Source organism: Salmo salar, chromosome ssa07 (assembly GCF_905237065.1).
Source record: "Salmo salar chromosome ssa07, Ssal_v3.1, whole genome shotgun sequence".
NCBI lineage: Eukaryota > Metazoa > Chordata > Actinopteri > Salmoniformes > Salmonidae > Salmo > Salmo salar.
The window spans coordinates 24,259,181-24,835,896 of NC_059448.1; the positions used below are offsets into that span (position 1 = coordinate 24,259,181).

At 44.0% G+C, this 576,716-nt stretch overlaps 20 protein-coding genes, 1 long non-coding RNA gene, 12 other non-coding genes and 1 pseudogene across 54 annotated transcripts; 17 read left to right on the plus strand and 17 right to left on the minus strand.

The window, feature by feature from the left end:
- The first annotated feature begins 5,900 nt into the window (after nt 1-5,900).
- Nucleotides 5,901-9,007, plus strand: LOC106608855 (dehydrogenase/reductase SDR family member 4). Of its 6 annotated transcripts, none has more exons than XM_045721760.1 (9): nt 6,102-6,462; nt 6,551-6,693; nt 6,734-6,911; nt 7,090-7,191; nt 7,583-7,653; nt 7,721-7,772; nt 7,877-8,011; nt 8,173-8,213; nt 8,504-9,007. In XM_045721760.1, exons 2-9 carry the CDS (start codon nt 6,554-6,556, stop codon nt 8,616-8,618), a joined length of 834 nt encoding a protein of 277 aa, XP_045577716.1. In that variant the 5' UTR covers nt 6,102-6,462; nt 6,551-6,553; the 3' UTR covers nt 8,619-9,007. The 6 variants fall into 6 exon arrangements, 4 of the variants coding, with proteins under 4 accessions (XP_014062509.2, XP_045577716.1, XP_045577714.1 ...); XR_006770588.1 differs by having other exon boundaries at nt 6,105-6,462; nt 8,141-8,213; XM_045721759.1 differs by lacking the exon at nt 8,173-8,213 and having other exon boundaries at nt 6,110-6,462.
- A 134-nt stretch (nt 9,008-9,141) lies between these two features.
- LOC106608852 (uncharacterized) lies at nt 9,142-13,990 on the minus strand. The gene is made up of 9 exons (XM_014207031.2): nt 13,650-13,990; nt 12,866-13,068; nt 12,517-12,615; nt 12,254-12,349; nt 11,804-12,038; nt 10,824-11,685; nt 10,459-10,526; nt 10,224-10,309; nt 9,142-9,959 (listed from the first exon to the last, which is right to left on the minus strand). The coding sequence occupies exons 1-9, from the start codon at nt 13,651-13,653 to the stop codon at nt 9,774-9,776; spliced, it is 1,839 nt and encodes a 612-aa protein (XP_014062506.1). The 5' UTR covers nt 13,654-13,990; the 3' UTR covers nt 9,142-9,773.
- A 239-nt stretch (nt 13,991-14,229) lies between these two features.
- Nucleotides 14,230-23,017, plus strand: LOC100196627 (cell death-inducing DFFA-like effector b). Of its 4 annotated transcripts, XM_045721353.1 has the most exons (7): nt 14,230-14,651; nt 16,221-16,301; nt 16,550-16,591; nt 18,317-18,440; nt 18,674-18,832; nt 22,113-22,303; nt 22,413-23,017. In XM_045721353.1, the coding sequence occupies exons 2-7, from the start codon at nt 16,297-16,299 to the stop codon at nt 22,552-22,554; spliced, it is 663 nt and encodes a 220-aa protein (XP_045577309.1). In that variant the 5' UTR covers nt 14,230-14,651; nt 16,221-16,296; the 3' UTR covers nt 22,555-23,017. The 4 variants fall into 4 exon arrangements, with proteins under 4 accessions (XP_045577309.1, XP_014062426.2, XP_014062429.2 ...); XM_014206951.2 differs by lacking the exon at nt 16,221-16,301; XM_014206954.2 differs by lacking the exons at nt 16,221-16,301; nt 16,550-16,591 and having other exon boundaries at nt 14,233-14,651.
- A 61-nt stretch (nt 23,018-23,078) lies between these two features.
- LOC106608853 (homeobox and leucine zipper protein Homez) lies at nt 23,079-30,052 on the minus strand. Its single transcript, XM_014207032.2, has 3 exons — nt 26,303-30,052; nt 25,483-25,932; nt 23,079-25,279 (listed from the first exon to the last, which is right to left on the minus strand). The coding sequence occupies exons 1-3, from the start codon at nt 26,303-26,305 to the stop codon at nt 23,972-23,974; spliced, it is 1,761 nt and encodes a 586-aa protein (XP_014062507.2). The 5' UTR covers nt 26,306-30,052; the 3' UTR covers nt 23,079-23,971.
- A 292-nt stretch (nt 30,053-30,344) lies between these two features.
- Nucleotides 30,345-44,313, minus strand: LOC106608854 (GMP reductase 2-like). Its single transcript, XM_014207033.2, has 10 exons — nt 44,190-44,313; nt 38,323-38,462; nt 37,985-38,104; nt 36,262-36,345; nt 35,947-36,120; nt 35,620-35,701; nt 35,391-35,497; nt 33,113-33,155; nt 32,778-32,937; nt 30,345-32,518 (listed from the first exon to the last, which is right to left on the minus strand). Exons 2-10 carry the CDS (start codon nt 38,407-38,409, stop codon nt 32,329-32,331), a joined length of 1,047 nt encoding a protein of 348 aa, XP_014062508.1. The 5' UTR covers nt 38,410-38,462; nt 44,190-44,313; the 3' UTR covers nt 30,345-32,328.
- A 251-nt stretch (nt 44,314-44,564) lies between these two features.
- On the plus strand, nt 44,565-46,136 carry nedd8 (NEDD8 ubiquitin like modifier). The gene is made up of 4 exons (XM_014207035.2): nt 44,565-44,785; nt 45,014-45,061; nt 45,200-45,282; nt 45,572-46,136. The coding sequence occupies exons 1-4, from the start codon at nt 44,768-44,770 to the stop codon at nt 45,690-45,692; spliced, it is 270 nt and encodes an 89-aa protein (XP_014062510.1). The 5' UTR covers nt 44,565-44,767; the 3' UTR covers nt 45,693-46,136.
- A 4,309-nt stretch (nt 46,137-50,445) lies between these two features.
- Nucleotides 50,446-88,170, minus strand: slc7a8a (solute carrier family 7 member 8a). Its single transcript, XM_014207036.2, has 12 exons — nt 87,397-88,170; nt 86,956-87,208; nt 69,439-69,643; nt 66,778-66,929; nt 61,682-61,807; nt 59,413-59,566; nt 59,021-59,144; nt 58,563-58,666; nt 56,805-56,901; nt 55,016-55,165; nt 52,944-53,121; nt 50,446-52,139 (listed from the first exon to the last, which is right to left on the minus strand). The coding sequence occupies exons 2-12, from the start codon at nt 87,095-87,097 to the stop codon at nt 51,985-51,987; spliced, it is 1,587 nt and encodes a 528-aa protein (XP_014062511.1). The 5' UTR covers nt 87,098-87,208; nt 87,397-88,170; the 3' UTR covers nt 50,446-51,984.
- A 30,483-nt stretch (nt 88,171-118,653) lies between these two features.
- Nucleotides 118,654-250,785, plus strand: LOC106608858 (sushi, von Willebrand factor type A, EGF and pentraxin domain-containing protein 1-like). Of its 3 annotated transcripts, XM_014207037.2 has the most exons (50): nt 118,656-119,920; nt 161,345-161,600; nt 163,311-163,487; nt 188,532-188,690; nt 189,270-189,449; nt 192,683-192,862; nt 195,706-195,900; nt 198,647-198,765; nt 202,269-202,398; nt 203,307-203,414; nt 207,400-207,531; nt 207,957-208,148; nt 208,835-208,956; nt 209,125-209,230; nt 209,519-209,722; nt 209,828-210,064; nt 210,511-210,672; nt 211,093-211,254; nt 211,817-211,978; nt 213,161-213,249; nt 213,723-213,819; nt 213,974-214,087; nt 214,346-214,459; nt 214,707-214,908; nt 215,277-215,434; nt 216,086-216,284; nt 216,502-216,677; nt 217,120-217,244; nt 217,573-217,696; nt 217,829-217,999; nt 220,051-220,224; nt 221,925-222,044; nt 222,353-222,529; nt 226,919-227,003; nt 227,303-227,494; nt 228,290-228,457; nt 229,057-229,255; nt 229,385-229,858; nt 230,165-232,932; nt 233,042-233,273; nt 233,547-233,702; nt 234,595-234,658; nt 234,833-235,006; nt 235,191-235,367; nt 236,136-236,321; nt 240,531-240,701; nt 241,364-241,459; nt 245,296-245,391; nt 248,892-248,985; nt 250,497-250,785. In XM_014207037.2, the coding sequence occupies exons 1-50, from the start codon at nt 119,378-119,380 to the stop codon at nt 250,525-250,527; spliced, it is 10,929 nt and encodes a 3,642-aa protein (XP_014062512.2). In that variant the 5' UTR covers nt 118,656-119,377; the 3' UTR covers nt 250,528-250,785. The 3 variants fall into 3 exon arrangements, with proteins under 3 accessions (XP_014062513.2, XP_014062512.2, XP_014062515.2); XM_014207038.2 differs by lacking the exon at nt 240,531-240,701 and having other exon boundaries at nt 118,654-119,920; XM_014207040.2 differs by lacking the exons at nt 118,656-119,920; nt 161,345-161,600; nt 163,311-163,487 and adding an exon at nt 188,287-188,418.
- A 713-nt stretch (nt 250,786-251,498) lies between these two features.
- LOC106608859 (thioredoxin) lies at nt 251,499-266,177 on the minus strand. Its single transcript, XM_014207041.2, has 5 exons — nt 265,943-266,177; nt 260,354-260,458; nt 253,002-253,067; nt 252,075-252,140; nt 251,499-251,904 (listed from the first exon to the last, which is right to left on the minus strand). The coding sequence occupies exons 1-5, from the start codon at nt 265,964-265,966 to the stop codon at nt 251,839-251,841; spliced, it is 327 nt and encodes a 108-aa protein (XP_014062516.1). The 5' UTR covers nt 265,967-266,177; the 3' UTR covers nt 251,499-251,838.
- A 382-nt stretch (nt 266,178-266,559) lies between these two features.
- LOC106608860 (uncharacterized) lies at nt 266,560-278,199 on the plus strand. Its single transcript, XR_001329598.2, has 4 exons — nt 266,560-266,838; nt 273,624-273,703; nt 274,100-277,526; nt 277,753-278,199. It is a non-coding gene; the product is annotated as an uncharacterized lncRNA (long non-coding RNA).
- Nucleotides 278,200-288,040: 9,841 nt separating this feature from the next.
- On the minus strand, nt 288,041-300,845 carry LOC106608861 (prostaglandin reductase 1-like). Of its 2 annotated transcripts, none has more exons than XM_014207042.2 (10): nt 300,566-300,845; nt 299,152-299,276; nt 298,968-299,013; nt 297,910-297,969; nt 296,982-297,149; nt 295,345-295,501; nt 295,111-295,227; nt 294,777-294,882; nt 292,410-292,528; nt 288,041-288,385 (listed from the first exon to the last, which is right to left on the minus strand). In XM_014207042.2, the coding sequence occupies exons 1-10, from the start codon at nt 300,580-300,582 to the stop codon at nt 288,275-288,277; spliced, it is 1,026 nt and encodes a 341-aa protein (XP_014062517.1). In that variant the 5' UTR covers nt 300,583-300,845; the 3' UTR covers nt 288,041-288,274. The 2 variants fall into 2 exon arrangements, with proteins under 2 accessions (XP_014062517.1, XP_045577721.1); XM_045721765.1 differs by lacking the exon at nt 300,566-300,845 and adding an exon at nt 299,498-299,521.
- Nucleotides 300,716-324,230, plus strand: LOC106608807 (HAUS augmin-like complex, subunit 3). 3 transcript variants are annotated; one of them, XM_045721762.1, is made up of 10 exons: nt 300,750-300,851; nt 308,425-308,583; nt 308,814-308,907; nt 314,681-314,854; nt 315,060-316,642; nt 317,647-317,777; nt 320,464-321,309; nt 322,843-323,024; nt 323,136-323,248; nt 323,392-324,230. In XM_045721762.1, the coding sequence occupies exons 2-10, from the start codon at nt 308,445-308,447 to the stop codon at nt 323,559-323,561; spliced, it is 3,432 nt and encodes a 1,143-aa protein (XP_045577718.1). In that variant the 5' UTR covers nt 300,750-300,851; nt 308,425-308,444; the 3' UTR covers nt 323,562-324,230. The 3 variants fall into 3 exon arrangements, with proteins under 3 accessions (XP_045577719.1, XP_045577720.1, XP_045577718.1); XM_045721763.1 differs by lacking the exons at nt 308,425-308,583; nt 308,814-308,907; nt 314,681-314,854; ... (4 more) ...; nt 323,136-323,248; nt 323,392-324,230 and adding exons at nt 302,861-303,878; nt 304,070-304,282; nt 304,519-304,757; nt 306,451-306,745; nt 307,570-308,260 and having other exon boundaries at nt 300,716-300,851; XM_045721764.1 differs by lacking the exons at nt 308,425-308,583; nt 308,814-308,907; nt 314,681-314,854; ... (4 more) ...; nt 323,136-323,248; nt 323,392-324,230 and adding exons at nt 302,861-303,878; nt 304,070-304,282; nt 304,519-304,757; nt 306,451-306,694; nt 307,570-308,260 and having other exon boundaries at nt 300,716-300,851.
- Nucleotides 323,308-392,454, plus strand: LOC106608808 (polymerase (DNA directed) nu). The gene is made up of 19 exons (XM_014206966.2): nt 323,308-323,534; nt 324,260-324,328; nt 324,714-324,774; nt 324,964-325,028; nt 327,377-327,460; nt 327,533-327,628; nt 327,718-327,774; nt 327,900-327,956; nt 328,360-328,425; nt 358,789-358,846; nt 361,467-361,544; nt 366,441-366,552; nt 373,353-373,435; nt 380,681-380,812; nt 389,002-389,112; nt 389,282-389,360; nt 390,235-390,302; nt 390,650-390,711; nt 391,758-392,454. The coding sequence occupies exons 2-19, from the start codon at nt 324,305-324,307 to the stop codon at nt 391,848-391,850; spliced, it is 1,386 nt and encodes a 461-aa protein (XP_014062441.2). The 5' UTR covers nt 323,308-323,534; nt 324,260-324,304; the 3' UTR covers nt 391,851-392,454.
- A 2,039-nt stretch (nt 392,455-394,493) lies between these two features.
- Nucleotides 394,494-414,284, minus strand: LOC106608862 (N-acetyltransferase 8-like). Its single transcript, XM_014207043.2, has 3 exons — nt 412,957-414,284; nt 411,097-411,261; nt 394,494-402,208 (listed from the first exon to the last, which is right to left on the minus strand). Exons 1-3 carry the CDS (start codon nt 413,270-413,272, stop codon nt 401,841-401,843), a joined length of 849 nt encoding a protein of 282 aa, XP_014062518.1. The 5' UTR covers nt 413,273-414,284; the 3' UTR covers nt 394,494-401,840.
- A 13,872-nt stretch (nt 414,285-428,156) lies between these two features.
- nicol1 (chromosome ssa07 C4orf48 homolog) lies at nt 428,157-432,325 on the minus strand. The gene is given in 4 exon segments (NM_001140874.1): nt 428,157-429,290; nt 431,446-431,534; nt 431,863-432,008; nt 432,264-432,325. Coding segments are annotated over 3 exon segments (273 nt in total). The 5' UTR covers nt 431,975-432,008; nt 432,264-432,325; the 3' UTR covers nt 428,157-429,218.
- A 774-nt stretch (nt 432,326-433,099) lies between these two features.
- LOC106608864 (negative elongation factor A) lies at nt 433,100-445,169 on the plus strand. The gene is made up of 11 exons (XM_014207045.2): nt 433,100-433,393; nt 434,740-434,911; nt 435,313-435,474; nt 438,453-438,542; nt 438,695-438,822; nt 440,790-440,859; nt 442,476-442,564; nt 442,648-442,759; nt 443,156-443,463; nt 443,787-443,886; nt 444,384-445,169. The coding sequence occupies exons 1-11, from the start codon at nt 433,184-433,186 to the stop codon at nt 444,566-444,568; spliced, it is 1,626 nt and encodes a 541-aa protein (XP_014062520.1). The 5' UTR covers nt 433,100-433,183; the 3' UTR covers nt 444,569-445,169.
- A 226-nt stretch (nt 445,170-445,395) lies between these two features.
- On the minus strand, nt 445,396-454,277 carry faah2b (fatty acid amide hydrolase 2b). The gene is made up of 11 exons (XM_014207044.2): nt 453,882-454,277; nt 452,891-452,973; nt 452,496-452,632; nt 451,455-451,664; nt 451,056-451,175; nt 450,823-450,958; nt 449,140-449,257; nt 448,938-449,057; nt 447,559-447,670; nt 446,628-446,816; nt 445,396-446,403 (listed from the first exon to the last, which is right to left on the minus strand). The coding sequence occupies exons 1-11, from the start codon at nt 454,200-454,202 to the stop codon at nt 446,228-446,230; spliced, it is 1,722 nt and encodes a 573-aa protein (XP_014062519.2). The 5' UTR covers nt 454,203-454,277; the 3' UTR covers nt 445,396-446,227.
- An 11,648-nt stretch (nt 454,278-465,925) lies between these two features.
- On the plus strand, nt 465,926-489,833 carry LOC106608865 (dual specificity testis-specific protein kinase 2). 2 transcript variants are annotated; one of them, XM_014207046.2, is made up of 10 exons: nt 465,926-466,288; nt 468,179-468,484; nt 480,679-480,800; nt 481,587-481,635; nt 482,650-482,796; nt 484,070-484,152; nt 486,393-486,567; nt 486,847-486,933; nt 487,122-487,218; nt 487,716-489,833. In XM_014207046.2, exons 2-10 carry the CDS (start codon nt 468,272-468,274, stop codon nt 488,090-488,092), a joined length of 1,350 nt encoding a protein of 449 aa, XP_014062521.2. In that variant the 5' UTR covers nt 465,926-466,288; nt 468,179-468,271; the 3' UTR covers nt 488,093-489,833. The 2 variants fall into 2 exon arrangements, with proteins under 2 accessions (XP_014062521.2, XP_014062522.2); XM_014207047.2 differs by lacking the exons at nt 465,926-466,288; nt 468,179-468,484 and adding an exon at nt 477,767-479,205.
- Nucleotides 489,834-490,028: 195 nt separating this feature from the next.
- Nucleotides 490,029-497,589, plus strand: LOC106608866 (uncharacterized). Of its 3 annotated transcripts, none has more exons than XR_006770590.1 (8): nt 490,039-490,457; nt 490,762-490,882; nt 493,242-493,411; nt 493,618-493,799; nt 494,717-494,888; nt 494,994-495,121; nt 495,263-496,242; nt 496,362-497,589. XR_006770590.1 is itself a non-coding variant. In XM_014207048.2 (8 exons), exons 2-8 carry the CDS (start codon nt 490,394-490,396, stop codon nt 495,740-495,742), a joined length of 1,317 nt encoding a protein of 438 aa, XP_014062523.1. In that variant the 5' UTR covers nt 490,039-490,221; nt 490,354-490,393; the 3' UTR covers nt 495,743-497,589. The 3 variants fall into 3 exon arrangements, 2 of the variants coding, with proteins under 2 accessions (XP_045577722.1, XP_014062523.1); XM_014207048.2 differs by having other exon boundaries at nt 490,039-490,221; nt 490,354-490,457; nt 495,263-497,589; XM_045721766.1 differs by having other exon boundaries at nt 490,029-490,457; nt 494,994-495,097; nt 495,263-497,589.
- A 730-nt stretch (nt 497,590-498,319) lies between these two features.
- Nucleotides 498,320-522,609, minus strand: LOC106608867 (phosphatidylinositol 3-kinase catalytic subunit type 3). 6 transcript variants are annotated; one of them, XM_014207053.2, is made up of 26 exons: nt 522,179-522,608; nt 521,054-521,242; nt 520,612-520,755; nt 520,246-520,375; nt 520,101-520,127; nt 519,085-519,171; nt 516,763-516,861; nt 516,553-516,624; nt 516,287-516,391; nt 516,070-516,162; nt 515,512-515,697; nt 513,661-513,800; nt 513,370-513,448; nt 513,221-513,285; nt 513,023-513,128; nt 512,638-512,754; nt 512,397-512,528; nt 511,997-512,125; nt 511,667-511,736; nt 511,513-511,577; nt 511,124-511,208; nt 510,905-510,979; nt 510,553-510,721; nt 510,348-510,438; nt 510,102-510,227; nt 498,320-498,570 (listed from the first exon to the last, which is right to left on the minus strand). In XM_014207053.2, exons 1-26 carry the CDS (start codon nt 522,241-522,243, stop codon nt 498,556-498,558), a joined length of 2,661 nt encoding a protein of 886 aa, XP_014062528.1. In that variant the 5' UTR covers nt 522,244-522,608; the 3' UTR covers nt 498,320-498,555. The 6 variants fall into 6 exon arrangements, with proteins under 6 accessions (XP_014062528.1, XP_014062527.1, XP_014062525.1 ...); XM_014207052.2 differs by having other exon boundaries at nt 513,221-513,288; nt 522,179-522,607; XM_014207050.2 differs by having other exon boundaries at nt 513,221-513,448; nt 522,179-522,609.
- Nucleotides 521,669-526,600, plus strand: LOC106608868 (prostate-associated microseminoprotein). The gene is made up of 4 exons (XM_014207055.2): nt 521,669-521,737; nt 524,761-525,166; nt 525,476-525,584; nt 525,994-526,600. The coding sequence occupies exons 2-4, from the start codon at nt 525,043-525,045 to the stop codon at nt 526,166-526,168; spliced, it is 408 nt and encodes a 135-aa protein (XP_014062530.1). The 5' UTR covers nt 521,669-521,737; nt 524,761-525,042; the 3' UTR covers nt 526,169-526,600.
- Nucleotides 526,601-526,979: 379 nt separating this feature from the next.
- LOC106608809 (RAB6A-GEF complex partner protein 2-like) lies at nt 526,980-535,531 on the minus strand (annotated as a pseudogene).
- Nucleotides 535,532-540,415: 4,884 nt separating this feature from the next.
- trnav-aac (transfer RNA valine (anticodon AAC)) lies at nt 540,416-540,488 on the plus strand. Its single transcript has one exon. It is a non-coding gene; the product is annotated as a tRNA-Val (tRNA).
- A 957-nt stretch (nt 540,489-541,445) lies between these two features.
- trnad-guc (transfer RNA aspartic acid (anticodon GUC)) lies at nt 541,446-541,517 on the plus strand. Its single transcript has one exon. It is a non-coding gene; the product is annotated as a tRNA-Asp (tRNA).
- Nucleotides 541,518-544,008: 2,491 nt separating this feature from the next.
- trnad-guc (transfer RNA aspartic acid (anticodon GUC)) lies at nt 544,009-544,082 on the minus strand. The gene has a single exon. It is a non-coding gene; the product is annotated as a tRNA-Asp (tRNA).
- A 5,084-nt stretch (nt 544,083-549,166) lies between these two features.
- trnad-guc (transfer RNA aspartic acid (anticodon GUC)) lies at nt 549,167-549,238 on the minus strand. The gene has a single exon. It is a non-coding gene; the product is annotated as a tRNA-Asp (tRNA).
- A 13,309-nt stretch (nt 549,239-562,547) lies between these two features.
- On the minus strand, nt 562,548-562,619 carry trnad-guc (transfer RNA aspartic acid (anticodon GUC)). Its single transcript has one exon. It is a non-coding gene; the product is annotated as a tRNA-Asp (tRNA).
- Nucleotides 562,620-565,470: 2,851 nt separating this feature from the next.
- Nucleotides 565,471-565,542, minus strand: trnad-guc (transfer RNA aspartic acid (anticodon GUC)). Its single transcript has one exon. It is a non-coding gene; the product is annotated as a tRNA-Asp (tRNA).
- Nucleotides 565,543-566,331: 789 nt separating this feature from the next.
- Nucleotides 566,332-566,405, plus strand: trnan-guu (transfer RNA asparagine (anticodon GUU)). Its single transcript has one exon. It is a non-coding gene; the product is annotated as a tRNA-Asn (tRNA).
- Nucleotides 566,406-567,412: 1,007 nt separating this feature from the next.
- Nucleotides 567,413-567,486, minus strand: trnan-guu (transfer RNA asparagine (anticodon GUU)). Its single transcript has one exon. It is a non-coding gene; the product is annotated as a tRNA-Asn (tRNA).
- Nucleotides 567,487-567,595: 109 nt separating this feature from the next.
- Nucleotides 567,596-567,668, plus strand: trnak-cuu (transfer RNA lysine (anticodon CUU)). The gene has a single exon. It is a non-coding gene; the product is annotated as a tRNA-Lys (tRNA).
- Nucleotides 567,669-568,478: 810 nt separating this feature from the next.
- Nucleotides 568,479-568,551, plus strand: trnak-cuu (transfer RNA lysine (anticodon CUU)). The gene has a single exon. It is a non-coding gene; the product is annotated as a tRNA-Lys (tRNA).
- A 1,766-nt stretch (nt 568,552-570,317) lies between these two features.
- Nucleotides 570,318-570,390, plus strand: trnak-cuu (transfer RNA lysine (anticodon CUU)). Its single transcript has one exon. It is a non-coding gene; the product is annotated as a tRNA-Lys (tRNA).
- Nucleotides 570,391-570,746: 356 nt separating this feature from the next.
- trnak-cuu (transfer RNA lysine (anticodon CUU)) lies at nt 570,747-570,819 on the minus strand. The gene has a single exon. It is a non-coding gene; the product is annotated as a tRNA-Lys (tRNA).
- Nucleotides 570,820-576,716: the final 5,897 nt, after the last annotated feature.

Consider the following 576,716-nt stretch of genomic DNA (forward strand, 5'->3'; position numbering starts at 1 on the left):
AGAGAATAAAACCCACTCTATGGCCAGGGCGTGACACTACATGCATGCAATACAACACTGGTAAGGGTACCCCCCTGAAACCAGGGAAATTTCCAGCACCGGCCGGCCCGTTCACCCATTTAGCTATGGATTTCATAGACATGGCTGAACAAAAAGAAACAGAAAGAGATAGTGCCTGGTAATAACTGACCGCTTTACCAGGTGGGTCGAAGCAATTCCAACCGTGCACTGTGATGCCAAAACAGTAGCGAAAATTCTGGTAAGGGAAATTATCCCTAGATTTGTTATTTCGGAAGTTTTTTCTGCAGACAATGACACCCATTTCACAGGAGATGTGGTTCCACAGGTGGCTGGCCAATTGGGGATAGATCCGAAGTTTATTTGTATCTACCACCCACTGTCACGCTGGAATAAAGGATTTGGAGACAGACGCAGGAATACACAATAGGGTTTTTTAATACACCCCAAAAAAACACGTATACAAAAAACACTGGGCTGTACCCAAACAAAAGAGCGAGAGTAAACCTCGTTGAATGACACAGGATGATACCCGTAATACACAATATATAAAACATGCAGCATAACAGCTGCACCAACGCATACAGTTGAAGTCAGAAGTTTACATACACGTAAGCCAAATACATTTAAACTCAGTTTTTCACAATTCCTGACATTTAATCCAAGTAAAAATTCCCTGTTTTAGGTCAGTTAGGATCACTTTATTTTAAGAATGTGAAATGTTAGAATAATAGTAGAGAGAATTATTTATTTCAGCTTTTATTTCTTTCATCACATTCCCAGTGGGTCAGACTTTTACATACACTCAATTAGTATTTGGTGGCATTGCTTTCAAATTGTTTAACTTAGGTCAAACGTTTCGGGTAGCCTTCCACAAGCTTCCCACAATAAATTGGGTGAATTTTGGCCCATTCCTCCTGACAGAGCTGGTGTAACTGAGTCAGGTTTGTAGGCCTCCTTGCTCGCACATGCTTTTCCAGTTCTGCCCACAAATTTTCTATAGGACTGAGGTCAGGGCTTTGTGATGACCACTCCAATACCTTGACTTTGTTGTCCTTAAGCCATTTTGCCACAACTTTGGAAGTATGCTTGGGGTTATTGTCCATTTGGAAGACCCATTTGCAACCAAGCTTTAACTTCCTCACAGATGTCTTGAGATGTTGCTTCAATATATCCACATACTTTTCCACCTCATGATGCCATCTACACTGCTCAAAAAAATAAAGGGACCACTAAAATAACACATCCTAGATCTGAATGAATGAAATAATCTTATTAAATACTTTTTTCTTTACATAGTTGAATGTGCTGACAACAAAATCACACAAAAATAATCAATGGAAATCCAATTTATCAACCCATGGAGGTCTGGATTTGGAGTCACACTCAAAATTAAAGTGGAAAACCACACTACAGGCTGATCCAACTTTGATGTAATGTTCTTAAAACAAGTCAAAATGAGGCTCAGTAGTGTGTGTGGCCTCCACGTACCTGTACGACCTCCCTACAACACCTGGGCATGCTCCTGATGAGGTGGCGGATGGTCTCCTGAGGGATCTCCTCCCAGACCTGGACTAAAGCATCCGCCAACTCCTGGACAGTCTGTGGTGCAACGTGGCGTTGGTGGATGGAGCGAGACATGATGTCCCAGATGTGCTCAATTGGATTCAGATCTGGGGAACGGGCGGGCCAGTCCATAGCATCAATGCCTTCCTCTTGCAGGAACTGCTGACACACTCCAGCCACATGAGGTCTAGCATTGTCTTGCATTAGGAGGAACCCAGGGCCAACCGCACCAGCATATGGTCTCACAAGGGGTCTGAGGATCTCATCTCGGTACCTAATGGCAGTCAGGCTACCTCTGGCGAGCACATGGAGGGCTGTGCGGCCCCCCAAAGAAATGCCACCCCACACCATGACTGACCCACCGCCAAACCGGTCATGCTGGAGGATGTTGCAGGCAGCAGAACGTTCTCCACGGCGTCTCCAGACTCTGTCACGTCTGTCACATGTGCTCAGTGTGAACCTGCTTTCATCTGTGAAGAGCACAGGGCGCCAGTGGCGAATTTGCCAATCTTGGTGTTCTCTGGCAAACGCCAAATGTCCTGCACGGTGTTGGCCTGTAAGCACAACCCCCACCTGTGGACGTCGGGCCCTCATACCACCCTCATGGAGTCTGTTTCTGACCGTTTGAGCAGACACATGCACATTTGTGGCCTGCTGGAGGTCATTTTGCAAGGCTCTGGCAGTGCTCCTCCTGCTCCTCCTTGCACAAAGGCGGAGGTAGCGGTCCTGCTGCTGGGCTGTTGCCCTCCTACGGCCTCCTTCATGTCTCCTGATGTACTGGCCTGTCTCCTGGTAGCGCCTCCATGCTCTGGACACTACGCTGACAGACACAGCAAACCTTCTTGCCACAGCTCGCATTGATGTGCCATCCTGGATGAGCTGCACTACCTGAGCCACTTGTGTGGGTTGTAGACTCCGTCTCATGCTACCACTAGAGTGAAAGCACCGCCAGCATTCAAAAGTGACCAAAACATCAGCCAGGAAGCATAGGAACTGAAAAGTGGTCTGTGGTCACCACCTGCAGAACCACTCCTTTATTGGGAGTGTCTTGCTAATTGCCTATAATTTCCACCTGTTGTCTATTCCATTTGCACAACAGCATGTGAAATTTATTGTCAATCAGTGTTGCTTCCTAAGTGGACAGTTTGATTTCACAGAAGTGTGATTGACTTGGAGTTACATTGTGTTGTTTAAGTGTTCCCTTTATTTTTTTGAGCAGTATATTTTGTGAAGTGCACCCGTCCCTCCTGTAGAAAAGCACCCCCACAACATGATGCTGCCACCCCCGTGCTTCACGGTTGGGATGGTGTTTTTCGGCTTGCAAGCCTCCCCCTTTTTCCTCCAAACATAACAATGGTCATTATGGCCAAACCGTTCTATTTTTGTTTCATCAGACCAGAGGACATTTCTCCAAAAAGTACGATTTTTGTCCCCATGTGCAGTTGCAAACCGTAGTCTGGCTTTTATATGGCGGTTTTGGAGCAGTGGCTTCTTCTTTGCTGAGCGGCCTTTCAGGTAATGTCGATATAGGACTCGTTTTACTGTGGATATAGATACTTTTGTACCTGTTTCCTCCAGCATCTTCACAAGGTCCTTTGCTGTTGTTCTGGGATTGATTTGCACTTTTCGCACCAAAGTACATTCATCTCTAGGAGACAGAACGCGTCTCCTTCCTGAGCGGTATGACGACTGCGTGGTCCCATGGTGTTTATACTTGTGTCCTATTGTTTGTACAGATGAATGTGGTACCTTCAGGCATTTGGAAATTGCTCCCAAGGATGATCCAGACTTGTGGAGGTCTACAATTGTTTTTCTGGGGTCTTGGCTGATTTCTTTAGATTTTCTCATGATGTAAAGCAAAGAGGCACTGAGTTTGAAGGTAGGCCTTGAAATACATCCACAGGCACACCTCCAATTGACTCGATGTCAATTAGCCTAACAGGAGCTTCTAAAGCCATGACATCATTTTCTGGAATTTTCCAAGCAGATAAAGGCATAGTCAACTTAGTTTATGTAAACTTCTGACCCACTGGAATTGTGAAACAGTGAATTATAAGTGAAATAATCTGTCTGTAAACAATTTTTGGAAAAATTACTTGTGTCATGCACACAGTAGATGTCCTAACCGACTTGCCAAAAGCTAAAATTTGTTAACAAGAAATTTGTGGAGTGGTTGAAAAAAAAGTGTACGTAAACTTCCAACTTCAACTGTATATATACAGTACCAGTCAAAAGTTTGGAATCACCTACTCATTCAAGGGTTTTCTTTATTTTTACTATTTTCTACATTGTAGAATAATAGTGAAGACATCAAAACTATGAAATAACACATATGGAATCATGTAGTAACCAAAAAAGTCTTCACTCTTGGCATTATCTCAACCAGCTTCATGAGGTAGCCACCTGGAATGCATTTAAATGAACAGGCGTGGCTTGTTAAAAGCTACTTTGTGAAATTAATTTTCTTCATAATGCGTTTGAGCCAATCAGTTGTGTTATGACAAGGGAGGGGTGGTAACAAAATATGGCCCTCTTTGGTAAAAGACCAAGTCCATATTATGGCAAGAACAGTTCAAATAAGCAAAGAGAAACGACAGTCCATCATTACTTTAAGACATAAATGTTAGTCAATCTGGAAAAATTCAACAACTTTTAAGGTTTCTTCAAGTGCAGTCACAAAAACCATCAAGCGCTATGATGAAACTGGGTCTCATGAGGACCGGCACAGGAAAGGAAGACCCAGAGTTACTTCTGCTGCAGAGGATAAGTTCATTAGAGTTAACTGCACCTCAGATTGTAGCCCAAGTAAATGCTTCATGGAGTTCAAGTAACAGACACATCTCAACATCAACTGTTCAGAGGAGACTGTGTGAATCAGGCCTTCATGGTCGAATTGCTTCAAAGAAACCACTACAAAGAACACCAATAATAAGAAGAGACTTGATTGGGCGAAGAAACAAGAGCAATGGACAATAGACCAGTGGAAATCTGTCCTTTGGTCTGATGAGTCCAAATTTGAGATTTTTGGTTCCAACCGCTGTGTCTTTGTGTATGCAGAGTAGGTGAATGGATGATCTCTGCATGTGTGGTCCCACCGTTAAGCATGGAGGTGTGATGGTGTTGGGGTACTTTGCTGCTAACAGTGTCAGTGATGTATTTTTAATTCAAGGCACGCTTAACCAGCATGGGTACCACAGCATCGATACGCCATCCCATCTGGTTTACGCTTAGTGGGACTATCATTTGCCAATTGAGATGGTTTGGGATGAGTTGGACCGCAGAGTGAAGGAAAAGCAGTCGTCAAGTCCTCAGCATATGTGGGAACTGCTTCAAGACTGTTGAAAAAGCATTCCAGGTGAAGCTGGTTGAGAGAATGCCAAGAGTGTGCAAAGCTGTCATCAAGGCAAAGCATGGCTACTTTGAAGAATCTCAAATATAAAATATATTTTGATTAACACTTTTTTGGTTACTACATGATGTGTTATTTCATAGTTTTGATGTCTTCACTATTATTCTACAATGTAGAAAATAGTACAAATAAAGAAAAACCCTTGAATGAGTAGGTGTGTCCAAACTTTTGACTGGTACTGTATATATATAATTGTTTACATTGAATTAAGAATAATGATTATGGCTTCATACAGCAGGAAAAAGCTGTTTCAGGTGTTAGAAAAATGCAACATTCTCCAACTTCTGGACCGGTGGCCTACCTCCCCTCTGGACCACACCCAGGCATTCCTATACTTTGTACCCCCTCAGATTTTTGGGGTGCATGATGCCCCTGGTCAATAGCGATTTAATGTTTTTTATTTTTATCATCATTGCAAACATTGGCTAAACAGGAGGAAAACGTCTGGCTATATGACAGCAACTATAAGGATTATATCATCAAACGAAATGCTAATTGTTTTGCCCACCAATGCAATGTGAAGACTGCAAATTGCTTGTGCTACTACGGCAATATCCGTTACTACAGACAGAGAAGGTTGTAGCCTTCATAATATTTTTGGAACGTTCGTTTAAATCGCAGCTGTTCAGAAATATGAGGAAGAGACATAGGATTCATCATCATATCGATCAAATTGGTTGAGGGTTCAGAAGAGGGTGAGTAAAGAGATTTCAGAAAGTTTCCAGAGGGGCGGGAGCGAAAACTCAGTTTTTTTTCATAACGTTAGCCTTTTTCCAATGGTAAACTGCCTCAGTAAGACATCTTCATTTATCCATCATCTTTGGTGTGGCCCATTGGCTGCCGTACAGAGGAAAGTACAGGCGCGAGATCAATTGATGCGGTTAAATCATCTTTGGAACACCCATTGTAGGACTTTTATTTTGGAAAATTGCCGGAAACTCTGTATCCCTCGTCTTTAAACTCGTGTTTTCGTCACTGTACTGAACAGACTCATCAACAGAGGTAGATTAATTTTTTTTTTATATATATATATATAAACCAACATTATGCCCAAACGTTGATGATTGGCTTTTCATGTAGATCTTGTTGAAGGGAAGGTCATCTCTCTGCATTTTGAATTCAGCACAAACTATAGGCTACTGTAGTCGCGTGCTTGTACAATTCAACTTTCACCTAATTTCATCTCTTCTAGCTCGTCGACTGCTTGACAACTACAATAAGGAAGCACATAAATACAGTTTAAACATATTTGTTTCCTCCATCATGGATAAAGCAATGCAATGCAATAGCTAAGGTAGCCGATTAAACTCAACTCCAGTATTTACGATGGAGTTGAGCGGTGACTAGTGTTTTTATATAAAACTCCTGATTTCAGCACTCAAAGAATTGGCTGCAATTACACAAGTCAACGCTCAACTCAAATCGTAAATCGTGGAGTTGAGTTTAGTCTGCTATTACTAAGGGAGCTTGTAAGTAAGACATTCAGTTGTGTTTTTGCAACCTGAATTTGTGAGCCTACTGTATGTGTGTGCATTGAGTCATGTTCTCTCTTTCCAGGTAATGCTGCGGTGTCTTGTTAGCAGGTGCCTTTTGACCAATCCCGTCGCAGGTCAGACAAGAAAGATGTCAGGAGGCAGTCTTGCTGGGTCTCAAAGCAGTCTTGCAGGGAAGGTTGCCATAGTCACTGCCTCCACAGATGGGTAAGTCCTACTGACTGGGGACTTGTGGCGTCTCTTCCAGAATCGGTTTGGCTGCAGCCCAGGCTCTGGGTCAGAGAGGGGCTCACGTTGTGGTGAGTAGCAGACGCCAGTCAAACGTCGACAAGGCCGTGGCACTACTGCAGAGTGAGAAGATACAAGTGACCGGGACGACTTGCAACGTTGGGAATAGTGAAGACAGAGCTAGACTTGTTAACATGGTAAAGAAAACATCCATACAGTTTGGTCCCATTCTAACAGTTGCATCCAGAGTAAACATCAATTGATAATTCTGACTTGGCCTTATACAGGGAGACTTGATACATGATCACAGGCACAGTCATCAGTCATAAGCTTGAACTGAATCTCAGTGTTATTATTTTCTGTTTTGATGTTTAGACCGTGGAACAGTGTGGTGGTGTGGACATCTTCGTTTCGAACGCAGCAGTCAACCCTTTCTTTGGGAACATTATGGACTCGACAGAAGCAGTCTGGGATAAGGTGTGTGCCTGGCATCCCTATTATCTAGGTCAGTGTTTTTTAATCTTGTTCCTAGCTCACGTTGTGGTGAGTGGCAGACGCCAGTCAAACGCCGACAAGGCCGTGGCACTACTGCAGAGCTGATGATTTGAATCAGGTGTGTAGTGCTAAGGCAAACACAAAAATGTGAATCCCTTTGTGTCCCCCAGGATCAGGATTAAGAAACACTCATTTAAATAACCAAACACAAAATGCATCATTTACATTTTATTTTTTTCCTAAACCATACGTTTAGGAAGATATAGTTTCGATTAGTCTGAGAAGGATGATAGCATATGAGAAGTGGTATTTGAGCTATGTCGAAAAGAGTGTTTGCAATATCAGCTGATTTTATATTGTGCACTTCACACAGATCCTGGATGTGAATGTAAAGTCGGCCTTTCTTATGACCCAACTGGTGGTGCCTCACTTGGAGAAGAGGGGGTAAGAGAGAGAGAGGAATAGAAAGTTAGGAAAGTGTTTTGTGAGCTATAACATATCTGTTTTCCAGGGGTGGGAGTGTTGTGTTTGTGTCCTCTGTCGCTGGGTACCAGCCTATGCAGGTAAGTTCTTCTGATTTGACCTCTAAATTCCTCTTGGTTTGATCGTCAGATCAATTTGCATTGTTGTGGAGGATTCTTACTTTCTTTGACCTCCCCACCTCCAGGCACTGGGCCCTTACAGCGTGAGTAAGACGGCCCTGTTGGGACTAACCAGAGCCCTGGCCCCTGAACTGGCCCAGAGCCACATCCGGGTCAACTGTGTGGCCCCTGGCATCATTAAGACCACCTTCAGCCAAGCAGTAAGGACCCCCTCCCTTTCTATTCTGTCATCTTTACCTGTGTACTCTTTTCACTTCACCTACCCTCCTTAACCTCACTCCTCTTCCTGTCACACTTTTATCCTTTGTTTCCCTCTGTAATTCCTACAGAGAAGGGAGTTTTGACGATTCTGTGTTCTCAGTTGTGGCAGGACGAGTTCAAGAAGCAGCTTAGCATTAAAAGGTTGCCTTCAACTTCATTCTTGGTTGTATCATTTAGGGTACATTCTTATCCTCAAGTGTTATTGTGACGTGTGGCCACAAGTGCCTCATTGAGACTGAATTGGTAGAAGTTGTTGACATGGTCTGTGTTTGATTATTGATTCATTTTAGTGGCGTACACCATGAAGAAATCTGACACTATTCATCAAGTACAAAATGAAATGCATAATCGCAGCATGTTCAACTACCACCTTGTCACAAAAGGTTATTTCATACAAAAAGAATACAACCATTCTTGTAATATTCTCCCAGGTTTGGCAAGCCAGAGGAGATCGGTGGAGTAATCGCCTTCCTGTGCTCTAAGGATGCGTCTTACATCACTGGAGAGACAATCACTGTGACTGGAGGGATGAGCTGCAGACTGTGAGGCTGATTGACTGACTGGAAAATGTTAATAGAATCTGGCAACGCCGACTGTAACACTCAAAGGAAACAATGCTTTTGTAATATAATAATGGACTGTAAGACAGGAAGATTCACTATACATTTCAGTCATTTCTTTCTCTCAAAATCAAATGACTTGAGGACACGAAGCCAGGAAGTGGACAGTCGCCACCACTGATATTCTTTCTGGGTATGTTTTCCAGTGGGCGCTATACAGTGCAGTCAGGTTAACAAATAAACTGCAGTTTTTTTACTACGCTTTTAAAGATCCGTCACAGAACATTGTAAGCATTTGAGCTCACAAGCAGGGTCCAAACTCAGGCCAGTTTATACCTACATTGCCTTAATAAAAAAGGACTACATTGCTATTCATGTTTTGGATTATTGTACTTCATTAATAGAGAACTACATGGTAATTAGTGAAACCAAGAGAAGTGTGTATAAAAGACAGCCAAAACAGTGTAATACTTTAGTTTACACAGTAATAAAGACGTTACTATTTGGCAGATGCTTAATTTACATTTAATTCGTGACAATCTCATGACATAGCTTAAAAACAGTTATTAGAATACAGTTTTATGAAAGGTTAGATGACAAGATTCAAAAGTACACATTAAAACCCCACTCATTTACAGAGAGGGTACATAAGATAATTGACAAATACTTGATTGAAAAATACATTAGAAAAAACATTTTCGCCGAGTTGTTATCACAACCAGGCATCAGAATCTGAAGATATTCAGCTGAAATAATCGGTTTAACTCTTGACAATTACTTAAATTGTCAACCAATATGAGAAAGCTCTTGCCTCAGTTATCGCAGCCATCAACGTCTGAAGATATAAGTATGACCCCTAAAAGAAAATGTTGGGACATCTGAACTCTTGACATTTATGACAGCACACAGGTTGTAAGTATTGGTGACATAGGTTAATCCTCTTGATTTCAAAATAAAAGTCCCACAGGTTTTTAAATAATGCTTATTACAAAGTGATTCAGATACAAAGAATCCTAAAACTGCCAATCATTCACTTTTACAACCATGGTTGTGTTCAGTTGGCCAAACTGTAGCAAAATGGGTTTTTTTGCAGCAAAAAACGGGTTCCTATTGGAAAAGTTGAGATGGTACCCCTCCTGTTTCAAAATTCATATTTTGCTCCCCATGGATGGTGAAAGGATTTTGCCATAGGTCTGTGAATTACTGAGTGTGTCATCTGTGTCTGTTGCCGGGAGACAGCAGGTCGGGCCAGGCTGGGCTTCCAGAACTCCCTGAGGGTGGGTACATAGGTGTCGTGCTTGGTCCTATAGTAGCGCTTCATAAACAGCTAGAAGAGACAGAGCACATTAGAAAGACAAGGTAGTAGTCCATTTTATTATCCCACAATGGGAAATTTGTTGGTGGCCATTTTAAAAAGACATACCAAACATGATAGCAGCAGTAGGGTCTCAGTAAGGAGGAAACAGAACCTTGACTTTTTTTTGGTCTTCAGCTGCAAAATGTTTTGTTACGATGTAACCTACTGAACATGAGGGGGAGCTAAAGGTGCATCTTGATATTCTAAAGTAACTTCAACAGGATCAATTCTTACCCTGCCTTTGAAATTCTTTGTTGCTTCATCCTCTGAATCTCCTATGACGTCATCATTGTCGCCGGTTACTGGTGAGGTCAGTATTTCTAGATGGAAAAACATAAGGTTTAAATGAACAAATCTGAGTGTTACTAGGTTACCATTGCACTGAAAACTAATTCCTAAACAGTACAATGAGTTCATGCTTACAGAAATGATCAAACATTTATCATCTTTCAGGGGGTGGGGAGATTACCTGTGCTTCTTCTCATTTGAGGCAGAGGAACAATGGAGGGAGAGCTAACTGAAGGAAGCACACAGTTCCTGAAAAATGGGAGGTATAACAATGAGTTAAATCCTACATTTGTTAGTATTGATCATCTTTTTACAATATAAATCGTTATGGCTCTAGTTAAGTATTAGTACTATTTTACTAGTTTAGTTGCCAGATCTGTTTGTGCTTTAATCAATTCCACAATTGTTTGTCGTCATGCCATGTATGAAATGACAATGAACAACAGCGGAGTTGGCTAAAGAAACCACAGCCATTTCTGGCAACCAGGCTACCATAAAAAAAGTAGTCTTGGTTGTTTAATTAAACAGCACCCATCTCTCTCTTACTCTTTGTCAGCTGATGCTGGAAGCGCCACATCTAGGGTCAACGAGCTGTCATTCAACTTCCGTTGTCGGGTCGAAGGAAGCCGACGCACCGTTATCGTCAGCCTCTTGTTCTGTCCCCATGGAGATCTCTCTGCTGTTGGTGTCTCGTTGCTGCAGGAAGGACTGGGAGGTTGTGACCTCACATGTGCAGTGATGTCTGTGGAAGTCAGTCGAGGGATGAGCACTCTGGGTTGGTTAACCAGACAGGATGTGATGTAAGAGCAGAGGTGCTGGTCTTCCGGAACCTTGAGGCCTGCAATCTCCAACTGAACCAAACAGTCCCTTCGAAGGTCCCTCTCAGTCTCTTCATCTGCATCACTCGTCAAATCCTTCTCATCACTTTCTACATATCTAACCAACTCTCCCCCACGCCCTCTCCTGAGCAATCTTTTACGCCGTCCATCTCTCGCACTCCTCCTCCTCCTCCTCCTCCTCCTCTTAATCCCTCTTCTCACGACTATCACCTCCTCGTCCTCTTCAGATTCCACCTCAGTATATTTTGACCTTGCCATTGACTCGGCTTTCTTCTCCACTTCTCTTGAATCCGATTGGATAGTAAAGTCTTCCTTGCAAGTTCTTGCCCTGTTATTGGCTGAAGCCATGACTGGCAGGTCTTCGTTGCAAATCCCACCTATCACAGGCGTGATGGGCGATGACCTGTTTTGTGTCTGTCTGTGATTGGTCAATGGGGTTAAAGACTGAGGGTTTGGGGTGGAAACAAAGGCAGGCTTAGATCCTGATTGTTCGCTTTGCTGAGATCTTCCAGAGGGAGGGAGAGATAGGGATGAGAGGATGGAGTCGCCCATACAGGGAGGAAGAGAAGCTGAAAGGAGATAAGACTGATGAGGTTAGCTGATACATTAAACACCTAACCAGGTGTTGTGAGATATGGCTGGTGACGCCAACGTAGTCGGCCTGGAACGCGCCCTATGTAGACCCACCTGCCAAATCCAGGTGTCCCAGGCAGATCTGGTGCTGGAGCAGGGTCCTCAGGAGCTGGGGTTGGGAGGCAGCCTTCGCACACTCCTCTAGGACAGGAGGGGCAGCAGTGAGCCAGGATACCGTCTGAGCCAGGTTAGGCACTGGGAGAAGTTGGTTCAGTCTGAGCAGGAACTCCCACAGCAGTTTCTCCAGTTCCTGGTCAAACTGAGGACCATATTCTGAAGGAAACTCCACCTGAAGGGAAGATGAGAGAAGAGTGAGGTGGAGGGAGAGAGAAATTAACAAACAGAGAGAGCGTGAGTGTGAGAGAAAAATAAGGGGAGAGAAAGAGGGAGACAAACAAAGAGAGCGAGAAGGGGGGCGGGGGGCAGTTCCTCATTTGATGGTCTCTCAATAAAAGCTGTTCATTTAAACATTGATACATTGCATCTGGGAGGAGGCTGTCTCACCATGTAGAACAGTGCTCTCTCTGTGGGGTCTCTCAGGAGGGCTTCCACCAGGCCATGCAAGTTGGTGACTGCGGTCTCAATCTTTACATCCTTCTTCTGCAACATAGGCATGCAAAAACATAACTTACAGCAAACAGACTGTATTTCTCACAAAATGATTGAGAAAAATGTGTTAAAAAAGGCGATAAAGGCCCATTCAAATACCACAGTCGTGGTACAGAGAATTGCTGACTTAGAGGGGTCAGCATTTGACTGTCACTCACCAGTGCAGAGGAAGGCGTGAGGGCACGGATCCTGTCCAGCTGGGGAAGGATAACCGCTGGATCTGGTGGGTCCAGGCCATGGCACACTTCTAAGATCAGCTATAAACAACCAGAGCCGTGAAGATTAGGGACTGAACAGAGACAACAGCTCATACAGTGGAGGCACATACTGTATACATACAAGGGTGTTTTCATTTGGACACACCATAGCAAAAGAAAACAAAATCGAGTTTGTTATTGGACAAGTTGAGATAGTCCCACCATGTTTCAGTTTATTTTCTTCCGTTAGGTGCCAAATTAATACAACCCTTTTTCACTACAACATAACTGTACCAAAAGTCTCACCCACCCGTGCTCTCAGCCCCAGAGCCAGCTTGGCCTGGTGTCTAGATGTGAGCAAGCCAGGGACTGTCTCGCAGGTTGAGGTCACAAACTCCTCCAGCGTCCCATAATGCATCACATCGCGTTCCTTTATCACCTTCCACATGGCGGCAGAGACCAGCAGGAGAGGAGGGGCCAGGAGGCGTAAGGAAGATAAGGGGAGGGAGATGTCTGAGGGGGAAAGAGGGATGAGTGACTGGCTGTTTAAGTAATTCCTCAATTACTGAGCAGAACTTCCTATTTTAGTTCATGTGTTTGATATATCAATGGCTCATTGTTACAATTGTTTATTGGAATTACAATTCTACTCAAAAACAACTTCCTACCACAGTAACCACACAAATATCAATACAAACAATATTGGGCAAAATGATACAAATGTAAGTAGCTGTTGTTAGTAACCATTTACTACAAGCCCTTAGCCAAGCTAACGTTAATGGCTGATGACACCAGAATTTATTGACTGGGTTGTAAAACTGTCTGGCAACTGTCAATGTCACTGATTTTACACTGACTAGCGGTCTTGTTTAACGAGACTAATTGCTACTGGTAAAATAGATGGTTGAACAAGCTAGTATGGAAACCACCGCAGGGTTTGGATTGTTCTGAACTGATTAAAGTAATTTAGCCCGCCACGGCAGTTAGCTATGCCGTGTCTTTACTGTCAATGGTTGCTAGTTATTGCTACTAGTTCACTAGTGTCAATGCAAAGAGAAAACAGTTAGAAACCAAATATAATCAAAGTCAATTACCCATTTCAGATAACTTCTTAGTCCAGTCCCAATTTAGGCAAAGTTAGCTCGATTTCTGTAGCTGGGATAGTTAACGTTGTATGCTAACAACGTTAGCTAGCTAACAAAGTGCTTATGCTGAGAATGCTGGATATTGTTAACGACGAGGTTACAACAACAGTGATTAACTAGCTATACAAACTGAAAATATGCAACTCTTGAAGTTCTGTAGCTATTACACCGACTTTGAAAGTTTGGACATTTTAAAAAGGAAAAACAATCTGTGTTCTTTTATAGCTCATTCACATGTCCTCTCCCGCCGTCTCCAGAAAACTTTCCTTTCAGGATGTGACGTATTGTGATGGCTCTCGCAGTAGTATTGCCGCGTTCAAAACAACTGGGAACTGAATTCAATTTCAATTGAAGGGGATTTATTGGCATGGTAAACATATGTTTACATTGCCAAAACAAGTGAAATAGAGAATAAACAAAAGTGAAATAAACAACAAATTAACAGTAAACATTTCACTCACAAAAGTTCCAAAATAATTGGAGAAAAAAAACGTTTATATGAACGCTGATTTTCATTGTTGACCAGCAGGTCACTGATCTGCATTGTGTTAATCTCCGAGTAATGAACCGTTCCTCCGCACATTTTGGAAAGCCACCGTTTCACATTACTAGTTACGTATGCTCTTCATTCGTATTATCGTAACTTCGCTGAAAGGGTAGAAAACTGCTGAAAGGTAAAACGTTTTACAAATGTGGATTGAATGCCATAGTAAATTATATATGGTCAATGTTATCATCTCTCTCACGCACGCACACAGAGAGACAACTTTGCCCTATGCGTCTCTATCTGATTCATCGTCATATGTCACTCGCGGCAAAGTCCATCCCAAAGAAATTGGTGAGTCAGACACGCAGAAATTGAGAGGCCACAGCACTGACACAACAACAGGAGGAAAAACAAAAAAATTAAAAGTGGGATATGGAGAAGTGGGATACGTCATCGCTAATAAAGTAAGTAGTTACTTGTCCCACATTTTGGGTTGCAACAACTCATTCTCAAAGTATTTACGATAGAAAATATCTCATTGGATTTTCAGTTGTTCAATCAATTATATTTTGAGATTCTGATTTGGTAAGCACGCTATTGTATAATAATATATCACTCACCGTTGGCTACTTGTTTAGGTGTGGGTTGTTGAAGGACCAGGGTAGGGTTCATCAACTATAATGAACAAAAATATGTTTTATTTAACCAGGTAAACTAGTTGAGAACAAGTTCTCATTTACAACTGCGTCCTGGCTAAGATAAAGCAAATCAGTGCGACACAAACAACAGAGTTACACATGGAATAAACAAGCGTAGTCAATAACACAATAGAAAAAAAAAAGGCTATATACATTTTGTGCAGATGGCGTGCCGCAGTGTTTCGAGATACCATTCAGATTTACGTTCCATGAACAAAAATATAAACAACATGCAAAAATGTCAAAGATTTGACGGAGTTAAAGTTCATATGAGGAAATCAGTCAATTGAAAAATGTATTTGGCCCTAATTTATGGATTTCACATGACTGGGTCAAATATACCTTACAAAAAATGGGCATCACAATGCGCCTCAGGATCTCGTCACGTTATTTCTGTGTATTCAAATTGTGTTTGTTGTCTGTAGTTTATGTCTGCCCATGCCATAACCCCACCTCCATCATGGGGCACTGTTCACAACGTTGACATCAGCAAACCGCTCACTCACATGACTCCATACATGTAGTCTGCTGTTGTGAGACCAGTTGGAAGTAATGTCAAATTCTCTAAAACAACATTGGAGGCAGCTTATGGTAGAGAACTGAACATTCAATTCTCTGGCAACAGCTCTGGTGGACATTCCTGCAGTCAGCATGCCAATTGCACGCTCCCTCAACATGAGACATCTGTAGCGTTGTGTGACAAAACTGCACACATTTTAGTGGCCTTGCACCTGTGCAATGATCATGCTGTTTAATCAGCTTCTTGATATGCCACACCTGTCAGGTGGATGGATTATCTTGGCAAAGGAGAAATCCTCACTAACAGGGACGTAAACAAATTTGTGCACAAAATTAGAGATAAATAAGCTTTTTGTGCATATGGAACATCTCTGGAATATTTTATTTAAGCTCATGCAACATGGGACCAATAGTTTACATGTTGAGCTTATATTTGTGTTCAGTGCAGATTCAGCCGTGGGCAAATTTGTTCTGGTGCAGGTGGTTGGGGGGCTGGGACATAATAAAAAATGTAGACTGCAAATTGAGCCCAAGAACCCTAAAGTTATATATTTCACTAAAACATAATCATTTCAAACCTTGATTACATTTGGGAACATTGTCCCGCGTAGGGTGCTGGCTTTCGGATGGGTTGTTAAAATGGGTGCCCTGACTGTCTGTGGTCATTCAAATCCCCATAGCTCTTTTTAAGGGTAGGGGTGTTCACCCTGTTTTTAATGGCTAATTTCCCAACCTGTCCAAATTCCATCATGGCCACCTAATCATCCCCCTCCTTCCTAATTGGCATACATCACTCCTCACCTCTCCACCTGATAGCTGAAGTGTGGTGTGCGTTCTGAAGCAAAAATAGTCGCCGTGCATCACTGAGGTTGGTGCTACACATTGATGGTGGATGAGGTGAGTTTCCCCCTACTATGTAAATACTTTGAGTACCTCAGTTGATAGAAAAGAGCTATATAAATCCAATTAATTATTATTATTATTTGTATACGATCACATACAGTATCTCTCTATTATGCAATACTTGGGAACAGATTTCCCAATTTAAAATCACTTGGAGCTGATTTCCTGGTGTTTTACGGCCTTTTTTGGCCAACAACGAAAAAAAATAAATAATAATTATGTATCATTTTTTTCTTTTTCAGGCCACCAGTTGGGGAACCCTGGCCTAGGGCGTTGGCAAAAAGGCACAGTGACAATAAACCACTGGAACATTTATATAATTGGGGCCTCTAATTGGAGTTGGACTTATTTCCACACTTTGTCTCACAGACACTGTATTGTCTCTAATACCACATTCATAGACGCTAACTGCTGTAGCGATGATAGTGTCTTCTGACCGGGGGAGTTTTGCTAAATGCCCCAACGCTTGCTGTAAACATGATCACACATCACTTGTGGTACTGCTTTGGAGACATAAGGAAGTATCTATCATATCAGCGTGAAATGTTTTTCAAAAACCAAAAGTTTAAATTACTACACACCTTTTTATAGGGTTAGTGCTCACAGCCATATCTCCATGTTGCAGCGCTTGTGTAGTAGAAGTGTAGTTTATTCAGATGGAGGCACCCATAGCTGTATGGATCTGTGCAAAACTGCTACAGTTACTCCATATTTTATTTATTTGAAGGGTTCTTTCTCGCTGATGAAAGGGCCATATGTTTCGAAACCCGTATCGCAAGCGATGATTATTGACTTTTTCTAAAAATTTAAAACACAGCATCTGGATTGTAGTTCACACGAGCCAGTCGTGGGTGAAGCTAATCGCTGAAACCTGAAAGGAGAAGGCAGAATGCCTCCTAGAGTTTTCGAGAGCTACACTACATGACCAAAAATATGTGGACACCTGCTTGTCGACCATCTTATTCCGAAATCATGAGCATTAATATGGAGTTGATTCCCCCCTTTGCTGCTATAAGAGCCTCCACTCTTCTGGGAAGTCTTTCCACTAGATGTTGGAAAATTGCTACGGGGGCTTCCTTCCATTCAGCTACGAGCATTAGTGAGGTCGGGCCCTGATGTTGGGCGATTAGGCCTGGCTCGTAGTCGGCGTTCCAATTCATCCCAAAGGTGTTCGGTGGGGTTGAGATCAGGGCTTTGTGCACTTCCACACCGATCTCGACAAACCGTTTTTGTATGGCCCTCGCTTTGTGCCGGGGCATTGTCATGCTGAAACAGGAAAGGGCCTTCCCCAAACTGTTGCCACAAAATTGGAAGCACAGAATCGTCTAGAATTCCATTGTATGCGGTAGTGTTAAGATTTCCCTTCACTAGAACTAAGGGGCCTAGCCCGAACCATGAAAAACAGCCCAAGACCATTATTCCTCCTTCACCAAACTTTACAGTTGGCACTAGGCATTGAGGCAGGTAGCGTCCTCCATGCATTCGCCAAACCCAGATTCGTCTGTCGGACTGCCAGATGGCAACGTGTGATTCATCACTGGAAGAGAATGCGTTTCCACTGCTCCAAAGTACAATGGTGACGAGCTTTACACCACTCCAGCCAACGCTTGGCATTGTGCATGGTGATCTTAGGCTTGTGTGTGTGGCTGCTCAGCCATTCTATCACTCTTACTATCTCTCAGGGAAATATTTGTAGACCAAATCAATCTTCCATAGTGCAGTACAAATGTATACGTTTGTATCTATGGACTAGGTAGAAGTTGTCCCTAACCACTGATACAGAGTCAGGTTGTACATCCCCTTCATGGTTCTGGTTAGGATTGGTGTGTGTGGTAATCTGATACAAGAATAGGGCAACTTCAAGCCTTCCCCGAGATCTGTTTGCGTGACAATGACCGTAGGCATTGATAAAACCGCATGAACAGATCTGGGACCAGGCTAGGCAAATTCTACATCAAGCTGGCCGTGTCTGGCTTTGTGAACATCTTCTTACTCCTCTTCCTCCACAGATCTGTGACCAAGCGGGTGTGGTCGTCGGCTCCTGCCCATCAGAGACCGTTCAGGGTGTGTTCCCATGACAGGGGCACCAGGAAGGGCATCACAGCAGGAACCCTGGAGGAGCTGAGAGAGAAGGTGAGAGGGGGACGGACATGATGAAAATACACAAAGAGAAAAAAGAAAGAAAAAAGGGGTTTATTTTTATTATAAGGCCATGAGTGACCATGTGACCTGACCAGGAAAAGCTCTGGACTGTAGTTGTATAAGGACAGGTCTGGGATCTGGAGCCCTTGCCAGAGAGAATGTATTTGTGCCTTCAAAATACATACTGTGTCCTCTGAATATATCTACCTTTGTTGCTACCCCAGGTGTGCCAGGCTTTGATGCTGTGTTTGTCCAGTCTGGCTGTGGTGCTGGTGTGTGAGGAGGATGGGACAGTGGTGGACTCTGAAGACTTCCTGATGTCTCTGCCAGACAACACAGTCCTCATGGCCCTGGAACCTGGACAGACATGGAAAACCCCTCCGGTAGGTATGTCCTGATCTACACTACCGGTCAAACGTTTTAGAACACCTACTCATTCAAGGGTTTTTATTTATTTGTACTATTTCCTACATTGTAGAATAACAGTGAAGACATCAAAACTATGAAATGACACATATGGAATCATGTAGTAACCAAAAAAAGTGTTAAACAAATCAAAATATATTTTATATTTGAGATTCTTCAAATAGCCACCCTTTTCCTTGATGACAGCTTTGCACACTCTTGGCATTCTCTCAACCAGCTTCACCTGGAATGATTTTCCAACAGTCTTGAAGGAGTTCCCACATATGCTGAGCACTTGTTGGCTGCTTTTCCTACACTATGCGGTCCAACTCATCCCAAACCATCTCAATTTGGTTGAGGTCGAGGGATTGTGGAGGCCAGGTCATCTGATGCAGCACTCCATCACTCACCTTCTTGGTAAAATATCCCTTACACAGCCTGGATGTTTGTTGGGTCCTTGTCCTGTTGAAAAACAAATGATAGACCCACTAAGCCCAAACCAGACGGGATGGCGTATCTCTGCAGAATCCTGTGGTAGCAATGCTGGTTAAGTGTGCCTTGAATTCAAAATAAATCAGACAGTGTCACCAGCAAAGCACCCACACACCATCACACCTCCTCCATATTTTACGGTGGGAAATACACATGCGGAGATCATCCGTTCACCCGCACCGCGTCGCACAAAGACACGGCGGTTGGAACCAAAAATCAAAAATTTGGACTCCAGACTAAAGGACAATTTTCCACCGGTCTAATGTCCATTGCTCGTGTTTCTTGGCCCAAGCAAGTCTCTTCTTATTATTGGTGTCCTTTAGTAGTGGTTTCTATGCAGAAATTCGATCATGAAGGCCTGATTCACACAGTCCACTCTGAACAGTTGATGTTGAGCTGTATCTGTTACTTGAACTCTGAAGCATTTATTTGGGCTGCAATATCTGAGGCTGGTAACTCAAATGAACTTATCCTCTGCAGCAGAGGTAACTCTGGGTCTTCCATTCCTGTGGCGGTCCTCGTGAGATCAAGTTTCATCATAGCGCTTGATGGTTTTTGTGACTGCACTTGAAGAAACTTTCAAAGTTCTTGACATATTCCGTATTGACTGACCTTCATGTCTTAAAGTAATGATGGACTGTCGTTTCTCTTTGCTTATTTAAGAGCTGTTCTTGCCATAATATGGACTTGGTCTTTTACCAAATAGGGCTATCTTCTGTATACCACCCCTACCTTGTCACAACACAACTGATTGGCTCAAACGCATTAAGAAGGAAAGAAATTCCACAAATGAACTTTTAACAAGGTACACCTGCTGCCTCCAATGTTGTTTTAGAGAATTTTACATTACTTCCAACTGGTCTCACAACAGCAGACTACATGTATGGAGTCATGTGAGTGAGCGGTTTGCTGATGTCAACGTTTTGAACAGTGCCCCATGATGGAGGTGGGGTTATGGCATGGGCAGGCATACACCTGGATTTGTTTAACACTTTTTTTGGTTACTACATGATTCCATATGTGTTATTTCATAGTTTTGATGTCTTCACTATTATTCTACAAAGTAGAACATCGTAAAAATAAAGAAAAACCCTTGAATGAGTAGGTGTTCTAAAACTTTTGACCGGTAGTATAGGTATCTCAACTTGAATGTGTTTTGTTAGCACAATATGTACATGTGTGCACACCCTTGTCAGATGATAAAATATGAGTTATTCTCTCCCACATGACCCGATCAGGAAAATCTTAAAGGCCCAACATTTTTCCTGGTTAATAATGTATAATATATGCCATTTAGCAGGCACTTTTATCCAAAGCGACTTAGTCATGCGTGCATACATTTTACGTATGGGTGGCCCCAGCGCGAAACAAACAGTAGCAGTGCATGGGTAAAATCACTGGGGAAGCCAAGACAGAAAAAAGCCATATTACAACCTACGTGTTGTGATAATTGCGTTGTTTGCTCTGTAACCTGCTAGTTCATATGCCTTGCGACCGTGATATATAGGCCTAATGCCGAAACAATAAGAAAAGACAGTGGCAGAATAAATTAAACCACACCTTTGTTTCAACACAGAACCGGAGAGCAACCTCTGTCAGGTGAAGTCCACAAGACATATTGCATGTAACAAACAGTTAGGTGACCTACAGCATGGTCAAGCAAGTTAATGTTTCCAACATTTTCAGACTACTAAATAACTATTTATTTAGAACAATGGAGAGTTACCACAATTCTAGCACCATTTCAATTTCAACATCATCAAATCATGCTTAGTCTAATACAGTGACAACTAAAAGATACCAAAAACAATTTAGTCCAATCAGCATAAGCTAAATATGATATGGCTATCCGTGGTTCTGATTTCTGTGTGTATGTGTATGTATCTGTGTGTGCGTTCGTGCAAGTAGAAAAAACATTTTGACTCACGCTACTTGTTGAGAAACGCCAATGCCATCCTCTCTTTCATGTTGACGAAATGGTCTATGTCAAACAGTACACACTTGTATTTTTTTCCCCTAAGCTACCTAGCTAAAATCCCTGCTGGCTAACCTAGCTTCCTTTCATGGGCAATGTTAGCTATTTAACATTAGCCTTCTACATCTAGCTACATATTGAACTTACATCCTCTCAGGCCAGGGGCCCAATGGATCAGAATCGCCGTTATAATCATTGGCCAGTACGGAGAATTAAGTAAAGCCACAAGTCCAAATCCCTGTCTTCATCCATGGCTAATTTAGGAAAGGGACAATTTTAGCTAGCTCGCTAGCTAGCCACTGGAGGACAACAACACAACGAGATATAACAATTAAAGTTGTTTTTGTCAGTGACGTATTGCTCTCGACGTGATTGGAGTGAAGCCAAATCCAAACTGGCTTCCCTTTACATCTTTTTTTGTGTGCCAGGACCATTCACAGTTGAGTTCACTCGGTTTAGCTCAATGCTGATTGGCTATTATTTTATACTTTTTTTTTTATCAAGGGAGGCCAAACGCTAGCTGGCATCCCTTGCATTCAATGCTACGGGCGGCAACAATCTTCTACTCTTTTTGACCTGACAGCATCAGATAGATGGCCTACACATATAGAGACAGGGGCGCTGTGAGCTCTAAACCAACCAACAATGTTACCGTCTCTCCTGGAGTAGGGTGCTGATCTTGGGTCAGCTTTGCATTTCCCCCACTAACCTGATCTTAGATCTGTACTTAGGGGAAACTTCACCCTGGAGCTTCTCTCCCTCTCACACCATATCCTATGCTAAACCTACAGGGTACAACGCTCTCTAAAGCCCAAGTCCCCAACCAGCTGCGGACAGGAAAGGATATAGCCTGCGTGACCTTTGACCTGTACCGGCAGAACCCCAAGGATGTGTTTGGCTCCCTGAACGTAAAGGGCACCTTCTCAGGCCGGTACTCCGTCAGCGCCGACTTCAAATGTCTGGGGCCCAAGAAAGTCCTCAGGTGAGTAGAGTAGAGGTGGGATGGGAGGAAGTCTTGTTCCTGGTGGAATGTGTCTGTAACAATGGTAATTTATAATACTCTCTCTTTCCCCCTTCTCTCTCTCTCTCAGAGAGGCCCTCCGCGTGGCCTCCACCTTCCTCCAGGCGGCAGGTCACATGTTGATCACCTCAGCTAATCTGATCAAGCGGCTCATCGAGGGAGCAGAGTTCTGGCAGCCCCAGAGGACGGAGGTTGCAGAGTACTGGAACTGAGACAATTGAGGCTGTAATTAAGTAATTAATTTCAGGCAAGAATTGAGTCTATGTACAGGTCCAACCTTAACATGAGCTCAAGTTAGGACATGGCCCTGTAAAGTATTGCTCTAGGATCAATAAAGAATAGAAGAGATCCAATGTTTATTAAAGCTGAACACAACAACCACACTTGTAGTAATACCAATTGCTGCAGCGAAACAATCCTATTTGTCTGTTGAATTTTAAATACTGTACCGTGTGTATGATTGTGTTATGCAAGGTTGTGATGAAGCTATGTACAGAAAGACAATTACTCAAATGGGTGTGTTGTAAAATAGGATGTATCTATTTCTATAAATCTTGGGAATTTCCCATGAAAGTAAGGAATTTACTTTAAAAAAGGCATACATTTTTTACTTTCTTTGTAGTGTCTAAACACTGTCTCATCTTGTGTTCAGTAAATGCTTTGTTGTTACATTCAGACGGTCACCTGTCAACAAGGTAGAGGTTCACGATCCAAAATATAAAAGAAAGATACCCAATTGCAGAACAAGAACAGTTATTTTTATTCACAAAAGGGAAGAAACCTGTTCACCACAGAAAGAACCAGCTATGACTCAACATACTAGCTCTGAGATTTTGATACTGCAGGCTATAGCGGAGTTAGTGAAATCAAAATAAATGATCTACTTTCTTACTACCGATAAGGCCACACCTTATGCTATGTCCCAATAATCTCTGTTCTCCCAAAGTGGGCACTTGTTCACTTCCCTTAATGGACTTCGGACTCCCCCCTAGCCCATGCCTACATCAATCCAATGATAACTTTATGGGGAGAAATAAACGCGCAAGTGCACACTTCAGGAGGAAGGAAAGATTATTGGAATGCACCCAAGGATATAGGTTGTCGCAGGTCTGGTAATTTCCCCAATACTTTACACTCTGAACATATCAAACAAGGAACATCAATGCAATGTCATAGAAACTTCCCAGCACAAACCTGTGATGGAGCTTGAAACATGAATTGACATTTGAATGAATAACTGAACAACAGGAAGTGCCAGTTTCAATAGTGCTGCAACTAAAGTAGACTAGAACTTCATCATAAACAACTTGTAACATACAAACAGAATGCTGCCTCGTGACAATTCCTAATAGTCCCTTTTCAGCACCCTCCAGGCCTCTCCAGCATTACAGCAGGGGTGTGACTCAATACTCATAGCTTCCTTTTCCATCATCACGGCAGACAGGTGAAAGTTCCAGGTAGATTTCAAGTTTCAACAAATAACATTTCACCTGTTAGGCCATGCTGGATCAGTGCTCCTCGAGGAGAGAGCACAAGGAGAAGAATCCTTTTTATACTATTGAGTACCCCAAGTCTGTCCCAGCGGTCACTCCAGCTCCATCCTCCTCCCTACCAGCCTCCCCATTACCACTATGAGTCACGGTACGCAAAAGACGGCACGGAGGAGGACCCTGATGGACCTGTTTCCTCAGCCATCAACCAGTCCCTCTGCCGTTGCCTTTGCTTCTCCCTAATCTGCGCCAGGACCTTCCGGTGCTCCTCCCCACTCATCCAGCGTTCCATGCCCTTCTTGACGTAGTAGCGGGTGTCTCCGAACCACTGGGTAAGAGCCTTCCGCGAGAGGCCTGTCTGCTGCTGCAGTTGCGTGTAGTCCTCTTTGGTGGGCCACTGGCAGGTGAGGAAGAAGTGTCTCAGGAGCTCCAGCTGGGCTATGGTCTTGTTCTTCGGCCACGGGCCCATTTTGATGACTTGTTCTTCCCCGTCGTTATCGATGAATTTGGTGATCCCCACCGCTTTCTGTTCCTCCTTGACGTTCTTTTTCCATCTCTTAACTCCAGCTCTGGCCGTTTTCTCTTTGTCTGCTGCTCCCGTCTTCTTCTTCTGTACTTCCGCTGGTTCTTTCCCTTTTTCCTTCACCTCCAAGTTTGACCTAATCTGGTGGGTGGTGTTAGCGGGGTTGCCACGGACATGGTTACCATTGCGGCTCCTGCTTAGAAAGTCGACATTATCTACTTGACAGCCCCTTTTCTTCGTCGGTGATGGTCTGACCCTGCTGTCAGTTGGCGGTTGTGTCAGACGCTGAATAAGCTGTGTCTGTGACGACAGGAGGTCGTTGGTCTGTGCCTGGCCGTTCTCTTCAGACTCTGGGTCGGCCTTGACGCGGTGGTGAAGCAAGAAACGCCGGTTGCAGAACCACTTGCGGATGTACTTCATGTGGAGCCTGGTGAGGGCCTGCAGACGCTGGAGCTCCTCCTTCGGAGGATTGGTGTTACAGCCGAAGCTCCGCCACAGCTCTGAGTGAAAATCCTGACAGTGCCTCTGGGGTTTGACGTTTTCGTGGGCTTTGTCGGGGGCTTCTAGGGTTTGCCCTGTGGTTGTGGGGGGCGCCGCTAAGCACAGAGGGAGTGGAGGAGAAGGGTGTTGCAGATTGGAGTTATCGGGTGCGACAACAGGGTGGCGTTTAGGGCGTTTTCGAGGAACGGGTGAGGAGGACTCGAAGGACAGGCTGCTGAGCTGATTGGAGGTGGAGACAGGTGAATGTTCGCTCCTGTTTCTCCCATCATCCTCCTTACTGAGGGGAGGCAATGATTTCTCCTCTTTCTCTTTTTTGTCCTTCGCCTGGTTTGGTCCGCAAATCTTGCACCGTGCCATACAGATCTCTTCTGCATCCCAGCTGATCCCATAGCGGAGCCGCTGGACCATGAACCACACTCTGACCTAAGATAAGGAAAAGATAAGATTGGTTGTTTTCACAAGAAATGTGCTGCTGACTCCTAATGACTACAGGAAGGGGCTGCAAATGGAAAGAAGCTGAGCAAGGACCATGTGTTGGTAGTTTGCCCATGCTATGTCGAAGTCAACTAGAAGTGGACAAGCATGTCTCAGGGCAAGAGGACTGGGGACTGTACAGGGGACTATACCTGGTCCAGATGCAGAGAGCAGCTCTGGGCGAGCGACGCCGTCTCCCCCAGGGTCGGGTACGGGAACACGTTGAAGGCCTCTATGAGATAAGCCACGCCGTCCAGTTCCTGAGTCTGGTCTGAGCACGCCCACAGGAGCTTCAGGTGCTCGGAGACCAGAGGCAGACACACCACGTGGTTCTGGTTGAGGCCGAAGGGAGACGGAGCCAGATTGTAGGGGGACGCTGTGCCTACCCTCCCCTGACTTTTGGGGGACATTATCCCTGTGCCCCCCTTGCTGCTGTCAGCAGGGCCTACAGGAGGGAAGGGAGTGGGGTCGGGGATGGAGGCTGGGTACCGTGGTTGTGGTATAGGGGTAGCTGATGTTAGGGCTGGAGCTAACTCACTCTTCTCTGTGAGCTTGTCCAGCTCTGCTGTCCTCTTTGTTCTGGTCATCACAGCACTCTTATGCTAGTGGATATATATATATATATATAACATTTAAAAACTCCAACGTTTTTTGTATATTCTTTTCATAATGTAAACAACAACGTTGGCTAGCTAGTTTGCTACTATAGTTAGAACTGCTTTGGACAAATTAGCTAGCTACACTTCCATCCATGTGTTGTTGTGTGTATGTGCATGTGTGCGTGTCATGCGTCTGCGCGCTAACCACTGGGTGTCTGCAATGCAATGTAAGTAAGCTACAGTACTTGCTACTGTTAACCAACAATGCTAGCTTGCTAGCTAACTATAGCTAACTGGGATTCATAGTTACGCTACTAGCGCTACTTATCACGGTTATCATCCCAACAACAAATATTTATCTAACAGTACTTACCATTAGATACCATTAATCGAACTCACAGTATGGCTGTTTGCTGTGCTCCAGTGTTGTTTCTCATACCATGGTCACCGTATCCATGACCACGTAGCTAGCTAACTTTAAGCGTCAATCCTAGCTACATGCCACCGATGATTATTTTTCATTACAGGATGGATGGATTCAGGTTAACATGTAAACTCGCACTTTGTCTCCCCCTGTTGGCTGTGTTGTACATAAGTTCCATTAATTTATACCCTGGATCCCTTTCTCCCGGTTTCCACTAGATACAGTGGTGGAAAAGGTACCCAATTTTCATACATGAGTAAAAGTAAAGATACTGTACCTTAATAGAAAATGAATCAAGTAAAAGTGAGTCACACAGTAAAATACTACTTGAGTAAAAGTTTAAAAGTATTTGGTTTTAAATGTAATTAAGTATCAAAAGTAAATGTAATTGCTAAAATATACTTACGTTTCAAAAGTAAAGGTATAAATCATCCAACATTTCTTATATTAGGCTAAACAGACGGCACAATTTCCTTGTTATTTTAATTTATGGCTAGGCAGGGGCACACTCCAACACCCAGACATAATTTACAAACGAAGCACTTGTGTTTAGTGAGTCCGCCAGATCGCAGGCAGTACGGATGACCAGGGATGTTCTCTTGACAAGTGCTTGAATTGGAGCATTTTCCTGTCCTGCTAAGCATATGAAATGCAACGAGTACTTTTGGGTGTCAGTGAACATTTATGGAGTAAAAAGTACATTATTTTCTTTAGGAATGTTGTGGAATAAAAGTAAAAGTTGTCAAAAATATAAATAGTAAAGTACAGACTTACAGAGCACAAACAACTTAAACAATAACCCTTACCTAACTCTTACTTTAACCATTTAAAATGTCAACTTCAATGGTGTAGGTACGTCTCAAGGATTCAGGATGGCACTGACCAATTCCACAGCCACAAAGTCAAAATTTGCTACAAAAAGTTAGAAAAAAAATGTGTGTTATACATAAGGTTAGCAGTGGGGTTAGGATTAGGTTAAAAATACAATTTTAAGAAGATAAATGATAGAAATGGGCGGGGTTTAGACATAATATTGGCCGTATTTAAGAGGATCAAAACGACTGCAGGCGACTGCTGACTGATCTACAAAGCACCTTTCATCAAAACGACTCATTATTATTTGTAGATCAGTCAGTCACAATTTACCCATGATGCACTGCGGGTTTGAGCCTCTCGAACACGGCCTATGACTTTTGCTTTGTTAATGATACATTGGAGCTGAAGATTCGAATCACGTTCTTTATCACTACTTTACGCACATTTTGGTGGTCACCCAACCTCGAGTCCCTTCACATTTCCCACTGTCCATCGTGAATGATAATTCTTCAAGTTTTCACTTAGGGCCCTCAAAAGGCTAGGGCCGGCTTTGACTGCATGTGCTGGTTATGGATGTGGGTACTCAGACCTACAAGCCACTGAGGGCCCTCATGAAGACTACAGATTTTTTGTGGCCCCCACCCCTATCCAAGTTGGCATCCCTGATTTAGCTCATCTTGAGGCGCTGTTGAGTTTCTGCCACATGAGAGAAGCATGTGACCATGTGCACAATCATCCTAAAACCTCCTAAGAAATGTGGTGTTTTTTGTCTTCCAGTAATGTTATACTATGCTATTACTATATTTGGGTATGTTATGTAGAATACTATCATTATGTGATCTTGCAGCCATTGATTCGGCTTTGACCTAACTTTATTAAAACAAGCACCATTCACCAGAGTAACATGTTCTCAGGAGGTGACCCAGCCATTGCCAGACCCTATGGAGCGCAGCAGGGGGGATGCCCAAGTGGAGAGGTCTATCAGTTTCACCAGCAGTCTTACCACCACCGAAATCTAATGAGTGAGTCTCACCAGGGTCCCATGTGCAAGTGTGAGAGGGTTATCGGTATGCCGTATATAGAGGGTTTCTGTGAGCTTGTCTAGGCAATATCTTAAATGTATTGAATTCAGTTTGGATCCCGGCTATTGTGCTGCCATGCTATGTTGTTGTCTTAGGTCTCTCTTGTCATGATGTGTGTTCTGTACTAATATTTTTATTTAATTTTGAATCCCAGCCCCCGTCCCCGCAGGAGACTTTTTGCCTTGTGGTAGGCAATCATTGTAAAAAATGAATGTGTTCTTAACTGACTTGCCTAGTTAAATAAAGGTGAAACAAAATACAAATATTGTGTCTTACACTGGCTAGATTTCGGTTAACATGCAAGGCAGGACTTTGTCTCCCCCTGCTGGTTAAGTTACTCACCTATCACAATGTTGTCCCATTGAACTTCATCTTTTCATGTCCCTTAATCACGTTTCATTAACCTCATCATTGTACAATAAAGCATTTAAATATTCAGTTGATTGAATGTAAATGCTGATGTTTCTGTCCAGATATTTTGAAATGGTTAATTTACAAACAGGTCTGAGGAATACATTGCCATTTTCTTAACAGTATGACATTATATCAAACAGTAGAGTTTATTTATGTACTGTATTTTGTATAATATACTATATTATGTGGATATTTCTGTCATGTTAAGATTTACTCTTAAAATGAACAATAAACAATGTACTAACAATAAACAATGCTCTCTGAGTCAAGATCCCTTTCTGAATCAAAATACAACATGACTTAAAACATAAGCCTATGCAACATTACCCAATTAAACAGTTGTGTAGCAATGAGGTTTGTGCAGTAGGCTACAGGCCCAATACATTATCACTGCATATTGACAATGCTTGCATTGCCCTGCTAATGTTGTTCTCCTCAGACCATTTTGAAATGATACTTAAACATGTTAGGTGTCTGATCACACTGGCAATAGGTCATTTGTTGTATTACTTGTGAAGCACAGCTGCGTGAGCATAATAATTACATGCTTTATTTTTTTACTGGACTGATGGCCTGCATCTGACGGTCAGTCTGAGGGGAGAGAGGGAGCAGCGTCGAGGCTGCCTCTCACCACTCACCGTCCCGCCGCTCCACCTTCCCATCCACTGAGGATAGGGGACAGTTTTCCAGCTGATGTCAAAACGTACTTCTGCCTCATGCACTAATTCATGTTGTTACCCCTATGACCAGAGAAAGTGAAACAGTCCTTCGTATTAGAAAAGACAAGCCGCTAATAATAACAAACGCAAGCTTATCGGGAACACTTTGCCATCTATACTCCTTCGTTGCAGCTGCAGTGATGGTTGTAGCGTGAGTGGAAGTAGGGAGAACATGCATTTTATGGCTTAACATGTTGACAGTGCTGAATACACTTAAACATGAACTTACTCATAAAAACATCAGCTCTTTGCTGTATTCGTTGAGTCTCTCTGTAGTCAGGGTTTTAAAATCTCACAGTACATCTTTTGCTGTGCATTCCAGGCTTATTTTTAGTCTCTGGCTCGAGGAAACTGTGCAGATAGGTGATCTGAGCTAAAGTGTTGTAGTCCCATAGGTGCACTTGATTTGCTCTCTGGGCCTGCAGGCGGAGTTCTATATGCAGACACATGAAATGGTTCAAAATGGGAACACTTTGCCTTCCTTTTGCTTGGACTGCTGAATAAAGTGCACCTACCGCAAACAGTACGAAATAAATACAATTATATAAGGAGCGCAAGGCTTCATCACAAAGTTTCTAAACCCAGAGACGCGACATCGCGACACTTTCGGGAAAGCTTGCGAAGGAGACCAGGCCTGGGTTTGAGAAGTCAATGAGAGAAGGGACAAATTCTTCCTTAGCTTAAGTGGTTGAACATGTTATTACTCCAAACTCGTCAAAGTAACAAACTGGGACGTTTTAATTTTCATTAAAAAAATACTTTATATCAAAGGAGTGCATTTGATTTGACAGCTTGCACATCTTGCGCTGTTCGACGCGAGACGACCGTTAGACCCGATGGCGTGTTTCTGCGCTTTATCGTTGTTTTCTTTTACCTAAATGTTTGGTGATCGACTAGGAATGCCTTGGAGATGGATCGGTCGATGGTGACCATTGCTCTAAAACAAAACGGTGAAACAAATCATATGGAATGCTCTTTATTGGTCACAACCTGGGGCACAACTTTCACTGGGGGGGACATGTCATCCTGAATTTAAATTTTTGTCCCCCCCAGTTTTATTTTTGGAATGTGATACAAAACGAGGCAACGGTGTGCTTTAGGACCATGCGGACGACCCCGAGCGGTCGGGTAGGCTGTTTGGAGTGTTTATCCGACTGGTCAGAACTGACAAGACTGAAACAACAACAAGTATGGCTTAAAAACAGCATGACATGTTTGACTAATACCAAAACATATGAACAGGAATCATCCTGGAAAACACTATGAAGTAAAGTAAATAGACAGACATAATGAAAACTATTCAGTTACACACCTTAAAATAATAATGCATAGACAACATTCTAGCAAAGAAACTGAATATCCAGTAAAGTAATAATGTGAATACTGATTGCGTGGAGATTCTATCTTGTCTAATTGACAAAAGTGAGAAATGAACAGTAAGTCGAGGTAACACTCAAAGCGGTCCTGCCTTCCTTACCGTCAAAACATACTGTAGCGAATTCAGGAGGGAGCCCTGACAAGGACTCGAACCATGTCCAGCGACGGTCAAGCCAACACCTTAACCATTACGCTAAGAAGTCCGAACCTCTTGATGAGGTCGCTAGGTGTTGTGTTAAGGTCTCTACAATACTTTGAATTAGGGTTGCAAAATTCCAGTTACTTTCCCAAAATTCCCAAGTTCTCCAGAAATCCTGGTTGGAGGTTTGCTGGATTTCCTGCTTTTCCTGCCATATTCTGGGAATCTTCCAAGTTCCACTCAGGACTTCTGGAAAACCTGGGAATTTGGGGAAAGTTACAGGAATTTTGCACCCCTACATTTTGTATTCCACAACAGTTTCCCGTCAACATGCTGTGTGTAATTTGAGTGACCAAGTTTCTGCTGTAGCTGTACAGTACACGAAACACCTGTTTGTCAGTATTGTCATTCAGTATCTATTTCCTCCTCGCTTTAATATTTGGTCCGCATGAGAATAGCAGAAAAACTAACTTGCTATGGGGAAAATGACTGGAATACCACATCATTGCAAATCATTAAGTGCAATATTTATATATTTATATTATTTATTTATATATATTTAAGTTATTTTGAAAAGGACAAAATAATCTGAAATATTTTAAATCAGCTGTATTGGTCATTATTATGAACATCTGAATCTCTTCACTGTATGTAGCCCGATGTTTTTAACGCTTGCAATCTCGATATAGTACATACTTCATACAGTGAAATACTGTATATTAATTTATGGCACATGGTTTTCAAACAGCATGGCGATGAGATGTCTTGAAAAACAGGGATGTGCATAGAAGTGTTAGGAAAACGGGGGATTGAGAGGTAAAGAGAGAGAGAGCAAGATCACGCGAAATGATAGGACGTGGTAGATAATGTTGGACATAGAGGAAGCCTGTACTCACGGCCCCCAGAGCTGAATGGGAATGATTGAGCAAGATGACAAAAGAAAAACCTGGAATACGTCCTGAAGTGCCCTCAGTTCACTTATTACCAAGAAATGTACATTTATGGCAGTTTAGAATAAGTCAAATATGTTTAAAGTTGAATTATGAACTGGGTGGATTCGAGCCCTGAATGCTGATTGGTATGACAAAATATGTATTTTTACTGCTCTAATTACGTTGGTAATCAGTTTATAATAGCAATAAGGCACCTCGGGGGTTTGTGGTATATGGCCAATATACCACGGCTAAGGGCTTGTATACAGGCACTCCGCGTTGCGTCGTGCTTAAGAACAGCCCTCGCCTAATGCCTTTTGCTTAAATATGACTCTTAGATAAGGGATTGTTTGATAGTATTATCTAAAAAGGTTTTGGTTTTGGTAACCAAACATTTATCCTAGGTTTAAGTTTCTCAAATGACTGATTCTTACTATCAACGGTATGGTGTGTGGATGTGTGTGTGTGTGTGTGTGTGAACCAGCCTGGGCCTCGCCTAGTTATCGTTCCCAAAGACGGTGTTGAGCTGCTGGGTGACCCTGATGAAGGTGGTCCTGCGGCTGAGCTCCTTGAGCTTCCCTGCACCCACGTAGGTACAGGTGGAGCGTACCCCCCCCAGGACATCCCGTATGGTCACGTCCACGGGACCCTTGTAGACTACCTCTACCGTCTTCCCTTCAGATGCCCTGGGGGAGGAAGAGGGAATGGTTTCGTGATCTCTTATGCTTCCCCAGATTAGAGTCCTGTCAAGGGGGTGTACTTGTACATCAAGCTGCCTCATGCTACAGAAACAGGAGATCGGTTCCTGACATGCCCCTATGGGCTGTTCTGACTCAGACAAGGCTTACTTGTCCAATACTGACTTACTACTTATTCCTTCCCTAAAGTGTGCTACAAAGTTTAAAACTGCTCATTTCCTGCTTTGCTGCCAGTAACATCTCTGACCTGTACTCGGCCACACCCCCGGCGTGTCTCTTCATGGCCGTGTCGGAGCTCATGCCGTAGAACAGCTTGTACTTCTTCCCGTTCTTCTCGATGACCTCGCCCCCGCTCTCTGAGTGGCCGGCCAGCATCCCGCCCAGCATCACAAAGTCCGCCCCGGCACCTGTGAGTCACACACAACCACAGCACACAGCCAATGAAAATGCAGAGCAAATCCAGCCGGGGTCAGACACATAGTACTCTGTTGTAGAGTCTCTGTACATGGTTTAAGACTGATTAAAGTAAGTACTGTATGCTCTGTGAGCTGACAAATCGAATTTGACCGTTACAAAACTCACCAAAAGCCTTGGAAACGTCACCAGGGCAAGTGCATCCACCATCCTTTATGAGAGAAGAAGAAAAAAAGGGTATAATAAGATACTACACATTTTCAAGCATAGTCTCTGTCTACGAAACAATCTTTGTATGTACAGGGACACACTTTAATTGTAAATAAGAATATAATGTTTTAAACACTTGTACATTAATGTGGATGCTACAGTGATTACGGATAGTCCTGAATGAATTGTGAATAATGATGAGTGATAGCATCCACATTAATGTAGAAGTGTTTAGAAACATATTATATTCTTATTTACAATAAAAGTGACTCCAAAATGACACAATACATTATTTACCATTAATTTGTATTGGGCACAAAAATAATCGAAAACACAAACAAAACAAACAGCAAATGCATCCAACAAGTTTGTAGAGTCACAAGCTCGATGTAATCATTGTCTGCTTGGAATATGAGACAAAATACTAAACTTTTGACTACACGATAAGTGAAATTGTCCAAATACTTTAGGTCCCCTAAAATGGAGGGACTATGTACAAAAAAATGCTGTAATTCCTACACGGTTCACCAGATATAGATGGAAATACCCTCAAATTAAAGCCGACAGTCTGCACGTTAACCTCATAGTCATTGCATAATTTAGAATCCAAAGTGCTGGAGTACAGAGCCAAAACAACACAAAAAACGTGTCACTGTCCCAATACTTTTGGAGATCACTGTGTATGTACAGTTCATTCAGAAAATATTCAGACCCCTTGACCTTTTCCACATTTTGTTACGTTACAGCCTTATTCTAAAATGGATGAAAACAAATCCTCATCAATCTACACACAATACCCCATTTTTTTTTTTTTTTTTTAGAAATGTATACATAAAGAAATAACTGAAATATCACCTTTATATAAGTATTCAGACCCTTTACTCAGTACTTTGTTAAAGCACCTTTGGCAGCAATTACAGCCTCGAGTCTTCTTGGGTATGACGCTACAAACTTGGCACACCTGTATTTGGGAAGTTTATTCCATTCTTCTCTGCAGATCCTCTCAAGCTCTGTCAGGTTGGATGGGGAGCGTCGCTGCACAGCTATTTTCAGGTCTCTCCAGAGATGTTTGATCAGGTTCAAGTCCGGCCTCTGGCTGGACCACTCAAGGACATTCAGAGACTTGTCCTGAAGCCACTCCTGCGTTGACAACAACCCTAAGCACACAGCCAAGACCTGTTAGAAGGTGAACCTTTGCCCCAGTCTGAGGTCCTGAGCGCTCTGGAGCAGGTTTTCATCAAGGATCTCTCTGTACTAAGCTCTGTTCATCTTTGCCTCGATCCTGACTAGTCTCTCATTCAGGGCAACAAGTTCAATCTTGGTTTCATCAGACCAGAGAATCTTGTTTCTCATAGTCAGAGTCCTTTGGACTCCAAGTGGGCTGTCATGTGCCTTTTACTGAGAAGTGGCTGTCTGGCTTCTTCTGTCTAATTGATGGAGTGCTGCAGAGATGGTTGTCCTTGTGGAAGGTTCTCCCATCTCCAAAGAGGAACTCTGGAGCTCTGTCAGAGTGACCATTGGGTTCTTGGTCACCTCCCTGACCAAGGTCCTTCTCCCCAGATGGCTCAGCTCTAGGAAGAGTCTTGGTGGTTCCAAACTTCTTCCATTTAAGAATGATGGAGGCCACTGTGTTCTTGGGGGATCTTCAATGCTGCAGACATCTTTTGGTAATCTTCCCCAGATCTGTGCCTCGACACAATCCTGTCTCGGACCTCTACGGACAACTCCTTCGACCTCATGGCTTGGTTTTTGCTCTGACATGCACTGTCAACTGTGGGACCTTATATAGACAGGTGTGTGCCTTTCCAAATCATGTCCAATCAACTTAATTTACCCCAGGTGGACTCCACTGAAGTTGTAGAAACCTCTCAAATATGATCAAAGCAAACAGGATGCACCTAAACTCAATTTCGAGTCTCATAGCAAAGAGTTCTGAATACTTCTGAATAAGGTATGAATAAGGTATTTATAGCAAAAATGTCTAAAAACCTGTTTTCGCTTCACCATTATGGGGTATTGTGTGTAGATTGATGAGATTATATTAAAAAATATATATATTTTAGAATAAGGCTGTAATGTAACAAAACGTGGAAAAAGTGAAGGGGTCTGAATACTTTCCAAATGCACTGTATGTGTGTATAATGAAGTTCAGGGTGTATAAGCGTTTTATAAAGACTGTTGAGCCAAAAGGATGTGAGTGTATAACTATAGGTGTTTAATAACAATGGAGGCTTACAGAGATGATGTGTCCGCCCAGACCGTGGGCAGCATCTGCACACTCTATCACAGCGCTCAGCTGGGGATAACCCACCCCTGTTTTCTTACGGGTGGTGCACACAGAGCCTACAGACAGACAGACATACAGACAGACAGAGGCGTTTATCAGTATGATCACACTAAGGCCTCAATTCAATACCACGATCCAGCAAAACAGCAATGTGACAGTCCCCAGCTTATGACATCACCTGGTCCGATGCCCACTTTGATGATGTCAGCGCCAGCGAGGATCAGCTCCTCCACCATCTCCCCGGTAACCACATTACCCGCCTGTGGCAAAGACAACACAATCACTTTCAGTGTCTTAAATGGTGCACTACTATACAGTGCACCACTTTTGACTAGTCCTATATGGCCTCAATTGACACCCTGAGTGCACTACTTTGACAAGAGCCCTCGGGAAAAGTTTGATTTGAGACGTATCAACTATCATCAATATCGTCACTGTAAAAACACTCCAAAAGGCCTAACAAAAGTTCGCCCAATAGATAAGACAGCGTAGAAGAGTCACTGACCATGATGGTGTGTGTCGGGTACTTCTGACGCACGTCTTTCACAAAGTGGACAAAGTGCTCAGAGTAGCCATTGGCCACATCCACACAGATGTACTGGAGCTGAGGCACAGCGGCTATGACCTCACCCAGCTTGTCAAAGTCCCCTTCACCTGTCCCTGTGCTGACTGCCATACTCTAAGAGAGAGGGAGGGAGCGAGAGGAAGAGATAGACAGAGAGACCAAATGAACACATCATTAAAAAACACGAGGAGTCTTGTCATACAGTTATTACAAGGAGTCATACATTGGATTACAACTGGTATTGTTTCAACGTACCGGTACACATTCTGGATTCTTTGTTGCAAACTCCTTCCAGTCATCTACTGAATAGTGCTTGTGAATGGTAGTGAAGAGTGTGAACTGTGGGGGAGAAAGGGAGACAAGAACACTTACTTTAAAAACACCTTTAAAGTTATAAAACCTATGTGTACAGAGACTTCAGAAAGTATTCAGACCCCTTGACTTTTTCCATATTTTGTTACGTTACAGCCTTGTTCTAAAATGGAGGAAATAAATAAAAAAAACTCAGCGAGCTACACATAATATCCCATAATGACAAGGTGAAAACATGTTTTTAGAAATGTTTGCAAATGTATAAAAAATAAAGAACAGAAATACCTTATTTACATAAGTATTCAGAGCTCTAAAACTCGAAATTGAGCTCAGGTGCATCCTGTTTCCATTGATCATACTTGAGATGTTTCTACAACTTGACTGGAGTCCACCTGTGGTAAATTCAATTTATTGGACATAAATGGAAGAAGTTTGGAACCACCAAGACTCTTCCTAGAACTGGCCGCCCAGCCAAACTGAGCTGTCGGGGGAAAAGGACCTTGGTCAGGGAGGTGACCAAGAACCCGATGGTCACTCTGACAGAGCTCCATAGTTCCTCTGTGGAGATGGGAGAACCTTCCAGAAGGACAACCATCTCTGCAGCACCATCAATCAGGCTTATATGGTAGAGTGGCCAGACGGAAGCCACTCCTCAGTAAAAGGCACATACATGACAGCCCGCTTGGAGTTTGCCAAAAGGCACCTAAAGTCTCTCAGACTATGAGAAACAAGATTATCTGGTCTGATGAAACCAAGATTGAACTCTTTGGCCTGAATGCCAAGCGTCACGTCTGGAGGAAACCTGGCAACATCCCTATGGTGAAGCATGGTGGTGGCAGCATCATGCTGCGGTGATGTTTTTTAGCGGCAGGGACTGGGAGACTAGTCAGGATCGAGGCAAATATAAACTGAGCAAAGTACAGAGGGATCCTTGATGAAAACCTGCTCTAGTGTGCTCAAGACCTCAGACTGGGGTGAAGGTTCACCTTCCAATAGGACAACGATCCTAAGCACACAGCCAAGACAACGCAGGAGTGGCTTCAGGACAAGTCTCTGAATGTCCTTGAGTGGCCCAGCCAGAGCCCGGACTTGAACCCGATTGAACATCTCTGGAGACCTGAAAATAGCTGTGCAGCGACGCTCCCTATCCAATCTGACAGAGCTTGAGAGGATCTGCGGGGAAGAATGGGAGAAAATCTCCAAATACAGGTGTGCCAAGCTTGTAGCGTCATACCCAAGAAGACTCAATGGTGTAATCGCTGCCAAAGGTGCTTCAACAAAGTACTGAGTAAAGGTTCTGAACACTTATGTAAAGGTAATATTTCTGTTTTTTATTTTTAATAAATTAGTAAACATTTCTAAAAACATGTTTCTGCATTGTTATTATGGGGTATTGTGTGTGGATTGATGGGGGGGGAATGATTTAATACATTTTAGAACAAGACTATAACGTAACAACATGTGGAAAATGGCGTCTTAATACCTTCCGAAGGCACTGTACTGTATTTGTAGTTTGCTTTCTATGGGAGCCAGGAGGGGATATTTGTGGGAGTAGATGTTGTTTAGTATTAGAAGGTTGGACTGAGGGAGGAGGTTGATGATTGCTTTTACCTATCTATACCCAATGATGTGTATAAACACACTATGTATTTCTCGATGTCTATACCTTGGACAAAGCCAGAGCCATCTCGAAGGTGCCGACAGTGTCCATGTTGGCTGCAACGATGGGGATTCCTCTGTAGCTTCCCTTGGAGTTCCTGAAGGTGTAACTTCTCATCAGGTCCACCTGGAGAAGGACAGACAGGCAGACAGGCAGAAAAGCAGGCAGGCAAAAAGACAAAGACAGACGTACGGACGGACGGACAGACAGACATGTTATAATTAAAGAAAACGGCTTAATTATTATTGAAGAGTGATATGGTGTGTTTGTCTGGTACAAACAGGTATTTGAATACGACAGAACAATACATAAACAGTACAAAATAGGACAAAGGAGTTATGCACCTCACTACGGGACTTGAGTGTGCTTCGTTTCGGACGGAGAAGTACGTCCTTGAAGTCCAACTTGATGTCATTCTCAATGCGAGGCATTTCTACTGCTGGTTATCTGTAGTATGGACACGTTGTATCTTTGTCTGCTCTGTCTGCAACGAGGTCGACAAAACGAACAGCAGAATAGAACAGGCTGTCATACCAACCCACACACAAGGTTGTGTACGTTACTTTCTAAATGTAATCCGTTACAGTTACTAGTTACCTGTCCTAAATTATAATCAGTAACGTATTTTCTGGATTACCCAAATCCGTAATTACTTTGTTACTTTTGGATTACTTTCCCCTTAAAAGGTATTAGTAGAAGACAAAGATAATCCATCAAATACATCTGGCGTGTCATCATAGCAGTCTCTGACTTGTGGTCAGACTCGCTCAGGTGGAACAAACATCCTAAATGAATAAAAAAATTATCCAAGAAGTAATCATCTAGTTTTTCAAAAAAATCTGTAATCTGATTACAATATTTTAGCATGTAATGTAACTGATTAAAATTACAGTTTTTTTTGTAATCAGATTACGTCCCAGCTAACATAACCATATGTTTCTTAGAGCTTGGTGAGCGTACTGTATGGACGTCATATGGTTATTTTGCATACAACCTTCTCACAACTTTCTGGGAACAGTGCAGGATAGTTGCTTGGCTTTGGAACATTTAACGAACTTGACAAAAAACATTATTTTCTTGGTATTTCATTAACAGAACGTTTCCTAAAAGTTAAAACATGGTTACATTTCATTTCAATTTTGGTAATGTTCTAGGAACGTTCTCCAAGTGGTTTGACATTGGGTATGTTCTCAAATAGGCTAGTTTAGAGAATGTTAAGAAAAAAAAGTACTTCAGTACTTCAGCATAATGTTTCCTACAGGTTTCCTCATAGTGTTAGTTAAAGTCATGTTCTCAAATTGTTCGGAGAACGTTAAAACTTTCCATGAAAACCACAAGAAAACTTTAGTGAATTTCAGAGAACGTTCTAAGAATGTTGTTAAAAAACATATACATTCCGTTCTCAGCGTCAACAAAACACTCTCTATCCTCTATCTTGTTAAGTGTATTCAGGTGTGCTGTCCGCACCCACTAATTGGTCACACCTGATCTTAATGAGTGCTTGTTTCCTTTGAAATGGGGTCTATATGAATCAGCGGCGTCAAACTCATTCCATGGAGAGCCGTGTGTCTGCGGGTTTTTGTTTTTTTCCTTTCAATTAAGACCCAGACAACCAGGTGAGGGGAGTTCCCTACTAATTAGTGACCTTAATTCATCAATCAAGTACAAGGCTGAAGCGAAAACCCGCAGACACTAGGCCCTCCATGGAATGAGTTTGACACGTGGTTTGAATAGACAAAAATTAACAGCTTTGTACGAGTAAAAAAACATGGAATTCAGTAAAAGTAAAAAAATAAAATAAAATAGAGATAACCTATAATTTTTGTTTTCAGAGCGTTAATAAAACCTCCCAGGAAAACTTTCAAGGAACCATAGTAAAACGTTCTCAGAACCTCGCTGCAACCTAAAAATAAACGTTCCGAGAACAGGCTACATTTTCACTTCTGTTCTCAGTGCACTTAAATAAATTAGTAAATCAGTTTTACCAGTCAGGAAACATATGGACTTGTTCCCAGAACCAATGTGAAACCAAAAACATACGTTCCCACAACTTACATGTAATCAGTTACTACTCCACAATCCTCCCCATACACACGCACTCACTCAAACTAAAGCACAAACGCACGCAAAATATTTGTATTAATTCATACACAAATGCACATTTTTGTAATTGTATGATTATACAAATTCCAATCAAACATAAGGAAAAACGTGATAAACAACGTGTGCCTTACAAATAGGTCACAGAAAACAGCAGAGTAAGCACATTTTTGAATAAAATCCCATTGAGGGTCTGTTCATTTTAGTGACAGTGGGGCAAGAAAAGAAATAAAAAAGAAATGTTTAAAGTAATTTTAAGATCATCACTATCAAATTAACAGAATATCCATAATGGGCCAAGTGAGATATCGCTTGTGACTAACGAATTTCAGTTAATTACTATAGAGCTCCCGCTGTCGCTTGGGTCAATCATTGTAATTTTGTAAATGCCGGCTTTCTATGGCGACCCAAGACACATCAAGTTTCGGCAAAATCGGACCAGTGGTGTCTGAGATATTGCGTGTGTCTAACAGATGGAAACCCGGTGATCCATAGATAGTCCCCCATTTTTTTTTCTGGTAATAGAATGCCTTATGGACTATCTAGCAATACGATATATACAAAAGCATGTGGACACACCTTCAAATGAGTGGATTTGGCTATTTCAGCCACACACGTTGCTGACAGGTGTATATAATCGAGCACACAGCCATGCAATCTCCATAGACAAACATTGGCAGTAGAATAGCCTAACTGAAGAGCTCAGTGACTTTAAAGTGGCACCGTCATAGGATGCCACCTTTCAAACAAGTCAGTTCGTTAAATTTCTGCCCTGCTAGAGCTGCCCCGGTCAACTGTAAGTGCTGTTATTCTGAAGTGGAAATGTCTAGGAACAACAACGGCTCGGCCGCGAAGTAGTAGGCCACACAAGCCCACAGAACGGGACTGCCGAGTGCTGAAGCACGTAGAGAGTAAAAATCATCTGTCCTTGGTTGCAACACTCACTTCTGAGTTCCAAACTGCCACTGGAAGCAAAACGTCAGCACAATAACTGTTAGTCGGGAGCTTCATGAAATGGGTTTCCATGGCCGAGCAGCTAGACACAAGCCTAAGATCACCATGCGCAATGCCAAGCGTCGGCTGGGGTGGTGTAAAGCGCGCCACCATTGGACTCTGAAGCAGTGGAAAAGCGTTCTCTGGAGTGATGAATCACGCTTCACTATCTGGCAGTCTGATGGACGAATCTGGGGTTTGACGGATGCCAGGAGAACGCCACCTACACCTACAGTGCTAACTGTAAAGTTTGGTGGAGGAGGAATAATGGTCTGGGGTTGTTTTTCATTGTTCGAGCTAGGCCCCTTTGTTCCAGTGAAGGGAAATCTTCAAATCAAATCAAACCACACTGCCAGTTCTCTGACCTCCTCCCTATAGGCTGTCTCATCATTGTCGGTGATCAGGTCTACCACTGTTGTGTCGTCAGCAAACTTAATGATGGTGTTGGAGTCGTGTTTGGCCACGCAGTCGTGGGTGAACAGGGAATACAGGAGGGGACTAAGTACACACCCCTGTGGGGCCCCAGTGTTAAGGATCAGCGTGGCATACGTGCTGTTGCCTACTCTTACCACCAGGGGGCGTCCTGTCAGGAAGTCCAGGATCCAGTTGCAGAGGGAGGTGTTTAGTCCCAGAGTCCTTAGCTTAGTAATGAGCTTCGTGGGCACTTTGGTGTTGAACGCTGAGTTGTAGTCAATGAACAGCATTCTCACATAGGTGTTCATTTTGTCCAATTGAGAAAGGGCAGTGTGGAGTGTGATTGAGGTTTCGTCATCTGTGGATCTGATGGGGCGGTATGCGAATTGGAGTGGGTCTAGGGTGTCCGGTAGGATGCTGTTGATGTGAGCCATGACCAGCCTTTCAAAGCACTTCATGGCTACCGACGTGAGTGCCACGGGGCAGTAATCATTTAGGCAGGTTACCTTTGCTTCCTTGGGCACAGGGACTACGGTGGTCTGCTTGAAATATGTAGGTATTCCAGACTCGGTCAGGGAGAGGTTGAAAATGTCAGTGAAGACACTTGCCAGTTGGTCTGCGCATGTTTTGAGTACACGTCCTGGTAATCCGTCTGGCCCAGCAGCTTTGTGAATGTTGACCTGTTTAAAGCTTTTGTTCACATCGGCTATCGAGAGGGTTATCACAGTCATCCAGAACAGCTGGTGCTCTAGTGCATGCTTCAGTTTTGCTTGCCCCGAAGCAGGCATAAAAGGCCTTTAGCTCTAGCCTTTAGCTTGATGCGGATGTTGCCTGTAATCCATGGCTTCTGGTTGAGATATTTACGTAAAGTCACTGTGGGGACGACGTCATCGATGCACTTATTGATGAAGCCGATGACTGAGGTGGTGTATTCCTCAATGCCATTGGATGAATCCCGGAACATATTCCAGTCTGTGCTAGCAAAACAGTCCTGTAGTGTAGCATCTGCGTCATCTGACCACTTCCGTATTGAGCGAGTCACTTGTACTTCCTGCTTTAGTTTTTGCTTGTAAGCAGGAATCAGGAGGATAGAATTATGGTCAGATTTGCCAAATGGAGGGTGGGGGAGAGCTTTGTATGCATTTCTGTGTGTGGAGTAAAGGTGGTCTAGGATTTTCTTTCTTCCTGATTGCACATGTGACATGCTGGTAAAAATTTGGTAAAACTGATTTAAGTTTGCCTGCATTAAAGTCCCCGGCCACTAGGAGCGCCGCTTCTGGGTGAGCATTTTCTTCTTTGCTTATGGCCTTATAGAGTTGGTTGAGAGCGGCCTTAGTGACAGCTTCGCTTTGTGGTGGGAAATACACTGCTACGAATAATACAGATGAGAACTCTCTTGGTAGATAGTGTGGTCGACAGCTTATCATAAGGTACTCTACCTCAGGCGAGCAATACTTTGAGACTTCTTTAATATTAGACATCGCGCACCAGCTGTTATTGACAAAAAGAGACATCCCCCCACCCCTCGTCTTACCAGAGGTAGCGTCGCTGTTCTGCCGGTACATGGAAAATCCCACCAGCTCTATATTGTCCGTTTCTTCATTCAGCCACGTCTTGGTGAAACATAAGATGTTACAATTTTAATGTCCCTTTGGCAGGATAATCTTAATAGTAGGTCATGAATTTTATTTTCCAACTATTGCACGTTAGCAAGGAGAATGGAAGGCATTGGGAGTTTGCTCGCTCGCTTCTGGATTCTCAGAAGGATCCCCGATCTGCGTCCTCTTTTCCAGCATCTTTTCTTCACGCAAATGGCGTGGATCTGGGCTTGTTCAAGTGAAAGCAGGATATCCTTCTCGTCGGACTCGTTAAAGGAAAACGTTTCTTCCAGTCCGCGGTGAGTAATTGCTTTTCTGATTTCCAGAAGTTATTTTCGGTCATAAGAGACGGTAGCAGCAACATTATGTACACAATAAGTTACAAAATAAGTTACACAAAACGCAAAAATAAATATTAAATTGCACAATTGGTTGGGAGAATGTAAAACGTCAGCCATGTTCTTCGGCGCCATCTAACGCTACAGCTTACAATGACATTCTAGATGATTCTGTACTTCAAACTTTGTGGCAACAGTTTGGGGAAGGACCTTTCCTGTTTCCGCATGACAATGCTCCCATGCACAAAGCGTGGTCATACAGAAATGGTTTGTTGAGATCGGTGTGGAAGAACTTGACTGGCCTGCACAGAGCCCTGACCTCAACTCCATCGAACATCTTTGGGATGAATTGGAATGCCAACTGCAAGCCAGGCCTAATCGCCCAACCTCACTAATGCTCTTGTGGCTGAATGGAAGCATGTCCCTGCAGCAGTGTTCCAACATCTAGTGGAAAGACTTCCCAGAAGAGTGGAGGCTATAATAGCAGCAAAGTGGGACCAACTCCATATTAATGCCCATGATTCTGGAATGAGATTTTCGACGAGCAGGTGTCGACATACTTTTGGTCATGTAACGTAGCTACTCGAAAGAAATCTACAGTCAATACAGCTATCCTGCTGTCATTTCGATGGTCCTGTCAAAATTTAAGGTTAGCTAATATTGAATCAAAACCGACAAATGAGGTTAAATTCCCTATATCTGTACGGTTAGATGTAATTATATAAGTAACCATGTTCTTCTCTACGAAATGAGGCATAAACTTCTTACCGTTATGAAATGTATGAGAAAGATATCTTATTTCACCAGCACTGTTTCTGCTACAAATGCGAGGCATGAATGTCTAAGAGGACGGGTTTTTACTGTAAAGCCATTATTGTAGTTCTATTATTCGGCATTGTGTGATATTTTTGGTGCAGTGGAGGTTGAGAAAAGACTACACAGAGACTCATTTACGTAATTCCTAAGACTCATTTACGTAAGTTTTTAAAAAAGTCTACGAAAATGTAATTTTTTTAACAGTAGTAATGGGGCTACCTCTAGGGATTTTTCGCACAGTAACTAAACTATTTAAATAAACATATTTAATCTAATACAACTTTTTGACGGAGAAAACGTAACACCGTAGTTTACTAAGCACATCGCGGAACTCTTTCGTTGTGAGCACGGAGAATAGTGGGACCTATTTCTGAGAAACACAGGAACTTCAATTGAATTCTTTGCGACAAAGATAGATTGGTGTAAAATGTCTCATGTTGTAGCTAAGCAGGATACCACATTTATCTGATATTACACAGATACCAAATCAGTTATAATATAATTGTGTTTAGAAAACAAAATAAGTCAAAATGTTGATTAAAGTCAAGGTAAGAGAACGTCAGACACATACATTATATGAAGCCACACAAGCAATTTGGCTAGTTTAGGTTTTAATTCAGCAGCTCAGTGCACACAGTCAGTAGCTAGCTAGCTACATGGGTCCATAAAATGAGAATCGAATAACTTAGATAGATCATAAGTAAGTAACTGACGCGTGCTGGTTATGAAGGCATCCTCTTTAACGTGACTAACTATTTTATCAATGTCTGTCTCAGACACTCACTGGGAAAGAAATAGAGATTGACATAGAGCCCACAGACAAGGTATGTCTGTAGAATTTTTTTCCTGTATTCCCTTTCCTTATCAGATTGTGTGTGTGTGCGCATGCCACAGCCCTCAGTGAAACCATACAGTGATATTATGTATTCAGTGTGTGTATTCTCTGGCTTGTCTCTTGTCAGGTGGAGAGGATTAAAGAGAGAGTGGAGGAGAAAGAGGGGATTCCTCCCCAGCAGCAGAGGTTGATCTACAGTGGGAAACAAATGTAAGGCACAGAGGCAACATTGTGGAATTAATCATGTGTAAAAGAAACCTTAGCTTATATATTCTCTGTGTTCAAGTGATTGCCCTGCATTAGTCTTGGAAGTCCCAGACCTAGGGCAACAGCACTGGACCATTGTTAATGTAGGAAGCAACCCGTCTTCCTAGGAAGAGTACACGTCCACAGACATTCTCTCTAGTCAGTGGTCAGATAACAACACACACAAAAATAACAGTTTGTGCATGAGAATGAAATTGTCCCTCTCTTCCTAATATCAGTTTCTTTCCCTCAGGAACGATGAGAAGACAGCAGCAGACTACAAGATCCAGGGAGGCTCTGTACTACATCTGGTCCTTGCGCTAAGAGGAGGGGAGGTCCTCCACTGTCCCACGAGCCTCCTGCTTGCCTTGTAACCACCACACCCGCCTTGGCCCCAGTAGATGTTGCCCTTAGGCACAGATCTAGGATCAGCTTAATCCTCCTCAAATCCAAACCATAACCATTATGGGCTATAAATGCTGAACTGACCATAGATCAGTGCTTATGGGCAACTTCAGCCGTCTCCCCTTGGGACAGGCCACCCTAGACCTTCTTGGAGACATATTACCCTACAATCACTCACGTGCCATTAATATTAAAATATGAGGGCCCTGCTTCATATCTGTAAAGAGAAGGTTTTGTCCTTTGGGCTTTTCACCATGTCAGCACTCGCTCCTGTCCCTCCTTCTTTTGAGTGCATCAAACTGATGATGCAGATGTTACGTTGACAATGCATGAAAGTGAGAAATTATTATTATTTTAAATAGATGAATGTAATGGTTTAGTTTGTCAATAAAAAAAACATCAGTTATCAGTAACTGGGATTGTGTTGTCATTAATGATGTGTTTAATGTTATAGACCTGACAGGTACGCTCTGTAGGAAAAATACAAACGCCACTAAACCAATCCGATAACAATTCATTTACTTCAGTATATATTTATTTATCTCTTGTTACTATATGTACATTCATGCTGAAACTCACAAAAAGAATCCATAAGAGACATGAGATTGGTAGAAAGTTAAACAATTATCATGTGGTCAAGAAAATCTCCTGGCTCTGTGTAAGGGAGGTGGTTGGACTTACAGTCCAGTCAAAAACCATTTGCAGCAGAAAAGTATAAAACAAATTGCTTAATTTATTTCAATGATCTGTCTATTTGGCTCCCAATGGTGCCAGGAGGATTAAGTATGGGGGTCACAATCATATTGCTTAGAACAAAAATGTAGTGAGGCTTCACATGTATTGCATGGCTTTTAGCGTGTCCATCTCCATCAACACATAGATAGGCATAGCCATAGCCTGGTTAAATTTGTTATTGCGCTAACCATTGGTGAGCGCAACGTTCAGTGTGGTTTAACCAGGCTAGCATAGACAAGAAGGTGGGGAATGATTTACTGAGGTGTGTTTTGCAATATATAAAAATAGAATCTACCTATTTTATTTCTATGTTGCAATTCTACGCACACCAAGGCTTCTACTGTATATTTCTGAACCACCATTGAAGGCCTGCAGTCCTCTGTTTGGTCTGTGTCAAGGGAGGCAATTACTTGGTGTTATTAAATAGCTTATCAGTTTACATGAGGCAGTGATTGAGTAGCCTGGTTCTATGTGCTTTAGCCATTCATTATACGTTACCACGGTGATAGTCAGGGTTGCATATACAGATCTAAGACCAGGCTAATATTGGCCAAGCAGAACAGAAGTTCTGATACTACAAAGTTGTTACGATTTCTCATTGGTAACGCATAATAGTTAAAAAGATGAATATTCTACTGAAGGAAATATTAAAATGGGGATATTTAAGTGCTATACCTGTGGTATTCTTCGTCAGTAATATACAAATGATACACATTGGGTTTAACATTGGGTTACCATGAATGTATATAAAGCCGTCAACCCTGTGCACATGCATCGCAATGTCCTTCTGTTGTAAGAGTGAAGCCATATTGTTTCTGAGGTGACCGAGCTGATGGTAATGGCTTAATAATGCACAGTTATGTCGATAAAGAGGATACATTACCCACTTAAAAAAAAAAAATGTTTTTCCTGTGGTGAGTTTCCATACAGTACGTACAGTAGAATATATAGTTAATGTGACATCTAGTGATATATAGGCACAAAACACATCCATATCACACAACTTTCAAAGACACCCTGTCTGAGCTACAGTATATGTTGAAGTTCCAGGCCGACTACCTTGCAGACGCATGCCAGATCTCACAACGCCTGGGTAGGTGTTTAACACATCAGCTAACCACATTATATAATATAGCAATCTGATGCCTGACTGCCCAGTTGATGACGTGACACATAACCATTGATTTATGCAATGCAACATCAGCAATGTAGTCGCCCTGGAACTCGACCTTTGACCCCGAACCCTGTGATTATTAAACCTTCACAAGGACAACAGACACCGACCCATACCATGACTTTTGACTTGTGCTAGCACTGCAGAGGGCAAACTGTCTCTATACAAACTGGTTGACTTATCATAAACTGCATGTATAGATGTATATTGGTTTCACTGACTTAATACTGTAAAGTATGTGTCTAAGGTCCAAATCTGTATTATTATTGTACATTATTAATACAACTGCATGCATCCATTACATTATTGTTGTATCTGCGTGATCAGTAAATGACCATCGGAAATAACATTAATGTGATTTTAGAGGAATGTGTATACATTTATGAAAGATTAAGACATCTAGACTAAAGGAATGACATCTTCACTTCACTGGTAAGAGGTCTTAAGACAAAAGTGGTGGATCATTACCATAAAGACAGCCCTCTATGGAAACCGGTAAGCTCTTGAGTGTTCATTGGTTTTTGGCAGTGTGGAGAAGGCAGTGTGAATGTACTGAAAAGGCCTCAAACTGGTTATAAAATCTGAAGAAGAGCAGTGTGTGTACGTGTGTGTTTCAAAGGTCAAATAGCAAGGCCATTGTTGGTATACTGGGCCACACCACCATCCATAGTATACACTACCGGTCAAACGTTTTAGAACACCTACTCAGTCAAGGGTTTTTCTTTATTTTTACTATTTTCTACATTGTAGAATAATAGTGAAGTCACCAAAACTATGAAATAACACATATGGAATCATGTAGTAACCAAAAAAGTAGCCAATAGCCACCATTTGCCTTGATGACAGCTTTGCACACTCTTGGCATTCTCTCTTCATGAGGTAGTCACCTGGAATGCATCTCTCTGTCTCCCTCTTTCTCTCTTTTCTCTCTTCTCTCGGAGGACCTGAGCCTGATGACTCCTTGCTGACCCCAGTCCACCTGGTCGTGCTGGTGCTCCAGTTTCAACTGTTTTATCTCCGGCTATGAAACTCTGACCTGTTCACCGGACGTGCTACCTTGTCCCGGACCTGCTGTTTTGGACTCTCTCTCTACCGCACCTTCTGTCTCTAACTCTGAATGATCGGCTATGAAAAGCCAACTGACATTTACTCCTGAGGTGCTGACCTGTTGCACCCTCTACAACCACTGTGATTATTATTATTTGACACTGCTGGTCATCTATGAACGTTTGAACATCTTGGCCATGTACTATTATAATCTTCACCCGGCACAGCCAGAAGAGGACTGGCCACCCCTCAGATCCTGGTTCCACTCTAGGTTTCTTCCTAAATTCTGGCCTTTCTAGGGTTTTTTTCCTAGCCACCATCTGCATTGCTTGCTGTCTGGGGTTTTAGTCTGGGTTTCTGTATAGCACTTTGTGACATCGGCTGATGTAAAAAGGGCTTTATAAATACATTTGATTGATTGATTAACAGGTGTGCCTTCTTAGAAGTTAATTTGTGAAATTTCTCTCCTTAGTGCGTTTGAGCCAATCAGTTGTGTTGTGACAAGGTAGGGGGGTATACAGAAGATAGCACTATTTGGTAAAAAACCAAGTCCATATTATGGCAAAAACAGCTCAAATAAGCAAAGAGAAATAACAGTCCATCATTACTTTAAGACATGAAGGTCAGTCAATATGGAATATTTCAAGAACTTTTAAAGTTTCTTCATGTGCTGTCGCAAAAACCATCAAGCGCTATGATGAAACTGGATCTTATGAGGACCGCCATAGGAATGGAAGACCCAGAGTTACCTCTGCTGCAGAGGACAAGTTCATTAGCGTTACCAGCCTCAGAAATTGCAATCCAATAAATGCTTCACAGAGTTCCAGTAACAGACACATCTCAACATCAACTGTTCAGAGGAGACTGCGTGAATCAGGCCTTCATGGTCGAATTGCTGCAAAGAAACCACTACTAAAGGACACCAATAATAAGAAGAGACTTGCTTGGGCCAAGAAACACGAGCAATGGACATTAGACCGGTAGAAATGTGTCCTTTAGTCTGGAGTCCAAATTTGAGATTTTTGGTTCCAACCGCCGTGTCTTTGTGAGACGCGGTGTGGGTGAATGGATGATCTCCGCATGTGTATTTCCCACCGTAAAGCATGGAGGAGGAGGTGTTATGGTGTGGGGGTGCTTTTCTGGTGACGCTGTCTGTGATTTATTTAGAATTCACACTTAACCAGAATGGCTACCACAGCATTCTGCAGCGATACGCCATGCCATCTGGTTTGGGCTTAGTGGGACTATCATTTGTTTTTCAACAGGACAATGACCCAACACACCTCCAGGCTGTGTAAGGGCTATTTTACCAAGAAGGAAAGTGATGGAGTGCTGCAGCAGATGACCTGGCCTCCACAATCCCCCGACCTCAACCAAATTGAGATGGTTTGGGATGAGTCGGACCGCAGAGTGAAGGAAAAGCAGCCAACAAGTGCTCAGCATATGTGGGAACTCCATCAAGACTGTTGGTAAAGCATTCCAGGTGAAGCTGGTTGAGAAAATGCCAAGCGTGTGCAAAGATGTCATCAAGGCAAACGGTGGCTATTTGAAGAATCTAATTTGTTTAACACTTTTTGGGTTACTACATGATTCCATATGTGTTATTTCATAGTTTTGAAGTCTTCACTATTATTATACAATGTAGAAAATAGTGAAAATAAAGAAAAACCCTTGAATGATTAGGTGTTCTAAAACTTTTGACCGGTAGTGTATGTATACTGTACATTACAGAGTCACCTGACAACAAATAAACAGGACATTTCTCGTTCGTATAGGGGGTGTATTTAAATCCCTGACGTCACTTTAACAACAAACGTAACTTTATATTCATGTAATATTATCCAGTTGTTCTTTTTCGGATAAAACATGATCAGTTATATTAATTCAAACATCACTAAATAAAGCACTATCAAACTATTTTGAAGAGTAGATGTATAGATGTGTATTAATCTACAAAAATACTGAATTACCTCATTAATGATAGACATTAATAATAGACATTTACATCAACACCAGCACACCACTGGTGTTGATTTACATTGCAGTAAGCTTAGCTACACATACAATTAAACTTCTGACAATTTTCTCCCAGGGCGTGCACATGCGACTGTGTGTTTGTGTGCATGTGAGTGTGTGTCCCCGTGTCTCTATAGGTGTAAGAACTGTAGTCGGCTTGTTAGTCTGTGCTTCTAGTCTTTTAAATCATCAGACTGTTCATTTGTAGAGTTGTCTGCCTTTAATGAAATCTTCCTCAGGTATCCAGTAAACACACTGAGTCAACCTGGAATATTCAAAATGGCCATTTCTTTGGTTTTTTTCATCAACATTATTATTATTTTTTGAATCTCTTTAGAAATATCTGGATAAAATAATCTGTCAACATCAATGATAACAATTACATACCAATACCTAAGGCACCGAACCAGATCCCTCATAGGCTCTTAAAAGTATACCTTCGCTGTTGCAAAAAAGAAAAGAAAAAGAAGGCCCAAAAGTTATTGATATTGAACAGAAAAAAAACATTAAAACGAACATAAAAAAACGAATATAATAACAATGACACGTGATATATAACAATTATAAAAAAAACATTTTGGAATCACAGACAGTATTTAGTGTATTTGAAACAGAACATTCAAAGAATTTATCTGAATTTGATGGTTTTGACAATAAAGGAATACAGATTTGGTGTGTTTTCAGTAAGACAAGGCAAATTCTATTCAAAAGGTGGCAAAAAAAAAACGAACACAAAAGCAATGCTGATGATGAATTTGCCACAGTACAGTACGAGTACTTTAAAATGGCCAGCGCTCTCTCACTCATGGAGTGTGCAGGGAGTGTGTGGAGGAAGATGAGGAGGATGAAGAAAAATAGTAGTTATGGGGGTAAATGAAAGGATTAGAGGATGAAAAGATGACTATGTATCTGTGAGGATGTCAGGTTGGATATGTCTTCTGCAATAAGCAGTGTTGAAAGGTGGCAGACTGAAATGTAATGACTGGATATAGGTCTATATAGGTCTCCTCCTCTCCTCCTCCTCCTCTCCTCTATTTGGCACAACATTGGTGATTGAAACAAAGATACAATCAGATGGATGAACACATAAAAACAGTGTGTGTCACTAAGAGTATTTCTGAGTCTATGAGTGTTAACTCCTCTCTGCCATAGTGATATACCTGAAACTCTGACTCTACCTCAATGAAAGTGTGTTTCTCTGAGTTTGTGTGTGTGTGTGTCTGTGTGTGTGTGTGTGTGTGTGTGTGTGTGTGTGTGTGTGTGTGTGTGGGGCTAGTAAAGGTGTGTGTTTAGCAGTCTGCAGACTTGTGTGTCTCCCCATCGTCTTGCGAGAGAGGAGCCTGGGACTCCTTCAGCTCCTCGCCCTCCTCCCCGTTCCCTGCTCCCTTCGTTTCCCCTGGATACACCACCACACAGAACTTCTGGCCCAGATAGGTCATCTTGGCTGAAGAGAGAGAAGAGGAGCGGTTAGGACACTAGTGTAGACTCCAAAACTAGTCAACGGATCCATAGTAGAAATAGAGGGAAACAAGAGGATGACAGAAGACTGCAAAGGTATAGTGAATGCAAAGTTGATATAGAGAGAAAGACAAAGAAGTTTCTAAGTATCACATCATAAACACAGTACAATAGAGCCTTGGCACATGTAACATGAAAATACACAGGGTTAGATAGTTAGATTAGTAACTGTGGCCGTGTCTGAATACCCGTACTTGCGTTCTAAATAGTAGGCATTTTGGGTTTGGGAAAATATAATGTTTTATAGTAAGTGGAATTTTGAAAATCTAGTATGCTTTAAATCCCAGGATGTCATACTCGTTTCGGCTTTTCATCTAGTAGAATTCGCTGCACACTAATGAGGAAGAGAATCGTCTTTCGAGACCTACGTGTGATTACTACACAGTACATACTAAATGATATGCAGTATGATTAGTACACAGTATGTTGTTTTAGTAAGCAGTAGGCAACACATATTTCGGACACGGCCATAGTCTAACATAACAGCCTTAACATTGCTGATTTGGTTGTGGCTACTGAGATTAGTAGTGACACGCTGTGAATCAACAGACGTAACATAACGTCAAGTGACTGGAGAGACAGTTGAGTTAATAAAAACAACAACGATTTTAAAGGTTGAATAAAGTTGAATTCATCTGAAGGAAGTTCCAGTTCATTGTAAATAAGAAGTTATTCTTAATTGACTTGCCTGGTTAAATAGAGGTTAAATAAATAAATTAAGTTGCCGTACCAACAAAGCTGTTGAAGCATTCAGGCTTGTTGTCCCAGTAGACACCCAGGAAGTAGACCGGTACTCCAGTCAACATGATAGCCATGCCGAGGCCACACACAATGGGCTCAGAGTACAGGGAGAAGATGAGCAGGAAGGCCCAGAACAATAGGTAGATGACCGGCCATACCAAACTGATCTGGAGGGGGAGAGAGGGAGGGAGTGGGTGAGGGTAAGGGAGGGGGAGAGGGAGAGAGAGAGAAAGACAGACAGAGAGAGAGTGAGAGAGAGAGATCGGTGGAGTCATAATGCAAAACCACATTGAGAATAAGCCCTCAAATACCTACGGTCAGATTTACCAAAATCTTTGCACCAGCTATAAAATTGGCACCTATTTTCAAAAGGGAATTAAACATTGAGAAACAAGCTAGATGGTACTTTTACATTAAGTAAACTTGTGGGACTTGATTTTGCTCTTTAAAAGTATTCTTGTGGTAGTGGAAGAAGTGTTCTGATTTCAGATTTAAATAGCAGAGAAATAGACAAAGATTTCATATGGGGGTAAGTTTTTGTCTAAAGTGCTGGGAAAGTGGTCCAAAGTTAGGTTGTTTAAAAAAAAGGCAATAGAACACGTAGTTGATGTCGTTACTAAAACAGCTGTAACGTTTGATCGGTAGAAGGTCATTCTATTCTGATTTCAGATTTGAATAGCAGAGAAGTAGACCAAGACGTCATAACGTGACACCTCTATGCGACGCTCGTCCCTCAACTGATCTGTCTTGTAGGACGTGGAACTCATCTATAAAAATCAAGATTTTTGCTCATCGATCTAACACTAGTTCCTAAATTCAACAAAAAAAATCGCAGTAGCTATGACGCGCTGGCTACTACGGCAAACCATCATCTGAGCAAACTTGCTCCAGCTAGCAGCCTAGTGCAAGCTTCTTTGAATTGCCGTTAGGTAGCTTGTTTGCCAGCTTGTTGATGAAGTTGAACGGCACCAAAGTTATTGGACTGTTCTCAGAAATCAGCATGTACAGTATCTGACTGATAACTGGCACTGTGCCTCGGTACTTTGTAACATTTGTCCAACAAGATGATAATGTCGCAGAGGACAGTCTGCTGTGCTGTAGAACTGGGCGCACTATTACAGCAGAACAGATATCATGAAAACGTATTTGTGCATTAGCTACAACTTCACTACACTACCTAGCTAGCTAGAATATACAGCATTGAGTGTGTGAACTGGCGTTGTTAGCATCTCTGCCTCTTCTTTCATATGGATTGATTTGAGACTGGTTCAGCAAGCTGACGCACTAATTTTCGTGCACATTTCTAATGTCATGAATACTGGTCTACTACCACAAAACACCTTAGTTTAGAATTAGGAAAGGTAAGACTTGCTCATGCAAAAAAATGCAATAATAGCTACAGGTTTATAGTTTTTGGTAAGATTAACTCCATTGAGGATGAAATGGGGTTCAGTGGACGATGTCACCTTGGTAACATTTTCTAATGTTAGAACAGCCAAAGTTATTTTTAGTTATCCCATGAGTGCGCGTTATCAGACAGATCAGTGCAGACGGTCGTCTAACTCATCTAACGTGAGACAATGGGGAAAGTGGTCAAATTAGCTGATTTGTGTCAAAAATGACATTGTTGACAGTGAATAGAATGTTTGAAGTCATGGGAGTTTATAACAATGGGACGTTTAGAAGGTTGAAGAAATCCCATTCAAGTGGAGGATTTGATTTTTTTAAGGACAAAAAGTGTAATAGGTTAAAAAGTACAAATATTATCAAAAAGTTGTATGCAAGCAACTTAATCCAGACCAGTCTACACATTTTAAAGTTTGAATGTAATTTCTATCTTAAATGGTGTAAGAGGAGTAGGGTGCTAAAATATCATAATAAGATAGATGTATGACAAATATTTAAAGTGGGACGTCCAATTAAAAAGTAAAATAAAAAGTTTGGAGAAAAAATAAGATACAGTATATATAAAGTGTATCCTAAATTAAGATTTGTTGGAAACGTTTAGTAAATATAGCCTCTAGAACCCAGTGCCAAGAAAATGTCTTCTTTGAAATTCACCCTGATCGGTCGGTGCATGTCGGGTGCCTTGATGCGCAGCACGATCTGTCCGGCGACAGTGACCCCGTAGAAGAGGTAGTTGATGAACCCCACGTAGTTAATGAGGGTGTACATGTCACTGGTGCACAGCATCAACAGGGTGGACAGACACTGGGGGAGGGAGGGAGAGAGGGAGAGAATGGGTCAATATGGGTACAGTATATGAAAATATAAGGTACACAACATGACCAAAAGTATGTGGACTCCTGCTTGTCGAACATCTCATTCCAATATCATGGGCATTAATATGGAGTTGGTCCTCCCTTTGCTGCTATAATAGCCTCCACGCTTCCACATACTTTTGTATATACAGTGGGAAGAAAAAGTATGTGAACCCTTTAGAATAAACCTGGATTTCTACATAAATTGGTCATAAAATTTTATCTGATCTTCATCTAAGTCATTCATGTAACTATAGACAAACACAGTCTGCTTAAACTAATAACACACAAACAATTATAATTTTTCATGTCTTTATTGAATACACTGTGTAAACATTCATAGTGCAGGTTGGAAAAAGTATGTGAACCCTTGGATTTAATAACAGGTTGACCCTCCTTTGGCAGCAATAACCTCAACCAAATGTTTTCTGTAGTTGCGGATCAGACCTACACAACAGTCAGGAGGAATTTTGGACCATTCCTCTTTACAAAACTGTTTCAGTTCCACAAAATTATTGGGATGTCTGGTGTGAACCGCTCTCTTGAGGTCATGCCACAGCATCTCAATCAGGTTGAGGTCAAGACTTACTAGGCCACTCCAGAAGGTGTATTTTCTTCTGTTCAAGCCATTCTGTTGTTGATTTACTTCTGTATTTTGGGTTGTTGTCCTGTTGAATCACCTAACTTCTGTTGAGCTTCAATTGGCGGACAGATAGCCTTACATTCTCCTGCAAAATGTCTTGATAAATTTGGGAATTAATTTTTCCGTCGATGATAGCAAGCTGTCCAGGCCCTGAGTCAGCAAAGCAGCCCAAACCATGATGCTCCCTCCTTTTTTCTCTCCACATATAGTGTTGTGTGTTCCTTCCAAACTACACAACTTTAGTTTAATCTGTCCACAGAATTTTTTGCCAGTACCACTGTGGAACATCCAGGTGCTCTTTTGCGAACTTCAGACGTGCAGCAATGTTTTTTTTGGACAGCGGTGGCTTCTTCCATGGTGTCCTTCCATGAACACCTTTCTTGTTTAGTGTTTCACATATTGTAGACTCGTGAACAGAGATGTTAGCATCTTCCAGAGATTTCTGTACGTCTTTAGCTGACACTATGATTCTTCTTAACCTCATTGAGCATTCTGCGCTGTGCTCTTGCAGTCATCTTTGCAGGATGGCCACTCTTAGGGAGAGTAGCAACAGTGCTGAAATTTCTCCATTTATAGACAATTTGTCTTACCATGGACTGACTTTTAGAGATACTTTTGTAACCTTTTCCAGCTTTATGCAAGGCAAAAATTCTTAATCTTAGGTCTTCTGAGATCTATTTTGTTTAAATTATGTATTCAATATAGACAAGAAAAATACAATAATTTGTGTGTTATTAGTTTAAGCACACTGTGTCTATTGTTGTGACTTAGATGAAGATCAGATCAAATTTGATGTAAAACTTATGCAGAAATCCAGGTAATTCCAAAGGGTTCACATACTTTTTCTTGCCACTGTATAGTGTACTGTGTATATAAATAGATAGAGAGAAAGAAAGAGAGAGGGGAAGAGAGATGGAGAGAGAGATAGAAAGGATTTAGCACTCACAGTGAAGAGCAGAGCAGGGATGGGGGTACAACGCTTCACGTGGATCATGGCCAGGAGACTGGGGAGGTGGCCCTCTCTGGCTCCAGCAAAGAACAACCTGTTCGAGAGAAAGAGAGAGAGATCGAGAGTGAGTGAGAGAGAGACAGGTTAACTACTAATACAATCTAACGCAGTACAACAATACGGAGTAATGAAAGGGTGACGTGAAGGGATAAGTACATCGATAAAAAAAGAAGAGAAATTAGTTAGAAAGACAGAGTTCACAGAGAAAGATATACAGTACCAGTCAAAAGTTTGGACACACCTACTCATTCAAGGGGTTTTCTTTATTTTTACTATTTTCTACATTGTAGAATAATAGTGAAGACATCAAAACTATGAAATAACACATAAGGAATCATGTAGTAACCAACCAATCAAAATATATTCATCATCATGTTAAACAAATCAAAATATATTTTATATTTGAGATTCTTCAAAGTAGCCACCCTTTGCCTTGATGACAGCTTTGCACACTCTTGGCATTCTCTCAACCAGCTTCATGAGGAATGTTTTTCCAATAGTCTTGAAGAAATTCCCACATATGCTGACCACTTATTGGCTGCTTTTCCTTCCCTCTGCGGTCCAACTCATCCCAAACCATCTCAATTGGGTTGAGGTCGGGTGATTGTGGCGGCCAGGTCATCTGATGCAGCACTCCATCACTCTCCTTCTTGATCAAATAGCCCTTACACAGCCTGTAGGTGTGTTGGGTCATTGTCCTGTTGAAAAACAAATGATAGTCCCACTAAGTGCAAACCTGATGGGATGGCGTATCGCTGCAGAATGTTGTGGTAGCCATGCTGGTTAAGTGTGCCTTGAATTCTAAATAAATCGCTGACAGTGTCACCAGCAAAGCACCCCCACACCATCACACCTCCTCCTCCATGCTTCATGGTGGGAACCACACATGCAGAGATTATCCGTTCACCTACTCTGCGTCTCACAAAGACATGGCGGTTGGAACCAAAAATCTCAAATTTGGACTGATCAGACCAAAGGACAGACTTCCACCGGTCTAATGTCCATTGTGTTAGTTTCTTGGCCCAAGCAAGTCTCTTCTTCTTATTGGTGTCCTTTAGTAGTGGTTTCTTTGCAGTAATTTGACCATGAAGGCCTGATTCACGCAGTCTCCTCTGAACAGTTGATGTTGAGATGTGTCTGTTACTTGAACTCTGTGAAGCATTTATTTGGGATACAATTTCTGAGGCTGGTAACTCTAATGAACTTATCCTCTGCAGCAGAGGATGAGAGCCAGTTTCATCATAGCGTTTGATGGTTTTTGCAATTGCACTTCAAGAAACTTTCAAAGTTCTTGAAATTGATTGGCTCAAACGCATTAAGGAAAGACATTCTACAAATTAACTTTTAACAAGGCACACCTGTTAATTGAAATGCATTCCAGGTGACTACATCATGAAGCTGGTTAAGAGAATGCCAAAAGTGTGCAAAGCTGTCATCAAGGCAAAGGGTGGCTACTTTGAATAATCTCAAATTCTAAACATATTTTTATTTGTTTAACACTTTTCTAGTTACTACATGATTCCATATGTGTTATTTCATAGTTTTGATTTCTTCACTATTATTCTACAATGTAGAAAATAGTCAAATATAAAGGAAAATGTTGGAATGAGTAGGTGTGTCCAAACTTTTGACTGGTACTGTATATGGAGATAGATAGAGATAGACGAGGCAGATAAATAATGTGGAGGAGAATACCGTGAGGAGGTGAAGAGGGACCCATTGACCCCTCCGAAGGTGGACAGAGCAACAGAGATGGGCATGATCCATGACATCACGCCTAGCAGCTTCTCACCAAACGTCTGGAGGGAGAAAGGAAGGAAGGAATAGATGGAGGAATATAGGGAGGAAGAGAGGGGAAAAGAGAATATGGTGAAACACACAATTACACATTCAATGAACTGCTACATAGCTACACCACAAGGTTTGAAACTTATACACTTAAAAGTTAAAATTGTAGCATCAGTTGATTGATAATATGGTACAGATATGCCACTCCACTAAGCAGAATTCAAAGTTGAATCTGAATTTAAGGACCATTAACTCTCTGTGACCGACAAGGGGGCGCCAGAGGCCTTTGTTAATACTGAGTTTGAACGTGAATAAACCCAAAGCTGCTTCCTGCTCCTGGCAGAATGGTGGGTGGAGCTACTCACTACAGCAACAGCGTTGGAGGCCAGCAGCTCCTGAGGACTCATGGCGGTGACGTAAGCGATGTTGGCAAACACGTACACGAACGTCACCAAGGGGATGGAGATGAAGATGGCACGAGGAAGATTCCTAGAATAGAGAGAGGAATGGAGGGAGGGGGAGAAGGGATGGGGGAAGGTATATCATTCATTAAAGACGTGTAGGTAATAGGTATCAGTCCAGTTCAGAATAGAGAGAGGGATGGGGAAAAGGTAGACCAAAAAGGTAGACCAAAAAGGTAGACCATTCATTAAAGACATGTAGGTCTCATTCAGTAGGTATCAGTCCAGTTCTCAAATATAATATAAAAATATATAATTTGGGACACATGTATAGACTAATTGTAGTAGGGCTTTACACATAGGGGTCAACCAGCTCCTCAGTGACGTAGTTAAGGAAGTTCCATCCTCCGTATGCGAAGGAGCCTTGTAGGAAGGCCAGGGCTATCAGCCCCACGTCGTACTCCTGGAAGGGCTCAAAGGCATGGGCTGGCTCCAGCCAATAGTACTCCCCTGGAGGAGTAGAGAGGAATAGAGGGGAAGAAGAGCGAACGAATGGGGTTTAGAATGAGGATTTTATGGTGGTGTAGGCCTAGAATTTATGGTGGTGTAGGCCTAGATTTTAGGGTGGTGTAGGCCTAGATTTTAGGGTGGTGTAGGCCTAGATTGTGGGGTGGAGTAGGCCTAGACTTTGGGGTGGTATAGGCCTAGATTTTAGGGTGGTGTAGGCCTACAATTTATGGTGGTGTAGGCCTAGAATTTAGGGTGGTGTAGGCCTAGAATTTAGGGTGGTGTAGGCCTAGATTTTAGGGTGGTGTAGGCCTAGATTTTAGGGTGGTGTAGGTCTAGATTGTGGGGTGGTGTAGGCCTAGACTTTGGGGTGGTATAGGCCTAGATTTTAGGGTGGTGTAGGCCTAGATTTTAAGGTGGTGTGGGCCTAGATTTTAGGGTGGTGTAGGCCTAGAATGTAGGGTGATGTAGACCTAGATTTTGGGGGGTGTAGGCCTAGATATTAGGGTGTTGTAGGCCTAGATTTTGGGGTAGTATAGGCCTAGATTTTAGGGTGGTGTAGGCCTAGATTTTAGGGTGGTGTAGGCCTAGATTTTTGGGGTGGTATAGGCCTAGATTTTAGGGTGGTGTAGGCCTAGATTTTAGGGTGGTGTGGGCCTAGATTTTAGGGTGGTGTAGGCCTAGAATTTAGGGTGATGTAGACCTAGATTTTGGGGGGGTGTAGGCCTAGATATTAGGGTGTTGTAGGCCTAGATTTTGGGGTAGTATAGGCCTAGATTTTAGGGTGGTGTAGGCCTAGATTTTAGGGTGGTGTAGGCGTAGATTTTGGGGTGGTATAGGCCTAGATTTTAGGGTGGTGTAGGCCTAGATTTTAGAGTGGTGTAGGCCTACATTTTAGGGTGGTGTAGGCCTAGATTTTAGGGTGGTGTAGGCCTAGATTTTGTATTTTGTGAAATACGTATTTATTAAAACAAATTGAATGAGGATTTTTTAGGGATGTGTAGAGATTTTAGCTTTGTGAAATTGGTTCACTACTACTGCCTCTGTTATAGCAATGCAGATTGATAAGGGAGCTGCCAGGTCACACATAGGACATAACATTAAGGACGCAGTGTGTGCATGTGTGTGTGACAGACAGACAGAGTAACCACTATTGGCTTGCACACCATGTCTACTTCCGACCCCGTCTATCTCTGTCCTTTCCTCCTAGTCTCATCTTTTCATCGTCATGCCAATATGAACAGGTCATGCATGCATCCTTAATCTCTCTTCCTGCCTCCCTCTTTCTTCCTCTCCTTCTTTCTCTGTCCTTGTCTGCCTCTATCCCTGCCTCTCTCCCTCGGTTTTTGCTCTTACTCTTTCTTTGTCCCCATCTCTCTCTGGTTGGTGATTCTCCCATACTCTCACCCATTGTATTCTTACACCAACACTCAGAATCCCTCTCTCCTCTCTCTGTGTCTACAGCCCTATTGTCACTGTTGTCTCTGTCTGTCTGTCTCTCTCATAACTGACCCTCATTAGTGTTATGCTAACTAACCCACATGACTGGGATGAAAACCACATTAAAACTCTATTAACTATGTGAGTTTTATCAGAGGCCCCAGAACTGTGACCTCTATCTCTGTGAATAGGGAAGCTATGTCTGTGTCGCAAACAGCACCCTATTCTGTATATAGTGCACTACTTTCGATCAGGGCCCATAGGGCTGTGGTGAAAAGAATTGCACTATATATGGATTAGGGTGTCGTTTGGGACACACTCTTTGAGTCCACAGCGACCCAGACTTTGAGTCCACAGTGACCCAGACTTTCAGTCCACAGTGACCCAGACTTTGAGTCCACAGTGACCCAGTGATGGGATGTCAGTGGGGTTTGGTGTCTTTGTGTCTTTGGACCAAGAGAGAGATGAGAGAGATGGCGAGATGGGCAGACTCTGTGGTATGGAGTGTGATATGCACGCACGCACGCACGCACGCACGCACACACACACACACACACACACACACACACACACACACACACACACACACACACACACACACACACACACACACACACACACACACACACACACAAACACAAACACACACACACACACACAGATGGTGCCTAGTCCTACCCTTGCAGATCTGCACGATGCCCATGATAATGATGAGAGCCAGGGCCAGCAGCTTGCCAGCTGTGAATATGTCCTGGACTCTGGTGGCCCATCGCACACTGGAGCAGTTCACCCACGTCAACAAAACTGAAAGAGAGAGAGAGAGAGAGAGAGAGAGAGAGAGAGAGAGAGAGAGAGAGAGAGAGAGAGAAGGGAGTGTTATAATTGATTAAATGTGTTTTTATCCTTATGAGTTGTCGCTGTGGCAATATAAGATAGGGACTTATAATGCCATGAGAGCTTGTTGAATTAAACTGTATTCAATTGTCAATGAAGCTTGAATTATATTCAATTGAAAGATTCAATTGTCAATAAAGCTTGAATTAAATTGAACTACAAGAAATATTACACAACAGAGATCAACACAATGCAATTCACGCTGGGCGTTGTGCTCCATTCATTCATGTCCTCCACTGTTCTCTGCTACATTACACTAGCCAGGCCAGAATAACATAGGAACACAATGGCGAATCCCAGTACAATAAACAACATAGTAGACTGGAGGAATTCTCACCATAGAATTCTCATCAACTCAGCATAGATCTGTTGCTAACAATGCACAAAGGGAGAAGTACACGACTACACGATATTTCCCTTCTCTTCTGTTTTTGGAAGGGTTTCCAACAGCGATCAGTGTGAGCGCAACAGACACTAGCTAGTGGTCATAGTACTATAAATGGTGACGTAAGGAGAGAGGAATAGAGGGAGAGGGAGACTGAGAAACAGAAACAGTAGTAGCGGATGGATAGAGATCGGAAGGAGGGAGAAGAAGGTGTGTGTGTGTGTGTGTGTGTGTGTGTGTGTGACGGGAGTTACAGGAACACACATTGTGCCACAACTGGTCGTGACGTGTCACAAAAGGTGACGCACGCAGCTACCTTTGCTACCGGCTCAACGTCACGTCATCGAAATGACGTGCAAACCACGTGGATTCAACCAGTGTGGGCCCAGTGGGTCTGTACTATCACAACGAACTAGGACCCCCCCTCTCTCCTCGCCTCTCAACTTCTCGGACATAATGACACGTAGCACACGCCAAAGGCTCATGGGTCTGAGTTTATCCACAGACACTGACTGGGGCTCAGTGTGTCTGTCCTGCACTCTGTCCCACCTCCACCTTTCTCGTACTGCAGTACAGTACATGAAACCATGGCCCCGCAATGGAATAACGTCCTGTCCAGGGGGTGTACTTGTACACCAAGCTGCATTATGCTACAGAAACAGGAGATAGGCTTCTGGTCTATGGGCTGTTCTGGCAGACCTGCTTACATACTGTTGCAAGGGTAAGGATACTAACTTACTCGGGTAATGTTAGACGTGATAGTAACGATAGGCGCGGCAGGTAGCCTAGCGGTTAAGAGCGTTGGGCCACTAACTGAAAGGCCGCTAGTTCAAATCCCCCATCCGACGAGGTGAAAAATCTGCTGATGTGCCCTTGAGCAAGGCACTTCATCTTAATTGCTGCAGGGTCGCTGTCGGTAGTGGGTGTCTCAGGGGGAGTTGTGCTATGCAGAATAAACATTTCCAATTCACACGTGTTTGTGTATAACACACACCTGTACATGTGTGAAATAGGATGACCATAAGCACCCACCAGTTGATGTATTATTAGTGCAGCTATTGGCTGCAGGCTGGGCTGAATACGGTTTACGGTACCCTGTCAAGACCCTGTTGTTTCACACATGACATAACACACACGTCACACTAGAAATACCGCCGAGCTCATCTAGACGGTCTGCCAAGGAACACAGACGGGCTGCTCAGCCAGACACAGATGGAGAGGAGGAGAGCAACAGGGAGGGGCTTGTCAGTAGGGGCTTATTAGTAGTTTATTGTTGTGAAAGAGTGTATGATGTTTAGAGGATTGGGGAAAGTCGAGGGGGTAGTGAGAGGAAAGGGGGTAGGGGGCTGTTTGGCCTGATCTGTGGGCATGTTGTCAGCCGGTAACACATAGTTAGTCTGGTCTCAGATCTGTGTGTGCTTTATCCAACTCCTCTGAATATTGTTGTACAATGGAGAGTAAAAAGCGCATAAAGTACAAATCTTGGATCAGGCTAACAAAATAACAGCTGCAACCAACTGTAGACACAACAGTGGTAGTGGTGTACGGGAGAGCCAGTGTTCGCTATGGGGAGTAAGACTGTGCTGTTTCTGCTCTCTGATTTGATAAACAGGAAATACAGACACCCACATATGAGTTGAGCAGTGTGTGTGTGTGTGTGTGTTTGTGTGTGTCTAACCACACATCTAAATATAAACAACAACTATATGTAACAAAGAACGAACAGTACAGATGTGCTCTCTCACAGGGTGATGCCAAGCGGCAACATACGTAATTGAATACATCGTGGACATTTCTGCAAAATGCCCCTGACAGTGGAGTCATAACCACTTGGCAGCACATGTTTTTTATTTTTACCTGTGCTGCAGGGCAGGGAATCTTTTTAATCAGCCCTACTGTAGGCTGTCTCATACTCTCATTTTCAAAACTGCATGAATCCCACTCCTCTCTGCTCTACATGTGGTCAGGCTAAGAGGAACATATACTGGCTAACACCTGGGAAACAGGGCGCGTTCTGAGAACCTGAGCCATTCTCAGCTGTTTGTAAGCTGAGTACACACTGGGACATTCGGAGGAACTCCATAACAAGGCACCACGCAACTCCAGGCCACGGAGACAGAGAGAGAGGAGGAGCTGGCTTGCAGCACGTTTCTGAACCACAACACTTTCCTAAAGTATGCCCGTAGCTGCAGCATGAGTCTATCCCCAGTGACCAATGAATGGATAGTGGTTGTGTGTTTACAAAAACAGGAGTGGGGTACAGGAGTGTGTGTGTGTGTGTGGGGGGGGCAGTTAATATATATATATACTGTATTGTAGTTTTTAGTTTTTGTTGGTGTATAGTCAGAATAAGTGATTGTACAGCACCATTCAGGTACTGGAAACACATACTCCCTCACCAAAAACATCCCCATACCTGCTATAGATTGTATATTGATTTTCTAGGGCCTCTGTGATAGAAAACAGACAGAAAGGACGTCTGGACTCTCACGGCCCTCTTAGACACATAAAACCTCTTGTATAACACAACCTACAGAATATCTCTTGACACCCACCCTCCCCAAGACACAGTCAGCCAGTCACAGATCCAGAGTGTACTGTACGTTCAGGGGCAGTAAGAAACCCCCCCAAAAAACAGAGATGGAGGAAGGGCAGAAAAAGGGAGGGAGGGAAGAGGGGGATGAAAAAGGGGAATTGTAATAAGGGTTCAGCTATCAGAGTGTACTGCTCTATGGGCAACAAGATGGATACAGGTGCATTACAGATAAAGTGGGTACTGTAGACGTGAATGGTGACACTAAATAACAGTTTCCCAAACTATTAATCAGTTGCTCAAGTAACAATTGATCCAAGTGCAAAGATCTATTGATAAGATGTTCTTAGAAAATACTGATTTGAAAATGATAATTAAACAGTTCTTAGGGGTTTTTGGAAAGATTTAACAGACAGAAGACGATATTTGGGAGGTTGTTGCTTTTCACAAACTAGCTTCACACTGTTCGTACTCCCTCTCTCTGTTCCCTTTCTCTCTGTGCCTCTCTGTCTCTCTCGCTCTCTCACTCCCCATCTCTCTCTCTCTCTCTCTCTCCCAATCTTTCTGTCTCTCTCTCTCTCTTTCTCCCCATCTCGCTCTCTCCCTCTCTCTTTCCCTCTCTCTTACTTTTCCCACATAGGATTCACGGTATGTTGCCTATTAAAACAATTGGGCACCTAACAAGCTAACGTTAGCAACAAACCAAAGACATTTCTATAAAGTGGCTCTTAGTTGCCTGGCTTGCTAGATTTAGCTATCCAAAATACATTTTTAAACTGATGTTTTTTTGTGTGCACAAAATAGAGCAGGTAAAGTTGCTATTTGGACCAGACTGCTATTTAAATGAGCTACAAGTTTGAAATTGGAAAAGAACAACAATAGAATGTTCATGGTTTAGTGCATGCCAAAGCCGGTAAGATGAAAGGGGACATTTATACTGAGGGGTTGGCGGGAATTTTAAACATAACAATGCAATGATTACTAGGTCAGTTGGAGGAAATAAAAGTACAGAATTTGTCGCCGGCAACACCTTTCAGATATAAAGAAAAGTCGGCAAAAATTTGGCGGCAAAACGTCTTGTTTAGAAAGGTGTGTCTGTCTCTCACTGACTGTCTGAGCACTGCTTGTGGTATTTGGGCAGCGTGTGTGAAGTTCTTAGAGAGGTCCGGGACTACGACTCTCAGAGTGGAACAAACACAAGTATCCGTTTGTCTTAAAACACTCTCCCACTCTGCTACACTCTTGCTGTTTTTTTTGCTGCCTTCTTTTACCCACTCTCTTCCTTACATGCTCTTTGAACCTGGGTGAAGAGAAAGAAGGGCAGAAGGAGGATGTGTGTGAGAGAGAGAGAGAGAGAGAGAGAGAGAGAGAGAGAGAGAGAGAGAGAGAGAGAGAGAGAGAGAGAGAGAGAAAAGGAGAGACAGAACCTCACAAAGTTGTTCCCTTCTTTTTGCCCTTCACTGTCATTCACAGATCTGATATGATTGGATAGGTGAAAGCAAACCAGGTGTAGCTACTGCTGGCACCGATCCCATATTCTTAGATTTGTGAAAGAACACTCTGTTGATGTCTCACTCCTCTTTCTTTCTTATGTCCTTTTCCCGCCCTTTCCACTCTTCTATCTCTCTCTCTTTCACATCCATGTGTGACTTTACCCATGGTCAGAGAGCTCGGATCATGGCCAAAACACCAAGTGGCGCTACTACAACACAAACAAAGAATCCTTGGCATGCAGAGAGTTGACAAATGTGTGTCTACAGGATAACTCATTTAAAGTTGACAAAGTTGAAAGAGTTTTTAAGACTTTCTGTAATTGTTGCACAGCTGAAAGTGTCTCCCTCCCTCCCCCCCTCCCCCCCACCTCTCTCTCTCTCTCTGTCGGTCACATTCAATCCATTCAACTCTTCAACATCCCTCCACCCCCCACCACCCCCCCCTCCCTCCAGGATATAGGGTGCTCACGTAGGCAGACGGCGGCCAGCAGGCGCAGCCCGTTCTCCGGCGGGAAGCAGGTTGGGAAGAGGGGCTGTAGGACGTAGTTGGAGAAGGTGAGGGCGATGACTGCCTGGTTGGTGGGGTAGATCACCAGCACCGCGATCCACAGACGCAGGAACCTAGAGGAGAAGGAGGGAGGGAGAGATGGAGGCAGAGGGGTTAATTAGGGTTATGAACGGCATTTAGACACTGACATACGTACACACACACATACACACCCACACACTAGCTTCAGGTCAGAGTGTGGTAACACATACAGTAGGTCGACTGGATAACATTGCATCAAATATGGAATTAAGGGGGCAGAGTCTACACTTAGAAGAATACAGGTTATTCACTCAGAATGTGTGTGTGTGTGTTAGGGAGGGGGCAATGGGGAGTTGAGATTTAGCTGACTAGAGAGGAGGCCACATTAGGACATGGTTTTTCCACAAATTCTCCACAAGCTTATGGAGCAAGAATTACACTTCACTGCATCCACCTTGTTAGCCTGATTGTCCCTCACAAAGATGTGTGTGTGTGTGTGTTTATGCGTGTGTGTGAGCGAGTGTTGAGCCAATGTATGTCTAAGTGTTTCTATATGTGTGTGTGTGTGTGTGTGTGTGTGTGTGTGTGTGTGTGTGTGTGTGTGTGTGTGTGTGTGTGTGTGTGTGTGTGTGTGTGTGTGTGTGTGTGTGTGTGTGTGTGTGTTAACAAATGTTCACAAAGCAATAAGTCTGTAAGATTAAAGTAAAGCCCCAAAACTGAGCCATCAGTTAAGGACTTTATTTGCTGACACTGCGGATAGCGTGTCACCACGACTGTATGTCACCACCACCACCACCAAGTCTGGCCCCTGGAATGCTTGGCCCTGCACCGCTGGGCCAAACTCCTATGGAGACCTGTGGAGAGTCTTCGTGGAAGAGTCCACTCCCCCCCGGGAACACAGGGGTGTCCTTATCGACACCCTCCTCCTACTCCTATACAGTACACCATCCAAACAAACACTCCCTGATTGTAGCTTGGTATCACAGAGAGAAGGAAACAGGGGAACAGTATGTGACCCGAAAAACTTCAAACCAAAACATCTGAGGCACCTGGAGGAAACAGTCCGAGACCATTTCTAACATACCAAACAAAGCCTTCAAACAGAGAATATCAGTTGGTTCTGGGTAGAAGATCATGTTTCATTGTAAATTTCTCATTGATGTATTGATGTCTATAATGGGACACTAACAATAGTCTGAGGTGCTGTTTTGTCTGGGTGGATTCCTATCTGAAAATACCCATGTATCCATGAGACTGTTACAAGACAAGGTCAAAACTCAATCTGAGTGTGTTTACCGTCTGGGAGAACACTATGAACACACAGACAGTCTTCAATCAATGTGGACAAAGGTTTGATGATATGTTCTGGGTAGAAGTTGTCAGAGAAGATAAGAGGGTGAGTGAGTGACACAGAGAGAGAAAGACAGAGAGAGAGAGACCTCCATGCTTCATGGTAGGAACCACACATGCAGAGATCTTTTATTTTGATTTTTTTTTGTCATTTAGCAGACGCTCTTATCCAGAGCAACTTACAGTAGTGAATACATACATTTCCTACATTTCATTTCATGCATTCTTTTTTATTTTTTTATTTTTTTTGTACTGGCCCCCCGTGGGAATCGAACCCACAACCCTGGCGTTGCACACACCATGCTGGCGTTGCAAACACCATGCTCTACCAACTGAGCCAAAGGGAAGACGTGCCCACACCGCGTCTCACAAAGACACGGCGGTTGGAACCAAAAATCTCAAATTTGGACTCATCAGACCAAAGGACATTTTTCCACTGGTCTAATGTGCATTATTCGTGTTTCTTGGCCCAAGCAAGTCTCTTCTTCTTATTGGTGTCTTTTAGTAGGGGTTTCTTTGCAGCAATTCGGCCATGGAGGTCTGATTCACGCAGTCTCCTCTGAACAGTTGATGTTGAGATGTGTCTGTTACTTGAACTCTGTGAAGCATTTATTTGGGCGGCAATTTCTGAGGCTGGTAACTCTAATGAACTTATCCTCTGCAGCAGAGGTAACTCTCTTCCTTTCTTGTGGTGGTCCTCATGAAAGCCAGTTTCATCATAGCACTTGATGGTTTTTTGACTGCACTTGAAGAAACTAAAAGTTCTTGACATTTTCCGGATTGACTGACCTTCATGTCTTAAAGTAATGATGGACTGTCGTTTCTCTTTGCTTATTCGAGCTGTTCTTGCCATAATATGGACTTGGTCTTTTACCAAATAGGGCTACCTTCTGTATACCAACCCTAACAAGTCACAAAACAACTGATTGGCTCAAACACATTAAGAAGGAAAGAAATTCCACAAATTAACTTTAACAAAGGCACACCTGTTAATTGAAATGCTTTCCAGGTGACTACCTCATGAAGCTGGTTGAGAAAATGCCAAGAGTGTGCAAAGCTGTCATCAATGCAAAGGGTGGCTACTTTGAAGTATCTAAAATATATTTTTGATGTCTTCACTATTATTCTACAATGTAGGAAATAGTAAAAAAGAAATAAAAACCCTGGAATGAGTAGGTGTGTCCAAACTTTTGATTGGTACTGTATGTTGTGGGTCAAAGGTCATGAAACACCACAGATCTAGTCACTCACCCTGCCAGTCCTCCGAAGATGTCCTTGACGTATGAATAGTCTCCCCCTGACTTCGGGATGGTGACACCCAGCTCGGCGTAGCACAGCGCTCCAATGGCCGTGATGATGCCAGTGACAATCCACACGATCAGTGCCAGACCCACTGAGCTAGCATTCTCCATCACGCCCTTAGGGCTGACAAAGATCCCAGAGCCGATGATATTACCTGGGATAGAGAGAAGAAGAGGGGGATGGTTATTCATGTGACACAAACAGTTATTTGAGACACTGAGGAGAAAGGGGTACGATTATTAGTGTGACACCAGTGTCATTCATAAGCTGGAAGAGCTGAAGGGAGGTTGGAACATTTTAAGTGAGAGAACATCTGACTTGCCTGGCTAAATAAGTGTTAAATGAATAAAATAAAAACATCTGTTCCACCACCTAATGATGAGGGGAGAGGGGACTGTTATCGACGGGACACCAGCATCTGTCACAGGGTGCAATCAGGAGCTCAATTGGGGGGAGTGGAACAGAGTGAAAACAATGGAGAGGGATTCTAATCAATATGTGTAACAAAAGCAGAATCCCTATTCCAACCATGAGTGTAATCTACACTGAGTATACAAAACATTTGGAACGCCTGCTCCTTCCATGACATAGACTGACCAGGTGAATCCAGGTGAAAGCTATGATCCCTTAACAATGTCACTTGATGGCTGACGTTTTACATGCTCCTAACCAACTGTGCTATTTTTTTTATTTTTTTTTGCGTTGTTTGTAACTTATTTTCAACTTATTTTGTACATAATGCTGCTGCCACCGTCTCTTATGACCGAAAATATATTCTGGACATAAGAACAGTGATTACTCACTACGAACTGGAAGAAGCTTTTTCCTTTATCGAGTCCGAGGAGAAGGGTATACTGCTTTCCCGGGAACAGGCCCAAATCCCCGTCATTTGCGTTAATAAAAGACGAAGGAAAAAGGGGCGTGTGGTAAGACGAGGGGTGGGGGGTGTGTGTCTTTTTGTCAATAACAGCTGGTGCGCGATGTCTAATATTAAAGAATTCTCGAGGTATCACTCACCTGAGGTAGAGTACCTTATGATAAGCTGTTGACCACACTATCTACCAAGAGAGTTCTCATCTATATTATTCGTAGCTGTCTATTTGCCACCACAGACCGATGCTGGCACTAAGACCGCACTCAACCAACTCTATAAGGCCATAAGCAAAGAAGAAAATGCTCATCCAGAAGCGGCGCTCCTAGTGGCTGGGGACTTTAATGCAGGCAAACTTAAATCTGTTTTACCAAATTGTTACCTGCATGTCACATGTGCAACCAGAGGAAAAAAAACTCTAGACCACCTTTACTCCACACACAGAGACGCATACAAAGTTCTCCCCCACCCTACATTTGGCAAATATGACCATAATTATATCCTCCTGATTCTTGCTTACAAGCAAAAACTAAAGGAGGAAGTACCAGTGACTTGCTCAATACGGAAGTGGTCAGATGACACGGATGTTTTGGTACAGACTGTTTTGCTAGCACAGACCAATGGCATTGAAAAGTATACCACCTCGGTCATCGGCTTCATCAATAAGTGTATCAACGACGTCGTCCCCACAGTGACTGTACGTACATATCCCAACCAGAAGCCATGGATTACAGGCAACATCCGCATCCAGCTAAAGGCTAGAGCTGCCGCTTTCAAGGACCGGGACACTAATCCGGACATATATAACAAATCCCGCTATGCCCTCAGACGAACCATCTAACAGGCAAAGCGTCAATACAGGATTAAGATTGAATCCTTCTACACCGGCTCTGACACTCGTCGGATGTGGCAGGGCTTGAAAACTATTACGGACTACAAAGGGAAACCCAGACGCGAGCTCCCCAGTGACGTGAGCCTACCAGACGAGCTAAATGCCTTTTATGCTCGCTTCGAGGCAAGCAACACTGAAGCATGCACGAGAGCACCAGCTGTTCTGGATGACAGTGTGATAACGTTTCGGTAGCCGATGTGAGCAAGACCTTTAAACAGGTCAACATTCACAAAGCCGCGGGGCCAGACGGATTACCAGGACATGTACTCAAAGCATGTGCGGACCAGCTGGCAAGTGTCTTCACTGCCATTTTCAACCTCTCCCTGACCGAGTCTGTAATACCTACATGTTTGAGGCAAACCACGAAGGTAACCTGCCTAAATGATTACCACCCCATAGCACTCAAGTCGATAGCCATGAAGTGCTTTGAAAGGCTGGTCATGGCTCACATCAACAGCATCCTCCCGGATACCCTAGACCCACTCCAATTCACTTACTGCCCCAGCAGATCCACAGATGACGTAATCTCAATCGTACTCCACACTCCACACTGGACAAAAGGAACACCTATGTGAGAATGCTGTTCATTGACTACAGCTCAGCATTCAACACCATAGTGCCCATGAAGCTCATCACTAAGTTAAGGACCCTGGGACTAAACACCTCCCTCTGCAACTGGATCCTGGACATCCTGACTGGTCACCCCCAGGTAGTAAGGGTAGGCAACAACACATCGGCCACGCCGAATCCTCAAAAATGTGGCCCCTCAGGGGTGTGTACTTAGTCCTCTCCTGTACTCCCTGTTCACCCATGACTGCGTGGCCAAACATGACTCCAACACCATCATTAAGTTTGCTGACGACACAACAGTGGTAGGCCTGATCACTGACAATGATCAGACAGCCTATAGGGAGGAGGTCAGAGAACTGGCTGTGTGGTGCCATGACAACAACCTCCCCCTCAATGTGAGCAAGGCAAAGGAGCTGATTGTGGACAACAGGAAAAGGTGGGCCAAAAAGGACCCCCATTAACATTGACGGGGCTGTAGTAAAGCGGGTCGAGAGTTTTAAGTTCCTTGGTGTCCACATCACCAACAAACTATCATGGTCCAAACACACCAATATAGCTGTGAAGAGGGCAAGACAAAACCTTTTCCCCCCAGGAGACTGAAAAGATTTGGCATGGGTCCCCAGATCCTAAAAAAGTTCTACAGCTGCACCATCGAGAGCATCCTGACCGGTCGGATCATCGCCTGGTATGGCAACTGCTTGGCATCTGACCGTAAGACGCTACAGAGGTACGGCCCAGTACATCACTGGGGCCAAGCTTCCTGCCATCCAGGACCTATAAAATAGGTGGTGTCAGAGGAAAGCCCATAAAATTGTCAGAGACTCCAGTCACCCAAGTCATAGACTGTTCTCTCTGCTACCGCACGGAAAGCGGTACCAGAGCGCAAGTCTATGTCCAAGAGGCTTCTGAACAGCTTTTACCCCCAAACCATGAGACTGCTGAACAATTAATCAAAGGGCCACCGGACTATTTACATTTACCCCCACCCCATTTGTTTTGTACACTGCTGCTACTCGCTGTTTATTATCTATGCATAGTAAATTCACCCCTAACTACATATACAAATTACCTCAACTAAGCTGTACCCCCGCACACTGACTCGGTACCGTTACCCCCTGTATATAGCCTTGTTATTGTTATGTTATTGTGTTACTTTTGATTATTTTTTACTTTAGTTTATTTGATAAATATTTTCTTAACTCTTCTTGAACTACACTGTTGGTTAAGGGCTTGTAAGTAAACATTTCACGGTAATGTCTACACTTGTTGTATTCGGCGCATGTGACAAATACAATTTGATTTGATTTGATAAATCCACTTCAATCAGTGTAGACGAAGGGGAGGAGACCGGTTAAAGAAGGATTTTTAAGCCTCGAGACAGTTGAGAAATGGATTATGTAGGTGTCCCATTCAGAGGGTGAATGGGCAAGACAAAAGATTTAAGTGCCTTTGAATGGGGTGTGGTGGTAGGTGTCAGGTGCACTGGTTTGTGCCAAGAACTCTGGGGGTGCAATGGGGGTGTAACTAAATATTAGGAAGGTATTCCTAACGTTTTTTACACTCAGTGTATATCACTGAGAGACCACCCACTGGGCACACACTGGTTGAATCAACATTGTTTACACGTCATTTCAATAAAATGACGTTAAACCAATGTGGAATAGACATTGAATTGACATCTGTGCCCAGTGGGAATACTGTGTTACCATACCCTTGGGGAAGAGTAAGCTTTGCACCAGAGGCCGTTAAGGCCCCTCATTGCTCCGCCTCTCAGTTCTAATGAGAGTGTGTGGAAAGAGGAGGAGAGAAAAACAGAACAATGGGAGATTAACATTGGTGTAGTGCAAAATGGATGAGAGGGGAAAAGAATGGTGGCAGGGAGAAAATTGGACAAAGGAGACAGAGAGAGAGAGACAGACAGAGAGCGAGAGAGACAGAGAGAGATAAACAGAGAGAAAGAGAGAGAGAGAGAAAAAATGTTGTTTTAAAAGCAATGAGCAGCCCGCCAGCGGACAGTGGGAACGCAATGTGCTGAGTTAGCACTGAGGATGAGGAGTCATGGAGAGAGAGACTGAGGGAGAGAGAGAGAGAGGGAGAGAAAGAGGGGGAGAGGGGTTACAGAGTACAATGAGGAACGAGAGGCTCGTGTGTATTAGCGTGTACTAGGGAGGAGCCAACACTACATCTGAACATCAGAACAATGCCCTGACAGCCTCTATAAGCATCAGACTGTCAGTCAGTTTATACAGCAAGGAAACATGAAAGAGACTGTGTGTGTGCCTGTATGCGGTGTGTATGTGTGTTTCTGGTTCAGACAGGTTCACTACTCACGTCCCATCAAAGATCTGACAAAGCAGTAGGGATCAGAGGTCAGGGGTTGAGAATCAGAAAGCTGACTGATTGGCTCATAAACATTGACAGCCAATAGGGCTTCAGGGCCAAAGGTTGTATGTTAGAGCTTGCAGTCGGAGCTGAGTGTGGAGAATTTAAAGTTCAAAGTCAAAGATATTGATACCGATCTGTTTGAGATTTGAATGTGCTAGTGGTGTAGTTTGATAATGGTTTGCGTGTGTGTGTGTGTGTGTGTGTGTGTGTGTGTGTGTGTGTGTGTGTGTGTGTGTGTGTGTGTGTGTGTGTGTGTGTGTGTGTGTGTGTGTGTGTGTACACGAGCGTGTTTTAACACACATATGTTCTCTTTCACTTCAACATCACTCTACACGTGCAGTACCAGACTAAAGTTTGGACACACCTACTCATTCAAGGGTTTTTCTTTATTTTTACTATTTTCTACATTGTAGAATAATAGTGAATGAATCAAAACTTTGAAATAACACATACGGAATCATGTAGTAACTAAAAAAGTGTTAAACAAACCAAAATGTATTTTATATTTGAGATTCTTCAAAGTAGCCACCCTTTGCCTTGATGACAGCTTTGCACACGCTTGGCATTCTCTCAACCAGCTTCATGAGGTAGTCACCTGGAATGCATTTCAATTAATAAGTGTGCCTTGTTAATTTGTGGAATTTCTTTCCTTCTTAATGCGTTTGAGCCAATCAATTGTGTTGTGACAAGGTAGGGGTGGTATACAGAAGATAGCCCTATTTGGTTAATGACCAAGTCCATATTATGGCAAGAACAGCTCAAATAAGGAAAGAGAAATGACAGTTTATGACATGAAATTCAGTCAATCCGGAAAATGTCAAGAACCTTGAAAGTTTCTTCAAATAGGCTCCCGAGTGGCGCAGCGTTCTAAGGCACTGCATCTCAGTGCTAGTGGCGTTACTACAGACCCTGGTTCGATTCCAGGCTGTATCACAATCGGCCGTGATTGGGAGTCCCATAGGGTGGTGCACAATTTGCCCAGCAGCGTTAGGGTTTGGCCGGGGTAGCCCGTCATTGTAAATAGGAATTTCTTCTTAACTGATTTGCCTAGTTAAATAAAGGTTACATTAAAATAAAGGTTAAATTGCAGTCACAAAAACCATCAAGCGCTGTGATGAAACTGGATCTCATGAGGACCGCCACAGGAACGGAAGACCCAGAGTTACCTCTGCTGCAGAGGACAAGTTCATTAGACTTATCAGCCTCAGAAATTGCAGCCCAAATAAATGCTTCACAGAGTTCCAGTAACAGACACATCTCAACATCAACTGTTCAGAGGAGACAGCGTGAATCAGGCCTTCATGACACCAATAAGAAGGAGAGACTTGCTTGGGCCAAGAAACACGAGTAATGAACATTAGACTGTTGGAAATCTGTCCTTTGGTATGATCAGTCCAAATTTGAGATTTTTGGTTCCAACCGGTATGTCTTTCTGAGATGCAGAGTAGGTGAATGGATGATCTCTGCATGTGTGGTTCCCACCGTGAAGCATGGAGGAGGAGGTGTGATGGTGTAGCGGTGCTTTGCTGGTGACAAAGTCTGTGATTGATTTAGAATTTAAGGCACACTTAACCAGCATGGCTACCACAGCATTCTGCAGCACTACGCCATCCCATCTGTTTTGCGTGTTAGTGGGACTATCATTTGTTTTTCAACAGGACAATGACCCAACACACATCCAGAATGTGTAAGGGCTATTTGACCAAGAAGGAGAGTGTTGGAGTATTGCATCAGATGACCTGGCCTCCACAATCACCCGACCTCAACCCAACTGAGAAGGTTTGGGATGAGTTAGACAGCAGTGACAGAAAAGTAGCCAACAATTGCTCAGCATATGTGGGAACTCGTTCAAGACTGTTGGAAAATCATTCCAGGTGAAGCTGGTTAAGAGAATGCCAAAGCTTTCATCAAAGTTTTCATCAAGGCAAATGGTGGCTACTTTGAAGAATCGCAAATATAAAATATATTTTGATTTGTTTAACACTTTTTTAGTTATTATATGATTCCTTGTGTGTTATTTCATAGTTTTGATGTCTTCACTATTATTCTACAATGTAGAAAATAGTAAAAATGAAGAAAAACCCTCGAATGAGTAGGTGTGTCCAAACTTTTGACCGGTACTGTATGTACATATCACATGTGCAGTGTCTAGCCTAAACCCCTCTCCTGTATTATTCCTTAGGAAGGTTAACTTAGTGGGCGAAAGGTAAAAGCATGATAAATCTCAACCTTGACAAAAACAAGTGACTGCTCCAAGATAGTTGACTCTAGTGGTCTTTGGTACTCTGCTGTGTGAGCAGTGACTGTGTCAGCTTTATAATGCATCAGTTCAGCAACTTTGTGTGTGACACTGATGATAAGACAATGAGGGGACTGGGTTAGGTTATAGTGTCACTGGTGAGTTGGTGAGAGCAGTGTAAACGAGACTGGTTTAGACTGGTTAAACTACGGTACACCTTATCTGTGGGATGAGCTTCTAGTTTCCTTATTCAGACTGTGTGTGTGTCTGTGTGTGTGAGAGTGAGAGTGAAGGGTGCAGAGTGCTGACTGAAGTGGAACACACATGCATACACGCACACACACGCATGCACGCTTACACACACACACACACACACACACACACACACACACACACACACACACACACACACACACACACACACACACACGCACGCACACACACGTTTCCTATTCTCACTTTCGCCCTGCTTCCCCTTTGTGTGAACTGTACCGGAAAGGAACACCCGTGATGCACACATAACCATGCAGACACACACTCACTCACACACATGCGCACACACACACACACACATTTCTTGTTCTCTCTGTCTACCTGCTTCCACTTCCTGCTTCCTGTTCTCACTTTCCCCCTGGTCCCCTTTGTGTGAACTGTACGAGAAAGAAACATCACTGGCACACTCTGACACAATGCTCCAGTATGGGTGGTTTTCCTCTCTCCTCTTCCCTCTTTCCCTCCTCTCATCCTCCAGGGTGAGTTCCATTCCTACCTCTGATACCAAGGCTGCGATTCTCTACCCTTCTCCAAAGTGGGCACTTGCACACTCCCGCGATGGATTTAAAAGTGTAGGATTGGTGTAAACATTGCGTGGAGGTAGTTTCCCGGCACTGTTAAATCTATGACGGGGAGTGTGCAACCGCACACTTCTTGAAAAGGGTAGATCGTCTCTGGAAGCAACAGAGCATGTAAGAACCAAACCCAACATGTGTAATCTCCAGGAGAATATAGCCAAAACATCACTGGCCTTAAAACGAAGCTACAGTAGCAGGCCTAAAGCTCAGACAAAGCTTACTTACTCAGACAATGGTTGCATCCCAAATGCACCCTATTCCCTACATAGTGCACTACTTTATTTGGAATAGGTTCCCATTTGGGACGCGACCATTGTTTACTTCAGCTTTCTGGTCCCCTTTTCACGAACAATGTGCTGTGTAGAGCGCACTAGTCTACTACTCCCTTTGCAGAAGCAGAGTCCTAACCACAGCTTCCAAGCACCAAGCGACGAGGAACAAACAAACAGCCCAGAAAAACAAAGACATGTGGATACTGAGCATAGCTGTAATGTGTACAAGACTATGCAGCCCTCCGACTTAAGACTCGGGCCAACCGTGCGCCTACTCAGGCTTTTGCACATGAAACGCAATGATACATAGAGTGTCAGCAGCAGTGTAGTACTACGGTGTAGTTTCGGGGAGATCGCTGATGATTGGTGTCAAAGTTGGACGTCTATCCATGTCCTGAGGACTTCAGGAAATGCCTTTGAAATCGGCCACTAGGGGCAACAGTGAGCACCATCACCATCAAGTGGGCTTGGGTTTTGCTAGGGTGTTGTGGACGGGCGTCGCGTCATCCCATGACTCTGGATCAGAAGGTTGTGTGTTTGATCCCGGTCGTGGACACTGTTTTCTATTTTTATTTTACCCTATCCAAAACCTTAACCCTTGCTTTCAACATTCGGAATGACTGCCTTAACTTTACCCTTAACTTCTAAATTTGATGTTCGGAGAAATAGAACAATACAGAGCAGCAGGAACAACAAAAACGCTTTCAAATTGTACGTTTGGAGAACGTGGATGAACGTATAATTCTGTAGTGAGAGCTTGTTGGTAGTTTTGCATTTTCCCCATTAATGGTTGAGTTTAGGATTGGGGCCAACTACTGCTTGGACACTGTCCAACCTCTCTGAGGACACACACATACATACACACACACACACACACACACACACACACACACACACACACACACACACACACACACACACACACACACACACACACACACACACACCTCAGACGGCGCTGCCATCAGCACTTCTCATTACAGCAGGGCCCAGCTTTGAGTTTAATGGAATAAGGAGGTGAAAAATGAGGAGGAGGAGGAGGAGTAGATGAAGAATGCAGTGAGCTACTGCAATCCCCATCATCCATCTGCCTGACACATGACTCCTGCCACCTGACTCTGAGGTCTCCTGATTGCATTGCTTTGATTAGGCCTCCTCACCCACCTCACCCTCCTCGCCCACCTCACCCTCCTTGCCCACCTCCTCCTCCTCGCCCTCCTCTCCCACCTCGCCCTCTTCGCCCACCTCGCCCTCCTCACTCTCCTCACCCACCTCGCCCTCCTCGCCCACCTCACCCACCTCATCCACCTCACCCTCCTCGCCCACCTCACCCTCCTCGCACTCCTCGCCCTCCTCACCCACCTCGCCCTCCTCGCCCACCTCACCTTCCTCACCCTCCTCACCCACCTGAGTCTTCACCCACCTCACCCACCTCAGTCTTCACCCTCCTCACCCACCTCACCCTCCTCGCCTTCCTCACCCACCTCTCCCTCCTCGCCCACCTCACCTTCCTCACCCACCTGAGTCTTCAACCTCCTCACCCTCCTCGCCCACCTCACCCACCTCACTCTCCTCAGTCCTCACCCACCTGCTCCTTTCCTTCCCCTTTCATCCCAGTCCCACCCACCTCCCCCTCCTCGCCCTCCTCACCCTCCTCACCCACCTGTCTTCACCCTCCTCACCCACCTGAGTCTTCAACCTCCTCACCCTCCTCGCCCACCTCACCCACCTCACTCTCCTCAGTCCTCACCCACCTGCCCCTTTCCTTCCCCTTTCATCCCAGTCCCACCCACCTCACCCTTCTCAGTCCTCACCCACCAGCCCGTTTCCTTCCCCTTTCATCCCAGTCCAAAACACACCAACCTCCCCATAGAGATGATGATGATTTCCCCTACTGTCACCCTAACTATGTCTGAAATGACACCCATAGTGCACTACTTATACTGATATAGTGCACTACTTATACTGACATAGTGCACTACTTATAACCATATAGTGCACTACCATAAACGCTATAAATAGAAGCCATAGAGGCCTCACAGGCTACATAAGCTAAGCCAGCTCAGCTAATAAAACAGCAGTATCACCTCAGGAATCTTAGTTCCTCCAAATCTGCAAAAGTTCACTTCTGATCCCAGCTTTGCGTGGAGGAGGGGAGAGGGGGGGTTGGGCTGAAGAAGGGGGTGGAGGTGGACTGGAAGGAAAATAGGTGTACCTTAAGCTCATAAAGAACTCCCTCAGCCCACTTTGAGGAAACTCAGTGAAGCAGACAAAGAACAAAGGGAAGCGTTTGAACATGGCAGTTTGAGCTCAGTGATCTGAAGATCAGGCCTCTCATGTGAGGTAGGAGGAGAGATCAAGGTCATTTTCATTTGGCACCAAACGAACAGAAGAAAACAGGGAGGGGCACTGTCTGAACTTATCCAATAAGAAACGGTCCTTTTTGTATTACGTTACAAAACCTTTTGCTATTGTGTAAATTAAAAAAAATAATAATAATATTTCACCTTTCTTTAACCAGCTAGGCCAGTTGAGAACAAGTTCTCAATTACAACTGCGACCTGGCCAAGATAAAGCAAAGCAGTGTGACAAAAACAACAACACAGAGTTACACATCAACAAACGTACAGTCAATAACACAAAATAAAATTAAAAAAGAAAGATCTATGTGCAGTGTATGCAGATGTAGAAGAGTAGGGAGGTAGGCAATAAATAGGCCCTAGAGGCGAAAATAATTACAATTTAGCATTAATACTGGAGTGATATATGTGCAGATGTTGATGTGCAAGTAGAGATACTGGGGTGCAAAAGAGCAAGAGGGTAAGTAATAATATGGGGATGAGGTAGTTGGGTGTGCTATTTACAGATTGGCTGTGTACTGGTACAGTGATCGGTAAGATGCTCTGACAGCTGATGCTTAAAGTTAGAGAGGGAGATATAAGACTCCAGCTTCAGAGATTTTTGCAGTTCGTTCCAGTCATTGGCAGCAGAGAACTGGAAGGAGAGGCGGCCAAAGGAAGTGTTGGCTTTGGGGATGACCAGTGCAATATACCTGCTGGAGCGCGTGCTACGGGTGGGTGTTGCTATGGAGACCAGTGAGCTGAGATAAGGTGGGGCTTTACCTAGCAAAGACTTATAGATGACCTGGAGCCAGTGGGTTTGGCGATGGATATGTAGTCAGGGCCAGCCAATGAGAGCATAGAGGTCACAGTGGTGGGTAGTATATGGGGCTTTGGTGATAAAACGGATGGCACTGTGATAGACTACATCCAGTTTGCTGAGTAGAGTGTTGGGGGCTATTTTGTAAATGACATCGCCGAAGTCAAGGATCGGTAGGATAGTCAGTTTTACGAGGGTATGTTTGGCGGCATGAGTGAAGGAGGCTTTGTTGCGAAATAGGAAGCCAATTCTAGATTCAATTTTGCATTGAAGATGCTTAATGTGAGTCTGGAAGGAGAGTTTACAGTCTAACCAGACACCTAGGTATTTGTAGTTGTCCACATATTCTAGGTCAGAACCGTTTATTTGTCACGTGCGCCGAATACAACAGGTACAGAAAAATAAAAGATGATGACTAGACCGCAATCTGAAGATGCAAAAAATAGGACTCCTTATTATCATTACGTACCACTAGTTTCAGTGAAATGCTTACTTACAGGCTCTAACCAATAGTGCAAAAAAGGTATTAGGTGAACAATAGGTAAGTAAAGAAATAAAAACAACAGTAAAAAGACAGTGAAAAATAACAGTAGCGAGGCTACATACAGACACCGGTTAGTCGGGCTGATTGAGGTAGTATGTACATGTAGATATGGTTAAAGTGACGATGCATATATGATGAACAGAGAGTAGCAGTAGCGTAAAGTAGTGATGCAAGTCGGGCGGGAGGGTGCGGGCAGCAATCGGTTGAAGAGCATGCACTTAGTTTTACTCGCATTTAAAAGCAGTTGGAGGCCACGGAAGGAGTGTTGTATGGCGTTGAAGCTCGTTTGGAGGTTTGTTAGCACAATGTCCAAAGAAGGGCCAGATGTATACAGAATGGTGTCGTCTGCGTAGAGGTGGATCAGAGAATCACCAGCAGCAAGAGCGACGTCATTGATGTATACAGAGAAAAGAGTCGGCCCAAGAATTGAACCCTGTGGCACCCCCATAGAGACTGCCAGAGGCCCGGACAACAGGCCCTCCGATTTGACACACTGAACTCTATCAGAGAAGTAGTTGGTGAACCAGGCGAGGCAGTAATCATTTGAGAAACCAAGGCTATTGAGTCTGCCGATAAGAATGCGGTGATTGACAGAGTCGAAAGCCTTGGCCAGGTCGAAGAAGACGGCTGCACAGTACTGTCTTTTATCGATTGTGGTTATGATATCGTTTAGGACCTTGAGCGTGGCTGAGGTGCACCCATGACCAGCTCGGAAACTAGATTGCATAGAGGAGAAGGTACGGTGGGATTCGAAATGGTCGGTGATCTGTTTATTAACTTGGCTTTTGAAGATTTTAGAACGGCAGGGCAGGATGGATATAGGTCTATAACAGTTGATTGGACATAATTTTGAAATGAATGAATACGGCCCAGATGTGTTTGTAAATGAGTGACCGTATCAAGGACACTAGTTTAGGCAAGGTTGGTTCTGGTGATCAACCGCCACTATGGCTGAATGAATATGGATGGTCATAAACACTATCCTTTTAAACATTAATGATTGGGGGTTAAACTACGTGGATTTAACTAATAATTATATTTAAATGATGAAGAATCTATGGACCGAGAGGGAGCAATTCACTACTCTTGTCTCTTCATCTCTTCTGGAATATAAACAACAAAGGCTGTCCCAAGTCACCCTATTCTCTATACAGTTCACTACTTTTGACCAGGTCCCAAACGGTTCTGCTCAAAAGTAGTGCACTATGAAGGGAATAGGGTGCCATATGGGTTTTTGAATGCTTCTGTTCCAACGATGGAGAGTCTACTACTTACAGTGCCTTCGGAAAGTATTCGGACCCCTTGACTTTTTCCACATTTTGTTACATTACAGCCTTATTCTAAAATGGATGAAATAAATAAAAAATCCTCAGCATAAACAGAATACCCCATAATGACAAAGCAAAAACAAGTTGTTAGAAATGTTTACCAATTTATAAAAAATATTTTTTATTTATTATTTACATAAGTATTCAGACCCTTTGCTATGAGACTTGAAGTTGAGCTCAGGTGCATCCTGTTTCCATTGATCATCCTTGAGATGTTTCTACAACTTGATTGGAGTCCACCTGTGGTAAATTCAATTGATTGGACATGATTTGGAAAGGCACACACCTGTCTATATAGTCCCACAATTGACAGTGCAAAAACCAAGCCATGAGGTCGAAGGGTATGAAAACAATTCTGCAGCATTGAAGGTCCCTAAGAACACAGAATCTTCCATCATTCTTAAATGGAAGAAGTTTGGAACCATAAAGACTATTCCTGGAGATGACTGCCCCAAACTGAGAAATCGGGGGAGAAGTGCCTTGGTCAGGGAGGTGACCAAGAACCCAATGGTCACACTGACAGAGCTCTAGAGTTCCTCTGTGGAGATGACAGAACCTTCCAGAAGGACAACCATCTCTGCAGCACCACCAATCAGGCCTTTATGGTAGACTGGCCAGACGGAAGCCATTCCTCAGTAAAAGGCCCATGACAGCCCGCTTGGAGTTTGCCAAAAGGCACCTAAAGACTCTCAGACCATGAGAAACAAGATGGTCTGGTCTGATGAAACCAAGATTGAACTAAACCAAGATTGAACTCGTTGGCCTGAGTGTCAAGCGTCACGTCTGGAGGAAACCTGGCACCATCCCTACGGTGAAGCATGGTGTGGCAGCATCATGCTGTGGGGATGTTTTTCAGCGGCATGCACTGGGAGACTAGTAAGGATCGATGCAAAGATGAACGGAGCAAAGTACAGAGAAATCTTGATGAAAACCTGCTTCAGTGCGCTCAGGACCTCAGACTGGGATCACCTACCAACAGGACAACGACCCATAGCATACTGTCACGTTTTGACACTAGTAAGATGTCATTTTCTATAGTAGAGTAGGGCAGGGCGTGACAGAGGGCGTTTTTGATGGTTCTATGTTTTGTATTTCTATGTTTAAGTTCTAGTTTTTCTATTTCTATGTTGGGATTGTTTCGGGTTGATCTCTAATTGGAGGCAGCTGATCCTCATTGCCTCTGATTAGAGATCATATTTAAGTAGGGGTTTTTCTCTTCCTGTTTTGTGGGTTATCTTTTGAGTAGTGTGTTTTCCTCTCTGCGTCACGTTTTTTTGTTGTTGTGTGTTTTCAAGTATTTATGTGTATTGCATTCAGTTTCACATCTAATAAATATGTGGAACTACGAACACGCTGCATTTTGGTCCGCTCCTTCAAACAGCCGTGACACATACAGCCAAGACAACGCAGGAGTGGCTTCGGGACAAGTCTCTGAATGTCCTTGAGTGGTCCAGCCAGAGCCCGGACATGAACCCGATCGAACATTTCTGGAGAGACCTGAAAATAGCTGTGCAGCAATGCTCCCCATCCAACCTGTGTCACGGTTGTCCAAAGGATCGGACCTAAGTGCAGCGTGTTTATAGTTGCACATATTTATTATTATCGTGAAACTTTGCAATACACCAAATACTTGAAACAACAAAACCATGACGCAGAGAGAATATACACTACTCACAAATTATAATCACCCACAAAACCCAGGAAGAAAAACCCCTACTTAAATATGATCTCCAATCAGAGGTAACGAGGACCAGCTGCCTCCAATTGGAGATCAACCCAAAAAAACAACATAGAAATAGAAAAACTAGAACTTAAACATAGAAATAGAAAAACACAAAACACCCCCTGTCACGCCCTGACCTACTCTACCATAGAAAATCAAATCTTACTATGGTCAGGACGTGACAACCTGACAGAGCTTGAGATGATTTGCAGAGAAGAATGGGAGAAACTCCCCAAATACAGGTGTGCCAAGCTTGTAGCGTCATACCCAAAAAGACTCGAGGCTGTACTGAGTAAAGGGTCTGAATGCTTACAGTACCAGTCAAAGGTTTGGACCCACCTACTTATTCAAGGGTTTTTCTTTATTTTTACTATTTTCTACATTGTAGAATGATAGTGAAGACATCAAAACTATGAAATTACACATGGAATCATGTAGTAACCAAAAAAGTGTTAAACAAATCTTTTTTTTTTTTTTATATATTTGAGATTCTTCAAAGTAGCCACCCTTTCTCCTTGATGACAGCTTTGCACACTCTTGGCATTCTCTCAACCAGCTTCATGAGATAGTCACCTGGAATGCATTTCAATTAACAGGTGTGCCTTGTTATAAGTTAATTTGTGGAATTTCTTTCCTTCTTAATGCGTTTGAGCCAATCAGTTGTGTTGTGACAAGGTAGGGGTGGTATACAGAAGATAGCCCTATTTGGTAAAAGACCAAGTCCATATTATGGCAAGAACAGCTCAAATAAGCAAAGAGAAATGACAGTCCATCATTACTTTAAGATATGAAGGTCAGTCAAAATGTCAAGAACTTTGAAAGTTTCTTCAAGTGCAGTTGCAAAAACCATCATGCTCTATGATGAAACGGTCTCTCCTGAGGACCGCCACAGGAAAGGAAGCTCTGCTGCAGAGGATAAATTCATTAGAGTTAACAGCCTCAGAAATTGTTGCCCAAGTAAATACTTCACAAAGTTCAAGTAACAGACACATCTCAACATCAACTGTTCAGAGGGGACTGCGTGAAACAGGCCTTCATGGTCGAATTGCTGCAAAGAAACCACTACTAAAGGACACCAATAAGAAGAAGAGACTTGCTTGGGCCAAGAAACACGAGCAATGGACATTAGACAGGTGGAAATCTGTCCTTTGGTCTGATGAGTCCAAATGTGAGATTTTTAGTTCCAACCGGCGTGTCTTTGTGAGATGCAGAGTAGGTGAATGGATGATCTCTGTATTTGTGGTTCCCACTGTGAAGCATGGAGGAGGAGGTGTGATGGTGTAGCGGTGCTATGCTGGTGACACTGTCAGCGATTCATTTCGAATTCAAGGCACACTTAACCAGCATGGCTACCACAGCATTCTGCAGCGATACGACATCCCATCTGGTTTGCACATTTGATTTTCAACAGGACAATGACCCAAAACACGTCCTCCAGGCTGTGTAAGGGATATTTGACCAAGAAGGAGAGTGATGGAGTGCTGCATCAGATGACCTGGCCTCCACAATCACCCGACCTCAACCCAATTGAGATGGTTTGGGATGAGTTGGACCCCAGAGTGAAGGAAATGCAGCCAACAAGTGCTCAGCATATGTGGGAACTCCTTCAAGACTGTTGGAAAAGCATTCCAGGTGAAGCTGGTTGAGAGAATGCCAAGAGTGTGCAAAGCTGTCATCAGGGAGAAAGGGTGGCTACTTTGAAGAATCTAAAATATAAAAAAAACATTTTCATTTGTTTAACACTTTTTTGGTTACTACATGATTCCATATGTGTTATTTCATAGTGTTGATGTCTTCACTAGTATTCTACAATGTAGTAAATAGTAAAAATAAAGGAAACCCCTTGAATGAGTAGGTGTGTCCAAACTGTTGCCTGTACTGTATGTAAATGTAATATTTCCGTTTTTTTTATTTCATTTTTTTTTATAAATTAGCAAACATTTCAAAAATACGGTGTCATTATGGGGTATTGTGTGTAGATTGATGAGGAAAATATGTTAAATACATTTTAGAATGAGGCTGTAACCTAACAAAATGTGGAAAAGTCAAGGGGTCTGAATACTTTCCGAAGGCACTGTAGCTCTGGTGATCAGATTTAGTGATCAGATTTAGAAATTATACGTAGCGTAGTTCGCTGGTTAGTTCTGTTTTCCAATTCTACTGGTAACGTGGGTGTAAATAACTTGTATTTACAAAAAATGTCAGTTCAGTCATCTTAATTTACAGTAACGATGGGGATAACGTCATGACAGTTTCGGTTTGCGCTGAAGATCAAAGAGATTGTGAAACCACCTCACAGAGAGATAAAGAATGACTGTTAACTGCTGAAGTGATGCAATAGGCATCAATGATAATTAGCCTTCATTAGAAGCTTAAAAACCCACATTATAAGTTGAAAGTGATCAATAACAAGTAATAGAGTTGGTGACCTTACGCTACTTAACCCAAACCTTGTTCTAGTCTGTGAACGTACTATATAAACCTGACTGCATACCAACTCTCAGCAAACCTGAGCAGCAGTGGTCAGTTACATTTTCTACCAGGCCTATTCATAATTCACACACAATCAAACCTTTGCAAATATACATCCACATTTGGACATGATCTATACCCATTTCTTTTTTTAACTTACCAACAATAATTCCGCAAGCGCTCACAAGACCGATCTCTTTCTTCAGAGCCACCCCTCCTTCTCCTGACCCTTTCCCGGACTCGGCGACAGCATCCCCGCCAGACGCCGCTGAACATCCTCGTTGCCTTGGTCCGTCCGTCATTTTGCTGATAAGAGTTGTTCAGTTCTCGTTGACACTTGCTGCTGCAGCGGTGCCTGTGGTCGCTCTCAGTTGACAGCCAATGAGCGTTTGGACGCAGGGGCTCAATTTGCGCTTTGGTAAGACAGCACAACACACTTCACCCAAAGTTGTCGAAGATGATCAGATACAACTTATTTTGACTTGTTGCTGTATACAGGTATAGCTATTCAACCCGTAACAAATCGAATGGAGATTTCAGATGTTATGGGCACCGCACTACACAAATGGTTAATTTATATACAAAAAGTCAGTGAACTTACACTTTATGTAAAATTTGTTTTTAGCCCTGTATCATCATCATGTTTCTGTTGTCCAGAATACCAACGTATTTGTTGTAAAATAAAAAAACAAATGCCTAGTTTGCGCTGCGGGAAACCACAACAAAACATTAGATGATATAGCTTTCTATCTCGTTTGACCGGTAATGCGACTAGCACATTTGTGATTTCATTGTGCTATAATATATTTTCACTGTTTGACGTCTTATTGAAAATGTCTAAGCAAACAAGTAACACGTATTCAATAGTACATTTAGTGAACAAGAATTGCGTATTCCAGTGACATACTGCGAAAGAAACCTCCTGTGACAAAACAATAGCTTTCACTGCTTCCTTGTTTCCAGGCAAGAGCTCGAGAGACCCGACAAAAGCATCCTTTTTTTTTAACTCACAAACAAAAGTGGTTGAAAAACACACGGCTGTGTCTTCCCACCCCAAAATCGACCCTCAATAAAAAATGTCCTTTCTGGTCTTCAGACAAGAGCTGTATCCTTGCCGCATTGGTTTGACTCAGCAGTGAACAAGATATTGGGTAAATATACATATCCCTTCATATGAGTACAGTAGGACCGCCCCTTTACCGCACAAGCCCGCTCCTCTTCTCTCCACCACTATTGCCTGAGCTTGTTTTCTTCCTTCAGTTCAGCCTGTTCCATATACCCAAACCCTCCTCCCCCATATTCAAGCGATCAGCTGTTCCTCGACCCACCTCTGCTCCATACAGTACACCACCATATCCCCCCCCAAAACACAAAGCAAACGTAGTGGAGTACTACACTGTCTCTCCCTCCACCTTTCTCTCCCTCTCACTCATAATATTATTCAAGGTGCAACCTGAGTCTAAGTGTAGGATGTTCACTTGCACCTCTTGTGGAGAGTGAATTTCTGACTTCAGGGTGATGAAATTCCACTTTGACCTTGTTGTCATTGCGCACACAGACTACACACACCATGCACACGCAGACACACAACACACCTTGCACACTGTGAATGCATGTAATGATCGTCTGACAGAGGGGACCAAGATGCAGCGTGGTAAGTGGTCATAATTTATTATAATGAAACACTTTAAATAAAACAAGAAAACAAAAGCCAACAGTTCTGCCAGGTGAAACACATAAGACAGAAAACAACTACCCACAAAACCCCAAAGGAAAACAGGCTGCCTAAGTATGGCTCCCAATCAGCGACAACGATGTACAGCTGTCCCCGATTGAGAGCCATACCAGGCCAAAACAAAGAAATACAAAAACAGAAAAAAGGACATAGAATGCCCACCCTAGTCACACCCTGGCCTAACCAAAATAGAGAATAAAACCCTCTCTATGGCCAGGGCGTGACAATGCATTTAATATGTTTCCAGCAGGTCTCTTGGGTGTGGCTGACATGCTGTTCTTTGTATCCTTGTTTAGATGCTGTGTGTGTGTGTGTTCGTGTGTCAGACCTGGGCAGAAAATAGTTGTCTTTTTCAGTTTATTTGAAAATACCAACTTTTCAAATTCTCGAGGTAGTCTAATATAGTTTAAATACAGGGCTACCGCACACAGGGCTGTCACAGGCAACCCTGAAGCTACGGCTGATGACAGGAACAAGTATAAGAAGTGGAAATATATATATTTATTTGATGGCTGCCAAATATTTTATGAAGAACCAAAAACTACAACAGTCAGTTGAATTATTCTAAATATATGATCATAAGCACATGGTTTTGAGGGCTTTATAAGATGTGAATCTTAATATAGCCTATAGCCTAGAATTGAATACATGAGGGACATGGAATCCCCTCGACATTAGAGTAGACCATTTATGTAGCTTTAAAATGACTGACATGTATTTTCATAATGAGTGAGACATAAGGTAATACAGTAACACTTGACATAAAGTTCTTATACTGTACATGTGTAGTAACTTTGTGATTATTACAATAGCAACATTGTAGTTATAGAGGACTTTATAATTGCGCAATAATGGAGTTATTACATAACTGGATTAAGGAACTGTCACTATTCCTATTGTGTACAGTAGTAACAAAAACGCTCCGCTCATTGTTATGCAATTAAAATGCAATTTCCAAAGTATCATGTAACAACATGCTAATAAAACGTTGGTCCAAAAGTAATTACAGTTTTATTTCAGGCACAATAACAGTTTAATGTTTTTTATTTATGAATTGTTTTATTGAACCTTTATTTAACTAGGCAAGTCAGTTGCCTACCAAAAGGCAAAAGGCCTCCTGCGGGGACAGGGACCTGGGATAATTTATTTTTATTTTTTATTGATACTGAGAATGCTAACAGTACCAAAATATGGCTATTAAGCTAATTTATTTTGAAACAAAAGTATATACATGGTTATGGGCTTAAAAAAAGACACCGGTACCACGTCAGATATAGAGTTGACACTTATTCCATTTTGAGTTTGCATCCCAATATTTCACTTTATATACATCACAGAAGACTGAGATATAACAAAACTGTTTGACATAGAAACACCACATTTTCATCAAGTTTTTATGAATGACATTCCACCCATGAGGCAAAGAGGACGCTTTTGATCAGTGACTGCAGGAAAGGGCTACCAAGTCACATAATAACTTGCATGGACTCACTCTGTGTGCAAAAATAGTGTTGAACATGATTTTTGAATGCTACCTCATCTCTGTACCCCCACACATACAATTATCTGCAAGGTCCCTCAGACGAGCAGTGAATTTCAAACACAGATTCAATCACAAAGACCAGGGAGGTTTTCCAATGCCTTGCAAAGAAGGGCACCTATTGGTAGTTGGGTGAAAAAAAAACAGACATTGAATATCCCTTTGAGCGTGGTGAAGTTATGAATTACACTTTGGATGATGTATCAATACACCCAGTCACTACAACGATAAAAGCGTCCTTCCTTACTCAGTTGCCGGAGAGGAAGGAAACCGCTCAGGCATTTCACCATGAGGCCAATGGTGTCTTTAAAACAGTTGCAGAGTTAAATGGCTGTGATAGGAGAAAACTCAGGATGGCTCAACAACATTGTAGTTACTCCACAATACTAACCTAATTGATAGAGTGAAAAGAAGAAAGCCTGTACCGAATACAACTATTTTAAAACATGCATCCTGTTTGCAACAAGGCACTAAAGAAGCTCGGCCAAAAAATGTGTCAAAGCAATTCACTTTTTGTCCTGAATACAAGTGTTATGTTTGGGGCAAATCCAATACAACACATTACTGAATACCACTCTCCATATTTTCAAGCATAGTGGTGGCTGCATAATGTTATGGATATGCTTGTAATTGTTAAGGACTGGGGAGTTTTTCCAGGATCAAAAATAAACTGAATGGAGCTAAGCGACGGCAAAATCCTAGAGGAAAACCTGGTTCAGCCTGCTTTCCACCAGACACTGGGAGATGAATTCACCTTTCAGCAGGATAACAACCTAAAACAGCAAGGCCACTGGAGTTGCTTACCAGGAAGACAGTGAATGTTCCTGAGTGGCCGAGTTACAGTTGTGACTTACATCTGCTTGAAAATATATGTCAGTGGTTGTCTAGCAATAATCAACAACCAATTTGACAGAGCTTGAAGAATTTAGAAAATAATAAATGGGCAAATGTTGCACAATCCAGGTGTGGAAAGCTCGTAGAGACATAACCAGACAGATTCACTGCTGTAATTGCTGTTAAAGGTGCTGCTACCAAGTATTGACTCAGGGGTGTGAATAATTATGTAAATAAGATATTTCTGTATTTCATTTTCAATAAATGTTTTTTAAAACATGTCTTCACTTTTTCATTATGGGATATTGTGTGTAGATGGGTGAGAAAATAAAAATCTATTTAATCCATTTTGAATTCAGGCTGGAACACAACAAAATGTGGAATAAGTCAAGGGGTGCGGTCACTGTAAATAAGACCTACTACACTCTAAAAAATGCTGGGTTGTTTGGAAGACCCAACTGCTGAGTTGCAGACATTGGGTCACTTAGTTGGTTTGTTTTCTTAAAATATAGCAAGGTTGAGTTGTTCATCCTGGGTCATTGATGAGTAAATGTCATTCCGGTTCATCTGTTCTGTTGCATTGTCATCACATGTTAAGGTTGAATGAGGCTTTAATGAGGCTTACACAAGTGTATGGATTCCTCAAGAGCCTATGCATATCCCAAATGTAGGGAAAGTTACCACTTTGTTACAATATGTAAATAATATTGTTATGAACTTTATATTAAACATGTAATGTGCAAAAATATTAATGGAAAATAGAAGATTGCAATGTACAATCTTAACATGAGCAGCAATGACATTAACTCTCACAAGTGGCCAAAAATAACTATCTGAAAGCCACAGTCCTAATAAACCAAGCCTCTTGAAAATAACCTGTGGATTATATTTAAAAATACCCAGCTTCTGGATCAACCCAGTATGAAAGTTAATAAAGGCCCAACTGATGGTTAATAACCCAGCATGTGATCTGTCCAATATTTACCCAGCGCTGAGTTACCAAATAACCCACATTGTTTTTAACTGAACATTTTTTTTACTTCTGTTCCTCATCCCACTCAACATAGACCAGGCATGCCAAATGGCACCCTATTCCCTATATAGTGCACTACTTTTGACCAGGGCCCATAAGGAATAGGGTGCCATTTGGGACACAGCCTCGCTGAAGGCTATTTTAAGAAATCATTAGTCCAGGTTATGCAACTTGTTCTTTGTTCTGAGTGCTTAGAGCTCTAGTGATGAAAGGATTAAATGTGATTCTGATGTTTCAGTTTGTTTCAACACTTTATGCGAGGGTGAGGAGCTAAACCTGCTCTGCTTGTTTAAGTTAGTACGACATGTTTAGTTTATTAGGATCCCCATTAGCTACCGCACATGCAGCAGATACACTTCCTTGGGGTCCACATAAAATGTACAAATACATGACAAAGTACAGAACAGTAATAGACAAGAACTACATAAGATATTACATTACATTCTAAATTAAAATGTTAATAAGGGATATGTAGGAAAGACACCAAGAGACAAAAATACTATTTACACACGATTCATATACATCTTCATATTCTTATGTACAGTACAGTTAAGTAGATATTTAGAAAGAGGAGAGGCGTTGAGGATACAATAGTTTTTTATCTGTTTTTTAAAGCTTTGTTTTGTTGCCAGAGTAACCTCTGGTGGCAGAGCATTCCATGATGACATGGTTCTACACATAACTGAGCGACTCATTAAATCTGTTTTTGTATTGGTTACCGTGAAGAAACACATAGTGGTATGGCTGGTGGGGTATGTATGTCTGTTTGAAGTGTATGCAAATAGATAAGACAAGTGGTTAGGCATTTTCAACAGACAAATGTTTCTTAAAAAGACAGGAAGAGAAGTAGTCCATTTCTCCTCTACCCTCTACCATGAAAGACTATGATGCATGTTGTTGATGTTAGTTCTGTGTGTGCAGTTAAGGGCAAGGCGTGCTGCTTTGTTTTGGTACAGTTGCAGCTTAGCCAGGTCTGTCTTTTCTGCACCTGAATACATTATCGGACAGGCATCAAGATTTGAGAAGATCAAAGACTGAACAACTAGTACAGTTGATCTTTGTGTCAAAAACAAAGAACATCTTGTTTTTATAACAGACATACCTCTCCCCATCTTCACAACAACTTTGTCAGTATGACTGGACCATGATAACTGACCATCCAATGTTCCTCCTAGGACCTCAGCTTCTTCAACTTGTTTTGTCAATAACAAATTATGATCAATAACATCAAAGGCTGCACTGAAATCGAACAATACAGCTCCAACTATAATCTTATTATCCATTTCTTTTAGCCAATCATCAGTCATCTGAGTGAGTGCAGTTAAAGTCCCCTTCTGTATATGCATGCTGAAGGTCAGTAGTTAACTTGTTTTAAAAAAAATATAATTGTATTTGTTCAAAGTTAAACAGAATTCACTCCATCAATTTACTAAAAAGCATTTAGCTGATAGAGCCAGCTTTACTATTTTTAGGCTGTGGACTTACTTTAGCGTCCTTCCACGCCTGTGGACACACACTCATTTAGGCTTTGGTTAAAGACATGGCAAATACGGGTGGCAATACTGTTTCCCATCTAGGTTGTCTATACCTGGTGGCTTACCATTATTGATGGATAAGAACTGTTTTTCCACCTCTTCCACACAAACTCGACCAAATTCAAAACGGAAATCCTTCTCTTTCATTATTAGATCTTCATTACACACATACGATGTCATTTCACTTCTGTTTGCCCACTTTACCGGTGAAATAGTCAATGAAATGATTGCCTATATCAAAAGGTTTCGTTATAAGTGACTCATCAACTTCATTAAACGATGGAGAGGAATTCGGTTTTCATCCCATAATACCATTTAAGGTGCTCCAAAGTTTTTTTGTATGTTATCTTGTTTTAGTAATATAATTTCAGTTTAGTCACATTTCTCAATTAATACAAATCAGACCAACATACATTTTTTTACATCTTCAACAAATAGAGTCCTGGTATACTGTCACGTCTACCCCTCTCCGGCGCTCAACGTTGACCATCATTACGCACACCTAGCACCATCGTTACGCGCACCTGCACCTCATGAGACTCACCTGAACTCCATCACTTCACTGATTACCTCCCCTAAGTCTGTCACTATGTTCATTCCCCAGGCAGTATTGGTTATGTGTTTCCTGTCCAAACACTACTCTTGATTTGTAACGTTCCATGTTTCTTGTATTATTAAAACTCACCCCCTGCACCTGCTTCTTGACTCCCAGCGTCTCTGTTACAGAATACTGCCTCAACAAATGGAAGCAGCAGGGAATCAGGACATCTCCCAGACGGTCAACGAACAGGGATACCTACTTTGTCAGCACCACGACCAGCTGGCACAACTGGGGACGACTATGGAGGAGGTCCTTCGCATTCTTCGACATCTCGAACACAGCGAGAGACGTTGCCTTCAACTATCGGAGGATACTCTACCACCATTCGACCCAGCGAGCCAGCACACCAGTCCATTCAGCAGTCCATGTCAGTGATGTCTGTTCGTCCCTCCCGGACAAATATGATGGAACTCCATCTAAATGCCGTAGCTTTCTACTCCAGTGCTCCCTCTATTTTGCGCACCAGATGGGAGCTCCCACCCCCGAGAGGTCCAAAGTTGCCATGGTTATTTCTCTGCTGACTGGGCGGGCTCTGTTCAGAGGTATTTTCGATCATCCACTGGAGGGCAGAGAGGGCAGTGAGCACCTATTCCAACTACGGCAGGATGACCAGACCGCTGCCGAGCACGCGCTCACCTTCCAGACAGTAGCAGCATCCAGGGGTTGGAATGAGCCGGCGCTCCGTACGCTATTCAGAAGAGGACTGTGCGAGGAGGTCCAGACAGAACTGGCATGTCGAGACGATAACCTCTCCTTGGACACACTCATTGCAATGGCCATCCATCTGGATGACCTACTTCGGGAGCGTCGGTACCCTCATCGCTTCTCTCCCTCCCTCAGTGACCCCTCTGTATTAGAGCCTGAACCCATGGAGTTAAGGGTCACACGACCCCTGCAGCTGGGACTCTGTCCCTATTGTGGTCAAGGGGGGGGGTACCAGCTTCAGCAGTGTCTGGTACGTCCCAATTCGGGATCCACGAGAGCAGAGGGACGGTCACGTTATCTTCCACCTCCTGGGGCAGGTGTGAGTATCCCATCTTCATCATTTTCTGCCAAACCCTTTTCAGTGTCGATCACACTAGCTGGCTGTCCCTTATGTACTGTTTCTACAGTGCTAGTGGATTCCGGTGCCACGGGGAACTTTATTGACCAGACCCTTGCCTCCTCTCTGAACATCACCTCATAACCGTTCTCCTCTCCGTTTACGGTTCAAGCCCTTGGTAATCGGCTACTAGGATCCGGAACCATCACACATCACCACACCACTCACCCTCACCGTGGAGTCCATTCATAAGGAAAACATTCCATTCTTCATCATTAGTGCACCAGCTCACAAGATCATCCTCGGCCTCCCATGGCTCCAACGCCATAACCTGACCGTCTTATGGTCGAGGATGAGAATCACGGACTGGTCACCCCAATGCCGGACGACCTGATTTCCCCTCCCCTTTCGAGTCGTAGCCCCTGTGGTCTGGGACGTAGATGTGGACATTCGCCAGGCTCTGGAGAGGGAACCTGCACCCACTACCTGTCCTTCTGAGCGCATCTACGTTCCCATGGGGATAAGGGATCGGTTACTAACACGGTTACTATACACTCTAGTTGGTTGAGTGATAACGTTAGTCATGTTACAGGCATTAGTCACAGTAAGAAGCTTCCTCTTGAGAGGACAACCAGATGATAACCAATCAATGTTCAGGTCACCAAGAAAATATATTTCTCTGTTAGCATCAGAGATCTTATCTAACATCACACACATATTCTCCAGATACTGACAGTTTGCACTTGGTGGCCTATGGCATCAGATAAGGCAGGTGAACACAGCACTTCTACTTCATTTGTCATGAGATCCTCTCTGAGCTTTACAGGAATATGGCTCTGAATATACACAGCAACACTTGCCATGTAGACATTCCTGTCTTTTCTATAGAAGTTATATCTTTGTATTCTTACTACTGTATCATCAAAGGTGCTATCTAAGTTAGTCTCAGAAATGGCTAATATATTAATATTTAAGATTAGCAAATTACTAATCTCATGAACTTTGTTTGAGGCTACATATATTTATGTCAGCTAACTTCAACCCTTTCCTGGGCAGCTTATATAAGACGGAACTCTTAATGATAATAATCTCATGTAGATACATAGAAAGTAAACATGCACACATTAACATGCTACCCTGTTACACCCTGGAGTGCTTAAGATTTTCTTTCTTTTGATTCAAGAATGTTCAACAGTCATCAGAAATGACGAGAATCTCTTTTTGTTGCTCCGAAATCAGTTACGATTGTCAGTAATTCAGCAATACAGTATATTTCCTTATTTTAATGCACTTACAGTAACGTGCTCTGGATGAGAGTGTCTGCCAATGATAACATTGTTTCTCTTTTGAATAATAGCATCCTCTGATAAAACCTGATAACACTTGATCAGGTTTAAAAATAAATTGCAATGATTGATTAAATGCATCTGACGGGAACTGTCTTTGCTTTGAGTGGCACATGACTTTTATAAGTGGTTGTCACGGCTGTTCGAAGGAGCGGACCAAGATGCAGCGTTTTCGTAGTTCCACATATTTATTAAAAGTGAAACTGAATGCAATACACTAATAACTTGAAAATATGAAAACAACAAACTGTGACGCAGAGAGGACAACACACTACTCAAAAGACAATAACCCACAAACCACAATGAGGAAAGACCCCTACTTAAATATGATCTCTAATCAGAGGCAAATGAGGATCAGCTGCCTCTAATTAGAGATCAACCCCAAACAATCCAACATAGAAATAGAAAACTAGAATTTAAACATTGAACTAGAAAACATAGATCAGCCCAAAAACACCCCCTGTCACACCCTGCCCTACACTACTATAGAAAATTACATCTTACTAGGGTCAGGACATGACAGTACCACCCCCACAAAGGTGCAGACTCCGAATGCAAACAAAACCCCAAGAAAGCAACCACAAAAACACAAAGGGAGGGTAGGGTGGGTGACTAATGTCTATGGCGGCGGCTCTGGTTCCGGGCGTAGTACCCCCACCACCTGCTGTTCCCCCCGCTTCTGTATGTCCGGAGGAACCAGACCATGGATCATCGCCGGAGGTTTCGGACCACCAACTGCCGCTGAAGACTCTGGGCTAAAGGCCGCCGCTGAAGACACTGGGCTGCAGACCGCCGCTGGAGGCTCTGGGTTGCGGAGCGCCGCTGGAGGCTCTGGGTTGCGGAGCGCCGCTGGAGGCTCCGCGCTGAAGAGCGTCGCTGGAGGCTCCGCGCTGAAGAGCGTCGCTGGAGGCTCCGCGCTGAAGAGCGTCGCTGGGGCTCCGCGCTGAAGAGCGTCGCTGGAGGCTCCGCGCTGAAGAGCGTCGCTGGAGGCTCCGCGCTGAAGAGCGTCTCTGTAGGTTCTGGACTGGGGACATTCGCTGCAGGCTCCGTGCCATGGGTCATCACTACTGGTTCCGCGTCATGGATAGTCACTGGAGGCTTTGTGCCATGGATCATTACTGGAGGCTCCGGGCCATGGGTTATCACTGGAGGCTTCGTGCCATGGATCATCCCTACAAGCTCCGGGCCATGGATCATCACTGGAGGCTTCGTGCCTTGGATCATCCCTACGGGCTCTGGGCCATGCATCATCACCGGAGGCTTCGTGCCATGGATTAACACTACAGGCTCCGGGCCATGGATCATCACTGGAGGCTTCATGCCATGGATTATTGCTGGAGACGTCGGACCATTGACCATCATTAGAGGCTTCCTTCGGGGCGCTGGAACTGGTCTCACCGGACTGGGGAGACGTACTTCGGACCGCGTGCTCACAGCAGGCACCAGCCTTACCGGGCTATGGTGGCGCACTGGAGGTCTGCTACGTGGGACTGGTATAGGAGGCGCCAGGCTAGTACCACATACCTTCAGGCTAGTGCGGGGAGCAGGAACAGGATGCACTGGGCTATGGTGGCGCACTGGAGGTAGAGTACGTGGAGCAGGCACAGGGTACACTGGGTCTTGGAGACACACTGGAGGTCTGGAGCGCACGGCCTGCACAACCCGTCCTGGCTGGATGGTCACTGTAGCCCGGCACGGGCGGAGCGCTGGCACAGGGCGAACTGGGCTGTGCTGGGGAATGAGGGCTGCCGTGCGTAGAGCAGGCGCAGGATAAACTGGGCCGAGGAGACGCACTGGCGGCCAGATGCGCTGAGCAGGCACACTCCTTCCTGGCTGAATGCCAATCTTAGCCCGACAACGATGAGGAGCTTGCACCGAGCGCACCGGGCTTTGAATGCGTATGGGCGATACAGTGCGCATTTCCACATAGCTCGGTGCTTTCCTCGTCACCCGCTCCCCACGGTAAGCACGGGGAGTTGGCTCAGGTCTCCATCCTGACTTAGCAAAACTCCCCGTGTGCCCCCCCCAAAAATTTTTTGGGGGGCTGCCTCTCGCACTTACTTCGTTGCCTTGCCTGTTGATCTCGTCGCTGCACTTCCCTCGCTGCTTCCACCTGTTCCCATGGGAGGCGATCCATACCGGCCTGGATTTCTTCCCATGTCCAGGATCCCTTGCCTTCCAATATCTGCTCCCATGTCCATTCCTCTTGCTCCTTCTTACGCTGCTTGGTCCTTTTATGGTGGGTTATTCTGTCACGGCTGTTCGAAGGAGCGGACCAAGATTCAGCGTGTTCGTAGTACCACATATTTATTAAAAGTGAAACTGAATGCAATACACTAATAACTTGAAAATATGAAAACAACAAACCGTGACGCAGAGAGGACAACACACTACTCAAAAGACAATAACCCACAAACCACAATGAGAAAAACCCCTACTTAAATATGATCTCTAATCAGAGGCAAATGAGGATCAGCTGCCTCCAATTAGAGATCAACCCCAATCAATCCAACATAGAAATTAAAAACTAGAATTTAAACATAGAACTAGAAAACATAGATCAGCCCCAAAACACCTCCTGTCACGCCCTGCCCTACACTACTATAGAAAATTACATATTACTAGGGTCAGGACGTGACAGTGGTTGAAATGAATGACAACAAGTGATTAGTGATTTAGAAATGTGATGCTTTGGGAAACGGGTGATTAGCACTTAATTAAAGATCAATCAATTGATGAAAAGTATTTATAAAGGCATTTACACATCAGCAGTTGTCACAAAGTGTTTTTCAATGATCCCATGTTTGGGTTCTGTTTACAAGTTTACAAGTGTACTGTGCTGATCTAATCTAGTAGTCTAAGTATCATATGTTTGTGTACTAATGTACCCTAGTGTAGACTAAAGAGTAGTCAGGGTGTTTTCCTGTTTTGATCATTGAGACAGAGCAGGGAATAGGTTAAGAAGGATCTTTCTGTTTGCACAGTGGCTTGTTGGCTCACATAACAGACCTGAGATAGAGACAGGCTCCTACAGTATGCAAATATATATGTGTGTGTGTGTGTGTGTGTGTGTGTGTGTGTGTGTTGTGTGTGAGTGTGTGCGCGCACGTGTGTGTGTGTGTTTGTGTGTGTTGTGCGTGAGTGTGTGCGCACGTGTGTGTGTGTGTGTGTGTATGGCTTGATGGTCTTTCCACTGGATCATTAGGGCAATGAGATAAGGAAAGACAATGCCTGCTAACACACAGGAGATGGAGGTGAGAGAGAGAGGGAGAGACAGAGGGTAGAAATAATTGGCAGATGAGAAATGCATAGAGAGAAGAATGATAGGCACGAAGGGGGATCCATGCAAAAATGAGAAATGAAAACCACATAATATCTAAGACAAAAAGATTACAGAGAGGGAGCTAGAGGGGAAGAAAATCAGAAAGGAGTGTAGATAATAATAATAATAATAATAAGAAGAAGCAGAGGAAGCAGAAGAAGAAGAAGCAGAAAGGAGTGTAGAGTAAGGATAAAGGAGCACTGTAAAACAAATCTAAATATTCTATAAATATATCAATATTATTAAGTAACTGGCTCCATGGGCTTTTTATACTCAACTTTTCTGTCAAAGTGTTACCTGAACTTAATGTTTTTAGTTGTCCCAAACTTAGCTCTAACATGAGAAAACATGATTTCTGTCAACCTAAAATGACGTGTTAGCTCAAATTGTGTCATATGTTAATTCAACTAGAAATTATTATTTGGGCATCTTACCTAAAAAAAAAAAAAAAGGCTGTGGAACTAATTACACACAGTGCTTTAACATATTTTTTTCCCCGACTTTGTCACGTCCTGACCATAGAAAGATGTTATTTTCTATGGTAGAGTAGGTCATGGCGTGACAGGGGGGTTTTCTAGTTTAGTTTTTCTATGTTGTTATGTTCTAGTTTTGTATTTCTATGTTGGGTTTTGTTTGGGATGATCTCCAATTAGAGGCAGCTGGTCATCGTTGTCTCTAATTGGAGATCATACTTAAGTAGGTGTTTTTCCCACCTGGGTTTGTGGGAGATTGTTTGGAGTTAGTGTATGTTTCACCTCTGCGTCACGTTTTTTTTTTTTGTTCTTTAGCTTATGTTTATGTGTTGCATAGTTTCACAGTTCAATAAAATATGTGGAACGATAATCACGCTGCATTTTGGTCCGCTTCATCCTACGACAACCGTGACATACTTACATATTTGACAAACTTTGACATACACGTTACATTGTGCATGTTCATTTATACACTCTTAGCTCTTTTTTTCTATCTAGAACCAAAAAGGATTCTTAGGCCGACCCCATAGAAGAACCTTTTGACAAATCCCTGGAACCAAAAATGGTTATCCTATGGGGACAGCCTCAGAGTGTACAGTAATTATTATTCAACATGTCCTCACCTGGAATTTGAACTCCTCTTGGATCACAGCATGCCAATCTTTCTGCTTTGCCACCAATAACTGATTTCACCTGTTTTGATACACTTTGCAATTCAAAGTAAATCTCAGCTCTGTTAAAAGTACACTCAAGAAAAACTATTTTATTAATCATAGTGATTAAGGAGTAACATTAAAACAGAGAAATATGCCCCAGCAACATTAGACAACTATACAGAAAAACTTTTTAACTTTTTTTAAAATTGGTTAAATAAGTAAATCAAATAAATGAAAGAATAGTCAAATTAGCTTATAATTGACACAGACATGGTGGCATAGCAGGAAGATCGGAATTCTGTGAATCAAGTGGTTGTGAGTTCAAGTCCCAGGTGTAGAACATGTTTGAGTAACGAGTCTAAATGAACATGCAGAAAGTAAGCATGTGTGTCAAATATGTAAGTTGAGAACACTATGTTAAAAGCACTGTGTGTGTAACCGGTTGCACAGCCTTCTTTAGTTAAGATGCCCAAATAATAATTTAGAATTGAATAAACATATGAAACTGTCGTGTGTGTGTGTGTGTGTGTGTGTGTGTGTGTGTGTGTGTGTGTGTGTGTGTGTGTGTGTGTGTGTGTGTGTGTGTGTGTGTGTGTGTGTGTGTGTGTGTGTGTGTGTGTGTGTGTGTGTGTGTGTGTGTGTGTGTGTGTGTGTGTGTGTGTGTGTGGCAGGGAAGTCAGGCGCAGGAGAATCGAACTTGGTATAAATGGAGTAGTTTAAAAATGTAAAACAAAATCAAAGTACATAATAAAATAAGCGTGGGTACAAGAACCCGTCGCGCACCAATCCATAAATCACGAGCATACCAACAAACAATCTCTGCCAAGGACATGAGGGGAAACAGAGGGTTAAATACACAACATGTAATGAATGGGATTGGAATCAGGTGTGTAGGAAGACAAGACAAAACCAATGGAACATGAAAAATGGATCAATGATGGCTAGAAGACTGGTGACGTCGACCGCCGAGCACCGCCCGAACAAGGAGAGGCATCGACTTCGGCAGAAGTCGTGACAGAAACAAGTTGAGCAAACACATCATTTTAAATTGACTAAGTTTTCTCAAGTTGGAGCGATGTTTGGGGCCACATTTTTTTGTTGTTCAGTTAGTTGAATAAAAATAAGGCTGTGGAACCACTTAATAATTAGTTGAAACATCTACATTTATGTGGCTGTGCTTCTCTTTTTACTGTGAGTGGCAGTGCTGTGCTCTGTGTCTTGAGTGTGAACTCCAATGGCCTGTCCTGACTCAGCGGTTCCTCTGCTTTTATTACAGTGATATCATAAAACAATATGCTTCACACACACACGCACGCGTGCACGCACACCCACACGCACACACACACACACACCCACACACACACACACACACACACACACACACACACACACACACACACACACACACACACACACACACACACACACACACACACACACACACACACACACACACACACGCCTCTATGGGTGATAAAACACCAGGTAAAAGGCGGGGATACTCTCCAGATATGGAGGGTTAATGTGTAACCGTGGCTTTTCAGTTCGTTTGCTGCTCAGTGGCTGTAAAATTGGAACAATAACATGCAAACACAAAGGTAATGGCTGTGGTGCCACTGAGACCCGAGAGAATGCCAAGTAGTCAACCTCACCTCACCTAACAGGCCATTCGATTAGTTAGTTCTACAACAATCACAACCGTCCCTACCAGACCCAGCCGTAAAGCTCCAATGGCTGTAAATCAGGGTTATATCTGTGGAAAAAGAGCAAGACGATTTTATCCACATCATCTTATCGCATTTGAAGCCATTCCCTGTTCCTACCTCCAATAAAAAGGAAAGAAGAAAAGAAACCTGTTTATTGTTAAGACAAGTGTGTTTTACTACTTGCAGTAACATCCACCATCCATTATGATTGGAATGTGCATCATCTGGTCAATCTGTGGGCTGATTGAGGTGATAAAATGGATGGGTCCGTTGTAAAAGGGAATGATAGTTGTTCCACTTGTTATTTCCACCTGGAACTGCTATGATGCAATAGGCAGAGTGCTGGGGCTTGGGTGAGGAGGAGGAATGGGTGGGTGGGAGAGTCATACTCACTGTGTATAGCATAAGTAGTGCTGTGGAAGTAATCATCACATGGGCCAGGAGTGTTTCCTCATCATGTGACCTAGCAGGGAAAATCTCCTGGCCCTTGTTATCACACGCAGTTACACTATATATACAAAAGTGTGTGGACACCCCTTCAAATGAGTGGATTCGGCTATTTCAGCCACAATCGTTGCTGGCAGGTGTATAAATTCAAGCCCACAGCCATGCAATCTCGATAGGTAAATAGGCTGTGGGCTTGAATTTATACACCTGTCAGCAACGATTGTGGCTGAAATAGCCGAATCCACTCATGATCTGAAGGCAACACTGTGTCTAGAACAGCATACTTTGAGACTCTGTATGAATATAGGCCCTGAAGAATTCAAGCGATGACTCAGTATAAATAAAATACAGCTGCTTCCATGGAAGGGCGGATGTGTTCTCAGAACCCTGTCTACCTATTTAGACATGGGGGTGTTACATCACGTGGGCTATCCACAGTATGATTAGTGACAAATAATGATTCATCACCTGGTGGTATAAATATTTTAGTTGCCGAAACACAAGAGGGGTCTACCACGGCCACATGGGGTTCCAATCAAATCAAATCAAACTTTATTTGTCACATGCGCCGAATACAAGTGTAGACATTACCGTGAAATGCTTACTCACAAGCCCTTAACCAACAGTGCAGTTCAAGAAGAGTTAAGAAAATATTTACCAAATAAACTAAAGTAAAAAATAATAAAAAGTAACACAATACAATAACAATAACGAGGCTATATACAGGGGGTAACGAGTCAGTGTGCAGGTTAGAGGTGATTTGTACATGTAGGTAGGGGTGAAGTGACTATGCATAGATAATAAACAGCGAGTAACTGCAGTGTACAAAACAAATGAAGGGGGGGGGGGGTCAATGTAAATAGTAGATAGTCCGGTGGCCATTTGATTAATTATTCAGAAGTCTTATGGCTTGGGGGGGTAGAAGCTGTTAAGGAGCCTTTTGGTCCTAGACTTGGCCCTCCGGTACCGCTTGCCGTGCGGTAGTAGAGAGAACAGTCTATGACTTGGGTGACTGGAGTCTCTGACAATTTTATGGGATTTTCTCTGAAACCGCCTATTATATAGGTCCTGGATTGCAGGATGCTTGGCCCAGTGATGTACTGGACCGTACGCACTACTCTCTGTAGCGCCTTACGGTCAGATGCCGAGCAGTTGCCATACCAGGCGGCGATGCAACCGGTCAGGATGCTCTCGATGGTGCAGCTGTAGAACTTATTGAGGATTTGGGGACCCATGCCAAATCTTTTCAGTCTCCTGCCCTCTTTTCAGTCTCCTGCCCTCTTTTGAGTCTCCTGCCCTCTTCACGACTCTCTTGGTGTGTTTGTACCATGATAGGTTGTTGGTGATGTGGACACCAAGGAACTTGAAACTCTCGACCCGATCCACAACAGCCCTGTTGATGTTTCTTGTAGTCCACGATCAGCTCCTTTGTCTTGCTCACATTGAGGGACAGGTTGTTGTCCTGGCACCACACTGCCAGGTCTCTGACCTCCTCCCTATAGGCTGTCTCATCGTTGTCGGTGATCAGGACTACCACTGTTGTGTCGTCAGAGAGAGAGAGAGAGAGAGAAAGAGAGAGAGAGAGAGAGAGAGAGAGAAAAGGGAAGAAGCATTGGAGTGGGAGAGAAATTGAGGAGAGAGAAGGAGGGTTGTTCCTGGACCATGTGTTCCTTAGCGGCTTGGTAAACACATGGCTCGAATTACGCTCCTACACTCCATACCTCTTACACTCCCTCTCTCCTTTACAGGCCTCTTACACTCTCTCTCTCCTTCCTCCATGAAGGGGAGAGGGAGTGTAAGAGGCGTGTAGTGGAGGACTGGTGGAGCGTAATTCGAGCCATGTGTTTACCATGCTGCTGGGTAAAGGAACAAGGTCCAGGAACAATATGTTCAAATCCTTCCTCAAACAAACGTATGGATCACATCGTCATCTTCCACTATCTGTTCATCTGCTCTGTTTTCCAACACTCGTTGAAAAAAGGGTTCCAAAAGGGTTCTTCGGCTGTCCCAATAGGAGAACCCTTTTTGGTTCCAGGTAGAACCTTCTGTGGAGGGTTCTAAATGGAACTCAAAAGGATTTTACCTGGAACCAAAAAGTGTTCTTCTTTCTATGGGGATCTCAGAAGAACCCTTTTAGGTTCTAGATAGCACTTTTTTTCTAAGAGTGTACTGCATCTCAGTTTGTTTTGGTGAGAAGGTGATTAAGTGAGTGAGGGGTGAGGTGTGTGCGCGTGTGCCGTGTGCGTGTGTGTATAGTTAGTATTGTCCCTCTGCACGAAGTGAAAATGTGTTTGTCTGCCAATGCTTTTGTTTGTTTCTATGTCAGGCACCATTAGCACCTGTTTTTGTGTGTGTGTGTGTGTGTGTGTGTGTGTGTGTGTGTGTGTGTGTGTGTGTGTGTGTGTGTGTGTGTGTGTGTGTGTGTGTGTGTGTGTGTGTGTGCGTGCGTGTGTGTGTATTTCTGGTTAGTGGGTGGTACTATTGGCAGTGTTTACACATGTTTGTATCTTGCACATGTTTATATCTTGACACAGGGTTATATTAACAGTACTTCACTTTTCATCTAGCTTAATTTTGGCCAGATAAAAGCCATAACACCGATCAAGCAACGTTGAATCTGCATTTCATACTGGTCAAATTAAGATCCTACACCTGTACACCATGCCTCCAACCAACTGAGCCAGCTGAACTCTGAGTATATGACAAAAGGCAGTGTAGGTCTGATGCTTTTTGTCAAGCAGCTAGCTATAGCTGATTAAACTAAACCCACTTGTTTCTCTTTCACCTATGGGGAGGTATAATGTACCTTATACAGTACCAGGCTGAGTGTGTGTGTGTGTGTTGCTGTGTGTGTGTGTGTGTGTGTGTGCTCATATTCACCCCAGATGCCCCGCCGCTGCCGGACCTCTTCCTCAACCTTCGCTCTCATCCTTCCCCTGTCTCTATCCTCTTTCTCTTCCTTGACTTTTCTCTCTCGCTTTCTCTTCCTTCACTTCTCTCTCCCTCCTTCTGACACCATGTGACTTCAGCACTAGTGTGAGGATTTCTTTAGTCAGCAAACTGACAAATTGCTCTACATGAGCGAGAAAGAGCGGAAAATGGAGAGTTAAACTGCAGAATGTGGTGAAGTGTGTGTGTGTGTGTGTGTGTGTGTGTGTGTGTGTGTGTGTGTGTGTGTGTGTGTGTGTGTGTGTGTGTTGTGTGTGTGTGTGTAGGCTACCTATAATGCAGTGGAAGCTGCTGAGGGGAGGATGGATCATAACAATGGCTGGAATGTAGTAAATGGAATTGATGAAGAGTGTGTGTGATGTATCTGATACCGTTTCACTGATTCCGCTCCAGCCATTAACCACGAGCCCATCCTCCCCAATTAAGGTGCCACCAACCTCTGCGCTATAATGTCAGGTGAATGTGAATGTTTTGATGTTTCACAATGAATAAATGTGTACGTGTGTGTGTGTGTGCGTGTGTACGCGCGTGTGTGTGTGTGTGCGTGTGTACGCGCGTGTGTGTACATGTGTGTGTGTGTGCGTGTGTACGTGTGTACATGTGTGTGTGTGTGCGTGTGTCTGTGTGCGTGTGTACGTGCGCGCGCATGTGTGTGTGTGTGTGCGTGTGTGTACATGTGTGTAGTGGCACTGTAGAGATGTCATTTATCTGTGAAATGTTACACTATGCATTTGTGTGGACGTTTCCCACGATACAGCTCTCCATGCGTTCACCTGTGGGTTATTGAATGAGTGTGTGAGTGTGTTTGCACATGTGCTGCTTGTATGTATGGATGCAAGCAGTCTAGAAACTACATATATGGAAATGACGTCATGTTATAGACAACTTGCTCATGGTGCGGCTGGCCTCATGAAATATGCATTACGTGTGACTCACTGGAGGCTGGTGGGAGGAGCTATAGGAAGAAGGGCTCATTGTAATGGCTTAAATCGAATTAATGTGACGGCGTCAAACATGTGGTTTCCATATTTCTATTATATTTTATTATTATTATTGTAATTATTATTATAATCAAAACAAGTTGAGGAAGAAACAAGGAGAACTCCTCAAACTAGTTTTGTAGGCCTGTTTTGTTATATGCTCTTCACCTTTATTTAACTAGGCAAGTCAGTTAAGAACAAGTTCTTAATTACAATGACGGCCTAGGAACAGTGGGTTAACTGCCTTGTTCAGGGGCAGAACGACAGATTTTTACCTTGTCAGCTCGGGGATTCGATTTTGCAACCTTTTAGTTACTAAGCCAACGCTCTAACCACTAGGCTACCTGCCACCCCATCTTTCATTTTTAAGAATAGCAACTGCATAGCAATCATTACTAAAGTGAAACGGTAAATTCTAATCAAAGCCCCAGTCAGGCGAACAGAACGTGATGTAGTGTGCTTTTCCAGCAGCTGAATAGAGTGTTCGTGTGTGTGTGTGTGTGTGTGTTATTCAGTAAGCAGAGTTAAAGGTGAAATCTCTCTGTGGCATCATTCCCCTCACTGCACCTTACTCTTCTAATCTTACTTCCCTTGACACACACACACACACACACACACACACACACACACACACACACACACACACACACACACACACACACACACACACACACACACACACACACACACACACACACACACAAACATGGAAATTCCTGTGATTCTTAAGAAGCTTTCACTGGCTAGTGGTATGCATTATTATATGGGTCAAGAAGACAGTAGCCTACTGTCCTTCTCTTTTGGAAGAAATTGAAGATTTCTTGAAGCTAGAATCCATAGTTAAAATGTACATTTTTGGACTTGATTGATATATACCCATTCTTGAAGAATTTGACTTACATTGCTTTCGGAAAGTATTCAGACCCCTTGACTTTTTCCACATTTTGTTACGTTTACAGCCTTACTCTAAAATGGATTTGAAAAAAAAGTATCCTTCGCAATCTGCACACAATACCCCATAAGTGAAAACATGTTTTTAGACATTTTTGCAAATGTATTACAAATAAAAAACAGAAATACCTTATTTACATTAGTATTCAGACCCTTCACAATGATACTTGAAATTGAGCTCAGGTGCATCCTGTTTCCATTGATCATCATTGAGATGTTTCTACAACTTGATTGGAGTCCACCTGTGGTAAATTCAGTTGATTAGACATGATTTGGAAAGGCACACACCTATCTATATAAGGTCCCACAGTTGACAGTGCATGTCAGAGCAAAAACCAAGCCATGAGGTCGAAGGAATTGTCCGTAGAGGTTCGAGGCAGGATTGTGTCGAGGCACAGATCTGGGGAAGGGTGCCAAAACATGTATGCAGCATTGAAGGTCCCCAAGAACACAGTGGCTTCCATCTTTCTTAAATGGAAGAAGTTTGTAACCACCAAGACTCTTCCTGGAGCTGGCCGTCCAGCCAAACTGAGCAATCTGGAGAGAAGGGCCTTGGTCAGGGAGGTGACCAAGAACCCGATGGTCACTCTGACAGAGCTCCAGAGTTCCTCTGTGGAGATGACAGAACCTTCCAGAAGGACAACCATCTCTGCAGCACTCCACCAATCAGGCCTTTATGGTAGAGTGGCCAGACGGAAGCCACTCCTCAGTAAAAGGCACATGACAGCCCGCTTGGAGTTTGCCAAAAGGCACCTAAAGGACAGACCATGAGAAACACGAATCTCTGGTCTGATGAAACCAAGATGGAACTCTTTGGCCTGAATGTCAAGCATCACGTCTGGAGGAAACCTGGCATGCTGTAGGGTTGTTTTTCAGCGACAGGGACTGGGAACCTAGTCAGGATCGAGGGAAAGATAAACAGAGCAAAGTATATAGAGAAATCCTTGATGAAAACCTGCTCCAGAGCTCTCAGGGCCTTAGACTGGGGCGAAGGTTCACCTTCAGGACAACAACCCTAAGCCCACAGCCAAGACAACACAGGAGTGGCTTCGGGACAAGTCTCTGAATGTCCTTGAGCAGCCCAGCCAGAGCCCGGACTTGAACCCGATCAAACATCTCTGGAGAGACCAGAAAATAGTTGTTCAGCAATGCTCCCCATCCAACCTGACAGAGCTTGAGAGGATCTGCATAGAAGAATGGGAGAAACTCCCCAGATACAGGTATTCCAAGCTTGTAGCGTCATGCCCAAGAAGACTTGATGCTGTAATCGCTGCCAAAGGTGCTTCAACATAGTACTGAGTAAAGGATCTGAATACTTATGTAAATGATATATTTAATTTTTAATTTTGATATCATGGATGTCGCATCCATAGCTCTGTCTATGCACAGCCAGACTACTGCATTTGGGGCCTCTTATTTATCAACTAACTTACTGTGTTTCAACACATTTTGCCATGGTGCAGAGAGAAAAAAATAGCTGTTTTAGATTGCTAGGCTAAAAGAAAATGTTGCAGTTTCATAGCAAATTTCCTGCAATTCTACACATTTTGCTATCTACACATTTGCAATTCTACACATTTTGCAACCCCACTCCCAAAAATAACATTTATTAGTTATTATGTATTTGTTGGGTGGGGGGGGGGGGTGTACTCCCATTCGGTAATCTGTCTCTGTGCGTATGAATTTGAGAGTGGTTACATTTCTCCAGGCCCATCACTCAGTTTGTTATCGAACAGCTGGACTCTAGCTTTAAGGCAGCTACAATGGGCTTTTCTAAAGGACACTATGTCACTTACTGTATGCTGATCTGTTTGTTACCCATTAGATTTTTTTAGACAGTTATTACTACTATGCCACCTAGTGGACAAAGAGTGTGTGATTCACACTCACCGTGAATTCCATGCCCATTCTCTCTTGTGTGTTCAATAGGAATATATGACATGACTACTTTCAGAGGCATACTTAGCCCTTCTAATTCCATTACATAGGTTTCATTGAAAGCTTGGAGTATTTGAAAGGAGTCATTGAAAGACTGTATGGTATATCGAAAGCCTTGTCTGAGTACCCAGACTGAGGACAATGCATGTTTTAGACAAGAAGAAGAATCTACAAAAATAAAATTTGAGTAGCATCCATTTAGAGTGCTTTGCATTTGTACAGTGTTCGCTCGTTGCTGCTTCTCGGGCAGGTCTGCACTCAGTTACTATGCTTTAACAGTGGTTCCCAAACTTTTTATCGTCCCGTACCCCTTAAAACATTCAACCTCCAGCTGCATACCTGTCACGTCCTGACCCTTGTAAGATGTAATTTTCTATAGTAGAGTAGGTCAGGGCCTGACAGGGGGTGATTTTGGGTGGTTTTCTATGTTTTCTATTTCTATGTTTAATTCTAGGTTTCCATTTCTATGTTGTTGTTTTTTTGAGTTGATCTCCAATTGGAGGCAGCTGGTCCTCGTTGCCTCTAATTGGAGATCATATTTAAGTAGGGTTTTTTTCCACCTGTGTTTGTGGGCAGTTATTTTCTGTTTAGTCTCTGTACCTGACAGAACTGTATTCTGATCGTTTGCCGTTTGTGATTTTTGTCTTTAGTGTTTTTGAGTTAATAAATATCAATATGAGCACTCAACACGCTGCGCTTTGGTCCCCTCTATAAAACAGCCGTTACAGAACTGCCCACCACAACTGGATCAAGCAGCGTGCTCGGGAGGAGATGGATACCTGGTCTCTGGAGGAGAGGCTAGAGAGGGTAAACTGGACTTGGGGCCAAGTAATAGACAGATATAGAAGCCTGCCAGGGACGCACGAGAGGCTACAGAAACCCAAATAAAACATTTTGGGGGGCACATGGAGCAGTCGGCGGAGCCGAGAAGTAAACCAGAGACAATCCGGGAGAAGAAAGAACATTTGGAGAAGGGAGAAATGGGGGAGTTATTAAGTTGGTGGAGGACGCACGTGTTTTTTCCCAAAGGAACGTGTCGTCAGTTTGGTGCCACCTGAGTCAGCTCCCCGTACTCAACCTGAGAAGTGTGTGGAAGTTCCGGAACAAGTGATACCGGCTATACACACCAGGTCTCCAGTACGTCTCAACAGCCCGGTACGTCCTGTGCCTCTTCTCCGCACTCGCCCTGAGGTGCGTGTCATCAGCCCGGTGCCACCTGTACCGGTCCCACGCATCAGGCCTCCGGTGCGCCTCCACAGCCCAGTACGTCCTGTGCCTGCTCCTCGCACTCTCCCTCCAGTGCGCTTCCACAGCCCAGAACGTCCTGTGCCTCCTGCCCGCACTCGACCTGAGGTGCATGTTACCAGTCTGGCGCTACCTATGCCAGTCCCATGCATCAGACCTCCAGTGCGCATCTCCAGTCCGGAGCCTCCAGCGACGCTCCCCAGTCCGGAGCCTCCAGCGACGCTCCCCAGTCCGGAGCCTCCAGCGACGCTCCCCAGTCCGGAGCCCAGAATCTCCAGCGGCGGCCCACAGCCCAGAACCTCCAGCGATGATCTACAGTCCGGTTCCTCCGACAATGATCCACGGTCCGGTGGTACTAAAGCAGAAGGATCAGCGGGTGGAGCGGGGATTATGCCCCGAACCGGAGCCGCCTCCTCTGCTGGAGGTTAAGGTTATGTGGACTGCATTTGAGCCGCCATAAACAGGAGTTGCCCACCCTACCCTTCCTTTTGTTTTTTTTTTATTAATTTTTTTAGGAGCATTCGGAGTCTGCACCTTTGGGGGGTACTGTCACGTCCTGACCATAGTAAGAGGTTATTTTCTATGGTAGAGTAGGTCAGGGCGTGACAGGGGGTGTTTTGTGTTTTTCTTTGTTTTGTATTTCTATGTTTAAGTTCTAGTTTTTCTATTTCTATGTTGTTGTTTTTTGGTTGATCTCCAATTGGAGGCAGCTGGTCCTCATTGTCTCTAATTGGAGATCATATTTTAGTAGGGGTTTTTCTTCCTGGGTTTTGTGGGTTATTATATTTGAATAGTGCTTGTTTCTCTCTGCGTCACGGTTTGTTTTGTCATATTCAGTTATTTATGTATTGCAAAGTTTCACAGATTAAATAAAATGTGGAACTACAACCACGCTGCACTTTGGTCTGCTCCTTTCGACAGCCGTGACAATACCCCCTCTAGCACCAGGGTCAGCGCACTCTCACATGTTGTTTTTTGCCATCATTGTAAGCCTGCCACACGAACACTATACGATACATTTATTACACATAAGAGTGAGTTTTTGTCACAACCAGGCTCGTGGGAAGTGACAAAGAGCTCTTATCGGACCAGGGCACAAATAATAATAATTTTGCTCTTTATTTAACCATCTTACATATAAAACCTTCTCTGTTCATCAAATTGTGAATAACACACCACAGGTTAATGAGAAGGGTGTGCTTGAAAGGATGCACATAACTCTGCAATGTTGTATTGGAGTTTTCATGCTAGTGAGGGCCGAGAATCCACTTTCACATAGGTACGTGGTTGCACAGACAGTGTGATTTGCCAAGGCAGGATACTCTGAGCGTGGCCCAATCCAGAAATCTGGCAGTGGCTTCTGATTAAATTAAATTTTCACAGAACTGCTTGCTGCAATTTCGATGAGGCTCTCTTGTTCAGATATCGGTAAGTGGACTGGAGGCAGGGCATGAAAGGGATAACCAATCAAGTTTGTGTCATCTGTTTCGGGAAAGTACCTGCGTAACTGCACACCAAACTCACTTAGCTGCTTCTCTATATCACATTTGACATTGTCCATACGCTTGAGTTTATTTGCACACAAAAATCATACAATGATGGAAAGACCTGTGTATTGTCCTTGTTAATGCAGACAGAAGAGCTCCAACTTCTTCATCATAGCCTCAATTTAGTCCCGCACATTGAAAATAGTTGCGAAGAGTCCCTGTAATCCTAGATTCAGATCATTCAGGCGAGAAAAAACATCACCCAGATAGGCCAGTCGTGTGAGAAAGTCGTCATCATGCAAGCATTCAGACAAGTGAAAATGATGGTCAGTAAAGAAAACTTTAAGCTCGTCTCTCAATTCAAAATAATGTGCCAATACTTTGCCCCTTGATAACCAGCGCACTTCTGTATGTTGTAAAAGCGTTACATGGTCGCTGCCCATATCATTGCATAATGCAGAAAATACATGAGAGTTCAGGGGCCTTGCTTTAACAAAGTTAACCATTTTCACTGTAGTATCCAAAACGTCTTTCAAGCTGTCAGGAATTCCCTTGGCAGCAAGAGCCTCTCGGTGGATGCTGCAGTGTACCCAAGTGGCGTTGGGAGCAACTGCTTGCACGCGTGTTACCACTCCACCCTGTCATGGCTTTTGCGCCATCAGTACAGATACCAACACATCTTGACCACCAAAGTCCATTTTAAGTCACAAAGCAGTCCAGTACTTTAAAAATATCCTCTCCTGTTGTCCTGGTTTCCAGTGGTTTGCAGGTCCTTAATTGACCCCCCATAATCGTAACAGACATATACCAGGAGCTGTGCCAGGCCCGCCACGTCTGTTGACTCATCCAGCTGTAACGCATGTATGCAAAGCAGCAATTGTTTCAAAACATCTCCTGCCATGTCACTGATGTGTCGTGAAACAGTGTTGTTTGATGAAGCCATTGTCTGTGTAGTTTTTTGGGGCCTTTCCCCAAGCATTGTCCCAGCCATATCCGCAGCAGCAGGAAGAATGAAGTCATCCACAATAGTATGGGGCTTGCCTGTCCTAGCTACTCGGTAGCTCACCATATAAGACGCTTCTAGCCCCTTCTTATTAATGGTATCGGTTGCTTTTATACATGTCTTACTACTCGAAAGTCGTCTTAATTCTCGCTCAAAAAATTCTGTGGCTTATTTTTCAAATTGGCATGTTTCATTTCTAAATGTCTGCACAAGAGTGAAGGTTTCATTGAGTTGTGAGATAGTACTTTTGCACATATAACACACTGTGGCTGAGGAAAGGCACTACTCCCAACATAAGTGAACCCCAAATCAATGTAGTTCTCATCATATTTGCGCCTCTTCGATGGTCCAACATCCCAGCCAAGGGGTCGTCAACATGTCATCATTTTGAACGCCTTTTTTTTTATCCTTCTGAAATTGTCGGACTTATCCTGCATTCATAACCAAGCGGAAGGTGGTATTTACCAGTGGTGGAGAACGTACTCAGATCTCATACTTGAGTAAAAGTTAAGATACCTTAATAGAAAATGACTCAAGTAAAAAGGAAAGTCACACAGTAAAATACTACTTGAGTAAAAGTCGAAAAGTATTTGGTTTTAAATATACTTAAGTATCAAAAGTAAATGGAATTTCTAAAATATACTTAAGTATCAAAAGTAAAAGTAATAATAATTTCAAATTCCTTATATTAAGCAAACCAGATGGCTTAATCATTTTTTATTTATTTACAGATAGCCAGGGGAACACTCCATCACTGACATGAATTAACAAACAAAGCATTTGTGTTTAGTGAGTCCGCCAGATCAGAGGCAACTGAGTTGATTGCCCATAGCGTTCCAAAGGTAGAGCTAAAACTCTGGTGGCACTGCCACCCATATCGCTATCGATGGCCATTTTAGGTTGTACCGTTCTGTCAGATTAGCTCAATCGCCAATGTCTCAGCCTCTGAGTATCACAGAAACACAACATCGGCTATGAATGAAATTGATCCAAATAACTTTTCAAAACATACAAAAAACTTATTGGGGCATTTAAACAATTTACTTGTGTTACAAACGGTTAATAATATAAAACGCTTCACTGCTTGACAGACAGTGTCTCTTTGCGATCATTACCAATTTGGGGTAAAAAAAAAGGACCCCTTTTTGCATTTTTAAGCTAAAAATATATTGGTGCTTTTAGGGTTAAGATAGATGGCTGTATAGCCTCAGCTTGTAAACAAGGCAATGGTTTTGCCCAGCGAGTAGCAGGAATGGCTCAAGTTATTTTTACCTAAATTTGCTGGTGGTCTGTAATATTTGTTTGTTAGTGTGTCCATGAGGGTAGGGTAGTAGTCTGTGATGTAAGTCTACAGTGCCTGCAGCCTGATTTTAGGTCAGACCTAGTTTGAAGTTCTTATTTATTCATACCATTGCTACCACTACCATTATTTTGAACATACATAGGCTTATCACCATTTTGCACTAAAAAGGCCTACTTTCCTTCCTGCCTGCCTACCTGTCGCGAGACATGTTTTACCCTTCACGGTGTCAAAGCCACAGAACTAGAATGTGATTCTATTTCCGTGGTCAAAGCATCTTGGCATCGCTGTGGCTGTGGGCAACTGTAGAGACCGGACCAGCGCATAGTGTCATACCACCCGGCACGGATCGGCCCGATCAACCCGATGAGGGTCCAAAGACGAGCCAGGAGCAGCATAACCGCCGTTGAAAGGTGAAAGGTGAAAACATAGCGAACTTACACCGTTTGACCTGGAGATGGCAGTGTAACGTAGGTCTTTATTTTCAAATTCCAATTTCCAATCTTTGTGGGGAGTTGTCGTTTAATCGCTTCTTTGTGACCCGAGTAACTAAAACACAGCTTTATAAAAAGAGGTTGTTGTGTGGTGCGGTAGCATACACACGTTATGTCATTCAGTCCCAGATCTCAGTGTGCGTTCTCATACTTTAAACTGCTATATAAAACGAACATAGCACGAGGCTAATTAAACAATTCAAGTAAAGGCATTTAATGATATTAATAGGAAATGTTAATGGGGTTCAGAGCTTGGGCTCATGCTCCCTCTTGTTCTTCATGGGCGTATTGTTGATTCAAACTGATGCAGTTGAATCCAATGGTTGTTGGTTGTGTGAACTATGAAGTGGCTATTTTTGTTACTTTCTTTTTTAACACTACTGGTAAAATGTAGTTTAGTACTACTAAACCACATTTACTAGACAAGTAAAAGTGTTTTTCAACCATCTTTACTGTGTGGAACTGAATAATTATATTGTAACAGAACACAGTGATGTGGTATCTTATGGTATGTTTGGCTTAATAGGCAGAATCGTGTCTATCATGCTGGGTTCAGGTGGAGTATTTTAAAGTACTGAAACTACGACTGTTGTCGTGTTTTTTTTAAAACTTTATCTTCCTCCTCCTTTCTCTTCTCTCTTTCTCTGGACAGATATGTGAGGAATTTGTTGTCGCTTACATCAGTCTTCAGTTGCCGTGGGAGCTACGAAAACAAATGTACGCACTCACTACTGTAAGTCGCTCTGGATAACAACATCTGCTAAATGACAACATGTATTTATTTGAAATGTATAAGGACAGGTGAGAAGGCAGTTAAAGATCTGTGTCAATGTGTGTGTGTATGTTTATGTGTATGTTTATGTGTGTGTGTGTGTGTGTGTGTATGCATCTATATGTGCTAGTATTTGCGTGTGTGTGTTCCTCAGACCTCGGCCGAGGACAGCTCTTTGCTCTCTCTGCTCTGTAGTCTGTCTGGGCGTGTTGGACACACCAGACTCTGACAGTGGACAGGCTGTGTTTTTGGTCAAGACCGACTGAGGAGTTTATTTACAGAGTGGAGCAGCAATGCTGTGTGTGTGTGTGTGTGTGTGTGTGTGTGTGTGTGTGTGTGTGTGTGTGTGTGTGTGTGTGTGTGTGTGTGTGTGTGTGTGTGTGTGTGTGTGTGTGCTGCAGAGAGAAGAGGAGTGCCCCAGAGGCCAAGGCATAGCACTAGCACCCACAGAGCTCTAACCACAGGAAGGCCTATTCTCAGGCCCTCAGACAGGCCCTGTGGGATGCAGAGAGAGAGAGAGAGAGAGAGAGAGAGAGAGAGAGAGAGAGATGGGGGGGGGGGGGCTTTGTGTGTGTGTTTTACTTTGTTTCCACAAAGCAACTGTGAGTATGTGTGTTTCTGCACACACGCTATGTGTGTGTGTCTCTGTATTTCAGCCTGGGCCTGTTATAATCCAGATCCTCTTTAGTGATTTCACGCTGGATTTTCTCTCAGACCACCAACTCTGTGAGGATCTTTACACAACCCTCCAGTTCCCTTCCCCCTCTCCCTACACCCTCTTTACACCCATCCTAACCCCCCCCCACCCCCCCACACAGTCCCATGGGACACCAGAGTCTGTGGAAGGGTATGTGTGTGTTGCCAAAGCAGGAAGTTGCAGCTGTTCTGATCAGTATGTTTGTCTACATTCTGACTTTCTGTGTCTCTCTGCTGACTCAATTCAATTCAAGGGGCTTCATTGGCATGGGAAACATATGTTTTCATTGCCAAAACCAGTGAAATAAACAATAAAAACATTTTAAAAATTAAATAAAACAACATAAACAAAAACGATTGGAAATGAACGGTTAACACTCCCTTTCTCTGGGAAAATGATGTCTGCCACTCTGATGAGCTCCCAGAACTTTTGGAAGACACACACACGTCCTGCACCTGATCCAAGTGGGATTCATTAGACGTTCTCCTTTATTGTCTGACTGAGCTTCTCTCTGTTACTGCTCTGTCCCAGCCACTGAACTGAAGCGAAGCCATCTTACTTATCTGGTGAGTGTGCCTGCGTCTGAAATGGCACCCTATTCCCTTTATAGTGCACTACTTTTGACCAGTGCCCATAGGTAATAAGGTGTCATTTGGGATACACCTTATGACATTGCCTTCTATTCTCGCTTGTCAGACTAGAAGTTTCCAGTGCTGTTAAGACCAATGGGTTTATATGGGCTCCCTCTCCTGTCTTGGCTAATGATAGGGCCTCTCTCTCTCTCCTTTTCTCTCTCTTTCTTTCTCTGTCTCTCTCTCTCTATGTCTGTCTCTCTCCCCCCTCTCTCTGTGTCTGTGTCTGTGTCTCTCTCTCTGTGTCTGTCACTCCCCCCTCTCTCTGTGTCTGTCTCTCTCTCTCTGTGTCTCTGTCACTGTGTTTGTCCTCTCTTTCTCTTTCTCTTTCTCTCCGGTGGGAAAGTTTTGCCTCTGTCACTCCTCTGTTCTACCTTCTAACACAGAACTTCTAAAGTCATTTATTCTCTATGGCCATTCCAGTTCCACAAGATCCAATTTTCCTCCTGATATTATTTGTCCCTGACAAAGACCCTTCTTGAGAAGGGAGGAGAGGGAGAGGAGGAAGTGATAGCTACAACGGGCATGAGGATTTGATGAAGCACCAATTCTAGAGTACACAGTATCTCTGATCTGATGCCCTCATCTATCTCTTCTTATATCTCTCTAACTGATCCACTCTTTATCTTTATCTAGTAAACATGGTCTATGGACATTTTTACCCCTCCCTCCCTCCCTCCCTCCCTCCCTCCCTCCCTCCCTCCCTCCCTCCCTCCCTCCCTCCCTCCCTCCCTCCCTCCCTCCCTCCCTCCCTCTCTCTGTCACTCCCCTCTCTCTCTCTCTCTCTCTCTCTCTCTCTCTCCCTCTCTTTCAGTATTTCTAATTCAGATGGTTCTGCTGATGTCTGCTGTGCACGATGGTGTGACTGTGTCTGTGTTTGTGTGTGTGAGAGAGAGAGAGTGTGAGTGGATACCTCCTGCCAGACATATGGACCTGATCACAGCCGCCTGGTGCTGATGTTTTCTTTGGGAATGTTGACATGCTGACAGGCAAGACGCTCCACTGACATAAAAATCCTAGTTAGAGAGCGAGAGAGAGAGAGAGAAAGAGAGAGGAGAGAGGAGAGAGAAAATTAGAGACTGAGAGAGAAGAGAGAGAGACAGAGAGAGAGAGAGGAGAGAGTGACATAGAGAGAGGGGAGAGAGAAAGAAAGAGAGAGAGAAAGAGGGAGAGAGAGAGAGGGAGAGTGAGAGTGAGAGCAGAGAAGAAGAGAGGAGGAGGAGAAAATAAAACATTTACTTCACGGCTGTGACTGCCCCTTTTCCCTCTGCCTCTCTCTCCTTCTCTCTCCGTGTCTTTCTCCCTCTTGCGCTGAACTTTTTTCATTATTTTTTAAAATGATTTTGGGAGAGGGGGGGAGAGAGCCATTTGAAACCTGATTGGGTGCTGGAGCACCACACACACACACAGGAGCCTGAGGGCAAGAAACTGAGAGAGAGAGACAGAGAGAGAGAGAGAAGGGATCAGCTGTAGCCTTCTCCTAGCGGGACAGACAGACACTTCACTGTAACTGCTCAGCCACACGCCCTCTTCAGTCAGCTCCCTCCCTCGCTAATAGAAAGACCAGATCAGGACTACAACAGAGAAGAGGAGAGACAGACAGACAGACAGGGCCACAGGACAACTATTTCATCATCATCACTGGTGCTATTCTCTTTTTGGAAGTGCTTTTGGAGAAATTCTTGTGGAAAAAGTCTGCTTTGCCTGGCGTCCATGTTGCAGTGTGGCTGGAGACAAATGGGAACGTAGGAAAACACCACCATCATCAAATACTTGTCATCGTCACTATTGGACATCCTGTTTCAAAGTGTTTTATAAGAACACTTTTCTCTGCTGACACCTGGAGCTGACAGGACAGGACAGTATGTCTACTGTAAGGAACCCAGTGTCTATGTGGACCTCTATCTTGCTTCTGTGGAGCTTCCTGGTTAGTAGGACTTCATCCTGGCCGGCTTCGGAGCAACAGCTCCACCATCTCAGCTCCCTCCGCTACGGCTCCGGACCCCCAGCCTCTCTGGCCCTCAACCTCACCCTCTCTGAGAGCGCAGAGTCCAAGGTGGAGCGCCTGGGCCAAGCCTTCAAGAAGAACGTGCGCACGCTCCGGGAGAAGAGCGCACGTCTGGACCTGGTGTTCCTGGTGGATGAGTCTTCCAGCGTGGGGGCCAACAACTTCCTGAGCGAGCTGCGCTTCGTACGGAAGCTCCTCTCGGACTTCCCCGTGGCCCCGGAGGACACGAGAGTCGCCCTGGTTACGTTCTCATCCAAGACTCACGTGGTGACCCGGGTGGATCACGTCAAGGCGCCGAAATCACACCAGCACAAGTGTTCTCTGTTTAACCAGGAGATCCCTGCTATCACCTACAGAGGAGGAGGGACCTATACCAAAGGAGCCTTCCAACGGGCTGCGGTGAGTGACGATGCGTGTCAGTGTGTGTAACCTGGATTCTTTGTGATTGTGTGTGTGTGTGTGTGTGTGTGTGTGTGTGTGTGTGTGTCTGTGTGTCTATACCAGATTAGATTTTTTGCATGTATGTGGGTTGTGGGTGTGTATACATCTCAGATTGAACATCACTGATTGAAGTGGATTTAACAGGTGACATCAAGAAGGGATCATAGCTTTCACCTGGATTCACCTGGTTATGGATTCCCTATGTTACGGAAAGAGCAGGTGTTTGTAATGTTTTGTTCATTCAGTGTATATTATAGTGAGCTATGTCAAGAATCCAGTATATGCAGCGCATTCGGAAAGTATTCAGATCCCTGGACTTTTTCCACATTTTGTTACGTTACAGCCTTATTCTAAAATTGATTAAATCGTTTTTTCCCTCATCAATCTACACACAATACCCCATGATGAGAAAGCAGAAACAGGTTTTTAGATTTTTTGCAAATTAATAAAAAAAAAATGGAAATATCACATTTACATAAGTATTCAGACCCTTTACTCAGTACTTTTTGAAGCACCTTTAGCAGCGATTACAGCCTCGAGTCTTCTTGGGTATGACACTACAAGCTTAGCATACCTGTATTTGGGTAGTTTCTCCCATTCTTCTCCGCAGATCCTCTCCAGCTCTGTCAGGTTGGATGGGGAGCGTAGCTGCACAGCTATTTTTAGGTCTCTCCAGAGACGTTCGATCGGGTTCAAGTCCCGGCTCTGGCTGGGCCACTCAAGGACATTCAGAGAGTCGATCCTGACTAGTGTCCCTGCCTCTGAAAAACATCCCCACAGCATGATGCTACCACCACCATGCTTCACCGTAGGGATGGTGCCAGGTTTCCTCCAGACATGACACATGGCATTCAGGCCAAGGAGTTCAATCTTGGTTTCATCAGACCAGCGAACCTTCTTTCTCATGGTCAGAGTCCTTTAGGTGACTTTTGGCAAACTAAAAGAGGGCTGTCATGTGCCTTTTACTGAGGAGTGGCTTCCGTCTGGCCATTCTACCATAAATGCCTGATTGGTGGAGTGCTGCAGAGATGGTTGTCCTTCTGTAAGGTTCTCCCATCTCCACAGAGGAACACTGGAGCTCTGTTAGAGTGACCATCGGGTTCTTGGTCACCTCCCTGGCCAAGACCCTTCTCTCCCAATTGCTCAGTTTGGCCAGGCGGCCAGCTCCAGGAATAGTCTTGGTGGTACCAAACTTCTTCCATTGCATAATAATGGAGGCCACTTTGTTCTTGGGGACCTTAAATGCTGCATAAATGTTTTTTTTCCTGTCTCGGAGCTCTACAGACAATTCCTTTGACCTCATGGCTTGGTTTTTGCTTTGACATGCACTGTCAACTGTGGGACCTTATATAGACAGGTGTGTGCCTTTCCAAATAATGTCCAATCAATTTAATTTATCACAGGTGGACTCCAATCAAGTTGTAGAAACATCTCAAGAATGATCAGTGGTAACAGGATGCACCTGAGCTCAATTTCGAGTCTCATTGCAAAGGTCTGAATACTTATGTAAATAAGGTAATGCATTAGCAAAAAAAAGAAATGTTTTCGCTTTGTCATTATAGTATTGTGTGTAGATTGATGAGGAACATGTTTTTATGTAATCCATTTTAGAATAACCCTGTAACGTAACAAATTGAGGAAAAAGTGAAGGGGTCTGAATACTTTCCGAATGCACTGTACATATAAAGTGGGTAAAATACTATGTAGTGTACAAACAAATGTACAATCTTCATTTGAGTCAGTTTGCTACAGCAGGAAAATATTCCTGCAGCAACAGGAATAATTATGTGGATTATAATTAATGGACATTTTTTTTGTAGGGGTTGCTACATTTTTAGTATTGGTAAATCTAGTCAGAAATGTTAAAATGGAAAATATAAACTTTAGAAGCCTTTTTAAACCTCGAATACATTACATTTTTGCATTTCCTGCCGTGCAGAAAAATGATCAGCATCAAAAGATCCTACATCTATTGTGTAGCTGCCTCCAAGGTGCAGGGGGGTGGCTCGAGTGGCTGGGGTCCTTGATGATCTTCTTGGACATCCTGTGACACCAGGTGCTGTAGATGTCTTGGAGGGCAGGCAGTGTGCTCCCGATATTGCATTGGGCTGATCGCACCGCCCTCTAGAGAGCTCTGCGGTTGATACAGCCCGACAGGATGCTCTCAACGGTGCACCTGCAGTTTGTGAGGGTCTTAGGGGCCCAAGCCGAATTTCTTCAGCCTCTTTAGCTGTTGCACTTTCTTCACTACGCTATCTGTGTGAAGGGACCATTTCAGGTCATCAGTGAACTTGAAGCTTTTGACCCTCTCAACTGCTTCTCTGTGGATGGGGGCGTGCTCTCTCTGCTATCTCCTGGAGTCCACGGTCAGCTCCTTCGTTTTGTTGAAGTTGATGGAGAGGATATTTTCATGGCACCGTTCCGCCAAGGCACTCGCCTCCTCCCTGTAGGCTGTCTCGTCGTTGTTGGTAATCAGGCCTACCCCTGTTGTGTTGTCTGCAAACCTGATGATTGAGTTGGAGACGTGCATGGCCACGCAGTCATGGGTGAAGAGAGAGTACAGGAATGGGCTGAGCACACACCCTGTGGGGCCCCTGTGTTGAGGATCAAAGTGGCGGAGGTGTTGTTCCCTACCTTCACCAGTTGGTGTCGACCAGTCCAGAAGTCCAGGACCCAGTTGCACAGGCAGTGGTTCAGACCCAGGGCCCTGAGCTTAGTGATGATCTTTGAGGGCACTATGGTGTTGAAGGCTGAGCTGTAGTCAATGAACAGCATTCTTACATAGCTATTCCTCTTGTCCAGGTGGGATAGGGAAATGTGTCATCTGTGGATCTTTTGGGGCGGTATGCAAACTGTAGTGGGTCTAGGATGTCAGGTAAGATGGAAGTGATATGGTCTTTAACTAGCCTCTCAAAGTACTTCATTATTACAGAAGTGAGTGCTACGGGACGATAGTCATTTAGATCAGTTACCTTCACTTTCTTGGGCACAGGAACGATGGTGGACATCTTAACACGCTCAAATGTCTTACTTACGTCGGCCACGGAGATCGGGAACATACAGTCCTCATGAGCAGTGGGGGCCCACATCGGCGGCTCTGTGTTGTTTTCCTTGAAGCGGGCGAAGATGGTGTTTAACTTGTCCAGAAGCGAAGCCTCGTGGTTGACATTCCCTTTATAATCCGTACTTGTTTGGAGTCCCTGCCACGTGTCTCATGTCTGAGCCATTGAATTGCGACTCCACTTTGTCTCTATACTGACGTTTTGTCACTTTGATTGCCTTACGGAGGTCATAGTTGGTCTGTTTGTAGATGTCCATGGTCCCAGTCACCTTGCCGTGGTTAAATGCAGTGGTTTGCACATTTGGAATTGGGAGACAGAGTGTCTCAGAGTGGGTATTATTCTTGTCAATTATAACACTGCAAATTAGTAGGATGGTGTAGCTGTTGCTCCAAATCCGGCCAGGATGAAGTCCCACTAACTCGGAAGCTCCACAGAAGCAAGATATAGGTCCACATAGACACTGGGTTCCTTACAGTTGTTGGGGTAGGTTCCTTGTTCCTTGTCAATCATTGGCTTATTGGTGAAATCAGCAATCATGCAATATATTCTTTAAGTAAATCAATCATCGATCAAACCTTTATTAATGCAATTGCAGACAGAAGTTGACAACGGAAACACAGCACGCATGTTTCAGAGTAAGTTCTGCAAAATAAAAAAGGTCAAAGTTGCTTTAATATGCTTGCAGTCAACCCCTAGTGATGTAACTACCTACGTCAACACCTTCTACTCATGAGACCAAGCCCATGCATATACAGTTATACAAACTTGCAGCAGAAAACAATAGTTCAGTGTTTTCTAATGGCTCAGCAGTAATTTTCCATTCCGTGTGGCTTATAGTGGTGTGTCTGACTTCTCTCTTGTCTATTTGATCCCCTGCAGGGGTCTGTGTCTATGTAGCTCTTTTAGCCTTGAGGCGCTTTCTCACAGACACCCTGTTTTGACTGCAGTAGCTCACTCATCTCTCAGACCATTTCTTATAAGAGGCAGAGACTAGAAAAGAACTGTGGAACAGTATTAAACCTTATAATGCATATATTGCTAATCTGTTGTCCAGGATCCTATAAATGTAGTGGGGGAGGGTCTTATAGCCCTTCCCCTTCTATTAATACAACATAAGCATAATCAATTATTATAATACATCAATCATTTGGTGCAGCCCTTATCATGACCCCAAGGTGACCCCCATCACAGTAGACATACTGTCCTGTCCTGTCAGCTCCAGGTGTCAGCAGAGGAAAGAGTTCTTATAAAATACATTACAGTAAGTGAGTGTGTGTATGCGCGTGTGCATGTATGCGCCCATTCGAGTACCAATGTAAATACCTTTTCCAAACTGAAGCCCTGGCCCTCATGACCAAAAGGTTTTGAACCGTGCCACTGTCTGTGTAACGGTGCATTTACATGTACATTGTAGTCATTTAGCAGACACTCTTATCCAGAGTGACTTACAGTAGTGTTCATACTTTTGCATACGAGGGTGAGATGAAAAGATTGGTCAAGCAGGCAGGCAGCAGATGTGCGGTGCGTTTTTTTTCTCCATAGGTGGTATACATGCCATAGGTTTTGAACTATCAATGACTAATAGCCGTAACAAGGCATGTAAAGGTGAGATAGAGATCTCAGCAGATGTCTACAGATGTCTACAGGACCAGATTGCACCTTACTAATTCACATTGACGTTTACAGTCTGTCTGAGTATGACTAACCCTTGTCTGAGAGAGGAGGACTGTGTCCCAAATGGCAACCTATTCCCTACATAGTGCACTACTTTTGACCAGAGCCCTATGGGGAATAGGGAGCAATATATAGAGCATAGGGAGCCATTTAGGATGCACTTGAGATGTTGGAAAACAGACCTTCTATGATATATCATCTTTTATCTCTGCTGCTCTTTTATACTGCTACCTCAGCAAGTCCTACTGTCATTGCCAAGACAGCACACACAGATTTGGGACTAGGGTAAATTTAGCTGATCCCTCTTGTTGGAAAAAGTACAGTTGAATAATGTTTTCCATTATTTCTTTCAATTTTTAACACCTTATAGCATTGTTAAATATGCCCTCGCTAACAGTAATCTGCAAGGGCATCAGGTTGTCACGCTATACAGTTAGCCTAGCAAAGCGTTTGGTAAGGCCTGGATGGTGTGTGTGTGTGTGTGTGTGTGTGTGTGTGTGTGTGTGTGTGTGTGTGTGTGTGTGTGTGTGTGTGTGTGTGTGTGTGTGTGTGTGTGTGTGTGTGTGTGTGTGTGTGTGTGTGTGTGTAATTGATAATAGATGTAATAACAAAGCCATATTTCATTCCATTGGCCGGTCTGGCTGTTTCTAAGTACTGCAGAAAGCAGGGATCCATTACTGAGAGAGAGAGAAGGCTTTTCCTGGTCCAGTGTAGAGAACGACAGGGCTGTTCTTCAGGATATTTCTCTACATTTTAAGATGACTGTCCAGAGGGATGAGATAGAGGGATGAAAGTGAGGGATGAGAGATGGATTTTTTCTGGTAGATTTTTCTGTCGAGGCCGACAGGGCTCTTCATTTTACATTTACATTTTATCAGGCTCTCTCAAATGTGCAGAGGGCTGAGAGAGTGATGAGTCGGATAGATATAGAGGGAGTGTGGATGTGCGTATGGAGATGAGTGATTATTATTGCACACTGACAGTAGATGTAAGGACCGTGGGGTTTGTTAAGGACATCATCTCATCTCAATTATGGTGGTTCAAGATTCACTATATTTTCAAGTCAGTTTAGTTTATAATAAGTTTAGCTGTTTTCCATTCCGTGTGTTTGTTGTGTGTGTGTGTGTGTGTGTGTGTGTGTGTGTGTCAGTGGCGGTCAGTGCCGTTTAAGATGAGGGAGTCTCTACTTTTATCTAATGTAAAAAAAACTCTACACACAGCCTACATCGTTGTCACCATAATACTAATTTTCCCAGTCAGAGCTCAGTTGTCTTGAATGCACTGAAGTCGGAAGTTGGAGATTTCCGAGTTCCCAGTACTAAATTCTGAGTTGTTTTTAACACGGCAATAATCCCAACCTATACTAGCAATACAAACTAACTGTCAAAGCTAGCCAACATGCATGAATCTGCAGGTAGCTAAAGCTAACCAACTAGGTTCAATGTTAGCTAGCTAGAGATACAAATAATATTACTACACAGATCATACAAGTAACGTTAGCTAGCGAGCCAGCCAGCTAAAGTTAGCTAGCAAGCTAACAGTACACTTTAACTTGCAATGAAAACAACTGTGGCAGATGGCAGGGAGAGGTGAGGGGAGATATCTTGCAGCCCGCTGGCTCCACCCCCAAGCCTTATATGGACTTCCTGCCCCAACGAGGCAAGGCTGTCGTTCGTTAAGCCAGGGAATGCTTGGGGATAAAGGAGGAAGCAGCCTGCACAAAGGGGCAAAGTAGGAGAGAGCCAAGTGTGTTATGAAGAGTGGGAGAAGAGAGAGCAATATCTGTGAGATTACCCGTTGTGACCTGGACTGTCGGACTACCGCTCTTGTGTACTGGACCGGATTGGCTGAGGACCTGAGTGTGAGGACTACCCCTGGAAAACAGAACGGACAACGAGAACGGCTTGTGGACAGTGAGGTGATTGGTGAATTCCCCCCTCTTCCCCAGTGTACCAAAATCCCTAATAAACTCCCCATTTGCATTCTATTTGTGCTACTGGTGCATGTTTTGTTATTGAACTTGGTGATGTGGAAACCCCACACCCTTGAGCCTGCTACACAACTTTCTGACAAAATTAGAAACTTATAATATCTGAATGTAGCTAGATAGATTCCCTCTCTGTCATTGGTGCCATGGCTGCCCTTAGCTTGAAGATGTAATCCAGTGACAGGTGTTATACAACAGCCTTCTGTGTTCTCTTTTCAAAGCCCTCTTCATATTTGCAATCAAACGCCAGAATTTCTCCATCTCCTTAGCTATCGTACTCTGCTTCCACCAGGCATTCCACTGATTTCAAAACTCAGTCAACTTCTTCCGTGACAAAAACACTGTTGATCGCTGTTTCAGAAGATTCTATAATGCCTGGTTCAATGAATGTTTTTACTTAAATCAGGGATTTCCTCATTGTCTGATTCATTTTCAGAGTCAGAGAGAGTCACCATGGAACGATCATCCTCCAGAAAGTGGAGAGCAGTAGCAACACTTTTGCAGTTCTTAATGATATTTTCAAAAAAGCTGCGGTAGGAAGGATTACCTACACATACAGAACAGCTCATGTTATAGACAGAAGCATGCTACATGGCAGAACAATCTGAACTAATCTCTCAAGCAAGTTTATTAAGGCACATGAAAGAAGGCCTTTCTGCCAAAAAATGTATTATGATAAAAAATACATGTTTACGTTCAAATACCTCTCCTGTGAAGTAGTAATGTACGACATACGCCTTGTTTCCTTAAATGAGTCACATATTAACTTCATAGTCTACTAGAACTAACACGTTAGTAAACCTGCCACAATCATGCGGTACAGTGTACAGTCAGCAGTTTCCACCGGAGTGCCCCGGTGACAATATAATAAAACCAAAAGCTTACCTTGACTTGGATGAGTTCCAGTGTTGGATAAACATAGCCAGCTAGCTAACCTACCCTCATCCACGTCACATCCTATTGAATGCGGAATGAGGCAGAGCTCAGTTTGTTGTTTTGAAAGTCTACTGAAAAATGTCTTAGTAGCAAGCTACCTTTTGAGTTTGGATCCTGCGATGCGGTTGGCATCAGTTCCTGGGACTGCGACGATCTGTCCAGTGATCCTGCTGACCAAGGCTGGGTCTGAGGAGCTGTTTGGCGTAGCGACTAGCCTAGCTGCTAGCTAGCTGTCTATCAAGCTAGCAGGGTTTTCGTGAGGAACGCAGCCTGCAATGCGGTTAGCCATTGTGGCTGGGACCGCGGATTGCCCAGGGCTTGTGGCTGTCTAGATCCCTGCTGTTTGTTGTTTTCAATCTTCCCTGTGACCTGCCCTGTCTGGAACTGCGAGGAGTAACAGCGTAACCTATGTTGCTATCATGACAAACACCAAAGCCACTGAGAGAAACGTTGAGGACAGTGGTGTCTCTCTATCACAGGCGAAGGATATTTTAAACAAACAAAAAATGTTTGACATGCAGTTGTTAGAACAACAACAAAAATAACTTCAAGTGTTTCATCCAAATACTGGTAGAGTCAACTAATAAAAGAATGGACAACCTGACCAGAGATGTCCAGGACCTGAAGAACAGTTTGCAGTTCTCCCAGGGTCAGCTCAATGAGTTTAAACAGGAGAACGGCAAGATGACAGCAATCTGTAAGTCATTGAGAGAGGACATCAGTTCTATATGTGAATCCATGATAACAATGACAGATAAATCAGATTATCTCGAAGTGTAATCAAGGCGGAACAACATGGCTATGAACGGAATTGCAGAATCTCCACATGAAACCTGGACGGTGTCTGAGGACAAAGTGAGGGAAATGTTCTCGGAGAAACTGAAGATGGACCATAGGAAGATTGAGGTGGGGCACGTCCACAGAACTGGAAAACCCACCACCGGAACAGGTGACAGGCCAAGGCCAATTAGTGGTCAAGTTCCTGAGGTTCAAGGACAAGGTAGCTGTTCTGGAAAGAGCCCAAACTTGAGAGAAATGTACATCTTCCTCAACGAGGACTGTCCGGAAGCTGTGTGCCAGAAGAGGAAAGAACCTGCAGCCATGAAAGCTACAAGAGCATGTGGGGACATTGCTTACATCTGCTACATCTGATATGACAGGCTCATTGTCCACCCTCCCTCCTAAAAGACTGGAAGGGATGGGGGATCCAAGCCTATGGGTTTGTAGTTTCAACCCCGCTGCACACACACACTTACACACACCAACTGATTAATGGTCTGGTGAATGTAGATTTTTTTTTCTTGCATTGTTTACTCTTTTCCATATTATGTCTATCTCTGATAAGCTACCCAGGAAAGGGCTGAACATAGCCCATATTAGCATCTGTAGCCTTAGAAATAAGGTTAATGAAATCAATAACTTGCTAACATCAGATACCATTCATACAGTATATTAGCTATTTCTGAGATTCACTTAGATAATTAATTTGATGATACAGCAGTAGCAATACAAGGATATAACATCTATAGAAGAGACAGAAATGCTTATGGGGGAGGTGTTGCTGTATACGTTCAGAGCCATATCCCTGTAGAGCTTAGAGAAGTTCTTATGTCGTGATATTGAAGTGTTGTGGTTGCAGGTTCACTTGGCACATCTAAAGCCTTTTCTTTTGGGGTGTTGCTATAGGCCTCCAAGTACTAACAGTCAGTATCTAAATAATATGTGTGAAATGCTTGATAGTGTTTGTGACGTAAACAGAGGTCTACTTTTTTGGGGACCTGAATATTAACTGGTTTTCATCAAGCTGTCTGCTCAAGAGGAAGCTTCTCACTTTAACCAGTGCCTGTAATCTGGTTCAGGTTAATAACCAGCCTACCAGGGTGTTTACAAACACTACAGGAACAAGATCATCCAAATGTATTGATCACATTTTTACTAATACTGTAGAACTTTCTTCTAAAGCTGTATCCGTACCCATTGGATGCAGTGATTACAATATAGTCGCTATATCCAGGAAGCCAAAGTTCTCAAAGCTGGGCCTAAAATAGTGTATAAGAGATCATACAAAATATTTTGCTGTGACTCTTATGTGGATGATGTTAAAAATATTTGTTGGTCTGATGTGATTAATAAGGAGCATCCAGATGCTGCACTTGATGAATTTATGAAATTGTTTGTCACGCCCTAACTATAGTAAGATGTTATTTTCTATGGTAGAGTAGGTCAGGGCGTGACAGGGGGTGTTTTGTGTTTTTCTATGTTTTGTATATCTATGTTTAGGTTCTAGTTTTTCTATTTCTATGTTTTTTTGGGGGGATGATCTCCAATTAGAGGCAGCTGGTACTCGATGTCTCTAATTGGAGATCATACTTAAGTAGGGTTTTTTTCCACCTGTGTTTGTGGGTAGTTGTCTTCTGTTTAGTCTATGTACCTGACAGAACTGTGCGCTTTCGGTTTTTGTCTTTGTTATTTTTCCTTTAGTGTTTTGAGTTTAAATAAATATTCATCATGAACAATCAACACGCTGCGCTTTGGTCCCCTCTCTACGACAGCTGTTACAGAACTACCCACCACCAAAGGACCAAGCAGCGTGATCAGGAATGGACCTGGGAAGACATTCTGGACGGGAAAGGACCCGGGAGTCAGGCTGGGGAGTATTGCTGCCCGAGGGAGGAGATTGAGGCTGCAAAAGCAGAGCGGCGTTATTATGAGGCGCTATACCAACCCCGAGGCAAGTGCGAGAGACAGCCCCCAATTTTTTTTTGGGGGGGGGCACACGGGGAGATTGGCAGACTCAGTTTGGAGACCTGGGCCAACTTCCCGTGCTTACCGTGGGGGGCGAGTGATCGAGCAAGCACCGTGTTATGCGGGGATGCGCACTGTGTGCTGTGGGGATGCGCAGCTACAGCCCGGTGCGCTCAGTGCAAGCTTCCCACAGTTGCCGTGCTAGAGTTAGCATTCATCCAGGAAGGATTGTGCCTGCTCAGCATTCCTGGTCTCCGGTGCGTCTCTTCGGCCCAGGTTATCCTGCGCCAGCTCTACGCATGGTACCCCCAGTTCGCCAGCACAAACCTGTGCGACCTGTTACAACGCCCCGCGCTTGCCGGGCTACGGGGGTTATCCAGCCAGGACGGGTTGTGCCAGCCATAAGCTCCAGACCTCCAGTGCACCTCCACGGCCCAGTATACCCTGTGCCTGCGCACCCGGCCTCCAGCGACGTTCCCTAGTCCAGAACTCTCAGCGACGTTCCCTAGTCCAGAACTCTCAGCGACGTTCCCTAGTCTGGTGAGACCTATTCCAGCTCCACGAAAGAAGCCTCCAGTGATGATCTATGGTCCGAAGCCTCCAGTGATGATCCATGGCACGAAGCCTCCAGTGATGATCCACGGCCCGGAGCCTGTCGGGATGATCCATGGCACGAAGCCTCCAGAGATAATCCATGGCCCGGAGCCTGTAGGGATAATCCATGGCAAGAAGCCTGTAGGGATGATCCATGGCCCGGAGCCTGTAGAGATGATCCATGGCACGAAGCCTCCAGTGATAATGGTACAAAGCCTCCAGTAATGATCCATGGCGTGGAACCTGTAGTGATGATGCATGGCACGGAGCCTCCAGCGACGCTCCCCAGTCCGGAGCCTCCAGCGACGCTCCCCAGTCCGGAGCCTCCAGCGACGCTCCCCAGTCCGGAGTCTTCAGCGGCGGCCTGCAGCCCGGAGTCTTCCATGGTCCGGTGGTACTAAAGCAGAGGGATCAGTGGGTGGAGCGGGGGTTACGCCCAGAGCCGCCTCCTCTGCTGGAGGATCCGCTGGAGGATAAGGTTATGTGGACTGCACTAGAGCCACCATAGACAGGAGTTACCCACCCTACCCACCCTACCCTCCCTTTTTTGTTTTTTAGTGGCATTCGGAGTCTGCAGCTTTGGGGGGGGATAATGTAACGTCCTGACCATAGTAAGATGTTAGGGGGTGTTTTGCGGTTTTCTATGTTTTGTATATCTATGTTTAGGTTCTAGTTTTTCTATTTCTATGTTGTTGTTTTTTTGGGATGATCTCCAGTTAGAGGCAGCTGGTCCTCATTGTCTCTAATTGGAGATCATACTTAAGTATGGGTATTTTCCACCTGTGTTTGTGGGTAGTTGTCTTCTGTTTAGTCTATGTATCTGAGAGAACTGTGTGCTTTCGGTTTTTCTCTTTGTTATTTTTCCTTTAGTGTTTTGAGTTATAATAAACATTCATCATGAGCAATCAACACGCTGCGCTTTGGTCCCCTCTCTACGACAGCCGTTACATTGTTCTTCAATGATAAACACGCACCTGTTAAGAAACTGACTGTTAGAGCTGCTAAGGCTCCATGGATTGATGAGGAATTGAAAAACTGTATGGTTGAAAGAGATGGGGCAAAAGGAGTGGATAATAAGTTTGGCTGCACATCTGACTGGCTGACTTACTGCAAATTGAGAAATGATGTGAATAAAGTCAACAAAAAGAAGAAACTCTATTATGAAGCCAAGATCAATGATATAAAGAATGATGGAAAAAAAACTTTGGAGTACTTTAAATGAAATTATGGGCAGAAAGACAAATTTAACTCCGTCTTTCATCAAATCAGATGGCTTATTCATCACAAAACCATTTGATATTGCCAATTATTTTAATGATAACTTCATTGGCAAAGTAGGCAAACTTAGGCAGGAAATGCCAACAACGAACAGTGAGCCATTGTACTCATGCATAAAAAAACAAATAATGAAAGAAAAGCATTGCAAGTTAGAATTTTGTTAAGAAGTTAGTGTTGGAGAGGTGGAAAATGTTTTGTTATTGATCAATAATGACAAACCTCCTATCATTGACAACTTAGAAGGAAAGCTACTGAGGATGGTAGCTGACTCTATAGCCACTGCTATCTGTCATATCTTTAATCTGATCCTAGAAGAAAGTCTTTGTCCTCAGGCCTGGAGGGAAGCCAAGAGTGGTAAAGCGGCCTTTACTGGTTCTAACAGCAGACTTATCAGCTTGCTGCCAGCTCTTAGAAAATGGTTTGAAAAAATGGTGTTTGACCAAATACAATGTTATTTCTCTGTAAACAAATTAACAACAGACTTATAGAGAAGGGCACTCAACATGTACTGCACTGACACAAATGTTTGATGATTGGTTGAAAAAAAATGATAATAAGAAGATTGTGGGAGCTGTACTGCATTGTGGGAGCTGCCTTTGGCATTATTGATCATAACCTGTTATTGAGAAAACGTATGTGTTATATGTGTTTCATATGTGGTTCAACCTTCGTATGTGTTTCAACCTCTACCATATTGTGGATTCAGAGCTATCTACTGTATCTAATTGAAGTGAGAGGGTTTTCTTTAATGGAAGCTTCTCTATTGTCAAACATGAAAAGTGCGTTGTATGGCAGGGCTCCTCTCTAGGCCCTCTAATATTTTCTATTTTTACCAATGACCTGCCACTGGAATTAAACAAAGCATAATCATGTGTGTCTATGTATGGTGATGATTCAACTATTTACGCATCAGCAGCCACAGCCAATGAAGTCACCGAAACCCTTACCAAAGAGTTGCAGTCTGTTTTGGAATGGGTGGCCAGAAACAAACTGGTCCTGAACATCTATTAAACTAAGAGTATTGTATTTGGTACAAATCATTCCCTAAATTCTAGACCTGAATCTGGTAATGAATGGTGTGGCTGTTGAACAAGTTGAGGAGACTCAATTACTTGGTGTTACCTTAGCTTGTAAACTGTCATGGTCAAAACATATAGATTCAATGGTTGCGAAGATGGGGAGAGGTCTGTCCGTAATAAAGAGATGCTCTGCTTTTACGACACTGCACTCCAAAAAGCAAGTTCTGCAGGCTCTAGTTTTGTCTTATCTTGATTATTGTCCAGTCGTGTGGTCGAGTGCTGCAAGGAAAGACCTGGTTAAGCTGTAGCTGGCCCAGAACAGAGCAGCACGTCTTGCTCTTCATTGTTCTCAGAGGGCTAGTACAAATACTATGTATGCCAGTCTCTCTTGGCTAAGAGTTGAGGAGAGACTGACTGCATCACCTCTTATTTTTATAAGAAACATTAATGTGTTGAAAATTCCAAATTGTTTGCATAGTCAACTTACACACAGCTCTGACATGCACACTTACCTCACCAGACATGTCACTGGGGGTCTTTTCACAATCCCCAAATTCAGAATAAAAATCTAGAAAACCATTATTGCATGGAACTCCCATCTCATATTGCTCAAATGAACAGTAAACTTGGTTTCAAAAAACAGATAAAGCAACACCTCACAGCACAACGCCTCTCCCCTATTTGACCTAGACAGCTTGTGTGTATGTATTGATATGTAGGCTACGTGTGCCATTTTTTAAAACCTTTATTTAACTAGACAGTTAAGAACAAATTGTTATTTACAATGACGGCCTACACCGGCCAAACCCGGGACAACGTTGGGCCAATTGTGCGCCGCCCTATGGGACTCCCAATCACGGCCGGTCGTGACACAGCCTGGATTTTTAAATTGATGTAGTTCTGTCCTTGAGCTGTTCTTCTCTAGTAATGTTCTATATTATGTCATGTTTCATGTTTTGTGTGGACCCCAGGAAGAGTAACTGCTGCTTTCACAACAGCTAATGGGGATCCTAACAAAATACCTATACTAAATACCTAACATAGCATCCCTCTCTGCTCGAGCCGGGTGTTTTGAATAGGCTAAACTAGCTAGCTGCATTCGCTATCTAAATGAAAGTGAAAGAAAATACAATGAAATATATCTCTTTCTTTCCCTCTCTCTCTCTCTCTCTTGCGTCTCCTTTATTTTTGAAGAAACACATTTTTCTTTCTCTCTCTTTGAGTCAACTACTCACAACATGTTATGCACTTTCAGCACTAGACTCATTCTCTGATCCTTTGAGTGGGTGGATAACATGCCAGTTGTCACAGGCGTCGTAGTGAACAGACCAAGGCGCAGCGTGTTGAGTGCTCATCTTTTATTTTGAATGAACGCACTTCACAATGAAAAAACAAACGACAGCCAAACAGTTCTGTCAGGTATACTCACACACTAAACAGAAAGCAACCACCCACAAAACCCAAAGGAAAACAGGCTGCCTAAGTATGGCTTCCAATCAGAGACAACGAAAGACACCTGCCTCTGATTGGAAACCATACTCGGCCAAACATGGAAAACGAAGCATAGAAAATGAAAACAAGAACAAAATCCCCTAGAACCAAAACACCCAAAACAACCACCTGCCACGCCCTGACCATACTACTATGGCAAATGACCCCTTTTACTGGTCAGGACGTGACACCAGTTCATGCTGCAAGAGTTCTGATAGGTTGGAGGACGTCCTCTGGAAGTTGTCATAATTACTGTGTAAGTCTATGGAAGGGGGTGAGAACCACAAGCTCATATGTTTTGCATTGAAGTCAATGTACCCAGAGGAGGGCGGAAACTAGCTGTCCTCCCTACACCATGGTGCTACTCTACAATGCTGTTGAAGCTTCTGTAGAACTTCATTGCAAAACACTGTGTTTTAATCAATTATTTGGTGACGTGAATATATTTATGGTCATTTTATTTTAAAAGCATAGCTTTTTAATGTTTCACTATAAAAAACATTTTTAAATCACTGAGGAGGTGGTCCTCCCCTTCCTCTTCTGAGGAGCCTCCACTGGTGTGCGTGTGTGTGTAGCATGTAGGAATGTGTCGATCAGTCAGTTTATAAGTCATTTTCATAACACACAGAGAGAACAGAAAGTAGGTTCCACAAAGGCAGCTACAATAACAGTAGACTCTGGCTCTAAAATGACCATGCTTTCCTTTCCTCTCCTTAGTTTTTCTGTCTTTGACTTCATCATCCAATGGATTTGCCTCAGGGTTGCCATGTATTGGAACCCGGTTTGCCATGTTGGCAGATGATATCTGTCCTCCTGCTATTACTCTGTCACGGCCAAAACACTGCGCCAAACAGACAGGGGCTGGCAACCTACTGTTAGTCTGCTCTAATGCTGTGCATAATAAGAGGAGTAGATTTCAAAAAAGATATAATAAAAATTGCAGAGAGAAGAAAAAGAGAGGAGATGGAGAGAGAGAGAAGGAGAGAGAGATAGAGAAGAGAGCGAGAGAGAGAGAGAATTTTGTGGATAGTCCCTCCACTTTTCTTCTCCTAATGTTTTTACCTGACTGTTTTCTTCTTGCTTTGCATGAGCTACTCACATCTGCAGGAGAAAATCAGGTCAAAAAACCAATTCTGACTAATTTAGCCACTGTCTTAAAACCTCTTAAGGATCCGTCCCTTTTGTTTCTATTTTCGCCTAAAATGACATACCCAAATCTTTCTGCCTGTAACTCAGGCCCTGAAGTAAGGATATGCATGTTCTTGGTACCATTTGAAAGGAAACACTTTGAAGTTTGTGGAAATGTGAAAGGAATGTAGGAGAATATAACACAATAGATCTGGTAAAAGATAATACAAAGAAAAAAACAACCGTTCTTTTGTATTTTTTGTACAGTCATCTTTGAAATGCAAGAGAAAGGCCATAATGTATTATTCCAGCCCAGCTGCAATTTAGATTTTGGCCACTAGATGGCAGCGGTGTATGTGCAATGTTTTAGACTGATCCAATGAACCATTGCATTTCTGTTGAAAATGTTGTATCAAGACTGCCATTGGGACCCTTCAGGCCCCAAGTGTCCCTCCAAAACATATATATGTGAAGGTGTTAATGTGTGTGTCTGTGTGTGTGTCCAGCGACTGAAGACTATGTGTGTTAGAGAACCTTTGAAGTATCTCAGCACCTCTCCAGTCCTTAATTTAGTCTTTGCGAAAGTCTCTGTCTCTCTCTCTCTCTCGGTTATATGCAAAATCCCCAGAAGAACCCATCATTTATCAAATGTTTTTAAAACCAATATCACATATTTTTACTGAACGTGGTTCATAAACTCTGCTAGAGGGCTCGACAGCACTGGGTAGTCAACTCTCTGGAATGTTAATCTCCCATTGGGAGAATGAAGGGGGGGACATTGACAGAAAGAGGTCACTATTACATTTTAGCATCTGTTTTCATACTTTCAACCCTGGCGTTGCAAGTGCCATGCTCTACGAAATGAGCCCCAACTGAGCCACACGGTTATATTAGGAGAGTTGCCCCTATGCTACCCATATACACACACATTAAGAAAGGCTAAAGACAAGCGTCCACATATAATGTGCTCCTGTCTCCTCTACAAGTCACGGCTAGCGTTGGGAGAATGGCATACACCTGCCGTTCGTCCGTTAATTTGAATCCTTTTGCCGTCGTCATTTGCTCACTCTTGCAGATTCATTCAAAGACAGTTTTCCCATAAGCTCGCCATGAGTTTCAGTTCAGTCTGGTCCAGCCTTTTGCTCGCCTGGCACGCACAGGAGCCGACCCTGTTCGTCAATTTAGCTGAGAAGCCATTCACTCTTCCCTTTCTGTATATTCAGTCCAGCTGTCTTCTTCCCCTTCTTTGCATGATATACAGTAGCAACCCTCTCCTATTGGATCAGATGGGTGTTGTACCGTGTGGAGGCCAGGTGATTCGCTGTAGCCCTTAAAGGACCGGCTCATCTAAAAAAAAAAAATCTGCCTGTTTTACACACATATGGTTTCCTCAACATTTATGTCCTAGCTCAGGGCGTCGCTGGAAACTTCTCTGGCTGTCGAAACTGAGATTGACAGGATAGACTCAACAGTAGTGTGTGTGTGTATGTGTGTGTGTGTGTGTGTGTGTGTGTGTGTGTGTGTGTGTGTGTGTGTGTGTGTGTGTGTGTGTGTGTGTGTGTGTGTGTGTGTGTGTGTGTGTGTGTGTGTGTGTGTGTGTCTGTGAGTTAGTGTCTGTCCAGGACAGAAGATCAGCGAGGGCATCCATTAGTCTCTGCCACGTAGTCTGATGGTATGAGTAGGCCCTGGAGTTTTTCCTGACCGCATACCCTGTGAGTGACCACGGAAAGACGATAATAAATGGACAGTTTCATGCCTCTTCTCCGACCACATTTCACCAATCAGGTGACAGAGAACGAGCGAGGTATAGAGAGAGAGAGAGAGAGAGAGAGAGAGAGAGAAAGGTACAGACAGAGAGAGAGAGGTACAGACAGACAGACAGACAGACAGACAGACAGACAGACAGACAGACAGACAGACAGACAGACAGACAGACAGACAGACAGACAGACAGACAGACAGACAGACAGACAGACAGACAGACAGAGAGAGAGAGGTACAGACAGACAGAGAGAGAGAGAGAGGTACAGACAGACAGAGAGAGAGAGAGAGAGAGAGAGAGAGAGAGAGAGAGAGAGAGAGAGAGAGAGAGAGAGAGGTACAGACACAGAGAGAGAGAGGTACAGACAGAGAGACAGAGAGAGAGGTACAGACACACAGAGAGAGGTACAGACACAGAGAGAGAGAGGTACAGACAGAGAGACAGAGAGAGAGGTACAGACACAGAGAGAGAGAGGTACAGACAGAGAGAGAGAGAGAGAGGTACAGACAGAGAGAGAGAGAGAGAGAGAGAGAGAGAGAGGTACAGACAGAGAGAGAGAGAGAGAGAGAGAGAGAGAGAGGTACAGACAGAGAGAGAGGTACAGACAGAGAGAGAGAGAGATACAGACAGAGAGAGAGAGAGGTACAGACAGAGAGAGAGAGAGAGAGAGAGAGAGAGAGGTACAGACAGAGAGAGAGAGAGAGAGAGAGAGAGAGAGGTACAGACACAGAGAGAGAGAGGTACAGACAGAGAGACAGAGAGAGAGGTACAGACAGAGAGACAGAGAGAGAGGTACAGACAGAGAGACAGAAAGAGAGGTACAGACAGAGAGACAGAGAGAGAGGTACAGACAGAGAGAGAGAGAGAGGTACAGACAGACAGAGAGAGAGAGGTACAGACAGACAGAGAGAGAGAGAGAGAGAGAGAGAGGTACAGACAGAGAGAGAGAGGTACAGACAGACAGAGAGAGAGGTACAGACAGACAGAGCGAGAGGTACAGACAGACAGAGAGAGAGGTACAGACAGACAGAGAAAGGTATAGACAGACAGAAAGAGAGGTACAGACAGACAGAGAGAGAGAGAGAGAGAGAGAGGTACAGACAGACAGAGAGAGAGAGAGAGAGAGAGAGGTACAGACAGAGAGAGAGAGAGAGAGAGAGAGAGAGAGAGAGAGGTACAGACAGAGAGAGAGAGGTACAGACAGACAGAGAGAGAGGTACAGACAGACAGAGAGAGAGGTACAGACAGACAGAGAGAGAGGTACAGACAGACAGAGAGAGGTATAGACAGACAGAAAGAGAGGTACAGACAGAGAGGTACAGACAGACAGAGAGAGAGAGAGAGAGAGATAGCAGAAACCAGGGCCTCAGGTCTGTGAGCTTATACGTGGCTGCAAGATACTGATGAAAGACATGTCAGATATGGCTGAGATATGACTGACACACACTCTGCAGGGTCAACTGAGTTCAATGGACACTGGTCCACATGGAAGCTAGTGCTGTGGATCCCCATGGTGCAGAAGTCATGGAATGTTCTAAAGATCCCCATGGAATGTACAATGTTGTTTCAAAGGTCTTCCATTCTGTGTGTGTGTGTGTGTGTGTGTGTGTGTGTGTGTGTGTGTGTGTGTGTGTGTGTGTGTGTGTGTGTGTGTGTGTGTGTGTGTGTGTGCAAACTCAATCAACCTGTTGTGAAAATGTACTAAGATCCCTCATGATATGTCACCATGCGGAATTAATGGGTTAAAAATCGACATTCATCCAATTACGTCAAATCCCGAAGTGAAACTACGATGTCAAGTTGCATATTGGGCCTAAGTAATATAGGGAAATAACACATTCCTGTCTCTTGACTGCACTCCTCTCCGTCTCTGAATATATCTGAATCCAGGCTCCTAGCAGGCGCTCAGCCGGTTCGCTAAGACTTCTGAGAGACGTACTGTACCTGTGTACCGAGCACTGGCCGACTGTATCTATTACTGTATCTATTACTGTATTTATTACTGTATTTATTACTGTATCTATTTACCAATGCAGCTACAATCTCCCCAGTCAGTCTGACTCTAACCACAGCCTTCATCACTTCTCCTCAGGTCCCAAAACCTCCTTTAGGGTTGCGTCCCAAATGGCACCCTATTCCTTATATGGTGCTGTGGCTCCCCACGGTGTAGGACCCTATATATACGGAATAGGGTGCCATTTCTGACGCACGCTTACTCTCCCTTTCCTAGTTGCTGGGCAGAAAACTCAGCCCGACAAAATATTCCAGCTCAGCCATAATGTGGAAAAGCAGGGTTTTCATTTGAGCCTGTTGGACTAGAGAAGAGAGAGGCTGATTTGGGTTTCACGTGTGTGTGTGTGTGTGTGTGTGTGTGTGTGTGTGTGTGTGTGTGTGTGTGTGTGTGTGTGTGTGTGTGTGTGTGTGTGTGTGTGTGTGTGTGTGTGTGTGTGTGTGTGTGTGTGTGTGGTGCGTTTGTATGTGTAACAGCCCCGCTGGAACTGTCACTGTGATCTGTCCGGGTGCAGTACATTGTGCAGAGCTGAGTGTTACACTGTGTTGACATACTCTTGGCTAGGACAGAAATGTGTGTGTGTGTGTGTGATTGCTGAGACTGGCAAATGTTGATGGCTTTCCTTGGGTGAGGACAGTGGCGGTTGGAAAGGAGTAGCATGAAGTTGTCCCTAGTCACAGTGTGTACATACCCTGGTTGCCTGGCTGTAGTCTGGTGTGGCCGTACTGACAGCTCCTAGTGGTGTAAAGACCGTATTCTACATGAGAGGGATGCCATCTATCTGACTCATAGTACCCTCAGACAGATGGGTCAGAGTCTGAGTACCAGCCCTCATGCATGACACTGTTGCTCTGCCTGTCTGTCTCTGTTCTCTGTTCTCTGTTCTTTGTCTCCTCTGCACGTTGTTCTCTGTTCTCTGTGTCTGTGTCTGTTCTCTGTCTCCTCTGTTCTCTGTTATCTGTTCTCTGTGTCTGTGTCTGTGTCTGTTCTCTGTTCTCTGTTCTTTGTCTCTGTTCTCTGTTCTCTGTCTCCTCTGTTCTCTGTTATCTGTCTCCTCTGTTCTCTGTTCTCTGTCTCCTCTGTTCTCTGTTCTCTGTCTCCTCTGTTCTCTGTTCTCTGTCTCCTCTGTTCTCTGTTCTCTGTCTCCTCTGTTCTCTGTTCTCTGTCTCCTCTGTTCTCTGTTCTCTGTCTCCTCTGTTCTCTGTTCTCTGTCTCCTCTGTTCTCTGTTCTCTGTCTCCTCTGTTCTCTGTTATCTGTCTCCTCTGTTCTCTGTTCTCTGTCTCCTCTGTTCTCTGTTCTCTGTCTCCTCTGTTCTCTGTTATCTGTCTCCTCTGTTCTCTGTTATCTGTCTCCTCTGTTCTCTGTTCTCTGTTTCTGTTCTCTATCTCCATTCTCCGTTCTCTGTTCTCTGCATGTCTATCTCTGCTCTCTGTTCTCTGTTCTCTGTTCTCTGTTCTCTCTCTCTCTCTCTCTCTCTCTCTATATATATATATATATATATATCTCTTAGTGTCTGTCTATCTTTCTGTCGCTCTGTCTCTGTCTCTCTCTTCTCCTCTCTCTCTCTCTCTGTCTATCTCTTTTCCTCTCTCTGTATGTCTGTCTGTCTCCGACTGTCTTTTTGTTCCCCTTAATTTCAATATTTCCAGAACTGCTCTTTGTGTGTGTCTATGTGTACAGTAAATGTTATGTGTGTCCCACTTGGCACATGGGTATCTCCATACTGTTGTGGTTTAGTAGCAAGCCCTTCTGTCAATACAGATTTAGTCTCTGCTTCCATCTCAAATGGTACACTATTCCCTACTTAGTGCACTAATTTTGACCAGAGCCCTATGGGGAATAGGGAGCACTATATAGGGAATAGGGTGTCATTTGGTTCTCAGCCTCTCTCAGGGTCCTGTGGAAACAGTCTCTGTCTTTGTGTATTGTTGCCTGGAGATGGAAAACCGGGCCCTGAACCAACCAGACTCTACATTACTGGACCACAGGCTCCAATCTCCCAGCCCATTGGTTGGTAGCAGCAACTAATCGTGGTTCTGTGGTCAATGAACGCTGTGGTTCAATACTTATAATTTTCCATCTTTGGCATGATTGTGCCTGTGAATGACAGGCTTTTAGTGTGTGTGTGTGTGTGTGTGTGTGTGTGTGTGTGTGTGTGTGTGTGTGTGTGTGTGTGTGTGTGTGTGTGTGTGTGTGTGTGTGTGTGTGTGTGTGTGTGTGTGTGTGTGTGTGTGTGTGTGTGTGTGTGTGTGTGTGTGTGTGTGTGTGTAAGCGTGTGTAAGCGTGTGTGTGTGTGTGTAAGCGTGTGTGTGTGTGTAAGCGTGTGTGCGTGCGTGCATACATGCATGTGTGTTTTAGAGACTTTGTGCTTCAATTCATCGTGTGTTTTTACACATTCGTGTTCGTTGCGCTTCTCCTATCTTGTGCTTTTGGCCTCTAGTTTTCAGATTTTTTTTCTGTTTCTTGTTCTCCACACTTTAGTGCGTCAGCGCTCGCTGCCTAATTGTCTCATATTAGTTAGAGAGACTTTGCCAAACACATCACCACTCCTGTCCTGCTCAACTGAACATACCCTCGGCCATGGGGAAATCACTGCATACCACAGTTTCAAAACTGGCCCAAAAGGAATCATTCAATTGGCACTTTAATCCCGATGAAGCAATTACGGACCCTCAAGCCTGTTTCTCAAAACACACACTGACACACACACACACACACACACACACACACATACAATTAGGCTTTCGAATGAGCTAAGGATATGAAAATGGAAAGCAATCTAGCTACGGCGAACCTATGAAACGCAAACGGCAGCCAAGCCTGAGGAAAACCCCCCAGGCGGTTAAAATGCTCGCATGTAATTTCAGACGGCAGCATTACATATCCTTCATCTTCTTTTTAGCTTGTTTTGCTCAAATAGCTATTGTTCCCCTGTGACCTGGATTTCTTTTTAATGATCGCAGCAAAAAGTGTAAAACGGGTTCTTGATGTAGTCCATAAAATCAATTCTTCGAGGTGGGGAGTCTGTGGTGTATTCAATGCAATACAATAAAACGCTATGAGCAACGTTTATTGTATTGCATTGAATTGCATTTCTCTTCTCCCTGACGTTTAATTGATCCATGTCTAGGTCCAGAAGGCTCCTCAACAGCTTCTACCGCCAAGCCATACGACTGCTGAACACTTAATCAAATGGCTACCCGGACTATTTACACTGAACCCCCCCTTTGTTTTTACACTGCTGCTACTCGCTGTTTATTATCTATGCATAGTCACTTCACCCCTACCTACATGTACAAATTACTTTGACTAACCTGTACATTGACTCGGTACCGGTACCCCCTGTATATAGCCTCGTTATTGTTATTGTATTGTGTTACTTTTCTCTTTCTCTTTAGTTATTTAGTAAGTATTTTCTTAACTCTATTTCTTGAAATGCATTGTTGGTTAAGGGCTTGTAATTAAGCATTTCGCGGTAATGTGTACACCTGTTCTACTCGGCGCAAGTGACAAATACAATGTGATTTGATTTGATCTTTGATTGATTGCTCAAAGAGTGACCGGATCCTTGAATCTGAGCCGTATAGAGCTCTTACCGGTGACCCCATGCACCTGAAGACTGAGGAAACCAACACTGTAAAAGACAAGCCGGTGGTTGTAACAAGCTGAACATCCGTGTGGTTTTGGGATAAAATAGCTTACAGTTATTTGTAAACCTCTGGTAATATGAGGTTGAGAGTCAGGCTTGGATTAGATTATACGAGGTTGTTTTTGTCCGCAGTGTTTTTTTTCTTGTGGTTGAGTTTTATGTTGCTCAGGTCTGAGTGAGCGAGGCTTCAGTCACTAACAGCAATTAGTTCTGCTGTTTTGATTTTAGCCTCAATAAACTTGCGCCAGGCAAAGCCCAAGTAACAAAATATGTGTGTGTCAGTGTGTGTGTGTCTGTGTGTCTCTCTCTCTGTGTGTGTGTGTGTGTGTGTGTGTGTGTGTGTGTGTGTGTGTGTGTGTGTGTGTGTGTGTGTGTGTGTGTGTGTGTGTGTGTGTGTGTGTGTGTGTGTGTGTGTGTGTGTGTGTGTGTGTGTGTGTGTGTGTGTGTGTGTGTGTGTGTGTGTGTGTGTGTGTGTGCGTGCGTGTGTGTGTGTGTGTGTACGTACGCACTCTTGCGCGTTATAATCAGAGCAGGTTCCAAATGTGGTGTTTTGGCCTGAGATGAATCCCAGGAGAAATGATACCATCACCACAAAATTCACAATCTTTGGAAGGAAAACAAAAGCACACAGTTATAATAAGTTTGGATTCATGATATCAAAACATGAAGAGTGGTTGTTACCGAGCAACCATGTATTGTTTTGTACTTATTTTTCTTCAGAAAGTTGCTGCAGCGGAGTAAGAGAACAAGGATCTGTATGACACTAGAATTGTCGTCCAACATTTTTTAAATCAATTGTATGCCTATTCATAGGTATCAAGTGTATATTGTAGGAGCTATAACAATCAAGTAGTTACATATAGTTGTATTTCATACTCAATATCATTGTTCATAAATCAGTGTAACGCAAAAACCCCTTATCTAGCAGTACCAGTCATGATGGCCAATGAAAACAGAATCATCCATAACTTGATACTCCATCGTCGATCTGTCCGTATTAAAAAACATAAAAGTTTCCAAAGACACTGATCTATCTGAAGATCTCAACAGACAAACATGTGCCAAGAGAAACCAATCAGTGAGGCTCGCTCAGACACTCTGTCTTGAGAGAGAGAGAGAGAGAGAGAGAGAGAGAGAGAGGGAGGGAGAGAGAGGGGGGAGAGATGGGGTGTGGAGAGAGGGAGGAAGAGAGAGAGGGAGGGAGGAAGAGAAAGAGGGAGGGAGAGAGAGAGGAAGAGAGAGAGAGAGAGAGAGAGAGAGAGAGAGAGAGAGAAGAGAGAGAGGGAGGAAGAGAGAGAGGGAGGAAGAGAGAGGGGAGGAAGAGAGAGGGGAGGGAGAGAGAGAGAGAAAGAGAGGGAGGAAGAGAAAGAGGAAGAGAGAGAGGGAGGGAGAGAGAGGGGGGAGAGATGGGGTGTGGAGAGATAGTTAACTAACAGGGACTGGAATACTAAACCGCTATTCTAGAAGCCATAGAATATTTTCCCAGAAAAGTGAATGAGCAGAAGAACATGTATCTTGTCCCTAGGAACATCATCAGCTATGTATTGTCTCTTCATCATACTTGAGCCCAAAGCTACCCTCAGGGGTGCGTGCTTAGTCCCCTCCTGAACTCCCTGTTCACCCACAACTGCGTGGCCAAGCACGATTCCAACACCATCATTAAGTTTGACGACACAACGGTGGTAGTCCTGATCACCGACAACGATGAGACAGCCTATAGGGAGGTCAGAGAACTGGCAGTGTGCTGCCAGGACAACAACCTCTCCCTCAATATGAGCAAGACAAAGGAGATGATCGGGGACTACAGGAAAAGGCGGGCCAAACACGCCCCATTCACATCGACGGGGCTGTAGTGGAGCGGGTCAAGAGTTTCAAGTTCCTTGGTGTTCACATCACCAACAACCTATCATGGTCCAAACACACCAAGACAGTCGTGAAGAGGGCACGGTAAAGCTTTTTCCCCTCAGGAGACTGAAAAGATTTGGCATGGGTCCCCAGATCCTCAAAATGTATACAGCTGCACCATCGAGAGCATCCTGACCAGTTGCATCACCGCCTGGTATGGCAACTGCTTGGCATCCGACCGTAAGGTGCTTCAGAGGGTTGTGTGTACAGCCCAGTACATCACTGGGGCCAAGCTTCCTGCCATCCAGGACCTATATACTAGGCGGTGTCAGAGAAAAGCCCCAAAAATTGACTGTTCTCTCTGCTACCGCACAGCAAGCAGTACCAGAGTGCCAAGTCTAGGTCCAAAAGGCTCCTTAACAGCTTCTAACCCCAAGCCATAAGACAGCTGAACAATTAATCAAATAGCCACCCCCCCCCTTTGTTTTTACACTGCTGCTAGTCATTGTTTATTATCTATGCATAGTCCCTTTACCCATACCTACATGTACAAATTACCTCGAATAACCTGTACATTGACTCGGTACCCCCTGTATATAGCCTCGTTATTGTTATTTTATTGTGTTACTTTTTATTTTATTTTTGACTTTATTTTACTTAGTAAATATTTTTGTAACTCTATTTCTTGAACTGCATCGTTGGTGAAGGGCTTGTAAGTAAGTATTTCATAGTAAGGTGTACACCTGAACCTGTTGTATTCGGGGCATGTGACAAATACAATTTGATTTGATTTTGATTTGTCTCCAGGTGCGTTTGTCCCCTTAAGGTACTCAATACAACAGACAGACAGACAGAGAGAGAGAGAGAGAGAGAGAGAGAGAGAGAGAGAGAGAGAGAGAGAGAGAGAGAGAGAGAGAGAGAGAGAGAAGGCACTTAAGCCTAACTCAGTGGGTGCAGAAGATCCAAGTGGATCCTAAAGTCTCAGTCCTGATCTATCCAGTCCATTACAGAGGTCTTATCTGTCTGCAGGCCCTCTCTGTTGCCTTTGGGAAGTGAGGCTTTGGATCGCTGGGACTTTGGCTGGAGGTGAATGCCAGCACGGACGGCCCTCACCCGGACGGCCCTCTGGAGTTGATTGAGACCACACTACAGGGGAAGACGGCATCTCAGACTAACAACCCAGATGGCATCCCTAGCCGTGCCCTCAGAGCATGTGCAGACCAGCTAGCTGATGTGTTTTCGGACATTTTACATTTCTCTCTAGCTCAGGCCGTTATCCCCTCCTGCTTCAAGTTGTCCATTATCATCCCCGTGCTCAAGGAAGGGAAAGTCACTGAAGTGAAGGATTTCCGACCCGTAGCACTCACTTCCGTCATCATCAAGTGCTTTGAGAGGCTAATCAAAGACCATATCACCTCCTAACCTCCCCGACACACTCGACCCTCTCCAATTCTCCTACCGCTCTGACAGATCCACGTTTATCGACTACAGCACAGCCTTCAACACCATAGTGCCCTCTAAGCTCACCACAATGCTCACGGCCCTGGGACTGAACTCCTCCCTGTGCAACTGGGTCCTAGACTTCCTGACGGGCTGATCCCAAGTGGTGAAGGTAGGAAACATAACCTTCACCTCTAATCCTCAACACGGGGGCCCCACAAGGGTGGGTCTTCAGTCTCCTCCTGTACTCCCTGTATACCTATCTTTTACTTCGCTCCACTGTCTCTGGTAATGAGTGTGTGTCCGCTCTCCACTCAACTCTCCATCTCTCACTGTTGCTGGCCTGGACAGTTAAACACTTTACTGTATAGTGGTGACGGACAGATCTCTACAGGCAGCGCTCCATAGGGATTTGCTCATACAATTAGAATGGGGTTAGCTTTTCGCTATGTGCCACTGTAGAGTGTCAGACTGACAAGGGCTGCGTCCCAAATGGCAACCTATTCCTTATATAGTGCACTTCACTACTTGTGACTAGAGACCTATGACACCTTATTTCCTATAGGTCTATAGTGCACCACTGGTCAAAAGTAGTGCACTATAGAGGGAATGGGGTCCCTTTATACGCAGGCAATGTCTTTGAGTTGATGGCCGCTTTCTACCTTGTGTCTGTAACTGTCATTGGAAAGGAGTTACACTGAACAGGGTTCCTCTCCTCAACGAGGGAGTTAGGCTACGCTCTAATTCCTGTGTTTGAGAAGGTAGACGTTTTTTAAAATGAGGGCACCACACATATGGAGGTAATTAGCAGGATACAGTCAGTGATGTGGCAAACGAGGGGACCCAAAAATGATGTTGTGGCAGAAGCCCAAGGAGGCTATCTGTTGTGGGTAGGGCATCAGAGAAACAATGCATGAAGGGAAATTAATAAGTCAATAAAGAAAACACTTGTGCTTCCCTATCTACATATATATACAGAAAAAACTGTAGTTTGATGGTGAAATAGTTTTAATCGACCACCCGAACATAACCATTCCCCTGTCTAGTAAGTGTTGAGACAGAGAGGAAGCTATCATGTCTACCATAGAAAAACATGTTAGGGGGATTAATAAAGATTGAATGTTATCTTACAGAATATACTTTGTGAACACTAAAGCTCAACTGAAAGACAAACACTTATGAGATATTTCTCAATGGTGGCAAAGTTGAGTCTACTAGCATCCGTTAAGGGGGTGTAGTGTTTTGATTGGCTCTGGGTTGTTGTTGTTGTTATTCTGGCCACCCTAGCCAAGAACAGATACCATGTCAAAACAAACACTCTCGACTTCCAACCGAGGGGTGGGGAGAGCAGAGAGCAGCTTTCCAAACGGATGCAGTTGGTTTGCATTTTTTATCCACTCTGGAATGCATCAAAATAAAGATTTTCCTTTGGAGAAAGAGGCATAAACAAATGATAGGAAGACTTCTTTTCTGTTTCTCTCTCAGTAATTCGTCCTCCCATTTTACCTCAGTGACCCCAAGAGAATGTTCCTTCGGGTGTGCTGAACAGAACTCCCAGCCTGCATCAGGCAGACATCCTTACTTCCTTGGGTGCATCTCAACACTAGTCTAAAGAAGCTTGTAAGCATGTGGCCACAGCCACAGGAGCAGAAAAATAACAAGAGATGGGATTAACCACAGATCTGTCACGTCCTGACCAGTAAAAGGGTCATTTGTCATGGTAGTATGGTCAGGGCGTGGCAGGGGGTGTTGTTTCTGTGTGTTTTGGGGTTTGTTTGTTTCCAGGGGATATGTTCTAGTTTTCTTTTTCTATGTGTGGCCAGGTATGGCTTCCAATCAGAGGCAGGTGTCTTTCGTTGTCTCTGATTGGAAGCCATACTTAGGCAGCCTGTTTTTCCTGTGTTTTTGTGGGTGGTTGCTCTCTGTATAGTCCGTGTACCTTGCAGTACGGTTGATTGTCGGTTTGTTGTTTTCGTTTAAGTGTTCACTCTCTTTAATAAACTACGAAGATGAGCACTATACCCGCTGCGTTTTGGTCACCTTTCATCGACGCCTGTGACAAGATCGTATAGAGCCAGGTGTGCCGGAGCCTTTGATCAAAGACACTGGGCGGTCAGGGGATGGAGAGCGATGGGGGGGGGGGTCTTAGTTAATATTCTGGACTACTGCCAGGCATATAGATCCTTTTGATTTGATGAGTGGCTTGAGGACATTGGCACCATGATGGCATAAGGTGTTAGAACCTCCCGGCAATATCTTTTGTTCGTCTGGCATCAGTCTTGCATCAGTCCCTTGTAATATCTCCAACAATGTGCCTCACTCAAGTCAATGCAGCAATCTGTTCACCTTAGATGCACCACTGCGGTTGCTATTCCCACCTCTACCATTGCTGTTTTAATGAGTGTGTGTGTGTGTGTGTGTGTGTGTGTGTGTGTGTGTGTGTGTGTGTGTGTGTGTGTGTGTGTGTGTGTGTGTGTGTGTGTGTGTGTGTGTGTGTGTGTGAGAATATCTCCACCAGCAGCTCTGCACATATGGATCACTCTTCTCATCTCTCCACTTTGCTCGCTTGCCAAAGTGTGTGAGGCGTTTTGGAATGCAGTTTCCTTACACACATTATTCTCCAGAGTCTTTGGAATCTCTACTATCTATCTCTCTCTCTCTCAATTCAACTTAAGGGGTTTATTGGCATGCTTCTACATCTACGTTGCTTGCTGTTTGGGGTTTTAGGCTGGGGTTTCTGTACAGCACTTTGTGACATTGGCTGAGGTAAAAAACGGCTTTATAAATACATTTGATTGATTGATGGGAAACATATGTTTACATTGCCAAAGCAAGTGAAATAGATAATAAACAAAGGTGAAATAAACAATAAAAAATGTGCAGTAAACACCACACAAAAGTTCCAAAAGAATAAAGACATTCCAAAATGTCATATTATGTCAAATACAGTGTTGTAATGATGTGCAAATAGTTCAAGTACAAAGGGAAAATAAATAAACATAAATATAGGCTGCATTTTCAATGCTGTTTTTCCTCACTGGTTGCCCTTTTCTTGTGGCAACAGGTCACAAATCTTGCTGCTGTGATTGCACACTGTGGTATTTCACCCAGTAGATATGGGAGTTTATCAAAATGTGGTTTGTTTTCAAATTCTTTGTGGGTCTGTGTAATCTGAGGGAAATATGTGTCTCTAATATGGTCATACATTTGGCAGGAGGTGCAGCTCAGTTTCTCCTCATTTTGTGGGCAGTGGAGACATAGCCTGTCTTCCCTTGAGAGCCAGGTCTGCCTATAGCGGCCTCTCTCAATAGCAAGGCTATGCTCACTGAGTCTTTACATAGTCAAAGATTTCCTTAATTTTGGGTCAGTCACAGTGGTCAGGTATTCTGCCTCTGTGTACTTTCTGTTTAGGGCGAAATAGCATTCTAGTTTGCCAAATTTTTTGTAAATTCTTTCCAATGTGTCAATCCATTTTTGTTTTCTCATGATTTGGTTGGGTCTAATTATGTTGTTGTCCAGGGGCTCTGTTGGGTCTGTTTGTGTTTGTGAACAGAGCCCCAGGACCTGCTTGCTTAGGTGACTCTTCTCCAGGTTAATCTGTCTGTAGGTGATGGCTTTGTTATGGAAGGTTTGGTTATCACTTCCTTTTAGGTGGTTGTAGAATTTAATGGCTCTTTTCTGGATTTTGATAATTGGCAGGTGTCAGCGTAATTCTGCTCTGCATGTATTATTTGGTGTTTTACATTGTACACTGGGGATATTGTTGCAGAATTCTGCATGCAGAGTCTCAATTTGGTGTTTGTCCCATTTTGTGAATTCTTGGTTGATGAGCGGACCCCAGACCTCACAACCATAAAGGACAATGGATTCTATAACTGATTCAAGCATTTTTAGCCAGATCCTAATTGGTATGTTATGTTATGTTCCTTTTGAAGGCCCTTCTTGCCTTGTCGCTCAGCTCGTTCACAGCTTTGCGGAAGTTACTTGTGGTGCTGATGTTTAGGCTGAAGTATGTATCGTTTTTCGTGTGCTCTAGGGCAACGGTGTCTAGATGGAATTTGTATTTGTGATCCTGGCAAATGGACCTTTTTTGGAACACCATTATTTTTGTCTTATTGAGATTTACTGTCAGGGCCCAGGTCTGACAGAATCTGTGCAGAAGATCTTGGTGCTGCTGTAGGCCCTCCTTGGTTGGGGACAGAAGCACCAGATCATCAGCAAACAGTAGACATTTGACTTCAGATTCTCATAGGGTGAGGCTGGGTGCTGCAGACTGTTCTAGCGTCCTCGCCAATTCGTTGACATATATGTTGAAAAGGGTGGAGCTTAAGCTGCATCCCTGTCTCACCCCACAGCCCTGTGGTAAGAAATGTGTGTTTTTTGCCAATTTTGAACGCACACTTGTTGTTTGTGTACATGGATTTTATAATGTTGTATGTTTTTCCCCCAACACCACTTTCCATCAATTTGTATAGCAGATCCTCATGCCAAATTGAGTCAAAAGCTTTTTTGAAATCAACAAAGCATGAGAAGAGTTTGCCTTTGTTTGGGTTTGTTTGTTTGTCAATTAGGGTTTGCAGGGTGAATACGTGGTCTGTCGTACGGTAATTTGGTAAAAAGCCAATTTGACATTTGCTCAGTACATTGTTTTCCCAGGGTTGCTGTTGACACATATCCCATGGTAGTTATTGGGGTCAAATTTGTCTACACTTTTGTGGATTGGGGTGATCAGTCCTTTGTTCCAAATATTGGGGAAGATGCGAGAGCTAAGGATGATGTTAAAGAGTTTAAGTATAGCCAATTGGAATTTGTGGTCTGTATATTTTATAATTTCATTGAGGATACCATCAACACCACGGTCCTTTTTAGGATGGAGGGTTTGTATTTTGTCCTGTAGTTCATTCAATGTAATTGGAGAATCCAGTGGGTTCTGGTAGTCTGTAATAGTTGATTCTAAGATTTGTATTGACCATGTATATGTTTTTGCTATTTGTTCTTTGCTATAGGACCAAAAAGATTGGAGAAGTGGTTTACCCATACATCTCCATTTTGGATAGATAACTCTTCGTGTTGTTGTTTTGTTTCATGTTTTCCAATTTTCCCAGAAGTGGTTAGAGTCTATAGATTCTTCAATTACATTGAGCTGATTTCTGACGTGCTGTTCCTTCTTTTCCGTAGTGTATTTCTGTATTGTTTTAGTGATTCACCATAGTGAAGGCGTAGGCTCAGGTTTTCTGGGTCTCTATGTTTTTGGTTGGATAGGTTTCTCAATTTCTTTCTTAGGTTTTTGCATTCTTCAACAAACCATTATGTCATTGTTATTAATTTTGTCCGGTTTTCTGTTAGAAATGTTTTGATTTGATAGGGAAGCTGAGAGGTCAAATATTCTGTTTAGATTTTCTACTGCCAAGTTACACCTTCACTATTACAGTGGAACATTTATCCAATATTGTCTGAAAGGGATTGAATTTGTTGTTGCCTAATTGTTTTTTGGTAGGTTTCCACACTACTGTCCTTCCATCTATAGCATTTCTTAATATTATTCACTTCCTTTGGCTTTGATGCCTCATGATTGAATATTGCTCTGTTCAAGATATCACGTTTACATCTAGACACGTGAAAAATAGGAAGTATACGGAGGGTACGGGGCAACAGAAGACAAACGGCGGAGGGGCTAATGATTTTGGAGCATAGGGGAAAGGTCTCGGCTTACAGGGGGGATAGCCGCGGGGCTATAGCGGCGTGCCAGCGCATCCGGCTTAACCGGATACCGGTCGGTGCTGCGGAAGCAAAGTGGCCCCGGCCAATTTGTACTATCACGTTTCAGGTAAGACCGAAATGCAGACTGTGTTGAAGTAACAATGTTTATTACAGCAACAGTCGCAGGCAAACGACAGGTCAAGGCAGGCAGGGGTCAATAATCCAGAGTAGAGGCAAAGTTACAGGATGGCAGGCAGGCTCAGGGTCAAGTCAGGCAGAGTGGTCAGGCAGGCGGGCTCAAAGTCAGGACAGGCAAGGGTCAAAACCAGGAGGGCGAGAAAAAGAGAGACTGGGGAAAAGCAGGAGCTGAGAAAAAATGCTGGGTGACGTGACAAACAAGACGAACTGGCCCAGACAAACAGAGAACACAGGTATAAGTACCCAGGGGATAATGAGGAAGATGGGCGACACCTGGAGGGGGGTGGAGACAAGCACAAGGACCGGTGATACAGATCAGGGCGTGACACAATTAGACTGTAATTTTGCTGTGATCTGATAGGGGTGTCAGTGGGCTGACTGTGAACGCTCTGAGAGACTCTGGGTTGAGGTCAGTGATAAAGTATTCTACAGTATTACTGCCAAGAGATGAGCTATAGGTATACCTACCATAGGAGCATAGGAGTCCCCTCTAAGCCTACCGTTGACTATGTGCATACCCAGCGTGCAACAGAGCTGTAGGAGTTGTGACCTGTTTTTGTTGGTTATGTTGTCATAGTTGTGTCTAGGGGGGCATATGGGGGAGGGAATGCTGTCACCTCCAGGTAGGTATTTGTCCCCCTCTGTGCTGAAGGTGTCAGGTGTTTGTCCAGTTCTGGTATTTAGGTCGCCACAGACATTTCCCTGGGCCCGGAAATGATTGATTTCCCCCTCCAGGAGGAAGAAGCTGTCTTCATTAAAGTATGGGGATTCTAGTGGGGGGATATTTTTCTCTGTTAAGATAATTTCCTTTTGAATTTCTAGCCAAATGTAAAATGTTCCTGTTTTGATTAATTTAACAGAGTGAGTTAGGTCTGCTCTATACCAAATTAGCATATCCCCTGAGTCCCTTCCCTGCTTCACACCTGGTAGTTTGATGGATGGGACTATCAGCTCTCTGTAACCTCGAGGGCAACCAGTGGGTCCGTCTCCTCTATACCATGTTTCTTGTCGGATGACAATGTCTCTATTTCTGATTTCTTTGGTGAAGTCCAGGTTCCTGCTCTTTAGGCCAAAGTCAGATGACCTCAGGCCTTGGATATTCCAGGGTGAGATAGTGAAGGCCTTGTGTTCCATAAAGTATCCAATGTTGTTAGTCGTGTGGTTTGGCCTCAGACCAGTAAGTGTGAGCAGAGCCTGCTGAACATCTGGTACATGCCATTGGCTTGGGCTAGTGTAAGAGTCCTCAAGTCTAGAACAGAATATGGGAGGCAGACAGTCATGACTACTTGGAACTCTATTCCACATCAGGTAACTAATGCAAGCAGTAGAATCAGATAAATAAAAAAAAGGTAAAAATACACCTTATGGAACAACAGGGACTGTAAGTGTGAGCAGAGCCTGCTGAGCAGCTGGTACTCCCCTTGTCTCTTTCTCTCTCTAAAGCTTTGACAGAAATCTAAGCAACAAATACAGACACACTTACAGTTGAAGTTTACATACACCTTAGCCAAATACATTTAAACTCAGTTTTTCACAATTCCTGACATTTAATCCTAGTAAAAATTCCCTGTTTTAGGTCAGTTAGGATCACCACTTTATTTTAAGAATGTGAAATGTCAGAATAATAGTAGAGAGAATGATTTATTTCAGCTTTTATTTCTTTCATCACATTCCCAATGGGTCAGAAGTTTACATACACTCAATTAGTATTTGGTAGCATTGCCTTTAAATTGTTTAATTTAGGTCTGTCACGGTTGTCGTAGGAAGGAGCGGACCAAAGTGCAGCGTGTGTGTCGTTCCACATTTGATTTATACTGTGAAACTATGGAATACATAAATAAACTTGAATGACAAAAAAACAACAAACCGTGACGCAGAGGTGAAACAGACACTACTCAAAATTAATCTCCCACAAACCCAGGTGGGAAAAACCCTACTTAAGAATGATCTCCAATTAGAGAGAACGAGGACCAGCTGCCTCCAATTGGAGATCATCCCAAACAAACCAACATAGAAATACAAAACTAGAACCTACCCACATAGAAATAGAAAACATAGAATACCACAAAGAACTACAAATCTCGAACGCCCACACAAATCACACCCTGACCTAACCAAAATAGAGAAACAAAACGTCTCTCTCAGGTCAGGGCGTGACAGTACCCCCCCAAAGGTGCGGACTCCCGGCCGCAAACCTGAACCTATAGGGGAAGGTCCGGTGGGCATCTACCTATGGTGGCGGCTCTGGCTCGGGGCGTAGGCCCCGCTCCGCCCGCTGATCCCTCTGCTTTTGTGTTGCCAGAGGAACCAGACCGTGGATCATCGCCGGAAGCTCTGAACCGTGGATCGTCGCTGGATGAACCGGGCCGCAGATCATTGCTGGAGGCTCTGGGCTGCAGACCGCCGCCGGAGGCTCTGGGCTGCAGGCCGCCTGAACCTATAGGGGAGGGCCCGGGTGGGCATCTACCTATGGTGGCGGCTTTGGTTCGGGGCGTAGCCCCCGCTCCGCCGGCTGATCCCTCTGCTTTTGTGTCGCCGGAGGAACCAGACCGTGGATCATCGCCGGAAGCTCTGGACCGTGGATCGTCGCTGGATGAACCGGGCCGCAGATCATTGCCGGAGGCTCTGGGCTGCAGGCCGCCGCCGGAGGCTCTGGGCTGCAGGCCGTCGTTGAAGACTCTGGACTGGGGAACGTCACTGGAGGTTCCGGATTGGGGACCGTCTCAGGAGGTTCCGGACTGGGGACTGTCTCAGGAGGTTCCGGACTGGGGACCGTCTCAGGAGGTTCCGGACTGGGGACCGTCTCAGGAGGTTCCGGACTGCGGACCGTCTCAGGAGGTTCCGGACTGCGGACCGTCTCAGGAGGTTCCGGACTGGGGACCGTTGCTGCAGGCTCCATGCCATGGATCATCACTGCAGGCTCCGCGCCATGGATCACCACTGGAGGCTTTGTGCCATGGATCATCCCTACAGGCTCCGGGCCATGGATCATCCCTACAGGCTTCTTGCCATGGATTATCCTTACAGGCTCCGGGCCATGGATCATCCCTACAGGCTTTGTGCCATGGATCATCACTGGAGGCGTCAGACCATGGATCATCACTGGAGGCTTCTTACGTGGAGCCGGAACAGGTCTCACCGGACTGGGGAATGTCGCTGGAGGCTCCGGACTGGGGGACGTCGCCAGAAGCTGTGGACTGGGAACTGCCGCCGGAAGCTCTGGACTGGGAAGACACACTGGAGGCCTGATGCGTGGGGCTGGCACAGGTGGTGCCAGACTGGTAACACGCACCTCAGAGCGAGTGCGAGGTGCAGGAACAGGACACACCGGACTGGGCAGGCGGACTAGAGACCTGATGCGTGGGGCTGGCACAGGTGGCACCAGACTGGTGACACGCACCTCACGGTAAGCAGGAGGAGTTGGCTAAGGTCTCCAACCTGACTCTGCCAATCTCCCCGTGTGCCCCCCCCCAATTTTCTTTGGGGGGGGCTGCCTCTCGTGCTTCCCTTGTTGCCGTGCTCTCGCTGCCTCCACCTGTTCCCATGGGAGGCGCTTTTCTCCTGCCCCTAAATCCTCCAAAGCCTTGGATATACTCATCCTTATCTCCTCAATAGTCCACTGGTCCATGCTCATATTTATATTTATTGTAACTCAGAACACTAAAACAAAATAACAAACAAAGAAAAAACGATCATCACGTTCTGCAGGCTTACTGAGCTGACAAAAACAAGATCCCACACTGAAGGAGGGAAAAAGGGGCTGCCTAAGTATGATTCCCAATCAGAGACAACGATAGACAGCTGCCTCTGATTGGCAACCATACTAGGCCAATCAAAGAAAAAAAACATAGAAATATGGCACATAGAATGCCCACCCCATGTCACACCCTGACCTAACCAAACAGAGAAAAACGGCTCTCTCAGGTCAGGGCGTGACAGGGTCAAACGTTTCGGGTAGCCTTCCACAAGCTTCCCACAATAAGTTGGGTGAATTTTGGCTCATTCCTCCTGACAGAGCTGGTGTAACTGAGTCAGGTTTGTAGGCCTCCTTGCTGGGACACACTTTTTCAGTTGTGCCCACAAATTTTCTATGGGATTGAGGTCAGGGCTTTGTGATGGCCACTCCAATACCTTGACTCTGTTGTCTTTAAGCCATTTTGCCACAACTTTGGATGTGTGCTTGGGGTCATTGTCCATTTGTAAGACCCATTTTGCGATCAAGCTTTAACTTCCTGACTGATATCTTGATGTTGCTTCAAGGACAGCAAAGCACCCCCACAACATGATGCTGCCACCCCCGTGCTTCACGGTTGGGATGGTGTTCTTTGGCATGGAAGCCTCCCCCTTTTTCCTCCGAATACAACGATGGTCATTATGGCCAAACAGTTCTATTTTTGTTTCATCAGACCAGAGAACATTTCTCCAAAAAGTATGATCTTTGTCTCCATGTGCGGTGGGCAAACCGTAGTCAGCAATGGCTTCTTCCTTGCTGAGCGGCCTTTCAGGTTATATCGATATAGGACCCGTTTTACTGTGGATATAGATACTTTTGTACCTGTTTCGTCCAGCATCTTCACAAGGTCCTTTGCTGTTGTTCTGGGATTGATTTGCACTTTTCGCACCAAAGTACGTTCATCTGTAGGCGACAGAATGCGTCTCCTTCCTGAGCGGTATGATGAACGTGGTACCTTCAGGCGTTTGGAAATTGCTCCCAAGGATGAACCAGACTTGTGGAGGTCTCCAATTCAAGGTCTTGGCTGATTTATTTAGAGTTCCCCATGATGTCAAGCAAAGAGGCACTGAGTTTGAAGGTAGGCCTTGAAATACATCCACAGGTACACCTCCAGTTGACTCAAATTATGTCAATTAGCTTATCAGAAGCTTCTAAAGCCATGACATAATTTTCTGGAATTTTCCAAGCTGTTTAAGTCAATTTAGCGTATGTAAACTTCTGACCCACTGGAATTGTAATACATTGAATTATAAGTGAAATAATCTGTCTGTAAACAATTGTTGGAAAAATGACTTGTGTCATGCACAAAGTATATGTCCTAACCGACTTGCCAAAACTATAGTTTGTTAACAAGACATTTGTGGAGTGGTTGAAAAACAAGTTTTAATGACTCCAACCTAAGTGTATGTAAACTTCCGACTTCAACTGTACGTTATCCTATTGTTGCTGCTTTCTATCTTTCTTGGATGGATGTATCTCACAGTAGGACTGAGGAAATGCATGAGATGTACTCTGTACAGTATCAAAAGGTTCCGACCGCACATAGGTTCACTCAAAGCTCATAGTGTTGGTTGAGTACTATTATCTACACCCACCCACACACACACACACACACACACACACACACACACACACACACACACACACACACACACACACACACACACACACACACCAAGGCGTCATGCTAAAAGGAGTGTTTCGCTTGCGAGCTGCCAAATCCTACAATTAGTGAGGCCCACAACTGTTTTATATGCAGGTTGATGTTTATTGTCACAAGTTGTGTCCTGGAGGCAGAACTGAGCGATTTCCCCTGAGATAGGCCAGCTGCAAAGTCAAAATTGGCTATATTGTAAATATCTATGAAAAACAATGAATTTAAGGTTAGAGTTAGGCATTAAGGTTAGCAGTGTGGTTAAGGTTAAGGTCAGATTTTATGACTTTGTGGCTGTGCCAGCTAGTGACCACTCTGCAGAGTTGCCTTTAGAACAAGATTCATGACGAAAAATTCTAACCTATGTTTTATAAGTGATAGAAGAACAGGTGTGTGTGGGTACGTGTGTCCGTGCGTGTGTGTGTAGCAGCACGTGTGTGTGTGTAGCTATATATACGATTTATACATACGCACACAAAACTAAGTGCATGCTCTTCAACCGATTGCTGCCCGTACCCTCCCTCCCGACCAGCATCACTACTCTGGACGGTTCTGACCTAGAATATGTGGACAACTACAAATACCTAGGTGTCTGGTTAGACTGTAAACTCTCCTTCCAGACTCACATTAAGCATCTCCAATCCAAAATTAAATCTAGAATCGGCTTCCTATTTCGCAACAAAGCCTCCTTCACTCATGCCGCCAAACATACCCTCGTAAAACTGACTATTCTACCGATCCTTGACTTTGGCGATGTCATTTACAAAATAGCCCCCAACCCTCTACTCAGCAGACTGGATGTAGTCTATCACAGTGCCATCCATTTTGTCACCAAAGCCCCATATACTACCCACCACTGCGACCTGTCTGCGCTCGTTGGCTGGCCCTTACTACATATTCGTCGCCAAACCCACTGGCTCCAGGTCATCTATAAGTCTTTGCTAGGTAAAGCCCCGCCTTATCTCAGCTCACAGGTCACCATAGCAACACCCACCCGCAGCACGCGCTCCAGCAGGTATATTGCACTGGTCATCCCCAAAGCCAACACTTCCTTTGGCTGTCTTTCCTTCCAGTTCTCTGCTGCCAATGACTGGAACGAATTGCAAAAATCTCTGAAGCTGGAGTCTTATATCTCCCTCTCTAACTTCACCCTCTTGCTCTTTTGCACCCCAGTATCTCTACTTGCACATCAACATCTGCACATATATCACTCCAGTATTAATGCTAAATTGTAATTATTTTCGCCTCTAGGGCCTATTTATTGCCTACCTCCCTACTCTTCTACATCTGCATACACTGCACATAGATCTTTCTTTTTGTATTTTATTTTGTGTTATTGACTGTACGTTTGTTTATGTGTAACTCTATATTTTTGTTTTGTCGCACTGCTTTGCTTTATCTTGGCCAGGTCGCAGTTGTAAATAAGAACTTGTTCTCAACTGGCCTACCTGGTTAAATAAAGGTGAAATAAAATAAATAAATAAACACCCAGCTGTGTCACCCCCCTGCTCACCACCAGCCACCAGCCGTCGTCTCACACCCCACCACAAACCCTTGCAACCCCACAGACCTTTGAGCACCCCATAAAATACCCTAAAACACTCCAAAACACACACTTCTCTCTCAGTCACCTCTCTCTCTCCTCTACTCCACCCCATCCGGGGCGCAGGCCACAATGACGTCACTGTGGTTTGGTGAACAGCAGACAGTTTAGGTCCAGGGGAGAACCAGGGAGGGAGAATCAGCGAGGCCACTCACCGTAGCGAATCAGCCTGCCTGGGTGCACTGACAGCTGGGAGCGGGCGGCAGAGAGGCCTGGAAGGCTGAGATGAGAACCAGGGTGCCTCTCTGGTGACTTTGAAGAGAGGATCAGAGAAGCCAGGCTTTTCCTCCCTCCCCTTCTCTGTCCTCCATCTCTCCATCCTTCCTTCCCTCGCTTCACGACCTCTGTAATTACTTTACCCCGCCGGAGATGCTTGAAGTGCAGCCAATTAGACAATAAAGAACAGAGCACCAGCTTCCTCTTCCTTTCTTTATTTTCTTTCTCTCCCTCTCCCTCTCTCTCTCTCTCTTTTTTCTCTCTCTCCTCTCTCTCTCTCTTTTCTCTCTCTCTCTCCCTCCCACTCTCTCTCTCTCTCTCTTTTTTCTCTCTCTCTCCTCTCTCTCTCTTTTCTCTCTCTCTTTCTCTCTCTCTCTCCCTCCCACTCTCTCTCTCTACCTCTCTCTACTTCTCTCCTTGGTCACGCCCTTACAACCATGTCTCCAATCCTCTCACTTTCACTCTCTCCATTATCTCTCCCTCACTCTCTGGCACACTCTCTCCATTATTTCTCCCTCACTCTCTGTCACACTCTCTCCATTATCTCTCCCTCACTCTCTGTCTCACTCTCTCCATTATATGAACTTATTTTATTGAACTACCCTTTATGCCAACATCTCTCCATTAATGTCTCACACTCACGGCATCTTGTTTTCACTCCCCCATCTTCTTTATAGTCCTTGTTTTCCCCTTTTCCTCACATCCATAGCATTTAAATGAATTTCATTCCAAATAAACATACCAACTGTAGCAGGCCTGGCTTGCCGTGTTGTGTACAGTACAGTAGAGCAACACAGACCAGCAGAGCAGATGTCTCTCACACTCTTTCTCTCTCCAGGATTTCACTTCTGGGCAGTGGAAATAATGTTTCTCTGTGTCTTTAATGGCCTGCCTTATTGTACAGGGATTGGTTGCAAACTCCAGCTAAACTTAGTGCATGCGAACCAGACCATGTGTCTGAGGGAAAGGAAAGGGAAAGGGGGATACCTAGTCAGTTGTACAACTGAATGCATTCAACTGAAATGTGTCTTCCGCATTTAACCCAACATCTCTGAATCAGAGAGGCAGTCCTGTCCTGGGTTCAAATACTATTCGAAATCATTAAAATACTTGGTTTGCTTTAACCTACCTAGAAAAGCCAGATGGGCAGCGTTTACACTTTTGGGATTATTCTATTGGTCCCATTTCGCCAGGCAAGCTCCATCAAACACAGATAAAGTACTTGAAATGATTTTGAATGGTGTTTGAACCCATGTGTGTGTCTGCAGCAGCTCCACTCTGCTATAACAGGGTTGTTCTAATGTTCTAGTGGTTAGCTGGCTGCTGCTGTAAAGGCTGAACGCATTTTCTATGGACATGGAGTTGCTGTATTCACTTCACTCTATGCAGTACCTGATGACGATCCAACAACATCCACCATCCATTCACACCTGTATTCATTCTTCAAAACCTCTCACTCAACAACAGCAAATCCACTATTCATTCACACCAGAATTCATTCTTCAAATCCTCTCATTCAACAACAGCAAATCCACCATTCATTCACACCTGAATTCATTCTTCCAATCCTCTCATTCTTCCACAGCAAATCCACCATTCATTCCTGTATTAATTCGACCAATCTCTTCATTTTCTAATCTTCTCATTCTCCCACAGCAAATCCTGCGTCACTCGCGGGCCAATGCCACCAAGGTGATCTTCCTGATAACGGACGGCTACTCCAACGGGGGCGACCCTCGCCCGGTGGCAGCTGCTCTGAGGAATCAGGGGGTGGAGATCTACACCCTGGGGATCTGGCAGGGGAACATCAGAGAGTTACATGACATGGCCTCACACCCTAAGGACCAGCATTGCTACCTAGTACACAACTTTGCAGAGTTCGAGGCCCTGGCTCGCCGTGCACTGCACGAAGGTGAGGCGGAAGGGGCACTTGAATAGCCTGGGTACCAGTCTGTTCGTGCTATCTTTTCACTCCTTGTCATTCCTTGTCATGACAAACATGGAATGATAGCACAAACAGACTGGTACCCAGGCTAGCACGAGGAAATATCGAGTGGGATATATTTTTCTCAACTAAGGTTACAGTAGCCCCATGTGACTAACCCACTGGGCAAAAACTGGTTGAACGAACGTTGTTACCACGTCATTTCAAACCCCAAAATTCAATGTGATGACGTTGAATCAACGTGGAAAACAGATTGGAATTGCAAAAAGTTATCAACTTCAGGGAATTTCGTCTTTTAACCTGACAACTCAACCAAATGTAAATAAAAACTAATGTTAAACTGACGTCTGTGCCCAGTGGGAAGGTATTTTTACATTTCTCCTGTGTCTAGCCAACACGTAACACCATAACAAAGGAGGTAAAATACCTTCTCCATTCCCACAGTCCATGCGAGAGAGCAGAACCCAGAAATAGTCCTGGAGTCATCGTTTCTCAGACATCAGTTGCATCGGACCATAAAACAACAACATGCAAGAGCCGAACCGTGAACAGTGTTCCATTTAGGACGCAGCCTATTAGAAACTAGACAGTGGTAAATCACTTCTGGGATAAGGTTGTCGGAGTGTGAGCCAAGGCAGCCAGTGCATGTTATCAGGGCTCCCTGCTGTGTGTCTCTGTTTTACTGACTCTCCCTCTCCAAGTCTGCTCCATGGCTCTGCCAACCCCAACCCAAACACCAGTTCCTCAGCCCTATAGCCCCAGCTCCAGCCATATCTCCAGCCCCAGCTTCAGGCCCAGCTTCAGCCATATCTTCAGCCCCAGTTTCAGCCATAGCTTCAGCTCCAGTCCCAGTTTCAGCCATATCTTCAGCCCCAGTCCTAGTTTCAGTCTTATCTTCAGCCCCAGCCCCAGTTTCAGCCATATTTTCAGCCCCAGTCCCAGTTTCAGCCATAGTTTCCACTCCAGCCCTATACCATTGATTCCATTGCACCAGGCAAGCTCAATTAAGTGTAGCTAAAACATTTGAACCCAGGTCTTTACCCCTGCCAACCCCAAACCCTTGACCGAACACAATCCTCAAACATCTGGCCCACAATGCTCTTTGTTATGTTCCTACTTCTCAGGAAGAACAATCACTCGGCCAATCCTGCTTCTTTTGTTATTATTTATGAGTGAGGCAGATAAGTTTATCCAGCCCTGGCTTAGCGTAGCCTACATAACATTTTTACTATTACGCAATACAGATTTTTATACAGTAGTAGGCCAATTTACAGTAATCTACAGGATTGTAATTGACTCCATAGTTTTCAGTAAAATAACTCAGAAAACAGTTTTCTCCCACCAGTGTGCTGACCCATCCAGTGGCCCTTTGGTTTAATTCATTGGTTATCTTCTAATATCACAAATTGTATAGAAAAGACCACACATGTTCCCTTGACAGGTTTGAGCCCCAGCTCAGTCATCTGTCTGTGCCCCTAAAATAATTTTGGTCCCTCTCTGACTCCCAAACTTTTCCTTCATCATAAGTACTATAAGATGTGTAAGAGGAACGGAACTGCAATCTCGTAAAATGTCAAATTAAAAAGGAAAAGATAATAAGGTTTATGAAAGAAAAACGTTGCTAATATCCTCTGGTGACCTTTGAACTTTGTGTTTATGACCTTTGTCTCCCCTCAGACCTGCCGACAGGAAGCTACATCCAGGAAGACCTATCCCGCTGCTCGTCCCTGTGCGAGGCCGGAGCGGACTGCTGTGACGTCATGGCCAGCTGCAAGTGTGGCACCCACACGGGCCAGTACGACTGTATTTGTGAGAAGGGCCACTACGGCAAGGGGCTGCAGAACGAATGCACAGGTAGGAGGACACAGGGGAATGGGCCCAGTAAGGTTAGCCATGTTGACTCTATTCTTGTTGCCTCTTGAATGAATAAGTAAGCATAAAATACACTTTAAACTATAGTCTTCTACTATGCATCTAATGGTATAATTTGAGTCCACACACCACACCTTCTGAGTGCAGTGGTTTCAAGAACCTTTATTAGTAAGGACATCACCCGGTAATTTGGAGAGTGACATCATCGTGCTGGTTTGAGACAGGGTGGTGAAGCTTATTATGTGATGTCAGAGAGTTTCAGCCTGGGCTAGTTCACCTGTGAAAACAGACCACTTGGCCCCAGGATGCCTGTGAGCTCACAGTGAGTGAAAGTGAAATAGTCCAAGTGCCATTCATTCACTAAGGAGGCCATGTAGGCAGTCTGTACTGAGATCCTGATCAAGAAATACAGGATTTCCTCAAGGTGTAGGAGCTGACCCTGGGCTGTGTGTTTCGTTGTGTGTGTGTGTGTGTGTGTGTGTGTGCGCGTGTGTGTGTGTTGACCCTAGACCTGTCAGTGTGTAGAGAAGCCTGGTCTCTCTCTCTCTCTCTCTCTCTCTCTCTCTCTCTCTCTCTCTCTCTCCGCCCCCCTTCTCTCTCTATTTCTCTCTCTCTCCCCCCTCTCTCTCACCCCCCCTCTCTCTCTATCACCCCCTCTCTCCACACTCTCTCTCTCTCTCCCTCCCTCTCTCTCTCCACCCTCTCTGTCTCTCTCCCTCCCTCTCTCTCTCTCTCCACCCTCGCTGTCTCTCTCCCACCCTCTCTCTCTCTCCGCCCTCTCTCTCTCTCCCCACCCTCTCTGTCTCTCTCCCTCCCTCTCTGTGTCTCTGCCCCCATCCTCAGCTGAGCATACACACACGTTACATGTACGTTGCTTCCAGCTTAACACATTCTAACCTCTTTCATTCTCTCCTGTGTAAGCATGTCTGATCTCTCCAGAATCTGTATTAGATGTAGGAGAACATTAGCAGGCATTACAAAGACATTTGTTGAAAGACAGTCTAGTCTGAGGCAGCCCAACAACACGTCTGGGCCGACGATTTGATCAACTGTCTCCTCAGTGAACAACACAGTCAGTAAGCTCTGTCATTGTTGGAGAGTTAGAAGACTGCAGAACGAAAAACAAACAACGGACCACACGATGACTGACAGCTGTATTAACCATCAGCATTGTTGGATACCGATCAACCGTAACCCAGAGGGGAGGCAGGGAAGGCGCCAGTAGCAAATCAGATGACTATCCCGTTTTCTAATTGGAGCGAAACTATCCAACAATCTTCTCTTCTTCACAGGAGTAAATGGGTAACAATCAATGCTGTTTTCTCTCTATGGGTCTCTCTAGATTGCAGGGACCATTTTGTGCACATTATTGGCACAATGTGCACAGTTTTGTTCGAGCCCAGCACTAGCACACCTGGTTCAACAAATGAGGGGGCTTGATGATTAGTTGAATTAGTTGTGCTGTTACTGCTAGGTTAGAACAAAAATGTAACACTGCCCCTGAAGTATGTTGAGAGGAGAGACCATCAGGTTCATCAACGAGAACTCCTCCCAAATCACAATCAGATGTCAAGACGAAAGGCAGTCTGCTTATTAATTGCTGTTTCATGGTTTAATTAATTGCAAAGAGCATACTGTGTGTGGGTGGGTGTGTGCGTGTGTGTGTAAGCAGACAGACAGACATCTAGGCTCTAAGGGAGGAAGACGCCGTGTGACGCTAAGCTAGACCACACTGCTTCCTGTCTCTGTCTGTCTAGCCGTCTCAAATTAAAATCTGCACCTCCAAGCCAGTTCCACTTCCTCTGTATTCTGGGACTGATTTAGACCTGGGACACCAGGTGGGTGCAATTCATTATCAGGTAGAACAGAAAACCAGCAGTACTGTGGTAAGATTTGAATATCCCTGGTCTAGCCGATAGGCAGGCAAATCTCTACGACCATAACAAATCTCTACCATTACTTTCAAATGCCCAAGGCATAAAACCTGATATATTCTATACATAAATGTGCTACTGTATACAAACCTTTGTTGAAATTGACTTTCGGAACGATAAAAACAACAGCCACCCACAGTATATGATTCAGACCCACATACTGGCCATCATCAGACATACAACTCAGGATTTGATATTGATGTTGGTGTTGTGTTTCTGGGTGTCTCCGAAACACCAACAGGCTTGGTCTAGCGATTGGTGTTGTTGGAGTTGTGGGTAGCGTCTGTGCTTTAGGGTTGCCAGGGGTCTAAGTAGGTAGTCAGTGTCAGAACCGCTGGACTGTGCTGTTGTTGGCAGAGATAGTGTTGTCTAAACTTTAGACTGGAGACTGGAAGTACTGGAGTATGTGGATGGTTGGGGACCTGATATTGTAGATGGAATGTTCAGTGGCGCTGAAGAGGATGGCATTTTACATGTGCTATTTTGTTATTTTTTGTGTGTTGCTTGTAACTTATTTGTTTACTTATTTTGTACATAATGTTGCTGCTACCATCCCTTATAACCAAAAATAACTTTTGGACATCAGAACAGTGATTACTCACCTCGAACTGGAAGAACCTTTTTCCTTTAACGAGTCCGACGAGAAGGATATACTGCTTTCCCGGGAACAGGCCCTCAGTCATTTGCGTGAAGAAAAGACGGAGAAAAAAGGGGCGGAGGTCGGGCTGCCTTCTGAGAATTTGTAGGCGAGCGAGTAAACTCCCACTGCCATCCATTTTATTGGCCAACATGCAATCATTGGAAAATAAAATTGATGACCTACGATCAAGATTATCCTACCAACGGGACATTAAAAACTGTAATATCTTTTGTTCCACCGAGTCGTGGCTGAACGACGACACGGATAATATAGCGATGGCGGGATTTTTCCATGCACAGGCAGAACAGAAAAGCTACGTCTGGTAAGATGAGAGGTGGGGGGGGGTGTGTCTATTTGTCAATAACAGCTGGTGCTCAATGTATAATATTAAATAAGTCTCGGTATTGGTATTGCTCGCCTGAGTACCTTATGATAAGCTGTAGACCACACTATCTACCAGCATGTCACATGTGCAATGAGAGGAAAAAAAACTCTAGACCCCCTTTACTCCATACACAGAGAAGCATACAAAGCTCTCCCCTGACCTCCATTTGGCAAAAACTAAAGCAGGAAGTACCTGTGACTCGCTCAATACAGAAGTGGTCAGATGACGTGGATGCTACGCTACAGGACTGTTTTGCTAGCAAATACTGGAATATGTTCCGGGATTCATCCAACGGCATTGAGGAACATACCACCTCAGTCATCGGCTTCATCAATAAGTGCATCGACGACGTCATCCCCACGGTGACCATACGTACATATCCCAACCAGAAGCCGTGGATTACAGGCAACATCTGCATCGAGCTAAAGGCTAGAGCTGCCACTTTCAAGGAGCGGGACATTAATCCGGATGCTTATAAGAAATCCCGCTATGCCCTCGGACGAACCATCAAACAAGCAAAGAGTCAATACAGGATTAAGATTGAATCCTACTACACCAGCTCTGATGCTCGTCGGATGTGGCAGGGCTTGAAAACTATTACGAACTACAAAGGGAAACCCAGAGGCGAGCTGCCCAGTGACGTGAGCCTACCAGACGAGCTAAATGCCTTTTATGCTCACTTCGCGGCAAGCAACACTGAAGCATGCATGAGAGCACCAGCTGTTCTGGACGACTGTGTGATAGTGTTCTCGGTAGCTGATGTGAGCAAGACCTTTAAACAGGTGAACATTCACAAAGCCACAGGGCCAGACGGATTACCAAGATGTGTACTCAAAGCATGTGTGGACCAACTGTCAAGTGTCTTCACTGACATTTTCAACCTCTCCCTGACCGAGTCTGTAATACCTACGAACCACTGCCTGTTCACCCCGCTACCATCCAGAAGGTGAGGTCAGTACAGGTGCATCAATGATGGGACCGAGAGACTTGCTTCTATCTCATACAGACTTGAAATAATTGGCCACTTTAGCAAACAGATCACTAGTCACTTAAATAATGCCACTTTAATAATGTTTACATATCTTGCATTACTCATCCTGTATACTGTATTTTTATACATCTATTGCATCTTGCCTACGCCACTTGATCATCGCTCATCCATTATATTTATATGTATATAATCTTATCCCTTTACTTAGATTCGTGTGTATTAGGTAGTTGTTGTGGAATTGTTAGATTACTTGTTGGATATTACTGCACTGTCAGAACTAGAAGCACAATCATTTCACTACACTCACAATAACATCTGCTAAGCATGTGTATGTGACCAATAAAATGTGATTTGATACATGTTTCAAACAGATCACCATAGTCCCTGTGCCCAAGGAAGCAAAGGTAAATCACTACCGCCTTGTAGCACTCACGTCGGTAGCCATGAAATGCTTTGAAAGGCTAGTCATGGCTCACATCAACAGCATCCTCCTGTATACCCTAGACCCACTCCAATTCGCATACCGCCCCAACAGATCCACAGATGACACAATCTCAATTGCACTCCACACTGCCCTTTCCCACATGGACAAAAGGAACACCTATATGAGAATGCTGTTCATTGACTAAGCTTAGTGTTCAACACCATAGTGCCCACGAAGCTCATCACTAAGCTAAGGACCCTGGGACTAAACACATCCCTCTGCAACTGGATCCTGAACTTCCTGACGGGCCGCCCCCAGGTGGTAAGGGTAGGTAACAACACATCCGCCACACTGATACTCAACACTGGGACCCCTCAGGGGTGTGTACTTAGTCCCCTCCTTGTACTCCCTGTTCACTCACGACTGCGTGGCCAAACACAACTCCAACACCATCATTAAGTTTGTTGAAGACACAACAGTGGTAGGTCGACAACGATGAGACAGCCTATAGGGAGGAGGTCAGAGACCTGGCAGTGTGGTGCCAGGACAACAACCTCTCACTCAATGTTAGCAAGACAAAGGAGCTAATCGTGGACTACAGGAAAAGGCGGGCCGAACAGGCCCCCATTAACATCGATGGGGCTGTAGTGGAGCGGGTCGAGAGTTTTAAGTTCCTTGGTGTCCACATCCCCAACTATCATGGTCCAAACACACCAAGACAGTCGTGAAGAGGGCACGACAACACCTTTTACCCCTCAGGAGACTGAAAAGATTTGGCATGGGTCCCCAGATCCGCAAAAAGTTCTACAGCTGCACCATCGAGAGCATCCTGACTGGTTGCATCACCGCCTGGTATAGCAACTGCTCATCATCTGACCATAAGGCGCAACAGAGGGTAGTGCGTACGGCCCAGTACATCACTGGGGCCAAGCATCCTGCCATCCAGGACCAATGTAACAGGCGGTGTCAGAAGAAAGCCCCAAAAATTGTCAAAGACTCCAGTCACCCAAGTCATAGACTGTTTTCTCTGCTACTGCACGGCAAGCGGTACCGGAGGGCCAAGTCTAGGACCAGAAGGCTCCTTAACAGCTTCTACTCCCAAGCCATAAGACTGCTGAACAATTAATCTAATGGCCACATGACTATTTTCATTGACACCCCCCCATTTGTTTTGTACACTGCTGCTACTCACTGTTTATTATCTATGCATAGTCACTTCCCCTCTACCTATGTGTACAAATGAACTCGATTAACCTGTTCCCACGCACGTTGACTCGGTTCCGGTACCCCCTGTATATAGCCTCGTTATTGTTATTTTATTGTGTTACTTTTTATAATTTTTTACTTTAGTTTATTTGGTCAATATTTTCTTAACTCTTCTTGAACCGCACTGTTGGTTAAGGGCTTGTAAGTAAGCATTTCACAGTAATGTCTACACTTGTTGTATTTGGTGCGTATGACAAATAAAGTTTTATTTGATTTGAATGTAGTGTCTGGAATGTAGTGACATAGATAGGACTTTGTGTTGCTTCCATAGATCCCCCCTTCCTCCTTGTCCACCCGCTAAGTTATTAGCCTGATCCCAGATATGTTTGTGCTGTCTTGACAATGACCATAGAAGCTGGTAAGACAGCACAAACAGATCTCGGATCAGGCTAGTCAGCTACATGACACAGAGCGGATTCCTAGTGCATACCAAAGGCTGTTATCAGGACTAGCCAGACACCAGTGAGGAGAGAGTGTGGTGGATGCAGTGCAACATCTCTTTTTCTCTTCCTCTCACCTTGGCTGGACTATCACAGCCTGGGAGGCCTGGGGGAAGGAGGGGAAGACTCCTGGACTGTGTTACAGTAGCACAAGCTGAACGTGTATATTTTCAGCCTGATCTTTTGTTCCTCTCTTTTTGGGGTGAGAGAAAGGTGAAAAAGAGTGAGAGAAAAAAATGAAAGGGGCAAACAGACAAAGAGAAAGAGAGTGAGAGGGAGAGTAGTGAGGTACAAGGTTAGAGTTATAGCTCCGGGATTAGCTTATCCGTCTTCCTTAAAATCAGTGGTTATCAACTGGTTTTGCCTTGGGACCCAAATTGAACCAGCTTGTCTTAGTCGCGACCCAATATTCGCATCACGTTTTTTTGTTGTTGCCTAAATGCAATCTGGAATACATTTTTTTTAAGCTATATTGATAGTAAATGTAGGAATTATAAAGGAAAAAGGAACAACAGTCTCACCTTTTTAATTGTCATTAATAAAATGTTGCCCGAATTCTTGATGAAGAATGTTAAAAAGTCCACAAAAGCAACCAAACCTGCTAAATAGCGCTGCTATTTGCTCTATATTAAACATACTGTGATTGAAGAAAATTAGTTCAATACTTAAAAAAAATGTAGGTTCATTATCATTTCTACACACTTTCTACCTGGTATTTTTTCATTTAAAAAGAAATTGACCAAAAATCTTTAAAAAATAATCAAAACCTCCCATTCAAAATCTCCCATGAGCCAAATGTGGGTTACAACCCACCAGCTGAGAATCGCTGCCCTAAATGACTATAAATTATTTACCAGCCCTTCCGATGTCCAAGATGGGTTGTGTGTGTGTGTGTGTGTGTGTGTGTGTGTGTGTGTGTGTGTGTGTGTGTGTGTGTGTGTGTGTGTGTGTGTGTGTGTGTGTGTGTGTGTGTGTGTGTGAGCATGTGAGCGTGCGTGTGTGAGTGTGTGTGTGTGTGTGTGTGAGCGTGTGTGTGAGCATGTGTGTGTGAGCGTGCGTGTGTGCGCGTGCGTGTGTGTGCGTGTGTGTGTGTGTGTGTGTGTGTGTGTGTGTGTGTGTGTGTGTGTGTGTGTGTGAGCATGTGTGAGCATGTGTGAGCATGTGTGAGCATGTGTGTGTGTGAGCATGTGTGTGTGTGTGCGTGACGTGTGCCAGCTTGAGTCTACCGTGAACCCTGGACTCCGTCTCGCTTCACGGGGGGGAGGGCTCCTTCCTCTAGGCTCACAATGTAAATATTTGCTCTCGTCAGACTGGTCCGATGAGATTCCAGGAGGAGGAAGCCTCGAGGTGCACATAAATCAGACGCTCGAATAAAAATGACAAAAACGAGAAAGAGGATAGGAATCTTGGATATGCTGGAAAGGATAGAGAATTCCAGGGAAGAGGATGAATGCTGCAATCGTCCTCCTCCTCCACCTTCTCCTCCCCCTCCTCTCCTCTAACCCCCTGTTCCGTCTCCTGTGTGCAGTACTAATAATGTAGTGTAAATGCGATCGGGACAAGCGTTTGGTATGGGACTAGAGGAATGCATGAGAAGCCCTAACAGTCCATTCATTATCCGACTCTCTCCAGCTCTTCTCTCCCCGCATTCTCACAGAGTCTTGTGTCAGACAACAGCTACAATGTTCCCTATCTCAAAGGTTATGTCCCAGTTATCTCTCCTTCTTCCTGAAGTATGCACTTGTTCACTCCCCTTCACTGACTTCAAAGAAAATAAAAAAAAGATGGTGTAATCTCCCACTAGCCCAATTACTATTGGGACGCACCCAGCCACCCACTGAGTTGTGGATCAGGCAGGTCAAACAGACAGACAACAGCTACAGTGGTCCCCATCTCAGGGTGAAAGACGATTGGTTCCAGAGACAGACAGGGTCCAGAAACGGCCCCGATACATAGAGAATCACCGGACTCTGGCTGATTGATGTACTCCTGTCCTTATCCAGCGAGTCAGTGCGTTGCTTGGAGAGACGAAGGATCGGCAACAGAGCTACGGTCCGTAGAGAGAGAACCACTGGGAGAGTGTGAGCTTCAGTTCAGTGGTGTAGACTAGTCCTGAGCCAGACATAAAGTGAAAAAACGCTCAAAATTTTCCGCTGTACTTTTGAGGCCTCCTAAATCTGAAAATCCAGATTCTGGCAAACACCAATAGCAATGTCTTGCCAATGACCTGCTTTGCGTTTGGTTAGCCAACGTAAACCAAACATTTGTCTTTTATATTGAGCAATTTCTGAACTAATCTGAACTCAGGTCAGTTTTGATGTTACCGGGATCAAACATAAACCCCTTTTTCTGTTTTGACTTATATTCATATACACAATTTGCTATGGCCCATTCATACAAAAACAATAACTACTATAGAGGTAATATGATAGATGGGGTTCTAGAGCTTGCCTTAGGAAGCAATACAATACACGTGTTTACATTGTCAGACGACACCCTACACACACTTCTTCAGCTGTGTGTGTGTGTGTGTGTGTGTGTGTGTGTGTGTGTGTGTGTGTGTGTGTGTGTGTATGCGTTTGCCTGTATGGATGTGTGTGTGCGTGTGTGCGTGTGTCTGCTAAGGTTATGTAAACGTTACCATGAAGGATATCTTCCTAAATATGAGGCTAACCCCCTCCCCCCACCCTCCCCAACAACCAATGGCAACGCGTCCACAGAAAGAAAGAAAAAACTGACAAAAGTCAACAAGTTGCTCAACAAACGTCGGCTTGACGGTCCAAAAACCTTTCTTCTTTTTTGGCAGTAGAGACCGTCCTGGCGAATGCCTGAGATTCTCTGAGGATACTTAGAAGTTGGAGGGTCAAGAGGGGGCCTCCTCATTTCTTAAATTGATGGGTTGGAGGTTTAGATTTGTGTTTGTTTCTGTTGCTGTTGTTATTTATGTGAGGACTGGAGGAGATTTTTTTGGGGGGGGCTCTGTTGTTGTGGAGGGGGCTGATGCCCCTAGCAGTCAATGGGTGGGCGGTGCCAGACTGGACTGGCGCCATCACCCCTGAGAGAGACAGAGCCTATTTGCTGAGTTATTGGGTTGAGAGTTATGCAGAGAGGTTGCTCTATATCTATCATGACACAAGGCGAGACCCAGATGCAGACACAGGAGGCAGATGGTTGGAGTCTTACAATATTTATTAATCCAATAGGGTAAGGCAAGAGAATGGTCGTGGACAGGCAAAAGGGTCAAAACCAGTTCAGAGTCCAAAAGGTACCGAACGGCAGGCGGAATCAAGGTCTGGGCAGGCAGGATGATCAGGCAGGCGGGAAAGTAGTCCAGAGTCAGGCAGGGGTCAGAACCAGGAAGACTATCAAAAAGAGAATCACAAACGGAGTACTGGGAAAAACACGCTGGTTGACTTGACTAACATACAAGATGAACTGGCACAGAGGAAACACAGGGATAAATACACTGGGGAGAATAAGAGACACCTGGAGGGGGTGGAGACAATCACAAGGACAGATGAAACAGATCAGGGCGTGACAATATCAAGCTTTAGTTGTTTCAGTTATTGAGAGAATTTGTGTCTCCCATAGAGTCAGGGTCGGATTAAGAAATCATAGGCCCCTGGGCTTTGGGTTTTTATAGCTCCCCTCCCCCGTTCCCGGCACACCCTAATTTTCTGTAAACAAATCCAGGCACAAAGATGCAATTAGGTGCGTAGTAAGCCTAATACTTAAACCATAACATTTGAAATGTGGCATAGGATACAGTTGAGCAGAGGCATTTTCAGGATTTCCACACATGGGGATTTCTTTTTTGCTGGGTCCATAAAACAATTGGCCTTTCATGAATGCATTTCATGCAATGCTATGGCATTAGAAGAAGATGACAGAAGACATCAGAATCTAAGATACTGTTCGCTCAAAATTGGGAGTTGTTTCTATTGGTTCTGCAGATTAGTGTTCTCTTTTCAGCAGTTTGCTTTCCAAACTGTATGTTTTTCCCGCGATAGTATTTTGAAATGTGGCGAACTGACAGCCTAAACCAACCATAGAAATATAATCCATAGATGGCAGTTCCCATTCAAGTCAGGACTGGCAGCCATTGCTAGTGTACCCATGAGTTTAACAGTCAAATTGCCAGGGTAAGAGGTTCCAAAACCCTTCTATGGATTATAAACTCAGCAAAAAAAGAAACGTCCTCTCACTGTCAACTGCGTTTATTTTCAGCAAACTTAACATGTGTAAATATTTGTATGAACATAACAAGATTCAACAACTGAGATGTAAACTGAACAAGTTCCACAGACATGTGACTAACAGAAATGGAATAATGTGTCCCTGAACAAAGGGGGAGTCAAAATCAAAAGTAACAGTCAGTATCTGGTGTGGCCACCAGCTGCATTAAGTACTGCAGTGCATCTCCTCCTCATGGACTGCACCAGATTTGCCAGTTCTTGCTGTGAGATGTTACTCCACTCTTCCACCAAGGCACCTGCAAGTTTCTGGACTTTTCTGGGGGGAATGGCCCTTGCCAGCCCGCCGATCCAACAGGTCCCAGAAGTGCTCAATGGGATTGAGATCCGGGCTCTTCGCTGGTCATGACAGAACACTGACATTCCTGTCTTGCAGGAAATCGCGCACAGAACGAGCAGTATGGCTGGTGGCATTGTTATGCTGGAGGGTCATGTCAGGATGAGCCTGCAGGAAAGGTATCACATGAGGGAGGATGATGTCTTCCCTGTAACGCACAGCATTGAGATTGCCTGCAATGACAACAAGCTCAGTCCGATGATGCTGTGACACACCACCCCAGACCATGACGGACCCTCCACCTCCAAATCGATCCCGCTCCAGAGTACAGGCCTCAGTGTAACGCTCATTCCTTCAACGTTAAACTTGAATCCGACCATCACCCAGGTGAGACAAAACCGAGACTCATCAGTGAAGAGCACTTTTTGCCATTCCTGTCTGGTCCAGCGACGGTGGGTTTGTGCCCATAGACGACATTGTTGCCGGTGATGTCTGGTGAGGACTTGCTTACAACAGGCCTACAAGCCCTCAGTCCAGCCTCTCTCAGCCTATTGGGGACAGTCTGAGCACTGATGGAGGGATTGTGCGTTCCTGGTGTAACTCGGGCAGTTGTGGTTGTCATCCTGTACCTGTCCAGCAGGTGGGATGTTCGGATGTACCGATCCTGTGCAGGTGTTGTTACACGTGTTCTGCCACTGCGAGGACGATCAGCTGTCCGTCTTGTCTCCCTGTAGCGCTGTGTTAGGCGTCTCACAGTATGGACATTGTAATTTATTGCCCTGGCCACATCTGCAGTCCTCATGCCTCCTTGCAACATGCCTAAGGCACGTTCACGCAGATGGGCAGGGAGCCTGGGCATCTTTCATTTGGTGTTTTTCAGAGTCAGTAGAAAGGCCTCTTTAGTATCCAAAGTTTTCATAACTGTGACCTTAATTGCCTTAAAGTTGTTAGTGTCTTAACGACCGTTCCACAGGTGCATGTTCATTAATTGTTTATGGTTCATTGAACAAGCATGGGAAACAGTGTTTAAACCCTTTACGATGAAGATCTGTGAAGTTATTTGGATTTTTACGAATTATCTTTGAAAGACAGGGTCCTGAAAAAGGGACGTTTCTTTTTTTGCCAAGTTTATGTCTATGGCCACAACGCAACAAGGTGTTATGGTGTGGTGTCCATTTTCCTGCCATGGTTTAGGTCCACTTGTAGAATCTATGCCAAGGCACATTGAAGCTTTTCTGGTAGCTCGCGGTGGCCCAACACCCTATTAAGTTTCAAATGTTATTAGTTGTATGTATGGGATACGCATGGTATACGTCGTCCAACAAAATGCTTACTTGCAGGTTCCTTCTCGACAATGCACTTAATCCAGAAATCTCTCCAAGTTTCACCATCATTTTAAAGTCATTTTGATGCTTTGTTATCGTCAACCCTGTTAGAGGCCCAACGGTAACCTTATCAGTTTGATATTATATGTGAGTTTATTTGTAGAAGGATACTTGATCAATTACATCATTTTGGATTTATCTCAAATGTGATTTGAAATAGTTAGGCAGTTTCGTACTAGTAAGGATAAATTATCTTACTTCATAGGATTTTATTGCCTGAGATGAGAAAAGGTGTTTTTCCGTAGGCTAAACACATCCTCCATGCAAATCAATTGGGAATGAAGAGATACTATAAAGTTAATTTCTTTAAAAGTTTGCATGTCCAAAAAGCACCGGTTTTGTGGAACAACCCACAGGCAGCCCAATTCTGCTCTTTTTTTCACTAATTAGATCATTAGACATCAGATCAGCTCTGAAAAATATCTGATGTGAAAGGATTTGATATTGGTCAAAAGATTGGTCAGAAGACCATTTATTGGAAAAAAGATCAGAATTGGGCTGCCTGTATAAGTGTAGCCTTACACTGTAGGTCCATAAAGCTTTAACTGATGACTTTGAGAGAGGGAATGTGATGGAGGACAGGGACTCGGTGATAGATCCGTAAAACAACCGCCGCTCTTTTTGTAAACAGGCTGTGTGTGTGTGTGTGTGTGTGTGTGTGTGTGTGTGTGTGTGTGTGTGTGTGTGTTTGTGTGTGTGTGTGTTAATTTGTGCGTCATGCATGTGCGCAGGGCGGCTTGAAATACGAGCAGCCGTGAAACTGCCAGTAGCGTCAGGCACAGCCTGACTGCTCATCATTAACACTCCTCCATCCACTCCTTGTCCCCCCACCCCCATAAAACGAGGCTTGACTTTACAGCTTCATATAAAGTAGCCATTGCACACAGTAGGAACACCCTTTGTTAAATGTGCTCTAATTCCTCTTCCTGGGGGCTGCCCAGAGGCCTACCATACAAGGGCACAGTGGCAACACACATACTCAGAAGGCGAAGACAGAGACAGGCATGCTACACACACACACACAGACACACGCTAGACACACACTCACGATAAACACTGTCTAATTCTTTTGTGTCAGGATGGTCGGGGGGGTGGGGGGGTTGGGTTTTGCAGCACATAATTACAAATAATTGGCCACATGAACCCCAAATAAATATAATATTTCAGTTATATTGGTATGATTTGATATTTTGACCAATCATATCAGCTCAGAAAAATATCTGATGTGAATGGTCAAAAGAGATCCGAATTGTGCTGCTTGTGTAAATGCAGCCTATTATGCTTGGGAATACTTGGGAACAGATTTCCTAAATTAAAATCTCTTTGAGCTGATTTCCTGGTGTTTTTAGAGTCTTTAATGTCCAACAATGAAAATTCAAATAATAATATTAATCATTTTGCTCAGAAAACTTGGGGGGGGCAAATAAAATCACTGGCTGCCAGTTGGGGAACCCTGTGCTACACACACACACACACACACACACACACACACACACACACACACACACACACACACACACACACACACACACACACACACACACACACACACACACACACACACGTATGCTCACTGCATACGCAAGCTTGACATGTGACGGTGTATGCCCTTTCTGCCTCTTTTTTGTATGACCTCTTTTTGTCTGAGGGCCTCGGACTCTCTCTCTCTCTCTCTCTCTCTCTCTCTCACTCTCTCTGTCTCTCTCTCTCTCCTCTCCCTCCTCCCCCTCTCTCCTCTCCCTTAGCATTGACCCCATCTCTCAGTAGGTGTTGTGTTAGTGTCAGGGTGTTTTGTGGTCTGTCCAGCATTAGGTCCTGCAGGGAGAGGTGGTGAAGAGGGGGCACACGCTCTGTCTGAGGCCCAGGCGCAGGGGTCAGGATGGGGGTGGGAAGGGACGGGACGGGACGGGACAGGGGGGTTCAGGAAGTCTGCAGCTGTACTCTTTAACAAGGGCCTCTCTCTCTTTCTCTCTCCCTCTCTCTCTCGATCTTTCCCTCTTTATCTCGCTCCCTCATACACTCTTACACTCTTTCCCTCACTTTCAGCTATCAGTCCTAACCAGGACCCATACGAGTGAACACAGCTCCACTGCCTGAACTGCGAACCCCCCACCATCCCCCACCCCAACCCCCTGTCCATTCCTGACACCCTGGTCTGTCTACTCTTAAAACAGTAATGTTCCTCGGCGGAGGAAGTGTGTGTGTATGTGGTTGAACCGTAAGTGTTGGACGATGTATAGTGTCCTCTAAGCGTCCATGTACTTTATCTGTTAGTTAGTTAGTTAGTTAGTTAGTTAGTTAGTTAGTTAGTTAGTTAGTTAGTTAGTTAGTTAGTTAGTTAACCCCTCTTGTTGTTAACACTGTCTAATGTATTAGAGGCCTACAGCTGCTGCTGCTGTGTTCTCTGTTCTGTCAGCAGGAGTGATTAGTGGAAAGGCCTGTGAACGCCAGAGAGAGAGAGAGAGAGAGAGAGAGAGAGAGAGAGAGAGAGTCATGTCACCTCCGAGGAGTCGTGAAAGCACTTGAAAAATATGAGGTTCATGGGAATATGAATAGTGGCAACAAAAGAGAGTTATGAGTGTTGATTGGGTAATTATTATTTAGTTATTCATGTATTTCTCAGTTCACAGCGATCTCTGAAGTCAACTTGACCCATTGTGCAACTAATCTTCTAGGAACAAGAACAACCTGTGTTTTTGCTGTTATTTTGGTGGGTGTTTGCTTTGTTTTCTTGGACTAACTTGGCTTCTTCGAAGCTGGAAACAAAAAGGGGTTTTTCTGCTGTCCCATTAGGAGAAGCCTTTTTGGATCCATGTAGAACCCTTTTTGCTTCCAGTTAGAACCCTTTTGGGTTCCATATAGAGCTTTCTGTAGAAACAGTTCTACTTGGAACCCAAAAGGGTTCTACCTGGAACCAGAAAGGTTCCTCCTGTAACCAAAAAGGGTTCATCAAAGGGCTCTCCTATAGGGACAGCCGCAGAACCCTTTCAGGTTGTAGATAGCATCTTTTTTTGTTGAGTGTATAGTCTGCGTCTCCAAAGCCCTGGTCGAAGGTAGTGCACTACATATGGAATAGGGTTCTATTGGGACGCAACCATAAGGTGCAAGAAAATCCACCAGAGGTATGTAGCAATTTGGGTAAACTCAGATTTCTATGGGGATGAGATGCAGTAAGCAGCTAAACAGGGAAGGAAAGACAGACGTTGGACGACAGTTCCCAGCCAGGACACCAGTCTGGAGGATCCAGAGAGAGATCTGGGGAGGGTTTTTTCCATGAGAGTCTCCCCCCAGACCGATGCTCTGTTCCTGGCCAGATGGGCCGCTGTATTCACCCCCCCCCCCAGACATCTGGGCAGCTGGACACCAGTCCTCATATCAGTGGTTCATTACAGCTCTATGGTTTTCTGTGACTAAGGCTATAGCCTAGGAATTCCACAAGGCATTTGTATGATTAGGGAATGCTGTGCGTGTGTGCTGTTGTCATGGAAACCAGTGGTGGAAGGCCACAGGTGTCACGGTTAATAACTTAAGGGTGGCTGAGAAAGATGACAGAGGGGTCAGCGATTGGGGACTGGAGGTGTGTGTGTGTGTGTGTTATGTGTTAGTGTGCCCTATGACCCTAGGAGTGCTGGATACTCAAACTAAATTTGTCTGCGGTATCAGTTGCCTTTTTTGATATGAACTCCTCTGGTGACCTAGAGACAATACGTCACATTGAGGTGTATATTATGTTATCATGTCTCACCTTGGTCTTTGTGAATTTATGTTTTAAGTTTTTTACCCTCCGGCTGACTGGCCATTTTCAGTGTCGGTTTGCGGTCTTAAACATGCATGTGAAGTCATGTTATTGTTGAGAATAGAAAGTGTCCTTGCATGTGAGCGTTGTTTTCTCTGTTAAAAAACAAAAGGATTTAAAACCAATCCGACAGAATCACAACAAGAGGCCTTGTCTGGCCACAAGTGGTGTGGCTGCGGTCCAGAGTTAAAGAGACCGTTCAGATGTGTGTTTGACTTGTTCTGTCTCAATTGTTAGTCTTTAGAAGAGAACAGGCATACAGTAGGCTTTAGGCTACAGCGTACACCCATTTACAAAGGAGGACCACAGAGTTTGCGTCTGCACATCAGTACAGTACAGTAGATATTAGGCTTAAGATAGGTTTCCCATTTTATCTAGACTTAAAATGTCACGTCCTGACCAGTAATAGGGGTTATTTGTTGTTGTAGTTTGGTCAGGACGTGTCAGGACGTGTCAGGGGTTTTTTGTTTTATGTGGTTCGGGCTGGTTGTGTTAGTTGTAGGGTGTTTGATTTAGTATTCCGGGTTTTGGGCACTGTTCTATGTTTATATATTTCTATGTTCAGTCTAGTTATTTGTATTTCTATGTTTAGTTAATTGGGGGTTGAACCCTCAATTGGAGGCAGGTGTTTTCTCGTTGCCTCTGATTGAGGGTTCTATAAATAGGTATGTGTTTGTTTTTAGTATTTGTGGGAGATTGTGCTGGGTATAGCTTTGGTGCAGTTTTGGTTCACCTTCTTTGTCTGATTAATAAAAGAAGATGAGTGCACATTTCCCCGCTGCGTCTTGGTCCACTTTACCCTACGACAACCGTGACATAAAAGGATAGCTGTGGCAATTTTCAGAGAACAAACAAAATAACAGTGATTTATGCAGTATGTTCCCCACATGGGAAGAGAAAGATGAACTAAGGAAGAGACACACTAACAGTCTATGGGAAAGTAGTAGTGGGCTTTTCGCTGGGGGGGTGGGGTTGATTTGTTACAGCGAATCTGTCAGTCAGAGATAGAAATGATTCTGTCTGTCGGGTGGGAACAGAGATGTGCAGATGTGCTGGATTCACTTTCAGGGTTTCCGTTTGTCTGTTTCGATCCCACTAATCGAAGACAGGCTCCCGTCGTTCTCCAGAGATAAAGAAGATTCTCGTGTGATAGTGACTTCTTTGGCCTCTTTAGACACCTCTTTGGCTCCTGTGGTTGGTTCACGAGCCAGTCGAAATGACTCACTTCGCCATTTTATGAGGAAGAAATGAGGGAGACGAAGCTGCCTGGTACTGTATGTAACTGTGCTAACAGTGTGGACAATTACTGTAAGTCCTCCCGACATCTTTGGCCAAAGCTGCATCCTACCACCATGTCCCCGTGCACTTGAGGATTGACGTCTCGCACACATTTTCATTAATATTGACCCAAAACCTATGCCCTTTCCTCTTTCTGTGGGGGTATCATTCGGTATCAAACATTTAAATCATAGCCTAAAGTATGAAAGCAAAGCTCGGAGCTTTCAACTAACACTATCATCTGAATCCTCATCTCCATCCGGGTTAAACACACACAACGCTCTCTCTCACTCAGCCTGACCAAACTGATTTAGTAAGTGTGTTTTATTTCAGGCAGCAGAGAGAGCGAGGTCACAGACCCTGAGAAAGAGAGGGACTCACTCTGTAATTGTCTTCCTCCTCCTCCATTCTGGGGTTTCCGGGAGGAAGAGGGTTTGAAGCTCATTACCCAGGAGTTATGTGACACGCAGCTGGCTAGTGGAGCAGCGGCTCTCCTTCTCCTTGCTCCACATCGTTTTTTCCACTTCAATTAGTCACTGGTGTTGGTCCACTCTGCTCCACTCCGTGAGGGTATTTTAGCCTGGGCCTGGGCGCACTCTCTCCGATGTACAGATCATCTGGACTGGACCCGTGACGGCCCACTTCCTGCCCACATGGAGGGTATAGACAGGAGTCAGACAGTGGATTTGTCACTAGGAGATGTAAAGCACTCTCTTTGCGGGTCATTGGGGCCTGAAGCAGATGTTTTGCATGGTTCTTGCTATTGATATACTTTTAGGGTTTTCGTCAGTCTATTCCAGTCTCAAATCCACTATCAGTTGGTCTTCTTGGCTAAGGTCAGTTCATGGTATTTCTGAACATAACTCATGAAAGGACGGAGGCCCATTCAGTTCATCCGATACACACGTAGGATCATGTGTCACTGGTACGCTTTGCTGGGACACATTTAGGAAGTTCACAACATTCTCTTTCCAACACCGTCGTTCATTTCGGCGTTCTCAGAGTTATTAGTCTACCTTTCTCTCATTCTTCTTCTCCCGCTATCCATTCCTCCTTCTCTTTCCCTCCCTCTCCCTCGCTCCCAGTACACAGTGTGTGTCTCAGTGAGAGGCAAGTCTGGTTCCTCTGAACTCTCCCCATGTAGAGAAGATTCCAGGGCCCAAATCCACAATGCATCTCAGAGTTGGAGTGCTGATCTAAGATCAGGTCTGTTCTTCATAATTGAATTGATCCTAGATTAGCTCTCCTGCGTTGAGATGCTGTATGAATACGAGCCCAAGTCTGTTACTAACCCCAGTGTTCACCTGAGCCAGCCGACCAGCCGGTCCAGACCAAGTTTCCAGTCCAGGAATTAAAATGTAACTTTAAAACAGTATTTCCACTGTTTCACTACAAGTGAAATATTATTCACATATAAATAACTGGGCTTCCTGTAAACTTTAAATGAAGGCTGTAAAAGGGGTTCCAGGAGCCTCAAAGTGAATGATGAGAAGACATTCAGACATTCTGCTGCTTGCTTATTCTAGGCCTGTCTGACCTCTGACTTCAAAGAAGGTGGATACCATGGAGTATGTATGGACACACATACACACACACACACACACACACACACACACGCACGCACGCACGCACGCACGCACACACGCACACACACACACACACACACACACGCACACGCACGCGCACGCACACACACACACACACACACACACAGATCCAATAGCAGCAGAGCAGTTAGTTAGAACCACATAGTCCACACATTTGATGTGGGTGAGAGCGAGGGGGCTGTTCCAGGCTGTGCCCGGCTGCTGATCGGGCGGCTGGTTAATGGCACTTGGCTGACCCTGGTGTGTTTAGGTGGGGAATGAGTGTGTGTTGGCATGGAGGATCCATTCCCGGGCGATGCCCAGGGCCTAACACCAGGGCATGAGAGAGAGAGAGAGAGAGAGAGAGAGAGAGAGAGAGAGAGAGAGAGAGAGAGAGAGAGAGAGAGAGAGAGAGAGATTGGGAGGGAGAAAGAGGGGGAGGGAGAGAAAGATGGGAGACAAAGAGAGAGAATGAGAGAGGGGGAGGGAAAGAAAGAGTGGAGGAGAGAAACAAACAGAGAGAGAGAGACTGCAGCTGCTGGTATCTTGGCACTAAAAGAACCCTGGAAAGGCACACCTCCAGCTGAGTGTTGGGGAGTTATTTACTTTTTAACACCACATTCTCAGATCAACACCATGGATTCTTTATAACACTCACTGTACTGTATTTTCTGGTCACAAGCTACCTCAGTGTTTTCTGTCCTTTGCCCATACCTAGACTTAGGCAGTCTACCTACACGGTCTAGCACTCTTGATAACTGTGTACTGTATACAGTGCCTTCGGAAAGTATTCAGATCCCTTGACTTTTTCCACATTTTGTTACGTTAAACATAATCCTCAGCAATCTACACACAATACCCCACAATGACAAATAGAAAAAACATTTTTAGACAGTTTTGAAAATGTATTACAAATAAAACACATAACCTTATTTACATAAGTATTCAGACCCTTTGCTATAAGACTCAAAATTGAGCTCAGGTCCATCCTGTTTCCATTGATCATCCATGAGATGTTTCTACAACTTGATTGGAGTCCACCTGTGGTAAATTCAATTGATTGGAATTGGGAAAAGTACACACCTGTCTATAATGTCCCACAGTTGACAATTGACAGTGCATGACAGTGCATGGCACAATGATCTAAGACACTGCATCTCAGTGCTAAAGGCGTCACTACAGACACCCTGGTTCGAATCCAGTCTGTATCACAACCAGCCTTGATTGGGAGTCCCATAGGGCGGCGCACAATTGGCCCAGCGTCGTCCGGGTTTGGCAGGTGTAGGCCGTCATTATAAATAAGAATTTGTTCTTGACTGACTTGCCTAGTTAAATAAAGGTTAAATCGTTGTTTGTTTTACCAAGCCATGAGGTCAAAGGAATTGTCCGTAAAGCTCCGAGACAGGATTGTGTCGAGGCACAAATTTCTGCAGCATCAAAGCACCCAAAGAACACAGTGCCCTCCATCATTATTAAATGGAAGAAGTTTGGAACCGCCAAGACTCTTCCTAGAGCTGGCTGCCCGGCCAAACTGAGCAATCGGGGGAGAAGGGCCTTGGTCAGGGAGGTGACCAAGAACCCAATGGTCACTCTGACAGAGCTCCAGAGTTCCTCTGTGAAGATGGGAGACCCTCCAGAAGGACAACCATCTCTGCAGCACTCCACCAATCAGGCCTTTATGATAGAGTGGCCAGACGGAAGCCACTCCTCAGTAAAAGGCAAATGACAGCCTGCTTGGAGTTTGCCAAAAGGCACCTAAAGACTCTCAGATCATGAGAAACAAGATTCTCTGGTCTGAAAAACCAAGATTGAACTCTTTGGCCTGAATGCCAAGAGGAAACCTGGCACCATCCCTACAGTGAATGATGGTGGTGGCAGCATCATGCTGTGGAGATGTTTTTCAGCGGCAGAGACTAGTCAGGATCGAGGGAAAGATGAACGGAGCAAAGTACAGAGAAACCTTTGATGGAAACCTGCTCTAGAGCACTCAGGACCTCAGACTGGGGCGAAGGTTCACCTTCCAATAGGACCTTGACCCTAAGCACACAGCCAAGACAACACCGTCTTCATCGACCTGGCCAAGGTTTCGACTCTGTCAATCACCGCATTCTTATTGGCAGACTCAACAGCCTTGGTTTCTCAAAGGACTGCCTCGCCTGGTTCACCAACTACTTCAGATAGTGTTCAGTGTGTCAAATCGGAGGGCCTGTTGTCCAGACCTCTGGCAGTCTCTATGGGGGTGCCACAGGGTTCAATCTCGGGCCGACTCTTTTCTCTGTGTACATCAATGATGTCACTCTTGCTGCTGGTGAATCTCTGATCCACCTCCACGCAGACAACACCATTCAGTATACTTCTGGCCCTTCTTTGGACACTGTGTTAACAAACCTCCAGACAAGCTTCAATGCCATACAACACTCCTTCCGTGGCCTCCAACTGCTCTTAACCCCTGTGCGGCCTCCGTCATATCGCCATTAGCATAACAAAATGTTATAATTAAAAAATATATATAATAATTTCAAATTATATCGTTTTATAGATACACCTCTCCTGAATCGAACCACATTGTCTGATTTCAAAAAGGCTTTACAGCAAAAGCAAAACATTAGATTATGTTAGAGGAGTATATCGTAAAAGTAGCCACATAGCCATTTTCCGACCAACCACATGCATCACAAATAACCAAAAAACAGCTAAATGCAGCACTAACCTTTGACAATCTTCATCAGATGACACACCTAGGACATCATGTTACACAATACATGCATTCTTTTGTTCGATAAAGTTCATATTTATATATAAAAACAGCATTTTACATCAGTGCGTAACGTTGACTAACTATTTTCCCTCAAATGTATCCGGTGAAACAGTGCTACAATTTACTAAATTACTATTCGAAAATGTAATATTGTCATTCTAAGATTTATAGATGAATATCTCTTGAAAGCACCTGTAATACCAGATTTAAAAATAACTTTACTGGGTAATCACACTTTGCGATAAAAGGGGATGCGATACTCAGAAAATTACCTAGTAAATACAGGTCTGCGCCATCTTGGAACAATCGCATATCACATCTAGTCTTGTATACTATTGTCAATAATCCCTTACCTTTGGTTGTCTTCATCAGAAAGCACTTCCAGAAATTCCAGGTCCACAACAAATGTATTTTCGTTCGAAAAAATTACTCCTTTATGTTCCAAGAGCTTGTTCTTGTTAACGCGTCTGAAGGCTGCTCCAAAACTTCCGTCGGCCACGGGACAGCTATTTCGAGAAAAAGCATTTTTTTTCCATTTAGGTTCATTCAAACATGTCAAACGTTGTATAACATAAATCTTCAGGGCATGTTTCAACAAGAGAGCCAATAAGATTCGAGGGGGACGATTGCATTGTGTTTCAAAACGTTTCGAAAGGGGAGGGTAGACAGGGCCGCCGGCGTCATAATGGTGATGGCCCTCCTCATGTGACCAATTTCAACAGCGTCTCATTCATTCAGTTTTAACAGTAGGAGACTCAAACCACTTTGTAAAGACTGGGGACATCTAGTGGAAGCAATAGGAAGTGCTCAATGAACCATAGCTCACGGTGTGATTAATAGGCAAAGATGTGAAGTAGAGTCCACAATTCAGAATTCCACATCCTGTTACGATCGGTCTCGGGGTTTTGACTGCCATATGAGTTCTGTTATACTCACAGACACCATTCAAACAGTTTTAGAAACTTTAGGGTGTTTTCTATCCACAAGTATTAATTATATGCATATCCTAGCTTCTGAGTTTGAGTAGGAGGCCTTTTAAAATGGGCACGAATTTATTTCAAAAATCGCTTTAGCGCCCCCTATCCTAGGGGAACGCCAAGAGTTAAAGGCAAGTAAAACTAAATGCATACTCTTCAACCGATCACTGCCCGCACTCGCCCGCCCATCTAGCATCACTAATAGAATATGTGAATAACAGAATATGTGAACAACTACAAATACCTAGGTGTCTGGTTAGACTGTAAACTCTCCTTCCAGACTCACATTAAGCAACCCACTGGCTCCAGGTCATCTATAAGTATTTGCTAGGTAAAGCCCCGCCTTATCTCAGCTCACTGGTCACCATAGCAGCACCCACCCGTATCACGCACTCCAGCAGGTATATTTCACTGGTCATCCACAAAGCCAACTCCTCGTTTGGCTGCCTTTCCTTCAAGTTCGCTGCTACCAATGACTGGAACGAATTGCAAAAATCACTGAAGCTGGAGTCTTATATCTCCCTCACTAACTTTAAGCATCAGCTGTCAGAGCATCTTACCGATCATTGCACCTGTACACAGCCCATCTGTAAATAGCCCACCCAACTACCTCATCCCCATATTAATATTTATTTTTTGCTCCTTTGCACCCCAGTATCTCTACTTGCATATTAATCTTCTGCACATCTATCACTCCAGTGTTTAATTGATGATTTGTAATTATTTTGCCACTATGGCCTATTTATTGCCTTACCTCCCTAATCTTACTACATTTGCACACACTGTAGATACATTTTTCGATTGAGTGTACGTTTGTTTGTCCCATGTGTAACTCTGTGTTGTTTGTGTCACACTGCTTTGCTTTATCTTGGCCATGTTGCAGTTGTAAATGACAACTTGTTCGCAACTGGCCTACCTGGTTAAATAAAGGTGAAATATATATATATTTTTTAAAACATGATTGGCTTCTGGACAAGTCTCTGAATGTCCCTGAGTAGCCCAGCCAGAGCCCAGACTTAAACCCGATCGAACATCTCTGGAGAGACCTGAAAATAGCTGTGCAGCAACGCTCCCCATCCAACCTGACAGAGCTTGAGAGGATCTGCAGAGAACAATGGGAGAAACTCCCCAAATACAGGTGTGGCAAGCTTGCAGTGTCCTACCAAAGAAGACTCGAGGCTGTAATCACTGCCAAAGGTGCTTCAACAAAGTACTGAGTAAAGGCTCTGAATGCTTATGTAAATGTGATATTTCAGTTTATATATTTTTTATACCCCCTTTTTCTCCCCAATTTCCTGGTATCCAATTGGTAGTTACAGTCTTTTCCTATCGGTGCAATTCCCATACGGAGAGAGGCGAAGGTCAGGAGCTATGCGTCCTCCGAAACATGACCCAGCAAAGCCACAGTGCTTCTTGACACAATGCCCGCTTAACCCGGAAGCCAGCCACACCAATGTGTCGGAGGAAACACTGTACACCTGGCGACCGTGTCAGCATGCATGCACCCGGCCCGCCACAGGAGTTGCTTGAGCGACGACGCTGGGCCAATTGTGCGCCGCCCCAATGGTTTTCTGGTCGCGATCGGCTGCGACAGAGCTTGGACTCAAACCAGGATCTCTAGTGGGACAGCTAGCACTGAGATGCAGTGTCTTAGACCACTGTACCACCCGGGAGGCCAGAGTTTTTTATTTTTAATAAATTAGCAAACATTTCTAAAATCCTGTTTTTGCTTTGTCGTTATGGGGTGATGTGTGTAGATTGATGAGGGAAATAAACTATTTAACAATTTAACAATTTTTGAATAAGGCAACCAAAATGTAACATACTGTACCAAAATGTGGAAAAAGTCAAGGGGTCTGAATACTTTCCGAAGGCACTGTATATTGCAAAATGTTATTGTTAAATCCATGCAGTGTGCCATTGGTTTGATTAGTGTTCATTGAGTATAGAAAGTAGCCCATTCCATTACAGTGAGAGATCACGATTGTTTCTCTTAGTCTGATCAATGTACTTACTTTATGAAGAGTTAACTGGTCTGTAACACAAGGGATGCATTGAGATGGCCCTCCTTTTCTGTGAGGATGATTTATTGTGTACAGTACAGATGTAGGATCTTAATTTGAACCAGTTTGCTACAGCAGGAAAATAATCCTGCACCAACAGGAAATGTGAATTATTATATGGATTGTAATTAATGGCCATTTTTGTAGGGGTTGATATATTTCTTGTAAGGGAAAATCAAGTCTGAAATTTCCAAGTGGAAATTACAAACTTCAGAAGCCTTTTTAAACATAAAATGCAGTAAAACATGTATTCTGCAACAGGGTGATCAAATTAAGATCCTACATCTGTAGATGGAGGAATGTTTGAAAACAAGCTCACTAGCTCGATAACCAGACAGCTTCCTGACTTGGCTGATCAGCCTCAGATGCTTCTAACACAAAGCAGAACTGCTAAGTCAACAGGACTATAACACAGCTCAGAGATCTCGGCATATGCTCATGGATAGATTTTTGTGTTTGCGTACGTATACAGTATTTACGTGTGTGTGATCAGTCCTTTTACATGCAACGAATTACTTTTTTAGGTGTGTTTAGTCTATCACCAAGTGTTTTGTCTCTGTCTCCTCTTTACAGCGTGCCCACCTGGAACCTACAAACCGGAGGGCACTCCAGGAGGCCTGAGTACCTGCCTGCTGTGTCCTGACCAGCACCACACCTCCCAACCCGGCAGCACAGCACCCAGCGACTGTGTCTGCAAGCAGGGTTACAGGTCCCAAGGGAAGACCTGCGAAGGTAACGCTGTCCAGACTGGCCATGCTACACACACACTTATGCTGCGTCCCAAATGGCACCCTATTCCCTTTATAGTGATACTTTTAACCAGAGCCCTATGGAGGGGAATGGAGTGCCATTTGGGACACAGACTTAATTAGTCAGAAACACAGATTTCTCAGACACAAAGTGGGCCTAGTTCTGGACTAAACAGCATGTTCAAAGGAGAATGCTCTAATAGCTTTTTAGTCCAGAATTAGGCTTAATCTGCATCTGGGAAACCGGCACACATGTACTGTATAAACACACATGTTCACCCTCAAACACACTTAGTATGCTTCTTGAAGTGCGTACAGTAGTTACAACCGACCCCTAAGAATGTGTCAACAGCCTGCTGTGTCAGTCTTTCCCCTCTTCCTACAGCTGAGAGAGGTCACTTCCCAAATAGCACCCTATCCCCTACAATCTACATAGTGCACTACTTTTGACCGGAGTCGATCTAAATCTGTCAGTGCAGTGAGTGAATCTTATCTCATCTAATGTTTTTCACTTTTGACCCTGTTCTCTTCCCCTCCATCGCTCCGTCCTCTCCATCCCCAGTGGTGTACTGCCCTGAGCTGTTTCCTCCAGGGAATGGCTTCTTCATCCACAACGTGTGCAATAACCAGTTCAATGCGGCCTGTGGGGTGCGATGCCAGCCTGGCTACGATCGACAGGGTAGTGGCATCAGACTGTGCCAGCCAAACGGGACATGGTCAGGCTCTCCGCCCAGCTGCAGAGGTGAGAGGGTAGTTTCAATACATTTCCTGGTTTTCTCGAAATCCCAGTAGGAGCATTCCCGGAATCAGGAAGGAATAAGCAGGAAATCCGGTATCCTTCAACCAGGATTTCTGGAAAACCAGGCAATTTAGTGAAAGTTTCTGAAATGTTGCAACCCTAAGTAGAACACACACGCATACACAGTAACGAATTATGCACACACACACACACACACAAACACACGTAGTAACTTAATGCATGCACACACGTACACAACCAATATTTCCTTCTGTCCAATATGTGTCTGCTATACCGATATGTGTCTGCTATACCGATATGTGTCTGCTGTACCGATATGTGTCTGCTATACCGATATGTGTCTGCTGTACCGATATGTGTCTGCTATACCGATATGTGTCTGCTATACCGATATGTGTCTGCTATACCGATATGTGTCTGCTGTACCGATATGTGTCTGCTATACCGATATGTGTCTGCTATACCGATATGTGTCTGCTTTACCGATATGTGTCTGCTATACCGATATGTGTCTGCTATACCGATATGTGTCTGCTATACCGATATGTGTCTGCTGTACCGATATGTGTCTGCAGTACCGATATGTGTCTGCTGTACCGATATGTGTCTGCTGTACCGATATGTGTCTGCTATACCGATATGTGTCTGCTATACCGATATGTGTCTGCTATACCGATATGTGTCTGCTATACCGATATGTGTCTGCTGTACCGATATGTGTCTGCTATACCGATATGTGTCTGCTGTACCGATATGTGTCTGCTGTACCGATATGTGTCTGCTGTACCGATATGTGTCTGCTGTACCGATATGTGTCTGTGTCTGCTATACCGATATGTGTCTGCTATACCGATATGTGTCTGCTATACCGATATGTGTCTGCTATACCGGTATGTGGCTGCTATACCGATATGTGTCTGCTGTACCGACATGTGTCTGCTATACCGTAATGTGTCTGCTATACCGATGTGTGTCTGCTATACCGATATGTGTCTGCTATACCGATATGTGTCTGCTGTACCGATATGTGTCTGCTATACCAATATGTGTCTGCTATACTGATATGTGTCTGCTGTACCGATATGTGTCTGCTGTACCGATATGTGTCTGCTATACCAATATGTGTCTGCTATACTGATATGTGTCTGCTATACCGATATGTGTCTGCTGTACCGATATGTGTCTGCTATACCGATATGTGTCTGCTATACCGATATGTGTCTGCTATACCGATATGTTTCTGCTGTACCGATATGTGTCTGCTGTACCAATATGTGTCTGCTGTACCGATATGTGTCTGCTATACCGATATGTGTCTGCTATACCGATATGTGTCTGCTGTACCGATATGTGTCTGCTGTACCGATATGTGTCTGCTATACCAATATGTGTCTGCTATACTGATATGTGTCTGCTGTACCGATATGTGTCTGCTATACCGATATGTGTCTGCTATACCGATATGTGTCTGCTGTACCGGTATGTGTCTGCTATACCGATATGTGTCTGCTGTACCGACATGTGTCTGCTATACCGTAATGTGTCTGCTATACCGATATGTGTCTGCTATACCGATATGTGTCTGCTATACCGATATGTGTCTGCTGTACCGATATGTGTCTGCTATACCAATATGTGTCTGCTGTACCGACATGTGTCTGCTTCATGCCTCTGCCTCTCCTTTCTGTCTTGATATCTGTCTTCTCTTTTTTTGCTCTCTCTTCCTTTCTTTCTTTCATCATGTTACTTCCATTCTCCTCATTCGTTCTTTACCAATTCTCACATCTAATTCTGAATGATTCTCATATTTCAGTGTTGGTATTTTCATTGTAGCTGCCATATTTTCATTGTGTATTTCTTTTATTTAACCCTTATTTTACCAGGTAAGTTGACTGAGAACACATTCTCATTTCCATCAATGACCTTGGGAATAGTTACAGGGGAGAGGAGGGGGGTGAATGAGCCAATTGGAAACTGGGTATTAGGTGGCCATGATGGTATGAGGACCAGATTGGGAGTTTAGCCAGGACACCGGGGTTAACACCCCTACTCTTATGATAAGTGCCATGAGGGAACACTAAACGTATTCATCGACCACTGTTCCTGATTATTACCCCTACACACACACACACACACACACACACACACACACACACACACACACACACACACACACACACACACACACACACACACACACACACACACACACACACACACACACACACACACACACACACACAGAGAGAGAGACTGCTCCCAGCAGAGTTTTATGCAACACATGTGTGTTTTAGAATTCATTATTCAACAATGGGAACTTCTTCAAAGAGGTTCTGAATCTCCATCTGACGTTCCAACGCATTCACAAACATTTATGGGACACATCGGCCTATCAGGAAGACACGCACACACACGAATCCACAGACATTACAGTTGGTAAGAAGCTTGTTAAGTTGGAACATGGTGTGTGGAGCCAGTGTGAAGAGTATCTGGCTGGTGTGTCAACATTTTGACTGTAGATTAAGATCATGTGTGTTCGGATTGAATCATGGGTAAACGTTTACTGAGATCACTACTGTGTGCCAGCAGCTGCAGAGAGGGAGAGAGGGAGAGAGGGAGAGAGGGAGAGAGAGAGAGAGAGAGAGAGAGAGAGAGAGAGAGAGAGAGAGAGAGAGAGAGAGAGAGAGAGAGAGAATGTGTGCATGGATGCCTGCCTGCTTGCCTGCGTATGCCCGCATGAATGTCTGTGTGTGTCTCTCTGCCTGTCTGTCAGTCTGTCTTGTTCCGCTGTGGGACTCCCAGCCAGTTCAACTATTAGAGAGAGGGTCTCCTGAAAGACTGTCTATCAGTGATGATGAAAACCGCCACACTGAACACACTGTTGTTAGACATCAGGCTAACTAGGACCAGCCGTTCATGATCATTGCAGCAGAGAAAATGATAGGTCCCATGAAATATTCAGCTAATGTTTTAGACACATGCAGTATTCTTTAGGAATGGAGCCTTCTTCATACCTCTTTGTATCTGCCTCTTTTTTCCTACCAGTCTGTCTCTGTCTTTCTCTCTCTCTCTCTCTCTCTCTTGATCTCTCGCTCGCTCTCTTTCTCGCGCGCTCTCCTCTCCTCCTTCTTTTAGTTTAACCAGATATTTTCATTTCCGTTAGACTGGCCGGTCTCTAAGTCTTGTGTCCTATTCCGTTTCTCCGTGTACTGCAGTGCGCTCCTGTCCCGCCCTCACCCCGCCCCAGCACGGACACATGAACTGCACTAAGGGTGTCGCCTCCTACAGGGCAGCGTGCGAGGTGCGCTGTGCCAAGGGCTACAAGCTGGAGGGAGACGCCAGGCTCAGTTGCCAGGCCGACTCGAAGTGGAGCGGGATCCAACCACGGTGTGTGGGTAAGCCTGCAGGAACCTACTACCCCGCTGAAACCTCACTCTACCCCGCTCTCCCTCGTCACACCCTTGGCGTCTTCATCTCATACTCCAACTTTATAGTGTCAGTGAACAGCCTTGACTCCAGACTCCCCAGTCTGACAGAGTTCAGGGTGTCTGTGTTGTGATTCCTCCATTGTTCCTCTGACAATGAATTATTAGGTGAAAGGTCAGAGCAAGATGCAAGTACTGGGGTGTTGGTGTACAATACTGTACGAACACACACACTTGAAACAGAACACAGTGGTTAAACATATGGTGTGGATTTTCTTGCAGCCACGCTACATCACTCTAGAGAAAGATATATCTGCCTGCTCATAACAAAAGATGTCTGACACAGGCACACACACACACACACACACACACACACATGCGCACACACACACACACACACACACACACACACACACACACACACACACACACACACACACACACACACACACACACACACACACACACACACACACACACACACACACGGCACCACACATAGGCACCACCACAGGTCAGGCACACAAACACACAACAAATACGCAGAACGGTAGTGTTTTACCCACAAACCTCCGGCCACTCGGCTTTGGCCTCCAATGATTCACCGTCTCTCTGTATCGCTCTCTCTCTCCCTCTAGCTATTTAAAAGCTACAGACATCTAACCAAAGGCACTCATTTCGTTTCTGTTTATCGACTCCAATCTCCCCCGGATGAAGTTCTGATTGAGTTACAGTTTGTTTGTGTAGTAGTGTAATGTGATCACTTTGGCTGCTTTGCTAAAAGGGGCTGGATATATTTTCTTTTAATCTGATGAAATCGCCACTGTTATTTTGAGAGGAGAGTGTTTCTCCTATTGCTCTTCTCTCCTCTCTTCCTCCTCTGGTCTCTTCCTCCTCTCCTTTCCTCTCTTCCTCCTCTCCTCCAAATCTGACTCCATCTAAAAGCCGAAAGACTAGAGAATGATCTGGGGACAGTTCTGGGTGAAAGCCACTCACAAGCATTATGTCCAAGAACGCATTAAACCCCTTGTCTGTAATAGCTCTGCGGTCTTAGATTAATTTCCGAGGACATTCTTGTTTCTTTTGTACTGAAACTGATTTACTGCTCCAAAAGATTGGTTTATTGCATGACGACTGAGCGAGCCTTGTTTAAAGGCCAGAGATTCAATCTCTGTAGGGTAAAAACACAGGAAACAGGTTGATGTGATCCAAGATTATTCTCTTCTTTTCCTTCCCCAGTTCCATTACTGTAAGTCTTTGTGTTTCTCTGCTTCATGTAGTTGAAGTCAATGCAATCGGTTTGTTGTGACTGTCAAAAAATGTCTTCTCAGTTAGGGCATGGAATTTTCCCTGACTACGTGACCTGACCATGAAAAATGACTTGCTTCACTCATAGTATATCTCATCTATCTATCTATCTATCTATCTATCTATCTATCTATCTTCTCTCTCTCTCTCTCTCTCTCTCTCTCTCTCTCTCTCTCTCTCTCTCTCTCTCTCTCTCTCTCTCTCTCTCTCTCTCTCTCTCTCTCTCTCTCTCTCTCTCTCTCTCTCTCTCTCTCTCTCTCTCTCTCTCTCTCTCTCTATATATATATATATATATATATATATATATATATATATATATATACACACAACCGTTCAAAAGTTTGTGGTCACTTAAAAATGTCCTTGTTTTTGAAAGAAAAGCACACTTATTGTCCATTAAAATAACATAAAATTGATCAGAAATACAGTGTAGACATTGTTAATGTTGTAAATGACTATTGTAGCTGGAAACGGCAGATTTTTTGTGGAATATCTACATAGGCGTACAGAGGCACATTATCAGCAACCATCACTCCTGTGTTCCAATGGCACGTTGTGTTAGGTAATCCAAGTTTATCATTTTAAAAGGCTAATTGATCATTAGAAAACCCTTTTGCAATTATGTTAGTACAGCTGAAAACTGTTGTACTGATTAAAGAAGCCATAAAACTGGCCTTCTTTAGACTAGTTGAGTATCTGGAGCATCAGCATTTATGGGTTTGATTACAGGCTCAAAATGGCTAGAAACAAAGAACTTTCTTCTGAAACTCTTCAGTCTATTCTTGTTCTGAGAAATTAAGGCTATTCCATGCGAGAAATTGCCAAGAAACTGAAGATCTCGTATAACGCTGTGTACTACTCCCTTCACAGAACAGCGCAAACTGGCTCTAACCAGAATAGAAAGAGACAGTCCATCATTACTTTAAGACATGAAGTTCAGTCAATATGGAAGAAAGTTTCTTCAAGTTTCTTCAAGTGCAGTCGCAAAAGCTGGTTCTCATGAGGACCGCCACAGGAAAGGAAGACCCAGAGTTACCTCTGCTACAGAGGATAAGTTCATTAGAGTTACCAGAAATTGCAGCCCAAATAAATGCTTCATAGAGTTCAAGTAACAGACACATCTCAACATCAACTGTTCAGAGGAGACTGCATGAATCAGGCCTTCATGAAATAATTTATGCAAAGAAACAACTACTAAAGGACGCCAATAAGAAGAAGACACTTGCTTGGGCCAAGAAACACAAGCAATGGACATTAGACCAGCGGAAATCTATCCTATAATCTGTCCAGTGGAAATCTGGTATATCAAATATGAAGTATATTTTGATTTGTAACACTTTTTCAGTCACTACATGATTCCATATATGTTATTTCATAGTTTTGATGTCTTCCGTATTATTCTATAATGTAGAAAATAGTAAAAATAAAGAAAAACATTGTATGAGTTGGTGTGTCCAAACTTTTGACTCGTACTGTACTGTATATCTATCTCTCTCTCGCCTCAGAGGTGCGTTGTCCCCCCATGGTGACTTTGAGGAATGTCCTGCTGTCGCCCCCTGCCTGTGGACAGAGGAAAGTGAAGCCTGGCACCTTGTGCCGCCTTGCCTGTCGCCACGGTTACCGTCTCCAGGGAGACCTGGAGGCACGCTGTCTCTCCTCCGGGGACTGGAGCGCTAATGTCCATAAAGCCACCTGCACAGGTAACAAAATGTAGGATACTGTGTGTGTGTGTGTGTGTGTGTGTGTGTGTGTGTGTGTGTGTGTGTGTGTGTGTGTGTGTGTGTGTGTGTGTGTGTGTGTGTGTGTGTGTGTGTGTGTGTGTGTGTGTGTGTGTGTGTGTGCGTGTGTGTGTGTGTCTGCACATGAGACAGTTTTCCATGCACCCCTTCTGCACCTTCCGTGCATTTCTTTCCATGTGAACCTTTTGCTGACTGCTTTAGTAGTCCCTAATACAGAGGAGAACCAATCCCTGTGTTTGAGGGTTGGGGGAACAACGCTGTAATTGCATACAGCTTCTCCAGATGCTTTGCAGGTGAAAGAGGTGGCTGTAGAATGAGTTTCGGGCTTTATATCCATACACTCATCCACACACATGCACGCATGGACACACACGCATGCACACACACGCACCCGCACCCGCACACATGCTCTCACACACACACACACACACACACACACACACACACACACACACACACACACACACACACACACACACACACACACACACACACACATCCCTCATGGTCTCCAAAAGAAAGCAGGCTGATTAAGGCTGTGTCATTAAAAAGTGGAAGATATGTCATAAAGATAAAAGGAGTGGAGAGAGGGATGGGGGATGTCATTGAGATCCATAGGATGGCTGAAGCCAAGGTGGGTCTGCTCTGGTTCTCTTCTCAATGGCACATCTGCCCTTCTCATCCCTCTCTTTTTAAGAGGGAGGGAGGGAGGGAGGGAGGGAGGGAGGGAGGGAGGGAGGGAGGGAGGGAGGGAGGGAGGGAGGGAGGGAGGGAGGGAGGGAGGGAGGGAAGAGTAGAGTGAAGAGTAGAGAGAAGGGAAGAGAAGAGTAGAGAAGAGAAGAGAGGAGATAAGAGTAGAAAGAAGCTACTGTAAGAGAAGGGTAGAGAGAAGTGAAGAGTAGAGAGAAAAGAAGAGAAGGGTAGAGAGAAGAGAGGAGAAGAGTGAAGAGAAGAGTAGAGAGAAGAGACAAGAAGAAAAGCATAGAGAAGAGAAGCGTAGAGAGAAAAGTATAAAGAAGAGAAGCGTAGAGAGAGAGAGGAGTAGAGAGAAAAGAAGATTAGAGAGAAGAAAAGAGAAGAGAAGACTAGAGAGAAGAAAAGAGAAGAGACGAGTAGAGAGAAGAAAAGAGAAGAGAAGAGAAGAGAGAAGAGAACAGAAGGGGTAGAGAGAAAAGAAGATTAGAGAGAATAGTAGAGAAGAAAAGAGAAGAGAAGAGAAGAGAAGAGAAGAGAAGAGAAGAGAAGAGAAGAGAAGAGAGAAGAGAACAGAAGGGGTAGAGAGAAAAGATGATTACAGAGAATAGTAGAGAGAAGAAAAGAGAAGAGAAGAGAGAAGAGAGAAGAGATGGGTAGAGAAGACAGAAGAGAAGAGTAGAGAGCTGACCTGGTTCCAGCCTCTCTCATAATACCTATTGCACAAACAGTAAAATATTTCCCTTCCAATAAAGGGAAAACCCTGGCAGATCTGATCAGAAGGCTGTGTGTAAGTTTAATAGACATGGATACTTCACTAGATGGGTCATGTCCAGCTGTGAACTTCCACACAAAAGGTAGTCCAGCTCTGTTCTCAATGACCTACCTGGCTTAGTAAAGGTTAGAGGGAATCAGGTGTTAGCCACAACTAGCTGTGTGGAACTGGTGGTCAGTACAAAGGGTTAGCATTGCACTAGTAGTTGTATGGACAGTTTGTTAGAGGTACAGCTTGCAGTACTCAGGACATGTACTTCGTATATCCTAGAGAGTTAATGTTGATGTAAGGGATGGAACAGAGATAGCGACAGCTGTAATAGGCTTATATGACTATGAGGTGATGTCGATAATAAAGATGGACATATAATTGGCTACGAAGTCGATGTGTTAGACTACAGTACAATTCATTAAAAACAGAGGGGGCTCTGACGTGCTGTGTTAGAGGGGTCAGAGGTTATATGTGACATCACTGTCACTCCCTCAGTGATAACACGTAGCAGGGCCACATATGACGATGTGTGATGTAGAAGTCTGCGTTCTTAATGGCACCCTACTCCCTACACAGTGCACTACCCTGGTTAAATGTAGTGCACTATGTAGGGAATTGGGTACCATTTGGGATGAAGCCAAAGTCTCTTCCTCGGTTTGTTGCTTTAGTTCATGTCCCTCTTGTAAGTGTACCAACTGGGCACAGAGTTCAGTTCAACGTTTGGTTGAGTTTTAAAGTAAAGTTCAACTAAAGTGAATTCTACCTGAAATCAACAGAACATTTCACCATGTCATTGGATTTAGGTTAAAAGTTGGGTGAAAAAAATACAAAATGGCCGTAAGTTGAAACTTTTTTCAAATCAAATCAGTTTTCCATGTTGATTCAACGTCATCACAGATTTTTTTGTTGAAATTACGTGGAAACAGCGTTGATTCAACCAGTATTTACCCACTGGGTATTGTTCTTAGAAGAGTTGGAGTTAATTCCATCTAATTTCCTGTCAGTTGAGGAGTTGAATGGCAATAATATGGAGTGCCATCATGTCAAGTTAAACTGACTGGAATTGAAACAGAATAAAATTGATTTAGGATTTTACAGTGATTTATTGTTGTTGTTTATTTTCTCACCCTCTTTATCCATCCTCTTCGTCCCCTCGAATACTTAAGACTGTCATTTATTTGTTGTTTATTTTCTCAACCTCTCCATCTCTGCCTTTCATCTGTCGTTTTGTTTTCTCACTCCATCCAGACTCAGAGCCCCCTTGGGTCCAGTGCCCCAGAGACGTGGTGGCAGAGACGGACGAGAGGCGTGGCACTGCCAACATCAGCTGGAACGTGCCCACTGCTACTGACAACTCTGGGCAGGAGGTGAGGAGAGGGCTGTCTCTTTTCTCCTCCAGGGGATGCTAGTGTTTGCATACGTACCTGTCCTGAGGTAAAAGGTTGCCACGAGCAGCACCGCAGATATTGAGAAGAGCGAGATGCAAGACTTCTCTCTCACACGGTCACACACTGTATCTGTGCATGGGTTTGCTTCACACTGTTACAGCCTGGTTGCCAGGGGACCAAAACAGGGGAGAAGTGGAGCCTCGCGCTTCAACCCTCTTAGTTATTACGGAAATTTACCCACCATGCTGTTTGCTTTCTGCATCTAAACTCAGCAAAAAAAGAAACGTCCTCTCACTGTCAACTGCGTTTTTTTCCCCAGCAAACTTAACATGTGTAAATATTTGTATGAACATAACAAGATTCAACAACTGAGACGTAAACTGAACAAGTTCCACAGACATGTGACTAACAGAAATGGAATAATGTGTCCCTGAAAAAAGGGGGAGTCAAAAGTAACAGTCAGTATCTGGTGTGGCCACCAGCTGCATTAAGTACTGCAGTGCATCTCCTCCTCATGGACTGCACCAGATTTGCCAGTTCTTGCTGTGAGATGTTACCCCGCTCTTCCACCAAGGCACCTGCAAGTTCCCGGACATTTCTGGGGGGAATGACCCTAGCCCTCACCCTCCGATCCAACAGGTCCCAGACGTGCTCAATGGGATTGAGATCCGGGCTCTTCTCTGGCCATGGCAGAACATTGACATTCCTGTCTTGCAGGAAATCACGCACAGAACGAGCAGTATGGCTGGTGGCATTGGCATTGGCATGCTGGAGGGTCATGTCAGGATGACCTGCAATGACAACAAGCTCAGTCCAATGATGCTGTGACACACCGCCCCAGACCATGACGGACCGTCCACCTCCAAATCGATCCCGCTCCAGAGTACAGGCCTCGGTGTAACGCTCATTACTTCGACGATAAACAACGTTGTTGCCGGTGATGTCTGGTGAGGACCTGCCTTACAACAGGCCTACAAGCCCTCAGTCCAGCCTCTCTCAGCCTATTGCGGACAGTCTGAGCACTGATGGAAGGATTGTGCGTTCCTGGTATAACTCGGGCAGTTGTGGTTGTCATCCTGTACCTGTCCCGCAGGTGGGATGTCCGGATGTACCGATCCTGTGCAGGTGTTGTTACACGTGGTCTGCCATTGCGAGGACGATCAGCTGTCCATCCTGTCTCCCTGTAGTGCTTTTTTAGGCCTTCTCACAGTATGGACATTGCAATTCATTGCCCTGGCCACATCTGCAGTCCTCATGCCTCCTTTCAGCATGCCTAAGGCACATTCACGCAGATGAGCAGGGAGCCTGGGCATCTTTCTTTTGGTGTTTTTCAGAGTCAGTAGAAAGGCCTCTTTAGTGTCCTAAGTTTTCATAACTGTGACTTTAATTGCCTACCGTCTGTAAGCTGTTAATGTCTTAACAACCATTCCACAGGTGCATGTTCATTAATTGTTTATGGTTCATTGAACAAGCATGGGAAACAGTGTTTAAACCCTTTACAATGAAGATATGTGAATTTATTTGGATTTTTACGAATTATCTTTGAAAGACAGGATCCTGAAAAAGGGGCGTTTCTTTTTTTGCTGAGTTTACATCATTAATCTTTTTTTGTGAACAGCTTTTCACAAAGAGTCACAAGGTGAAAAACATCAACCCAGTCCTAAACCCCAAAGAGCAAACAGTAGCACAGTGTCAAGGAACAAGGAAAAACTTCCAAGGAAGGAAGAATACTGTAGAGGAACTAAACCTGTCAGTGTTTATTGAGTAATTGAATGGTAACGGTGTTCTTTTGACCACTGACCCCTACCAAATACAATGCTATTTCCTGTAAACAAATTAACAACAGACTTTCAGCATGCTTGTACAGAAGGGCATTCAACATGTACTGCACTGACACAAATGACTGATGATTGGTTGAAAGAAATTGATAATAAGAAGATTGTGGAAGCTGTACTGTTATATTTCAGTGCAGCCTTTGATATCATTGATCATAACCTGTTGTTGAGAAAACGTATGTGTTATGGCTTTTGAACCTCTGCCAAATCGTAGATTCAGAGCTATGTATCGAAAAGAACTCAGAGGGTTTTCTTTAATGAAAGGTTCTCTAATGTCAAACATGTCAAATGTGGTGTACCGCAGGGCAGCTCTCTAGGCCCTCTACTCTTTTATTTTTACCAATGACCTGCCACTGGCATTAAACAAAGCATGTGTGTCTATGTATGCTGATGATTCAACTATATACTCATCAGCAACCACAGCTAATGAAGTCACTGAAACCCTTAACAAAGAGTTGCAGTCTGTTTTGGAATAGGTGGCCAGTAATAAACTGGTCCTGAACATCTATTAAACTAAGAGCATTGTATTTGGTACGAATCATTCCCTAAAATGTCTAAATTCTAGACCTGAATCTGGTAATGAATGGTGTGGCTGTTGAACAAGTTGAAGAGACGAAATTACTTGGTGTTACTTTAGACTGTAAACTGTCATGGTTAAAACATATAGATTCAATGGTTGTAAAGATGGGGAGAGGTCTGTCCGTAATAAAGAGATGCTCAGCTTTTTTGACACCACACTCCATAAAGCAAGTCCTGCATGCTCTAGCTTTATCTTCTCTTGATTATTGTCCAGTCATATGGTCAAGTGCTGCAAAGAAAGGCCTAGTTAAGCTGCAGCTGAACCAGAACGGAGCGACATGTCTTGCTCTTCATTGTAATCAGAGGGTTTATATTAATACTATGCGTGCCAGTCTCTCTTGGCTAAGAGTTAAGGAAAGACTGACTGCCTCCCTTCTTGTTTTTATAAGAAACATTAATGTGTTGGAAATTCTAAATTGTTTGCATAGTCAGCTTACACACAGCACTGACACATACACTTACCCCACCAGACATGCCACCAGGGGTCTTTTCACAGAACAAATTCAAGGAAAGATACAGTATTATACAGAGCCATCTTATATAATGAAAGCGAACAGCAAACCTGATTTCAAAAAACAAATAAAGCAATACCTCACGGCACAACGCCTCTCCCGCATGTAACCTACTTGTTGTGTGTATTTACTGATGTACAGTATCAGTCAAAAGAGTGTGCAAAGCGGTCATCAAGAATCTAAAATCTCAAATATATTTTGATTAGTTTAACACTTTTTTGGTTACTATATGATTCCATATGTGTAATTTCATAGTTTTGATGTCTTCACTATTATTCTACAATGTAGAAAATAGTAAAAAATAAAGAAAAACCCTTGAATGAGTAGGTGTGTCCAAACTTTTGACTGGTACTGTATGTGTAACTGATAGATGCACACACACCCACTCAAAGTTAATGTTTTTAAATGAATGTCAATTGTAAAGTCTTTTGTCTGTAATGTATTTTTTGTTTTGTGTCAGACCCCGGTAGGACTAGCTGTCGCCATTGGTGTCGGCTAATGGGGATCCTAATAAATCAAATAAAAAAATCAAATACCTCTGACCTCTTCCCTCTAGGTCCTGGTCCAGGTGAAACCTGTGTACACCCCTCCCCAGCTGTTCCCCATAGGAGAGGAGAGGATCACCTATGTAGCTACAGACCGTGCTGGGAACCAGGCTAACTGTACCTTCACTGTCACTGTCATAGGTGAGGTCAGATTACAGCCACATCCACCTCATAACCACATCACAACCAACCATCAGATCACAACCACATATTAGAACCACATCCCGACCACATCATAAAACAACACAACAAAACAAAACCAATGTGAAACATGTAGTTGAGATTGTGGCCCTGATTTTTCCTGACCACATGACCTGACCCAGGAAAAGGAAAAACTCCAGGCCCTAGTTATAGGCTACAGGCCGTAGTTATACTGTAGCTTTTAATTAGCTGACAAGAGTTTTTCCTGATCAGGTTCCGTTTTCAGGAAATACTTGTGGTAGTTCCTGTTTCCAATGACTCAGTTGGTTCTTGAAACTCCGGAGTTGTGGGTTCGATCCCCTCATGGGCCGCACATACAGTATTAAACACGTGTTTACTGTAAGTCACTTTGGATAAAAGCGTCTGGCTAAATAACTCGTCTACACAGTGGTCACAGGTGCCAAGCAAACTCAAGTGCACAACGTGTGAAAAATAAGGGTGTCCAGTGTCACACACTTGATACCCTCAGAACTCAAGGGGGAAAAGCACTGCGGTAAGCCGTGAACATTTCCATGTGCTATTATGAAGAAATGCAGTGTTGTTTTTATTACACACACATGTTTAACTGGTGCCCTTGAAAACAGCGTATACCACTAAGACTATATAACGTAGCATAGTTTAACATAGGGTTACATTGTATTGTTATCCTATTTTAGGAATATTACTACTGCTAATATGTTAGTAGTTCTAATTTAACATAGCTACAATGCTAAACACTAAATCAAAATCCAACATTCAGGTGGCCATGAAATGTCCTTCTTTACCTCTTCTAAATGTGTTGTGCATACTTGGTTGTCATTGTCAAGCTTTGTTCCTTCCCTAACAACGGTGATTGTGTTCCTTCCTAGATACGGAGCCCCCTGTGATTGACAGGTGCAGGTCGCCACCCACTTTCCAGGCCACAGACATGCAGACGGCCGTCGTTTGGGAGGTGCCGCAGTTTTCCGACAACTCAGGTATGCGGTATCCCAGACTGCACCTCTTCCTCTTCCAGCTTGTGGAGATCCCTCTTCTCTCTCTCTTTCTCTCTCTCTCTCTCTCCAGAGGGGACTAATGGTTAAACAGGGTCTTTTCCGTCGGGTGATTGGAAAAAGGAGACGGTGGGAAATAATGTGTGTGTGTGTTTGTGTGTCTGAGTATGTGTGTGTGTGTGTGTGTGACAATAGAATGGTGGGAACCAGACAGACAGACAAGGGTGTGGTACAGATGTTATTGTCATTGCCATGCTATTAAAGAGGGGTGCAGTTCACTTCACTTCAGACATCTGAGAGATACAGGTACACTACATGGCCAAAAGTATGTGGACACCCCTTCAAATCTTCAAATGAGTGGATTTGGCTATTTCAGCCACACCCGTTGCTGACAGGTGTAAAAATCGAGTGCACAGCCATGCAATCATAGACAAACATTGGCAGTAGAATGGCCCGTACTGAAGAGCTCAGTGACTTTCAACGTGGCAACGTCATAGGATGCCACCTTTCCAACAAGTCAGTTCATCAAATTTCTTCCCTGCTAGAGCTGCCTCAGTCAACTGTAAGTGCTGTTATTGTGAAGTGGAAACATCTAGGAGTAACAAAGTGAAGTGATAGGCCACACAAGCTCATAGAACGGGACCGCCAAGGGCTGAAGCGCGTCGAACGTAAAAATTGTCTGTCCTCGGTTGCAACACTCAGCACAAGAACTGTTCGTCGGTAGCTTCATGACATGGGTTTCCATGGCCAAGCAGCCACACACAAGCCTAAGATCACCATGCGCAATGCCAATCATCAGCTGGAGTGACGTAAAGTTGCCGCCATTGGAGCAATGGAAATACGTTCTGTGTAGTGATGAATCACACTTCACCATCTGGCAGTCCAATGGACGAATCTGGGTTTGGCGGATGCCGAGAGAACGCTACCTGCCCCAATGCATAGTGCCAACTGTAAAGTTTGGTGGAGGAGGAATAATGGTCTGGGGCTGTTTTTCATGGTTCGGGCTAGGCCCCTTAGTTCCAGTGAAGGGAAATTTTAACGCTGCAGCATACAATGGCATTCTAGATGATTCTGTGTTCCAACTTTGTGGCAACAGTTTGGGGAAGGACCTTTCCTGTTTCAGCATGACAATGCGCCCGTGCACAAAGCAAGGTCCATACAGAAATGGTTTGTCGAGATCGGTGTGGAAGAACTTGACTGGCCTGCACAGAGCCCAGACCTCAATCGAACACATTTGGGATGAATTGTGAGCCAGGCCTAATCGCCCAACATCAGTGCCCGACCTCACTAATGCTCTTGTGTCTGAATAGAAGCAAGTCCCCGCAGCAATGTTCCAACATCTATTGGAAAGCCTTCCCAGAAGAGTGGAGGCTGTTATAGCAGCAAAAGAGGACCAACTCCTTTTGTATGTATGTAGCGTATTTACTGTATAGAGAAATATACTGTGGTAGAAATACAGTCGTTTTACATCATCATCCACTGCCTCTTCTTCTCTCTATAGTTAATTATATGATGGTGCTCAGAATTTCAGTGACACCGAGTGATACTGTACTGTACTGTACCCAGCAGGTCATTGCGAATGCCACGGCATCATAGAGAACACACACACGCACACGTCATAGAGTGATGTTAATAGTGGACCTCTCCCCCTGGCTAGCTCACAGACAGACAGAACATCCCCAAACATCAGCCCTGTTAACAGATACTATACCATCACTACACCATGACTCTCTGTATATCTGTATATCACTCTCTTTAGATCACTGTCCTGCTGGGAGCTTACACACACACACACACACACACACACACACACACACACACACACACACACACACACACACACACACACACACACACACACACAGACACAGACACAGACACACACACACACACACACAGACACACAGACACACACACACACACACACACACACACACACACACACACACACGTAGTATATACACGCATGAACGCACACACACACTCAGACTCAGACTTATACTCAGACACATACAGTACACACACGTACTAACCTTCCTGCCAAGGTCCACACACGATATGCCTTCAACAAACAGAAGTAACCACATGGTGGTTTTTAACTGAGGTGGCGCGACGACGTCACTGCGACGTTGATCCAACGTCAGCATGTTTTGTTTTTCCATCAGGCCCACACCCTGATTCCCCCCACACAACCCACCGCTTCACACACACGCACTTGTCCCTAGTGCTGCCTGGGTTCTATTTAATTAGAGACTGTCTGGCTGGGGAGACACGGCCAGGATACCACTCAGCCAGACTTGTCAGCCTGGCTGGAATGAGAATGTCTCTCCTCTCTACTGTCTGTGTTAGTGTGTGTGTGTGTGTGTGTGTGTGTGTGTGTGTGTGTGTGTGTGTGTGTGTGTGTGGACACATTTTATGCATTTTAGTTCAGATAAATACACAACATATTGTTGTTGTGGGGGAGGCCAGGGGGAGGGGCCCATTTTGGAAGTGGGCTGCTCATTGGACGTCTACATGGAGCAGGCCTTTGCCGCGAAGCTGCTTAAATACCAGCCCCTCAAGGCACGCTGGGACAGCCTCGGGTGGAGGTGCAAGCTGGTGGGGCTGATATTTGGCAGTCTCGGCCACGTACACAGGCTTGCAGTGCGTGGCTTCCAGATTGCGGGCCTGACAAAAACTTGGGCAAAGCAATTGGCTAGGTACTGCTCTGTTTCAGCTGACGTGGGCAGGCTAGCTGTTTGGGGAAGGAGGTGCTTTCTGCACCCTCGAGTGCCGTGCACTTGAAATGTTTGGATACTTTTTTTTTTACATTTGATTGGTGGATTCAAAAAAAGTATTTAAAGTGTGTGTGTGTCCATGGGAGAGGAATATAATAAGACAGCTTGTTTGGAGATCCCACTTCTTTCTACTCTCTCTCTCTCTCTCTCTTTCTCCCCCTCCTTCTCTTTATCTCTCTCCCTCTTTCCAACTCTCTCCTCTATCTCTCCAACCTATCCATCCCTTCAGCTGGTAGCAATTACCCTCAGGCTGCCCAGTTGATGATGATGATGATGATGATTATTCTGGTGCCATGTGATGCCCAGAGAGAGACCAGCCAGACGTGTGTCAACATGCCCTGATTTATTAGAACTTATATGGTTTACCAGGACTAGACTGACTCATTTGGAGTAGGGTGACGTTGCCCCTAGACGTTGATCTTGGGTCAGTATGACATTTTCCTCACTGATGGTTAAGGTTATGATTGGAGGGAAGCTGATCCTAGATCTGTACTTTGGGGAAACTTCACCCTACAGTTACTCATTCTGCTATGTATACTAACTGGTAACCCAACACTGCCCTCTGATGGCCTGTTCCAGAAGTGCGATTCACTTTTGAGGAAATATACTGTATACGCCTTGAACACTGCTAAACAGTAACTCAGAATAATGATTTTGGACTTGATTGTGGGAATGTTGCGTTCAACCAATGATTTAAATCCTTGCTCTAAGAAATTATAAGGAAGTACACTGTTTGTAGTTTGTCATTGCTTTAAAGCATCAATCAGCAGTTAAAACAATAACAAATAATAATCCCCGCCCCTGTTTTGTCAAAAACCTTATGGATGGCGCTGGAAAAGTGAAACCACTCTCAAATTCATACAGTAGACAGAGCGATGGATGCACGGACCAACCATCCATGCTATCAAAATTAGAGTTTTAACCATGTTTTGGAGGCTATAGAGTGTTTGTTTACATTTACTTTGTTTACCAATATTGGAGTAAAAAAAAAAGCGTATATTTTGGGTTCTGATGGGGTACGAAAGTTGAACTAAGCTCATGAGGCATTTATACGTTCATTTTTTGAAATTTATGAGTCCAAAGATGTTTGTAGCAACTGGCACGTAGACAGGTCTGTGATATCATTTTGGCTTCTGTACAGTATGTATGTAAGTGTTGGTTATTGTTGTTGTTGTGGTGTGTACCATTCCCAGGTGGGCGTCTGAGTGTGTCCACCACCCACACACCCAGCTCTCTCTTCTCTGTGGGAGAGACGGTGGTGAGCTACACAGCTGCCGACCAGGCAGGCAACAATCGCACCTGTGACCTCACCATCACAGTACAAGGTAACAGGAAGTAGAGTTTACTAGAGTTTAACAGAGTTTACTAGAGTTTACTAGATTACTGTATTCTGTGTCTTTGCTGTATTTTGGCGTTACAAGGACTAGATCTTCATTAGACTTCTTGGGAAACTGAAGGGATATTTAAATATTCATGTTTTATGTCATATTCATTTTGTAACACAATGTTTCATTTGGAGAGATTTGCTATTTTGTGATAGATCTCAAATCACTTGTTTGGTACTGTACTGCTCCTTTGCTATCCACAGTTCTTCCTTCCTCCTTCTTGTACCACATTACTCATCAATGTAGAGACAGGGTGCACACGCAACAAATAGGAGTTTGTTCTTGCTTTTTTTAATTCAATATAATCAAGCCAGCCCCATAACTACACTACCCATAAAACCCTGTGTGTCTTTATTATGTCCCAGGGTCTACTTGTGAGCAACCATTTGCACCAGTGAACGGGGGGTTCGCCTGTTCTGATGAAGAGGACGGGGTCAACTGTACTCTGTACTGTAACGCTGGATACAGCTTCACACAGCAGACTGTCCACAGCTACTTCTGTGCCAACAACGGAGTGTGGGAGCCGCCACACTCGCCCGACAGACCCGACTGCTCCTGTGAGTGACCTTAGTCATAGGTGCATCCCAAATGGAACCCTATTCACTATATACAGTAGTGTACTACTTTGGGCTCTGATCTTTGGGCTCTGGTCTTTGGGCTCTTGTCTCTGATCTTTGGGCTCTGGTCTTCGGGCTCTGGTCTTTGGGCTCTGGTCTTTGGGCTCTTGTCTCTGGTCTTTGGGCTCTTGTCTCTGGTCTTTGGGCTCTGGTCTTTGGTCTTTAGGTTCTGGTCTTTAGTCTTTGGTCTTTGGGCTCTGGTCTTTGGGCTCTTGTCTCTGGTCTTTGGGCTCTTGTCTTTGGGCTTGGTCTTTGGGCTCTTGACTCTAGTCTTTGGGCTCTGGTCTTTGGGCTCTGGTCTTTGGACTCTTGTCTCTGGCCTTTCTGCTCTGGTCTTTGTGCTCTGGTCTTTGTGCTCTGGTCTTTGTGCTCTGGTCTTTGTGCTCTGGTCTTTGGGCTCTGGTTATGGGTATGGGTTCCATTTGGGATACATAGCTTCCATCCATTTTCTATTCATCTTTTGTCCCATCTTCTCTTTTCTCCTCTTATGTTACAGTTACAGTATTATGTGTACATACATACTACGCATGATTGAAATTCTGACTGTGTGTGTGTGTGTGTGTGTGCGTGCATGCGCGTGTGTGCGTGTGTGTGCGTGCATGCGCGTGTCCTGTCCGTACTCTCAGTGAACCGTATTGCCAACCATGGGTTCAAGCCCTTTGAGATGCTGTTCAAAGCCTCTCGCTGTGATGACCTGGACCTGGTCAAGTCCTTCACTGGGGAGTTCAACACTAAACTAAGAGACATGGTGAGAACACAAATCAAATCAACAAAGGAGTACACACACACACACACACACACACACACACACACACACACACACACACACACACACACACACACACACACACACACACACACACACACACACACACACATTGTATATGTTTCATTTCTCTCTCAATTGTATCCATAGCTCCCGACCATCTGCAGTCACGATGATGTTGCCTGCAAGTTAGAGGTGATATCCCAAGGCCACTGTCTGGAGTACAACTACGACTATGAGAATGGATTCGCCATCGGTAAGACCTTCATATGCTATCTGACCGGGAGTTTTCCCTGACCACCTAACCACGTGATCATGTGACCTTGTTATAGGGTTTCTTCCCTGGTTAGATCTGTAAAAACGTATTGTCCCAACTACAAGAATGTACTGTACAAGCAGTAGGGCCTTGAGATGTATGTACAGTATTTCCTAACCATTGCTCTTCATAACCCCCTCTCCCTTCCTTCCCCTCTCCTCTCCCTCCCCTTCCCTCCCCTCTCTCTCCCCTCTCCCGCCCCTCTCCATCTCCCTCTTCCTCTCCAAGGCCCAGGAGGATGGAGCAGTAACTTGGGACCCCAGAGCGGTCAGGACTACGCCTACTTTGACTCGGGCTTCGCTACGGATAGCCCGCGAACCCCTATGCAGCAGGATGGTAGTGCCAGGACGGGAACCTCCCACTACCGCAGCAAAAGGCACCGTAAGATCACCTCCAGAGACCACAAGATACAGATATTCTTCAACATCACAGGTAGGCTGGTGGCACGGTCAACATAAACAAAATGAACTTGTGCACTTGAATTTGTTTGTGTTGTTGTTTCGAGTCCCGTCCTTTGAGCTGTGTCCATTCTCCCAGCAAGCATCCCGCAGCCCTCGTCCAGGAACGACTCAGTGGAGGTAGCCAATCAGAAGCGCCTGCTGCGGATCCTGGAGCAGCTGACCAATCGCCTGAAGCGGACGCTGGCCAAGCAACCGCTGTCATCCTATCACGTGTCGTCTGAGATGATCGTGGTGGCTGACCCCAAGTCCCTGGAGAGCAAGAGGGCCTCTCTGTTCTGTCGACCTGGGTCTGTACTGAAGGGGAGGATGTGTGGTGAGTAGTGGGCCATGAGATACACACCGTACAGTAGGTCTACGCAGCGTGGTCTCCAGGTTCACAGTGTACAAATGAATGAACGAATGAATGAATGGATGAATGAATGGATGAATGAATGAATGCATGCATGAATGAATGAATGAATGAATGGATGAATGAATGAATGAATGGATGGATGAATGAATGCATGAATGAATGAATGAATGGATGGGTGAATGAATGAATGAATGAATGAATGAATGAATGAATGAATGAATGAATGAATGAATAAATGGATGAATGGATTAATGAATTAATGTTTGGCCTTACACTGTCCTATGTGTTGCTGGAGGTTCCAGTCCAGTGTCCGGTAGGGACCTGCTAACTATTCTCTGGTTGTGTGTGGTTGTATGTGGTAATGTGTAAATATGTGTGCTTATAATGTGTGTTTTTATGTGTTCTAGTCCAGTGTCCAGTGGGTACCTACTACTCCCTGGAGTACGCAGAGTGTGAGAGTTGCTGGCTGGGTTCCTACCAGGACCAGGAGGGTCAGATGGAGTGTAAGACCTGTCCCGATGGATCCTCCACAGCCTACCTCCACGCACGCAACCAGGACGAGTGCAAAGGTAAAACACTGGCCCCTGGACAAGGTTAAAACACATGGACAAGGTCCTCAGGTGGACACTCATACATTGGTAATACTGTACACAGGGCCATGTGAACTGACCAGGAAAACTCCTGGTCCCAGTAACTACCTGGATCTGACCAGGAAAACTCCCTGTCCCAGTAACTAGTTGGACCTGACCAGGAAAACTCCCTGTCCCAGTAACTAGTTGGACCTGACCAGGAAAACTCCTGGTCCCAGTAACTAGTTGGATCTGACAAGGAAAACTCCTGGTCCTAAAATACTGTATCGTCAACTCTATTCCTCATGAATGTAATACCACCAGGTGGTGTTACTCCTAAATAATATTGAATGTTATAAACTCAATGAACTCATTATTAGTATATGTTATATTGTATGTGTTTCCATGGGTGTGTTTCAGAGCAGTGCAAGCCTGGAGGTTACTCTGTGAACGGGCTGGAGACGTGCGAGTCGTGCCCGCTGGGGTACTACCAGCCTGGGTTGGGATCCAGAGAGTGTCTGGTCTGTCCGGATGAGACTTCCACCGTCACCAGCGGGGCAAGGGAGATGGCTGAGTGTGGAGGTGAGCGGGAGGGAGGGGGGATGGAGGGAGGGGGAAGGAAGGAAGGAGTGATGTAGGGAGGGAGGAGAGAGAGAGAGAGGGAGGGAGGGGGAAGGAGGGAAGGAGTGATGTAGGGAGGGAGGAGAGAGAGGGAGAGAGGGAGGGAAGGAGTGATGTAGGGAGGGAGGAGAGAGAGAGAGAGGGAGGGAGGGGGAAGGAGGGAAGGAGTGATGTAGGGAGGGAGGAGAGAGAGGGAGAGAGGGAGGGAAGGAGTGATGTAGGGAGGGAGGAGAGAGAGAGAGAGGGAGGGCGGGGGAAGGAGGGAAGGAGTGATGTAGGGAGGGAGGAGAGAGAGGGAGGGAGGGGGAAGGAGGGAAGGATTGATGTAGAGGGAGGAGAGAGAGAGAGAGAGAGAGAGTCACAGTCTGAACTCACCGCTGACCCTGTGAAGAGGGGAGGGGAAAACACAGACATGACTGCATTTACATTCAGACTGAACTCACCAACCTAACATAAAAATATGATTACTGTGCTCACTTCTATACTTTCATTAGTGACACTAGCCCTCCCTCCCTCCCTCCAGTTCCATGTTTGGCAGGTCATTTCTCTCGCACAGGGCTGGTCCCCTGCTACCCCTGTCCCAGAGACTACTACCAGCCAGACCACGGCCGCTCCTATTGCCTCTCCTGCCCATTCTACGGCACCACAACAATCACCGGGGCCACCGCCATACAGCACTGCTCCAGTGAGTTACCGTTACACTACACTGTCTCAAATCCCACAATATTCCCCATATAGTGCACAAAATCACACACTATTCTCTATGTAGTGCACAAAATCACACACTATTCTCTATGTAGTGCACTAAATCACACACTATTCTCTATGTAGTGCACTAAATCACACACTATTCTCTATGTAGTGGACAAAATCACACTCTATTCCCTATGTAGTGCACATAATCACACACTATTCCCTATGTAGTGCACTAAATCACACACTATTCTCTATGTAGTGCACTAAATCACACACTATTCTCTATGTAGTGGACAAAATCACACTCTATTCCCTATGTAGTGCACATAATCACACACTATTCCCTATGTAGTGCACTAAATCACACACTATTCTCTATGTAGTGCACTAAATCACACACTATTCTCTATGTAGTGCACTAAATCACACCCTGTTCCTTATATATGCAGCCAAATCATTTCCAATAAAGTTTGAACTGAACTATAGTAACACCTTATTTCCCTATAGTATTCCCCCATAGGACTACTGACACATGGCTTTGGTCAAAATGACACTAGATGGGTACCAGTGTATAATTTAAGACCATAGACATACATCATTGTTTGAGACTGAGCCACTGAATGGAAAAGGGTTTGCAAAAAGGATCAGGAAAGAATGGAAATGATTTCGTCATGTGACTACTGAATGGAAATAACCTAGGAATTAAAAGCCTTAAGGGTGCGAACAAACGGTGGCTGGTAGACGTGGCCAACCAGACTAAATGAGCTTTGTTAGTGTCTGCCAGTTTGGTGGCGAGTGGAAACTCTCTCTCTCCTTTCTTCTCTGATTCTCTCTTTCTTTTTTTCTCTGTCTCTCTTTCTTTTCTCTTTCTCTCTCTCTCTCTCTCTCTCTCTCTCTCTTTCTTTCTTTCTTTTTTTTCTCTATCTCTCTCTCTCTCTCTCTCTCTCTCTCTCTCTCTCTCCTTCCTTCCTTCCTTCCTTCCTTCCTTCCTTCCTTCCTTCCTTCCTTCCTTCCTTCCTTCCTTCCTTCCTTCCTTCCTTCCTTCCTTCCTTCCTTCCTTCCTCCCTTCCTTTTCTCTCTTCGTCACTCCTTCCCTCCCTCCCCCTCTTCTCTCTCCCCCTCTCACTCCCTCTCCCCCATCTCTCCCTCTCTCCCTCCATCTCTCCATCAGGTTTTGGCTCTAGTTTCCTGCCTAAGGAGGAGAGTGTGACATCAGCTCCAGAGGTGGTGGTTTCACAGGGCTATCAGGCTAGTAGCCAGGTGAGACTGACTGACCCATGTCCTCAAGAGACTCCTTAAGGGGTTTACAGCAGACAGGTTGACTTGACTGCACTATAGTTATGAGTTATGATCTGACCTGAGTTTCAAATACTTGAAATACGTTCTGTGCCTGTTTGGCTGCGTTTACACAGGCAGCCCAATTTGGATCTTTTGCCCAATTATTGGCAAGAGATCTGATCAGATTGGTCAAAATGCAGTGGCAGCCTTTGAGCTTGCCTTAATAAACCAATCGAAAGGACCCAAAACTGAAAACCCCACCCACCTGTTGCACTCTAGGCAGACTCAAGCAAATGCTCAAAGTATTTAATATGTTTTTTCAAGTATTTGAACCCAGGCCTGGTCATGGTTATTGAATATGGAGTGTAAGAATACATTTCTCTCCTAGTCCTGAAATTCTCACACTCCATGTTCATAAACATAACTCCTAACCACATTACTGTTCCTCTCCCCAGGTCTTCCATGAGTGTTTCTTGAACCCGTGTCAGAACAGGGGGACGTGTGAGGAGGTGGGGGCGGGTTACATCTGCACCTGTCTACCTGGTTTTACAGGTAAACTATACCCATGAATGCATTCTTCATCTATTCAAACTTCTAGTCATGTGTACGCTTTCGGTCAAAACAATGTTCATCAGAGCAACGAAAAGTTAGGACCAAATGTTAGTTGTCTCGCCATAAGGCTGTGAAAATGTATTTCTACCTGCAGGGGCAAAGTGTGAGAGTGACATAGATGAGTGTGACTCGGCACCGTGTCAGAATGGGGGTCTGTGTAAGGACGGCACGGGAGACTTCCTCTGCCAGTGCAGACCAGGCTTTGTAGGTATGGGGACATCATGAATGTCTGGTACCCAGTTTCCACTCCCGTCCACTTCATTCCTTTTCATTTTCTTGTCTCTCCTAGACATTTAGTAGCCTGGATACCAGTCTGTTTTCTGTAGAAACCTCAGTCCTATCAGTCCTCGCCAAACATGACTACGACATAGGACTTGGCTACAGCAGAAGCAGACTGTGACCTAGGGCATTTAGTGCTGGTCATCTGCAACCGACCTGATGACGGACTGTCGTTTCTCTGTCCCAGGTTCTCTGTGTGAGGCGGAGGTGAACGAGTGTAGCTCCTCCCCCTGTTTGAACGAAGGAGTGTGTGTGGACGAGGTCAACCAGTACACCTGCAGCTGTGCTGATGGCTTCACAGGTGGGGTCCCTCTACCTCTTTACCAGGCCCCTTGGGCACTTCAGTTAGCTTTATTCATAACGAGCAAAGGCCACATTTCATGCAACTACCGCAAAGGCAAAACCAGGAAAACCACATTTTTTTGCAACGTCAATGAAAAGCCAGCTACAGTTTATGCAGCAAACATTCAATGCCGACAATGCAATTAATTGGGATCTCCTGTATTCATGCAAAAGGCGTTATGATCAACAACATGATCTTCTTCTAGGTTCTCATTGTGAGCTGGAGATAGACGAGTGTCTGTCCAGCCCGTGTCTGAACGGGGGTGTGTGTGACGACCTGGAGGGGGGGTACTCCTGCACCTGCCTCCCAGGCTACTCTGGGGACCGCTGTGAGGTCAACGTGGACGAGTGTAACAGCGCCCCCTGTCAGAACGGAGGGACATGTCGGGATGCCGTCAACAACTTCAGGTAATAAAAACCCTTTGCGGAAAGAGGCCTTCACCCCTTAATGGGACTTCCTGGTTAAATAAAGGTTATATCAAAAATATAATAAAATATGACTGACTGCTGTCAACCAAGTTGCCATATCTTACTTCACCTACCAACATACTCATCTGCATGTTGATGTGTTTCATGGATAAACAAATATTTAAATCTAGACAATTTGTTGAGCTTTTAGTAGTGAAAGATAGTGAAGGCTAGCGTGCAAGAAACAGCATCTGGAATTGTTTTAATCAAATATGACACATTAGGATGAAATTGGTTAAACATTGCGTTGAATGTGCATAATGTATTGCACGGGTATATATGACGTACTGGTCTCTCTCTGTGTCCAGGTGCCAGTGTGTGGAGGGCTACCGGGGCAGGCTGTGTCAGGTAGATGTGGATGAGTGTCAGGCTAACCCCTGTATCAACGGGGCCACATGTGTGGACGGACTGGGCTCCTACACCTGCCGCTGCCCTCCTGGGTTCAACGGAACCAGGTGTGAGACAGGTATAGATGCCATGGAGAGAGAGAGAGAGAGAGAGAGAGAGAGAGAGAGAGAGAGAGAGAGAGAGAGAGAGAGAGAGAGAGAGAGAGAGAGAGAGAGAGAGAGAGATGTGGAGGAGTTTGTGTTTTTACCACAGTCTCAGAGAGGAACATTTATGGAAGTAAAACGTTGGCTGCGTCAGAAATGGCACCCTATTCTTTAGTCTTCATAGTGTACTATGTAGGGAACAGGGTGCCATTTTGGAGGTACACTTCCTGAAACCCCTATTTAGTTTCACACAGAGCTATCATAATGAGAGCTTTCCTGTTTTCAGAAAGGAGAACGGTAAATTCTCCAGGTCACTTCACTACTGCACTCATCGGAGCCATTGGAGCCAGTAGTCTGAATGTCTAATTGAATGAAATTGCCTTCTAAAAGGTAGATTTCACAGTCTAATGGATTGGTCCGGTCCCTTTTCTGGATCAATATCAATTTGATGTGAATCAGCAACTGCTCCATTACTTCCAAATCCATTTTCGTAGTCAACCATTTCTGGCCTCTAAATATTTCTCTCCTTCTAACCTCAATGACTCAGAAACTGCTCCATTTATTTACTTAGAAAACCTTTCTCTTAATAATCTTCATTTCCGGCCTTAACATTTTCACTCCTTCAGAGATGTCAACATCCTTCAACCTGGACTTCGAGGTGTCAGGTATCCATGGTTACGTGATGATGGACGGCATGATGCCGGCACTGACGGAGATCACGTGTACTTTCTGGATGAGGTCTTCGGACACCACCAACTACGGCACGCCCATATCCTACGCCGTGGAGGGAAGTGACAACGCCTTCCTGCTCATAGACTACAACGGGTCAGTGCTGCCACAGACACACACACACACCCACACAGACACACACACAACGTTCCCTTTCCCGTAAATGTTAAGGTTGTCATAAGACACTACCCACAGCTATACTATTCTTGGGGTCCTCACAAAACACAATACAAAACAGTATTATTTTCTGTCTCTCTCCTTTTCTCTGCTGCCTCCCCCTGCCTCCGTCTCTCGCTCCCTCCCTCTTCCCCAGGTGGGTCCTGTACGTCAACGGTAAGGAGCGCATCACAGACTGCCCGGCGGTCAACACGGGTCAGTGGCACCACATCGGCGTGTCATGGCGGAGCTGGGACGGGGACTGGAGGGTCTATATCAATGGCAACCCCTCGGACGGAGGGAAAGGCCTGTCAGTGGGCACCACCATCCCAGGTGTAGTGCTATCCTCAGCCTGCTCATAGCTATTACCTTAGTGTCATAGTCTCATGACGTACTGTATTCATAGTTGCATGCATATATTGTAGTTTCCTACATCCCAGGTGTGGCGCTATCCTCAGCCTGCTCAAAATAAAGTAGCAGTTTATTGTCAATCTATATATCATCACAGCACCGCAGCTGACCATCCCAGGTGTAGTGCTATTTTCAGTAGTGCCTTAGCCTGATCTTGTATCTGCTTATTGTGTCCTTATGTCCTAGTAGCCTGCTTATAGTTTCTAAGTGGGGCCCAGTTTAGCATATCAAAAAGTAGAATGATGCTATTTTGCAGGTCTTAATGAAATAATAGCAGTGAGGTCGGGTTTTAAGGCACATTTCACAGAACCCGAAGAAACCAAGAGAGGTGGTTAACCTTTGACCCTTGACCTCTACCCTCCAGGTGGAGGGGCGTTGGTGCTGGGCCAGGACCAGGACCAGAGGGGCGAGGGCTTCAACCCCGTGGAGTCCTTCGTAGGGTCCCTCAGCCAGCTCCACATCTGGGACCGGGTTCTCGACCCACAGCAAGTAAATCCCACTGACGCACAAATCCAACTGTGTTAGCTACTGCTCTACAACCTGAACTACAGACTCGCATAATAGAACTGTAGCTAGTATATCACTATCTAAACATAACGACCAGCTTAGTTACTAAGTCTGTTTCTGCTTTAGAACAACTTGTTTTTCATTGTCACACAAAATAGTAGTCTCAAGCAGAAGACTGTTGTCCAGGCTACATGACTAACTACAGTACATAAACCAGCATCTCTGGGTGGCAAAAGTTTGAAATGTCTGTGTAACATATATAAAAACGTGTGTTGCATAAAATGACCTCCATATTTCTCTGGGTCCATAGATCAAAATACTAGCCAACACCTGCCCGGGGAACAACATCAGAGGCAACGTCCTGGCGTGGCCTGACTTCCTCAATGGAGTGGTGGGGAGAGTCAAGACTAATCCCAACTGCATATTCTGTGCTGGTGAGGGACAGATCTAAGATCAGCTTACTCTGGCAAAGTCCTAACCTTAACCATTAGGGTGATAAACGCATGCCTAGAGGAAACGTTAACCCTCTCCGTTCTCCTCCTCAATTACATTTGTTTGTGTGTCAGACTGCCCCCTGCTAGAGAATGCTGTGCCTCACCTGCGTGCGTCCAGTCCAGCTGTCAGCCCCGGCTCTCAGACGCAGCTGTTCTGTGATCCCGGCTTCTACCTGGTGGGGGAGCCGCTGCTTCAGTGTCAGAACAAGGGAGAGTGGAGTCACGCCCTGCCCCGCTGTGAACGTGAGGGACCATTGGTTACACATACACAGACCCTAACACTATATTCACACATACATGCATCCATGTACCTCGACACACACACGCGCATGCGTGCGTACACGCACTCACGCAGACAAGCACACACACACATACACACACACAGACAGAAGCATTAGAAAGCAGAGTTTGCATTTGAGTCAGCTAAATACATCAGCATGACCTCAGTAATAGAGGATAACCATCAGAAAGCATTCACACAACAAAACCATTGAGCCTGTCTGCCTATCTGGCTATTTCAATGGCAAAGTGGGCAAACTCAGACATGAAATGCCAAACAACAAACGGTGAGCTATCATATTCATGTATAAAATACCTAATAATGAAAGAAAAACATTGTCATTTTGAATTCTATGAAGTTAGTGTAAAAGAGGTGGACGAATTATTGTGGTCCGTCAATAATGAGAAACCACCTGGTATTGACAAATTAGAAGGAAAGCTACTGAGGATGGTAGCAGACTATATTGCCACTCCTGTTTGTCATATCTTTAATCTGATCCTCGGCAAAATTGTTTGTCCTCTGACCTGGAAGGAAGCTAAAGTCATTCCTCTACCCAAGAGTGGTAAAGCACCCTTTATTGGTTCTAACAGCCGACCAATCAGCTTGCTGCCGGCTCTTAGCAAACTGTTGGGAAAAAATGGTGTTTGACCAGATACATAGCTTTCTCTCTGTGAACAATTTAACACCAGACTTTCAGCATTCTTATAGAGAAGGGCACTCAACATGTACTGCACTGACACAAATAACTGATGATTGGCTAAAATAAATGGATCATAAGAAGATTGTGAGAGCTGTATTGTTAGACTGTAGTGTAGCCTTTGATGTTATTGACCATAATCTGTTAGTGGAATAAATGTATATGTTGTTGCTTTACATATTTCTCAAACTAAGAGCATTGTATTTGGTACAAATCATTCACTAAGTTTGAGACTTCAGCTGAATCTGGTAATGAATGGTGTGTCTGTTGAGCAAGTAGAGGGAAATAATATTCTTGGCGTCTCCTTAGACAGTAAATTATCATGGCCAAGGCATATTGATTCAATTATTGTAAAGATGGGGAGAGGTCTGTTTGCGATAAAGAGATGATCAGCATTCTTTACCCCATAATCGACCAAACAAGTCCTGCAGGCTCTAGTTTGATCTATTCTTGACTACCGCCTGGTGATATAGTAAAGTGTTACAAAGAAAGACCTAGAAAATCTGCAGCTGGCTCAGAACAGCACATCTATCCCTTCAATGTACACAGATGGCTAATGTCAACCGTGTACATGTCGGTCTCTCTTAGCTCAAAGTAGAAGAGCGATTGACTGCATAAATCGTTTTTTTTTTTTTGTGATAAATATTAACGTGTTTAAAATTCCAAATTGTCTGTATTATCAACTTACATATCGCTCTGACAGACATACTTACCCCACCAGACATGCCACCGGGGGTCTCTTCACAGTCCCCAGATCCAGAACAAATTCAAGAAAGCGTACAGTATAATATAGAGCCATGGTTGCATTGAACTCCCTTCCATTTCATATAGCGCAAGTGAACAGCAAACCTTGTTTAAAAAAAATAAAAAATGAAGCAACACCTCATGGCGCAAGTACACATGTATGTGTAACTGATAGATGCACACACAAACACATTATTATTCTTTAGTTCTATTGTTTATGTTTTTATTTGTGTTCATTTGTGTGTCTTTAGTTGTAGTTGTTTTTATTTGATATATATGTGTCTGTAATGTCTATGTTAATGTTTTAAATGTATGTAAACTGTAATGTCTTTTTGTCTGTAATGTCTTTTTCGTTATATGTCGGACCCCAGGAAGACTAGCTGTCGCCATTGGCGTCGGCTAATGGGGATCCTAATAAAAATCATAAAATCATAACCTGTGTACTGTCTATCTATAGGAGTGACATATGGGTTAATGCCTACCATCTTCATTATCGTAACAATCGTAGTAACATAGCCATTGAACACATTCACAAAACCTAACCTGTGTATATTTACCTGTTTACCTGAATAGGAGTGACGTGTGGTCCCCCTCGGCCCCTGGAGCATGGTCTATTCCAGGGTTCCGACTACCACGCAGGCAGCACTGTGGTGTACCAGTGTAACCCTGGCTTTTACCTGCTGGGGGACGCCAAGGTTCTCTGTACCAACAGTGGGAAGTGGGGAGGAAACCCACCAGCCTGCCTGGGTAAGACTGACACTCAGACACTGGATGAATATATGTTATGAACTGTCTCAATTCGTTAGCCTCAATTTGTCGGAGCATGGACTCCACAAGGTGTCGAAAGAGTTCAACAGGGATGCTGACCCATGTTGACTCCAATGCTTCCCACAGTTGTGTCAAGATGACTGGCTGTCTTTTCGGTGGTGGACCATTCTTGATACACACGGGAAACTGTTGAGTGTGAAAAACCCAGCAGCGTTACAGTTCTTGACGAACTCAAAATGGTGCGCATGGCACCTACTACCATACCCCGTTCATAGGCACTAAAATGTTTTGTCTTGTCCATTCACCCTCCATGTCTCAGTTGTCTCAAGGTTTAAAAATGATTCTTTAACCTGTGTTCGCCCCTTCATCTACACTGGTTGAAGTGGATATAACAAGTGACCTCTATAAGGGTTCATAGCTTTCACCTGGATTCACCTGGTCAGTGTACACTACCGTTCAAAAGTTTGGGGTCCCTTAGAAATGTCCTTGTTTTTGAAAGAAAAACACATTTTTTTGTCCATTAAAATAACATCAAATTGATCAGAAATACAGTGTAGTCATTGTTAATGTTGTAAATGACTATTGTAGCTGGAAACAGCAGATTTTTAATGGAATATCTACATAGGCGTAGAGAGGCCCATTATTAGCATCCATCACTCCTGTGTTCCAATGGCACGTTGTGTTAGGTAATCCAAGTTTATCATTTTAAAAGGCTAATTGATCATTAGAAAACCCTTTTGCAATTATGTTAGCACAGCTGAAAACTGTTGTACTGATTAAAGAAGCAATAAAACTGGCCTTATTTAGACTAGTTGAGTATCTGGAGCATCAGCATTTGTGGGTTCGATTACAGGCTCAAAATGGCTAGAAACAAAGAACTTTCTTCTGAAACTCGTCAGTCTATTCTTGTTCTGAGAAATGAATGCTATTCCATGCGAGAAATTGCCAAGAAACTGAAGATCTCGTACAACTCTGTGTACTACTCCCTTCACAGAACAGCGCAAACGGGCTCTAACCAGAATAGAATGAGGAGTGGGAGGCCCCGGTGCACAACTAAGCAAGAGAACAAGTACGTTAGAGTGTCTAGTTTGAGAAACAGTCACCTCACAAGTCCTCAACTGGCAGCTTCATTTAATAGTACCCGCAAAACACCAGTCTCAACGTCAACAGTGAAGAGGCGACTCCAGGATGCTGGCCTTCTAGGCAGAGTTGAAAAGAAAAAGCCATATCTCAGACTGGCCAATAAAAATAAAAGATTAAGATGGGCAAAAGAACACAGACACTGGACAGAGGAACTCTGCCTAGAAGGGCAGCATCCCTGAAGAGCCTCTTCACTGTTGACGTTGAGACTGGTGTTTTGCGGGTAGTATTTAATGAAGCTGGCAGTTGAGGACTTATGAGGCGTCTGTTTCTCCAACTAGGCGCTCTAATGAACTTGTAGATATTCTTTTTTTTAATCTGCCATTTCCAGCTACAATAGTCATTAACAATGTCTACACTGTATTTCTGATTCTTTAAAAAACAAGGACATTTCTAAGTGACCCCAAACTTTTTAATGGTAGTGTGTATGTCATGGAAAGATGTTCCTAATGTTTTGTCTAACTACCGTATTTAGTGTATGTTAATAAATACATGTTTTCAAACAGTGCAGTGTGTAATGACGATGTGTGTTCATACAGATGTGGATGAGTGTGCTTTGGGCTCAGACTGCGATGAACACGCCAGCTGTCACAACACAGATGGCTCTTATACCTGCACCTGTATCTACCCCTACACCGGAGACGGGAAGAACTGCACAGGTAACACACACACAAAGACACACACACGTACTGTAGCATACTGTAGGCCCGGACCATACCACCCCGGTCAGGTCCTGTGGTCAGGAAACTCTCAAAGCCTCAGCAATGACACTCTTCTTAGTTATATCACAAGCTTCAAAACCCCTTATCAATGTATAGCAATGCCTCTCATGCCTTATCATCAAACAACTAGAGTTTACCAAAATGTTTGAATTCATGAATATCTTTTGGCGCTTCAAGGTGCAGTATGTAGCTACAGTACCAAACCTTTGTAGTTTTTTTTCTCTGTATTTATGTTATCAATCTAGAGCCAGTAAAGTGTGAGAACCCGGGGGCACCAGAGTTCGGTTACCGGGACGGCAGTAACTTCTTGATGGGAAGTGAGGTTGTGTTCAGCTGCGAGGAAGGTTACGAACTGATTGGCTCATCGCATGTCCAATGCCTGGAGACAGGAAGCTGGAATGATATTTTCCCATATTGTAGAGGTACAGGAAACATCAACATACAGTACCAGTCAAAAGTTTGGACACACCTACTCATTCAAGGGTTTTTCTGTATTTTTACTATTTTCTACATTGTATAATAATAGTGAAGACATCAAAACTATGAAATAACATATATGGAATCATGTAGTAACCAAAAAAGTGTTAAACAAATCAAAATATGTTATATTTTAGATTCTTCAAAGTAGCCACCCTTTGCCTTGATGACAGCTTTGCACACTCTTGGCATTCTCTCAACCAGCTTCACCTGGAATGATTTTTCAACAGTCTTAAAGGAGTTCCCACATATGCTGAGCACTTGTTGGCTGTTTTTCCTTCTCATCGCAAACCATCTCAATTGGGTTGAGGTCGGGTGATTGTGGAGGCCAGGTCATCTGATGCAGCACTCCATCACTCTACTTATTGGTCAAATAGCCCTTACACAGTCTGGAGGTGTGTTGGGTCATTGTCCTGTTGAAAAACAAATGATAGTCCCACTAAGCGCAAACCAAATGTGTTGGCGTATCGCTGAAGAATGTTGTGGTAGCCATACTGGTTAAGTGTGCCTTGAATTCAAAATAAATCACAGACAGTGTTACCAGCAAAACACACCCACACCATCACAGCTCCTCCTCCATGCTTCATGTAGGAACCACACTTGTGGTGATCACCCATTCACCTACTCTGCATCTCTTTTTGGTTGAAACCAAAAATCTCAAATTTGGACTCATCAGACCAAAGGACAGATTTCAAGGGTCTAATGTCCATTGCGTGTGTTTCTTGGCCCAAGCAAGTCTCTTCTTCTTATTGGTGTCCTTTAGTAGTGGTTTCTTAGCAGCAATTCGACCATGAAGGCATGATTCATGCAGTCTCCACTGAACAGTTGATGCTGAGATGTGTCTGTTACTTGAACTCTGTGCAGCATTTATTTGGGCTGAAATTTCTGAGGCTGGTAACTCTAATAAACTTATCTGCTGCAGCAGAGGTAACTCTGGGTCTTCCTTTGCTGTGGCGGTCCTCGTGAGGGCCAGTTTCATAATAGTGCTTGATGGTTTTTGCGACTGCACTTGAAGAAACTTTCAAAGTTATGACATTTTTCTGACTGACTGTTGTAATGATGGACTATTTTTTCTCTTTGGTTTGCTCTTTGAGCTGTTCTTGCCATAATATGGACTTGATAGGGTTATCTTCTGTACCAACCCTACCTTGTCTCAGTACAACTGATTGGCTCAAATGCATTAGGAAGGAAAGACATTTCACAAATTAACTTAACAAGGCACACCTGTTAATTGAAATGCATTCCAGGTGACTACCTCATGTAGCTGGTTGAGAGAGTGCCAAGAGTGTGCAAAGCTGTCATCAAGGCAAAGGGTGGCTACTTTGAAGAATCTAAAATCTAAAATATATTTTACATTGTTTAACACTTTTTTGGTCACTACATATATGTGTTATTTCATAGTTTTGATGTCTTCACTATTATTGTACAATGTAGAAAATAGTAAAAAATAAAGATAAACCCTTGAATGAGTAGATGTGTCCAAACTTTTGACTGGTACTGTGTGTTACTGTGTATGTAATGTAATACATAGCATAATATACAGTGCATTCGGAAAGGATTCAGACCCCTTGACTTTTTCAACATTTTGTTACGGTACAGCCTTATTCTAAAATGGATGAAATTGGGGTTTTTCCTCATCAATCTACACACAATATCACACAATGACAAAGCAAAAACTGTTTTTATACATTTTTGCTGATTTATAAAAAGAAATTATCTGAAATATCACATTTACATAAGTATTCAGACCCTTTACTCAGTACAATGTTGAAGCACCTTTGGCAGCGATTACAGCTTTGAGTCTTCTTGGGTATGACGCTACAAGCTTGGCACACCTGTATTTGGGGAGTTTCTCCCATTCTTCTCTGCAGATCCTCTCAAGCTCTGTCAAGTTAGATGGGGAGCATTGCTGCACCGTTATTTTCAGGTCTCTCCAGAGATGTTCGATCGGGTTCAAGTCCGGGTTCTGGCTGGGCCACTCAAGGACATTCAGAGACTTGTCCCGAAGCCAATCCTGTGTTGTCTTGGCTGTCTGCTTAGGGTCGTGGTCCTATTGGAAGGTGAACGTTCATCCCAGTCTGAGGTCCTGAGCGTTCTGGATCAAGACTTTTCTGTACTTTGCTCTGTTCATCTTTCTCTCGATCTTGACTTGTCTTCTAGTCCCTGCAGCTGAAAAACATCCCCACAGCATGATGCTGCCACCACCATTCTTCACTGTAGGGATGGTGCCAGGTTTCCTCCAGACGTGACGCTTGGCATTCAGGCTGAAGAGTTCAATCTTGGTTTCATCAGACCAGATAATCTTGTTTGTCATGGTCTGAGAGTCATTTAGGTGCCTTTTTGGCAAACTCCAAGCGGGCTGTCATGTGCCTTTTACTGAGGAGTGGCTTCCGTCTGGCCACTCTAACATAAAGGCCTGATTGGTGGAGTGCTGCAGAGATAGTTATCCTTCTGGAAGGTTCTCCCATCTCCACAGAGGAACTTTGGAGCTCTGTCAGAGTGACCATCGGGTTCTTGGTCACCTCATGGCTTGGTTTTTGCTTTGACATGCACTGTCAACTGTGGGACCTTATATAGGCAGGTGTGTGCCTTTCCAAATCATGTCCAATCAATTTAATTTACCACAGGTTGACTCCAATCAAGTTGTAGAAACACCTCAAGGATGAGCAATGGAAACAGGATGCACCTGAGCTCAATTTTGAGACTCATAGCAAAGGGTCTGAATATTTATGTAAATAAGGTATTTCAGTCTTTTTATTTTCTACATTTGCTAAACTTAAAAAAAATATATATATTTTTGCTTTGTCATTATGGGGTATTGTGTGTAGATTGATGAGGAAAAATAACAATTTAATCCATTTTAGAATGAGTCTGTAACTTAACAAAATGTGGAAAAAGTCAAGGGGTCTGAATACTTTCCGAATGCACTGTGTGGCCTGATAATATATGACATGATAATATATGACATGATAATATTTGGCATGATAATATATGACATGATAATATATGACATGATAATATATGGCATGATAATATATGACATGATAATATATGACATGATAATATATGACATGATAATATATGGCATGATAATATATGACATGATAATATATGACATGATAATATATGGCCTGATAATATATGACATGATAATATATGACATGATAATATATGACATGATTATATATGGTATGATAATATATGGCATGATAATATATGGCATGATAATATATGGCATGATAATATATGGCATGATAATATATGATATGATAATATATGGCATGATAATATATGGCATGCCTTACTCAAGGTTTCTGCTTGAGTTTCTATATCATCTCATTATGTTTTATTCTGTCCAATTGTATGAAATTATGTTTTGTCATTTAGCAGACGCTCTTATCCAGAGCGACTTACAGGAGCAGTTAGGGTTAAGTGCCTTGCTCAAGAGCACATCGACAGATTGTTCACCTGGGATTCTAACTAGCGACCTTTCGGTTACTGGCCCAACGCTCTTAACCGCTAGGCTACGTGCCACTGACATAACATACAAAAATAATCCTCTATTCACGTAATGATTTTTATTGATACTATCAGTAGAGATCCAGCATTATGTACAGTATGTTAATGTATCCAGAAATACCCAGTTTCATGACAGTCCGTTTACATTTGAGTAATCTAACACTACCCTCATATCCAGAGGGTACTGCCACTGCATTCAATGAGGTACTTAGTCAACAACATTATAAATAACACAATTATCCTGATTATGCCCATCGATCCTTTGTTACTCTCAGATCTTCCTCTGGACTGGGCCACTGGATCTAACCCTAACCCACACTGTTTCTGGGCCTAACCCTAACCCACACTGTTTCTGGGCCTAACCCTAACTCACACTGGCTCTGGGCCACATAGTCTTATGAAAGCCAGGGAAACCAGATCGGTATAGGACAAGTCTGGTCTGGCCTGCCTGGTCACACCACATAGGCACTGGGTACCATGGATATTATACAGAGAACCAGGATTTCAGTACCTGGATGTTATACTGTACCTGTGTGTCCTCTGATTCCAACAGGTGGGAAATATGACATACTGTATATAAGTTGTTTGTCAAAAAGTAATCAACCGTTTCTTAGACCCCATTGAAATATGAGGATACTGGCAGGTGAACTGAAGTTTTGGTTCAAAGTTTCATAACATAATAGGACATTATACTATAGAACATCATAACATGATGAAACATTATTTACCTAAGAACTTTCATAAAAGCAGTTTATTTTTGTAAATTGACCATTACTAGAACTGATCAGCCCCCACGTTCTTGTCTTGTTCCCCAGCCCTCTCATGTGGACGGCCCTCTGTCCCAGAGAACGCTGTGATGATGGGGACCAACTTCACGTTTGGAAGCAAGGTGACTTTCAGGTACCACCGTCAGCCATTTACAACAAGTGTCATACTGACAAAGGAGACCATTTAGATGTAACAACAATATGAATGTGCTGTTGCATTGAGATAATGCTGCATTCATATATTCTGTTCTCTATTTTCCCTTTCCCATTAAGATACTGTATGTGTTACTTACTGTAAAGATATCAACAACCAAATGCATTTCCATGAGCATTAGGCTGATCGATAGTTGCTGAAATAACCTCTATTGACATTGCCATGTCTCCCGTATTCTCCCATTATGAATGTATTTATATCCCTCTGGTCCACTTCAGCTGTGTTAAGGGGTTCGTCCCAGGTGACCCCTATGAGATGCGGTGTCAGGCCAGTCTGAAGTGGAGCAGAGCGCCCCCTGCCTGTCAACGAGTCACCTGTGGGGACCCTCCACACGTAGACAATTCAGATGTCACCCTCAAAGGGAAAACTTACCTGTCCACAGTGCTCTACACCTGTGCAGAGGGATACAGGTAAGGATGAAGTCTGTCCTGGGTTATCATTTCTGGTCTTATATCCACATGGCGTCTCCGAGTGGGAGGGCTGATCTAGGATCAGGTCTCCATCTGTCCACATAATCGTATTCATCATAATATAAAAGGTGAAACTGATCCTAGATCAGCAGCTCCTGGTATTATGGGTCTTATAAAGGTTCATGAAGGTGTCATAAAAAGATAAGATCCTTATCCATTGAAAATAATAAGACATTCTATAGATAAGTTCCTCCCTCGACGTAGTGAGTTTGAAAGTGGTAGCTAGATAGAAAGCAACTGACTACTGTTGCTGCGCATACTGCTTGAAAGTGTTGTGAGTGTTACAGATTGTGTGTGTGTGTATGAGTATAGATATATTGTATCACTGCACCTGTACATAGCCCATCGATAATTTAGCCCAAACAACTACCTCTTCCCCTACTTTGCTCCTTTGCACCCCTTTATCTCTATTTCTACTTTGCACTTTCTTCTACTACAAATCTACCATTCCAGTGTTTTCCTTGCTATATTGTATTTACTTTGCCACCATGGACTTTTTTTGCCTTTACCTCCCTTATCTCACCTCATTTGCTCACATTGTACATAGACTTATTTTTCTACTGTATTATTGACTGTATATTTGTTTTACTCCATGTGTAACTCTGTGTTGTTGTATGTTGTCGAACTGCTTTGCTTCATCTTGGCCAGGTCGCAATTGTAAATGAGAACTTGTTTTCAACTTGCCTACCTGGTTAAATAAAGGTGAAATAAAAATAAATAAATAAATGTGTTAAGACTGCAGGGCTCTGAGGAGGTGGTGTGTGAGGCGTCAGGAGAGTGGAGCAGCCCCGCCCCTTCGTGTGCCAGCATCCAATGTGGAGACCCTCCTGCCCTCCGAGACGCCGCGACCATCGGGAACGACCACGCCCTGGGCAACAAGGTGCACTACGTCTGCAAAGAAGGGTAAATAATGTACAGTCAACCATATTTCATTAGGATACAAGTTAGTATGTTAACTTAATTGAGGCCTTGTATTCCAGGCATTTGGGCTTCTCAAGTGTTGTAAGACATGGCTGAACAAGACTGCCTTAGTGTTAGCATTAGAGTGATCACCATTAAAGTCACACTTCAAGTCATCTCGTCCACCAGCTGGCTCTCTCCCTGTTGAACCGTCTGGTTTCACAGCGCCTCAGAGCGGGACTTGACTGGAAGTCTATGGCAGGAGCGGACGAAACAACCGCTGATTTTAATTGGCTGATCTCTCAGGCTATTAGCATAACCCTCGCTCGTACATTTTGGACTTCAAAGCGTGAGCAGGGCACGTAATCTAAGGAAGTGAGTTTAACCATACCCTTTTCAAGTCCCACTTTGTTGCACAGTGTTACCAGGCTCTATGCGCCAGCAATTCGAGCCAAGGGTGAGTTACAGTTCAAGTAGTTGTTACAGTATGTAGTTGTACAAGTAGTAATGCTATACGATTTTGTATCTTTACTTTTAATTATATTGTTGGATTTATTAGTTCCTGTCCTGATCCACATTTGATTGTCTCTGTGTCTCCACAGATACACTCTGATTGGACCAGAGACCAGAGAGTGCCTGTCAACTGGCCAATGGAGTTCTACCTCCGCTCAGTGTGTCCCCCGATCCTGTGGCCCTCCCCCTTCCATAGACCACGCCATTGCCCATGCCGGCCACCAGCTCTTTGGCGACATGGCCAACTACTTCTGCACAGACGGCTACACTGCTGGCAACAATTCTAAGGTTATTCATCTCTTTTATTGCCCTTCATATGTTTTGATCTCGTTCATTTTGTTGTTAAAAGAAAATGAGGTGTGTTGCGATTCTAAATGCAGTTAAATAAAGTTTGATTTGATTTGATTTAATTTCAAGGTGGTCTGCAACGCCCAGGGAGAGTGGGCGCCCACCGAAGGCCAGGAGGCCCCTCACTGCATCGCCAATTTCTGCCAGCGCCCGACTGACCTGCCCCACGCCATCTTGGACTCCGTCAATAAACCCAAGTATGCCAGCAACACAGAGGTCAGCTACAAATGTGAAGAGGGCTTTGTCCTCAACACAACCGCCACGCTGAAATGCATGATTGGAGGGGAATGGATGCCCTCGCCGTACGATGTGGGTTGCGTGCCAGTGCGGTGCTCCAAACCGTCTGGCATCGAGAGGGGGTATGTGAGTGGAACCAACTATAGTTTTGGAGCAGTGGTGGCGTACAGTTGTGATAAGGGTTTCCTGATCCGAGGGGAGAAGAGGAGGACATGTAAGGCCAATGGAGAGTGGGGAGGGGTCCTACCTGTCTGTCAGCCTGTCTCTTGCCCCTTCCCCCCGCCACTCAAAAATGGATTCATCCAGGTACGTTGTTCCTCCTCTCAAATTCATGTCAAGGTTCAATCTAGCAAGGTGTGGAGAAACATTAACTGTAATCATTACAAACAAAAACATTAAACATTTTGGAAGTCTGTTAATTGAGTAAAAACAACAAAAAGTTCAATTTCAGAGTTTCCGCTTTGTCTCCACTCGTTCCTGTGCTTGGTCATCTAATTCGATCATAGAGAAAGATCCTTCTAATTTTTTCTGGCAAGAGATCTTGCGTAATCTCAGTCTAAACACAGTGTCCTCTCTGTACAATAAAACATCTTCTTCTGTTTCACCCTACAGAACAAAGGCCGTTTCTTCTTCAACAGCAAGGTGACATACGCATGCAACGCCGGCTACCGGCTGACGGGCCGTCCGGTGCGACTATGCCAGGCCAACCGCCAGTGGTCTAACGGCGACTTGCCCGCCTGCCACCTCCTGACCTGCGACCCCCCGCCCAGCATCCTGCACGGCCAATACCAAGGTTCTGTCTTTGAGGTGGGCCGCAAGGTCAAATACATCTGCGACGAGGGCTATGAGATCTCTGGCGACGCCGTGTGGACGTGTCTGAAGTACGGCAAGTGGGACAAATTGAGGCGTCCGCACTGCTCCCCGGTCCAGTGTCCAGAGCCGCCCCTAGAGGAGAACCACCTGGTTCTACGTAGTCTAGACTCTGACTCCGGGACTGTGGAACTGTCCTGCGAGGATGGGTATGTTCTCCACGGTGCCCGGACCCTCCACTGCACCCCCGCCCAGGAGTGGAATGACACCTTCCCCGTCTGCAAGCAGGTGTTCTGCGCCCCGCCGCCCGAGGTGGCCTTCGGCGACCCATCGTCAGCACCGTTGTCGGCCCCGTCCTATTTCAGCTCGGTGGTGAGCTACACCTGCATGGACGGGTTTACTCTGAGGAAGGAGGGGTCTGTGACCTGCCAGGCGGATGGACACTGGAGCAGCCCTGTCCCAGAGTGTATACCAGTAGAGTGTCCCCAACCTGTAGAGATAGCTAACGGTATAGTGGACGTTCAGGGACTGATGTATCTCAGCACGGCCCTCTACAGCTGTAAACCTGGTTATACTTTAGTAGGCAACGCTACAGTACTCTGTGGTGAAAGTGGGTTATGGATTGGAGGCGTGCCTTCTTGTCGACCAATCGAGTGCTCCGTCCCCAAAGAGATACCCAATGGGAAGGTGGCGTATACCAAACTGCAGTTCAGCCACGCTGTCACTTACTCCTGTCGCCGTGGTTACCGTCTCCAAGGCCCCGAGACATTGAAGTGTCTGGCGAACGGGCAGTGGGATCAAGAAACACCTGTGTGTGTCCAGATCTACTGCGCCCCGCCCAACCCCATAGACAACGGCTTCGTGGAGGGACTCGACCATAAATTCGGCGTCACCATCTTCTACAGCTGTTTCCCCGGCTTCCAATTGGTTGGCCAGAACCACCTAACCTGCGAGGAGTTCGATTGGTCTAGTTCTGTCCCAGTCTGTGTTCCCTCCGACTGCGGCCTGCCCCCTCATATCGACTTCGGCGACTATTTGAGACTCTTGGATCCGAACGCAGAGCTAGCCGGCAGGGACACAGCTATAACCTCCAAGCCTATAGGTGGCGCTACAGTTGCATTTTCACTCATGGATATGCGATTCCTGCATGGGACTGTGATAGTGTACCGCTGCCACAAGGGCTACGAACTTACAGCCCCTATGGCCTTGATGTGCCTGGAGGATGGTGGATGGAATGGGACGGCTCCGATGTGTGTCCCTGCAGAGTGTGAGGAGCCGCCAAGCCCGGACCACGGCTCTGTGAACATCACAGACACAACCCTGGGCAGCCTGGTGAAGTACAGCTGTGAGCAGGGCTACGAGTTAGAGGGGGAGTCAGTCAGACAGTGTGTGGCGGGCCGACAGTGGAGCGATGTACCGCCTGTCTGCCGACCTATAAGCTGCGATGACCCGGGCAACATTGATAACGGCTCGAACCACGTGGATTCCTTCCTGTATCTGGGGGTGTTGCACTACGAGTGTAATTCCGGGTTCAACCTGAAGGGCGGCGACACCAGGACCTGTCAGGCAGACGCTAGGTGGGATGGTGAGAAGCCGTGGTGTGAGCCTATCTCATGTGGCTCTCCAGTCGTCCCTAGTGATGTCACTGTGAAGGGGAAGGAATATACGTTTAGCAAACAGGTTGAGCTGAGCTGTAGGGCTGGATTGCTCCTACAAGGCCCCTCTGTTAGTGTGTGTCAGGCCGATGGTACATGGAGTCAAGGGTCACCTGAATGCCGCCCAGCAAACTGTGGCAGACCAACATCCATCCAAAATGGTCAAGTCTTGGGCTCGGACTTTGGCTACGGTCATGAGGTGTGGTACAAGTGCGAGGAGGGGTACAGCCTCAGCGGCGGCAACCCCAAACGGTTGTGTCGCGGAGATGGACTCTGGGGGGAAGGCCCTACCCCTCGCTGTGACATCATTACCTGTGACCCGCCGCAGGACATCAGCCACGGGTTCCTCAACGGCTCCAGCTTCAACTTCGATGATGTCGTAGAGTACGTGTGTTTCGACGGGTACGAGGTCATCGGAGACCCCGTCCTCCGCTGTTCTGCCCAGGGCCACTGGGTTGGGACGGTACCAGAGTGCCTCCCATGCCTCTGCACCCCTCCAATGTTAAGATACGGGGTGGTGCTGGGGCGCAACCACGCCTGCGGCGACCGGGTCTCCTTCCACTGTGATGAGGGCTACAAGATCCTGGGACCATCAGCGGCAACGTGTGAGAAGGGCGGGTTGTGGAGCCCAGGCGTTCCTGTGTGTGGCCGGGGGAGGTGCGTGGCCGCTCCGCCTACAATACCGCACGCTGTCCAGCAGGGCGGCGGCGCCGGTGCAGCTGACACAGTCACCTACAGGTGCAGACCAGGTTACCAAATGAAAGGGTCCTACCCCCATGTTACCTGTGGTAGGGAGGGCAGGTGGGGGGAGGTGAGGATCAGCTGTGAGCCCGTCTCTTGTGGAGCTCCAACTCCTGTACGTCATGCTCAGGTGGTGGGAGAGATATTCACTTTTGGGAGCCAGATACAGTACAGGTGAATATGAACTTCTGTATCTTATTTGTCCAATCTTTGTGTTAGTGAAGTACCACTATTCAAGTAGATAGTATGGTATTTAATATCCCTCTCACCCCCTTCTCGCTAGGTGTGATGAGGGGTATGAGCTGTCCAGCCAGTCTGACTCTCTGAGCTGTCAGTCTGAGGGCACCTGGTCTAAACAAAGCATCAGGTGCCGCCCCGCTCCGTGCCCGCTCCCTGCCAACCTCCCCACCCACGTCATGGTCACGGGGGAGGACCTCACCCCGGTTGGGGGGGTAGTCACCCTCTCCTGCCCAACGGGGTTCATCCTGCAGGGACCAGGCCTGGCAGAGTGCCAAGTGAGACTGCTACTGTGTCAACAAAAAAAATTGTGGTGAAATTTGTTTTTTCATCAATTGCATTGATGTTTTGGTCTAAAAGGCCATCATCAGAACGCTGAAAAATAACAGACAGAACCTAGTCAGAACTTTACCTCTGGTCGATTTTATCACCTTTTATTTTGACTACTGGGTTATTCACATCATTCATTTCATGTGATTTAGCTAAATGTTAGCTAAATGTTTACTGAATATGAATTAATTTCATGACTATTTCTTTATGTTGTACTGTAGCTAGGTGGTAGCTGGTCTCCAGGCCTGTCCTCTGTCTCCTGTGGTCTGGTGGTTTGTGAGAAACCTCCTCTTCTTCCACATGGCATCACTGAGGGGGACAGTTACAGCTACGGAGACATTGTCTTGTACACCTGCCTGCCTGGGTTTGAGATGAAGGTAATGTCTGACACAATATTATACCACCACAATATTATATTATTGCAGTATTATTACAATATTATAGAGTATTATTACAAAACAGAGAATATTTTGCTTCAATTTTGGCTAAAATGATTGTATGATTATAATACGAGCCATGATTCGACAGGAAATAGGCCTATTGGAGTTTTTAAATCCTCTGGAGTTGAGGGTGGAATTACATTGAATCAAAGTTATAATAATATGAATTAGGATTATATTTTGATAGAGAATAGAGTGCAATGCATCATGGTAGATTTGAGATTGCTATAGTGAAAAATCTAATAAATGTCACTATCACTCTTACTTTGGGTGAAACCTGAGAGACTGCCAAACACATTATGTACATTGCCTAGGCACATTTTGTGACATGGTGAAGTTGGACCCAGGTGCAGAGAAGAGACCAGACGAGGAATCAGTGGTTACGGATAAACATAATACTTTACTGAGAAACGGTAACGGAAGAATCACAGTAACACTGGGAAAACAACAAACACTATGTCTCGAAAACTCACTCAGGCGACAAGCGCACATGGCACGCAATTCAAAGCTTCAGCAAAGGACAACAGAAAACACACCTCTTTTAACAGCGAAATCATAATGAGTAAATAGGATACGCCTGAGAGTCGTTAATGTATCTAGGACGTCTCTGCCGTCCTCTGGTAACAGGTGGAACCATGAAACATGACCTATTACTGGAAATCACATGACATCATTTCCCCAAAACTATTAATGAAAGTGCATGCTGAGTCATAATGGAAGCAGAGAGAGCTTTGTGAGTCTGTGTTAGCAGATAGATTCACAATTCCCAGTGTGTCTATTTTTGTATAGATACACAGTGTCTGTAATACAGCAACTCACTCTATTACAGGGAGACTCTGTACAGACCTGTCAAGGAGACAGAACATGGAGTGGGGCTCAGCCTACATGTGTCAGTAAGTGTGTGTGTGTGTGTGCACGCACATGTATGTGAGTTTTGATATAGAATGGAATTGTTCCTTCGTGTCAGTTTCCATACTGTAAGAATGTGCGTGATTGAATACGTTTAAATGCACCAATTTAACAGAAATTATTACTGTTTTCCACATCCAAATGTTCTGTGTCCTCAGCTGTATCCTGTGGCCCCCCTCCCTCGGTGGAGAATGCAGAGGTACAGACGTCAGACGAAGCGTACCAGGGCAACGTCAGCTATGTGTGCAACCCTGGCTTACATCTGGTTGGCCCACAGAACCTCACCTGTCTGGCCAATGGAACATGGAGCCTGCCTGCGCCAACATGTAAAGGTATGGATGGCGCGATATTCCAGGTTTATCATATTGTCCTCTTAAGGCATTTAAGACAGGCAACTTGTAATCTACTCGAGCATTTGAAATAGACAATGGGAAAAAATCGGAATCAATTTGTTGTTAAGATCTCTCCCTCTCTCTCTTTCCCTCCCTCTACCTCTCTTTCTCCCTCTCCTCTCAGCTGGCCAGGGTTGTGACATCCCCAAGGCGCTGTTGAATGGCAGGGTGCAGGAAGAGAGCCTGACCACCGGGCGTGCTGTTGCGTTTCAGTGTGATAAAGGCTACGCCCTAAAGGGGGATACTCTGGTGGTGTGTATGGGAGACGGGACATGGAGCTCCACCTTCCCCGTCTGTCAACGTAAGACTTTGAGACAAACCAACATCACTACAACATCACAACTAACATGAATGTGTTACAGGAGTTTTTCTGGGACAGGTCACATGGTCAGGGATACCTCCTGGCCCTATTCATAGACAAAATAAAGGAGCCAATCCATGCTGCTGGTTTTATCTTATTCATTTATCTCAGGTTCTGTTCTTTCTATTTGTTTACAATCTGGAACAGAGTAAATAGGCATTTTAACATCATAGATTTAGCCGGCGGGTAACTTGTGGAATAGACACCGGCTAGAATGCGGTTTTAACCAATCAGCATTCAGGATTAGACCCACCCCGTTGTATAATTGTTTCCAATTTACACGCTGACTGTTGAAACCAACCAGATATAACAGTTGTATTTCTACACCTCACATTCTTCAGTTTACACAGACCACAGATGGAGGGAAGGGCCGCCACAGTCAATTTGAATACTTTGCAACATCACCACTGTTTCACATGCTGTTTCAAAACTGACTTCGTCGGTAGCTAACGACCTGAAAATAATATCATTAAGAGCACTGAGCACACAGCTTGCATAGTCTCACAAACATTCACACCCCTTGTTGTGACATTTATATGTAGCACCTGGGCTTATGCCGAACCTGTCTGTAATCCACCATTATACTCTATACATAAGCATGAGTTGTCTCCAACTGGTATTCTCGCAAACATTTTACCCACATAGACATTTGTCAAACCTGTCTATAGTGTAATCCAATACTACTATACTCTGTGTCTCCCCATGCAGCCAAGCCGTGTCCCCTTCCTCCGAGATGGAAGGTGAGCGGTGGGGGTGTGAACACCTCTAAACAGCTGTTCTACGTGGGCCAGTCGTTACCGTTCGCCTGTCCCAAGGGTCACCAGGCCAAGCGTACCGCCGCCATCACCTGTAGGACAGACCAGACATGGACCCCAGTCAGCACTGTCTGTGAGAGTGAGTAGATACACTTTAAACGACGGTTCTTTAATCCTAGTTCTGGTCCTGGTTATCCACTTGGGGAGCAGGGTTTTGTTCCAGCCCAGTACTAACATACCCGATCAGGTCGTTATTGTAAAAGAGAATGTGTTCTCAATTACCTTAATTGACATGGTTAGATAAAGATAATGGTAAACCATTTAAACTACGAAAACAAAGGTTTAGTCGAATCAGGTATGTTAGTGCAGGGCTAGAATGAAAGCCTTAACACCTAAATCTACCACATCATGACAACATAGTGCACTACCCCGAGAGTGTCTGGTCAGCAATGTAAGATATGACTGGTAGGTCGACTACACCAACCCCTCACATATTAGTCTTTTCTTTTCACGTCCCAACGGGGATATTGACATTGGAACGAGACGAGGATTTCAAGATAAGGTACCATTCTAGGTCAACATAGAGGGATTGAATCTTAATTTCGCTTTCATTCTCTCACCATCCCTTCCCCTGGTACACTTTAAGGTTATTGGTTTATTAAAAAGAAGAACAGCCATAAAAACAGTACAGCCATCAAGTGTGTTCTCTAGTCTACGTCCCAAATGGCACCCCGTTCCCTATATAGTGTACTACTTTTGACCCGAGCCCTATGGGCCCTTGTTTTAACAGTAGTGCACTATGAAGTAAGTTTCAGACGCAACCTAGGTGGAACATTCCTGTTCCAGAAGGTAGCTCTGACAGATTAGATATGAGTTACTGAGATGAAGACTGTTGAGTATGAGTCATCATATTGATATTGTTGCATTTTGCATCATCATGATGATGTGGCCGGTGATACTTTAAAAGTCCAATATCTTGAAAACTTGACTGCTGACATGCAAAACCTTTTGGGACTGTATCAACAGTGTAACGGCTGTCGTCAGAATGAGACCAAAGCGCAGCGTGGAAAGTGTTCATGATGTTATATTTTCACAAAAAAAATCTTTAACAAAAATAACAAAAATTAAACGAAAGTGCACAGTTCTGTCAGGTACAGATATGAAACAGAAAACAACTAACCACAAAACACAGGTGGGAAAAGGCTGCCTAAGTGTGATTCCCAATCAGAGACAACAATAGACAGCTGCCTCTGATTAGGAACCATACTCGGCCAAAAACAAAGAAATAGACAACATAGAATGCCCACCCCACATCACACCCTGACCTAACCAAATAGAGAAATAAAACGGCTCTCTAAGGTCAGGGCATGACAAACAGTGGACTAATGCGGAAGAAAATACTAAAATATCGTTTTTCAGTGGTTTCCCTTTAACCGGGTGGGAGCCCACTCCAATATACTGTTTTCCCTTTATTTAACCAGGTACAGTTGAAGTCGGAAGTTTACATACACCTTAGCCAAATCAATTTAAACTCAGTTTTTCACAATTCATGACATTTAATCCTAGTAAAAATTCCCTGTCTTAGGTCAGTTAGGGTCACCACTTCATTTTAAGAATGTGAAATGTCAGAATAATACTAGAGAGAATGATTTATTTCAGCTTTTATTTCTTTCATCATATTCTCAGTGGGTCAGAAGTTTACATACACTCAATTAGTATTTGGTAGCGTTGCCTTTAAATTGTTTGACTTAGGTCAAACGTTTCGGGTAGCTTTCCACAAGCTTCCCACAATAAGTTGGGTGAATTTTGGCCCATTCCTCCTGACAGAGCTGGTGTAAATGAGTCAGGTTTGTAGGCCTCCTTACTCGCACACGCTTTTTCAGTTCTGCCCACACATTTTCTACAGGATTGAGGTCAGAGCTTTGTGATGGCCACTCCAATACCTTGACTTTGTTGTCCTTAAGCCATTTTGCCACAACTTTGGAAGTGTGCTTGGGGTCATTGTCCATTTATAAGACCCATTTTGCGACAAAGCTTTAACTTCCTGACTGATGTCTTGAGATTTTGCTTCAATATATCCACATAATTTTCCTTCCACATGATGCCATCTATTTTGTGAAGTACACCAGTCCCTTCTGCAGCAAAGCACCCCCACAACATGATGCTGCACCCGTGCTTCACGGTTGGGGTGGTGTTCTTCGAATTGCAATCCTCCCCCTTTTTCCTCCAAACATAACGATGGTCATTATGGCCAAACAATTCTATTTTTGTTTCATCAGACTAGAGGACATTTCTCCAAAAAGTACGATCTTTGTCTCCATGTGCAGTTGCAAACCGTAGTCTGGCTTTTTTATGGCGGTTTTGGAGCAGTGGCTTCTTCCTTGCTGAGCGGCCTTTCAGGTTATGTTGATATAGGGACTCGTTTTACTGTGGATATAGATACTTTTGTACCTGTTTCCTCCAGCACCTTCACAAGGTCGTTTGCTGTTGTTCTGGGATTGATTTGCACTTTCCGCATCCAAAGTAGGTTCATCTCTAGGAGACAGAACGCGTCTCCTTGCTGAGCGGTATGACGGCTGCGTGGTCCCATGGTGTTCATACTTGCGTACTATTGTTTGTACAGATGAACGTGGTACCTTCAGACGTTTGGAAATTGCTCCCAAGGATGAACCAGACTTGTGAAGGTCTACAATTTTGTTTCTGAGGTCTTGGCTGATTTCTTTTGATTTTCTCATGATGTAAAGGAGGGACTGAGTTTGAAGGTAGGCCTTGAAATACATCCACAGGTACACCTCCAATTGACTCAAATTATGTCAATTAGCCTATCAGAAGCTTCTAAAGCCATGACATCATTTTCTGTAATTTTCCAAGCTGTTTAAAGGCACAGTCAACTTAGTGTATGTAAACTTCTGACCCACTAAAATTGTGATTCAGTGAATTATAAGTGGAATAATCTGTCTGTAAACAATTGTTGGAAAAATTGCACAAAGTAGATGTCCTAAACGACTTGGCAAAACTATCATTTGTGGACAAGAAATTTGTGGAGTGGTTGAAAAACGAGTTTTAATGACTCCAACCTAAGTGTATGTAAACTTCCGACTTCAACTGTAAGTCATTGAGAACACGTTCTCTTTTACAATAATGACCTGAAAAGAGATCCAGTTCTTTCTTAGACTCCTGTTATCACTCCACGTTCTCAACAGACAATAAGACAGCCAGATATCAAGAGAAACACATTGTTTTCTCACGCGAGTGGTTAAACGTACCTATACATGCCTTGACCCATAAACATAACATATTAAAACCCCACAGGCCTGTTTTTAGCAGTTTTAGCTGCTTACGTAATGAATCCCATGTCGTTCTGAACCCACAACACAGTGGTGTAAACTAGCAAAGATGATGAAAACATGATTCACAGGGGGAAATCGCTGACACTGTTGATGTGTTCGCTTCCAAGCTTGTGTTTCTCCAATGAAGGGTGGGGATCGGTCTGTACTTGTACAAAGAGGCATCTGTGCAGTGGCTTAGGTGATTTACTGGTCTCTCTCTGGGATAATTTGGGTCATGATACTGAATCAAGTCCACAGTTTTTTTTCTAAAACTCTTTTTACTATCCAGAAGTGAATCGATTCATAACATAACAGTTTTAGAAATCCATCAAAAACGATTAATCGACATAAAAGATCCACCACGCATTATTTGTCCTATGCTATCCGCATGGCCTGCCTTCTGCGCATTGAGCATGGAGCCGTACTATTTTCTGTTGCACTTTTCCCATCACCTCCTCTCCTCTGTCTCTGTGGGCAGCGTGTTAGGCTGGATGAATGGGTTACACATTAAGTAGATCTGCTGCCTTCATAGCATGTTTGTAACTCCTTATGGGCTTCTAGCTGCTATGGTTTCCATTGTGTTTTAATTCTCTCTAACTTGCATGTTTGTTGGTGATACTGTTGGTTTACAGTACAACGCTGTTTGGTATGGTGTGGCGTGTAGATGTCGATGTCTTTGCATGTCTGCCTGGCTCTTGCTTGTTGAGGACTCCCCTGTCGGCTCCAACACTAACTGATTCTCATTGGTTTGTTTTCCGTGTTTTCTTACAAGGGCCGCATACTGTAGAATCACAAACACATCATTTGACACATCTTTGCATGGCATTCACACTTTCCCTTCAACGTGATCTTTATAGCCAGGTGGTTCTATCGAAGGGAAAATATGAAGCAATGTTGGTCCATTATTTCAAGCCCAAATTGGCCCAAATTAGTTTCAAGGCATTTGATAACATGTACATAACATGTGGCCCAAATGAGTTGTAAGTAACCAGAGGGGCTGTCCGTCCGTTTCGACACAGGGGTCTCCTGCGGCCCCCCTCTCCACGTGGCCCACGGGGTGGTGCGGGGGGCGGTGTTCCAGTTCGGGGATGTGGCGGTGTACTCGTGTTTCGGAGGGTACGCCATGGAGGGCCACAGCAGAAGTGTGTGTCTGGAGAACGGGACCTGGACCCCCCCTCCTGCCTGCAGAGGTAGAGAGACTGCACCCTTACCGCTGCGTCCCAAAAGGAGGGTATCCTCTACTCCTGAAAGCTTGCGTGCCCTCCCCTGCGCTTCTCCAGTCACTTGTACTGAGCACATTCACCACTCCACTCGTACACTTCCCACTTTACTTTGACATACTAGATAACAGGGTTGTCCAGTGATGCCTGTGTCTAAGGCACCATCAGTTATGAATTGAACCGTTTCTATAAAGGAATGCTGTCTTTATGAATGCTATCTTTATCCCAGTGCATGAAGTCGCATGGTCAAGGCCCAATCACAGCATGGCTACCAGTAAAATGTTCTCATTTCTATTAAATAGGATTAGCTATTTTAACTGAATGCTTTCTCTACCGTCTATACCAGGGGTGGGCAACTCCAGTCCTCGAAGGCCTGATTGGTGTCACACTTTTTCTCCATCCCTAGCAAACACAGCTGATTAATCAAATTGCGTTCTAAACTGAAGATCACGATTCGGTGATTATTGGAGTCAGGTGTGTTAGATGGAGCTGGGGCAAAACTGTGACACCAATCAGGCCTTCGCGGACTGGAATTGCCCACCCCTGGTCTACAAACTTGTGAGATGGGGACTGTTCGGAGGATGTGTCAGTATTTTGGCTTTAATAAGGCGTGTGTGTCCTTTCCTCTCCAGCGATGTGTTGGCTACAGTGCCTGAACGGAGGGGTGTGTCAGAGACCCAACACCTGTTCCTGTTCTGAGGGGTGGATGGGCAGACTGTGCGAGGAACGTAAGTATTATAAATTGATCTATCAATCAATCACATTTATTTTGGATGGAAGGGCAGACTAGAAACAAAAACAGACAGTCTCCCTGGGGTAGAGTGAGTTGCTGTATTACAGACACTGTGTATGTATACAAAAATAGACACACTGGGCATTGTGAATCTTTCAGACTTACTCAGCCCTCTGCTTCCATTATGACTCAGCATGCACTTCCATCAATTGTTTTGGGGAAATAATGACGTGATTTCCAGTCATTGAAAATGTGCTTAGACAATGCACATAATGTGTTTGGCAGTCTCTCAAAGTAAGAGTGATAGTGACATTTATTAGATTTCTCACTATAGCAATCTCAAATCTACCATGATGCATTGCACTCTATTCTCTAATCAATATCATTATAACTTTAATTCAATGTAATTACACCCTCCTGCAAATGTGTTTTTCTGTTCAGCTTTTTGGTCTCTAGATGTAACAATATTCTCAACTCCTGAGCATTCCCATGGAATAATGGCACTTGCTTTTGATTGTTTTATAATCACACAATAATTTTCCCCAAAAGTTTAGCAAATTATTATATATTTTTTCTCTGTTCTGTAATATTGTAATAATACAGTAATAATATAATATTGTAATAATATAGTATTGTAATAATACTGTAATAATATGATATTGTAAAATACTGTAATAACATAATATTGTAATAACAGAGGGAGAGAGAAAGAACTAGAGTGAGCGAGTGAGAGAGAGAGGTAGCAAATTAAGAAAAAGAGATGAAAATTGAAACAGAGCGAGAGAGAGAGAGAGAGGTATTTGGATCTCACTCCCTACTCTGATCCCAACCAAAGAGTCTGTGTTAGAGAAAGTGGATCCACAGTGCAGCCATGAGAAGACCCACACTGTTTCACTGACTCTGGGAAATTCACTCTCTTTGACTAAATTAACAGAGTTAAAGAGATTCCCAATCCCCATCTGAAATCTTTTCACATCCTTTTTGTGCATTGTTTTTCCCGAGTGAGATGGGGTGAGTCCGAAATGGCACCCTATTTACAGTATATAGAGCACTCCTTGATTGGGTTCTAATGAAAAGTGCCAAGTGCGTGCAAAGCTGTCATCAAGGCAAAGGGTGGAAGAACTTTGAAGAATCTCAAATATAAAATATATTTTCATTTGTTTAACACTTTTTTGGTTATTACATGATTCCATATGTGTTTTAGTTTTGATGTCTTCACTATTATTCTAGTGGTTAGAGCGTTGGACTAGTAACCGAAAGGTTGCAAGATCGAATCCCCGAGCTGACAAGGTAAAAATCTGTCGTTTTGCCCCAGAACAAGGCAGTTAACCCACTGTTCCTAGGCCGTCCTTAAAATAAGAATTTGTTCTTAACTGACTTGCCTAGTTAAATAATCGTATAATTTTTTTAATAAAAACTAGCGCCATCTTCGGGTTGGCATTATGCCCATTATCTTAACATCTTCCTTTTCATATATAATTAGCTCGAGCACTTCATACCATTCTAATACCACAGTGAAAATATCTATTTACATTATCAACACCTTTTTTAATTTGTAATTTTATAAGATACAAAAATTCATTGTCCATCTCTTAAGGGACATAGTTCCCGTACCGCAGCGGCATTCTTATGTTAGCCCTACTGTGTCGCACTGGTGGAATATTGGGCACCTCTGGGACGTTGGACACCTCTGGGATGTTGGGTACATCTGGTATCCTCCGGTCCTGTCCTGACACCTCTGGGAGCCTCAAGGCCTCTCCTTCCTCTTCCACAGCCTCCTGAAATTGTGGAGGCATGGTCGGCAGAGATAACTGCCCTGGTCAGGTCTTCCCCGTCTCCTCATAATGTGCCCTGCCCACACCATCCAGAGGATATTTCCAGTCTACCCATGTTGCACTGATCACATGTCAGTGGGGCAAGCTTTAAGTTTGTAAATCCTTTAGCTTTGAACAGAATTGACATCTGTTATGTATAACATGTCCGCATCTTCATCATCATTATGATCACGGCATGTATCCTGTTCTAGTAGATTGACAGGCTTACTTTGTCTGCATACTTTAGCAAAATCTTTTTTTTTTCACAGAATTTGCATATAACCCCATATGCTGGGCATTTGGCTCTTGCGTGTGTTGATCCACAGTACATGAACACATCTTTAGAATTTTTCCGCCTTGCATCACTGTCCGAGGAATTATGTTTCCATTTTTTTTTATCAACGTGGTCTCTGTATTTGTTCTGAGTGGCATAATTGACAGATTCTGCCTGTTCAGGGACAGTGTTCATCTTTTTTAATTGGATTTGCGTCTGTTTGCTTGCTCTGCATATATCTATGGCTTAAGTCAGCGTAAGTTGTGGTTCACGCAGCATGCTTGCTCTTACTCTTATCTTGACAGCCAATCACCAGTCTGTCTCTGATCATTGACCCGAAATCACATGAATCAGACAATTGACGCAGCCTCACAACACACTGACCAGACGCCTCTGCTTGAGTTTGTTCACGTGTTAAAAATCAATCTTTCTTCTTTTCCATAATCCTTTACTTAGGTATTACATGTTACAGGTCACGACATCCTAATCAGACACTCATAATGCACCTGTTTATATATCCTAGATAGGTGCCCCACTAGCGCCATCTCGGGGTTGGCATTATGCCCATTATCTTAACAGCGTTGGATGAATGACACGACAATAAGCCTCAGGATCTCGTCAAGTTATCTCTGTGCATTAAAGTTGCCATCGATAAAATGCAATTGTCTTCGATATCCATATACATGGTCTACCATCTGCCTGCGAATACCATAACCCCACCGCCACCATGGGGCACTCTGTTCACAACGTTAACATCAGCAAACCGCTCGCCTACACGACGCTATATACATGGTCTGCTATCTGCCCGGTACAGCTGAAACCGGGATTCATCCGTAAAGAGCATACATCTCCAGCATGACAGTGGCCATCAAAGGTGAGCATTTGCCCACTGAAGTTGGTTACGATACTGAACTGCAGTCAAGTCAAGACCCTGGTGAGGACGACGAGCACACAGATGAGCTTCCCCGAGACGGTTTCTGACAGTTTGTGCAGAAATTCTTCGGTTGTGCAAACCGACATCAGCTGTCCAGGTGGCTGGTCTTATACGATCCCACAGGTGAAGAAGGAAGATGTGGAGGTTCTGGGCTAGCGTGGTTACACGTGGTCTGCGGTTGTGAGGCCGGTTAGACGTACTGCCAAATTCTCTAAAACGACGTTGAAGATGAATTATGGTAGAGAAATTAACACTCCATTCCCTACCAACAGCTTTGGTGGACATTCCTGTTGTCAACATGCCAATTGCACGCTTCCTCAAAACTCAAAACAGAGACATCTGTGGCATTGTGTTGTGTAACAGAACTGCACATTTTAGAGTAGCCTTTTATTGTCCCAGCACAAGGTGCACCTGTGTAATGGTCATGCTGTTTAATCAGCTTCTTGATATGCCACACTTGTAAAGTGGATGGATTATCTTGGGAAATGAGAAATGCACACTAACAGGGATGTAAACAAATTTGTGCATAAAAATAATAAAAAGCTTTTTGTGTATATGGAACATTTCTGGGATCTTTATTTCAGCTCATGAAACATATGACCAACACTTTACATGTTGCGTTTATATTTCTATTCAGTAGGGTAGTACACTATATAAGGAATAGGGTGCCATTTTGGACGTAGCCAGAGAGAAGGCTGCTCTTTTGACACAGCTTGCCTGTGGTGAATGACCCCATAGGCCTAGTCAGTGAGGTGAAGGACAAATGATGACTTTCTGTTTCTGTTTGTGTTCGTCCAATCAAATCACAGCGATCTGCATCCTTCCGTGTCTGAACGGTGGGAGGTGTGTGGCGCCCTATCAGTGTGAGTGTCCCACGGGCTGGATGGGGACGCGCTGCCACAGCGGTGAGTGTGTATGTGCTGTGTATGTGCTGTGTGTGTTTGTGCTCTGTGTGTTTGTGTGTGTGTGTTTCAGTGAGTGTGTGAGGAGCTCAGTGACGTAAGACAGGACCTTCCCTTATATACTTGCTCACCTGAGGTTTCCCTACCACTTTGTGATGTCTCCCATTGACTTTCTGTAGGGGGCCTTAACTTGTATGGAATGTTTGATAAGACTTTTGTATGGAAAATATTATCTTGTTGCCTCAATGGCGATAGGAGATAGTGTTAGATACTGTACAGAATGTCAACAGGCTGTCATTGATAAAAGAAGTGAAGCAAAAAGCATGAAACTAAACTTACTTTGAGATGTCTCAAATGTGACAAAAGTGTAGCCTGAAATAATTAAGACTTTTCTTTAATCGTTTTTCTTAAAATAAGTAATAGGACTTAATTGCTGACTTAAGACATCTGTCTAAAAGATATTGAATATTGTTATAGGCTGGTAAGGATTTGTAAGAAACAGATTTAAGTGTTGATGACATCAGGGAGAGAATGAATTAATGATCAGAGGTACTTATCCACCCATTCGGTCTGTGTCAGCGTGAGTCATACTGTAAGCTACTGTTGCAGCGGTAATGCGGCGTCCATGAAATCCAATGCGTTTGCTGTGAAAGTCATTGTTCCTTAACAGAGCCCAAAGCAAACGCTGCAATCATCATAGAAGCATGGACAGAAACCTGACCCTGTCCTGTAGAAACAGACTACCTCTCTGATTGTTAGGCTTACTGTTAAATTCTGTTCAACTGTATCAATCCCTGAGGGGCAATTAGTAAGGCATTGTCAGTGAGTGGCGACATCACAACGTCTGCTGTACAATATGTTACTGTGCTTTGGTTTTTCCACACACGATGACATCATCCTCTCAATATGGATGTGGTTAATACTGAAACCAAGAAACTAATGTCTCTTCTTTTCCATTGCATCTTTGCTCATGTCCTATTTCTGTGTGAATGTAGTTTTGGTATGCATTTCAGGAGAATATGAATGTGGAAAACACTACCAATAGTGATAATGTAATTTAACGTAGCAGGTGTCAAAGAAATGCCTGAAACTACATATACAGTTGAAGTCTGTAAAAAATGTAAAAGTCGGAAGTTTACATAAACTGATTTTAAATGCATTTGGCTAAGGTGTATCACAATTCCTGACATTTAATCCTAGTAAAAATTCCCTGTCTTAGGTCAGTTAGTATCACCACTTTATTTTAAGAATGTGAAATGTCAGAATAATACTAGAGAGAATGATTTATTTCAGCTTTTATTTCTCTCATCACATTCCCAGTGGGTCAGAAGTTTACATACACTCAATTAGTATTTGGTAGCATTGCCTTTAAATTGTTTAACTTGGGTCAAACGTTTCGGGTAGCCTTCCACAAGCTTCCCACAATAAGCTGGGTGAATTTTGGCCCATTCCTCCTGACAGAGCTGGTGTAACTGAGTCAGGTTTGTAGGCCTCCTTGCTCGCACACGCTTTTTCAGTTCTGCCCACAAATTGAGGTCAGGGCTTTGTGATGGCCACTCTAGTACCTTGACTTTGTTGTCCTTAAGCCATTTTGCCACAACTTTGGAGGTATGCTTGGGGTCATTGTCCATTTGGAAGACCCATTTGTGACCAAGCTTTAACTTCCTGACTGATGTCTTGAGATGTTGCTTCAATATATCCACATCATTTTCCTACCACATGATGCCATCTATTTTGTGAAGTGCACCAGTCTCTCCTGCAGCAAAGCACCCCCACAACATGATGCTGCCACCGCCGTGCTTCACGGTTGGGATGATGTTCTTTGGCTTGCAAGCCTCCCCATTTTTCCTCCAAACATAACGATGGTCATTATGGCCAAACAGTTCTATTTTTGTTTCATCAGACCAGAGGACATTTCTCCAAAAAACACAATCTTTGTCCCCATGTGCAGTTGCAAACCGTAGTCTGGCTTTTTTATGGTGGTTTTGGAGCAGTGGCTTCTTCCTTGCTGAGCGGCCTTTCAGGTTATGCCGATATAGGACTCGTTTTACTGTGGATATAGATACTTTTGTAACTGTTTCCTCCAGCATCTTCACAAGGTAATTTGCTGTTGTTTTGGGATTGTTTTGCACTTTTCACACCAAAGTACATTAATCTCTAGGAGACAGACTGTGTCTGCTTCCTGAGCGGCATGACGGCTGCGTGGTCCCATGGTGTTTATACTTGCGTACTATTGTTTGTACAGATGAACGTGGTACCTTCAGGCGTTTGGAAATTCTGAGGTCTTGGCTGATTTTTTTTGATTTTCCTATCATGTCAAGCAAAGAGGCACTGAGTTTGAAGGTAGGCCTTGAAATACATCGACAGGTACACCTCCAATTGACTCTAAAGCCATGACATCATTTTCTGGAATTTTCCAAGCTGTTTAAAGGCACAGTCAACTTAGTGTATGTAAACTTCTGACCCACTGGAATTGGGATACAGTGAATTATAAGTGAAATAATCTGTAAACAATTGTTGTAAAAATTACTTGTGTCATGCACACAGTGGATGTCCTAACCGACTTGCCAAAACTATAGTTTGTTAACAAGAAATTTGTGGAGTGGTTAAAATAATTTTAATGACTCCAACCGAAGTGTACGTAAACTTCCGACTTCAACTGTAGATCCTCTCCACTGGTTTCAACGGGAAGAAAGAAAAACTGTCGGGGGAGGTTATCATCTGCACTGTTCAACCAATCCAGTAAATGTGGAAGAGGAGTTAAGAGTGTCACCTTGTTAACATCCAAAAGTGGAAGTCTCGTCACAGGCACTCTTTCCATATGCAGAGGCTAGTGTAAGTGTACCTGGAAAAAGGGTGAGCACAAGTCATGCTGCACAGAGGGATGACCGCATTCCCATTTCGCCTGTGTAATTGATTTCTCAGGCGAAAACATCTTAATTTGAAAACTTTATGGTGGAAAAATCATTGGAACCATTTCCATGATTTTATGGGTATTATGACACATCCACTGTGGCGGACTATAAGGGTTCTACCAGGAAACGTTTTTTTATTATGAGGAAGTCTTGTAGTTGAGATCCTGATAATAACATTTACTGAATGTGTGGGTGTGTGTGTGTCCACACCTGTGTGTGTGTGAGCTTGTCAAATCAAATCAAATTTTATTTGTCACATACACATGGTTAGCCGATGTTAATGCGAGTGTAGTGAAATGCTTGTGCCTCTAGTTCCAACCATGCAGTAATATCTTACAAGTAATCTAACAATTTCACAACAACTACCTTATACACACAAGTGTAAAGGAATGAATAAGAATATGTACATAAAATATATATATGGATGTGCGATGGCCGAACGGCATAGGCAGGATGCAGTAGATGGTATAGAGTACAGTATATACATATTAGATGAGTAGTGTAGGGTATGTAAACATTATATAAAGTGGCATGTTCATGTTGAATGAAGGGTTTACAGAGGTCTTGACAGTGCGTGTGTTTTCACAGCGGTGTGCTTGTCGCCCTGTCTGAATGGTGGAAGGTGTATCAGGCCTAACCGGTGTCAATGCAGTCCAGGATGGAGCGGACACGACTGCTCGAGGTGAGAGGACAAACATACACACACAGACTCACACTACAAACATAGGTACATCCTCACAAATACACACAAATCCCTTCTCACATTTACACAAACGGACAATCAACACATGCATGTTCACACAATACCGTACTTCCTGCACATACTAGTACTTCCACACATACTAGTACTATCAGACTACCCACAGAACAAGTGTGCTTGAGTATCCCCAGTCTGGATGGAATGAAAAAGCAACATTTCACAGGAAATAATTTGCACTCCATTTCCTCTTTCCCGGAATCAGGCTTTGTTTGTGTCTGTGTCAAATACACATACTAGTACTACCAGACCACCCACAGAACAAGTGTGCTTGAGTATCCCTAGTCTGGATAGAATGACAAAGCAACATTTCCCAGGAAATAATTTGCACTCCACTCCCTCTTTCCCTGAGTCAGGCTTTGTTTTTGTCATCATTTTAGACACACCCTAGTATAGTATTCCAAAGTGCACTATACAATCTCTCTGTAATGTGAGTGGGGGAGAGGAGCACTCTCACCAGACATGGGTTCAGATACTATTAGAAATCATTTCACATACTTTACCAGTGCTTGATTGCCTGGCTTAAAGGCTAATAGAATAGTCCCAAAACTGCAAACCCCGCCCATCTGGCATTCTAGGCAGGCTAGAGCAAGCACTTAAAGTATTTGAAAGATTTCAAATAGTAAGTGAACCCAGGTGTCTCTCACCTCAGCTCTCCCTCTCCCTCTGTTGGGGGTGGGCCAAGATAGAGGCCCAGTACTAACTCAGCACATGTCAGATTAATTGGAAGTAGATATACAGTACCTGACTGCACCACTCGAAACAGAAAGCTCTTCTCATCTGACCACGTCGATAAAGACAGGGTCAGGAATTTTTCCTGACAATGTGGATTCTTGAGTTCTCTACCTATTTTTTCTTTTAAGTAAAAACTCAGCTTTGGGGTCAGTTATGGGAACTCTGTTGAGCAGTGGAGGCTGGTGGGAGGAGCTATAGAATGACGAAGTCATTGTAATAGCTGGAATAGAACGGTATCAAACACAAAGATACAGGAAACCACATTTGACTCCGTTCCATTAAATCCATACCAGCCATTACAATGAGCATGCCCTCCTATAACTGCAGTGAGGGAAGCTGAGTCTCTTCCAATGTACTGTAAAACTCAAGGCTGACAGGTATAACTGATTGAGTGAGAAACCACTCACTTCCGACTCCACGGAGTCCTCATATAACCCACTTGGCTGAGTTACGCTGTAGGGCTATCTATTTATTGTGATGTCATTGTGCAGCTTACTTTCTCACGGGGAAAAACAGCCAACAGGGCTTTTTTAAACCAACAGTCAGCGCTAAACAGGAGGGAACCAATAGGACATCTATACTGGCGAATGGCAATGTTGTTCTCCATTTATAAGCTCAGGCCAGAAAGAAAAGGATTTGAAAATGCCATAAAAATTAAAAAAAAAACCTCTAGTCTAATTTTCTCTCTCTCCACTTTACAGGAAAAGAAAATCAGGACATTTTCATTTTTAAGAAGTCCATTCAGCGTGAAAGATCTTGCACTCGAATGAGAGTTTTGTATAATTATTTCATAATTGTAAACCATGCATTCTCTCCTCCTCTCAAAAAACAAACCCGATACATTTTGTAAAATAAAGCTGTATTTTTTCATATAGAAAATCAACAGTATTAACTATATGCTGCTATATACTTGTATGATGTGTAAAAACTGTGATTGTCCAATATGTAAACTATTCTCACATTTCTATTAAAGCAGAAAATACAGTAGAATCTGTTCCATTCCCCTCCTTTTTCAGATGCAAGCCTAGTGTATTAACCTCTCCTTCACTTTACTTCTGTAATGATGCTTCTAGTCAATAGCCATAGTGCTTGAGATGCATAGGAGGGAGTAAATATGCCATAGTCATTTAGAAGTCTTCATGGTCTCTCCCTCCACTGTAGTTACGAAATGAGGCATTGGAACGTATAGAATCTAAAAGGCCAAAACAAACATTTCTAAAATAAATGTTATACCATCAAAAAGGTCAAATAGGGGATGCTTATGTTTGTCCTTTGTCAAACATGTACAAGAGTGTAACCTGTAAAAGTGTGGCTCGATTTTTGTTGTTGCACATCTCACTCCCCCAGAGACACCGTCAGAGAGTGGAGTCAAGGTAAGGGATTTATTATTGACGGTGACCCTGGAGCAATTAGGGTTAAGTTCCTTGCCCAAGGGCAGAGCATATTTTTAACCTAGTCGGCTCGGGGATTCGAACTAGCAATGTTTTGTGTACTGGCCAAACGCTCTAACCGCTAGGCTACCTGCCGCCTACTAAATCCAGATAAACATACCATCCAGATGTCACATGCACTCAACATTCTAATCTAGAAGGTTAAATAGACAAGTATTCACTAGACCCGCATGCATAGTGCAACCCTTACAGTATGTGTCCCCATCTTGTCCGTTAACTCATCCATAAGAAGCATGGGAACTCAAAACCAAATTTCAGAATGAATCTTAATTTATTGAACGCACCCACACAACAGAATATAAACAATACAACATAGTTCTAAGAATTAAAAACAGGTTTATAATATGGTCCTTTTATTAAAGAGAAACTCCTGAGATGAATAATAACATGACATAATACTCATACACTGGAGGATTTAGAAGCATGATTTGGTCTGAACATTTAGAAGAAAAATACTATAATTAAGATGTACTTTTTTTTACTGAATGTTGGATTGTACATATGGTGGAATCTTTCCATCGAGAGGGAGTTGGAATGTTTTATAGACATGGTTGGTGGTTGTTTTTCTACAGCGTCAGTGGCAGCATTAGCCTCATGACCTCAGGGCCTTGATCTTCTCCTCCAGCGTGGCTTGGTTGGCCCCAGAAAAATCATCTACCTGGGAACGACACCAGGAGAACTTACAATCACTTTCAATGTACTGTAGCAACGGTTAAAAAAAAACATGGGCTAGTATAGTAGTATAAACACTATACTACTATGCCTGTACTAAATCTAACATTGTCTTAGTCATAAAAAAAAAGCATAAAGATTGATGAAAAGACCCACCTTTTCCCCATTCTTGTAGAAATGGAACGTTGGCATGCATTTGATTTCACAGTGTTGGGCCACATCCTACAGTAACAGAGAGTGAATGGTGATTTAAAACAGACCCTTGTGTTTTTAAACACCTTATCCATGGGGATAAGGCACTATGATAAGGTAGTAGTCCAAAAACAGTCAGTCTAAAAAAAAAACAATAATTAGCTGGTTGACGAGCTTCATTTTGTAAAATAATCTGGTTAGTTACAACTGCAGTTGAAGACCAAACAATTTAACTACAAGTAGGTAGCTCTCCAAGAACATGGTTGGAGAGCCCCGACCTAGGCCATCAACAGCCAGCCAGGGTTTCATTAAATAAGCTACATGCACAACTTAAGACTAATTAAACTGATGAATTTGCTGATGTTCAAATTGAATTCACTGGCACTATGAAGACTATCTTACGCCTCGATTACACAGACAGCGTCATTGCATTTTGGTACACTAGAAGTACATTAATTTCCAATGGAACACCGAGTTTGCCTTGCAGCATTGCGTGGCAGAGGAAGTTGCAGGGCGTTGTGTGGCGCATACGTTGGATTTAGCTAATGTATGCGTAGATGGCTTGACAGAAATAGTCAAGCCATACTCATTGATAGCCTAATACTACACTTTAATATACAAGGCATCGCTAGACAACACATTGTGAGATACAGATTACCAAAATATATCTCATCTATGCGATTAGCTGCCGTACTTCCGACAACACAAACACTCCCATTGTTCATAGCGAGCTAGCGAGGGATGGAGAGAGCGGGGAGGGCCACAGTATAGACATGTCCATCGCGGATGACAAGAGTTTGGGATTTCTTACAAATCGTTAAAAGGCTCCCAATTTCATTTAAGCGTCCACACCCCTAATCTGTATTCAGATGACACTGCTGTGTGACTCACCGCTGCATCATCAACGTCCACCTTGAGGAAAACCACGTTACTGTTCTCTGGTTTTTCCGACAGCCCCTGTACAGAGGTAAAGAGCAGAGGCGAAAGGTCATGGGTCAGCAAAACATCAATGGAAAAACAGGCCTAATACTGTACTGTATAGTCTCAACCAGTTGACTTGGGCATAACAGCTCGTGTTCATAGATAGACATAACATACAAAAAGGGGTATTGATAGAGGACGCACACCATTGTTTTTTGTGGCGGACTTGATTTACACTACCACTAGTGCCATGTAATAGTTTCAGAGGTGACAATGCATCCATTGGGTCAGTGTAACATGGGTTGCAGGCAGCAGTATCACATCTACAGCTGTGGTAGTGGTGAGAACATGCTTTACTTTGCCCCAAGCTATAATGCCCCAAGTCGTGTTCAAATGGACTGAAACTACTGGAGTTGTCCAATAGAAACCTCATTTTTATTTTGTTTCACTTCAAAATATTTTGCTACGCTATGCCTTACTGAACATCCTCAGTGGGCTTTTGATTCACCATCGCTCATTAGCATTCTGGTTAGAGACCATATTATGGGTCTTTCACATGATAAGTGCAAAGCGCTGAGTCCTGAGGAGGCTCTCCCGATGGTCACCAAGACAACACAGGGCTCAGTCAGAGACAGGGTCAGTGTTCCAAATGCCACCCCATTCCCTATATAGGGCACTACCTTGACCAGAGCCCACATGGACCATGGTCAAAAGTAGTGCACTATGTAGGGAATAGGGTGGCATTTGGGATGCAACCAGGGTTTTCCCCATTATCTCTCTGGCTCAGTCCAACTGCTTCAGACAACTCCCACTTGGCATGAGGCCTCTCACTGGAGAACATCAGACAGCTACAACTAGCAGAGGCGGTTGTTCCATGTAATTTCTGCAAAGCCATGACAACCACCATCTCCGATTGTTCGGAAATCATTTCTGTAGTTAGAAACCGATAAGATTAGCATTCCTACAATATTTTATTGAGAGAAAAAAAAAGGCACCGGAGGACATGGCTGCTGTTTTACTGTCTCCTAACCAAATTGTGCTATTGTGTTATGTCGCGTTATTTGTTACTTATTTTGTACATAATGTTTCTGCCACCGTCTCCTATGATCGAAAAGAGGTTCTAGATATGACAGCACTTACTCACAAAATACAAATCACAAATATCCTACCAACAGGACATTAAAAACTGTAATATCTTATGTTTCATCGAGTCGTGGCTGAATGACGACATGAACAACATACAGCTGGTGGGTTATACACTGTATCGGTAACATAGAACAGCAGCCTCTAGTAAGACAAGAGGTGGCGGTCTATGTATATTTGCAAACAACAGCTGGTGCATGAGATCTAAGGAAGTCTCAAGGTTCTGCTTATCTGAGGTAGAGGATCTCATGATAAGCTGTAGACCACACCGTCTACCTAGAGAGTATCTATATTCTTCGTAGCTGTCTATTTACCACCACAAACCGATGCTGGCACTAAGACTGCACTCATGGAGCTGTATACAGCCATAAGCAAACAGGAAAACACTGATCCAGAGGTAGAACTCCTAGTGGCCGGGAACTTTAATGCAGGGAAACTTAAATCAGTTTTTTACAAATGTCTACCAAGATGTTAAATGTGCAACCAGAGAAACAAAATAACTCTAGACCACATTTACGCCACACAGACGCGTACGAAGCTCTCCCTCGCCCTTCATTTGGCAAATCTGACCATAATTCTATCCTCCTAATTCCTGCTTACAAGCAAAAACTAAAGCAGGAAGCACCAGTGACTCGGTCAATAAAGAAGTGGTCGGATGACGCAGATGCTAAGCTACAGGACTGTTTTGCTAGCACAGACTGGAATATGTTCCGGTATCCTTCCAATGGAATTGAGGAGTACACCACATCAGTCACTGGCTTCATCAATAAGTGCGTCGCTGACGTCGTCCCCACAGTGACCATGTGTACATACCCCAACCAGAAGCCATGGATTACAGGCAATATCCTCACTGAGCTGAAGTGTAGAGCTGCCGCTTTCAAGGAGCGGGACTCTGACCCGGAAGCTTATAAGAAATCCCGCTATGCCCTCCAACGAACCATCAAACAGGCAAAGCGTCAATACAGGAATAAGATTTAATTGTACTACACCATCTCCCCGATGCTCGGGGGATGTGGCAGGGCTTGCAAACTACAAAAAGGAAGCACAGCCGCAAGCTGTCCAATGACACGAGCGTACAAGACAAGCTAAATCACTTCTATACTCGCTTCGAAGCAAGCAACACTGAAGCATGCATGAGCGCATCAGCTGTTCCGGACGACTGTGATCACGCTCCCCCGCAGCCGACATGAGTCAGACCTTTAAAACTGGGTCAACATTCACAAGGCCACAGGGCCTGACGGATTACCAGGACGTGTACTCCGAGCATGCACTGACCAACTGGCAAGTGTCTTCACTGACATTTTTCAACCTGTCCCTGACAGAGTCTAATACCAACATGTTTCAAGCAGACCACCATAGTCCCTGTGCCCAAGAACACCTGCCTAAATGACTACCAACCAGTAGTACTCCCGTCTGTAGCCATGAAGTGCTTTGAAAGGCTGGTCAAGGCTCACAACACCATTATCCCAGAACTACTAGACCCACTCCAATTTGCATACTGCCCCAACAGATCCACAGATGATGCAATCTCAAATCGCACTCCACACCTGGACAAAAGGAACACCTATGTGAGAATTCTACTAATTGACTACAGCTCAGCATTCAACACCATAGTGCCAACAAAGCGCATCACTAAGCTAAGGACCCTGGGACTAAACATGTCCCTCTGCAACTGGCGGGCCACCCCCAGGTGGTATGGGTAGGTAACAACATCTGCCACGCTGATCCTCAACATGGAGGCCCCTTTAGGGGTGCGTGCTCAGTCCCCTCCTTAACTCCCTGTTCACTCACGACTGCACGGGCAGGCACGACTCCAACACCATCATTAAGTTTGCATATGACACAACAGCGGTAGGCCTGATCACCGACAACAACCTATAGGGAGGAGGTCAGAGACCTGGCCGTGTGGTGCCAGGATAACAACCTCTCCATCAACGTGATCAAGACAAAGGTGATGATTGTGGACTACAGGAAAATGAGTACCGAGCACACTCCCATTATCATCAACGGGGTTGTACTGGAGCAGGTTGAGCGCTTCATGTTCCTTGGTGTCCACGTCACCAACAAACTATCATGGTTCAAACACCTCAAGACAGTTGTGAAGAGGGTATGACAAAGCCTATTCCCCCTCAGGAGACTGAAAAGATTTGTCATGGGTCCTCAAAAATGTCTACAGCTGCACCATCGAGAGCATCCCGACTGGCTGCATCACTGCCTGGTATGGCAACTGCTCGGCCTCCGACCACAAGGCACTACACATAGGGTAGTGCATACGGCCCAGTACGTCACTAGGGCCAAGCTTCCTGCCATCCAGGACCTCTACACCAGGCGGTGTAAGAGAAGGCCCTAAAAATAGTCAAAGACTCCAGCCACCTTAGTCAGACTGTTCTCTCTGCTACCGCACAGCAAGCAGTACTGGAGCACCAAGTCCAGGTCCAAAAGGCTTCTCAACAGCTTCTACCTCCATGCCATAAGACTCCTGAACAACTAATCATATGGCTACCCAGACTATTTGCATTGTCCCACCTCTTTTACACTGCTGCTACCCTTTAATTTTCTACTCCCTTTTTCCTCCCCAATTTCGTGGCATCCAATTGGTCATTAGTCTTGTCCCGTCGCTGCAAATCCTGTTCGGACTCGGAAGTCCAAGGTCGAGAGCCATGCGTCCTCCGAAACACAACCCAATCAAGCCGCACTGCTTCTTGACACAACGCCCACTTAACCAGGGAAGCCAGCCGCACCAATGTGTTGGAAGAAACACCGTACACCTGGCGACCATATCAGTGTGCACTGCACCGGGCCCACCACAGGAGTCATTAGTGCACGATGGGACATTGACATCCCTCCTGGCCAAAACCCTCCCCTAACACGGACAACGCTGGGCCAATTTTGCGGCGCCCCATGGGTCTCCCGGTCGTGGCCGGCTGCGACAGAGCCTGGACTCGAGCCCAGAATCTCTAGTGGCCTTAGACCACTGCGCCACTCGGGAGGCCCATACTATTTATTATCTATGCGTAGTCACTTTAATAACTACCTACATATTACCTCGACTAACCTGTACTCCCACACATTGACTCTGTACTGGTACCCCCTGTATATAGCCTGGCTAATGTTATTTTACTGCTGCTCTTTAACCTGTTGGGGATAGGGGGCAGTATTTGCACGGCCGGATAAAAACGTACCCGATTTAATCTGGTTACTACTCCTGCCCAGTAACTAGAATATGCATATAATTGTTTGATTTGGACAGAAAACACCCTAAAGTTTCTAAAACTGTTTGAATGGTGTCTGAGTATAACAGAACTCATATGGCAGGCCAAAACCTGAGAAAATTCCAAACAGGAAGCGCCCTCTCTGACCATTTCTTGGCCTTCTTTGTCATCTCTATCCAAAACAAAGGATCTCTGCTGTAACGTGACACTTTCTAAGGCTCCCATAGGTTCTCAGAAGGCGCCAGAACGTTGAATGATGACTCTGCAGTTACTGGCTGAAAAACAGTAGCGCATTTGGTAAGTGGTCGATCTGAGAACAATGAGACGGGCGCGCACATGCACGTGAAGAGTCCATTTTACTTTCTCAGTCTTTGAACGAAAACAACGACTCCTGGTCGGAATATTATCGCTATTTTACGAGAAAAAACGCATAAAAATTGATTTTAAACAGCGTTTGACATGCTTCGAAGTACAGTAATGGAATATTTTGAAATTTTTTGTCACGATACGCACCGGGCGCGTCACCCTTCGGATAGTGTCTTGAACGCACGAACAAAACGCCGCTATTTTGATATAACTATGGATTATTTGTAACCAAACCAACATTTGTTGTTTAAGTAGAAGTCCTGGGAGTGCATTCTGACGAATAACAGCAAAGGTAATCCAATTTTTCTTATAGTAAATCTGAGTTTGGTGAGTACCAAACTTGGTGGGCATCAAAATAGCTAGCCTGTGATGGCCGGGCTATCTACTCAGAATATTGTAAAATGTGCTTTCACCGAAAAGCTATTTTAAAATCGGACACCGCGATTGCATAAAGGAGTTCTGTATCTATAATTCTTAAAATAATTATGTTTTTTGTGAACGTTTATCGTGAGTAATTTAGTAAAATCACCGGAAGTGTTCGGGGGGGAATGCTAGTCACATGCTAATGTAAAAAGCCGTTTTTTTATATAAATATGAACTTGATTGAACAAAACATGCATGTATTGTATAACATAATGTCCTAGGAGTGTCATCTGATGAAGATCAAAGGTTAGTGCTGCATTTAGCTGTGGTTTTGGTGACATTATATGCTAGCTTGAAAAATTGGTGTCTGATTATTTCTGGCTGGGTAACCTAATGTTTTGCTTTCGTTGTAAAGCCTTTTTGAAATCGGACAGTGTGGTTAGATAAAGGAGAGTCTTGTCTTTAAAATAGTCATATGTTTGAGAAATTGAAGTAATAGCATTTCTAAGGTATTTGAATATTGCGCCACAGGATTCTACTGGCTGTTGACTAGGGTGGGACGTTTGCCCAGAGAGGTTAATTAACCTACAATGCAGTTAAGAAAAATAAGTGTTAAGGGCCTATAAGTAAGCATTTCACTGTAAGGTCTACACCTGTTATATTCAGAACGTGACAAATAAAATGTGAAATATAATTTCATCTGAGAAGTTCAGTTAATTGATTACACCCAAATTGGCCATTTTAATGGATTCATCATGTCAAACTCATTAATAGAAAAAAGTTTGGGCCAAATCAGATCTTAGGTACTACATTTATTGAATATTATAGCAACAATACTAGCAACAAAAAAAAAAAAAAGCCAATTTGGGTGCAAGAAATTAGATTAATTTCTGATGAAATGATATTTCAACAAAATAGTGTTGCAGGAATGCTAATCTTATCTGAGATGGGTATCAAAATACTCTTTCTTGAGCTTTTTGAAGTGGACTGATCCTAGGGACACATCATCATCATGGACCCATAGACATACACTACATGACCAAAAATATGTGGACACCGGCTCGTCAAACACCTCATTCCAAAATCATGAACATTCATATGGAGTTGGTCCCTCCTTTGCTGCTATAACAGCCTACACTCCTCTGGGAAGGTTTTCCACTAGATGTTAGAACATTGCTGTGGGGAATTGCTGCCATTCAGCCACAAGAGCATTAGTGAGGTTGGGCGATTAAGCCTGGCTCGCAGTTGGCGTTACAATTCATCCCAAACGTGTTCAATGGGGTTGAGGTCAGAGCTCTGTGCAGGCCAGTCAAGTTCTTCCACACCGATCGACAAACCATTTCTATATGGAGCTCACTTTGTGTATGGGTGCATTGTCATGCTGAAACAAAAAATGGCCTTCCCAAACTGCTGCCACAAGGTTGGAAGCACAGAATCGAGCTTTACGCCACTCCAGCCGATACTTGGTATTGCGCATGGTGATCTTAGGCTTGTGTACAGCTGCTCGGCCATGGAAACCCATTTCACGAAGCTCCCAAAAAGTTATGGTGCTGACGTTGCTTGCTTCCAGAGGAAGTTTGGAACTCGGTAGTGAGTGTTGCAACCAAGGACAAACTACTGGTACGCGCAGCAACACTCAGGGGTCCCTTTCTGTGAGCCCTACCATTGTTGCTCCTAGAATTTTCCACTTCACAATAACCACACAGTTGACCGGGGCAGCTCGAGCAGGGCAGAAATTTGACTGACTTGTTGGAAAGGTGGCATCCTATGACGGTGCCACATTGAAAGTCACTGAGCTATTCAGTACGGCCATTCTACTGCCAATGTTTGTCTATGGAGATTGCATGGCTATGTGCTTGATTTTAAACACCTGTCAGCAACAGGTGTGGCTGAAATGGCCAAATCCACTCATTTGAAGGGGTGTCCACATACTTTTGTATATCTAGTGTATATTCTGCATCTGAAATGGTACCCTACTCCCTATGGTCCCGTGTGGCTCAGTTGGTAGAGCATGGTGTTTGCAATGCCAGGGTTGTGGGTTCGATTCCCATGGGGGACCAGTACGGAGAAGAATAAAAAATGTATGCATTCACTACTGTAAGTCGCTCTGGATAAGAGCGTCTGCTAAATGACTAAAATGTAAATATAGTGGACCTATGGACGCTTTTCAAAAGTAGTGTACAAGGGAGTAGGTCGCCATTTCAGGCGCAGACATCTCTAGGCTGGTAGACCACTCACTTTGAAGAAGGGAGCAATGTTCTTGCAAGGGCCACACCAGGTGGCTGTGAAGTCCACTACCACCAGCTTGTCTCCTGCTTCCTTCAGGGCATTGAGAAAGTCATCCTACAGAACAATAGAGTATATAAATAGGTTATTGGCAAACAATGGAGAATATAGAATACTTTATTGGTTGACAGGAACATGATAGTAGGACCTTGCTTAGTGCCAGGACAATAAGAAACATCTTAATCCAACGACAGTCAAAAATAAAGTTAAAATGTACACACATCTCTGTAGACTAAGCAAATGTCTGTGCATCTTATAAGACCACACAAGATTGTGATTTAGTCAATGACTTCAGAGGATTCATTCATCCCATGTCAAGATCACCACCACAGACGTCAGTAATCGACTGACTATGCTCTCAATTATCCTACACACTTGTAATTGACCATCGATGCTCCTCAGGCTCGATTGAGCAGATCAAGTCCTCTCCAAAGGGAGTCTTAATCTACTAAAAGCCCACACTAATTCATATGCCAACTCGTTTGAGGCTGGACCAGGAGCCTTGATTGGTAGCTTATTTTAACACCACCATTCATACTGCCTTGGTCAGATGCCATCTGCTCAACACTGAAATCAAAGACTAGCCTCTGCCTAGACAAAGAAGTACGCAAGGACCCTACCGTTACTCCTTTAGGTCCAAGGACCTAATAGGATATATTGAGAGGTAGACTGGCACTGGCAGCCAAAAACTCCATCTAAGTGTGATTAGATTCTAAATTGCAATACGGTTCTAGAAACGTAAAAGGGATTTAATTTCCCATCAAAATTATGTCATTAATGCAACAAACATGGTTTTTAGCGTCTTCATCACATTTGCAGCCGAGAGTATTTCAGTGACAACACATTTCTGTCAGCCTTCTTCATTACACACAGGTGTTCAGAGCATGCTAGATACCTAATTAACACGATGGTCCCTCGGTCTTCCAGAAACACGTGCTGTAACATGGAGATATGGCCATGTGGGAACACTAACCCTATAAAAAAAAAGGTGTGCAGCAATGTAATGTTTTTTGAAAAGTATTGCTCGCCGATATGAAAGGTCCTTATGCTTCCAACATTGTGCCGCAAGCAATGCGTGTTGATGTTCAGACTTATCAAAACTCAGCCATACAGAAGACATCTTAGTCCAATGACTTGTGTAATGGAACTGAGTCATGATCAAGGGCTAGCTTCTGCCCAGCCCCAACAACCAGATGTTCCGGTTATCAGGGAAAATTTAGAGCTTGTGACGTCGCCACTTTTGGCGTTAACAAAGCGACATGTGATCAACTACTCCCCCCCCGCCACCCCATCTCATTAAGACCAGTATGTAGAGTAGGCAAAATGTTGTGGTTATTGTTGTCCATGGTGTAATCATGTCTAACATAGCATGTGTGCCCATGAGCTGCCATGTGTAGATATCGTGGATGCCAAGAGACCCAGCTTAGCTAGCTAGTTGGCTACTGCATGGTCCCTTCTACTATAGCCATGATCGTACTTGCATGGCCAGTGAGAGACAGAATGCTAGCTAGCCAACTAGCTATCCTAAATGTGAAGGTCACTGGATAAACTAGGAGTTGAATAGTAGCCAGTTGTTGCCACCCATGGTGGAATCATATCTAACCCGCAGGCTCCTGAAGCCTAGCATGTCCCCATGAGCGTCCGAGTCTAGCTAACGTTAGCTAGCGTTGAGAATTAGCTGAGCGGTTATAAGAAAATGGCAGATTTGAATCAAACAATGTAACTAGCTAGCAAGCGCTCCTCTGTGACAATGTTATTGGGGCACAGGAATGTCAGACTCGTATTTTCATTTTAGATTAACTGTCATTTAAATTGGTAGTTACTACTGGTTTCAGATCCGACGCGAGAGAAATTAGCCACCTTATTTTGTGTTACGGTAAGGGCTCAGAGTGACATCATTCACTCAAGGCTCAACCAATCACCCGACAGGTTCTATATTGAGAGTAATGAATATTCATGTAATTTCTCCCTGCAATCCTACAGAAGGGAATTTTGCATAATGGTATCTAGTTTCAGGCCTTTATTTTACACCTTCTACATTACACAAGAGATCCACATAGCACATTGGGGGTTATGAAACAACGGAAGCCCATTCATTTTCATTGAAGAAAGCAAAGTGGGCAGGGACCGTTGGCCAATGCCGGCATTGGCGAGGGACATGAATAGGGCATGACCAAAGTTGGAGGAAAGCTGAACTTCATCCAAATACTCTGTGACAGAGTTACTATTGACCAATCAAAGCTCACTATAGTTCCCAGACCCTACTGGATTGGCTGTTGATACCTAGCTCTACTTAGCCTGCTTGCTAGCACCAACATGAGGGTGAAGCAAGCGTGGCTATCCGAATTTCACACATTTAAACTGGTTAATCTACATAATCCCCAAAAGTAATGATTTATCATGAGGACCATAATAAAAACTAGTAAGGCTGCATACTCAAAAGGTTAAAAATCTCCCTTTTCTGGTAAAACATTTTATAAATTCCTGAGGTGTAGTCAATTGAGGACACAAGCTCAAGTACACAGTACAAATATGATCAAACAATGAAATATTTGATAGCCTTGCCCATCAAACAAAATTGTATAAATAACATGCTTTCTAAATATAAAAACTCAGCAAAAAGAAACATCCCTTTTTCAGGACCCTGTCTTTGAAAGATAATTCGTAAAAATACAAATAACTTCAGATCTTCATTGTAAAGGGTTTAAACGGTTTCCCATGCTTGCTCAAAGAACCACAAACAATTAATGAACATGCACCTGTGGAACGGTCGTTAAGACACTAACAGCTTACAGACGTAGGCAATTAAGGTCACAGTTCTGAAAACTTAGGACACTAAAGAGGCCTTTCTACCGACTCTGAAAAACACCAAAGATCCACAGGCTCCCTACTCATCTGCGTGAACATGCCTTAGGCATGCTGCAAGGAGGCATGAGGACTGCAGACAGTGCTAGAGGGAGACAGGACGGACAGCTGATCCTCCTCGCAGTGGCAGACCACATGTAACACCTGTACAGGATCGCTACATCTGAACATCACACTACGGGACAGGTAGGCAACAACTGCCCGAGTTACACCAGGAACGCACAATCCCTCCAGTGCTCAGACTGTCCGCAATAGGCTGAGAGAAGCTGGACTGAGCGCTTGTAGGGCTGTTGTCTGGTGAGGACCTGCCTTACATCACCGGCAACAACGTCACCTATGGGCACAAACCCACTGTCACTGGACCAGACAGGACTGGCAAAAAGTGCAATTCACGGTTTTGTCTCACCAGGGGTGATGGTCAGATTTGTGTTTATTGTCGAAGGAATGAGCATTACACTGAGGCCTGTACTTCAGAGCGGGATCGATTTGGAGGTGGAGGGTACGTCATGGTTTGGGGTGGTGTGTCACAGCATCATCGGACTGAGCTTGTTGTCATTGCAGGTTATCGCCACGCTGTGCGTTACAGGGAAGACATCCTCCTCCCTCATGTGGTACTCTTCCTGCAGGCTCATCCTGACATGACCCTCCAGCATGACAATGCCACCTGCCATACTGCTCATTCTGTGCGTGATTTCCTGCAAGACAGGAATGTCAGGGTTCTGCCAGGGCCAGAGAAGAGCCCGGATCTCAATCCCATTGATCACGTCTGGGACCTGTTGGATCAGAGGGGCCATTCCCCCCAGAAATGTCAGAGAACTTGCAGGTGCCTTGCTAGAAGAATGGGGTAACATGTCACAGCAAGAACTGTCAAATCTGGTGCAGTCCATGAGGAGGAGATGCACTGCAGTACTTATCGCAGCTGGTGGCCACACCAGATACTGACTTTTGATTTTGACTCCCACTTTGTTCAGGGACACATTATTCAATTTCTGTGGAACTTGTTCAGTTTGTGTCTCAGTTGTTGAATTTTGTTATGTTTATACATGTTAAGTTTGCTGAAAATAAACAGTTGACAGTGAGAGGACTTTTTTTTGCTGAGTTTAGTATAATCAAATTATAAAAATGATTAACTAAGATTTCACCTTAACTGTAAAATGCATATTTGTATGTATCATGTTAAAGAAGACATGCATATTTTCTACAGGTCTCTTGATCAAAAGGTCTGCCCCAATCGCTGTGAACATATCCCAGATCTTGGCTTCCTGAACTCATTAGAAACTCACCTTTCATCTCATTTATCTTGTCAGTCTATGACAAACAGAAAGTGTTGTTTTAAAAATCTCTGAATTATTTTAGATGAATGGCTATAAAAAATCAATCACTAAATGTGCTGCCGCTATGAAACCACTCTGCCCTGCGATGTGGGGTTCAGCCAGGAGTTGATTTGGGAGTCAGAGGGAATGAAATGGTATGAGAGACATCCCAGCTTCAAGTGGTTTCAGATTTCACATCTACATCACACAGGCTCAGAAAATAAAAGCCCTGGTTCCCACAAACTGAGTTATCACTCAATACAAGCCATTTCGATCTATGGTGCCCACAAATCAATTCATAAGCAAAAACGTCAGTCGGAACCGGTACGAGAACTCTTAGATGTAAGGTTCCTTGTTTTGGGGATCTTACATCTAAAAGGGTAAAATGCACTATGCAGAAATCTAACAGTTTGCCTAATTGAGTGGAGCTTGAAGGGTGGGACTAAAAACAACAAGATAACTAATGTAAAATATACTGTGTCCATAAAATGCATGCATGTTCACAACTCCTGTGAAACAGCACAGTTAAAAATATTTGGCAAATATAAATCAAAACTGGATGGTTTTCAGAGAGATGGCAGAGTTGCTGAAGAATGGGATTAAAAAACAAACAAAAGTTAACTATTGTAAAATACACTGAGTCTAAAATGTGTATAAACTTAAGTAGAAGCCCACATGTTGTTGTCCATTAGTTTACTCCAATTAGGGAAAAGCTGGTAGGGTTAGGTGAAAATAGATTTTTTTTTAAATATATGGGTGATTGGAAATGCAGACAATTGATGGAAACGACAATTTGCAATATTAAAGCTGATCCACCCCCTATTTTTTTTATTAGTTTGCCTAATTTCAGTTTGTGACAAAACAAGCTAGCGTAGAGAATCATTGTACCATCTGCTGTGAAATATATTTTCTATAACCAAAAATATTGTATTTTTCACCTGTTTGAAGCTGGTGTAGGCTACAAAACTGAAAGTGAAGGATGCGAAAACTTAACGGGAAGCATAGACCACATACAAGGGATCTAAAGCTTTTTAGACTTGCTCTCAATGAGTGACAGATTTATAACTCCCATTTCTATGTGAATTTGGTCTTTTCGCCCAAACAAAAACATTTGATCTAGCCATGTAGAGATTTGGCCCGCAAACTATCGAGATTAACACTTTTCATTGGTCCTTAGGTAGCTAGCTAGTGTTATGGGTGTAAAATGGCATCAACGTGCCATTTTACACCCATAACAAATGACATTCAAACAGCTAGTTAGCGGTAAACTAGGAATTAACATTTGATGACAGGCGCGGCGACGACAACACTCTAATCTAAATGCTCTAAACACTTCAAAACGACCAAACTGAATATGTCTTACCTTATCGTCAATGACAAGAATCATGTTGACAGTACACTAAGTAACAGCACACGACTATAGAAGCTAGCAGTTTCCTGGGTGAAGTGTGACAAAAAACTGACGGGCTGGGCTTATAAACGCCGCTCATAAGCCCTGCCCTTCGAGGTCAAACATTAACAAACTTTTTGATCGGGATGATACATAAAAATATTGTAGCATCTGCTACATGCAATGTATAGGACACATTTTCGGAAATTGTCGTTATTGAAATGTTTTATGTAATTTTCATATTTTATGTGTAGTCTGCAAATCAAGTATGCAAATTACTTGGGTCATGTGGATGGGGTAGTTTATAGTTTTTCCTAACATGAATCAAAATTGATCATACTTGGTTTGAAACAGTATAGTATAAATACTTAATCTCATCTGCTCACGGGAGATTAATGAATACTGCATGTTGTGTAGTTTGGTAACATGTACAGAAGTTTATTTTACAAGTCACCGTGACTCGACAAATTCCTGGTTTACTACGGGCATGGGATTGGTTGAGAGACCCGGTGATTCAGAAGCGTCCAATAACGTGTCCAATAGCGTTGGAGCTGGGAAAGTCAATGCGCAGACTCTGGATTTATGCAGCGTTCATGTTCTAATCGGAAGCAGAAACTCGGAAATGTATTTTCTAACTGGTAGTTATACACGTGCCGCGTTGAACCAGTTAGCATGTCGGACATTTCCGAGTTTCCTACCTCAGACTAGTATGTGAACGCGGCATTAGGATTTGCTTGTCAGGTGTGAAAGTAAACAGAGAGGAAGAGGCGAGAAGTGTGCAGGAGAGCATGAGACGAAGGAACGTGAGAAGTATCGGTGGAGAAAGTTGTATGTGTGTGTAAATTGTGGCTGGAGATCGGAGGTGTCAGGTGAGAGAAAGGCAGGTTGCCAGGGTAACAGTAGTACAGAAAATGTCGTATGCTGAAACAGTGAAGAGAGTGGTAGCGGAAGATGGGTACAGGGTGCGGGATTCTGAGAGGATTCCTGTGACTATACCTGTGAGTAGGCAGAGACCAATAGAGAGGGATGGGAATAATGTGCTTCAGTAAGGTGGGTTTCTAAGCATTCATAGCCATTGTTGTTAACTACAGAAAATAGGTTGTGGTGGCTGCTGCAGAGAAGTGCTTGGGATTGACAGGTTTTACTGCAGATGATTTCCAGGGGGTGTTGTGTGGTAGTGTTCTGTCCTCCCAGAGGAGGAGTAGGATTAGATAGGGTTAAATAGTGGAATTGGGTGGTGTTTGTTTTTTGTTGTTGTGAGGGATAATTGTTGGCTGCAGGGTAATTTTTATTTTTCACAATTTTGTATTACCGGACGTTAATGTAGGTGGGCCGTGTCACTCAATTACAGTAGTAGTAGAAGAGGCGAAGCGAGATGTTTTAGGAGTCGACTCGACTCCGAAAACCTGCTGAAATGGCTGCAAATACACAACCTTGTCCTACTAGTAGTTGGTGGGCCGAAGCCGAAAATAGTGAAGTTGATCTATCCCTGTCGAGGGAGGAGGAGCAGATTTCTTTGGTTTTTGACAGTAAAACATTCTTATTTGTTGGAACACTGTCTTCGGGCAAATTTGCCGAAATGTTAAACTTGGAACCAATCAGAACTCCCGTACGTACCCCTCGTGATATAAGCAGGACATTGGCTGCATACATCTACAACGTATATGCAGCCTCTATTGAAAACGCAAGCTACTGTCTGATGAAGACGAACATATCTAGCTCCCAAAGACTGAAATAAGAATTTTTGTTAAAAAAATTCTCCAAAATTTCATGGTATTTCTCCCCAATTTCGTGGTATCCAATGTCTACTGTCTTGTCTCATCGCTGAAACTCCCGTACAGACACGGGAGAGGCGAAGGTCGAGAGCCATGCCGCACTGCTTCTTGACACAACACACATCCAACCCAGAAGCCAGCTGCACCAATGTGTAGGAGGAAACACGTATACCTAGCAACCTGGTCAGCGTGTACTGCGCCCGGCCCGCCACAGGAGTCGCTAGTGCGCGATGAGACAAGGACATCGCTGCCGGCCAAACCCTCCCTAACCCGGACGACACTGGGCCAATTATGCGCTGCCCCATGGGCCTCCCGCTCGTGGCCGGCTGCGGCAGAGCCTGGGCTCGAACCCAGAATCTCTGGTGGCACAGCTAGCACTGCGCCACCCGGGAGGCCAGACTGAAATAAGATTAACAGGTGTCACGACTTGGACTCAATTTGTTAGAAAATAAAAATAACTTGAGCTCAACTTTTTTTTTTGTGCCAATGAATTGATAAATTGCCAAATACGTCTTGTAATTAAATGTCTGCATAGGTTACGGGTCATGGTTTTTAAGCATTTGATATGCATTATTACTTTGACTTTCTCCGAACTGAAGGCCATCTATTCCTAGACGTGAAATATCTTCACGCCCAGAAGAGCCTCCAGGCTTCCTTCATGAAGTTCAAGTTTGAATGAGGGAAAAAAATGATTTCAGGGGCAGTTTGGAAAAACTGATCCCTTCCAAATCATCCACTGGAAAAACTGACATACTGGGGGAGTAATTACAGCACATAACCAAAGTTAGTAATGCTATAGTAATACTAGTCCTAAACCCTATTTGCACAGGACAACAAAATAAAATGTGTACTGTATGACAGAGTGATAGACCGTTTGTCACTGTATTAGACTAAGCAGAGGTGATTTGATGAGGTTGAAATGTTGAAGTTGAAATGGTGCTGGAATAGTGGAGGCAGCTCCTGTTTCCTTTGCAACTTGCGGTAACTCTGTCGTTTAGTGGTCCGAAACATTAACTTGCTTGACCATGCTGTAGGTCATGTCTGTTACTGTACATGCAATATGCTTTCTGGACTTCACTGTACAGAGGTTGCTATCTGGCTTTGTGATAAAACAAAGGTGTGGTTGAATTTATTATTGTAACATGTACACTAAGAATCGGGAAGCAATTACAGGGAGTGAAATTAATAAATAAATGAAACATGGAACAAAACAAGAAACATGAGTAGCGTAAAGACATGAGACACAGGAACAGAAACAGAGTCAGTAATGCCTGAAGAAAGAGCCAAGGGGAGTGACAGATGTAGGGGAGGTAATCAGGAAGGAATTGTCCGTAGAGCTCCGAGACAGGATTGTGTCAAGGCACAGATCTGGGGAAGGGTACCAACAAATGTCTGCAGCATTGAAGGTCCCCAAGAACATAATGGCCTCCATCATTATTAAATGGAATAAGTTTGGAACCACCAAGACTCTTCCTAAAGCTGGTTGCCCGGCCAACTGAGTAATCGGGGGGGGCAGGAAGGTGCCAAGAACCCGATGACAGAGTTCCTCTGTGGAGATGGGAGAAGGACAACAATCTCTGCAGCACTCCACCTATCAGGCCTTTATGGTAGAATGACCAGACGGAAGACCCTTCTCAGTAAAAGGCACATGAGGGCCTGCATGGAGTTTGTCAAAAGGCACCTAAAGGACTCTCAGACCATGAGAAACATGAATATCTGATGAAACCAAGATTTTTAACTTTTTGGCCTGAATGCCAAGCGTCACGTCTGGAGGAAACCTCGCACCATCTCTACTGTGAAGCATGGTGGTGGCAGCATCATGCTCTGGGGATGTTTTTCAGTGGCAGGGACTGGGAGACTAGTCAGGATCGAAGGAAAGATAAAAGGAGCAAAGTACAGAGAGATACTCGATGAAAACCTGCTCCAGGGCGCTCCGGACCTCAGACTGGGACGAAGGTTAACCTTCCAACAGTACAACGACCCTAAGCACTTCTAAAACTCAGGATTGGCTTCGGGACAAGTTTCTGAATGTCCTTGAGTGGCCCTGCCAGAGCCCGGACTTGAACCCGATCGAACATTTCTGGAGAGAACTGAAAATAGCTGTGCAACGACACTCCCCATCCAACTTGACAGAGCTTGAGAGGATCTGCAGAGAACAATGGGAGAAACTCCCAAAATAAAGGTGTGCCAAACATGTAGCGTCATACCCAAGAAGACTTGAGACTGTAATCGCTGCCAAAGGTGCTTCAACAAAGCACTGAGTAAAGGGTCTGAATACTTACATAACTGTGATATCTTTTTTTATATATACATTTGCAAAAAATCAAAAACGTGTTTGTCATTATGGGGTATTGTGTGTAGATTAATACAAATATAATACATTTTAGAATAAGGCTGTAACAAAATGTGGAAAAATTCAAGGGGTCTGAATACTCTCCGAATGCACTGTATGTCTAAAGACAGCTGTAACATCGCACTACCTTCAATACATATGGGGTGAAGATATATTCTGCCAAATTAATTACAATATTTGTGAGAAGAAAAAGCCTACAGATAGATCATACTTTCCATCCAATCCTGCAACCTCCGTTGCATACAGGTAGGCCATATGATCCTGCTTGCTCTTGACTCCAGAGAAGTAACGATGTGACATGATATTCCTAGTTGTTAATTACTGCTAACATGAATGACTTTGACTTTAAAATGCATGTGTAAAACGCGGTTTATTTCTGTACTTACGTTTTGAAAATGCATCACCGTTTATGGCTGTAATGGCAGGCTACATTTGCGCGGGGATTGTGCATGCGTGTTCGCCCGGTGTGCATGTGTATGCTGCAGGGGTCGCAAGCTTTGAACCACTCCTTGTTGGGGGTCAAGGGTCAAAAAGTTTGAAAACCGGCGCAATGTGCGACTGACGTGTTTTCCATTTGCTCCCGCATTATTCTTAAAGTTTATGTGCATTTTACAGCAAAACCATATTTATTTTCAAATATTAGTTTGGTGATCCTTTTCTGTAATACCCAAGACTACTTTGCTTTCAAATGTCTGCATGTCGACGAAACATAAGGCCAAAAACATGACTTTGAGAAAACCCGGCCTACAAGACACATTTTTATCACCGCCCTCTCCTGAGTCTGAGGGCCTAGACACTCGCACTTTACCCAGGGGTGTGGCTTTGCCTGGTGGCGCTGAAATGAAAAATCTCGAGGCCATCAATCTACCACGCTCAGAGATAGTTGAAAGGAAAACAGAGGTAGTTGCTACGATTGAGGTCCGAATACAAGAGGTTTGTGATACTTTAAAAGCAGATTTAACTATCCTGTGAAACGAGACGGTGCCAGCTGTCACTCAAAACAACAGAGTTGCACACCATGATGATTGCAGCACTGGAGACCTCTGCTACCAGTGTCTCCAACCTGACTACCTCCTTGGAGGCTGACGTGAAACGCCTGGCTGCAGATCTGAAAAAGGTACAGGAGAGCTGTGTGAACGTTGAGGGATTTTCTCTCCGCAATAACTTGAGACTGGTATCGCTCCCAGAGTCAGCAGAAATGCCTCGCACCACAGATTTCATCTCCAGGCTGCTGAAAGATGTTCTCGCCATGGATGAGAAACCCCTGATTGATCGTGCCCACCGGTCACTGCGCCCAAAGCTCTGGGACAGTGAGAGGCCCCGTGACATCATTTTTCGAGTGCACTTTTTCCATGAGAAGATGGAGATTCTCAGACGAGCCCGCAATACCACTCTGAGCTATCAAATCAAACTTTATTTGTCACATGTGCCGAATACTACAAGTGTAGACCTTAGCGTGAAATGCTTACTTACAAGCCCTTAACCAACAGTGCAGTTCAAGAAGAGTTAAGCAAATATTTACCAAATAAACTAAAGTTAAAAACAATAAAAAGCAACACAATAACAAGGTTATATACATAGATAATAAACAGCGAGTAGCAGCAGTGTACAAAACAAATGGGGGGGGTCAATGTAATAGTCCGGTAGCCATTTAATTAATTGTTCAGCAGTCTTATGGCTTGGGAGTAGAAGCTGTTAAGGAGCCTTTTGGTCCTAGACTTGGCGCTCCGGTACCGCTTGCCGTGCAGTAGCAGAGAAAACAGTCTATGACTTGGGTGACTGGAGTCTTTGACAATTTTATGGGCTTTCCTCTATCACCGCCTATTACATAGGTCCTGGATGCCAGGAAGCTTGGCCCCAGTGATGTACTGGGCCATACGCACTACTCTCTGTAGCGCCTTACGGTCAGATGCCGAGCAGTTGCCATACCAGGCGGTGGTGCAACCGGTTAGGATGCTGTCGATGGTGCAGCTGTAGAACATTTTGAGGATCTGGGCATCCATGCCAAATCTTTTCAGTCTCCTGAGGGGGAAAAGATTTTGTCGTGCCCTCTTCACAACTGTCTTCGTGTGTTTGGAACATGATAGTTCGTTGGTGATGTGGACACCAAGGAACTCTCATCGTTGTCAGTGATCAGTACACGTCCTGGTAATCCATCTGGCCCCGTGGCTTTGTGAATGTTGACCTGTTTAAAGGTCTTGCTCACATCGGCTACCGATAGCGTTATCACACAGTCATCCAGAACAGCTGGTGCTATCGTGCATGATTCAGTTTTACTTGCCTCGAAGCGAGCATAAAAGGCATTTAGCTCGTCTGGTAGGTTCGCGTCACTGGGCTGCTCGCGTCTGGATTTCCCTTTGTAGTCCGTAATAGTTTTCAAGCCCTACCACATCCGATGAGCGTCAGAGCTGGTGTAGTAGGATTCAATCTTAATCCTGTATTGACTCTTTGCTTGTTTGATGGTTCGTCTGAGGGCATAGTGGGATTTCTTATAAGCGTCCAGATTAGTGTCCCGCTCCTTAAAAGCGGCAGCTCTAGCCTTTAGCTCGATGCGAATATTGCCTGTAATCCATGGATTCTGGTTGGGATATGTACGTACGGTCACTGTGGGGACGACGTTGTCGAGGCACTTATTGATGAAGCCGAAGACTGAGGTGGTATACTCCTCAGTGCCATTGGATGAATCCCGGAACATATTCCAGTCTGTGCTTGCAAAACAGTCCTGTAGCGTAGCATCTGCGTCATCTGACCACTTCCATATTGAGCGAGTCACAGGTACTTCCTGCTTTAGTTTTTGCTTGTAAGCAGGAATCAGGAGGATAGAATTATGGTCAGATTTGCCAAATGGAGGGCGGGGGAGAGTTTTGTATGCATCTCTGTGTGTGGAGTAAAGGTGGTCTAGAGTTTGTTTTCTTCTGGTTGCACATGTGAAAATTTGGTAAAACGGATTTAAGTTTGCCTGCATTAAAGTTGCCGGCCACTAGGAGCGCCGCTTCTGGGTGAGCATTTTCTTGTTTGCTTTAGGCCTTATAGAGTTGATTGGGTGCGGTCTTAGTGCCAGTGGTGGGAAATAGACCGCTAAGAATAATACAGATGAGAACTCTCTTGGTAGATAGTGTGGTCTACCGCTTATCATAAGGTACTCTACCTCAAGCAAGCAATACCTCGAGACTTCTTTAATATTAGACATCGCGCACCAGCTGTTATTGACAAAAAGACACACCCCCACCCCTCGTCTTACCAGACTTAGCATCTCTGTTCTGCCGGTGCATGGAAAAATCCCGCCAGCTCTATATTATCCGTGTCGTCGTTCAGCCACAACTCACTGAAACATAAGATATTACAGTTCTTAATGCCCCGTTGGTAGGATAATCGTAATCGTAGGTCCAAAATTAGATTTTCCAATGTCTGCATGTTAGCAAGTAGAACGGATGGCAGTGGGAGTTTACTCGCTAGCCTACGGATTCTCAGAAGGCAGCCCGATCTGCGTCCTCTTTTCCTTTGTCTTTTCTTCACGTGAATGAAGGGGATTTGGGCCTGTTTCTGGGAGAGCAGTATATCCTTCTCGTTGGACTCGTTAAAGGAAAAAGTTTCTTCCAGTTCGTGGTGAGTAATCACTGTTCTGATGTCCAGAAGTTATTTTTGGTCAAAAGAGACAGCAACATTATCTTACCGCATTTGCACACACTGTTGATAGACTTTTTCTACTGTATTATTGACTGCATGTTTGTTTATTCCATGTGTAACTCTGTGTTGTTGTATGTGTCGAACTGCTTTGCTTTATCTTCGCCAGGTCGCAGTTGTAAATGAGAACTTGTTCTCAACTAGCCTACCTGGTTAAATAAAGGTCAAATAGATAAATAAAAACATATGCAAAAATAAGTTACAAACAAAGCAAAAAAACTAACAAAATAGCACAATTGGTCAGGAGCATGTAAAACGTCAGCCATCCTCTTCGGCGCCATCTTAATATGCCAATGACAGAGTTTCTCTATCAACCAGGACTACTCCCCCACTGTGTCGAGGCAGCGCGCAGCTTTCGGGCCGACCAAACAACTACCACGGGACCATCCAGCTGTGAAGTACAGAATGCGATTCTCGGCCCATCTATGGCTTTCTCATAATGGAAAAGATTTGACCTTTGATTCTCCGGAGGAGACTATGGCTCACATTCATCTCACATCAAGAAGTCTTGAACTTGCTCATAGATCAGCAACTGTTGCTTCCTAACTGTGGATAGTAAGTAAGTAGTAGCCCACCTGTGGTATAACTATGTTTAGTTATAACTGTACTGTTCCTGTAAAGTTCGGGAGTTGGCGAACCCAGGTGAGCTACTACTCACGCTTATTTGATGTGATCGAATGTTTTGATCATCTAGTGTCCTTGCCTTAAAAGCATTCAGTCATTTTTATTTCATTTTATTAAGGTTTTACGTAATTCCTTTATTTCTATGCTGTCTCAATGACCTATTCAGTATGTTTACATATTATCTCATTGACTTTTGGTTATTTGTTTACCACATCCATTTGTCTCGACCCAGTAAACAGTAAATGTTCTGAGGCTACATGTTTTTGGGGGTCTTTACTTCAATGTTGAAGGCTTTGAACATAATTTATACCCAGCAAACGTTCAATGTTGCACAGATGTAGTTTTGTGGTCTTGGCTGTACATTGTCACATCGTCCAACTAGATTTTTTTTCTGGGGATGTTTTACTACAATTTGCTTACTTCAAATGAGAGTTTTTTGGCTGAGAGCCTTAGTACATTTTATTTATTTTCTCTCTCAATACCTGTTATAAGACTGGGAATATAATTTTATACATTTGGTGCTTTTAAAATTTTGTTTGGACATGGGATTCACTTTTCTTTTTTTTTTTTGCTGCTTGATTCATTAACGCAGAACGCTACTTTAAGTGGCGGGACTGTGGGTTTGGGTTTAACACCACACTCTCACACACATACTGTGTGAAGAAAACATGTTTGTACCTCATTTGGGGAGGTATTGTCTGGGGTGGGGAGAGGAAGGAGTTCGAATTGTTCAGTTCAAATGTTGTCATTCTGTCTTAGTTTTTTTCCTGTACTTTTTCCAAGTATTTTATACCGTACATTATTACTCTGAGTAATAAGTTATCCTGGGGTTTTTGGCTATTCATTGTTTTTCCACTCTATGCTCTAATGACAGGGTTGTATAACGGGAGTGCTCAGGGTGGCCGAAATAATACCATCAAGTACAATTCATGGAACATCAAATGGGCTAACAAGAGGGTGCTGACACATTTTAAAGGGTTTGAACGCAAATTTAGCAAGAGGCTTTCTTGAGGACTGGTGAGCACTTTAAGATTCACAGGGACTGGGTTGGTCAACTGTGTCACTCAGACTTTCATAGTAAATCCAAGGGTGCTGCCATTTTGGTTGATAAATCTACTCCCTTTGTAGCTTTTGAGGTTACTGCTGATCCTAAGGGACAGTACGTCATAGTAACTGTTAAACTTTTCTACCCCTCTAGTTTTGGCTAGTGTTTATGCCCCCAATTGGGATGACACACGTTTAATTTCTACCTTTTTATTTGCTATATCCAATGTAGATTCCCATTTGTTGATTTTAGGGGGGGATTTCAACTGTACAATATCCCCAGTTCTTGACAAGTCCTCACAAAGAACTACAGGCCCATCTAAATGTGCCCTACTCATTCAATCTTTTATTCAGAAATATGCTATGTGTGAGGCCTGGCGTTTCCTAGACAGTATTCCTTTTTTTTCTCACGTTCATCAAACACTCCCGCATTGATTACTTCTTTTTGGACAAAAAACGCCTGCCTGTACTTTTGAGAGTATTGTCATTTCTGACCATTCACCATTAGTGCTTGAACTAGAGTTTCCCCAGAAACCTCCTATGTGTTATCAATGGCGTCTTAACTCCATTTTATTCTCAGATAAGGAGTTTGTCAATTTCATTTCTTCTGAAATCGCCTTATTCCTAGAAATTAATTCAACCGCAGGTATGTCCTGCTCTTCCATATTGGAGTCCTTCAAAGCATACCTACGTTGCCAAATTATTTATTATACAACCAATAAAAACAAAGCTCGCTCTCAGCGGCTTCGAGACCTGAGCAAAGCCATAGCTACATTGGATGAGAAGTATGCCACAAATCCTTCCTCTGATCTATATAAAGAACGCCAGCTACTCCGATCTGAATTTGACGAGCTCTCTACCAGACAAGCTGAACAATTACTCTTATGTGGTCGATACAGAGTGTATGAGCAAGGCGACAATGCCAGTAAACTACTTGCACATCAGATCTGTAAATCTGAGGCCTCACGTTTAATCCCACAAATAAGGACCTGTCTGGTGCTACCATAGTTATACATACAGAGATCATGGATCAATTCAAACAATTTTACTCTGCGCTATACACCTCCGAATCTCCTCAAGACCCTTTGTTGATCGATTCGTCTGAACATGCCTTCAATTGATACAGACTCCCATGACGGTTTAGAAGAAGAATTTACACATGGAGATTGCAACTACAGTATCTGCAATGAAAATGTTTTCCGGTCTGCTTTGCCCATTCCTGTCTTGATTATTTGCAGAGTGCCTTAATACATCAAAGCTACCGCCTAGTCTTTATCAGTATTATCATTTCATTACTATTAAAGAAAAACAGATCCCCTGGAATGTGGATCTTATCACATCCTGGAATGTGGATCTTATCATCATCTCACTTTTACACTGCAACTACAAAATCCTAGCCAAGCTCTTAGCCATCCGTATTGAAGGCTCGCTGCACCAAGTAATACACTCTGACCAGACTGGCTTTATACGAAATAGGCATTTGTTTTTCAATATTAGACGCCTTATGAATATACTGTACTCCCCAGCGTCGGGGGAACCCGGAGGTGGTGGTCGCGCTCGATGCGGAAAAAGCTTTTGACCGCTTTGAAGATTTGGCTTTGGTCCCAAATTCATTGCTTGGATAAAGATGATTTATTTCTCAACCATTGCTTCAGTACGGACTAATAACTTGTCCTCTGACTATTTTCCCTTGCACTGTGGATCCAGACAAGGCTGTTTTTTTTGTAATCGAGCCCCTCAACGTCGTATTGCGCATTAATAATGCGATTCAAGGTATACTCAGGACAGGCTTAGATCAGAAAGTCTCGCTATATGCTGACGACCTTTTGTTTATCTCCAACCCTGATACCTCATTACCACGCCTTATCTATTCTTAAACAGTTGATTTGCTGTACAGCTTTTGGATCGGGTTCAGCGCGAACTGAAAATTGTAGGGAGAGAGGATTGCCATAAATTAATATGCAGCTCCAAATTATTTTTGAATATGTTGATCAAGAACATGAACATTTTACTTTGCAAGCTCACCAGCAATGCAGCATAAAGCAACAATTACTAGCATAGGACTGCTGGTCTTTTGGTAAGTCAAAATTGCTTGAAATGTATCATTAAGGCCGACTTATGAAACTTGCATTTGGAATTTGTTAAAATTAATTACATAACCAAAATGTGTTGTAGACAAAATAATGAAAAGCTCTATCTGGTAGCCTCAATTAATAGACAAAGATTTGTAGTTTAACAAGTCATTGCCTGTATAGATTTTTTATACTTGACTTAACTTGTGGCCTGACTTAACTTGCTCTTAGAATGCAAGACCTGGACGTGACTGGAGACTCGACCCATTCTACTGGAGACTCGACCCATTCTACTGGAGACTCGACCCATTCTACTTGGGACTCGACTTGAGACTTAGAACTTGCTTGTGACTCAAATAATTTGACTCGAAAACCGATATGGTACCGAGTGCACTTAAAATATGCAGCATGCAATACGAATTGTCTTGATCGTATGAAGAGGTACTCCGTTAGCCATTTAGCCAATTTATTGAAAGTGAGGCCAATGTTAGTTTGACTAGCCTAGCCAGCTACTGTGTAAATGTCAAGTTGCGTTTTATTAGCTAGCTATCTCTGTCAGTGAATAAAACATTTTTAATCATGTTTTGGCATGATTGTCTAATTTTAAGTAACTAGCTGCAGGCTTAAAGAAACATTCAATGATATACTTTGCATAGAACCCGAATAAAAGTATGTTGATAAATGTGTCATATGCTAAAATTGAGGTTTAAAAACGAAAGCTGCATATGCATATTAGCCAATACATATGGCATAGCCTACACAAATAACATACCTTGCAATACAATCTTAACAGTTGTACAATGTACTCTGCAATATGAACCAGAGTTTGATTTCTAAACCAGATCAGTTTTCAAATACCATCTGCCAAATACCATGGTGGACATCCATAGGAATATAAGGTATGGAGACTGATAAAGACCCTGTAGGATTATAGAAAAAGCAGTTGGGAAATTAATGTTTGAGTTTCAAATACTAAATGTTCAGTGAACGCCAGTGTTGGAGCCAATTTGGGTTGATCTTATATTATGGTAATATTTGGGAAATTACACTCCAGACCACTAGGTACAGATGAATGGTGGCGGTAAACACACATCAGGGGATCTATAAACACCAGTGGAGGCTGCTGAGGGGTGAACAGCTCATAATACTGGCCGGAACCGAGCAAATAGAATGGCAAACACCTGGAAACCATGTGTTTGATACCATTCCACTGATTCCCCTCCAGTCATTACCACAAGCCCGTTCTCCCCAAATAAGGTGCCACCAACCAACTGTGATGAACACAGGTGTTTGAACATATGGCGTGTGCATGGATGGTGGGAGAGCTCACGGTTCTTACCGCAATCAAACAAAGGTAAGAAAACGCAAGGAACTCCAAACAAGATACAAAGGATTGCTACAGTCAACTCTACGGATCAAGATTCATTAATTCAAGGTAACCCCTATTACTAGTTTGAAGCGCGTAAAGAAGTCTAACTACTACCATCCACTCACCTGACTACTTAGAAATCTTAGATTTAGCCTAAGCAAATTGTCATAACTGAGTATATTTAGGTGGTTTACATGATTCACTTTTCTACTAACCTAAAAGTTGACAGTGCCAAAATCTTGTCAATCCATTCATTATTCTACTAAATATGACTTAAGTGTGAGACATGTTTTCCATAATGTACATTTCATGCATATACAGTACATTCGAACAAAGAACACCATCTAATAGTGTTTCAGCATTTGAGTGCAGAGACAAGTAGCAAAAGGTGTCTCAGGCAGTATTTGAAGTATCTAAATATAGTGTAACCTACCAACCAAGTGCCGTGGAGGGCACAAATTTACAATGCTGTAGTCCAGAAATTAGAGCTTTTCCAGCTATGCCAAAAGCCTGGGCTTCTGATGGAGACTGTAGAACTGCTGTTGCATGCATTCAAATCAAAGTGTATTTGTCACGTGCGCTGAATACAACAGGTGCCAAGGGAAGCCAGGCTTCCCCAAAGAAATTGACCAAGGATTTTTTATTTATTTATATTTTATCTTTCGTCTCTGTGTTCCATAATTTTCCTTCAATCCGCAAGGCTGAATGTCTCTCATCGGAAAAAGAATCAGAGTTTGTGAAACAGCGCGTCTCTGTATGTGTAGCCCATCTGACGCTGTCTGGTCAAAAAGTTTAATTTCAGTTGAATTGTTGAAGATGACAGATGAAAGGTTGAAGATGTAAGGATGGGATGGTTAACTAAGAAACACGCATACATGGTAGTGATTTTCTATAAACCAAATACAGATAAACAAATGCTCATGAATCTCAATAACATTAAAAAGTTAGTGAACAAACATACACATGTTTGCCTAAAGGAAATGCATAAAGCAAACAAATTGATCAATACAGTGAATGTTCTCAATCAAATTATAGTATAAATTTAAGAAATAAGAACAAACTTTGTCATAAATGCATCCAAAATACACAAAGAAAGGGCTACAAGACAGAAGGTGTCTTGTAACAAAACACTTACAAACTGAAATGGTAAGGTCTGCCACACTGATTATTGACAGGTGTGGGTATTTAAAGGTGGTGAAGGAGCTGGAGTCCAGCCTCTGCTGGAGAGGGTTTGGCCAGGGGATGGTGGTTGGTGATAGTCTCAGGGTAGAGGCAATTTGACCACAGCTGCCCCAAATATGGAAACATATTTCCCTCCTCTAAGAATAGCCATTTCCATCTTCATCCTTCATGGCTGGTGTAGGCGGAGATGGGAAGAAGGTAGGTCCGACATTGTGGTGACATGGGGCTTGGCTTTCCATTCCCTGCACTTGAGGCAGGAATGTTGGTGTTGACGCACAGCTTGACGTCCCTTCAGAACCCAGAAATGGTGGTGGATGTCAGCAAACACCATATCGGCACCAGGATGGAGAAGCTTGTCATAGTGATTGATGAGGAGCCAAGCGATTGGGTTATTCGGATCCAGCACTACTGGGTGCACCAAGTCTGGTTTAAGAGTCTCAGCTCTCCGAAGCCTGCCCCCAACTCAAAGGAGACCTGTAGACTTGTCCAATTCAGGAGAGAGGTTTTGGAGGTGGCTTTTCAAGGGGGCCACTTTACCACTTTCCAGCGAATGGAGGTCTTCTGGGATGGAAGTTCTCTGGGAGGGCTGGAGGTGCAGGATCTCACATTAAATGGTCAGTAGCTGGAGAACCAGGGTTTTGAGAGTGAGTTTGGTTGATGGACCGGTAAGTGGCTTCAATCAGTTCCTTCCAGGTACTGAAGTGACTTGCATCTGGCAGCGGAAGCATAGCTTCCTGGGGGACTTGGGTAAGTGGTTTCCTCAACTCTGATAATTGCTCCTGTGGTGCTATGGGATGGGGGATGGGGGGGCTGCTGGTTTTCTATCCTGAGAAATGCCACTGACCCATAAGCATGCTCTGAGGAATCATAGAACACATGCAACTCTTTGGAAAGTGACTCTATGGGATGTACACTGGGGCTATAGCATCTGGATCTCGACTAAGTCAGGGAGCTCACATTCCCACTCAGTCCAGGCCTGATGGATAGTGCTCTCTGGGGGGGATTGGGTCATCCTACTCTGTTATTCATCCACAGTCGCTGTAGCAGGACTTTACCTTGGGCGGTGAAGGTTGATATGAAACACAGCGGGTCGTACTGATTTGCCAAGACTTTGTACATATTTGTAGTGGGATTGTTAGAGAAGGGTAAAGATTTTAGTTCGGGAGCCAGGCAGGTATTAACTCTGCCGATATGAAAAGAGAAGGATAGGGATACTGCTACCAGACACATCAGCAGAGGAGACTGCCTAGAATAGTGCCTGTTTGCTAGATAGCCACTGGAGAGAAAGGATAAGAGACACCATATAACCACAAGTCACAGCACAGGGGTATCCCAACCAATAATACCTCATACAGTAATAATAAATAGATCAACTCAGAGGCAATTTCATAGAGGCACCAGACAATAACGAACCAAGTTATCAGATGATTTGCAAATTTCTGTATTCCTTACATAGAGTGAAAAGGGAGTTAGGTACATTAATGTGTGAGTGTGTAGTTCAAAACAAAAAAGGACTTTAAAAATGCCCCCAAAGTCTCATTGGCCAATACAAAATAAATCAATCCAAAAATATAACAAGCAATATACTCAAACCCACACCCCCTTTAATGCAAATGTCAATACCAGTGCATTTACAGTTCCCATCTGCACTGAACAGAAAAAAGTCAGCTCCAGTGTAATGCACTAGAGAGAGAGGGCTATGGTTGTTGCTTGTGAACTTCCGGCTTGCAGCATATTTACTTCCTCCTACCTGACAGCTGGTGTGCTCTTAAAGTGGCAGCACGGTGAAGGCTCCGTGCAGGATTTTGCCACACAATAATCAGGGTAAGGCTCTTCTACTCAACTGGTCAGTGCTTGTAGCCCAGTCTATCCGATGGCCAGTGTCAACTCAGGCCCAGGGTACCCTGTCTTGGTTTTGTTCGGTCATGACAACCAGAGTTTGCCGCTTTCAGATCGTGCTTCAGGAGGTAGGTGGTCAACTCCAGATAAACGGTTGCTGGCCCACTGCTGTATTTCAGACCCCCTAGAAGCTAGCAGTTGTCGCATTCTGACCAGTAGTTGTTTGGACTCCTGGATGGTGGGAAGGCTTTGTAGACAGTTCAAATCAAATCAAAGTTTATTTGTCACGTGCGCCGACTACAACAGCTGTAGACCTTACAGTGAAATGCTTACTTACACGCTCTAACCAATAGTGGGAAAAAAAAGGTGTGTGCGTAGGTAAGTAAAGAAATAAAACGACAGTAAAAAGACATTTGAAAATAACAGTAGCAAGGCTATATACAGACATTGGTTAGTCAGGCTTATTGAGGTAGTATGTACATGTAGGTATGGTTAAAGTGACTATGCATATATGATGAACAGAGAGTAGCAGTAGCGTAAAAAGAGGGGTTGGCGGGTGGTGGGACACAATGCAGATAGTCCGGTTAGCCAATGTGCGGCAGCATTGGTTGGTCGGGCCAATTGAGGTAGTATGTACATTAATGTATATTTAAAGTGACTATGCATGTAAGATAAACAGAGAGTAGCAGGGGGGGCAGGGGGAGGGCACACAATGCAAATAGTCCGGGTAACCATTTGGTTACCTGTTCAGGAGTCTTATGGCTTGGGGGTAAAAACTGTTGAGGAGCCTTTTTGTCCAAGACTTGGCACTCTGGTACCGCTTGCCATGCGGTAGTAGAGAGAACAGTCTATGACTGGGGTGGCTGGGGTCTTTGACAATTTTCAGGGCCTTCCTCTGACACCGCCTGGTGTAGAGGTCCTGGATGGCAGGCAGCTTTGCCCCAGTGATGTACTGGGCCATACGCACTACCCTCTGAAGTGCCTTGCGGTCGGAGGCCGAGCAATTGCCGTACCAGGCAGTGATGCAACCAGTCAGGATGCTCTCGATGTTGCAGCTGTAGAACCTTTTGAGGATCTCAGGACCCATGCCAAATCTTTTTAGTTTCCTGAGGGGGAATAGGCTTTGTCGTGCGCTCTTCACTACTATTTTGGTGTGTTTGGACCATTCTAATGTTGTTGATGTGGACACCAAGGAATTTGAAGCTCTCAACCTGCTCCACTACAGCCCGTTGATGAGAATGGGGACGTGCTCCTTTTCCTGTAGTCCACAATCATCTCCTTAGTCTTGGTTACGTTGAGGGATAGGCTGTTATTCTGGCACCACCCGGCCAGGTCTCTGACCTCCTCCCTATAGGCTGTCTCGTCGTTGTCGGTGATCAGGCCTACCACTGTTGTGTTGTCAGCAAACTTAATGATGGTGTTGGAGTCGTGCCTGGCCATGCAGTCGTGGGTGAACAGGGAGTACAGGAGGGGACTGAGCACGCACCCCTGGGGAGCTCCAGTGTTGAGGATCAGCGTGGCAGATGTGTTGCTACCTACCCTCACCACCTGGGGGCGGCCCGTCAGGAAGTCCAGGATCCAGTTGCAGAGGGAAGTGTTTAGTCCCAGGTTCCTTAGCTTAGTGATGAGCTTTGAGGGTACTATGATGTTGAACGCTGAGCTGTAGTCAATGAATAGCATTCTCACATAGGTGTTCCTTTTGTCCAAGTGTGAAAGGGCAGTGTGGAGTGCAATAGAGATTGCATCATCTGTGGATCTGTTTGGGGGTTATGCAAATTGGAGTGGGTCTAGGGTTTCTGGGATAATGGTGTTGATGTGAGCCATTACCAGCCTTTCAAAGCACTTCATGGCTATGGACGTGAGTGCTATGGGTCTGTAGTCATTTAGGCAGGTTGCCTTTGTGTTTTTGGGCACAGGGACTATGGTGGTCTCCTTGAAGCATGTTGGTATTACAGACTCAATCAGGGACATGTTGAAAATGTCAGTGAAGACACCTGCCAGTTGGTCAGCACATGCCCGGAGCATACGTCCTGGTAATCCATCTGGCCTCGCAGCCTTGTGAATGTTGACCTGTTTAAAGGTCTTACTCACGTCGGCTACGGAGAGCGTGATCACACAGTCGTCCGGAACAGTTATCTACATAGGAGTATAGTACTGAGTTATGGATGTCTTTGTCCAGCACGTTTCTGCAATGTATATGTGGCACAACATGGACTGCAGGTGGTGCCAAAGGGTAAGACTTGCCACTCATGAACATCTGGGTTTTTTTCCTTCTCATTCCCCTCCACAGGAATCTCAGGAGAGAGCGGTCTTTGGGAGGCAGTCGTACCTGGTGAAACATGGACTCGATGTCACCACTGATGGCGACGCCATTCTGGCGGAATCAGAGGAGCACACTGAGCAAGGATGGTCCCAGGGTGGGTCCAGGGAGGAGGTGTCCATTCTGGGATTCTCCTTGGTACAGGAAGGAGTAATTGAACATCATGATGATGAGGGATTTACCAGAAGTCTTTGTTGGGGTCCATCTACTTGATCTGTGTTGAGATGGCAATGTAGCCAGCATTGAGATGGCAATGTAACCAGCATTGACCAACTTCATTACCTTTTGGTTGTAGATGGTAGCCAACTCAGGTTTGCATTCGAATTGCCTCTCTGTACGTCAGATGATAGGTATGACTGTTACCTCGGGGGCATGGATTTGGGGTGCCATATTAATGTGAAGGAGGGGTGTTGAGTAGTGATCAACCCCATTAATGGAGTCTAGTAAGCACATGGCTTCTGTATCTTGCTTGGATCAAGTGCTCCCATTCCAGGATGAGAAGTTAATCACATCAATTTGCCACCAGTGAGCGGATTCGAAGGGCAAAGCTACTGAAAGCTCTTGCTTGAATCACCTGGGAAGATTCTGAATGGTTGCCATCTCTCTCAGGACTAGGTGGTGGGGTTGGCCATACTTCTGGTCCAGTGCTGAGGAGTTTGGCTGGGGGTCATTAGCATAAGCCAGGGCCATGTGGCAGGCAGAGACCAAGTGCAGGTGATCCAAGAGGATGTGGTACTTGTACTTCTCCGTTTCCTCCTCTGGCAGTAGGTTTGTGAGGGCCATTCTTAACGTTGCAAACTCTTCAGGATCTTCGTGAATGAAGTTGGGGAAGGAATGTTCCTCTATCAGGGATGAATACCTGGGTCTCTCTTTGGAGCCACTTGTGGGGAGTGAATTTGTACTACTGGGACTAGCCACTGGTCGGACCATTGGTAGTAGTGAGCAGTAGGCACGTCGAATGCTTGTGAAACTGGTAAAGCTGGTTGGGGTCTACCATACTGCTGAAGGGAAGAAGCTGAAGGGTAGCACACTGGGGGGTTCACCTGAGGTCTCTCTGGGTTCAGGACGTTCTGGGTTTGAGAGGTGGGGACGTTTCGAGATTCGTGCGCTGGGTAACGAGGCTGACTTGGTGTAGGACTTGCATAGGACGGGGTAGGATAAATCTCTGGGTGGAGGAGGCTGGTATTGATTGAAATAGACTTGAGGCTCTGGGTAGTATTGCGGTTGTTGGTGAAACTGCACAGTAGGTTGAGAGTTCAGAGTGCCCAGGAGGTCAATAGCGCATGGAAGGCCAGTACACATCAGGTAGGGATGGAGCTTGTGAGGATGCTGATTGTTCAGGCTGAGGGGTTGGTAGCATGTAACCTGTAGGGAGGGGAAGAGACTCCGGTTTACTCTGTGGGGGTCGGGGGGGGGGATATGCTTCTTAATTAAAAAAAACTATGTGAAGCAAGCCATTACACTTCGTTAATATCATGGCATTGCATTATTATTATTCATGTTATTACTTGAATATGAATGAACAAATTAAGAAATGCCAGGCTGGAGAGGATACGTCACATTTTTGTATTGACAACATTAATGGAATCAAAATAAAGATCATGTATGCCTACCTTGTCTTTGTCTGTTGGCTTTTCTGCATATCATTTGTTATACAGGTCCTATTTCGACGCACAAAACCATTCAAGCAAAGTCTGATGGGTTTATTCGGATAATGTCACAAACCCTGCTGCTGCAGTCCTTCGTTGGCAGTGGCACTGACATATGTTCGTCAAAGAGAGGATGGCGTAATGAGAGAAATAAGGTACCCTAAGCTACTGAAAACAGGCCTTTTACAAGATTAAATCATGACAGGAGCATTTCATTCTTATTAAAGAGAGATGGAGTCCAGACATGATATTTTAGGAGATTTTCTGAATAGACATAGGCCCATGGAAAGAATAAGCAATCTCTCTCTCTCTCTCACACACACACTTCCGTAAAGCACCCGTCAATCATGTCAGATACAAGAGCAAATATTTATCCTTTGCTTAAAACTTATTTAAAAACCTAACTTAGGCTTTCCGAAATTAGGCTAAAAGATAATGAATTGACAAGGAAAGTATGAAGGGGACAGCTATGCTATAGTATGAAGCAAATACACGTAACATGTCCATAGACTTTTTATCGGTGGCGCCGATTATCGAGGGGGCGAGTGTTGGAAAGGCTTTTCAAATACTGTGAGGAACTATTATAATTTGAATGGATGTTAAAACAAATATTTACTTTGACTTACTGTGTTGAAGAAAAAAAATTGCTGGGAACTTTCCTACATTTGACATTTGTGAGAAGCAGGTCAGGTTTACTTTATTTACTAGCAAGTTAGCGAGCAATGAAAACATGCATTGTATAAAAGAAAGTACTCACATCAATGTTTTTACTAAAGTTCAATAGCATATAGGCACTACATACCTGCGCATCTTGGGATTAGCTGGTCAAGCATCAAAGGTCAATTGGAAAGAGGAGATGTAGAACATTTTAATAGACAAAGTTAGAAAAACAATTGCTTTATAATGATTAGTAAATACTCCCGCTATTAGGTAAAGTTTATCTTCATAAAATAAAGTTAATACAAATAAATCCTAAAATGAATGTAGGCCTATTTATATGGTTTGATGGTTATTTTATTTGATTGCTTTGGGATAGAAGCTGTTAAGAAGCCTTTTGGACCTAGATTGGTGCTCTGGTACCGCTTGCCATTTGGGAACAGAGAGAACAGTCTATGACTAGGGTGGCTGGAGTATTAGACCATTTTTAGAGCCTTCATTTGACACCGCCTGGTATAGAGGTCCTGGATGGCAGGAAGCTTGGCCCCAGTGATGTACTGGGCCGTACGCACTACCCTCTGTAGTGCCTTGCGGTTGGAGGCCGAGAAGTTGCCATACCAGGCAGTGATGCAACCAGTCAGGATGCTCTCGATGATATAGCTGTATAACCTTTTGAGGATCTGAGGACCCATGCCAAATATTTTCAGTCTCCTGAGGGGGAATAGGCTTTGTCGTGCCCTCTTCACTTGATAGTTTGTTGGTGATGTGGACACCAAGGAACTTGAAGCTCTCAACCTGCTCCACTACAGTCTGTCGATGAGAACGGGGGGCGTGCTCGTTCCTCCTTTTCCTGTAGTACACAATCATCTCCTTTGTCTTGATCACGTTGACGGAGAGGTTGTTATGACCATGCTGTTTAGTCATCTTCTTGATATGCCACACCTGTCAAGTGGATGGATGATCTTGGCAAAGGAGAAATGCTCACTAACATGGATGTAAACAAATTTGTGCAGAAAAGGAGAGAAATAAGCTTTTTGTATATGGAACATTTCTGGGATGTTTTGTTTCAGTTCATGGAACATGCAGCCAACACTTTACATGTTGTGTTTATATTTTTGTTCAGTATAATTATATTTTTTGACCAAGTGCGCATGCGCCAAATCCACTTAAAGGAGAATCGTCATTCAACGTCTCCTGTAAGCCCAGTTCCTGGTTCAGACTAGGCTGTGTTTTTCTGGGTCTATTTAGTCAGTTATAGTATCGTCAATTGCCACTAAAAAATAATGTTTGACGAATATTTAGTCACTTTTTGTTGACGAAATTAAAACTGGATTAGAGTTATTTTTTAGAGCTATAGCCTGCAATAAGACAGAACAACCTAGATCTGTGGTACTGTGTGGCGATGCAGATCTTACCATTACTAAATTACTACTTGCTTGCCTACGAAACCCTATTAATTCATTTGAAACTGATTTGTGAGTAAAAATATATAGTCAGACAACCTTTTTACAAAACAAAAGCCTGAAAAGACTTTAATACTTCATACAAAGTAAACATTTTTGAGTCAAGGACGGATTATGATGTGCAGGTATAATAGGGTTGTTCTACGAATACACTCTACAATACAAATAATTCCAAAATGCATTGTCATAGTTACACTGTGGCTTTCCTAAGGGTAGAATAGAATGCTCCTTGAATCCTAATTCTATGGGTTATAGAGTATCCACTGAAGCCACATCAAACTTTAACAATAGCTTTTCCAATGTTTTCTCCCTGCAGCATTCCCATAAAGGCAGCAGGCATGTTCTCAAAGCCTTCAGTGACTTGCTCACGACACTGCAGTTTCCCCTGTGGATGAAACACAACATTATGACATGGTCATTCAGCCGTCACCACCCAGCTAGCACATTTGGTTCCTTGGAAGTTGTGGGAATGTACGTTTTTGGTTTCCCATTGATTCTGGGAACGAAGCCATAAGTCTCCTGATTGTTAAAACAAAACGTTTTTTAAACGTTCTGAGAAAGAAAGTGAAAATTGCAAAAGCTGGCAATTAGGCCTACCGGCTAATGGAAACCCTGGTGTGCGTGTGTAGGCAACCTGCCCCTCCCCTCCCCTCGGAAGCATAGTCTAGTAGCCTACTGACATTACAAGTGTGATTCAGATATTTTTAATTAGAGAAGATTTGATAAGCCTTTTCAATTCTAGTTAAGGATACTATAGTTATCACATTGGATTTATTAACTACAAAAAAGGTATAACGTGTTTTTATTTTAATTCTGATGCCACAAAAAACGATATACAGTCACTTTTTTGGGGTTCAAACCAGTTCAGAACTTTCTTTTGCTTGTCGGAACGGTGGAACGTACATTTTTTTGAAAATAATTTGTTCCAACCCTGCTTTTAACTTATTTAACTCATACAAAGCTGTTCCTTTTAGTCTATTAAAACAGACCCTATTTCAACGGAAACTAGCGCTCATTAAGATCAGGTGTGGCCAATTAGTGGGCGCTGCCAACAAACATGAACACTTAACAAGAAAGATTAAATAAATATTCTTACTACATTCTTTGAACATTACTAATGTAGAACTATGAGGAAACCTGTAGAAAACGTTATGCTGAACTACTGAAATTCCCACAGAAGTACGTTGTTTCTTAACGTTTCGGACAATTGCTTTAAATAGAACCATGAGGAAACATTATGGGAAGGTTGTATGCAATACAACAACCATGCTTTAAGAAACATGGTTCTCAGAACGTTATGTGCTAGCTGGGTATAATCTAAAGTATACAGTGGCAAGAAAAAGTATGTGAACCCTTTGGAATTACCTGGATTTATGCATAAATTTGATCTGATCTTCATCTAACTTACAACAATAGACAAACAAACAGTGGTTAAACTAAAAACATAATTTAAACATTCATAGTGTAGGTTGGGAAAAGTATGTGAACCCCTAGGCTAATTGCTTCTCAAAGCTAATTGGAGTCAGGAGTTAACTAACCTGGAGTCGAATCAATGAGACGAGATTGGAGATTTTGGTTAGGGCTGCCCTGCCGCATAAAACTTTTTAGGGCTGCCCTGCCCCATCTTGCTATTCACAAGAAGCATTGCCTGATGTGAACCATGCCTCGAACAAAAGAGATCTCAGAAGACCTAAGACTAAGAATTGTTGACTTGCATAGAGCTGGAAAGGGTTACAAAAGTATCTCTAAAAGTGAGTCCACGGTAAGACAAATTGTCAATAAATGAAATTTCAGCACTGTTGCTACTCTCCCTAGGAGTGGCCGTCCTCCGAAGATGACTGCAAGAGCACAGTGCAGAATGAGGTTAAGAAGAATCCTAGAGTGTCAGCTAAAGACTTACAGAAACCTCTGGAAGATGCTAACATCTCTGGACGAGTCTACAATACATCAAACAGTAAACAAGAATGGTGTTCATGGGACGACACCATGGAAGAAGCCACTGCTGTCCCAAAAAAACATTGCTGTACATTTGAAGTTTGCAAAAGAGCACCTTTTGTGGACATCTGTCCACAAAATATTCTGTGGACAGATGAAACTAAAGTTGTGTTGTTTGGAAGGAAGGAAAACGCAACACTATGTGTGGAGAAAAAAAGGGACACCACACCAACATAAAACCTCATCCCAACTAAACTATGGTGGAGGGAGAATCATGGTTTGGGGCTGCTTTGCTGCCTCAGGGCCTGGACAGCTTGCTATCGTCGACGGAAATATTAAACATTTTGTCCGCCAATTGAAGCTCAACAGAAGTTAGGTGACGCAACAGGACAACAACCCAAAAGACAGAATTAAATCAACAACAGAAGGGCTTGAACAGAAGGAAATACGCCTTCTGGAGTGGCCCAGTCAGTCCTGACCTCAACCCGATTGAGATGCTGTGGCATGACCTCGAGCTGTTCACACCAGACATCAAGAATATTGTGGAACTGAAACCGTTTTGTAAAGAGGAATGTTCCAAACTTCCTCCTGACCGTTGCGCAGGTCTGATCCGCAACTACAGAAAATGTTTGGTTGAGGTTATTGCTGCCGAAGGAGGGTCAACCTGTTATTACATCCAAGGGTTCACATACTTTGTCATACTGCACTGTGAATGTTTACATGGTGTGTTCAATAAAGACATGAACAATTATAAATTTTTGTGTGTTATTAGGTCAAGCAGACTGTGTTTGTCTATAGTTACATGAATGACTTAAATGAAGATCAGATAAAATGTTATGACCGATTTATGCAGAAATCCAGGTAATTCTAAAGGGTTCACATACTTTTTCCTTGCCACTGTAGGTAACGTTAGGTATATAAGCTGTGTTCGAATACTCACGCTACCCTCACAAACCATACAATTTGTGACGTGAATTGAGTATATAGTATGCTTATTGGTCATAGTATGGATATAGTTAGTGTGCCAATAGTTCCCGGGTGTCGTACTAAATTTGCCAAAATATGAAGTATACACACAAAGGACGCTATTTCCTTACTTTAGGGCTCATAATGCAATTCAGGAAATGGGCGTGGCTTCACCTAGTTTTACAGATTTTAAGAAAATGGCGGAAAATATGCAGCCTAAATCCAACGATAGCCGATACAATTTCATTGCTTTAACTAATGACAAATGTTAAGCAATGTAATAAAGTAATGCCTTTTCAAATAAGTTACCTTACACGTTATGTTGGATGACAATTTGTTAGCTACGCTGTCCTTACGAACCACATAGCATAGCATATCATTACATCACACAGTATGTTAGCTAGCTACCTAACGTTAGTTGGCTACTTATACATTAAACTTGGCAGTATATTAACTATAGGCTAATTAACTACCCAACGTTTATTGACTTGATTATTCCCGTCATTCTTTGCTTAGATAAATTGTATAGTCCTTGTGCGTTCTTAATGGTCATTCGGGTGCCTTCGTAAATTCACTTCGGCTATCTACTGTGATTTCAGAGCATTCTCCTGAGTGTAGCAGAGCGCTCAACACTGGTTGAATATGGCCGGTGTCAGTTAACGTCGCAAAAACGCGTAGTTAAATTGTTGCCAGCAACAGTCACCAACGCTCTGGATAACAAACTGCCTAACCAGCTCTGTTAGGGCGAATGAAATGATCAGAGTGGTCACTCATTTGTGTCTGGAAGTAGCTAGCCAACGTTAGCTAGGGTGCTTGACTGCAGTTGTAAGGTCAGAACGCTCAAATCAACCCTACTCTTCGGCCCCCGCGTCCAGTGTGCGCTCCGAGAGCAAAACGCTCTGAATTTACAAACGAACAATCTGACAAGGCTCTAAATTTACAAACGAATGATCTGACAACGCTCTGAATTTACGAGCGCACTCTGACACTCCAGATTGAATTTAAGAACACACCCTATGTCGTAAAATGTCTAACTAGCCATTTGTTATGCTAACTTGCTAGCAAGAGGTTGCATAGCAACAGCATCAACTTCCGCTAGATCGGCGAAGAGCTAGTACTCTCAACTGAAAGGATACTGTTCCGTTTACAGTGTACTAAAATGAACTAATAGTATGTAGTATACACTGTTAGTATGGGTATTTGAACACACATATAGTCTGTGACAAACATTTCATATTGTAAATGTGAATACCTGCAAGCATGGTGTACAGTTAACAGACATATTCAGAATATGTAAGACGGTGTCCAAATTGGTTACCCATAGAATTGTCATATGATTATGATCGGACAGTTTTATCTAGCCTGAAATCTCAAACCGGTTTTGTGCTAACATTTCACTCCTTGTACTCCATGTCATTGCTAAACTGTGTGCATGACGATGAGCAAGGAGTGGAATGATGGCACAGACTGATACCCGGGCTAGTTTTTATCCCAAGTACTGTACTTGCCTCTCTCTTCCAAGCCATGAGTCTCATCAGAGACTCTGGGTTCTTATGCTCCCACCTGCCCACCATGAAGCCCTCCATCTTTAGCTGCTTGAAGATCATGGTCAGATGGGGGTATGGGCCTGATAGATAAGATTAGATACAGTGCATTCAGAAAGTATTCAGACCCCTAAACTTTTTCCACATGTTGTTATGTTACAGCCTTATTCTAGGCTGTAACGTAATAAACAAACTGACATTTCCATAAGTATTCAGACCCTTTACTCAGTACTTTGTTGAAGCACCTTTGGCAGCGATTACAGCATCAAGTATTCTTGGGCATGACGCTACAAGCTTGGTACCTGTATCTGGGGAGTTTCACCCATTCTTCTCTGCAGATCCTCTTGAACTCTGTCAGGTTGGATGGGGAGCGTCACTGCACAGCTAATTTCAGGTCTCTGCAGAGATGTTTGATTGGGTTCAAGTCCGGGCTCTGGCTGGGCCACTCAAGGATATTCAGAGACTTGTCCTGAAGCCATTCCTGCATTTTCTTGGCTGTCTGCTTAGGGTTGTTGTTCTGTTGGAAGGTGAACCTTTGCCTCAGTCTGAGATCCTGAACAGTCTGGAGCAGGTTTTCGTCAAGAAGCTCTCTGTACTTTGTCCCGTTAATCTTTTCCTCGATCCTAACTAGTCTCCCAGTCCCTGCCGCTGAAAAACATCCCCACAGCATGATGCTGCTGCCACCACGCTTCACCGTAGGGATAGTGCCAGGTTTCCTCCAGACGTGATGCTTGCCATTCAGGCCAAAGAGTTCAATCTTAGTTTCATCGGACCAGAGAATCCTTTTTCTCATGGTCTGAGAGTCCTTTAGGTGCCTTTTGGCAAACTCCAAGTGGGCTGTCATGTGCCTTTTACTGAGGAGTTGCTTCCGTCTGGCCACTCTACCATAAAGGCCTGATTGGTGGAGTGCTGCAGAGATGGTTGTCCAGCTGGAAGGTTCTCCCATCTCCACAGAGGAACTCTGGAGCTCTGTCAGTGACCATCGTGTTCTTGGTCACCTCCCTGACCAAGGCCCTTCTTCCCCGATTGCTCAGTTTGGCCGGGCGGCCAGCTCTAGGTAGAGTCTTGGTGGTTCCAAACTTCTTCCATTCAAGAATGATGGAGGCTGTGTTCTTGGGGACCTTCAATGCTGCAGAAATGTTTTAGTATCCTTCCCCAGATCTATGCCTCGATTACAATCCTGTCTCTGAGCTCTACAGACAATTCCTCTGACCTCATGGCTTGGTTTTTGCTCTGAGATGCACTGTCAACTGCGGGACCTTGTATAGACAGGTGTGTGCCTTTCCAAATCATGTCCAATCAATTGACAATTTACCACAGGTGGACTCCAAGTTGTAGAAACATCTTAAGGGCGATCAATAGAAACAGGATGCACCTGAGCTCAATTTCGAGTCTCATAGCAAAGGGTCTGAATACTTATGTAAATAAGGTATATATTTTTAAATCAATGTGCACTAATTTCTAAAAACCTGTTTTCGCTTTGTCATTATGGGGTATTGTGCGTAGATTGAGTAAAAAAAGTGTTAGCCCTTTTAGAATAAGGCTGTAACTTAACAAAATGTGGAAAAAGTCAAGGGTTCTGAATACTTTCCAAATGCACCGTAGATCGATGGATATAGTGACAGAAATAGGAGAGAGAGAGGTGATGTATAGGCATATTTTTTGTTGTTGATTTGACCATTTAAAATACATAAAGAAGCCACACCAAGCAACAAATACATCTTCCAAAATGGCAGAGGATTATATACACAAAAAGTCAAGACTTGTTTCCATTGTGGTCCTTTATAATAGAACACAGAGTTCCAATATGTTTATTCATTCATTTCTATGTAATCTCTCATGGTCAGATCTGTGTAAACATAACTGGTACTGTAGAATATTTTGTGACTGAGCGAGATGCATACGATCACTAGCAGCAGTTGTTCCGATGTTTGGGTTTTTCGTTACTGGTTATTTGGTGCTAGCATCTTTTCAAACATGGGACATTCAGAGAGGGTGAAGCGTCTCGTTCCGGTTCCTCTCCTTGTTCTAGCATTTCTTGATCCCTTCTCTTAACATGTTTGGACCCAGAACTTAATCGAGCAGTTGACCAATTACGTGAGACTAGTTCTGGGTTAATCGAGATGAATTACTATGCAATGAAACACGAGTGAATGAAATGCATTCAGTTGGTCACAGGTCAGTCTGAGTGTAATGCTGGCTAATGGCGCCCTCTAGTGGAATATTAAAATGAGCAACACTGACAACATATCAACATAACAATACAGTACGAGTTAGGCAATGTAGAGTTGACATCTTTGAATGATTTTGAAGATGAGAGAGAGATCAGACCTGTCTGTGGATTGGTGTCATTATAGGTTGAGATGCTGCCGCACACAGCTATCCTTCCAAACTCCTTCATCTGAGGAATGGCGACACTGGAGAAAGGGCCTCCCACCTTGAAAACGGAGAAATGTCCATTATGTCGAGCTAAATATGTTAAGATGAAATAACTGTTACCCAATACTGACAATTCATATCCATGTCTAACAATATTAAAACCAGAGAAATACTACTTTATTACTAAATATTAACCCTCTATATCTAACAATATTACCAACTACCAGAGTGAATTACACCACTTTATATAACTACAACCAAATACTTTAACTACTTTATAACCTACGTTCTCAAAGAAGCAGTCGTATCCGTCGGGCGAGGCAGTCTTCAGGACCTCCTCCAGTGAGCCGACTGTTTTGTAGTTGAAGGCCTCGTCGAAGCCCAGCTCCTTGAGGAAGGCCACCTTGTCGTTGGAAAAATAAAAAAGTGAGTGATGGTCCCTTTTTCATTTTCAGGATAAGTAAAGATAGAGATCACTAGAATTTTTGCCTCCCAGTATTTCATCTTAATCCCTTTTTACCTTGCCGTCGGACCCAGAGGAGCCCACAACCCTGCAGCCCTTGATCTTAGCGATCTGGCCCACGATGGAGCCCACGGCCCCAGCTGCAGCGTTCACCAGTAGGGTCTCTCCAGCCTGAAGTCCCAGCACCTCCTCCAGACCGTACAGGGCTGTCAACCTGAAGTCAGAGCACAAGGGAAGATGGAATAGAAAACAACTTCCATTCAAAAGGAAATGTGTATTTTGCGATTTGTTTTTCCATTCCAAACCTCCTGGAAACCATGCACGTACACACTGGTGACCAGTCTGCAGTCAGAGCAAAAGAGGGGTAGCTCTTTAATAAGAAATGTAACTATAGTCACCTAGCTACAGTAAGATAGCTGTCTATGGAGTTTACCTCCGTTAAAACAAACAGTATCAAACTCATTATCAACACAAGCAATCATACACAACATCTGTGTAACACCACCAACTGTCTCGTCATCCTAAAGCACTGATTACCTTTCTCCCCCTCGTCTGAAAACAATCCTCTCTTCAGTCATGTGTAACATTTAATTACTTGTAATCAGTGTTGTAGTACTCGAGTCCAGACTCGTGACCACATATTGAGTATCTCGGTCTTGGATACATTTTTACTCAGTCTTGGACATGAGGACTCATTTCTTCCCAAGATCAGCTTCTTTTCTGTCAGCGCATAAAACTGCTTCACCAGGCCAAATATTTACACTCCATGTATGACACATGAATATCTTATCACCTATTGAAACTTGGGTTTCCTACTTTACTCGTAGCATCACCGTCCTTTACTTTCGTAGAAAAATATCCTCAAACTTGGTGGCGCTCATCACAATTTCCTTGATTCCCTGGTAGGGAAGAGTGGGGGAAATGGTTTGAATGTTCCGCGCTCACTTTTAGTAAGGGAGATCGGGGAAATTGTAACAGTGTTCCTATCTATTATAGGCCTGTTTGAGTTCGTAATAATTTGTAGAGTGGCACTCTATTTACCCTCAGCATCCATTTTTTTCGCCATTCTGACTGGCTAAAGAATCCATATGCTCTTCTGAAATTTGAACACAGAAATACTGGACATTTTGAACTCTTGTAATGGTGGCGATTTGACAAAATTACAATTTGCTTCGGTCTTGAATCGGTCTCGCTTTAGGTGGTCTCGAACCCAACACTGCTTGTAATAACATTTTAATTTCAAAATAGTTGTGATTATCGAATTAAAAGAGTTGTGATTCAGTAAAACTGTTTAAAGAGTCCTGTGGAAAAGCGGAACAGGACCATAAGTGGTGACCGTGACCTGCTTGCGAAGATACCTGGGGCCCAAATGTTTATTTTATCAACCTAGAAGGAAAACATACAGCTGCTTTTCCTGGCAGACTTGAAGTCAACATTTTTTTCTGCCTTTACTCTGTGAGCTAAAACGATGAAACAGTTGTGCTATAAGTTCTCCAACACTAGCTCCACTGTTAGCATAAACGGTTATGTTAGCATCCCTCTTTACCCAGGACGCCAGAGCGTGACATGCATTTTTCTTCTGGCATGAAAATATAAATGTTCTACTCTTTGTGACCAGAGGTTCAGCCCCATAGTGACCCCCCCCCATATTTGACCCAGAACCCACTGGCACTCAGGAAGCCCCTCCTCCTTACCCTGGCATGCCGATGGCCCCCAGAGCCAGGGACATGGAGACATCCTGAGGCCAGTCAGACAGAAGGCATGTCAGACCTGTCCCATCAGACACAGTGTGGGTCCTCCACCCGCATCTACCAACCACATGGCACCCCACAGGGAAGGTTGGGTTGTTGCTCTGGATCACCCTACAAAAAAAACCCACACACACAAATAAACAAACTGAATTAATGAGGGTTGTTAATTATAATTAAAGTCTGTCTACAACAAGCCTGTGTCAGAAGACACAGATCGTAAAGTATGCTTAATGGATAGTCTGCCATTGAAAGTGCTTTTTAGTTACAGAGAATGCTTAATCTGGGTCTATATGAACCACCCTTAGTGGTTGCTAAATGGTTTTATCCGGAGGCTAGATCGGAGACATGCTGTAGGAAGAGTCAATGGAAGCCTTTGGGATTTTCCCGAAGTATCTGTACTCCTTTATAAAAGAGACAGTACTCAGGCAATTTAATTTAGTGAAATAATTTTAAAAGCCCTAGGGGGCAGGGAATAGTCATTGGGTTCTGTTTATTTTCCCAGGCTGACTCACTCACTCTCACTAACAAACTTTCTCAGTGAAAACACATTGAACCACTCACTTGTGGCAGGAACGGAACCTCGGAACACACTGCCAAGTACATTCAATTTGTTCTCTTACATCTGAAGTCATGAAGAATAATCTATGGCCTCAGAAATGAATAACAGGTGCAGGACTTATTCTCTTCCAGTAAACAGCAGGCATGCATGTCACCCCATGGTAGAGAGATGAAAGGCAGATAACTTGGCCTGCATCCCAAATGGCACCTCATTCCCTGCATAGTGCACTGCTTTTGACCAGGGGCCTAAAAGCAGTGCACTATGTAGGGAATAGGGTGCCATTTGGGATGTAGCCTTGTTTATTTTCCTTACTTGGCCACTTGAGTTCCGATCATCACTTCCCCCTCCTTCATACGCACTCGGCTGAACGGTCTGGAAACAACCACAGATGGCAGGAGAACAATCAGATGCAATGTTTTTCTGTACTATCTACTGAAGGATGTGATTTAGTAATGTTATGGAAAAGTCTATACTGTTCAGAGAACTTTCAATGTTCTAATATGAAGAGTAACATCTGCCACACTGATCCTCAACACTGGGGCCCCTCAGGGGTGCGTACTTAGTCCCCTCCTGTACTCCCTGTTCACCCCCGACTGCGTAGTCAACCACGACTCCAACACCATCATTAAGCTTGCTGACGACACAACAGCGGTAGGCCTGATCACCAACAACAATGAGACAGCCTATAGGAAGAAGATCAGAGACCTGGCAGTGTGGTGCCAGGACAACAACCTCTCCCTGAATGTGAGTAAGACAAAGGAGCTGATCGTGGACTACAGGAAAAGGAAGGCCGAACAGGCACCCATTAACATCGACGGGGCTGAAGTGGAGCGGGTCGAGTGTTTCAAGTTCCTTGGTTTCCACATCACCAAGATAGTCATGACGAGGACACGACAACACCTTTTCCTTCTCAGGAGACTGAAAATATTTGGCATGGGTCCCCAGATCCTCAAAGTTCTACAGCTGCACCAGAGAGCATCCTGACCGATTGCATCACCGCCTGGTATGGCAACTGCTCGACATCTGACCGTAAGACGCTACAGTGCGTACAGCCCAGTACATCACTATGCGGTGTTAGAGGTAGGCCCAAAAAATTGTAAAAGACTCCAGTCACCCAAGTCATAGACTCTTCTCTCTGCTTCCGCACGGTAAGCAGTACCGGAGCGCCAAGTCTGGGACCAAAAGGCTCCTTAACAGCTTCTAGCCCCAAGCCATAAGACTGCTAAACAATTAAATGGCCACCTGGACTATTTACATTTGATCATATTCCTTATAGATATCACATTACATGAGTCATGACAAAAAGCATCCGGTGGCAAATGTTAGGGGAATCTCTCCCTGTCCATTTTTATTTTTGAATTTTCTCCTACCTCATGTATGGATCTACACTGAGAAACAGTGCCTCCAAAAGCACCTCTGAAACAGAAAAAAACAAAAACATTCAAATGTATGACATCACTTGGCTTTAGTCAGGTACAGGAATGTTGTATTCAGTACAAGTACAGGTCCAGATAACCTCAGTAATAGTGCAGATGAGACCTTCACAGTCATTACCTCCATCTTTAGGCTCTGGCAGCTGCTCCAGCTTCAGCTCAAAGTTGCTGTCCTTCGGGAAGCCTTCAAAGTGATGTGTCAGGACCCAGGTCTTGGCTTGAACCATGGCTCTTTGCTTTGGACAACTGAAAGAATAGGCTGTTTACTTAGTACTTAGTTACTTGCTATACCAAAATCTGAAGTGACCTCAGAGCTCATCTAGGGAACCGTTTCTTCTTTTCTATACATACTAGAAATTTCAAGGTAAAGAGAAGAGCAGTCAGTCAAAAAAATATATATTTGGTGTATTACAAGTTGTAAGAGGGAGACACCTCCAGCACAGAAGCAGAGAAAATGTCTAGCAAACCTTTTGGAGACAGGCCCTTTATATCCTACTCAGACAGCACCAAAACATTCTGTAAACACCAGCCCGAGAGTCTTGTAGGAAGACAAACAAAAAGGAAGTGACTGAGCTTGCAACAGAACCACACCGTGTTCACACAATGTCATCAATACAACAGTAAATAATCAGTGTCCTTGTACTTGGACCTCCAGTCTGGTGTCAATCACTATCAACAGAGATGGAAATAATCCATAACATTCACTATCAAGTCTAGTGACCATCAACCCACACCTAGAGTTTCACAAACAGAACACTGGAAATAATGCGTATTTCAGAGAGGGAAAATATATAAATATGCTAAAGATCACTCTAAACTGAATATGAACTTCAGTTAAATTTCCCCATTACAGCAATCATTTCTACTTAAGTATCCTACATTTAGCAACATGTTTACTGTCAAGTCACCTATATACAAATATCAGACTTTGAGATCTAAAATAGTCAAAGTTAAGAAATGCAATAGAGACAGTTGAAATACCCACATGCGTCTATCATAGCAGGATGATGAGAAACTTGAATACTTCAACAAAGGTTGTTATTCAAAGACAGAGAGAGAGAGAGAGAGAGAGAGAGAGTGAGATCAACACACACACACACACACACACACACACACACACACACAAAGGGGGCTGTGCAGGAAAGAGTGCACTGGTGCCAGAAGATGCACAACTGTGAAAGAATATGCAGTTTACTTTGTGTTCAGTTATGCATTGATTTACAGTACTGAACAATACTGACTGTAGTGCAGGCTGCCATCAAGAATAGCTAAATTCACATGGATAAGAGTTTGCACTGTCTATTATTTGCAATCTACTGCACTAGCTTAGCTTGCTAGATAAAGGACTTGCAGAAGCTAGGAGAGCGCTGTGCATTGTTGCAAAGTGAATGCCATGCAAGCCCGCTTCACAGTGGGCTGTCGACCACAACCAGTGAAGAAACTATCTAAGCATTTATCTCCATGCCCGTGGTTTAATACCATGCAGTACTCAGCAAAACTCACGTCGAATAAATTATCAACAAATGCATACATACCGGTCACTGCTCTCCATGCAGAATGAAAGAACTATCAAAATTTCACCGAAAGGACAAAGAGAGCGTGGGTAGGTTGTGCTCGACTACTTTCTCATTGGCTAAAAAGGTTGTTAGCCGATCCGCGTGACGTGGTATACGCAACGTTTCGGGAGTGAATTCATTTTGGATGAGAACGCGCGCATTTATCTAGCCGACCATTGGCTAACTGTTACCCGTTTCCTTCTACCAGAGAAACTGTCGGAAAACAAGTCTGAAACGTATTTCTTCGTCGAAATTACTTGACAAGGTAAAAATAATACTTAAAACAGATGGACAAATTACTTCAGAATTGATGGTGGTTTTGGAAAATGTATTCACTTCACGAGCCTCAGGCGTTCGTTATATAGCATGGATGATGCTGTGGCTAGCAGTTAACGTTAGTTTGCTAACGTTAGCTAGCTTGCATAACTATCCGTGAAACAACTTTTATTCTATCGTTAGCTAGCTAGCCTGTAACGTAAAGGACACTGACAGTTTCACTGTCATACCAGTTATAGTTAAACAAAACAAATGTTTGGTTAAGTATTTCTACAATAATCAGCTCTATAATGCCTTTGCATGAGTAAAGTAACTTAGCTAGCAATCCTTGTGATTTCTTTCGATTTCCTCGCCTCCTAATAAACGTGAGTTACCTAGCTACCCATCTAATAGTGGATATTTTTTACTGACATACAGGCGATGATCAGGGCGGAGAAACTGCTCCTAACAACTTGTTTGTCCTTACAGATTTCACATTTAAAAATGGTTAGTTGAGACTGGGGAGGATGCCTCATTTCAGGGACCGTCTTCTCCACAGGAAATTGTCTTGCTTTGATCAGTGTTTCCCCTAGGATTTATTTCTGCAGGGTGGCAGCACCCCTGCTAAATGAATATAGGGGAAGCACTGCTTGATGGTACCATTTCTAGTAGGGGTGTAGCGGTTCACCATGGTTCAGTACTTATTGTGGTTTTGGAGGTAAGGATTTGTTTTCTCAACAGTGGAAAATGAAATGCCAACAGTTACTGTAGTTAATTTGTTTAAGAAAATAAAAAGTCTTGGTATTCCTTATTCCATATGATCATGAGTCATATAATGCCTGATGAGTGCACAATCACAAATAACAACTTTTTTAAAAAAATTTCTTAAATCAACAACACTGAATTGAAGTGCAAAATGTGTGTGAAATCAATATGTAAACATGGCTCAGACAATGTATAAGCTTATGCTATGTTGCAAAGAGAGAAATTTGCTCACTTGTGTCACTCATAAAGGGGGCGTGTGTTTAGCACAGTAGGCCTACTTTTCGTTTCCCACTTTTCATTTATTCTTAACTAGCGCTCTGTAACCCAGGAGGTCCATCCATCTGCCGAAATGGGATACTCAGTCAGTTAAACAAATCAAAACTGGTTGAGAGAATGCCAAGGGTGTGCAAAGCTGTCATCAAGGCAAGGGGTGACTACTTTGAAGAATCTCAAATATAAAATATATTTTGGTTTAACACTTTTTTGTTGTTGTTGGTTAATACATGATTCCATATGTGTTATTTCATAGATGTGAGGTCTTCACTATTATTCTACAATGTAGAAAATAGAAACCCTGGAATGAGTATGTGTGTCCAAACTGTTTGACTGGTACTGAAGGTACAAGAGGGCAAAGTTTGTAATTAATGGACCACTTCCACAAGGTGCTGAAACTCCATTCTTCTCAACCACCGAGAATGGTCGCACATATGTGGCTATAAGCAGACCTATCGCTCATGTCATTTATTTGGCCCGGTCAGAATCCACAGCGGTTCGTCTTGCTCCGGTGGTAGGAATACTGGGTTTATGTCACCGTAAATGTGTCAACATGTTTGAGGTGTTGGCAGTTGCATAGGCTGTTCTCGTTCAGCGGTAGCGACACACACTCGTCATCGTACAAAAATACATTTTGATTCGAATTTTGATTACAATGTGCGCATAGAATCAATTTTCCTTAAAAAAAAAAATTTCAGCTCAGATTTACTTGAGGCATACAACGCAGTGTAGGCATAGCCTATAGGCCTAGTGTTTAATATTTGTATTTATAATTTTTCTATGTATTCATTTGGGTTCACAGTGCGGCCCGGACAGAGGTCCCCATACCCAACAGTTCGTTACGAATACGTGTACCGCTACACCCCTAATTTCTATTGAGTGACTATGATTTTACAGTGTAAATGTCGTTGATAATCTTTCTGTCAATTCTCATCTGTATAACTCCCACCCTTGACCCTACTGCCTCTGACCGTTTGGTAGCCTGTAGAGTGCTGTCATCATGTTAGACGGTGGTCAGTTCGTGGAGGCGTTGGGTCGCCTAGGTTACCCGGGCACCCCATCCCTAAAGGGCTCTGAGTTTGACTGGCTCTTCGACTGCGCTCCGGAAAACCTCCAACTCCTGCGCTTCGTCTGCCGCACCCTCAACCAGGGAAACGTGCTCACCCCGGAGGAGGTCCGGGCCTTCAAGGCCCTCCGCAACTCTGGCAAGCCCATCCTCGATGGGACCGCGCTGGATGAGGTCCTCAAGACCTGTGGGCCTGTTGCTGGAGTAGGTGTGGTCGGTCCTTCCTCAGCGGAGGGGGAGGTGAGCGTGGAGGACCTAGAGGCAGAGCTATCTGCTCTGAAGAAGGAGAAGCAGCTGAAACAGCGCAGGTACAAGAAGCTGCAGGTGCTCGCCACCGCCCGGGCCGACGTTGCGCTCCGATTGGCCTCCCAGCAGGACGTCACCGCCAGCAGGCTGAAGGACGTCAACGCGGCACTGGGGGCGGAGAACGCTGGAACCAACGCCGCGCTACAGAACCTCACAGACGAGGTGAAAAGGCTAGGATCATTCCTCAAAATAGACTCAGTGTCCAACGAAGGAAAGGCCCAGGGAGAGGCTGCTGGTTCTGTGACCACCACCCCTCCAGGGCCCCCTGTCCTGCTCTACCAGCTGTCCCTGGAGCCCTACCTCCACCAGGAGGAGCTTAACACAAAGGCCCTGGCCGCCCTCACCCAGCGCCAGTTCTTCCAGGGCATCAGCAACATGGTGGAGACCTCCTGCTCCGAACGCTTCCAGCTCCTGGACCTCAGCCTCTGCGATGACGGGGATGAAATAAAGGAGAAGGATAGAAAAGAGGTGGAGGAGAGAGTGGTGGAGCAGAGGAGGAAGGAGATGGCCAGGCTCCAGTGGGGTCATATGGTGGCCCAGCACCAGCTGATCAAGGCCAGGGCAGAAGAGCAGGGAGTCAGGGTTGGCCTGGAGTGGATCATGGGGAACCTGCAGTCATTCACCAAGGTAAGGACCTGGAGAGGGTTAGAGACTAGAGTAGTACATCTACCACAGATCAGCCTTAGTCTTTAGTGCTGTTGGTTTGTAAGTGTTGCATGCTCTGTAGTCTGTACACACAATCACACCAGCCTTACAAACAAATATAATCATACCTACTCTCTAATGCAACCTTTATCGTTCTTTCTCTCTTCTCCCAGGGCACCACCAACTCCACCTCTGCTCTCCAGGCGCGTGAAGCCGTGTCTAGGCGTGAGCTGCAGGGCGTGACGGCTGATCTGGAGTCTCTCCTCAAGGTGTCTGTACCGGCTGCTCTGAGGGAGAGCGCCAGGCTGCTCAACGTGCCCGTGGTGAGGGGAGACCTGGACCTGCAGCTCGCCAGGCAGGACTACTACACCTCCAGACAGGAGCAGGTACAGTTACTTAGTTTTGTACAAATGCTGTTTTGGATCTTGTTAGAATATCCATGTTCATATCTGCATGGATTTTCCCATCATTTAGTTTTGAACACCAGGTGAAAAAAAATTATCATCCAGTCCATCAGTATCATCTTGTACGTATTTTCAGTGTTTCTATTGTTGCCCTCCTTAGAGGATAATAACGTTCTGTCTCTCTCTCTATCCATCCATTCATTCATCTCTCCATCTAGGTCCGAGACCACCTCCTGCGGCAAAAGGCCTCATTCGAGCTGCTCCTCCTGGCCCAGGAGATGGAGCTGAGGATGGGTAGGCAGGTGCTGAAGCAGCTTGGGGAGGTGGCAGGCCGGCTGGGGGAGGGAGGAGAAGAGGCAGCCCTCAGGATCCAGGCCCTAGCCCATCCTGAGCTGTCCCATAACCCTAGACCCAGTCCTCAGTCCATCATCAGCTCCAAGGATGCATCCTTCACCAGGTAGGGATTAGAGGAGGACAGGAACCAGGGTCGTGCTCAGTCAGGCACACTGAAGCAAAACATTTTTCAGTGGAAAACCACAAGGTGTCCTGATTGGACAGGTTTAGGTAGTTCTTTCCCGTTTCACTGAAAGCGACCCAGATGTATTTGCTTCTCTCACACTAAAAGCAATATGCAACACAGTGCATTGATATACAGTACAGTAGTGATTTGGGGGGGCGGGGGTGTGTATCGATACAGTTGCATATCATAATATTATTTTTGGAGGATATATCGATATTTGACTGTGTCAATTTGTAAATAAAAAAATATATATAGTTAGCGTTAATCGGCTGTACCTGCACCCAAACTTTTTTTCTCCATTCTGTGTTTATAATTAGTGAGCCAAAAATGTTTTCAGCACTTATTTCCCTGACTAGCTAGCTAGGTTCCATCCAGTTGGTGACAGATTTCTATACAAATATTCTAAAATCCACATAAATAAAATAAGCACATTTTACCACCAGAGATGTTCTCATCAAATTGACTTGTTGCGGATAAAAGTCTGCGTGATGACGTAATGCACATAAAAAATATATATATTTTTTTTTTACCACTTTCTCTCCCCAATTTTGTGGTATCCAGTTGGTCGTTAGTCTTGTCCCATCGCTGCAACTCCCGTACAGACTCGAGAGGTGAAGGTCGGGAGCCGTGCGTCCTCCGAAACACAACCCAGCCAAGCCGCACTGCTTCTTGTCACAATGCCCGCTTAACCCGGAAGCCAGCCGCACCAATTTGTCGGAGGAAACACCGTACACCTGGCGACGGCGTCAGCGTGCGTTGCGCCCGCCACAGGAGTCGCTCGTGCGCGATGGGACAAGATGGGACATCCCTACCGGCCAAACCCTCTAACCCGGAAGATGCTGGGCCAATTGTGCTGCGCCCCATGGGTCTCCCGGTCGCGGCCGGCTGCGACAGAGCCTGGACTCGAACCAGGATCTCTAGTTGCACAGCTAGCATTGCAATGCAGTGCCTTAGACTGCTGCACCACTCGGGAGGCCCTGTAACAATTACTTTTGCTTTTAAATTCTGCAATAAAACCCCACTTTTTGTTATATAGCGCTCTGGTATTGACACGTGCGGTTATAACCTACGTAATAAGGTTATGGACAAAAGAGCACGATTATTTTAATTTGTCAAATGGCAGTCAAGCATCGATCATAATGTCAACAGAATAAGACCCTCGATATTTATTGGAAAGGAGCATCAAGGTCATCACCGTGCACATTCACCGCCCTGTGAAGTTCATCCCTTATTTCATATGTAGCTAAATAAACTGTATGGTTTCCCGAGTCGTAGTGGGAGGACCATTTTTTACATTTTACATTTTAGTCATTTAGCAGACGCTCTTATCCAGAGCGACTTACAGTAGTGAATGCATACATTTCATTTTCATTTCATACATTTTTTAAAACATTATTTTGTACTGTGGAGACGGGCGCTCGTGTGACTCCAAGTTTACTTCGATACGATGGTTATTATATCATTATTTGCGCATAAGTGTTTCCACCTCCATTTCTCTCTGCAGCAAACATAGTGAGCAATATGTTTGTAACATCAAATCGCGATACATATCGTGATATATCGTATCGTGAGGTCCCTGGCAATTCCCAGCCCTAATATACAGTATGTGACACACCTCTCGCTCCCCCAGGCTTCTCCGGATCCTAGAGTCAGGCCACGCCTCAGAACGTGGTGGCCGCGAGGAGCCCTTCCGTACCTACGAGGGGTTGGAAAGTGCCGCCCGCGACCTCCAGGGGGAGCTCCAATCCTGCCGCGAGGCCCTGGCCGGGGCCGCCCGGCAACAGCACTACACGGGCGCCCGTCTCCACAGCGACTGCGAGGCGTTGCGCCGGGCAACCTTCTCGGGGTTGCAGCAGCTGATCTTGGCGCCGCAGGTATGTCCTACGGCGACGTCACTTGACCAGGATCTCTGCCCCAACGCACAGGTACGTTTCTGAACACCCACACACTTCCTCATTATCGTCGTCGTCTTCTCAAAGTAGCGTGAGTTAGCAGAGTTTTATTATAAAACACGTTTGGGAGAGGAAGTGGTAGCACAGGTCCTATGGGTTTTATACGTAATTTGCACTGCTGCCGGAGTAATTGCCCGTTGTTTGATAAATACAGTATTTTGAAATGAATCGAATTCTGTTTAGTGGTGGATTCACTGGTGATGCTTCACTTTTAGAACACTGCATTTGTATATGGGTTTTGTGTAGTGACTGGACAATGAGGCACTGGCACTTCTGTAATGTACAATATGTAAAGCGCACACGTTTATTTCTTCCAGGTCAACGGGGATCCTTTTCACTCCCTCGGTCCTCTTCTTCTTCCTCTCTGTGTAAAATGTACTAAATTCATGTTTGCTCCATACAGGGTTTCATCTCAGTTCATACAGGGTTTCATCTCAGTTCCCCCTGCAGTAAAGAGAGACACTTTCGTTTCTCTCTAAAACGTGTCGTTGTTTTTAAATGTCTTATTGTCAATAAAGCTGTGAATAACCATCGGTGCGTGTATGTCAGTCAGTATTCTAGAAAAGCTCAACCATTTGTGGTATGCAGATGTGAGAAAATACTGAGTACTGTTCTTGCAGTCCAGGATAGACTTAAGTTAGTGTCCCCACTATTCGTTACTTTATCAGCACTAGCTAGCAGGTATCTGACGTGTCTCTCTGGATGTCTACTAAAAGCCTCTTTCCCTCCACCCTTCCTTTCTCCCCTGTCTTTCCTTTCCATTGTACCCTCTCCTCCTCCCCTCCCCCTCTCTCCAGGAGTTGACAGTGAAGCTGGGAGAACTGGAGGTCCAGCAGAACAGTCTGTACAGGCTGATGCAGGACGTGATGGGGGAGGTCCGGGATAAACGCTCCCAGCTGGACCACAGCCCCCTCCTCAGGCGAGAGAGGGAACTTTATGTCTACTTCCACCTGGACCCCAGGCTGCTGAACAAAGTAGTGGAGGAGCTGGAGAGCAAAGCGGCTGCTGCCAAGAAGGGCCGGTTGTAACGGGGCTCTCTTACCACCTCCTACCTCACCTCTCTTCTCCTCTCCACGACCCCTTTCTCTGGGTGTGAGCGCAAAACACAGCTCATACAGAACAGTGGAGAATCCTGCAAAACGTAGTGGTGCTTCAAGATGAAGTGGCCACTGAGAAAGGTTGCTGCTCTGCCTAATGAACCCTGGCTTAGCCATTTCCTCTTCCCCCTCGCCACCCTGGGTGCCAGTTAAATGCCAAGCACTTTGGATTTGGAAATACAATATGGAGATAGTTCTGACAAAAGACAATTGGATGAGGATGACTATTGGATCTCTTCTGTTTTCTTGTGGCACTGTTTCAATTCAGATGTAATGTCACTTGTTTTACTGCTAGTGTTCTTTGTTGATGTTCCTGTAAGCGCCTTTGTGTATTTGTTTGTTTCATAAGAAATTATAATAAATATGAATGTCTTCACAACTAATAGAAAAATGTTCTGTGAGTTCAGTTTTATGTACTGTTTTTATTTTTTATTTGTGTGAATTGTGCAATTTTATTTGAAGATAATTGGGCTCCATCAGCCAGCTTGGTATAATAAGTGACAGTACAGAGTAGGCATAATCATAACTCTGATATTCTTCCTGCTCTTTGTGTAGGCAGGTAGGAGGAATAGGAGATGGAGAGGTACAGTAGCAGCAGTAATAGGCTGTACTCAGGGCCTCTGTCTGCGTCTGGACAGAAGATCCTAGCAGCTCTCCGAGCCCAGAGCCACAACTGCTACTCTGACACAGCCAGGGCCCAACGCTACAGACAGTGTGAGTCAGCAAGGACTGAATAGTGCGGTGCAATATTTAGAATGATGCAGATAGAAATGTGACCTACATATAGACTTGACACCACTCTTTTATTCTAAACAATCGTAAGCAGTGATGTAGTGGTAAAAAGAAGTGGGTAAAGTAAGTATTCTCTATTCTACTGTACTTGTGGGTAAAGTAAGTATTCTCTTCTACTGTACTTGTGAAAAGCCTATCTGTTCAAATGTTAGATGAGCGGTATGACAGCAGACAGAGAGGGTACCAGTCAGAGGCCAGCTGGAGCAGAGGAACACAGGAGGAGAGGAGAGGGAGAGAGGCAGACCGGTGAGGAGATGATACAGTAGTAGGGGAATAGAAAAAGCTATTGGGTTGGGTGTATAGGCAGTGTTGGTTGTCATTAGCAACCAAACATGGTACAGAATGAAGTGGCATAAAATAGTTTATTTGGTTAGGGATAGGGAGATAAAAGGTGTCATTAGCAACCTGAAATGCAGTAAGATGGTATGCTCTTCAGGGAGAATAGACTGATGGATTGAGTCCTTACTATATGACAGTGGTGCATGTGGTGAAATTCAATGAACTATTGTTCCCTTGAGGAAACATCTGGTGTGGTATTTCTTGTGCATGCAACAGGCACAGAACATATGCCGGTTTCCCAGACACAGATTACGCCTATAGTCCTAGACCAGGGAAGAGTAACTGGCGGGGCCCCTATTTTGAAGGCCCTTAGAACTTAGTCGGGGTCTCGACTTAATGTTGCGAGTAAGCATAGTATAGTAGACAATGTGCCACTTTGAAATTTGTTTGTACGTCGTCAGTTTTTCTCTTATTTCAGTCACTGATAGTCAAGTAGCCCATGTCAGCTAAACATTTTTAGATCGCTACGTAATTTAGCGGCCAGCTATCTAAACTTATGGTCAAATTACTGGCCGTGGTGCTGATTTTGTTTGTCTCACTCAGATGTTATTAAAAACTGCAAACATTTCTTTCCACCCTATGGCAAAATGTGTAGAATTACAGGAAATTCGCTGTACAGCAGCTTATTTTCTTATCCGCCCCATGGCAAAATGAGTAGAATTGCATGAAATGAGTTATAAAGTTGCCATATCTTCTCTAGGCTCCATGGCAAAATGTGTGGAATTGCAGCAAACTTGCTTTAAAACTAGTGTTGTATTCGAGACCGGTTCAAGACCAGAGGGCGGGGCGAGACTGAATCAAGACCGGGAGGAGGACAACGAGACCGAGTCAAGACCGAGACCAGAAACATGCGTGTCCAATTCAAGACGATGATTGTGATTTTGTCAAATTGCCACTATAATAAGAGTAAATGTCCAGTATTTCTTGTGTTCATTTTTCAGAACAACGTGGATTCTTTAGACATTCTGAATGGTAAAAATGCAGCTGAGGGAAAATAAAGCCACTACAAATGATTACTAACCCAAACACATTGGGGAACAATGAGGGCCTTTATAAAATTATAATTATATTATTACATTCAATGATGTTCTGATTTAATCTCTTCAGTTTTTGTTGGAAAGGAAACCGTTAACACTGAAGATTTAATTTAAAAAAAATCTAAATAAAATGTTTCTTTCGTCTCTGGGGACATAAATCTAGCTAACTAAGTCAGCCATTGGCTAGGCCATCAGAAGCTAGATAAGCCTCTGCCATTCAACTGTATTAGGGCAACATTTTAGAGTGACAGTGGACTCAACCTATCACTTTTTGACTTGTAATGGGTTGGACCGTTTTTACAAAAGCTTATGGAAACCTCTGCCTTCTGGAAGGCCAAGAAATCACTGCAATACCAACCAGTAGTTTTCCCAAGGTCTAGCTAGCCAGCTCTTGTTTTAGGCTTGTTTGCAGGGGCTGCAGCAGGTGTTATCGAGGATGTTTTGTTAGCTTCTCCCTTTACAAGAATAACTTATAAGATTAAGTTTCAAATGATCATCATCTTATGAGTGGAACTGTATTTTGAATTGCAGCTTGCTTGCTATTGTTAGCCATCTCTTGGAAAATAACGTGTGTGAAACTGTTGCATTTAAACTTTAGATCATCGGTTACTTTGTGTGCTAAATGTGAAATGTTTTTTTTCAGTGGGAAGTAATAGTTGTACATTTCGATTAGGAAATACACATCATGACCAAAAGTAAGTGGACACCTGCTCATCGAACATTCCAAAATCATGGGCATTAATATGGATTTGGTCCCCCTTTTGCTGCTATAACAGCCTCCACTCTTCTGGGAAGGCTTTACACTAGATGTTAGAACATTGCAGAGACATGCTTCCATTCAGCCACGAGCATCAGTGAGGTTGGGCGGTTAGGCTTGGCTCGCAGTCTGCGTTCCAATTCATTCCATAGGCAATCGATGAGGTTGAGGTCAGGGCTCTGTGCAGGCCAGTCAAGTTCTTCCACACCGATCTCAGCAAACCATTTCTGTATGGACCTCGTTTTGTGCACGGGGGCATTGTCATGCTGAAACAGGAAAGGCCCTTCCCCAAACTGTTGCCACAAAGTTGGAACCACAGAATCGTCTAGAATGTCATTGTAAGCTGTAGCGTTAAGATTTCCCTTTATTGGAACTAAGGGGCCTAGTCCGAACCATGAAAAACAGCCCCAGACCATTATTCCTCCTCCACCAAACTTTACAGTTGGCACTATGCATTTGGGCAGGTAGCATTCTCCTGGAAACCGCCAAATCCAGATTCATCTGTCGGACTGCCAGATGGTTAAGTGTGATTCATCACTCCAAAGAACGTGTTTCCACTGCTCCAGAGTCCAATGGTGGCGAGCTTTACACCACTCCAGGCGAGGCTTGGCATTGTGCATGGTGATCGTAGGCTTGTGTGCGGCTGCTCGGCCATGGAAACCCATTTCATGAAGCTCCCGACGAACAGTTCTTGTGCTGACGTTGCTTCCAGAGGCGGAACTCGGTAGTGAGTGTTGCAACCGAGGACGGATGATTTTTATGTGCTTCAGCACTTGGCGGCCCCATTCTGTGAGCTTGTGTGGCCTACCACTTTGCGGCTGAGCCGTTGTTGCTCCTAACGTTTCTACTTCACAATAAAAGCACTTACAGTTGACCAGGGGAGAAATTTGACGAACTGAAATGTGGCGTCCTATGACGGGGCCATGTTGAAAGTCACTGAGCTCTTCAGTAAGGCCATTCTACTGCCAATGTTTGTCTATGTAGATTGCATGGCTGTGTGCTCGATTTTATACACCTGTCAGCAACGGGTGTGGCTGAAATAGCCGGATCTACTCATTTGAAGGGGTGTCCACATACTTTTGTATATATAGTGTTCTTAATCTAATGGCTGTGTTTTTGTATTCTTATGATTGGGACCTACCGGTTTATTATCGAGTGAATGGACTGCTTATCCTTTAATATCATGCTGTGTGTCTGCTGTCTCGATGAAGAAGCTGGATGTGGAGGTTCTGAGCGGGTGTGGTTACACGTGGCCTGCGGTTGTGAGGCCAGTTGGACGTACTGCCAAATTCTTTTAAACGACGTTGGAGGTGGCTTATGGTCGAGAAATTAACTTTCAATTCTCTGGCAACAGCTCTGATAGACATTCCTGCAGTCAACCTGCCAGTTGCACGCTCCCTCAAAACTTGAGACATCTGTGGCATTGTGTTATGTGACAAAACTTCCCATTTTTAGAGCGGCCTTTTATTGTCCCCAGCGCAAGATGCACCTGTGTAATGATCATGTTTAATCAGCTTCTAGATATGCCACAGCTGTCAGGTGGATTAATTATTTTGGCAAATGAGAAATACTTGCTAATGCTAACATGAATGTAAAAATGTGTGCACAAAATCTGAGAGAAATAAGCTTTGTGTGCATATGGAACATTTCTGGGATCTTATTTCAGCTCATGAAACATGGGACACTTTCATGTTGCGGTTATATTTCTGTTCAGTACAGAAAAACACCAAAAATGTGATGTTCTAAGTTCACAACAACGCTTAAACCACATCACTATTTTTGAGGGTGTAGTTGTCCTTTAATTCAATTGAGCAAAACAAATGACCTCGCCGTTGATACAAATCAGCATGATATCATTCTGTCAGGTAGGCCTACTTTGCAGTCAATATTTTTGGGGAAAACCTTTAGCAATGTTCATGCAAACAGTGCATGATGACTGAATTGCGCATTGCAAATAGCCTACTAACCAAGACTTCGGACCAAACTTTTTCAACACCTGGTTTGCATGCCTATTATTGCCTGGACCAAATCAAATCAATCTTTATTTATACAGCACATTTCAGAAATGGAATGCAATGCAATGTGCTTCGCAGGGAAAAAATCATGAAAATTAAAGCTGAAATATTTACTTTGAAATGTTGAAATGTCTTTCCTAACTACCTTAATGGCTACCGATGTCGTTCTTCTGTGAGCTGCTCCGTGCCACAACCAGTTGAGAGCTGCAGGCTCTTGCTGCCTGCAGATGATATTCCGCTGAAACTAGACTATGTGTGCAGTGCTCATGTGAATATATTTCACATGCTTTGCGAATGCTGCTTTGTGTGTGATTTCGCTATTGTAGCCTACTACATAATTGATCAATTGTATACAACTACACTACTTGAATATGCATAAGTGGGGGTTAAGAAGTGAATATACGCAATATGAAAAAAAGTGGGTATAGGACATATACCTGCATAAGCATACACTACACCACTGCCCTTTTTGTATTACAAAAAGTCAGGTGTGAAGTACTTAAGTAAAAAATATTTAAAGTACTACTTAATGTGTTTTTTGGGGTATCTGTGCTTTAGTATTCATATTTTTGGCAACTTTTACTTCACTACATTCTTAAAGAAAATAATGTACTTTTTACTCCATATATTTTCCCTGACACCTAAAAGTTTGAATGCTTAGCAGGACTGAAAAATGGTCGAATTCACACACTTATCAAGAGAATATCCCTGGTCAATCCTACTGCCTTTGATCTGGCAAACTCACGAAACACACATGCTTTGTTTGTAAATGATGTCCGAGTGTTGGTGTTGGCTCCTGGCTGTCCGTAATGTAAAAACAAAGAGAATTGTGCTGTCTGGTTTGCTTAATATGATCATTTTGAAATGATTTATACTTTTATTTTTTACTTTTGATACTTAAGTATATTTTATCAATTACATTTACTTTTTATACTTAAGTATATTTAAAACCAAATACTTTTAGACTTTTACTCAAGTAGTATTTTACTGGGTAACTTTCATTTTTACTTGAGTCATTTTCTACTAAGGAATCTTTACTTTTACTCAAGTATGAAAATTCTGTACTTTTCCCACCACTGCAAAAAGTACATTCTCCTACATAAGTGCGCTGGTATTACGGTTGTTGTCCTTTCAGCATCACGAGCCTGTCACACACTGTAGCCTAGGTCCAATAGGTTTGCCACTGTGCAAACATGTCTATAATAGATATAAAGACTGTTACAATTCCCCCCGTCTCCCCTTACTAATAGTGAGGGCACAACTTTCCAACAGTTTCCCCCACTCTTCCTTACCAGCGACTCAAGGAAATGCGTACAGTTTGAGGATATTTTTTTATCGAAAGTAAAGGACAGTAATGTTACTCGTAAAGTAGGAATCCCAGGTTTCAATACGTGATAAGATATTCATGTTTCAAGAAAGGAGTGTATATTTGACCTGGCGAAGCGTTTTTTTATGCGCTGACTGAATGGAAGCTGATAATTCTGTTTTTTTTACTCAGCTTGTCTCGGGAAGAAATTACAAGTCCTCATGGTCCAAGATCAAGTAAAGATTTATCCAAATCTTGGAGGGGGGGGTTATGGATGTGGATACGCGGACCCGCAAGCAACTGCGGCCCCTCATGATGAGTTAATATTTTTTTGTGGCCCCCAGTCACATTAAAGTTGCCCATCCATGTCCTAGACAAACAAATATCATATTCAATGGAGATTCTCCATAAAAGTGCTTCAAAACTAGGCTTAATCTGTGTCTGTGAAACTGTCCTGTAAATAATTCAATGGTACCATCCTTCTCTGTTCATGTATTTTTAGTACATGTAAAAGAGGCAAAACATAGAAATAAATGGTACTATCCTTCTCTGTGCTGTGTACCAGGCCTTGGTCCAGACCCCAGTCCTACTCCCAGTCTTCCTCCCCATGGGACCCTTCATCCCAGAGGGACTACTCTCAGACCCCAGCCCTGTCCCAGGACTCTGCCTCCTCTTCTATCCACAGAGTGAGGTACCCTCTGGCCCTCCACACACCCTCAAACGAGCCTCACTGGAGAGAGTGAGTATCGAAGCACCTTTCTAATACATAACAACAACTAGCCCCTAGTACTCCTAGATGCTTATTTCTGCTCAGAGTGACGGATGCATCAAGCTCGTGTTTAGTAGGGGATTTTTTGTATTTTTTATTTAAGAATCGGAGAGGTACTACCTGAACAGATGTTCATTTTCTCTGTTGACTGATAGCTTTTGGTCTTTTCCCACAGCGCTCCTGAAGAGAGGGAGCCCACCTTCTCACTCCACTTCACCTTGGAGGACCAGGGCCCTTCCAGACCACCCTTGCCCAGAGCAGAGCACCCTAGGCCCCATAGAGAGAAGCCAACTGGGGCCTGTGGACCACCATTCTCCAGAGCTAACGTTAGCGTAGCTCCAAAGAACCACGTAAAAAACCTAGAAACTCAAAGTGAAGGCTGGCTCTTAGGCAGTGGAGATGGGGAATGGCAATGCCCTGAACGCAGCCAAGAGGAAACCTCCATAGCCCCAGAGGACCAAAGAGAGAGGCTGGCTAAAGCCAAGCCCATTGAAGTGGCCTTAGCTAGTGGAGGAGATGCTGACCGTCGGGCCCCAGTGCCTGTTACTAAATGGCAGTTTGGCAGTATAGTACTGCCTCCACCTCAGAGAGCTTACAAGGCCGAAGAGAAGGCAGACTGTGACAAAAAGAGACCAGCGAGAGGGCTGTTACATCCTGCATCAGAGAGTGAGGACTTCACAATGAAGGACATGAACAGTGCTCCGACCTTTGAACTAAGAATGGAGGATGACATTGGAGAAAGTTGTGCATTGGAGAAGGATAGCTTTGGAGCAAGTCACACAGTAGAAAGGGATGGCTTTGGAACAAGTCATGCTTTGGAGAGGGATGGCTTTGGAGCAAGTCAAGGTTTGGAGACTGATGACTTTGGAGCAAGTCACACAGTAGAAAGAGATGGCTTTGGAGCAAGTCATGCTTTGGAGAGAGATGGCTTTGGAGCAAGTCAAGGTTTGGAGACTGATGACTTTGGAGCAAGTCACACAGTAGAAAGAGATGGCTTTGGAGCAAGTCATGCTTTGGAGATGGATGGCTTTGGAGCAAGTCATGCTTTGGAGAGGGATGGCTTTGGAGCAAGTCAAGGTTTGGAGACTGATGACTTTGGAGCAAGTCACACAGTAGAAAGAGATGGCTTTGGAGCAAGTCATGCTTTGGAGATGGATGGCTTTGGAGCAAGTCAAGGTTTGGAGACTGATGACTTTGGAGCAAGTCACACAGTAGAAAGAGATGGCTTTGGAGCAAGTCATGCTTTACAGAGGGATGGCGTTGGAGAAAAACTGCTATTCAATGAGGGTGACGTCACTGAGGGCCACAGGGACAGCACAGAAAGCCAGTGTGTAATTGGGTTAGTTGACCAGCAGGGGGCTCTGCATGGAGACACAGCCCAGTCAAAGGGGGAGATCGTGACAGGAGGAGGACCAAGGGAGAACCTCAGCGAGAGAGACCCCATCAAGAGGAAACGGCTCTTCGGTGATATGACTACTGACAACCAGAGAGGGATAGGGGGTGGAGAGATGGAGGGAAGAGTGGAGAGGGAGAGAAAGGATGACATCAATAAAGGAGGGATGAAGAAAAAGATTGAGAGGAAGAACAGCAGGAGTAGTACCAAACCCCACCAGCAGAGGAAGGTGTCACCCTCACTGGGGAAGATGAGGGATGGAGAGGGCCAGGGGGTGACAGAGAGGGATAGTCACCCAGAGGAGAGGAAGAACATGGATGGGCCATTGATGACAGTTGCACAGAGGAACAGTGGAGGAAGCACAGGTTAGTTCAGGACAGGACCCGCACACACACACACACACACACACACACACACACACACACACACACACACACACACACACACACACACACACAGACAGACAGACAGACAGACAGACAGACAGACAGACAGACAGACAGACAGACAGACAGACAGACAGACAGACAGACAGACAGACAGACAGACAGACAGACAGACAGACAGACAGACAGACAGACAGACAGACAGACAGACAGACAGACAGACAGACAGACAGACAGACAGACAGACAGACAGACAGACACACACACACACACACACACACACACACACACAGGTTAGTTTAGGCCACAGATAGATATGTTGCCTTTTAGTACAATATATGAGAGAGGAATGTTAGGTATTTTATATGCTTGACAAATTGGCACTTTAGTAATAAGCCACTAGATGGCGGTACAGCACTTCATTCAGTAGTTACCCAATGAAGTTGTCCATAGATGCTGATTTATGGTCAGTTTTGCATTTTCCTCTAAGCTGATCCTGGATCTGTGCCATGGGCAGCGCTGCTATGTCCAGCAATCTATAGGGCCCTGAGTTTTCCCCTGACTAGGGAAAACTCGGGGCCCCAGTCAGCTCATATATCACAGTGCTGATTAAATAAAAGTGTGAACAAGTATACAGCAATTATAAAGGACCAGTCTGAACACGCTGACAGAATCTGGACTGCTCTTGTTTCATTACACAGGAAGTGTGAGTGTGCGTGTGTGCGTGTGTGTGTGTGTGTGTGTGTGTGTGTGTGTGTGTGTGTGTGTGTGTGTGTGAAAAAAGCTCAGTCAAGAACGGCATAGTGTAGTGACAGAATATCAGTCCTGAGCAATGCGTCAGTGAGTTTAGCTGACCTCACTCAGTATGCAGACGCAGGTCTCAAATTCAAACGCAATCACACACACATTCACTCATTCAGACACAAACACACACACACACAATTTTAAGCAGAGAGAAAGCATATTTATTTGTATTTTTCCAGAACCATTAGCTGCTGGACATTTCATTCCGAAGTCGTCTCAGGAGAGTGGGAGAGTATTCAGAGCCCCCCCTCTGCGGGCCACCCGTCTGGGACAGACCCCCCTGGCTACTAATCATCACAACAACACTCAGGTATTTTACCGCTTCAGCCAGAGGACCATACTGCTTCTGTGCACATAATAGAATGTTTTATCTGCAGTCCGTAATTAAAAACCCCCAACAAAATGGCCTCCCAGACGCCATTTGTTTTGGTGAACAGTGTGGGATGGGCCTGGAGAAATGGAAGCTTGTAATAGTTGGTATTTAGCTACCGTGCAGGAAACCACTGAAACCTCAACCCCCAGTCCCTCTCCCAGAAACCCCTTTTGCTGCATCCTAAATGTAACATTTTAGTCATTTAGTAGACGCTCTTATCCAGAGTTAGTGCATTCATCTTAAAGGGATACTTCGGGATCTTGGCAATGAGGCCCTTTATCTACTTCCTCAGAGTCAGATGAACTTGTGGATACCATTTTTATGTCTCTGTATCCAGTATGAAGAAAGTTAGCTCAATGACTGGACGTCTATGGGTATCTGAAAATAGTCAAGTGCGAGTGTTAGTTCAATCGATTACAGGCTTAACTGAATGAACAACAGAGACCGAATACAATATGGAATTTTCTTAACTAGATTGGGGTATGGCCTCAACTCCGAGGGATGCTCCTCGGAGGCAGATGCTGATGACAGGTAGCCCTATGCTTTTATTTCTTTTTTACGGGTAGGGGGGTGCTGTGGGGTTATTAAGGATGTTTTCGAGGGTTGGGGAGGGACTCTGCTGTCCTACCTTCAGGGGGAAGCAGGTTCAACTATTGGGGTGCCAGGACAGGGAAGAGATTTCACTGGGGTGAGCGGGAGCTGCCCTCCCGAAGGGTTCAGAGGGCCAAGAGGCCAGAGGTGGCAGAACGGAGAGCTTGGTTGGGGTGTAGGGTTTGATCATAGCTTGAAGGTAGGGAGGGACAGTTCCTCTTGCTGTTCTGTAGGTAAGCACCATGGTCTTGTAGGCGATGCGAGCTTCGACTGGAAGCCAGTGGAGTGTGCAGAGTAGCGGGGTGACATGGAGAACTTGGGGAAGGTTGATCTTGGGAACTACTTTTGACCAGAGCTCTATGGGTCTTGGTCAAAAGTAGTGCACTATACAGGGAATAGGGCGCCATATGGGACGCACCCTGGAGGGTGAGGGGAGTGAAATAGAGAGAATTCCCCCAATGCTCATTCCCCTTCATTTCCATGGAAATGGAAGACTTCTGCAGTATTGCGCCACACCACAGGAAAGAGAAGTGATGACTCCCTGTTGGGTACTAAAGTAAAAGGCCTGGCGATAGGGTCTTCTAGTCTATTTACTGTATGTCTCTTTCTGTGTGTGTGTGTGTGTGTGTGTGTGTGTGTGTGTGTGTGTGTGTGTGTGTGTGTGTGTGTGTGTGTGTGTGTGTGTGTTCAGTGTCAGCTTGTAAGCGTTTCTGTTTACAAGGAAATGAGCAGAGCTCTCCCTAGAGAGCTGAATCAGTTGATGATGTTCTCTTGGTAGAACACACACACACACACTGTTCCGGCTGACTATTTACCTCTACAGTCCTATATTCTCTAGAGCACAATTCAGTTCACTCACACACATACACACACATTGACTCGAACTCTGCACACACTTTGCATTAAAAGTGTTTCTTCCTATGAATAATGTCGGTGTTCCAGTGCAGAGTACAGAGACTTGGAAGGTTAGATGGAGGTTAACCTGTTTTCTCTGGACTGGGAAGTCTGGACTCACTGTCTAGGACTAGCTGTGCCGTAGAGAGCACTGTCTGGGACTAGCTGTGCCGTAGAGAGCACTGTCTGGGACTAGCTGTGCCGTAGAGAGCACTGTCTGGGACTAGCTGTGCCGTAGAGAGCACTGTCTGGGACTAGCTGTGCCGTACAGAGCACTGTCTGGGACTAGCTGTGCCGTAGAGAGCACTGTCTGGGACTAGCTGTGCCGTAGAGAGCACTGTCTGGGACTAGCTGTGCCGTAGAGAGCACTGTCGGGGACTAGCTGTGCCGTAGAGAGCACTGTCTGGGACTAGCTGTGCCGTAGAGAGCACTGTCTGGGACTAGCTGTGCCGTAGAGAGCACTGTCTGGGACTAGCTGTGCCGTAGAGAGCACTGTCTGGGACTAGCTGTGCCGTAGAGAGCACTGTCTGGGACTAGCTGTGCCGTAGAGAGCATTGTCGGGGACTGACAGGTTTGCTCTGTTAACACAACTAGACACACACTCTCTTTCTCTCTTACTCTTCCCTCTTTGGCTCTTCACCCTTTCACTTTCTCTCTCTCTTTCTATCTCTCTATCTGGCTCTCTGTTGCGGTCTCTGTCTCTCACTCTCTCACACACACAAACACACGTTTCACTTTCTTGCTCACAGGTGGAAGGAATTGAGAGAATAGCAAGGTTTCTTTTCAGTCTACTCATGCTCATTATCTGCAACCAGAGAATTGAATCACCATCCTTCTGGACTTGAGCCTTCACACTTATCTCTCCATTCATCTAATGTGCGTCCCAAATTGCATCCTATTCCCTACATAGTGCATTGCTTTTTACCAGGGCCCGTAGGGTAGTGTGCTATATAGGGGATTTGGTAGTGCACAATATAGGGAATAGGGTGCCATTTGGGTCGTTACCGTTGACTGTAGTAGTAATAGAATCAGAGCACAGGAGAGAGTCTATTTTAAGTTTCAGAATGAATCGCTTCCTGTGACTGGAATAATGCTTCTCTTGTTCTCTCTTCTCTTCCTCTCTCTCTCTGTTGTGAAGGCTGGTGATGGAGGCTCCAGAGAGAGGGGGTTGAGTATAGATCCTGCACTAACCAACCCCTCTCATGCTGGGCATGGAAGGGCCGCAGGGCTGGGGTCCGGCCTGACCTCTATACGTGCTAGTGGTGAGGAGGAGAGCAGCGGCCCTCACCCTCTCCCCTCTGCCCAACAACCGCCCCTGACCCCTACCTTCTCCCTCAACAGTAAACAAGGCGCCCCTCTGCCCAAAATCGCCCTCTTCAGGCGGCCGGTGAAATGGGAACCCCCTCAATCCTGTCAGGAGAAAGCAAGGACCTTGCAAGGGGGCCAGGAGTGGTGCAAAACCCAAACCCCCAAACACCCAGACCTGACCCCAGCCTTTAGCCTAGACCCCCGAGCCAAAACCAAGACCCTCCACAAGACTGAGGGAACCAAGAGTGTTGCTCTAACCCCTAACCCCTCACATCGACCCCCAGCCAACCCAGTTAGGCCAAGACAGGGGGTCCCAATGGGGGAGAGGGGACTTGAATCAACCAGGGACCATTCTAATTCAGTCACTCCCCAGCATAGATCCTCCAAAACCCCCAAACCACCCAAGCCGAAGTGGGACAAAACTGGGCCTAACCAGGGTCAACTCATCCCAGAAACTGAACCAGAGAGTGGAAGCGGTGCCGGTGACCCCCAGGCCCAGTCCAACCAATCCAAAACCTGTCTGACTACAGCCATGATCTCTGACCCCAGAGTAACGGATGCTGGGAAGTTGAGTCCTGAAGAGAGAGGCAGGGTGCTGGAGGAGGCAGGGCAGGCCAGTGCGCTGGTTCTGACCATGGTGTACCAGGACGGAACCACTCAGATGGACCCAGAACAGGTGGGCAAGAGTTGGCGAGGCCGGATTGGCAGTTTTCTTTTGACCTTCCAGAAAGTCAAAGCAATGTTTCTAACCTCAGTCCAGTACATTTACATTTACATTTTACATTTTAGTCATTTAGCAGACGCTCTTATCCAGAGCGACTTACAGTAGTGAATGCATACATTTCATTTCATACCTTTTTTTTTCTTCTGTGCTGTAGACCTGGGCAGAATTGTTTTTATTTAGTAGCTTATTAGAAATACCAATTTTTCAAATACTCAAGGTGGTCAAATATAAAGAATCAACTAATGCCCATTATTTCCTTTGATATTTGAATACAGGTCTTAGAAAAAACAAAATATAAACCAATATTTTAAATAAACCATATTTTAAATACCTCTCAGAAAAACAAATCATATTTGAAGGTATTTGATATGCAAGTTATTTGAAAACCGACCAAATATTTATTTGATGAAGAAGAAAAAATTACAACAGTTACTTTAATCAGTCAAAATATGTATGATCATTAGCACATATATCCTCGAATGAAATACCTAATGATTGAAGAAAAATAAATAAAGACACGCTTAACAATATGAACTAAGTAATGGAAAGTAATACAAACGTAAACCAAACAGGCATTTAGCTAGATGTAGAAATGTGTTTGTGAGGTACATGGAGTCATCTCAACATTAGAGTAGACCACTTTAGCATTTTCAAAATGACTGAAATACATTTTCATTATGAGACATAGGGTAATACAATACCTATGTAACAACACTAGACATGAACTTCTTGTACCTACAGTATGTAGTAATTTTGTTATTGCTACATTGTTACATAGACATTGCTTTATAATAACTGTTAAAACATGACTATTAAGTCAAGGGAACTAAATATCCCAAAACTGCCTTGTTGAATCAACTACAGCTGACATAAGTGGAAAATCATGTTGATTTGTGTTCTGATTAAAGTATCCCTTTGTAGCTCGAAAAGTGTGTGTTTTGAAACAAGAAAACTCAGATGGACAAAGAGGTCTGAAGTTGTTTTTGCTGAGCATCCAACTTCCTGTTCGCAACGTTACCAAATGGCTTTGAGTTACTCTGCAGTATTTTCAGGTATCGTGAAATGAATTGCAGCGTTCAACCTTTTCAGTGGCACGTTGGAACCGTCACACAATAGTGGAGTGTCGCAACTTATTTATACACATCATCTGTACTACATCTGTGCTATACTATATCATCTGGATGTAGTGATGCTACTGCTGTAAGCCTGGCAAGCAAGGCTAATCTGTGTCCCAAATGGCACCCTAATTCCCTACGTAGTGCACTACTTTTGACCTTATAGGGGCTTATAGGGAATAGGCACTATATAGGAAATAGGGTGCCATTTGGGACGGACTGCATTTATGTTGTTATGTCTACTCTCCGTGTGTCCTATAGACCCTCAGTCTGTCAGGGTGTGGGGTCCTATAGCTGCAGCAACTACGTAAGTATGCTGGTTGGCCATATTCACTGACATGAACTGCTCTCTTGTCTACGTGTCCTGTAGAAGCTGAGCCCATCAGTGTGTGGGGTGCTGGTGATGTTGAAAAGAGATCTGGACCCGACTGGACCAATACCAGGACCAGAGGAGGGGGTGGCACAACGAGACAGTCTGGTTTACCTCAGACTGGAACAGAAACCTGCATGGGCCCAGAGCCACCAAGACCACAACCTAGACCTCTTCAATAGGTATGGTATATGTGTGGGAGGGAGGGAGGATAGGTACACTACATAGTACAAGTCTGGGGGGAAAATCCCACTGATGATTTGTGTCCCTCCCTGTGTTTGTGTGTCCTGTAGAGAGATGCTGCTGCAGGTAGTATCAGGGTCTCAACTGGTGGTGTGTTACAAGGCCAAAGACCTGGTCCGTACAGCACTGCAGCACTACAGACCAGACCTACACTGGAAACAATGTAACTTTGATAAGGCCCTTTGATAAGGCTGTTAAGAACTCCCCCCAACGGAGCTCTGTTGGGGTTGTGGCTGTTTGTCTTGGAGTTCTTTTCCCCTCTAAATCCATACTCTCCATTATTATGTTGTGTTCATTCCCCCCCAGTCTCATCTTGTCGCGTCCAGGACCCCCAGGTAGCAGCCTGGCTGTTGGACCCAGCTGACCCCTCTTCCTGCTTCACCAACCTGCTCACCAAACACTGTAGGACACCCCCCAGAACCCCCACACCTGCCCTGGGGGCAAGGAAGGTCTGTAGCACCAAACAATACAACTAGTCTCTCTAGCACACCGGTCATCAATTCCGCCATTGAAGCAGAAGACACCACCAATCCTGGTCCAGAATATCGATAAGGTGTGCAGGCTTTATTTCCAGCCCAGCATCACCACACCTAATTCAACTGATCTCTCATTTTTGTCCTTTATCTAGAGCCCTGCACAAGCATGAAATTTAGGCCCGAGCTCTACCCATGCCCGCGACGTTCAGGCCCTACCCAACCCGGGCCCCATTGCTTCTGCCAAATTGAAGACCCGGCCGTACCCGAGATCAGAAATAACTTTCTCCGTCAGTATATCCATTAACTGCTCCTCTGTCCGTCCCCCGCTCCCTGCGCGGCCCCCCTCCTCTCTGCGTGTGTGAGTATCCACAGCAACGGCTCCGCTGGGCAGCCTGCTCAATGACTACGAGACGTGAGAGAGCTGTTAGCCGGCTACATTCCGTCAGAACTCTGACCAAACTCACAGAACATTATTGTTTTCTGTGATTGATATAATCTCTCCTGTCGACTCCTTACATTTGACGAGGTTGAAGCACTTCTAACACCATGTTATGATCTTAGTAAGATATGGCTGTACAGAGAGACACTGCGTAGCGGAGTATGAGCAAATAGCTCTGCCTCAAAATATAAGTGATCAATTTAGTCTTGAAAATGAAACTCGAGACCGGCCCGTACCCTAACCCCCCTCTCTCTGTCAGGTGTCCCAGGTTATCTCCAGTCTGTCTCTGCTCTACAGGCTGAATATGGAGCTACGCTCTAAACTACAGGTCAGTCCCTCCCTGAGGATCCATGAGACCATGAAACTTCTCAGCCATATGAGCCTCTCTCGTAGTACGCACACACACACACACACACACACACACTGATACACAAACACGTTTTGTTCTCCTGTCTTCGTGGGGATTTCCATTCAAAATCCTAGTTTCCCTTTCCCACAAGGGAGAATTTTCCACGTTTTACTATGCTTGTTGGGACTTTTGGGGATTTCAGGTCTTTATTTGTATTGCATTTAAGTCGTTTTAATGAATTTGTATCTTATTAACACTTTATTCTAGCTAGCTATTTGTGTAGGTAGCTGTCAAATAAACAAAATGATGAAGAACCAACCCACACACACACACATCCTACCTTACTGTCTCTCTGTGTATCCAGAGCCAGGGTCTGTGGGAGCTGTACTCTAACATGGAGCTGACTATGATCCCTGTACTGGCAGGTAAGGACACCATGTTGAGAGGTCATCACGATCTTATGACCTGACCATGCTGAGCCACTATAACTAGAGGTGAAAGGAGACAAGCATGAAGGACATGAGGAATCAAGGAAATGCAGTTGACATTCTGTCTAGGCCTATATGCATGTGTACTCTGCTACTATTTATATCATGCTACTCTGGTTCTCTAAGCCATGGAGAGCCACAGGATCCATGTGGACACGGAGTCCCTAAAGACAACATCAGAGATGCTGGGGGTAAGAACTATAATTACAGTACTGTAAAAGGGAGAAAACAGAGAGGGTTTAAGTAGTATACACACACACACCATGATGCCTCCAGTAGGGGGATGTTTGGAGAGTGTGTCCTGTGTCTTGCTGTGCTCTATAAATAGAAAAGAGAGTCTGTCTGTTTGTTTCCTTTAGGGTGGAGTGTTGCAGTAGGAATGAGCATCGCCGTCTCACACACACTCACTAACGCACACACACACACGCTAGCGTGCGTGCGCACATCACACACGGATTAAAAATTGCTGTGATAATCCAGCAGAATAATAACCAAACTTCTGTTTCTCACGACGACCCACACACAATACATGATGAGGATGCAGAGGAGGAGAGAGGGAGGAAGGGAGAGAGAGAGGATTTAGGGATAATAAGTTCAAAGGAAGCAAGGGAGAAAGGAGAAGCACTAACATAATCATATTCTGAACCGAAGTGTTTGTTTTTCAGTGTGTGTGACACCTACACAGTGTAAGCACATTACAAGTCTAACTGAAACAGACGGTGCTTTTAAACGACTGACAGAGAGCTGGAGAGAGAAAGGGAGAAGAAAAAGGGGAGGGAGAGACTCCTAGAGAAGGCGAGGGAGAGACGCACCGAAGACTGACAGAGAGAAAGGGAGAAAACAGAGGGAGGAGGGAAACAGAAGGGAGAATGAGAGGGGTGGTAAATAGAGAGGCAGGGACAAATAAAAAGAGAGTAAAGTGGGGGAGAGAGAGTGACATGACAAAGTGATGTTTTAGATGTACAATCCCCACTGCAGGAGAAAAATTAGGAGAGTGTTAATTCAGATATCTGACAGTATATCAAATCAAATGTTATTTGTCATATGTGCGGAATACAACAGGTGTACACCTCACCGTGAAACACTTACTTACAACCCCTTAACCAACAATGTAGTTTTAAGGACAATAAGTTTAGAAAATATTGACACAATAAACTAAAGTAAAAAAAATGTAAGAGTAACAATAAAAGAGCAATAACGAGGCAATATGCAGAGGGTACTGGTGCCAAGTCAATGTGCGGAGGTACCGGTTAGTCGAGGTAAATTAGGTAATATGTACAGTACCAGTCAAACTTTTAGACACACCTACTCATTTTTTTACTCTTTTCTACATTGTGGAGTAATAGTGAAGACATCACAACTATGAAATAATACATTTGCATTCATGTAGTAACCAAAAACAGTGTTCAACAAATCAAAATATATTTTATATTTGAGATTTTTCAAAGAAGCCACCCTTTGCCTTGATGACAGCTTTGCACACTTTTGGCATTCTCTCAACCAGCTTCATGAGGAATGCTTTTCCAACAGTCTTGAAGGAGTTCCCACATATTCTAAACACTTGTTGGCTGCTTTTCCTTCACTCCGCGGTCCAACTCATCCCAAACCATCTCAATTGGGTTGAGGTTGGGTGATTGTGGCGGCCAGGTCATCTGATGCAGCACTCCATCACTGTCTTTGGTCAAATAGCCCTTACACAGCCTGGAGTTGTGTTTTGGGTCATTGTCCTGTTGAAAAACAAATGATAGTCATGTAGGTAGGGGTAAAGTGAACAGCAAGTAGCAGCAGCAGTGTAAAAAAAAAGGGGGGGGCAAAGCAAATAGTCCAGTGGCCATTTGACTAGGTGTTCAGGAGTCTTATGGCTTGGGGGTAGAAGCTGTTCAGAAGCCTCTTGGACCTAGACTTGGTGCTCCGGTACCGCTTGCCGTGCGGTAGCAGAGAGAGCAGTCTATGACTTGGGTGGCTGGAGCCTTTGGAGCCAATAGAGTTATTGGATGGCAATTGAGTCTTCATGGATTTGTGTGTCTCTCTCTCTCTCTCTCTTAACATGAAAGGACACTCACAACAGAACATGTTGCATCTCTCTCTGAGATAAAATAACTGATTACCATATGCTTTGAAACAGAAAAAGAGAACAGAAGCAACACGCTATTGTGCTGTGTTGTCTGAAAGCCAGAGGGAAACCCTTTGGTGGAATGTGTTGTTTGATTTCGAGAACGTAGATGAAATACATCAAACATAGGAGAACACACACACACACACTCTGGCACACACATACTGGCACACAGACATTGAAGAGTGTGTATAGCAGTCAGATTAGCCCAGCTCTGCCCGAGGTTTAGGAGAGAACAGTGATAAGTCCCTGTACTGACGATTATCTCCCTGTCCTCACAGCAACCCCTTTCTCTCCCACCCTCTCTCTCCCCTCTCTCCCCCCTTCTCTGTTCCAGCTTTCCCCCCCCTTTTCAACCCCCTCCCCTCTCTCTCTTCCCCCCTTTCTGTCCCCCCCATCCCCCCCCCCCCCCACTCTCTCTGTCAGACTAAGATGAAGCAGCTAGAGCACGAGGCCCACCAGGCAGCAGGCCAGATGTTTCTAGTGTCCAGCAGCACCCAGCTCAGGACGGTCAGTGTGTGTACAGGTGTGTTTATAGGTACTATGTGTGCGTGTGCTGTCCTAATCCTGCTCTCTCTACAGGTTCTGTTTGAGAAGCTGCGTCTGCAGGACCGCTGTGAAAACAAGAAGCTCCCCAAGACTCTCAACAAACAACAGCAGTCTACATCTGAGGCTGTTGTGAGAGATGCACACACTGCTACAAACACACACATTTGCATTGCCCTTCAGTAGTGTGAGGTAGTGACGCCTCTCTTCTCTGTGTGTAGTTGTTGCAGCTCCAGGACCTGCACCCCCTGCCGAAGATCATTCTCGAATACAGACAGGTCAGTGATGAACACAATATGTTTGACTGACTGATTGATTGATTCATTGGTATCTGCTCACATTACTACATTACTATATGACTTTAATCACAACAACGTGTGTGTGTGTTTTTCTTACCCCCCAGGTTCATAAGATCAAGTCCACCTTCGTCGACGGGATTCTGTCTTGCGTGATGAGTAAGGTGAGTACAGACACTCAGGCTTGGACTAAAGCATCTCTAAAGTAGCTGGACGTCTGCACTCCTACTCTGACAAGCTTTGTGAATACTAGGAGTAAAAACATTTAAATAGAGGAACCTTTCTATCTCTCCTTCATTCCCTATTACAAACACTAGAGGGCAGTACTAGTTAATTGCCTTTTGAAGCTCTTGTTTATTGCAAAAGCTCTGTAAGGAAATGTAGCTTTGAGTCTGCTCTCTGGAATTTCTTAATGACATGTAAATGTACAAAGAGACTTTTGATGTTTGGTTGTTTGGTACATGCTGAACTGCTCTCTCTCTTCCTCTCTCGCTTCTCTCCCCCTCCTCCCTCTCTTTATGTCCTCCCTCTCTTTCATTGGTCTCTCTCTCTCTCTCTGTCTCTAAGAACTCCATCTCGTCCACATGGTACCAGACCAGTGCAGTGACTGGAAGAATCTCTGCCAAACACCCAGTGAGTCTCTCATCCTCCATCTGATGGTTACTCATCCTTTCAACCCATTCCTTCCCTCAGCAATGTCCTTGGCTTAATTTCAACACTGAGGCTCTCTCTTTCTCTTTCTCTCTCCCTCTTTCTTGTTCTCTTTCTCACTCTCGCTCGCTCTCTTTTTCAAACTCTCTCTTTCTCACTCTCGCTCTCTCTCTTCCTCTCTCGCTCGTTCTCTATCTATCTATCTCTCTCTATCGCTCTCTTATACACACATTACACACACTCTAATGTCTGATGTATTTTTGCTGAGAAAAGCTTCTCTCTCTTGTCTGAACTAGAGGTCGACCGATTATGATTTTTCAACGCCGATACCGATTATTGGAGGACCGGGGGAAGCCGATACCGATTAATCGGCCGATTTTATTTTTATATATATATATATATATATATATATATATATATATATATATGTGTAATAATGACAATTACAACAATACTGAATGAACCCTTTTATTTTAACTTAATATAATACACAAATTAAATCAATTTAGTCTCAAATAAATAATGAAACATGTTCAATTTTGTTTAAATAATGCAAAAGCACAGTGTTGGAGAAGAAAGTAAAAGTGCAATATGTGCCATGTAAAAAAAACTAACCTTTAAGTTCCTTGCTCAGAACATGAGAACATATGAAAGCTTGTGGTTCCTTTTAACATGAGTCTTCAATATTCCCAGTTAAAGAAGTTTTAGGTTGTCATTATTATAGGACTATTTCTCTCTATACCATTTCTATTTCATATACCTTTGACTATTGGATGTTCTTATAGGCACTATAGTATTGCCAGCCTAATCTCGGGAGTTGATAGGCTTGAAGTCATAAACAGCGCTATGCTTCAAGCACTGCGAAGAGCTGCTGGCAAACGCAGGAAAGTACTGTTTGAATGAATGCTTACGAGCCTCCTGCTGCCTACCACCGCTCAGTCAGACTGCTCTATCAAATATCAAATCATAGACTTAATTATAATGTAATACACACAGAAATACGAGCCTTAGGTCATTAATATGGTCAAATCCGGAAACTATCATTTCGAAAACAAAACGTTTATTCTTTCAGTGAAATACGTAACCGTTCAGTATTTTATCCAGCGGGTGGCAACCACCTTCAATGTTATGTCATGATTATGTAAAATTCTGGCAAATTAATTACGGTCTTTGTTAGGAAGAAATGGTCTTCACACAGTTCGCAACGAGCCAGGTGGCCCAAACTGTTGCAAATACCCTGACTCTGCTTGCACTGAACGTAAGAGAAGCGACACAATTTCCCTAGTTAATATTGCCTGCTAACACAAATTTATTTGAACTAAATATGCAGGTTTCAAAAAATATACTTGTGTATTGATTTTAAGAAAGGCATTGATGTTGATGTTTAGGTTCATTGGTGAAACTATTGTGCTTTTTTCGCGAATGTGCTTTTGTTAAATCATCACCCGTTTGGCATTGCATTGATTATATGCAATGCAGGACAAGCTAGTTAAACTAGTAATATCATCAACCATGTGTAGTGAACTAGTGATTATGTTAAGATTGACTATTTTTTATAAGATAAGTTTAATGCTAGCTAGCAACTTAGCATGGCTCCTTGCTGCACTCGTAACAGGTAGTCAGCCTGTAACAGGTAGTCAGCCTGCCACGCAGTCTCCTCGGGGATTGCAATGTAATCAGACATAATCGGCATCAAAAAAGGCCGATTACCAATTGTTATGAAAAGTTGAAATCGGCCCTAATTAATCAGCCTCTAGTCCGAACCTTTCACTCAGGTTTTATTTTAGTCACAGACAGGAGAGAGAGAACTGTCTGGGTCAGAGTACTGTGGTGCATTCATGTGTGCTCATGTGTGCTTGTAGGCTGTGGTTGTGATAGGCTCCATGTACTAGAGGGGCTCTTGCGCGCAACCACACACACACAAACACACACACAACTAGTGAGTCGGAGTGAGTGCACCTCTGAGTGCACCTCCCAGAGTTACCTCTGCTGCGGAGGATAAGTTCATTAGTTATCAGCCTCAGAAATTGCAGCCCCGTCATTACAGAATACCAAGTCAAAATATGAACGCAGTAGGACAACCGGACATCTCCCAGATGATCAATGAACAAGGTGATCTTCTTTGTCAACACCATAATCAGCTCAACTGGGGACGGCCATGGAAGAGGTTCTCTGTAGTCTACAACGTCTCGACAGCGGAGGATATATTAGAGCCAGTCTACCCAACGAGTCAGCACACCAGCCCATTCAGCAACCCGCTCAGGTCAGCGATGCCCGTCTATCCCTCCCTGAGAAATATTACGGGACACCATCCAAATTCCGTGTCTTCCTCCTTCAGTGCTCCCTCTATTTCGCACATCAGATGGGAGCTCCCACCACCGAGAGGTCTAAGGTTGCCACGGTTATTTCTCTGCTGACTGGGCGGGCATTGGAATGGGCTACGGCCGTCTGGGAGAGAGGAGAGGAGGAGCTTGAGTCTTATGAGGGGTTCATGGCTCTGTTTAAATGTATTTTTAATCATCCCGCGGAGGGCAGAGAGGGGGATTTGCGGCTGCTTCAGCTCCAGCGGTGGAATCAGACGGCTGCTGAGTGTGCGCTTACCTTCTGGACAGTAGCAGCTTCCAGTGGATAGAATGAGCCTGCGCTCAGCACGTTATTTAGAAGAGGTCTGCGCGAGGAGGTCCAGATGGAACTGGCCTGCCGAGATGACAACCTCACCCTGGACGCACTCATTGCGATGGCCATCCGTCTGAATAACCTCCTCTGGGAGCGTCGGCATCTACATCGCTTCTCTCCCTCCTTCGGCGAGTGTTTGGGATCAGAGCCTGAACCCATGGAGGTAGGGGTCAACACGCCTTCCCACGGCGGAACGTCGCAGATGGATGCAGCTGGGGATCTGTCTGTACTGTGGCCAGGGAGGGCACAAGCGCTAGCGGTGTCCGTTACGTCAGAATCCGGGATCCACTGGAGCAGAGGGACGGTCACGTGATGTTACATCCCTGGACTAGGAGTGATTATTCCATCTACTGCTCTTCCTGTCAGACTATTTTTAGTACCCATCACTCTGGCTGACTGTTCCTCATGCCCTGTGTCTACAGCTTTAGTGGATTCCGGTGCCGCAGGGAATTTTATGGATCAGACCCTTGTCTCCTCTCTCAATATTACTACCTACCCGCTCTCCTCTCCTTTTCCGGTTCAAGGTCTTGACTGTCAGCCTCAATCACACACATCACCCAACCACTCACCCTCACTGTGGAGCCCAATCACCAGGAAAACATCCCCTTCTTCATCACCAGTGCACCAGTTCACAAGATCATCCTCGGCCTACCTTGTCTTCGCTGAGACCCAGACCATGGAGGACTACATACAGGAGGCGCTCCAACAGTGTTTCATCCTCAGGTCCACGTCCCCTGCGTTGGCTGGTTTCTTCTTCGCGGCCAAGTAGGGAGGATTACGCCCTTGTATCAACTACTGTGGACTCGATGATATCACCACGAAGTATCGGTACCCTCTCCCACTGGTGCCGTCAGCCATCAAGCAGCTCCACGGAGCCCGGTTCTTCACAAAACTGGACCTGCGGAGTGCCTACAATCTCATTCGCATCCAGGAGGGGGATGAGTGGAAGATGGCGTTCAGCACGATGTCTGGTCACTACGAGTACTTGGTTATGCCCTTTAGCTTAGCCAATGCTCCGTCAGTGTTCCAGGCATTCGCCAACGAGGTGTTCAGGGACATGCTTGGACTTCAGGTGATTTTGTACATCGATGACATCCTGATCTTCTCGACCACCCTGGAGGATCACATCACTCACATTCGAGCAGTACTGTAACGCCTCTTGGCTAACCATCTGTTCGTCAAGGCGGAGAAGTGCCAATTCCACCAGAGGGTGGTCTCCTTCTTGGGCTACCAAATCAGCCTGCAGGGAGTGAAAATGGAGGACAAGAGGGTAGATGTGGTAAGGTCATGGCCAGTCCCAACCACCATCAAGGGGTTACAACGGTTTACAACGGTTTTTGGGGTTTGCCAACTTTGTACCACCGTTTCATCAGGAACTTCAGTGCCGTCGTCGCCCCTCTCACCTCCCTCCTCAAGGGTGGGCCTCGTAGGTTGGTTTGGTCTCCAGCAGCCAACGAGGCCTTTCGTCTCCTAAAGGGGCATTTCACCTCCTCCCTATTGCTAAAACACCCAGACTCCACGCAACCTTTTGTGGTTGAGGTAGACACATCGGAGGTGGGTGTGGGGGCAGTTTTGTCACAAAGACAGGGGGACCCACAAAAATTGTGTCCTTGTGCTTTCTTCTCCAAGCAACTGTTCCCCACTGAGAGGAATTACGACATCGGCGATCGGGAGCTCTTGGAGGTGAAGTTGGCATTACAGAAGTGTATACACTGGCTGGATGGTGCCAAGGAACCATTTGTCATCCTCACCGACCATCGGCACCTTGAATACATGCGGACAGCGAGGAGAATGAATCCGCGCCAAGCCAGGTGGGCCCTCTTCTTCACCAGGTTCGACATCACGCTGACCTATCGCCCAGGTTCTAAGAACATCAAGGCTGATGCCCTGTCCCGTATCTATGATTCGGGAGAGGCTCCTGTCCAGAGGGCACTCATAATCCCATCCTCCTGAGTCGTGGTTCCAGTGGTTTGGGACGTAGATGTGGACTTCCGCCAAGCTCTAAAGAGGGAGCCCGCACCCCGGAATTGTCCTCCCACACGCAATTACATTCCCACAGGGATAAGGGATTGGATGTTGACCTGGGCTCACACAGCTGTCGTTGCTGGACATCCAGGTATTTCTCGCACCATCCATTCCATCACTGAGAAATACTGGTGGCCCACCTTGGTGCAGGATGTTACTCAGTATGTAAACTCCTGTTCCATGTGTGCTCAAACCAAGTTCCCCCGTAGTGCTCCAGCAGGGAAGCTCCTGCCGCTTCCCGTGCCTCAGCGACCTTGGTCCCATCTATCCATTGACTTTGTTACTGATCTTCCCCCTTCTGATGGTTTCACCACCATTCTGGTGGTAGTGGATATTTTCTCCAAGTCATGTCGTTTATTCCCTGTTCCTGGTCTTCCCACTGCTCTCCAGGTCGCTGAGGCACTCTTCCAGCAGGTCTTCCGGCATTATGGCCTTCCGGAGGACATCGTCTCGGACTGTGGCCCCCAATTCACATCCTGAGTATGGAGGGCCTTCTTGGAGAAGCTCGGGGTCACGGTTAGCCTCACATCCGGGTATCAGCCTCAGTCTAACGGGCAGGTGGAGAGGATGAATCAGGAGCTGGGGAGGTTCCTGAGGAGTCACTGTCAGGACCGACAGGGTGAGTGGGCACGTTTCCTTCCTTGGGCAGAGTACGCCCAGAACTCTCTACGTCACTCCTCCACTGGGTTGACCCCCTTCCAGTGTGTGTTGGGTTTCCAGTCGACCCCAGTCCAGACTGCGGTTCCTGCGGTAGATGAGTGGTTCCAGCGAGCGGAGGAGGTGTGGAACAATGCGCATGTGAGACTCCAGCGCTCTGTCCATCGTCAGAAGGAACAGGCAGACCGTCACTGCAGTCAGAGCCCTGTGTTCCATCCTGGGGATCGTGTCTGGTTCTCTACCACGAACCTCCCACTCCGGCTGCCCTGCAAGAAACTGAGCCCCTGGTTTGTGGGGCCGTTCAAGGTTCTCTAGAGGGTCAATGAGGTGACATACAGGTTACAATTGCCCAGTCCCTACCGTATCTCACCCTCTTTTCATGTCTCCCTTCTCTGGCCGGTGGTTCCACCTCCACCCCCTCCCTGGACATTTAGGGGAGCCCGGCGTACGCTGTTCAACACCATAATGCCCTCCAAGCTCATCACTAAGCTAAGGGCCCAGGGACTGAACACCTCCCTCTGCAACTTTATCCTGGACTCCCTGACAGGCCGCCCGCAACAACAACACATCCACCATGCTGACCCTCAACACAGGTGCCCCTCAGGGGTGCATGCTTAGTCCCCTTCTGTACTCCCTGTTTACCCACGACTGTGTGGCCGTGCACAACTCCAACACAATCATTGTTTGTTGACGACACGACGGTGGTAGGCCTGATCCCCGACGACAATGAGACAGCCTATAGGGAGGTGGTCAGAGGCTGTGTGCTGCCAGGACAATAACCTCTCCCTCAATGTCAGTAAGACAAAGGAGCTGGGCCGAGCACACCCCCATTCACATCGATGGGGCTGTAGTGGAGCGGGTCGAAAGCTTCAAGTTCCTTGCTGTCCACATCACTAAGGCCCTATCGTGGTTCAAACACACCAACACAGTCGTGAAGAGGGCATGACAACGCCTCTTCCTCCTCAGGAGGCTGAAAAGATTTGGCATCAACCCTCAGATCCTCAAAAAGTTCCCCAGCTGCACGATTGAGAACATATTGACTGGCTGCATCACTGCTTGGTATGGCAACAGCTTGGCATACGACCGCAAGGCTCTACAGAGGATACTTATCAATACTTTGTATTATTTCTCTATTTTCTTTCTCTCTGCATTGTCGGGAAGTAAGTAAGCATTTCACTATTAGTCTGCACTTGTTGTTGACAAATAACTTTTTTATTTTATTTGACACACACGCACTGATGCGCTTTACCTCATACACACAACCACATATTCAAATGAGGCATATTGCAGAGCGATACGCTTTCATCTGAGAGGAGTTCATTTGAGGTAACTGCAATTTGCAATAACAAAATGGAACAACTATAAACGCACAGAGTTTGAAAAGACGTAACGCATCGACCAAGCCAAAACAAAGGGATTCTTCTCTTTCTGCCAGCTTTATCTTGCCCCCAAAATATGTGCAGCATGTCCCAGTCTCTCATCTCACGCACAAAGAAGCAGACGGCTCACACACACCCTCTATCTCTCTCACCTCTCTCTCTCACCTCTCTCTCTCTCTTTCGTTCTCTGTGTCTTCCCCCCAACCCCCCACAGAGACACACACCCAAAAGCAGTTGGCACACACACACACACACACACACACACACACACACACACACACACACACACACACACACACACACACACACACACACACACAGACACTGACATGGATGCCCTTGACAGTGAAACCAAAGAATGCAAATGAGATCAAGCTTCCTCTCTCCTTTTTTTTCCCTCTCTCTTTCTTTTTTCTCTCGTTTGGCTGGTTTGAAATGGCGGGGCTCAAAAAACATTCAGATTTTCGGGCCTCTCTTCTCTGCAGCATTTTCTTTCTCTCTCTCTCTCTCTCTCTCTCTCTCTCTCTCTCTCTCTTTCAGTCTCTCCATCACTTTCTTTCTCTCCCCCTCTCTCTTTCTCTCTCTGTCTCTCTCTCTCCCTCCATTCTCTCTCTTCTGAGTTTGTCTGCCAAAGCTTTAAATCAGGTTCATTTCTGGTCCTTTTATGTTTATGATTATGCTCACACACACTTGAATACCATTTAAACACCCTCACGCACGTGCTTGCGAGCGCACACACACGCACACTACACTCTCTCTTTCTCTGCCTCTCAGCCTGTGTATATGTGTGTGGGTTAGAGATGAGAGTAGCACAGGGGACCTCATTCATGACTGTGTCATTTTAAAAAGGCAGCAGTCTTGCACTGTGCTGTCCGGGGCAGGAGATAGGAGCAGCAGTCAGGGACATAGACTACAAATAAATAAGGTGCAGGGTGGTAGTCCAGTATGGGATCACTGTCAGGGAGCCATTTATTTATTTTTATTTATTATTTATTTTTACCTTTATTTATACAGGTTTTTTCTCATTGAGATAATATCTATTTTCCAAGAGAGACCTGGTCCAATAGCTGCAGGGGGACCAACGTTTCAGACAAAACAACTTACATACACTAACACATCATTAAACAAAACTATAAACAAACATACAGTATAACAATTACATATTACATTAAAAACACAAACATCTTGACTAAAAACAGCTGGCCTAAAAACAATTACACTCTTCTATGATATATACATCGATCAAGTGTTTAAACTCCACCAACGAAACTAGATCATCACATTTTAAAATGTTCAGGAGAGAATTCCAGGACCACGGTGCTAAGTAACTAAAACTATTTCTACCATGACCTGTTCTAATTTTTGGTACTGTCAGAAGAAAATCAGAATGGGACCGTAATTGATATTTATTTACTGACCTGACTAAAAAAGAACAGAGATAAAATGGCATTTTACCCAATATGGCCTTATAAATCAGTGTATACCGGTGTTTAAGCCTACGCAAGGTCAATGACGACCAGCCAACAGCGCTGTAGAGATCACAATGATGTGTTAGACATTTCTGATTTGTAATGAACCTGAGGGCTGCATGATACACTGAATCAAGTGCTCTCAGGGTAGTGGCTGAGGCCTGCATATATATAACATCACTAAAATCTAAAACCAACAGTAATGTACATCGTACCAGCTCCTTGCTGGCCTCAAAAGAAAAACAAAATAAAATCTATTTTCAGCTTGAGCTTCCTTATCAAGTTCTCTACATGCACAGTGAAGCTCAGTTTATCATCAACCCACACACCCAAATATTTGTACACTTTAACTTGCTCTATAGTATGTCCAGCCAATGTAGCAATGACATGATTTGTAACATACCTGGCATTTGAAAATACCATGCGTTTTGTTTTACCTGAATTTAGAACCATCTTTAAATCATACAGATTCTGTTGTATGATGTTAAATGCTCGTTGATGTAGGATTTAGTTGGGATTGTGTGTGTTTGGGTAGGGTGTGTGTGTACCTGTATGTGGTTGTGTGTGTGTGTGTGTGTGAGTCTCTGTGCTTTTCTCCTGTGATGACTCATTAAGTTGGTGCAGTGTGATTAAATCACTGCACACCCGCACAGCAATCCCCATCTGTTTTACATGGGGGTCCACAGGGACCATTCTCTCTTTCTCCCCCTCCCCACCCTTTCTCCTTTGCTATCTCTCCCTACCCCATCCTTCCTCCTCACTGTCACTCCCCAACCTTTCTCTTTCTCTCTCTTTCTCTCCCTCCCAACCCATCCTGTCTCCTCACTTTCACTCCCCAACCTCTTCCTTTCTGTCTCTCTCTCCCCCACCCCATATTTTCTCCTCACTGTCACTCCCCAATCTCCTCCTCTTAGAGCACTGTCATCAGTCTCATCTCCTGTAGGGAGTCTCAAAGAAGAAACTGCATACAATAGAAGCATCTCAGACACGATGTGTGTGTATGTTTGTGAGGAGAGTGCTCTTGTCTGAAACGCCTCGTCAACAGAAGAAGGGGAAGACGGCGCCTCAGCACAGGCTCATTTGTGTTGAGTTGCTTAGATGTACAGTGTCTTGCGAAAGTATTCACCCTCCTTGGTATTTTTCCTATTTTGTTGCCTTCCAACCTGGAATTAAAATTGATTTTTTTTGGGGGGGGGGCTTGTATCATTTGATTTACACAACATGCCTACCACTTTGAATATGCAAAATATGTTTTATTGTGAAACAAACAAGAAATAAGACAAAAAAACTGAAAACTTGAGCGTGCATAACTATTCACCCCCCCAATGTCAGTACTTTGTAGAGCCACCTTTTGCAGCAATTACAGCTGCAAGTCTCTTGGGGTATGTCTCTATAAGCTTGGCACATCTAGCCACTGGGATTTTTGCCCATTCTTCAAGGCATAAATTGCTCCAGCTCCTTCAAGTAGGATGGGTTCTGCTGGTGTACAGAAATACCACAGATTCTCAATTGGATTGAGGTCTGGGCTTTGACTAGGCCATTCCAAGACATTTAAATGTTTCCCCTTAAACCACTCGAGTGTTGCTTTAGCAGTTTGCTTAGGGTCATTGTCCTGCTGGAAGGTGAACCTCCGTCCCAGTCTCAAATCTCTGGAAGACAAACAGGTTTCCCTCAAAAATTTCCCTGCATTTAGCCATCCATCATTCCTTTAATTCTGACCAGTTTCCCAGTCCCTGCCGATGGAAAAACATCCCCACAGCATGATGCTGCCACCACCATGCTTCACTGTGGGGATGGTATTCTCGGGGTGATGAGAGGTGTTGGGTGTGCGCCAGACATAGCGTTTCCCTTGATGGCCAAAAAGCTCAATTTTAGTTTCAACTGACCAGAGTACCTTCTTCCATATGTTTGGGGAGTCTCCCACATGCCTTTTTGCGAACACCAAAAATGTTTGCTTATTTTTTCTTTAAGCAATTACTTTTTTCTAGCCACTCTTCCGTAAGGCCCAGCTCTGTGGAGTGTACGGCTTAAAGTGGTCCTATGGACAGATACTCCACTCGCCACTGTGGAGCTTTGCAGCTCCTTCAGGGTTATCTTTGGTCTCTTTGTTGCCTCTCTGATTAATGCCCTCCTTGCCTGGTCTGTGGGTTTTGGTGGGCGGCCTTCTCTTGGCAGGTTTGTAGTGGTGCCATATTCTTTCTATTTTTTAATAATGTATTTAATGGTACTCCATGGGATGTTCAAAGTTTCAGATATTTTTTTATAACCCAACACTGATCTGTTCTTCTCCACAACTTTGTCCCTGACCTGTTTGGAGAGCTCCTTGCTTGGTGGTGCCCCTTGCTTTGTCACGACTTCCGCCAAAGTCGGTTCCTCTCCTTGTTCGGGCGGCGCTCGGCAGTCAGTGTCGCCGGTCTTCTAGCCATCATCGATCCACTTTTCATTTTCGTTTTGTCTTGTCTTCCCACACACCTGGTCTCATTTCCCTCATTACATGTTGTGTATTTAACCCTCTGTTTCCCCCATCTCTTTGTGCGGAAAAGTTTATTGTAAGTGCATGTGCACATTTTCTCTGGTGCACGACGGGTTTTGTACCCATTTGTTTGTTGTTCTGGTTTCCGGTGGTTTTTATGAATAAAACTGCTCCGTTGATTACCCAGTTTTGCTCTCCTGCGCCTGACTTCCCTGCCGCCAGTGACGCACTCCCTTACATGCTAGTGGTGTTGCAGACTCTGGGGCCTTTCAGAACAGGTGTATATGTCCTGAGATCATGTGACACTTAGATTGCACACAGGTGGACTTTATTTAACTAATTATGTAACTTCTGAAGGTAATTGGTTGCACCAGATCTTATTTAGGAGCTTCATAGCAAAGGGGGTGAATACATATGCACGCACCACTTTTTACTTTTTTAAAAACTTTTTTGAAACAAGTTCTTTTTTTAATTTCACTTCACCAATTTGGACTATTTTGTGTATGCCCATTACATGACATCCAAATAGAAATCTATTTAAATTACAGGTTGTAATGCAACGAAATAACAAAAACACCAATGGGTGAATGCTTTTGCAAGGCACTGTACAGCAGTGTCATCCACCCACCTGCACACTATCTCAATCTGTCTTTCTCTTTCACACACACACTGCACTCACACACACACACACTCACTCTCTTTTTAACACGCATTAATTGTGCGCAGTGCACACACTGCACACTAGAGGTCGGCCGATTATGATTTTCAACGCTGATGCCGATTATTGGAGGACCAAAAATAGCCGATACTGATTAATCGGCCGATTTTTATGTACATATGTAATAGTGACAATTACATCAATATTGAATGAACAATGAATACTTTTATTTTAACACATAAATAAAATCAATTTAGTCTCAAATAAATAATGAAACATGTTCAATTTGGTTTAAATAATGCAAAAACACAGTGTTGGAGAAGAAAGTAAAAGTGCTACATGTGCCATGTAAAAAAGCTAACATTTACAAACATTTTAGGACATGAGAACAAATGGAAGTTGGTGGTTCCTTTTAACATGAGTCGTCAATATTCCCAGTTAAGAAGTTTCTTAGGTTGTCATTATTATAGGAAATATGACGCATCTACTTTTTCTCTCTATACCATTTGTATTTCATATATCCTTTTGACTATTGGATGTTCTTATAGGCACTTTAGTATTGCCAGCCTAATCTCAGGAGTTGATAGGCTTGAAGTCATAGACAACACTGTGCTTCAAGCATTGCTAAGAGCTGCTGGCAAACGCAGTAAAGTGCTGTTTGAATGAATGCGTACGAGCCTGCTGCTGCCTACCGCCACTCAGTCAGATTGGTCTATCAAATATCAAATCATAGACTTAATTATAATATAATTAACACACAGAAATACGAGCCTTTGGTCATTAATATGGTAACATCCGGAAACTATAATTTCGAAAACAAAACGTTTATTCTTTCAGTGAATAAACGTTCCGTATTTTATCGAACGGGTGGCAACCCTAAGTCTAAATATTGCTGTTACATTGCACAACCTTCAATGTTATGTCATAATTATGTAAAATTCTGGCAAATTAATTATGGTCTTTGTTAGGAAGAAATTGTCTTCACAAAGTTCGCAACGAGCCAGGCGGCCCAAACTGCTGCTTATACCCTGACTCTGCTTGTACTGGACGCAAGAGAAGTGACAATTTCTGTAGTTAATATTGCCTGCTAACATGCATTTCTTTTAACTAAATATGCAGGTTTCAAAAAAATGTACTTCTGTGTATTGATTTTAAGAAAGGCATTGATGTTTATGGTTAGGTACATTTGTGCAAAGATTGTGTTTTTTTTTGCTATTGTGCTTTTGTTAAATCATCACCTGTTTGGCGAAGTTGAAGTAGGCTGTAATTCGATGATAAATTAACAGGCACCACATTGATTATATGCAACGCAGGACAAGCTAGTTAAACTAGTAATATCATCAACCATGTGTAGTTAATTAGTGATTATGTTAAGATTGATTGTTTTTATAAGTTTAATGCTAGCTAGCAACTTACCTTTGCTCCTGCACTCGCGTAACAGGTGGTCAGCCTGCCACGCAGTCTCCACGTGGATTGCAATGTAATCGGACATAATCAGCGTCAAAAAAGGCCGATTACCGGTTGTTATGAAAACTTGAAATCGGCCCTAATTAATCGTCCGACCTCTACTGCACACACACACACACTGCGCACACACTGAACACAGCGGTAGCTGCTAGACCCATGTGGTGTATCTTTTTTATTTATTTTTTATTTTACCTTTATTTAACCAGGTAGGCCAGTTGAGAACAAGTTCTCATTTACAACTGTGACCTGGCCAAGAGGGAGGTAAGGCAATAAAAATAGGCCATAGTGGCGAAATAATTACAATTTAGCAATTAAGCACTGGAGTGATAGATGTGCAGAAGATGAATGTGCAAGTAGAGATACTGGGGTGCAAAGGAGCAAAAAATATAAATAACAGTATGGGGATGAGGTAGTTGGATGGGCTATTTACAGATGGGCTATGTACAGGTGCAGTGATCTGTGAGCTGCTCTGACAGCTGGTGCTTAAAGTTAGTAAGGGAGATATGAGTCTCCAGCTTCAGTGATTTTTGCAATTCGTTCCAGTCATTGGCAGCAGAGAACTGAAAGGAAAGGCAGCCAAAGAGGAATTGGCTTTGCCGGTGACCAGTGAAATATACCTGCTGGAGCGCGTGCTACAGGTGGGTGCTGCTATGGTGACCAGTGAGCTGAGATAAGGCGGGGCTTTACCTAGCATCTATATTTACCTAGCATCTATATCTCAGAGTCCTGTATTCCTCCACCACTTCTGCTAGTTTACCCACCTAACATTAGCCTGTATCTCATTAGCACAACTCTGTGTATGAGCCGGTTCCCATATTATTACCATTCCAATTCACAAGCACTGTGTTAGCATAGCGCTTAGCGGTCAGTGTGCCATCCATCCATCCATAGACGCAGGCAGGCAGGCCTAAACCACACCCATTAAGGACGACTTGTTCCCAAGGTAATTAAATCAAGAATAAAACATGTATAAAACATAGCTGACACACGCTCTTGTCACACACACAAAACATCACACACACTGTTGTTCATATAAACACACAGCTGTTTAAATAAGCATACACACCTGCTTATAAACACCTGCTCACAAACACACACACACTCCCTTTCCCAGGCTCATTGATTCTGAATGGGCCACTCATACAGCCCACTCATAGTTTTCATATTGTCTCCCCCCTCTGACTATGAATGGACACCCTTGGAAATGAGTCCATGTTTTTGTTTCCTTATTGCCTTGTCAGCCTCATATGAGCTCACAATGCCAAAACACTGGCTAGTAGTGTTAACCAGGGGATTGTTTAACATTTAAATATTTGTGTTGTTTTGGTTGCTTGCGACCCGTGTTGCTTTCCTCCATATGGCCTGCGGAGAATAAACAGAGTTGGTAGTCTATACAACGTTCTAATGGGATCTGGTCTAAACGTTTTGCAGTATCACATACGCCGTATGTTTATACATGCATCGTCTTATTTATAGAAATTAGGGCCAAGGGTTATTTTTTTCTGGATCCAAGTTATAGCTAGAACTACTTTTGTCATGAACAAGTTTTGAATTGTAACAAGGTTCTTTACTGACCATGTGACCTGATTTCAGACAGTAGAAGCTGAGATGTGATGTGGCCTTAGAGAAAGTAGTGTTGACTGATGGGCTACAGAGAGTAGTGATATCTGTCTCTCTGTCTGCCTTTCTGTTTCTCTTTCGGTCTGTCGGTCTGCCTGTCAGAGAGCCTCTTACATTGAGCTGCAGGGTGTCTCGGTAAGAACAGTACAGTGTTAGTGGTTGTCACTTCAACGTGCTGCCCCTGTGTGATGATTGAGCTTTGCTGCGTTATCTCGTTGTTGCTCTTGTTGCTGACGGGGGATGATTTGAAGGATGTGTTGTCATAACAACACTTCAGAATTACAGTTTGAGGAGACTTTAAAAAGATAGAGACAGTTGTGTGTTCGAGCGTGTGTGTGTCTTCAGATGTATTACACTTGAAGTTTGAGGCAGTTGAAGGATGTCTGGGTCATTCCACGAAAAGAGTACCTTTTGCGTCCCTTTGATATTTTAAGGAGAAATTGTGCACCAATATTGCATTTTTACAAGGCTGTTATATTAAAGGGCCTATCAGCAGTTGAAAAAATAACAAAGACACTATTCCAGTAAAGAGGCAATACAGTGTTCTTCTACATTTACCTTGTTTAAAAACATTGGTGTATAGTATAACAGTTAAACTAAGCTCATGAGGCATACAATAAGTTATATTCTTCAAGAATCAATGAGTACATATCATTAATTTATAAGTTCAAAAATGTATGTACCAATTTATTTATGTGCTACTTGCCCCTTTAAATGAAGTGCCCTTTAATAACTTTTCATGTTCAAAATTGTGCACTCTCCTCAAACAATAGCATGGTATTCTTTCACTGTAATAGCTACTGTAAATTAGATTAACAAAAATGTAACCTTTCTGCCAATATCAGATATGTCTATGTACTGGGAAATGTTCTTGTTACTGACAACCTCATGCCAATCGCATTAGCCTACGTAAGCTCAACCGTCCCGTGGAAGGGACACCGATCCTGAAGAAGTTTTAATATACAAATTAGGCACATTTGGGCAGTCTTGATACAAAATTTTGAACACAAAAGCAATGTTTAATTGGATGAGTCTAAAACGTTGCACATACACTGATGCCATCTAGTGGCCAACATGTAAATTGCACCTGGGCTGGAATAATACATTATGGCCTTTCTCTTACATTTCAAAGATGATGGTACAAACAAATACAAAAGAACGGTTGTTTTTTTCTTTGTATTATCTTTTACCAGACCTATTGTGTTATATTCTATTACGTTCCTTTCGCATTTCCATACACTTCAAAGTGTTTCCTTTCAAATGGTACCAAGAATATGCATATCCTTGCTTCAGGGCCTGAGCTACAGACAGATTTGGGTATGTCATTTTAGGCGAAAATTGAAAAAAAGGGGCTAATCTTTAATAAAGACTTGGTGAAGTGCCAAAATTCTGAAAGTTGACATGTCCTCTGTGCACCCTCTTTGACTTTCTCCACATTTTCACCATCGTTGTAAAGCCCTAGTTATTTAGTTGCTTGACAAAGTCATTAAGGAGATTATTATTTATTTCATGTGATTAATGATTCATTTATGTCTGTCCCTCATTTTAAGGTCAAACCTGTTACGGGAACTGCAGTCTCATTTTAATATGGTGAAACTCTTCCTTTTAAAATATGTTTTTCAAAAATAACATTAAACATCTGATAGTCAAATCATAGTGTAAAAGCAGGTGAGCTGGTTCGACTCTTTTTGTCCGTTTTCTGTTGTTTTGTGTTGGAAAACTGAGCTGGTCAAGCATAACATAACAGCACAGACTGGAATATGTTCCGGGATTCTTCCGATGGCATTGAGGAGTACACCACATAAGTCACTGGCTTCATCAATAAGATGACGTCGTCCCCACAGTGACTGTACTTACATACCCCAACCAGGAGCCATGGATTACAGGAAACATCCACACTGAGCTAAAGGGTAGAGTTGCTGCTTTCAAGGAGCGGGACTCTAACCCGGAAGCTTATAAGAAATCCCGCTATGCCCTCCGACGAACCATCAAACAGACAAAGCGTCAATGCGGGACTAAGATCGAGTCGTACTACACCGGCTCTGATAATGGTCGGATGTGGCAGGGCCTGCAAACCATTACAGACTACAAAGGGAAGCACAGCCGAGAGCTGCCCAGTGACACGAGTCTACCAGACGAGCTAAACTACTTCTATGCTCGCTTCAAAGCAAATAACACTGAAACATGCATGAGCGCACCAGCTGTACCGGAAGACTGTGTGATCACGCTCTCCGCAGCCGATGTGAGTAAGACCTTTAGACAGATCAACATTCACAAGGCTGCGGGGCCAGACGGATCACCAGGACGTGTACTGCGAGCATGCGCTGACCAACTAGCAAGTGTCTTCACTGACATTTTCAACCTCTCCCTGTCCGAGTCTGTAATACTAACATGTTTCAAGCAGACCACCATAGTGCCTGTGCCCAAGAACACTAAGGTAACCTGCCTACTTGACTACCATCCCGTAGCACTCACGTCTGTAGCCATGAAGTGCTTTGAAAGGCTGGTCATGGCTCACATCAACACCATCATCCCAGAAACCCAAGACCCACTCCAATTTACATATCGCCCCAACAGATCCACAGATGACGCAGTCTCTAGTGCACTCCGTACTGCCCTTTCCCACCTGGACAAAAGGAACACCTATGTGAGAATTCTATTCATTGACTACAGTTCAGCGTTCAACACCATAGTGCCCTTTGAAGCTCATCAATAAGCTAAGGACCCTGGGACTTAACACCTCCCTCTGCAACTGGATCCTGGACTTCCTGACGGGCCGCCCCCAGGTGGTATGGGTAGGTAACAAGACATCCGCCACGCTGATCCTCAACACAGTGGCCCCTTAGGGGTGCGTGCTCAGCCCCCTCCTGTACTCCCTGTTCACTCATGACTGCACGGGCAGGCACGACTCCAACACATGCCGATGACACAACAGTGGTAGGCCTGATCACCGACAACAACAAGACAGCCTATAGGGAGGAGGTCATAGACCTGGCCTTGTAGGCAAGGACAACAACCTCTCCCTCAACGTGATCAAGACAAATGAGATGATTTTGCACTACAGGAAAAAGAGGACCGAGCACGCCCCCATTCTCATTGACGGGGCTGCAGTGGAGCAGGTTGAGAGCTTCAAGTTCCTTGCTGTCCACATCACCAACAAACTAACATGGTCCAAGCACACAATGACAGTCGTGAGCGGGCATGACAAAAGATTTGGCATGGGTCCTCAGATCCTCAAAAGGTTCTACAACTGCACCATCTGAGAGCACCCTGACTGGTTGCATCACTGCCTGGTATTGCTCGTTTTCTGAGCGCAAGACACTACAGAGGGTAGTGTGAACAGCCCAGTACATCCCTGGGGGCAAGCTTACTGCCATCCAGGACCTCTATACCAGGCGGTGTCAGAGGAAGGCCCTAAAAATAGTCAAGACTCCAGCCACCCTAGTCATAGACTGTTCTCTCTGCTACCACACGGCAAGCGGTACCAGAGCGCCAAGTCTAGGTCCAAGAGGCTTCTAAACAGCTTCTACCCCCAAGCCATGAGACTCCTGAACATCCCCTCCACACCACTGCCACTCTCTGTTGTCATCTATGCATAGTCACTTTAATTAACTCTACCTACATGTACATACGACCTCAACTAACCAGTGCCACCGCACATTGACTCTGTACCGGCACCCCCCTGTATATATTGTTCTTTTTTTACTACTGCTCTTAAATTACTTGTTACTTTTTTCTTATTCTTATCTATATTTACAAACTGCACTGTTGGATAGGGGCTCGTAAGTAAGCATTTCACTGTAAGGTTATATTCGGCGCATGTGACTAATACAATATGATTTGATTTGATGTTTGCAATAGAATAAGCTTTCAAATGATGCCCACCTGACCTAGATTGTGATTTGTAATGGAACGTTTTGTAATTGTGTGATGGTTAATTTGATTGAAGTTTTAAAAAGTCTTCTGAAGTTTGTTGTTTTTAACATGTCAGACTTGATTTGCCGTAATTTAACATTTATCAACCTGTAGTGGGGTGCATAATTGGCGGCAGAGAAGTCAGGCGCATGAGAGCAGAACTGGGTAAGAACCGGAGATTTATTAAGCAAAACCAACGGCATCCAGAACAACAAGATAAATGGGCACAAAATAACCCGTTGTGCGTTCATGGGGCACGTGCACAAGCACTACAATAAACAATCCCACACAAAGACATGGGGCAACAGAGGGTTAAATACACAACAAGTAAATTAGGGAATTGAAACCAGGTGTGTGGAAATACAAGACAAAACAAATGGGGGAAAAAAGTGTATCGGCGATGGCTAGAAGACCGGCGACGCCGAGCGCCGCCCGAACATGGAGAGGACCTGACTTCGGCGGAAGTCGTGACACAACCCCTACAAAAATGTCCATTAACTATAATCCACATAATAATTCACATTTTCGTTTGCTGCAGGGTTATTTTCCTGCTGCAGCAAACTGGCTCAAATTAAGATCCTACATCTGTATGCTTTTATAGTTCTTCTGTTAGAAACATTTCAATTTGGCCCAATCCATATAGGCCAGAGTAAGGGGTTAATTTGGTAGTATATATTTTTTATTTAACCTCTTGAGATGGGAAAACGTGTTTCTGGAACAGGAAGAGGACTGACAAATACAGCGATGAAAATAAAATGAGGGTCAAGTCCTGGGGGGCAGCCAGACAATATGGTGGTTTTGTCTGTTGTTTGTTTTCCATGATTGACTCCACACACAGACACAATCTTAACCTAAACCATTAGTGGGAAAAATGCTAAACTGACCAGAGATCAGCATCTAGGGGCAACTTCACCCTACACCGTAAGAACTAAGAGAGTGGTGTAGATAAGATAAGGACCTGGGTTAAGACCTCTCTGTTTTCTGTGTAAGAGGAGTAACTGATTCAGGGTCCGTTTTTCTTAGAGCACTGAGCAGAATGCAGGTTCAGCAGCGACAGTGTAGAGCTGTGTGTTTGACAGAGCGGTATTAATCAGCCGTGTGTGTTTGTGTCTCGTACTGTCAGCAGTAGCAGAGGTAGCTGATCCAAGCTTCTTTATTTTAGCCTTCCCTCATTCATCCATCTTCGGTGTCCGCCGTGACATAGTTGACACGGAGGCTGAATCTCACAAACACACACACACTTTCGCACACCGCAGACATGCCATCCATCACCCTTAACCCTTTACATTTGTGGGAATTAGCCTATATGTATAGTGCTAAATTGAAATGTTTCTTACAGAAGAAATATGATAAGCGTGGTAGCAATTTAAAAATCTGGTAGCAGTTAAATCTCTTTGGAGATTATGGCGACATTTTCAGACTAAAGGTGAGGACACAACAGTTCACCTGGCACAAGCCTGAATCCAAACATCACACTTTTGATTTTATATGCGATCGCTGATGAATTTGTTTTTGTACAACGCCCCTCATTTTGAAGTCACACAAACGACTTCTAGGATGGCAGTTACAGATTGAATGTATGTAGCGATCGATAGAGCAGCGGAATGAAATTCAGGGTGAGTCGTCAGGCAGAGAGCTTTCAACTTTTAAGTGCTTTTTTTGGGCTCTCCTAGCTGTGCCGTTGAGGAACTGAGGCAAGCACGCTTGTAGTTTTTTTGTTTGGAACACAGTCCTGCATCCCCACCATCACACAATTACTGCTGTTGATCGTACGGTTTTGTTGTGCATAGAATGGAGTCATTCAGGTGCATGTTTCCGCAAAAACAAAATTCTTCACAATAGAGCTCGCCAGTTTGTAGTCCTAAAAGCCTTATACATTTTGTTCTATGATATAATATCAGGCAGTTAACTTTTATGAATTATAAAGGCTTTATGTGCTTAATTTGATGATATAAATGCTTCAAAATTCACAAAAAGTGACGTTAGCTGATGAAGATTATCTCATAGATCAAAACATCTAAGATCTCCTAAGCTCGTACCGCTGCACATAGACTCGGTCCTGGTATTTCTTGTATATAGCCTCGTTATTATTATTATTGTGTTCATATTTTCTGTGTTACTATTTCCTCCTACCCACATGTTCATACTGTATTACCTCAACTACAACTTTTTCCACATTTTGTTTAGTTACAGCCTTATTCTAAAATGGATTACATTTAAACAAAAAATCCTCAGCAATCTACACACAATACCCCATATTGATAAAGCGAAAACAGGTTTTTGAATTGTTTTGCAAATTGAATACCTTATTTACATAAGTATTCAGACCCTTTGCTATGAGACTCGAAATTGAGCTCAGGTGCATCCTGTTTCCATTGACCATCCTTGAGATATTTCTACAACTTGATTGGTCCCACAGTTGACAGTGCATGTCAGAGCAAAAACCAAGCCATGAGGTTGAAGGAATTGTCCGTATAGCTCCGAGACAGGATTGTGTCAAGGCACAGGTCTGGGGAAGGGTACCAAAACATTTCTGCACCATTGAAGGTCCCCAATAACACAGTGGCCCCCATCATTATTAAATGGAAGAAGTTTGCAACCACCAAGACCCTTCCTAGAGCTGGCTGCCCAGCCAAACTGAGCAATCAGGGGAGAAGGGCCTTGGTCAGGGAGGTGACCAAGAACCCGATGGTCACATTGTCAGAGTTCCTCTGTGAAGATGGAGGAACCTTCCAGAAGGACAACCACCTCTACAGCACTCCACCAATCAGGCCTTTATCGTAGAGTGGCCAGATGGAAGCCACTCCTCAGTAAAAGGCACATGACAGCCCGCTTGGAGTTTGCCAAAAGGCACCTAAAGACTCTCAGACCATGAGAAACAAGATTCTCTGGTCTGATGAAACCAAGATTGAACTCTTTGGCCTGAATGGCAAGTGTCACATCTGGAGGAAACCTGGCACCATCCCTACGGGGAAGCATGGTGGTGGCAGCAGCATTCTGTGGGGATGTTTTTCAGAGGTAGGGACTGGGAGACTAGTCAGGATTGAGGCAAAGATGAACGGAGCAAAGTACAGAGAGATCCTTGATGAAAACCTGCTCCAGAGCCATCAGGACCTCAGACTGGGGGCGAAGGTTCACCTTCCAACAGGACAACGACCCTACACACACAGGGGTGGCAGCGTAGCCTAGTGGTTAGAGCGTAGGACTAGTAACCGAAAGGTTACAAGATCGAATCCCCGAGCTGACAAGGTACAAATCTGTCGTTCTGCCCCTGAACAAGGCAGTTAAACCACTGTTCCTAGGCCGTCATTGAAAATAAGAATTTGTTCTTAACTGACTTGCCTAGTTAAATAAAGGTAAAAAATAATAATAATAAGCAATGCAGGAGTGGCTTCAGGACAAGTCAATGAATGTCCTTGAGTGGCTCAGCCAGAGCCCGGACTTGAACCCGATCAAACAGCTCTGGAGAGACCTGAAAATAGCTGTGCAGTGATGCTCCCCATCCAACCTGGTGGATCTGCATAGAAGAATGGAAGAAACTCCCCAAATACAGGTGTGCCAAGCTTGTAATGTCATACCCAAGAAGACTTGATGCTGTAATCGCTGCCAAAGGTGCTTCAACAATCTAGTAAAGGGTCTGAATACTTATGTAAATGTGATATTTTTTCTTTGTCAATATGGGCGATTGTGTTTAGATTGATGAGGAAAATGTTTTTGTAATCCATTTTACAATAAGGCTGTAAGGTAACAAAGTCAACGGGGTCTGAATACTTTCTGAAAACACTGTATTAACCGAAAACAGCGTCTAATATGGACAACTGTTGGTTTCAATGTAATCTACTCATATGCCATTTCGTGGTGGTTCCCATCTTTCTAGATCTGGATTTAGAGAGCCAGTTACTAGCACTCAGTGCGCACTGAACCAGACAGTGGATGAATATGAAATGTTTGGCTGCGAGTGATTAAAATAAAAAATCTGCCTCTAAGAAAGTTACTTGAAGAATGTTATGGATGTTTTGTGTACAAAGGTAATGACTAAAGTGTCTGTCTTGTTTAAAAAATAATAGTAATTTGACTTGTCTCTGTGGGAATTGTCTTTTTGGGCTATTTCTTCAACTAAACTGCAATACCAGAGCGGGCCTGCAGTGAAAAGCGTGCTTCCAGACCGGAAAACACTGAGGCCGTGTTCTCAACCCCTACACGGTTGTAAAGGGTTAATGAGAGACAGATCTGCTGGGACTGACACACACTCCTTCTCTTTCTTCTCCTTTTTTTCTCTCCTCTCTTCTCCTTCTTTCCCTTATTTAGGCTACCTTCCCTCCCTTCCTCCTCTCTTTTCACCGCTCTTCCTTGTTTTGTCTCCTCTGATTCCTCCCTCTCTCACATTTTGTCTTCTGTAACTCTCGCTCTGTCTGTCACTCTCACTGTTTGTTTGTCTGCCTGTCTCTCTCTCTCTCTCTCACTGTCACTCTCTCATCTTTCTTGTGGTGGTTTGTTCGCTGTGCTGCAGAATTGGGTTTTTGTGTCTGTGTGCATGTCTGTCGTCTGCCGTTGTGTCTGTCATTTTCTTTGTGTGTGTGTGTGTGTGTCTGTCTGTCGTTCTGTCTTTCTCTTTGTGTGTGTGTGTATGTTTGTGTGTGTGTGACTGTGTCTGTGTGTGGTCACAGTACTGTGCTTCAACATATGCTGTGTAGGAGCAGGGGCCGGGAGAGAGACCTGCAGGGGCGGGGTCAAGCCTTCTGTCAACCTGGCAGCTCTCGCTCTGTGTGTCAGTGTGTGTGTGTGTGTGAGGGGGGGTTTTAGCCTGATCCTGATATCTACTGCCCTCGAAGGAATACAGTGCATGATGGGAAAGCTGAGCAGACACATCTGACACTGTGAATCACCTGCCATGCCACGGCCAGAAACCTCTCTGTCTCACAGACACACACACACACACACACACACACACACACTTGACACAACATGGTTAAACCTAGAAAACGTGTCATTACACACATTCAACAACACACACTCAGCATTATTTTGCTGCCATTTACTGTTTTCTATGTCCACAGTGGGAATGTGCTTCAGCTCAGTCCCCACCCTACTGCTGCAGTATCTCTCTCTTTCCTCCCTTTCCCTCTCTCTCTCTCACACCATCCCCTTTATCTCTCCCCCTCTCTCCCTTCCCTCACTTCCATCTCTCTCGCTTCCCCTCTCTTCCCTATCTCTCTCCCGCCCCCTCTCTTCCCATCTCTCTCTCCTCCCCCACCTCACTCTCCCGCTCCCCCTTTTCTCTTTCCCTCTCCCTGCATCTCTCCCTCCCCATGTCACCCACCCTCTCTCTGTCTCTCTCTCTCTGTCCCCCTCTCTCTCTCTGTCTAGTGAATAATAGATGATGTGCTTTAGGTACAGAGTGCTGCTTTCTCTGTCAGATGACACAGACTGGGAGGAGGTGGCTCTTGTTCATGTCTGTTTCTACTGCAAGTATGTGTTTCTACTGAGATGATGTGTGTTTCTACTGCAAGTGTGTGTCTACATTACATTTCAATACTGAAGATCTTCTATCCTGGTTCTCCCCTATTTAACCATCACCATCACTCACTCACACACACACACACACACACCCTCTGCAGCAGTGTCAGTTCCAGTGTTATAGATCCTGCAGCGTGTGGCGTGTGTGTGTGTGTGTGAATGTAGTGGGAGCAGTGTGGATTGGTCTGGATAAACAGGGATTACAGGGAAAACAGTTGAGCCCGGCCCAATCTCTCCCTGCGCCTCATCAATCCTATGTGTGTGTGTATGTGTGCGTGCGAGTGTGAGTGTGCAAAGGCTCAAATTCCTTTGTGGATCGATACAGTGTTGATCTGAGGTTATTTAAAGTTCTGCCTCGGCTCAGAGAAGTCAGTAGACCTGAAGACATCTTAGCTACCCAACCTCATCTGACATCACACTTTGGTTTAAATACTATTCGAAATCATATCAGCTACTTTATCTGGGCTTGATTGAGCCTGCCTGGTGAAATAGAAACAATAGAATAGTCCCAAAGCTGCAAACCCTACCCATCTGGCACTCCAAGCAGGCTAGAGAAAATACTCAAAAGTATTTGAAGGATTTTCAAATACTAATTGAACCCAGATCTGGAAGACATTTTCGTTGTTCTTTCTCCACCCTGATCTGAGGCCAGGGTTTATATGTGGTCACAGTTTATGTGACGAAACAAGTATAGTGTAGAGAATCATTGTACCATCTAAACTGCTGTGAAATGTCTTTTCCATAACCAAAAATATTGTATTTATAGCTGTTTGAAGCTGGTGTACACAACCGAAAGTAAAAGCCGCAAAAACAAAACTTAAGAGCAGAAGGGATAGAACGCATCTACCGCTTCTTAGACTTACTTTCAATGAAAATGACATATCTATAACTCACATTTCTATGTGAATTTGGTCGGGTTGCGCAAAAAGTTACATATTGTAGCTTTAAAATCTCTACGGGATCGGTGTCCCTATTCCGGGACGGTTGAGTTAACGTCCGCTGATGTGATTAGCATGACGTTGGAAATAACAAGAACATTTCCCAGGACATAGACATGTCTTATGTGGGCAGAAAGCGTCAATTCTTGTTAATCTAACTGCACTGGTCCAATTTACAGTAGCTATTACAGTGAAAAAATACCATGCTATTGTTTGAGAGTGCACAACAACAAAAAATGGTTATCACCGCAACTGGTTTGATACTTCACCTCTGAAGGTAAATAATGTACTTACATTTAGTAATCTTGCTCTGATTTGTAATTCTGAGGGCCCCAGAGATAAAATGTAGCATAGTTTTGTTTTATAAAATACATTTTTATATTCAAATGTAGTAACTGGGTTCTACAGTTTGAACCACTGCTGTCTCTGGCTTCACACCCACCCCGCTCGGCCATATAGATGTGTGAAAGTTAGTATATAAGATAATGATCCATCATGTATGACATTCCTGGGAGTGTGTAAACTTAAATGTTGTATTACCATATAATTTTTGTATGTTCTCTATAGTTATGTGTTTGAAAATGTATCAATTGACCAATTCGGCACATTTGGGTAGACTTGATATAAAATATTGTCCAGTATTGCAGTGCTTCACTGGATCAGCCTGAAACTTTGCACACACACTCCTTCCATCTAGTGGCCAAAATATGAATTGCGCCTGAACTGCAATATTATATTATGGCCTTTCTCTTGCATATACATTTTTTGGGGGAAAACAAGTTTTTTTTGTTTGTATTATCTTTTACTAGATCTAATGTGTTATATTCTCCTACATTAATTTCACATTTCCACCCACTTCAGAGTGTTTCCTTTCAAATGGTATCAAGAATATGCATATCCTTGCTACAGGCAGTTAAATTTTTTTAAAAAGGGTCAGATCCTTAAGAGGTTGCACCAAACTGATCAGGGAACAGTATTCATGATTTTTAATAATAATACAAATATTCCAAAACATCCATCCTGCTTGCAACAAGACACTGAAGTAATACTGCAAAAAATATAACACATTACTGAGTACCGCTCTCCATATTTCCAAGCATAGTGGTGGCTGCATAATTTTATGAGTATGCTTGTAATCGTTAAGGACTGGTGAGTTTTTCAGGATACAAAATGAACAGAATGGAGCTAAGCACAGGCAAAATCCTAGATGAAAACTTGGTTCAGTATGCTTTCCGCTAGACACTGGGAAATGAATTCACCTTTCAGCAGGACAATAACCTAAAACACAAGCTCAAATCTACACTAGAGTTGCTTACCAAGAAGACAATGAATGTTCCTCAGTGGCCGAGTTACAGTTAAAGACTTACATATTCTTCAAAATCTATGGCAAGACCTGAAAATTGTTGTCTAGCAATGATCAACAGCTAATTTGACAGAGCTTGAATAAAAATAAAAAAGAATAATCGGCCAATGTTGCACAATCCAGGTGTGGAAAGCTCTTAGAAACTTACCCAGAAAGACTCACAGCTGTAATCGCTGCCAGATGTGCTTCTACAAAGTATTGACTCGGGTGTGAATACTTATGTAAATGGGATATTTCTGTATTTCATTTTCAATAAATTAGCAAACATTTCTAAAAGCAAGTTTTCACTTTGTGATTATGGGGTTTGTGTGAAGATAAGTGTTAGGAAAAATTTATATTTAAGAATTTTTTTCATTCATGCTGTAACACAACAAATGTGGAGTAAGACAAAGGGGTATGAATACTTTCTGAAGGCACCGTATATACTGTACAGTACAGAGGCCCAGCCCGTATCTCTGACCTTATTAGTGTGTGAACAGCATCCCATTGCTATAACCCCATCCCATACTGACTAGTAATAAAACTAGGGGTCCCCAATTAATTTCAGTCGTCGGCCAATTTTTCCTTGAGCGGATGATCGGGGGACTGGTACATAGTTATAAATAATTTGCACACTGAAAATTGACTTCAAGAATCCCAAACAGATATAGTATTTGATTTTTTTCAATATTTTTTTTTACAAACCTTGATTAAGTTTGCATGGCTACCCAGACTCCTTGCTCCGGCCAAACGCTACACCACGCCCACAGACGTTAGTTTCGTCTCCGCAATGAATCTGGATCTGAGTACCTCCCCGATGATTTCTAGAACAGAAAAATAGTCTAGCTTTTCTGACCGGTCCCGGAGACCGATGAGTTGGGCCAGAGCCAGAAAACACGTGGGTGAAGTGGCAGCTTGAAAATGTCTCATTGGCTTTGATACTCTGATTGATTGGAGATGCTCCAATCGCTGATTACTTTTTTATACACTACACCTCATTTTGACGTCACCACAAACGACTTCAATGATGGCAGTCTCAGACTGAAGTATGTAGCGAACGATAGAGCAGTGGAAGAATTCAGTTTGAGTTGTCAGGCTATTGCCCTTACCCACCTATACAAGAGGAAAAATATGTGAGAATGATGTTCATTGACTACAGCTCAGCGTGTCCCCTCCAAGCTCGTCACCAAGCTTACGACCCTGGGACTGAACGCCTCCCTCTGCAACTGGATCCTGGACTTCCTGACGGGCCGACCCCAGGTGGTGAGTGTAGGCATCGTTACAGACTCCCACCACCCAAGCCATAGACTGTTCTCTCTGCTTCCGCATGGCAAACGGTACCGGTGCATCAAGTCTGACACCAACAGACTCCAGAACAGCTCCTATCCCCATGCCATACGACTGCTAAATAGCTAACTAAATAGCTAACAAAATGGCTACACGGACTATCTGAGTTGACCCTTGTATTTTATTCTTATTTTTACTCTGTCTCTATGCACACTCACAGGGCCCTACACACTTACGCACACTGATACTCCAACACACATAAACAGTCACTCCATCATTTGCTCACACACACATAGTATGCACATACATTTATACTGACTACACACACCCACTCACATACAATCATCATATACGCTGCTGCTACTCTGTTGATCGTATTCTGTATCCTGATTGCTAGTCACCTTTACCACTATACATATCTACCTCTATCAATAAAGTATCCCTGCACATTGTAAATATGGTACTGGAACTGACCCTGGATATAGTATGCTTACTTACTTTATTGTGTTCTTGTTATTCCTTATTTTTATATCTTCTTTATTTTTGTTCTACCTTGTTATTTCTAGTATTGTATTGTTATTGATTATTGCATTCTTGGGGTTAGAGCTAGCAAGAAAGGCATTTCACTGTACTTCTGCATGTGACATTCAAACGTGAAACACAGATTTACCACCCAACACCACCTCCTGGGTCAGTGACTTGCTTATACACAGTATATCACTATCTGACAAGCTCCTATATATTATTGTTTCATTTCTCCCACAACAGTATACTCTCCCTCTAATACATATACACTAAGTATACAAAACATTAAGAACACCTGCTCTTTCCTTGGCTTAGAATGATCAGGTGAATCCAGGTGAAATCTATGATCCCTTATTGATGTCACTTGTTAAATCCACTTCAATCGGTGTATATGAAGGGGAGGAGACCTGTTAAAGAAGGAATTTTAAGTCTTTGAGACACACCGGTTTGTGGGGGACGGGGGGTGCAACTCAATATTAGGAAGGTGTTCCTGATGTTTGGTATAATCTCTGTGTGTGTGTGTGTGTGTGTGTGTGTGTGTGTGTGTGTGTGTGTGTGTGTGTGTGTGTGTGTGTGTGTGTGTGTGTGTGTGTGTGTGTGTGTGGTTCTACCTATGATGTGAAATAGAAATTGGATGAATCTACACAGACTGTGGCTGTGAGACAAAGGAATTGTATTACTTTTATATTACTTTAGAATCCCCAAGGGGAAATGGATTTGTCAACGCAGCAAACACAATAGACTACTATAAAAACTCTCCCTTCTGAATGAACGCTACTTCCACTCCACCACTGCTTTGATCTCCTCCCATCAGGTCGGACATACCAGACAATAAAATGTCGCTCTGAAAGCTTCGGTAGGAGGTTCAACCCTGGGGCTGTCACTATAATGAACAATTCTATGTGCTGTGCCTTCAGAAAGTATTCATACCCCTTGCCTTACAGTGCCTTCGGAAAGTATTCAGACCCCTTGACTTTTCACATTTTGATACGTTACAGCCTTATTCTAAAATGGATTAAATATAAAAAAATCATCAGCAATCTACACACAATACCCCATAATGACAGTGAAACATGTTTTTAGAAAGTTTTGCAAATGTATAACAAATTAAAACAGAAATACCTTATTTACATAACTATTCAGACCTTTTGCTATGAGACTCAAAATTGAGCTCAGGTTCATCCTGTTTCCATTGACCATCCTTGAGATGTTTCTACAACTTGATTGGAGTCCACCTGTGGTAAATTCAATTGACTGGACATGATTTGGAAAGGCACACAGCTGTTTATATAAGGTCCCACAGTTGACAGTGCATGTAGGAGCAAAAACCAAGCCATGAGGTTGAAGGAATTGTCCATAGAGCTCCGAGACAGGATTGATCTGGGGAAGGGTACCAAAACATTTCTGCAGCATTGAAGGTCGCCAAGAACACAGTGCCCTTCGTCATTCTTAAATGGAAGAAGTTTGGAACCACTAGAGCTGACCTCCCGGCCAAACTAAGCAATTGGGGGAGGAGGGCCAAGAACCCGATGGTCACACTGACAGAGCTCCAGAGTTCCTCTATGGAGAAGAGAGAAACTTCCAGAAGGGCAACCATCTCTGCAACACTCCACCAATCAGGCCTTTATGGTAGAGTGGCCAGACAGAAGCCACTCCTCAGTAAAAGGCACATGACAGCCCGCTTGTTTGTCAAAAAGCACCTAAAGACTCTCAGACCATGAGAAACAAGATTCTCTGGCCTGAATGCCAAGCGTCACGTCTGGATTTGTCATTATGGGGTATTGTGTATAGTTTGATGAGGGATTAAAAAAAATAAATCTTTAGAATAAGGCTGTAACGTTACAAAATGTCCCGTGTGGCTCAGTTGGTAGAGCATTTTTCTAACTAGAACTTGTGTCTCCATTAGTAATACCTGTGTGTGGCATGGGGCACTGCATGCCAGCTTTGTCTGTGTGCCAGCCTTTGCCAAGTCTCCAACCATCCCTCTCCATCTCTCTCTCTCTCTCTCCTTCCTCCCCATCTCTTTCGCCAACCCTCCCATCTCTGTCACTCTCCCCCCTCTCTCCATCTCTCTTTCTCTCTCCCTCCCCCCTCCCTCCAACCGTCTACCTCTCTCCCTCCCTTTCTCCAGTCCCTCTTGTCAACAATGGTAGCTGTTCAGATCTAATGATGTCGTAGTAGTAGAGCCAGTCGGTGTTAAATATCAACCGCTCCTGTGCCTTTTAACACTCACTGACTGAAGGTTGGGATTCATTACCTGGGCAACACTATTTTGTACATTCTAAAAAGCCTCTGAGAAAAGGTCTCTTGCTCTCTTATTTTCTCTAATCATGCATATAAATATATTTCTCTAGGTGTGTTGTGTTTTGCTTGACTATAAATGTTTTGTGATTTTAGAACTTCCAGGCCCTCCCAAGGCAACCGGTGCAGATCACTAAGAAGCAATATGTTCAAGGTACAGTTAATCACACAACACACACACACATTCAAATCCGGTCTAATTATGCATTATGCACAGCCTCTCCATATGTTCAAGGTAAAATGAATCACCCCTACCACACACACACGCACGCACACAAACACACACACACACACGCTGATCTTAACTTTTTTTGTACAGGCTTCCTAATATTTTCACTCTGTCATTTAGGTTAGTATTGTGGAGTAACGACAATGTTGTTGATCCTTTCTCAGTTTTCTCCTATCACAGCCATTAAACTCTGTAAATGTTTTGAAGTCACCATTGGCCTCAATCCCTGAGCAGTTTCCTTCCTCTTCGGCAACAGTTGTTTACAGGAGATTCGTCACACTAGTCTTGCAGACATGTACATGTTCTCTCTCTTTTTATTCACCCTGGTCATTACTAGTTCTATGGTTTTCTTTCTCCCTGCCTTTGGTGATTCGTAGGTGCTAGCATCAGCACCCCCTGCCCTGCCACTCACCCATCATATCCCCAGAGCACCTACTCATCAACTCTTTCTCTCGCTCTCTCTCTAACTCTCTTTTTCTCTCTCTCTCAATTCAAGGACTTTATTGGCATGGGAAACATATGTTAACTTTGCCAATGCAAGTGAAGTAGACAATGAACAAAAGTGAAATAAACAATAACAATTAACAGTAAACATTATACAGAAGTTCCAAAAGAATAAAGATATTTCAAATGTTAAGATTTTCTACTGCCAAGTTTACGCATTCACCATTACAGTGGAACGTTTTGTCCAGGAAGTTGTCTATAAGGGATTGAATTTGTTGTTGCCTAATTGTTTTCTGGTAGGTTTCCACACTACTTTCCTTCCATCCATAGCATTTCTTAATATTATTCACTTCCTTTGGCTTTGATGCCTCATGATTGAGTATTGCTCTGTTCAAGTAGACTGATTTTGCTGTGATCTGATAAGGGTGTCAGTGGGCTGACTGAACGCTCTGAGAGACTCTGGATTGAGGTCAGTGATAAAGTAGTCTACAGTACTACTGCCAAGAGATGAGCTATAGGTGTACCTACCATAGGAGTCCTCTCCCTCTCTCTCTCTCTCTCTCTCTCTCTCTCTCTCTCTCTCTCTGTGTCTCCTCCTGCTCTCCCCCTCTCTCCTTTTTTGACCTCACTTTCTCCCTCCATCAGTCACCCAGCTCCTCTTTGAAGGTGATTGAAGCGCTAATCAGTCCTTATTAGAGGTGTTACACTGTGTTTTGTTGCCCTGTGTGTGTGTGTGTGCGTGCGTGCATGCGCTTGTGTGCGTGCGTCCGACGTGTGTGCGTGCCTGTGTGTGTGTGACGTTGATGGTGATGGTGAACAGTAGGGGATGTTTTTCTCTTTTACTCAGTCGGGGTCAGCACTTACCTGCCCAGGATAATGACGTAGTGTTAGATTTGTCCTGATGGGATTCTGATTACCTCAACCAACGACCCAGCTTCTTACCTAGCTAGTTTACTGCTAACCACGACCCAGTTTCTTACCTAGCTAGTTTACTGCTAACCATGACCCAGTTTCTTACCTAGCTAGTTTACTGCTAACCATGACCCAGTTTCTTACCTAGCTAGTTTACTGCTAACCATGACCCAGTTTCTTATCTAGCTAGTTTACTGCTAACCATGACCCAGTTTCTTACCTAGCTAGTTTACTGTTAACCATGACCCAGTTTCTTACCTAGCTAGTTTACTGCTAACCATGACCCAGTTTCTTATCTAGCTAGTTTACTGCTAACCATGACCCAGTTTCTTACCTAGCTAGTTTACTGCTAACCATGACCCAGTTTCTTATCTAGCTAGTTTACTGCTAACCATGACCCAGTTTCTTACCTAGCTAGTTTACTGCTAACCATGACCCAGTTTCTTACCTAGCTAGTTTACTGCTAACCATGACCCAGTTTCTTACCTAGCTAGTTTACTGCTAACCATGACCCAGTTTCTTACCTAGCTAGTTTACTGCTAACCATATAGTGGATAATGGACTAACTCTCCCTCTGTCTCTTTTTTTCTCTCACCTGTCTACTACATCGCTTTTCTCTCTCTCTCTTTCTCTCTCTCTCTCGCTGTCTTCTCCATCGCTCCTATATATTTCTCCTACCTCACTATTTCTCACTATATTTCCTTCTCATATTTCCATATAGAAAAAAACACTTACTTAATTATTTTTTCCTTTTTTAATTGAAGTCAGGAAATGTCCTCTAGTTAACTTCTCACACATGTTGTATTTATAGGGCTGCCACTTAATTAAAGCACTGACTGGCTGGCTGACTGGCTGGGAAACTCACCAGCACTACTCACTATAGAATGGAGAGGTGTCAAGGCTGTTATAACACATTTATAACCTGAACAGTGTTATTACATTATTCAGGGTCACTGTAGGATGGTAGCTGTTATATCTTTATAAAAGTGGAAGTTGGGGTTTATAGCTGGGTATTTTATTTTAAATTCATTTTATTTTCTTTATCCAGGATAGTCCATTCAGTAACACTTGCCACTGTTTTCCAGGGAGTCCTGGGTAATAGGATTGTACTATATTAACATGATTGGTACAGTAATATGGTAAGGTAGGATCATGGTGTCCCTCATGGCTGTGTGTTTGGTTCTTTCAGGAAAGGAAGCGGAGGTGGTGACGGTTCACCCACGGGCCATGTTCATCCCCCAGGACGGCTACACCTTCCTGGCTGCAGGTAGGCGAAGGTCACACTGGCCATATCATTCATTATTAGTGTACTTGTGTCAGCAAGTTATTCCCCATGCTTATTGTTATTATTCTCTTTTTTTATACTGCTGAAGCAAGCACTCTTTTCTTTAGGAAATGTACCTTTTCTAGTTGTTGTTTTTTAAACCCCCTTTTAGAACCAAGACACACAAAAAATATCAATTGAGTGAATGTTTCACTTTCAGGGGTTAATGTACTGTATCGTTTTCCCTTCATTTTATTTTGCTGGGCTCTAATAACTTGCCTGGGTGGGATCGAAGGATGAGGTCTATCTATCATTCTTCCCCCCCAGTACAGCTTTTCCTCATGGTCTGTGTAGAGTAGACTGAGCCATCTGAGATGTAGGCCTAGATTATACTGTATGTATGTATGTACAGTTGAAGTCAGAAGTTTACATACACGTTAGCCAAATACATTTAAACTCAGTTTTTCACAATTCCTGACATTTAATCCTAGTAAAAATTCCCTGTCTTAGGTCAGTTAGGATCACCACTTTATTTTAAGAATGTGAAATGTCAGAATAATAGTAGAGAGACTTATTTATTTCAGCTTTTATTTCTTTCCTCACATTCCAAGTGGGTCAGAAGTTTACATACACTCAATTAGAATTTTTGGATAGCATTAAACCTTTAAATTGTTTAACTTGGGTCAAATGTTTTGGGTAGCCTTCCACAAGCTTCCCACAATAAGTTTGGTGAATTTTGGCCCATTCCTCCTGACAGAGCTGGTGTAAATGAGTCAGGTTTGTAGGCCTCCTTGCTCGCACACGCTTTTTCAGTTCTGCCCACAAATTTTCTATGGGGTTGAGGTCAAGGCTTTGTGATGGCCACTCCAATACCTTGCCTTCGTTGTCCTTAAGCCATTTTGCCACAACTTTGGAAGTATGCTTGGGGTCATTGTCCATTTGGAAGACCCATTTGCGACCAAGCTTTAACTTCCTGACTGATGTCTTGAGATTTTGCTTCAATATATCCACATACTCTTCCTTCCTCATGAGTTAATCTATTTTGTGAAGTGCACCAGTCCCTCCTGCAGCAAAGCACCCCCACAACATGATGCTGCCACCCCCGTGCTTCACGGTTGGGATGGTGTTCTTCAGCTTGCAAGCCTCCCCCTTTTTCCTCCAAACATAACGATGGTCATTATGGCCAAATAGTTCTATTTTTGTTTCATCAGACCAGAGAACATTTCTCCAAAAAGTATGATTTTTGTCCCCATGTGCAATTGCAAACGGTAGTCTGTTTTTTATGGCGGTTTTGGAGCAATGGCTTCTTACTTGCTGAGCGGCCTTTCGGGTTATGTCGATATAGGACCCGTTTTACTGTGGATATAGATACTTTTGTACCTGTTTTGTCCAGCATCTTCACAAGGTCCTTTGCTGTTGTTCTGGGATTGATTTGCACTTTTAGCACCAAAGTACATTCATCTGTAGGCGACAGAATGCGTCTCCTTCCTGAGCGGTATTGTAATGGGTGCGTGATGGTGGCAGGGAAGTCAGGCACAGGAGAACGAACTTGGTATAAACGGAGTCGTTTAATAAGTGCTGACAAAACTCTGAAAACCAAAATATACAAAATAATAAAAGTGGGTACAAAACCCATCGCGCACCAGAACATAACACATACAAACAAACAATCACCGACAAGGACATGAGGGGAAACAGAGGGTTAAATACACAACATGTAATTGATGAGATTGGAACCTGGTGTGATGTAAGACAAGACAAAACCAATGAAAAATGAAAAATGGATCAGCGATGGCTAGAAGGTCGGTGACGTCGACCGCCGAACACTGCCCGAACAAGGAGAGGGACCGACTTCGGCGGAAGTCGTGACAGGTATGATGAACGTGGTACCTTCAGGCGTTTGGAAATCGCTCCCAAGGATGAACCAGATTTGTGGAGGTCTCCAAAAAAAAATTCTGAGTTCTTGGCTGATTTCTTTAAATTTTCCCATGATGTCAAGCAAAGAGGCACTGAGTTTGAAGGTAGGCCTTGAAATACATCCAGAGGTACACCTCCAATTGACTCAAATGATGTCAATTAGCCTATCAGAAGCTTCTAAAGCCATGACATCATTTTCTGGGATTTTCCAAGCTGTTTAATTTAGTGTATGTAAACTTCTGACCCAGTGGATTTGTGATACAGTGAATTACAAGAGGAATAATCTGTCTGTAAACAATTGTTGGGAAAATGACTTGTGTCATGCACAAAGTAGATGTCCTAACCGACTTGCCAAAACTATAGTTTGTTAACAAGAAATTTGTGGAGCGGTTGAAAAACAAGTTTTAATGACTCCAACCTAAGTGTATGTAAACTTCCGACTTCAACTGTATGTATGTATGTGTGTGTGTGTGGGTGTTTAGGCCAAGATGATATTACCCTTCGGAGTTATCGACTGTAGATGCTCTATCTTTGGCCATCTTATTTTAATCCTGTTGGGATCAATAGGAAGATGCTAGTTGGTAGTGATTTTATCACCAAAAAAATCTAGCTGGAGCAGACCTTGCCGAAACAACTCTATTACACACACACATGGGCAAGCACATCCAGACACAAACACACAACCCCCCATCCCACACATAGTATTCTTTGGGCTACAAATGGTCCCAGAGGGAAATGTGATCTGACGCATAAAACATTGATGGAGAGATCTTTAGAAACTCCCCTTTATCTGCCTATCATCATCAGAAACACACACACACACACACACTCACTCACTCATGCACACACACACACACACCCTTTATCAGCCTTTTATCAAAGCACACTGCAATAAACTAGCTATCTTTATACCAGCCAACCAATATTAAACCAGACAGGCCCAGCTCATCTAGCACAGTCAGGCAGACACATTTTATCATTTTATAGCCAATTTCATTCGGCTGCAGGAGGGAAATGTGATTGTTTTGTCATTTTTTATGAGAGGAGAGGGGATGATGGGGTTCCGGTGGAGAAAATTGTCCATGCCGCTGTCGAGAGTGACACTGTTGAGATAGACCAATGACTGTATATGAATGGACAAAGCCATCGATCATGTGACACCATTCATTCCTATGTGAAGACTCAGTAGTGCATTTGAAACCAAGGAAGTCGGTTAAGATGGCATCTCATGGAGACAGCATGCACAGTTCGAGCTACTCCAGAAAGAGACGTTGCAGGCTAGATCAGTGCTGCCGTTTCTCAGTATCTCAAGTTGAAGGCCGCCCGGGGTACTGCAGGCTGCCATTAGCAACTCAATTAACCTTATAACTTCTTCTGTGTGCAATTTTTTTATAATTTGTTCAAGGACATACATCTGGTGTCCTAGAAGCCAATGTGTCGGTATGTGTGTGTCTACGTTTGCAAGATGGGAGTGTTTGTGTGTCCTCGTGTGTGTGTGTGTGTGTGTGTGTGTGTGTGTGTGTGTGTGTGTGTGTGTGTGTGTGTGTGTGTGTGTGTGTGTGTGTGTGTGTGTGTGTGTGTGTGTGTGTGTGTGTGTGTGTGTGTGTGTGTGTGTGTGTGTCCTTGTGTGTGTGCCTGTGTCATTAAGCTCATCTAAAGACATCGGTAGCTCGCTAGATAGTAATTTGGCTAAAAACAATGTATTACCGCGCTGATCGTTGCTGCTCAGCGTTATCATGGCTTCAAACATCGCTGTCGGGGATGTCAAATCCAGCGTTTTTAGCTTCAGAGTGATTCGTTAGTGTTCTGCAGCTGTACCGTTTCGTAGTTAGATTTACTTTCTCCTTTAAAAAACGGAGCCAGTGACTTATGCGTGAGTATTTACAACATACGCTGTGACATCGTTGCGTGAGACCAGTCATTGAGTATGGCCATGTGTAACCCCACCCACCAGCCTACTTGGTTGGAGGTCAGTACCAGGTATCAAACGAGGCTAGATATATCCCGCTTGGTTCCAGGAATCAAGCGGGCCATGGGCAAGTGGGAATGAAGTAGGAACCGTGATATTCACAGCAAGGCACGGCCCTACAGTGGAAAAACATCATTAGAGGCTAATAGCTGAATACACTTTTGTTTTACTGTGGAGAGAGAATACAGGGTCGGCCATCGACATTCTCATCAAGCCCAGTTTGGATCCCCAGCACTAAAATCAATGTTCAATCCACTAATTGAATTACACTGAATTACAGTGTGATGTGTGTGTCAGCATTCCCCCTCTATCTCTTTCTCTCCAGTAGGTGTATGTCAGTAATGGTAATTCTCTTGAACATTCCAGCCTGACAGCAGTATGATAAGGGATAGCAAGGTGTGGTTCACACACACACACACACAACAGAGACAGGGGTCTGTCTGTCTATCTGGAGAGGAACATGCGCAAGTGTGTCATCGTCATGTGATAGGCTGCGTTTGGGAGGGAGGGGTCTTGGAGATGGGAGGTGGGGGGGGGTGTCACAGATTATAAGGGGTTAGGGGGTTCGGGGTGTTAATGGGATGGGGGTAAGGTAACTCAGGCCCCCAGGCGTCTCACAGGAGGGGCTGGCAGCCTGCCTGTCTGCCTCATCAGCCATTCTCTCTCATCTGACAACAGGACCAGGCGGGGAGGAACACTCATCTGTTCCCATCCTCTCTCTCTTGCTCTCCCTCTCTTTCTGTATCTGCCTCCTCCCCATTATTTTCTCTCTCTCCACCTCTCCCATCCCTCTCTCTCTCTCTCTCTCTCTCTCTCTCTCAACACACATGTTGTTTACAACCTCTCCCTCTATTCTCTTATCTCTCTTTGCCTTTCTGTTAAATGACATTACCGCTGACTACCTGGTTCATTATCAGCTGATTACATTGTCAGTTAATATACAAATGTTGAGCGATGATGGTAGTGAAAATGAACAGTAGTGTGGATGAGAATGATGGTGGTGTGTGTGCCAGATTTCTGCCAGGTGGAACTGCGTCTGCTGGCTCACCTCTCGTCAGACCCTGAGCTGCAGAGGATCTTCAACAACCCACAGGCCGACGTCTTCACCATGCTGGCCTCACAGTGGTGGGTCACACACACACCCCCACACACACACACACACACACACACACACACACACACACACACACACACACACACACACACAAACAGTCTCGCAGTGGGGGGTATCACAGACAAACACAGTCTCTCAAACTCTATTGACACACACACAGTCTCGCAGTTTTTAGTATCACACACACACACATACTAATATGATATTCAATCATCTCACACAGTTTTGCCTCTCGTTTCATAGTTCTATGACCTCTGATTTCCTCTCCTCCCTGCACTAGCTAGTTTCCTCCTCTCTGTCTGTCTTTTAGTTGTACTCAACAGGACTGCTTTGGGCATGCTCAGTTCACACACCACTCAGCCGTTTGGGATGAGCCTATCAACCCAGACACACACACACACACAAACACACACACACACACACACACACACACACACACACACACACACACACACACACACACAGACACACACACACTCTCATCCACAGAGCCTCATACTGTATTCCCATGTTCACACTCTCTCACACACACACACAGCCCATCAGTCTGCCCAAACCGCAGCATCACTTCAAACGCTCGCAGCCTCGTTGCCATGACTACAGCAGCAACCGGCATATGAGGCTCCTTCCTCTCTGTCAGGGCACCCCCAGGCCGGTCGCCGCAGTGATTACATGGTCGCTTTTTGAAATGTGTGTGTGCATGTTAAAAAGGGACCCTGTGGTGAGAAAAAAGGGAGACCATTAGAACTGTTAGAACCCTCTGTCAGAACACTGTTAACCCACTGATAGAACTGTTGGTACACTGATAGAACTGTTGCTATACTGATAGAACTGTTGTTACACTGATAGAACTGTTGGTACACTGATAGAACTGTTGGTACACTGATAGAACTGTTGCTATACTGATAGAAATGTTGGTACACTGATAGAACTGTTGGTACACTGATAGAACTGTTGCTATACTGATAGAACTGTTGTTACACTGATAGAACTGTTGTTACACTGATAGAACTGTTGTTACACTGATAGAACTGTTGGTACACTGATAGAACTGTTGTTACACTGATAGAACTGTTGGTACACTGATAGAACTGTTGGTACACTGATAGAACTGTTGGTACACTGATAGAACTGTTACACTGATAGAACTGTTGCTACACTGATAGAACTGTTGCTACACTGATAGAACTGTTGGCACACTGAGAACTGTTGCTCTCGACCTTCGCCTCTCCCGAGTCTGTATGGGAGTTGCAGAGATGAAACATGACCGTAACTACCAATTGGATACCATGAAATTGGGGCGAAAAAGAGGTAAAAAAAAAGAAATAAAAAAAGAACTGTTAGAACGCTGTTAGAACGCTGTTATAACTGTTAGAATGCTGTTATAACTGTTCGAACGCTGTTAGAACACTGTTAGAACACTGTTAGAACTGTTAGAACTGTTAGAATGATGTTAGAACTGTTTGAACACTGTTAGAACTGTTAGAAGGCTGTTAGGACTGTTAGAACGCTGTTAGAACTGTTAAAACTGTTAGAACGCTGTTAGAACTGTTTGAATGCTGTTAGATCTGTTAAAACGCTGTTAGAACACTGTTAGAACTGTTAGAATGCCGTTAGGACTGGTAGAACTTTTAGAATGCTGTTAGAACACTGTTAGAACTTTTAGAATGCTGTTAGAACACTGTTAGAACTGTTAGAATGCTGTTAGAACGCTGTTTGAATGCTGTTAGAACGCTGTTAGGACGCTGTTACAACTCTGTTAGAACGCTGTTAGGACGCTGTTAGAACTCTTTTAGAACGCTGTTAGAACTGTTAAAACGCTGTTAGAACACTGTTAGAATGGTTTTAGGAAACTGTTAGGACACTGTTAGAACGCTGTTAGGAAACTGTTAGGACACTGTTAGAACGCTGTTAGTAAACTGTTGGAACGCTGTTTGAATGCTGTTAGAACGCTGTTAGAACACTGTTAGAACACTGTTAGAACTGTTAGAACGCTCTTAGAATGCTGTTAGAATGCTGTTAGAACTGTTAGAACGCTGTTAGAACTGTTAGAACGCTGTTTGAATGCTGTTGGAACGCTGTTAGGACGCTGTTAGGACGCTGTTAGAACGCTGTTAGGACGCTGTTAGAACTGTTAAAACGATGTTAGAACTGTTAGAACGCTGTTAGGACACTGTTAGAACTGTTAGAACGCTGGTTGAACGCTGTTAGAACACTGTTAGAACTGTTAGAATGCTGTTAGAACACTGTTAGAACGTTGTTAGAACACTGTTAGGACACTGTTAGAACTGTTAGAATGCTGGTTGAATGCTGTTAGAACACTGTTAGAATGCTGTTAGAACTGTTAGAACGCTGTTTGAACTGTTAGAACGCTGTTAGAACACTGTTAGAACGCTGTTTGAACTGTTAGAACACTGTTAGGACACTGTTAGGACTGTTAGAACGCTGGTTGAACACTGTTAGAACACTGTTAGAACACTGTTAGAATGCTGTTAGAACACTATTAGAACGCTGTTAGAACACTGTTAGAACTGTTAGAACGCTCTTAGAATGCTGTTAGAATGCTGTTTAAACTGTTAGAACGCTGTTAGAACGCTGTTAGAACTGTTAGAACACTGTTAGAACACTGTTAGAACTGTTAGAACGATGTTAGAACACTGATAGAATGCTGTTAGAACACTGTTAGAACACTGATAGAATGCTGTTAGAACACTGTTAGAACACTGTTAGAACGCTGTTTGAACTGTTAGAACACTGTTAGAACGCTGTTTGAACTGTTAGAACACTGTTAGAACGCTGTTTGAACTGATAGAACGCTGTTAGAACGCTGTTAGAATACTGTTAGAACTGTTAGAATGCTGTTAGAACTGTTAAAACGATGTTAGAACGTTGTTAAAACGCTGTTAGGACACTGTTAGAACTGTTAGAATGCTGTTAGAATGCTGTTTGAACGCTGTTAGAACGCTGTTTGAACTTTTAGAACACTGTTAGAACGCTGTTAGAACTGTTAGAACGCTGCTAGAATGCTGTTAGAACGCTGTTGGAACGCTGTTAGAACGCTGTTGGAACACTGTTAGAATACTGTTTGAACTGTTAGAACACTGTTAGAACGCTGTTAGAACTGTTAGAACGCTGTTAGAACTGTTAGAACGCTGCTAGAATGCTGTTAGAACGCTGTTAGAACGCTGCTAGAATGCTGTTAGAACGCTGTTAGGACACTGTTAGAACGCTGTTAGAACACTGTTCGAACTGTTAGAATGCTGTTAGAACACTGTTAGAATGTTTTTAGAATGCTGTTAGAACACTGTTAGAACTGTTAGAACGCTGTTTGAACTGTTAGAACGCTGTTAGAATACTGTTAGAACTGTTAAAACACTCTTAGAATGCTGTTGGAACGCTGTTAGAACTGTTAGGACGCTGTTACAACTCTGTTAGAACGCTGTTAGGACGCTGTTAGAACTCTGTTAGAACGCTGTTAGAACTGTTAAAACGATGTTAGAACTGTTAAAACGATGTTAGAACTGTTAGAATGCTGTTAGACCACTGTTAGAATGTTGTTAGAACGCTGTTAGAACACTGTTAGAACACTGTTAGAACGCTGTTTGAACTGTTAGAACACTGTTAGAACGCTGTTAGGACACTGTTAGAACACTGTTAGAACGCTGTTAGAACACTGATAGAATGCTGTTAGAACACTGTTAGAACGCTGTTAGAACGCTGTTTGAACTGTTAGAACGCTGTTAGAACACTGTTAGAACACAGTTTGAACTGTTGTGACACTGTTAGTACTGTTAGAACGCTGTTAGAACGCTGTTAGAACGCTGTTAGAACGCTGTTGGAATGCTGTTAGAACGCTGTTAGAATGCTGTTAGAACTGTTAAAACGATGTTAGAACGCTGTTAGGACACTGTTAGGACACTGTTAGAATGCTGTTAGGACACTGTTAGAACGCTATTAGAACGCTGTTCGAACTGTTAGAACACTGTTAGAACGCTGCTAGAATGCTGTTAGAATGCTGTTAGAACTCTGTTAGAACGCTGTTAGAACTGTTAGAACTGTTAGAACGCTGCTAGAATGCTGTTAGAACGCTGTTAGAACACTGTTAGAACGCTGTTAGAACTGTTAGAACGCTGCTAGAACGCTGTTAGAACGCTGTTAGAACTGTTAGAATGCTGTTAGAACGCTGTTAGGACACTGTTAGAACTGTTAGAACGCTGTTAGGACACTGTTAGAACGCTGTTAGGACATTGTTAGAACGCTGTTAGAACACTGTTAGAACACTGTTAGAACACTGTTAGAATGTTTTTAGAATGCTGTTAGAACACTGTTAGAACACTGTTAGAACTGTTAGAACTCTGTTTGAACTGTTAGAACGCTGTTAGAACACTGTTAGAACACTGTTTGAACTGTTAGAACACTGTTAGAATGCTGTTAGGACACTGTTAGAACTGTTAGAACGCTGGTTGAAAGCTGTTAGAACACTGTTAGAACTGTTAGAACGCTGTTAGAACACTGTTAGAATGCTGTTAGAACACTGTTAGAATGCTGTTTAAACTGTTAGAATGCTGTTGGAATGCTGTTTGAACTGTTAGAACACTGTTAGAACGCTGTTAGAACGCTGTGAGAACACTGTTAGAACGCTGTTTGAACTGTTAGAACACTGTTAGAACGCTGTTAGGACACTGTTAGAACTGTTAGAACGATGTTAGAACACTGTTAGAATGCTGTTAGAACACTGTTAGAATGCTGTTAGAACGCTGTTAGAACGCTGTTAGAACTGTTAAAACGCTGTTTCAACTGTTAGAACGCTGTTAGAACTGTTAGAATGCTGTTAGAACACTGTTAGGACACTGTTAGAACTGTTAAAACGATGTTAGAACTGTTAGAACGCTGTTAGAATGTTTTTAGAATGCTGTTAGAACTCTGTTTGAACTGTTAGAACTCTGTTTGAACTGTTAGAACGCAGTTAGAACACTGTTAGAACACTGTTTGAACTGTTAGAACACTGTTAGAACGCTGTTAGGACACTGTTAGAACTGTTAGAACGCTGGTTGAACGCTGTTAGAACACTGTTAGAACTGTTAGAACGCTGTTAGAACACTGTTAGAATGCTGTTAGAACACTGTTAGAATGCTGTTTAAACTGTTAGAACGCTGTTGGAACGCTGTTTGAACTGTTAGAACGCTGTGAAAACACTGTTAGAACGCTGTTTGAACTGTTAGAGCACTGTTAGAACGCTGTTAGGACACTGTTAGAACTGTTAGAACGATGTTAGAACACTGTTAGAATGCTGTTAGAACACTGTTAGAACGCTGTTAGAACGCTGTTAGAACTGTTAAAACGCTGTTTGAACTGTTAGAACACTGTTAGAACTGTTAGAATGCTGTTTGAACTGTTAGAACGCTGTTAGAACACTGTTAGAACTGTTAGAATGCTGTTAGAATGCTGTTAGAACACTGTTAGAATGCTGTTAGAACTGTTAAAACGATTTTAGAACGTTGTTAGAATGCTGTTAGGACACTGTTAGGACACTGTTAGAATGCTGTTTGAACTGTTAGAACACTGTTAGAATGCTGTTAGAACTGTTAGAACGCTGCTAGAATGCTGTTAGAACGCTGTTAGAATGCTGTTAGAACTGTTAGAACGCTGTTAGAACGCTGTTAGAACTGTTTGAACTATGTTAGAACTCTGTTAGAACTGTTAATAACACTGTTAGAACACTGTTAGAATGCTGTTAGAACTCTGTTAGAACACTGTTAGAACACTGTTAGAACTGTTAGAACGCTGTTAGAACTGTTACAACGCTGTTTGAACTGTTAGAACACTGTTAGAACTGTTAGGACACTGTTAGAACGCTGCTAGAATGCTGTTAGAACACTGTTAGAACTGTTAGAACGCTGTTTGAACTGTTAGAATGCTGTTAGAACACTGTTAGAACGCTGTTAGAACTCTGTTAGAACACTGTTAGAACACTGTTAGAACTATTAGAACGCTGTTAGAACTGTTACAACGCTGTTTGAACTGTTAGAACACTGTTAGAACTGTTAGGACACTGTTAGAACGCTGCTAGAACGCTGTTAGAATGCTGTTTGAACACTGTTATAACTGTTTGAACACTGTTAGAACGCTGTTAGAACTGTTAATAACACTGTTAGAACACTGTTAGAACGGTTTGAAAGCTGTTTGAACACTGTTTGAACACTATTAGAACTGTTAGAACACTATTAGACTGCTGTCTAGAATAGATAAATACTCTGTCCACCAGGTGGTGCTGAGCACTTTTAATTTGTCTTTAGCCCCAACCATCTGACTCCACAATTTGACAGCTCTGCGTGCGTGCGTGTGTGCGTGAAAGAGAGTGAGAGGGCTGGAGGTACTACAGATAAAACGGTTTGAAAGTCTGTCCCTGAGGCTACCGGCAATGAAACTGTGAGAGAGAAATAACAGGTAGAGATGGAGAGAACAGAGAGAGAGAAAACAAAGAGGGCGAGAGGACATATATAGAGAAAGATAAACCAGAGAGAGAGGGAATAACAGAGAGAGAGAGAGAGAGTGTTGAAGCTTATCATGCCGATAATCAGAGTATGTGTGTGTGTGTGTGTCCATGTGTGTGTGCATGTCTCTGTGCATCTGTGTGTGAGTATGTTCTGTGATGTGATGTTACAGTCCCTTGTCAGGCCCTTTGGGACTCTCACTTTGCAGACAGTTGCACTCCAGTAGGACTTCCTTACATAACATCTCTCTCTCTCTTTCTCCCCACCCCCTCTCTCTTCCCCTACTCTCTCTCTTCCTTCTCTCTCTGTCTCTCTAGGAAGGGTGTGAGTGAAGGAGAAGTGAGTTCAGAGGATAGAGAGCATGCCAAGCGTATCGTCTACTCTGTGGTGTATGGAGCAGGTGAGAAGAACTACCCACATGACTCAGTTAGTTAGCCACATCACTTCAGTCGCCCTTAACCAGGGAAAGAGAGAGAGTGGGAGAGGAAGAAAGAGAGAGAGAGTGGAAGAGGAAGAAAGAGAGAGCGAGAGAGTGGGAGAGGAAGAGAGAGAGAGAGTGGGAGAGGAAGAAAGAGAGTGGGAGAGGAAGAACGAGAGAGGGAGAGAGAGAGAGTGGGAGAGAAAGAAAGGGAGAGATTGGGAGAGGAAGAAAGAGAGAGGGCAAGAGAGTGGGAGAGGAAGAGAGAGAGAGAGAGTGGGAGAGGAAGAAAGAGAGAGGGAGAGAGAGTGGGAGAGGAAGAGAGAGAGTGGGAGAGGAATAAAAAGAGAGAGTGAGAGAGGAGGAAAGAGAGAGAGAGTGTAAAAGGAAGAGAGAGTGGGAAAGGAAGAGAGAGAGTGAGAGAGGAAGAAAGAGAGAGAGAGAGAGATGGGGAGGAAGAAAGAGATAGAGAGAGAGAGTAGTGGCATGGATAGTAGGGTGATGGTAATGATAGCAGTTTAATGATGGTGGTGGTAGTAGTAATGATGATGGTAGTTGTAGTACTGATCTATTGGTGAAGATGACAGTTATTTAGTTATAAGTTAGTTATAGTTTCATTTCCCATGTTTAGCTTTTTATATTTATTACATTTCTACTATATTGTTGTTATTTTTGTATTTAATTTTGTATTATTATTTACTACCATTTTATATAATTCTTTGTTATTGTTAATAATTTTATTACAATGTATATTGTATACATTGTTGCCTTGGCAATATTGACACAATGTTTTTAATGCCAATAAAGCAGCTTGAATTTTAATTTGAGAGTGGGAGTGGAAGAAAGAGAGAGAATGGGGGAGGAAAAAACAGAGAGGGAGCAAGAATGTAGAAAGGGCCCATGTGGCCTAAGTATGCCTTCTTCATTTGTGGCCCGTTTAATACTCACTCACTCGCACACACAACACAACACAACACATTTCCCTGCTGTAGCCAATGGAAACTATTTCAAAACGTTGGCCCAGTGACCATAGATTTCTAACGTGGAGGGAATGTGTATCATAAAAGTGTAATGTGTGTGAGTGTGTGTGTCTGTGTGTGTAAGACTATTCTGTATCTGGGTCACTTTGCATTGTCTGTTATGTATTTCTAGCCTGTTGATTAACAGCTTGTTATATGAGTGTTGTTGTTTGTGTGAGACTGAGTCACACACTTTGCTGCTGTATCTGGACCTCACTGTTGGCTCACACTCATCAAGAGGCTCACACACACACACACACAGCCTTGTACAACTAACCTTGTGGGGACACACGATTCAGTCCCATTCAAAATCAAATTGTCCCCAACCTTTACCCGTAAACCTTAACTTAACCTTAAACCTAACCCTAGCTCCTAACCCCAACTCTAAACCTAATTCTAACTCTAACACTAATTCTAACCTTAACCCTAAACCCCCGAGAAATCGCATTTGACCTTATGTGGACTAATAAAATGTCCCCAGTTGGTAAAATGTTTGTAAGTTTACTATTCTTGTGAGTATAGTTAAACACGTCCACACACACACACACACACACACACACACACACACACACACACACACACACACACACACACACACACACGTGTGCGTAGCAGTAAGGGAGCCTTCAGGCTGTGCTGTCAGGCAGGCAGTAGTAGAGGATTGGGAGACGTTGAGAGGTTGTGATGGCTGGCAGTGGTCTGGCAATGGTTTTGTGTGTGTGTGTGTGTGTGTGTGTGTGTGTGTGTGTGTGTGTGTGTGTGTGTGTGTGTGTGTGTGTGTGTGTGTGTGTGTGTGTGTGTGTGTGTGTGTGTGTGAGAGAGAGAGTCGACAAGCCTCTCCCGTCCGCAGTTCAGCGATCAGACGAGTGCAGTATTATTGCCCGGGAACCACCACTCAGACTCACGCACACACACATACATTAGACACACACACAGTTACAGCTCTGACATGTATGGGTGTTTGTCTTTTCACAGATGAGTGCGTTCAGTGACAAAGGGACTTTGATGGAGTATTCTTTGGTCTTTCAATGACATGTGGTGTTATGGCTCTGTGTGTGTGTGCATGCGTGCGTGTGCATGGTAGAGAGGGAAGGAAGCCTCACGGCTGATTTGAATGTTTTTAATAGCATAAGACGTGATACATTGTGTATCTGTCGTCAATGAGGATAAGAGGAGCTGAGAAAGGAGGAGAAAGACACAGGGAGGAAAGGAGAGGGGGTTAGTGGAGTAAGGGAGAGCATTCGTTTTCAGCGTAGACAGCCTTCCTAGTGGCTCGTCTCCTTGGTTACGGAATACTAAAAGGAAGCTTTCTCCTGGAGACAATAATCAGGCAGAGAGAGAAGAGGAGGGGGGAGGGGTGGTATTGGCCATGGAGACAGACACACACAAATGGGTCAGAAGAGAAAGAGGCCAAGTGTTGACTGTTGCACTCTGGGAGAGGGACAGAGGGAAAGAGAGAGGAAGAAAGAGAGGAGAGAAAAAGAGACTGAATTGGAAAAGAGGTGTGGGAGAGAGGAAGAAAGAAAGAGGAGAGAGAGAGATGGATGTGGAGGAGAGAGAGAGATGGATGTGGAGGAGAGAGATAGAGAGATGTGGAGGAGAAGGAGAGAGAGAGATGTGAGTGAGCAGTAACGAGGCTAGAGGGTCACACAGGACTGACCTCATTCAGCTGGTATGTGGTGCCTCTCACACACACACACACACACACACACACACACAACTCCGTTGTAGACTTCCTCACACACACACACACACACACACACACACACACACACACACACACTGCCTTCTTGCACCCCTTACTCACCCTGTGGCAGCCGGTTGCCTTCGCTCACTCCCTACAATAATCCTTCTCCTCACTCACACACACACACACATCTCCAGTGGTAAACTGTTATCAGGTGAAGGTTCAAAAATGCTAATCACACCCCTTTAGTATGTCATTTCTAGCCTGGTCATATGGTGTGTCTAAATCCAGTGTTACTCATTTTAAATTCATTGGATTTCATTTCTACCAACTGAGGTACTCAAAGCGCTTCACATAGTAGGGGGAAACTCACCTCGTCCACCACCAATGTGTGGATGAGGCGGCCACACTTCAGCTATCAGGTGGAGAGGTGAGGAGTGATATATGCCAATTAGGAAGGAGGGGGATGATTAGGTGGCCATGATGGAATGGGGCCAGGTTGGGAATTTAGCCGCGATATCGAGGTTAACGCCCCTACTCTTACGATAAGTCAGGATACCCGTTTAAGGTCCCATCCGAAAGACAGCACCCTAAGGGCAATTTCCCCTTCACTGCCCTAGGGCATTGGGATCTCCTTAGACCAGAGGGAGTTCCCCCTACTGGCCCTCCAACACTGCTTCCAGCAACATCTGGTCTCCCATCCAGGTAGCTACCCTGCTTAGGTTCAGAAGCAAGCCAGCAATAGGATGCAGGGTGGTATGCTGCTGAAGGGAACTAACATTAGATTTGAGCATTTGTGGCCTCCATTTACCTAAAATGTATCATTGGTGTTCCCACTCCTACTGGCGGTACAATGTTATCATAGTGGTAAAAATGATTTAAAGTCATTGAGCTACCATATTACAGATGTAGGATCTTAATTTGAGCCAGTTTGCTACAGCAGGAAAATAATCCTGAAGCAACAGGAAATGTGAATGATCAAGTCAGAAATGTCAGAGTGGAAATTACAAAATTCAGAAGCCTTTTGAAGTGGAGACATTTTCTTTTATACAGCCAAATCTCTATTTTTTATGCAAATGGCATCCTACAGGATGGTCCAGACACCTTTTTTGTGATTTCATTTGTTTTTGAGAAAATCAGCACTGTGTCAATTACCTCTATCTCGGACTCGCCTGTACACACACACACACACACACACACACACACACACACACACACACACACACACACAATCCATACTGCACAGATACATACTGACACTCACACAGAGGTATATGATTTTCACAAACAGACCAACTCCATCTCTCTGTGTGACATAGAGCCGCCGTCCCCCCAAAACACACTCACACTATCCCTGCATGTTCACACTCTCTCCCTGTGTCTCCCCGGGTGTGTGTGCGTGTAGAGGGCACGGGGGGCACGTCCACCCAGGCAGGGGCCCCAGACTGGCACAGATTTGGGGCTTAGCGCCTGTCTCCGCTGGGCCAACTGCCCCCTCCTGCTACACCATCCCTGGCGCTCCCTCTGTCTGGCAGAACATTATTCATCACCAGCCGCGCGTTAACCCACAGAACACAGACACACACAGTGCCACGGAACACACACGCTGCGAATAAACACACTGTGAACACACAAACACAGTGCTGCAGAACACAGACACACACGCAGTCTGTGAACACAAATATACACAAACATTCTGACCCTATGAACACACAAACACACACAGACTCACATACTGAGCACACAGAGACACGACTCTCTCGACTAGAATCTCCTTTGGGCCAGAGCTAGGGTGGAATGGCCGATAGTGATCTCTGCACTCACATCATAGATGGGGCAAGCAGTCAGTGGCATTACTTTGAGATGATTTCCTGATGTAACTTTTTCTATATATTTACAGTACCAGTCAAGAGTTTGGACACACCTACTCATTCAAATCAAATCAAAGTTTATTTGTCACGTGCACCGAATACAACAGGTGTAGACCTTACAGTGAAATGCTTACTTACAGGCTCTAACCAATAGTGCAAAAAAGGTATTAGGTGAACAATAGGTAAGTAAAGAAATAAAACAACAGTAAAAAGGCAGGCTATATACAGTAGCGAGGCTATAAAAGTAGCGAGGCTACATACAGACACCGGTTAGTCTGGCTGATTGAGGTAGTATGTACATATGGTTAACGTGACTATGCATATATGATGAACAGATAGTAGCAGTAGCGTAAAAGAGGGGGTGGCGGGTGGCGGGACACAATGCAGATAGCCCGGTTAGCCAATGTGCGGGAGCACTGGTTGGTCGGGCCAATTGAGGTAGTATGTACATGAATGTATAGTTAAAGTGACTATATATATATTATAAACAGAGAGTAGCAGCAGCATAAAAAAGAGGGGTTGGGGGGGGCACACAATGCAAATAGTTCGGGTAGCCATTTCATTACCTGTTCAGGAGTCTTATGGCTTGGGGGTAAAAACTGTTGAGAAGCCTTTTTGTCCTAGACTTGGCACTCTGGTACCGCTTGCCATGCGGTAGTAGAGAGAGTCTATGACTGGGGTGGCTGGGGTCCAGGGTTTTTCTTAATTTTTACTATTTTCTACATTGTCCAAAAATAGTGAAGACATCAAAACTATGAAATAATACATATGGAATCATGTAGTAAACAAAAACGTGTTAAACAAATCAAAATCGATTTTAGATTATTCAAAGTAGCCACCCTTTGCCTTGATGACAGCTTTACACACTCTTGACATTCTCTCAACCAGCTTCATGAGGTAGTCTCCTGGAATGCATTTCAATTAACAGTTGTGCCTTGTTAAAAGTTAATTTGTGGAATTTCTTTCCTTCATAATGCGTTTCAGCCAATCAGTTGTGTTGTGACAAGGTAGGGGTGGTATACAGTAGCTAGCCCTATTTGGTAAAATATGAAGTTCATATTATGGCAAGAACAGCTCAAATAAGCAAAGAGAAACGACAGTCCATCATTACTTTAAGACATGAAGGTCAGTCAATACGGAATATTTCAAGAACTTTGAAAGTTTCTTCAACCATCAAGCGCTATGATGAAACTGGCTCTCATGAGGACCGCCACAGGAAAGGAAGACCCAGAGTTACTTCTGCTGCAGAAGATAAGTTCATTAGAGTTACTAGCCTCAGAAATTGCAGCCCAATAAATGCTTCACAGAGTTCAAGTAACAGACACATCTCAACATCAACTGTTCAGAGGAGACATCGTGAATCAGGCCTTCATGGTCGGCTGCAAGAAACCAGTACTAAAGGACACCAATAAGAAGGAGAGACTTGCTTGGACCACAAAACACGAGCAATGGACATTAGACCGTTGGAAATCTGTCCTCTGGTCTGATGAGTCCAAATTTGAGATTTTTTGTTCCAACCGTTGTGCCTTTGTGAGACGCAGAGTAGGTAAACGGATGATCTCCGCATGTGTTGTTACCACCGTGAAGCATGGAGGAGGAGGTGTGATGGTGTGGGGGTGCTTTGCTGGTGACACTGTCAAAGATTTATTTTGAATTCAAGGCACACTTAACCAGCATGGCTACCACAGCATTCCGCAGCGATAAGCCATCCCATCTGGTTTGCGCTTAGTGGGACTATCATTTGTTTTTCAAGAGGACAATGACCAAACACTCCTCCAGGCTGTGTAAGGCCTATTTTTGTCCAAGAAGGAGAGTGATGGAGCACTGCAGCAGAAGACCTAGCCTCCACAATCACCTAACCAGAACCCAATTGAGATGGTTTGGGATGATTTGGACCACAGAGTGAAGGAAAAGCAGTCAACAAGTGCTCAGCATATGTGGGAACTCCTTCAAGACTGTTAGAAAAGCATTCCAGGTGAAGCTGGTTGAGAGAATGCCAAGAGTGTGCAAAGCTGTCATCAAGGCAAAGGGTGGCAACTTTGAAGAATCTAAAATATATTTTGATTTCTTTCACACTTCTTTGGTTACTACATGATTCCATATGTGTTATTTCATAGTTTTGATGTCTTAACTATTATTCTACAATGTAGAAAATAGTAAAAATAAGATTTTTTTTGAATGGGTAGGTCTGTCCAAACTTTTGAGTGGTACTGTACATATTATGGTACAAATGTTGTATCACTTTGTATCACTGTGCTATGGTATATGGCAGGGGTATTCAAATTCTTCCTTGGAGGTCCAGGGTACTGCTTGTTTTCTGTTCCACCTGATAATTAATTGCACTCACCTTGTGCCCCAGGTCGAAATCAGTCCTTGATTACACATACACATTATCTTTTGTTGTTGTATTGTTTGTATTATTATTATTATTATTATATGTTTTGTTGTATTGTTTGTATATCACATTTGGGTGAGTGTCCTTGTCTGTCAGTGTACCAGTGTTTTGTTACTTGTCATGTTTTTAGTGGACTCAGGGAGAATAGCTGCTGCCTCTGCAAAAGCTAATGGGGCTCCAAATAAATAGAGGGGAATGGATAAAACTGCCATTGAATTTGGCCGATTATATGTTATGGTTGTCTGTCTCCCCCAGGTAGGGAGCGTCTGTCGGGCATCCTGGGTGTTAGTGCTGAACAGGCCAGACACTTCCAGGACAGCTTCCTCCACACCTACAGAGAGGTCCAGACCTTCATACACACCACCATCCAACAGTGCCACAAACAAGGTATGTGTGTGGAGTAGGGGGTGGGGGGGTGGGCTCACTGTGTGTGTCTTTCTGTGCGTATGGGTGGATGCGTGTTTGTGTGTGAAAAATATGTGCTTGTATTGGCATGACTGAGACAAACTGCCTGTGGACGGGGAGGAGAGAGGTTGGAGGGGTGGGTTAATGGTTCAACCAGGACACTCGATATATCCTGGCCGATATGCTAACACAGCACACTTGAGACTGTAGCACTGCGGCCTAGAGTCAACACACACACACTCCCTGGCCTCTGCGCTCTCAATCACACTGAAAACATTTAGTCCAGGCAATAGGCCAATCGACGTCTTTGAACGCTGAAAACACCTTTTACAGCTTAAAACTCTGATATGGAGGAAAGACATTGTTGGTTGGTGTGACTAAGATTTCTCAAGAATGATTCAGGAATACTTAGCTTTTCTTGCGTCTTGTGTTCATTGAGATTGACCTGCCCCCTAAACACATGTTCTGTGTTATCCTGATATCTTATATATTGATGCTTTTTACCGTAGGAACATTTTGAGAAAATATTCTGATAAAAATTATTTTTGTATTCAGTTAAAATATGCAGTTAAAGTTTAAACTTCTAGAAAGAGTATAGCAGAGAGGGTCTCTGTCATAGTGGCATAACAGCCATCGACCCCGACACGCACCGACAAGCATTCTGTCACCCATGGCAACCAATCACCGTTATTACACCCTCTTCATCTCTAAATGAGCCGAGCGCAACGGAATGCTCGTGAGACGCCACACAGATCGCCACAAAAATGCTGTAACTGAGCATGCTCGCTGGGGACCAGTGTAATGTCGTCCGGAACGAACCGTTGTAATTTCAGTCATCGCCGTGGCGCCACTCCTGGGATTTATCAGCCTCACCTGTCAGAGCTCTCTCTCTCTCTCTCTCTCTCTCTCTCTCTCACACAAACACACTATCTCTCTCCCTAACCTCTTTCTCTCTCGCTGTCTCTCTTTATTTTTCTCCTTCTATTTCTCTCTTTTCCCTCCTCTCACTCTCTCTTTCTCTCGCTTCATTCTCCCTAACTTTCTCTTTCTCCCTCTACCTCTCTCACAGCCTAACAGAGATTTCAGTTGATCAATAAACATCTCAGCTTGGAATCTGCTCTAGCTAGGGCCAAGAGGCCGCTGTGTGTGTGTGTGTGTGTGTGTGTGTGTGTGTGTGTGTGTGTGTGTGTGTGTGTGTGTGTGTGTGTGTGTGTGTGTGTGTGTGTGTGTGTGTGTGTGTGTGTGTGTGTGTGTGTGTGTGTGTGTGTGTGCGCCTGTGTGTGTGTGTGCGCCTGTGTGTGGTGTGTGTGTGTGTGTGTGTGTGTGTGTGTGTGTGTGTGTGTGTGTGTGTGTGTGTGCGCCTGTGTGTGTAGCCATTTTCTCTAACTGAATATAGTGCTATCTGGCTGTGCATGCCTCTCTCATCAAAACAGAATTGTTGATTTATACTCTGATGTTGAAATGAGCTCTGGCCCCATTTCGCACTGGCATCCTCTCTTATTTTCCATATACTTCCTTAGCCATCACACACTATCAGGGAGGTCCCCAAAGGACATGTGTCATACCTATACTTCTAAAGACATGATGAAGGGAAGAGGAGGAGGTGGCGGGGAGCTTTATATATCCAGTACCAACAGGGGAAATTAAAAGAGAGAGAGAGAGAGAAAATAGGACAAGTCATCAAGAGGACACAGTGAAAAGGGGATTTACAGATGCATCTTCAGTTCACAAACACTGATGTGTAATAGATAGTAAACCTACACACACACACATCAAGAGACTGTCCATCTTCCAGACTTCACTGCCTCCGCGGCCAAGAAACGAGCAGCGTTTGACAACGCAAAGCGTCTTCTGCACGCCTGTCCGGGAGTAAAGTTTGGCCTCTTCTTCCCAGCTGAGCTGAGGATCACACTACCAAGCGGAGTTCAACAACCCGACCGCCGCAATTGACTTTATCAAGAACTTGAAGGAAACTGCTCCCCCGGCCTGACCTGAGCAACGAGATGGACACTTAGCCTATCTGCAGTGCAGCGTTTGATATGTAAGGCCCAACACATGTAGCCTACCACAGTGCCTTCTAGTGTTCTATTTGCCTTTTACGTACATTCTCCTCATCATCAGCTGAAATAGTAAGCCTCAATTAAATAAAAAAAATGTTAGATCTTTCTTCACTGTTTTCTATGTGGGCTTGTGAAACAGGTCCATTTTTATTTTGATGAGTGACACTAGATAGGCCATAGCCTGTCATGATGCCAATGTTATTTGATTTAACACCCTGTTGTCACAATTAGTAAACTGTGCTTTCTATAGTTTTTTTGTTGTTGTATATACAAAGTATGTGGACTCCCCTTCAAATTAGTGGATTCGGCTATTTCAGCCACACCCGTTGCTGACCTGTATACAGTGGTGGGAAAATTACTCAATTGTCATGCTTGAGTAAAAGTAAAGATACCTTAATAGAAAATGACTCAAGTAAAAGTGAAAGTCACCCAGTAAAATACTACTTCAGTAAAAATCTAAAAGTATTTGGTTTAAAATATACTTAAGTATCAGAAGTAAATGGAATTGCTAAAATGTACTTAAGTATCAAAAGTAAAAGTAGACACCATTTAAAATTCGTTATATTAAGCAAACCAGACTTCACAATAAAACATTTGTAAAAACAAATTGACAGATAGCCAGTGGCACACTCCAAAACTCACACATAATTTACAAACGAAGCATTTGTGTTTAGTGAGTCCACCAAATCAGAAGCAGTAGGGATGACCAGGTATGTTCTCTTGATAAGTGTGTGAATTGGACCATTTTCCTGTCAAAATGTAACAAGTACTTTTGGATGTCAGGGAAAATGTATAGAGTAAAAAGTACATTATTTTCTTTAGGAATGTAATGAAGTAAAAGTTGGCAAAAAGATAAATAGTAAAGTACAGATACCCCAAAAAACTACTTAAGTAGTACTTTAAAGTATTTTTACTTAAGTACGTTACGCCACTGCCGGTGTATAAAATCGAGCACACAGCCATGCAATCTCCACAGACAAACATTGGCAGTAGAATGGCCTTACTGAAGAGCTCAGTGACTTTCGGCGTGGCACCGTCATAGGATGCCACCTTTCCAACAAGTCAGTACATCAAATGTTTGCCCTGCTAGAGCTGCCCCTGTCAACGGTAAGGGCTGTTATTGTGAAGTGAAAATGTCTAGGAGAAGCAACGGCTCAGCCGCAAAGTGGTAGGCCACACAAGCTCACACAACGAGACCGCTGAGTGCTGAAGCACGTAGCACGTAAAATTAGTCTGTCCTCGGTTGCAACACTCACAACCAAGTTCAAAACTGTCTCTGGAAGCAACGTCTGCACAATAACTCTTTGTCGGGAGCTTCATACAATGGGTTTCAATGGCTCGCCGTCATTGGACTCTGGAGCAGTGGAAACGCGATCTCTGGAGTGATAAATCACGCTTCACCATCTGGCAGTCCAACGGACGAATCTGGGTTTGGCGGATGCCAGGAGAACACTACCTGCCCGAATGCATAGTGCCAACTGTAAAATTTGGTGGAGGAGGAATAATGGTCTGGGGCTGTTTTTCATGGATTCACCTGGTCATGGAAAGAGCAGGTGTTCTTAATGTTTTGTACAGTCAATGTACACACGCATGCCTCATTCATGGCTCCAACACAGTCAAACATCAACATTCACACCCATGCACATTCCTATGTATGACCATCACACTAGTCATCCGTGACTCATGAATGAATGTTGACAACAAGTTAGCCCTTTTACATGCTTGTCATTATACCCTAGACCAACAGGTCACATTCCTGTAGGCCAGGTCACGCGTGTAGCCCCCGCTGTATGGGGTGAAATAATACAACCGACACACACTCACTGCGAACACAGATGCTATGAATGAACACACACTCACTGCAAACACACACAAACACGTTACAGAGGGTCATTCTGTGTGTAGGGCTGTGGATTACCTCACTGTGTTCCAGAAGGATTTGCCTGTAAAGCCTGGGCCCTTTGTCCTAGTACTGGAATGCACTAGGACAGACATGCCTGACGTGGGCACGTGTGGGTGGGTGTGTGGGTGGGTTGGTGGTTGGGAAGTCTGAGTGTCAGGGATGGAAAGTTTGAGTGTGTGTGTGTGTGTGTGTGTGTGTGTGTGTGTGTGTGTGTGTGTGTGTGTGTGTGTGTGTGTGTGTGTGTGTGTGTGTGTGTGTGTGTGTGTGTGTGTGTGTGTGTGTGTGTGTGTGTGTGTGTGTGTGTGTGTGTGTCACCCAACTAGTTTACAGTGCTGTTATGACAGGGGACTTTGCTTACTGGAGTTAAATAAATGCAGTCATGCCGTCTGTTTTATTGTTAGAACAGGGATTTTTCCCCATTGAAATTCTTGGGCCGGCTGTCAAACAGTGTAACATTATGATTTTTTGTTATATACATTTTTGGGATATAACAAAAAAAACGCTTTCATGTGTAAAATGAATTGAATAAAAGCAAGATATAACGTATGTAGAAAAGATCATGGACATACAGTATATCTTTTTTAGGCCGTAGCAGCGAATACTGAGTTTTCAGCCTCGCCCCTCTGGAAACGTCTTTCTCAAAGCTGTGGATATGGATCAAGTTCTGCGCATGACTTATTTCACACACACAGCACCCTTCACGGTTCTCTCGTTAATCACCCTCTTCTGAACCATGATGATAGAGCCTAGGTCTCTACATCATATTTCTACACAGCTGAAATAAAAACCCTGTGGCGATTTTGAACGAACATTTAAGGCTACAATGAAGGCTACAATGAAGGCTATATTATGAAGGCTACATTATGAAGGCTACAATGAAGGCCGTTATGTCTGTTATAATGGATATTGCGGTTGAACTACACATTGCATTGGAGAAAAACAATCTGCATTTTGTGTGCTGTTGTAGGCTAATATTTATACTTGCTGCCATATCTCAGCCACTAATCAGAGTTGCTGAAAAATAACGCTACTACTTTGACTGCCTGTCTGCCTCCTGCTTAGCCAATGTTTGCAATGATGATGAAAAAATAACATGAATTAGTCAATTAGACTGCATGTCTAACCCTTTGATATTCTTAGATAGCTGCATTATGAAAGCTACAATGAGTAGCCTTCAAAGTATGCCGACCTCTTGACTTTATTTTACGTTACAGCCTTATTCTAAAATTGATTAAATGCTTTTTTCCCCTCATCACTCTAGACACAATACCCCATAATTACAAAGCGAAGACTGTTTTTTAGACATTTTAGAAAATGTATGTAACAAAAAAATATATTCAGTATTCAGACCCTTTATTATGAGACTCGAAATTGATCTCAGGGTGCATCCTGTTTCCATTGATCATCCTTGAGATGTTTTTGCAACATGATTGTAGTCCACCTGTGGTAAATTCAATTTATTGGGAGCTGATTTGGAAAGGCACACTGTCACGTCCTGACCCAAGTAAGATGTCATTTTCTATAGTAGAATAGGTCAGGGCTTGACAGGGGGTGTTTTTGTGTTTTTCTATGTTTTCTATTTCTATGTTTAAGTTCTAGTTTTTCTATTTCTATGTTGGGATTGTTTGGGTTGATCTCTAATTGGAGGCAGCTGATCCTCGTTGCCTCTGATTAGAGATCATATTTAAGTAGGGGTTTTTCTTCCTGGGTTTTGTGGGTAGTTGTTTTCTGTTTAGTGTATGTCACCTGACGGAACTGTTGTCGGTCGTTTTGTTAAAAAGTATATTCATTAAAAGTAAATATGAGCACTCTACACGCTGCGCCTTGGTCCCCTTTATACGACCCGCGTTACACACACCCATAAGGTCCCACAGTTGGCAGTGCATGTCAGAGCAAAAACCAAGCCATGAGGTCGAAGGAATTGTCCGTAAAGCTCTGAGACATAATTGTGTCAAGGCACAGATCTGGGGAAGGGTACCAAAAAATGCCTGCAGCATTGAAGGTCCCCAAGAACACAGTGGCCTCCATCATTCTTAAATGGAAGAAGTTTGGAACCACCAAGACTCTTTCTAGAGCTGGCTGCCCGGCCAAAATGAGAAATCGGGGGAGAAGGGCCTTGGTCAGAGAGGTGACCAAGAACCCTATGGTCACTCTGACAGAGCTCCAGAGTTCCTCTGTGGAGATTGGAGATCCTCCCAGAAGGACAACCATCTCTGCAGCACTCCACCAATTAGGCCTTTATGGGTAGAGTGGCCAGGCGGAAGCCACTCCTCAGTAAAAGGCACATGACAGCCCGCTTGGAGTTTGCCAAAAGGCACCTAAAGGACACAGACCATGAGAAACAAGATTCTCTGGTCTGATGAAACTAACATTGAACTCTATGTCCTGAATGCCGAGCGTCACGTCTGGAGGAAACCTGGCACTATCCCTATGGGCTCCCGAGTCGCGCAGCGGTCTAAGACACTGCATCTCAGTGCTAGAGGCGTCACTACAGACACACTGGTTTGAATCCAGGCTATATCACAACCGCTGTGATTGGGTGTCCCATAGGGCAGTGCACAATTGGCCCAGCGTCGTCCGGGTTTGGTCGGTGTAGGCCGTCATTTTAAATAATAATTTGTTCTTAACTGACTTTTCTAGTTAAATAAAGGTTAAATAAAAATGGTGGTGGCAGCATCATGCTGTGGGAATGTTTATCAGCGGCAGGGACTTGAAGACTAGTCAGGATCGAGGAAAAATGAACAGAGCAAAGTACAGAGAGATCCTTGATGAAAACCTACTCCAGAGCGCTCAGGACCTCAGACTGAGGGCAAAGGTTCACCTTCCAACAGGAGAACGACCCTAAGCACACAGCCATGACAACGCAGAAGTGGCTTCGGGACAAGCCTCTGATTGTCCTTGAGTGGCCCAGCCAGAGCCCGGACTTGAACCCGATCAAACATCTCTGGAGAGACCTGAAAATAGCGGTGCAGCGATGCTCTCCAGCCAACCTGACAGGGCTTGAGAGGATCTGCAGAGAAGAATGGGAGAAAGTCCCCAAATACAGGTGTGCCAAGCTTGTAGCGTCATACTCAAGGCTATAATAACTGCCAAAGTTGCTTCAACAAAGTACTGAGTAAAGGGTCTGAATACTTATGTAAATGTTATATTTCAGTTTTTTATTTTTAATACATCTGCTAAAATGTCTAAAAAAACTTTTTTCATTGTAATTATGGGTTACTGTGTGTAGGTTGATCAGGGAGAAAAACAATTGAATCCATTTTAGAAAAAGTCTGTAAGGTAACAAAATGTGGAAAAGGGGTCTGAATACTTTCCGAATGCACTGTAACTGCATTGGGGCAAGAAACAATCTGCGAGGTTGTACAAACACGTTGATCTTTTGTGTACAACATGTAAATAGCTGCATGTAGCCTAGCTCCCCTCCTGAAAAACAAACATGAAAACAAGCTTATGCTTAATAGTTTACTGAGACATGGAATGCAGTAGTTGTTGACCATGTCCTTTGTGTACGACATGAAGTGTGTAGGCTACACCAGACAAAGGCGTTCATCACCAATCAAAGCAGCACTGAGCAGCAGCTACGTAGGCAGCGAAGTGCGCAGCAGCTACGTTAAAAAAATGTGCTCACATTATTTTTTTTGTTGCCGCATCAAATCGGATTTCCAGAAAATCCGGAACCACAGCCACTCTGTAATTTAAAAAAATATATATAATCTTTGAGAACTAACAATAATCACCAAAATAAAAGCTTGAAAATTAAAAAAAAAACAATGAATTTAGCAGTATAGATTTTGTTATTATGTTTGAGCAAAAGAACACAGCATTAGCCAATGCAAAATGCATAGAATTGCAGGAAATTAGCTTTAAAACTGCCAAATGTTCTCTCAGGTACATGGCAAAAAGTGTAGAATTGCAGCAAATTAGCTTTAAAACTGCAAACATGGATCCCAGCTCCATTAAGAAATGTGTAGAATTGCAGGAAATTGATTTAAAAATACCAGCATTTCTCTACACAGCCAAAATGTTCTCTATAATTCAGCCGGGCCAACCACGCCCATTGCAAGGCCCCGTACCGCGCCCACCACCTAAGCCCCCTTTTGATCCAGAATAAAACCTGTTAGAATACCAAACACATCATCCTTCCTCATATCTTTCAATTGCAGTGTAAATAACCTCTAGTACTGTACCTGTGTGTTGTTGTTGCCTAGGTTACGTGGTGTCTATTATGGGCCGGCGAAGGACACTTCCTCACATCCACTCTACAGACTGGGGAGTCCGCATGCAGGCTGAGAGACAGGCCGTCAACTTTGTGGTCCAAGGTAGTGTGGAGGGGACGGGCGTGTGTGTGTGTGTGTGTGTGTGTGTGTGTGTGTGTGTGTGTGTGTGTGTGTGTGTGTGTGTGTGTGTGTTGTGTGTTGTGTTGTAGCTTGAGTGTATGCGTGCATGTGTTAACTTCTCTTCTTCTGGCTTTCTGTTTCTTCTCTCTAGGGTCAGCTGCTGACCTGTGTAAGATGGCCATGATCCGTATCTTCTCTCAAGTCTCCTCCTCCAGCTCTCTCTCCGCCAGGTTAGACCAAGACTACATCCCAAATGGTACCCTATTTCCTATATAGTGCACTACTTTTGGCCAGAGCCCTATGGGTTCTTGCCATTAGTAGTGCACTATCTACAGAATACGGTGCCATTTGGGATGCAGCCCAACTTCACCTCTCCTCACCCTTCTCTTCCTCCTCCTGTTCTCCATACAATAATGGGCAATTTTCATTCCAGGAATTTACTTTCAATTTATCTTCTGAGTTCAAATTGAATCTACCAACCCTGCTGCCAAGATTCTCTTTCCCTTCCTCCATCCTTCCCGCTTTCCCTCCCTTTCCATCTCCCTCCATGCCCTCCCTTCCTTGAACCTCTCTCTCCCTTTCCCTCTCTCCCCTCCCTCCACCCATCCCTCCTAATCATAGCTCAGGGTCATCCAGTCACTCCACATCATTCACTTACCTCGCCGCAATCATCAGTTTCAACCACTCATCTTTGTCTTTTTACCCTGAGTGCTCTCTCTGACGCAGCCCACGTTGTTTTCTCTCTGTCTTCTTTACTCCCTCCCTCTATTTCTTTTTTACCTTTATTTAACTAGGCAAGTCAGTTAAGAACAAATTCTTATTTACAATGACGGCCTACCCTGGCCCAACCCTCCCGTAACCCGGACGACGCTGGGCCACTTGTGCGCCACCCTATGGGACTTCCGATCACGGCCGATTGGGATCAAACCAGGGTCTGTAGTGACGCCTCTAGCACTGCGATGCACTGCCTTAGACCGCTGCGCCAGTCGGGAGGCGATGTTTTCTTCTCTATTCCTTTGTCTCTCTCACCGCTTGTCCCCTTTTCTTTCTTTCTCTCTTTCTTTATTTCTCTCACTATCTCTTTATGTATTATGTCCTGTCCAGGCTGATAGCTCAGCTCCATGACGAGCTGCTCTACGAGGTGGAGGACTCTCAGGTGGAGGAGTTCGCAGGTGAGACGTCACACAATCACACAAAGGTCAGACGTCACACAATCCCCCTCTTCTCTCCAGGTCATACACATGAGATATATAATCTTCAAGCTTCGACCTACTTCAACTCATCAGAGATATTCATATGTAATATGTGGTCCTGTGTGGCTCAGTGGGGTCCTGTGTGGTTCCGTTGGTAGAACATGGCGCTTGCAACACCAAGGGCCGTGGGTACGATTCCCACTGGATCCACCCATACAAATGTATACACACATGACTGTAAGTTGCTTTGGATAAAAGCGTCTGCTAAATGGCTTGTATTGTTTTATTTATTAGTATGTGTTTCTGTCTGTCCCTTTGTGACACAGTGTTGGTCAAGAACACTATGGAGTCCCTGCAACACATCGATTGTCTGGGAGTTCATCTCAAAGTAAGTGAATAGGACTAAAGAACTAAAAGTAAGGAAAAGTATTTTATTTTACATTTTTATATGTACTGTAGCAGTTGTGTGTATTTCATTTGCTGATATTGTCAACCAGGGAGACTGGTTAACTTAACCTATCGTCATGCTATGTTTTATTCTAAAGGAAATAGCGCCGGTCGCTAGCTGGGATATGTGCTTAGCCTTTATTATCTTCAGTAGTTCGCAGAGAGACTAGCAAGGAAACTAGCTAAGTTAGCTTAGCATAGGTCTAGTATGTGTTTTATTGATAAGGTAGTAGCTCCAGTAGCTAGCAAGGAAACTAGCTAAGTTAGCTTAGCGTAGGCCTAGTATGTGTTTTATTGATAAGGTAGTAGCTCCAGTAGCTAGCAAGGAAACTAGCTAAGTTAGCTTAGTGTAGGCCTAGTATGTGTTTTATTGATAAGGTAGTAGCTCCAGTAGCTAGCAAGGAAACTAGCTAAGTTAGCTTAGCGTAGGCCTAGTATGTGTTTTATTGATAAGGTAGTAGCTCCAGTAGCTAGCAAGGAAACTAGCTAAGTTAGCTTAGCGTAGGCCTAGTATGTGTTTTATTGATAAGGTAGTAGCTCCAGTAGCTAGCAAGGAAACTAGCTAAGTTAGCTTAGCGTAGGCCTAGTATGTGTTTTATTGGTAAGGTAGTAACTCCAGTATCTAGCAAGGAAACTAGCTATGTTAGCTTAGCGTAGGCCAAGTATGTGTATTATTGGTAAGGTAGTAGCTCCAGTAGCTAGCAAGGAAACTAGCTAAGTTAGCTTAGCATAGGCCTAGTATGTGTTTTATTGGTAAGGTAGTAGCTCCAGTAGCTAGCTGCTTCCTGTCTTGCTGTGTGACAGCGGGAGGCCAGGTGAGTGATGATGAGAATCTAGGTCAGAGTGGTACTACGCACACGCTGTCACACACACACACACACCTCTTCTCCACACTCCTGCCAATGCTGATGTCTTACACACGCTTACATACACACAAATACACCTCAGTTTGATGTCCCCCTCCCCCACCCTGTGTGTTTTACCCAGGTCCCCCTGAAGGTGGCGGTCTCAAGTGGCAAGTCCTGGGGCTCCATGTCCGAACTACACCTCCCCCAAACATCTCTCCCCCCCTCTTCCTGAGTCCCTCTCTCCATCTCTTACTCTCTATCTCTCTCCCTCTTCTCTCCCTCATTGTGTTGCATCCCCATCGCTATGGAAACCAGGCAGATGCAGCTCCTCCAAGCTCCCAATTCTCCTTCTCGCTCCCTCTCTCTCTCTCTCTCTCTCCCTCTCTCTATCCAATTCTCTCTCTCTCTCACACACACACACACCCCCCTCTCTCTCTGCCGTATCAGGGGGCACCGGCAGGAGCCTCCCACTGGAACGCATCAGTTTCTCTTTTTTCACCCTCCCTCCATTTTGTGGAATTGTAGTCCTCCTCTCTTCACATTTTTCTGTTCTCACCCCTCTTGTTTAGATTTTTGGTTTCTGTGTTCCGTTGCCAAGGAAAAACCACACTTTGAGAAATTTGTTTGGCATTGTTGCCTTTTTAAAAGTATTTTTCAGCTACAGTAAATATACCTGATTAGCTAGATAGCAGTCAGAGTTTTTTTTTAAGGTTCTATACTATGTTTGATTGTATTTATTAACTGATATCCTGTCTGAATTTCCTATTATTGCATTAATTGTAAAGTAAAGCTGGACAGGTCAATGTATTTCTACAATAAAGTGAAACGATCTAGTCTTTGCATTTCTTTAATGAACTTCTATTTTCTTTATTAAGCCTCTCGCTCTTCTCCCATTGGAGTGGTTCACTGATTTCAAACATATCGTCGAATTCCACTCGCCCTGGGCGCAGTCAGCCATTCCTTGTTCATTCTGAACTAGTCTTTTATCAGCTTATTTGGCTACTGGAGAGCCTCGCTCTTTTGTCTCTGTCACACACAGTGCCTGACCCAGTTCCTGGTCGCTGCCAGAGATGGTGAGATCTTTGGCGGCAGGTAGCCTAGTGGTTAGAGTGTTGGGCCAGTAACTGAAAGTTTGCTGGATCGAATCCCCGGCGCTGACAAGGTAAAAATCTGTCGTTCTGCCCCTGTTCCCCAGTAGGCCGTCATTGTAAATAAGAATCTGACTTGCCTAGTTAAATAAAGGTTTAAAAAATCAATGTAAAAAACACTTCCACACACACTGTCCTCTATGACCGCCAATAAAATATGTCTGGAAGAAGGACTGGACACAATGAAATTCAGATGATAATTTCTAAAATGCATGACCTATTTGATGAATGTCACAACATCACTGGGTAATATGTTGCTGTTTAGAACAAAAAGTCACAATATCACTGGGTGCTAATATGAAGTTTTTAGTTGTTGTTTAGAACAAACTTGTTCTCTATTGTCCTGCCATGTCTTCAGACATTCAGAGTATACAGTATGTCTGTCCTTTTAAGTACAGTTGCCATAGAAATAGAATAAGGATACATGTTTCAGAGTACACCTATGGTAGGTACTGCATCTTTATGGAGATGGTCTTGGACGGTATCAGTGAGCTTACAGGGATTTTTCAACTGAGTGTTATTTTACCCTGACCAATGGTCTGGTCACTACAATAGCAGGCAAGTTCCCTCCTCTCCTCCCCTCCTCCTTTTCCCTTTCATTGTTCCACAGCTCAAGGGAACTCAGCCACAGCTCAAGGGATGGGGGACGGATGGACGTGAAAGTGGCATGTGTGCAATTTTTGGAGAGCGTATTCACTTCAGGGGGAGGATGGAGGGTAGTGGAGGAGAGCCTCAGTGTGTGAGTGACTCAGCCTACACAAGTTGATAATGGTTACAACCTTTGGTAACCCAATGCTTTGTTTGTATGGAAACAGACGGTTCTGTATGTGTTATATAATGACTATTATGTGAACGAGTATGATGTGTGACGGACGGCTATTTGTGTTCATTATAATAACTAAAAGAACAGAATGGTATGTTAACAGGAAACCAAGGCCAAAGGGTCCCTTAAAAGCCTGTAGTTGTCAAGGGCAACAGAGTTATCTCCAGATAGCCCACCAGCATCCCCATGGCGACAGGGTAGATGAGTGTTGAGTGAGAGAGAGACCTAAGGCTGGATCCATCCTAATGGAAATTTAAGGCTAAAAATATAGTTGTTTGATTTTTAACGCCTCTATATCAAGGTGAATATTGTAGAGTTCTCTTTTTGGAGCCTCTATACCAAGGTGCATCTAAAATGATAGAGTTTTCTCTATTGCCTCTAGCCTGGGTACCAGTCTGGTTGTGCTAATATTCCTGTCCTTGTACTCCATGTCATATGCAAACAGGAGTAAGCACAAAACAGGTCTGGATTTCAGGCTATATTGCCTATAGTTCTAGTTGAATCTCTCGTGGACAGACTACATAAACATTAATGGTACCGTAGATTTGTCATGATACAACGGGTTGTGTGAAATAACAAGCAGCATTAGTTCTGGTGCTTTGGACAAATCCCGATTTTGCAGGTGTTGGCATGTTTCGAATTTCGGAAGGGGAGGGGACAGTTGGCTCATAGACTTGCCTGTAACTTGCAAAGAGAGGGTGGAGCTCTTCGTTCAGGTTCCGATCCACGTTCTAGCTCTTCTCTTTACACTTAATCGAGCATCTGACCAATTACGCAAGACTAGTTCTGGGTTAACCGAGATTAAGCTGAATCTAATAGTGTCCACTTTCTTTAATATGATAAACGATATGATATTACATGATCATTTAAATCAACGTTCAAATCAATTGACCGGAGGAACATATAAAAGCTTTATGCATTGTCGTTTTAATTGATACAATATGTACATCCATTTTTCTTTCACAATGCAGGAAATCTTTATCTTTACAGCTTTACAGTGTTCCCATTGATCGGCAAAAACAAAAAAATTGTAAATCAGTAGTAATAATACAGCAGTCAAAAGAAAGGAACGTCAGAAGGCGGAACAGAAAGGATAGTCCGTATTCATAAAGCGTCTCAAAGTAGGCGTGCTGATCTAGGATCAGGTTTCCCCCAGTCCATAAAATCTTATTCATTATGATCTAAAAGGTCAAACTGATCCCAGATCAGCATTCCTACTCTGAGACGCTTTGTAAATATGAGCCCAGAAAGGTACACCAGGTCATCACTGCAGCTACACTCTATTCAGGTAACGTCAGACACGGTCTGGTTGAGCCGGCCACGCCTTAACCGCGTTTTTAACCACGGTCAAATCCCTCTGCCTTGTGACCACCTTTCACCTCTTTTCTGCTTGGCTGACCTCTTGCTAAGGCCTTGAGCCCATTGAAGCCTTCTCCCTTGGGTTCCCCTACCCCTCTTCTCATTTGCTCTTCAGTCTCAGACCCTTAACTGTCTGTGCAATCGCACCCTGATCCATCTTCTCTGTAATAACCCTGTCTTTTCCCTGTCACTCTTTACCTCATTTTTCTTCCCCAGTGGTTTACTTTAAGCACCCAAGGCATCCTTATACAAGGTTGCCTCGCCCCTCTTAACCATAGCCTTAGCCTTGCCACACACTCACTCCCACACTCCTCCCCCTCTCCCTCAGGGGCGGCCCGGCTGGTTGACCTGCCTGCCTCCTCACTCCCTCAGTGTGGCTGCATATCATTTCCCTGCTGCGCTTTGTGTGGGTTGGTTTCCTAGCAACAGACGGCCATGACAGCTAGGGATCTGAAAGCGGAGAGAATACGTGGGGCTAGCGAATACACTGGCTGAGTCTGAAATGGCACCCTATTCCCTATTCAGTGCACTACTTTTGACCATACCCCTATGAGCCATGGTCAAAAGTAGTGCACTAGCTACATAGGGAATAAAGTGCCATTTTGGACACATCCACTAAGTACTGTGCTACAGTGTTGGGTGCTCTCCAGCCACTGACAGGCCACTCCCTTTCCATCAGAACAGGACAACAGTAGGTTTCTCTCTGACTACTGAGGTTAAACCACACAGCACCTTGGTCCTGGGAAAGATGGCAGCGGTCTCTGAAAGAAGTTGAAAATGAACCAACGGTCTCTGGCTTGGTGAGTTTAGTGAGAGAGTTGAAGAGATCATTCCAATTGAATCTCAAGTTTGGATAGATTTTTTTAAGTGTGTGTGATTTTGTAAACTTCGTAAAAAAAGTTATATTAAGGTATTTCTGTTAAAAAATGATTATAAAAAATACCTCGTGGATGCTATTTACAGTAAAATACACTTTACAACTTTATTAAATTGTTGATAGTATATATAAAAAAAAAAACATTTAATCGCTTTCATGGAAATCACACAAGATTTTAATTTAGGTTTTTTTCAGCTTGCGTTTTAAACTTTGATATGGGCTAATTGATTTTTATTTTCAGTAGTAGTGACGAACCCCTGGCTGTAGTTGAGTTACTGTGATACTCCTCCTGACTACTAGAGAATCAGAAACAAGATTTAGACTGATAAATAAAGCTCATATGACTGATAGAAAACAGAGACCACTTTCAGAAACTCTGCCATCTTTCACCTCTCTGCTGGGAGGGACTTTTCTCCCCCCAATACTCCCAATAACACCTGTACAAACAATGCAAGTGGTACACCAGTAGAATTCATCTTCAAGTAAAAAAAAAAAAAATGTTAACAAAAAACAATTTGAAACCTCTTACAAAGAAAAATACAAAAATAATCATTATACAATCACACCTCTTATTCAGGCCTCTACATATCGTCAGTGGTGATGTGTTGCCATGCCAACAGTGATAACGTCACGGCGACCGACCCTCCGTCACCAGCATATCAGATATAACATCAATGCAGCATTTCGCGCTAATAAAATAAGTTATACGATTATATCTCGTTATCTCATTGTTTGTTTGTTTTTATTGCTTGATTAGATGGCACGTGAGCAGGGTTTCCAAAATGATACCGATAAATACGGGATTTTGTTGACACTTCTTGAACACAACATAGCAGTTTGAGAGAAAAATGCAACAAAACGTTCACCTTTGGCAAATTTCAAACTTCAACAAATAGCCACGGGTCATAGTAATGCATTTCTTTATATGACGTTGTCTTGTATATAGGCTTATGATACATAAGGTATATGAGCAAAAGCGGTAGATATTGGCTAGGAGGAGAGAAAAAAATCCATACTGAAGGAAAAAAAGACACAATTGTGCTACAAGTGCTCCTGCGTTCTTGGCACCTGTGGCCACAGTGGAGAGTTAGTCATCCTGTTAGCCACAGCAGAGTGATAAGTTCACCAGAGGAGTACAGAGAGAGGGAGAGTCCATTTGTCCACCCCCCCCCCAGGTAAACTGCCACAGTGGCACGTTCCCACCCCTCCCCCTCCCCATGTTTGGTGGAACATTCCAAAGACAGCCATCTTCTCAGACAGACAGTTCCAAAGTCCATTATTTTAGCATTGATGAAATCAACAGAAATTATATATATATATAAATATAAATATATATATATATATAAACTAAATCAAAACAACAGTAATAGATATAGCTATGTACACAGTCACTCTTAAATGTCAAATGTTGTGGTTCTCTCAACGATAGGAGAACCATTAGCTGCTTTTTGCCATTTTTGTCTTAATTCTTTCTCTCTTAAATGATTTTTTTTTTTTTTACAATTTCCCGCACCAAAGACCCTTAGTAACGGTACCCATATACATTCACGTCTGCTATTAACTCCAAAGCCTTTGAAAATCTGCACTTGCCCAGGACAAAACGCCTATACTCACAGGAATACTATTTGTGCAGTTTTGATATCTATACTTCTAAAATAGTGTGCGTGTTCAACGTGACATCTCATACTGGTATTTCCAGGTGAGAGGGACTACAATAAAGTATGAATTTAGTATTTTGTGAGCCTGCATGGTTTCTTCACCGCAATTTACCGACTACCTTCTGGAGATATCTTGACGTCTACATGCAGTGAGGTGATCGGATGATAGTTTTTGGATTGGAAAGCACTCGATAAAGGAGCGCTCCAATGAAAGAGGCTTTTAGTTCTGATGCAGCATACATGTCTTAAACCCTTTGCAGATAAACAATACATGAACATTCTCCTATTGTCCCAAGTCAACACTAACAATATTTCCCTATTTTCTCAGAACCAAAAGAAAAGAAGAAAAAATATATATATATTTTGGCTTGTACATCAGCAGAGGTTCAGTGGAATGGTATGGAATATTATTATTAAGTTACAGAATCACACTAGTGGTGGTGGTTGCATACAGTATTTCTTCTACGTTCTAATACTGCGTATGCTTTACCAGTATCAAGAAGTACTAAGACCAGACCAAACAGGGCATAGCATAGCATTCCCCGTATAAACACAGGCTTGACCCTTTTACAAAACAGAATACAGTAAAATGCATTATAGGCTAGTGACATATCAGTGTAGTTTGTCTGTTCCTCTCTAACAACTTAAAACAGGAAATGAATCATTCGCTACCTTAAGCCATATAGATTGTTGGTGGGATATTTGAATGTCAGCATGTAATTATTACAGTATATAAGGCTTTGGTATAATATTATGTAATTTATCCAGAACACAAATAGTAGCCTAGGCTGAGATCTCCCACAATGCTTAACGAGAAGGTATATTATTATTGAAATGGCGACAGCAGCATTCATGGCTCAGTTTGATAAGACTTCACATTCATCTTTTAACAGATATGAGTCCACTTACTACACTACTATGTAGTGTACACTTGTAGTGAACATCAGAGGAGGCTGGTGGGAGGAGCTAAGGAGGAAGGGCTCATTGTAATGGCTGGAATGGAATTATTGGAACGGTATCTAACATATGGGAACCACACGTTTGACTCCGTTCCATCTATTCCATTCCAGTCATTACAATGAGCCTGTCCTCCTATAGCTCCTCCCACCAGCCTCCTCTGGCATACATTCTTAGTAAGTACGCTCTTATAGCCTCACCATTTAACCTCTGCCTCCTACATTCTAGTGGATCCAGGTCAAAATACTATACCCAGGTCTGTTCTGAATTTTTCCGATGGGGGGGGGATCGATCATAATTTTGATCATAGCGTGCGTCCCAAATGGCACACTATTCCGAATGGCACCCTATTCCCTATATAGTGCACTACTTTTGACCAGGTCAAATTGTGTCAAATTGGAGAAGGAGAAAAAATCTGGACTAACTGGTTCATTTTTTGTGTCCGCCACATCTCAGTTCACATGGTTGAACGAGGAAGAGGGGGGTGTCAGAACAGTGAGAAGTCCTCTGATACATTACAGCAGACAGTTAGTCGAATGACCCAACATCTGATACATCAACATGATCTCACTGCTTTATTTGACGTTTGTCAAAACGACACAAGGACAAACTATGACATTGTCACGTCTCCAGGATTCTTCTGACTGTGCATGATACCCCAACTCCCTTGATAAAAAGAGTCAATTGATAATATCAACTTAATACAAAAATTAAAACGTTTTTTTTTTTTCCACTGCTTGCCATGTGGTACAATGTATCCTCTAAGACATTTTCATTCAAAGACATCTCATGCAAAAAAAATGTACTTTTTTTTCTCTGACAAAGAAACACATTTTTGTTTATATGTTCAGCTAAAAAATATCTTTTTTTTTTTTTTTTATGTCGTTTTCCGATAATTTTTCCAGGGCAGGCACCATACGTATATACGCACACACCAGGAACAGAGGCATGCCACACTTGCATTGCTTTTGTATTTTACAGTTGGCAGGCTTGATGTCATCAAGGCAGTGCTGCGCTGCGGTGAGTGGGTTTAATGCACCTAATCGTCCACCCTACCTCCACACACACAAACTCAACACACACACACACACATATATACACACTCAACAAACACATACACGCTCAACACACAAACACTCAACTAGACACTCAACAAACACAAATTCAACACACACACCTATGCATCCTCCACCATCGCTGCAGGGAGCAGCCAGACTGTTTTGATGACATCACAATAGGGGCGGGGTTTTTTTTGGGGGGGGGGTTGTGTTACAAGCTCAAATGGAATAAAAGCAGCGCAGCAAGACTGTGGCGCATGCAGAGATGGGGTGGGGAGTGGGTAGAAGAGAGGGGAGGGGGTGGGGGGGTCTGGCCCAGGGTTGCAGTCAGATTTATGAATGGGGGGTCAGAAGGGCGAATAGAAGTCAAGGCAAGGAGGATCAGCACAATTCATGACATCTTTTTGTCTACTTTTTTCAAAATCTATGTTTTTTTATGATGTTTTTTTATTTTTTACATTTCATTTCTTAATTTTTGTACAAGTGTGACACAAACTCTTGGGCTCATAGATGTTGTATCTCTCCCTCTGCTGGTTCTGTCTCTGATAGGAGGATGGAAATGGAGAGAGTGGTTATCTTTATGACAGGGAGGGAGAGGGACGTCTTTCGGGTTTGTCAGCTACATATTGTATAGAGTATTCCAACTGTATTCGCATTAACACATACACAGAAGGATATAAATATACCTGTAAATTGGATATAGTATTGTGTCTAAATTCAAATTGAAAAATTTGTGCTTAGATGCATTTTGTTAAGCCAGCTATGTACTGTAAGTCCGCAAATATTTTGAATAATATATTAGGTCTACCCAAGTAGTTTCCCCCAATAACCTGGTTTAAATATTTACTAGATTGCGGTTACTATGTACATGTAGGAGTATCCATAAAATGTTCATACTACAAAGTAGCAATGCTTCCATCAAATGTTGTGAATAATTAAAAAAAAACTAATTTCTCAATCAAATACCAAACATATTCAAAATGTTCAAATTTATCTTGATTCAATTAGTAAACAATTGATAATTACACATAAAACTCAGTAACACTCACTGTTTCATTAGATTAGATAATTTACTCATTAGAAAAACCCATGATTAAATTAGTAATATGATTAATATTGACACAGTATTCACCCTGCATGGGTACGTACCCCTGGCCTGAACTACCCTCTCGTCTTCCCAACCAATCAGAGACCCTCTTCATAGTTCCCATGCAAGTGGAATGGAATCATAGAATTAGATGCTGACACTGTGTTGAATGAGGGGAAGAGAACATGACCAAAGATGGAGGAAATAGTGAAAGCAGAAAGCAGGAGGGTTTAGGCAACAGAAAATGCACTGTGTCTGCATCTAAAATTACACCCCCTTTCTTACACAGTGTACTACTTTTGACCAGAGCCCTATGGGCCTTTGTTAAAAGTAGTGCAATATATAGGGAATAGGGTGCCATTTGGGATGCAACCCTGTTTGTGTTTGTTTTCCTGCCTATACAGGATCCACAGTGTGGATTCCACAGTACACATCCTGCCTGTTCCTCCTGTCTCTCCACAGGGCTGGTACAGTACACTTGATGACCCTTGCTGTGCTTCAATATGGGCTGTGCTGGAGAAATGCCAACCTACTTTGTCTTTTTGTCCAGGTCTTTTTGGGCACAAACGTTGTGACAATGGAGAGGGCTTAGGCGGGCTAACGAGAGACAGGGTGCGTTTGAGATAGAAACTATTCAGATAGAAATGCCACGCATAGGGCGGACACGAATGCCTGTTTTCCATGGCAAAGGACAATGTCTGTTCTACATGACATATTTCTATCTGAACGTTACGCAACACGCCACCCTCCTGATTAAGCCTCTGATTGGTGTTCTGAAGGGGGGTGGGAGGGGATGAGTAAGGTGAGGGTGGAAGGAAGGAAGGGGGGGGTGGATTTTGTCATGATGATGGAAAAACTGATTGCAATTAAATTTCTATCAAAAGTAACGGGAACACTCAATTGATGATGTCATTTGAATAGGCATGGGACGGTGATATATGTTAGGGATTCTTGTTTCTTACAACGGGAAAGAATGGGAAAATAGGCAAAACAAAATAATTTGCTCAAAGGCGGGGGGGGGTTAAAACACTAAATCTAAAATGTAAAACAAAAACCCATAAGTTAGTGACTTGGAAATAATGAATAGACATAGTAGTGGTAAGTAGTAAGAAGAAGTAACTGATACAAAATAAAGTTGTCAGAGGAGTATAAGATTGATCGGGGACTTGGTCGAGGCTCGTTGGGCGAGGGGCTCTGCTTCGAGGAGGAGGTGTCGTTGCTCTCTCTTTCCATCCCTCTCTCCCTCTCTCACCCCTCACTCCTCGCGGAGCTGCAGGCGGTAACGCTGGTAACGGATCTGAAAGAAGAGCCTCTCTAGCGGCGAGCCGCTCATGCCAGGCAGCATGTAGTCCTCGCTCCCGCCCGTCCGCCGGAAGCCCAGTGACTCGTACAGCTTGTGGGCGGCCATTTTGACGGCGGTGGTTCCCAGGACAACAGCGGCGTAGTTGTTGTGCACGGCGAACTCCAGCACGCGTCGCCCCAGCACCTTGGCGATGCCCTTGCCGCGGAAGCGCGAGTCCACCGACATGCGGCGCAGCTCCACCGTGTTATCGTCCTCCCGGCCCTGCGCCGCCACGATGCCGACCACCTGACCCTCCAGCACTGCCACCCAGAAACACGAGCCTGGAGGACCAGAGAGCCCAGTTAGACACACACACTATACCTACACAACACATATCACATACCACTGCCAACAGCACCAACACAAATCTGACAGAATATATCCTTTACATTTAACCCCCATAACGACCTGATATGAAGGGGCTGAAGCAATAAGAGAGTGGCAGCCGGACCTATGACTGCCCACGGACCACGGCTGTCCTTATTGGACTACTGGTTGACTCAGTGAAGGACTGAAGCAATAAGAAGTGAGCAAAGCTGCCCCATTAGCCCCCTACACTATTTGCCATAAACCTGGGACCTCATTGCAGGCCAGCTAACATTAACATGTCATTCATCATACATCACAGACCTCAGAGCCTATGGCTGGGTGGATCAAATGTAGAGTGGACTCCCATCCCATAACTACGGCCAGTACAACAATCATTAAAGCTACAATCTGCAATATTTCCTGCTGTTCAAAGGCCATTTTAATGAAATATGCCGACAAGCTGGCAGCCTGGGCTTGTGAAACGGCAGATTGTGGCTTTAACCCGGCACCACTGCCCATGTGTATCGGGATATCTCATTAATTACGGACTGGTGTTAATGAGTTCAGATTACAGAGCAATTAGAGGTTGCTATACAATGGCTTCTGTCAATTAACACGACCATGTGATGCAGTTAAGATGGCAAACATGAGGATGGTTCACTCTTGGCTGTCCCCATAGGAGAACTCTTTGTAGAAACCCTTTTTTGGTTCCATGTAGAACCCTCTGTGGAAAGGGTTCCCCACGGAAGCCAAAAGGGTTCTCCTATGGGGACAGCCAAAGAACCCTTTTAGGTTCTAGATAGCCCTTTTTTTCCTCTAAGAGTGTTGGTAAAACCTGTGGTAAGGATAGGCTAGCTGCTTTGAGAACATCATAGCACTGTATCATTTACATTTTAGTCATTCAGCATAGCTCCTACGCAGACCTACTTACAGACTAAGTTTAGGAGGGAAAAACAGCCACATATTGCAAGTAGACCTTTCCTCGAAATAGCCCCTATCAGCAGAATCAGTGCAAGGAAGAAAAAAGCAAGTACGAATGTGGGTGCAAGAAAGTGAGGTGGAATATCGCATGGCCCTGGCGCACACATTATAGACACTATATGAGAGAGTCTGTCCTGTTGGTAATATATGCCAGTTATGGCCTTGTCAAATCCACTAACTGGATGGATCAACTAAAAGGAAGTAAGGAAGGAGGGATTCTACACACGAAACACTCTGGTCACATAGTGGCGGCTGGTGTTTCCATTAGCGACTGAATGGAGTGTATCAGAGAGATGGAGAGCGTGAGCGAGAGAATCAAATGGAGAGAGGGAGAGAGCGAGGGAGGTAGACAGAGTGAAATTAAAAGCAGACAGAGGCCGGGGCTAACTGCTTAATAACATGATTCGCTCTGAGAGATGCTCATAATGAAAAGTACAATCGTAGACTGAGCCGTCCCTCAACGTCAGGGCGATTAGACCCTCAGGGGAGAGACAGCCAGACAAACACAGACACACAGACAGAGAAGGAACGACACAAACACACACGTCAACAGTGAAATGTTCATCCACAATGTAACCTGATCAGGGAAAAAAAACTCCTGGTCTTCAGTCATAGTAAAAGCAGTTTCATACAGTATTTCAATGTTCCCTGCTCAACTTCGTCACGTGTTCTTAAGTCCGTGCCTGCCGTGTTTTTACCTGCGCAGAGAGTCATGTTTGTCAGCATGCCAGATATTAGTTGTATTTACATTTTAGTCATTTAGCAGACGCTCTTATCCAGAGCAACTTACAGTAGTGAATGCATACGTTTCATTTAAAATGAAAATTATTCCGTACTGGTCCCCCGTGGGAATTGAACCCACAACCCTGGCATTGCAAACACCATGCTCTACCAACTGAGCCACACGAGAGTACAAAGAATCCCTGTCCGTCTCTGTTGTAATGTGGGAGTACTGTACTGTCCTCCGTGTGTCGTAGCTACAGCATCTACAGTGTAAAGGGATCGACACAGTACTATGTTGGATGCTGGACAGGTCGTTGTAAAGGAGGAGGGCTTACTATATCCTCGTTCTGATAAACCGTCTCCCCGAGTTGATTTTTGATTTGCAAAGCCCTCCAAGAACTACAAGGTGAAAACAGATAACGTTTTCTTTCCTTCAGCAGGCAAAACGTGTTGTATGGATGCAACAGTAAACAGTGCTGAAAATAGCATTTTGTCACTGTCAGCGGTATTGGTGACATGTCCTTGTAGTCAAGTACAGCACAGAGAATATTCTTCCTTTTCTGGGACTGACTGACTGACTGACGAATGTAAAAACCTGCGTGTCCGTCTTCCAATGGTCACCGACACACACAATCTGATACCCGCACACACGCATACACAGTCACACACATACCAGACACACAAGCACACTCTCTCAAACACATCGCGTCATGGAGCGAGTGGTGAGGCGCTGCGAATGTGCTGGAGGCCAACGTTACGAGGGATTTTAAAGGGCCCTGTGGGATTCATCGGATTAGTGTCTGATTGAATAAAACAACTGTCAGCTGTACTGCGGCAGGGTCGCCGCGGTAACAAGCCTGCTGATCCAGACACACACTTCCTGACATGTGGGCATCACAGCTGGGGAGGCAGTAGCAGGCAGCTAGATCTGCAAGCAGAGTGAACGGTGGGCCCGGACCTTTTCCCCATTTGACCTTGGTCATATTGTGTGTGCAGGGTTCAGAGTGGGCCAGACAATGACTTCTTGTGTTGACTCTTTCTTGTCTGTAGTCCCAACGCAGGAGAATGTATGAGGTGGCTTTGGAATGGCTCCGCTTTGGAAGGGGCAGATTCGCTCACCGTGTCAGCGTCTTTCATTTTTGTTAAAGGGTAGGTTTCACTTCATTTTTTTTCTTCAGAAATCTAACAGTGTGGTGGTATTTGACCTTATACTCACGATGTGATAGCGAATTCAAAATCAGACTTTAGTTTCCGGTGCTTTATCTCAGAAGAGAGCATGATGTGAGGCGTGCGGTTAGTTACCCAGAGGCCCTGTCTCTGGGGGGCTACAAAGAGGAAGGGGGAAGGTAGGGGGAGGGGGCGAAGGGACGGCCACGCCTCTGAAGCGGAATCCGTCACCATCTGTCTGAGCAGGGCCTTTGCCAACAGTCAGCACGGGACGGGACAACCAGGCACGCCAGCCCAGGCCTAGCTTTGCGAGTGTGTGTGTGTGTGTGTGTGTGTGTGTGTGTGTGTGTGTGTGTGTGTGTGTGTGTGTGTGTGTGTGTGTGTGTGTGTGTGTGTGTGTAGGGGCCTGAGACAGTGACATACACTCATGTCCTGTATCTGACGCCATGACGAAAGAAAGGTTGGTCGGAGAAACTCTGAAGCGAGCCTCCTCTTCCTCCTTCCTCTCCTCCTCCTCCCTCTCCTCCCTCTCCTCCTACTCCTCCTCCTCCCGCTCCTCCCTCTCCTCCTCCTTTGGGAAGAAAGGGGCTCTGAGAAGAAGGGATCTGCTGGCTAAGAGTCAGATATGGAGAACGAGAAGAGAGGAGATAGCTAGAATAGAGAGCGGGATCATAGAGCGTGTAGGACATTCATTTGTCTTCAGTCCTCCTGTATTGGTAGATGGGATGGGGGGCAATAGGGAGGGGTTGGGGGTTCGACAAGGGAGCTGATCTATCATAGCCCCGGGGCAGACCAAGATGAGCGCGGGGGGGGGTTATTGGATTTAACCAGGCTAAGAGGACTCTACCACCGACCAAAAGGGGGAGGGATGGGTCGACTTGAAAGATGCAGACAAAATCTCATGGCGGCAAGGGGGAATGGAAGGAGAGAGAGCATACACGTGCGGATTTTTTACTCAGGATTTATTGTGACAGCCTTTTCTCTTCTAACTGCTAAAGGAAAAGAATCTGCTACCTGCCATGCATGTGCATGGGTTGGAGACAGTTAAATATGGCGTTATGACATGACTATGAACCCCCTCCCTCCCTTTTTATTGTGCTTAACGAGATTAGTGTCTATCCTTTCCGTTGAAACATATGAGGGTAATTCAGTTGAAACATATGAGGGTAATTCAGTTTAAACATATGAGGGTAATTCAGTTGATAAGCGTTGAGTCTAGACGGCGGACACACCCTGACTGTGCGTGTGTCTAAGATGAAACAAAAGCTCATAAACAGCTTGTGTCCGCTTAAAGTGTGTGTGTGTGTGTTTATGCTCGTTACAGATCATCCCTGTTTAGGGTTGTGTGTGTGTGTGTGTGTGTGTGTGTGTGTGTGTGTGTGTGTGTGTGTGTGTGTGTGTGTGTGTGTGCTGTGTGTGTGTGTGTGTGTGTGTGTGTGAGAGCGATGTGAGGTGTGATATCTGCAGTGCGTGGCCTCCTCACTCCCCAAGTCACAGACCCCTCCCCCCACATGGCATGCTCCCTCCCCTGGGAACAGAGTGCATGCTGGGAGTATGGATCTGCCTGACATCTATACCACACCCTGACAGATGAGACTCGGACAAGCAGACCAGGGGCATACACATGCTTACATACACACATCCACACACACACACACGTTTACACACATGAAGGTGTACGGGCCCAAACACACAGATCTCAAGACCTACAAGCTCCAGCATATCTACCTGTGTCCAGTCATACATAATACTTCCTGCCCCTTGTACGTTACAACCAACCACACACACACACACACACACACACCCAGCCAGCACTCGTTCTCCGTTACAGCTCCATTAGCTCTGAGACAGTGTAGGAGCATTAATCACTTAAAGGGGCTGCAGCACTGGCCTTTTCACATTAGTTTTAATGCCCAGCCCGGGCTAATCACGGTGTGTGTGTGTGTGTGCGTGCGTGCGTGCGTGCGTGCGTGTGTGCGTGTGCGTGTGTATACACACTTGTCCAATTTAGGTCCTCTCAATCCTAGGGTCAGAGGCTAGGAGGGATCATTAAAAGTCCCTTCCCCTCTCCTCTTCCTTTAAAGCTCTACCCAAAACCATTTTCTATGAACCTCTAAGATAATGTGGCATAAGACAGAGGAAGAAGTGCTATTATCCGCGAGTCTCACCCGCATGTCCATAAAGATCGGACCACATTATTGGACATCCATTAAAGATTGGACTGGTCACCTGGGAGTGACTAACTATAGTGTTCAGAAACGATAATGTTGTTAACGTCTTATTTTGCTTCTGGTCCATTGTTGCCTAGCTACAGAGTCCTTGCACCAGCCAAATGCTACGCCACGCCCACGGACACGCCACGCCCACGGACGATAGTTTCTTCTCCACGAGGAGTCTGGATCTGAGAACCTCCCTGACCCTTCACCCGAATGCGAACACATTCGGGGGCCGTCTGATTGGTCCACAAACCGATGGGTTGGGTCAGAGCCAGAACACACCTGGGTTTTGATACTCTGATTGGTTAGAGACGATCCAATCGCCGAGGACTTTGTTTTGTACAACGCCCCTCGTGCCCCTCGTCGCCACAAACGACTTCAACGATAGCAGTCTCAGACTGTAGCAAACAGAGCAGCGGAATAATTTTTCTTTACTAGTATTGATTAACAATATGTTTTTTGAGGAGCGGTTCTGTGCTGCTGACGTGTTTTTGGTTGCGTCATTGTATTATGAATGAATAAGACGCTTACTGAAATTTGCTATGACGTTTATAGAACATAAACTCAGTGACATCTAGTAGCTAGATAGTCCTCTTGGATGGAGAATAAAGAATATACTGGAGCTGGGATGAAAGATCCTCTCTCTCTCTCTCTCTCTCGCTCTCCGGCTGACGTCTAACCCAGTTCTCCACAGCTACTGTTACATCTTCAACAGGGACGGGAGGAAGAAAGGGAGAGGAAAGAGGAAAGATAGGAGCCACATGTATCTACTCTGTGTAACTACCTCACCTTTGTCTGTACTCTACCCGGCAACCCATATCACCACACACACGTGCCCACACTCCAATATAGCCTAGCTGTGAATATATCTCTCACTCTCTCTCTCTCTCACTCACTCACTCTCTCACTCACTCACTCACTCTCTCTCACTCTCTCTCTCTCACTCTCACTCTCTCTCTCTCACTCTCTCTCTCTCCCACTCTCTCACTCCCTCTCTCTCAGAGCTAAGATCAGCAGCAGGTACCAGGGAGTGACAGTAGTGGTGCACCTGCTCTCGCTAACCCCCTCAGAACAGAGTGAGCTCACCGTCACTAGCAGGGAAGTGAATAGGGCCAGACGGTTTGCTGCCGGCATCCCAAATGCCACCCTATTCCCTAATTAGTGCACTACTATACTGATCATGCCCAAATAGTGCACTATATAAGGTATCGTTGCCATTTGCGATTTCAGCCGTGGATTGCTCTGTCTAGACAGGACCCTGCATGAGACAGGCCGTGAGACAGGCAGCATGAGACAGGCCGTGGCCAGACTCAGATATGCTGATAACAACCCATCTGGCCAGTGTTATCACTGCTCTGGGGCTCAGGGTGGAACCAGGCGACTGTAGTGTGGAGACACCTTGGCCCACCTACTTATCCCCTCGGTTGCGTTCCAAATGGCTCCCTATCCCCTACGTAGTGCACGACTTTTGACCAGAGGCCCAACGGCAATAGGGTAACATTTGGGATTGGACCCAAGCTTTATACTGTCCTGTTGTACAGTAGGTCAAGGAGCTTGGTTTTGCCTTGTGCCTGTTCACGCCATTGAGGTATAAAGGAACTGGAGACCGCATCCAAGATGTCCGGCCGTTGTTTTCAACATAATGTACTCACGTTCGCATACGCCGGTTCATGGACCGTCTATATCCCGGGTTGCAGCCTGTTTACACGGCCCAACGTCACATGTGCAGAGGTAGAAACCGTGCTTCCAGACCGGAACCCTGGCCCCTTGACTCACACCCATCGCTGTGTCTTGTATAACATCCTATAAGGCCTTGTTACTGTTAATTGTGTATGCTTGGTATAGACTACAGCACAGCGGTGTATATGTACAGGCCAGATGATTCAGTAAAGTGGATTGATTGGTTGGTTAATGAAACAGAATTTATTGATTGGTTGATAGTACCAAAGGGATTTCAGGGAGAACTCATGCTGGTAGAATGAATGTCCTGGTTCTTTTGTTGTTAAGAATCCCTAGTTACCCCCCCCAATGCCCCTATTGTTCCTGGTAAGTCCAATGCACACACACACACCTATGAGCTGAGCAGAGGACTGAAGTAACAGCTGGCCTTTAGTGACAGTGGGATGAATAAACTCACACACACACTGAAGAAGAGATAACAGTATTTATATTTTCCTGGCTAGTTGAGGCCGGTAGACATAACCGTGTTGCTGCTCATCGTGTCAGTGACTGGCCCTCTCACCCTGCACTGTATGACTCCCTGACTACTGACATACACACGGCCCACGGCAGGAACGTGACTGGTGGAGGTCACTGTAAATCATCACACTCTCGCTATCATATAGACGCTTGCTCTTTCCCTCTCTCTCTCACTCCCTCTCACACACACACACACACACACACACAGTCTCTCTCTGACAGACCCACACGCTCACACACAGTCTCTCTCTGACAGACCCTCACACACACACACACACACACAGTCTATCTCTGACAGACCCACACACTCACACACAGTCTCTCTCTGACAGACCCTCACACACACACACACAGTCTATCTCTGACAGACCCACACACACACACACAGTCTCTCTCTGACAGACCCACACACACACACACACAGTCTATCTCTGACAGACACACACACACACACACACACACACACACACACACACACACACACACACACGCTCACACATACACACACACACAGAACCTGCAGCGGTTAATCCCATTAATATCCTGTGTGACCACACACACACACACACACACACACACACACACACACACACACACACACACACACACACACACACACACACACACACACACACACACACACACACACACACACAGTGGATAACTGTAGCTGCCGGACACAAAGTGAGAGACAAAGAGAAAAATCAATGATGGGCTTAACGAACACCTGCCCTTAAGTAGCTTCGCAAATAGGGCCCGACTGACCCCAAAATGTGGATGGAAGTGTGTGTGTGTGTGTGTGTGTGTGTGCGTGCGTGCGTGTGTGTGTGTGCGTGCGTGCGTTAGAGAGAGAAAAAGGTTTGATTTGATTATAGCCCAACGTTTTGGAACGGACCCAGGTGGACTCCAGTCACAGCTCAATTCCTCTTATCAGAATGGAAGGAAGTGTTTCGGGTTCATATGAGAGTGATTGATTTTCCTAGTTAGGGAATATAGTTGAGGAAATGACTCCAATGACGCTTGGCCGACACAGAGTGGGCCAGACTGCTGCAGAAAGTGTATCAGCAGATTCCATCTCCGAATCAATAGGCCCAGTAGCATGGAGTGCCCTGTCTCCCTCTGTAACTACGTAGAGCGGAGCGAGTCGCCCCGCATACCTAATAGGCAGGCAGACTGCCTTTCTGAACACACAGGCTGCATCCCAAAATGGCACCCTATTCCCTACATAGTGCACGACTTTTGATCAGTTAGTGTGCTGTGTCGGGCATAGAGTTCCATTTGGAATGCGGCCACGCCGTCACCCTGCGGTGCTTAATGCAGGCAGGGAGAGCCTATGACACTGAGAGAGACTCTATACTTTGTGTGTGTGGGAGGGGAGGGTGTAAGTGTGTGATTCCATATTTTCATCGGGCTATGTTTTGTATCCCATCATTTTTTTTTTAAATCCCATAATTCACCAAAATAACAATGTCTGTGGATGAACGTTATATGTTGTCAAAGACCAACAGATCATACATTTCCACAGATGATATATAGTTTCTGTTCAGTGTCCAATCTCCCACTACCCCTCTTACCTGTGGGTTTCATGTAATACTCCTCGATGTCCGCCATGTCAGTTCGGAGCGCGCAGGCCAGATAGTTGTGGATAACTTTGCTGCTGTAGAAGTAGCGCGCGGCCATGAGAACGAACGGCGCGCAGCAGGTCAGCGTGAGGGATTTGCTCACAACAAAGCACATTACTATGGAGATAAGGAAGAAAAATAAACGATACCTGTCAGAAAAGAGAATCAAATGTTGGATTTTGGCGGAAGTCACACACATAATATATATTATATAACCAAACAGTGACATTCCAAAAAATAAGTTGCATAAAAATAAAGATCGGTCCCTAATATCACACATTTAGTTTACTGTAGAGAAAGCGATTGACAACCGACGAGCAAAACATCACATGACATCCTATGTTGAGTCTATGTATTTATTTGACTGGATGCAAACAGATATTCTACACAGCCTATCAATCTCATCTCTGGTCAGTGATTTAGGAAGTAGCCTATTTCTCTGGTTTGGCCGCACGGAAGCGCCAGAGTGGAACCCACCACAGACGGGCTGTGCAGCAGCATTGCATGTTATTATGTTGTCGTCTGGTCTGACATGCAAACATTTTTTTACTCCATTGCACCACGACATGGCGTGCTTACTGTCAACATTGACATTAGGCTACATTGTAGCGACGTGGTTCTGAATGATAGTGTCATATACATATCAAAGCACTATAAATAAAGGTTAAATAAATAAATAAAACAATTATACACACATTTTCAGACAAAATGTCAAAAGTGACAAAGGCTTATGTGAGATGTTTTGTTGGTCATTATGGTCACTTACCACTGCACAGACAAAGGCATGAGGTGTACAAAAGTCTTGTTTTAGATGGTGCACATTTAAATAACAATAATGATGATGGAATATATATAGCCTAACACATGTTGTGGTGAATTGCTATTCGTAATTCGGTGCGCAATGCCATTCATTCCCTTCATAGACTGGACTATTTGTAATGCGTCTGACCATATAGATCAAGTGTGCCGTAAGGACACCCATGCATATCACACATGAGGAAATGTACGAAATGAACATCTCCGCTAATTCATTATAAACAATGTCAACATGCACACACGGCTAGTGGTGGTGGTGCACTGCCTGCAGGCCCAGTGAAATATGTGTGAAGCCTATGATGATGGAAACTGGCGATAGGGTGCAAATTGGTGTACGCCAGCGCACACTGTGGGCCAATCCTCACATTCTATTAATGAATGAACGCATCCAACTTCACCGGCAACTGACATCATTGCCCCCCTACATGCACGCCAAACAGGCCCACCGGCTACATGCACCAAGCGTTTTAGCCATGCCTTTGTTTTGCGGCTTGATGCCGTGCTGCACACGGGCTACGCTACATGCCGGTATCGAAGATCCAACACACAGCCACCCACGAACTCGAGAAGAAATTGACAATTATTAAATGTTACAAATGTGTTGTTATTGAATTTGTATAATATGATCATCCTTTTCCTCTTGGTGAAAGTTTCACATAGCATGTGTTTGCGCCATTAAATGAATAAAGCACTTTAAAAAGAAAGAAAAGAGGTCAACGAATTATCAATTGACACATCGATGCCCCAACAGATTATGGCTTTCCTTCAACTGCATTTCAACTCACTTCTAACTTCAAAAAAATATAGATATCTTTTTTTTTTTTGTACAATAATTGGTTTTCATGTGTTAGTATGGATGGGTTATTCATAATGTCTTTGACAAGAATAATTTGCAAATACATGGGTAAAATGAAAATAGTTTTTCAATGCCTAAGGGCAACTTAACGAATTTCAGGCCAGTAAATTGTTAAGTATATGGGAAATCTTGTCACTTACGTGTCAGAAGAACATATAAGAATTGGGTTTGACTTTGCTGTAATATGCCTCTGAATGCGGTGTTGGGTATCCTCTCCATGATCCCCTCATAAAAGATGCGGCGCACTTCCACATGGTCCGTGCGCTCAAACTCACGGATAAAAACCGTATCTTTCCTCACATCATTTTCCTCGATAGGATTCGGTGCCGGTGTGGAAGAAGTCCACATTTGCGAGGAGGAAACGATAATAGAATCTTTTTTGGTCCCTTGTATGGCATCGTGTTCATCCGCAACAATTTTAGTCTCGCAAACCATTTTTGGAGACGAACAATGCATGCAACTGGCCTCAAAGAACTTTAACCTCAGAAATAATATAAATGGGATATGATGCGTTTATAAATATGGAAAGAAAAAAGACGGGGAGTGTTTCTGCTGCAACCCTGAGCGTTTCTGCATGACCAAGGGTTGCAGGCAAACATTTCGCCTATTTATAATGTAGTGGATGCATTCAGATTCAGGGGCCGGGGTGGTCCACACAGCGTGCACATTGGCTGAGGCGCTACGCCATTCGATTGTGATAGGCGGATAGAGACAAGAGAGGCACCCGGTCAAGTTCTTTTAAAAAACCTCAACATTCCTCTCATTGTTCCGGCGAAATTCTACACGTGTGTATGAGTGGGACGGGGAAGGGTGGGCTTGCGTAAAGGTATTTCTGAACCGGTAGGCTAATGGGGCCCTTTAAAGCTCACCCTAAACAACCCGGCCTGCACCAGTGCACCTGCAGCGGGAGCTGCGCCAGACCCTCTTCTTGGATGACTGAAATGACACGTCTTTACAGAACGGATAAGACACGTTCATATGAGGACACATGAGCTTTGATGCGTCAAAATAGATAAAGGGCACTTGGTGATGGTCAGACTTTGTACGGGGAATGGTCGGGGAACTGACTGACTGTGTCCCACGTTAAGGTCTGGTTATGGCGCGGAGCTTCGCTTCGCTCCTCCCGGCCGTGTGCCTCTTTCGATCCCCGGTATCTTGACTGACAGTTCTGCTGCACTGCAGTGATTCCTCCCCGGCTTTATAATCTCGCCTCACCCGTCCTTTCTCCAGACAGTTTCCTTACGATAGCGTTTTGGTGTATCATCATTCATTCATTCACATAATTCTCTGACTTTGTAGGCTATGCCACAGTCACAGCCTTGGCTATTTATAATATAGGCTACGTTCACTGTTAATAAAATGTCATTAATTCGCATAGGCTATCGCCTAATTCACTGTTAACATTAATTCAGTGTTCTATTTCATTCTGGCCATAGGCCTATGCCTCACTGGATTTATCGATCAGAATGCGATGTTGCGCCCGTAAGCAATACATAGGCTTATCGCAACGGATAAAGTTTCACTTAACCTAACGCTGAAGAAAATGCATTTTTATGGATTTAGACTCGAATTAGACCCCCCCCCCACATACACACTGGTCGTCGACATGTAGCGCAAACCACAAAACATACGCACGCGGCAGAGTATCCCTTGCAGTATCCTAGGTTGTAATAGCCTACATATCGCTGGTTTCTCGCGCCCAAGAACGCCATTTTACACAGCATGATACTGTAACCCTAACTGAATGTTACTGCTATCCGGGATTCTTGGGACGCCCCTACCCTAAACCCTAGCCTTAATCAATACCTTACCCTAACCTTATCGTAACCCTTACCTAACCTTAACCGTTCTATATGTCAACTTCAATGGGGTGACGTCAGAGTTGGACGGTCCTTATTCCACCAACTCTGAAGCGCCACCCGCAGATGGAACGAAAGGAGTTCTGAGCATGCGCGGATTGATCTGACACCAGCATCAACTTCATAGGATATACCACCACCTTTGATTGGCTAGACCAGCGCTTAATTTGAGACTGATCCTGCCGGAACAGGATCCGGCACCTCTCAATTTGGGACTGTTTCGTTCCGGAACCCATTTGCCAGGATCCGGTACCTCTCGTGGAATGAACAATTATTTCCACTGTTTGCAGTGTAAAAATGATAATGAAAGCAAGTTGACTCTAATTCTCCTGGCTGCCCCCTAAAAAAACGAAATGTGAAAACGTGCCTGGTAATTGATTAGTGTTGGGCTGGCCCGGGTTAATGCTTTGCGCAATGTTGTAGTCTTTATAGACCAACGCTTGGCTATTGCTGTGGGGAGAGAGAGAAGCGCGCCAGTATCTCGCACAGAACTACAATGAGATTAACTTTCTATAATCTCTCTCTCTCACTACTCTGACAGACATGAGCCTGCAACTCTCATCTCTCCAGCGTTGCACTTCATCATTTATTTCCTTTATAGAATCATAGCGGCGCGAAGGGTTCTCGACGTGCCGCAGCACCCATGATAAATTGAAATACATTTGCCAAAGTTCTATAATTACTGCTGTCTGTTAAGAAATGAATGAAATTATTCCGAATATTACACCAGTAGTAGGCCTATAATTAGCCACAGATGATTAATAGTTTATTTAACAAAATGTCCTAGCTGTGGATAGGGTGTAGCCCAATCAATACACGCGGCAAATGTGTCAGTCATGCAGCTAAAACAGGCCTCGTAATATTTCAAATACGATCGCGACGAAAATACAGGTTGGAAAGCAAATGGATCCTGCTAAAAAGTGAAGACTATTCTGTCTGTAGGCTACCAAGTTATCAACTTCCAAATAAGCCTATTGAACGAACAGCATTTTGTTTTTACCAAGTAAAACAAGAGAGAGCTTTTGGCACGAGCGCATCGGCCATCGTCGGTGAGTGAGTCAGTGAAACTGGAAAGCTTTTTTAGGACTATAATGTCCTCCTGGTATTGTACAATATTTTTGTCTCCATACACCTTGGTCTAGGCTATTCAAAATAGCCTGTCATTTTGATCATTTGTGAGGTATTCAAACATATTCTTCTAAAGTCTCCAGTCATCTAAAATGATGTAGAATGGCATGAAATCCGTTTATAAAGACCACATTTTCCCGAACTCATGGCTAAAAATGTTTTCCCCCATGTGTTCAACTTCTGCAAGCGCCTTTACTTCACTGATCTATGGCAGTACGCAAACGCATGATAATGCATGCAATGCTTTATTATAAAGGGGATTTTGTTTTCACGCCTTCTGGTACCTCAGAGCACCCGGGGTCATCCCCGTCTCTGGCTAACCTTTTGTTCCGGCACCTCCAAATGTACAAATTAAGCACTGGGCTAGACTACATGCCTCAGCCTACATTCTTTCCTCAACTGTTGCTTCGGCCTATTAGTGTCTTAGCCCCGATAGGCTACATGTTTTGTTATAATTCAAGTTAGATCAAATAACAGAGGGATAAAGGGGAGCTCAGTCAGTGCTTTTCTCGATGCTGCAGTGGAGACAACTACAGATCTGTAAACCAAAGAAACAGAATGAAGGGCTGTAGTTCTGTACTGCAAACATCAGAGGTTTAGGGCCAAAGGGGACGAATTAGGACTGTTTGTTCCTGAGTACTGTTGCTGTGTCGCAAATGGCACCCTATTCATAGTGCACTACTTTTGACCAGAGCACTATGGGCCCTACATAGGGAATATGATGCCATTTGGGATGGTCAACCCATCACTCCTAAAGAACTGGTAAGAGACTGGTGTGTAAGTCCACTCTTTATTGGGACACAGAACAACTGGCTATAGCCCTGCCCACATATAGTTCTGATTATCTTCAACCTGACCTTTGACATCTGTCTGTGTGTGTCTGTGTGTGAGATAAGGTAAAAGTTGAACACATTTCCCACTCTGGAGTAAGAGCATTTGAAGAGGCTTGTTGCGCTGCATTTGTCTTCAAACTCCCTGGGTAAGTGTGTGAAGGGTGTGTGTGTCTGTGTGCCTGGTTATCTTCAACCTGACCTTTGACATCTTTTCGCTCCCTGTGATCTGTGTTTGTTTGTGTGTGTCCCTGTGTGTGCACGCGCCTGTGCATGTGTGTGTATGTACGTGCACGTGCGGTGCCATTGTTTCCTAGTTTTAGGCTCTAACACTGTCTATTTATAACCTGTCTGGCTGCAGGATAGTTCTAGTCCTTGTCCCAGGGTTTCCACTGTTCTGTTACCCCCCCACACACACACACACACACACTGTTACCGCACAGAGTCCTCATCCTCTCTGCCAGCCATTAGTGCCCACTTCCCCTGTCCCCCTGGGCACCATGCCCCAGCCTGCCTGCCGGAGACACCCACTACTCTGAGGGCAGAGTGTGTGTGTGTGTGTGTGTGTGTGTGTGTGTGTGTGTGTGTGTGTGTGTGTGTGTGTGTGTGTGTGTGTGTGTGTGTGTGTGTGCATGCTACAGGCTCTGACCGGGATGAGAGGGAGCGAGAGATATAGATTGATAGAGAAAAGGGGAGACTGGGACTGAACGGGGGGGTGATAGAAGGTGAAAGGGAGAGATGGGGACAGAGCTAGTTAGGGGAAAGGTGAGGTAAAGATAAAACTAACAGAATGAGAGAGACACAGAGATGCCAGAGGTGGAAGGGAGAGAGAGGGCGGCGGTATCTTTGAAAAGCGAAGACCCAGCTCTTTAAAAAATGAGATACAGAGTTGTCTTGACTGGCTGGTCCTGTGTCCCAAATGGCATCCTATTCACTACATAGTGGGCTACTTTTCACCAAAGTCCTATGGGCCCTGGTTAAAAGTGGTGCACTCTATTGGGAAAAGCGTGCTATTTGGGACACATCCTGTGTATACCAGGTGTCAGCAGATACATAAGGGAACATGCCACAAGCTCTACCGGCTGCATGCAAACACCCAGAACCCAGTGAAGAGAGAGCGAGGGAGAGAGATCAAGATAAACAGTGTATTCAGATATTATTCAGACCCCTTGATTTATTCCACATTTAGTTACGTTACAGCCTTATTCTAAAATTGATTAAATAGTTTTTTCCCCCTCATCAATCTACATACTATTAATAACCCATAATGACAAAGCAAAAACTTTAATAAATAAATAAATGAAATATCACATTTACATACATTTTCAGACCCTTTACTCAGTACTTTGTTGAAGCACCTTTGGCAGCAATTACAGCCTCGAGACTTCTTGGGTATGACGCTACAAGCTTTGCACACCTGTATTTGGGGGGTTTCTTCCATTCTTCTCTGCAGATCCTCTCAAGCTCTGTCAGATTGGATGGGGAGTGTTGCTGCACATGCTATTTTCAGGTCTTTCCAGAGATGTTCGATCGGGTTAAAGTCTGGGCTCTGGCTGGGCCACTCAAGGACATTGAGACTTGTCCCAAAGCCACTCCTGCGTTGTCTTGGCTTTGTTCTTAGCGTCGCTGTCCTGTTGGAAGGTGAACCTTCGCCCCCCAGTCTGAGGTCCTGAGCACTCTTGAGCAGGTTTTCATCAAGGATCTCTCTGTGCTTTGCTCCGTTCATCTTTTCCTCGATCCTGACTAGTCTCACAGTCCCTGCTGCTGAAAAACATCCCCACAGCATGGTGCTGCCACCACCATGCTTCACTGTAGGGTTGGCGCCAGGTTTCCTCCAGACATGACACTTGGCATTCAGGCCAAAGAGTTCGATTTAGTTTTCTCATGGTCTGAGAGTCTTTAGGTGCCTTTTGGCAATCTCCAAGCGGGCTGTCATGTGCCTTTTACTGAGGAATGGCTTCCATCTGGCCACTCTACCATAAAGGCCTGATTGGTGGAGTGCTGCAGAGATGGTTTTCCTTCTTGAAGGTTCTCCCATCTCCACAGAGGAACTTTGGAGCTCTGTCAGAGTGACCATCGGGTTCTTGGTCACCTCCCTGACCAAGGCCTTTCTCCCCCAATTGCTCAATTTGGCCAGGAGGCCAGCTCTAGGAAGAGTCTTGATTTTTGGTACTTTTTACCCCTTTTTCATGATATCCAATTGGTAGTTACAGTCTTGTCCCATCGCTGTTACTCCCGTATGGACTCAGGAGAGGCCAAGGTCAAGAGCCATGTGTCCTCTGAAACACGACACCGCCAAGCCGCACTGCTTCTTGACACACTGCTCGCTTAACCCGGAAGCCAGCCGCAACAATGTGTCAGAGGAAACACCGTACACCTGGCGACCGAATTCAGCGTGCATGCGCCTGGCCTGCTACAAGGAGTCGCTAGAGCGCGATGGGACATGGACATCCCAGCCAGCCAAACCCTCCCCTAACCCGGACGACGTTAGGCCAATTGTGCGCCGCCTCATGGGTCTCCCGGTCGCAGCCAGCTGCGACACAGCCCGGGATCGAACCCGGATCTGTAGTGACGCCTTAGACCACCGCGCCACTCGGGAGGCATGTGTAAATTGATGAGGAAAAAATGTAATTTAAAGGCTGACAAAATGTGGGAAAAGTCAAAGGGTCTGAATATTTTCCAAATGCACTATATGGTGCGATATATAGAGAGTGAGGGAGGGCGGGAGAGAGATGTATATAGAGAGGGAGGGAAAGAGAAAGCTTATAAATGTCGGAGCAGTGTTCTTCTGCTGCTCTCCTCACACCTCTGAAGCAGCCTTTAAAGCCTCAATCATCAAGCCTTACTTCCAGCCAAACGGCAGCTCCGCCCTCCACTTGTTTCACTATAATGCTGAGGGATGGGGCTGGAGAACAGAGGTAAATATTTCAGGTTGTACATTTAAGTGGGACCCTCCCTGCTGATTTTCTCTCCACAACCCCTAACCTCCCCGAAGAACTTCTTCTCCTCTTCCCTCAAAATCCAAAAGCATGTGGTTTTCTCCCCCTTATCTTTCTCTCTACACCTCTCTTTGCCTCCCCTCTCTCTAGTCGTCCCTCTCTCCATCCATCTCTCTCTCCCTTCACCCTTGTGTATCTTCATCCAGTGAATATTTAATCGTGGTTGGCCAGGGCTTTATTCATAGATCGGCCTCTAATGAGTTATTCATAAATCCCTGCAAAAATATATATATGCATATTTAATGCATTATGATGCATATCCCGTGTGGTCCTATGTGACTCAGTTGGTAGAGCATGGCACTTGCAACACCAGGGTTGTTGGTTCGATTCCTGCAGGGGGACCAGTATGAAAAAGTCAGAAAATGTATGCACTCACTACTGTAAGTTGCTCTGGATAAGAATATCTGCTAAATGACTAAAATGTAAAAGTATAATTTATTCATGGTGGCAGCACTGCAGCCGCCTACATACTTGCTGCAGCACCCATGCCACCAGTGGCATCTCTGTGGGTCTAAACATATCCGGACGGCAGACTGGCATTTTCAGGAATATTAAGCCTTGGAAGATCTGTTACACAAACAGGACAGCGGCAGAGATTGTCATTGTCACCACTAACTAAGCACTGTTGGAATGTATTTTAACACCAGCTGTGGCAACGTTTCTGACATAGAATGTGTGTGTGTGGTTTGGTTTTACCAGGTCCTCACAAGGATAGTAAAACAAGGATAATTCACACAAGGTCCACACAAGGAAAAAGGCTATTTTAGGCTTAGGGTTACAATCAGGGTTAGGAGTTAGGGTTCGGTTTAGTTTCAGGATTAGGGGTTTGGGGTTAAGGTAAGGGTTAAGGTTAGGGTTAGGTTAAATTATATATACAAGGGTTGAATCTACCAAATTGCAAGCACTGCCCGGTTATCCCGGGTATTCCCGTTCAAACCGGAAATGGTAGGCATATTTAAAAGCATAAAGGTCTACCAGCGAAAAAAATGTACCACTGTAAATTGATCGATATAGGCTTCAAGGGAATCGATGTGTCATCGCTCCGGTTTCTTGTTGAATTTGCTGCAATTTAATCAACTAAAAGTTCTCTCAAAGTCACCACACTATTTCGTTGATGTAGCCTAGTTTTAATGGCCTATGAATTACTGTTGGCCGACTGTAAAAATATTAATTATTACAGCCTAGTGAAAATTACAATCGTTTTAGCCTACCTTTGACAGTTTTCCCTCCCATCTTTCACCTGGCTACCAGGGGCATTTGGAAAGGTTGTGGCTGTTTTTACTTTATGATAACCCGTTTATTGTGGCATATCCGATGCTGAGCTAGATTCAGCACCATGGATAGCGCCGCGGTGCAGCGTTACGGCCGCAGTTCATATTTCGGACTGCCAGAGCCACACAGCTAAAGTTCGGGTATTTGTGAATGTGAGTTGGAGATTGCCTAACTGCGTCGAGAGGTCGCTAGCCTACACATGATAGTCGTCAATGCAATTTATAGAAGTCATGCAAGTGTAACTGTGTAGGTTCCGTCCCTCTCTTCGCCCCAACCTGGGCTCGAACCAGGGACCCTTGCACGCATCAACAACTGACACCCCACGAAGCATCGTTACCCATCGCGCCACAAAAGCCGCGGCCCTTGCAACGCAAGGGGAAACCCTACTTCAGGTCTCAGAGCGAGTGACGTCACCGATTGAAACGCTATTAGCGCGCACCACCGCTAACTAACTAGCCATTTCACATCGGTTACACAAGTAAGCATTGTTTTCTGTTTTCTATTGGATACTTTATGTTGAGTAGGCCTAGCATAAATTTGGTAGGCTGTTGTGATGACTGGTCTAATGTATGAATGAAGTCAGATAGTTGATATTTCCTGTAGCCTTTAGCAGATATTTTGTATTTTTGCATTAGTACGCCATAGAAATTGTAAGCCTATATTATTGGTCCAGATTCCACTCATTTTTTTATCGGGTAACGGGAAGGAGCTTGATCGAGAAATCTCGGTATCCAGTTCTTCCATCCTAATATATAACCATTGATCCTTGAAGAATATCATTTCTAAAAGCCTCGGAGGTAACTTCGACTGTCGTGCGGTAGACTACCCCATTATAAACCAAAATATAAGCTTGTTTTACTCGAATGTTTGCTAACATTGGAGCCATTGAAGGGGAACAGGTGTGCCATAAAGGCCTGCACCTCTTGGCAGAGAGAGGTCCATAATGCAATCACATACTGCTACTACACTAATGAAACGAGTCATGTCAACTTGTTTTCCTGCTCACTAATTGCATACGGTAAGTTGCGTGAAGTAGGAGGGATTTGTAGTTCATGTGATGCAACTGAGATGCAGGTTAAAAAAATGTTCGGGTTGGAATGACATACCACGCAGAGCAACCCAGATGCCACTTTGCTGTAAGCAACAGGAATTGCGTCCAGATTATTTCGTGTGGCATCGGCGTTACTGATGACATAAACCACGTGGCAGAGATACGGGGAAGAAGAGTCACTTCCTGTGACCTCTGCTCTGCCCTGTACCCACAAGGAAACAAATCACCATCCGCAGCAAATATTGATTTGCTTAGTTACCATGTCCTGGTTTGGTTTGCATAATGCTCATCCATGGGCTGTGGGTGGTGGTGGTGCTAAATTTGTACTGGGGGGGGAGGGGTCAAATAAGGTTGAAAACCTCTCCGAGGTTAAACACTTAGTGTGTGTGTCTATGCATATGCGTGTGTGTGTGTGAGAAAGAGAGCTCTTACTGAACGGTATGCAGGGAACACTTAAAACGGTAATAACGATTTAGTGGGGGTTCTCAGGAACAGATGAAAGGGGGCTGTTGATGAAAGAGCATCTCCCTCAGGGTACATCCTTGGTCAAAAGTAGTGCACGTTAAAGGGAATAGGGCGCCATTTGGGATGCACACTCGGAGACAAGAGGAGGCTGCTGCCAGGATCCACTTGAGTGATTCAGCAGAAAATCTGCCTGTGCATCTGTGAGGATGTGATTCCCCCATTAACGGGGCAATCTGCATTTCAAGCAATAACAAAGCGCCACCCTGCCAGGGTTTTGAAAAAAATGTTATAATAATGAATGTACCAATCGCAGATTCCCCCATTAACTCATCATAAGATTCTTGATTGTCTGCTTTTTTCATCTTCTCTGACACAAACAAGCCATTGCACCGGGCCTGTAAAACCAATGATTGGCAACCTCTAGTCTATGGCTCTCCAGAGATTTCCTAAGACCTACTAAAAAGTATTGAATCTCCTATTACTGCACCATGTGCACCGCGAGCCAGTAATACCTCTCTACAGCACTCCAAGCCAGTCCAAGGGGTCAGTTTGTCATTCCCTAAGACCTACTAAAATCCCCTATTCCAATTTATAAAACTCGTTCAAGAAACCAAACACGTATTAAGGGGAAGAAAGAGTTCAAAGTGCTTGGAGAGAAAGAGCGAGAGAGAGAGAGAGAGACAGAGAGCGAGAGAGAGAACAGAAGGGGGAATGTGTTCAGTTCAGTCAGAGTTGTGACATGAGGATGGCTTCTTTAGCCTGGCTGGATGGTGAATGATGGTTCAACCAGGGTTGCGTATGCAGGAAACCCTATTCCCTACATAGTGCACTACTTTTGATAGGGTGCCATTTGGGACGGAAGCCAGGGTTGCAATGCCAGGTTACTGCAGGTGAGTATGTAAAAGAGGAGGGGACGTATGGATGCAGTAGTGCACACTAGATGCCTGATTTTGTGCAAACTGTTGCTAGATCTATTTATTTCCCAAACCTGCTTGCTCTGCAGAGAGTAGCCCTGCTTTTAAGCCTAAAGGAAATATGCTGCATCAATGCGACATAGCAGTAGCAAGTGCCCTACACTGCACTGAGTTAGGGCTCCTCCGTGTGGATTGAGGGGGTATTGCAGGCAGTCTCTGTCTACACGCTGTTATCCACGTTATACAGTGCATTCGGAAAGTATTCGGACCCCCTGACTTTGGCCACATTTTGTTACAGCCTTATTCTAAAATGGATTAAATCGTTTTTTTTCACTCATCAATCTACACAAAATACCCCATAATGACAAAGCAAAAACAGTTTTTCATGTTTTTTGCAAATATATAAAAAATAAAGAACTGAAATATTACATTTACATAAGTATTCAGATCATTTACTCAGTACTTTCTTGAAGCACCTTTGGCAACGATTACAGCCTCGAGTCTTCTTGGGTATGACGCTACAAGCTTGGCACACCAGTATTTGGGGAATTTCTCCCATTCTTCCCTGCAGATCCTCTCAAGCTCTGTCAGGTTGGATGGGGAGCGTTGCTGCACAGCTATTTTCAGGTCTCTCCAGAGATGTTTGATCAGGTTCAAGTCTGGGCTCTGGCTGGGCCACTCAAGGACATTTCAGAGTCTTGTCCCGAAGCCACTCCTGCGTTGTCTTGGTTGTGTGTTTAGGGTCGTTGTCTTGTTGGAAGGGTATCCAATGGAGCACGTTTTCATCAAGGATATCTCTGTACTTTGCTCCGTTCATCTTTCCCTCGATCCTGACTAGTCTCCCCTTTCCTGCCGCTGAAAAACATCCCCACAGCATGATGCTGCCACCACCATGCTTCACCGTAGGGATGGTGCCAGGTTTCCTCCAGACGTGAAGTTTGGCATTCAGCCAAAGAGTTCAATCTTGGTTTCATCAGACCAGAGAATCTTGTTTCTCATGGTCTGAGTCCTTTAAGCGCCTTTTGGCAAACTCCAAGCGGGCTGTCATGTGCCTTTTACCGAGGAGTGGTTTCCGTCTGGTCACTCTACCATAAAGGCTTGATTGGAGATGGTTGTCCTTCTGGAAGATTCTCCCATATCCAAAGAGGATCTCTGGAGCTCTGTCAGAGTGACCATCGGGTTCTTGGTCACCTCCCAGACCAAGGCCTTTCTCCCCCAATAGCTCAGTTTGGCGGGGCATCCAGCTCTAGGAAGAGTCTTGGTGGTTCCAAACTTCTTCCATGTAAAAATGATGGAGGCCACTGTGTTCTTGGGACCTTCAAAGCTGTAAACATTTTTTGGTACACTTCCCCAGATCTGTGCCTCGACACAATCCTGTATGGGTAATTCCTTCTACCTCATGGCTTGTTTTTTGCTCTGACATGCACAGTCAACTTTGGGACCTTATATTGAAAGGTGTGTGCCTGTCCAATGAATTGAATTTACAACAAGTGGACTCCGATCAAGTTGTAGAAACATCTCAAGGATGATCAATGCAAACAGGATGCACCTGAGCTCAATTTCGAGTCTCATAGCAAAGTGTCTGAATACTTGTGTAATAAATTTGTAATAAATGTACTAAAATTTCTAAAAACCTGTTTTTGCTTTGTCATTATGGGTTATTGTGTGTAGATTGATAGGGGAAAACATTTATTTGATCCATTTTAGAATAAGGCTGTAACGTAACAAAATGTGGAAAAAGTCAAGGGGTCTTAATACTTTCCGAATGCACTGTAAATAAATGAAAGGGTGTGAGAGTATGAAGGCTCTGCAAACAGCCAAGTACTGACTACAGCACTTCTCTCTAATTGGGGTGAGACTCAGGCTGCTTCTATCCTGGTCCCCCATCTCTTTGTGCAGTTTTGCCAAATCTTGCTGTGTTGGCAAGACAGCACAAACATAGCAAGCCTGGACCAAGATATTGCTGCATTCTGGAAATAAAACAGCTCCAGACCAGAACAATATGTCTACAGAGGGAGAGAACTGTTGCTGTGTGATCTCAGACAGCCATTTATTTTTATCATCGTTTGATAGATAATGCCTGTGGTCTCATTCCAAGCTGAGCAGTCAGTTCAGACACCCTATACGAGGAAAGGCATTGCTACAGGGTTTTGAATAAAATGCTTTTTTTTAAAAAAATTATATGTAATAATAACATTAATCATGATCACTTAATAACCACAATTTGTAGAATAAAATGATGTACAGTCGAAGTCGGAAGTTTACATACACTTAGGTTGGAGTCATTAAAACTTGTTTTTCAACCAATCCACAAATTTCTTGTTAACAAACTATAGTTTTGGTAAGTCGGTTAGGACATCTACTTTGTGTATGACACAAGTCATTTTTCCAATAATTATTTACAGACAGATTATTTCACTTATTTCACTTATAATTCACTGTATCACAATTCCAGTGGGTCAGAAGTTTACATACACTAAATTGACTGTGCCTTTAAACAGCTTGGAAAATTCCAGAAAATGATGTCACGGCTTTAGAAGATTCTGATAGGCTAATTGACATAATTTGAGTCCATTTGAGGTGCACCTGTGGATGTATTTCAAGGCCTACCTTCAAACTCAGTGCCTCTTTGCTTGACATCATGGGAAAATCAAAAGAAATCAGCCAAGACCTCAGAAAAAGAATGGTAGACCTCCACAAGTCTGGTTCATCCTTGGGAGCAATTTCCGAACACCCGAAGGTACCATGTTCATCTGTACAAACAATAGTACACAAGTATAAACACCATGGGACCACACAGCCGTCATACCACTCAGGAAGGAGGCGTGTTCTGTCTCCTAGAGATAAACACACTTTGGTGCGAAAAGTGCAAATCAATCCCAGAACAACAGCAAAGGACCTTGTCAAGATGCTGGAGGAAGCAGGTACAAAAGTATCTATATCCACAGTAAAACGAGTCCTATATTGACATAACCTTAAAGGCCGCTCAGCAAGGAAGGAGCCACTGCTCCAAAACTGCCATAAAAATGCCAGACTACGGTTTGCAACTGCACATCGGGACAAAGATCATACTTTTTGGAGAAATGTCCTCTGGTCTGATGAAACAAAATTAGAACTGTTTGGCCATAATGACCATCGTTATGTTTGGAGGAAAAAGGGGGAAGCTTGCAAGCCGAAGAACACCATCCCAACCGTGAAGCATGGGGGTGGCAGCATCATGTTGTGGGGGTGCTTTGCTGCAGGAGGGACTGGTGCACTTCACAAAATAGATGGCATCATGAGGTAGGAACATTTTGTGGATATATTGAAGCAACATCTCAAGACATCAGTCAGGAAGTTAAAGCTTGGTCGCAAATGGGTCTTCCAAATGGACAATGACCCCAAGCATACTTCCAAAGTTGTGGAAAAATATCTTAAGGACAACAAAGTCAAGGTATTGGAGTGGCCATCACAAAGCCCTGACCTCAATCCTATAGAAGATTTGTGGGCAGAACTGAAAAAGTGTGTGCGAGCAAGGAGGCCTACAAACCTGACTCAGTTACACCAGCTCTGTCAGGAGGAATGGGCCAACATTCACCCAACCTATTGTGGGAAGCTTGTGGAAGGCTACCCGGTTCATTTGACCCATGTTAAACAATTTAAAGGCAATGCTACCAAATACTAATTTAATGTATGTAAACTTCTGACCCACTGGGAATGTGATGAAATAAATAAAAGCTGAAATAAATAATTCTCTCTACTATTATTCTGACGTTTCACATTCTTAAAATAAAGTGGTGATCCTAACTGACCTAAAACAGGGAATTTTTACTAGGATTAAATGTCAGGAATTGTGAAAAACTGAGTTTAAATGTATTTGGCTGAGGTGTATGTAAACTTCCGACTTCAACTGTATGTACAAAAATATCACAAAATCAAGCACATAACATCAGACTGTGTGTCCACTGATGTATTCAGAGAAAATCATCTCAGTCACTGGTTTATAGCAAGATAGGCACACGCACACACACAGTAGTTGATAGTGTGACTAAACACATAAAAACTGTTTCCTGAGCGAACAGCACCTATTCCCTGCAGGGGAGAAATGTGGCCCTATACAGTTTTACACATAGGATACCTCCCAAATGGGACGCTATTCCCTATATAGTGCACTACTTTTGACTAGACCCTATGGTCAAAAGTAGTGCACAGCACTACACTCTTAGAAAAAAAGGTACAACATTTTGGAGATACAATCTTCGGCAAAATCATTCGCAAGGAGATTCCTGCAAAAATATGATTTGAAGTTGAGGTTCCATGTAGAACCCTCTGTGGAAAGGGTCCTACATGGAACCTAAAAGGGTTCTTCAAAGGGTTCTCTTATGGGGACAGCCGAAGAACCATTTTAGGTTATAGATAGCACCCTTTTTTCTAAGAGTGTACATAAGGAATAGGGTGCCATTTGAGACGCAGACATAATCAATGTGCCTCGGCCACTAGCAATGATGGATAGCGCTGTGCAGTATCTATAAGAATAACTATACATTAGACACACACACACCTTGATTAACAAATGTTCTCTTGCTCCTGGGGTTGCTTGCCAGACACTGAAATACGGAGCCTGTAATGTATCACTGGGAACTGAGGCACAGTCCCAAATCGATCCCTAAGCACAACGCCCTATGCAATTGTGGTGGAAGTTTCACCATATTACTGATGCCAATCAAATCCTCTCAGATCTCTACAAGTGCATAGGGTGTAGGGCTTAGGGTTCATTTGGGATTGGGCTTCAGTCATTTCCACAACCACTAAAAATATATCAGAAAGGCATACAGACAGTGATGAAAGTTATGACTTTAATACCAAATAAAACATACAAGACATTACCAAAAAGCAGCTTATTGACATATTGAAACAAAGAAAGCAACAACACAAACACAAAGCATTATCATCATTAATAATTCTCCTCTCTAGTTACTATTTTATCAATACATTGTCAATATTCTACAGTCCCTATGTCTTAGTGGTAAATATGGATTCGTTTGTCTATATTCTCCTGACCGCTACATCATCCAACTCTCTTATCTTCATACAGTTCAGCTGGACAGAATAAAGACAAAAGATATGATGAATATAACAAATGATGAAGTGCCTCAAACAACTGATTGCCATACACAACTGGTCGAGATGAGTGTAGGCCTACACCCTATAAACATGCATGGTACCACATACACCTAAAAAGTACACTTATTCTAAAGGCCTGGTGTTGCCATGCCAATAAAAAATTACTTTCCAAGACACTTATGTTAAGCATGTTACTATGAATTAACAACTATTTTGTATGTAATGCTGCTGCTTCACATGTGTCTATGTATGTATATGTGAATTATCCTGATCATATTGACACACATTTAATAAAAGGTGTCTGTCCATTGAATCTATATACAGATCTACTATGCTATAGCACAAATAATGTGTTTTGTGATAGGTTACAACCAAATTGAAAGTGTTTTTTTCTTTCACTTAAAATGTGTAAAGTGTAAATCGTATTTTACTTCACAAAATCCCTCAGATAAGACATGGACATGAGTTCTGGGACAATAGGCTAGCTGTTGTTGGCTTTGCCCTACATGCCATAGTAACGTATGACTGGCTTATCTAAACTCATAAAATTAAATCTTATCTTTAAATGGTTAAACCACTGCAATATCAATAGTGATATGTTAGCAAAGAAAATAAAGTGTCTGTTGTACAAATTAGCAAACTAAATGGTACAATATTCCATAGAAGGAAGCTCAGAGAGACAACTGTCTAGTCCAGGCGTCGTTTGGAGTGGGTAAAAGTAAGTGTCCGGCCATTGTGGGTGTGGGGTTGGTTGCCATGGGGGGGCACATCACTACTCCACTCAGCGCAGGGTATTAGTGGGCATGCAGTCACACAGGGCTCGCCTCTCTGCCCTCAACACCAGGGTCTCAGTCTAGGAGGAAACAAAAGCAATGCCATGTTAGGGAGTACTAGGCGGAGTAAACTTTTTAAACTAGGCTAAGACTTATAGAGGAACTTTACAGGTAGGTATACAGCAGGCCAGGGTATAGATGTGGTAAAAAGGTAAATCGAACTCGACCAAAACAATGTAATTACCATGGCAACGTGTGGGGGGAAAGGGCCGTGGGGGAAAGATCCCAAATTTCCTCATTTCCACACAGAAAAATTTGCTTACATTTAGGCTGTTGTTTATGTGTGTATTTCACCAGAGGCGCAACTTTCACTGGGGATGAGGGGGAGATGTCCCCCCCCCAACATTCTGAAATTGCATTTTTTGTACTGGTTTTATCATTGGAATGTGATACAAAACGAGGTAACGGTGTGCTTTAGGACCATGCGGACATCTCCGAGTGGTCAGGTAGGCTGTTTGGAGTGTTTAGTTGACTGGATTAAAAAAAACTATAGGTCCCCCCCACTTCTTAAACCAAAGTTGCACCCCCTGTATTTCACACTATGTTGAGGTAGAAACCGGAGTATAATGCTTGTATGGATGTCAACCCCAACACATGTTCATGTCATCTTAACCAATCAACTGCATTACAGTTAAAAATGACTGACTACCACCACGGATTTCTGTACACTTGCTATGCTAACCAGTTTATACGAACAGGAGTTAGCATTTAGCAGTCACTTCTTCTGAACCTGAAAAGGGACAACTTCCAAATATATCCAAATTGGACTTAAGTAACCACATTGTGGGTCTGTTACAATACATAAATCATGACGGATTTGACGAATATCCACTTAGTTAGATCGGATTTGTCGAATGTGTGCTAATCTGGTCAATGGAACGGTCTGCGTTCCATTCACCCCTTTACTGCATCTATAGGGAGCAACTCAGTACTATCCCAGCCATAACCAGTGCTTGAAGTGGAATGAAATAGGTGTTGGTACTCATTTTAGGTGCTGGTACACAGTGGGGTAGTGGGGGCATTGCGTACACTCACTTCTTAATCCCCACTGATGCGTATCAAAGTCCTATAGTGAAGGTATATGCCATATCAATTATGTAGTACAATAGACAAATCATGCACAAAGTAGCCTACACAATCACAAAGCTTATTCGTATGTGCTGGACACAGCCTAGTTTCAGCGGAATATTAATCCGTCAGCAAGAGCACACAACTCGCAACCAGGAGCATCTCACAGAAGAACGACATCGGTAGCCCGTAGCTGGTAGGAAAGGCGTTTCAACTTATGCCAGTAAGTGCTAATTAAGGCAACAATGGGTAAGCAAAGCAGGTCTTGAAAAAGTTTGGTCCGAAGCCTTGTTTGAATCTTTGCGATGAGCAATTCAGTCATCATGCGGTGTTTGAACATTTCTAAAGGCTTTCACAAAAAACCTTCCCAATTAAATGTAGACTGCAAAGTAGGTCTACCTGGTAGAATGATATGATGATGAATCGGGAGTGCATTTGTTTAGCAGACTCTGCCATCACGTACACCGTAGGCCTACATTGTACAGTACAGCAACACTGTTGGCCAAAAGGTCTCATGCTAGGTGCACAATTGAATTAATGGGCATCTAAACCCTCCCAAAATATTTACATTTTATTTTTCCCAGACCTCAAAATGGTCTCCTTATGTGGTTAAAGCATTGTTGTTTTTCTATTTAAAAAAAAAAGTGTGACTGAGAGAGTGAAAACCTGAAAAAACCTATAGGAAAATCTATACTTTTTCACTCATTTCCTTCGCCACGCGGGCTTTTTTTTGTTGTTGTCAAATTAGAGTATAGCCACTTCTCCAGGCACCACTACACCACTGCTGGTACTCATCATATATTAAAGGCAATAGTATATTCTTTAACAGGTGCCAGTTCTCAATCAATAGAAAATCAGAGGTGGACAACTACAGACCACTTCAAGCATTAAGGGTAACAATGTGTAAATACAATAGTTATTAAATTGATGTAGTTCTGTCCTTGAGCTGTCCTTCTCTAGTAATGTTCTGTATTATGTAATATTTCATGTTTTGTGTGGACCCCAGGAAGAGTAACTGCTGCTTTCGCAACAGCTAATGGGGATCCTAATAAAATGACAAGCTGTAACATAAAGTGTAACTGAAAAGAAAGGGATAGCAACTGTTACCCGGGCATCAAGGTTGAAAGCAGTCTTCTTAAGGTCTTGTAGTGCCCTCTGCATGAATTCAAATGCATGACAGTCCACACAGGGACGACCTGCAAGACAATGTGACAAAATATATTTTTTAAACTGTGTTCATTATGATTAATTATAGGCTACTGCATTTGTGAAAACAAAAACAATATATTAAGACGTTTATATTTACAATCAATACCTATCTGCTGATACACTTCCTCAATGGCTGTTGTCAATTGGTATAACCTATCGATTAGGCAGTCAATCATAATTGATTGTGTTTGGGCCTAGAATTTTTTATCTTTATACGCCTAGACAATAGTCATCCGCACTACAGTAACAGCCGCTTACTGTGTATAATCGCAAATGCAACAAAGACAATACAATATATTAAATAAAACCACTTACTTTCAGCAGGGATTACCGTCCCTGCCTCCTGCTCGGCATCACTTGGCCTAAAACACAGGAGCTGCACCGCTAATAGCAGCATCACCGCTTGCAAATAGCCGCTCGATACCATACTGATGCTCGGTGCAAGATGTCTTGAGAAAGACCTGGAAAATGGAGATATCGAATTTTAACATATGATTCCTTATGATATATCATTAAGTTTATAAACGAAGCATTGATAGGCTATATGAAAACGATTGTAGGCTACGTTTCCACGACTAAAGAAAGCAACACCAGCATCCATAATAACGTTCCAGATGCGGAGATCTTCTCGTTTAAATGGGACAAGCTTTTTTCATAAAGAAAAAGATCGGAAATATAACTAAGAACAGTATAACATTTAATGTAGGCCTACTCACTGTGGGTGATATTTTAAAGAAAATAAAAACAGTGTTGCCAGCCGAAAGACGCCCACCTCAAGACGATTCTGTTGAATATTAATTCAAAGGGCAGATGGCGCATGCGTATAAAATCCTTTGAGGGTCGTCACTAGTTACCACAGCCACAAAACCAAAATTGGTTCGTAAAAATTAAATTAATTTAAGGTTAAGCATAAATTTAGCAGTGTAGTTAAGGTTAGGATTAGGTTTTGTGACTGTGGCAACTGTAAATTAGGCAAACGGATTGTCCCTCCACAAATCCAGTACAATTAGGCCTATGCTAAATTATTCTATGTATTTAATTTATTCATCTCAAATTCAATGTTGGCCTCCCTGGTTCGCTAATATTGTTCCCATTTTTTCGCAGTCACTTATTTGCATATCCTTATACAGAAATTGTTGTACAATCAATATTATCCGCACGTAAACGGACCATTAATTACTACACGTTAGTGCACTCTCCAAGTTAATTTTATGAAAAGGGTTTGTATTATTAGACTTATTTGCAAAATAAGTCAGCATTCCCTTCGAGTCAAACACCCCAAATGCATTGATTAGCAATTAAATGCAATGCTGTTATAGACATACATCTCAAGTGTTCTGTAATCTCAATATTTTCAAAAGGCCATGTAAAATGACATTAGTTTTTTTGGATAGGTAAGAGAGAGGTGTGTTCCTTTGATCTCCCTCGACATGAACATGGGGTCCACGCTATCTAGATTCCTTGAGACGACATTTAAAATGGTTTAAGGTTGGGGGTTTGTGTAAGGACGTCCCAAGGATCCATATTAGCACTCAGCATGAACATGGTGGGTGTGTCCTAACCACCAACCGTTCGAAGTTTTCTTAGCTAGGTAGCCTTTTAAAATGCCCGAACTCAAAACGCTTCTTTTTCCAAGATGGCGTCGATGAAGGATAGCGACACCGGCCTGTGGCTCCATAATAAACTAGGATCAACAGACGAACTTTGGGCGCCTTCTAGTATTGCTTCACTCCTCACCGTTTCAGTTATCGACAATATACGGTTGTGTTTTTCGAGTTTGTCGCCTCCAGTAAAGCTAAAAATCTTGCTCGGGATGCTGCATCTTCCGAGGCGGACTGTTGATGAGGTGGGTAACGTTACGCGAGTTGCTATATGACTGACTGAGCACTAGTTAGCCACTGCTACTAGTTCGTTTAAATGGGGTTCTGCAGCAAGCAGCCTTAGTCGAGTTGCTAACTAACGTTAATGTTTCCTGAGTGGGAAGTATAGTACACCAACCATGCTTACAAGCTAACCGTTTCCACGGTACACTTATCTAGTTGCATATGGCTTTGACTCTTCGCTTAGGAGACCTGTGCCGAAGAGCCAACAGTGTCTACAGCCAGGAGGTAGTTAGCTAGCTAACTATCTTTTGTTTAGGCTCATTCTGTCCAGTCTCCATAATTTGTTTACCTAACGCACATGCCTTGCTTTCACAAACACCAAGTTAGTTAGCGATCTAGCCTGACGTGTAACATTGAACCTGTTTGTAATGTATTCGTGATTTTTTTTTTGTTGTTGTCAAAATTGGGAAACAACCTTTAAAATATTTCTTGCTCCATTTTAAATCGTCTAGTAGCTCAAAGTCCTATTAACTTTGATAGTCTAGCTTCTTAACTACAACTTGTGTTGTAAACCAGGTGCACTACAATTTCTCGACATTGCTTTGTTTACCAATTATATTCATGTGATTAATTGAATTAGCTACTTGTATACATTTATACGTGTCATTTCAATTTCATGACCATAACAAAATCTACATATCCTGTAATGCATTATCACTGTCATTAGTCCACAGCGCTTTATTCTCCTAAATTACACAATTCACAGTCCCTGTGGCCTACTGTTCGACCATGTATTGGGCATACATCTTTCCCATGTCCCACTGTTCAGAAGCCTGATAGCTGCCAGAATTAAACTTGCCCAGCTCCTATTATTGCTGAACTGTGGGACCTTATATCTCCTTCTGGAGGACAGAAGCTCAAAACATTGGGCAAGACTGTGGGGTCCTCTATGATGTGCTTGGCCTTGTCCCTTGCCCGTCTATCATAGAGGCCCTGAAGTCTCCTGCACTGGACCTCAGGTTTACGGTCCTCCTGAGGATGCCCATGTTAGCTACTGACAGCCCACCAGGCCAGGAAACAAAGTCGGCACACACTCTATATGGCAGGTGTAGTAGTTGGATCTATTCCATTTCTGTGCACTGCTCTAACCTCCATATCCCTCTTATGTCCATATACACCCTGCCCCATGGAGATTCTATAATCAATTTATTTCTATCAACAGACAGCAATGCATACTGTGAGCCATGTATGCATGTAAAGCCTAAAGACACATTACCATTCCACAAGATTGAATGATAAAAGTTGTTTTATTTATTTTTTAATAAATCTTGCTCTACTAACCTCCACAATCACATCCTTTGACATGCAGATGAAGGAGGCCCTATCAGAGATCATCCAGCTGGCCACGGTGGACTCTGAGCCCTGGGTACTGATGGTGGCAGATATCCTGAAGTCCTTCCCAGAGACAGGCTCTCTCAACCTGGACCTGGAGGAGCAGAACCCTAACGTACAGGACATCTTGGGCGAGCTCCGGGAGAAAGGTGGGTACACTACCATAGGCTAGGGGTCACGAGTCAAGAGTAAAATGAGAGCAGAAGGGGACATTGAGGATCATGGTTCTAGCTTTACAACTGGAATGACTATGATTATGTGAACTGTGCTTGGGGAATTTGTAGTACGGAATCGGATGCATGTTCCAGCATGTTGGTGTTGTTCTGACATCACCTGTTGGTTGGCCATCTATCAGAGTCCTACTTTTTCTTTATCACCTGTGAACATTTTAGTGCTTGTGCAGGTACTTGTTGTTTACAACTGCCTGTTTCCATCACACTTCTGCTTTTGCTTCCTCTTTGGGGTTTAGGTTTGAGATGCTATAAAAACACTGTCAACTGCTTGTGTAAAAAGGGCTTCATAAATACATTTGATTGATCTCCCCCTGCAGTGAGTGAGTGTGAGGCGTCGGCCATGCTGCCTCTGGAGTGCCAGTACCTGAACAAAAGCGCCCTGACCACCCTGGTGGGCCCACTCACGCCCCCCGTCAAACACTTCCAGCTCAAGAGGAAGCCCAAGAGCGCCACCCTCAGGGCCGAGCTGCTGCAGAAATGTAAGAGAAGACACTTCACTTGATCCACCCACCCTGGGTGCATGTCAATAGTCTAAAGTGGCATCCTCGTCATCTTCTTCATCTGGGGCCTAGGAATACTGATCAAGGATCATGTTCCCCCTGTCCATGTAATGTTACTCATTATGATCTAAAAGGCAAAACTGATCCTAGATCACAACTCTTACTCTGAGACGCTTAATGAATGTGGCCCCTGATCTGAAAAGCAAAAGCGCTATGGCGGATGCTTACTTGGGAGTTGCTTTCACTTGTCCAGTTGTTTTTCACACATCAGTGCAGATGAAGGAAAGCAGATGAGAAAGTGAAGCCACTTTAGACTCTTCACATGGTCCCAGTGCTTTTTCTGTATCAAAACGGGTCTAAGGTGGTGGGCGTGGCACGGTCAGCCCATCGGTGCTGCTGAATTCAGTCAAGGCCCTGGGTAAGAATGTTTTTTAGGCCCCCATCTTGGCGATAGAGAGAATTTCAGTGTTTTAAATCCAATTTATTGCAGGAAATTATATGCATTTTTCTTCACACATTTTGCCGTGGAGAGAATTTGATCAGTGAAGCAAATTTCCTGCAAATCAAAGTTTATTGGTCGTGTACACAGATTTGTAGATGTTATCGCAGGTGCAGTGAAATGCTTGTGTTTCTAGCTCAAAGTGCAGAATACCTAACAATACACATAATCTAAATAGTCCGGACGAAACATTAGGAACACTTGCTCTGTCCATGACAGACGGACCAGGTGAAAACTATGAACCCTTATTGATGTCACTTGGTAAATCCACTTCAATAAGTGTAGATGAAGGGGAGAAGATGATGAAGGGGAGAAGTTAAAAAAAGGATTTGAGACATGGATTGTCTGTGTGTCATTCAGAGGGTTAATGGGCAAGAAAAAAGATTTAAGTGCCTTTGAATGAGGTATGGTAGTAGGTGCCAGGCGCACCGGTTTGTGTCAAGAACTGCAGCGCTGCTGGGTTTTTCACGCTCAACAGTTTCCCATGTGTATTAAAAATGGTCCACCACCCAAAGGACATCCAGCCAATTTAACACAACTGTGGGACACATTGGAGTCAACATGGGCCAGCAAGCAACCCTGTGGAATGCTTTTGACTCCTTGTGGAGTCCATGCCCTGATGGATTGAGGCTGTTCTGAGGGCAAAAGGGGGTGCAACTCAATATCAGGAAGGCGTTCCTAAGGTTTTGTACACTCATTTGTACACTGGTGTATATGGATAGACAAGTCCTTTCTAGAGACTGCTCCCTCAAGCTGGAGCTGAGAGAAAATATTGCAGTTTTCAAGTAAATGTCTTGCAATTCTATGCATTTTGCAATGGCTAATGCTGTGTCCTTATGCTCAAACATTTTGACAAGTCAATACTTCTGAAATCATCGTTTTAGTCTGGCTTTTATTTTAGTGATTGTTGGTTCTCAAATATGTATTTAAAGATACATAGGTCTATCTTTTCTACATACTAGTTTGACATTTAAGTTTACGCTGACGGTGTTTTTCCATCTTGAAAATAAATATTTGGACTTAGGCGGCCCGCCCAAGACTTTTCTATGCAGAAAAGACCCTGACTCGCCATCTTTCGGGTCTCCTGTCCTTTGTAGGGCCCTATTAAAATCTCTGTTGCGGAGAACGCAATCTAGACCTTAAAATGGAATTCAACAACATAAAAAAATCAATTGAGCTTACTAGGAAATTAACTAAATGTATTGAGCATTCATTAATTTGTTCAATATTATCATTAGACCTGAACAAAATACATCAGTGATTCATATTTTCTTTCAACTTTCTGAAGAGGCAAAGGCACAAGAATTCCCGTGTGTATGCACGCGTTTGTCGAACACTTTGCTTAGCCCTTAGCGATGACGCTAATGTAATGACAGCCGTCTTCTGGTAGATGGAAAGGCTTTCTCAAACTCAATTAAATGTTAGTGGCAATATGTAATTTTTTGGGGCGACCCAACTAAATTCACCAAAAAATTTGAGTTATGGATCTATAATTCTACTTGAAAGCAAGTCTAAGACGCAGTACATCTGTTCTTTATGTGATATTCCTATGCTTCCTATTCTGTTTTGTTTTTGCTTTTGGTTTTGTACAATAGCTTCAAACAGCTGAAGCAACAATATTTTTAATTATGGAAAATATATTTCACAGTGGTGTAGATGGTAAAATTATTCTCTTCACTATACTAGTTTATTTTGTCACACAAACTGAAATTAGGCTAACTATTAGAGTTCTAGCAACAAGGAAATGGCGGAATGATTTTTGAATAAGTCAACTTTAATTTCAAAGTAGCCAATGTCTACCTGGCAGAATGATATCATGATTAGTGGCCTTTTGTTTTGCAAACTCGGCAATCACATGAGCGCTACAGAAACATCGCTAACCAAACAATGGTCTCATGCTGCACTTAAATTAAAGGGTAACTACACCCAAAAATCAAGATTTCTTAGATTTTTCCCAGACCTCATAAGTGGTCTCTTAATGTGATTTAAGCATTGTTGTGGACTTAGAACATCAAATGTTTTAGTTTTTCTATATTTAAAAAAAGTGTGATTTAGAGAACCTGAAACTGGGGAAAAACAAAACAGAGAAACTGGAATTTGGGGGGAAAACTAAACGGAATCATGCAAAAACTACAATATTTTATAGTGCCCGACCTTTGCGCTAGTTTAGTGAATGGTCATGACTCATGGTCATTACAGCATGCACTGGAAAATGAATATGAACGTTTCTTATTGGACATGTTCATGTAGTCCCTCCCTATTTGTTTTCTTCTGTTTGGTGCCAAATGAACAGCAACCTCTGGTGTATTCACTAGGAACCTAACAGAAGCAAACAGGACGAAACTGGGTGGAACTTTACCTACATTTGTTGTTTTAAACATTTTCCATTGCAAAATATTTTTGCTACGATGTGCACTAATGAATACAACCTTGACTCATCGTTCTGTTGTGGTTTCAGCCACAGAGACTGCTCAACAGCTGAAGAAGACAGCGGGAGTGCCTTTCCATGCAAAAGGAAGAGGCCTGGTCAAGAAGATTGACACCACCAGTGAGTTTGGCACACACACACACACACACACACAGCAATTACAATACTCGTTGTTGCTAAGACTATGCATATGAACACTTACACACACACATTCATACCCACGGGTGTCTAATTGGTTGCTGAGATATCATGTTTTATACTCTCCCTTCCAGCACCCCTCAAGGGGATCCCCAAAGCCCCTTTCCGCAGCCCCACCACCCCCAGTATGTTCAGCCCCCCGAGCAACCGCACACCCATCGCTCCCGCACGGACGCCCCTGCGCAAGGAGAGGGGAGTCAAGGTAACGAAGGGGCCTTAACAAGTGACCTTGTTTTCTTTTAAGGTATAGTTCACCCAAAGTACAAAATTACATTGGTTTCCTCATCCTACAAGCAGTCTATGGACAAGGTAAGATCGTAATCCATGCTTTGATTTTGTTTTCGGACAGCGGCCACATAAGCAAAACCAAAGCATGGATTGCTGTCTAACCTCGCTCATAGACTGCTTGTACAGTAAGGAAACCAATATGTCATTTTCTAATAAAAAGGATTTTCACAATAGACAGGAAGCAGGGTTTCCGTTATGAAAATGTGGTGCTGGACATTTGACCAGTGGCATTTTAATTTACCGGACATTTGAGAAATGTACTGGACCCAAATGTATTGGCTGCGTATACTGATTAGGGCGTCCACCCACGGTGCTCAGAATAACCAAAATCGCATTTAGATTATGGTAATTCATTTTAACAGAACATGCAACTCCAGGATGCAACGGCGTGCATCCGTGTTCCTGAATTCCGATGCACACTTGGAAGATTTTAAAGTAACTGTCCACATTTACTTTTCCTCAGCCAACAAGACGAGTAACGAACAGCAAAATCACGGCTGTGTGATCACGCGCTCCGCAGCCGACGTGAGTAAGACCTTTAGACAGGTCAACAGTAACAAGGCCGCAGGGCCAGACGGATCACCAGGACGTGTACTCCGAGCATGCGCTGAACAACTGGCACGTGTCTTCACTGACATTTTCAACCTCTCCCTGTCTGAGTCTGTAATACCAACATGTTTCAAGCAGACCACCATAGTCCATATGCCCAAGAACACTAACGTAACCTGCCTAAATGACTACCGACACTTAGCACTCACGTCTCTAGCCATGAAGTGCTTTGAAAGGCATTTTTCATGGCTCACAACACAGACCCGCTCCAATGTGCATACCACCCCAACAGATCCACAGATGATGCAATCTTTATTGCACTCCACACTGCCCTTTCACACCTGGACAAATGGAACACCTATGTGAGAATGCTATTCATTGACTACAGCTCAGCGTTCAACACCATTGTGCCCACAAAGCTCATCAAGAAAGCTACGCAACCGTTGAAGGCCTGATCACCGACAATGAGACGGGGAGGAGGTCAGAGACCTGGCCGTGTGGTACCAGGACAACAAACTCCCTCAACGTGATCAAGACAAAGGAGATGATTGTGGACTACAGGAAAAGGAGGAGCGAGCACGTCCCCATTCTCATCGACGGGGCTGCAGTGGAGCAGGTTGAGAGCTTCAAGTACCTTGGTGTCCTCATCACCAACAAACTATCAGTCCAAACACACCAAGACAGGCGTGAAGAGGGCATGACAAAGCCTATTCCCCCTCAGGAGACTGAAAAGATTTGGCATGGGTCCTCAGATCCTCAAAAGGTTCTACAGCTGCACCATCTGAGAGCATCCTGACTGGTTGCATCATTGCATGTGAGAGGAAGTGATGCAGTGTTAGAGGAAGGCCCTAAAAATAGTCAGACTCCAGCCACCCTAGTCATAGGCTGTTCTCTCTGCTACCGCACGGCAAGCGGTACAGGAGCGCCAAGTCTAGGTCCAAAAGGGTTCTAAAAAGCTTCTACCCCCAAGCCATAAGACTGCTGAACATCTAATCAAATGGCTACCCAGACTATTTGCATGGCCCTCTTTTACGCTGCTGCTACTCTCTTATCTATGCATAGTCCCTTTAATAACTCTACCTACATGTACATATTACCTCGACTAACCGGTGCCCCCGCACATTGACTTTGTACCAGTACCCCCTGTATATAGCCTCGCTATTGTTATTTTACTGCTGCTCTTTAATTATTCGTTACTTTTATTTCTTAGGTATTTTTCTAAAAACTGCATTGTTGGTTAAGGGCTTGTAAGTAAGCATTTGAAAGGATTGTCATTTTAAATTGATGGTTCAATGTGTTAAGCGAGTCTGATGCACATTGTCTGTTCTTTAGTTGTTAGACATCTCAGAGCTCGATATGGTGGGAGCTGGTAGAGAGGCAAAGAGGAGAAGAAAGACTTTGGGTAAATGCATTTATTTATATTTTTGCTCAACTGTGCATTCGGAAAGTATTCAGACCCCTTGACTTTTTCCTTATTCTAAAATTGCAACTTTTTTTTTTCACCCATCAATCTTCACACTACCCCCATAATGACAAACAAAAAATGTTTCTACATTTTAGCAAATGTATAAAAAATACCCTTTATTCAGTACTTTGTTGAAGAATCTTTGACAGCAAGTACAGCCTCGTCTTCTTGGGTATGACCCTACAAGCTTGGCACACCTGTATTTGGGGAGTTTCTCCCAATCTTCTCTACAGATCCTCTCAAGCTCTGTCAGGTTGGATGGGGAGCGTCGCTGCACAGCTATTTTCAGGTCTCTCCAGAGATGTTCGATCGGGTTCAAGTCCGGGCTCTGGCTGAGCCACTCAAGGACATTGAGACTTGTCCCGAAGCCACTCCTGTGTTGTCTTGGCTGTGTGCTTAGGGTCGTTGTCCTGTTGGAAGGTGAACCTTCGCCTCAGTCTGATGCCCTGAGCGCTCTGGAGCAGGTTTTCATCAAGGATCTCTCTGTACTTTGCTCCGTTCATCTTTGCCTCGATCCTGAATAGTCTCAGTCCCTGCCGCTGAAAAACATCCCCACAGCATGATGCTGCCACCACCATCCTTTACCGTAGGGATGGTGCCAGGATTTCTCCAGACTTGATGCTTGGCATTCAGGCAAAGAGTTCAATCTTGGTTTCATCAGACCAGAGAATCTTATTTCTCATGGTCAGAGTCCTTTAGGTGTCTTTTGGCAAACTCCAAGTGGGCTGTCATGTGCCTTTTTACTGTGCAGTGGCTTCCATCTGGCCACTCTACTATAAAGGCCTGATTGGTGGAGTGCTGGAGATGGTTGTCCTTCTGGAAGGTTCTCTCATCTCCACAGAGGAACTCTAAAGCTCTGTCAGAGTGACCATCGGATTCTTGGTCACCTCCCTGACAAAGGCCCTTCTCGCCCGATTGCTCAGTTTGGTCGGGCGGCCAGCTCTAGGAAAAGTCTTATTGGTTCCAAACTTCTTCCATTTAAGAATGATGGAGGCCATTGTGTTCTTGGATCTTCAATGTTGCAGATTTTTTTTTAGAACCCTTCACCGAGATCTGTGCCTCGGAGCTCTACGGACAATTTCTTCGACCTCATGGTTTGGTTTTTGCTCTGACATGCACTGTCAACTGTGGGACTTTATATAGACAGGTATGTGCCTTTCCAAATCATGTCCAATCAATTGAATTTACCACAGGTGGACTGCAAGTTGTAGAAACATCTCGAAGATGATCAATAGAAACAGGAGGCAATTGAGCTCAATTTCAAGTCTCATAGCAAAGGGTCTGAATACTAAAAAAAACAAATACCTTATTTACATATTTGATAAATGTACAAACATTTCTAAAAACCTGTTTTTGCTTTTTCATTATGGGGTATTGTGTGTAGATTGCTAAGGATTTTTATTTGTATAATCCATTTTAGAATAAGGCTGTAACGTAACAAGATGTGGAAAAAGTCAAGGTGTCTGAATACTTATCTCTAGCTAGCAGTCTTCACTATTATTCACCGTCTTTGACTCACTCATTCTTATTCATCTCTTTCTCTCGTGGTACAGAAACAGAGGCTGGGGAGAAAGCTGCCAAAGAGGAGGCTGTGGTGGAGAATGCTACACCAGACTATGCTGCTGGACTGGTGTCTACACAGGTAGGAAGAGACACTGTCACACAATGTAAAGCCATTTACAAAGCCATTATTGAAATGTAACCTATTCAACGGGTTGTTTTCAGAAACTGGGTGCGTTGAACAACGAGAGCGCCCTGCCGTCTACGAGTTACCTGCCTGCTACTCCCAGTATGGTCCCCTCCTCCTCCTACATTCCCAGTTCAGAGACACAGCCAGGTGAGAGAGACAACTTCACACACCTAGATACCTGTTACTCAAATCTCAGTTACCCTCCATTTGGTCCTATACGAAGTTGGTTTTTGCAATATGGCATGGTTGTAGCACATTGAGTAAATAAGCCTTGGACAATTGACAATTAATGCCTTGTCCGAGCCAGAACGGCCTATAGGGCAGTCTTCTGTTTCTGTAGCGAGGCATCTTGATTTACAATACTCGTAGCAGCTTGCCTTTTCATACACCACATGGAATTTGATGTATTGGTTTGACAAACTACCGGGATTGACAAAAGTTCTGACAATATTTCCATCTGCACAACCAATTAGCGATTGATAGAGCGATAGTCTCAGATGTCGAAAAACGGAGTCTTCATTTATCCTCCTCTTCTTTCTCTAGCGAATGCGGGCGGTTCAGGGCGTGACGCCCTGCAGTCGGGTCGACAGCCTGAGGAGTCGGCCACGCCCAGCGCCGCCGCCACCACCCTCCCCGGCCAGTTCAAACAGAGGACGCCCATGTACAACGCCGGCAACACGGCCGCCAGCCCCACCGCCCCCGCCTCCCCCAGCACGCCAGCCAGCACCCCGGCCAGCAGCAACGGCCCCCAGGCTGCCGCCATTGCCACGCAGCCCGAGACCCCAGCCACACAGCCCCCTGCTACCCCCCAGTCCAGCACGCCCCAGCCCAAAAAGAACCTCTCGCTCACTGTGAGTTGGATAAAGGCATCATTGGGACTCTGTTCCAACATTCGCACCACTATACTACTTAGAATGAAGCGATATATTGGGCATGCTTTCTAAGATGAACTTGTGTTAGTATGCGAGAATGTTACGCTTACATACAAACATTGACTGTAGAGATTGTAGTTTAGTATTTGTGATGGTGGTTTTACTTATGAGTTATGTAGTTTTGTCTCAGTTGAATGCACTGTAAGTGACTCTGTATAAGAGCATCTGCTAAATGTCTAAAATGTAAATGCATGCAGTGTGGTGTGGCGTAATCTCTGTGCCATGTGTTGTGGTCCCCCCAGAGAGAACAGATGTATGCTGCTCAGGAAATGTTCAAGACCGCTAACAAGGTCACCAGACCAGAGAAAGCTCTCATCCTGGGCTTCATGGCCGGATCCAGAGGTACTGTACTGCTTTGTGCAAATACTCCCATTTCCCTAGATGAAGTCCACCTAGCGTATGCGTTTTGTACTGTTGGAATTGCAATGTTTTAGTAATAAGTAACAGCTTTTTGCAACAGAGAAGAAATATTCCCTCAAGTACAGTGGAAGCTGCTGAGAGGACAGCTCATAATAAGGGCTGGAACGGAGCAAATGGAATGGCAAATTCCGACGTTTTTGATGCCATTCCACTGATTCACGCTCCAGCTGTTACCACGAGCCCGTCCTCCCCAATTAATGTGCAACAGACCTGTGCAGGAGTATGTCCACTTAGTGGCATACTGTATGAGTTTTCAATGTACTAGTAATGTTTTTAGTAATGCGTGGGTATGTTCAAGTGCTCTGGAGGCGGAGCTGGCTACACACACACCTTTTAAAACACTCTTGCCCCACTGCGAATTCTCCTGCTACGACACACACAAACTACACCTCTACCTGTTGGTGTATCCCCTCCTCCAGAGAACCCGTGTCCGGAGCAGGGCGACATCATCCAGATCAAGCTAAGCGAGCACACCGAGATCCTGCCCAAGGCGGACGGCACGGGCAGCACCACCATGCTGGTGGACACGGTGTTTGAGATGAACTACTCCACAGGACAGTGGACCCGCCTCAAGAAGTACAAACCAATCACCAACACCTCCTGAGGTGGCTGCTGGCCTGCCTGCCGGGACTAAACACACACGTATACACATTTACATACACACGCAGGCCAAATCCTCCTCGGGTGGCCAGGGACTTGTCATACTCACACACTTGTGCAAATACACATGGGCCAAATCCAGCACGTGAGAGGGGAGTGGGGGATATGGGGGAACTGACCCCTCTTTCTCAAAGTTCCTTCATTGCCAAAAGGCAGGGACCCTCAAGACTCGTTTCCGTTGGTTCGTTTTTCTTTTCTGTCCCCTCAGATTCCTGGACATTTGTGTGTTAGAAGAGTCCTTATACCTTCTTTTCATAAGATACCTGTCAAGACCTGCTTTACTATGAAAAGGTACAAGCATGCCACAAAATATTACAACTGTCTGTGTTTTTCATTGTGAGAATGACGTTTACTGTATTCTTCCTACTTCGTCTGAGAAAATTTAAGAAACTAAAGAGCCCAAACCATCAGTGAAAATGTGACGGAGAGGGATGATGGGTTTCCTTTTTGCTGTGAAATTCTGTTTTGAAAAGTTCCGGAGAATGTTTCGTTTTTTTCCATCCTTACCAAGAAGGGAAGAAAAATAAAGCGAAAAATGTTCAGAATCCAGAGTGTTAAACAGTCCTTCAGAACCTCTCGCTCTCCTCCTGACTACCATTCTATTTCGGAGCTCATGATGACTAGGGTAAAGGTGTTCTTCTATGGTAAAGTCTTGTTTCAGAACGTTTTGCTACGGTGTGCAGTAATGAATACACCCCAGGGTTGGTGTAAACTCCATTTTGTCAATTCGGGCTATGAATTCCAATTCAAGCAAATGATTAATCGGATGAATTCTTTTTAAAAAGGTCTTTACTAATCGAACCAGTGAAATGCACAAAGATTGGATTCGAGTAATACAGTATTCTTGTTCAAAAGTACTGGCTTTTAGGATCTGCATTCCTGTCATTTTGCAAAAGATAAAGATTGACATTAGTAGTAAGATCGATCGGAGTGGGTGGGTGGGACTTTGATAGTACAAAAGTCAATCATGGCTGACTAGACATTCTTTGTGCCAATAACATTAGCTTTCAGTGCATGGCAGAAAAACAGACAGACATTCATTTTTCAGTGAGAGGTCATTAAACCAAACAGTTCCATTGGGATAAGTGCTGAATAGTGTGTACTGTGTGTGTAAGACAGAGCTATTCTGAGCACAAGGCTAGTAAACACACCCCTGTATCAGTGGTTAGGGACATTCTTCCTACTTCCTTCCCTTAACCAGCGATCTAGGATCAGATTATCCTACACCCAATTCTACCATTCCTCATTAAAAATGGGTAAGGACAACCTCTACCTCCATCAGCCAGTGTGGGGCACGTTCAGCGGGGCAAAACATTTAGATACAAATATTATGTAGCACAAACATGCCTGTGACTTGTAGAATAAGGAATCATGTGAGTTCTATTCATGACATTACTATCTGCAACGTTTGACCACCTTTCATACTAAACATGGCCCAGTGGTCCTCAGGTCAGGGCCACTATCCATAAAGCGTCTTAGAGTAGGAGTGCTGATCCAGGATCAGGTCCTCCCTGTTCATGTAACTCGTTTATTTTGATTTAAAAAAGCCAAACTGATCGTAGTAGATCAGCACTCCTACTCTGCAATGCTTTATAGATGCAGGTCAGGCGGCTCCAGGGTCTCTCCAGCCTCCGTAGGTCTTCTCCAGGTAGAGGGCCATGGCTAGTGACAGGCGGTCCTGGAGCTTCCCGGTCACCACCTGCACCCCCAGGGGAAGACCCTCTACACTCAACCCCAGAGGGCACTGGGTCACAGGCAGCCCCAGGATGTTGATGACCCCTGAGGATAGAGGGATGCAAATGAGAGAGAGCTTTGGAGTATGTTGTATTTATTAATTCAGTTGTGGTGTACAGACAATTCAGTCGCATATTTGTGACCGCAGCCCTAAGCTTTGAATCAATGTGCGATTTGCCTGAAAGTTTGAATACCTCAAGTTATATTAAGATTTGGTTCATAGATTTCTCCATTTGTATTATTAGACATTGTCTTCCAGACCCTCTCACCTGTGTAGGCGAAGTTGAAGGGTGTGAAGAGGGGGTGGTGGTGTTTGGGGGCGAGGTGAGGGTGGGTGGGGTACAGGAGAACCCCGTCTGTACCCAACAGCTCCTCAATCTCCTTCTGGAGCTTCTCTTTCTGCTTCAGGATGAAGGGAGAGGGCTTGGATGAGCTGGTCATCTCTACCAAGGCCAGGCCTGGAACACACACCAGAGCAACAGAATGACCATGATTCCAAAGATAACAGATTTATGTACTTAATGTATTGATTAGCCAATACCAGAGCTGGGGTGGGGGGCCACAAAAGGGGCTGCGGAGGCATGTGGGTCTGCGTACCCACATCCATACCCCTCATGACAGCGAAGAGGAAGAATGTACGTTTTAGAGTTAATTTCCTGCAATTCTGTGCATTTTGCCATGGGGCGTAGAGAAAATGTTGCCGTTTTAAAGTAAGTTTGCTACAATTCTACACATTTTGACATGGGGCGAAAAAATATTGCAATTTTGTAACTCATTTCATGCAGTTGTACTCATTTTGCCATAGGGTGGGGGTAAATGTTTGCCGTTTTTAATATGATCAATGGGCCCTTCTCCGGTCAGTAATTCGACCATGCTTACTACAAGTTTAGACCACAACAGTTTTTTGGGGGGTCAAATTGGTCCGTGGGTCTACAAAAGGAGGGGCTGCCAGGTGCCCATCCCTGACCTATATCATCATGACAAGAGTGGACCTAAAGATACCATATTTGACAGTTGACTCAATCAATTGATCAAAGTGCCATTTATAGCTCTGGTTACTAGAATACACCCTGTCTGGAACAATATATACTATAGATGGGTCTACAAGGTCACTCAGTTGACTGGCAACACTTAAAACAAATCACTAGACCCGAAACGATATTACTAGACAGGACTATCAATGTGTGTTTGTGTTGTTACCAATAGCAGCCATGGTGTGAGGGGACCTTCCCATCATCCACTTGGCCAGCTCCCACACTGGCCACACCGGCCTCCCTGGTTCCCCCATCAACACTTGGAAGGGTGTGGGGCGCTGCGAGAAACACACACACGTATCTAAACTGAACAAAAATGTAAACGAAAACATGTAAAGTGTTGGTCCCATGATTCATGAGCTGAAATAAAAGACCCCCCCCCCCCCCAAAAAAAAAATCTTATTTCTTTCAAATGTTGTGCACAAATTTGTTTACATCCCTGTTAGTGAGCATTTCTTCTTTGCCAACATAATCCATCTACCTGACAGGTTTTGTATATCAAAAAAGCTGTTTAAACAGCATGATCAATACTCAGATGCATCTTGTGCTGGGGACAATAAAAGGCCACTCTAAAATGTGCAGTTTTGTCACACAACACAATGCCACAGATGTCTTAAGTTGAGGGCGCATGCAATTGGCATGCTGACTGCAGGAATGTCCACCAGAGCTGTTGAATGTTCATTTCTCTACCATAAGCCGCCTCCAACGTTGTTTTACAGAATTTGGCAGTACGACCACGTGTATGGCATCGTGTGGTTTGCTGATGTCAATGTTTTTTAAAAGAGTGCCCCATGGTGGCAGTGGGGTTATGGGGCAGGCATAAGCTACGAACAACAAACACAATTGCATTGATGAGTTCCTGAGGCCTATTGTCATGCAGCCATCACCTCGTGTTTCAGCATGATAATGCACGCCCCATGACGCAAGGATCTGTACACAATTCCCAGAAGCTGAAAATGTCCCAGTTCTTCCATGGCCTGCACACTCACCAGACATGTCACCAATTGAGCATGTTTGGGATGCTCTGGATCGACGTGTACAACAGCATGTTCCAGTTTCCGCCAATATCCATCAACTTCGCACAGCCATTGAAGAGGAGTGGGACACTTTACACAGGCCACAACAGCCTGATTAACTCTAAGTGAAGGAGATGTGTCACGCTGCATGAGGCAAATGGTGGTAACACCAGATACTGAATGGTTTTCTGATCCACGCCCCTACCTTTATGTTGTTGTTGGTATCTGTGACCAACAGATGCATATCTGTATTCCCAGTCATGTGAAATTTATAGATTAGTGTCGAATGAATTTATTCCAATTGACATTGTAACTCAGTAACATCTTTGAAACTGTTGCATGTTGTGTTAATATTTTTGTTCAGCATAGTTAGAATGGCAGTACTAGTGAGGCCTCATTAAAAAAAAAAAAAAATGCTACCTAATGAAGAAGACGCGCACACACACACAAACCCTATGGGTCATGGTCAAATGTAGTGCACCATGAAGGGAATAGGGTGCCATTTGGGATGTAGCAGCAGTTGACCCACCTTGCCCTCCTTGTTGGGGAGCCCCATGTACGTATCCCAGATCTGGAAGCCATATTTGAGCCCAGAGAGACGCACCTCCTGAACCTTGACCCCTAGGTCAGACTCGAGCCGCTCCACCACCTGGTAGAAATACAGATTATGCCTTTGTGAATCTACATTGGCGCTGTGTGCGTGTTGTGGGTCTACTAGGGATTCTACTCACCCTCCTCTGGGCTTGAAGGAGCTGTTCATCTACAGCACTCACCAGAGGAGAGCCTCCATCGTGAGGGATAGAGAAGAAACGCAGGTTCCTCAGATCCACCTCAATGGACAAAGACAATCTGTACAGAGACATGGAGAGCTAGGACAGTTAAACAGGTGCTCAAAATGTCATGGTTTTGATATACACTACATGACCAAAAGTATGTGGACACCTGTTCGAACATCCAAAAATCAGAGGCATGAATATGAAGTTGGTCCCTCCCTTTGCTGCTCTAACAGCCTCCACTCCTCTGGGAAGGCTTTCTACTAGATGTTAGAACATTGCTGCTGGGACTTGCTTTAGGGAGGTCGGGTACTGATGTTGGGCGCTTAAGCTTGGCTCGCAGTCGGCTTTCCAATAAATCCCAAAGATGTTCGATGGGGTTGAGGTCAGGGCTCTGTGCAGGCCAGTCAAGTTCTTCCACACCGATCTCGACAAACCATTTCTGTATGGACCTCGCTTTTTGCACTGTCCCAAACTGTTGCCACAAAGTTGGAAGCACAGAATCGTCTAGAATGTCATTGTATGCTGTAGCTTTAAGATTTCCCTTCACTGGAACTAAAGGGCCTAGCCCGAACCATGAAAAACCGCCCCAGACCATTATTCCTCCACCAAACTTTACAGTTGGCACTATACATTGGGGCAGGTAGCGTTGTCCTGGCATCCACCAAACCTAGATTTGTCCGGCGAACTGCCAGATGGTGAAGTGTGATTCATCACTCCAGAGAACGCATTTCCACTGCTCCAAAGTCACATGGCAGCAAATTTACACCACTCCAGCCGACACTTGGCATTGCGCATGGTGATCTTAGGCTTGTGTACGGCTGCTCGGCCATGGAAACCCATTTCATGAAGCTCCCGACAAACAGTTATTATGCTGATGTTGCTTCCAGAGGCAGTTTGGAACTCGGTAGTGAGTGTTGCAAACGAGGACAGGCAATTTTTTTTATGTGTTACACACTTCAGCACTTGGCGGTCTCGTTCTGTGAGCTTGTGTGGCCTACCACTTTGTGGCTGAGCCGTTGTTGCTCCTAGATGTTTCCACTTCCCAATAACAGCACTTAGAGTTGACCGGGGCAGCTCTAGCATGGCAGAAATTTGACAAACTGACTTGTTGGAAAGGTGGCATCCTATGACGGTTCCATGTTGAAAGTCACTGAGCTCTTCAGTACGGCCATTCTACTGCCAATGTTTGTCTATGGAGATTGCATGGCGGTGTGCTCGATTTTATACACCTGTCAGCAACGGGTGTGGCTGAAATAGCTGAACCCACTAATTTGAAGGGGTGTCCACATACTTGTGTGTGTATATATATATATATATATATATAAACTTCACAACTTAGTCGTGTGGACATTAAACTTATTTGCATTTTTGTATGTCTGTAAAAACTACCCATGCACCATTGGTAGTTAGTTGTTTCTAGTTAGATGTGTTGAAGCCTTTACTGAGAATACAATGTTGGGTGTTTTAGTCTGTTAAAGGTGTGATGGGTTGTGTACTTGTTGTGGTCCCGCGAACACTGTGTTGACTGTTCATGTGTGTTAGGGTGGTTGTTGTTGGTGTGTTACAGATGTAGTTGTGTACTTGTTGTGTTTTGATTGTCTACTTTGTCATGTGCCAGGTTTGCGATCGGTTCTGTACTTGTGAGCATTGGGTCCAGCCATGATCCTGAGCATGGGCAGAAGGTCCTCAGCATAGCGACACATGGGGCCAGTACTGAGGTAGTCCTCATGACGACCAGAGGCAGGGGGGTACTGACAATCATTAGATATTACACCTACAAATAACACAGGATAAACATGGCCAATTACACACACACACGCGCTAGCATCTACATATACACCAACACACACACAGGGGTACTCTTTACTTACCTGGTGTGGTTTTATGGCCAAAAACGCCATTGAAGAAGCACGGCATACGGATACTTCCACCGATGTCAGAACCTATCCCGATCACTGATGCTCCACCTCCAAGTATACTCCCCTCTCCACCTGGAGTCCACAGGAAAGGAGGAGGGAAAGAGGAAGACAGATTGAGATGGAGAATGTAAGTAAAGCTTGTCCGAGCCAGAAAGGCCCATAGGAGCAGGAAGCTATTTTCTGTTTCAGTAGCGCGAGGTAACTTGATATAACAAGTAATTAATACGTAATACCAGTCCTATTGTTATGGACGTCTACCTGTGTTGTTATTACACCAGCACAGCTGTAATACCGTTATAACACATACCTTCCCATGTCGTTACCATTTTATAACGCCTTACAATACCACACCTGAGCTGCCGCCTGGGGTCCTCTCCAGGTCGTAGGGGTTATTGCAAATGCCGTATAGGTGGTTGTGGGACTCGGACCACATGCAGAGCTCGCTGGAGTTGGTGACCCCCAGGGGGATAGCCCCGGCCCTCTTTAACAGGGCTACGGGAGGGGCGTCCCCCACTGAAAGGACCCCGCGCCGGGAAACCACACCTGCCGTGTTAGGCATGCCTGGAGGACAGAGGGAATGGGGTGGGGAGAAGTTGAACATACAGGTGGAACTGTAAACTAGGATATAATCCGTGACAAATATTTGGAGAGTGCAACGGCTTGGGTCTTTTATGTTTGTGGACTAAGCTGGCAGGTAATACAGATATTCAAAACAGTATACATTTGAACGCACTTCACCGACGCTCATCTAGTGGGAATATCATCAAAAAATGTCATGTAATGTATCTGATGGTGACGAGGCAGAGGGAAAGTTGTTGATGGTCGAGTGCCGTTATGGTGAGACCTTAGGACTGTAGGAGAGGGTGTGTGTGTGTGTGTGTGGGTTAGATCTACCTATAGCAGTGTTTCTCAATCCTGGTCCTGGAGACCCAAATGGGTACCCCTTTTAATTTTTGCCCTAGTACTAACAGGCCGTAATCACTAAGGCTTGGTGATGAATTGATAAGTGAAATCAAGTGTGTTAATGCTAGGGCTTTGGGTCCCCAGGACCAGGACTGGAAAACACTGACCTATAAGGTGGGTCTACACACTCCCCCAGACCCGCTCTCATAGCCTCACTACAGGGTACCCGACTACATGAGGAGTGCACAGTGTGGTAAAGTATAGGAGAGGATCTAGGTCAGCCATTTTCAAACCTCTGCTTGAGGAACACCCCCCCCCCCAGACGTTTCACAATGTTGTTGTAGTCCTGAATCAGCTCAAGGGCTGGATGATTAGATGATGAGTTGAATCAGGTGTGCTAGTTCTGGAATAGTTCAAATATTGAAACTGCTGGACGGTCCCCGGGGAAAGGTTTGAGAAAGGACGGTCTAGGTGAGTGTGTAGACCTACCCTGTAGAGCGAAGGCCTCTTTGACAGTGAGGGGGACCCCCAGCAGGGGAAGTCTATCCTCCAGAACATCCTCTCCCCCGGTCTCCTCCTCGATCAGCTTGTCCACCTGGGCTGCCTCTAGCAACGCTGCTGCAAACCTGGAGAGAGGGGGGAGAGGAAGAGAGAGAAGGAGGAGAGGAAAATAGGGAGCAGAGAGGAGGGAGAGGGATAGAGAGAGCGAGGAATAGAGAGAGAGGGGAATAGAGGGAAAGAAAGAAATTAAGAAAAAAGATAGAAATAGGCATATACAAGTTTAGTTTTGTGGCAGAACATAGTTGAGGTATGGTGAGACGGTAACATGAGATTTGTAACCATATGACATTTAACCAGTCTAGTCCCGGAGTACTTGTACTTGCCTGTCCTGCACCATAGCGTTGAGCAGCGGGTTCACCTCCTGAATCCTGTCAATGTAGGCCTGCACCACCTCCACGCTCGACACCTACACCAACCAACATACAGTACAGACAGTAGTGCGCCTGTGTGTGTGCATCAATTCCAGTCAATTCAGAGTAAACCAATTTACAATATAACTTTTTCCTCACTGAAAAGCACCAAAGATTATTGGCATTTCTGTAGTCATAAACTTCCTGAATTGACAATTGGAATGGAATTGACCCCAACCCTGTTTCACAAGGAGACCACAGCACAAGGCTGTAGCCTGAGAGCCTATTTCTGCTTGATCTGAAAATGTGGTCGGAGACGCCATATGGATGATGTGACGCTATTTGCGGAGCCTCCAGAGGCACACAGAAGCCAAATTGAGCTTCGTACCGTAAATATGTGTGCATCTCAAATTTTGTAACAGTGTGGAGGGCTAGGTATAGCTCCGCATTGACATGATTGGTTGTCTAAACACAAACTGACTTCCCTCACAACAGCTCTGCGCTACTCCGCGAATCAGAAAAAGTATGAATCCACTGACTCCTGCAGAGGCCATATCACCGTAAATGCTGCACCGCCAATGCAGAACTCCGATTGACCATGTAGCGCCTTTATGTAATGGACATGTGCAGAGTGCAGTCACAGCCCAACTGCTCCCAGAGAGCAACGCAGCAGCCTATCATGCAGCAGATAGGCCACTCACTCTATCAAACCGTTGTAGAACCCTGTCCTAAGATTTTGGTATTTTATTAGGATCCCCATTATCTGTGGCAAAAGCAGCAGCAACTCTTTCTGGGGTCCACACATGGTGGATCAATGAAGATAGCTCACTCGGGCCTTTTTATCATTGGCTGCACCATTCAGGCCTACGGCACCGGAACTGTACAATTGGAAGCAATCCGGAAAAGTAGTCTCTCGGGTAAAATAGATTACAACATTTAACCCGGTACCGGGTAGCCTACGGACCTCTCTCCGACGAATCCTTTGCGCGAGCTGCATCGCAGACATCATCAGCAGAGGGTTGGTGACCGGAATAAGTTTGGTGAATCCACGGGACCGCCGGGGAGAGAGGAGCCGAAAGAGAGCAAAGAGCACGCCCGTGCACGCACTCAGAATCCATGCCTGGGCCCGTTCTAGCCGGGTCAACGCCATGATCACAGCTTTGGTCACCACCACCGCACGAACTGTTTTGACAGCAGGACACTGTCGTCGTCTAACATAGCAACTCCCGGCATGCAGCGTGTTATTATGGTTCTTATCTATAAATGGGTTGCAGTTTAAAACCATCCGACCTCGCTAACAGGTCAGCCGTTATCTATTGCACAGATTCACGTTTAAACGGAAAGTGACAACTTTCGCGAGAATTGTACTTCTCGGTAACCGATATTAGGTCAACCGTGGCTAAATTTTAAACCAATATGAAGTGGCCAAGTGTGTGAACAATCAAAAGGTTAATGGTTAAGCATTTGCCATCGTGTACTTCGAAACGTAGACTGAGAATAAAAGGCACTGTATTGAATACATTAAATGTAAGGTATCGAGCAAACCAAATAAAGAAAATAAGTGTACAACATAGTAGACAAGAAATGATCATAGTGACATATCGGTCACAAATCACTTTGTTTAGCATAATCCGCTCTTCTAAACGAGCGCAATCAACTGTAATTTCTACATTGCACCACATGGTGGCAGTATTGCTATGAGTAAAAACACGATGCGCACTCAGACAAACTGAGCAGGGAATCACGGGGGAAATAACTGCGCAATGCATGTCAATGGATTAGGAAACCAAACCCATGAAGTCTGCTTTTTAACCATCAAAAATGCTTTCCACAAATCCACGTTCCAGAATTTCCCTCAATATCCACTGGACTCAAAATGTACTTGCTTTTCTTTTGAATGTATTATGCTTGTTTTGGCTAATTTAGCTGAAATGTCTAGATGCAGCCGAATATTCTAATGTAATTTAACATAAAATATGTCAAATGTAATTTTTTTCTAATTCCACCTGATATGGCACATCGCCCTTGGTCATTTGTCTCAGTAGCTTATTGCAAAATCAGAACTTTATATGAATGAAACAATGACTGTACATTTTGAAGGGTTTTATTGCAATGATTCAGGGAAAACAAAGTGTATACAATATAAACTTAATCTTCAAATATCTGCTAACAACCAATATAAAGGTGTTTAAACTTAATATACCTTGTGCCTTAACTGAACATATTCAACAGTCATATTGATACTTGTTATATCAATTTGTAAGAAATCACACCTTTTTTTATACATAGCAACTTGACAAAAAATCTTTTGGCCACATCTGCTGTGTCCATGATTGATAAAAATCTATCAAAATGTATTTGTCACATGCGCCGAACACAATAGTTGTAGGTAGACCTTACCGTGGAATGCTTACTTACTAGTGCTTGACCAACAATGCACTGATTTTTAAAAGTAGGCCTAAGTAAGAAAGATGTGCTAAATAAACAAAAGGAAAAATAGTAACAATAAAATAACAATAATGAGGCTGTATACAATAATTGAGGTAACATGTAGATGTAGGTAGGGGAAAAGTGACTGTGTAGATCATGAGCAGAGAGTAGCAGCAGTGTGTGTGAAGGAACGTGAATGTGTGTTGTGTGTGTGTGTGGTTAGAGTACAGTGAGTGTGCATTGAGCCTGTGCAGGAGAGTCAGTACAAAAAAATAAACAATTAATAAAATAAGGGGGTCAATGTAAATAGTCCGGGTAGCCATTTGATTAACTGTTCAGTAGTCTTATGGCTTGGGGGTAGAAGCTATTAAGGAGCCTTTTGGTCCCAGACATGGCATTCCAGTACCGCTTGCCGTGCAGTAGCAGAGAGAACAGTCTATGACTTGGGTGGCTGCAGTCTTTGACAATTTTTAGGGCCTTCCTCTGACACTGGTATAGAGATCCTGGATGGCAGGAAGCTCTACCCCAGTGATGTACTGGGCCGTACGCATTACCCTTTGTAGCGTCTTGAGGTCGGATGCCGAGCAGATGCCATACCAAGCGGTGATGCAACCAGTCAAGATGCTCTCGATGGTGCAGCTGTAGAACTTTTTGAGGATCTGAGGTCCCATGCCAAATCTTTTCAGCCTCCTGAGGGAGAATAGGTGTTGTTGTGCCCTCTTCATGACTGTCTTTGGTGTGTTGGGACTATGATAGGTTCAACTGCCAGGTCGCAGTTGCAAATGAGAACTTGTTCTCAACTAGCCTACCTGGTTAAATAAAGGTGAAATAAAAAAAATTGTGATGTGGACACAAAGGAACTTGAAGCTCTCGACCCACTCCACTACATTCCCGTCAATTTGAATGGGGGCGTGCTCGGCACCCATTCGAAGTGAGCCTAGAAGGCATTTAGCTCATCTGGCAGGCTCACATCACTCGGCAGCTTGTGGCTGGAATTTGTAATCCGTGCTAGTTTGCAAGCCCTGCCACATCCTGCCACATCCTGCCACATCCGACGAGCGTCAGAGCCAGTGTAGTAGGATTCGATCGTAGTCCTGTATTGACACTTTGCCTGTTTGACGGTTCATCAGAAGGCATAGTGTCATTTTTTATAAGAGTCCGGATTAGTGTCCTTTAGCTCATTGCGGATGTTGCCTGTAATCCATGGCTTCTGGTTGGGATACGTACGTACGGTCACTGTGTGGACGACGTCGGCGATGCACTTATTAATGAAGCCGGTGACTGATGCGTTAAACTCCTTAATGCCACCAGATGAATCCCAGAACATATTCCAGTATGTGCTAGCAAAACAGACCTATATCTTAGCATCGACTTCAATGGGCCACTTCCACATTGAGCGTGTCACTGGTACTTTCTGTTTGAGTTTTTGCTTGTAAGCAGGAATGAGGAGATTAGAGTTATGTTCAGATTTGTTAAATGGAGGGTGAGGGAAAGCGTTGTATGAGTCTCTGTGTGTGGAGTAAAGGTGATCTAGAGTTTTTTTTGCCTCTAGTTGTACAGGGGACATGCTGGTAGAAATGAGGTAAGACGGATTTCAGTTTTCCTGCATTTAAATCACCGGGAGCGCCGCCTCTGTGTGAGCATTTTCTTGTTTGCTTATGGCCCTATACAGCTCATTGAGTGTGGTCTTAGTGCCAGTATCAGTTTGTAGTGGTAAATAGACAGCTACGAAAAATTTTGATAAAAAAATATTTTGGTAAATAGTATTGTCTACAGTTTATCATGAGGTATTCTGCACCATCGAGAGCATCCTGACTAGTTGCATCACCGCCTGGTATGGCAACTGCTCAGCATCTGACCGCAAGGCGCTACAGAGGGTAGTGCATACGGCCCAGTATGTCACTGGGGCCAAGCTTCCTGCCATCCAGGACCTCTATACCAGGTGGTGTCAGAGGAAGGCCCTAAAAATTGTCAAGCGTAGCGCCAAGTCTGGGTCCAAAAGGCTCCATACCAGGTTCTACCCCCAAGCCATAAGACTGCTGAACAGTTAATCAAATGGCTACCCAGACTATTTGCATTGACTCCCCCCTTTTTTTACGATGCTGCTACTCAGTGTTTATTATCTATGCATAATCACTTTGGCCCTACCTACATGTACAGTACCAGTCAAAGGTTTGGACCTACTCATTCCAGTGTTTTATCACACACTATTTAGTTCAGTTATTTGCACCCCATCACTGTGAGGTATTGTTTGTTTTGTGACACACGTCTTTCAGAGCTGTTTTTCCCGTGATTTACTTCTGCTGTGTATGATAGTTTTTGTCTGCCTCACGAACAACGCCTTTTGCCTATTCCCTGCCTGTACTTTAGCCTATTGGATTTCCTGTTATCGACCTATTGCCTAGCATGAGCTAGTTCGTACCCCATCACAACCCAAAATATAAGCTTGTTATACTCCAATCTTTGTAAATGAAAACAAACCACTAGCCTGAAAACATTATTAAAACTATAATTTTGATATCAAATCAAATCAAATGTATTTATATAGCCCTTCTTACATCAGCTGATATCTCAAAGTGCTGTACAGAAACCCAGCCTAAAACCCCAAACAGCAAGCAATGCAGGTGTAGAAGCACGGTTATCACCAATGGTTTACTGAAACAGGGGCAGGGAGAATGCTTTGTTATTGTTTTTACTGCTGATTGCCACTTTAAACATAATCTATAACATTCACACACAATATTAAATCACACACAATATTGTAAAATGTTAAACAAAAAGTGGTAATTGTAAGACAGGAACATACTACCCTCTAAAAAGAAAGGTTCCTGGAGTATCCTTTAGGGGTTCTTCAAATTGAAACTGTGGGGGAACCCCTAGAAGTTCTTCGGAGAACCCTTTTTAAAAGGGTTCTTCAAAGAACTCCTTTTAATGCATTCTCAAAAAAAGTTTGAAGAACCTTTTGGGGTTAATTTTTTTAAATGGTAATTTTACAGATGATTATCATAACATGCACATTACAGTATTTTGTGGTAAATGAAAAAACTGTTTTGATAATGGTTTCATACACATACCGTGTCCATAATGTAGAGGCCTATGGGATATTCATTGAAGAGGTAAGGGAGGAGGATGGTAAATGTGCTCTGCATAACATACCAATACCAATTTTACATACCTTCGTATGCCTCCTCGTCTGTATATCTGCAGACACAAATCTATCCGTTGAATTATGTCCATTTTCTGTTTTAGAAAGAGTTGCACAAATATGAAAAGATAGATGGTATCATCATAAAATAATATAAATTTAGATCATACAAGGGACAAACCTTACCTTAAATTGAGATCTTTACATTTTTCAGTTAAGTGCCTGCACATGCTATCCTTTCAAATCCAAATGTTTTAGCTGGACAGCAAGAACCCCCACCAACTAAGGAGGTTCCTCGATGAACCCCACCTCCTATGAGGTTCTTGGAAGAACCTTTTGGCAGTAATCACACACGATATCGTAAAATGTAAAGCAAAAAGTGGTATTTCTACAACAGGAACTCACTATTAGAAAGTTCTACGGCCTCCAACTGAATCAGTGAATTATATCATCCAAATTCTGTATGTCCACATCGTTAAGAGGCATCGTATGCTATCCCTACCAGCTCCAATTGCTACTTTCAGTTAGACAAACTAAAGATATGGACTAACTTAAGGCTGAACCTAGATATTAGAGATATTACTTCCCTAATCCCCCCTGGTTTATAACCATCTATTTCCACCATCCTTTTCAGACAAAGCTTTTGATATATGGAGACAAAATGGTGTGAAATCCCTTTATGACCTTTATGAAGTAAGGCACCTTTGCATCATTTGAATATCTCTCAAAAACATTAAATATTCCAAAGTGCCACTTCTGTAGATACTTACAAGCCTGCGACTGGGCCAAAAAATAAACAAATAAATGATTTCACCACAAGTGCCATCTCGCAACATTTTCAATTATATATTCAAAACCAACTCAATTGCAAAAGGGAGTCTATCAGCGGTTTATACCAAATGACTAACTGTTGGGACTCCTTGATGTAAAGAAATTGACATCAACTTGGGAATTGAAATTTAAACCAATAGTTGAGAATGTACACTGAGTGTACAAAACACTATGAACACTTGCTCTTTCTATAGATTTCACCTGGTCAGTCTATGTTATGAGCTCTTATTGATGTCACTTGTTAAATCCACTTCAATCAGTGATAATGAAGGGGAGGAGACAGGTTAAAAAAAGATTTTGAACCCTTGAGACAGTTGAGACATGGAATGTGTATTTGTGCCATTCAGAGGGGGAATATTGAGTAGGTTCCAGGTGCACAGGTTTGTGTCAAGAACTGCAGTGCTGCTGGGTTTTTCACACTCAACAGTTTCCCGTGTGTATCAAGAATGGTCCACCACCCAAGGGACATCCAGCCAACTTGACACAACTGTGGGAAGCACTGGAGTCAACATGGGCCAGCATCCCTGTGGAATGCTTCTGACACCTTGTAGAGTCCATGCCCGACGAATTGAGGCTGTTCTGAGGGCAAAATGGGGGGGTTAATATTCTAACTCAATATTAGGAAGATGTTCTTAATGTTTTCTACACTCAGTGGGCCTCTTGAGTGGCACAGCAGTCTAAGGCACTGCATCACAATGCTAGAGGCATCACTACTGACCTGGGTTCGATCATGGGCTGTATCACAACCAGCCATGATCGGGCGGCGCACAATTGGCCCAGCGTCGTCTAGGTTAGGGGAGGGTTTGGCTGGGGGGCTCTACTTGGCTCATTGCGCTCTAGCGACTCCTTGTGGTGGGCCAGGCGCCTGCAGGCTGATCTCGGTCATCAGTTGAACTCTGTTTCCTCCGAACACATAGGTACGTTCGGGTGTTAAGAAGCGCGGTTTGGCGGGTCATGTTTTGGAGGACGCATGACTCAACCTTCGCATCTCAAGCCCGTTGGGGAGTTGCAGCGATGAGACAAGATCGAAATTGGGGAGAAAAAGGGGGTCAAATACAACCATAAAATAAAAAAAGAAATCCTTCTATTTCTATATGTAGCAGTCAGGCTACATTTGTATGCCTCTGTTTACAATCAGTTCATTTTGTTGCATGAATTGCAGTGCATTTTCTTAGGCTACATTTTGCCGAATTGCATAGGCCACAAATCTTTTACGGATGCATGTGATGGAAAAACAATTTTTTTAATTCCCATGACAACTAGGCCAAATCAATATCTCATCTGCAATGCAAGTGACATACTGTACATTTATTGAATGTTTAGCCTCTATTCTTTTTCCTGTTTTTAATTACATTGAAATGAAATGTTTCTGCATTTTCCATTAAGGTGATTGTTTTATTGTTGGCCTATGGCTAAAGGCTATATTGTTTATGACCTGAATCAGTCACCCCTGTAAAAACCTACTGTCATGCAACATTATAGCTTACAACGTGATTTATATCCTAAAAAAGACGTGTGAAATTCAACAACTAGAAATCAAAGTGATTTCTAGAACTTTTTATCTCATTAGAAATTCATCAATTTAGCATCACAAACAGGCCCCGAACACAGTCTTATGAGGATCAAATGATCTAACCAATATTTGAAATATCAATATCCTTTAATCCAAGCACACACAATCATAGAAACCTGAGGAGATAATACGTTTCTGCACCTCATCTGTAAATTGAGATACACCCCCACACACTCTCTCTTGTAGCGTAAAGACAATTAACATTTTGGGACGTGTAGAGACAGGACAGACTGAAAATGAAAGCAGTGGGTGGGTTTTAAAACTGCCAATTGACTTTGTTTGTGTCTCTAGTCTCTACAGCCCACTTCTTTTATCAGCAATCTACATGCAGAATAGAACCAGAACTAGAATGAGATTCCATTTCTATGGATAGAACATTTGTATTTGAATGTCCTTGTCCCGGACAAACCTTGAGTTTGAGATCCTGAGTTGTTTGTATAGGCATAGATAGCTATGCCACATTGTCATGTTTTATGTGTGTTAATGGGTCAAATTATATGGATTTATCTCTGTAACACCACACACACACACACACACACACACACACACACACACACACACACAGAAGAAGCCTCAAGGGGCTCTTTCCATTGATTTATATTTCGAACTTTAAGCCATTTAGACACTAATGGATGGAAGCCAGGACATCCATCTCATCTCATTGTGTTCAGTCTTTTTCTTGTAGATCCTCAATATATCTATACCCCACTGACTGCTTCATAAGGTCGTCGCAGTAATAAGACCCTATACTTTCTGCATAATGTTTACACGAATTTATACACAAAAGGATTCTAATTCTGCAATCGATCATATCCACCACCAGCATTTAGATTGCGATTTTATTACGCTCCTTTTGTACAATAACGAAAAAGACATTACAGACAAAAGACTACAATTTATATACATTTAAAACATGTAGCGTGCATGTGTGTGTGTGCATCTATCAGTTACACATACATGTCGCTACATACACACAACAAGTAGGTCACATGGGGGAGAGGCGTTGTGGCGTGAGGTGTCGCTTTGTTTGTTTTTTGTAAACCAGGTTTGCTGTTCACTTGCACTGTATTAGATGGAAGGTGCAATTATGGCTCTGTATATTACTGTGTGTTTCCTTGAATTTGTTCTGGGCCTGGGGACTGTGAAAAGACCCCTGGTGGCATGTCTGGTGGGGTAAGTGTGTGTCAGTGGTGTGTGTAAGTTGACTATACAAACAATTTGGAATTTCCAACACGTTAATGTTTCTTATAAAAACAAGAAGTGATGCAGTCACTCTCTCCTCAACTCTTAACCAAGAGAGACTGGCATGCGTAGTATTAATATTAGCCCTCTGATTATAATGAAGAGCAAAATGTGCCGCTCTGTTCTGGGCCAGCTGCAGCTTAACTAAGTCCTTCTTTGCAGCACTTCACCATATGACTGGACAATAATCAAGGTAAGATAAAAGCATTCCAGGTGTCAGTTGGTCAGTCATTTAGTAAATGGAGTGTAATGTACTTCACGCACAAACAGACACACACACTACAACACAAACACACACACACTCGTTTAGTAATTATTTTCTATTTCCAATGGGTGAGAGGATGAGAGCATACACACTTCCTTATGATCCACTATCCTGCTACTTTCAGTGTACCCTAGTGACTGGCCCTGTCGGTCCCCCAAGGGGTACCACTAACCACCATGTCCCCTCCATTGGGGTATCAGCAGCAGCTGGTTCCTGGAGGTGAGCAGGGGGTTCATCATGGAGCATGTGGCATCCCCCTCCTCAGTCTACCCCACCCCTCTACTCCTGTGGGGCATGTGGGGGTGTGTGGAACAGCTGCTGAGTTCCAAAAACCAATTAGAGCCCCCCTACCTTGCGCATCTGGACAGCCAATGAGAAACTAGGGGGAAGTGAGTGGGATCCTTAGTACCTGCAGGACGCCCATAATGAGGTCTCTGTGATAATAAGAATTTGGTGGGTGCATATATTTGTCCTTTGCATATCCCAACTCTGCCCAACATGTTTCACCTTGTTGGCCCAGGGATTCAAACCAGCAACCTTTCAGTTACTGGGCCAATGCTCTAACCAATAGGCTACCTGCCATGACCTGTGTGCGTGTGTACACAGTCTGTTGCTGCACTGGTAGAAACGTAAGATGCAGGCTATCGTCCAATGTTTAGTTTATGTAGGCCTATCCACCTATACATAGGCCTAGTATAACCCTACACCTATAGTCCTATATTCACATTTCTTTATATGAATATGGAGTCTAAAAGGTCAACAACAATAGCCTGTGTCAGGAGCATATAAACTAAATAATCAATGACCAAGATGTAATAGCCTAATGCTCACCTATGCATATTTGTTTGGTTAAAGAACTATGACGCACTACCATATGGGGTCATGTGAGGTCAACACAATCCCCTCCCGTCCGTATCACACAGGCTACGTTCCAAATTACACCCTATTCCCTAGTACTCTATTCCCCCATAGGGCTCTGGTCAAAAGTAGTGCACTATGTAGGGAATAGGGTGCCATTTAGGATGCAAGATCAGTCTATTCTGAGACTTTCGCTAAATAATACATGGGATATGTCATTATCTAAACAATGGTGTGACTTGAGGGTTATGTTTCAGGCAGTCACTATCTGGGGTGTATGTGTGGATAAAAAGCCCAAGAAACAAATTGATAAATTATGCATTATAGTAGAGCCTAGAGACTATTCAAGTGTTGCCAGTGGGTAGCCCACTGAACGGCACAAAGCGTTTACCAGGGGCCGAATGTGACCACAGCCTGTTATGTGAACTCTATCGGTATGTGGTGTGAGATGGCTTTACAGTAAGAAGCAATTTATCACAGGGTGGCCCCGAGGTTGTGCTGAGATGTGTTCCTCCATGTTCAACCTGGACTCAGGGGTAGACGTAACATAGTAAAAGGTAAATCCGAGACACTCCAATTAGTATGATATGTTATGTTTCGTATGGTATGTATTCATTTATGGACGTCCGTCATATGATACAGTATGTTCCGAATGACAATTTCTATGATATGTTACGAATTTCAATTATTACAATATTTTATGAATTGCAATTCGTACAATATATAAAGAATTAGCAAAATGGCCTCCCTAGTGGCGCAGCGGTCCAAGCTGGCCGTGACCGGGAGACCCATGTGGCGAAGCACAGTTAGCCCAGCATTGTCCGGGTTAGGGGAGGGTTTGGCCGGCCGGTTGGCATGACCTTGTCCCATCGCGCTCTAGCGACTCCTGTGGCGGGTTGGGCACATGCACGGTCGTCAGTTGTACGGTGTTTCCTCTGACACATTGGTGCGTCTGGCTTCCGGGTTAAGCGAGCAATGTGTCAAGAAGTAGTGCGGCTTGGCAGGGTCATGTTTCGGAAGACGCATGGCTCTCCAGCTTCACCCCTCCTGAGTCCATACAGGAGTTGCGATGGGATGGGACAAGACTAACTACCAATTGGATATCACGAAATTGGGGCAAAAAATGGGTTAAAAAATGCAACATTTATTATATGCTTCGAATTCCAATTTGTTGTGGCTAACGTTAGCTAGGAGTCTAGGTGGCGAACACTAATGTTAGCTAGGCTAAGGGTTAAGGTTAGGGGAAGAGTTAGTTAACGTGCTAAGTAGTTGCAAAGTAGCTAAAAAGTAGTTTAAAAGTTGCTAATATCCTAAAGTTGTCCGTGATGAGATTCGAACACACAGCCATTGGGTTGCTAGATGTTCACGTTCGGTTTTGTCTTAAGTAACATTCTGTCTTATGTAACCATACCAAACGTAACATACAGTGCATTTTGGATATATTCAGACCCCTTTACCTTTTCCACATTTTTTTACAGCCTTATTCTAAAATAGATTCAATCGTTTTTTTCCCCTCATCAATCTACACACAGTACCCCATAATGACAAAGTCTCCCAGTCCCTGCCGCTGAAAAACATCCCGACAGCATGATGCTGCCACCACCATGGTTCACCGAAGGGATGGTGCCAGGTTTCCTCCAGGTGTGACGCTCGGCCTTCAGGCCAAAGAGCTCAATCTTGGTTTCATCAGACCAGAGCATCTTATTTCTCATGGTCTGAGAGTCCTTTAGGTGCCTTTTGGCAAACTCCAAGCAGGCTGTCATTCGCCTTTTACTGAGGAGTGGCTTCCGTCTGGCCACTCCACCATAAAGGCCTGACTGGTGGAGTGCTGCAAAGATGGTTGTCCTTCTGGAAGGTTCTCCCATCTCCATAGAGGAACTCTGGAGCTCTGTCAGTGTGACCATCGGGTTCTTGGTCACCTCCCTGACCAAGGCCCTTCTCCCCTGATTGCTTAGTTTGGCCGGGCAGCCAGCTCTAGGAAGGGTCTTGGTGGTTCCAAACTTCTTCCATTTAAAATGAAGGAGGCCACTGTGTTCTTGGGGACCTTAAATTCTGCAGAAATGTTTTGGTATCCTTCCCCAGATCTGTGCCTTGACACAATCCTGTCTCAGGGCTTTACGGACAATTTCTTCGACCTCATGGCTTGGTTTTTGCTCTGTCATGCACTGTCAACTGTGGGACCTTATATAGACAGGTGTGTGCCTTTGCAAATCATGTCCTATCAATTGAATTTACCACAGGTTGACTCCAATCAAGTTGTCGAAACGTCTCAATGATGATCAATGGAAACAGGATGCACCTGAGCTCAATTTATTTTGAATCTCATAGCAAAGGATCTAAATACTTATTTCTGTTTTGTCTAAATGCCTGTTTTTGCTTTGTCATTATGGGGTATTTTGTGTAGATTGATAAGAGGAAAAAATTATTGTATCTATTTTAGAATAAGGCTGTAAAGTAACAATGTGGAAAAAGTCCAGGGGTATGAATACATTACAAATGCACTATATCACAGTCATTTCAGTATCCCAGATCTACATTTACTATGTTACGTTTAGTCTATGAGACCAGTCTGTGATGTTCACAGTCAACTGAGGAACATGTTATAAATAGGTGTCTGGTGAGGCTATGTCGAGTTGCACTTAGGTTACTGCAGGTAGACTATGCGTGATATGTGTGTTTACATTGAGTTTCTGAGATAGGTGAACATTGTTGTTAGTTTGAAAGCAGCTGCAGGTGAAGTTTTTGAAGGTGATGACCGTGATGACGCGTGGACCCGCCCAACTGCTTTTTCGCCAATAAGAAGCGACACTAAAAGTCGCACTGTTTTCTCAGTGCACTGCAGAGCAGACCCACGACAAACAGAGGCAACGGGACTTGAAACGGGGGACCGTGCAGGAGCGGGACGGTAGACAAGGCTGATTAATTAGAGAAAAAGAAGGCACCGTAATCCAATACCACAGTCGGGTCAGGGCGCGAGAGGCAGAGGACACCGTTGGCTAGGCTACCTGTAGATTTGATCAAGGGCATGTAAGTCGCATCAATGTTTTAGTGCAGTTATGCATGCATGATTCCGCCCTATAGCGTTTTTTTGCCATTATTTTCCACTTTGAAATAGTGTAGGCATATGCTATATTTCTGTGCATATTTAGTTGTGTGGGAGAGTAGTGACAGACGAATCCAAAAACTAAGCCCAGCTCTGCATTTATATTTGATGACCTGCAGTCAAGCTGACAGTGGTCGAATAAAGTCTGTCACAAATGCGCTACTCTCTCACTTTGCCTACCGAAAGCATCAAACGTGCCCACAGAAGCTCTCTTCGTCCGTCCACCGGTTGTTTTCAACCTGAGCATTTGCCTGTTTGTTTATGCAGACCGGTAGTCTTGTTTCTATTGAATGATCAATCAAGATCCATTTGAAAATAGCAGCTCTGTGTGTGCAAATTCTGTTCTACAATGAAGCGGCGATATCTCGCTGCGTTTATGACCTGTATCAGGACAGACCAGCCACGGATAAGTAGGCTACACAAATAACAGCGGCGAACCACGGTAAACGGCCTCTTTTCTATTTTACAGCCTAGTGGCTTCCTTCTGTCAGGGAGAAGCAGAGACCAGAGTCATTAAACAATACGCACGGGCATAGCCGCGGGAAATGGGGGTGCTGAGGATGCTGCAGCACCCCCTGAAAAAGTCATTATATATAGAGAGAGAACATTTTTTCCCACAAAAGTAATGCACTGGGCCTTTTCCTGTATTAGCAGACCGATATAGCCCTCTGTAGTGCAGGCAATTATTATTTTTGTAGTTGGTATTTTTCACAAAAATAGTGCACAGGGCCTTTACTAGTCCTGTACTAGCTGACCATATAGAGCCCCACAGTGGGCATGTCCTAATACGCATAAAACCTAGCGGTCTAACAGGGAAATGGTTCCAATTGTTTTTCCACCATTCATTTTTCCAATAGGGGATATTATAAACACTTAAAATAAGGACTGTTTCGTGTAGGCTTAATCTGGAGTGATGTTTTGATAACCATGTAAACCTCTCTAGAACAAGGTGACTTATCAATAAAGTTGCCTCTATTTACTCTGTTTTGAAAATGCTAATTAGCGTTAAAGTAGACATCATGCAATACTACAAATCCCTGCAAGCTCCTGCACTTCATCTCTAGCTGACACTTTTGCTAATAGGTATTGTGCCAATTTATTAATTACTACATTTAGCTAACATTAGCTAGTTAATCCAGAGATTCTTCACTATTCCTCTTCATCAGTTTCATCTAGATCATGGCATTTATAGTTCTTTATAATAGCCACATTAGCAGCTAATTAGCGCTTCATTTTTGGGGGGTAAATACAGGTGACTATATTAATAAGTCACCTTGTCCTAGAGAGATTTACAGTTACCAAAACGTCACGCCATGGTAAGCCTACACAAAACACAGCCCTTATTTTAAGTGTTTCTAAAATCCCCTATAGGAAAAATAGTGGGAAAATGATTGGAACTATTCCCTTGTTTGAACGCTAGGTTTTATGGGTATTATGACTCATACTGTGCTACTCTATAGCCGTCTATAGCCTCCCCAAACATCTTCCTGCGGCTATGCGCACGTGAAACCGGGTTTCGATTGGTAGAAAATGGGTGCCCTTTCCACTGCATAAGCAGACCGGAGGAAACTGAATTTTACTGAGGGAGAGAGAAGGGGGTGGATAGCCTGCCTATATCTTTACAGCATGACGGAATCAAACACCGCGCACAAGCGATGTCGGATGCGGCAGGATTGATGGAAGTTGTGTAGGCTTTAGTTTCTAAAAGAAGAAATACACAAACTTGAAGACAGACAGCTGTTTTCTGTTAGCTTTAGAGATCGAGGGTGCTTCGATTGTGAATTAATCTGTTTCTCCCTCGTTCTGATACTCAGTATCCAGTGTGAAGCTCATCCGTTTTACCGGATCCTCTCGCTTCTGCGGAGGACATGGGAAATGTAAACAGTGTTGGATTTTGAACTGCGTGCATGTCCCGCCCCCCTCCACATCCTGGGATAACTGAGATGGAGCGGGTCGAGATGGACCGGGACCAGGAGGCAGCGGAGCCACTCGTCCACGGGCCGAACCGGATCAGGCCCTCGTCCTACCGGGCTCTACGCAGCGCCGTGTCAAGCCTGGCCCGTATAGATGACTTCATCTGCGAGAAGATTGGCTCGGGCTTCTTCTCAGAAGTGTTCAAGGTAAGGTAAATTACATGTAAGAGTTTGAAGATCAGGGCCTGTCCTGTATTCTATTCACAAAGCGTCTCAAAGTAGGGGTGGGGCGGCAAAGTGGGGCGGCAGGTAGCCTAGTGGTTAGAGCGTTGGACTTGTAACCGAAAGGTTACAAGATCGAATCCCCGAGCTGACAAGGTAAAAATCTGTCGTTCTGCCCCTGAACAAGGCAGTTAACCCACTGTTCCTAGGCCGCCATTGAAAATAAGAATTTGTTCTTAACTGACTTGCCTAGTTAAATAAAATAAAAGGAGAGCTTATCTATGATCAGTTTTCACTTACAAATCATAATGAATATGATTAGCTATAGGCCTAGACAGAAGGCTCCCAAATCCTGGACTCATATCCTTATTTCTTATTCAGAACCTTTATTCGGAAATGCTTTGTGAATATTGGTCCAAAGTAGTTCAACTTGTTTAAGGAGGTCTAGGCTTAGTGCTAAACAGTGTGGGATAGGATAGCCTTTGGACATCTGAGCATCCCTGGTGAGGTCATCATTGACACTGAGCATGAAACATGAATGACCATTGATGTTACCTGACGCCAGGTGTTTTTGTAGGCAAGTGATTAGTTGGCCTTTACTATACTCTCTATTGGCCTATACCCTTGTGGGGTTGTGTGTACGAAGGAGGCTTTAGTATATGGGCCTCTTTGGAAGGAGGCCCATATACTGCGCATACAGTGCTGATGATGATGGATCATAACAGGGGAGATTATTTAGCCACTAGTGACCACAGCACCACATCGACCCCCACCAGAACCCAGTGACGGTGAAAAGCTGAATTTCCAATTCTCTTCCATGCTTTTCAATTAGGAAAATTTGGATTGAAATGGAATTGACCCCAAACCTATAGCCCACATTACAGGGAAGGGAACGGCGTGTGTTGGTGTGAAAATTATACCTGTTCCTGGATGGTAGGTCTACTGCACATGCAGAGGTAGATGGTAACCTTACTCTGTCTAAACAACATGAGAGGAAGTCAATGGGGTTCAGCCTGGCCTGCATCCCAAATGCAGGCTGAACCCCAAATGGCACCCTGTTCTCTCCACAGTGTACTACTTTTGACCAGGTTAGTGCACTACGTAGGGAAAAGAGTGCTATCTGGGACACAGTCACGGACTAACCATATTCCTGGTTCCTCTCCTGTTTCACTGAGCCTTATAATGTTCAGGTAGCCTATTGGTTAGAGCGTTGGGCCAATAACCGAAAGTTTGATGGTTCGAGTTCCCTTGAGCAAGGCACGTCACTCTAATTTGCTCCTGGGGCACTGCACTACTATGGCTGACTCTGTGAAACGCATTTTACTGCACTTATCCAGTGTATGTGACAACAAAAACATCTACGTTTTTTTCATAACGTTGGACCAGGGGTTTTCCTTGACCTCTCTTTATAATAGGAGCATAGTTACACAACTGTCCCACAGTGCACTTTGGATGGGCAGTTGGCATGCAAATGATTTGGTCTTTGTAGGTGCTGGCTGTGAAGATGCCTCTCTTGATTTGAGTTATCTGCCCTTTGATAACTGCGTATAAATGCAAACGTATTACTGCAGTGATTAAAAATCCGAGTTCCTATCTAGCTGTTGTAAAGTTCAGATGACATGACCATAATAGAGGCATAAATGAGCCTTGCAATAGATGTGTGAAGATAAACTGAAAATGATCGACACCGACCATACTGATCTCTTATCGCAGGCATTTTGCTGACATCATTCATTAGGATAAGTAGCCTATACTAGAGAAATGTCAAGTTTGAAATGAAATAAGTTTGCTAATATGGGTGATTGTTAATGGGACAGTTGATGGCTACAAAAATCAAACTACTAGTTGTAGTTCAAGGATAATAAAAAAAAAACTGTGGTGAACATTGTTATAAATATATCGTTCTATTTATCATTATCTGGCAATTTATCGCAATATACATTTTTGTCCATATAGCCCAGCTTTACCTCGCAACTCTGTATTACATACCGTAAATTAGCTTCTCTCCCACTCTGTCCTTCGACATCTGCTTTAGACCACAGAGATGCTGCGTTATATAGGGACCAGGAGTTTTTTTGCTCAGTCACACACATACACACACACACACACACACACACACACACACTGAAGCATTGGCTCTTAATAATTAAATATAAATGGAGCTCCACAGACACTTGGCATCCTGCCATCTCTAGTGTTACACTCTTGCTCTCTCACACTCTCCGGCTCAATTAATGCTTTCCTCATGGCACTCAGGCAGGCAGGCAGGCAGACGTATTTCTCCGCACTGCCATTGTGCAAGACGAGGAGGGGTGCGCGTGTCAAGACAAATCCTTCAGGTGCTGCTTTGTGTCTTTTTTTTCTTTAATACTTTTCAGAGAAGTGCGAGAGCGCGCTCCCTAGACCTGCCTGCAGTACTGTAAGTGTTACTTCCTGTAGAGGCAGGAAGGAATGCGGTTTTTTCCCCCTCTTCAGATCTGAAACACAACTAGAATGTTCCGTTCTAGTTATTCTAATTCTATGGGAAGGAGCACAGACCTACCTTAGGTGTCAAACCTGTCCTTCTCAAGGATGACAGAATGGAGATTGAAAGATGAAGGGATGATGGGAATAGAAGATTGGTAGAGGGAGGATAAATGTTTTTGTTTTTGTACTTTTACCCCAGTTTTCTCCCCAATTTCGTGATATCCAATTTGTAGTTAGTCTTGTCCCATCGCTACAACTCCCCTACGGACCTGGGAGAGGCGACGGTCGAGAGCCATGCGTCCTCTGAAACACGACCTCGCCAAGCTGCACTGCTTCTTGGCACTGCTCGCTTAACCCGGAAGCCAGCCGCACCGATATGTCGGAGGAAACACCGTACAGCTGGTGACTGACGTCAGCTTGCAGGTACCCGGCCCGCCACAAGGAGTCTCCCGGTCACGGGCCGGCTGTGACACCGCCTGGGATCGAACCCGGGTCTGTAGTGATGCCTCAAGCACCGCTGCGCCACTCGGGAGGCCCCTAGAGAGAGGATAATACATATAAGTAGGAGGAGGGAATATGAAGGTACATGTATGGAGCGATTTAAAGTAAGTTGTTGTAGTGTCGAGTTGATCAGTGGAGGCTGCTGAGGAGAGGACGGCTCATAATAATGGCTGAAACAGAGCGAATGTATTTGATACCGTTCCACTGATTCCGTTCCAGCCATTAACACCAGCCCCGTCCTCCCCAAAACTTCCTATGGTTGAGGTAATGCTGGGGTTGGAGTTTGTCATTAGTGGAATCAAATCAAAATCAATGTATTTGTCACATGCGCTGAATAGGTGTAGCCTTTACAGTGAAATGCTTGCTTACAAGCCCTTAACCAACAATGCAGTTAAGAAAAAATAAGTGTTAAAGTATTTACAAAATAAACTGAAGTAAACAATAAAACATTTTTTTAAATAAGAGCAAAAATAAAATAACAGTAATGAGGCTATATACAGGGGGTATCGGTAGAGTGTCCATGTGCGGGGGGGTTAGCTGTTCAGGAGTCTTATGGCTTGGGGGTAGAAGCTCAAGACTTTTGGACCTAGACTTGCCGCTTCGGTACCGTTTGGCGTGCGGTAGCAGAGGGAACAGTCTATGACTAGGGTGGCTGGAATTTTTGGGACATTGTTTAGGGCCTTCCTCTTTTTTTTCTTCACCTTTATTTAACCAGGTAGGCTAGTTGAGAACAAGTTCTCATTTACAACTGCGACCTGGCCAAGATAAAGCACAGCAGATTGACACACACAATAGAACAATTGGTTAGGAGCCTGTAAAACGGCAGCCATCTCCTTCGGCGCCATCAGGCATCAGATCTGTGACTGATGGAGCTAGTTCTGAGTCATGTGGCGAAAAGTCACTCGGTCAATGAGTCATCACCCTAATGACGAGCACTAATTGACACTAAAGGCTTCCACAAGCTTCTGTTCGGCTGGCACCTAGCCAAACTCACCTAGGTGAACCTAACGAGTGTGCTCGCATACTAAAAGGCCTTCGAGGGAAAAAAATGCTGTTTGTCACCGTAGCCAATATACGCTTTCTCAAACTAGTCAGATTAATTCTAAGATGACTCAAGAAATGTCATTTTAATTTTGACGTTTGTGCCGAGGAGATCTTAGTTGGGCAATTTTACATCTAAGATGTTTGATGCAGTATTTCGCAAGTGAATTTTTTTCTCATTAAAACCAGTCATCTATCATTTAATGAAAACAGGCACTTAATTGAATAATCCCTATTGTTGACCAATGACCGACAAAGGGGTGTGGACTTCGGCTACTGAAATTCGGCTAACTGAAACATCATAATGTTGTCATAATATATGCACAAACTGTTTCCGATGAGAAGCATGCGAACACCTTTAGGGCATACGCAGTCGGCGGCGGGGGGGTGTATTCATTAATGCAAACCGTAGCAAAATGTTTTGCAACGAAAGCGTTTCTATTGTGCAAATTCAGACAGGTCCCTCTCCGTTTCGTCCTGTTTTCTTGCGTTTGGTTCCTAGTGAATACACCCCAGGAGAGTGGAAGATGACAACATGCAGTTCCCAGTTCATACTTCATACTGCGATCAAAAATGAAATAAACCAAACTAAAAGAACAAAAAAAAATATGAAGAGTAACTCCGAGTCAAACAGGAAAAACCAAGGCACTCCATGTTAACGATTTTCTAGTCATAGGAAAATATACACATGACAAATGGTAAATCAGACAGCTGTGTATGTGGGGTGTAATGAGGACCGTTGGTGAACAGTAGGCATAACTAGTCTGTGTGTCAGTACCAAGCTGCTGCCAGCTGCTTTTGACACCAGGTGGAAACAGTGACGGCAAGAGCCCCACACTGCTGTCAACAACATTCACAAAACAGTGTTGTGTCGATGTGTGTTCACACTTTGCATGTCGTTCTAGCAAAAACCCAGCTGACGTTTTCCATAGCTAAATGCTTCAAATGTCAACATAATCAGATAGTAAAAAAAAAAAAAGATATACACTATATACAAAAGTATGTTGGCACCCTTTCAAATTAGTGGATTCGGCTATTTCAGCCACACCAATTTCAATCTCCATAGACCAACATTGGCAGTGGAATGGCCTTAATGAAGTGCTCAGTGACTTTCAATGTGGCACCGTCATAGGATGGCACCTTCCAACATGTCAGTTCGTCAAATTTCTGCCCTGCTAGAGCTGCCCCGGTCAACTGTAAGTGCTGTTATTATGAAGTGGAACTGTCTATGAGCAACAACGGCTCAGCTGTGAAGTGGTAGGCCACACAAGCTCACAGAATGAGACCGCCGAGTGCTGAAGTGCGTATCGCACAATAATCATCTGTCCTCGGTTGCAACACTCACTACCGAGTTCCAAACTGCCTCTGGAAGCAACGTCAGCACAATAACTGTTCATCGGGAGCTTCATGAAATGGGTTTCCATGGCCAGGCAGCGTCAAACAAGCCTAGGATCACAATGCGCAATGCCAAGCATCGGCTGGCATGGTGTAAAGCTCGCCGCCATTGGACTCTGGAGCAGTGGAAACGCATTCTCTAGAGTGATGAATCACTCTTCACCATCTGGCAGTTTGGTGGAGGAGGAATAACGGTATGGGGCTTTGTTTCAAGGTTCAGGCTAGGCCCCTTAGTTCCAGTGAAGGGAACAGCATACAATGACATTCTAGACGATTCTGTGCTTCCAACTTTGTGGCAACAGTTTGGGGAAGGCCCTTTTCCTGTTTCAGCATGACAATGCCTCCGTGCGCAAAGGGAGGTCCATACAGAAATGGTTTGTTGAGATCGGTGTGGAAGAACTTGACTGTCCTGCACAGAACCATGACCTCAACCCCATCAAATACCTTTGTGATGAATTGGAACCCCGACTGTGAGCCAGGCCTAATCGTCCAACATCAGTGCCTAACCTCACTAATGCCTTGTGGCTGAATGGACGCAAGTCCCCGCAACGTTCCAACATCTAGGTGATTTTGGAATGAGATGTTTGACGAGCAGGTGTCCACATACCTTTGGTCATGTAGTGTATTTAAAATTGAACTCTGCTTTTCATTTACCACCACAGATTGATCTACAACATGATTGTGTTAGAGTTCATTCATATCAATATACTGGCCTATTTATTATATTGCATCAGTCTCTTTGCAAGCCTGCCGAGTGGTGGTTTCTGTGTGTGATGGTGTGTGTGTTTGTAGCTTCTTGCTGAGTCTCTCTTTCTCTCCTGTCCCTCTCACTCACACGTTCTTTCTACGCAGGAGGAGAATGATGATGCTAGGTCTGTCAGTCTGGTTAAAATCACTGCTGCATTTGCACAGAGGAGATGTGTGTGTGTGTGTGTGTGTGTGTGTGTGTGTGTGACAGCCTGGATTAAGCGGTGATGGGCAATGCTCTCCTCGAGGGTCCTGTTGTCTGAGCTGAACAGAGGTCTGTCAGAAGAGAATAGACAGCTTCTGGAAAGTCTACCCTTTTGGAAAAGCGCAACAACAATACTGAGGAACTACTCCGTAAACTGACTTTTACGCACGCGCAGTCATGCATGCAAGCACTCACACACAGTGCGCACACACACCCACACCGATCCATCGACTGTCACTCGTGTTTGTGATCTGTTACAGTAAGTGAGCATTAAAAGTCAGTAAGTCTGTGTTTATTGGCTGAGGATCTGCGATTAGAAGGAAGGGGGGAGGTGGAGAAGACTGGGAGGTGGCGGGGTTAGGAGAGGAGGAGGAGGAGGAGGAGACTGTTGGAGGAGGGGTGGTATGGGCTGCCACTACCAGTTTTGACTTGAAGCTCCCATTCAGGGGCTTGGCTAGCACAGCACTTTCCCTGCTTCATTGTCTCTCGCCTCTTAACCTTTCCTTTCCAGTCAGGACTTGCTCTCCTGTCAATCAAGATGTCTGTCTGGGGCTGTCTGTCTGTCTATTCCCTTTTTGTTTCCACATGAGCTCACATGTCGTTATAGACTATATTCACGTGCCCATAATTGGTATTTAAACACGTTGTTGTACTTTTACCCCTTTTTCGCCCAAATTTCATATCCAGTTGGTAGTTAGTCTTGTCCCATCGTTGCAACTTCCCTACGGACTCAGGAGAGGCGAACATGCTTGGTAATTGAAATGCATGTGCGCATGCTTGTTAATTGAAATGCATGTGCACATGTAACAGTATAGCTTCCGTCCCTCTCCTCGCCCAACCTGGGCTTGAACCAGGGACCCTTCTGTACACATCAACAACTGACACCCCACGAAGCGTCGTTACCCATCGCGCCACAAAGGCCGCGGCCCTTGCAGAGCAAGGGGAACAACCACTTCAGGTCTCAGAGCGAGTGACGTCACCCGATTGAAACGCTATTAGCGCGCACCACCGCTAACTAGCTAGCCATTTCACATCGGTTACACACATGCTTGGTAATTGAAATGCATGTAACATTGTCGTGGAAATTCTTACACAGGGTCACTTAAAATTGATCTTAAATGAATCATTGTATATTATCATCGTGCTGGAGAGGTTCGAACCAACTCAATGCACCATAGTACACATGTCAATCAGGAGTTCTGCTTGGGCAGACCCAGCAGTTGTCTTATATACGGCTATACACAGACAAGTTATATTGCATGATTTAGCATTAATTAATTATTACAGTTTTGTTTCATTCATGTGACCGACCAATACTGGTTCATAACATGTGACAGACCAATACCTCACTAGGCTTCTTCTCTCTAAGCTGAGACCTTGAAACTGCGATATCTTTCGTTCTCAAAACAAGGTCTGGGCGTACTGCCAAATTGCAGCTACTGATAGTGAGGATTTGTTCAGTCAGCCACTTGCATGAACACAGAAATTGGTTTATTGAACAGCACATAAATTGAACACAAATGAGTTATCAGAAAAGCACAAACATTAAAATTCCTATTACAACATACTTGGTGTGGTTTAAATGCATGTAGCACATACACTACCATTCAAAAGTTTGGTCTCTTAATACAAAAAAAAAGTCCTTGTTTTTGAAAATCTACTTTTTTGTCCATTTTAAAATAACTTCAAAATGATCAGAAATACAGTGTAGACATTGTTAATGTTGTAAATGACTATTGTAGCTGGAAACGGCAGATTTTTTTATGGAATATCTACATAGGCGTACAGAGGTCCATTATCAGCAACCATCACTCCTGTGTAATGAATTTATTGGAATTGACTGACTTCCTTATGAACTGACTCAGTAAAATCCATGAAATAGTTGTTTTATTTTTGATCAGAATACTTGGCCGTTATTGACATTTTCTTTGTGTGTGTGTGTTTACAAGTCCCGTGTCCCCAAATGTTATGTAGTGTGTAAAGAGCTTGTTATACCTGCTACACCCCTCCCTCAGCTCTCTGGCCCCTCCCTCAGCTCTCTGGCCCCTCCCTCAGCAGTACAGTAGGTAAGTTAACAGGCCAGGGATGTGTTAATTTGGCTCCAAAACAGGGGGGGGAGGGATGAGGGAGTGACTACCTGGACTTGGCCAACAAGAAATGGTTGTTTTTTGTTTTCCGTTGCGAAATGCTTTGCTACGATGTGGTCCAGGTAGTTGTGGAGGTGTGACTGTGTAGGGGGACCGGGACTGGTAGTAAGCCCAGAGAGAGGTGGGGAAGGGTGGAGGAGCAGTGGGATGTTTTTTATTATTTTTTTTTACAATAAAGCGGGGGGGGGAGAGCTTCTTTTGATGTCCTGGAGCTGCGTGCTCTTACTTGTTCCTGCCAGGCCTACCACAGACACAGAGCGAGAGAGGTGCAGGGCTGTCATAGCATTAGAGACAGGAGTTGTAGGGTGTATGTTTTTGTGTGTATACACAATTTGCGACACTCAGTACTGATGTTGTGTAACACACTAAATGGTTTAACACACGGTAGGTAAGGAGTGTATATGTGTATCATGTCCTGATCTAGAGAGTCTAGACACTGGATCATGTTCTATTTTGAGGCTCCACAGGAAGACAGTCAGTCAGGACCTCCCTGCCTGTTATGATGGACCTGTTCTTAGCTAGCAGCCCCACGTGTATCCCCTGGGCTCCCGAGTAGCGCAGCAGTCTACGGCACCGCTTCTCAGTGCTAGGGGCGTCATTACAGACCCTGGTTCGATTCCAGGCTGTATCACAACCGGCCGTGATTGGGAGTACCATAGGGCGGCGCACAATTGGCCCAGCGTTGTCAGGGTTTGGCCAGGGTAGGAAGTCATTGTAAATAAGAATTTGTTCTTAACTGACTTGCCTAGTTAAATAAAAAAAAAACATCTCTAAGTCACCAAGAAAATAAAGCTTTTAGTCAACAGAACCAAAAAGAGCGTATGCATGTAGGTCATTTCTAAATGCTCTCTGTTCAGCCACATTTTTCTCTCTTGGTCTCTGTTTCTCTCCAGTGTGACTAGAGGTCACCATAACTCAGACCCTCTCATCAGCCAATGACAAGACAGCCCTGCACATGTCCACTGATGCCCCAGACCTTTTATCTGCTAAATACCAGCACTTCGCATGCAAGTGTGTCTGAGTCAGATTTATTGGGCGTCTCCGTGTTCCTGTCACCGGAATGCTGATATCACACCTGCTCACGGTGTGCCTGTGATTATGGCGCTCTGACACACACACACCTGAGGTAGACTCTCACACCACGTTGCCATGGTACTCCTAGTTTAGCTTGTGGCCCCTGGACACATTCCTATAAAACATGATTACTGAGCACTTGTTTATTTGAGCTGAAATTCTACATGAGGATGGGATGAAACGGATAGCGTAGACAGACCGTACAGCCCTACCTAATTCAGTTCTGCTGGTTCAGCAGTTGGCTCATGTCTGCGTAATTTTGTGTGTGTGTGTGGGAGCCACTGCCCTGTTCTACTGGCCTGTAAATCTACTGATGTAGTTAAATCCTGTAGAGACGTTATAAATCAGATGGGGGGAATAAACCATAGAGCTAATCTTCATTGTACAATGCATAGCTCTTACTGTAAGTGTGTGCGAGCCACCAGAGTAGGAGTGAAAGTGTGTGTGTGTGTGTGGGAGGGAGAAAGTGTGTTCTTCAGTCTCTCTAGTCCTTTCACTCCCTCTTTATCTGTCTCGGTCTGCCTGGGGGATAGACTGCAGCGGATGGACCGACTCGAGATTGGGTGTGTTCACGCAGTAAACCTGAAGTCGGGGGAGCAGTTCTGCATCTCTGACAGCCGAAAGTCGGACACTAGTGGTTTTCCCGACAGCAAGGCTCCGATCAACATGGCTGCCGTTTGTTTTTATCATTTTCTTCCGTATAAGCGTCAAATAACTGCTCTATACCCCGATATCACACACAAACTGAAAGCATAACGTGTGTACAATAATTAATTGGTTAGAGGTCTCGTCACTTTAATGTGTATCCCCTGTAGTTTCAGAATCACTTCAGTTCGTCAAGTCTTCGGCCCATGTTTGTGTGGGTCAAACAAAAACACCCTAATTTGTTGACGAATAGTGCCTCCCACAATACAGTTGGTGAGGAAGCACCCGCAGCGACTTGAAGGCAACGTCATTAAAAACTGCATGACCTTGGATCACATGATTTTTGTAAAGTTCATGCATTTGGCATTAGTCGCCAGTCGGACACTTTTTATCCCCATAATGCAACACGCTTTGAAAGGCGTGAGCGGCCAACGTCTTGACAAAAGTGATCCGCTGTGACCATTGACTCTCGTTGACCGCATACTGTAAGTATGGTATTACTGCAGCCTTTAATTAAGAGGCCTGATGTGCGTTTTGTTTTTCTGTCTGTCTGGTCTGCTGGCCAGCTCCTATCCAGGCCACTGTCACATTGATGATGTCGCCATACTCTTGCAGCATTTTCACTTGTGATTTAGCTCCGGGTTTTACCCAAAAGGCTCAGACTTTTCTGTTTCCATCTACGCGGGCCGGCACCCGTGTCTCACTGGGCCATGGCTCTGGCGGATCTGCTCTCACTTTGGGCCAAAGCAAAGGCCCTGGGTACTATTCAGCTGGCATTTACATAACGGCTAACTGTGAACGTTAACACCTTCTCACAAAGCAACAGTCTTGAATGATGCAGAGGTTGTTGATTCTGCTTGCCGCAAGTCTTAAGGCTCACACTCCTGATGGAAACACAATAACACGGAAACACAATAACACTGGAGATGACATTAACATGAAACACTGGCGACACACGTGTGTGGGTAAAGGCGTCCGCATGCCGAACTCTGCTAAGCGACCCGAACCAGTGTGCTCGCAACCTCCCTTAAAATACCTTCTCTTGAAAAAAGCGGCAATAGTATGGTTTGTCCATTTTGAGACGCTGTGGTCAGGATACACTTCATCCAAAAACTCACCTGTAATTAAGTTGACGTTTTTGAGATCTTAGTCGCGCAATTTTACATCTAAGTTTGGTGTAGTATTTCTGAATTATTATTTTTTTAGTTGCAGGAAAACGAGTCGTCTCTGGTTGAATGACAGATTTAGTTGAATAATCCCTACTGTTGATCAATCACCGACGAAGGGGCGTAGACTTCGGCTACCGATTTTTTTATTTTTTAAAATCTTGCCTCAAGAAAAAAATGTGCTCCGAACAACCGGGGAAAAAAACCTTACTGAAGACTAAAATGCTGTCATAATATGCACAAACTCTTCCGAAATGTTTCAGCCGGGAAGCATGCAGACCCCCTTAGTCTCTTTGATGAACACTCGCTGTCTTGCGCGCGCTCTCTTTCGCTCAGGCACTCGCACTACCAAATGTAACACACAAATTCCCACATACTGACAAACATGACAGTAACACTCACAGTACTAAGTGGATTGTTTTTGTGGACTGTTAGAGTACTTAGTGGCTGTCTATGGTTTATTAGTTAGACGGGCAGGAGTCAAAGCCACTCAGAACTCACTAACATATATATAGGGGATAAGACAACCCATCACCATGGTGACCGCCAGAGTAGAACCATATAGTCCTGACTCTAGAACACAGGCCAAGACACTAGAACAGTTGGGTGGAAATGCATACTAGAACTGGGAACCGAAGATCCAATTTACGAGTTCACATTTTCACTTCTCGTAAGTACGGTCTCTGCTGCCCGATGTCCAATGGTGTATCGACCATAACTGTGTGTCATATCATCTGTCTATCATCCGAGGACTGACCCTAGTGATGGCTCTCCCCTCCTGTCTCTGTGCAGGTGCAGCACCGTATCAGTGGCCAGGTGATGGCTCTGAAGATGAACACCATGGCCAGTAACAGAGCGAACATGCTGAGGGAGGTCCAGCTGATGAACCGCCTCTCTCACCCCAACATACTCCGGTCTGTCTGTCTTTTTTTTAAAACACACACTTGCTTTCCATATGAAAGCTTTAGTCAACAGGGCAAATCCTCAGTATACACATTTGAACCATGCAGTTATAACACATTGTAAATGAGAGACTCATATTACCTGTTTTTGAAATTGAAGAGTCTATCTGGTAACACCTTTTTATATACCGGCGCTGTTGAGTGGAACAAACTACCATAGCAACTCAAAGCATGTTTTTTTTTCTTCATGTCTGCATGTAGTGTTAAGTCGCTCTGGATAAGAGCGTCTGCTAAATGATGTAGATGTAGTGCTCTAACCCAGGGGTACTCAATTCTTCCCCTACAAGCTCCGGAGCCTGCTGGTTTTCTGTTTTACCTGATCATTAATTGCACACACCTGGTGTCCCAGGTGTGAATCAGTTCCTGATTTAGAGGGGAACAATGAAAACATTTAGTGGAACTGGATTCGAGGTCTAGAGTTGAGTTTGAGGGCTCTAGACTATGGCAATGTGGTCCTTTTTTTTTTAATGTTATGCGTTATCTGTGTAACCAAAGTATGGCTAGTAGGCTAGATCAACTGTGTAGCATAGAGGCTTAGTATGTTTAAGTTTTTAACCATTTATTTAAGAGGACCACAATGGAAATGCGTTTAGACTTTTTTTTGTCATCCTCTGAATGTAAATGCATTATCCACATTTGGTTGTATTGAGTTTTTAAATGATCAAATAAATCTATCCTAGCTATTGTTAATGACCCCATTTTTATGTTTTCTAATTGTCTTCCTCTCTCCTCTCTCAGGTTTGTAGGGGTGTGTGTTAATGAGGGACAACTCCATGCATTGACAGAGGTAAGATGTCTCTTTAAATTCTGGTAGACTGACTGACTAGGATCTAGAGAACACTGGACAGATTGAACTATACTAAACAAAAATATAAACGCAACGATTTTATTGAGTTACAGTTCATATAAGGAAGTCAAGCCCACCCACTGAGGAGCCAGGCCCAGCCAATCAGAATTATATTTTTTCCTCCACAAAAGGGCTTTATTACAGACAGAAATACTCCAGTTTCGTCAGCTGTCCGGGTGGCTCGTCTCAGACTATCCCGCATGTGAAAAAGCTGGATGTGAAGGTCCTAGGCTGGTGTGGTTACACGTGATCTGCAGTTGTGAAGCCGGTTGAACGTACTGCCAAATTCTATAAAATGACGTTGGAGGCGGCTTATGGTAGAGAAAAGAACATAACATTCTCTGGCAACCGCTCTGGTGGACATTCCTGCAGCCAGCATGCCAATTGCACACTCCCTCAACTTGAGACATCTGTGGATTTGTGTTGTGTGACAAAACTGCACATTTTAGAGAGGCCTTTTATTGTCCTCAGCACAAGGTGCACCTGTGTAATGACCATGCTGTTTAATCAGTTTCTTCATATGCCACGTTGCTCATGTGGATGGATTATCTTGGCAAAGAAGAAATGCTCACTAAAATGGATGTAAACAGATTTGTGCACAACATTTGAGAGAAATAAGCTTTTTGTGCGTATGGAACATTTCTGAGATCTTTTATTTCAGCTCATGAAACAATGGACCAACACTTTACATGTTCTGTTTATATTTTTGTTCAGTATACTTTAACACTGACGGTTTACTTCTGAATGGTTGTTATGGTTAGGCTGAGGAAAATCTGAAGTAGAGGCAGTCATTTGATTGACGGGTGCCATTGTCATGGCTACCATACAGCGACCTGTATCTCTCTTCCAAAATAGATTTGATCTCAATTGAGAATAACCTGTATAAATAAAGGTTAAGGGAACCTGTTATTTGATTGACACTTGGCTGAGTGTGGTTGCCATGGTTACTTCCAGTACATCAACGGGGGTAACCTGGAGCAGCTGCTGGACAGTGACCGGTATCTGTCGTGGTCAGTCAGGATGGGCCTGTCTCTAGACATCGCTAGGGGCCTGCAGTACCTCCACACCAAAGGCATCTTCCATAGAGACCTCACCTCCAAGGTAGGAAGCACGCATATAAACACACACGTAGGAACACACACACATCTGGTAATTGTACATACTTCAAATCAAATGTTATTTGTTACATGCGCCAAATACAACCGCTGTAGACCTTACTGTGAACTGCTTACTAACAAGCCCTTAACCAACAATGCAGTTCAAGAAAGAGTTAAGAAAATATTTACTAAATAAACTAAAGTAAAAAATAATATAAAGTAACACAAAATAACAATAAGGCTATATACAGGGGGTACTGGTACCGTCAATGTGCGGGGGTACAGGTTAGTCGAGGTAATTTGTACATGTAGGTAGGGGTAAAGTGACTATGCATAGATAATAGACAGCGTATAGCAGCAGTGTAAAAACAAATGGAGGGGGTGCGTGTCAATGTAAATGGTCCGGGTGGACATTTGATTGATTAATTGTTCAGCAGTCTTATGGTTTGGGGGTAGAAGCTGTCAAGGAGCCTTTTGGTTCTAGGCTTGATGCGCCGGTACCGCTTGCCGTGCGGTAGCAGAGAGAACAGTCTGACTTGGGTGACTGGAGTCTTTGACAATTGGATGGCAGGAAGCTTGGCCCCAGTGATGTACTGGGCCATATGCACTACCCTCTAGCGCCTTGAGGTCAGATGCCGAGCAGTTGCCATACCAGGCGGTGATGCAACGGTTCAGGATGCTCTCGATGGTGCAGCTGTAGAGCTTTTTGAGGATCTGGGGACCCATGCCAAATCTTTTCAGTCTCCTGAGGGGGGAAAGGTGTTGTCGTGCCCTCTTCATAACTATCTTGGTGTATTTCGATGGTGATGTGGGCACCAAGGACCTTGAAACTCTCGACCCGCTCCACTACAGCCCCGTCAATGTGAATGGGGGACTGTTTGGCCCGCCTTTTCCTGTAGTCCACGATCAGCTCGTTTGTCTTGTGCACATTGAGGGAGAGGTTGTTGTCCTGGCATCACACTGCCAGGTCTCAGACCTCCTCCCTATAAGCTGTCTCATTGTTGGGCACGCAGCAAGCCACACGTACATACACACTCCATAAACTGCAGTTGTGCATACTCAAGTACACAGTTATCTATTATAATAAATGGATTTACCAGGGTCCATATTCATAAAGCATCTAAGTAGGAGTGCTGATCGAGGATCGTTTTAGCCTTCTGGATCATAATGAATCAAATGATATGGATAGTAGGGACCCGATCCAAGATCATCCTATTCTGAGACGCTTTGTGAATACGGACCCTTGACCGCTGTCTTCCTGGTTGTCTGTCCTGCAGAACTGCCTGGTGCGTTGGGAGGGTGGCCAGTGTACGGCTGTGGTGGGGGACTTAGGCCTGGCAGAGAAAATACCGGAGTACAGGTCAGTTGAGTCCATATATCATCCGTCTATCAGCATGCACTGATTTAGATAACACACTTGAATGGCTGCTTCCTCTCTCTCTACCTTTCTCTCTACCTTTCTCTCTACCTTTCTCTCACTCACTCACTCACTCACTCACTCACTCACTCACTCACTCACTCACTCACTCACTCACTCACTCAGCCAGTGTTTTATGGTAATGTTAGCTCTAGTGTTATTGTGTTTCCATCAGGAGTATTGTAGACACAGCTCTACCGTTAGGATCGGAATCCTCTTCCCCAATCCTAACCATTATGTGTACAGAAAAAAAACACACAACACTGACCTTAGATAAACTAAAGCGCCGTCCGATTTTCGAAAGAGTGCGAGACTCGTTCACCTGAAGAAGTTGCGTTTTACCCGCTGCATCGAACTGTGTGATTTAAGCCGCTGTTTCAGCGGCGAAGGGATGTTTGGAGCGGCGTTCGTTCACACCCAACCCCCGTTTTTTTTTTATGACACTGACATTTACGCCTCATATTTTATTAATCGCTTCAGCCTGCGTTGAACACAGATTGCCAGCGAGCGTTTTTTAAACCTCTCAGCTTCTCCTTGATGACAGGAGGTAATGTCCTGGTAGCTATAGCTCATACTAGGTACATATCCAGGAGTATCTTACTCTCCCTCAATCCTAACCTGAACTATTAGGGCTAAAAACACAAAACTGACCTTGGCTCAAACACTCTTACCCTGCTGGCCTCTTTACCGTGGTAAATGGGTCTGTATCCTGTGTCTGACGGGAGGCAGCTGTTGCGTCAAACAGACCGTGTGTGTGTGTGCCGTTTCCGCTCACTCTGTTTGTCTTACGGTCACCCCAGTGTTTACCTTGTGTTTCTGCGTATGTACAGGCGCTTTGTTTCGCTTCCCCACAACAAGTTCTTGTGTACATGCTTTTAGGTGTGAGTACATTGATTTGACGTGGGACACGTTTAGTATTTGGCACCAGTGAATGTTTGCTGTGTGTCGACTGAATTTCCTCTATTGCAGCGTTTTATTAACATGCATACACTTGTCAGAGTATTTTGTTGTTGCCTTTATACATATCGTGTGTGTGTGTGTGTGTGTGTGTGTGTGTGTGTGTGTGTGTGTGTGTGTGTGTAGCTCTGCCTCCGAGAGAGAGAGAGAGAGAGAGTGTTCAGGAAAGCTTTCCAAATAAGGTTAAACTATTCCAGCACACTCTTTTTCTCTCTCCTCTTTCTTTCTCCCTCTCTACCTCTCTCCCTCCCGTCCTCTAACACCGCCTGACCGGCGACTCTCCCTCCCTCCCTCTTCCACATCCCCAAATGGTGTTTACACTGGGAGCTATGAATGTCTGTCTGCATTCCTCTCTTCTCTATCACTCTCTCAGCTCCCATAACTTCCCTTACTATGATGAATTGATAGTTACATTTTGCAAAATAATTTGGGAAGGTATTATATCGATATTTGACTCCAGGTATCGATTAGTAAACATTTGCTACTGTAGGTAGAGTTGTTGCTGTAACGCCGGAATTTTTCTTCCTATAGCTTGTTCTCCATCCTTTTTTAAAATTGAGACAAAATGTTTTCAGCACTTAAAAAAAAAAAAAAGTATTTCCCTGACTGATCAAAACTTGTTTTCTCATGCTCTCTCGTCTTTCTGAAGCAGACATGTGGGGAGCAATATGTTTGGAACGTGGAATTGCACTATCGAATCGCAATCCATATAGAATCGTGAGAAACGCAATACATATCGTGTCGGCACCAAAGTATCGCGATCGTATCGTGAGGTCCCTGGCAATTCCCAGCCCAATCTATTTCTGCAATATCATGGTTTACAGTGAGATGGAAATAGCAGATATATTATTTATATATTATATATATATATATATATATATATATCTGCTATTTCCATCTCACTAGATAGATAGAGAGATATATATTTTTTATTACCCGACCCGAACAGAGATTTTATATTTATATATATATATATATATTAGTTTTACCCCATATGGTTGTTAATGAACTAGAGCATGATGATACTGGCTGCTAGCTCCAGTCTTGTTGTTTTCACTCTCTCACTTGCTGTTCTCTGTGTGAGCTGTCGTGCCTGTATTAATGACTCCGGGGGGAACTTTCCCCTAGGTAGGATACAGGTCTAGGATCAGCTTCCCCTCCCCCAATCCTAACCTTGACATCATCGCCTGTACTAATGCCCCATGCCTGTCTTCCTCTGTCCTCAGTGAGGGGGCAGACCAGCAGCCCTTGGCTGTAGTGGGTTCCCCCTACTGGATGGCACCAGAAGTGCTGCGAGGAGAGATCTACAACGAAAAGGTGGACGTATTTGCGTACGGCATCGTCTTGTGTGAGGTCATCGCTAGGATACAGGCTGACCCTGACTTCCTCCCACGCACAGAGGTATGTTCATCACGCTCAACATGCACACGCGCTTGCACACACACACACACAATCAGTATTCCCAATGTTATTGTGTGGTGTAGACTTTGTTAAAACGTTTCCCTCTTCTGCCCATTGTATGTAAATGCAGTATAAAAGCCTCTCGGGCAGTAAGTCGCAGTACTTTCATTGAAGTCTCTGATAGCATTGTCTCTATTCTATTGTGCAAATTAGTGACTTTGCGTCTCCCTAGGGCTCTGTTTCACTGAGGGAGATGTGTGATGCTCTGTCTGTCTGTAGGACTTTGGTCTGGACGTCGAGACGTTCCAGCACATGGTGGGAGACTGTCCACCTGCCTTCCTGAGCCTGGCTGTCGCCTGCTGCAATGTAACACACACAAATCCTCCTATACCTTTTCTCTCTCTCTCTCTCTCTCTCTCTCTCTCGCTCGTTTCCTGCTATCATTTCCCCTCTATTCCTTCTCCTGCGTGATGTGACTTTTGAGGAACTGACTCTTTTTTTTTGTTGTCTCTTTCGCTCATCTAACGCTCCGTCCATCTCTCTCTCTCTCGCAGATGGATCCAAAGCGCCGTCCATCGTTCTCAGAGATTGTAATGGAGTTGGAGAGGAGAGAGACCGAGAGGACGCAGAAAGACGAAGCTGCACTAAAGGGTTTGTGGGGGCGGTTAAAGAACACCGGGAGGTCTTAGGCTGTGTGGGGGGGGTTCTACGAACAGCAGATGCTATATCTATCAGCACTGTGTATTCAGACAGGCATCATTAAAACTGTTGGAATTGAGCTGAGGCGACAGGTTATATGGGGTGGCATCCTGGGGATATTCTGCTCTCTAGGCTCATACAGATAGATGGATCGATTAGGGGTGTGCAGATGGCTTGACGGGTAAGAGCGTTGGACCAGTAACTGAGAGGTCGCAGGTTCGAATCCCCGGGCACCGACGATGTCGATTTAAGGCAGCCCCCCTGCACCTTTCTGATTCAGAGGGGTTGGGTTAAATGCGGAACACACATTTCAGTTGAACGCCTTGTTGTCAAACTGACTAGGTTTCCCCTTTCCCAAGATTTGTATGTGGTATGTTTTTCCTCAGGCTTACAGTCTCAGCAGATTGCCAGCCATGTATTATTCTTATTGAATCTCTCGCTGTCTCTAGATCTCGGCCCACTGCGGAGGCGCTTCCTCTGTCTCCCCGGCGACCCTCGCCTCTGCCGCAGCAAATCAGACGTGCTCCCTCCAGCCGTGCTCCCCACTCTGGCGCCTCCCACCCGTGTCAACCCATTCTCCCTGCGAGAGGACCTAAAAGGAGGCAAGATCAAACTGTTCGACACGCCTAGCAAGTCTGTCATCTCTTTAACGTTCACCTTACCCAAACCCTGTACCACCCCCCTCGCCCTCAGACAGGGAGGGGGGTACCCCCCGAGGAAGGCTCCACAGACGCTGCTTATCCCTTCCTTGCACCCCCCCACCGGATCTCCTGCCCCCCACCACCAAAGACAATACCACAGAAAAAACGGGGGTATTGCCAACTGACCAAGCCACTGAGAATGATGAGGGGAATGTAGAGAACGAGAGAGAGGAGCGGGGAATTGTGAAAGAGAGATTTACCTTTGAGTCGAATGAGTTCGTAGACGAGGAGGATGTGGAGAGGAGGAAGCGCAACGAGGGCCTCACGGGCGACGACTCGGGGCTTCCTCTCGATCCAGAGCTGCTGTCATTGGACCAGATGAGCGAGGAACAGGAAGAGGAAACTGACCAGGAAGTGGAACCGATGGATTGCACCAGCTCCCCTGACACTCTAGATGGCACTCTCCCTCCACTCTCTTCTTTCCCTACTCTTCCACCTCATTCCAAACCCTCCCCACCCACCTCCACCACATTCACCAATGGCTGGGGTAATGTTCCCCCCGTCTTCAATGGTCCTCTCTGCCTGCCCCCCCTCCCCTCCCCCCACATGGACAACAACAACAGCACCACGGTGGTCATTAGTCGGCCTCTGGGATGGCGGGGCACCAACCGGAACCACTCACCTCCTGGTAGGCCCATTGGGGGCTCTCCCTCGCTGTTCGGGTCCGGTAATGGTTCTGGTCCTTCTCTGGAGCAGGAGGAGATGATCTCGTGTCCCAGTTGCTGTCTGGTGGGTTTCCGGTTCCCCTCTCTGTGTTTCCGCACGCCCCCTCGCCGGAACCCCTATAAGAACCTGAACAGGAACGGGGACAGTACTGGGGTCACCCGAGGGCTGCTCTATAAAGGGCCTAAAGGGATACCGTCCTCCCCTTCCAACCCCGAGCCTGGCCCTGGTCTAGCCCTGCCTGTGGCTCGGACATAGAGACAAAGAAAACCCTAACCACAGATCTAGGATCAGATTACCCAACCCCATTATTCTAACCTTATTTCTTAGGAGGGAGAGACTGGAAACTGACCTTGGATCAGTGCCTATGGGCTACTTCATTCCATTCTTACATATAGATGGTTACATAGCTGCTGGTTGGAAGTCACTGCTGTGCTGGTGGTCTATGAGTGGTGGGACGCCCTCTGCTGGACTGAGGCGGTATTGATAATGCTGTACTGTATAATTCAGTATCATGCTATACTGATAAGGGGAGTGAGCTGAGGTCTCACAGATCCCTACAGTGTAGGAAAGCTGGTAAACTGACTGATTTTAATAAAGAAGCAATGACAATATTTTCCCTCAGCATGACAGCACCTGTATTGGTCAGAGCCATATTTAAATGTAAGCTAAACATGGCTTTGGTATTGGACCAATCCCATGGGATATGTATTTTATGATGTCCTTCTATGCTGTGGTCAATGTCTCCTTTTCTGACAGTCACAGTTGTAAGTACTATTTTTGAATGGTGGTGGTGGTGTTGCTACGATGAGGAAGGTTATGGAATAGTGTTACTTATGAAATGTTGTGTAATATGAATGTTATCATTTAGATGTTTGATACTGTATGATACTGGAACGGTCGAAGGCTCAGCAGTTTGCCTTGTGTTCAGGCTGCTACAAAGCTATATGGTGCAACCTGGAGAGGCAATGAAAGGTTGTGTGTGTGTGTGATCCGTCCACTGTTCTGTTGAGTGATATCTCGCGGTGTGATCTCTCTTACGGCCCTCGTGGTCCCCGGGACAAAGCACTTAATTGCGTTAAGGTTGTTTTTTATTTTATGATTTTTTTTTAAATTTTTTTTTTTATTTGCGAATGAATGGTCAAAGAGATGTACAGATTCATATTATTTAAAAATGGCATTGAATAAAACTATAGAATGGGACGACTGCGTCTGCTTTTTCTGTAGCTGGATTGCAGGATTTCTAGCCAACTATCGGCCCAAACCTGCCATGAATAAGCCCAAACCTGCCATGAATAAGCCCAAACCTGCCATGAATAAGCCCAAACCTGCCATGAATAAGCCCAAACCTGCCATGAATAAGCCATGGCAGGTTTATATATATATAAATAGATATCTACAAAACTTGCAAGGTGGTTGTTCTTTTCCCTCTGTTTCCTGTCTCACTTGTCTTTGAGCTTCAGATTCAACCATTTCCTCTCACACCCGTGACTACTGTGTCACGTCCTGATCCTTCCACCCCCTGCCCTTCTTTATCTATCCCTTCTTATATCTATTCTTTATTTATCTCTCTCTGTCTCTGTCAATGTAGGTAAGTGACTGCTTACGCTACCTCTTTCCTATTCAACTTTGGAAAATGATTTGTTATGCATTTTACTGTCATGTAGACTACATTGTGTGCATCAGGGTAATTGCGTCATTGGGGATTTTGTTTTGGAAAAAGATTTCGGCTGCGTCCTCAGTCTCTCTCAGCCTGTGGTAACATGGTGACGGTACCAGGTGTACTGCCGACCCTTGTGTTAACAGGATTGTGTGTCCACATCACAGGTAAGTCTGTTGCTCCCTCAAACCCACCTTTCTTAAATAACCCGAACCCCCCATATTGGGGACAGTGACTGATCTAATTTACACCGCCTGAGTTACTCATATATGGTTTCATCTCAGTGGTTTGCGTAGCCAACTGAAGGTTAAAATAGTGTCAATCGTGTTATGTATGTGAATTGTTTACGCATAGTTATCCTTGTTTCTGTGAGATCTTGAATATGAAAGTGTAGCCTATGTGAGATTGTGTGTATTCTATTCCTGTGTGTGTGTGTGTGTTGACTTTGAAGTGTTCTGTGTGAACTCTCAGGATCATCTAGAGCCGTCTGTACCACCAGTCTGTCTTCCCTGAACTTCAACTGTGTCCTGCAGTGGGATTGTCCACAGGCCAACGCTACCACCACCTACACTGTCCAAACTAAGACTCAGGGGTGTGTCTCACTCGTCATTGCTCACTATTGATTTAATGGACTAGTATCTAGCTCAAAATATCCTCTCAGCTAAATGCTGTTCGAAGATTCGGGGGTCTGTCTGTCTGCTGTCTCTATTGACCTAATCGATCTAGCTCTAATAGTAGGCTACATAACTGTTCTGCTAATTTCTAGAATTGGTAGTGAATTGTTTCCTAGAAAACCACTACACTGACGTATCTTCTGTAATGTTTGTTCTGTGTGTAACTACGTTATAGTCATTTTAAGTAGAGTATTTTTAAATCAAGTCGTTGAAGGTTGTAATCAGTAATGGGATTCTGATTAGTCATTTACTTTACAGTGAAGCTAATATGAATAGTGCAACTGTTGGGAGTGTGAGGGGAAAGCTAGCCTAGAAAGGGAAAGCAAATGATTGTGTTGAACAAACTGCTCTAACGACGCCGACAGGAGCCGGCAAGAGGGGTAGCGTGAGAGCGGTGAGTTTTCAAACTTGTGGTTTTGGCAGAGAAACCTCAAAGGGTTTTAATCAGAGGGATGAATCAGTCACTCCAGTCCATGGTTGGTTGACTTTATGGGTAGATAGGCTCCGATAGATGGGCACTATTGTTTTCTACCGCAGCCGTGAAAACACCCTGGCTGCTCCTCTCCCCTGCCACCTGGTTTCAGTCATCACCACCACCCAAGTAGTCCAGCAATCAGTGTGTGTCTGTTATCTTGTGTGGGTATTGCATATTTTCAGAAAGGACATTTCCACATACATTATAATAGATCGGAATAATAACTACTATGTAGTTTATCGCCGTGTATGTTTCTATGTGTACAGTATATAGTACCAGTCAAGTTTGGACACCCCTACTCATTCCAGGGTTTTTCTTTTATTTTTACTATTTTCTACGTTGTAGAATAGTGAAGACATCAACACTATGAAATAACACATGGAATCATGTAGTAACCCAAAAAGTGTTTAAACAAATCAAAATATATTTGAGATTCTTCAAAATATCCACCCTTTGCCATGATAACAGCTTTGCATTCTCTCAACCAACTTTATGAGGTGGGCACCTGGAATGCATTTCAATTAACAGGTGTGCCTTGTTAAAAGTACATGTGTGGAATTTCTTTCTTTCCTTAATGCATTTAAGCCAATCAGTTGTGTTGTGACAAGGTAGGGGTGGTATACAGAAGATGGCCCTATTTGGTAAAATACCAAGTCCATATTATGGCAAGAACAGCTCACATATGCAAGAGAAATGACAGTCCATTACTTTGACTGAGCTTCATGTCTTAATCTGGAACATTTCAAGAACTTTGAAAGTAAAAACCATCAAGCGCTATGACGAAACTGGCTCTCGTGAGGACCGCCACAGGAAATGAAGACCCAGAGCTACCTCTGCTGCAGAGGATAAGTTCATTAGTTACCAGCCACAGAAATTGCAGCCCAAAGAAATGTTTCACAGAGTTCATGTAACAGACAGATCTCGACATCAACTGTTCAGAGGAGACTGCGTGAATCAGGCCTAAATGGTCGAATTGCTGCAAAGAAACCACTACTAAAGGACACCAATAAGAAGAGACTTGCTTGGACCAAGAAACACGAGCAATGGACAGACCGGTGGAAATCTGTCCTTTGGTCTGATGAGTCCAAATTTGAGATTTTTGCTTCTAACCGCCGTGTCTTTGTGAGATGCAGAGTAGAGGAACGGATGATTTCCGGATGTGTGGTTCCCACTGTGAAGCATGGAGGAAGAGGTGTGATGGTGTGGGCGTGCTTTGCTGGTGACACTGATTTATTTAGAATTCAAGGCACACTTAACCAGCATGGCTACCACAGCCTTTTGCAGTGATACCATCCCAACTGGTTTGCGCTTAGTGGGACTATGGTTTGTTTTTCAACAGAACAATGACCCAAAACACACCTCCAGGCTGTGTAAGGGCTATTTGACCAAGGAGAGTGCTGCATCAGATGACCTAGCCTCCACAATCCCCCGACCTCAACCCAATTGAGATGGTTTGGGATGAGTTGGACCGCAGAGGGAAGGAAAAGCAGCCAACAAGTGCTCAGCATATGTGTGAACTCTTTCAAGTCTGTTGGAAAAGCATTCCTCATGAAGCTGGTTGAGAGAATGCCAGAGTGTGCAAATCTGTCAAGACAAAGGGGGCTACTTTGAAGAATCTCAAATCTCAAATATATTTGATATGTTTAACACTTTTTTTTTGGTTACTACATGATTCCATATGTGTTATTTCATAGTTTTGATGTCTTAACTATTATTTTACAATGTAGGAAATAGTCAAAATAAAGAAAAACCCTTGAATGAGTCTGTCCAAACTTTTGACTGGTACTGCGTGTGTGTTGCAGGGATTCGTGGCGGGACGTGGAGAGATGTGTGCGGTTCTCCTCCCAGCTGTGTGACCTGTCCGAGGCCTTCTCTAACTTTGAGGTGTACAACATGATCCGCCTGGGCCTCCACCAGGGCCCGGGGAGTCCAGTCTGGACAGAACAACTTGTGTTTGGCGTCCGTGATTTCAGTCAGTAGCCCGTCTCTCCTCTAAGACCTGTCGCGTATCTTGCCTTGGCGATTTATTGTTCAAATGAAACAAAGAGAAGCTCATTTAACCATCTTAATACCCTGCAGAGTTCAAATAGAGAGGGCTAAAATGGCTAAAGGCGCCCGCATGAAGAGATTGCTGTGATTTTGAAATTAAAGTGGCTTCTTTGTTTCTCCTCTCTTCAGACTTCAGCAGTCCCTCCGTCTTGGTTTCTCTGTCTGGGGAGAGGCTGGTAGTGGAGGTGCACTTACCTTGTTCTAGCAAAGGGGAGTGTCTTCCGCTGCAGAGCTGCTGTCCACTGTCAAAATTTATTGACCTCTGGGTCACCGTGACCGTATATAACCAACAGAACCCCTCTGACTACAAGGTACCCCTGTTGCCATCTGCAATAGCACTTTTTGCTCACCCTCCTTCTTTTCTCTTGCTCGCTCTCGTTCACACATCCCTTTTCCTTTCTACCTGCTGCTACGTAAGTAGTACAATGTTAAGGAGTGAGTGCTCAAACCAGAAACTACACTCTTATGTTGTTTCCAGTGGTGTAAAGTACTTATGTAAAAATACTTTAAAGTACTACTTAAGTATTTTTTTTTTTTAGTCTAGCTGTACTTTACTACTTATGTTTTTTACATCTTTTACTTTTATTTAGGAATGTAGTGAAGTATGTACTTTTTTACTTTCCCTGACACCCAAAAGTACTTGTTACATTTTGAATGCTTAGCAGGACAGGAAAATGGTCTAAGTCACACACTTAACAAGAGAACATTCCTAATCATCCCTACTGCCTCTGTGCCATTGCGGACTCACTAAACACATGCTTAGGTTGTATATGATGTCTGAGTGTTGGCGCGTGCCCCTGGCTATCCGTAAATTCAAAAGACAAGAAAATGGTGCTGTCGGTGTTGCTTAATATAAGGAATTTGAAATGATTTATACTTTTACCTTTGGTACTTTATTTTAGCAACTACATTTACTTTTCATACTTAAGTATATTTGAAACCAAATACTTTTAGACTTACTGAAGTAGTGTTTTACTGGGTGACTTTCACTTTTACTTGAGTAATTTTCTATTAAAGTACCTTTTTTAATTTTACTCAAGTATGACAATTGGGTACTTTTTCCAGCACTGGTTGTTTCGTCGTCTGCGGCATGTTTTTTTGTGTGTGCATTTGTTAGTACAAGTGTCCTTGATTGGCTCTCTGTGACGCACTGTCTGATACAACCTCTCTGATTGGCTGTATTGCATGTGTCTGATACAGCGTTTGTGATTGGCTGGTCCAATTGCAGACGCAGATTGGTTTGGCCCAGAAGATGGTGTACGGGGCAGAGTTCTCAAACCTGGTCCCAGGACATGACTACTGTGTCGTGGCTAACTTCTCCATCAGTCCGACCACCTTCCCCCAGGCCTCGTCTCCTCCCTCGGACCCCAGCTGTGTCCACCATGCTGGCCCAGGACTAGGTTAGAGGTTTACGTTGGGTTAAGGTTGAGTCGGGGTGTGGACATGAGGCTCAGGTTATGAATACAACCCCAATTACAAAATGACGTGTGTTTTGTGTTTCCCAGGGTTGCAGCCAGTGTTGTTGGGGATAGGAGTGTGTGCTGTACTCTTCTTTCTTCTCCTTGCTCTGGCTCTGTACCTGCTGAAACATAAACGAGACGCACCACACGTAAACCGACTCCCCAAGTCTCTAGTAAACTGTCCTTATTCTTTTGAAACACAAAGACATTATGAGTATTTAATTTGTGTATAGTACTATATACAATGCAGTATTATCTTGAATGTCCTTGGGTATATCATTGCACTGTGTTTTTGTGTATTTTTTTTAATGCAGGCATCTCTTCAGGCATTCCTCCAGGACCTGCCGGAGTCCCCTTCAGACCCTGTTGACCCCAGTGACATTGTAGACGACCACCTCTCCATCCTGTCCTCTTTCTCCAGCTGTGTCTGCACCGAGGCCCAGGCCCCAAGCCTAGGTAATGGGTACAACAGCAACCCCTTCCTCAGTGACTATAGGTCAAGCAACATGCACTGGAACACTGAGGGAAGGGAGCTGGACCTGAACTCTGGCAGCACCATATCCCTGCCATGCTCCACTGTGCCTATAGGCCTACATATGATCCAGTGCAGCTTTGATTCACCTCGACAACCACATCCAGGGCCCAATGTGCCAGTACTACCGTACCCTGGTTCTCCATCTCTGTCAGAGGCCGTGGAGGGCCAGGTGGTCCCGCTGTGTTCTGTGAGGTTTGGGAGGGTGAGTGAGGGGGACGGGGGTGAGAACCTGGAGGGACTACAGTGGTGTAACCTGTAGCATGTTGCACTGCAGTACTCACAATGCTATGTTTGACATATTCCTATGAACTCCACAGTGCTGAGAGGAGTTCAAAAACTTTATTGACCATTTTTGTTGAAAATTGTAATTTTGTCCTCAGCTTACAGGCATACATTGTCAGTTCCAACCGGACTGTGGTATGGTCCAGCACCTTACCAAGGTCAACCATAACAAGGACAGTACTGGACTGTGCAATCATAAACATATACACTCTTAGACAAAAGGGTTTCAAAAGGGTTCTTCGGCTGTCCCCATAGAACCCTTTTCGGAATCAAAACTATTCTTCCTGGAACCAAAAAGGGTTCTAAAATGGGTTATCCTATGGGGACAGCCGACAAACCTTTTTTAGGTTCTAGATGGTACCTTGTTTTTTTTTTCCCTAGGGGGGGGGGTTTATTTGACTCCCCTCTTATTTCCTTTGTCTACTGTACCATGTGTCAAGTCTCTATCTTTTCTGCACATTTTCTGTGTCATAATAGGTTGTTCTCCCTACCCTCTCTGCCTTGCTTCTGACTCACTGTTGCCCCATCCCATCTCTGGCCTGACCCCCGCTGTCTCTTACCTGTGTCTTACATCTCATTCTGGGGGAGGAGGGTAGGGGGTTCATCTCTCTCGTTTCGCTGGTGGTGCACTTTTCCCGGAACATTTAGAAAACTCGGGGGGAGAGACAGGAGACGATGGATGGGAAACAGTGATTTGCCCTATAGTTCTGGAAACCACAGCCTGCGTATGGCTCATGATAATATCACTGTGTCTGGGGGATTTTTATTCATAATGTTGGGGGTTGTATCACGAGTCCAAACTAAGCAGTGTGTTTGCCTGCCAATCATAAAAGTTACTTCTCAGGCATCCAACAGAGATCACATCTAACCTAGAACTTTGGTTTTTGGAGCAGCTTTTTAATGGGGTTCTGCTATATTTGCAGTCAATTCACCAGAAATCTGATCGAAGGTGGTCGCTTTGTGGCTCACTCTTCACTGGTGTGTGTGTGTGCTGGCTAGCTCTGCAGCTGAGGTGGTGAAATTGGATTGGGGATGGTGTACAGGGAGAACACTGTAAGAACGACCCGTGTTCTGAATTCTGTCGCTGTACATTTCAAAAGTGTTGAACAAGTAGTTATATTGACTACATCCGTCCTAGCTCAGTCATGCATTTATTTTTTAAATCACGGATTGCCTCTCATCCACTTGTTGTCCCCTTATGCCATAGTTTGTACATCTCAATTGTCAGTTAAGCAAGTCAGCCATGTTTTTTTTATGTAGTAAATGAGGCTGAATGAACTTTCGCTGGCGGACAAGGCTCCGCTGATAGCCAGGTGTAGCAGTGGTAAGGTGTTAGGACAGCTTTACATATGCACCGTTTGTCACTGTTATAGTGCAATTCATGTATTGTTTAGTGTTGAGGCTTTGCTGGCATGCATCCCACATTTTCTTTGTTTGTCCCACCAACCAGATTTCCATGCTAAAATCGTCACTGTCGACAGGGTGACCTTTTCAAAAAGGACTGATTCATTGGTCAGCTGAAACAGTCTCTGCAAGTGTCTGAAAGTAAATAAATGATACATTTGCGTTCCATTCGGTGCATCCTGTTCTGTAAATGTCAAGTTTCATATTAACCAGAGAGGGAGAAGATGTATATGCGAGTACAGCAGAGCTTGAAAAAAACCACCACCCACAAGCCTAATAAAAACAGCAACCATGAGTTCAGCTTTAAGACTTCGTTGCACAATGCTAGATAAGTGTAATTGCTGATGTTTATGTATAGTTCCCATTCCAACACCATAAGGAAATGTAAATTGAGTGAACAATAAATGTTTGTCAAGTGCTTTTATGTGCAATATCTTGCTTTGTTTTTCATTTCCTAACCAGTTGTAAATGGATGTCCTAATTGAGTACATAAAATAAAAAGCAAATTCATAAAGTCCTGGTACCTTTGAACATGCAGAAGTGTACACGCAATGTGTAGAAGTGTCATGTTTTGAGGTATAAGAAAGATCTGACAAGCAGATTGCAATAGTGAAGTCTATTCCCTTCACAAAAATTGTTGTTGGTCAGGGTGTCAGATCAAACATGACAGAACTACACAGGCATTACCACACAACTAACCACCTGTCATCTTCAGCTACAGCGTCTTCGACTGACCTAGATTTAGGATGAAACCAATTACATGTTCTAAACGGACCTTTGTAAAGATATAACATTGCCTTGAATGGTGACGGGTTTTAAAAGAACCCTTTTTGAAAGTCCTGTTGGAATACGACGTATTTTATGACCATGATAAATGACATTCAGCGCTACACGTGAAAGAGAAATGGTGGTTCATCTCACACAGGAAATCCTGACTCACAGGATGAACTCACCCATCCCACTGTGTGTGTTGATGCTCAATGGACAGTGTCAGATTTGTATGGCATCCCTGGGGACAAAGCGGACCATGGTCCTCCGTCGATTGATACTGGACCTACTACAACAACCATTAACACACAAGTCCCAACAGACTATTTTGCGAATGCAGTGTGTGTAAACGCACAAACACAACTCTCACACAACGCCAGTGTTGTACTGTATCAACATGGTTTTTATTTGGCCATTAGTTTTATATCTATATATAATATATACAAAATGAAAACACAGTCATTGTTTTGTTTTTGCAGTAGAGGTTGTCCTGGATGGATCATCTCAATCGCTCTCACACACAAGGGCGGGGGAGTGTCGGGGGACCGGGTGTTACTATGGATACAACCCCTCCTGTCTGTCCAGCCATCCATCGTTCAGATGATCTTTCTGTCCTTCTCATCTGCGCCAGTACTGAAGGAGAGATGGGAGACCACTGTCAGATGACCCTCGCACATCTACAACACACTCAGTCTTTTGCCAATAATTGGGCCGCCTATTTAAAACGCAGCCTTGCATTGCCAATGCCGCATTACAGAAATAAACACTGTAATCTCGGTTAACCCAGAACTAAAGTCTTACGTAATTGGTCAGATGCTCGATTAAGAATAGAGTCCATATGGGTTAAGAGAAGAGAGAGAACGAAGAGCTCCACCTTCTCTCTTTACAAGTCTCTGGGCCAAATGTCCCCTCTCGAAATTCTAAAGATGCCAACACCTGCGAAATTGTGATTTTTCCCAAAGCACCGGAACTTAAGCTGCTAGTTATCTCACGCATTCTGTTGTATCATGAAAGATCTACGGTACCGTTTACGTAGTCTGTCCACGAGATATTAAGTAATCAGTCACACCCCCCCCCCGTTGAGAGAGACACACACACACACTAAACCCCTGCTGAGAGAGAGAGAGAGACAGACACACACTAAACTCCTGCTGAGAGAGAGACAGACACACACACTAAACCCCTGCTGAGAGAGAGAGACAGACACACACTAAACCCCTGCTGAGAGAGAGACAAACACACACTAAACCCCTGCTGAGAGAGAGAGAGAGAGAGAGACAGACACACACTAAACCCCTGTTGAGAGAGAGAGAGACAGACACACACACTAAACTCCTGCTGAGAGAGACAGACACTAAACTCCTGCTGAGAGAGAGAGAGACAGACACACACACTAAACCCCTGTTGAGAGAGAGAGAGAGAGGGAGACAGACACACACACACTAAACCCCTGCTGAGAGAGAGAGAGACAGACACACACTAAACCCCTGCTGAGAGAGAGAGACAGACACACACTAAACCCCTGCTGAGAGAGAGAGAGAGAGGGAGACAGACACACACACACTAAACCCCTGCTGAGAGAGAGAGAGACAGAACCACACTAAACCCCTGTTGAGAGAGAGAGAGACAGACACACACACTAAACCCCTGCTGAGAGAGAGAGAGACAGACACACACACTAAACCCCTGCTGAGAGAGAGAGACAGACACACACTAAACCCCTGTTGAGAGAGAGAGACAGACACACACTAAACCCCTGCTGAGAGAGAGAGAGAGAGAGACAGACACACACTAAACCCCTGCTGAGAGAGAGAGACAGACACACACTAAACCCCTGTTGAGAGAGAGAGAGAGAGACACACACACACACTAAACCCCTGCTGAGAGAGAGAGAGAGAGACACACACACTAAACCCCTGCTGAGAGAGAGGGAGGGAGACAGACACACACACTAAACCCCTGCTGAGAGAGAGACACACACTAAACCCCTGCTGAGAGAGAGACACACACTAAACCCCTGCAGAGAGAGACACACACTAAACCCCTGCTGAGAGAGAGAGAGAGACCGACACACACTAAACCCCTGCTGAGAGAGAGAGAGAGAGAGAGAGACACACATACTAAACCCCTGCTGAGAGAGAGAGAGACAGACACACACTAAACCCCTGCTGAGAGAGAGAGACACACACACTAAACCCTGTTGAGAGAGACAGACACACACTAAACCCCTGCTGAGAGAGAGAGAGAGAGAGAGAGAGAGACACACACTAAACCCCTGCTGAGAGAGAGAGAGAGACAGACACACACACTAAACTCCTGCTGAGAGACAGACGCACACACTAAACCCCTGCTGAGAGAGAGAGAGACAGACACACACACTAAACCCCTGCTGAGAGAGAGAGAGAGACACACACACTAAACCCCTGCTGAGAGAGAGAGAGAGAGAGACACACACACTAAACCCCTGTTGAGAGAGGGGGAGGGAGACAGACACACTAAACTCCTGCTGAGAGAGAGACACACACTAAACTCCTGCTGAGAGAGAGCGAGACAGACACACACACTAAACTCCTGCTGAGAGAGACAGACACACACACTAAACCCCTGCTGAGAGAGAGAGAGACAGACACACTAAACTCCTGCTGAGAGAGAGAGAGACAGACACACACTAAACCCTGCTGAGAGAGAGAGAGAGAGAGACACACACTAAACCCCTGTTGAGAGAGAGAGAGACAGACACACACACTAAACTCCTGCTGAGAGAGACAGACACACACTAAACCCCTGTTGAGAGAGAAAGACAGACACACACTAAACCCCTTCTGAGAGAGAGAGAGAGAGTGAGAGAGAGACACACACACTAAACCCCTGCTGAGAGAGAGAGAGAGACAGACACACACTAAACCCCTGCTGAGAGAGAGAGAGAGAGACAGACACACACACTAAACTCCTGCTGAGAGAGAGAGAGACAGACACACACACTAAACCCCTGCTGAGAGAGAGAGAGAGAGACACACACACTAAACCCCTGTTGAGAGAGAGGGAGGGAGACAGACACACACACTAAACCCCTGCTGAGAGAGAGACACACACTAAACCCCTGCTGAGAGAGAGAGAGACAGACACACACACTAAACTCCTGCTGAGAGAGACAGACACACACACTAAACCCTGCTGAGAGAGAGAGAGAGAGACAGACACACACTAAACCCCTGCTGAGAGAGAGAGAGAGAGACAGACACACACTAAACCCCTGCTGAGAGAGAGAGGGAGACACACACTAAAGCCCTGCTGAGAGAGAGAGAGGGAGACACACACTAAACCCCTGTTGAGAGAGAGAGAGAGAGAGACAGACACACACACTAAACTCCTGCTGAGAGAGAGAGAGAGAGAGACAGACACACACTAAACCCCTGCTGAGAGAGAGAGAGGGAGACAGACACACACACTAAACCCCTGCTGAGAGAGAGAGAGACAGACACACACTAAACCCCTGTTGAGAGAGAGAGAGACAGACACACACACTAAACTCCTGCTGAGAGAGAGAGAGACAGACACACACACTAAACCCCTGCTGAGAGAGAGAGACAGACACACACTAAACCCCTGCTGAGAGAGAGAGAGGGAGACAGACACACACACTAAACCCCTGCTGAGAGAGAGAGAGAGACAGACACACACTAAACCCCTGTTGAGAGAGAGAGAGACAGACACACACACTAAACTCCTGCTGAGAGAGAGAGAGACAGACACACACACTAAACCCCTGCTGAGAGAGAGAGAGACAGACACACACTAAACCCCTGCTGAAAGAGAGAGAGAGACAGACACACACACTAAACCCCTGCTGAGAGAGAGAGAGAGAGACACACACTAAACCCCTGCTGAGAGAGAGAGAGAGAGACAGACACACACTAAACCCCTGCTGAGAGAGAGAGACAGACACACACTAAACCCCTGCTGAGAGAGAGAGAAGGAGACAGACACACACACTAAACCCCTGCTGAGAGAGAGAGAGGGAGACAGAAACACACTAAACCCCTGTTGAGAGAGAGAGAGAGAGAGACAGACACACACACTAAACTCCTGCTGAGAGAGAGAGAGACAGACACACACACTAAACCCCTGCTGAGAGAGAGAGACACACACACACTAAACCCCTGCTGAGAGAGAGAGACACACACACTAAACCCCTGCTGAGAGAGAGAGACACACACACTAAACCCCTGCTGAGAGAGAGAGAGAGAGACAGACACACACACACTAAACCCCTGCTGAGAGAGAGAGACAGACACACACACTAAACTCCTGCTGAGAGAGAGAGAGACAGACACACTAAACCCCTGCTGAGAGAGAGAGAGAGACAGACACACACACACACACACACACACACCTAAACCCCTGCTGAGAGAGAGAGAGAGAGACAGACACACACTAAACCCCTGCTGAGAGAGAGACGGACACACACACTAAACCCCTGCTGAGAGAGAGAGAGAGAGAGAGACACACACTAAACCCCTGCTGAGAGAGAGAGAGACAGACTAAACCCCTGCTGAGAGAGAGAGAGAGAGACAGACACAAACTAAACCCCTGCTGAGAGAGAGAGAGAGAGAGAGACACACACTAAACCCCTGCTGAGAGAGAGAGAGAGACAGACACACACTAAACCCCTGCTGAGAGAGAGAGAGACAGACACACACTAAACCCCTGCTGAGAGAGAGAGAGAGAGAGAGAGACAGACACACACACTAAACCCCTGCTGAGAGTGAGAGAGACAGACACACACACTAAACCCCTGCTGAGAGAGTGAGAGAGACAGACACACACACTAAACCCCTGCTGAGAGAGCGAGAGACAGACACACACACTAAACCCCTGCTGAGAGAGCGAGAGACAGACACACACACTAAACCCCTGCTGAGAGAGAGAGAGAGACAGACACACACACTAAACCCCTGCTGAGAGAGAGAGAGACAGACACACACACTAAACCCTTGCTGAGAGAGAGAGAGACAGACACACACACTAAACCCCTGCTGAGAGAGAGAGAGAGAGAGAGACAGACACACACACTAAACCCCTGCTGAGAGAGAGAGAGACAGACACACACACTAAACCCCTGCTGAGAGAGAGAGAGACAGACACACACACTAAACCCCTGCTGAGAGAGAGAGAGAGAGACACACACTAAACCCCTGCTGAGAGAGAGAGAGAGAGACAGACACACACTAAACCCCTGCTGAGAGAGAGAGACAGACACACACTAAACCCCTGCTGAGAGAGAGAGAAGGAGACAGACACACACACTAAACCCCTGCTGAGAGAGAGAGAGGGAGACAGAAACACACTAAACCCCTGTTGAGAGAGAGAGAGAGAGAGACAGACACACACACTAAACTCCTGCTGAGAGAGAGAGAGACAGACACACACACTAAACCCCTGCTGAGAGAGAGAGACACACACACACTAAACCCCTGCTGAGAGAGAGAGACACACACACTAAACCCCTGCTGAGAGAGAGAGACACACACACTAAACCCCTGCTGAGAGAGAGAGAGAGACAGACACACACACACTAAACCCCTGCTGAGAGAGAGAGACAGACACACACACTAAACTCCTGCTGAGAGAGAGAGAGACAGACACACTAAACCCCTGCTGAGAGAGAGAGAGAGACAGACACACACACACACACACACACACACTAAACCCCTGCTGAGAGAGAGAGAGAGAGAGACAGACACACACTAAACCCCTGCTGAGAGAGAGACGGACACACACACTAAACCCCTGCTGAGAGAGAGAGAGAGAGAGAGACACACACTAAACCCCTGCTGAGAGAGAGAGAGACAGACTAAACCCCTGCTGAGAGAGAGAGAGAGAGAGAGACAGACACAAACTAAACCCCTGCTGAGAGAGAGAGAGAGACAGACACACACTAAACCCCTGCTGAGAGAGAGAGAGAGACAGACACACACTAAACTCCTGCTGAGAGAGAGAGAGACAGACACACTAAACCCCTGCTGAGAGAGAGAGAGAGACAGACACACACACACACACACACACACACACTAAACCCCTGCTGAGAGAGAGAGAGAGAGAGACAGACACACACTAAACCCCTGCTGAGAGAGAGACGGACACACACACTAAACCCCTGCTGAGAGAGAGAGAGAGAGAGAGACACACACTAAACCCCTGCTGAGAGAGAGAGAGACAGACTAAACCCCTGCTGAGAGAGAGAGAGAGAGAGAGACAGACACAAACTAAACCCCTGCTGAGAGAGAGAGAGAGACAGACACACACTAAACCCCTGCTGAGAGAGAGAGAGAGACAGACACACACTAAACCCCTGCTGAGAGAGAGAGAGACAGACACACACTAAACCCCTGCTGAGAGAGAGAGAGAGAGAGAGACAGACACACACACTAAACCCCTGCTGAGAGTGAGAGAGACAGACACACACACTAAACCCCTGCTGAGAGAGTGAGAGAGACAGACACACACACTAAACCCCTGCTGAGAGAGCGAGAGACAGACACACACACTAAACCCCTGCTGAGAGAGCGAGAGACAGACACACACACTAAACCCCTGCTGAGAGAGAGAGAGAGACAGACACACACACTAAACCCTTGCTGAGAGAGAGAGAGACAGACACACACACTAAACCCCTGCTGAGAGAGAGAGAGAGACAGACACACACACTAAACCCCTGCTGAGAGAGAGAGAGAGACAGACACACACACTAAACCCCTGCTGAGAGAGAGAGAGACAGACACACACTAAACCCCTGCTGAGAGAGAGAGAGAGAGAGACAGACACACACACTAAACCCCTGTTGAGAGAGAGAGAGAGAGACGGACACACACTAAACCCCTGCTGAGAGAGAGTGAGAGACAGACACACACTAAACCCCTGCTGAGAGAGAGAGAGAGACAGACTAAACCCCTGCTGAGAGAGAGAGACAGACACACACTAAACCCCTGTTGAGAGAGAGAGAGAGAGAGACACACACACTAAACCCCTGCTGAGAGAGAGAGAGAGAGACACACACACTAAACCCCTGCTGAGAGAGAGAGAGAGAGACAGACACACACACTAAACCCCTGCTGAGAGAGAGAGACACACACACACACACTAAACCTCTGCTGAGAGAGAGAGAGAGACAGACACACACACTAAACCTCTGCTGAGAGAGAGAGAGAGAGACAGACTAAACCCCTGCTGAGAGAGAGACAGACACACACTAAACCCCTGCTGAAAGAGAGAGAGAGAGACAGACACACACACTAAACCCCTGCTGAGAGAGAGAGAGAGAGACAGACACACACACACTAAACCCCTGCTGAGAGAGAGAGACAGACACACACACTAAACCCCTGCTGAGAGAGAGAGACAGACACACACACTAAACCTCTGCTGAGAGAGAGAGAGACAGACACACACACTAAACCCCTGCTGAGAGAGAGAGAGAGACTAAACCCCTGCTGAGAGAGAGAGACAGACTAAACCCCTGCTGAGAGAGAGAGACAGACTAAACCCCTGCTGAGAGAGAGAGACAGACTAAACCCCTGCTGAGAGAGAGAGAGACAGACTAAACCCCTGCTGAGAGAGAGAGAGACAGACTAAACCCCTGCTGAGAGAGAGAGAGACAGACTAAACCCCTGCTGAGAGAGAGAGAGACAGACTAAACCCCTGCTGAGAGAGAGAGACTAAACCACTGCTGAGAAAGAGACACACACACTAAACCCCTGCTGAGAGAGAGAGAGAGAGAGAGAGAGAGACTAAACCCCTGCTGAGAGAGAGAGAGACTAAACCCCTGCTGAGAGAGAGAGAGACTAAACCCCTGCTGAGAGAGAGAGAGAGAGAGAGAGAGAGAAAGAGACTAAACCCCTGCTGAGAGAGAGAGAGAGAGACACACACACTAAACCCCTGTTGAGAGAGAGGGAGGGAGACAGACACACACACTAAACCCCTGCTGAGAGAGAGAGAGAGAGACACACACTAAACCCTGCTGAGAGAGAGAGAGAGACAGACACACACTAAACCCCTGCTGAGAGAGAGAGACAGACACACACTAAACCCCTGCTGAGAGAGAGAGGGAGACACACACTAAAGCCCTGCTGAGAGAGAGAGAGAGGGAGACACACACTAAACCCCTGTTGAGAGAGAGAGAGAGAGACAGACACACTAAACCTCTGCTGAGAGAGAGAGAGACAGACAGACACACACACTAAACCTCTGCTGAGAGAGAGACAGACAGACACACACACTAAACCCCTGCTGAGAGAGAGAGAGAGAGAGAGAGAGACAGACACACACTAAACCCCTGCTGAGAGAGAGAGAGAGAACAGACACACACTAAACCCCTGCTGAGAGAGAGAGAGAGAGAGAGAGAGAGAGAGACAGACACACACTAAACCCCTGCTGAGAGAGAGAGACCTAAACCCCTGCTGAGAGAGAGAGACAGACTAAACCCCTGCTGAGAGAGAGAGACAGACTAAACCCCTGCTGAGAGAGAGAGACAGACTAAACCCCTGCTGAGAGAGAGAGACTAAACCACTGCTGAGAGAGAGAGAGAGAGAGAGAGAGAGACTAAACCCCTGCTGAGAGAGAGAGAGACTAAACCCCTGCTGAGAGAGAGAGAGACTAAACCCCTGCTGAGAGAGAGAGAGAGAGAGAGACAGACACACACACTAAACCCCTGCTGAGAGTGAGAGAGACAGACACACACACTAAACCCCTGCTGAGAGAGTGAGAGAGACAGACACACACACTAAACCCCTGCTGAGAGAGCGAGAGACAGACACACACACTAAACCCCTGCTGAGAGAGCGAGAGACAGACACACACACTAAACCCCTGCTGAGAGAGAGAGACAGACACACACACTAAACCCCTGCTGAGAGAGAGAGAGACAGACACACACACTAAACCCTTGCTGAGAGAGAGAGAGAGACAGACACACACACTAAACCCCTGCTGAGAGAGAGAGAGAGAGAGACAGACACACACACTAAACCCCTGCTGAGAGAGAGAGAGACAGACACACACTAAACCCCTGCTGAGAGAGAGAGAGAGAGAGAGACACACACACTAAACCCCTGTTGAGAGAGAGAGAGAGAGACGGACACACACTAAACCCCTGCTGAGAGAGAGAGAGAGACAGACTAAACCCCTGCTGAGAGAGAGAGAGAGACAGACTAAACCCCTGCTGAGAGAGAGAGACAGACACACACTAAACCCCTGCTGAGAGAGAGAGAGAGAGACAGACACACACACTAAACCCCTGTTGAGAGAGAGAGAGAGAGAGAGACACACACACTAAACCCCTGCTGAGAGAGAGAGAGAGAGAGAGACACACACACTAAACCCCTGCTGAGAGAGAGAGAGAGAGAGACAGACACACACACTAAACCCCTGCTGAGAGAGAGAGAGAGAGACAGACACACACACTAAACCCCTGCTGAGAGAGAGAGAGAGAGAGACAGACACACACACTAAACCCCTGCTGAGAGAGAGAGACACACACACACACACTAAACCTCTGCTGAGAGAGAGAGAGACAGACACACACACTAAACCTCTGCTGAGAGAGAGAGAGAGAGACAGACTAAACCCCTGCTGAGAGAGAGAGACAGACACACACTAAACCCCTGCTGAGAGAGAGAGAGAGAGACAGACACACACACTAAACCCCTGCTGAGAGAGAGAGAGAGAGACAGACACACACACTAAACCCCTGCTGAGAGAGACTAAACCCCTGCTGAGAGAGACTAAACCCCTGCTGAGAGAGAGAGACAGACTAAACCCCTGCTGAGAGAGAGAGACAGACTAAACCCCTGCTGAGAGAGAGAGACAGACTAAACCCCTGCTGAGAGAGAGAGACAGACTAAACCCCTGCTGAGAGAGAGACAGACTAAACCCCTGCTGAGAGAGAGAGACTAAACCACTGCTGAGAAAGAGACACACACACTAAACCCCTGCTGAGAGAGAGAGAGAGAGAGAGAGAGACTAAACCCCTGCTGAGAGAGAGAGACTAAACCCCTGCTGAGAGAGAGACAGACTAAACCCCTGCTGAGAGAGAGAGAGACTAAACCCCTGCTGAGAGAGAGAGAGAGAGAAAGAGACTAAACCCCTGCTGAGAGAGAGAGAGAGAGACACACACACTAAACCCCTGCTGAGAGAGAGAGACACACACTAAACCCCTGCTGAGAGAGAGAGAGAGAGACAGACACACTAAACTCCTGCTGAGAGAGAGAGAGACAGACACACACACTAAACTCCTGCTGAGAGAGACAGACACACACACACTAAACTCCTGCTGAGAGAGAGAGAGACAGACACACACTAAACCCTGCTGAGAGAGAGAGAGAGACAGACACACACTAAACCCCTGCTGAGAGAGAGAGAGAGAGACAGACACACACTAAACCCCTGCTGAGAGAGAGAGGGAGACACACACTAAAGCCCTGCTGAGAGAGAGAGAGGGAGACACACACTAAACCCCTGTTGAGAGAGAGAGAGAGAGACACACACTAAACCCCTGTTGAGAGAGAGAGAGAGAGACAGACACACTAAACCTCTGCTGAGAGAGAGAGAGACAGACAGACACACACACTAAACCTCTGCTGAGAGAGAGACAGACAGACACACACACTAAACCTCTGCTGAGAGAGAGACAGACAGACACACACACTAAACCCCTGCTGAGAGAGAGAGAGAGAGAGAGAGAGACAGACACACACTAAACCCCTGCTGAGAGAGAGAGAGAGACAGACACACACTAAACCCCTGCTGAGAGAGAGAGAGAGAGAGAGAGAGAGAGAGACAGACACACACTAAACCCCTGCTGAGAGAGAGAGACTAAACCCCTGCTGAGAGAGAGAGACAGACTAAACCCCTGCTGAGAGAGAGAGACAGACTAAACCCCTGCTGAGAGAGAGAGAGAGACTAAACCCCTGCTGAGAGAGAGAGAGAGAGAGAGAGACTAAACCCCTGCTGAGAGAGAGAGAGACTAAACCCCTGCTGAGAGAGAGAGAGAGAGAGACTAAACCCCTGCTGAGAGAGAGAGAGAGAGACTAAACCCCTGCTGAGAGAGAGAGAGAGAGACTAAACCCCTGCTGAGAGAGAGAGACAGACTAAACCCCTGATGAGAGAGAGAGACAGACTAAACCCCTGCTGAGAGAGAGAGACAGACTAAACCCCTGCTGAGAGAGAGAGACAGACTAAACCCCTGCTGAGAGAGAGAGACAGACTAAACCCCTGCTGAGAGAGAGAGACTAAACCCCTGCTGAGAGAGAGACAGACTAAACCCCTGCTGAGAGAGAGACAGACTAAACCCCTGCTGAGAGAGAGACAGACTAAACCCCTGCTGAGAGAGAGAGACTAAACCACTGCTGAGAAAGAGACACACACACTAAACCCCTGCTGAGAGAGAGAGAGAGACTAAACCCCTGCTGAGAGAGAGAGAGAGACTAAACCCCTGCTGAGAGAGAGAGAGAGACTAAACCCCTGCTGAGAGAGAGAGAGAGACTAAACCCCTGCTGAGAGAGAGAGAGAGACAGACTAAACCCCTGCTGAGAGAGAGAGAGAAAGAGACTAAACCCCTGCTGAGAGAGAGAGAGAGAGAGGGAGAGACTAAACCCCTGCTGAGAGAGAGAGACTAAACCCCTGCTGAGAGAGAGAGAGACTAAACCCCTGCTGAGAGAGAGAGAGACTAAACCCCTGCTGAGAGAGAGAGACTAAACCCCTGCTGAGAGAGAGAGAGAGACAGACACACACTAAACCCCTGCTGAGAGAGAGAGAGAGACAGACACACACTAAACCCCTGCTGAGAGAGAGAGAGAGACAGACAGACACACACTAAACCCCTGCTGAGAGAGAGAGAGAGAGAGAGAGACTAAACCCCTGCTGAGAGAGAGAGAGAGAGACAGACTAAACCCCTGCTGAGAGAGAGAGACTAAACCCCTGCTGAGAGAGAGAGAGAGAGACTAAACCCCTGCTGGGAGAGAGAGAGACTAAACCCCTGCTGAGAGAGAGAGAGAGAGAGAGAGACTAAACCCCTGCTGAGAGAGAGAGAGAGTAAACCCCTGCTGAGAGAGAGAGAGACTAAACCCCTGCTGAGAGAGAGAGAGACAGACACCTGCTGAGAGACACACCTGGGCAAACTTGTGTATCTGCTCCACCACGGCAGCAAACAGAGCTCCCACACTCTCATCAATCAGACTCTGCATGTAATGCACCGCCTCCTCGTCCGACAGGTCCAATCTGAACTTGTCCTGCACCTGGGAGGGGGAGGAGACCGAATATTCAGTGAATGATTGCGGGAGTTCCTTCAAAATGGGACTCTTACAATTCACATAACCATTCGCTACACAACATAGCGAAGTGAAATACACGCACACCTTCTTAACAGTCTTGTCAGGCTCCAGGGCGATGTCGGGAATGTTGGCGTCCACCATGAGAGAGAACAGATTTAGTATGAGGTTAGAGTACCTGAAGAGAGAGGGATGAGATAAAGAAATGTTCATCACAGCTGATATAAATGACCAATTAGTGGCAAAAGATCAGAATTGAGCTGGCTGTGTAAACGCAGCGTGTGTGTCCGACCTTCTGAGGTGTAGGAAGGCTGTGTAACACTGTTTCCTGAACTCCTGGTACTGTTCACTCTGCATGCCGCCCATCCCCTCCACCATCTCCTTACTCAGCTTCATAGGAGGAGGCAGGGGCTTGGGGTCACGACCCAGGATGTAGCCAAAGTCTATGTGGAACAACTTTCCTGAAAAACGGAAGATGGAAAGGTAAATCAATCAAATGTATTCATGAAGCCATTTTTGTAGTCAGTCATACAGAATAGAGTGGAGCAGCATTTGAAGGGAAGGACTAATGATCAGACAATGTATGGTAGAAATCCAACCATGGGGTGTTGGAGGTACATGACACATAATTCCTATAGACTCACCAGTCTTTGTGAGGAGCAGGTTGTCCAAGTGTCTGTCTCCTACACCCAGGATGTATGTGATGACACAGTAACCAGCTGGAACAAGAAAGAGTAGAGGAAAGACAACAACAAAAAAGATGTGTCATCCCAAAACGCACTTTAAATGAACGTCACCCACGCCAAGGCCAGGGATTGGTCAGAGACAGTGAGGTGGGAGGGTGTTATTGGTAGTAGACTCACCACAGCTCTTGACGTAGGTGTCCATCACCTCAGGGCTGATGCCATAGGGCCCCTTTTCACTGGGGGCGTGTTTTCTGAAAAAACTCTGGAGAGACACAAATCAAATGGCATTTGTCACATGCGCCGAATACAACAGGTGCACCATGAAATGCTTACTTACAAGCCCTTAACCTGCAATGCCGTTAAGAAAAATAATAGTTACGAAAACATTTACTAAATAAAGTTTTTTTTTTTTTTAAGTATAATAATAACAACATGATCACTTACAACAAGTTAGGCCAGAGAAGACATCACAAGACGTGTCTGCATAGAGCAAAGACGCTAGACAAACACCTTAGATAGCAAATAATGCTAACAGTCTCTTAGCCATGGGTACAGTAAATTCCTACCTGGATGTTTCCTTCAGTGGCCAGGACCTCAGCCACAGGCACTGACTGGACAAATTGCATGAACCCTGGAGGAAGGACAGCACACAGGTCAGAGGTCACTTCACACATGTCCTGACCCAGTGTTCTAATCGATAGCTACATCGGTGGTGCTCACCATGCTTGGTGCTTGTGGCCAGCACTTTGTAAGGAGTCAACTTCAGGTCCAGGTTCTCTTTCCTGAGCAACTGAGAGAGAGAATTTACATAATTCACACTACACCGACTCTTAAACTTCTCGGCGAGGCTGAAATATAGACAACAGCCTGTGTATTTACATTTCAGTCATTTAGCAGACGCTTTTATCCAAAGCGACTTACAGCAAGTTTGTAATAAGGTAATATGATAATAATACAGTAATAATATGCTTGTTTCAGACCATGTCCATAATAATAAATACAGTATTATGTTTATACGATAATGACATGGTAATCATGCTAGTTTCTGACCTTGTCCATGAGAGAGATGATCTGTAGGATGAGCTGGTCTTGTCTCAGGTCGTCTCCGTGTTTAAAGATGACAGGGTACATCGCCCCATCCTCCGCCTTGAAGATCAGCTTGGCTGGCATCAGGGCGCTCTATAATACACGCACAGATGTACAGCGATGAGGTAAGAACACGTATAAAAAGGCCCATTAGCATACAAACACAGCAGCACATAGAAAAACAACCACCAAATTACTGCTACATACAAAACCAAAAGAAGAGGGAGAGAAAGGGAGGATGAAGGAGGAGGAAGAAAATCAGAGGGATAAGTCCGAGAGGGAGGAGAAGGAATGGAAGGAGGAGAGGAAGGACAGCGTTGGGAAGGAAGAATAGACAGCGAAGGGAGATGGACAGATGGTGCACCTTGAAGAGCGTGGCGGTGTCTGGTACGATGCCTCGGATTCTGACCGAGGGTTCCAGAGGTAGCGGGATGGGGTCAATCTCACACAGGTTCACCTTCTCGTTGTCCGCCAGCAGAGCCTGCAGTCGCTCCGTCTGAAACACGGGTGGGGCAGTGTCAACCGGCAATCGTAAACACCGGTCGCGGGGAAGACCTGGGTCGCGTTCATTAGGCACCAAAACGGAAGAAAACGGACTGACATACCTTCTTCTTGCGGTTGCCGCTCTCTCTCTGCACGGCCTTCATCAGCTGCACCAGCCTGTCCACAAACGTCTGTTGGGATGCCAGGAGAGACCGCATCACCCTCACACTCTTATCACCCTAGAGAGAGAGAGAGAGAGAGAGAGAGAGAGAGAGAGAGAGAGAGAGAGAGAGAGAGAGAGAGAGAGAGAGTACAGAGAAGAAAGTAGGACAATGAAAGACGGGGAAATTAGTTATACTCATGGTTACCGAGCACAAATACTTGCTTGGCGTTTTTTTTCCTCAACATACTGCGCTGTATCATTCACTGCACAAGGAAATTCATAGTCCTGAAAATGTAAATTAACGGAAGGATGAAGTAAGAGATGATACGCAGTGAAAGTCTAACCTTGAGCAGTGCTTGGCTAAACCTCCCAATGACGTTGAGGTACATCTTGTGGGTTTTAAGGTCTCTCTGCTGGGTGTCTTGGTCCTCACACTCCACTATTACATACCTGAGGGAGCACACACAGATTTAGTACACACATTCGTTTATATACGCACGCACGCACGCGCACACGCACACACACACCTAATTGATCCTCACCAGTACAGGTAGTTGGCCAGTGTTGAGTTCTTACAGGCACGGGAGATGAGGAAGGTACACAGGTCCTGCTGTAGAAACACAGAACAAACATTACTACCTCTCTCTTCAGACAAACTTCTGTCCTTTCCCTTCTCCTGGACACTTTTTACCTCGGGATTCTCACTGTCCGCCCCTTCCTTTCCATTCGGGACAGGTGGGGGCACTGCTGGAGCAGTCAAGATCTGGGAACTGGAGACATACAGACAGTTCATGTTACACTGTTAGAACACAGTTAAATAGCACAGCAGACAAATCTCTAGGGGCCAGGAGTTTTTTTTCTTGTCCAACACCGGCCAACTACCTGACCAGAATAAACTCAGGGCCCTAGGCTATAAATTAGGGCCAGAGTTTTCCCTGATTCGGTCACAACTTTCAACCCTCCACCTCGACCCCCCTCTAACCTGTCTAGGTCCCCCAGGGTGGAGCTCTCTGCCAGGCCCTGGCTGTCCCGCTTGCCTCCTGGCTCCAGCCCACACTGGATGTCGTTGAAGTTCTCATATTTCAGAGCCTGGACCAGCTGGAGAAGGTACATCAGCAGGTCCTGGAGCACAGGGAGAGCGATACGTAGATGTGTGTGTGTGTGTGTGTGTGTGTGTGTGTATGTATGTATGTATGTAGTACATGTACACACACACACTCAAAAGTTTGGGGTCACATAGAAATGTCTTTGTTTTTGAAAGAAAAGCAAAAAAATGTGTCCATTAAAATAACATCAAATTAAGCAGACATTGTTAATGTTTTAAATGACTATTGTAGCTGGAAACAGCTGATTTTCAATGGAATATCTACATAGGCCCATTATCAGCAACCATCACTCCTGTGTTCCAATGGCACATTGTGTTAACTAATCCAAGTTTATCATTTTATGTTAGCACAGCTGAAAACTGTTGTTCTGATTAAAGAACCAATAAAACTGGCCTTCTTTAGACTAGTTGAGTATCTGGAGCATCAGCATTTGTGGGTTCGATTACAGGCTCAAAATGACCAGAAACAAAGAACTTTCTTCTGAAACTTGTCAGTCTATTCTTGTTCTGAGAAATGAAGGCTATTCCATACGAGAAATTGCCAAAAAACTGAAGATCTCGTACAGCGCTGTGTACTACTCCCTTCACAGAACAGCGCAAACTGGCCCTAACCAGAATAGAAAGAGGAGTGGGAGGCCCCGGTGCACAACTGAGCAAGAGGACAAGTACATTAGAGTGTCTAGTTTGAGAAACAGACGCCTCACAAGTCCTCAAATGGCAGCTTCATTAAATAGTACCCGCAAAACACAATGTCTCAACGTCAGCAGTGAAGGGGTGACTCCGGGATTCTTGCTTTCTAGGCAGAGTTGCAAAGAAAAAGCCATATCTCAGACTGGCCAATAAAAAGAAAAGATTAAGATGGGTAAAAGAACACAGACACTGGACAGAGGAACTCTGCCTAGAAGACCAGCATCCCGGAGTCGCCTCTTCACTGTTGACGTTGAGACTTGTGTTTTGCGGGTACTATTTAATGAAGTTGCCAGTTGAGGACTTGTGAGGCGTCTGTTTCTCAAACTAGACACTAACGTACTTGTCCTCTTGCTCAGTTGTGCACCGGGGCCTCCCACTCCTCTTTCTATTCTGGTTAGAGCCAGTTTGCGCTGTTCTGTGAAGGGAGTAGTACACAGCGCTGTACGAGATCTTCAGTTTTTTGGCAATTTCTCGTATGGAATAGCCTTCATTTCTCAGAACAAGAATAGACTGACGAGTTTCAGAAGAAAGTTGGTTTCTGGTCATTTTGAGCCTGTAATCCAACCCACAAATGCTGATGCTCCAGACACTCAACTAGTCTAAAGGCCAGTTTTATTGCTTCTTTAATCACAACAGTTTTCAGCTGTGCTAACATAATTGCAAAAGGGTTTTCTAATGATCAATTAGCCTTTTAAAATGATAAACTTGGATTAGCTAACAACGTGCCATTGGAACACAGGAGTGATGGTTGCTTATAATAGGCCTCTGTACGCTATGGAGATATTCCATTAAAAATCAGCCGTTTCCATCTACAATAGTCATTTACAATATTAACAATGTCTAAACTGTTTTTCTGATCAATTTGATGTTATTTTAAAAACGGACAAAAAAATGTGCTTTTCTTTAAAAAATAAGGACATTTCTAGGTGACCCCTAACTTTTGAACGGTAGTGTACACGGCTCTGCTGTGTCACTCCCCCTCCCCCCACTCACACACAACCCAACACACCCCCTCTCTTCACTGCTCCCTCCACCTACCTCGTCGTCGGCCTGCTGCAGCCTGGTCACAGCGTAGCGTCGCACGGTGGGGTTGGTGAACTGGGAGGAGAGCAGCTCTAGGGAGTCCTCTACATCCATGGGCCTCCACTTCCCGAGCAGCTCCAGAGCCTGCTTAGCCTCCCCGGGCAGCGCCCAGTTCACACACTTTAGGAACTTGGTCAGTGCCTGGAGGGGAGAGGGAAGAGGAGGGGCTCTTAGGGAATTAGCTTAGACAAGTGTGTCAACACTCATGGAGTGTATTTGAGTGTTGTTGTGGTGAACATAGGGCTCTGGGGTTTTCCTGACCCCATGACTTAACCAAGAAAAACTCAGGGCCCCAGTTATACTGGGACAATGCTAATCTAGGATTCTTCCCTGGTCAGGTTACGAGGTCAGGAACTCTATGGGCCCTAGATGCTGTCCAACTTTGTTTCCATTTTGTAGGGAAATGTATTCTGCTATAAACATGCACATACTGTGTGTCTACATACTTTAAATCACAAATAAATGGACTAAGGGACAACCATAAAAGGACTTCAAACTTAGCAGGATACACACCTTCTCCTGAGTGGTGAGGTAGTAACGGAACTTCCACACCAGGTCCTGTTCCTCTGAGCTCAGCTGCTTGGTCGGAGGGTAATTCACTATGACCTGTAGAGAGAGAGAGAGAGAGCGCGAGAGAGAGCGAGAGAGAGACACACACACACACGACTGAGTCTACTGCTAAAATCCCACACAGACACACATACAGTTGTGGTTGACTAATGGTACTAACGTTGAGCTGATCTCGTGTGGCAGCGTTGGGCTTCAGGTCGTGGTCCGACGGGCCACTCCGAAGGCTACGGGCCAATTTATGGTGCTTGCTCTCCACAAGGTTCTCCTATGGCAGGGGCAGAGGGACATTATAAATGATTAATACATTAAACTCAATACATATATGTCAATATTGATATGTTGAAAATAAAACAAATCTCCATTCTAACCCTGTGTGTGTGTGTGTGTGTGTGTGTGTGTGTGTGTGTGTGTGTGTGTGTCTCTTACCATGCACATCTGAGGGTCAGGGACTTTAACGATGTCAGCGCTGGTGAGCACCGGTGAGGCGTCATCTCCATCCTGGAGGGGGAGGAGTTAGTCAGTAAGCCAATCAGCTACCACATCACCACGGCAATCAACCCCTTTCAGAATTATGACAACAGCTCAATGTCACAACCATGTATGTTTGTGTATATATATATATACATATATACCTACCTTCTCATAATAGACAATACTGTACTCTGGCTTTTCTCCAGTTTTGACACGAGGAAACTCCACCATAAGATACATGAAGTTGGAGCTACGCTTCTCACTCTGTGGGAACACACAAACATAAGAGACTGACTTTAGATAAAAGAGGTCTCGGCAGAAATGAGTGATGGCCTTTACATATAAAGTACGTAATGTTATGTGTCACACATAAAGCATCTGTGATGAGGCTATTCAAATCAAACTTTATTTGTCACATGCTCCGAATACAACAAGTGTAGACCTTTACCGTGAAATGCTTACTTACAAGCCCCTAACCAACAGTGCAGTTCAAGAAGAGTTAAGAAAATATTTACCAAATAGACTAAAGTAAAAAATAATAATAAAAAGTAACACAATAAGAATAACAAGGCTATATACAGGGGTACAGGTTAGTTGAGGTAATTTGTACATGTAGGTTGGGGTGAAGTGACTATGCATAGATAATAAACGGTGAGTAGCAGCAGAGTACAAAAGGGGGGGGGGGGGTCAATGTAAATAGTCCGGGGGGCGATTTTATTAATTGTTCAGCAGTCTTATGGCTTGGGGGTAGAAGCTGTTGAGGAGCCTTTTGGTCCTAGACTTGGTGCTCTGGTACCGCTTGCCGTGCGGTAGCAGAGAAAACAGTCTATGACTTGGGTAACTGGAGTCTCTGACAATTTTATGGGCTTTCCCTGACACCGGCAATTATATAGGTCCTGGATGGAAGGCAGCTTGGCCCCAGTGATGTACTGGGCCGTATGCACTACCCTCTGTAGCGCCTTACGATCAGATGCCGAGCAGTTGCCATATCAGGCGGTGATGCAACCGGTCAGGATGCTCTCGATGGTGCAGCTGTAGAAACTTTTGAGGATCTGGGGACCCATGACAAATCCTTTCAGTCTCCTGAGGGGGAAATGATTTTGTCGTGCCCGCTTCACAACTGTCTTGGTATGTATGGACCATGATAGTTCAATGTTAATGGGGGCCAGTTCGGCCCGCCTTTTCCTGTAGGCCACGATCAGCTCCTTTGTCTTGCTCACATTGCGAGAGAGGTTGTTGTCCTGGCACCACACTGCCAGTTCTCTGACCTCCTCCCTATAGGCCGTCTCATCGTTGTCGGTGATCAAGCTTACCACCGTTGTGTCGTCAGCAAACTTAACGATGGTGTTGGAGTCGTATTTGGCCACGCAGTCGTGGGTGAACAGGGAGTACAGGAGGGGACTAAGTACGCACCCCTGAGGGGCCCCAGTGTTAAGGATCAGCGTGGTAGACATGTTATTGCCTACTCTTACCACCTGGGGGCGGCCCGTCAGGAATTCCAGGATCCAGTTGCAGAGGGAGGTGTTTAGTCCCAGAGTCTTTAGCTTAGTGATGAGATTCGTGGGTACTATGGTGTTGAATGCTGAGCTGTAGTCAATGAACAGCATTCTCACATAGGTGTTCCTTTTGTCCAGGTGGGAAAGGGCAGTGTGGAGTGCGATTGAGATTAGCGTCATCTGTGGATCTGTTGAGGCGCTATGCGAATTGGAGTGGGTCTAGGGTGTCCGGGAGGATGCTGTTGATGTGAGCCATGACCAGCCTTTCAAAGCACTTCATGGCTACTGAAGTGAGTGCTACGGGGCGGTAATCATTTAGGCAGGTTACCTTCACTTCTTTGGGCACAGGGACTACGGTGGTCTGCTTGAAGCATGTAGGTATTACAGACTCCGTCAGGGAGAGGTTGAAAATGTCAGTGAAGACACTTGACAGATGGTCCGCGCATGCTTTGAGTACACCTCTTGGTAATCTGTCTGGCCCAGCGGCTTTGTGAATGTTGACCTGTTTAAAGGTTTTGTTCACATCGGCTACCAAGAGCGTTATCACACAGTCATGCAGAACAGCTGGTGCTCTCGTGCATGCTTCAGTGTTGCTTGCCTCGAAGCAAGCATAAAAGGCATTTAGCTCACATCACTGGGAAGCTCGTGTCTGGGTTTCCCTTTGTAGTCCGTAATAGTTTTCAAGTCCTGCCACATCCGACGAGCGTCAGAGCCGGTGTAGTAGGATTCAATCTTAATTCTGTATTGACGCTTTGCTTGTTTGATGGTTTGTCTGAGGGCATAGCGGGATTTCTTATAAGCGTCCGGATTAGTCTCCCGCTCCTTGAAAGCGGCAGCTCTAGCCTTTAGCTCGATGCAGATGTTGCCTGTAATCCATGGCATCCGGTTGGGATATGTACGTACGTACGTACAGGTGATTGTAAGTGTGTATGGTTTACAGTATAAGGAGTCAACGATTTTAAAACTGATCCCAGATCCTCTACTAACTCACCTCATTGATCATCTCTATCTCTCTGAAGGTCAGGCGGTCCAACCAGTCTACCTTCACCATGTGACCCTGCCGGTGGGCCTTGGTCAGCTAGAAGGAGAGAAAGAAAGAGGGATGGATGGAGGGAGGGAAGGGAGGGAAAGAATGAAGAGGAGAGATTGAGAGGTTAGGAATAAAGGATACAATAGAGGTGGAGCAGAGATGTGCAGAAAGCTAGCTCGGCCAATCAGAGCGCAGCTTGGTGCCAGTGGCCAATCCAGTGCAACGGAAGCACCGAACACACACTCAGCAGCCAATCCGCTTAGTCACTGTGGGTGACAGGGGCACACAAGCACAACATTCACCAGGGCTATTAGAGCTCACTCTGAACTTGGTACAGACAGTTTCCAGTATTTTACAGCCAGTCAACACACCCATGGGGCACCATTAATTCCTTTTATTTTGACTTCAGCTTGATAAAATGGTCAGTGGGTCTAATTCTTAGTAAATTACTACAAAATGAAAACCAACACATCAAAGGCTAATGACACATTAGTGCAAGATTTAAATCGGGGTTTCCAAAACTCTGTCCATCAGGACCCCAAGGGGTGCACGTTTGGGTTTCTGCCCTAGCACTACACAGCTGATTCAAATAATCAACTAATCATCAAGCTTTGATCATTTGAATAAGTTGTGTAGTGTTACGGCAAAATCCAAAGCATGCACCTCTTGGGGTCCCGAGCACCGAGGTTTAGGAAACCCTGAATGTAAGTATATGCATTATACCAAGGTGGTGCTTCTGAGTTGTTTCTCTTGTAAAATGGCAGGGGTGTTTGAAGCACCATATTCCTAACAAACATTAACAAGCCACACACACACACACACACACACACACAAATTCAGCAAGGAGTAGCTATAGGGCCTAATATGTGCACCAACAAAGAAATAGACACAAACACACACTGGCCTACACACACAGGCCTACACACACATCCAGCATTCCGACCCCCTCTCCCCTCCTTCCAACCCCTAGTACTCACATCACTGAGAAACTCCAGGTCAGGGGCCTGGAATAGACAGTGATTTAGACTGGTCCTTTCACAGGAGTACATCACACACTCTCTCCGCCGTCAAACACACAAACCCAAACGCCAAACTCCAGGGGACCCCGGACCCCGTGCTTACCTTGGCCAGTCGCCCCATCTGGTCCTCTGCCAGACTGCTGCTGGTCCTCCCTGGGGTGCTGGTGGGCTCCCCTCCGTCCCCCTCCACCCCCGGCCACACCTTCAGGTCATGCATGCCCTGCCGGAACATCCTGAGAGAGAAGAGGAGATGGAGAGGGGACGGGACATGGCATCAGTCAATGTTCTGGTTGGCTTTCGGAGTTGTCGCCCACCCCAATAATAGCCACATACTTCTTCATATACAGTCAGCTAGGGTTGGGGTCAATTCCAGTCAATTCAGAAAGTATAACGAAATTCCAATTCTCTTCCATAGTACAGTAATATACAGTATATGGGCATATAGTTGCTGAGATGGACTTGGACTCACCCATATTTGCCGAAGAGGGTGACGGTGGTTCCCCCCACAGGGGTGGCTCGGCCCGGTCCGTACACATCCCACACAGTAAGGGCCACCTGGGCACTCTGGGGCAGGTCTGGGTACTTCACTGGCAGCTTCAGCCACTCATTCCAGCTGGGGAAGGGGGAAGAGGAAGGGGGGGAGAGAGAGCGAGAGAGAGGTGATAGGGAGGAGAGACAGGGAGAGAGAGAGAGAGAGAGAGAGAGAAAGTTTACAGAACAGTTTACAAGGACTATATTATTTTGTATATATTATAGTGAGATGGGACTACAATGTGAGATACAAAGACCAAAGAGTTGATTACGGTTGCGTTCCAAATGGCACCCTATTCCCTATATTGTGCACCAACCTGGTCAAAAGTAGTGCACCATGTAGGGAATAGGATTTGGGACACACCCTGGGTGTCACTCACTTCCAGCGTGTACTGAAGGCCTTGTAGGAGGTGCGCACGGGGAGCGCCAGGGGCTTGCCCTCTGCGAACACCTGACAGGTAACATAGAGGTCTGAGCAGTTCTCCTGGTAGAGGCCAGAGAACCGCAACATTGGATCCTGCAGCAGGGCCTTGTAGCTCTTCTGCTCCCGCTTGCCCTCCAAACTGCCTCTGTAGGGGGGGGTACAGGGGGGAGATCATGTGTGACAGACAGAGGGAAGTAGTTTGACACCACCACCATCACTTGTCATCCTTCCCTTTCAGAAGCAGTATTCTTAGCCACTCTGCTCAGACAAAGTTCTAAAATATAGACAAAAGAGTGTAGATCAACACTCTGGAGGTCCACAGATCTATGATCACCTGCAAGTGTGTTGACATTTGGCTAAATTAGATGTATTGCCACTAGGCTAAATGACAGGGCATATCCCGGGAACATATCTTTGTACATTCTGCTGTGTTGAGACAACGTTAACAGTCCCCTGACAAAACGCATCACCCTATTATTCCAGTGTGTAACGGCCTAACGGGAAGCGCTACACTGCACGGTTTGTTGGGAATTATGAACGTTATTTACAGGCCACCACAGCGGAGCCCGTTGCTCGTTAAGTGACGTCACGAGAGGAGCCGTGATACTGGTTGAGTCATGGTGTTGCCATGCTCGCTAAGGTAAATAGAAGACAAACAACTAACGTCAGCTAGGTAGCTAGTAATGTAACGAGATACTTTTGGGACAAGTGTTGCAATCATTTTTCATGCATGTAAAGTGGTATTAGACAACATTAGAGACTCGAGGTGCATTGTAATTGATGTCAACATGCTATCATTTAACAGTACGCAGTTATAGACATAAGTAGGCTAGCTAGGTCACTGAGGTATAATACGACCTAGGTAGCCAGCTATAGTTACACTGACTGATATTGTTTATTGTTGGCATCAATCAATCACATGTATTTATAAAGCCTTTTTTACAGCAGATGTCAACGTATCTTCTGAGACCCAGCCTAAAACCTAAAAGAGCATGCAAAACATTTAAGGAGCGAGCTAGATAGTTAACTTGTTACTTGTACAGTATGGCCCATAAGTAGCCCAAGGTAACAAAATACTTACATTTTTAGTTGAACATTAATGTCCAAGTCACAACTGTAGACATAGTTAAACTTGTCTGTATCCATCTTATTTACCACATACAAGTAAAAAGCTAGCGAACGTTACTCATAAATTCGCAGAGGCAAATTGGATTGTAGCTAGCAAGCCTTTCCTGACCGTGGGCTAGCTTGGAAGGCCCGAGTGCAAAAACCCCCTTGGTAGCGCACAAACAATAGTTTCTCTAGTTGGCTTGCAAAAATGCTGAAATACAGTCAGTTTACAAACCATCAGTCCGATCGAAATGTGAACTTTTACCGCTTCGATTCACGATAATGACATTATAGCGACACATTTATTTTTGGACTTGATTGTTTTTTTGTGAGCACAACAGTCTGAAGCTGATATCAGGAAAACTTAATCAATCTCTAAGTCACTGTCAATGAGCGGGTGTGTTGCCAATCGTTGTTTTCAAATGTTGATTTAGCTGGTCTGATAGTTCACTTACTTCCTGGATGGGATCATTGGAGGCGGGGTTTACCATGTAATCTTAAAGGGATAGTCAACAGAAGTACATGTATTTAATTCTTTTTTTATTTTTTATTTTACCTTTATTTAACAAGGCAAGTCAGTTAAGAACAAATTCTTATTTTCAATGACGGCCTAGGATGTTTGGGATTTGAGTTCCATTATAGATTTGCAACACATCTATTTGCAAATGAAATGTTTTACTTTGAATTGTGTACACGTAACCCTGTTCGTTGGTTTTCGGGTTGGATCACATGCCATCATAGGCACTACTAGCACAGTGCTTAAATTGAACTGCATCCCTTGCTCTCCACATCTCCATGGGGCAGTCTTGTGGGGTTATTGTCTTGTGTTGGGGTGATGGGCAGGTTTAAGAGCGTTGGGCCAGTAACCGAAAGGTCGCTGGTTCAAATCCCTGAGCCGACTAGGTGAAAAATCTGTTGATGTACCCTTGAGCAAGGCACCTAACCCTAATTGCTCCTGTAAGTTACTCTGCATAAGAGTCTGCTAAATGACTAAAATGTATGTTTGAGTCAGCTCAGTCTCTCTTCCTGTGTCTACACAATGTCAAAGCCTAGAAAAGGAGGGTTTGTTTGGGACATGTGATTTTGGCCAGGTGGAGTTGTTCTTTCCGAGGTAGCAAGTTAACGCTCCCTGAGCCAGAACAAAACATTAGCTCATCTCCTTACACTTTTGCTGTCAATCTGCAGACAGACAGAGATCATAGGGAAAAACCTGTGATGAGGAAACATGTTTTTCACAATGGACCCCGCGGGCCTCACAATTTGTGTTTTACGCCCGTGTTCCCTCCTACCCCCACAGAAGTCTGGCGGGTGTTGATAGGTCTCCCTCGTCAGCAAGGGGTGCTGCTGACAGCAGGGCCCTGACGTGCTCTGGTCCTGTATTGGTGTGACTCAGTTTGTGCGTATGACAAAGTTGCCCCTGTCTCTCCAGCTCCACAGCTTGACTTGTCACAGTCTGAGGAGGAACATGTCTCGACTCTGGAACCTTGTCACCTCAGTACCCTGTGCACATTAATTGCGAGTCCCAAATGGCACCCTATTCCCTATATAGTGCACTACGTTTGAGCAGGGCCTATATGGCTCTGCCTGGTCAAAAGTACAGCACTAAATATTCTCCCCTCCCAGAACCTAAGGGTCCTATACAATGAGATGATGACAGATGCTGATGGATTCCCACCCTTTGATTGACGTCATTTGAAGAGGTGCTGAGTAGGAAAACCCTCTTAAAACAAAGGAATTTGTGTCACCCATTAGTGTCTTCATGGATGAGCAGTTCATTGGTGACATGAGAGTGAGAGAATCTCCATCCTTTTCCATTTGACATTCCAGAGACCAGGCTGTCACACTAAAATCATGACACATTTCATCCTAAATTGAAGACTGGGTGAATAAAAGCCTACAAATGCATATCTGCCACCTGCCTGCAGCAACCATAGCAGCAGCCAGTGTAAAGGTAAAATAGTCTAATCATGTCCTTTATGATCTTCCTCCTCCCGAACATCCAGCGTCTCTGTCTCTGCTCCTCTGGGGGGGGTGACTGCTGCTGGACAGGGCCCGCATGAGGTCACAGATTGGAGACACGGCTGCACGCCATGACATTGTACACATGAGCTCATCCAAATGAGGTAGACTGGGGTCAGTGGAGGCAGTAGGCCGCTGACTTCATCTGCAGTACGCATCTGTGTTTGCACGTAAGAACGTCTTAGTAACCACATAGTAACACATCTGGTAGTAAAAGGTAACACAGCTAGTCACTCACTGGTACTTTTTTCCTCAGGTGGAATCCTTAGTAAGATAGTAATGAAGATATTTCACTTCAATTCCAATAGGGAAATCTTATGTGAATGAATACAGAAAGAGTTCGGATTTTAATCAATGGAGTTAAATCATGTTAGCCATTTATTCCTCTCTCTGTTACTGGTTCTCCACAGGCCTCCCCTTCCTCTCTATCTCTCTCTCCCTCTCCTCTTTCTCACTTCCCTCCTTCCTCTCACCTCTCTCTTAGCTTCCAAGTCTTAGTCATTTTAGGATGTGTCAGTGTTTCTATCATTTTAGAGGTCATGCCCACTGGAGCGAAGAGGTGCTGATCTCCAGATTGCCAAGGCGGTGCCAAGACACAGACTTTTCCTCATGCCCCCCCAAACCCAACCCTGTGACACCCCACATGCCCCACACCCCTGTGTCGACCCTGGTCGGTCCTCGTGATGGAGCTAACTAACCCCACCTCCACCCTGTACGCTGCGGTCGTAAAGATGTTGGGGTATAAATCGAGGTGGAAGAGATGAATCAGAAAACTCTGAGAACTAGAATCTAGAACTATAAAACGAGAACTCGAACATGAAGAACATGGTGATGATGGACTCCATTGTTGGGAGAAACTGGCCACTGACCTTCCTGGCTGGGACACTGCTCTGGACCAGCTGCCTTGCGGCTCCTATGCAGTGCCACTTCAACTCCAAAGGTAAGCAAAGCCATGCTCTGGGATAGGGTGTTTAGCGTTAATCTGAAGGCATTGGGCCTGTTGAATGAATTTCAAGTTCAGAGTAGATTCTTATTACCCAGTGATTCAGGGTATAATTCAGGTTTGTTCTTCTTAAATGAAAGTCCATCGTCAACACTTCCAAGCCCAGGAAGACTGCTTTTGGTACTAAATTACTTGTTTATGTTAAAGTTGTGATTTATAAATTGAAGTTGCAGTTTTGTGGATAAAGGAAGCTTGGTTTATGTATGATTGGGGTAACACCTTTGGTGGGGTCTCTCTCTACCCTAGCGCTGTGTGTGTACGAGGGGAGACACTACTCTCTGGGGGAGTCCTGGATGGAGGACGGCTGTCTGCAGTGTACCTGTCTGCACCCTGTCGGCGTCGGCTGCTGCGAGACGTGAGTACACTACGCACCTGTGATCAATGTGCCTTTCTGGGTTGTTGTATTTAGATTTGCAGCGGTGGGAATAGGAACGTGATTGCCATGGTTGGGAGAAGCTTGCAATGCAATACAGCCATGAAATTTGTGTCCAGGCGCAGAGGTCCTTGTAAGGGAATTTAGCTTTTTATTCTCTAAATATCTGATAATTATGTTTTTTTGATTTGAAAATAAATGCAAGGAATTATATTCCCCTGGCTCTGAAATGCTTAGAGCTGTTCTACATTATCTATGTGGCGTTGTTGCGTCAAGATATTCATATTGTCATCATCATGCTTTCAGAGAAAGCATATATGTAAAGCAAGCCATTGAAAATGTTTAGACTACAAGCTCAACAACCCCTCTCTCTCTCTCTCTCTCCGTACAGGGTGCATCACCCGGTGGACTTCCCAGGGTGGTGCGAGGTTCGGGTGGACACTCTGACCTGTAAGATGACCCTCGTTCAGAGCGCTGACCCCCGCCTGCCCTGCAGACCCGGGAATGGACACTACCAAGACCCCAGCCATGGCTCACTGGAACACTACTTGCAGCTAGCGGAGTAGACAGGGGCGGAATCACAGTCGGACAGTGGAGGCTGGTGGAGGGAGAAATCGAAGAACGGGCTCATTTAATTCCAGCCATTACAAGGAGCCTGTTCTCCGATTTAAAGTGGCACCATCCTCCACTGAAGTCGGACGATCACCTCCCTCCACCCGTCTGTCTGTGTACTTCAAACGCTCCATTCTCACATGTTGCAGACCCGTAATTTGTTAACATTTGAACCTCATGAATATTACAATATACTGTACCATAAGCAGAAAAGTATACTCAGTTGGAATGCAGAGGTGAGCCCACATAATGTAATCCCACATTTATGGCACCCTGTAATGCTCTACTGTAAATATCAACTCTTATAGTAATATATAACAATTCTTGTCGTATTTGTTCTGTATTGCAGTTATATTCAGTTATCCTCTAAATAAAATTCTCATTCAGTGAAACATTTGTTGATTTGCGTGTTAAAAGCAGTCTCTTCACGGCAAACTCGAAACCCACTTTTTAATTCATGATTCACATCGTTGGACAGTCTTTCGTTCACAACTATAGAGCACAAAGCTCTTGAATATGAAATACAAAAAAATGGAGTGACAAATCAATGGACTGTATTTTTGGGGGTTTTGAATGAAGGGATAAAAAATATATAGAAATGTAAATGACCCCACAGACAGACGGTAGCATTTTACATTGGTCGTCATTGTCATCTTTAAGCTATATATAAAAAATATATATATATTTTTAAAAAGTGAGGGCAATCCCCAAAACATAGGACATACTGCAAAATATGTTAAAACACCAATAAATTGATACCTGCTTTACATCACCATTCGTGCAAATATAACCCTCCACTCCTCACGCTCAAACGTTGATGCTGTTGGTCCCTGTGAATTGGGAGACGTAGGACGTCAGGGCGGGATTGGTGGGGAGCACTTTGATTGGCAGGTTCCAACTGAACGTATCCACGTCAACATGCTCCGCCCCCGTCCACACAGTGAACCTCTGATTGGTTCTGCAGCACGGTGGGCGGTTCCATGGGCTCTCGGGACGTGACAATCTCAAAGTGCAGACGCCATCGCAGGGTCACTGTGTACAAGTTGAACATGTTATAGTTAGTATAGGTTGTTATAGAAGTGTCTGAAGTATAGTTACGCTGTACAGGCAGAAGGACTCAGAGGGTTGAGGAGCTACTCCTATGGACGGATTCCCATACAGATTTAACCTAGTCTTTATTGAAAGTCCTTCTTAGACCAAGACTAGGCTTAATCTGTGTCTGGGAAACCATCTTATTGTGATGGCACTGTGACTCCCAGAACATGAGCAGCATCCTCAGTCATCTGTAAGAACAATGGTCCTTCTAGTCAAGTGCTCAAACCCTCTATGCTAAGCCAGCTAATAAACAAAAAGCAGACAGACTCTAGCAGGGCAGGCTACTCACTAATAATAAACCAAGGACGGAGACGAGAGTGGAGGGCTGTGTCCCAAATGGCATCCTTTTCCCTATACAGTGCTGTGAAGAAGTATTTGCACCTTTCTGATTTTCTCTATTTTTACGTATTTTTTCGACACTTGTCATGATGTTGGCTTGATGGGGGAGGTTTATGACCCCCATAAATACCTTTCCCCTTTTTCCTCTCTCTACTCTACCGATGTGACTATTGAAAATCCCTTTGTTAACATTGAGAGAGAGTCTGGTGACATCAAAAGATGGGGAACGGAACCATATTTGGGTAATCCAACCAGTTGAAAATATGCGTTGGGACTTAATGAATATGATGTCAGATCAGTTGGCGTCTGAGACATGATTACTGATGACAGGAGGACATAAACTGTATCTTGGAAAATCTACACATTCTAGTTATCAGATTCACCTGGGATTGTTGTGCAATTTAAATGTTTAAATATGAAACTATTTGTGAAAAGATGAAATGTAAGTTTTAGCTTCTTAAATGAGAGAACGATAACCTGTTCCAAGGACGTGAGGACTTACCATCCCCACGTTGAAAGGACCAAGACCCCCTACAGAACTAAGCCAACCTCAGCAAGAACCTAACGAAATTGGCATCGAATTTCAATGCGAAGGTGACGACATACATGCCGGAAGGATGAATTTAGACTATACCAGCCAGAATATAGCATGAGCTTAAAAGTATGGCAACTTGGTATGAACTTTGAACTCTTATTCACTCCAGAAGTGACACCTCCTAGCCGTTGAGTTAGCAGCAGTTGCTGTAAACGTGGGCTAGGAAAGGATGGACGACGTATCCATTCTACCATGCTCCAGTTCACCACTAGACAGTCTTCAGAGATCCATGCTGGACAACCCGGCCTCCCATCTACAACCAACCGATCGAAGCGCAGCTCAGAGTAAATATTTATTGCATTTTCCTTTTCCAAATGGGCGGTTATTAAGAATGCATAAGATTCTGTATTTACGATAGAGTAGCTGCCTACGGCCCGATAGACATAGCTTCTCCCTTTGTTCCTCAGTCTTCCATTCAAACCCAACCCCCTTTCCTTTGTGTAACCAGCCGTCATGTCGGCTCTGTCCACCCGGGACGTTTTCTTTATGACATAATTTTATTCAATGTATGATCCATTCTGTGTAATTATTTAGGTAATAAGTAAATAAACCAAATTTTGTATTGCTGATTCAACTTGTTAGCCAGGGTTCGTGAAGATAACCAATAATTTATAACTTTCAGATGAGACTGAATAAGGCGAGGATTAAATATTGACTGCTACTGATGTAAAAGATTACTAGGTCTTTAAGAGTTTATTCGGAAGATAACAGCTCTATAAACATTCTTTCGTGCTACCCCGACTTTCTAGTTAATTATTTACCTGATTATCTTAAATCAGGTCATATTAATTACAGAGAAATTATTTTATAGAATAGCATGTCATTTCATTTAATCCAGCATAGCCAAAGACACAACACACTGAATGTTTGTGTATCTTCAACCAAAACCTAATATTAGATAAAAGGAATCGGATTGAACAAATCACATTTTGATAATTATTTAATTTACTTTATAAAACCAAGTTATGCAACACCCAATACCCCTGGGTGAAAAAGTAATTGTCCCCTTAAACAACAACTGATTAGGAGAGGGTGTCACGACTTCCTCCGAAGTCGGTCCCTCTCCTTGTTCGGGCAACGTTCAGCGGTCGACATCACCGGTCTTCTAGCCATCGCCGATCCACCTTTCATTTTCCATTGGTTTTGTCTTGTCTTCCCACACACCTGGTTTCAATCCCATCAATTACATGTTGTGTATTTAACCCTCTATTCCCCACATGTCCTTGTCCGGTATTGTTTGTTTGTAAGTGCTTGTGCACGTTATGTTCTGGTGTGCGTTGGGTTATGTACCTAATTCTTATTGTTCTGTAATCCGGTCAGGGGCGGAAATCCCGGGGGCGACGGGGGGGACACGACCCCCCCATCCTGGGAAAAATATGATTTGTCCCCCCCAATATATCACTGAAACATAACTATGTAATTTAAATAATATTAATAATACGCAATGAAAGCAATTGTGCTGATTATAGACACTTAATAGCGCGTTTTTAAGTTTCAAAAGATTGCGACCCCTTTGCCTCACAATGGTTTGATCCACTGCCAGTTCCTTAGCTTGCTCCGTAACTGCCGTGAGGTTCATCCAGTCAATCGCGCACACACACACACACTAGCTGAATATGCAGAGCTAGCGCTCAAATATTAACTATTAAGCTAGCTAGTACCTATTCCATTTATGTGGCGTCGTCAAATATGGAATCAGCATGCAGATGATGTAAGTTAGTGCTTCAAAGTCCCTGTGATAAGGTTAGCGATAAACTGAAGTCCAAACTGAACAGAACTACACTCTCATCTACCATTGTCTTAAATATATTTAATGGTCTCGTTGCAAAAGCTAAATTGTCGCAAGGGAACTTTTATTTATTTAATTTCACCTTTATTTAACCCGGGTAGCAAAGATTATAGCAAACACCACTGAAACGGAATTGGTGCTCGCTAGCTTTGCAAATTCAGCTATTGTTGGAAGCCAGCCAATATGAAACAAACTATTAAAATTACAAAAGGTTGCAGCATATGTTGTGTAAATGGTGAACTCATACAGCTGTCAACTCTTGTCATTTTAATCCGTTTCACATTTGCTAGCTACCTTTTAGATCGAAGCCCATATAGAATGATTGAAGGTGATAGAAGCCCATCTCCTACTCTAAATAACCTACACACTGTGTGTGTGTAGCCAGCCAGCCAGCCAGGTAGAAAAATGGCAGAAAAATAAAAGACGGACATCAGAGTATTTTTCAATACACCAAAACGCATAGTAAGAACCCTAGTAGCCTAATATCTCAAAGACTAGTTGATAAAATGTTCATAAGAAAGAAATTAAATTCTAATGGAAATGTTTCACAATGATGTCATTAGGCAGAGCAGGCAACAGATGGCACACAGAGAGCAGAGTTGGGGACAGATATGCAGGGACAGACTGGCAGAGACAGGGAGTCTCAGGTAAGTTTGTTGAGTCTTTGTTTGGCAACATTACGAAAGGTTCTCAATTTTTTTGACTTGTAAAATAGGAACATAATTGGAAAATGCCATGGATACCCCCACTCTCAACTTAAACTGGTGACTGAACTAAGATTTGTTAAAGGCAATGGTATTGCTGTTGTGATTAGTTGTGTAGTTTTGGGTACCGGTAGTTAGGAGTACGGCAAACACCTTATTTCTTTGGTTCCTCAATATACATTTACCATATTACAATGTAGGCTATGTGTTACAGCACTACTTTTGGTGTCCCCCTCAGGAATTGCTCTAGAGAAAATTTCATGTAATTGTCCCCTCCAAAGTGGATATCAGATTTTCGCCCCTGAATCCGGTGGGTTTTTATTATTAAACTGAGCCGTTGGATCCACAGTTTTTGCTCTCCTGCGTCTGACTTCTCTGCCGCCAGTACGCACCCCTTACAGAGAGCGACGCACAATTGGCCCAGCGTCGTTCGGGTTAGGGGAGGGATTTACAAGTAGGCTGTCATTTTAAATAAGAATGTGTTCTTAAACTGACTTGCCTCGTTAAATAAAAATGTTAAAAAAATATATATAAATATTAAATTACACAATAATTGGTTGAGCCGCCTGTAGCTGCAATGACTGCAACCAAACACTTCCTGTACTTTCATCAGTCTCTCACATCACTGTGGAAGAATTTTGTCCCACTCTTCCATGCAGAACTGCTTTAACTCAGCAACATGAGTTTAAGCATGAACTGCTAATTTCAGGTGCTGCCACATCTCCTCAATCGAGTTTAGGTCTGGACTTTGACAAGGCCATTCAAAAACATTTACATTTGTTTCTTTTCAGCATTTCTGACTTGCTTGTGTTTTGGATAATTTTCTTGCTGCATGACCCAGCTGTGCTTCAGCTCACGGACAGATGGCCTGACATTCTCCTGTAGAATTATCTAATACAGAGCAGAATTCATGGTTCCTTCAATGATGGAAAGCCATCCAGGTCCTGAGGCAACAAAGCATCCCCAAACCATCATATTACCACCACCATGCTTGACCGTTGGTATGAGGCTCTTATTGTGGAATGCAGTACATCAGAATGACTGAAAAAACAAAATGTCATGTTTTGGAATGGCCTAGTCAAAGTCTAGACCTAAATCCGATTGAGATGTTGTGGCAGCACCTGAAATTAGCAGTTCATGATCGAAAACCCTCAAATGTTGTTGTTTCCACAGAGATGCGAGAGACTGATCAACAACTACAAGAAGGGTTTGGTTGGAGTCATTGCAGCTGAAAGTGGCACAACCAGTTGAGTGTAAGGGGGCAATTACTTTTTCACACGGGAGAATTGGGTATTACATAACTTTGTTTATAAAATAAATAATTATCAAAATGTTCTGTTATCTGTTCACTCAGGTTCCCTTTATCTAATATTAGGTTTTTGGTGAAGAACTAAAAACATTGTGTCGAAAAAAATTCACAAATATAGAAAATCAGAAAGGGGTCAAATACCTTTTCATGGCACTGTAGAGTGCACAACTTTTGACCAGGGCACATAGGGAAAAGGTTGGCATTTGGAATGCAAACAGTGACTGAGGAGAGATGGGTCTAGGTAAGTAAGGAAGCAAGCAGAGTGGGCTACGTACCAATGTATGTCCTCAACCCGGGGATGACATTAGGGGGACGGTGTGTGTGTGTGTGTGTGTGTGTTGTAGAGAGTTGAGATTGGGTTACGTAACGATGTCTGTGCTGAAGCCGGGGGTAACATTGAGGGGGACAAGGAGGGAGAAGTGGCTGGGGGCCGTGTGGAGGCAGGACTCTAGGTGACGACCATGACCTGTCACACTGACTGGGACGCCGCTGGTACCCCTGCTCGATCTCCTCCTCACTCTGCAGGCTGACAGAATACTGACACACACAGACAGACACTTAATATCTTCATTCAGGCAAAAATATGAGTCAGATATACAGTGCATTCAGAAAGTATTCAGACCCCTTATCTTTCTACACATTTTGTTAAGTTACAGCCTTATTCTAAATTAGATTAAATAAATACAAATATCAGAAATCTACACAGAATACTCAATGACAAAGCAAAAACAGGTTTTTCAAAAATTTTGCAAATGTATTAAAAACAAAAACACAAATACTTCATGTACATAAGTATTCAAATCAAATGTATTTATAAAGCCCTTTTAACATCAGCCGATGTCACAAAGTGCTTATACAGAAACCCAGCCTAAAAGCCCAAACAGCAAGCAATGCAGATGTAGAAGCATGGAAAAACTCCCTAGAAAGGCAGGAACCTAGGAAGAAACCTAGAGAGGAACCAGGCTCCTCTTCTGGCTGTGCCGGGTTGAGATTATAACAGTACATGGCCAAGATGTTGAAATGTTCATAGATGACCAGCAGAGTCAAATAATAATAATCACAGTGGTTGTAGAGGGTGCAACAGGTCAGCACCTCAGGATTAAAGGTCAGTTGGCTTTTCATAGCCGAGCATTCAGAGTTAGACAGCAGGTGCGGTAGAGAGAGACAGTTAAATAAACAAGTTAGGACGTCCGGTGAACAGGTCAGGGTTCCATAGCCACAGGCAGAACAGTTTAAACTGGAGCAGCAGCACGACCAGGTGGACTGGGAACAGCAAGGAGTCATCAGGCCAGGTAGTCCTGGGGCATGGTCCTAGGGCTCAGGTCTTCCAGGAAGGGCGAGGGAGAGAATTAGCATACTTAAATTCACACAGAACATCAGATAAGACAGGATAAATACTCCAGATATAACAGACTGAACCTAGCCTCCCGACACAAACTATTTCAGCATAAATGCTGGAGGCTGACACACTTTGCTATGAGATTCAAAATTGAGCTCAGGTGCATCCTGTTTCCATTGATCATCCTTGAGATGTTTCTACAACTTGATTGGAGTCCACCTGGGTAAATTCAATTGATTGGACATGATTTGGAAAGGCACACACCTGTCTATATAAAGTCCCACAGTCGGCAGTGCATGTCAGAGCAAAAACCAAGCCATGAGGTCGAAGGAATTGTCTGTAGAGCTCAGACAGGATTGTGTCAAGGCATAGATCTGGGGAAGGATACCAAAACATTTCTGCAAAATTGAAGGTCCCCAAGAACACAGTGGCCTCCATCATTCTTCAATGGAAGAAGTTTGGAACCACTAAGACTCTTCCTAGAGCTGGCAGCCCGCCAAACTGAGCAATCGGGAGATAGGGGCCTTGGTCAGGGAGGTGACCAATAACCCGATAGTCACTGATCGTCACTATGACAGAGCTCTAGAGTTCCTCTGTGGAAAACCTTCCAGAAGGACAAACATCTCTGCAGCACTCCACAAATCAAGCCTTTATAGTAGAGTGGCCAGACGGAAGCCACTCCTCAGTAAAAGCCCACTTGGAGCAGCCCACTTGGAATTTGCCAAAAGGCACCTAAAGACTTTAATATCATGAGAAACAAGAGTCTCTTGTCTGATGAAACTAAAATTGAACTCTTTGGCCTGAATGCCAAGCCTCACGTCTGGAGGAAACCTGGCACCATCCCTACGGTGAAGCATGGTGGTAGCAGCATCACGCTGTGGGGGTGTTTGTCCTCTTTCTCAGTTGGGCACCGGGGCCTCCCACTCCTCTTTCTATTCTGGTTAGAGCCAGTTTGCGCTGTTCTATGAAGGGAGAAGATCAGAGTGTTGTACGAGATCTTCAGTTTCTTGGCAATTTCTCACATGAAATAGCCTTCATTTCTCAGAACAAGAAGAGACAAGTTTCAGAAGAAAGTTATTTGGTTCTGGCCATTTTGACCCTGTAATCGAAACCACAAATTCTGATGCTCCAGTTACAACTAGTCTAAAGAAGGCCAGTTTTATTGCTTCTTTAAATCAGAACAGTTTTCAGCTGTGCTGACAATTGCAAAAAGGCTGCAATAGTCATTACAACATTAACAATGTCTACACTGTATTTCTGATCAATTTGATATTTTAATGGACAAAAAAATTGCTTTTCTTTCAAAAACAAGGACATTTCTAAGTGACCCCAAACTTTTGATCGGTAGTGTATGTAAATGTCATATTTCAGTTTTGTATTTTTAATAAATTAGCAAAAATTGCTAAACACAATTTTAGAATAAGGCTGTAACATAAAATGTGGGGAAAGTGAAAGGGTCGTCTCAATACTTTCCGAAGGCACTGTACACTTAGACACACCTGTATACAGGGAATGTCCCCCTCTGAGAAGTTGAAGGTGCCAATAATGTCCTCCCCTAGTCTGTACAGTCTTGAAGATGCAAAACTTTGCCACCTTCCCACGCATGTTAGTGATGTTGAACAGATCTGTGGTGAGGTCAAAGGTCATATGCATGCCAAAGTGCTGCTTAACACACAAACAAGCAAACAGTGGAATAGATTAGAGACCATGGATCAGAGTCTGCAACAACAACAAAACCTCAGTACATAACATAGATGATGTGGAACACAAATAAGATATAACGGAAAAAGGCACACACATACTATAGGGCTCTGGTCAAAAGTAGTGCACTATAAAACAGGAATAGGGTGTCATTTAGGTGACAGACTGGGAGGGCCAGAGACTCACAGGGACAGCGGCGCGAGGTGGAGATCAACATGTCCAGGGCCATCTCCAAGGGATCTGCCGTCTCTCCGGCCACCCTCCTCCAGGAAGGGGTTAGAGGGAGTCAAATTGTGTGGGTCGTTTGTAGAAAAGGAATTGTTATGATCTTCCCTATGCTAAGTAGACTAGTTTAACATGTATTGGGCAGTAAGCTAAGGTTTATTCGTCAAATACATAATTGAAAACAATTGCAGCCTACCTGTGTTGATTTCGATCATAGGCATATAGCCTAGGTAGGATATGGCTGGATATCTCGAGGACTCTCGGAAGTTCACATACACTTAGGTTGGAGTCATTAAAACTCATTTTTCAACCACTACACAAATTTCTTGTTAACAAACTATAGTTTTGGCAAGTCGGTTAGGACATCTACTTTGTGCATGACAAGTCATTTTTCCAACAATTGTTTACAGACAGATTATTTCACTGTATCACAATTCCAGTGAGTCAGAAGTTTACATACACTAAGTTGACTGCCTTTAAACAGCTTGGAAAATTCCAGAAAATTATGTCATGGCTTTAGAAGCTTCTGATAGGCTAATTGACATAATTTGAGTCAATTGGAGGTGTACCTGTGGATGTATTTCAAGGCCTACCTTCAAACTCAGTGCCTCTTTGCTTGACATCATGGGAAAATCAAAAGAAATCAGCCAAGACCTCAGAAAAAGAATTGTAGACCTCCACAAGTCTGGTTCATCCTTGGGAGCAGTTTCCAAACGCCTGAAGGTACCACGTTCATCTGTACAAACAATAGTACACAAGTATAAACACCATGGGACCACACAGCCGTCATACCACTCAGGAAGGAGGCGTGTTCTGTCTCCTAGAGATAAACACACTTTGGTGTGAAAAGTGCAAATCAATCCCAGAACAACAGCAAAGGACCGCGTGAAGATGCTGGAGGAAACAGGTACAAAAATATCCATATCCACAGTAAAACGAGTCCTATAGCGACATAACCTGAAAGGCCGCTCAGCAAGGAAGAAGCCACTGCTCCAAAACCGCCATAAAAAGGCCAGACTACGGTTTGCAACTGCACATGGGGACAAAGATTGTAATTTTTGGAGAAATGTCCTCTGGTCTGATGAAACAAAAAGAGAACTGTTTGGCCATAATGACCATCGTTATATTTGGAGGAAAAAGGGGGAGGCTTGCAAGCCGAATGTTACGCACGCCTCTAGTAAGAGGGAACGCAACACCCTGCTACAACTCAGCTCTCCGTGGTGTGAAAGAGGTATGGGACTGTAGGTGTGAGTAAGGATGACAAAAGGCAGAGATTTACCGTTTACAGGGAATTTATTCCGTCGCACGGTAATTTTGGGGAAAAGGGGCTGGACGGAACCAAAGCAAAGAAAGTAACTATCAAAGCCCCCTCTCCTACCTTACCTGCCTACCCACTACTTACCTAACTTGCACCACCTGGTGCACTAACCAAAATACAGGGGATGGTCCGCCCAGGTCTTTCCTAGTGTGCATAGACAGTAAACTACTATGGGTTATGTATGCCCGCGGCCCTCTTGCCTAAGCACTCCCTGGGTGCCTTCCCCTTCCCCCCTGGGAACAAATGAAACAGAATAACAGCTGAGGCAGCCATCTTGTACAGTACAGTCTACTGAACACACAAACTAAACAAGTCACCCAAACTCACAACCTACCATCACACCTCAATCACCAATCACAGAGAGCTCAGTGCAGCAGGGTCCGGTGGTTTTAATGGAATCCCAGATGAGCCCCCATTTTGTTACGCACACCCCTCGGAAGAGGGAACGCAACACCCTGCTACAACTCAACTCTCCGTGGTGTGAAAGAGGTATGGGACTGTAGGTGTGAGTAAGGATGACAAAAGGCAGAGAATACCGTTTACAGGGAATTTATTCCGTCGCACGGTAATTTTGGGGAAAAGGGGCTGGACGGAACCAAAGCAAAGAAAGTAACTATCAAAGCCCCCTCTCCTACCTTACCTGCCAACCCACTACTTACCTAACTAGCACCACCTGGTGCACTAACCAAAATACAGGGGATGGTCCGCCCAGGTCTTTCCTAGTGTGCATAGACAGTAAACTACTACGGGTTATGTACGCCCGCGGGCCTCTTGCCTAAGCACTCCCTGGGTGCCTTCCCCTTCCCCCCTGGGAACAAATGAAACAGAATAACTCAAACAATTTCAATAATCAAAACACTGCATCCTATTGACATACAACAGGCTTAACCAATCAGCTACTACACAATACTTAACAAAACTTTGAACAACACAGAATTTACCAATCAGCTCCCCAGCAACAATCAACACAGGACACATTTATGTCTGTTAGCAACAACCAATATAATAGCCATCAGCCTCCTCTCTCAGCAATCATCTCTTTCCTGAGCAACTGAACACTGGCTTATAAAGCTTCAGAAGGAGCTGGTAATTGGAAACAGCTGCGTCCTGACGAGGGGGCGGGGTCAGCTCTCCAATCATCAATGGGGCTGACCAATCAGCTGCTTGTAGAGAATTTCAGGAATCCATTTCCTGAAATACATACATGAAAATACACAAACCACAACACAGAAACTGGGGAACGTAACACCGAAGAACACCATCCCAACCATGAAGCACGGCGGTGGCAGCATCATGTTGTGGGGGTGCTTTGCTGCAGGAGGGACTGGTGCACTTCACAAAATAGATGGCATCATGAAAAAGGAAAATGATGTGGATATATTGAAGCAACATCTCAAGACATCTGTCAGGAAGTTAAATCTTGGTCGCAAATGGGTCTTCCAAATGGACAATAACCCCAAGCATACTTCCAAAGTTGTGGCAAAATGGCTTAAGGACAACAAAGTTGGAGTGGCCATCACAAAGCCCTGACCTCAATCCTATAGAAAATTTGTGAGCAGAACTGAAAAAGTGTGTGCGAGCAACGAGGCCTACAAACCTGACTCAGTTACACTCGCTCTGTCAGGAGGAATGGGCAAAAATTCACCCAACTTATTGTGGGAAGCTTGTGGAAGGCTACCTGAAACATTTGACTCAAGTAAACAATTTAAAAGCAATGCTACCAAATACTAATTGAGTGTATGTAAACTTCTGACCCACTGGGAATGTGATGAAATAAATAAAAGCTGAAATAAATAATTCTCTCTACTATTATTCTGACATTTCACATTCTTAAAATAAAGTGGTGATCCTAACTGACCTAAAACTGGGAATTCTTACTGGGATTAAATGCCAGGAATTGTGAAAAACTGAGTTTAAATGTTTTTGGCTAAGGTGTATGTAAACTTCTGACTTCAACTGTAGTTATTTACAAACAGATTGGGTTTATTAGCTACAACATCCTCATGAGCTCAGGTACAGTGGACCCTGTAGAACATCTATGGCGAATCAAAAGGAACTCCCAACAAAAACTCCCAGAGGCTGCATAGCGAATAAATACAACTGTTTATTATGAATTTTCATGACAATTACGTAGGCATATGCTACACATTGTATGTCAATTGACCCTTTCTTTTTCGTACGCAAATTTCCCTTGTGCGTCTTTACGTGTGATTTCGTGTGATTACACACATACACACACACACTTGTGGATACCAGCACCGCTATTAAAATGTACCTTTTGTTAAGCAAATCACCTGATAGATGAGGTGAGTTGGAGCGGGTCTTTTAAACATATTGTTAATGTTGCGACAGTTCGTTTCTGGTAATAGAACAAAATAGTCATCACATAGTAACTTCTGATTTAGCTGTACTTTAATTAATGCAAACACGTGTGTGGTATATGTGTGGTTCGTATATATACGGTCTCGCTGTTTTACCTCGCAGGGCAAAACAGAGAAGAGAACGACACATCCTATTGTTCTCTCTTTTATACTCTAACAGAGATAGTTCCTGCTCAATGCTGGCCTGTCCGAGGGAGGAGGAGCGTGGTTTAAACTTGCTCCTGTCGTCGGCGTGTAGGCTGATCCCAGCCTCGTGACGCACTTCCTGTTGCCGGTTGTAGTTCTTCTTGTCTTCAGCAGTTGGTTTATCCGTAGTTTATGTACTTAGCATAGCTTCCCCAGTATATTATATAAGTTATTATGCATACAATTAGCCAGTTCAACCCTAACAATATGTAGGGCACACAGTGCCAGAGGCCGGGGTTGAATTCCCAGACGGGGAGGATAAACTCCCCCCCCACTGAGCCTGTGTGTGGGAGTTCGATCATGTTGAATGCTCTCTTTTCTTCTCCCCATAGGTCAGGAGTACAGGATGTACAACACATATGATGTGCACTTCTACGCTGTATGTGGGTTTTGTGTGAACCAACAACTAAAATAAAATGTTATTGTTCACGTACACATATTTAGCAGATGTTATTGCGGGTGTAGCGAACGAAAAGACGCCATCTGACGAGTGGCAGATATTCTCCCGTAAAGGTTGAGAACTTAGTCCCTCATGACCTCGGGAACCAGGTATAAGACAACTATTCACACACACTGCACCAACATTTAGCTACAATTCATAAATGATATGGTCCTTCGAGCTGGATTCATATTCAAAGAAACAATATGGCCCTCGAGCTGGATTCATATTAAAATAAATTATATGGACCATTGAGACAATTTCATATATAAAGTTCTCAATTTTAAATACTGGTACTGATTTAAGATATGTGCATGTAACTTGGTTGTTCGCGATATACGTTGAAGTCAAGAGGCACGAAAATGTTGCACTTTGAAAATGTCACCCAATGAGTGAGTCTGTTGTGACCTCTAAATGACGAACAGCGGCAGCACGTTATCGCCTACCTGATCCACGACACCGCCGACTGGAAGGACCTGAACCTGAAGTTAGTCTCTGTAGACCTGCAGGACTATCACCTGATCCAGGACACACAGTACCTCCAAGACATGTCACCCGTCCGCCAGGTACCACTGATAATAATGTAATACAACTATAATATATAGTAGCGTAGGGATTCCACCTGACTCAGGACATACAGTACATACAGTACATTCAGTACATACAGTACATGCAGGACATGTAGTCCATCTGCCAGGTAAAACAGAATTTCAGAGTTGGGGTGCTTCTGTAGGATTAGTTACAAGGATAAAACTATACAGTCAGCATCAGCTAGCATCTAGTTTCCGTAGTGTAGTGGTTATCACGTTCGCCTAACACGCGAAAGGTCCCCGGTTCGAGACCGGGCGGAAACATTCTTTTTTGGCGGGCAATAATAGCTGTTTTCATACACAGTATTTAAGCGTTCAAGTTTAACAGGAGAGCAAGTTATGGCATGCAATTATGAAATGGAACACTTTATCCACAGGTATATATTTTTGGGTGGCTAAATTATGCTCTCAGGAGTAGGATTTTGAATTATATTATTTATTTCTATACAGACATGACTAAATATATAATTTTGGCAAATGTATTTAATAAAAATAATTTAGATTTTTTTTTTTAAAGTATTTAATTATTTGATACATTTATTTCAAATGTAATTTTATCCCCTTCAGGTTGTAATGGAGTCGGAGATTAAGTTTGTTCGTTTTTGTAATTTCAAGATTGCTCTCACACCATATTAGTTTTAGATTATAGGAATGATAATCTGCTCTCTCTCCGCCTCTGTCTCAGTGCGTACTGTGTGGCTTTGTGGCTGGCCTATGTGTGTGTGTGATAGAAATAGAAAGCAGTTACTTTGCGAGCCTGAAAATACATGATTTAAGTGATTGTAAGTTCATTAAAGTATGAATTATTTACATTGAAGAGCTACAAAAATAGTGATTTTGGCAGACAGCAGCTCTATAGAGATGAGATGACTTGAAATTAAATAATAAAGTCATCAAATAAAACTAATATTTTATTAAAGTAATGTGAATAACTGATGGTTAATAAGTGATAAGCAGTCAATACCATTGAAGGACTTTTATTAGTTGTTTTATTCTGTGTTGTTACAGCATTCAACCCATATAATGCCTAGCGCATTGAATATCAGAAACCGTGATTATTTTTTCAGAATCTAACCGAAACCGAACCGACCACAAAAAGCATTAATCGCTCAGTAGTATGGAATACCAATGCCAAAGCATAAAATGTTTATGGCCGTTATATGCCAATTCCACATACAGTGTGCTAAATACATAACAATTGAATTTAAACCGAACTTTCAGTCCTCGTTAGTATAGTGGTCAGTATCCCCGCCTGTCACGCGGGAGACCGGGGTTCAATTCCCCGACGGGGAGGAATTTGTTTTATAGTTTTTTTTATATTTCTGTCTGTGAGATAAACTTCACAGTAAGATGCCATTCAGATCTTGACTTTACGGTCTCTCGGTCTCTTCAGGCCAGTACTACAATTACGACAGCAGTGGATGTCAGACTAGTGTGCATGTGATGTGCCGAAAATCTCCCCCCTGCCAGAATTCTCACCCCTTCTAATTTCCTTAATTTTGTGGCTAAAGTGAAATACTTTCTGTGACACACCAGAGTCAAATACTTTCTATAGAACAAACTTCACGACAGGATAGGCAACCGAAATTAATAATTAATGTATGATTGTTATATTAAACATAGAGGAGGGAGTAAAATGTTGGCAAGCAATCAACATTTCAGAACAACTATGGCTGAATTATTATCCTTACACTTTCAAAAATATTAGTCGAATAAGACATGGGATAGATGATGAATTTTTGCAAAGAGATGTATTTATAGACTAATACAAAAATCGGAAGTGGGTTTAGGTACGGGCGACATGGGCATGCCGAGGGCCCGAGCTTCCTGATGCGGGCAGAGGCGTGCACTGAAGGGGGGGTTCGCCCAGGGCGCCATACAAGCCAGAACCGCCACATACTCTTGAAACAAATAGCCAAACTGAAAACTGCAGACAAAAATGCTTTCTTATACGAAGATCAGTGAAATGTAGGCTAAACTGACAACGGAGTGAAGAGCAGAAATCTCAACTAGCAAGCAAGTCGCAGCAATGAAGAAGGCGAAGGGGGGGAGAATTTAGGCATAACACCGGCCAGTGATTCCTACGGGTATCTGGACTGTGAGATGGCGAGTTTCAGGTCAGACAAGCCAAGACATAAAGAGCAATACTATTGTTGACTATTAAAACACTAATAGAAAAGTATTGACTAAACAGCGCCACACACTGGACAAACAGAGGAATATCTTGCCCCTGATCAGACTGCTATTTTAACCCCCGCTGGTCTAGAAATGCTTATAGTAATGCTTATATTATTGCTTGTTGCTTTTTTCAAATATTGCTGATAATCTCTGTGACTACGTAAAGTCAATTTGGTTTTCTTAAAAAGCGCATAAAATACAATTTTATATTGTAATTATTATGAATGACTTCCAGACTCAACAACACATTCTGATCACACTTTGAATCTAACAAAACAAAGCACTACTGTTCAAACCCCTTCCCCAGGCCTTTCCTAAATAAAAGATTTGCAGTGCACTGAAGTCTATGTTTCACCTGAATGTGGTGAGTTTTGCTAGGGGTCAGATGGGTGCGGTCAACGGTATGAGGCCAATGGGGGTGCCTGACCGCTCAAGTGTCCGTACACCAGGGTGGTGTACGGACTGGCCACTACTATGATCCAACGAGTGACACATTTTGTATGGTCATTTGAGTAAATTCAACAAACGGTAGAAATGTTTGACTGTTATATGACTCTCTCATCTTCCACATTTCAAACCAAAATATCCAGACAATTGACCAAATAATAAATCAATCCCAATATCTCAGCCCACTCTCGCTCTGTGTCAGGTTATGCTGGAGGAGGGTCTACGGTAGTGCAGAGGGCTGCTACCGGACAGTGTGGGAGCGTCTGGTAATGGTCTTCCGGACCTCCAAGGCCTACTGTGAGAAGGGTATTGACCGCTCCCTGGCCTACATGAGGCCTCTCAGCAACTGGGGCATGCAGCTGGCCCTGTACACCTCACCACCATGGGACCAGGCCCCCGGACCATCACCACCACCATACCTACTGGCCAGGCCCCCAAGACCACCACCACCACCATACCTACTGGCCAGGCCCCCAAGACCACCACCACCACCATACCTACTGGCCAGGCCCCCAAGACCACCACCACCACCACCATACCTACTGGCCAGGCCCCCAAGACCACCACCACCACCATACCTACTGGCCAGGCCCCCAAGACCACCACCACCACCATACCTACTGGCCAGGCCCCCAAGACCACCACCACCACCATACCTACTGGCCAGGCCCCCAAGACCACCACCACCACCACCATACCTACTGGCCAGGCCCCCAAGACCACCACCACCACCACCATACCTACTGGCCAGGCCCCCAAGACCACCATCACCATCATAATGGCGAGTCACTTTCATGGCATATAGGCACACATATACACACACACACACACACACACTGGACCAACATTGTCCTTCAAGCGAGATAAATTGAAATGCTAAAGTTTTTCATGCCAGATTGACATAATTTACATTGCCATACTAGCTGGATTAATATGAATAAATGCTATGTTCCTTGGAGACCACAGAATGATCAAGCTATTGAGTAACAGAAGATCACAGAACATTGACAACCATTTTACCAATAGGTATAGTAAATCCTCATCTTTCACATTGAACAACACACCAATCACATATGATAACGGGAAACACAGCAAGTCAAAAGCAAGCCTAGTGTAAGTCCAGGAAGGTCTTTCCACATCAGCAGAAATGTAAAGACACTGTCCCTGGGTGGGCTCAAACCACCAACCTTTAGATTGACAGTCTAACGCACTAACCAATTGCACCACAGAGACTTGCGCGTACATTAACCCTCAGCAGGCCAAAGTCACATGGAAGATCACTACAAGTCAGGAAGGGTCTGTTCACATTGCTACAATCTGAAAAATGTCATCCCTGGGTGGGGTCGAAGCACCAACCTTTAGATTGACAGTCTAACGCGCTGACCAATTGCTTCACAGAGACTTGTGGTGTGTTTGACCCTGACACTTGACCTTTGGCCATCTGTGATCTCATCCAACTGTACATGGAGTTTATGACAAAACAACACTTTGTTCCAATTATTCTGTCAACGTGTAACGAAACTGCCGCAACATTTTCAAGGAATTGTGCCACAGAGACATGTGGTTACATTGACCCTCAGCAGGCCAAAGTCACATGGAAGATCACTACAAGTCAGGAAGGGTCTGTTCACATCGCTACAATCTGAAAAATGTCATCCCTGGGTGGGGTCAAAGCACCAACCTTTAGATTGAAAGTCTAAAACGGTAACAGATTGTGCTAGAGAAGCTTCTGGTGGAATTGACCCTCAGCAGGCCAAAGTCACAGGGAATCTCATTACAAGTCCAGGATGTCACTTCATGGAGCACTACAAATTGAAAAATCTCATCCCTGGGTGGGCTCCAACCACCAACCTATAGCTTAAGAGTCTAACGCACTAACCAATTGCACAACAGAGACTTGTGGTGTATTTGACCTTGACAGTTGACCTCTGGCCATCCGTGATCTCATCCAACTGTACATGGAGTTTACGACACAACAACACTTTTTTCCAATGGTTGTGTCAACATGCAACTAAAGTGCTGCAACATTTTCAAGGAAGTAGCCCTGTAGTTTTCTAACGTTTGTTAGCTTTTTCAATGGCCTTAAAAGGGCAAAAATGTCGAGCAATCTTCGTCAGCGCAACATTTTATTAACCTCACTAGGGTAGGGGGCACTATTTTCACCTCTGGATGAAAAGCGTGTCCAAAGTAAAGTGCCTGCTACTCAGGCCCAGAAGCAAGGATATGCATATAATTGGTAGATTTGGATAGAAAACACTTTAAAGTTAAAATAATGTCTGTGAGTATAACAGAACTGATATGGCAGGCGAAAACCTGAGAAAAATCCATCCAGGAAGTGGGATTTTTTAATGTTTGTAGTTTTATATTGAATGCCTATACAGTATCCCATGACTTAGGACTGAAATTGCACTTCCTATTGCTTCCACTAGATGTCAACAGTCTTTAGAAATTGTTTCAGGCTTGTATTCTGAAAATTGAGGGAGTAAGACCACTTTGAGTGAGTGGACCCTGGGAAGTCGCCAGAGCTGTTTCCTGCGCCTGACCGAGAGCGCGCCTTTCTTGTTTTTCTTTTATATTGATGAGGCTATTGTCCGGTTGAAATATTATCGATTATTTAGGCTAAAAACAACCTGAGGATTGATTATAAACATCTTTTGACATGATTCTACGAACTTTACGGATACTATTTGGATTTTTCGTTTGCCAGTTGTGACTGCCTTTGAGCCATTGGATTACTGAACAAAACGCGCCAACAAAACGGAGGTTTTTGCATATAAAGAGGGACTTTCTCGAACAAAACAAACATTTATTGTGAAACTGGGAGTCTTGTGAGTTGCAACCATATGAAGATCATCAAAGCTAAGTGATTCATTTTATCGCTATTTCTGACTTTTGTAACTCTAATACTTGGCTGGTAACTGTTTGTAATGTTTTGTGTGCTGGGCGCTGTCCTCAGATAATCGCATGGTATGCTTTTGCCCTAAAGACTTTTTGAAATCTGACACCGCGGTGTTAAAGTTGCGTCTTATTCGTTTCTGGTATCAGAACAAAATAGTCAGCACATAGTAACTTCTGATTTAGCTGTACTTTAATTAATGCAAACACGTGTATGGTAAATATGTCGTTCGTATACGGTCTCTCTGTGACACCTCGCAGGGCAGACAGAAGAAGAGAGCGTCACATTCTATTGTTCTCTCTTTTATACTCTGACAGAGATAGTTCCCGCTCAATGCTGGCCTGTCAGAGGGAGGAGGAGCGTGGTTTAAACTTGCTCCTCCTAACGTCGGCGTGCAGGCAGGTCCCAGCCTAGTGACGCACTTCCTGTCGCCGGGTGTCGGTCTTCCTGTCTTCAGCAGTTGATTTATCCGTAGTTTATATACTTAATATTGTAGCATAGCTTCCCCGGTATATTATAAAGGTTATGCATACAAATAGCCAGTTCAACCCTAACAGCGGTTGGATTAACAAGAAGTTAATCTTTAAACCGATGTATAACACTTGTATGTTTTATGAATTTTTATTATGAGTATTTCTGTTTTTGAATTTGGCACTCTGCAATTTCACCGGATGTTGGCCAGGTGGGACGGTAGCGTCCCACATACCCAAAATAAGTTTATTAAAAGGCATCTGGCAGGAGTAAATTCAGCCACAATCACGAATATCATTTGATAAATATATATCTTAAACAACTGCATTTTCAAGAATGTAATATATGATCGCCAAGCCCATTCAAAATAATTAGGGGACTGACCCGGAAGAATGATGTAATGCCGAGTCACTTTCATGGCATATAGGCACACATATATATATACACACACACACACACACACACACACACACACACACACACACACACACACACACACACACACACACACACACACACACACACACACACACCAACATTGTCCTTCAAGCGAGATAAATATAAATGCTAAGGTTTTTCATGCCAGATTGACATAATTTACATTGTCATACTAGCCGGATTAATATGAATAAATGATATGTTCCTTAGAGACCACAGAATGATCAAGGTATTGAGTAACAGAAGATCACAGACCATTGACAGTGATTTTACCAGTAGGTATAGTAACTTGTCATCTTTCATGTTCAACAACACACCAATCACATGTGACAACAGGAAACAAAGCAGGTCAAAAGCGAGCTTACTGTAAGTCCAGGAAGGTCTTTCCAAATATAAACACAACATGTAATGTGTTGTTCCCATGTTTCATGAGCTGAAATAAAAGATCCCAGAAAGAAAAAGCTTATTTCTCTTAATTTTGTTCACAAATTTGTTTACGTCCCTTTTGCCAAGATAATCCATCCACTTGATTAAACAACATGATCATTACACAGGTGCAACATGTGCTGGGGACAATAAAAAGCCACTCTAAAATGTGCAGTTTTGTCACACAACACAATGCCATAGATGTATCAAGTTTTGAGGGAGAGTGCAATTGGCATGCTGACTGCTGGAATGTCCAACAGAGCTGTTGCCAAATAATTTCTCTAAACTGCTTCCAATGTCATTTTAGAGAATTTGCTATTACAACCAACTGGCCTCACACCCGCTGACCATGTGTAACAACACCACCCCAGGACCTCCACATCCACCTTCTTCACACATTCGGGATCGGTTGATACCAGCCACCTGTACAGCTGATGAAACTGAGGAGTATTTCTGTCTGTAATAAAGCCCTTTTGTTGGGAAAAACTCATTCCGATTGGCTGGGCCTGGCTCCCCAAGTGGGCGGACCTGGCTCTCAAGTGCGTGGGCCTTGTCTTCCCAGGCCCACCCATGGCTGCGCCCTGCCCAGAAATCCATAGATTAGGGCCTAATGAATTTATTTAAATTGCCTGATTTCATTTATTAACTGTAACTTGGCAAAATCTTTGACATTTTTGCATGTTGCGTTGACATTTTTGTTCAGTATATTAATGGTATGGTCCTTCGAGGCGGATTCATATCTATAAACACTAACATTATATGTTCCCTCGAGACAGATTAATATGTATACATTTCATGGTCCTTTGAACCAGATTCATATTTAATTTATATGGTCCTAGTTGGCTTCATATTTATAAATTGTATGGTCCTAGTTGGATTAATATGGACAAATTATATGGTCTTTCGAGACAATTATATTTTTTAAAGATTTACAGCATTAAAACTAGGGATGTGAAAAAAAAATTAATTTCTTAACGTTTAAACGATAAGAAAAATGCATACAATTCCATGTGAATTCACAATGCATCTGTGCTGCTGCCAGCAACGGTTTGGGTGTCACGGTGCTTCATTTCAGATGGTTAAGCATTGCACCTGTACTACCATTACTGAACCTCAATTCCACCTCGCAAAGATTGCATTTCCTACTCCTTTACCTCAAAGTAATGCCTCGCTGCTGTCGCTTGCCTTTCTCAGCCATTTTTACAACCGTTAACGACGATGACGTAGTGGTAGAGAGTCGACTCCAAAATAATTGATTCCTCGACTCTCTGTGTCGACCCCATTTCTGATTGTTAAGATTAGATTCCAATAGGAATCGACTCCTAAGAGTCGAATGCCGAACTTCCGAGAACACAAATACTCACATCTTCCATAATGAGGTGGCGAGAGACGGATAGAGAGAGGGAAGGGGTACAGTGTAGACAGGTTGGCCACCAGGCAGACAAAGTCAGAACGTGCACTAGGCCTATCTATCGGCAATCAAAAGCTGTATCTCACAAATGAATGCTGTATCTCGCAATTTATTGGCTTTCAATGTCTTGCAACTTCAGTAAAGCAGGGCCTATCATCAATGAATAGGCTAGGATATTCTACACGACACGAACCGAAGACTGAACACACACTCACATCATTAGAGAAGAGAGAGCTGGGGTGTAATCATTAATCCAGACTGTTTATCGGTTTGGAATCCCAATTTCATTTGAACGTTTAAACATTCACACCCCTAATTACAACGACAGACCTTTGCTTTATATACTATCAGACCACCGCCACCCATTTTACCAGTGGGTTAAACGCCACTGTCCTCGTGCTGTATGTATGTTCAAACAACATAAATCAAATCTGGGATACTGACCCAGATCTGTGATACTGACCCATACAACGAGCAGTCCTCGTGAACACTGACCATTGATGTTTGGCTGTCTGTGATTTCATTCTACGTGGAGTGTTATTCTAAATGCGGGGGGCAGCCATATTCAGAATGTCATTATGATAGAATCTCAAAATAGAACGGGGTCAAAGTCAAGATATGAATTGCCTTCTACTATGTGGTTATCTCTCATAACAGAATTCAAAAAATACTTTCCTCCCCGTCGGGGAATTGAACCCCGGTCTCCCGCGTGACAGGCGGGGATACTGACCACTATACTAACGAGGACTGCGTACGTTAAGACAATCTACCTAGTTTTCACAAGAAGTTAGTTTGTTTCCTTTCTCTAGAGCTAAAAGTGATGTTGAGCATGACGTTCTCCAGCATATTTTTAGAAACTTTTACTGTTGAAAAGTATAAATAGAGTAGAGTACATACACACACTAAAATGGTAAAACATATATATATGTTGAGCAAAATAGTGCTTATTTAGACAACTGCAAACTTCAGAGAGTAGGGCATTCAAGGAGTGGGCCTGATGGGAATAATTAACTTTCTCCATGCTTTTGCATTATCATAATTCATATGCGCGCCACCAGAAATCCATGCATTAGCATATTTATGCCTACACATCCTGAGAAAATACAACATATTACTGGCCAGCTAACGTGCCTGGACCTTGTAGGCTAAACTGCCTACTAAATGGTTGCCCAATCAGGCAGGCTAGATGCAGTTATTTCTAAATTAATATGCATTCAATACGCCAGGCTTTTGAGATAGGCTATTTACTGAAGTTGACAGCCTAGATTCGAGTTTTGTAGGCTACTCAACTGAAAACAATAATAACATTCTTCATTACATTGTGTTGTTGTAGCCTAGGTATGATACAGTTCTTGTCCCTAAAAAACTGAAACAATAGGGTAGCTTTTAGGCATTTAGAGCTGGTATCAGGGGACTGGGAGGAAGCGCACTCAGCGCAAGCGCACATAGTGTTCAGGCTACCTATGATTTCGATTTATTTTTATATCACTGTGCTAACATTGAGTTTATGAATTATGGGCTAATATGAATATGCTTCTAATTTAAGCTATAGGCTACATCTCGATCCTGTCTGTCATTGTTCTGTTTCGCAATTACGCACTGGCCTCTCCATTTCCACGGCTATTCCTCTTAAATCTTGTGGAGTCCCAGGAAAAGCCAGACTACAAAAGCTTGTTGACCACTTATTTCAATTTATTTCTTTAGCCTACACATAGTTTATTGCACGAGATATGCACGCTTGCTCCTGCTTGCTGAATGTAAAATAGGCTACAGCATTAAGAACAGGCAGGGAGTTGGAAAGGAGAAGCCCATATTTTCCTATAGGTCAATCTTAACACTGGGCTACATCCTGACAAAATACATTATATGAGTTGTCTTTTAAACCTTCTAAACTGTTGAGCATAGACCCAAACTGATCCAAATTATTGCATAATCAGGCCTAGGCTGTAGGCCTATGCAGTTACATCAGCTTGAAATAAAACGGGACATTTGAGAGGTTATTCAAATTAGCCTACATCATTGCAGTTTACAACCTACAGACAATAATTGTTTACTCACTTGATAACAATAATACATTCCTCATTGCACTGTGTTGTTGTAGCCCAGGTATAATAATTTTATTGTCTAAAAACGTAGGCCTAGGCCTAATCAACAGTGGAGCTTTGCGTGCCCGGGGACCACAGAGTGCAGCCTGGAGGAATGCACTAGATCTGGCATTTCACAATCTGTTAACTTTTTCCCTTGCACATCGGCTGGTAAATATTTAGCCTATAACTCTTATATTTAGCTAATGAACTGCCTAATATCTAGCTATACAGAACAAAAATATAAACGCAACATGCAACATTTTTTTTTTTTTACTGAGTTACAGTTCAGGATATATATCAGGAAATCAGTCAACTGAATTTTTTTTATTAGGCCCTAAACTATGGATATCACATGACTGGGCAGGGGTGCATCCATGGGTGGGCCTAGAAGGAAATAGAATTAGTTTTTCCCCAGAAAAGGGCTTTATTACAGACAGAAATAATCTTCAGTTTCATCAGCTTTCCAGGTGGCTGGTCTCAGACAATCGCCCTGGTGAAGAAGCCGGATGTGGAGGTCCTGGGCTGGCGTGGTTACACGTGGTCTGCGGTTGTGAGGCCGGTTGGTTGTATTCTCTAAATTCTCTAAAACGACGTTGGATGTGGCTCATGGTAGAGAAATTAACATAAAATTCTCTGGAAACAGCTCTGTTGGACATTCCTGCAGTCAGCATGCCAATCGCACACTCCCTCAAAACTTCAGACATCTGTGGCATTGTGTTGTGTGACAAAACTGCACATTTTAGAGTGGCCTTTTATTGTCCACAGCACAAGGTGTACCTGTGTAACGATCATGCTGTTTAATCAGCTCCTTGATATGCCATACTTGTCAGGTGGATGGATTGTCTTGGGAAAGGAGAAATGCTCACTAACAGGGATTTAAACAAATTTGTGCATAAAATTTGAGAGAAATAAGGTTTTTGTGCGTATGGAACATTTCTGGGATCTTTTATTTCAGCTCATGAAACATGGGATCAACACTTTACATGTTGCATTTATATTTTTGTTCAGTATAATATTTTGTTTCTTACGTTTGCTATACATCACTAGCGTCTCTCTTCCGGTTGTTCCAGTGCGCAACATGCTATAGCAGAGGTAGGCAACCCTGCTCCTGGAGTGCCGCTGGCACTTCATGTTTTTGATTGAACTGACCTGGAAGACCAGATGTGTTGAATTTAGGCAATCATTGAACTGATCACTTGACTTAGTTGGTGTGGTGCCTAGTTGGAACATTATATTAAAGTACTTGTGGCACTCCAGGAACAGGGTTGCCTACCCCCGGGCTATAGGCTACACAAGCCTCTCCAGAGTAGGCCATTCCTCTTCTCGTGAAATTGATATTATTGGGTGTCTGTCTGAATAGTATTAACTCCAATCTCTACAAAGAGCACTTTCAACCATAGACATCAGGCAAAACCATGATTCCAATAACCTCCGCGGTCGAAATAACTGTAAAGTACGTCGCCATCAACATGACTACCGCTACAATCGACCTGTTCGCTACGTTCCTGCACCCAACCCACAAAAAGTGTCAGAGCACAAGGGTAACAAAGGGTTGAAGGACGATCAAAACGTAGACCAATGTTCTCCAGAAGTCCCACTATGGGAAGAACTAAAGCGAGAACAATTTGAGAAAAGGGTAAAAGATAAGTCACAAGGAATAGACAGGGAATTACCGGACACCAGGTCCGCAGGAATTAACACCCATAGCAAGGACATTAAAGTTCAAATTTCTCCCGCTCTCATTCAAGACCCTATCCAGGGCCCACTTGATCAAGAAACAAGCCCCTTTGTCTATAGACTCTGATACAAAGGTTGCGAAGAAAAAGGTCAAACGCTTTGTTAAAGCCAAGCCCACTCAAAATCGGAAAAGTCAATCTGCTTCCACCTTGAACAGAAATGGCACATCACGTCGTTGCGAACGACCACTCCACTTTGTGGGGAATATGTCCACTAACCACGAATCTAAACGGCCATACCTGGAAACAGTCCTGGAGGACTGCTTAACTTGTCATGCGATAATTGATTCGGGTGTGACAATATCACTCATCTCTCAAACATTGTTCGATGATCTCAAAAGAGCTTTGAAGCCAACTAAACGTTGGTTAAAAGTGGAACGATGCGACACTACACTTCGAGGGGTCACTCAGACTACCTCGCCTCTCACATTGAGAGTCATGCTGAAACTACACTTCCAGGACGTATCGCTCGTTCACCCCTGTGTATGTTACCAGCCTCGAAACTGTACCCCTGCTACTTGGAGCAGACTTTCATGGATCGGTTACTCCCATTGATGGATTGGAAAACCAACCAGGTATGGTCACAGGCCACAGTGCCTTCTCCACTGACCACACTGTCTTCCCCTAACGCTAGCTGCAACGCAGTCATTCACGAAGGGTATCTGTCGAAAGCAACCCTTGGGAAAAAGACGTTTAGAAACCTCTTGGTACAGAATCCGATCCAAGGAGATATTACGTTATCTTGACACATTCCATCAGCCAACCTGATTGACCATTCTTTTCATGATTTCGAGCCAGCTGTCTCTGTGAATAAGCAACTTCCCTCCTCCTTGCAGTCGTGCAATACGATAGTTGAGATGAACTTCTCTTGCCCTTTGGACACTTCCGCAAGCACTGCGGCCGTCTCAGCAAGAAAAACATTGATGCGCAGAGTATACTCTGCTTCCGATGATACACCTTCCGCTTTGTTGGGGACTGTCACCCCTTACAATGACACTAATGGCGTCAGTCCAGCAACTGACCCGATGACTCCCACTGGTGAAACACTTTGCGATATCACAGACCGATATCCTCGTCTCAGTTCGCAGGTACTGAAGAGGTTGCCACACGTGGATGCGGTGGTGACTGACATGCCTCGACAGCCACTGAGCGTTTTGAAACACAAACACCAGGAGATTTTGGTTGACGGCCATTCTCATAAAAACGCGGCCGCTGACAACTCGTACATAGGGTCCAATCTTTTCGTTTGCGCATCGGACACCAACACCACCCGCTGGTGGGGGGGGTCCCGAGACACAAAGGGGGGGAATAGTAGCCCAGACCCATGATGAGCCTCATCGAGGCCGGTGGGGGGTCGAGACTACGGACAACACCGTACGAGGCCGCCAGAGCATAAATCAAATCTAGTTGTAAACTCCCCTATGAGAACAGTGAGAAGCAGACAGGCCCCTAGACGGGGATTATCTTAGAAGACATCTAAGATAGTACTGAGGTGTACCACACTGGTCGTAAAGGAAGTCCAGTGGACTTGTCCACCTCCAAAACAAATGGCTACAATAATCATTCCTTGCCATGTGAAGGTCAACCACAATACAACTAGTAAAATGCTCCAATCATGTGTTCTGGTAGATAATATTTCAGAATAAATAGGTAGGATAACTGGTCCCCTTGAGTACCAGTAGCAATACTAGCAACAGTCAGTCCAGCTACAATCAGTAAGAAGGTTAGAGACCTAACCAATCAAATTACCATTGACAACAGCGACATAGGAGTCACTCAGAGTGCAACACATAGAGGGGAATCTCCAGTGCACTCTTCCAATGGTTAACACACATGTCACTAATAAATAGGACCCTCCATTCAGGAGGAAAATTATAAGAAGTCATGAACCATGATCACACCACGTACGACTGGTCCAATACTTAAAGAGTACTTCCGTCATGAGGTTAGCTCCTCCGTGGATAACATAGCTATGAAATAGACTTCATACCTATCGCCACTACAATAGTGGAAGACACAGTGACTTGTAGAAAAACTACTACAGACTCCCTTGACACCAATTCTGACTGACTTCCAGGCATTGACCTGAAAATTACCTGACTACGTCAGACTCATTCTGAACAAGTTGTAATCTGCCAGGATACTTGGTTTTCTTCCCTTGACATGCGCAATTGTGTAAGCATAAACACACATGCACAACGGATCATCCAATTAGGATTTATGCTAGGACCACTTAAGGGCCCAAGCAATATATAAAATCAAATCAAATTTATTTATATAGCCCTTCGTACATCAGCTGATATCTCAAAGTGCTGTACAGAAACCCAGCCTAAAACCCCAAACAGCAAGCAATGCAGGTGAAAGAAGCACGGTGGCTAGGAAAAACTCCCTAGGAAAAACTTCCTAGAAAGGCAAAAACCTAGGAAGAAACCTAGAGAAGAACCAGGCTATGAGGGGTGGCCAGTCCTCTTCTGGCTGTGCAGGGTGGATATTATAACAGAACATGGTCAAGATGTTAAAATGTTCATAAATGACCAGCATGGTCAAATAATAATAGTCATAGTAGTTGTCGAGGGTGCAACAAGCACGTCCGGTGAACAGGTCAGGGTTCCATAGCCGCAGGCAGAACAGTTGAAACTGGAGCAGCAGCACGGCCAGGTGGACTGGGGACAGGAAGGAGTCATCATGCCAGGTAGTCCTGAGGCATGGTCCTAGGGCTCAGGTCCTCCGAGAGAAAGACAGAAAGAGAGAAAGAGAGAATTAGAGAGAGCATATTTAAATTCACACAGGACACCGGATAAGACAAGAGAAATACTCCAGATGTAACAGACTGACCCTAGCCCCACGACACATAAACTACTGCAGCATAAATACTGGAGGCTGAGACATATACCAGCCTTAGTAAAGTTGAACATTTACTTCTAGGCCTTTGACTCTACAGCATTCACCAGTTTTCTTCCCAGAAGTCCATAGGTCATCCCTGTAGACTGCCCAAAACTAGTGCATTACAGCTGTAGACTTATCATATAGTTATCAACTTAGGATAGTGCCTAAGCAACACACCAAGTAGGAAAACCCTAGATATGTCATTAGAGACAATGCCATGATAATAATTTTGCCAGAACATTGGACGTATATAGAACACAGTCCAATTAGATGATTTTTGTGTGAGAACTATATTTTGTATATCTTTTGTTTATGCTTTCATTCCTTTTCGATTCAGTTCCTTTGACACTTAGGAAGTGATAGAGCCATAAACAAAGTCCCCATACAACCATCACTTAGTGCCACAACGCCGCTCATTGGGGAATGAATGTAATTATATATATTTCATGAGTGTGTGTGCGTTGTTAACATCTGCCTAAGTTACTGCCCAGATCTTCCAGTCTGGACGACGGGTCCAGAACGGCGACCCCAATCCGGACACCCACGGCCTATCCTTATGGCGGCATGCCCACTGTCAGAGAGCCTACCAAGGTAAACCACCAGAGTGGGGGACCGCAACGGCGATCACCGACCAGGACATTCCCTGGCCCTTCCTGGGGTACTTTGCAGCTTCCAGGGAACCTACCAAGGTACACCACTAGAGGGGACTGCAACAGCGACCACCAATCGGACATCACTGCCAATCCTTGTGGTGGACTGCTCCGCTTTCAGAGAGCATACCAAGTTCAACCACCAGAGGGGACTGCAGCGATGATCTACAAACGGGACATCACGTGGTCATGATTTTATGTTGATTTGTAACTTGCAGGATAAACAAGTTCCAAACCACCGGGGGGGTATGTCATGACGTTGCCCTCTGGGTTTTCCATGCACCATCCCCCGACCTCTATACTTCTGACACAAGGCTGTGTGAAGCCGGTCATAAAATTCCAAAGGAGAATGTCCTGCCTCATGGCCCCAGTATAAGGAGACAGAGTGTTTTCATGGAGAGAACAAAGGATTCTTCCACCTCACAGAATTGGAGAACCAAACGACATTTATGTTCTGGAGAAGGTATAAAAGATCGGTGAAGAATCCAGCTACGAACTGGTCCGCTTGGTACAATTTTGTGAGGCTCATTAGAGACAATATGGCCATATTACCATACTAAGGTTTATATACTAGCCTCAGCGATGAGACTTACATCTAATGGTTGTATAAAATGATTTAATAAGATTAAAGCTATTTGGAATATGTTGAGATGCTATGTACTGATGTTAATGTGAGAGAATTGTATTTCTGTACAAAGCTTAACTCAGTCATCGGCACGCCCCCAGGGACACAGACAGGACAAGGCGTCATGTGACAGCTTTTCTATGTTCAGTATAAAACCCCCACCCAGAATTTCTTTCTTGAGACCAGATTACCTCAGAAGAGAGAGCCAAGGTTTGACCATGCATTCCTCGACTGAACTTTAACCATACCACGTGGTTAAACTTTTAGACTATCGATACCGACAGAATAATATCAAGTCTTTGATATTAATTACTAGTCTGCAGCTAGAAATTCGGTATCATTGAACGCGAAGACCGACGAAACATCCATTCTATAACGACATTAATGAATGTCGCTTTGAAAGATCCATTCTAACCAAGAGAGAGAGAGAGAGAGAGAGAGAGAGAGAGAGAGAGAGAGAGAGAGAGAGGGAACTCTCCAACAGGACGACCTTTCCAACAAAGATCACGACGACACACTGAGCGTAAATACACTGCTCAAAAAAATAAAGGGAACACTTAAACATCCCAATGTAACTCCAAGTCAATCACACTTCTGTGAAATCAAACTGTCCACTTAGGAAGCAACACTGATTGACAATAAATTTCACATGCTGTTGTGCAAATGGAATAGACAACAGGTGGAAATTATTGGCAATTAGCAAGACACCCCCAATAAACTAGTGGTTCTGCAGGTGGGGACCACAGACCACTTCTCAGTTCCTATGCTTCCTGGCTGATGTTTTGGTCACTTTTGAATGCTGGCGGTGCTTTCACTCTAGTGGTAGCATGAGACGGAGTCTACAACCCACACAAGTGGCTTAGGTAGTGCAGCTCATCCAGGATGGCACATCAATGCGAGCTGTGGCAAGAAGGTTTGCTGTGTCTGTCAGCGTAGTGTCCAGAGCATGGAGGCGCTACCAGGAGACAGGCCAGTACATCAGGAGACGTGGAGGAGGCCAACAACCCAGCAGCAGGACTGCTACCTCCGCAGGACTGCTACCTCCGCCTTTGTGCAAGGAAGAGCAGGAGAAGCACTGCCAGAGCCCTGCAAAATGACCTCCAGCAGGCCACAAATGTGCATGTGTCTGCTCAAACGGTCAGAAACAGACTCCATGAGGGTGGTATGAGGGCCCGACGTCCACAGGTGGGGGTTGTGCTTACAGCCCAACACCGTGCAGGACGTTTGGCATTTGCCAGAGAACACCAAGATTGGCAAATTCGCCACTGGCGCCCTGTGCTCTTCACAGATGAAAGCAGGTTCACACTGAGCACATGTGACAGACGTGACAGAGTCTGGAGACGCCGTGGAGAACGTTCTGCTGCCTGCAACATCCTCCAGCATGACCGGTTTGGCTGTAGGTCAGTCAGGGTGTGGGGTGGCATTTCTTTGGGAGGCCGCACAGCCCTCCATGTGCTCGCCAGAGGTAGCCTGACTGCCATTAGGTACCGAGATGAGATCCTCAGACCCCTTGTGAGACCATATGCTGGTGCGGTTGGCCCTGGGTTCCTCCTAATGCAAGACAATGCTAGACCTCATGTGGCTGGAGTGTGTCAGCAGTTCCTGCAAGAGGAAGGCATTGATGCTATGGACTGGCCCACCCGTTCCCCAGACCTGAATCCAATTGAGCACATCTGGGACATCATGTCTCGCTCCATCCACCAACGCCACATTGCACCACAGACTGTCCAGGAGTTGGCAGATGCTTTAGTCCAGGTCTGGGAGGAGATCCCTCAGGAGACCATCCGCCACCTCATCAGGAGCATGCCCAGGCGTTGAAGGGAGGTCATACAGGCACGTGGAGGCCACACACATTACAGAGCCTCATTTTGACTTGTTTTAAGGACATTACATCAAAGTTGGATCAGCCTGTAGTGTGGTTTTCCACTTTCATTTTGAGTGTGACTCCAAATCCAGACCTCCATGGGTTGATAAATTGGATTTCCATTGATTATTTTTGTGTGATTTTGTTGTCAGCACATTCAACTATGTAAAGAAAAAAGTATTTAATAAGATTATTTCTTTCATTCAGATCTAGGATGTGTTGTTTAAGTGTTCCCTTTATTTTTTTGAGCAGTATATATATATTTATTGCAATTGTTTCCAAATGAGTGTGCGTTCATGTGCAAAGGATTAGCATATCAATTGTTAATATTTATCAACTCTGTAGGGTCTTCTCAGCTGACCCCCCCACTACTCTTTTGTTTAACAAGCCGCCATGCCGGTTTAGACCACTAGGGCACATTCCGCTACCATTTCTTTGTGACGATACCTACTGTTTTGTATGCTTTCTGTGAATTACTTAGTTTAGTAAATAAATGATTTTAAGACAATTGATGTATGGATGACTTAGTGAAGACTGGGTTCGTGCAGATAACAACAATTTACGACGTTTGGAATGAGACTGGACGCGAGGTAAAATACACCATTTAAATCAGAAGATAATCGGTCAGATATTATGATATCTGGAAAGTTATATTAGGAAAATTATAACTTTGTAATCTGAATATTTTCCTTGGTGCCCCGACCTCCTAGTTAATTAAAGTTACACGATTAATCAGTTAATCGCGTAATAATAATTACAGAGAGTTATTTGATAAACATGTCTTCAGTTTAATGGTGCCCAAAGACACGACAATTTTAATTAAATTAAGGCTGTAACTCAACAACATGTGGAAAAAGTTGAGGGTGTAAATACTTTGTGAAGGCACTGTATAAAAATTTTTTGCATTTTTTAGGGACGCCTAAAAAGTTCCCTATAGGAATTCCTATGTATAACCAAACTCAGTTCAGAAATCAATAGAGCACACAGCTCATATTATCAACATTCAGATAAATGAGTAGCATATTACTTACTGGTACACATTATGATTCTGTATTATTTAATTATTAATAAGGCATGTTTAATTCTATCAAATGAACAGTGTCCACTCCTATTATATCAATTGTAGCTAGTTGTAAGACAATCCCCCATGACACAAACTGTTCACACCCCTCTTGTTGAGGGATAGAACATTTTGCAGATTTTAATTGTATTTCCTGCAATTCTATACATTTTGCCATGGGGTGGAGAAGATTTTGCAGTTTTAAAGCTCATTTCCTGCAATTCTACACATTTGGCCATGTTTTATGTGTGTTCATGTGATATCTGAGTGACTCAAACATTACAACAAAATCAATGGGCTAAAAATCCAAAATAAAAATGGTTTAGCTGGGCTAGTTGATCTGGACATTTCTGACAAGTTATAAATAGCTATTTAAGGTCTGTATTGACTAACAGGACAATAATACAAATTCTGAAGCACTACCCAATTTGGAAATATGCAACTTTCAAGAATATTTTGTACATTTTTGTTAATGCCATGTTACTTTCTAACAGGATAGCCTTCTAAAAAGGCACTTATTTCCATATTTTTCCTATTGTTGTCAAAATGAAAAAATTCTCCATGAGGCTGATAACATGCATTGTAATCTTGGCTGCCTGTCAGATTAACAATTCTAGTGATGTCATTGATGACAGTTATCAAGATGGTGGCATGCAGTAGTCAGATGAGACAATTTTCAAACGTTTTAACATGAATTTGTTTATCAGCAGTTTTAAGGGTAGCAACGTGCTTCTTTATCACATTTGGCTATCAAAATCACTTACTAGTGTTTCAGTTCATCTTTAATAGCTGGGCATCGGCACACATTTCTGCAAATAAACACCGGTTTCCAATAAACGGGGATCTAAATGAATTGTTTGCGTGAACTTCAGTGACTACTGTAAAGATTGCGCAAAATAAGATAAAGGATAGCAACATCATTGCCAAAGATGAGACGGCAGTGTGGTTTGACATGGTCGGCTCAACTACAGTGAATTTAAGAGGTGCAACAAGTGAGAATTGGTTCTGTTCTGCGATGGATTTGTTATTATAATCAAAAACAGTGTTGTAGTCTTTTCAACATTTTATTGAGCAAAAGCTGAGAGCGTTATATATTGAATTAATTTACAGTTCAAGTCATATCCCCCGTAGTTGACTTTTCCTAAATAAGTCTATATAACACACTGTCGTTGTTAGAGTCTTAATGTCATTCACCGCCGCATTTACCGCCAGTCAGCCTGCCCAGCTGATAATGGCCCATCGAAACTACACCGAAACTATATCGAAACTAATTTCACACATATAATAGAGTTAGCCTAAAGACAAGATTACATTGACAATAGTCTGTTGGGTGACAATATTATACATTTTTAAATTGTATATTAAGAATCTGAGGAACAGCGCAGCTTGGAATTGACACAGAGGCAGGGAAACAGAGGTGATTACCCCTTGAGCTCTATTTCAAAATATAACTTTTTGGCAGAAATACCGCAATTGCATGCACTTCCCACGTGAGCAGTTGTATATTTAAAGGGATAAATAGATTTTGTCAATGAAGCTCTTTATCTACTTCCCCAGAGTCAGATGAACTTGTGGATACCATCTCTGCGTCCGGTATGAAGGAAGTTAGAGGTAGTTTCACATGCCAATGCTAACTAGCGTTAGGGCAATGACTGTTCCCATTGACTTCCAGTCATTGCCCTAACGCTAGTTAGCAATTGCGCTAACGCTAGTTAGCAACTTCCTTCAAGCTGCATGCAGAAACACAAAAATAGTATCCACGAGTCCATCTGACTCTGGGGAAGTAGATAGAAGGCTTCAATTCAAAAATCCCGAAGTATCCCTTTAAACTTTTTCGTTTGTACATTGGCTATACCCTACAGTTACATAAACTAATGAAAATGCTATTGTGTTTGTTGAAATACATTTTGTTTCGTATTCAAATCAAATAATGTTTTATTTGTCACATGCGCCGAATACAACAGGTGTATGTATACCTTACAGTAAAATGTTTACTTACAAGCCCTTAACCAACAATGCAGTTTTAAGAAAAATAGCAACAAAAAAAGAAAGAAAAGTAACAAATAATTAAAGAGCAGCAGTAAAATAACAATAGCAAGGCTATATACAGGGGGTACCGGTACAGAGTCAATGTGTGGGGGCACCGGTTAGTTGAGGTAATTGAGGTAATATGTACATGTAGGTAGAGTTATTGATGTACCTCTGTAGTGCCTTGCGGTCAGAGGCTGAGCAGTTGCCATACCAGGCAGTGATGCAACCCGTCAGGATGCTCTCGATGGTGCAGCTGTAAAACCTTTTGAGGATCTGAGGACCCATGCCAAATCTTTTCAGTCTCCTCAGGGGGAATAGGTTTTGTCGTGCCCTCTTCACGACTGGCTTGGTGTGTTTGGACCATGTTAGTTTGTTGGTGCTGTGGACGCCAAGGAACTTGAAGCTCTCAACCTGCTCCACTACAGCCCTGTCGATGAGAATGGGCGTGTGCTCGGTCCTCCTTTTCCTGTAGTCCACAATCCTTTCCTTTGTCTTGATCACGTTGAGGGAGAGGTTGTTGTCCTTGCACCACACGGTCAGGTCTCTGACCTCCTCCCTATAGGTTGTCCCGTCGTTGTCAGTGATCAGGCCTACCACTGTTATCATTGGCAAAATGATTGATGGTGTTGGCCGTGCAGTGATGGCCGTGCAGTCATGAGTGAACAGGGACTACAGGATGGGACTGAGCACGCACCCCTGAGGGGCCCCCATGTTGAGGATGTGTGTGGCGGATGTGTTGTTACCTACCCTTACCACCTGGGGGCGGCCCGTCAGGAAGTCCAGGATCCAGTTGCAGAGCGCGGTGTTTAGTCTCAGGGTCCTTAGGTCCTAATGTTACCTAAGACCTTCATAAACACAACCAAATGATTGTTTTTGTGATAGTATACATGAGATTTATTTATTAGACTGTTCGAATGTTGACGTCAAGAAAATGTATAATTCGCTTAGGTAGGGGTGTATCGAGGCCAGGCTTTTCTAAAGTTAAGTTAGTAGAAAGTTAAGGCTCAAATAGGATCATGCCTCTAAGTGCTGGTTGTGTTCAGTGATTGAAGCAAATAAACGGCCAGGCTATTAACTGAAGTTTTAGGGCAAACTAATTACAATTAAAAAGGTGAATCTCCCCGTCGGGGAATTGAACCCCGGTCTCCCGCGTGACAGGCGGGGATACTGACCACTATACTAACGAGGACTGAATGGAGATTGAAGTTCTACTTATTCTTAAAAACAAATGACCTAATCTGTTTTCCATGAATCAACTACACAATGACATCCTGTTCTACTATTAGCGCACATATAAACAAACACAAAACAAGAAACACACACACACACACAACTGACATTGACAATGAGACTATGTATAACGACACAAAATATACCATGACCAAAAAAAATGTTTCTCAAAGTTACACAAGGCTATATGCAGTTGTTGCTGTACGTGTGAAAAATATCTAACAAAGGAGTGGATTATAGGTTCTGAATAGACGTCCTTTGAGACAAATAAATATGTATTAATGTTGGATGTTAAGTGAGGCGACAAACAATGGACGCTATGCGAGAATTCTACAAACAAATGCACTAAACAAATCTGTTTTCACTAAATGTCAATAATTTGGTCGTAACACATAACAAATTATTTGAAAACATTAATGTGGCAGTTGTTACCCATGTCTAAAACTCCCAATACTGTACGGTACTATATTGACGTTATGAGGCCAAATGTAAAGCAAGTGCCGTGCTAAGAAGGTTCAAATCTGTAGGACAGACCTTTTTGTAAAACCTGCAAAATGTGCCCAATGATGTTTGTACCCTGTTTTGTGCTGCTGACGAGTTGTTACCATGTTGTTGTCATGTTGTGTTGCTACCATGCTGTGTTGTCATGTGTTGCTGCCATGCTATGTTGTTGTCTTAGGTCTCTCTTTATGTAGTGTTGTGTTGTCTCTCTTGTCGTGATATGTGTTTTGTCCTATAATTCTATTTAATTTATTTGTATTTTTAATTCCCGCCACCGTCCCCGTATGAAGCCTTTTGCCTTTTGCCTTTTCTCATTGTAAATAAGAATTTGTTCTTAACGGACTTGCAGAGTTAAATATTAAACAAAATAAATAAATAAATAAAATGTGCTCTTTGCGATGGGCATTCCTCAACCTATCAGAGTAAGAGCGATGTGACATTGTATTGCCAAGAAGTATGGGAAAGTCCTGAGGGTGTTTCACAGTCATCGGACATCTTTGACTGAAATGTAAGGTATAACTTTTTAATTTTCAGAGACATGAAAAAAACAGCATGTTACAAAGTAGAGCTTCGTAGCTACGTTTTGATGTATGGGTTGTCAGGCATGTCAAAATTCACATTTTGCCACCCCCATTTCTAGTGCTAGCTTGCTAGATGTGTGGGAGTGCCTGATGCCTGTTCACTGAGGCAACAAGCCGGGCAAGAGGCAGCACTGCTTTGGCTGTATTGTGCCAGCAGCAAATTTCATGATTGATGGTTTTATTCTTTCAAGTAAAAACTACCAGAATTCAGTGGCTACAGGACTTAAATATTTTGTCTTGCCCATTCACCCTCTCGGGGCTTAAAAGTCCTTATTTAACCTATCTCCTCCTCTTCATCTACACTGATTGAAGAGGACAGGTGACATTAATAAGGATAATAGCTTTCACCTGGTCAGGCTATGCCATGGAAACAGCAGCTATGCCTAATGTTTTGTACACTCTTGCACATCCATGCTTTAGATTAACAGTCTAACGTGCTAGCCGATTGGGCCACAGAAACTAAATTGCTGGGACCCTGATCCTTGACATCTGTGATCTCATTCTACAATAAATGTAATTTTACATCGGGATATTCTACACCATATTCAGGATGTCGTCATAGTATGACAAAATATAGAGGGGTAAAGGCCAGATTGCCTTGCCGGTTCCCCTCTTTCCACTGGGATTCTCTGCCTCTAACCCTTTTACAGGGGCTGAGTCACTGGCCTACTGGTGTTCTTCCATGCCGTCCATGGGAGGGGTGCGTCACTTGAGTGGGTTGAGTCACTGACGTGGTCTTCCTGTCTGGGTTGGCGCCCCCCCCCTTGGGTTGTGCCATGGCGGAGATCGTTGTGGGCTATACTCAGCCTTGTCTTAGGACGGTAAGTTGGTGGTTGGAGACATCCCTCTAGTGGTGTGGGGGCTGTGCTTTGGCAAAGTGGGTGGGGTTATATCCTGCCTGTTTGGCCCTGTCCGGGGTATCATCGGATGGGGCCACAGTGTCTTCTGATCCCTCCTGTCTCAGCCTCCAGTATTTATGCTGCAGTAGTTTATGTGTCGGGGGCTAGGGTCAGTCTGTTACATCTGGAGTATTTCTCTTGTCTTATCCGGTGTCCTGTGTGTATTTAAATATGCTCTCTCTAATTCTCTCTTTCTCTCTTTCTGTCTTTCTCTCTGAGGACCTGAGCCCTAGGACCATGCCTCAGGACTACCTGGCATGATGACTCCTTGCTGTCCCCAGTCCACCTGGCCGTGCTGCTGCTCCAGTTTCAACTGTTCTGCCTGCGGCTATGGAACCCTGACCTGTTCACCGGACGTGCTTGTTGCACCCTCGACAACTACTATGATTATTATTATTTGACCATGCTGGTCATTTATGAACATTTTAACATTTTAACATTTTGACCATGTTCTGTTATAATATCCACCCTGCACAGCCAGAAGAGGACTGGCCACCCCTCATAGCCTGGTTCCTCTCTAGGTTTCTTCCTAGGTTTTTGGCCTTTCTAGGGAGTTTTTCCTAGGGAGTTTTTCCTAGCCACCGTGCTTCTTTCACATGCTTTGCTTGCTGTTTGGGGTTTTAGGCTGGGTTTCTGTACAGCACTTTGAGAATATCAGCTGATGTACGAAGGGCTATATAAAAAATAAATTTGATTGGAACACCCGTATACAATGAGGTTTATCTCACAGTCAGAAGTATAAGAAAAAAATGCATCCTCCACGTCGGGCAATACCCGTATACAATGAGGCTAATCTTACAGCCAGAAGTATAAGGAAAAAAATCATATCCTCCCCGTCGGGGAATTGAACCCCGGTCTCCCGCGTGACAGGCGGGGATACTGACCACTATACTAACGAGGACTGATTGTATTGTAAAGTTTTACCTTTTAAAAAAAAAATATGACATTTACATTTAAGTCATTTAGCAGATGCTCTTATCCAGAGCGACTTACAAATTGGTGCATTCACCTTATAATATCCAGTGGAACAACCACTTTACAATAGTGCATCTAAATCTTTTAAGGGGGGGTTAGAAGGATTACTTTATCCTATCCCAGGTATTCCTTAAAGAGGGTATCCCTTCTTCCTGGAGCCAATTGTGATTTTGGGCATGAGTTACAGTTACTGTCCAGTGACAATCTCACTTTAAAAAAAAATGATATTCTGTTAACTCATTCCCAAAGCATACGTTTGGGTATGAGTATGCTTTGTGGTCACATTTTCCACAACATAGAATAAACATACCGTTGGATCATTACACCTTGTAGCCATGTAGCCGACGGACTAGGTTTTTACCAATAATTTATATACACACACAAGCTAACTAAATGGGGGGCTGTTTTGAAGCCGCCGTACCTCCATCTTGGCACTCCCCCACCATAATAAAACATATTTTAGATGCGATGGAAACGCATGTATTAAAGTCTCGATTTTTTTTGTCACGTTCATTCTATTACAGACACTTTAATGCATACTTTGAAATGATATTATGTGAGCAAAAAAAAGTCATTCAAAAAAATATAAAAACATTTTCCTTAAAGGTATAATTGTTTGAAAGTTCTGACGTTACTGTCCCCACTACAACAATATGACCGACCGATGGCTTGTTTTTTACAGAATATAAACCTTCCTCCCTTTCCCTACAACATCGTCTCTGTGGCGCAATCGGCTAGCGCGTTAGACTGTTAATCTAAAGGTTGGTGGTTCGAGCCCACCCAGGGACGGAATCTTTTTCGTTTTAGCAAATGCTAAATAAAGCATTGGCGACTCATATCATTTTAGCATTAGGGATTCATAACCGTTGTTTTGAAGTCAAGAAATTATGCTCATATTTTTCAATGTGTACACTACTATTTAAGTGGTACCTAGTTAGTGTGTTAGTAAACCATTATACCATGTTTTTTCCCCCTTCCAAAACAATATTTTAAACTCACACTGCACCACAGATTTACAATGTGAGAGACAGGCAAGAGGGGCACATTTTACATTTACGTCATTTAGCAGACGCTCTTATCCAGAGCGACTTACAAATTGGTGCATTCACCTTATGATATCCAGTGGAACAACCACTTCACAATAGTACATCTATCTTTTTTTGGGGGGGGGGTAGAAGGATTACTATATCCTATCCCAGGTATTCCTTAAAGAGGTGGGGTTTCAGGTGTCTACGGAAGGTGGTGATTGGCTCCGCTGTCCTGGCGTCGTGAGGGAGCTTGTTCCACCATTGGGGTGCCAGAGCAGCGAACAGTTTTGACTGGGCTGAGCGGGGACTGTGCTTCCGCAGAGGTAGGGGGCCCAGCAGGCCAGAGGTGGATGAACGCAGTGCCCTTGTTTGGGAGTAGGGCCTGATCAGAGCCTGAAGGTACGGAGGTGCCGTTCCCCTCACAGCTCCGTAGGCAAGCACCATGGTCTTGTAGCAGATGCGAGCTTCAACTGGAAGCCAGTGGAGTGTGCGGAGGAGCGGGGTGACGTGAGAGAACTTGGGAAGGTTGAACACCAGACGGGCTGCGGCGTTCTGGATGAGTTGTAGGGGTTTAATGGCATCAGGCACAACACAACGACGACAAAATACAACATTCAAGAAAGCCAGAGGAAAGTTGCATTTACTGGGGGAGGGGAGGATTGCTAAGAGTTTCTCCATGTGCAACAGGCTACATACAGCCCTCTGATACTCAGTACAAACACATTTCAAAACAACTGTTATGTGAATCCTCTGCTAAAATAAAAGTACCGTCCCTGGGTGGGCTCGAACCACCAACCTTTAGATTAACAGTCTAACGCGCTAGCCGATTGCGCCACAGAGACAAGGTTGTTAAGCTTATCCGAGCTACAGCATTTTGTTTCTGAGGTAGCACATGTGTGTCACGAGTAGGGGGTTTCAGGTTTGTTTGTACTACTCAACTTAGAAGAAACAGCCCGGCTAGCTCAGTCGGTAGAGCATGAGACTCTTAATCTCAGGGTCGTGGGTTCGAGCCCCACGTTGGGCGCTCTCTTTTGATAAGCCAGTGATTTCACAACCTCCCTCGTGGCAGTAATCGGAAAACCTCAGAATCTTCACACTTGAAGAAACTGATACATTTGGTAATACTATTACATATACTATTATATTTATATATAATTTACATTTTATTAGTAGAGTTTCTCTAACTTCAAAACGTCCAAAATAATTTAAATGAAATCAACAAAACTATTTTAATTTGATGTTTTATTCAAAATTAAATAAATCAAATCCTGAACACTGAGATGAGTGCTACAATCAGGAATGGTTTGGTGAGGGGTAGTTGGGGCAGAGATACCTTTGAGGAGATGGGAAACTCCATTGGAATAATATTAAGGCCCATTGTGTAAATTGCCCACACGTCGTCAATGGGCCGGGCCGTGCCGTGCATTCTGGGTGATTTTGGGACAAGGAGTGCTCTCCTTCAAGGAGTCAATGGGAGTAAATTGGGCGCTAGCACAAAAACACAAAATTTGCATGAATTTCGTCAACAAGAAGTACAACATTACAAATCTTTTCCTAGACGTGAGATAATGAACTTGTTCTTTGTAATATCGTATAGCTTTGATATCGTAACATTACGTACTTTGGAGGAAAATAGGCCGGTTTATCGACTCATACCCTTTGAGAAGGGATTGCGTGACGCAGCATTACAACATGAACCTGATTTGTCAATAGTCTGACGGGTTACAAGTTTCTCCACTCATTTCCAATGGTATTGCTATCTCCTCCTTTCTATAATATCTCTAGTAGGGAGATTGCAGGTTTAGAAAGGGAGGGGCTAAACCTCATACACACAGCCCGGCTAGCTCAGTCGGTAGAGCATGAGACTCTTAATCTCAGGGTCGTGGGTTCGAGCCCCACGTTGGGCGCTCCTTTTTGAATATTAGGTGTTTTTATATCAACTTTTATTTGTTAAGCTGCTCAAATAAAGGCGCAGTAGACTTCACTGTGAAATGCTTACCTTCGAGCCCTTTCCCAACAATGCACAGTAATTTTTTTAAAGGAAATAGCAACACAATAAAATAACAATAACAAGGCTATATACAAGGAGTACCGATACCGTGTCAGTGTGCTGAGGTACGAGGTAGTTGAGGTGATATGTACATGTAGATAGGAGTAAAAGTGACTAGGCACTCAGGATTGATGATAAACAGATAATAAACAGTAGCAACAGCGTGTGTGAAAAAGTGTGAAAGTCTATGTGTGAGTGTGTGTGTAGGTTTTGTGTGTGTGTGAGCGTATGTAGTGTGCGTGTGTGTGTATATACACACGTGTGTGTTTGAGTGTGTGGATAGAGACCAGTGCAAGTGTCAGTGCAATTTTTTTTTATATAAAGAATATATTCATACCAAACCTTCCCAGCAGTAATCTGATAACCTTGTAGCAATGGAACTTAATCCCGATAACATTTTTCACTAAATAATAAAAAAATATACTTTTATAAATGTTATAATACTACACAGTATGAGTCATAATACCCATAAAACAAAGTGATCAAATGGTTCCAATCGTTTTTCCACCTTTACTTTTATCCATTGTGGATTTTAGAAACACTTCAAATAAAGGCTGTGTTTTATGTAGGCTTAAGGCATCAATCAGCATGCTTCAGTTCGACTGGCGGCTAGTTCTTTGTTTCTAGCCATTTTGAGCCTGTAATCAAACCCACAAATGCTGATGCTCCAGATACTCAACTAGTCTAAAGAAGGCCAGTTTTATTGCTTCTTTAATCAGAACAACAGTTTTCAGCTGTGCTAACATAATTGCAAAAGGGTTTTCTAATGATCAATTAGCCTTTTAAAATGATGAACTTGCATTAGCTAACACAACGTGCCATTGGAACACAGGAGTGATGGTTGCTGATAATGGACCTCTGTACACCTATGTAAACAATCTGCTGTTTCCAGCTACAATAGTCATTTACAACATGTCTACCCTGTATTTCTGATCAATTTGATGTTATTTTAATGGACATTTTTTTTTGCTTTTCTTTCAAAAACAAGGACATTTCTAAGCCTACCTCAGCCAGTTGTTATTTTATATAGGTATAGTCTTCGAAGAAATAGACCTCAATTAAGCCCTCTTGTTGTTTGTAAAGTCAAATTAAAATGAAGATTATTGTTGAAATGAATTGCCTGACAGGTGTAGGTTTTTTCCATCTGTTGGTGTGCAACACTTGCATTTTCAAATCTGAGAGTAAATAAAACCGATTATATTGATAAGTCACCTTGTCTGAGATTTACATGGTTATCAAAACGTCACGATAGGGTAAGCCTACGCAAAACACAGCCCTTATTTGAAGTGTTTCTAAAATCCACAATGGATAAAATGAATGGTTGAAAAACCATTGGAGCCATTTCTGTGTTTGACCGCTAGGTTTTATGGGTATTATGAGGTGTCCACTGTGGGGCTCAATTTCAAATACTATAACATTTAATTAGTTTCAAGTTAGTAGCCTCTAACTTCAAAACGTCTAAAATAATGGAGTACAATTAAACCAACTAAAATAAGAAAATGTATTTAATGTTTTGTTTAAAGTTAAATAAATAAAATACTGAACACTTGTGAGCGCTATAATCAGAGGGGTTTGGGGAGGGGTTGAAGGTATACAAAGGGAGGGGCTGGCCCTGTACCCACAGCCCGGCTAGCTCAGTCGGTAGAGCATGAGACTCTTAATCTCAGGGTCGTGGGTTCGAGCCCCACGTTGGGCGCTTCCTTTTGAATAGGAAGTGATTTCACAACCTTGCTGGCAGTAATCGGAAAACCTTAAGCAACGGAATTTAATCCCCATTATATTCTTCAGTATACAATCAATCTTTAATAAGGTGAATTTCTTAAAGTAAATATTATAACACTATTAAAAATACTAACAAATATTATTATAGTATTTATGTTTTATTAGTAGTATTTCTCCAACTTCAAAAACTACTAAAATAATTCAGTAAAATTAAACCAACTATAAAAATAAAATATTAAAATGTTGTATTTAAAAAAATATATGTGAACACAGATGAGTAAGTAGTACAAAAACAACATGCGCAAAAACAACAGGTGCAAAAACAACATGCGCCCAACGTGGGGCTCGAACCCACGACCCTGAGATTAAGAGTCTCATGCTCTACCGACTGAGCTAGCCGGGCAACTGACAGAATAAAGGAAGGAGCCCAGTAAGAACATAACAAGGACACACCCCCTCATCTCTCTGCAATGATGGATGTACTGTGTGTGTATCTTGAGACTAGGGCTGACCTGGAATGTGCTTGTGCCCTGAGACGAGTGAGTGAGTGAGTGAGTGTCTATCTGGGGAAATGAGAGCAGAGGGAGAGCAGCTTGTTCTAATACAATCGCTGCAGCAGGCTCAACCAATACCCTGCTCATTTCTTTTCAGACAGAAGAACTAGGCAACAGTTGTTTAGAGAACGCAGCACTTCCCTGTTTGAGTGAAAGAGATGTGCATGCTGGCAGCTACAAGTACATATTTCAGATCACGGAAAATACAAATAAAAAATAAAAACTTGTTATACTTGTATTCGGAAAATTCTCTGTTACAATACTCGTTTTGTCAGAGTACTCGGCCCACCGCTAGTTGCTAGTTAGTTAACTAACGTTAGCTAGCTGGCTAGTGTTTGTCTGGGGAGTTCCATTTGTTGCAGAAGCTTACTAGCTAGCTGGCTAGAAAGCTAGTAGCTAACAACCATAGCTAGCTACATCTCCTCTCCACAGATAAGGTTAGTTATAAAAATCTTTGTCCTCTTTGCTGTTGGTGGCTTGTTCTCTGTTGTTTAGCTAATGAGCTAGCTGGCTAACGTTCGTCAGGCAGATGTATTGTAGCCAACCAGGAGTAGAAAAGCGCATGGGCAAGCCACTACCAGTAGTAGTGTTGTCAGGATACCAGAATTTTGACTTCAATACCGATACCAGATTTAAAACAATGAAAACAATGGATACACTCTACAAGAAAGCCAAGGAAATGGTTACAGTAGGTATGGTCATCAAGTTATAGCAGCAATCTACCTCACCAAGCAAAGTGAGAAGAATAAGAGCACCACATTGAAGCTACCCAGTAACACCCGTATGGGTGGTGTTGTCATCATGCTTGACAGTCTCCTGGAGGGGAAGGAGTCTCTCCAAGAAATGGCCATATCACAGTCTGCCGATATGGACAGCCCCATCAAGAGGATCCTCCTGGATGATCTATTTTGGGAGAAAGTGGTAAGCAGCCTGAAACTCCTGAAACCTATAGCAGTAGCTATTGCACGGATTGAGGGAGACAATGCCATCCTGTCTGATCTTCAGACTCTGCTTGCATATGTAAGAGAAGAAATCCGTACTGCCCTGCCCACTTCACCGTTGCTCCAATCAGAGGAAACTGCAGTTATTAAATACATCAAAAAAGCGTGAAGACTTTTGCCTGAAGCCCATACACGCCGCAGCGCACATGTTGGACACCAAGTATGCTGGGATCAACCAGGCCTATGGTGTCATCACTACAGTGTCTCGCCACATTGACCTGGATGAGGGCAAGGTTCTTGGCAGTCTGGCGAAGTACACTTCCAAGCAAGGGCTTTGGGATGATCAATGTGGCAGTCGTGCAATAGCCACTTGTGAAACTTTTACAACGTTTGCACACACACACACACACACACACACACACACACACACACACACACACACACACACACACACACACACACACACACACACACACACACACACACACACACACACACGGGTTGAAAAATTGGTGGCCATCCGGGCAAAGTTTTGTCTTTTTGAGCTTGACGAGCCATCCTCAACAAGGTGTGACAGTGAAGATGTGGCCTCAGAGTCTGATGTTCAAGAGGGGGACATTGAGGAGGTCCAGGGAGAAGACATGGAAGCCTGAGAGGAAGAAAACCAAAGCATTAGTTTCTAGACTATCATTTTATGTTGAAAACGTTTTTGGGAGATGCAATGGAACATTCAATATCCTCTTTCTTTTGTTGTTCAGTGAAATCATCCCATGTGAAGAGTCAACTCATTTAATTAAAGTTCAATTTGTAACTAATTTATTTTAAATTTGTTTCTATTGGAAGGATTTAATCATTTGCAATTATGTCTACTTATGATAAGGTAAAAGGTTTATGTCTCCATATGATATGGTAAATATATCCGATGCAAAAAACATCTACATTTAAATGGTATTAATATTAATTTGCATACATTTCCATTAATTCCCATATTTTACTGTTAATTCCCACCTCTGAGTATTCCCCAAAATGTGCAACCCTACAAATAACAATTTATTTTATTTGTGAAAGATGTTTTGATCACAAATTATGGAAATTTGATGTTCAGTCAACTTTAATGGGTAGTGCAAGTGTATTGCCTAACATAAAAACAATATAATGTACTCTAATTTACAGTACTGAAGCATACTACATTCAAAGGTCAATTTTTAAACGTGTATCTTACATTTTTTGCTATTGGACTAACTGGTTGTTAAAATAACTAAATTGAGAAGACATGATGTCGTGATTAAATCAAAGTACACATTATATTTCATAGTGAACTTATATTTTGGATCAATGGTTGTGTGGTGAAAGATGTATGCACAATTATAGGTTTTGAATGTAAGACTGGCTGCGTTACAAGTATTACCCATTTGGAGTTGAAAAGTCACCACATACTTTTGAAAATAGTACCAAAGCAATAAAAAATAAAAAACAGGTGACTGCAATTCTGGTCTTTTCTGTGCACTTTTATTAAATAGAGAATACATCTACTGGGTTCAATTCTGCGACCAAAACAGTCGCATATGCGACCGATTGACTTGGCAGTGCGACACACATTTTTTTTTACTGGTTGCAATAGTGCCAGTGATTTTTTTTTTTACCTGGTCACGTTAGTTTTTGGTTCACAATTCGCTTTTTTTTATCATAATGATTTACTCATACAGTAATGCGCAATTAACCAAAAAAATACCAACTTTCTGAAGAGGCAAAGGGAATGCCCTTGTTTGTGTGTGTCAGGGCTCGACATAAAGGGTAATTTTTGGAAACTCTCTGGGGCAGTCGATCATCCCCGGCAGTAGCCCGCTTAGGCCAGGGGTAAAAAATATTGCAATTATTTATCGAGGCTATATAATTGATTAAAAAAAAACACAGATGCATTCTTGAAGCTGTCGCTATGTTGATTATTTATCACACGCGCGCTGCACACAGATAATCTATAGATAATCTGTCGGACTGAGAGCGCTCTCAAACAACTAGTTGTTGCATGAGTGAAGACCGACAGGGGTAGGAAAGCAGTAAGATGTTCCAAATGATGATATCTACCAGTAAATGCTAAGGCAAAAAAATGGGTATTCAAACAAGCTATTAAAAAAGTTCAAAGTCTTGGTTGAATATTTGTGATGCGCAATTCAGTCATCATGATACAGCCTACTTTGAAAATCTGACATTTCCTTTGGGCTCTTTGGTTCTTGAAAAGTCATTGAAGTTACGGCAGGTAATTTATAAGTTATACTGCTCCAATATAATTATCTGTGATTTCATTTCTGTTCAGTTTTTATGAGCGATGTAAGTGATACGTTTTTATGAGAGACGTAAGCGCTTTGGTTTGTTTCCTAACGCTTCTATTGCGCTAGTCTGTTGAGCTTGGTGTGGTAAAACCATGTGCGATTATTATGAGCAAGACAACATTGAATGTTGGTTTTAAATTGGTCTTCCAATCAAAGCGTTCCATTGCAAAGGGAACCAGGTTTTTGGTCGCTTTCTCTTTTTAAAAACATGATACAGTAAACCCCTCAATAACTCTTCAACATCTCAAATGGCGAGACTGACTAGCTACCACATGGACAGACTTTATTAGTGTGTTTGTCAGGGGCATGTTGTCTATTTAATCAGGCAATGCCGTAAAAAATAATGTGAATGGCAATGCATAATGCCACTGGGTAGGCCTATTCATTTTTTAAAATTATTCTGAACCTTTTTATACGTGAGTTCCAAACATCTCTAACGATCGCCGCCCCAGCGTGAGTTTTTATATGCACGTGATGTCAGAATGCACTCACTGTTCCAAAATGTGATTATTACGCAACAGGACTGTTAACACCCGCTGCCTGCTAATTATCTACAGGCTGTTTCAACTTGTCAATTTCAAATTATTTTCGAACAAGTTCTAACAACACGGGGGCCCCTCAGGGGTGCGTGCTCAGTTCCCTCCTGTACTCCCTGTTCACTCATGATTGCATGGCCAGGCACGACTCCAACATCATCATCAAGTTTGCCGATGACACAACAGTGGTAGGCCCGACCACCGACAACGATGAGACAGCCTACAGGGAGGAGGTCAGAGACCTGGTCGTGTGGTGCAAGGACAACAACCTCACCCTCAACGTGATCAAGACAAAGGAGATGATTGTAAGGAGGACCGAGCACGCCAACATTTCTCATTGACGGGGCTGTAGTGGAACAGGTTGAGAGCTTCCAAGTTTGTTGGCGTCCACATCACCAACAAACTAACAAGGTCCATACACACTAAGATAGTCTTGAAGAGGACACGACAAAGCCTATTCCCCCTCAGGAGACTGAAAAGATTTGGCATGGGTCCTCAGATCCTCAAATGGTTCTACAGCTGCACCATCGAGAGCATCCTGACTGGTTGCATCACTGCCTGGTATGGCAACTGCTCGGCCTCTGACCGCAAGGCACTACAGAGGGTAGAGCATACGGTCCAGTACATCACTGGGGCCAAGCTTCCTGCCATCTAGGACCTCTATATCAGGCGGTGTCGGAGGAACGCCCTAAAAATGGTCCAAGACTCCAGCCACCCTAGTCATAGACTGTTCGCTCTGCTACCGCACGGCAAGCAGTACCAGAGCGCCAAGTCAAGGTCCAAAAGGCTTCTTAACAGCTTCTACCCCGAAGCCAAAAGACTCCTGAACAGCTAATCAAAGGGGTACCCAGACCCCTCTTTTATGCTGCTGCTACGCTCTGTTTATAACCTATGCATAGTCACTTTAACTCTACCTACATGTACATATTACCTCAACTAACCAGTGCCCCCGCACATTGACTCTGTACTGGTACACCCTGTATATAGCCTCGCTTGTTATTTTACTGCTGCTGTTTAAGTATTTTTTTTTTTTTTTTACTTATCTATTATTTACTTAACACGTGTATTATAAAAAAAATACTTCTTAAAGCATTGTTAGTTAAGGGCTTGTAAGTAAGCATTTCACTGTAAGGTCTACACCTGTTGTATTCGGCGCATGTGACAAATACAATCTGATCTGATTTGATTTGTATTTTCTAACAGTTTGAATTGAAGTGTGTTCCGCCTCCTCATTAATTCACATAGAAGGAGCCCATTTCAGCATTGCGGACAATTTATATGTTTGAGGCTTTACTGAGCCGGACAAACTCCTCTCTTCAAGGAGAGCCCAAGCACTTCACCAATGTTTGCGCAGATCAAATATGCAGACATTTGCGCAGTCTTGCACGAATTGGAACATTTTCTGGCTGGCGCTCGCATTGCCTTCTTTTTTGTTTTCCTTACAAATAACAACTTTGGACATGTGTACGTTCCTATCAAAGTAAGTTCCTTATTTTCCGTATATCGTGTTGTCGTTTCTACTGTAGGCGCATACAGTATGTGTGTATGTACGGAGCATAATGTATTTACAGTTTTATTCACGGTTTCAAGTATTGGTGACAAATAATGCATTCCGATTATTGCATAGATTGTAATGGACACCTATGGTGTGGGTAAAATACTTTTTTGAAGGTTGTACTGATTATAATGAGCTAATGCTAAGCTATTTGCCAGCTATGTGTGGCGCCATGTTTGTTGACATTATACAATGCATTCCGGGTGTCACGTAAATGTCTGTCAGACCAAAGATGTTATAATGAGGAATGGGTCACTCATCTTTCGGGTAAACTTCTGGAAGTGAATGATCGTAGACGACACACACCCTTCAACATGCATACTATAAACAGACCAAACTCATCTTGTCTCCTCTTATTATCTTTGGTTGATGGAAAAAACAAAC

Bases quoted from the DNA above. Each gene is read 5' to 3' on its own strand.
- LOC106608855 (XM_045721760.1), top strand. From the start codon at position 6,554: ATGCTGCGGTGTCTTGTTAGCAGGTGCCTTTTGACCAATCCCGTCGCA. The intron at 6,694-6,733 runs GTAAGTCCTACT...CGTCTCTTCCAG, and splicing joins GTCACTGCCTCCACAGATGG to AATCGGTTTGGCTGCAGCCC. The intron at 7,773-7,876 runs GTAAGTTCTTCT...CCCCACCTCCAG, and splicing joins CTGGGTACCAGCCTATGCAG to GCACTGGGCCCTTACAGCGT.
- LOC106608852 (XM_014207031.2), bottom strand. The intron at 12,039-12,253 runs GTGAGACAGCCT...TCTTCCCTTCAG, and splicing joins AGAGAGCACTGTTCTACATG to GTGGAGTTTCCTTCAGAATA. The intron at 10,527-10,823 runs GTAAGAGAGAGA...CCCATTTTTCAG, and splicing joins CCAGCATCAGCTGACAAAGA to GAACTGTGTGCTTCCTTCAG.
- LOC100196627 (NM_001141656.2), top strand. From the start codon at position 18,225: ATGAACAGATCTGGGACCAGGCTAGGCAAATTCTACATCAAGCTGGCC. The intron at 18,833-22,112 runs GTAGGTATGTCC...CTAAACCTACAG, and splicing joins AGACATGGAAAACCCCTCCG to GGTACAACGCTCTCTAAAGC. The intron at 22,304-22,412 runs GTGAGTAGAGTA...TCTCTCTCTCAG, and splicing joins GGGCCCAAGAAAGTCCTCAG to AGAGGCCCTCCGCGTGGCCT.
- LOC106608853 (XM_014207032.2), bottom strand. The intron at 25,280-25,482 runs GTATAGTCCCCT...TCCTTATCTTAG, and splicing joins GCTCTCTGCATCTGGACCAG to GTCAGAGTGTGGTTCATGGT.
- LOC106608854 (XM_014207033.2), bottom strand. From the start codon at position 38,409: ATGCCTCGCATTGAGAATGACATCAAGTTGGACTTCAAGGACGTACTT. The intron at 36,346-37,984 runs GTATAGACATCG...TCTCCCCCACAG, and splicing joins TGGCTCTGGCTTTGTCCAAG to TTCACACTCTTCACTACCAT. The intron at 33,156-35,390 runs GTAAGCCTCCAT...TCTCTCATAAAG, and splicing joins TGGGCGGACACATCATCTCT to GATGGTGGATGCACTTGCCC.
- nedd8 (XM_014207035.2), top strand. The intron at 45,062-45,199 runs GTATGTCTGTAG...GTCTCTTGTCAG, and splicing joins ACATAGAGCCCACAGACAAG to GTGGAGAGGATTAAAGAGAG. The intron at 45,283-45,571 runs GTAAGGCACAGA...TCTTTCCCTCAG, and splicing joins ATCTACAGTGGGAAACAAAT to GAACGATGAGAAGACAGCAG.
- slc7a8a (XM_014207036.2), bottom strand. From the start codon at position 87,097: ATGACGGACGGACCAAGGCAACGAGGATGTTCAGCGGCGTCTGGCGGG. The intron at 58,667-59,020 runs GTGAGTAGCTCC...TTCTCCCTCCAG, and splicing joins CCTCCAACGCTGTTGCTGTA to ACGTTTGGTGAGAAGCTGCT. The intron at 56,902-58,562 runs GTATTCTCCTCC...TCTCTCGAACAG, and splicing joins TCCCTCTTCACCTCCTCACG to GTTGTTCTTTGCTGGAGCCA.
- LOC106608858 (XM_014207037.2), top strand. From the start codon at position 119,378: ATGTCTACTGTAAGGAACCCAGTGTCTATGTGGACCTCTATCTTGCTT. The intron at 208,149-208,834 runs GTGAGTGACCTT...CCGTACTCTCAG, and splicing joins CGACAGACCCGACTGCTCCT to TGAACCGTATTGCCAACCAT. The intron at 248,986-250,496 runs GTGAGAGGACAA...TCCACTTTACAG, and splicing joins AGCGGACACGACTGCTCGAG to GAAAAGAAAATCAGGACATT.
- LOC106608859 (XM_014207041.2), bottom strand. From the start codon at position 265,966: ATGATTCTTGTCATTGACGATAAG. The intron at 260,459-265,942 runs GTAAGACATATT...ATTGTTCTGTAG, and splicing joins TTCTTGTCATTGACGATAAG to GATGACTTTCTCAATGCCCT. The intron at 253,068-260,353 runs GTGAGTGGTCTA...ACCTCTGTACAG, and splicing joins ACATTGCTCCCTTCTTCAAA to GGGCTGTCGGAAAAACCAGA.
- LOC106608861 (XM_014207042.2), bottom strand. The intron at 297,970-298,967 runs GTAGGAGAAAAT...GGTTGTTTCCAG, and splicing joins AGTGTAGATCCATACATGAG to ACCGTTCAGCCGAGTGCGTA. The intron at 297,150-297,909 runs GTAAGGAAAATA...TTTTTTTTGTAG, and splicing joins ATCGGAACTCAAGTGGCCAA to GGTGATCCAGAGCAACAACC.
- LOC106608807 (XM_045721762.1), top strand. From the start codon at position 308,445: ATGGAGAGGTACAGTAGCAGCAGTAATAGGCTGTACTCAGGGCCTCTG. The intron at 308,908-314,680 runs GTGAGGAGATGA...GCTGTGTACCAG, and splicing joins AGAGGGAGAGAGGCAGACCG to GCCTTGGTCCAGACCCCAGT. The intron at 321,310-322,842 runs GTGGGCAAGAGT...CGTGTCCTGTAG, and splicing joins CTCAGATGGACCCAGAACAG to AAGCTGAGCCCATCAGTGTG.
- LOC106608808 (XM_014206966.2), top strand. From the start codon at position 324,305: ATGGAGCTACGCTCTAAACTACAG. The intron at 324,775-324,963 runs GTAAGGACACCA...TGGTTCTCTAAG, and splicing joins TATGATCCCTGTACTGGCAG to CCATGGAGAGCCACAGGATC. The intron at 325,029-327,376 runs GTAAGAACTATA...TCTCTCTGTCAG, and splicing joins CAACATCAGAGATGCTGGGG to ACTAAGATGAAGCAGCTAGA.
- LOC106608862 (XM_014207043.2), bottom strand. From the start codon at position 413,272: ATGCATTGTTCGTCTCCAAAAATGGTTTGCGAGACTAAAATTGTTGCG. The intron at 411,262-412,956 runs GTAAGTGACAAG...TTATCTCCATAG, and splicing joins CTTATATGTTCTTCTGACAC to TAATGTGCTTTGTTGTGAGC. The intron at 402,209-411,096 runs GTAAGAGGGGTA...CTGGTCCTCCAG, and splicing joins GTATTACATGAAACCCACAG to GCTCGTGTTTCTGGGTGGCA.
- LOC106608864 (XM_014207045.2), top strand. From the start codon at position 433,184: ATGGCGTCGATGAAGGATAGCGACACCGGCCTGTGGCTCCATAATAAA. The intron at 442,565-442,647 runs GTAGGAAGAGAC...GGTTGTTTTCAG, and splicing joins CTGGACTGGTGTCTACACAG to AAACTGGGTGCGTTGAACAA. The intron at 443,887-444,383 runs GTACTGTACTGC...CCCCTCCTCCAG, and splicing joins CTTCATGGCCGGATCCAGAG to AGAACCCGTGTCCGGAGCAG.
- faah2b (XM_014207044.2), bottom strand. From the start codon at position 454,202: ATGGTTTTAAACTGCAACCCATTTATAGATAAGAACCATAATAACACG. The intron at 452,974-453,881 runs GTCCGTAGGCTA...TGGTTGGTGTAG, and splicing joins AAAGGATTCGTCGGAGAGAG to GTGTCGAGCGTGGAGGTGGT. The intron at 452,633-452,890 runs GCAAGTACAAGT...CCCTCTCTCCAG, and splicing joins AACGCTATGGTGCAGGACAG to GTTTGCAGCAGCGTTGCTAG.
- LOC106608865 (XM_014207046.2), top strand. From the start codon at position 468,272: ATGTCCCGCCCCCCTCCACATCCTGGGATAACTGAGATGGAGCGGGTC. The intron at 481,636-482,649 runs GTAAGATGTCTC...GGTTACTTCCAG, and splicing joins AACTCCATGCATTGACAGAG to TACATCAACGGGGGTAACCT. The intron at 486,934-487,121 runs GTAACACACACA...TCTCTCTCGCAG, and splicing joins TGGCTGTCGCCTGCTGCAAT to ATGGATCCAAAGCGCCGTCC.
- LOC106608866 (XM_014207048.2), top strand. From the start codon at position 490,394: ATGGTGACGGTACCAGGTGTACTGCCGACCCTTGTGTTAACAGGATTG. The intron at 490,883-493,241 runs GTGTGTCTCACT...TGTGTGTTGCAG, and splicing joins GTCCAAACTAAGACTCAGGG to GGATTCGTGGCGGGACGTGG. The intron at 493,412-493,617 runs GTCAGTAGCCCG...TCCTCTCTTCAG, and splicing joins GTTTGGCGTCCGTGATTTCA to ACTTCAGCAGTCCCTCCGTC.
- LOC106608867 (XM_014207050.2), bottom strand. From the start codon at position 522,243: ATGGATACAGACAAGTTTAACTATGTCTACAGTTGTGACTTGGACATT. The intron at 520,128-520,245 runs GTAAGCACGGGG...TGTCTATTCCAG, and splicing joins AGATGGGGCGACTGGCCAAG to GCCCCTGACCTGGAGTTTCT. The intron at 513,449-513,660 runs GTTAGAGGGGGG...GTATGTCTCCAG, and splicing joins ACCCTGGGGGACCTAGACAG to TTCCCAGATCTTGACTGCTC.
- LOC106608868 (XM_014207055.2), top strand. From the start codon at position 525,043: ATGAAGAACATGGTGATGATGGACTCCATTGTTGGGAGAAACTGGCCA. The intron at 525,167-525,475 runs GTAAGCAAAGCC...TCTCTACCCTAG, and splicing joins GTGCCACTTCAACTCCAAAG to CGCTGTGTGTGTACGAGGGG. The intron at 525,585-525,993 runs GTGAGTACACTA...CTCTCCGTACAG, and splicing joins GGCGTCGGCTGCTGCGAGAC to GGTGCATCACCCGGTGGACT.